Source organism: Lissotriton vulgaris, chromosome 2_1 (genome assembly GCF_964263255.1).
Source record: "Lissotriton vulgaris chromosome 2_1, aLisVul1.2, whole genome shotgun sequence".
Lineage (NCBI taxonomy): Eukaryota > Metazoa > Chordata > Amphibia > Caudata > Salamandridae > Lissotriton > Lissotriton vulgaris.
The window spans coordinates 33,030,258-33,552,683 of NC_141687.1; the positions used below are offsets into that span (position 1 = coordinate 33,030,258).

Here is a 522,426-nt window from a genome sequence, read left to right on the forward strand (position 1 = left end):
GTGGGGCCATGGGGGAGCAGCAGCAGGGAGCAGGGTGGAGCAGCGGGAGAAAGACGGCGGTAGAGTCACAGAAACAATCGGGCACAGCAGTGGACGATAAAAACAATAACAGCACAACAGTGGAGAGCGAGATCAGGGGCACAACAGGTGATGATAAAAACAATAACTAAACAACAGGGGGTGGTGATGGACAGAGTTTCTGAATTAAGCAGAATACTCTCACCCAGTCAAGAGATCAGGGCTTAATCCAACACCGTTTTTTAGCTCACTGCACCATCCCAGCTCAGAACCTGGCTATATGCAAATTAGTCTGTCCCTGGCCCAGTGCATCATGGGAACAGGGCAAACCAAACTACCAAGCCAATTCTTTCACTGGGAAGGAAATAAGCTACCGGGGACCGGTTTCTGGCATTTCAGCCGTCTTCGGCCCGGCTTGCTTGAATCCTGATGGTGCAATGAGCAAGGGACTCACGTCTGAGTATACCCTTCCACGCTTATGGTGGACAAAATAATTAAACAACAGGGGGTGGTGATGGACAGAGTTTCTGAATTAAGCAGAATACTCTCACCCAGTCAAGTGAAAGAATTGGCTTGGTAGTTTGGTTTGCCCTGTTCCCATGATACACTGGGCCAGGGACAGACTAATTTGCATATAGCCAGGTTCTGAGCTGGGATGGTGCAGTGAGCTAAAAAACGGTGTTGGATTAAGCCCTGATCTCTTGACTGGGTGAAAGTATTCTGCTTAATTCAGAAACTCTGTCCATCACCACCCCCTGTTGTTTAATTATTTTGTCCACCATAAGCGTGGAAGGGTATACTCAGACGTGAGTCCCTTGCTCATTGCACCATCAGGATTCAAGCAAGCCGGGCCAAAGACGGCAGAAATGCCAGAAACCGGTCCCCGGTAGCTTGTTTCCTTCCCAGTGAAAGAATTGGCTTGGTAGTTTGGTTTGCCCTGTTCCCATGATACACTGGGCCAGGGACAGACTAATTTGCATATAGCCAGGTTCTGAGCTGGGATGGTGCAGTGAGCTAAAAAACGGTGTTGGATTAAGCCCTGATCTCTTGACTGGGTGAGAGTATTCTGCTTAATTCAGAAACTCTGTCCATCACCACCCCCTGTTGTTTAATTAAAAACAATAACTGGCACAACACAGGAGAACGAGATCAGGGGCACAACAATAAGGCAGATACAATACTGGCGGCGGCAAGCGGAGCGGGTGGGGCGACCGGCTCTGACCAGGTCAGGCCAGGTCACTCTCGGATCAGCTCCTGAAAACAATGCTTCCCCAGAAGCTTGGGTCTCTTATTTTGAAACCCAATTTAGAGGCCCTCCAAGCGATACCACTGCTCCAATGGAACTGACTCTAGAATCGTGTGTCATATTTACAAAAACTGAGGTCTTAAAAGTCCTGAAACTTATTCTCCGTTGAAAAGCTCTGGGTCCAGATTGTGTCCCGGCTGATCTTTTCTTATCGGACCCTGATACTTGGGCTTCTTATATACTACTTTTGGCCAACGCAGTGGTAAGTGGAGCACCCCCGCAAAAAACATGGGCGGGAGCGGAGATAATCCCAATATTTAAAAAAGGGGATCGCTCCCTCCCTAACAATTACAGTCCCGTAAGCCTGATCGACAGTATCCAGAAAGTGGTGGCAAGACTGGTCCTGGGTATGTAGTGTAGTTCCTATTTTCCCAATAGGCTCTGCACATTGGAATAACATAAACAATAGTTTAGACGTAGGACTGAGGTCGACTAGGTCTCTATTGAATATGTTAGACTTAATATAGGTTTGCCAGCTAGCTCAGAGGTCACTAGAAACTTTCTTGAATGACCAGGGAGGAGTGAATTTCCCTGATTAGACAAGAAGGGATTCAGCTTCTGACAACCGCATAAACATGATAACTTTGCCCCCCCAGAATAAGGAGTATATCTCCAGAGTCGTGTGAAAACAATAGATAGCTATTTCACTCGGTCAGTTGTGCATACTTAGTTTCACCTGAGTGCAGAGAAATAGAGAGACGGGCGTTTTCAATAAAAAGGTGTTATTTATTGAACAGTCTTCTTTCTCATGCAAGAGAAATGAATTGCTATGATTGCAATACTTGTTATAAAGTAAAGTGCGTACAGTAAAATAAGTATTATGAAATAATACTGTAAAAGCATTGATATGGTTTCTGAGCCATATGATACTTAAAAGGTATAAAATATATACAGTTACATACAAAGATAAAAGCTTGACTAAACGTACTCAACTGGTGCTTCTAAATACGCCTACCCCGGTGTACCTAACCTAAGCCTAGTACGTGGGAAGGAGTAGATGGGCTGAAGTTTAAGTTAAGTTAGTTTTTTGCCAAGTATCGGACCCAAGAATTCTCGAAGGTTAAAATCAGCTACGTACCTTGGTTTTTAGAATGGAGGAGGTCTTGTATCTCGTTCTCAGGACTCAATCTCCCAGTAACCCGCGAGGGTGACTGGAAACACCGGAGCTGGATTTTCTCGGCAGGAGAAAAAGACAGCGTCTTTCTCAGTGGGTCAAATGGGAGGGACGGCTTCCTTCGGCACTCGCATCAGCTGGGCTTCAGATAAGTAGATAGCCGCTCTGCTCCACACCACCGTGTGTTGCTTAAGGCAAACGCTGGTATATTTATACCTGGAAGGTGCCGTGTTTGTCGTAAGGTTGGACATAAGACGTCAATTAAAGATGTCACTAAGAACTGACCGTTCTTTCAGTGCTTGCAGGAGTTCTAAGACAAATCAAAACAAAAGTAAGGGGAATTCCCAGGTTGCTGGAGGTTTGGTATGTTGTAAGAACTCGTTGTGCTTTCTAGGAGTCTAAGGAAGTAGCCTTGCCGCATTTGGTTTGCATTGGCCTATTATTAAATATGAAATATTTAATTAGTATCCTAGATAAAATACAACACCCACTCCACGTATAATGTCCATCATTACTAAATACTAAGCAATATATAAACATATAGGTATGCATGTGTCATTCCATCCCACCCCAAAATACGTTAAATGCATTTGAAACGGTATAGATACACGAAAATGAGTATTATACTATACGCATTCAAGCAGTGGTATCATTCAGATAATTCAAACATAAATATCAGCTGAATGAATTGTGAAAATTACATTAATGAAATGGCTCTTAATACAGAAGAGTAGGCCGAGACCATTTCATCACATATGTATACAAGATTGTAAGTGTGCTAGAAGCTGATTCAAAATAATGTCTCTAGAGTCTCTAGAAATAGAAGCTCTGTTCTCTAAGAATAGTTCTACTCTAAGCAGAGTACCTTGTGCCAAAAAGGGTAAATATTTTGGAAGTTCTTGGAGAGAGATTTTTTTTTTTTTTCAGGGCGAGAAAAATAGTTTCATGTCTTTTCAGCAGTGATGTTTTTAAAAGTTGAATGCCGAATTCAGAGTTCAGGGAACGCTGTGTGCTTGCTATTTCAATTGTTATTCTCATTGTTAGGGGAGAACATTACCTCAGCTAGACCAGCAAAAAAATTTGTCTACAGCAGTAGGTGAAAGTTGTGCCAACGCTGAAAAATCAGAAATAGTGCATATATGCGATGCATTGCCATCATCAGTGTTTAGATCAGCAATGTTCACAGAAGGTTGTACCTGTGTGCTGCCGCTTTCATCTCGTACTTCACCGCCACCTACTCGTAGTGGTGAAGTCTCAACGAATGCCGCCATCAGAATCGGTAGCCGCTGGGGACAACACGTTGCATGAGTCGTTACTGGACAAAGCAAAGCGTCGATATCCATTGGTACTATTGATGATAGTGTAAGACAAACGTCCAACACGCATTCTTCTCCGCATAGCAGACATCGAACCACAGGTAAGATGCAATTTTGCCAGATTGGTCTGAATGAAAGAAACCCGGTTGTATTCAGATCTCTTAGCCGGGCCAATCCAAGGACCTTAGTGATACGGTCTCGGTATCGTATTGCTAGGATCGTTTCTTCCATCGAAGCCTGAGTTTTGTTTGTGACTTGGCTTGCCATATCGGAGCAGAAGGAGCAAAAATAAAATTCCTGCTACGAGTCCCAAAATAAGTGGCAGGCCACCGAAAAGAGAGTGCACAAAATTCGGGAAGATGCCCAGGACTGTCTCAAAGGGTGTTAATAGTCCCGAAAAAATCGTCTTAAATACATGTGTGATGCCATTGGTATCTGACATGTTTAAAATTTGCCTTAACATTTCTACGAAATGCACGAGGCAGTTTGTTGATAAAAGGGTATGTATCTCTGCCGCTGTCCTTGCAGCTTGCAGGTCGTACGTCTCTTTGGACGAGGTTAAAGGCACAGTTGTCTGTAAAAGAATAGACTTCATTCTGCTTAAAGTATCAATTCGAATAGAAGAGATATTCACAGAAGGCCAAATTTCCGCCTCCATGTCTGGATTGCTGTTTGGATACAATACTTGCATACAACAAATGACCCTGGAAGTGACGCTCACGAGATAAGGTTTTCCTGGCGCCATGCCACAACAGCTGCGGTCACTTAATATAACGTAGCTACCGTTGGACAGATGTCTGAAAAATGGCTCTATCTGTGTAGCCGGGGTTCCGTGCAGGTGACATGAAAGGTTATTTGATGAACCCTTGCAAGGTCCCTTTGCATAGGAGTGTACCGCTCAGTGATGTTTTACAATTATTACCACTAAGAAATACCTCTTTCTTTCCCCCACTCCAACATCTATGTGTATAAGGTAAATTCTAGGTTGATTTGATGTATCCTTTACTCAACCTTTCATACAGGCCTGCTGGTATATACTCTTGGCAGTATTGAAACTGAAAAGTCGTTATCGGGATTGTAATGGTGCCATGTATTATCCATTCAATGACAGGTCTTTCTGACATTGTCAATGGTAATCTCTCAAGTTTTTCAATGCTTAGCACCGTATAGTCTGCTCCTTTCTGTGCCAAAGAGATTTGTCTATCAGTAAGGTTAAAGATAGAAAATAATGACGTTATGTTGATTAGACGCCATGGCGCGTGACCTGAACGCAAATTTTGTAACGTCCAGCCTAGCTGTACAATAGAACGCAATTGGGACTGACCATGTTGTAACATTATCATATCCTGTTCTATTATATCAATAGCAGATGATACAATGCTATCCAGTGAATAGATTCTGGAGGACAGAGTCGTTAACCCATTGTCCACTACAGAAAATGCTTTTTCCAAATTAATACGATCAATTTCTCGTATTTTTTCAGCAGTTTCAATTTGATTTAATTTCCAAGCTTCATTGTATGCTGCGTATATACCGGCGTATATGAAATGTTTTTGACGCTGTTTGCGAGGTCCCATTATGAAATCTCACAAGTCAGCACCTTCTTTAAGTAAAGTTAAGTGTTGCTTAATTTCTGGAAGTGTGGATTTCTGTAGCCATTCGTGGCATAGCTTTCCCACACTGTATGTTGTGATTATCCCTGGATGTTGTCTTTGGGAATATCTTGGGCCTGGCCTGTTTTGTTTGAACCCCTGTATTTTGTTCAGGAATCTATCATGACATTTATTAGTGTCTGTGGGCCAGATTAACCATTTTTTCCAATCGGGAAGTGTTCTGTTTTGTTTTAAAATATAGGCCACGTCTAATCCCTCATCTGCAGTGGTGTTTCCATCAGGTATTGGCTTTGGTATAGACGGGTTTTTTAAATCTTTTATCTTGGCTAAACCAAGACACGTTGTTTGCTGAACTGTGTCATTCAGGAACATTATTTGTTCTGGGATCATGCAGGCTCTGAACAATGCTTCTACACCTTGTACCTGCCATTCTTTTGTTCCCCAAATGGTTTTTGTCTCAAGTTATTTTTCCAATATTCAAAACCAAATGTAGATATTTTTTCATAACATTTTTTCTGAATAAATCAGTTTAGTATTTGTCAACATATTTTTCACCCCTGTCTTATTTAACATTTTAAAATAGAATGTTTCCGGATCAGTGACAATAAACCCCGAGAAGTATGAGAATTTTTCAAAAAATGTCTTTGAGCTGCCTTTTGGCGGGGTTGGCCAATTTTCCCATTGATTATAAACGAAAGTATTTCTAGGATTTGCGGACTTATGCAGATAATGATGCCCGTAATGGGTAAAACAGTACATTTCCTCATAATTCGACGAACCCTGTAAATAATCATGTGCAGTAAATTTTGCTGACATTTCTAAATCTGACATCATATTATTAATATTTTCAAAGTCCCAGTCATCAGAGAATCTACTAGGTGAAACAAAGTCACTCAACGAAATCTTAAATTGGTGTGGCAATTTCAAGAGCTCAACCGGGCCATAAATTTCATAGTCAGTTTTGTCCCATGCTATACCACCTGGTATGGGGATGGCTGTGATGTTCACTGATGATAGTTCTCTTTTCTCGATGTGTGATGATCTGTGTGGTTTCAGGACCAAGTTGATGTTCTGACTTGCTGTGTCCATTGTACTATATTTTCCATCAATAAATCTACCCAAACTTAAAACCAAGATGAGCCACAGAAAGAGGAAAAGTACGCCTAACACGATCCATCATTTAATCCATTGAGGAGTTAGATATATTTCTTTGAGTTGATGACAGAGTTCTTTTACTTTTTCTTTGAATGTTTTTGTTGCTGGCTTGTCTCCATGTTCACTTGGATCATCGGAAAAATCACCAAAGTTGATAAAATAGCCTGATGCAGGTCTGTCAATTGGTGGGATTGCTTCCGGATTTCCATTGATCTTTGCATTGTCTTTTGTTACATTTGTGTAGTTCGGCGCTACATCGTTTGTAGACTGGTGTTTCTTGTTGAACTGTAGCAATTTGGGTCTCAAGAGGCATAAGTTCCAAGGCTTTGTTACATAATCCTTTCTTAATCACTGTAGGTTGATCAAATGTGATTAGTCTCTCAGTTTGAACCTCTTGGATTGTAGCAAGATTTGGTCTTCTGCTATTTCTTGGGAGTCCACTGGGCCTACTACTTATTATTGGCCACATGCTTGTGGTTTCACCAGGTCGATTGATACAACTCGGTTCTCCTTTTTACCAGCAAGAGGCGGTAGCACTACTGATCTTGTTCCTCTGACAGCTAAGACAGGTACTGCTTCTCTGTAAGAAGGCCCAAATTCCTTCTTAACTGCGATCTTTTCTCTGACCAGATCCCCAATCTTTGGAATCCAGACAGGTCTTGCTGGGACAGGTGGTTTTTCTTCAGTGGTAGTTGGCTTTAATTTTTCGTTACTCAGACTTTTTCTTGTTTCATTTAAGTCCTGTAAAACAGCCAAACGATCTTTGATATCAAAAGCTTTTTGTTGCACCACTGAAGTTTGACGATCTAAGTCCTGAATAAGCATTCTAATTTCCAAATAAAAGTTCATACGGGCTGACACCTAGAGAATTTCTTGGCATATTATTAAGACTATGTTGGACACTTGTTAGATGTTTGACCCACCCATCACCCGAACCTAATACCCTCGCTGTTATAGATTGCTTTATGTCCTGGTTTTTTTCTTTCCACAACCACATTTCCCTCAGGATGGAAGGGAGAAGAGTACCGCAATGCAATACCCATGCTGGCCATGGCCTCCTTGTAAGCCCGAGAGCTAAACGCAAGACCCTGGTCAGAATGTAGCATGCCAATTGCGTATGTGCCGATAAAGACTCGCAAATCTTTTATAACAGTTCTGGCATCAGCCGAGCGCTGGGGCCATATCCAAATGAATCCTGTCTTAATTTTTATGGGACCGCATTTGTCCGTCCGGACGTCTGCGCATAGATAGCCTGATGCTTTCTAATAGTGGTGGCTGGGCTGGTGACTGGTCCGGTTCACAACTGCGATCTCTGTTGCAGTCCTCACAATTCATTGCAAATTTATAAAGCTCTACGCTCATCTTGTATCAAGAAGACTCTCCGGTACGTGTTTGGAATTACTCTATCCCCCACTCCAGGGATTTGAGCAAACTGAACGGAGTTCGCATCAATTATGTATGTTTTACTGAGTGGATAGTTTAGAGGTAACGCCGCATAATTGCCTTCCATTGAGGCTTTTACTGCAAGTAGCGTTTCGCCATCTATTTGTGTTTTCGTACGCTTTTTTATAACTACGTAAGTCGAGTGATCAGCCGCTGCTGTGGCTTTGCCAGCCAATGAATTCCCTGCAACGTGAACGCCATCACGTTGATGACTCAGTGTATGAATCACGTGAGTCTTTTGTAGTTCTTTTTGTAAAAGAACTACTTGTTCCCATAGTTTTTTATGTTTTATTGTGGCACCTGTCTCATCTTTGTAACCGTTTTTTATCCAGGTCTGCATGGAATTATTGTAAGATCAGACACAGTAATGCGAATCGCACACTATTAGTGTCGGGAATTGATGATCAGCATTTTCCAGCGCCATTTTTAAGGATCTTATTTCAGCTTGCTGAGCTGAACAGTTTCTGAGTAATTCAGTTTTAGTGACCATTGGTCTGAATTTACCCAAGCGCCAGCGACCTTTAACAATCACGCATGCTGCATTGTAAATCTGTTTTTCCACAACGTAGTGGTGTGCAAATCTGTCCGTGTAGATAACACAGGTGTATTGTTCTAGGGGCAGAATTTCTATCGGTAGAGGACATTCATGTTCGTATTCTAGATTTTCTCGCGGCGGGATGCCTGGCTTTCACCTTGTGGATACCCTGCCGGGGTTATCTCACAGGGGAATACCAGGACGGGTTCCCTAAGCAAGCGCCGGGAAACCCACTGCGGGTAGCTGTGCGCTATATAAGCTCAAATACATTTACATTTACATTTTCTTTTTTTTTTATTTTCGGATCAAAATAGTGATTCACGTCTTCTGCAGTAAGAGAATTTTCCCATTGTATCCATTCTGGATCTAATGCCACAGCATTTAGATTATGTGGGCCTGTTCATGCTTCCATGGCTGATTCTGCTGTTAACACAGATATCCTTTTGCCTTGCGCTAGGGCTCTTTCTTTTGCTACAGAAGTTTGAACCGCAGTTAGAATTTTTTCGGTCGAACTAAATTTCCTTTCAGCTTGTGTGTACAAATGTGATTTGTAAGCTATTGGTACCGTTTCTCCCTCATTAGAGGTGAGGTATGTGAATCTGCATCTTCCTGGGATGATCCGGATTACAAGGTTGCGTTCATTTGCGCGTGTTTGCAGTTTTGTTTTGTGTCTGTAGTGATCTCAAAATTTCTGTGTGTTTTTGAGTCCAATTAATTGGTTTAAAATCTGGTTTTATTAGTTCGTAGAGAGGTTTAACCCTCTCTGCATAATTTAGAATGTATGTTATTCCGAAATTCAGGAAACCTAGTATTGATTGCAGGTTTTTCAGCGTTTTTGGAGCTTGTAGTACAGCACACTTCTCTAAGAAGTTGTCTGCAAGGCTTTTGCCTTCACTTGATAATTCGTATCCTAAAAATAGGACAGTTAAATGGGCAATTCTAGATTTTTTAAAATTACATTTGTACCCTTCAGAAGCGAACCCAAGTATTATGGTGTTCACTCTTTTCAAGTGAGTCTCCAGGTCATCATCTGTAAGATAGATGTCGTCTACATAAGATAATGCCTCATCATCATAAATTTGTAGTAACTCTGTTACCCTTGCTGAAAATAATCCTGGGCTGTTCTTGAATCCCTGTGGGAGACGACAAAATTGTTTTTGCGGCCCCATTATTGAGAAAGCGGTCAAATACCTGCTTTCAGGTGCAATGTTTTGACAGAAGAATCCATTAGAGATATCTAATGTCGTTTTATATTTTTTGCGCACAATGTTATTCATTAGTGTTGCACTGTGTGAGTTTTGGACTTCAAAAGTTTTACAGCAGGAGTTTAGATGTCTGTAGTCCAAAACTAGACAATATGAATCGTCTGGCTTGGAGACAGGAAACAAAGGATTGTTCATTTGTGAGGTGCATGTTTCAATCACCCCCTGATATTCAAGTTGATCTAAAATTTCTTTTACTTGTTTTTTAGCTTCTTGCTTAACCGGATACTGCCTCTGTGCAGTAGGTTGATTTTTTTAACTGGATTTTATGGTGAGGAGAATCCTCATCCCATCCTACATGATTTTTATATAATGCTGGGGCTTGGGCAACTGCCCATTTTCTAGCAAGTGTGTATTTTTTATGTATTGGAATGTGATTTGAGAAGGCAGGCATAATCATTTCTTCGCCATGTGGGCATTCCCTGACAAACTCTGGTGGCCAGTCTTTTTCTGCTAGAAGGATGTCATAGCCTTTAGGTTCTCCCAAAAGAGACCTTTTATTTTCTTAGTTTTATCTCCCTCTATACGTAATGTTATTTCATGTAGTTTATGGGGCACGCTCACTTGGGTGTCTGCAGTTTCCACTTGAATGTATTTATTTGTGTCCACTGTCTCCAGAAGATTCATCAGGATCTTGCGAGCTATGCTCACTTCTGCTGCGCTGTCTAGCATTGTCTGGGCCCACTCTCCGTTTTTCAGTTGTGTCCTCAGGATTCTCGGCATGTTTTATTTTAATACTTGCTACCTTCTTTCTGGGAAATTGTGATTTTTTTATTTCGATGAGCAGGTTCTTTGTCTTTGGGCTTGACGTGCTCTTCCTTGTGTTCTGACCGTCCTCTTCTTTCCGATTTCTTTGAGGAAGTCTGAAAAGATCGAGAGGAACGTGTATCAACATCTTGAGATCTGTCAGGTTTTCTCAGATTGTCCCTATTTGTAAGGTTATATCTTTTCTCAGAGGGCTCCCTTTGGGGAGACTTGCCCCCCCCTCTCTGGAGATCTATTTCTCCGTTGGGGAGACCTTCCCCTGGACTGAAATTGTTTTTCTCTGGGAGTGGTTTGTTTGTTACCGTCCCAGTTCTTTTTTTGAGAATTTAGATTATTTTTGATAAAGGTTTTTTCCGGATTTTTAATTAGTTGGGGTTTTACTGGTTTACCACCCAAACTTAATTGCACTAAATCCCTATATGCTCTAGTTAATTCTTTTATTTTAACTAAGAGTTTTTCATTAGACATTTTATCAAAGTCTGGACTGGGTGTGTAGCCGGCTAGAACCGGCCATGTGGCTCCTGGTCTACCTAATGGACCTAGCCTGGTAATGTGATTTTGATGATTTAGGGCGCCATTAAACAAGAGCAGGTGCTCTTGGTATGTTAGTGGAATTTCAACTTCCTCAAAAGGAGAGTATTCCTCTGGAGATTCCGCTACTTTGTAGAAGTGGAACTCATGTGTTAAAGCATTTGCTGCTGGAAAATTTATCCAGGAATAGAATACCTCTGTCTGTCGAAACTCATGTGCCTCTACCACAAGTACGACAGTACCACCTCTTGATGCTACTCCATTTTCTATAAGCTTTATAGTTATGGTTTTTCTTATGTTGGCCGGGATGATTACTGCATCACGGTCGTCTTCATTCAACCATGTAAGGTCTGCACCCGGTTGATTCGCATTTACTGTGGCTACACCGGTTTCGTTGTTGTCGCCGTTAAGCAACATTATTTAATGAAAAGTGTCTTGCAGAGCAAGTTTTTTTTTGAGGAAACAAAAGATTAGGTGCACAATATTTTGGAACATTGTATCCTTCAAAGTTGATTATACCGTAAACTAATACATAGGATTCTCATCCTACTAAGTTCTGGCGGATATTAACCTTTCACCCACTCCATACGTCTATTGGAGTTTTTACGGGAAAAGGAGTCTGTGTGAAAAAGCACGACTGAGTTACTCTAGTATCTTGCGATAGATTATCGCCTTACCAAACGTTGGGCGCCATGTAGTGTAGTTCCTATTTTTCCAATAGGCTCTGCGCATTGGAATAACATAAACGATAGTTTAGATCTAGGACTGAGGTCGACTAGGTCTCTATTGAATATGTTAGACTTTGAACAGGGAGGAGTGAATTTCCCTGATTAGACAAGAAGGGATTCAGCTTCTGACAGCCGCATAAACATGACAACTTTGCTCCCCCAGAATAAGGAGTATATCTCCAGAGTCGTGTGAAAACAATAGATAGCTATTTCACTCAGTCAGTTGTGCATACTTAGTTTCACCTGAGTGCAGAGAAATAGAGAGACAGGCGTTTTCAACAAAAAGGTGTTATTTATTGAACAGTCTTCTTTCTCATGCAAGAGAAACGAATTGCTATGATTGCAATACTTGTTATGAAGTAAAGTGCGTACAGTAAAAGGAGTATTATGAAATAATACTGTAAAAGCATATATATGGTTTCTGAGCCATATGATACTTAAAAGGTATAAAATATATACAGTTACATACAAAGATAAAAGCTTGACTAAACTTACTCAACTGGTGCTTCTAAATACGCCTACCCCGGTGTACCTAACCTAAGCCTAGTACGTGGGAAGGAGTAGATGGGCTGAAGTTTAAGTTAAGTTAGTTTTTTGCCAAGTATCGGACCCAAGAATTCTCTAAGGATCTAATCCGCTCCGTACCTTGGTTTTTAGAATGGAGGAGGTCTTGTATCTCGCTCTCAGGACTCGATCTCGAGGTAACCCGCGAGAGTGACTGGAAACACCGGAGCTGGATTTTCTCGGGAGGAGAAAAAGACAGCGTCTTTCTCAGTGCGTCAAATGGGAGGGACGGCTTCCTTCGGCATTCGCATCAGCTGGGCTTCGGATAAGTAGATAGCCGCTCAGCTCCACACCACCGTGTGTTGCTTAAGGCAAACGCTGGTATATTTATACCTGGAAGGTGCCGTGTTTGACGTAAGGTTGGACATAAGACTTCAATTAAAGATGTCACTAAGTGCTTGCAGGAGTTCTAAGACAAATCAAAACAAAAGCACGGGGAATTCCCAGGTTGCTGGAGGTTTGATATGTTGTAAGAACTCGTGCTTTCTAGGAGTCTAAGGAAGTAGCCTTGCCACATTTGGTTTGCATTGGCTCATTATTGAATATGAAATATTTAATTAGGGTCCTAGATAAAACACAACAGGTAGACTTCAATCTTGGATTGAGGACAACACTATTTTAACACCTTTACAGGCCGGCTTTCTCTCCCCTACTGGCACAGTTGACCAGGCCTTTAGGTTTGCGGCTATTCCTTGGAAGGTTGTAACTCTGGGAGGGTGGTTGCTTTACTCTGCTTTTATCGATTTAAAAACAGCTTTCGATCTGGTCCCTCGGGCCAAATTGTGGCAGGCCCTCCACTCGATGGGACTATCTTCAGCACTTCTCAATAATATTGTTAGGCTGCACCACGCAAATTATGCCTAGGTACGATGGGGGAAGCAAGGTAATGTGACAAGTAAGTTCAAGGTTGGAATGGGGGGAGTCAGGCAGGGGTGTGGCCTGGCCCCCACACTTTTTTCCTTGTTTATCAACATAGTCACACAATACTTTGACAAACAACCAACAGACGCACCAAGAATTGCGGGTTTGCATATTCCCCTTTTGATGTTCACAGACGACACTTTGTTGTTGTCGAGAACTCAAAGGGGATTGCAAGACGCCCTCAACTGTTTTGAGGCTTTCTGTCGTGACCAGGATTTAGTTATTAATGTGTCCAAAAGAAAATTCATGGTTTTTCACAAGAATAAAACAGTGAGGGGGAGGATTAGTTTGGAGCAAGCCCCCCTGGAACAAATGGACACATTCACGTAACTAGTACTAACAATAGGTAAAAACTTCTCCTGGAAATCCCATATAGACACAATGAACTTGAAGCACTCACAGTTGGCAGGTGCCCTGCTTAGAGAGCATATGCAATCCAAATCTAAGCCTATTGCCCCCGCATTACAAATTTACAACAACAAGGTGGGGGCTTCGATTCTATATGGTGCATAACTTTGGGGCTTCAGAGATTTATCACCCCTAGCCGTGGCACACAACAACTTCCTCCTAGCGCTTCTGGGGCTCCCCAATTCTACACCATTGCTCCCCCTGTATCTCGGGTAGCATGAATATTAGGGACCAGGCTCGATTTCATCCCATAGCCTACTGGCGGCGACTCTGGACGACTCCCGAGCTGGCACAGTATGCACAGGCCTTGAGCGTAGTCAAGTCTTTGAACACCTCTGATAAGATCCCGTGGTTCAGGGAGCTTAAGTCAACCTTAGTAGCCATGGGCATGGAGAGCTTATGGGAATCTCCATCCTGAGTGGTCTTTCCTTCCAAGAAGATACTAGAAAGAAGCTTATTGGAACCAAATAGAGCAACGGCGACTATCCCAGAGTAATAATTCCCTAACTATTGAATTGTTAGAGTTCAAGATGACCTTGACCTTAGAGCCATATTGGGATATTATTACCAGCACTCTGGAAAGAAAACTGCATCACCAGTTTAGGGTGGGTTCCCTACCTTTGGGGTTCCATATGCTTAGTTGGAAACGGGGATGTGGAAGCCATTGTCCGTTTTGCCCAGAGGTGTTGGAAACAACTGCACACTTCATTTTTATATGCCCGTCCTACAGAAACCCCAGACTAAAATGGTTGAACCCTATATGTAAAAATGTGGGTTTCAGGGTAGCCATGGCAGCTCTGAGGGTTCTTAGGACTGACACGGAACAAGCTATTGTGATAGCAGTGGCAAAGATTTTGGGATGGTCCAGGGTGATAAGAGCTAATAAGCTGAGACTCTCCCATTAGCTCTTTCTTGAAACGCCCCTCTTTACCCCTCCCTCTAGGAAACCTGCTGTCTTGTATATATTTTAAATTCTGTACTCCTGTTTTAATGGTTTTTATTTTGTATAAATATTGCTGGCTCATTCTGTTTTAAATGTTGTCATACACCGTCTTTTTATGCTGATGTCTTTTATGATTTTTCTAAAAATCGAAATAAAGACTTTGAAATTGAATTGAATTGAAATTGACATACGTCAGTGAAGTAGTACATGCGACATACTTCAGACCTGTTGCCCACGTGACGTACTTCAGACCTGTTGTACACGTGATATACTACAGACCTGTTGTACACAAGACATACTTCAGACCTGTTGTACACGTGATATACTACAGACCTATTGTGCACAAGACATACTTCAGACCTGTTGCACATGTGATATACTACAGACCTGTTCTACACATGACATAGTTCATGCATGTTGCACACATGATATACTACAGACCTGTTGTACACAAGACATACCTCAGACCTGTTGCACACATGATATACTACAGACCTATTGTACACAAGACATTCTTCAGACCTGTTGCACACGTGATACACTACAGACCTGTTGTACACGCAACATACTTCAGGCCTGTTGCCCAAGTGGAATACTTCAGACCTGTTGTCCACGTGATATACTACAGACCTATTGTGCACAAGACATACTTCAGACCTGTTGTACACGTGATATCATACAGACCTGTTGCACACATGATATACTATAGACCTGTTGTACACATGAAATACTTCAGGCCTGTGGCACACATGGCATACTTGAGACCTGTTGTACACGTGATATTATACCAACCTTTTGTACACACAACATACTTCAGACCTGTTACCCATGTGGCATACTTCAGACCTGTTGTACACATGATATCATACAGACCTGTTGTACACATGATATACTTCAGGCCTGTTGCCCGTGTGGCATACTACAGACCTGTTGCATATGTGGCATACTCCATGCCTGTTGCCCACTGTTATGTTATGTTATTTACATTTTTAATGCGCACAGCTGCTCCAGCGAAGGAGCGTCCTGGCGCAGGGAAAGGTAGACACAACATAACACTAAATCCAGCAGCAAAAAAGCAGAACACTTAAAACAGGGAACATTTAAAACAAGAAGGTTTTCAGGGCCCTACGAAAGGATATTAAATCATCCAAGAGGCGGATTTCCAAGGGGAGCGCATTCCAGAGGTTTGCAGCTTTCACTCGAAAGGAGCGACCCCCCATCCGACTAAGTCTGAAACGGGGGACAACCACCAAGGATTGTCCAAGGGATCGGAGTGAGCGAGTAGGAACATAGGAAGAGAGCAGTTTGTTAAGTATCACAGGTGCCGACTCTCGAAGAATTTTGAAAACCAGGCAGAGAGCCTTGAATTGAATTTGCTTGTTTATCGGGAGCCAGTGCAGGGACCGCAGAGTATTAGAGGTGGGGCAGGTCCGGGGCAAAGCGACCACCGCCCTAGCCGCAGCGTTCTGGACTCGCTGTAAACGAAGGATCTCAGCTTGGTTCGCTCCTAAAAGGAGTGAACTGGCGTAGTCCAGCCGAGAGATAATCATTGCTTGAATGACCAGCTGTCTTGTAGGAGCATCAAAAAATCTGAGCAGGGGTCTTAGCCCGCGTAATACTCCAAAACAGCAGGCCGCCACTCTCTTTGTGTGAGTCACAAAGCTTAACGTGTGGTCAAGCCATACTCCCAGATTCCTGAGTTCCAGGATGGGGGCCGGAGCTGATCCCAGCTCAGGAGGCCACCATCCGTCCCCCCAGAGGTCCGCATCCTTTCCAACGATCATCACCTCCGTTTTTGTCGCGTTCAGCTGGAGACAGTTGTTATTCATCCAGCTGGCCACCTCTCTCAGTCCACTTCGGAACCCGAGGGTATCCTGCTTGGCATCCCCGCTGATCGTAACCGCCAACTGAGTGTCGTCGGCGTAGGAGACCATGGTTAGGCCCCATTGCCTGGCGACCTCAGCCAGCGGCTGCACGTACAGGTTGAAAAGCGTGGGACTCAGCGAGGAGCCCTGAGGCACCCCCAGGTCCAAAGGATGGTACTTGGACTGAAAAGGAGGGGTGGCAACGCAGAAGGAGCGATCACTAAGGAAGGAGCGGAACCACTGTAGAGCTGAGCCACAGATGCCAATGTCCTGCAGGCGGTGTAGAAGGATGCGATGGGAAACAGTGTCAAAGGCAGCGCTCAGGTCTAATAAAATAAGCGCTGCCGTTTGACCTGCATCGAGCACAGTCCGCAAATGCTCAACCATTGCCATAAGGGCCGTCTCAGTGCTGTGACCAGCACGAAACCCATTCTGCGTGGGATCCAGGACATTAACTTGGGTCATATGCTCCGTAAGGGCCAGATTTACATGGGCCTCCATGACCTTGGCTGGCCAAGGGAGCAAAGATATAGGGCGGTAGTTTTCTGGTTTCAGCGGATCCAAGGATGGTTTTTTAGGATCGGGGAAACCACTGCTTGCTTCCACTTGGCGGGGACAAGGCCGGAAGTCAGGGAGAGGTTAATCAGAGAACACACTATTGTGCGTCCCTGAAAGGCAGCATCCCTGAAAAGGGCAGATCTTACCGGGTCTGCAGGCGAGCCAGAATTGACTCGCAGGGCCCACTTAGCGAACTCCTCATTAGAAAGAGTGGGAAGGGAGTGCAGCGATGGACAGCTACTGGAGCCGCTCCAGGGAATCACTGGTGGCAATGTGCTCGGAAACGCCTGGTAGATTTTCTTAACTTTGTCCAGAAAGAAAGTGGCTAGGACTTCGCAGTGGGAGATGGAACTGTCCAACTGCGGGGGAACTCTCTTTGCCATCAGGTCTTTTATGGTTTTAAAGATGGTTTTGGTGGGATTGAGGCTATTTCGGAATTCGGCTGCGTAAAACGCCGCCCGGGCCCTGCATATAGCTCGATGGTAGAGCTTAACTGAGGCCAGGTAGGCGGATTTCCTATCGGCATCATACGTCTTGCGCCATTCCCTTTCTGCCCGTCTACAAGAGGACTTCATGGCACGCAGCGCACTGTCATACCAGGGGCTAGCCTGCCGATGACTGGACTTACTGGAGATGATAGGTACCAGGGCGTCAAGCGCCCTGGTAATCCAGTTACAGAACCGGTCATAGCCCGAGGTAGCATTCAGCAGAGGACCTAGAGGCTCAGCACCCATAATGCGGTGAAGGTCCTCTAGCCTAAGTTTGTTCCAGTGGCGTCGAGGTATCCGCAAAGGAGGTGGAATAGTGGGGTTAGCAGGGAGGGGAAGCCAAGCAGACACCAGGTAGTGGTCAGACCATATCACAGGATCAACCGCCACAATCTGGACATCCGAGAGAGTTGTAAAAAACGGATCAAGAGTGTGGCCGGCCACGTCTGTAGGCTGAGAGACAAGCTGGATCAGCTGCAGGGCCTCTAAGTCGGCCAGAAAAACACTAATGGCCAGAGACTCTAACCTATCGAAGTGAAGGTTAAGGTCGCCTAAGATCGAGAAATTAGCGCAACCACTAGCCAATAGGCTCACAGCCTCCGGAAAAGCACCTCTAAAAACTACATCGCTGCCTGGGGGGCGGTAAACAACCATCCCTGACAGCGAGAACTGGGGGCTGATGGTAACCTTAAACAGCGCACTCTCGCATCCAGCAATCTGCAAGCCCGTCCAGGTACATGTGAAAGCGGATTTGATAAATAGGGCGATACCTCCACCTCTAGAATGGCGATTAGATCTAAAACATAGATAGCCCGGAGGACAGGCAAGATTGACTATGGCATCATCAGTGTCTTGCAGCCAGGTTTCAGTTAAAGCCAGCAGATCTGGTGTCTCATCCAAAATAAGATCTGCCACAGACAAGTGGTGTTTTACCAGAGATCTGGTGTTAAGATTTAAAAATCGTAGACCAGATCCCAGGCTACCAGGCACAGGAAAGACACCGGGAAGAGCTCGTAGGGCGGGAGAGGTGGCGAGCTCGCGAATACCTACAGGCCGGTCCAACGACCATATATTACAAGCACACTGACACGGGCCACACAACGGATGGTATGATGTGGCAGAGCAGCGTGGGAGAGAATCTCTGATGGCATGAAGCGAGGCACTGGAATAAACAATCATCCTATCAAACCGACGGATGAGGGCATACAGTGATCCAAAAATGAAAAGATAAACCCCCGGCGTACCGCGCGTGCTTGGCGCAGACGGGCAGACTCTGGCTCGACTCCGGCGCGAGTCAGGCGCTACCGCTGCGCGTCACCGCTGCGCGAGCAGAGTGAGCATTAAGTAGCAGCTCACCTGGGCTACAGGAAGCGCTAGAGCGCTCAGGCAAATGGCGCAAGGAGGCAGAGACCACCCCAAGATGGCGGCCAAGCGCCACGAGGAAGCTGCAAAAAGACGGTAAACTCCGCGCAAAAACGCGGTGGGGGCACAATTTAAAATGCAAGTATGTGGGCAAGAGAATAGTACAAGTAAAACAAGGCTCACAAGAAAAAATTATACATTAGTCAAAACGAGCATTTAAAATAATGATAATAAGCGCAACACGCTTAAATGATAGCCAGTACAGCGCGCATGCAGGCACCTTTCCCAAGAATGACCAGCGGGAGAGCTCGCCTTAAGTAGCAGCTCACCTGGGCTACAGGAAGCGCTAGAGCGCTCAGGCAAATGGCGCAAGGAGGCAGAGACCACCCCAAGATGGCGGCCAAGCGCCACGAGGAAGCTGCAAAAAGACGGTAAACTCCGCGCAAAAACGCGGTGGGGGCACAATTTAAAATGCAAGTATGTGGGCAAGAGAATAGTACAAGTAAAACAAGGCTCACAAGAAAAAATTATACATTAGTCAAAACGAGCATTTAAAATAATGATAATAAGCGCAACACGATTGTACACAACCTACTTTAGGCCTGTTGCACACATGACATACTTCAGGCCTGTTGCCCAAGTGGCATACTTAAGACCTGTTGTACATGTGACATACTTCAGACCTGTTGCCCACGTGGCATATGTCAGACCTGTTGTACACGCAACATACTTCAGACCTGTTGTACATGTGACTTATATCAGGGCAGTAGTTCACATGACTTACTTCAGGCCTGACATACACGTGGTATATTACAGACCTATGGTATACAAGACATACTTCAGACCTGTTGCACACGTGATATACTACAGGCCTATTGTACATGTGACATACTTCAGACCTGTTGCCCATGTGGCATACTTCAGACCAGTTGTACACGCAACATACGTCAGACCTGTTGTACATGTGGCATACGTATGTATGTATGTTACATGACGTACATGTGACATAAGTCAGGACAGTAGTACATGCAACATACTTAAGGCATGTGGCATACTTTAGACCTGTTGTACACGCAACATACTACAGACCTGTTGTGCATGTGACATACGTCAGGGCAGTAGTACACATGACATACTTCAGGCCTGTGGCCCACTTGGCATACTTCAGACCTGTTGTACACCTGATATACTACAGCCCTGTTGTACACAAGACATACTTCAGACCTGTTGCCCACGTGGCATACTTCAAACCTGTTGTACACGCAACATACCTCAGACCTGTTGTACATGTGACTTATATCAGGGCAGTAGTACACATGACATACTTCAGGCCTGTTGCCCATGTGGCATACTTCAGACCTGTTGTACACTTGACATATATCAGGGCAGTAGTACACATGACATACTTCAGAACTGTTGCACACATGATATACTACAGACCTGTTGTGCACAAGACATACTACAGACCTGTTGAACATGTGATATCATGCAGACTTGTTGCACACACGACATACTTCAGGCCTGTTGCCCATGTGGCATGATATACTACAGTGTACACAATAAGGCTGCTGAGACAATATCTCAAGGCCTGGAGGGTTAAGCACATTCGCCCCAAGTTTAACCTGTCTGTACGTGAGCCATTTTGAAGACCAGCACATATGGACACAAAACCCATATGCTACCAATATTTGCAAATGGTATAGATACATCGACGATGTCTTCATGATTTGGAGTGGAGACATGGCAGGTCTCAATGAGTTTAAGGGGTGGATCAATGAATTGAATCCCCGTCTTCATTTCACTATGACCATGCACAAACAACACATCTCTTTCCTTGATGTCTCTGACAGCAGCAGAGGGCACATCAGTCGGCTCCCTCTACACAAAACCCACTGATAAAAACAGCTTATTAAGATTTGACCGTGCTCATCCGGGCCCCTCACAGAAAATCTACCAGTGGGCCAGTTCTTGAGGGTGCACAGGAACTGTTCAGACCTTCAAACATATAAGAAGGAAGCAGCGATTCTCACCACCAAATTACAACAAAAGAAATATCCAACTAGGATTATAGAGAAAGCAAACAAAAGGGCCCGCAACACTCCTAGAGAGGCCCTTTTGGAATCGCACGCGAACACACAGCCAGACAAATTGATATGCGTAACTACACATAACTCCTCATCCAATGACATTAAGAGAATAATGAACAAAAAGTGGCCCATTTTGACATCAAACAAACTCACTTATGAGAAACCAATGTTCTCATTTAAGAAAAACACGAGGTTGAGAGATTCCCTGGTGCATACTGATACAAAAACACTCACAAGTACAAATCAACGTACACTCTGGGACACTCCACCAGTCAAGGGACGTTACCCTTGCGGGACCTGTGTAGCCTGCCCCTTCACAGAACACACGCAAAGCTTGACTTAGGCCTGAACTCGCCCTGGGGACAGAGATCACATACCAACTGCAATTCTGAAGCAGGTATTTATTTAATTAAGTGCCCATGTAATCTGATGTATGTTGGCATGACCGGCCGTAAGGTTAAGACCCGCCTCAGCGAACATAGAAGCACAATGCGTCGTGCGGTAACAGCAACTACTCACTGCACATTACAAAGATAAGAGACATGCCCTCCCGCCAAACACGGAAGTACAAATATACCTGTCTCCGGCAAACATTCGAAGAAGCCGGGGACCGGTGTTGTGTAATATCGTATCCCCTTGGGATCATGTATCCCCTGCTCTTCGGCTCCTTTCAGCACTCCTCCCACCTTGCACACAGTGGCTGCGTGCATCTATCGACCCTCTTAACCCCTTCACAGCTGGCAAATTCCCCTGCTGTGCTGGGGGGGCGCACACAGCACCCGCGTGCTCATGACGAGGTCAGCTCGTCATGAGCCACGGTGCTCGTGTGCTCATGACGAGCTGAGCTCGTCATGACCACACCCGTTTCTTTAGAATGCTCGCACAGCAGGGGAATTTGCCCAGCATGCGAGCGTTCTAACGGTCATGACGAGCTGAGCTCGTCATGAGCACACGAGCACTATGGCTCAGACTCGAAGGTGTTAACGTCATGCACGTTCTTTTCTACTCCGTGCCCATCAGAGCCACTCTTGCAGGAGCAGAGAAAAGAGCAGCACGCCGAGCTGGGGATTGATTTAAGGTGCGTATTTGTATTTTCATTCAAGCGCTTTGGTTCCATTTACAGAAATATATTATAGCAGTGGCCAGAAACCATCTGCTGAAAATGATGCATACTGTAGCGAAATTTACAAATCTGCACTGTATCAATACCAAATCGATTAAGGCCTTTAAAGTTCATGTTCTCCAGTCTTTCTAATATAAGCTGAGCTGGGTGTTGGTTTAAGATGCGTCTATCTATCATGACTACATCGATTCTATTCACACTAATTTATCATAGCAGTGGTGGGCAAAAACAAAATCTGGTGATAATTTTACAGACTGCGGCGGATTTTACAAATCGTACTGTATCTATTAAGGCCTTTAAAGGTTGTGTTGTCCCAGTCTTGCTAACATAAGCTTATTCCAGAACGTCTGTAACAAAGTACAACAGCTCCAACTAGTGGCTTTGAGCATATGGTAACTCTCTGGATTTTGCATATTATGTCGTATAATGCACGGCCAAAGCAGAAAATCCTATCTAGTCCCCTCCCCCTTGCTCAATAATGACGTTTACCGTAGATAGTCTCTGAGTACCGCATGTTTGACATGCGCAAGAGTGGGGTTATGGTCCCACGCACAGGGATGTAGATTTAATGGGGGAGGGAGTGTCTTTGTGATATTATGCCACCCCTAATAAATGTATTTTCTTGTATGTAGTTCGGTACATGGGCCTATGGTGAGGGGTCCGTCGGATTTTCCCATAACTTTTCTGATACTAAGAGACAATTCACATTCACTCGCTCTCTCTGTTTTTAAAGTCTTCAAAAAATTTTTATTTCTAAAACATTGTGTTTTTTCCTCACTTCGTACCCCTACCAATCCACATTCGTTTCCTATTCCACTGCCCATTCAGCCCCTCTAATGTACCCTGCTAGTCATATAATGGAAAGGGGCGACCACTCGGTCCCCCCGAACGTATGGCAGAGTACCTCGATCCCCCCGGGAAGCCATTTTTGGGCGGGAGGCGCGTCTCGGCTGGTATGCCCGAAGCGGCGTAGCCGGGGCGCGCTCTTTCCCGCCCTAGAGTGGGCTGGCCTAGACACTGACGCGGCTGGCCACGCCCTCGGGGCAGGCAGGGGCGGGTTTACGCCCGCCCTGAAGACGGATAAAAAGGGACGCAAGACCGGAAGACATCCTCTTGTTCCTGTGCTCTGAAGCTGCACCTCCTCGCTGCACGTGAGCTCGAGACGGAACGAAGAGCCAATTTTGAGCGTTGTAATCTTTCTTTTGTCTTGCAGATACTCTGTCGGAGAAATGCCCAAGAAAGGCGGGAAGAGAATGACGACCGAACAGATGGTTCGGGTTCTCATGAAGGAGATGACTGAGTTGAAGAAGCGGGTAGCGGAGAGAGACGGGGAAGGGGGGCCGGAGCGTCCATCGGCTGGAGCGGCTCCGGGAGGAAGAGCCAAGAGGCCAAGGAGGGGACCAGCTGGGGGAGACGCCCCGGTTCCCTGTACCCCGCTCGAAGCGCCAACCCCAGTACCAGTAGAGGGGAATCCGATTCCTGTGGTGGTCACCCCGGTGTCCAAAGAGGATATGCCGCCCGAGCTGGCAGCACAACTTGCAGCGTGGTTGGGCGACAGTAGTGAGGGCGCCACGGCGGCCGAGGCCCAGGCGCTGATGAAACAACTACGCGAGAAACGGGATGCAGCCAAGGCGTCCGCGCCGGTTACAATTGTTGACAAGCCACAAGGGACGATCGCGACCGCAGATGCAGCGTCCGGTGCAGGTAAGCGGCCATTGCCGATTGCAAGGGATGAGTCAGCACCCTCTCGTAGAGAAAGGTTGGGTCAACACGTGCCTTTGGCAATTAAGGAGAAGATTTGGGCGGGGGAGTACGTGAACATCTTCTCGTTGCTTGTTGATCATTATGAGGTGGAGCATGTTAAGGGTCAGAAAGATCTTATGCATCCGAGTGTTTGGCGCGCAAAAATGGCCGCCTTTAAGGTAAATGAGACTATCGGCAATTGGGGCAATGCATGGGGAATTTTTACGTCAATCTTGGGGGAACGTAGGCCCGAGTTGCTTTCCGAGTTGCCAACCTATCAGTCGAGAATCATGGGGTACTCGACATCCCACCAGGGTAACCATTGGTTCTGCTACGATAATCTTTTTAGAAAAGCAAAGGAGCATAATAAAAGCTTAACCTGGGATTGTTATGATTCTTTGACATGGGATAAGATGAAGGAGACAGGTATGTTGAAAATGCCATTGGTAGGAAGTAATGTTGGCGAATCCTCCCGCCATTATAGGGGGACGCCCTTTCGGTCAGGTGCGAGTACCGACGATTACTCGAGACCTACCGGCAATACAGGAAAACGGGGGTTCTGCTTCAATTTCAACAGAGGTAAATGTACCAGGCCCCAGGGATCGTGTAAATTTAAACATGAATGTAGTGGGTGCGGGTCGTCCCATCCTGAGTCCACGTGCAGAGCCAAAACGGGTGAAAACGGGGGGAGAGGAGGCGCCAAACAGGTCTAACATAGTCCGAGGGGCGCCTCTACCTACCCCGATTGATACCCTGGCGATGATTCCCTGGCTCAGTGATTACCCGGATCGTGCTTCTGCTGGGGTGCTGCGGAACGGATTTTCGAATGGTTTCCGCATCCCGGTAGGGGACTTTCAGGGCGTAGAGACGTGTAAAAATCAACTTTCCGTCCTGCAACACACGACCGTGGTTCAGGAAAAGATCCGGAAAGAGGTTGCCCGAGGTCGGGTCGCCGGCCCATTCAGTGTACCCCCGGTACAGAATTTTGTTTGTTCTCCTTTAGGGGTGGTCCCCAAGAAGGACCCGGGTGAGTTTCGACTGATTCATAATTTGTCAGCCCCACGTGGTCTTTCTGTAAACGATGCAATAGACCCGGAAGTGTGTTCGGTGCGGTACGCATCCTTCGATGAGGCCGTAGCCATTTTGAATCGCCTGGGGCCCGGGGCGCTGATGGCGAAGTCAGATATCGAGTCAGCGTTCCGGTTACTCCCGGTACACCCGGACGATCAGCGTCTCCTAGGTTTTACGTTTCAGGGTTATTATTACATGGACAAGTGTATGCCGATGGGGTGCTCTATATCTTGTGCTTATTTCGAGAAATTCAGTAGTTTTCTACAATGGGTCTTCACAAAGAAGACGGGTTTCAAACATGTAATGCATTACCTTGATGATTTTCTGTTCCTTGGGGCAGCCGGGGATCTCGAATGTGGCCGGGCCTTGGCCGAATTTTGTGTATTAATGAAGCAGTTTGGTGTGCCATTGGCACCAGGTAAGACGGTGGGTCCTTCGACTTGCCTCGAGTTTCTGGGGATCGAGTTAGACTCCAGAGAAGGTTGTTTTCGTTTGCCACCTGACAAAGTGTGGAAGTTCAGGGCAGCCCTACAAGTGTGTCTAAATGGATCTAAAGTTACGCTGCATCAGTTACAGCAGTTGGTGGGACAGTTGAACTTTGCCCTGAGAGTTATACCGATGGCCCGCCCCTTTTCTCGTTCAATTGCCCAGGCTATGGTCGGCCTAAAGGAGGGCCATCATCGCACGAGACTATCGGCTGAGGTTCGCCAGGACGTGCGTATTTGGTTAGCATTTCTGGCGGACTTTAATGGTCGAGTCATTTGGAACAAACCAGCCGTATCCTCTGAAGAGCTGGGGCTATGGACAGATTCAGCAGGTAGCATAGGTTTTGGTGCCATCTTCGGCACAAAATGGTCGGCACAAAGGTGGCCGTCATGGTGGCATGACAATGGCCTGACAAGTAATATTGCTTTCCTGGAACTTTTTCCCATTTTGGTGGCCCTGAGAACCTGGCCAGAAGGGTTCAAAGATCACTCTGTGATATTTTGGTCTGACAATATGTCCGTGGTCGAGTGCATCAATAGTCAGGCAGCACGATGTAAACTGATTTTAAGACTGCTCAAAGAAATTGTTTTACTGTGTATGCAACTGAATGTGCTGTTCAGAGCGAAACATGTCCCAGGGGTACTGAATCAGGCGGCTGATGCACTGTCTCGTTTCCATATGCAGGCTTTCTCGGGTTTCCTTCCCTCAGCGGACCCAGAGCCGGCACCCTTCCCCGAAGCTCTCTGGTCTCTCGGTGCCCCGAACTTCGTCACCTCGTGGGAGAGAGTCTAGCACCACGGACGAGGAAAGCATATGAAGGGGCGTTTAGGTCCTATTTAGCCTTTTTGGGGTCTGATAGAGAGAGGCTTTGGGGCCACGAGGAATGGGTAGTGGATTTTCTGATGTCCTTACGTAGGGCCGGGAAGTCCGTGGCTACGGCCCAGAGACATCGTGCTGCTATTTCCTTTGTTGCCAGGGCGCATAGTATCCAGGACCCGACAGCGTCTTTCGTTGTACAGAAAGCGCTGCGTGGGTGGCAACGCCTTGAGGGTCGCAGAGTAGATGAGAGGCGCCCGATAGGTTTGGATAGGTTGGCCCAGTTGTTGGCTACACTCCCTGCCACATGTTCGTCTCAGTTTGAGGCAATATTGTTCCGAGCCGCTTTTACGCTAGCATTTCACGGGGCGATGAGGGTAAGCGAACTGGTAGCGAGGAACAAACGGGAAGTGGCAGGGGGTTTGTGCCAGGAACACGTTCAGATCAGAGGAGAGACAATGACTGTCTCCTTTGTCAGGTCCAAGACCGATCAAGTTGGGATGGGTGACTGCATAATCATACGCAGGATTCCCGGGTCCTCCATGTGTCCGGTAAAGTGTTTAGAAGATTACCTAGCGCAAAGGGTGGCATCATGGGGGGGGACCTTGTTGCGACACGCGGACGCCACCCCACTGACGAAGTTTCAGTTTCAGCGGGTGCTTGCGATGTCAATTGCCGCTGCGGGCTTGAACCCTGGCGAGTTTGGGACCCATTCCTTTCGGATAGGGGCTGCTACGGAAGCTACAGCCAGGGGTCTTAATGTTGAACAAGTGAAACGAGTGGGGCGTTGGTCCTCCAATTGTTATAAGAGGTATGTGCGGTTACACATGTTGTAAAGCTGTAATGTCGTACTCACGCCTCTTGTTTTTTGTTTGGTTTTCAGTTACGCAAGCCTACGAGGCGGGGCGGACTATGCAGTCGACCCAACACCGGGCCAGCGGTCAGACATCACCGGCTGTGAAAAAGGAGGTGTGGGTCGTGGGCCACTCATACGTGAGGCGTGCCGCGGACGTATTCAAAGCAGGTGACATGATTCACGTAGCTGGGGAATACGGGTACAGGGTGTCCTTCTACGGAAGAGGCGGTCTCTGTATTGACCAGTTTCAAGCATATTTTGAGGATTTGTTAGGGCGGACGAGGTCACCGCCGTCTATAGTCATAGTGCATTTAGGGGGCAATGATTTGGTCACCACCGGTAGACGACTTCTCCTGGAGGCAATGCTTTCCACGGTAAGTTGGTTGGCGAGGAGAGTTCCGGGTTGCACAATTGCGTGGTCCCATATGATCCCACGAAAGGTGTGGCGGGGGGCCATTTCGATTCCTGCTTTGAATCAGTCTGTTAGAAAGCTTAATAACAAAGTGGGTAGGTTGTTCCGTTCTGGGACATTGCATTCTATTTCGCATGGCTGTATTAATAATGACAGTATGTATTTGGGGGATGGTGTGCATTTGTCCCGGGTGGGGAATGAGTTACTCATAGGAGACTTCTTAGCATGGTTGAAAAAGTTAAAACATGACCTTTAGGTAGGAGCTTTGTGGGGGGTCCGGATAGCCGGTCAACTATCCGGACCTGTGGCGGTAAGGTCATGATCGGTGAGCAGTAATTGGAAGATCCCTATGAGTGGGCGTCACCCAACACGGATGGGAGCGCTCGGGAGAGGTGGCCTTTGGCCCCTCAACGGGGAGGCGGTCCTGTCTAAGGAGAGGCCGCCGGAAGGAAAGGAAAGGCGGTCAAGGCCCCTTCCTGTGTAGGAGGGGTTACAGCCCCCTCCTGGGGAATTTCCCGGGGCCAGTGACGTCTGCGACGGCAGATGTGGTAAGTTGTGTGGGGTTTGGGGGGAGGTCTACGCTACCTTCTAGATCTCACACGAGTCCTCGAACGACCTTTAAGTGGCGTCGAGTTTATTGGGGCCCCCGTCAAGTCAAGGGAAATTGGTAGTTGCACTTGGGGTACGCCTCAGTGCTGTCGCCCCTCCCAAGTGGGGGGGGGTATGTCTGGTTAGGGATCTTGACACCGGTTACGACCTTGCCGTTGGCCCTTAAACGTTAGGATGTACAATTTCATTATTTCAAGAAAATGTTTTGTAGGTTGTTAGTTCGGCTAGGAGAACCTCTGTATTAGAGAATCTGTTAAGGTTAGCCAAACATCGCAATGTGGTTATGAAATTGTACATTAATATGAAACTGTTTAACGTTTAATTTTTGTTTTAATAAATACGGCCGGGGAGGGTCACTCCCTCCCTCATCCAAAAACTTCAAGAACTGTTTCCGGTTTCCCTCCTTTGGGGATTGTGTTGAGAGGGGGTGGCGGGTATCTCAGCCATATGGAAAGGGGCGACCACTCGGTCCCCCCGAACGTATGGCAGAGTACCTCGATCCCCCCGGGAAGCCATTTTTGGGCGGGAGGCGCGTCTCGGCTGGTATGCCCGAAGCGGCGTAGCCGGGGCGCGCTCTTTCCCGCCCTAGAGTGGGCTGGCCTAGACACTGACGCGGCTGGCCACGCCCTCGGGGCAGGCAGGGGCGGGTTTACGCCCGCCCTGAAGACGGATAAAAAGGGACGCAAGACCGGAAGACATCCTCTTGTTCCTGTGCTCTGAAGCTGCACCTCCTCGCTGCACGTGAGCTCGAGACGGAACGAAGAGCCAATTTTGACCCACCCACCAGCCCCTGAGGACAGCCAGTTGTTTTTGAAATAGCTCGATAATTCTATTTTCGTTTACAGGTTGTGGTATTCCCATGTTGATATTGAGTATGTAATAAAGTTGGTCGATTTTATGTATGTTTTGTGATTAAAGATATTCGGTTTTTTAGTGTCCGTTTACAGGCATGATTATTCTGGTCATAGTGGCCAATGTATTGTTGGTTTAGTTAGCATTGTCGTATTTATTTTGGTCGGGCGGTAAGGTCATGATCGGTGAGCAGTAATTGGAAGATCCCTATGAGTGGGCGTCACCCAACACGGATGGGAGCGCTCGGGAGAGGTGGCCTTTGGCCCCTCAACGGGGAGGCGGTCCTGTCTAAGGAGAGGCCGCCGGAAGGAAAGGAAAGGCGGTCAAGGCCCCTTCCTGTGTAGGAGGGGTTACAGCCCCCTCCTGGGGAATTTCCCGGGGCCAGTGACGTCTGCGACGGCAGATGTGGTAAGTTGTGTGGGGTTTGGGGGGAGGTCTACGCTACCTTCTAGATCTCACACGAGTCCTCGAACGACCTTTAAGTGGCGTCGAGTTTATTGGGGCCCCCGTCAAGTCAAGGGAAATTGGTAGTTGCACTTGGGGTACGCCTCAGTGCTGTCGCCCCTCCCAAGTGGGGGGGGTATGTCTGGTTAGGGATCTTGACACCGGTTACGACCTTGCCGTTGGCCCTTAAACGTTAGGATGTACAATTTCATTATTTCAAGAAAATGTTTTGTAGGTTGTTAGTTCGGCTAGGAGAACCTCTGTATTAGAGAATCTGTTAAGGTTAGCCAAACATCGCAATGTGGTTATGAAATTGTACATTAATATGAAACTGTTTAACGTTTAATTTTTGTTTTAATAAATACGGCCGGGGAGGGTCACTCCCTCCCTCATCCAAAAACTTCAAGAACTGTTTCCGGTTTCCCTCCTTTGGGGATTGTGTTGAGAGGGGGTGGCGGGTATCTCAGCCATATGCATTTTAATATTAAATGCCAGCGTGATTGTTGAAAATCTGAAGCTCATCCCCTCCCCACCTCCTATTTACCGATCGAGCTACGCCCCTGCATACGGAGGGCAACGTTAGTAGAGGCCCTGCTAGACAATTAGGGCAAATTGATGCTTTTTCTATACAGGTGTATAAGGGCCAAAGGTCCCCCCGGGTTTCAGAACAGGAGTTGTGTAATATATGGTATCCCCATCATATCCTGTATCAACATCCCCAATATGTGTTGTGTTATATTTGATATCTCCATTGTATCATATATCCCCTGCTCTTCGGCTCCTTTCAGCACTCCTCCCACCTTGCACACAGTGGCTGCATGCTTCTATCGACCCTCTTAACCTCTTCACAGCTGGCAAAATCCCCTGCTGTGCTGGGGGGCGCTAACAGCACCCCCGTGCTCATGACGAGGTCAGCTCGTCATGAGCCACGGTGCTCGTGTGCTCATGACGAGCTGAGCTCGTCATGACCACACCCGTTTCTTTAGAACGCTCGCACAGCAGGGGAATTTGCCCAGCATGCGAGCTTTCTAACGGTCATGACGAGCTGAGCTCGTCATGAGCACACGAGCACCATGGCTCAGACTCGAAGGTGTTAAAGTCATGCACACTCTTTTCTACTCCGTGCCCATCAGAGCCTCTCTTGCAGGAGCACAGAAAAGAGCAGCACGCCGAGCTGCTGATTTATTTAAGGTGCGTTCATGTATCATCACTCCAGTTCCCATTTTATTTTTACAGTAATTTATTATAGCAGTAGACAAAAAAAAAAGTCATAATGTTGCCGACTGAGGCAGTACTGTTGTGTAGGACGCTGGTCTGTGTATACTATATCAAGTAAGGTATGGAGTGCGCAGAGTCCAATGGTATGGGGTGCACAGAGTCCAATGGATCCCCAGAGGTATGTCAGAGGATAAAGTAGATAGTACTTTACTCTCTGTTTGTGTTATTGTGTTTGAGCAGTCAGGCTTATCAGAGGATAATGTTAGGCATTTGTTGTACACTCTCATGCCAGGAATAAAGTCGCACCCTCAACAGAATGAATCCAGACCAATTGTTTTTTTTTAAAGTTGTTACTTTGTTATTTTTAATATTAGAACCAAATTTTACTCAGTAGCAGGTAAGTGATACTTTTCATACAATACTTTTCAAGATACAGTGTGCACTGGTTTTGTAGAAGCAAACAAATGATTTTTCAGTCTAGAAAATTGGTTGTAAGCCCTTAAGAGTACTTGTAATTAATTCTAGATTACTTTCTACTAACTTTGTAATTACTTTTACGGTTTGGAGTACTACAAACTAATACAGTTTAAACAATACAGGACATCAGTAAGCAGGTTAACTTCTTTGAAAACACTAAGGACCAGATGTAGGTAATTCCTATTTACCTACTCTTAAATGCCGAATCATACTGATTCGGTATTTAAGAGCAGGTAAATAGGAAGGGGGCAGATGTAAGTAATTCTTATTTTAGAATTACCGAATCGGTATGATTCGGTATTTACCGATTAGGTAAATACCGAATCCTGCAAGGTTGAACGGGGTGTCACTTTGACACCCCGTTCGGTATTGATTCCTATGGGCCTTGAAGCCCATAGGAATCAATGGGAAATACCGATTCGGTATTTACCGAATCGGTAAATACCGAATCCTGCAAGGGTGAACGGGGTGTCACTTTGACACCCTGTAGCACCCCAATTCCAGGCTTGTGTGCCATGTGGCACACATACATGCCCTAAGGGCATGTCTGTGTGTTACATGGCACAGGTGTACATGCACAGTTGTGCATGTACACCTGAATTCGGTATTTTACCACCCAATTGGATTGGGTGATAAAATACCGAATTCTGAAGGTCTGTAGCACTGTAAACAGTGCTACCTACATCTGGGATTTACAGAATCGGTAAAATTACCGATTCGGTAAATTTACCGATTCTGTAAAATAATGGCCCCTACATCTCAAAAAGGGGGTAACGGCCGAAATCGGCCGTTACCGACCGGTAATTGGCGACCTACATCTGACCCTAAGTAACTTTTGTTACAGTACAAGACAGGGTCAATACGTAACAATATTTTTCAGAGAAAAACCCACCGTACAACCCTATTGAGAAAAACGAAGTGTGAAATTTGCAGGAAATTAAACTGTTTTAACTTTTGGATCATATAACCAAGCGTCCCCAAGGTTCAGGTTGGCACTCCAGGTGAAACACCAGCGGCACTAGGGCGGCCGGGTGCAGAGTGCAGGTTGCAAATGTTAGCCAATGTGGCACCTCGATTAGGGGCTGCTCACGGGCGCAGGCCACTGTGACTTGGGAAGCAAGCTCTTGGGGTTACGGTGAGGGCAAAGGGGGTCCCAGGTCAGCACCACAACTGCCTCACCAGCGGTGCATGAGCAGCCGGGTGCATGGTGCTTAGGCGGTGTTGGGAGCCCTATTCATTCCTATGGGGATTGCCGGTCAAGGAAAAAGACTGCAGGCTAGAGCCAGTGAGCTAATGGCTGGAGGGCGAAGTTGAAGAGTTGCTGGACACCAGGACACCATAGGACAGGCACTTCATGACTCAGGGGCTGCGGGTGCAGGGATGTATTTTCGTGTCAGGTTCTCCTCACTGGTTCTGGTTGCGCTTGGAAGGACCCATCAAGGTGAGGCTTCAGGCGTTAAAGAGAAGGTCAGAGGAGGTTGTCCAATGCTCGATCCCAGGTCAGGATCACCGTGTGGACCTTTCTGGGGTGTTGGGTCACTCGGGCCATGGGCTTTGGGTGCACAGTGGGGAGGACTCGCAGTGTCAGCTGTGGTCATGGTTAGGGTTTGCTTGGACAAATACAGTGTCTACAGGAGATCTGAGTCTTTTTCGAAGGCAGGGCAGGACCCCAGGGTTCTTTGAGGCTGCTGGCTGCAGGGCTCATCGGTTTTATCTTGCAGGGGTTCCAAAGCAGAAGACAGGCTGGTAGGGTTGTGGCCAAGGCAGTTGTCGTCATCCTCTTCCCTGCATCAAGGCTCTTTGGTCCTCCTTCCCGAGTTGAGTCTGAAGAGGCAAGGTTCAGGAGTCCCCCTAAACACTTGATTTAGGGGGGGGTTACAGGGGTATTCAGGTCGGGATCAATGGGTCCCTTCCCTGGGATGTCTACGTCCCCTAGTATGCCACTGTCCAGAGGGAGAGTGGCATAGGGCTCTTCCTGATTGGAGAAGTCCCCTCATCTTCAAGATGGAGAGGACGGAGATGTGTACTTCACTTTGCCTCCCCCTCCTGAGGTGTGGGGTTGGCGAAGGTGAGCACAGCACCCTTCCGGGCTAGGTTTTCCAGCTGATACTCCTGCCCAAAGTAGGGGTTGGAACCGGCGTGCACCAGTTGCTGATAGCAGCAAAAGGCTGCGGGTAGCTAACAAAGGTGGCAGGCCTTTGAAGCCTCCCCTTTGTAGACCCTACTCATCTACTGTGGGGAGGCATGACAACTCTGCCCAGGATAGGCTTTCTTTCAGGATCCAGAGAGCGGAGGCTCTCTACCCAGGGGGCCAGAAACTGTTCTGGTGGTGGCAGATGGCTGACAGCCAGTCAGGAACCACAGCTGGGCTGGTCATTTTTCAAGGGGCATGTCTAAGATGCCCTCTGAGTGCATTTTACATTAAATACCACCACACTGGCATCAGTGTGTGTTTATTGTGCCGAGAAGCTTTTTACCAAACTTCCAAGTTTTCAGTGGAACCACTTTGGGGCTGGGGGGTTTGTAAAGACAAACCAGTCCCTACACTCAAGATGGCTTCACTGCACTTACAATGTCTGTGGGTATCACAGACACTGTAGGGATGAGATGGACCATCCCATCTCTCTGTAGGTATGGGATGCACCATCCCAGCCTTTAGGGCTGTGCTGCCTGCAAAAAGGGTGTCTTGCCATGCCGCAAGCAGTGTTGGGAGGCATAGCACCCAGGGAGGGGTGCCATGTCGACTCTTCAGGTTAGGCTGCACCAGAACGTTCAGCCTTCAGTGGCAGTGTGTGGGTGTTCAGGTGAGGGGTCTCTAAGGGTGGCATAATACATGCTGCAACCCTTAGAGACCCTCTCTGGTCAAAAAGCCCTTGTTTACAGGGGTATCGTTTACAAGGGACTTACAGGTGGCCCAGAGATGTGCCAATTGTGGAGATAAAGGTACAGTTTTGGGAAAAAACACATGCCCTGGGAACCTGATTGGCAGGGACCCAGGGCACAATCAGTCAAGTTGGCATCAGGTATCTGGAAAAAAATGTAGGGGGTAACCATGCAAAAGGGGCACTTTCTTAAATATCAATACTGTATAGATTAAGGCCATTAAAGTAAAAAACTATTTGGGAAATTTAACAGATTTGATCAGCGTAACACTGTCAGTGACGGTCTGAGATTATTTTGCAAAAGCAAATTTTTTGTGTGTGCAATTAGTTGAAGGATTATGGCTAAGAAATGATACTTTTTGGAATGGCTCAACTGTAAAAGGTTGATGCATTTCCTGCTAAGATATGCTCCCTTGCAAAATCCGTACTTTATTTTACAGCCCAAACGAGGAATTCTAAGACTGGGAGACACCCATGCAACTAAACCAATCAATCAATTAGGGGAAATATAAGCACGCTACTTACCTGTGAGGGTCTCAAGGTGCTGGGGGGGATGGGGGGCAGCTCCAGTCAGTCGAAGAGCCAGGTTTTGAGGGTCTTCCTGAAGATGTACAGCGTGGGGGCATGCCTGGTGTTGATGGGTAACTTGTTCCAGGTCTTGGCCGCGATGTAGGAGAATGTTATTCTGCCTGTTCTTGCTCTGCAGATACATGGGGGTTCGACGAGGTGAACGGATCAGAGTTTTCTCTTGGGTGTATGGGAGGAGATTCTGACATTGAGGTATTGGGGTCTGGTATTGTAAGCATGGGTGAGTATCTTGAAGGATACTTGTTAGACGGGACCTGGAGGGTCGGCCGAGGACAAGGGGAGAGGTCTCCGGGGAGAGCCGTCTCCAGCGATCGTACAGACAAGTAACTTCCCCCCCACAGAATAGGCACCACACAAGGATAAGATTTAACGTTCTTTATAAGCAATCTTGAAGTACGGTAGAATGGTACAAGGAGGTCTGGACTCAGGGGTCCCCTCGATTCTAGTCTCTTGGAAGGGAAAGGGTAGCGGGACAGTCTTGTTACCAATTTGGTAGTTACGATGAGATGATGGGTAGCTCACAATCCTCGAGCTCGGCGTTCCTGAAGGACGGGTTGCGGCAGCGCCAGCAGATCCCGGAGTGGTCAAAGGTGGCAACGGTCCGCGGCAGCACCAGCAGGTCCCGACGAAGACGGTAGTTACAACGGATCGCAGCAGCGCCAGCAGGTCCCAACGAAGATGGTAGTTACAACGGATCGCGGCAGCGCCAGCAGGTCCCAACGAAGATGGTAGATTGCAGAGGGCCGCGGCAGCGCCAGCGGCAGGACGACAGTTCACAAGGCAGGGCTGCGGCAGCGCCAGCAGTCCGTCAAGGATGAGTTCTTCTCGGTGTCTCTCGACTCCAGGATACAACTGCCTTCCTGCTCTGGAGCTGCCCTAGTTATAGGTCGGGCGCCCTTTGATGTCCGGACCCTCGCACTTGGAGGTCGGGAGGTCGGGGATTAGGGAGTCCAGACACCCAGCAGGGGGGTGGAGCCAGCGCCCGGGGAGGCTGGGGGCGATCGGCACCTGGCGGGGGAGAGCCATCGACACTTCTTCCTCCCATTGACCTGCCAAGTGGTCCGCTCACCTCCTGGTGGATGGTGGTCCCGGGCTGTCGGGGCCTGGCCAGGCCCAGGGTTGGGGTCGAGTTGAGGCCACGCAGCCTCGTGGTGCAGTGTCCAAGATGGCGGCCGGGCCGGGCAATGGTGCTGACGGTGGCCCGGGCCAGTAATACAGAGATGTCCGGGAGCAGGAGTCCCGTAGGGGATGGGTTGCGAGTGGCTTCTGTGGGTAGCACCTGGAGAGCTGGTGCCCGGGCCCTGTCGGGCGGGGAGGGAGCGAGCCCTTCATGTGGCCTGTCCAACATGCGTCCCCCCCAGCTGAAGGCGGGGAGAGTCACCCATCCTCTTGGGGACTTTCCACGTCGAGGCGGAAAAAGCGTGACAGGCCATCCGCGTTGGCGTGATCCTGGCCAGGGCGGTGCTCCACAGTGAAATCCATCCCCTGCAGGGAGATGGACCATCGCAATAGCTTGGGATTCTCCCCCCGCATTTGCATCAACCATTGCAGGGGGCGATGATCTGTTTGCACCCGAAAGTGGGTACCGAAGAGGTAGGGCCGGAGCTTCTTGAGGGCCCATACTACTGCGAATGCCTCCCTCTCGATGGTGCTCCAGCGCTGTTCCCGGTCCAGTAGGCGTCTGCTGATGAAGGCCACTGGTTGGTCGACTCCCTCGGGGTTCAGTTGGAGAGGACGGCCCCGATGCCATGGTCGGAGGCATCAGTCTGGACGATGAACTCTCGGCTGAAGTCGGGAGCCTGGAGCACAGGGGCGGTGCACATGGCGGCCTTCAGCTTCTCGAAGGCCGCTTGACAGTCAGGAGTCCAGTTGACTCTTTTTGGTTGGTTCTTGGAGGTCAGTGCCGTGAGGGGCCCCACAATGCTGCCGTAGTCCTTCACAAACCGCCGGTAGTACCCGGTGAGCCCCAAGAAGGCTCGGACCTCGGTTTGGGTGATGGGTGGTTGCCAGGACTGGATGGCAGCGATCTTGAGCTGGAGGGGGGCCACCAGACCGCTCCCCACTTGGTGTCCGAGGTAGGTCACGGACCCCTGGCCAATCTGGCATTTGCTGGCCTTGATTGTGAGGCCGGCCCGTTGGAGGGCCTGCAGGACCTCTCGGAGGTGGCGGAGGTGGTCTGACCAGTGGCGGCTGTACACTGCGATATCGTCCAGGTAGGCGGCGCTGAAATCTTCGAGGCCCGCCAATACCTGGTTCACCAGTCGCTGGAAAGTGGCTGGAGCATTTTTCATGCCGAATGGCATCACTTTGAATTGGTAGTGGCCATCCGGGGTGGAGAAAGCGGATCGTTCCTGAGCCCTGGGGGTGAGGCCGATCTGCCAGTAACCTGCTGTCAGGTCGAAGATGCTGAGGTAGCGGGCAGCCCCATGCGGTCGATCAGCTCATCTGCTCAGGGAATGGGGTGAGCGTCGGTTCGGGTGACAGCGTTCAGACCCCGATAGTCAACACAGAATCGGAGCTTAGGGGTGGTGCCGGGGGCAGCAGCTTTGGGGACCAGTACGACTGGGCTGGCCCAGGGGCTGTCCGAGGGTTCGATGACCCCGAGGGTGAGCATCTTGGAGACCTCGTCTTGGATGCAGGCACGTACCCGATCTGGCACGCGGTACGCCCGATGTCTGAAGGGGGGACTGTCCCCCGTGTCCACGTCGTGCAGGCACCAGGGGGTGACCCCTGGGTTGAGGGAAAAGAGGGCTGCAAACTGCAGCAGGAGAGCCCGACAGTCTTGGTGCTGCTCTGAGATCAGGGCATCTGACAGCCGGATCCCGTCTACCGAACCATCTTTTTCACGTGCCCTCAGGAGGTCAGGGAGGGGCTCGGAGTCTTCTTCCGCTCCACTGTCTGTAGCCATCAATAGGCTGAGCTCCGAGCGCACAAAGTGAGGCTTGAGTCTGTTTGCGTGGAGGACCCGGAGGGGGTTCCGGGAAGATTCCATGTCGATGAGATAGGTGACGGGGCTCTTGCGCTCGACCACCTTGAAGGGCCCCGTCCACTTATCTTGCAGGGCACAAGGTTCGGTGGGGGAAATCACCCATACTTGCTGGCCAGGTACGAACTCTATGGAGGAGGCGTTCTGATCGTACCATTTCTTCATGTCCTCCTGACTGGCTTCAAGATTGGCTTTGGCGATTTCTCGGAACCGCCTGGTCTGATTGCGGAGGGTCAGGAGGTACTTGTAGACGTCTGGAGGGGTTTTCAGGGGGGCCATCTCCCAACCTTCCTTGACTAGGCTGAGGGGCCCTCCAACAGGGTGCCCGTACAAGAGTTCGAAGGGGCTGAAGCCGAGGGACTTCTGAGGGACCTCTCGGTAGGCGAAGACGAGGCACGGGAGGAGCACATCCCACTGGCGGCGGAGGGGCTCTTCTAACCCCATAATCATCCCCTTGAGTGTACGGTTGAACCGCTCAACCAGTCCGTTCCCCTGGGGGTGATAGGGGGTTGTGAATCGGTAGGTGACCCCGCACTGCTGCCAGAGGGATTTCATGTATTTCGAAATGAAGTTCGTGCCTCTGTCGCTGACGACTTCCCGGGGGAAGCCCACTCGGGAGAAGATCCCCATTAAGGCTCGGCCGACCACCGGTGCGGTTACAGTTCGAAGGGGGATGGCCTCGGGATAGCGGGTGGCATGGTCCACCAGTACCAGGATAAAACGATGTCCTTGTGCTGTTCGGGGGTCCAGGGGCCCCACAATGTCTATTCCCACTTTCTCGAACGGGGTGGTAACCACTGGAAAGGGCTGCAGGGGTGCCTTGAGTTTGCGGCCGCTCTTTCCGCTGGCCTGACAAGTGGGACAAGACCGGCAGTGGTTGAGTACGTCATTTCTCATTTTGGGTCAGTAAAAGTGGGTCACTAGGCGGTTGTAGGTTTTGTCCTGACCCAAGTGTCCGGCCAGGGGGACATCGTGGGCCAAGTTCAGCAGGAAGTCTCTAAAACGGAGGGGCACCACTAACACTCGACTGGCCCCCAACTCGGCGATTCTTTGTTCACTGTACAATAGATCATTGTCCCAATAGATCCAGTGGGCCCCGGCGGTATCTCCCGCGCTCTGGGCGAGGGCTTGTTGGCGTAGTCCCTCGAGGGAGGGACATGTTTTCTGTTCTTGACGGAATTGCTCCTGTGTCGGTCCCCCTTCTTGACGCCACTGAGCCAGGTCTGGGAGATCCTGGGGCTGAGCGAGTTCGACGGTGTCAGCGTCCTCCACTGGAGCGATCGGGGGGGGGGTGCTGGCCATTCGGGTTCTTCTGGTTGAGGGATGGCGCGGGCCGCCATGGACCGGGTGGTTACGCACGCCCAGTCCGGAAGGCCCAACATCCCCAGGTGTTCTCTTCTTTCTACGGCGGCCCATGGGGAACTCTCGAGATCGTTCCCCAGGATGTGGTAAATAGTAATTTACCGTCGGAATTTCTATGCGGTAAAGTTCAATAAAATAACTCAATCGGAAATAAAGAGACAAAAGTCCGTGGCATCTGAATTTCAAAATGGGTTTTATTCCATAAAATGGAATGGTTCGAACCAGGATATCATGTTCCTTTCACCATAAAGGATCAGGAAGGGATAGAGCATACTTTATTGACAGAGTACAACTTTTATAGTTAATGCACATAATGGCGAGCAATACAGAAGGCGTAACAGCTGAGAGAAACGAGATAAGAACACATGTGCGTAGCAATACGTAATCAGAAGGCGTGCACTAGGGCGTACACAGAGGCGTGTGCTAGAAACGTCACATGAAATTGTCACAGGTGGGTGGATACATAGTGGAATCTTGCAGTGTCAGCAGAAATCTGTGGCAAGGATGCGCGCGCAGCAGCATGACGTGTGGCTGACGTGAGGCTGGAGGGTGCAGGGGACTTGACATTTACACTAGAGGAAAGAGACAGAAGTCTGGCATGTCAGATCAACTCGTTCCTAAATCATATCTGATATCTTGTGTTTGGGGAACTATATTATCTAGAAGTAAAGGTCTCTCGGGCAGAGGCTACTCTATACTGACTATTAATGCGTGCATATGTGACTACGTGTCTGCGTGTAATGCGAGGGGCCATGGGCCTACCATGGTAACAGGAGCAATGAATTACTTGCATGGAGACAGAGAGGCCGGGCCCTTTGCTCTGCAGCCGGGGAAATGTTTATCTATTCTGCTAGACTGGAATGTGTTTTCGAGGAGCTGAACTCGGCTATACTGATAACTTGAAGGCAAAATACTGTCTTTGGCAGGCAAGCAGGCCGAGCCGGGCACCGCTCGCCGCGCAGGGAGTAGGACAGAGGTCAGGGAGGCATCCCACGTTACAGCTTTCAGGAGACAGAGAACAGAAAGGACTCGATGGCAGAAATCAGGGCCTAGCTCTGCAGGGCCAGGAAAAACGTGGAAGTGCACCATGAAAAGACGTTGGCAAGGCATACTTAGGAACTGAATTATCGATCCATTCATGGTGGATCTGAAAGAGGACATGTTAACGTTGGACGCAAATGTATTTGCGTCTTCATAGCAAGTCGAGGAGGGAAGTTACATGCACTTTAAGCTCGTACATGGAGACGGTGGGGTTCACGTTAGGGGACACAATTGACTATAAAAATTTATATTACCTCATTCCCTCCTTGTCCCCTACGGACCCTTCATGATATATCTATCCTCATTAGTCCATCTACTTGTTCATATAACATCATTTGTTCTTCCTTTTTCAGACGGGATTTAGAACGTGGACTTGGATGAGGAAAACAGGATGTGGCGCACAAGCCGCAAATCGCCGGCCCACATTGTAAACATAGGCAACAACTGAATACTATGAGAAGGGCTATTCCGAGGAAGGATAGGACTTTCCAACCCCAGGCTGATAACACGCTCCAGAACCAACCGGACCAAGTCCAGGTACCTGGATTCTGATGTATCTGACTTGCAATCTTATGGAGACGTGTAATGGCTTTATATACTGACGGTGCATTATTAGGAATGAAAACACAGCAGCTCGATCCGAGGACTTTACAGGCCCCGCCCCTATCGGCCAGGATGACGTCAAGGACGAGACGATTTTGAAGAACGACAAGTCTCATAGCAGACTGTTCCTCGGTCAAGTTACCTAGGGCGGAAGTAGTTTCATTCACTATTGCTTCGAGAGTTCTGGTTAAGTGACGTATAGATTTACTATTAAAGACAGCACCTAAATAGGGAAAGAAACCTTTATTGAAATCTGTGTATCGTTCCCATGCCGTTTCAGTATAGTCGACAAGCGGAAGATCTCTCTTGGGTCTATGAACTAGATGGGAGTTTCTATGATAATCAGGTGGAGCTAGAAAAACAGGTGGCAGAAGGAATGCAATGTAACATGTCCCATCCCAATCTAGTGGCAAACGTATATAGGCTGTATGACCGCAAATTAAATAGGAATGGCGGGTAGCTTTGAATGTAGACTTGCCTTTATCACTGAATTCGATCACAGTAGTACATTTACTATGACCTAGAGGTACTGAACCATTCTTTCTAACACATAATTCGCCTTTTACGGGTAATACTGACATAGAGGGCAAGTCTGGACCTGTAGCAGACTGAACATTTAGAATCATGAGGTTGAGTGTATAATTACCTAATCCATATACTTCATTTTCTAGATCGGTCCCTGTCCTTTGTGGAAGACCCTCCTTGTTAGGGTAACATGCTTTATGCAGAACTGTATTCAGATTTCCCCATATCCAACTGTCTTTGTAAACTACGGACACAGAGTCTAAAGAATTTATTAAACTAAACCAGGCACCACAGGAACCATTATGTGTGAACGGATACGGGAAGAGGGGCAAGATTCCCTTATATTTCTGATAGGGAGGAAGTCGGCCACATATCCAACAATTGGTAGCATTGCTGGTCTGATGAGAATGATGTAACATACTGATAAAAGTATTGTTGCGCAGCGCAAGTCGGTAAGACAACTCATGCGGGGGAAGTTCACTGAAGGTATGCTCGACAGTACTGTTTGAAAAGAAATGTGCATGTATGGAAAGAGGGAAATACATGTGGAGCAGAATACCTGCAGCAATAATCGTAAGACTGAGAAAAAACAAAATCAATAATGTCACAATACAGTGACTACGAAGAGATTTACAATATTCTCGTTTCTTGAGCTGTTTCTGTCTCTCTCTCTCTCTATTGGGGTCTAACGGGTACATGTCAGAAACTTGTCTAACCGATTCACCTAGGGAAGGACTTAAACAATTAAACTGTCTGACTTGCTAGACCTCAGCTTTAATTTATACTCTTGTTGAGGAGTCTTCTCTACCAGGGGAAGTTTAGAGTCACTGGAATCTGGGCAGTCCTTAGAGGGGGAGGAAGAGTCAGTCTCTGGCGGCGATCCGTAAAGTTTTTTAACATGACTCATATGGACCCATCCTTTGCGGCCCTCCAACTTCACTGCCGTCCTTGTGGTCAGTAAGACGAGCTTCGGCTCCTGCCAGCGGGGCTCCAGCGGACTTCTCCTGTCGAAGTTGCGTACAAAAACGAAGTTTCCTGGTGTAATCTCGTGCGGCTTCACCTCGGTGTTGTCGGGAAAGGCTGCAGCTACCTGTGAACGACATGATTGTAGTGCAGACATCAAGGAGGCAAGGTAATCTGTCAACATATTACTATCAACATCAGTAATTTTTCGAGGCAGAGGCGTCCCCCACATATTCGGTGGCCTCCCAAAGACCACCTCGTACGGGGATAGCCCTGTTCAGGAGTGTGCAACCATTCTCATGTAAAACAATGCAACTGGCAAGGCGACTATCCAGTCTACCCCTTTCTCGGCACAGATTTTTGCAAGACGTGTTTTTAATGTCTGATTGTGGCGTTCCACGAGACCTGCTGCCTCGGGATGTCGGACGCAGTGGAACCTCCACTGATATCCTAGCAGGAGTGAAACCTGCTTCATTAATTCGGACGAAAATGGTTGGCCGTTATCTGAGTACACGACACGAGGCAAACCGTACCGTGGGAAGAATTCACGAACCAACTGTTTGGCAGTGGTCGGAGCAGTGTAATCTGGGACTGGATATGCTTCTGTCCAACGGAAAAGTGCACAAACAACTACGAGGACATATTTGAATCCTCGACATCGTTCCATCTGGATATAATCCATCTGGAGGACTTCAAAAGGGTAATCGGGAGGATTGAATCCACCTTGCTCTACGGGAATGCTTTTACCTGGATTGAACTGACAACAGATCATGCAAGTACGCACTTTCTGTTTTGCTGCTGCTCGTAAGTGTTTGTTGTACCAGAGATTCTGTAAACTGTCTAACATGGCTTTTTCTCCCAGGTGTGCTGGACTATGTGCAGTGTTGATCATAACTTGAACCATAGAGTCGGGGAGAAACCATGTGGCTTTTCCCTTCGTCATCCATCCCTGATCTGTCTGGATCCCTCCTAGTTCAGTCCATTTCTTTATTTCATCTGGAGTAGCATGTGTCTGTATGTCAATTACATCTAGTGCGGGATCCTTAACTGTCATGCAATGTGTTGGTGTCAGAACTATTGTCTTTGTCATGTCAGCTGCATGTGTATGAGTCAGAGCTGTGTGTTTCGCTGTTCGATCTGCCAGGTCGTTACCCTGGGAAATGGTATTGGTAACTTTAGTATGTGCTTTACACTTCATGATGGCTATGGCTGAAGGCAGATGTATTACTTCCAATAATGCTTGAATGAGGGGACCATGTTGTATTTTGGCTCCGTGAGATGTCAGGAAACCTCTTTCCTGCCAGAGCACACCGAAGTCGTGTACGACTCCAAAGGCATAACGTGAATCTGTGTATATGTTAACATTCCTGTTTTTGGCTATTATACAGGCTCGGGTCAGAGCAATAAGCTCTGCAGCTTGAGCAGACAGTGTATCAATGCGATGTGTTTCTTTGACTTCAGTTTCAGTGGTCACTGCATATGCGGCCACTAATTCGCCTGTGCTTGTCCTCATACATGAACCATCCATGTAAAGTGTCAGGTCTGGGTTAGTCAGTGCAACATCTGTCAAGTCTCGTCGGGGCTTTGTTACTGCATTAATGATCTCTATACAGTCATGTGGAACTGGATCTGTGATGTTCGAGGGTAACAATGTGGCAGGATTAAGTATGTTACAGCGTCTGATTTCTATGTGTGGTTGGAACAATGTTAATTCATAACCTGTCAGTCGTGCTATGGTCAAGTGTTGAGTCTGTGTTCTATTTAAAAGAACTTCCACAGAGTGTGGAACTTGTACTGTCAGGGGGTGTCCTAACACTATGGAATCACTTTGTCGGATTGCTAGGGCTGTTGCTGCAACTGATTTTAAGCACGCAGGCAGAGCCTGGGCTACTGGATCTAATGTACTCGAAAAATAAGCACAAGGCTTATGTGAACCTGCTTGGTCTTGTGTGAGGACAGACAAAGCTGTGCCATCACGTTCTGTAACAAAGAGTGTAAAAGGTTTGCTGTAACAAGGTGTTGCTAAAACTGGTGCTTGACATAATGCTTTCTTCAATTCTTCAAAAGCCTGTGTGTGTTCCTGAGTCCAAGGGAGGACAGTCGAAGTCGCTGCCTCCTGTGTTGTCAACTGTATAAGTGGCTTGGCTAGAAATGCGTACTGGGGAATCCATTGCCTGCAGTAAGAGGTGAGGCCAATGAAGGCCCGCACTTCCTTTTGTGTCCTGGGTCGCGGTAAGTGTGCAATTAACTCGATGCGGTCAGGTGTTAGCTGTCTCCCCCTCTTGGACAGCAAGTGCCCAAGGTACACCACTTGCTGAACACAGAATTGTAACTTTGAAGGGGAAACCTTGTGTCCTTTGTCAGCCAGAAAATGTAAGACTGTCAGTGATGCATGTTCACATTCAGGTTCGCTACGAGCGGTGATCAGCAGATCATCGACGTACTGCAGTAGGGCAGTGTTAACTGGCATTTGAATACTGTCAAGTTGTCTTTTCAATGCTTGACTGTAGATGCTGGGGCTTTCTGTGAATCCTTGAGGTGCGCGGGCAAATTTGAAACTTCGGCCATTTAAACAGAAACCGAAAAGATATTGGCTCTCCGGATCAATGGGGACACTGAAGAAGGCGTTCTTGAGGTCAATTACAGTAAATAACGTCGCCTCTGAATCAATAGCAGTCAATAAGGATGAGATGTCAGGGACCACAGGGTACTGTGGCACAATGCATTTATTTAATTCTCGCAGATCAATCACCAACCGATAAACGGGTGGTGCATTTGGGTCAGTACGTTTAAGAATCGGAATGATAGGGGAATTACATAGATTGGAGTCGGTTTCGACAACCACTCCCTGTGCAATGAGCTCTTCAATGATTTCCAGTAAAGCCACTACAGCATCGGGTGGTAACTTGTATTGTCTGATTCGGGGCAGTACAACTCCTGGCTTGAGTGTAACACGGTATGGTGTAATGTGCATACAACCTACATCAGTTGGGCCTTTCGCCCACAAATGTTCTGGTACATTTTTCAATCTGTCATCAAAATCTCGTAACACATAGTGACCTTTAAAGTCACGTAGAAATAGTCTAACTCCTTCCGGAGAACAACATATTATTGCTCCTAGAGCCTTCAGTGTCCTGATACCTAACAAGTTTTCCGGACATGACTTCGTGAGTAGTAAGTCTGTAGTGCGTGACAATGGACCAACTGTTTTCAGGTTGGTACAGGTTTCGATACTTCATTAACAATAGGCTGTCCTGAAAAACCAAGGGAAACATTCTGTGAGCCTGAGAGGGGTGCCCCTGGAACCTCATTGTGACTTATTGTTGTTCGACTTGCCCCTGTGTCAATCAGAAACTTTCTATCCTTTCCTAATACTTGACTATGTACATAAGGACCCTCTTGATCTACAGGAATTTCAATAAGAGGCAAGCCAACCTCCCTCTCTAGGCTGTTTCATGTGTATCGCTGATAATCGGGATAATCAGATTGTGCATACTGGTACATCTGTTGTGATACTTGCTGTGTCGCGGCAACAGGCTGTGGCTGTGGTACCGCTACTGTCTGTACTGTCTGTTGTGGAGCATGCATTGGCTGGGTGTTCTGTGGAACATGTTGCTGGACCTGATGTTGGATCTGGTCCTGTCTAGGCTGACGGGGTCTCTCTTTAGTTTTACCTGTGGCGATGTTGTGTTTCAGGACTGTACATTCATTTACATAGTGACCTGGCTGTTTACAATAGTTGCATGTCCCTTTAACGGGAGCCGCCGAATTATTAGATTGTGTCATACCCCTTTTCTGACCGTCAACTGGGACTGACTGAGCAACTAGCATTTTCATTTTCGTATCTTTCATACGTCTTTGTTCGTGATCTTGTTCTTCTCTAATTCTATTCTGATGGTACTGTAACATTTGTAACATTTGGGATGGCGTATTTGCTTGCCATGTACTTTCGACCTTATATACACGGTTCTTAACCTGGGGCAGGGAATTTTCGACTAATTTGGTGACAAAAAGGTGCGGGTATGACTCGCCACTTGGTTTCAGGCCGCTATTAATAATAAAACATTTCTCGAATCTAGAATAAAAATCACTAGTGTCTTCATCGTGTTTCTGCTTACAGGCTGAGATTGCGTCCCAGTCTTCCTTTTTCGTTGTCAGTAATCTTGGCAAAACCTGCACAATTAATCCTGGTAATGCTTTAGCTTTTTCCCCAAGGCCTAACCCTGGAGTACGACCATTTTCCTCGTCTTCTATTTCAGTCCAATTAATCTTTTTATCTCCCACCTCCCATTCTTTTTCTTTGAGTTTCTCGTAAATGCCAGCTGGCAACAGTACTTTTAACATTTTCATAATATCTGAGTACGTGTAGTCACCCATGAGTAGCATATCTTTAATTTCTCGGTGAAAACCTGCAGGGTCTTTATCGTGACAGGGTACTAGTTTCTTCATTTCTAGCAATTCTATTTTAGTGAGGGGTGTATATACATATACCCGTTCTAGTGTGTCATCTTCTTTTCTTACTGGATGTACTTCTCGTAAGGGATTCTGTCTGTCAAAGTAAAACATTTTTCTTTCTGGGGGTGGTGGAGCTGACATGAACTGTGGTTTCAGAAAAGTACTATACTTGTGTCTATGTTCTAGAATTTCTTTAACTAAATCAGTACCTAGGCCTCTCCATCTATTATAGAGCAGTTCTATTAATATATCTGATAAGGGACCTGGATCAGAATGTTGGCTTTTAAACAACGTAATGAGATGCTGAATCATGTATACACTAGCTAATTTCTGTTCATCAGGGGAAAGGCTCAAAAACGTCTGAGCTACTACATCATCATTATACGTACTAGAATTGTCAGCCCATTGTACGGCGGACCGGGCTAGTTCTTGTTCATCCATGGAATTGAGTACATGGTACCCCATTCGATCTTGAAGTATTTTATCGGTAGCCTGAAACAAATGTTCAGGAGTCCTTGGATTTGACATGGCTGCTTGAAAAAGTCTCTTGCTTTCTGGACGTACCGGACGCATTGTATTATTAAAGGGTCTTCCCTTACCTACGTATGCTATCATTTCTCTAGCTGGTAATTGCAATGCTTCTGTTGTGGTCTCTGGTTGTTCGTCCTCTTCCGAGGATTCATTCTTGTCTGTATCTATTTCTCTTTCAGGCTGTCTTCTTTCGTGTATTTTTACTACAGCTTTTCGGATCCTTCTGTACATGTTTTCTATACAACTCTGTTTATCATGTTTTCCGTCCGCTATATTCTGACCCCATTTGTTAAGTGCATTCATCTCTTCCTTGTTTACACCAGGCCTATCTTGGTCTCTTATCAAGCAGTTTATGAAGAAACGTAATATCATACCTTGAGTGTCCACTTTCTGGTATGCCATGGCCTCGCCAATACTTTCAGGACCTTCCCCCGTTTGGACAAAATTATATATTCTGTCTAGATGATCAATCATTCCTGGTAGTAACATTAAATAGTTTGCAACTCGTCGTAGACGTACTGATGCTAGCATCATTCTGTCGTCTTTACCGGGTACTGGATCATATCTACAGTCTGTGAGAGGCTCTTTAAGTATGTCGTAACTCGCTGTTCGAGGTGTACGTTGGTTTGCTAGGTCCCTATAAGTCAGTCGGTGTGTTTGTGGCGGTGTTTGAAAACCTCCTGTCGCACCTCCTGAGGTGCCAGGTCCAAAAGGATTTAGTGGATGAATGCCAGGAATAATAGGTGCAGGAAGGGCTGGGGGGACAGGCGCAGGATGTGGAACGGGAGGACGAGTTTGTTGTTGCGGAAGTGGGTGTAGATTGTCTCGGGGTGGGGTGCCGTCAGCAGGTGGTGCAAGGACACGTGGATTTGTATATGCGGGAGCTACGTCGTCTAAATAGGAAGAAAGGAATATGTCCTTTGCGGTCTTGTGGCGTAATTTAGTCGGAACTAATGGAGGGGGCAGATCTTTTGGCACTTCCGGGGTGGCCTTAGGTAAACCCTCGGCCAAAAGAGGATACATACCATTCGCAAGAGTATTTCGCTGTCGGTCTATTTGTTCTGCTTTGACTCGTATACCTTCCTCAACTAATTCATTTTCTCGGGCTTTCTCTGAATCTTCCCTATGTTTTTCTGCTTTTCTGAATTCTTTTTCTGTTCGTTTATGCGATTCTTTACGCCACAATTCTATAGCGTCTTTCTGAGATTGTCTGGCTTTCTTTTTCCATAGTGCTTCTTCTACTCTCATGATGCAATCTGCATCCCATGTCCCTGTAACGGGCCATCTGTATTTCTCTTCTAGGTTCTTAGTATAATCGGCCCATAAATCTAGGTACAGTATGGCATCTAAGCCATGCTTGTGGTACATAAAATTTCCTGGAGTATCCCTGGGTGGGACAGGAATTGCTTCCTCTAGTATCTCTTTCCTAGTTCCTATCGGTCTTAATTTGCTGAACAGTGGCATCTTGATATTCGGTACTTGATACTTACTTGAACCTGAACACACTTGTTACACAGAAACACAGTAATGTATATCAAACAGTCACTCATACCACGACATTAATTACATAAAAACATTTTGAACACATATTGACTACCCGTGAACTCTAAAACTAGAACTCTAAAACGAGAACAAAATCGAACCCTTGAATGTCTTGATATACTGCTAAACAGTACAGATACACTGCTAAAACAGTGCAGACCGGGTCTGTGTACCCAAACCCGTCTTTACCGGATACATAGTAATGCACCCGTCTAGAGGCGTCCCCAGCAACGGTACTCACCGGGAAGCACGGAACGGAAGGCCTCGGAAACTCGACTGGACTGGACCGGACAGGACTCGACTCGACTCGTGACGTAGATACTTCGGAACTGGTGGGCCTCTAGATACCTCGGACCTTGTTCTCTTTGGCTGGGCTCTGGTCGGGATCCTCCGCACTCCTCACCGCCTCGTCTGGGTGCTGATCGCAGTCTCCGTCACCTCCGTAGGCCTGAGGGAGATACAGGAAATTCTGCGGGTACGCGTAATTGTCCGTCTTGGCTGGGGCAGGGGGCAAAGCCTGCAACGCACCTACCGGCGCGTGGGGTGGGGGAGGGGTCCCTATTCGGGCGCCAAATTAATGTGGTAAATAGTAATTTACCGTCGGAATTTCTATGCAGTAAAGTTCAATAAAATAACTCAATCGGAAATAAAGAGACAAAAGTCCGTGGCATCTGAATTTCAAAATGGGTTTTATTCCATAAAATGGAATGGTTCGAACCAGGATATCATGTTCCTTTCACCATAAAGGATCAGGAAGGGATAGAGCATACTTTATTGACAGAGTACAACTTTTATAGTTAATGCACATAATGGCGAGCAATACAGAAGGCGTAACAGCTGAGAGAAACGAGATAAGAACACATGTGCGTAGCAATACGTAATCAGAAGGCGTGCACTAGGGCGTACACAGAGGCGTGTGCTAGAAACGTCACATGAAATTGTCACAGGTGGGTGGATACATAGTGGAATCTTGCAGTGTCAGCAGAAATCTGTGGCAAGGATGCGCGCGCAGCAGCATGACGTGTGGCTGACGTGAGGCTGGAGGGTGCAGGGGACTTGACATTTACACTAGAGGAAAGAGACAGAAGTCTGGCATGTCAGATCAACTCGTTCCTAAATCATATCTGATATCTTGTGTTTGGGGAACTATATTATCTAGAAGTAAAGGTCTCTCGGGCAGAGGCTACTCTATACTGACTATTAATGCGTGCATATGTGACTACGTGTCTGCGTGTAATGCGAGGGGCCATGGGCCTACCATGGTAACAGGAGCAATGAATTACTTGCATGGAGACAGAGAGGCCGGGCCCTTTGCTCTGCAGCCGGGGAAATGTTTATCTATTCTGCTAGACTGGAATGTGTTTTCGAGGAGCTGAACTCGGCTATACTGATAACTTGAAGGCAAAATACTGTCTTTGGCAGGCAAGCAGGCCGAGCCGGGCACCGCTCGCCGCGCAGGGAGTAGGACAGAGGTCAGGGAGGCATCCCACGTTACAGCTTTCAGGAGACAGAGAACAGAAAGGACTCGATGGCAGAAATCAGGGCCTAGCTCTGCAGGGCCAGGAAAAACGTGGAAGTGCACCATGAAAAGACGTTGGCAAGGCATACTTAGGAACTGAATTATCGATCCATTCATGGTGGATCTGAAAGAGGACATGTTAACGTTGGACGCAAATGTATTTGCGTCTTCATAGCAAGTCGAGGAGGGAAGTTACATGCACTTTAAGCTCGTACATGGAGACGGTGGGGTTCACGTTAGGGGACACAATTGACTATAAAAATGTATATTACCTCATTCCCTCCTTGTCCCCTACGGACCCTTCATGATATATCTATCCTCATTAGTCCATCTACTTGTTCATATAACATCATTTGTTCTTCCTTTTTCAGACGGGATTTAGAACGTGGACTTGGATGAGGAAAACAGGATGTGGCGCACAAGCCGCAAATCGCCGGCCCACATTGTAAACATAGGCAACAACTGAATACTATGAGAAGGGCTATTCCGAGGAAGGATAGGACTTTCCAACCCCAGGCTGATAACACGCTCCAGAACCAACCGGACCAAGTCCAGGTACCTGGATTCTGATGTATCTGACTTGCAATCTTATGGAGACGTGTAATGGCTTTATATACTGACGGTGCATTATTAGGAATGAAAACACAGCAGCTCGATCCGAGGACTTTACAGGCCCCGCTCCTATCGGCCAGGATGACGTCAAGGACGAGACGATTTTGAAGAACGACAAGTCTCATAGCAGACTGTTCCTCGGTCAAGTTACCTAGGGCGGAAGTAGTTTCATTCACTATTGCTTCGAGAGTTCACGTTAGGGGACACAATTGACTATAAAAATGTATATTACCTCAAGGAGACAGTCCACGGGGGCATCATCACGGACCGTCACCTTCAGCATGCTGGATACTCCTCCCCACTCGAAGGGGACGCAGGCCATCCGACACATGCTCTCTGAATTGTCGGCGGACCGGACGGGGCAGAGAATGTTCGGTATGATTTGCTCGGGGGTCACCAGGTGACAGCGGACCGCCGTCACACTGGCCCCTGTGTCACGTAGGGCTTCGGCCTGGCGCCCATTAATGCTCACCCACTGACTATACTTTCTGGTGTTGGCGGGTAGGGGAGCCCGCGGGACCATGTCTCTCCCTCCCAGCATTCCAGGACCATGGCGGCCGGCTCCCACTCTTGTTGCTCGTGTCCGTACTCTTCTTGGTCCTCGGAGACTTGCTCTTCTCCGAGGGCGGCGGCCGCTACCTGGCGGGGTCTCGGAGTCTGGTTCTGTGGACAGTTCGGGTCATTGGCGTAGTGACCGACTCGCTGGCATCGGTGACACGTGACATTGGCTCTGAACCCCGGGCGCATCGGGGGGTTGCCCCTGTTGGCCGGGGGTGGGGTGCTGGTGGCGGGAGCGGCCGGGACGGTGTCTTTCCCCCGGCCCTGGCCTCCTCCTCCTCCTCGGGGGCGATGATGGCCTTGGTTGTTCCTGTTCTGTTCGTTCGGGCTACCCCGGCTCACTCGGGTGCTCTCCCATCGGTCAGCCTCGGCGGCGAGCTGCCGTGGATCAGTCATTTTACTGTCGAGGAGGTGTTGCCTGAGCTCGACAAAGCAGTTATTGGAGAGGTGCTCCCACACAACAAGGTTAAAAAGCTGCTCGTAGGTCGTTACGTTGCTCCCCTTGATCCACCCCTCGAGGGCTCGGCTGAAATAGTTCACGTATTCCACCCAAGTTGTACCCGGGATTCGGGTGTAGTCGCGGAACCTCTGGCGGTACATTTCGGGTGTCAGCCCATATCGAGTGAGGAGGGCGGCCTTCATGTGATCATAGGACGTCATTTGGTGATCTGGGAGCTGTAACAGGGCATCACGGCCTTCATTGACGAACCTCCCCCATAGACCGGCTCCCCAGTCACTTCGATCGATCCGGTGAGAGGACATGGCGATCTCATAGGCCTTGAACCACTGCTGTATGTCGTCGTTTCGGTAGAACTCTCGGACGACATCTTTGGGAATGTGGACCCTTGGTTCTGAAGTTCCTGGGGTGCGTGGTTGCTCGGGTACCCCCAGGTTCTTGCCTTGCTTACGTAGTTCTATTTCTGCGAGTTTGCGCTCGTGGTCATATGCCAGTCTTTTTTCCTCAAGCTCTCTTTGTCTCTGTTTTTCCTCCCGCTCTTCTCAGAGCCGTAAGTGTTCTAGGTTAAATTTTTGTTCCGCCAGTTTTAGTTCTCCATCCATTTTTAGTCGTGCTAACTCTAGTTCATGCAGTCTGTTTTTCTCTCGCTCTTGGATCTCTTCCCGGGAGAGACCCGTTCTTCTTTCCTCGGAAGGAGCGGGGTCGGTTTCCGGTGCTTCGACGCGTTGGTCCCGGGGACCAGCGGGGTTTGCCTCTGTCCATGATTCTAGGGCGTGTTTAAAGTCATCTTTTGTGCTCAGACCGGTGGTAGCAATGCCCAGTTCCATACAAAATTGTTTTAATTCTCGATGGTTGTACTCTTCCAGCTTGTCCATTTGGAATTTCTCTGTAGACCGGCTCTCTTGGGTCGACATTGTGGTTTAGTCGTGGGGTGAGTTGCTTTCAGTACGATTACGCGTTGGTTTGGATCGCGCCGCTGGCCACCAATGTTAGACGGGACCTGGAGGGTCGGCCGAGGACAAGGGGAGAGGTCTCCGGAGAGAGCCGTCTCCAGCGATCGTACAGACAAGTAACTTCCCCCCCACAGAATAGGCACCACACAAGGATAAGATTTAACGTTCTTTATAAGCAATCTTGAAGTACGGTAGAATGGTACAAGGAGGTCTGGACTCAGGGGTTCCCTCGATTCTAGTCTCTTGGAAGGGAAAGGGGTAGCGGGACAGTCTTGTTACCAATTTGGTAGTTACGATGAGATGATGGGTAGCTCACAATCCTCGAGCTCGGCGTTCCTGAAGGACGGGTTGCGGCAGCGCCAGCAGATCCCGGAGTGGTCGAAGGTGGCAACGGTCCGCGGCAGCGCCAGCAGGTCCCGACGAAGATGGTAGTTACAACGGATCGCGGCAGCGCCAGCAGGTCCCAACGAAGATGGTAGTTACAACGGATCGCGGCAGCGCCAGCAGGTCCCAACGAAGATGGTAGATTGCAGAGGGCCGCGGCAGCGCCAGCGGCAGGACGACAGTTCACAAGGCAGGGCTGCGGCAGCGCCAGCAGTCCGTCAAGGATGAGTTCTTCTCGGTGTCTCTCGACTCCAGGATACAACTGCCTTCCTGCTCTGGAGCTGCCCTAGTTATAGGTCTGGCGCCCTTTGATGTCCGGACCCTCGCACTTGGAGGTCGGGAGGTCCGGGATGAGGGAGTCCAGACACCCAGCAGGGGGGTGGAGCCAGCGCCCGGGGAGGCTGGGGGCGATCGGCACCTGGCGGGGGAGAGCCATCGACACTTCTTCCTCCCATTGACCTGCCAAGTGGTCCGCTCACCTCCTGGTGGATGGTGGTGCCGGGCTGTCGGGGCCTGGCCAGGCCCAGGGTTGGGGTCGAGTTGAGGCCACGCGGCCTCGTGGTGCAGTGTCCAAGATGGCGGCCGGGCCGGGCAATGGTGCTGACGGTGGCCCGGGCCAGTAATACAGAGATGTCCGGGAGCAGGAGTCCCGTAGGGGACGGGTTGCGAGTGGCTTCTGTGGGTAGCACCTGGAGAGCTGGTGCCCGGGCCCTGTCGGGCGGGGAGGGAGCGAGCCCTTCATGTGGCCTGTCCAACAATACTCTTTTCTCAACGGGGAGTCAGCGGAGGTTGCTCAGGTGCTGGTTGATGTGTTTGTGTCGAGGGATGCCGAGGACGAGTCTGGCTGCAGTGTTCTGTATGTTCTGGAGTTTGCGGAGTAGAGACTTGTTGATCCTGGCGCAGAGGGCCTTTCTATAGTCCAGTTGGCTGATTAAGAGTGCGTAGATGACGGTCTTCCTTGATTCGGGCGGTGCGGGGATCAATTTGAAGGTCTATCGGAGGATGCGGAGGGTGTTGAAGCAGGTGGATGCAATGCCATTGACCTCTCGGATCATGTAGAGGGAGAAGTCGAGTATGATGCAGGGGTTTCTGGCATGGTCCGTGTGGGCGCAAGGGGTTGTCAAGTGTGGTGAGCACCAGGAGTTATCCCATGTGTAGTCTGTGGGTCCAAGGAAGAGGACCTCCATGTCCGACTTGAGCTTCAGGCAGCTGTTGCTCATCCCGGATGCAATGTCTTTCATTCCTTCCTTGAATTTAAGTCTGGTTGTGATGGGGTCCTTTATGAGGGAGAGGATGAGTTGTGTGTTGTTGGCGCAGGATACTATGCTGAGTCCGTGCTGTCTGACGATGGCAGAGAGGGCAGCCATGTGGATGTTGAAGAGCGTGGGGCTGAGCGATGATCCCTGGGCTACTCTGCAGTTGATTTCTGTGGGTTCGTAGAGAAGAGGTGGAAGTCTGATTCTTTGGGTTCTCCCGGCGAGGAAGGAGCAGAGCTATTCAAGGGCGTTTCCCTGAATGCCGGCTTCGTGGAGTGTGGCGGTGGGAGACGGTGTCGAAGGCTGCAGAGGTCTAGTAGGATTAAGGCTCCGGTGTTTTCTTGGTTGCGGAGGGTGTGGATGTTGTCTGTGGCGGCGAGTAAGAGGAGTGAGATGGGTCGGTAGATTTTGAGGTCCGTGGAGTCTGCTGAAGGCTTCTTGAGTAGGTATCTGACTTCTGCGGTTTTCCAGTCATCGTGAAAGATGCCGGTTTTGAAGGTGGCTTTGATGGTGCATCGGTGTTCTGGAGCGATGGCGGCTCACTCTGTGGAAGATGTGCGGGGGCAGGGGTTTGTAGGGGCTCCTGAGTGGATGCCTTTCATGGAAAATGCGGTGTCTTCGGTGGTGACCGGGTGATGGGTTGGCTTGTTGCGGAAGTCCTGGGAGGGGGTGATGTCAGTTGTTTCACTGGGGGGTGGGGTGGGGGGGCGTATTTGGTAAATTCTTGGATTAACAGAGGGTTCACTGATAGAATATTGAATACACAAATATCGTGTGGACAGAATATCGTGTCAAAAATATCGAGGACAAGAATATCGAGTAGGTAAGTGCAAATAGATAGGTATGAATTTACTATTCTTAACTCCAGATCTACGTACCTTGAATATATATATATCGTCAAAGTACATAAATATGGAGTTATATATAATAAAACTTTACTTACCCATAAGAAATGCCCTTCACGATATTCTTGTCCTCGATATGTTTGACACGATATTCTGTCCCACGATATTTGTGTACTCGATATTTTGTCTACACACCAAACAGAGGCATACTCTGTTGTGTGCTCAGTAGGACGTTACAATTTTAAAACACACGTTAATACGTGTCCATATCGGTATTTAAAATCATGTTTTAGATCATACTGGCAAAAACGCAGATCGATTTCTACACAATGACTGTGAAAATGTATAAGTAATGCCATGGATGTGCTTTGCTGTTTATATTTCGGATTTTTTCTCACTTTTCTTTCCCCAAGAGTATTTCCTTTTTCCTGCTGTTTTTGTTGTTTTTTTATTTGTATCGTCAGGGTCCCTGGCACTATGCAGCCGGAGAGCGTTACATTATTTTGCAGTGTTGGCTCAATTATCATGTAGCATAAGCCAACTGATGCTGCATAATGCAGCACAGTTTTTGATACTATTTTATTTTATTTTTACATGTTACACATGTTAATACTGTTTGGGGAACGATTCCACCTCACTAGTACCAGTTTAACAAACAAATACAGAAATAGTCAACTGAAAGATGACCAGTTAACCTGTGTGGAGGACCTTAAAATGACCTGCAATCATGTGTTTAGTTACTTTTTGTGTCTGTTTGAGCTCCGATTTATTTATTAATATCTCTAGATTGTGCAGCTGATAATCATTGATCATGTCAAAAGAGCTGCAGCTGTTGAATCACATAATTCCTCCTTTTTCAGTGGTTCATAATGGTTCGGGCTGTCCCTGATAGCTTTGATTTTGAGCCTGTCGCGCCTCTCACTGCTCCAGTGCTGCCACTGGTTAATGACAGGACCGCTGGGGTAAAACTGTGAGCTTAGTTATTTATAAAATTACATTTAAGCTTCACCCCATTATCAATCTACCTGTACTGCTCTAGTTTTTGTTTAGTTAAGCAAGAGATGTGCAGTTCTAATACAGCATGTGATATCACAGAGCCAACATTTGTAAGAACCCTCGCATAATAGTTTCGAGCCCCTGCTCACATACTATTACAGTCTGTAAAAAAGTGTTTATTTTTATAGGCATATGATATAGCCTCGTTCACAAAACACTTGACCATCGAAAACATGTCATGGATGCCCAATATTTGTCTCCTGTAAGTAATTCTAAAATTACTAAAAAGAGTAGAAATGCATGATATTGTGTTTTATTATTTCATTTCTTCAAATTTAAAATTCCAGCATTTTTCTTGTGCTTATTACCTTAGGCGTCACAATGCCCAGAATGCCAAACTGCAAACATTGATTTAAAAAGTACCTTCTATATACTTTCCAATAGTGGTAAGTTTTCTTTATTAACTGTGTTTGTAATCCCAGTCCTTCATTTCATATTTTGACTTTGTTGAAAATGAAAATTTGAAAATCATTGACCTGATTAAACTTTACAGAACATATTCAAACAAATGAAATGTTTCCACTATTTATCTTGTTAATTCATTTCACACTGATTTAACATGTATTGTTATTGTAGGAATCATTTAACAGGAGTTTAAGAAATACAAGGAATTACAGTTTTTTACATGTGAAGTAGTAAAGAAAAGTAATCTTACCTTAATATTCTTAGGAAATAGGAGCGTTGCCAGTTAATGACGAAGAACTTCATCAATTACAGCTTTAGCTGGTCGTAGTTACAGTAGATATTGAGTTATGTTAGAGAAAGGGGTGGCTTTTCTTTTTGTAAGGGTTAAGTACATTATTTCTACCCAGTGGATTATTACTTTTAATATTAAAAAGCCTGTTATTGTTTTGGTCATTTATGGGGCTCTATCTTTCAATCCAAAACTGTATAATGAATTTGTTTGGGCTAAGAAATGTCAAACCTATCTTATCAGCAAAGCTTCAAACTATCCTTCTGCAAGGGATAGAAAGGTAAAATGCTGGAAAGGTGAAAGTGAATTTGGTAAGTGTCATAGAAATTGTCCCGACCTAGAATTGCATCAAACAAGGTATGACTTAGAATAGTGCTGCATGTGTTGTCCACAAGCCTTTCTAACATGCTACAAACAGACATATACAGTGAAAATGCAGTTTTCCTAAAAAATATATTTTATTCATTGTAATATAATTAATGTTGGTTAGTGGTGTCTACTAGAAATCAATATAGGGTCAAGAGTCTCATAAAGGAATTATCTAAGTATATGTGTGTCCTACATCTGTTAAAAGTTTTATTCCTTTGGAATTCGGGCTAATATACACATTTTCAGATCTCTGTAACCCAGTTTCCAACATTCATCATCAGATGACTATGCCTTTACTGTTTGTCCCATGTGTGAAGAAAACATTTGAATAATATTATGCACAGGACATCCTGTAATCGACACTGAATGTGTTGCATGCTATTTGGCAATACATGCTATAGAGTGCATTCTATGCAAAGACTCAGGGTCTGATTACGGGTTTGCCGGATGGGATGCTCCATCGCAAACATGAGCAATATCCTGTTGTCCATATTATAATTTGTTATTTCCTATGAAGATTGTAATACGGTGAAGGGGGATATCTGTCATGTTTGTGATGTAGTATCTCACCCACCAAACTAGTAATCAGGCCCTTAAAGTGACGAATAATGGTGAGAGATGTTTCATTAAAACTAATTTTGAGTTGGTGGTCACCATGTAGTAATAAACGGTATATTAACCCATGTGCACTACTCACAAAATATTGGCTTCAAATGAAAATTAACTGGCAAGTTCAGCAAAATCAAATTCATGTACTGTTAAGCTACAGTACATCTCATCAAATGTGCATATGTTACAATGAGTGGTCTTTAAGTGACATCATATACAACCATAACCACCTTAATCTCCAAATCCCTCCTAATCCCATCACCATGTCACTTTCTGACCCGCCCCCCTTTTAGCTATTTTGAAAACAAGAAAGGTAAAATATTGCAACTGTTTTAATACACAAGGCCAAGCTTACGAAGGTCACGTTTATGCTTTGTAATATAAATAATCTAGTACTACAGTAGGAATTCTGGATTTCTTTGTAAATTACTTGTTACTGCTATTATCATTTTTCATCCAGGTCAATGAACCCTGGGAGCTTGAAGGAATGGAGTTAATTGGGAAACTCACCAAAACAGCGAGAGATAATTAATATATATGTACAATAATGGATTTCCTCACAAAATGGACAGACGCTTTTCCATTAAAAAACAAGTCCGCTGAAGAGGTAGCAGACTGTATATTGAGGTTATATTACCATTTCGGAGCACCAAAACGGTTATTGACCGACCAACGGAGAGAATTCTGCAATGAGGTAACATGTCTTACTTATTGTTTTCTTCTTTCCCTTTGACTAACCATGTACTGACTTCCCACTCCTTGTACCTTTTTATCACCCTATCCAAATTTACAGTAGTATATCTAAATACATTTGTTTTATATTATTGGTCAGTGTTGACTGGTGGTAGGAGACCTCAGCAAGCAATGAATAGCACCCATATTCAAACTCTGTTGGAAAACCGTAATAAAGTTTAGGCCTTATGTAAGGGAGCCTGGCAACAGAACCCCCAACTAGCATTTCTAGAAGTCCACTTCTCCCTATGCTCAATTCTCCCAAACGCATCAGAGGTGACACAAAGTCTGTGTTTCTAACAGCAGAGATCCAACCTGTGCCTCTCTAAAAAAAAAACAAATACCTCCTTGCTTCCCTCCCCTGGACAGCAAGAATAATGTCAGGTGGTTCTCCCTAATTCGGCTCTCCTTTTGTCATTCATATATTTTTTTTAACATTGGTCCCTCATGCTCACCATGGTACCTGTGGGCAGAAACATCCATGGGGTCTGTGATAAGTGCTCTGTTGCTTAAAAATGTCAGAGCTATCTGGCTACAATTCTGCTTTATTCAGTTTTCTGCTATGCCTTGCAGGGAAATTGAGAAGGAAATTCGGGGCCAGATGTACAACACTTTTAGCGTGCGACACACGGGTCCTTGACCCGTTTGTGCATGCTAAAAAGCATGGGCCCATGTACAAACAGTATTGTGCGAGTTGCAAATAAATTGCAATTCACTATTAGGAAAGGGCATTCTTCCTAATAGCAACCGCAAAGCTATGTACCAATGTTTTGTGACCGCAATTGCGGTTGCAAAGCTCTAGCAAATTACCACCTGCTTCAAGTAGGTGGTAATGTATACGCGAACGGGAAGGGGTCCCAAGGAGACCCCTTCCCCTTTGCCAATGCATGCAATATTGTTTTTTTAAGGGCAGGTAGTGGTCCTTAAAAAATGTAACTAAAAAGTTTTTTCTTTTTTTAAATGCATCCTGTTTTCCTTTAAGGAAAATGAGCTGCATTTTTTTTCAACTGCTTTATTTTAAAGCAGTGCCAGACATGGAGGTCTGCTGAGCGCAGCAGGCCACCATCCCTTTGAGTGCCTGTCATTACCAATGGGCTTGCAAATTGTGAGATGCACATTAATATTCATGAGCCTCGCAATTTGCGACCCCATTGGGAATCTCAAACAGTGTTAAACACACTGTTGTACATGCGAAATAGCGCCTTGCAGATTGTGAGTCGCAACAGCAATGCAATTTGCAAGGTGCTATTTGGCTTGTCGTACATCGGGGTCGACGTGCTTAAATATTGCCATTTGTACTCTTGAATGCCTGCCACCAGTTTGCCATGTACTTGGCCGAAGGAACTCTGGTTCTATAAAAAACGCTAATTTGAACCGAAAGTCGTCTCATAGCCATACACACGCTTCACCATTGTTTCTGCCCCCCTAATAAACATGTCTGTCTCCATCTTTTCCATTCATGTATAAATTAGAGAGAATTTGTTTGGCATCCCTTTAAGAAAGACTTTCAAAACTTGTGTTTTTTGCACAGAAATGTGCACTACAGTCCCTATTCTGTCTGTTATTTTGACAAAAAGGGAAAGGGAAAAGATGATCAACTAATGACAATAATAACACAGTATGCAAGGAAACACGACTTGGGGAGGGCTTGTGGTTCTATTTTCAAACTGGAAGTACAGTGCTTATTGAAAGTTGTACAATAGATTCGTAATAGTGGCGAGGGACTCATTATTAACAATAAAACCCCACCTAAGGTGACAGCATCTATCACCTTATGGGATTACAAAGATGATAATATAGAAGAGATGGTGGTATGTCCTTTACCTATTTGGCCATACTTGTATGCAATGTAACCTATTATCTTTACCTACATTGCAGATTCTCCATGTCAATGTATTTCACACAGCAGAGTCATATTGAGACTGAGAGAACTGCACACTGTCACGCAAAAGATTAAGGACCTTATTTAGAGATTGGGGGAAGAGAAACCCCATAACAAATAGGGCAGCTGTTCTGTCGGCTGTGTTACAAGTGCACTATAGTTTATGGATTTTGTAATATGGTGGAATTGATATCTGCCTTTATTTTAGGTAGTAATGTATCCTCCTAACTCAAAATAAGGCATTCTTTCTTATTCTTAGCCTAGCATAGGTGAAGGAACAATGTCCTTATGAAAGTATTGTTATGTAATACTTTATTCTTTTGTAGCGCAACAAAGCTCTGTGCAGTTTCCTTTGCATTAAAAGAAGTCTCTCATCACCGTACCATCCACAAACAAATGGACTAGTTGAAAAAAATTAATGGTACTATTCAAAAGTAAGTTAAGCTATGACTGTTGGATGAAGTGTAAAGTAGAAGTTACGTTAATTGTACACGGAGAAACTCACACATTATGTAGTATGTCTAAGATGTCTATAAAACCCTGGTTTGTCAGAGTAAATGTTTCCTTGAGTATATTTTGAATACTGGATGAAGTGGAAGTATGAGGGTGTGATGGTGATGTAAGGACACAGCGGAATAGGTCAAACTGAATCTTTGTACTAATGATGTAGGCAGACAGAATAGCAGCGGTGTCAGAAAAGTCAGATTGGCTTCTTCTTTTGCACAAATCCCTATATCAAAATGTTTTTTAAACACTTACAACAAGGTCATCCAGAATAATGAAAACCTTTGAAATATCGCTTTATTTCAATCTGTTTTTAGAAGTCCTTATTAACATCAAACCTCGCCCACACATGGAGAATGTGATGTTCAGGTTGGGCACCATCTTGCTTACAAGAAACAGTAGACTATGTTGGGTGAGGTAGCTTTAAATAAGAGTCATTGGCTTATCATTTCTAACTATAATTCCTGGGGGTGCTTTGCTGGATTAATTCCAACATGGCTGCGACGCACCACAGCTTTTCTTACTGTCTCTGGCCTTCTGCCCGCTGCTCCTGTCAAAGCTTCATCGCCTCTCCGATCACTGACATCCTGTCCACCGAGCTGCGCTGGAAGTGGAGGAACCTGGTGTGATAATGCTGTCATCAATTCCCCTGTTGTCAATCAATTTATCAATCATTAGGTCCTGTAGGCCACAATTTTTCAACCCAGGGAGGTCGACAGGCACTGGTGCTATGGGAGCCTCGGTCGGATGGCCACGACGGTTGAAGAGCTAGGTCTTGAGCTTCTTCCTGAAGTTTTCCAGTCAAGGTGAGGTGCCTAGGTGGAGGTCGTTCCTGTACTTGTCGATGAGGTAGGAGAAGGAATGACCGGAGGTGGTAGATGTCTGAGGGTTGGTGGTGAAGTTGCTGTAGATGTCAGTGATCTTGTATTGAAAGTAGCCTGCCAGAGTGTCGCTGAGGGTTTGGGAGGGGTGGATCGTGTTTTCGATAGCGATGGGGCAGGAGAATTCTCCAATGATGATGATGAAGAGTTCCTTGGTGTAATTGGCGGTCATCTCAATGCGATTGGTGAGGGCTTCCTTCTTGGCCGTCATGACACGGAGGCGGTAGTTGTTGATGGCGGTTCTCAAGAAGGCAAGATTTGCAGGGGTCTTGCTGGGGCAACTTCTAGCTACTTACAGTGATGTTTGAGGGTCAGCATCTCTGGGGTGAATTAACTTGTGTGCTTAATGGGTCTGTTGCTGGTGGCGTTCTTTGCGGGGCAATGGTGTTAGCGGCCGAGGAGATCCAGTTGGAGAAGTTGTGAACGCTGATTTAGAGGGTATCAGAGGGGAGAGGTCTTGCTTCTTTGAGGGTGGAGCTCCAGAGGGTTTCTGCGATACTTATCCAATTTTGGCGTGGGTGGTTGGGAAGTCTTGTCGGGGCCTCTCTCAGGCCGTCAAGGTAAAGTGGACAATGTTGTGTTCTGTCCAGGTAAGCGCGTTAATGAGGAAAAACTTGACTGTCGCAGCTGGAGAATATGGGGACTAGAGGTTGTCCTGCGCTGTGCCTGGGGGTGGTAACCAGCTGAAAGAGGCAGCTGTTGCTCATGTTCTTAAGGAGGCTGGTGGAGTTGGCGTTGTTGGGGTCTTCTAGGTTGAAGCTCAGGTCTCCCAGGAGGATGTAGTGGCTAGAGTGAAATTGCCAAGGGGGCGATGAAGTCTGGGATGGAGTTGAAATAGCTGGGACTCGGGCCATGGGGTCTGTAGAGTAGAGTATCTCTGATGGTGGTTTTGGCATCTGGTTGGAACTGAAAGTTGAGGCGTTCCATGATTGGTGTTGTGTGGTCGTTTGAGGCTGTGCATTTGTGGGAGTTCTTGTGGATGATGGTGATGCCTCCGCTGTGTCATCTGAGGCAGTCGCAGTAAATCATCTTGTATCTGGGGGGTTTTGTTTTTCTAAAATTGTGCGGGTCTCTGCCCACACACACAGAGGGGTTATAGGGTATTTCCCCTATCCTGGTTGCATGGTGTCACAGGCATAGCGAACATATTTAACGCAAACAGAGCAAGGCGCCACACTTCCTGGCACATCTTAAACCCTACCTTTCAGACAACTATCTGAAGTAGTTCGACCATTTAGAGAGCTTACGTGCGGATCAGATAGGAGACTTGCAAATAGTCTCCCTTTATCAGGTCAGCTTAGTGGACCCGAACTTCCAAAATCTGGTATCGGGGATACCCCAGCGCGTCATCCCAGAGGCTTTCTGAAGGCTTTATACTAAATTACCACTAATTATCATGATACGGTTTGCAATGACATTCACCTTTGAATTTTTTCCGCAGTTTGCTTCTTTTACCAACACTAGTTGTTTGACGGGTCAGCCATACTGATTTGAATTTATATAAATATTAATAATGTCTATTAGAATATGCAATTTTCCTTGGAGCTTAGATAAACTTCCATGCAGCATACATAGCGGAATAGTAGATGATGTGACTATTATTGTTGTATAATTCAGTTTCTTTTAGATCGAGGTAGAGAACCCACAATTGCTCTCACTCTACTGGGTCTAGTAACTAGTTGCCTGAATTGCAAGCGCATGTAGTCCAGTGGTGCAAATTCCGCTATGCCACTGTATGCAACCCACGTCTCCTAAAAATCTTGCCCTGGTGTTTGGGCCTTTTTATTCTCTCCCTCGGTAAATGGCACATTCAGAAAGTGTCCCTGGTGATTTGATTAATAGTGGCGCTAGATTGGTATAAGTGAGGGTTTGTCACATCCCTTGGCTCTACTTGTTCCAATAGTAGTCTCTTTCACCTTGGTAGGACCTACAGTTCTGGATTTAGCAGGGATTACTTATTCATCCTTCATACTTGTTACTGCTACGAGACCCACACTATCATTGGGGGTCTGGATCGATAGAGAGGCTTTCTCCGGCATTTCAGTCTGAGGGTGGGCTGAGAGGCAGTCGTCTGAGTTGACACATCTGGTTTAATCCTTTTTAAGGCTATGCTTCTAATGTAGGTGTATTGCATTCATTATTAATAATTCTCTAATAGTGATAGCTTTGAACTTACTATCTGTTCGAGAGAATACAGGGATCTGTAACTAAAGTCCTGGTCCGCGTCGCGGAATGGATGCTGTGTTGCCACACACTGGGCCAGGAAGACCCCTGGTTTTGCTAATGGGGGGCAGTGGATTTGCAGCCATGCTGTCTTTCAGGGAGGAGTTGGCATTTGATAATTCTTTCATCCTGATGGGTGGAATACTACGTCTAGCCATACTCGACCTACTATTCATCAATTCGGTAGAGACGTCGGGCAGTGTATAATTATTGGAGAAAGCACAGGGTTCACTGTTAATGCCTCAGGCCAAGGTGCACATAAGCTAGTTAGAGGCATGGGTTGGCACTGGGATACTGTCCTAGGCAAAGTTATATCCACTGAGGGAGAAGTAGGAGGTGATAATCTTTTATGTTCAGTGATAAGTTTTTGCACCCAGTCCTCTCACAAGCACTTGCGTATTTGCTGTCCACCAATTGACATTCACATTTTCTCTACTTAGTTCCAGTTTGGCTGCTTTACTCTCTGACCCAGTGTCATTACCACTGAATGTATCTGGCAGCATTTGACAGCTTACAGTAGATGTTACTCTATCATTAATAGCCGCATCCAGCCCTATCACTGGGGCTGGTACAGTCCCAAAACAGTTCATACTGTTAGCTTTGTGGTTAGCTGGCTGGCCATCTCCTCAGACAGTGTCTTCAGACCATGTTCATCTCCCAATATTTCTTCATGTATAACTGCTCTAACCCCCAAAAAGCGTGAATTACTTATAATGCTGTGCGCTTGCATAGTAGTGATACTTGTTTTTGCTTTTTTCACGCGTTGTGCGGTTCATTTCCCCAGATGTGTCTGTTGCCCATTCCATGAAGTTTCGGTCCAGGGATTTACCTAGATTACAAAAAGCGTGATTTTCTTTGGAGCTAGCCATTCTGGTTGTATGCCCATGCCTACTTGGAACACTTAAATGCTGATACTTGTATGCACCTTTAGAACTCATCATACTGGAAGGCTTTGGCAGCAGTGGCAACAATTCATTGTTTAGTCATAGGCTCGGTTCACTGTCGACAAGAAAGGTTAACTAGTTTCGGAGCAGGGGCTACCAGGGCCGCCAGCAGCTCAGAATTAATATTTGTTCGCAGCACGAGAACACCTACCTTCGACTATTTCTGCAGGCCAATTAATTTGCTTAGTTTAAGCTTCGTTTCAGCTTTGGGTTGCCAGAAGTTCCAATCCACTCCAGCTCTGTTGAACACAACCCCCACAAAAACTCTGGCACCAGCAAGAGAGGAAGGGGAGCCAGTAGCCTAGACTGGAAGTCCACAACCTCTGGGCCTCTGAACAAGTTCACTCCAACTTGACAAGCATTTACAATGCAATCGTCTCGGCATTATTAAAAGTAGAGCTGTTGGCATTGCTCATGACTTTTTTTTTTTAAATCGTAAATGAAATGAAAATGAAATGAAAACGGGATTTCTAGAGCGCATGGCTGCCCGGGGGCGTCCCAGCGCTGGGATTGTACTCGCCATTGAGGGGGGAAGCAAAAAACGGGAAGGGAATAGGCAAATTATTGTGGGAACAGGTGGGTTTTGAGAAGCTTGCGAAATTTGTTGTGATTCGTTTCTGCTCGAAGATGGATGGGTAGGGCGTTCCACAGTATTGCTGCTGCAACTGAGAAACGACGTCCTCCAGTACGGGCTTTCCTAATTTTATGTACTGTGGCCAAGTTGCCATGGGAGGAACGCAGAGATCTGTTGGGTTTATATGGGAAGAGCCTAGTTTTATGCAACGGGGGACCCTGATCTTGTAGAGCTTTGTGTGTTATACATAATGCCTTGAATTTGACCCTTTCACGGATTGGGAGCCAGTGAAGGGTCTTCAATGCAGGTTTAGCTGATGTTCTGCGGGAGGTGCCTGTCAGGAGCCTAGCAGCGGCATTTTGAGTTCTCTGCAAGATGTTCAGGGTTGCTTCAGGGGCTGCCAGGAAAAGGGCATTGCCATAGTCTAGCCTCGATGATATCAGCCCTTGTATTAGGAGCTTTTGAGAGGGGGCAGGGAGCAGGGGGAGAATTTTCCTGGCTGAGCGAAGTAGGCCTACGCAGGTACCTGCGGTTTTTTTTGCCTGGGTTTTAAGAGAAAGGTCCTGTTCTAACCAGAAACCCAGACTTTTGAGCTCCGGCTTGGGTTGGGGAAGGGTCCCTAGGCAAGAGGGCCACATTGCGCTGGGGAGGAGTGATGTTTGTGGTCCCAGTAGCATGAGCTCGGTTTTAGAGCCGTTCAGTTTCAGTCTTGAATCACACATCCACTGATAGATCCCTTCAAGGCAGTCATGAAGGTTTTTGATTTGAGCACTCTCTAGCGAAAAAGAGACCACCATTTGGGTGTCATCAGCGTATGTGATGGTTTTTATCCCAAATGGGGAGACCACTTCATCCAGGGGGGCCATGTAGGTGTTAAATAGTGTAGGGCTCAATGAAGAGCCCTGGGGGACCCCACACTGGAGGGGGAAAAAATCGGATCGCTCAGTACCTTCACAGACCTGAAAGGTTCTGTTTTTAAGGAAGGAAGTGAGCCAGCGAAGTGCGGTGTTTCTTATTCCTAAGTTGGACAGTCGCTGTATCAGGATCTCGTGGTCCACCGTATCAAATGCAGCGCTTAGATCCAGGAGGATCAGTAGCACCGTTCCCCCTGAATCCAAGATGCATCTGGCTTCCTCCATCACTTGAAGAAGGGCGGTCTCGGTCCCCTGCCCAGGACGGAACCCAGTTTGAGAAGGGCGAAGAAGGTTGTTGGCTTCTAAGAAAGCCGATAGTTGTTGATTAACAACCTTCTCTGTGATCTTACTTATCCCTGGTAGTAGGGAGATAGGGCGAAGATTGGAGAGATCAAGTGGGTCGAGACCTGTTTTTTTCTGTATGGCTTTTACTACTGCATGTTTCCAGCTATGGGGGACCACTCCTTGGCTGAGGGAGGCGTTGATGAGATCGGTGGCCTGGTGTGAGATAGTGGGTCCCACTTGTTTGAGGATATGAATGGGGGCAGGATCGTTTGGAGAGCCACTTTTCATCCCTGAGAGAGTTTTAAGGAATTCTTCCTTGGTCATCTGATGGAAGCTGTCGAGGATAGGACCATTTAATGAACGAGTCAAGGTTTCAGCAGGGATTTTGTCAGATTTGGGGGGGAGGGTTTGTAGAATAGTAGTTATTTTGTTCTGAAAATAAGATGCTATTTGATTGCATCTAGCAACAGAGGGTAACTGGGTTGGGGAGGGATTTGGAATTTTTAATAAGTTTTTGAAAATTTTATAGGTCTCGCGGGACGAATTAGAGGCAGATTTAATTTTTTCCTCATAGAAGGAGGCCTGAGCTGACTTTCGGGCTAGTTTATAGATGTTCATTGATTTTTTATATTCTTCTTTAATAAGTGGGTCCCAGTTTTTCCTCCATTTGCGTTCTTGAACTTTAAATAAATGGCATTGTCATTTACAATGCCAATAGCTTAATCGCTCGCAAATGCATGACCTATTGCATTTACACCCACACAGAGCCACACACACACAGCCACCTACACACACATACAGAGCCACCCACACAGAGCCCCACACACACACAGAGAGCCCCACACACACACTCACACAGAGCCCCCCCCACACACACAGAGCCCCCCCCCACACACAGAGAGCCCCCCACACACACACACAGAGCCCCCCACACACACACAGCCCCCCACACACACACAGCCCCACACACACACACAGAGCCCCCCCACACACAGAGCCCCACACACACACACACAGAGCCCCACACACACACAGAGCCCCACACACACACAGAGCCCAACACACACAGAGCCCCCCACACACACACAGAGCCCCCCACACACACACAGAGCCCCAAACACACACACACACACACAGAGCCCCCCCACACACACAGAGCCCCCCACACACACAAAGCCACACACACACAGAGCCCCACACACACACAGAGCCCTCCCACACGCACACAGAGCCCCCCACACACACAGAGCCCCCCACACACACACACAGCCCCACACACACACACATATCCCACCACACACACACAGAGTCCCCCCCACACACACAGAGCCCCACACACACATAGCCCCCCCACACACGCAGAGCCCCCCCCCCACACACACACACAGAGCCTCCCACACACACAAAGCCACACACACACACAAGATGCCAAGTTGTATATACCCTATACACATGTGGCTGAATATCAGTGTGAGATGTAGATGACGGTCTAATTTGCTGTTCCAGTTGTTGAATTTCTGTAATTTGTGGTATGTACCATTCCAGATACACAGTACATTGTTATTGTATTATTACCACATTGTCACCTTTTTCCTGTAATGACTTAATACATCATAGATGTAATTGTCTTCTAACATACCCTTGTAGATGAATTCTAAGTTCCTTGTGAAGGTGTTTCCTGTTAAAATCCTTGAAGTTTGTAGAAAAGTGTGTCTTCTGCCAGTTTCTTGCATTTTAACACATAAAACTGTGGGGTATCATTGAACCATTCTTAAACTTTAGATGCTGAAGTGAATGTTGCTTTCTGTGGGATGAGTGCATACAATGATTCTCTGTCCAGTGTAACCATGGTTTGTATCTGCATCAAACTGAACCTTCTGCAACACAAGCAACATGTCTGTGGATCTGTATATTAGAGGGTTGTTAACCAACATTATACCGTAAGAAAATATCAACAACATTGGACTGTGGTTCTAATACTGACCCAATTCCTAATATTACAAGTCATCCAGGAGATAGGAGTCGAGATGTGTGTATTTGTGGAACTATATGAAACACAGGAAACAATATTAAATATTTCCCTCATAGCCTATACATTCTTTCCTTTAAAATTGTTTATATTCATTTAGACTATCATCAGAATGCAACAGTGACACATATAATCATCTCATAATTCTTATTTATCAAAAAAAATATTTTTCTCTGTTTAAAAAAAATAATATTTTCAAAGACCTATTGTACATGGACATTTCTTATTTATCCATGGTTATAAATCCATATTCATTGGTAAGAATTCAAATCAAAAACATATACTTTTCTTCAATACATACATTAACATTACAAAACAGATACTTTTAAGGAAGAAAACACTCAATAACCCTGGTTAGAATTTCACAAATACACCCATACTAGTCATTCAAATTCAACCACTTTCATACCCGCCACAAACATACAATATCTGTACACAGATGAGTATAGTGTGTGGCCAGGAAGATTCCTGCCACAACTGGAGACCACAGTAAACAATACAGGGTTCCACGCAAGGTCGACACACGTTTCGGTGGGATAAAGATGTAAATACCACCTTCCTCAGGACCTATCCAGATATCTACTCCAAACTTTCATTGACCAGGGAATCTATAAATACAAAAAGAGCACTGTTGTATATATACAAAGAAACATTATTTCTTTAGTGAACTGACTACTTATGCTGTCTATTACAAAAAACATTGGACCCACCCTGAACCTACATACACTGCCACAGGAGTGTGCACCTTAAAATTGTAACATTATTTCATCCTCATTGCAGGTGACCTCCTTAACCCCTTCCATGCTCATGACAAGCTGAGCTCGTCATGAACAATGGGATTTACAGATCGTCAGCACAGGAGGGGAAAAGTCAAAGCAGCCAAGGTGTTAAATGATGCCTGTAGAATGTTCCTATAGAGAAAAAGGCCTTGCAACAGTGTGAGAAACCTCTATTGAGGATTGACTGTAAACTCCCTTTGCTTCTTAGCAATCTATTTTCTGCTATATGCTTCTTGCACCAGGTGTTTTATAGTTTCCTGCAGTTGTGCTGTTGGATCCCTCATCAATGTTTGATCATTATTCCTATCCCTTAAGAGGTGCAACGCTTCACACCGGTAATGCGACGTTCTATCAAGTGATGCAGGGAGGGATTCTTTAGAAAGAACTCTGTTCTGGCTTCCATCAGTGTGTCTGCCGACCCTAAGAATGCTTCAGGGCCACCGACTGCCACCAGCTTCTCCTGCCAGGCACTGGTAGACCCTGTTTCAATACCTTCTGACGCCGGTCCGGCATTGGTCATACCATAATCCGGTTTCGAACACGAAGGCTATTCTAGTCTGATCCTGATACAAAGCAAAGGGATTGTTGTGAGTAGTGTGTTACAGACTTTTACCCTGTGATGATTACTATGGCATGCTGGGTGGAATCATTGGCTCTGACTTGGGTACTCTTCAGATACCATGATGATACCTTCTCCCTTCTATGAGTTCTGAGACCGGTAGCTATTTGGCTCTCTAAAAGGCTAGTGGCACAAACCCCGCTCCAAAGGTGGATTTGGACTGCCCTCTGGGCCACCAGCATAAGAGCTTGCTTCATTTGACCCCAGTCCTGCTTAAGGCTGTAACAGTCTTAGAAAATACTGTACCAGTGGAGCAGAATAAGGATTGCTTTCTCCGATTCTTCAGCCAGCTTGATCTGAGACTGGACCTTGTTTCCATTTAGTGATGGCCTGCTGGTGGCTTAGAACAAAGTAGTGTCAGCGCTTGCTGTGAGTTATCAGGTTGCACATGCCGCCATCCTCTTGCTGTTAAAGAGCCCAAATTTTTGACTACTTATCCTTTTCCAAAGATCCTTGTGATCCAGGCTCCCGTAAGTGAGTCTTCTCTTGTGATCTACTCATTCAACTTGCCTCCTGTCCCATTATTCTAGGTGGTGCAGCTGGTCATCCTAAATTTGCCAGATCACCTTGCTGATTGCTTTGTGCAGGTTGTGCGTGATGGACAAGACGTGGCAAAATACAGTATTTGCTCCAGCCCGGGTATGGCGGAATTGGTGGCCGGATCTATAGGCTCCTCCGTTGCTATCCGTCAGCAAGCCTGGATGTGTTCGGCAAGTTTTCCAGTTGACATCCAGGCAACCCTAATGAGCACACTATTTTACATTGTTCCTTTCTCTGATGAAAAGACTGACTCTGCTGTAGAACGTTTTAAACAAGGACGGGCAGGCAACTTTCATCAGCAGTGCCCTTAATGCCGATTTAACTCTGGTGCATGTCCTTTCAAAGATGCAGGCCCTCTCAATTGGTGCTGTAGCCCAATGAGGGCTTTTGACAGGCTAGAGTACATGGTGGTTTCAGAGACAATAGGGGACATCCACATCAGTCCTTCTCCTCCTTTACCCCACCACCTCCTGCTAATATCCTTCAATCCATCCTTGAAGGATCACATGCAGCCTGTGGGAGGCAGGTGTCTTTTTATACTTAGTTCTGGCAGTCAGTCATAATGGTCCACTGGGTTCTACAGATTGTTGAGCAGGGCTTCCCCACCAGGAATTCTTCCCCCCATTCCTCTCATTCCCTAAGTCACCTCTGATGACCATACTAACAACTTATAGGACGTCCTTACGGTATTGAGCAAGGAGGCTGTAGAGCTGGTCCTGGAATCCGAGATAGGGCAAGTATGCTATTGTCAATAATGTCTTTTTCCCAGGAAAGACCATGACCTCCATCCTATTCTGGATCTCCACATTTGGAACTCAAGGAGACGTTGCTGATTTTGGTGCGGGTTCTGCTAGCTTTGGTGATTGGCAGGTGGATGGTGTCCTCTAAGGACATGTATTTTCCCATACCCATCCTGCAGTTGCACAGGAAGTACCTGCATTTTATGGTGGGCTCCACCCACATCCAATGAGCTTTTCTGTAGTTCCAACTACCTTCGACACATAACTCCCCTCCTCTTTCATACTCTGTCTCTCTCCCTCCCCCACCTCTTTCCCTCCTTCATTCTTTGTCTACCTACCCTGCTCCCACCCCCTCTCTCCAGAATCTCCCCCGTGCCTGCTCTTTCCCTTACGTATATGTCCTTATTGTTTTTCTCAATCTAACGTAACTATGCTCTGAAACTGTGTAATCTTGTAATGATGTAACCTGCAACTATGGTCTGATACTCATGTAAAGCGCTCTGACACCTTCGGGTCTAGCCAGCCAGGTTTTTATTAAGGACATCGTATTAGGGTGAGGGTGGTGTGGTGTCCCAGATTTTCATGGCATGCTTGTACAGGGATCGGGCATTGGGCAGCGTGCAGTGGAGCACAGGTCAGCTTGGCATTGGTCGAAGGGGGTACCTGTATTGCAGGTGAAGCAGCAATGGAGGCCAGTAAAGGGTCATTCTGAAGAGTGAGGTGAAGCAATCCGCTGCAGCTGATGTCCAGGCTCTTGTGGTCGAGGAGTCATTTCTAGTTGGAGTAGTACCGGTGGCATGCAGCAGATCCAGGGTTCATGCTGCTTGGTGTGATCCAGGCGCAGATGGCTCGCAGACTGGCTTGCCTTTGGCATGCCAATGGCCCTCCCAGTGTGCGTATCTGCTACGGCCTCCTTTAAGTAGCCGTGGCAGGTGGTAGGGGCAGTTTGGAAAGTGGGAAGGCAGGGGCTGGGAGCTGCAGGAATGGCACAACAAGGGAAAGAACAGTGCCTGAGGTTGTGGTGAAAAGAAGAGGGAGAGAGCAAGGTGGGGGGAGGGAAAGATCAAACGGTGAGGGAATATAGGCCCAGGAGCGTTCTCTCTGTGCCACAGCAGCAGCGTGGGGAGTGGTGACCTTGGACCAGGAGAGGTCTAGGGCTGGAGGTGAGTGGTGGTCTGTGCCTGAACTGTAGCAGTATTTTGAAAGCATTTCATGAGAGGGGAGGGATGCTGTATATGACACTGGGTATTGTGTTACAAGGACCCATGTCTATTTTGCAGGCATGGTAAAGATGTGTTTTGATTTTTGCAATATCATAACCAACAGTGATAGGTTAGCACCCACTAGCCTAATCTATCAACTGTGGAAATTGTGAGCAAGACATGCCCTTCTCTGATTATTTTTAATTGTGATATTTTAAAATTCAATATCCAATAAAAAGGCCCTCACATCCTACTGTTCCACTCTTAGTAAAATAACTGATTATTGAGTCACTTTTTTATATGTCTCTTCACTTTGCAGCACTAGCATGGAGAAGCCGCACCAGAAAACTCAGATTTGCAATTTAACCGAAAAAGGCTGACATCAAGCCTAGGTCACTGACAAAGCCTTGATGCTACACTCTATAAGCATGATTTAATACTGTGAAGAGACAGGCTGCCTTGACCAGACAGACAAGAGCATGATCCATGTTTCTATGTGTTCTTGAAGGGCGTCCGAATAAATGAGCCTGCCTTGAAGCTTTCTGAGGCTGCATAGCGAGCCATGACCAAACCTCATGTTACGCGCTTTGAATTGATGGTCAAGGTTGGACTTGGACCATGAAAGGCTATTACTGGTGATGACTGTGTGACTCCTCTATGACCCAAAGGACTATCCCTGTGATAACTCTATGACCCTATTACCACTCTATTTCTCTTTTAACCTGCCTTCCCAAACCAACCTACAATTATATCCCCTATGCCTCTTTCTCCTACCATTCTAGCTCACCCCTCCCCTTCAAAGCACCAGGACATCAAGATGAAAGAAACACAACAACAAAATGCTTGTTCTGCAGTGGAAGATCAATAAACAAAACAAATGTTTCAATATTTTTGATCTACTACCAGAAATAACTCTTGGCCTGACTTTAATTACAGAAAGAGGACTGAAGGAAGACCTAAATATATATAGGACCTTAAATACGACCTTATACAAATGTGTCTCCTTTGCATTGGACGGACTGATACTAATAAAGTCCACATTCAGGATTAACCACGTAAAGAACACCACATGTATTAAAGCAACATCAACAAAATGAAAGCACAACTTAACCGACAACTATGCAAGATGAGAAAATCAAGAGACGAAAAATCACAGTACTACAGACAAGAGTCATCGAAACCATAAATTATTTATTATTTATTTATTTACAACATTTGTAAAGCGTGGCTGTCACCTTACAGGCATCCTGGCGCTGAGATATCTCCAGATGGGGGTAAAAAGCACGGGGGAGGAATAGCAGTGTAGTGATTGTCAAGTTAACACTTTGTGAACAGCCAAGTTTTGACACGTTTCCTAAAAGGAAGGAGTTCTTTCGTTTGCCGGATATCTAGGGGCATACTGTTCCAGAGTTTAGCGGCTGCAACTCCAAAAGATCTACCTCCGGACCTAACTTTTTTAAATCTAGGCACTTTTACAAGTCAAGCCGTTGTAGAACGAAGTGCTCTGGTTGGGGTGTACCAGTCGAACTTGGCTTGCAGAGAGCTAGGTCCAACTCCATGCAGGGCTTTGAAGACGAGACAAAGGGACTTAAAGGCCACTTGTTGTTTCAACGGGCGCCAATGAAGTTCGGCCATCGCCGCTGTGGCCGAGGATCTCCTAGACCAACCAAGGGCCAGTTTAGCAGTGGCAGATTGTACTCTTTGAAGTCTGTCTAGCAGCAGGCCTGGGGACTCGAGTAGCAGTGCATTACAATAGTCAAGGCGACTTAAAATAGTACACCTGACAATTATAGCCCGGGCCTGTAAGGGAAATAGTGGCAAGATCTTGCGTAAGGATCGGATGAGGGCCAAACAGGTGGACACAGTTTTCGCAACCTGGGCTTCCATGCTCAGTTTGTTGTTTATCATAACACCCAGATTGCAAAATTAACCACACCAATACAAGCACAACTGAAGCAGACTGCGTTTTTTTAAGGAAGATAATACCACAAGATAATAGCAGATTTCCTCAATCTAGAGTGCAAAACAACAAACACTGCTTTTTCCAAGACTTCAGTCCAAAAATATCTATAGAACTGATCTAAAGAATTGAAAAGATAAATAGGTTACTGTGGAAAAGTGGATTATTATGTGGTAAGGCCTCACCATGTAATACTAACTTGATACCCCAAAGATGGTCCCAGGATTCACAATAATAAATCTTTAGCTCAGTCCTGGTAGTGTGGTTAAGAGTAGTTTTACAAGAGGAACATGTCTCAAGCATTTTACAGTACCAACTTGGACGGTAAGTAATTGGTACACCTCAAAGTAAATCAGGCACCAATGTATAAAACAAAGGCATATTTTTATATAACTTTAACACCAAAATTTAAAGACCAAAATGAACAAAATTATATTTTTTTAACCGTAGTTATATATATATATATATATATATATTTTTTTTTTAAACGGAAAAAAACTGGACTAGTGTGCGGATGGACGCGCAGTTGCGAGGGTTCAAATGGGAGTCGGGTCCGTCGAATCGCATCGCACTGTACGCTGACGACGTCCTCTTCTTTCTTACGGACATAGACAGGTCAGGGCCTAGAGTTCTTGAGATAATGCGAATCTTTGGGGAAGTATCAGGCTTACATTTGAATGTGCGGAAATCTACGCTGTCGGTGCTGGGGGGATGTACAAAGAAGGGGCCCTGGGCGGCCGCGCTGCAGGAGGCGGCTGGCGGTATTAAGTATCTTGGCGTTTTCTTGACTGATGTACCGGGAGTGGCTTGGGCGCGCAACGTGGTTCCTGTTTGGGATCGCGTACGATCGGATATTAAGACATGGTCCAGAATGCCCCATAACATCTACGGTCGTTCGGCAATATTCAAAATGGTGGCCCTCCCGCGCCTCCTGTATCAGCTGCAAAACCATCCATACCCCATTGCGCCGCAGTGGTTTCGTCAAGTGAAGCCAGTTTCTCTGGGCTGGAGGCGCTGCGAGGGTGGCCCTTCATACCTGCTTTCTATCTACGTATTGTGGGGGTCTAGCCACCTCGGATATTCTGTCTTATTATCAAGCGTCTCACCTGCTGGTACTCAACGAATGGTCGTACGGGGACCGGAGCGACCTGGCCTATGCCCTCGAGCGCTATATAATGGACCCGAACTCGCTACATACCATCCTATATTCCGCTCCCATTAGAAAGAAGCTTCCCGTGGTTACCCACGTGGTCTTCCGAGTGTGGCGGGGAGCTCTGCGCCGTATGGGGTGGTGGAACAAATTGACGAGAGAGACTCCGCTGTGGCAGAATGGACAACTACCGGCCCTGGCGTCATTGGAGGGGTTTCGGGGCTGGGATGCCATCGGCATTTCCACGTTGGGGCATGTTATGAAAGGCACGCCACTTAAGTCATTCCAGGTGTTGCGTGAGGAAAATGCCATGCCCCGAACCCAGTTTTTTAGGTACTTACAGCTGCGACACGCCCTGTCCCCCTCCCTGGTAGGCCTGGACACGCTGCCTGAATTTAGCCCTCTAGAGGCAAAGGTGTTTATGGGGGAACTAGAAGAAAAGAAAATATCCAACATATACCAGACTCTGGTCACTCATTGCTCCTCTCCACTAGACAAATTGCGTTCCGTATGGGAGAGTGACATCGGGGAGTTCGAGGAGGAGGACTGGCGTGAGGCCCTAGAATCCCCGAGAGGAGCGGCAATACAGTGCGCTTACGTTTCATCCAATTCAAATATTTACACAGGGCTTACTACACCAGGGACCGGCTGTGGAGAGCTGGATTGCATCCTTCTCAACACCCGATCGGTCCACAGGCACGCCATTGACCTATGGAATCTACTAGACTCCATCTCTCCGGACGTCGCCTTCCTAACAGAAACATGGATGAACGCTTCCTCCGCCCCAGACATCACCATTGCCATCCCAGAAGACAATAAGATCACACGCAAGGACCGTACCGGCCACACAGGAGGAGGAATCGCTATCGTCCATAAGAAATCCATCCGCATCTCAACCAGCTCCGACGCCAACCTCGCCAACTCCGAACACCTTCACTTCCAGATTCACATCGACCCCAAGACCACACTCAGAGGCACCCTCCTCTACAGACCACCAGGACCCCGCGCAAAATTCAGTGATGACATTACGGACTTCATCACTCCACACGCGCTCCCCTCCAAAGAGTACATCCTTCTGGGAGACCTCAACTTTCACCTTGAAAAGAACAACGACCGCAACACCACCACCCTCTTGGACAACCTCGCCAACCTCGGACTTAAACAACTGGTCACTTCCCCCACCCACATCGCAGGCCACACACTCGACCCCATCTTCTCCTCCAGCAAACATGTCTCCTTCAGCCATACTACGGATCTCCTCTGGACTGACCACAGCTGCGTTCACTTCACCTACAACAAGCCGAAACCCATCAACCACCTCCAACCAACTCTGCAAAGAAACTGGAACAAAATCACCATCGACCAGATCTCCTCATCGCTCCTTCTAAACACCCCTGCCTACTCTTCTAACCCAGACCAAGCCGCCGCCAACTTCACCCTATGGCTATCCAACACCGCCGACACCTTAGCACCACTGAAAAAACGTCAAAGCAAACCTGACAGCAAGAAGACCTCATGGTTCAACGATGATCTTAAGAAGTCCAAGAAACTCTGCCGCTCCCTTGAAAAGGCCTGGAAAAAAGACCCAACCACCAGCACCAAGGACGCCTTCAAAAACGCCACCCGCATACACCACCAACTAATCCGAAAGGCCAAGAAAACAGCATTCAAGGATCGACTAGACAACAACGCCCACAACAGCAAGGAACTTTTCAACATCGTCAAGGAATTTACCAATCCCTCAGCCAACTCCAACGACATCACCCCCTCTCAAGCACTCTGCGACTCCCTAGCCTCATTCTTCCACAACAAAATTGCAGACATCCACAACAGCTTCGACAACCAACCCGGAGACCAACCCACCCAACCATATGATGAACATTCTCCCCCCCTGAACACCCTTAACGACTGGAACCCAATCTCCACTGAGGACACCATCCGCCTGATGAACTCCATCCACTCAGGATCCCCCACAGACCCATGTCCTCACCACATCTTCAACAAAGCAGACTCCATCATAGCACCACACCTCCGAGACGTCATCAACTGCTCCTTCAACTCCGCCATCTTCCCGGAAAGCTGGAAACACGCCGAACTCACCGCCCTTCTGAAAAAACCCACAGCGGACCCCACCGAACTCAAAAATTACCGCCCCATATCACTCCTCCCTTTCCCGGCCAAAGTCATCGAGAAAGCCGTCAACAACCAGCTCGCCGCTTTCCTCGAAGCCAACAAATCCCTCGACTCCTCACAATCTGGCTTCCGAGCAAAACACAGCACTGAGACCGCCCTCATCGCAGCAACAGACGACATTCGAACTCTACTGGACAATGGAGACACAGTCGCCCTCATCCTCCTCGACCTCTCCGCAGCCTTCGACACAGTCTGCCATAGCACCCTTCTACAACGCCTCAGAAACATCGGAATACAAGGAAAAGCACTTGAATGGATCACCTCGTTCCTCACCGGAAGAACCCAGAAAGTCCGCCTTCCACCATTCAAGTCGGAGGCCTCTGAGGTCATCTGTGGAGTACCACAAGGATCCTCACTCAGTCCCACCCTCTTCAACGTATACATGAGCCCCCTCGCGGCCATCGCACGCCAACACAACCTCAACATCATCTCTTACGCGGATGACACTCAACTGATCCTATCTCTAACCAATGACCCCAGCACCGCCAAAACTAACCTACACGAAGGAATGAAAGAAGTTGCCGAATGGATGAAACACAGCCGTCTGAAACTGAACTCAGATAAAACAGAAGTCCTCATCTTAGGTACATCCCCCTCTGCATGGGACGACTCTTGGTGGCCAGAAGCCCTTGGAAAAGCACCCATCCCGACAGACCACGCACGGAACCTAGGCGTTATCCTGGATTCTTCACTTTCAATGAACAGACAAGTCAGCGCCGTATCCTCATCTTGCTTCAACATTCTTCGCATGCTCAAAAAAACATTTCGTTGGATCCCCACTGAGACCAGAAAAACAGTCACCCATGCTCTGGTCACGAGCCGACTGGACTACGGAAACACCCTCTACGCAGGAACTACTGCTAAACTCCAGAAGAAACTCCAACGAATCCAAAATGCCTCAGCCAGGATCATATTAGACATCCCGCGTAACAAACACATCTCTGGTCACCTGAGAGACCTCCACTGGCTACCCGTCAATAAGAGGATCACTTTCCGACTGCTAACCCACGCACACAAATCACTCTACGACATCGGACCAGAATGCCTCAACTCACGACTGTCCTTCTACACCCCCTCCCGCCAACTGCGTTCTTCCAACCAAGCCCTCGCCACTGTACCTCGCATCAACAAGACAACCATGGGAGGCAGATCCTTCTCATACCTGGCTGCTAAAACATGGAACTCACTCCCCACTTACCTTCGCCTTACCCAGAACCACCTAGCATTCAGAAAGCAACTTAAAACGTGGATATTTGACAAATAATCCTCTTCCCCTCCCTAAGCGCCTTGAGACCCTCTGGGTATGTAGTGCGCTATATAAATTCTCTGACTTGACTTGACTTGTCTGAGGTGCTGGACTGGGACCTTCCTCGCACGCCGCAACTGGGCCTGTTGCATATCATGGAACAAGTTGGAGGAAACCTATATAAGCGGCATCTACTGGACCTGGGCCTCACTGTAGCCAAAAGAGACATTGTCCGGGCCTGGAAGGACCCCAGGCCCCCTTTGCTGGAAGTGTGGAAGAGGGGTTTGGATTTTTGCATGGGGTTGGAGCGTCCAGTGTTTAAGGCCAGGGGCTGCTCACGGAAACATTTTAAGATATGGAAGCGATGGGCAGACTACAGAGGGCTATGGTTGGACCCGCCTGCGCAACAGGACGTTGATGCCGAACAATTCTTAGTTGAGCCCGGGTGAATGGGAGTACACACTGGTAGTGACATGATCTTTTTTGCTCTTGGACTCTGTAGACACTGTGAAGGGAGGGGGGTTGGACCTGGGGTGGAGGGTAGGGGGTGGGGGTTGGGAGGGTTGTTTTAATTCAAAAACGTTGATTGAACTGAAATGTATGCAATGCCTTACTATTTGCTCACTGGTCTTTCGGTGTTTTGAGGGACGGTGTCCTATATGCCAGTTGTCAACGAAATAAAATTTGTTCTGAAAAAAAAAACGGGACTAGTGTCAATCGGTCACTTGCAGGTCGAATAGGGTGAAACTCAAGGAGGGTTAAGGTGATGCGAGTCCAAAGACCAAGCCACAATACTCAGTTCAGTTTAATCTGGTCAGAGAGGCCTGGGGGCATAGTTGTCCTGGCCATCCTTGATGCTAAGTTGGGAGCCACCGCAGAACTAAGCTTACGGCTTAGATGGTGATGGGGAGAAAAACGATGCAAAAAGGTCAACAACAGCCGTGGTCGGTTGATGGTGCTGAATGGTTCTCTTTTATTGTTGCTTGAGTAAAGGGGATGGTAACCAGATTGGTCATCAACAAGTCTTGGCAGTGGTAAGGTCAGTAAGATAATACTTTGATGTCCAGAGTTCCAGGGGTAAACAGTAGTCACCCGGAACTTGCTGGAGGTGAGAACCACCAAGTTTCCCACAATGCACTGGATCACCAAATTTTGGACGATTCATTGGAGAGCTAAATGGGCAGCAATTCATTGTTTCCAGTATGTTGTTTTTACCAGCAGTTGAAGGGATCTAGTGCCACTAACCCAAAGGGGTCGGGAGTTGCCCTTGGCTCTGAAAAGGGGGGGGGGGCTATGTCTAAGGGAGTCCGTCTTTGGTCCAGGATGAGTTGCAGTTGTGCAGTTGCAGGAGCGTTGTCCCCGGTGCAGAGTATGTGACCTGTGGTATGTCCATCTCCTGTTGTTGGAGACTTGGGTCTCTTTCTTGTCCTTCTAAGCAGTCTTCACAGATCTCAGGTTCTGGTGTCAGGGGCGTCCCTTATGTCCTAGATTTAGGGGCATTAGTGGAATGTATGCATCGGGCAACGGGCTACTTGCCCCAGCGGCGACCACCAGGATGTGTTCACCTTTGCTACCCAAAATTCTCCATTCTGCCACTTCTAAAAATGGCAGAGACCTTCCTTGGCTCTACAGGGCAGTTAGTCTACCCGACGGGTGTGGCTAGCCTTCCGGGGCTTTATGCCCTCTGACTAACTAATTGTTTTGCCTATCCCAGTGCAGATTTGTCCGGAGCAGAGGGAGAATGGCGTCATCCTTTGGGTGTCAGCCTGCGGGCATATCAAAGGCGCTGAATACTTTGAAGCTCACCACCTTGATATGCCACTTCACTAGCCATGCTGTTAGGTAGAGGGGGGGTCATCTCTTTCCCAGCCAGACCTTTGTTTCTGGCTCCTGTGACTGTTCACACTGCCTGGCAGAAGTTCAGATTCCTGTCTTGGCGGTGGCAGCTGCAGGCTGCTAGAAAGACAAAAGGAAAGGCTGTGATAACCAGGTGGGCGGTCTCTAGGGAAGACACCTGGGTGCATGCCACATCAAACCCGACATCATGTCAGGGGTTGATGAGGCATGACCATATTTGGATATTTGGAGGTTCTAGTAAGGAAGCTGGCGATCTCGAGTGTGCCAGGGTGCCAGCCCATGTTATCCTAAGGGTTGCTGACCACTTATAGTTGTCCTTAATGGAAAGGGCTACAATATGCACATATGAACTTGCATTTATATGTCCACACCTCCAGTATACTGCACCTTGCCTCATAAACTCATCCCTAAAGTAGAATGCCTAGCTTAAGGGTTAACTGACCTATGTCAAAGATGGTGCTTTGACTTTGCCACTCATGGAGATGGCAATGTCACGTTGGTGCAATCTGCTTTGTCACACCTACGATCATCAGTTTTCTTGGGTCACTCAGCGTGGTACAAATTGTTCTTCAGGCCCTGGTGACCCCTTTAACTCCAATGCCCTGGGTACCCTGGGTACCACTTTATTAGAAACATAGAAGTGTGTTAAATTCCTTGCCAATTATGAGTACACATTTTTTGCATCTTTTCTAAGGAGAGAGCACTGGCGCCTCGGCAGCATCCCTTAGTGCACCTTTAGAGTCATAACCGTCTGCATTGGGGCAAAGGGTGTGGGGGGTGACCATACAAAAAAGGCACTTTCGTGCAATTACTCTAAGGACAACACCATCCACATAAGTGACTCTACTACCATATAGAGATAAAATCGGTTTTCCACCACTACATACTTTCAGTACCCTCGCAGAAAAGGATTTCCTTAACATTACTTGAGCCAACAACTTAGCATAGAGAGCTGAGCAAAGGGGCAGCTCTGTCTCTAACAGCTCATTTACAAGCCTGCCTTGAAAATGTAAATCATGCATCAAAGATTAAGGGTCTTATTATGACTATGGCGATCCATTGCCATATTCTGACCGTGGTGATTGGACCCCCACTCGACCACTGCTTCAGCCGGGGGACGGCGATCCCTCAGTGGTGATAACCGCGATCCCTCAGTGGTGATGGGGCGGTCTGAGGCCACAATATGCTGGGGTGCCGCTGTGGCTACACCATGCATATTGCAAGTTTCCTCACTGCCACAGTTTTCATGGCTCTGAGCCTCCAGGGTGCCCTGTTGCCTCTGTGCCAGGGGATGCATTCGCCCTCATGTTCCAGAACAGCATGGACTTCATGCCGTGCAGGTACGTGCAATGACGTTATCATTGCAGTGCCTTGCTAAGGCTCTCATATGGGCCTTCGCACGGCACCGTTGTGACACAGCCGCCGTAGGACTGCCTGACCTGGATGCCAGTTGGAATCCGATGGGGCCTCTCATTGTGGCTTTCTCAGTTTTGGGGTAGGGCACTGGCGTAGTGTATGCATTTAAATGCAGAAGCAATTCACTTTAGTACATTAGGTTATATCTCTGCTTTAAGCAGCATTTATTTAACTGCAGAGGTTTTAAACATGCACTGTGAAACATTCAAGCTTGCGCCCTGACAACAATGCCATTAGCAAGTTATAAGGCAAGTCAGTTGTCATGTGCAGACTGTATCTTGCCTAGATTTGTATTATATTGCGAACAGCATTATAGGCTATTGAATCAAGCAGCTAAGAGGCTTTTGTATAGCTCACACATTTGAAGGTGCTTTCATTTGTTAAGATGAACAAAAATGGTCTAGTTTGAGTCAAGGAATTGTCTAGGCTTAGACAGTTTGGTGAAGCTGTTAAGCTGGGATTGATCAATTTTCAAATTTCGTACTTTGCAGGACACACTGAAGGAGTAAATTTTTCTGAGGTCAAAGGCTAGTACTTTGACCTTAGTGCTTCGAGATGTGATACACTTGGGTAAAAGGAAGACTCCACATTTAATTTTTAGCAGTTTTTCACAGCCCAAACCTTGCCTATGGACACATTAATGCTTCCGAATATACAGGCAGGCTTTCACTTTTTTGTTTGTTTTGGTTCAGGGCAGTTTACAAGACTATGAATAGAGGCAAGGATTTGAACTTGGCTCACTTTTGTGCATTATCAGTAGCTGTAGGGACAGGGCCGTTTAGTCTTCTATTTGACTCACTTTGGGCTCAAGGTACGCTGCCAACCATAAGTATCACCTTCAAACCCAGTATCTCAAACTTTCTTTAAAAATATCCTTTGCACAGCATGTGCATTGGAGGTAGTTAAACTCCACATATCTCTGAAACTAGGTTCCTTTCCAAAACGAGAGGAAAACCTCCTACTTCAGACAATTCCTCAACATGAAAAAAAATCAACTCAACCGACGCAACCAACTACAGATTTTTATCAAATGACATTTTCTTAGCAGAAATATTTGAAAGATTACTGTTTACTCAACTGACAGAATTTACAGAACAAAATTATTTTACGTCAGAGCAACACTACGACTTCACACCAGGCAGAGGCACAGAATCACTAATGTTATCCTTTTTGGATGAGATAAAACTCAAAGTGGGAACAGAGTGCCCAACCTGTTTCTTCTGGACCAATTGGCTGCATTTTTAAACTGTCCACCACCACACACTGCTAATAAGACTCCACCATCCCAGAATACTTGAAAATGTACTACAATGGATTGCTTTATACCATAAAGACAAAATGTGTGGTAAACCTAAGATATTTCAAATCAGCTCATCCAATTGGTGTTCCTCAGTGGCCATCATATCTCCTTTCTAAGTATCTGTGAATCCCCTTGCCAGACCTGAAAAATGTATTCAACATCACTTGAGCAATTCGATTATGCATAAATGCATGAATGCGTAACCACCTAAACCTGAACCACCACAAAGATAATGATCTTGGCCTTTTGAGCAATGGAGAAAAGTACCAGTGTACTCCCATATCGTCCAAGGAAAGCGAGACAGCAATATCAAGAGAAGTCAGAAGCCTAGTGGTGATGACGTTTCAAAATCTATAATTTCTTCCACATATCAACAAAATCACAAAGATCATCTTGAAGCACAAAGAACTCACTGTGGCACATCTGCCCACACCTGGATACTAAGAAAAGAGCTAAGCTATCTTTCTACTTGCAATCTTTAAGTTTAAGTTTCCCAGCAGCCTAAACTTCTGCACACCAAGCTTTATCATCCACAATATACAACCAAACAAATTGCTACCACAAGGCTCCTTCTTTGCCATCATTGAAGAGAATGCATGTCTCCAGTCCTCCATTCACTCCACTGCATATCTGTAACTGGAAGAGCAATGTGCAAGGAACTCTGCAGTGTTCACAGCGCCTCCAAAGGAAAGGACAATCATAACAACAAGTTAAAATCAAGCAGTATAAACAAAGCAGGACACTGCGCTCCAAGATTGCCCTACAGAGGAATATATCGCATTGGAATATGAATCCATGGGAGGCACTTGTTTCTCAGTACAAGTTGCCACACTCTGGAGCTCATTACCAGCGAAAATGTTAAGTATTCAAGAGCCTTTACACGTAATAAGCCATTTGAAAACATGACTATTTCCAAAGTAAATGCATCATCCCACCACCCTGGGACAAAAGTCAGAATGATTATAGCACCTTCAGTTATAATCTACAACGTAAAGCCTATAGACATGGAGCAACCCAACCAACAGACTGCATTATATACCCAGGTAAGTTAAGAAGAGCTAACCTATGGCACTCCTGGTTTTTGTAAAAACTTAATTCATTCATAAAACATCTGGTACACACTAACACTAATACCAACAAATACACTGCTCGGTGGGCAACTGTAGCTCATACATGCTGCCCTATAAGTCTATTATACTGCTTAGTCCTCCTACACTCACGTAGGACATATCTACTACTGGTCTTGTCCATCACCTGGTACTCTACCAGCCAATTAACCAGACACCACCAAAACGGTATGCATGGAGTAACTGAATAGATATGACACACACTGCTGGCTTTTTGGGGGACTATAATCTAATCCACCCTGCAGGTCTCAACTAGCTACACACTAAAACTATTCTTTACTTTTGACAATGGCATTCCTGTATGGGGAGACAGTAGGTCCAGCTCAGCATATCTCTCCACCACTTCTCGGTCCAACCTGTACCGATCGAATAACTTTGCGCAAAATATCAGGATGAACAACCCAGGACAGTAACTATCCACTCAGAATGTGATTTTAAGAAATACCATAGAGGGACCTTAAGAACTGCATAAAGCCACCAGCTTACTAAAAACTATATACTGTGTCTATTTATTGTACTTATTCATTCACCATAATGTTAAATGATGCATTCCATACCACGATAACCTCGCGTCGGTGGTCATCATGGCTGACATGGAGGCACTTTTCCCGTAAGATGAGAAACAGCATCTTTTCAACCACACAACTTGCACAGTGTAGTTTGCCGCCCATGGAGGTAAGTGCTTGCATAGAGGTATTGCACACTGTATAGACACTGAAATACAATTAAATACAATACAAAAGAGACCTTTGTCCCTATAGTCTTGCATGTAGTTTGGGGTTGCTCAATATTACTCTTGATCAATCTAAAAACAAATATATGATGTACAATTCCAAAAACATAGTATTTCTAAGGCTCAGAAAGAGCAAAACTATAAGCACTACTGTCCTCTGTAGTCGGGGGAGTACAATGTGACCCGTTGGGACCCAACAGCTGAGATGTTCCTCAACCTCCATGGACAGAGTTCAGCTACAAGCAGCTCTCCACATGATATGATCCACTAAACTTTGGTGTCTCTGAAAAAGCTTAACATGGCTGCAGTGTCCATTCCCAGCACCAGTAGCTCCCTTGTTAAAACATGTTCTTTGATGACTATTTATAGCTGGTATTGGTCTCCACTCTTCGTGATTATAGGTTGACCATTGCATCATTTTGAATGTATTTTATAGCTTTGACTTTTGACCATTAATTGGCAACAGTAATACCACTACTCCTATGTGGATGTGACAAATACTTTACTTTGAGTAGTGGTGTTTTTCTTGATATCTCTCTCATTCTTAGCCAACTGGCTTCCAGATTCCAAACCAGAACTAATGAGCAAGTAGGACAAAGGGCAACCAATGATTGCACATGTACTTTTGCCTCAAGAGTCATTTATCATTATTGTCTGTAATAACAAGATACATAGTTTTACCGACATTGTGATCCATGTGGCAGTATTGACACATCCGCTAATGATTTCCTCAAAATGACTCTATCTTCATGGAGGTCTGTGTAATAGGGGATGTATCCATGGCCGCTGGAATAATGCGATTGTGTGGTTATGGGAAAAAATTATGGATTTGTTGCATCTGAACCACCATTTGATGTATAAACTTTAGAGTTTAGTGAAACAAAATAATGTGTTTCTTAAACAAATCATACATTGCTAAATACACAGCAGTATGTATTGCACACTCTGACTGGCCCTTTTTGTTCCTTATTTCTACATGTGGGTTCAAAGTGTTAATAATGAGGTGAATCCTTCATCCAAAAAATGTTATTCTGTGTAAGATTTAAAAATGTAGAGGTGAAACTAACACAAAGTGTGAAGTACTATTATGTTTAGCCAGCCCTGACAACGAATTTGGTTTTCCTGTGCTGCATAATTCCAGTGGCCCTGCATATACCTCTGTCTGCGAATGTGCTCATTACATTCTGAGTTTTGTTGCTACTCTAAGTAGTCATTTTAATAGGACAAATTAATGAGGGATTTTTTGCTGAGGGATTTTTTGCTGATGCATTTGTTAAAGACTTTTGACTGCTCATACTTAATCTCAAGAGGAGTACCACATAAGGAAAACACCTTTTGCCACCAGAATCTAATATACAGAAGAATTCCAAAACGCCTTATCCAGTTAATATTTTCTCATCAGATATTGTCGAACATTTTATAGCATCAACACTTAGCTAAACAATTTCATAATTTGTGAAGCTAATATAAGTTATGTTTTATGCACAAATCAAAAAATCCTTTCTTTTACAGATCACTAAGCAAGCTGGTAGATGATTAACCAGAAACTTGGGATTTGTTCTTAGATGCAGTTATGTTTGGGCTCAGGACCAAAAAACAAATGACTACAAAATTCAGTCCCTATTTCCTTATGTTTGGACGAGCGGCAAGATACCCGTCAGAAGTTCCTGAAATAATTGAGGTTATTTTATTTCATTTATTTGTTTAATTCTTTTATTTTATTAGATTACATGGGTTTTCAATTAAAATGTTGAAATTATTTTTGCTGCAAATATTTCAAGGTTTTCACTGAATACAATTAGACAAACTCTGCAATGTATATACAATCAGTTCTTTGAAAAAACTTTCCTGGTGTATGGTTTAATATCTGCTATTGACTTTACATTTTCAGCTCAATCAACAAGACATTAAGAATGTTACAGCAAGCAAAACTATTGCGGAATGCATACGATCACCCGATAAAATATTAAATGTTGTAAGAAAGAATATTAAAAAGGCGGCTGAGAAAGTTAAGGCACAAAAAGAAAAAAATCACCAAGATCTGCAGCCTACTATAACAATTGGAGATAAGGTCATGAGGAGACATAAACAGTCTGAGCAGAGAAAGGGAGGAACATTAGATCCTTCTCTTTTGGACCTTTCATAGTTGAAAACATTTCAGGTAAATTGGCTGATATTCGAGACAAATCTGGGAACATTACTTCAAAAGTCAACATTGACCACCTACAGCCAATAAAAGAGTTTGAAAAGCGTATTCCGTCAAATGTATTAAAGTCTGAGATTGAAGGGATATCTAATCAACCTGATTCAAGTTCAACTTTGAAGAAATCCAATAGAACACTTCAGATCCATGTAAAAGACCTTTTTAAAAGATTTCAGTAATAAATCCAGTGACCTCAAGCAAGAGGACAGCCAAAAACAGCACAGAGTGTTTACTAGATCGTTGTCATGTTTTGCTCGTCGTGAAAGCAAGCGGTAGGAAGACGATCGTGTCGCAACACCGAACGAACGGAACTACAAATACCATCACCAAGCCCGGGAGGAACTACAAACCCCTTGAGCCCGTGCGCAGCGCATGCGCTCTCTTTAGAGGCGTATAAAAATATGGCGGCGCAGAGGAAACGCGTTGGATATTTACGTTCCAGACCGAAGACTGGAGAGACTCCGGATCACCGACCGACCCCTGCCCTCACCACGTCTTCAACAAAGCCGACGCTGTCATCGCACCCCACCTGCGAGACATCATCAACACATCCCTCGACACCACCATCTTCCCCGAGAGCTGGAAACACGCCGAACTCAGCGCCCTACTCAAGAAACCAACAGCGGACCCCACCGACCTCAAGAATTACCGCCCCATCTCGCTCCTCCCGTTTCCAGCCAAAGTCATCGAGAAGACCGTCAACAAGCAGATGGCCGCTTTCCTCGAGACTAACGGATCCCTCGACCCCTCACAGTCCGGCTTCCGAGCCAACCACAGCACCGAGACCGCCCTCATCGCCGCCACCGACGACATCCGAGCCCTGATGGACAATGGAGAAACAGCGGCCCTCATCCTCCTAGACCTCTCCGCGGCATTCGACACGGTCTGCCACCGCACCCTAGTACGGCGCCTCAGCAACGTCGGAATCCAGGACAAGGCGCTGGAGTGGATCACCTCCTTCCTCGACGGGAGAACACAGAGAGTCCGCCTACCACCGTACAAGTCAGAGGCCACCGAAGTCATCTGCGGCGTCCCCCAAGGATCATCTCTGAGCCCCACCCTCTTCAACGTCTACATGAGCCCCCTCGCGGCCATCGTACGCAAACACAACCTCAGCATAATCTCCTACGCCGACGACACCCAGCTGATCCTCTCCCTGACCAACGACCCCGCCGCCGCCAGAGCCAACCTGCACGAAGGGATGAAAGAGGTAGCCGAGTGGATGACGACCAGCCGCCTGAAACTGAACTCGGACAAGACGGAGGTCCTCATCCTGGGCTCCTCTCCCTCCGCCTGGGACGACTCCTGGTGGCCTCCCGCCCTGGGCACCGCACCCAAACCGACAGACCATGCACGCAACCTGGGCTTCATCCTGGACTCCTCCCTCTCCATGACCAGGCAAGTCAACAACGTCTCCTCGGCATGCTTCAACATCCTACGCATGCTACGGAAGATCTTCTGGTGGATCCCCACCGAGACCAGGAAGACCGTCACCCAGGCCCTCGTCACCAGCCGACTGGACTACGGCAACGCCCTCTACGCCGGGACCACCGCCAAGCTCCAGAAGAGACTCCAGCGGATCCAGAACGCCTCAGCCAGACTCATCCTCGACATCCCACGAACCAGCCACATCTCCGGACATCTGCGAGACCTTCACTGGCTCCCCGTCAACAAAAGAATCACCTTCCGCCTCCTCACCCACGCACACAAAGCCCTACACGACCAAGGCCCGAGCTACCTCAACAGCCGAGTCAACTTCTACGCTCCCAAACGCCACCTCCGATCAGCCAACCACGCCCTCGCCGCCGTCCCCCGCATCCGAAGAGCGACTACAGGAGGAAGGTCCTTCTCCCACCTGGCCGCCAAGACCTGGAACTCCCTCCCGACCGACCTGCGCCTGACCCAAGACCACCTCTCCTTCAGGAAGAAGCTGAAGACCTGGCTGTTCGAGCAGTAGCGGCTCCCCCCCCCCCAGCGCCTTGAGACCCCACGGGTATGTAGCGCGCTTTATAAGTGTCACTGATTGATTGATTGATTGATTAGGTAAGGAACAGCGTTCCTTATGCTTGTTTATGTTAGCGTGCCCAGAGTAGTTACCCGTGTGGTTCTAGCGGCCGCTCCGCTTTGACCTGCAGGGCAAGTAGGCTCACAGGGAACTTTGTTTGGGACTTCACGTAGCGGGTGTCATTGCCTTACCAAATAACCCCAACAGACTAACGCGAGTTGAGCGGCTGCTCCTACGCGAATTGTTGCCACGCCTCACAGAGAAGTGGGCAAGCCTCATTACTCTGTAACAGGAACATACAAGGCTTCCTGCTCACCGTGTGGATTCTTGTGTAATTACCAAGACCCCAAAACCGATCAAGGGACACTAAGACTTCTTGGGAGCCCATGTTACATCAGCCATTTGGTACATAAACCAAGGCAGCACTGTACCCCACGTTGGCGAGTGCCGGGACCTACATTCTTGCGGGCGACGGTTAGAACGGCGGACTAGTCTTTCTAACGTAATCAAGGCTCGAGTGGCATTGTCGGCCACTGCTTAGCACGGTGCCCTCCGTTGGGGAGTGTCAGGAACGACATTCATGCGGAGGACGGTGCGAACGCTGATAGGGTGATCTTGGGTGGCGTTAACCCGTTTTCATTCTTGATGGAAGTTGCAGCGTATTATATGAACCGAGTTTGGATGTTATATAAATCAAGAGCATACATACTTACGGTCTGTGGTTGCTTTATTGCTGTGCTGTATTTATGAGATCTTGGTGTTACGTTTCTAACCCAATCCTGAGGGCAGCCAGGGATTACAATCGTCAACATCAGTATCGAAGGAAGCAACTCCACATTATGAGTGTAAGTTTATAACCATTTTAACTATTTTTGGTTGTTTTATTTTCAATGCTACTACTCTCCATCTATTTTTCAGGTATTAATGATGCATGGAATATTATCACAGGCCACATATTAATTTAAAAAATTGAAGATTATAACAATTTTGATTCCGACTTAGTTTGTCTTCAAGGCCAGGAGCTGGAAAGCCAGGTACTTTCTTAATAGAAAAACCATTAAATAATATTCTAGAGTGTACATTGCTTAACATGGATGAGTTTATAATATATGTTGAACTGGATGACATGTAAATTGTTTCTAAACATTGCTTTATGTCTGTAGGCGAATATGTTATGTATGCTGAGTGAAAGGTTCTCAGGGTCTCTGTATAAAAGAGGATAGTTACACCAATGGGTAGAAAAGTAGTAGTCTTGATGGTAGCCATAATGCAGTGTTCACAATACCCAAACAATCTTGTCTTTAAAAATCACAATGTGTTTTCTTGTGAGGTTTACCTGGCTTAACCTTGATTGCTTACCAGAAGAACCAAGGTTTTAATTTCACTTTTATTATAAAGTTGCAAGTGTCCGTAGGTCGACCTTACACATCTGGGTGAAAGATACAGGGTAAACCCTTATGTAAGGTGGTAAAGGTGGGAATCTGCAGGGCTATATGTACAAGCCAGTGTATTTTAAGTTAAATCATTAGTTTGTCGGACAGACAGAGGAGAAATCTTAACTCTGGGGATCCTGTGATCTGAGCCCTTTAAAAGAATGATAAAATGGCAGTAAAGCATTGCAAAATGTCCAATATATTTACGGTTTTGGCTGATAGGCCCACATAGACTCTGTTACAATAGTTAATGTGAGTGACGACCACACTGTTTGGATAGAAATATGATCTTAACTTTGTAGGAAGGGAACCCTTCAGAGGTGGAAAATTAATTGAGGGAAAATGGAGGGGTTGATCATTCGCATAACACACTATGAGGTACACAACACATTTAAATGAAATGGGAGGGTGGGAGAGAGAATGGGCCCAGGTAGAGATTCGAAACTCTGTGTATTGTAATCACAAGAGAACAATATATAGTTAAACCTTTTGAGATTGTGAACACATCCTCCGTGCACAGATTGTGGTGGGACTTAGATAATCATTACACAATGTTATATTAATAATATTGAATATTGCAGGTCATCAATGCATTCCTGAAAGCTAACATAAAAAAACACAATAATGCTGCAGTTGAAAAGGCATTTCTTATCGACAGCTTCGCTATGACCCAAATTTGGAAGGGAAAACCACCTTCATTAAAAAAGGTTAGAACATCGTGCTGTTACTAAGAGTGTAGCTAAATCGTGCACATTCCAATTGTGTATAATTAAAAGCTAGATTTATGGCTGTGTATCTGTCTGCAGACAAAGTGTTATGGAACCTGAAGGATGCAGCGCGGAGCTGTGTGGGGCTGTTAAAATGTTCTTGCTTTGAATAACATACATGACCAAGTGTCTATTAAGTTCTTTTTTCCTAATGATTTTTTCTAGAGTGTGTTGTACTATGTGATTTCAAGAAAACATAACCAATAAATAATACAGAATTCATAAAGAATAATTGTGATGTCAGTACCCAAAGTTTTGACTGGTTAAGGCTTGAACATACATTCTTTTTTCAATTTAAAAAAAAGTATCTGTAGGTGCGACATAAATGTTTTTCACCTTGTATAAGTGGACAGAGTTGTATCAGCAGACATTCAGAAAGTGGTATTTTTCCATGAATAGAAAGATTTTAAGTTATTTCACATCCATCACTTGTTACACTTAATTTGCCAACCTCCACTGCACATGACCTTTATCCAAGCGTGATAGACCCTTTGCTGTAGAACCTGTTCTGAGACAAGGCCCTGTACCAAACACACCTATTCCCTCCTGCACAAGGCTTTCTGGTATGAGCAGTGTAAGTGTGGAATGTTTATTTCATTGGTTTTTTTTCTTTTAGCTTTCACGGATCGTATGCCACAGCACTGAAATCAGTCTTTTTACTATCAGTTTAAGTGAGGTGGCGTACCGTGGGATGTCACTACATGGATCTAGCTGTCGAGGCATGTTGGCTTGCCTTCCTGATACTTATGGCACTGTCTGATATTGGCAGCCATGCCAAAAAAATGTGTGTTATGCACAGGTAATTGGGGCATTCACATTTGAACTCAGATATGTAAATACACAATGGATCATAGAATTAAATGTGTATTGCACATTCTCTGTGTATCAACAACTTAAAAAACACAATACCTCTAAGTTTTAACATTCCAAGACCACCCTAAACATTTTTGTTCAGTCGATATAATTTAAAAAATAAACCAATTACATCCAACCAAGCAAAAGCATGCCTTTTAGTACAGTTGTAGTTTCATGACAAGTTTGAGTAATTCTATTCACTTTTTTTTGGCTATAACAAACATAGCTATGGCAGTTAAAAGGTGAAACCCATCTTTTTGACCTTCCCCTTTTGTTCTCACCCAGATTGATTTTCTCGTTATTTGATTGGAGCATTTTGTGTAAACCTGTGAAAATTCTACCTAACCTTCAAGCTAATACAAAACAGCTTCTCAATATAAAAGTAGCATGTAACATAACTGAAGTGTTCACATGATACTTGGCAACTAGGCAGAGTGTCATATGAAATTGTTTGCCTTTATTTATGTGGGTAAGAGCCATGTCTCCTGAGATGTAAAACTGCCCCTAAGCTCCCTCTGCAATGCTCTTGTTTAGCATATAGTAGTCTGCATATCTACATTACGGTTTATGTCATCCACACCTTTCATTTCTATTTGTTATAAACACAAGTAGAAGTATTAGAGTCTTTTAACCACATTACCTAGACTGTTTAAATATGAATGAAGAAGTGAAGGTAAAGATTCTATAAGCTGCATGGTGGTATAAACTGTGGGCCCAATTCACAAAGCTTTAGACCTGTATTCGAACTGTGTCTGAGTCTGAGTTTACACCTGGACTCTAACTTTACACCTGAAGCCTACGTTTAGACCTGAAGTCTAAGTTTACACCTAATGTCGAACTTAGTCCAAAAATCTAACTTAACTACTTTTCAGTATTCCCAAAGGTAAGTTACGACTAGTGAAGCACGACTTTTTTTTTTAACGCTAGACTTTAAGTCTAAATTTAGACTTCAGGTCTAAACTTAGGTTTCTGATCAAAACTTGGGTTGCTGGTGTAAAGTTAGACTTTAGGTACAAAGTTAGACTTTAGGTGTAAACTTGCATACTTTAAGCCTAAACCTAGACTTCAGGTCTAAATGTAGGTTTCTGGTGTAAAGTTAACCTTTGGGTATTAATTTAGACTTTAGATATAAACTTAGACTTCAGGGTCTATGCTTAGCTGTTTGGTTTAACTTTACCTTTATAAATCAGGCCCAGTGTGGGTTTCTGTGTGTGTGTGTGTTCAAGATAAGAAGGGCTAATCCAAAAACACTGGAATCTAATACTAATTGTCTTAAAAGTACTGCCTAGAACATACATATATTAAATATTTGAGTTGCTAAGTGTTGGGTTCTAGATGGATTACTTTAATGAATCTCACAATTGGTCATTTTCACAGTGTTTGGAACTTTTAAAACCCTTTTTCCAACAGCAATTTGTTGATATCTATAATAGTTTGGATTACAATTTTCTTTTATGATACATTTATGTTTAGGCTATATATCCCTCAGAGAAGAGGTGTGAATACTTCAATTCTTTAGGAGAAATCGATACACAGATCCAACACTGCAGAGATGTTACAAGGTAGTGTTTGATGAAAGTGCATTATAATTGCTACAAGGTGATGCATACTTGTGGTTGAAAAGTGTATTTTTGTTTGTGTTAATTATTTTATTCTATTTGTAAATAAAATGTAGTCTATTAGAAAATAAAGTAAATGATCAGATCACATACTACCTGTTCTATGCTCATGTACAGTGCCAGCTGAATAGCAATCCTCATATATATTGCATGTGCTTATTCTTTAGAATGCTGACAAACATAACATTGTACCTTTTTTATTGAGTCGACATAATTGTGAGAAGCTGAATAAGTAAGAAGTTTAACATTTAAATTGTACTTAATATATAACACTGGGCTGCACACTCTAATTTCTTTTAGTGTCAACAATATTTGTGTGATGCTTTCATGTTTCCTAGCAACATGCTAAGGCAATATAAGTACATTTTATGCTGAACTTGGTTGTCTGCCAGTGAAAACACATAGTGCTCGAATTTGTGTGTGGAGTCAGGTTGGTGGTGGAAATTAACTCCACCACCCAGGCCACACTATCGACTGCCATATGTGTAGAATGTCCCTGCCCCTACATAGATCTTAGCGCCATCACAAGAGCCACTGTTATGACTGTTTCTTTAAAGGCACTTAGTTTTCTGCATGGCCACCATATATCTGATATCCACTCAGCACACATTTTTGTTTTTTATAAAGACCTCAAAAGCAAGATTTTTTTTTTAAAAACACGAATCACCGGGACAACCTTAAATTTGTCTCCTCAGGTGTGTAGATTATTATTTTTTTCTGTTTGGGCAGGCAAGAGTTTTCAATTGCTGTAAATAGGGCAAACCATCTGCTGCACTTACACTGACAGCCCCAAAATCTGAAATAGACTCCAAATAGAGCAAGTGGACAGTATTTTGGAATACAGGAAACACTGCTACATTTGTGGGAGAGTACATTCTAGGTGAAACACCTAATCAAAACCATAATCTGTCCTTCAAAATTACCTATACATACTTGCTGAGAATTTCAAGAAATGCAATACAAATATTTAAAGAAATTCAAGGCACTGCATATGAAATGTATGTGGCATACACATTTATATTCTAAATGTGGCAATCCTACACCTGCTTTAATGCTACGTTTTGGTGTAATTTCCAGAAAGTTTATAACATAGTCTAAAATGCTCTGCTGTTTCCACATAGAGGTTTTTTAATCAATGATTGAAATGATTACATCTTAAAATGGCAGGACCCATTTCATTTGTAGGAAATATGCATGTCCTTACAAGTGATAACTTGATTGGTGCAATAGTTGCTTCCTGCATTTTTTTACATTGATTATTCAGTTTAGAAGAGTGCACATTTATGAGTTTGGAAGTTTTGTCAATTATTTTTATTTGCTCTTTGTGTAATGGAAACATATCTGTGAATAGTCTAACTATCAAATTTGTTCCAAAATATGAACATTGTTTTAAGAAGGAGAGCAAAGAAAACTTTGCTGTGAAAGTGTCTTCTTCTTTATCAGCCCTTTGCTGCGCAACAGCCTTATCTAGAATGTGTCTGCTTATTGAATAGCCATATCAGCGGCCAATTTTTTATAAAACATTTTCAAAATTAGCTCCGCCAAAATGGTAGAAGATCAACTGACCAGTAGTGTGATTTTAGCCGATTAATACTGTCAATGAAAGTGTTTGTGCTTAACAACACATTGTGTATTTTTACACTGGATATTTGTGCATCCGTGTGTGTTTCCTTTCCATGCATGTACCACCGTGAATATTCATTGCACCTACATATAGTCTCAGAAAAAAACACAAGCAAAGAAAGGTCGGGATGGATGGTGAACCAGAGATTTTTCTATTAAGGTGCTTGTCAAATGAAGACCTTAGACATTTCTGAAAAGGTAATTTCGCATTAGTAGTGAGCTATAAATGTGGTAGTGCTTTATTGCCATCTTGGAAGTCATGTAAACTGTTCTACAATATTGGCCTGTTTTACAACTGCCCCACATGTCTTATTAGGCAAGATGTGGAAATTAAAAGTGCTGGCATAATTTAAAATGCAGTGTTTAATCTCAGTAAAAAATTGTTATGGCGACGTTTTGGAAGATTTAAACACATTATTATACCCTGATACAAAAATTAGTTAAATATGAAAGAAAAGGAAAAGTTTTAATAAAAGGCTTCTCACTGCATTGTGAATATAAAGAAAAGCATGGTAAGAAATATACTGTTTTTGCTTACACTTTTGTTTATTGTTTGAAAGGGTATTCTTGAGAAGAAAAGGTTTAAATATCTCCAGGTGGACTTGTTCCACTATTGATCATCCAAAGCAGGCTGACAGCATTTCCTGTGGTGTTTTTGTGTGCAAGGTAAAAAATGATTATTGGTTTTCATACTTGTATCTTCTCATTATAACTGCAATGACATACATTAATTGTGAGCCAGTCAGTATTAGGTTACATATATAGTTGCACCTTATTATAATCCTTTATATGCTTGAAACATTATGACACATACATTTTATTGCGTTTTTATTAGCTTAGGGCTCCATTGAAACCTTTTTAAAATCATTGGAACTTTTAATGTTATGTGTACAGATTACCATTGAAATAGATATTCATTTTCTACTGCATCATGAACTTTCAAATGACAAGGAAGAGGATGCTTAATGCATCACTGGCGAAAACAATGTATAATTTAGTTATTATCTTTATTAAAACAAATGATGAGTCATGAAGAGATCTAAAATCTGTTATTTTAAAGAAGAGTAAGACAAAAGTAAGTAGGCGCATGCATTTGCAATGGTCCTCAGCAGTATGTAAGATTCATGGGTACAGTAAATGATTACAGGGTTATAAATCACTGGCTTTCAGTTCCTTTATGTTGTTATGTTTGTGTATTACTTCCCATTATGTAAGCAGTCCATGAATGGAAATCGTAATGAGCCTCTGTCCCTCCTGGCATTTAAGCAGATCAATAAAGGAAGACAAGTTTTGTATGCAAAAGTAATACTTCCATTTGCTAGTGCTGCACCTGAGTATTGTCCCTCAAGTATATATTTATAAGCATTTATCTCAAACTCAATCTTACTGCCAAAAAAGCAAGTTACCTGGGAAAGTTGAACAGAAATGTAATCAAGTAACTTCAATTTATGATAGCTTCTTAGCATGATTGTAAATTCTCAAAGATTCTGTTGATACAAAAACTGACAACACACACCATTTAAATGTGATGAATATTAAGGGTTCTACAGTTGTCCCACTCTAGACCATCAATAACCTCATATTTCCATCTGAGATTTTAAATCGGGACAAATACCGGGAAATGAAGATGGCCTGCTTTTTAAAGTTCATAACTACTTTTTTCATAATCTCAGATCCCACCGTATGACTGGGTGTGACGTACACTCACTGAGTATTCTGTTTAGCATGCATGCTTTTGAGAGATGCTGCAAGGTTTCATAGGCAGACGATTAAAATATATCCTAGTGTTAAATATATTTGCTCGAACAGTCAATTTTGGTGAAGACATAAGTACAAATTTGTTACAATGATCTATCCTGATTTGTGTCTTGTTTTCTTTCCAGATTAAATTATCACCTCTACAACATCCATATACTCATGAACCTCCACCCACTTATGGCTGAGGTAAAACCCCTGAAGTGAGTGGAGCTGTCTAGGAGCTCGCAACAAGGTGTATTTTTATCCGGTGAGATCACTGTCTTTCACATACCATTACGGTAACACTATGTATAGCATAGTATCCCCACACACCGATTCATTTTAATAGAGCGCAGGAGGCTCATACCTTCCTTTTTATTTACCTTTTTGTCCCCTCTACAGTACACAACCACCCTGAAAATCATCAACAGAGTCTCGGGCCCTGCCGGGTCGGAATTATCACCGGGGGAGCGGTGAGCGCCTTTCTACTTTTTAACTCTTCCCCTTGAATTTTTGGCCCATTTCCCTTATTTTTCCATTCCTCATAATCCTTTTACCTCCCTCCCATACAGACTTCCCATTCTTGTATTTTTCTGATACAGGTATGACTTACCCAGAAGTTTTTTTTCTCCCCCTTCCATATAGTCAGCCTTGTGTCACATAGAGCACTAGCATGTTTTGGATCCGTTTGTCACACCTCATTCACTCAGACCCATACAAATCCTGCGTGAAGGCACCACTTTTCTTTTCCTTCTTCATCATATGTCTTCTTTATACAATCCCACCCACTCTTTATCCTTTCTTTTCACCAATCTCCTTTTCACGAGTTCAACCGTAAAAACTCCTCGCGCACCATGAACGGTTCACTAAGGTCTTTTTGCGTTTTGGGTTCTCGGATAATTAAAGTTTCGACAAAGACACTGATTGCAATGAACAACTAAGTATATACATCATTTTATAAGTTTCATTGTTGTCCCTTGTATCTTTCCCAGCCCTGAGGAGTCGCAGAAAGACTATTCCATATGCGACGAAACACGTGTCAGCTGGCTTGTTTTGAGAAAATTAAAAAAGAACCAACTGTTGAAACACCATACAAGAAACCCTTGTGTTGTTTCTGTTATCTTTGTTCTGTGACCTATATGTGTCGACACTGACACGCCCTTCTTACTTGTTTGTTGTGTGCATAGGGTATTTTGTTGTTACTTGTAAGTTGACAATCAGATCAGATGTGGATTGAATATCATCAACTCACTGGGTAAAGCGGTTTCCTCAACCGTGGCCTTATGGCGCCATGTCTGGCTGAGAACAAGTGACTTTTCAGGGGATGTTCAAGCATTGCTCATGGACATGCCCTTTGATGGATCCTGTCTCTTCTGAGACAAGTCGGATTCAGCACTGGGCCCCTTAATGACAGCAGTGCTATGGTCGGGTCCTTGGGCCTTTCCTAGGCCCCTCACCATCCTTTCTTGGCCACAGAAGGGGCTTCCATCTATGTCTATTCCCTTCCAGCTACTGCGGTACACAAGATTCCCGGCATCTGCATGGCCTAGGATGTAGTACTCACAGCCCACTTGGAGCAGGCAGCCTGTGGTTGGGACGGTCCACCACCACCCCGGCAGCTGCAGCCTCCAAACCCTTACAGTATACCCTCTTACCATTATGGACAAGCAGTGGGAGGCACATATGCCATCACCTGCCCCACTGGAGGTCTATAACATCAGCCCAATGGGTTCCTCAAATTGTCCAGAGGGGATACTTGCCTCACCTTGAGAACGAAACCTCTACCCATGCCACTTGATTGCAACAGGCTGACCGAGGACCCTCTCATCTTGCTTCCCCAGGAAGTGATGGCTCTCTTGGCCAAGGGAGGCATCAAGAGGGTGAGGTCATGGTTGCTATTCTCGCTACTTTCTGGTGCCCGAAATGAATGGGTGCCTTCGTCCTATCCTAGAGGTGCCCTCTCTCAATTTCTTTGCCAAGAAGTAGTTTAGAATGCTCACGCTTGCTCAAGATCTGTCTGCCATGGACCGGGAGACTGGATAATAGTGTTTGACCTCTCCAGCGCCCCTCGGGTGTTCACTAGGGTGATGGCAGTGGTTGCAGCTCATTTGCAGAGATGAGGGGTCCCAGTCTTCCCTTATCTTGATGACTGGTTGATGAAGGTGGGCTCGCCACAGGCTGTCTGCTCCCACCTCCAGACTGTGGTGGACCTCCTTCTTTCCCTGGAGTTCATTATGAATGTGCCGAAGTCACACCTGACTCCCTCTCAGGTGCTCACTTTCATCGTGGTGATTCTGTACAAAGTGCAGTTTCAGGCTTATCCTCCTGAGCGGCGAGTGCAAGATATTTAGCCAATGATACTGATGTTTCAGCCTCTATCCTGGATTTGGTAAGACTGACTTTGAGGATGTTGGACCTCATGGCCTCCTGCATCCTGCTGGTGGATCATGCCAGATTGCACATGCGGGCTCTGCAGTGGGAACTGAAGTTCCAGTGGGCGCAGCATCGCAGGAATCTTTCTGACTTTGTCCAGATCCCGGAGGGAACTGCGCAACAACTGCATCGGTGGCTAACAAACCAAGCTTTGGTCAGAGGCAGAACCCTCTCCCTTCCCCAACCAAATCTAACAGTAGTGACAGATACACCACTCCTGGGATGGGTCGGCCCTCTAGGAGAGGTGGCAAACAGACTCATCTGGTCTCCGGTGGGAATCCAGACTCCACATCAACCTTCTGGAGCTCCAGACAATCCGGCTGGCATTGAAAGCCTTTCCACACTCCATCAAGGGTACTAGTGCAGGTGTTCACGGACAACACCACCACCATAGGGTACTGCAACAAACAGGGTGGGTAGGTCGTTGACCCTTTGTCAAGAGGCCCTGCATCTCTGGACATGGCTGGACCATCAGGGCATATCCCTGGAGGTTAAACACCTGGCAGGCTCTCTGAACACCAGAGCGGACAAACTCAGCCTAAGAAGCCTAGCAAATCAAGAATGGAGTCTCCTTTCGGAGTATGTGCAAGGTCTCTTTCAGCGTAGGGGAGAGCCTTGGTTAGATCTGTTCGTCAACGCAGAAAATGTGCAATATCAACACTTTTGCACGCTGGAGTTTCCAAGCCTGCACTAGCTCTGCTCTGAGGCACCTTTTGTCTCAAGTGGAGCTCAGGCCTCCTGCATGCCTTCACGCCCATAGCACTCCTGCCTATGGTTCTCTAGAAGATCAGGAAAGACTGGGCCCAAGTCATCCTTGTGGTTCCGGACTTGGCTTGGAGAGTTTGGTACCCTGAGCTGTTGTTCATGGTTATCGATCCCCCAATCAGGGTGCCCCACACAACTGTACTCTTTGGCTCCTTACCATGAAGACGGCCTTCTTGGTGGCAATATTATCTGCCGGGAGGGAGAGTGAGCTTCAATCTGTCATTCAGGCCTCCATACTTGAACTTCTACCCATACAAGCTGGTTCTAAGAACTAGAGCTACCGTTCAGCCGAAAGGCATCACTCCCTTTCATGCAGGTCAGTCCATCACCCAGTGACCCTGTCTACTTTTTACGCTCCGCTGTGTCCCTCTAAAGAGGAAAAGCAACTTCACTGACTTGGCTGAAAAAGAGCATTGGCATTCTACCTTGACTGCATGAAAGAGTTCCGGGTGTACAGCCAACTCTTCGTGCGGTATGTCGGAGCACAAAAATGAAAGGCAGTGCAGAAGCGTATCATCACCCATTGGATGGTGCACGTGGGGTTCCGGCCCAGGACATATGCCAGACAGCAATGTGGGTATCTCTATATATGTTTACCAAGCACTATTGCCTGGGCAGTCAGGTTTGTAGGAATGGAAACTTTGCCCGTTCCATCCTGTCGGACATTTTCGTATGATCTTCGTGTCAGCAGAGCTGTACTGGAGAGCCTAAGTGAGAAGGTGTAGGTGTCACTGTGCATTTGCAGACGTGTGGTTGCATCTGGAAGCATGTATGTGTGTTTTGTAGTGTCTACGTGAGCAGGTGAATGTACTGATGTAGTGTGTAGTAACAGTTGTGCGTGCTCCTGTGGAGTAGAAGAGTAACTGCTTCAGAAGGTGTGTGCTGCTAGGAGTCTGGTAGCGTGTTTATGCGTGCAGTAGCGTCTTGTCAGCAGGTATGTGTATGATGCAGGTGTGTTTTGTGGGTAAAACCAGTGTCTGCCACAAAAAGTCAGACCATAACAAATAAAATCACATGACACGGCCAGGTGCAGCTGCACAAACTCAACACGTAGACTTTAATTACATCAAAATACAAAATTAAATTATATATTTTCTTTCTATAGAAATTTTTTTCTGCATGAAGTTGTGAACACACAACACTGTATGAGAACGGGGTGAGGTTGGGCAGAGTTAGGACAGAAAAAGGTCAGCATTTTGGCATGACAGCGTCTGCCCCTATAGCCCCGGTGGGCAGTAGCCTGCTGCAGTGGGTGTCTGCCCTCTTCCCTGGAGGTGGGCCACTTTGTGCAGTTGCTGTGGACATGTCTGGCTGATGAGCAAGAGCCTGAGCTGTTGACAAGGTTGAGTTTTTGGAACATGGATAAGAAGGCAGAAACACTGACAGTAAAATGAGTGAGAAGATGGCACGGGCAAGGGAGGGTTCAAGAAAGGTGGGGATGGGCTACGAAGCGGCCACAGAAGCATGCCAGAGGGATAAGCCACTTGAGTGTACCAAGAAGAGAATAAAAGAATACTGGGACAGAGATGAATCAAAGCCATAAAGATAAGGTAAAAAAATGACACACAAGAGGAAGGAAGAGAAATAGAAGAAAGAGTGGGATGCTGCAGCAGTAAAACGACGTAGTGACAGGACAGGAAAGGATGCTAGATTAGAGAGAAGAAGAAACTGAAAGGACAAAGATGGGAGGAGAAGTAAAGTTAGAAAAGGGGACCAAAACCAAGCAGAGGCTGGAACGGGAAGACGAGGTAGAGGCCCCTAAAGATACAGCAAGACCTAGAGATCGATCCGGACACACGGTAGGGTTGATCCTGAAGAGCTGGAGGCAGAAACTGGATTGAGAAGGGATGAGCTGAATGTGCCGCAGTGTAGCCTCTCACCCAGACAGAACATTAAGCGGTAACCATTCCTTGACCAACCTTGTGTATGTCAACATCTACAGGGTCCTCCATGACTGCTTGAGCAGTGCAGTCTCATCGACAAGTGCGGGAAATACTTCAAGTGGTCTCATGGACGAGCCGGTGACCGTGCCAGAAGATGTTAGGTTACACTTATTAATAGAGCGCACGTTCACCGGGTGGTGTCAATGCCCTGAGGCAACAGAAGCATTGGACACAGCATACAATTTTATCACAAGCTAGTCTAAAAAGCCAAGTCTTCAAGAATTTCCTACATTTGGAATAACGGGTGGTCCTGATATCAGATGGGAAGGCGCTCCAATGGGGGGCAAGTACAGAGAATCTGGAACTAACAAAGTTTCAGTTTTTTTGTTTTTTGTAAAAAGGAGGGCTCGTCAGAAGGTTCAGGTGCATAGATCTCAGTTACGGGTGGATGTGAGTTTTTTAATATAATACGGGCTGAAATAAAGGCAGGCCTGCTACTCTGTAATGATTTAAAAATAATGCAGCCGGCCTTTAAGATGGAACGGTGTTCTACCCACAGCCAGTGCAGTTTCCTCATCAAGGGGGTGATGTTTCAATTCTGAGGTTGGTGGTATAAAAGCCTGTCGGCTTGATTTTGTACTAGTTGAAGTCTGTGGTTCAAGTCTTTGGGAACACCCAGATAGAGGGAATTTGCGAAACCGGTCCTTGAGATAACCAGTGCAATAATGGCTCGAGTGAGAGCCTCTAAGGAAAGAAGTTTACCAATCTTTCTAATTTTGTGGATTTACGAGAGCAAGTTTAAATTACAGCCCCTAATTGAGGTTTAATGGACAAACTAGTGTCAATCAGAACTCCGGGGCTCTTGACTGATTTCTTGGGTTGAGGGAGGGAGCCCATTGTGGCAGGCCAAAATGTGGAGTTCCACAAATCATGTTGGCCACCGGTGATGGCCATCGCAGTTTTAGATGTCTTCCACCTGACTATCTATAGGGTACCATTCCTTATATCTCCAGTGTCCTCCCCGCGGGCTAGAAGATGATGTTCCTCTGGCCATTTATAGGGCACCATTCCTTATAACTCTAGTGCGTCCTCCTCGCAGGGCATCTAAAAGTCGAGTTGTTCCTGAGTACTGAGTAGGATCATCTTCAGGTGCTGCCATCCTCGGGGGAAGGTTCCATGCTCCAGGCACAAGTGCCCAGCACGTGCAGACTGACCTTGAACAGTTGCCATCAGTTACAACCCTATTGTGGGCCATGGTTAGTGGCACCTGAGTGACCAAGATCACCATATGAACTTCCTCTGCTTCCTCTCAACACCCTGTGACAGGAAGAGGACAACACCAGTGTCCAGAGGACATTGGCTAAGGCGGGTATGTCATCAACAAATGAGGAGGCGCCTGTAGTGTGGTAGAGAAGGTGGCTGTGCACAATATTCAGGCGGCCAAAGCTGTCCTGGAGATGGAATATCATAGCTGGGATTGGAAAGCATTCCTTCAATATTGGACACTACTGGGTCTACAGAGGTGGCTGCAGGAGGTGGCAAGAGCAGGAGCAGCACTGATTATTAGCCTGAAAGCCATATCAAGACCTAACAGCATCTTACCTGATTGGGGACCCCTCACTCTCTCAATAAGGCACAGCACAAAATGCAGGACTCCTACCACCTACAGGCTTCAGAATCCACAAACGAGGGCCGCTGTATTCAGGCAAATAGCTGCTGGAAGCTGCTCCTCTTCTGCACTGAAAGAACTGGACGAAGCAGACTTCAGACTGTGGGACTCACTGCAGGAGGCAGACTGCATTCTGCAGGGACCGCACTTCAGGAAGTGGACCGCAGACTGTGGGACTCACTGCAGGAAGCGGACTGTATTCTGCAGTGACCGCGTTGCAGGAAGTGGATCACAGACTGTGGGACTCACTGCAGGAAGCTGACTGCATTCTGCAGTGACCGCACTTCAGGAAGTGTACCGCAGACTGTGGGACTCACTGCAGGAGGCAGACTGCCTTCTGCAGGGACTGCGCATCAGGAAGTGGGCTGTCTTCTTCAGGGACCGCGCTGTAGGAAGTGGACCGCAGACTGAGGGACTCACTGCAGGAGGCTGGCTGCCTTCTGTAGTTACCACGCTGCAGGAAGCGGGCTGCCTTCTGCATTCAGCAGGACTCCGATTGTAATGTTTAGAACTCACACTGAAGGAAGAAGTCTGCTTTTTTAGGACTTGCACTGCAAGAAATTATCTCCCTTCTGTAAGTTTCGCACTGCAGGAAGATGACAGCCACCTGTAGGCCTCACTGCACACAGGCTGCTGCCCTGTCACTTGAGGGCCCTGGGGCAGTTATCAGGGGTTAGGCAGATGAGCAATGGCTGGTGGAAAAGGGTTCGAGGCAGAGTGGTGCATCCGTGGATCACTGCGGCAGTGCCTTCAGGATGGCGTTCACTTCTTCTGCCACAGCTGTGAGCGCAAACTCGAACTGGTCCTAGAGAGGAAGAAAGATACAAGGTTACTCCATAGCACTCCAACTGCAGCATCCTCAACTCTTTGTAAACAAGGTCAACCATCAACACCTCCCATACACTGGCTGTAACGATGGGCAGTACCCCAACAATGACATGCCACTCCCAAGCCTTAGCCTCCCAGCCCCAAGTATCAACCCTACTTCATCCAGACTTCACCACAGTCACCGTCTTAGCATTAACCTAGCTGCGCTTAAGGCTTTTCACAGCTGTTCCCCGCTGTGTAAGCCACAACTATATAGAGACGCAGTCTCAGAATTAACTTCACTTGACTCAAGCCTGGAATGGGCGTCTTAGCATTCACCCTGCCTTACTGCAATCACAAGAGCATGTTCTAATGTAGCGCTTGCTGTTACAGGTAAGTAATCTTTGAAGTGCTGTAATTGTCAGAAGTAATCTTGGTGGCACTTTAATCCCAAACTATCCATTACTCCAGCCATAAACCTGGTAACGGAGGTAACAAGGACCCGGCTTCAGACACTACATACCCTCTGTCGAGGCTGCCGCGTGAGTTATACCAGACCAGCTTTGCCTTATCCTCCATACGCAAAAAGGTACTTACCTGTAACTACAGTTCACCAGTAGTGGTATCCTTCACAAACTCACAGGCTCTGAATTATCGCCCTCGTCGGGCTGAAGATCCTCCGTCTCCTTGAGATAGCAGTTGTAAATATATTGTCCTGTACCCCATCAACCTCACTGTTTGGGCCTTGAATGCAACTGACTGTCTGGACAGGATTAAATTCCACCCCAGAAGTCAGTTTCCGCTCCTCCCAGCACAAGTGTTTACAGGATCAGCATCAAGCCTCATTGGGAAGGTGTCCTCGCTGCAGGTCAATCAATAAAACATGCTGCAGAACAGCCGTTGCAGACCAATGTCCAAGACCAGTGTTAGGGCTTTGACTGATTTACATGTTTTGAATCCAGACTAATAAGCAGTCTCTAGAATAACATCAGGAAAGGCGGGCGGGAAGCTCGTCCTACTGAAATGGATTCTGTATCACACTTTCTATCGACTCAACTCAAATGGGGACTCAGTAATGTTGACGGTACTGTTGTATGTGCCCAAGGAAGACTGCTGTGGTCATCCAGAGAAAAGGCTGTACTAGCCTCTGAAACGTAAAATCATTGTGTTAAGCCATGCAAAGTGACATGATCCCACTTTGTAAACAAGGTGCATGGCATTGCGCCACTGGAACATAAAATAAAAAGTGATGCTTCAGTAGTGCAACCCCCTTGTACATATGCCCCTCGCTCTTTCTAAGTGTTCAGGAGCCAACAGTGAGATTTACTTTTGAGAGGATCACGGTGCAGAACCAACCCCGCTTCTTTTGTCACAAAATTCGGTTGGGGTCTGAAATTACTGGGTTTGTTGAAAGATCGGTAGGTCTGTTTATAAAAATGTTAGGCCAATGCAGAAGCCATGGATATGAACTTGCATATCTCTCATTGGGGATCAGAGACATGGGTGAAAAAGCGTAGGCAAAAATCCATAGTCCGCTCATCTAAAAAAACTTCTACCAGAATTCCAAGTTGCCCGGACCTCCTGGTGAAAAAGAAATGGTTACACACTTTTTAGAGTGTTGGTTCCGAAGGACACTGTGCTGCCTTTGCACATCTGCCTTGTGTGTGACGAAACCCAGCACATAAATGTTACTACCTGGCCAAAGCTCCTTCAGGCCCCGGAATATCCCAGCTCAATGGGTGTCAGAGGTCTGAGGACTATGAACAGAAGCCAGTGTTGAAGAATCTGTGGAGGAAACACAGTGTCCGTCAGGATCAACATGACCAAAGGTGCATAGCTCTTACTTCTCTGGATGATACGCCCAATGTAAGTTCCTCTCCTTTGAAAGATTACCTAGCAACACTTAACAAATTTGGTTAAAATAGCACTAACTCCCGGATCTTCAAAATAACACATCTCCGGCATCGGAATCAACACCATAACATTTTGTAGCAGTAGGGAAAGAAGACCAAGTAGACGTCTCTGGCATCGGAATCAAGACAATAACGTCTTGTAGCGGTATGGAAAGAAGACCAAGTAGACGTCTCTGGCATCGGAATCAAGACAATAATGTCTTGTAGCGGTATGGAAAGAAGACCAAGTACACGTCTCTGGCATCGGAATCAAGACAATAACGTCTTGTAGATGTATGGAAAGAAGACCAAGTAGACGTCTCTGGCATCGGAATCAAGACAATAACGTCTTGTAGATGTATGGAAAGAAGACCAAGTAGACGTCTCTGGCATCGGAATCAAGACAATAACGTCTTGTAGATGTATGGAAAGAAGACCAAGTAGACGTCTCTGGCATCGGAATCAAGACAATAACGTCTTGTAGCGGTATGGAAAGAAGACCAAGTAGACGTCTCTGGCATCGGAATCAAGACAATAACGTCTTGTAGCGGTATGGAAAGAAGACCAAGTAGACGTCTCTGGCATCGGAATCAAGACAATAACGTCTTGTAGCGGTATGGAAAGAAGACCAAGTAGACGTCTCTGGCATCGGAATCAAGACAATAACGTCTTGTAGATGTATGGAAAGAAGACCAAGTAGACGTCTCTGGCATCGGAATCAAGACAATAACGTCTTGTAGATGTATGGAAAGAAGACCAAATAGACGTCTCTGGCATCGGAATCAAGACAATAACATCTTGTAGATGTATGGAAAGAAGACCAAGTAGACGTCTCTGGCATCGGAATCAAGACAATAACGTCTTGTAGATGTATGGAAAGAAGACCAAGTAGACGTCTCTGGCATCGGAATCAAGACAATAACGTCTTGTAGATGTATGGAAAGAAGACCAAGTAGACGTCTCTGGCATCGGAATCAAGACAATAACATCTTGTAGCGGTATGGAAAGAAGACCAAGTCTACGTCCTGCAGATCACGTTCGAAGTCACCAATCAAGAGAGCAGAAGTGTCTGCTCTGCTTCTCTTGGATCCCTTTGGATGAGTCCAGTTGACTGCTTCCTGGTGCTTATTAAACTATAGTAATATCCATCATGAACTGTTCTGTTTTTTAACAGCTGTGGTCTTGAAAGCACCTCCACAGGCTTCTAGTCTCCTGCACAGGTAATGAGAACTCCATTTAGCTCTCTTTGGAGTAGGTGATGGGTTAACGTCGGGCATAACAAAGCTGCTATTCAACACGCAATGCACTTGCCAGCTCTGGAAAAACAACAATCGGTCACCAGCAGGCAAACTCTCATCCATCCAGCTTAACGTGCAAGGTTTGGTACAGTAACGCAGTACAAAGGCCCAAAACCCATCACGTTGAAACTCAATGAAAAACAAGAACAGGTGGTGGTCTTGTACTAGACTGGGGTTTAGTTTGTAGATTGATCGCACTATGCACGAGCACTAAGCAGTGATGTATGCCTCCTGCTAAGTAATCTTTCTTCTGATGGTACTGGAAGCATTCTGTTCCATTGACATTCTCTATTCGGATGGATACCATTTGACTGCAGTGTGGTAAATTGTGCTGTGTTAGTGCGGTACAAGGAAAGACTCTCCCTTGCAATAAACTTCACTCATGAAGAGGGTGCAGCTTTGTAGAAGTTATGAATGTCACGTGTTTTGACGCTCCGGTGGTGTACCGCCATGTCCCATATTTACAACACCACCTTGAAAATATGCCTCTTTCTGCTGCAGTCCTTTACAGCAAAGGGGTGTGCAATGGGTGTTGCTGTGGGCGTTCCGCCCCAACACCCATTGCGCTTTGACGTTGCCCCTGATTTACATTCTGAGGCAGTGTAAACAACAGCGCCATTCTAACACCATGAATTACCAGGCATTAGAATGGCGATACAAGAAGAAATTATTCATTTCTCCTCATTTTTTGCTCTTTCCACGTGTGCTGTGTTCTGCAGCAGACACTGAAGGAGCAAATCCCCATTATTGATTGTTTATGTGCAAGAACGTGTCCCTTCCTGCACATACACTATCACCTCTTGAGCCCAGGCACCCTCGCCACATGGTGGCAGGGTGCCTGTGCTGGCGCTCGGCAGCTTTTTTGCACCAGTGCCAGGGGAAACACAGGAGTGTGCTGTATTCTTGTGGATACAGCGCATCCCTGTTTTAAAAAAATGTCGGAGTGTGGCAGCGCCATACTCTATGTAAATATGCCCCTGCATTTTGTGTAGTTAGGACCAATAACTCTACACTCATCTAGATAGACCTGGTTTGAAAGTATAGTGGAAGTCGATATATTGTCACTCAAAAGTGTGACATACAACAATTAAAGAAATTCCTATAATGAGCATCTCTGATAGGTTACTTGCTTTCTTTATATGAGAAGGGGCAGATTTACTTACATTTTAAGCAAGGCGGGGCAGCAGCAAAACTGCTGCACTGCGTGAAACTGAGACAGAAGAAATGTGTCATATTTATTCAGATCTGGCAGATTTCTGCTCTCTCCTTGTGCTGCCTAGCGCCAACAAAGCCAGGTTGTGCCATGGTGCCAGCGTTCCTGGCAGCATTGTTTTTGTGCACGAACGGACACTTTCCTGCACAAAAACATTCCTTAGAGGCATATTCCTCTTTCTATGTTTCTGCAGAATGAGGAAGTAATGAGGAGAAATAAAGACATTTCTCATTTTTACGCCTCTCTGGAGAAGGCGTATCATTTTGACACATTCCCAGGTTTACACGTCTATGTAGATCTGGGAATTCGTCAAAGTCCATGTATGGACGCATGGGAACGCCCACGCTCCACCCATGGAACCCCTTACCAATGCAAGGGAAGCGTTACTTTGTACCTACTAAGCCACACAAAGCCACATGAAGCAGCTTTGCGAGGCTTACTAAATAAAAATGATGTTGCCTCGCACCTGCCCCACAAACGTAATGCAACCCTGGGGCAAAATTATTGTAAATCTGCCCCAAAATGTGTATTGAGATCCACATATGGATAAGACTTGACATGAAGAATATCTTGTAACTTCTCTTCTTCAGCCTCCATGTTGTTTGCCTTCTCCATCCTTCTCCCATTCCTTCCTCAATATCTTTATTACTTGAGAGCCCCTCGGAGTCTCGTGCAATGATAATGGCATGGGTTGCTGCTGGAAGCCAAAGATAGCGGGGCTGTCAGTGACAAGACTGGCTGTAGAGAGGCATTCAGGAGGGTGTTCAATGAGGGTCTCGTCAATAAGATGTCATCTATTGTTTTGTCAGATCTGAAAGAGACACGTTAGTGATAGATTCCTTACCTTAGAATATCCCCAGGTGTCAGACTGGATCCGGAAAGTTTTTCATCAGCAGTACACCTGCTCGTCGGTAGGTGGCGTCGTGGAGCTCCGCATCCGTCGCTGGCATCGTAAGCACCGAGATGACGTCACAGAGACTACTTAGGCGCCACCAATGCAAGCTGACGTCAGTTCTTCCTTTTTCCGCACCAGCAAGCGCAGATCCGGTTAGAGCACGTACCCTAGTCACTTTTTGACTAACTTTTTGAGACTTTCGTCTCTACTTCTTTTGAGTCTTGACTCCTGGTGCCACGTAGGGATGCCTGGGTTTAAATCCTGCGGGCTTGTCGCCATACAATATCAGTGGCCGACTCCCATGGCGTCTGTCTCTACTGTCTGGAGCACGACCATGACTCCCGTTCATGTTCCCACTGTATGGCCATGGCTCCGAAGGCTATGCAGGAGCGGTCCCGAAAGTTGCTGGAGACCAGGCAGTCGTCTCCGCGCCGTTCAAGGTCCAGGGGTCGCTCGACGGACCGACCGCGGAGCCATCATCATGGCTCCTCAGGATCAAAGTCTTCACCCTCGGAGTCGGGTAAGCGATGTCAGGAAAAGTCGCTCTCCGACGTCCCCCCGTCGGTCTCCGGATGCGGACGAGGGCGCCAGGGATCCTTCCCCTGCATCTCAGTTGGGGCCTGGGAGTCCCGCTGCCTACCCACCGTATCCGGGTCCATCGGTGACTGAAAAGTTTCTTGCCGCCATGGACCGCCTTTTCAGGCCTAGGGCTCCTGCCGACACGCCTTCGGGCTCTGTGGTCCCTATTGAGGGCCCTTGCTTGCCACCGGCACTGCTGGCAGCTCCGGCCCAGGCGCTGGAAGGTCCTCCACCAGCGGCTCTGGTGCCACAGGATCATCTGCCAGCGGCTCCAGCCCCGGCACCCCCTGCGGCTCCGTTTTTGGCGCCGCCATGGGTTCCGTTCATTCCACCTCCGCCCTTACCTGAATTTCTGGGCAATTTTGCTCCGGCTTGGGACCCTAACTGGTACATGGAGCCAGACCGGCGCCTTGCCCGGCACCGTTGGAGCATTTGTTTTCCCCTGTGCCTCCCCCGCCGCTGCCGCCTGTGCCTTGGGCTGTGGAGGAGGGGTATGACTGGGAGGGGTCGAAGGGCCCTCTTGCACAGCAGTGCTAGTCTGAACATGAGTGGGCGGAGGACTCGGAGGATACAGGTGGCCTTGACCTCTCCTTCTGAGCCTGGATTTATGTCTCCTCCCACTGTCATGGAGGTGCAGCTGAGGCCCTTGACCTTGATCTGCCTACAGTCGCTCACAAGACCAACATCCTTACTGAGCTGCTTCAGCCGGCGGCAAGTTCTATGGAACCTCTGCTTCCATTTAATGAGGCCTTGATGAATGTTTTGATGGGCACCTGGTCTAGGCCAGCCACAGGGGTTCCTGTGGATAAGAACGTGGCCAGGTGTCATCGCCCGGGACCGGGTGACCCGGCCTTTCTGACAAATCAGCCGACTCCAGAGAGCCTGGTCATTCAGGCCTTTACTTCCCAAAGTGCGTTCCCTACCGCCCCGCTGGATAAGGAATCAGAAAAACTGGAGCAGTTTTGCAAGAAGTTATTTTCCTCTGCCAGCATGGGACTGCGGTCAGTCAACATTGCATGCCTCTTGGCACCTACTCTCAGGCTGTGTGGGAGACAGTGGCGCAGACACTGCCCCAGTGCCCGGAAGAGGTTAGGGCTATACTTTTCCAAGCTGTTGCGGAGAGGAAGGATGACGTGAAGTTCGCCATTCGGGGTGGTCTGGACACCGCGGATTCTTTAGGGCGAGCGATCTCCACAACAGTGGCCCTGGGTCGCCATGCCTGGCTACGGTCCACTGGGTTTTCGGGGGACGTCCAGAGTTCCCTCATGGACATGCCTTTTGATGGTACTCGCCTGTTTGGCGATAATCGAGACAGTGCGCTGGAGCATTTTAAGAACTCTCTGGCTACGGCCGAGTCCTTGGATCTCCATGCCTGGAAGGCATGGCTTGACAGTTCGGGCTGGATTGTTCCCATGAGGCACAGGGTCAGACTGATTTGCATATGGCCATGCCTGATCTCGGGTGTAGTGCAAAAAAACGATGGATGTGGGCCCAGATCTCTGTACTGGGGTGAATGTATGACATTGTTCTGCATTCTGTCCATCAACTGTGGTTTTTGCATTTGTCACCCCGAGTGGGATGGGTATGCTCAGACGTGAGTCCCATGCTCTCCACACCACTGGATTCAAGCAAGCCGGGCTGAAGATGGCTGAAATGACAGAAACCGGTCCTCGGAAGCTTGTTTTCGGTCCAGGGAAGGCATGGCTTGGCAGTTCTGGATGGACTGTTACCATGAGGCACAGGGTCAGACTGATTTGCATATGGCCATGTCTGAACTGGGGTGGTGTGGAGTGCAAAAAAACGATGGATTTGGGCCCAGATCTCTGTACTGGGGTGAATGTATGACCTTGATCTGCATTCTGTCCATCAACTGTGGTTTTTGCATTTGTCACCCCGAGTGGGATGGGTATGCTCAGACGTGAGTCCCATGCTCTCCACACCACTGGATTCAAGCAAGCGGGGCTGAAGATGGCTGGAATGCCAGAAACCGGTCCTCGCAAGCTTATATCCGGTCCAGGGAAGGCATGGCTTGGCAGTTCGGGCTGGACTGTTCCCATGAGGCACAGGGTCAGACTGATTTGCATATGGCCATGTCTGAACTGGGGTGGTGTGGAGTGCAAAAAACAATGGATTTGGGCCCAGATATCTGTACTGGGGTGAATGTATGACATTGTTCTGCATTCTGCCCATCAACTGTGGTTTTTGCATTTGTCACCCCGAGTGGGATGGGTATGCTCAGACGTGAGTCCCATGCTCTCCAAACCACTGGATTCAAGCAAGCCGGGCTGAAGACGGCTGGAATGCCAGAAACCGGTCCTCAGAAGCTTGTTTCCGGTCGAGGGAAGGCATGGCTTTGCAGTTCGGGCTGGACTGTTCCCATGAGGCACAGGGTCAGACTGATTTGCATATGGCCATGTCTGAACTGGGGTGGTGTGGAGTGCAAAAAACGATAGATTTGGGACCAGATCTCTGTACTGGGGTGAATGTATGACATTGTTCTGCATTCTGTCCATCAACTGCGGTTTTTGCATTTGTCACCCCGAGTGAGATGGGTATGCTGAGACGTGAGTCCCATGCTCTCCACACCACTGGATTCAAGCAAGCTGGGCTGAAGACGGCTGGAATGCCAGAAACCGGTCCTCGGAAGCTTGTTTCCGGTCCAGGGAAGGCATGGCTTGGCAGTTCGGACTGGACTGTATGACATTGTTTTGCATTCTGTCCATCAACTGTGGTTTTTGCATTTGTAACCCCGAGTGGGATTGGTATGTTCAGACGTGAGTCCCATGCTCTCCACACCACTGGAGTCAAGCAAGCCGGGCTGAAGACGGCTGGAATGCCAGAAACCGGTCCTCGGATGCTTGTTTCTGGTCCAGGGAAGACATGGCTTGGCAGTTCGGGCTGGACTGTTCCCTTGAGGCACAGGGTCAGACTGATTTGCATATGGCCATGTCTGAACTGGGGTGGTGTGGAGTGCAAAAAAACGATGGATTTGGGCCCAGATCTCTGTACTGGGGTGAATGTATGACATTGTTCTGCATTCTGTCCATCAACTGTGGTTTTTGCATTTGTCACCCCGAGTGGGATGGGTATGCTCAGACATGAGTCCCATGCTCTCCACACCACTGGATTCAAGCAAGCCGGGCTGAAGAGCCAGAAAACGGTCCTCAGAAGCTTGTTTCCGGTCGAGGGAAGGCATGGCTTGGCAGTTCGGACTGGACTGTATGACATTGTTTTGCATTCTGTCCATCAACTGTGGTTTTTGCATTTGTAACCCCGAGTGGGATGGGTATGCTCAGACGTGAGTCCCATGCTCTCCACACCACTGGATTCAAGCAAGCCGGGCTGAAGATGGCTGGAATGCCAGAAACCGGTCCTCAGAAGCTTGTTTTCGGTCCAGGGAAGGCATGGCTTGGCAGTTCTGGATGGACTGTTACCATGAGGCACAGGGTCAGACTGATTTGCATATGGCTATGTCTGAACTGGGGTGGTGTGGAGTGCAAAAAAACGATGGATTTGGGCCCAGATCTCTGTACTGGGGTGAATGTATGACCTTGATCTGCATTCTGTCCATCAACTGTGGTTTTTGCATTTGTCACCCCGAGTGGGATGGGTATGCTCAGACGTGAGTCCCATGCTCTCCACACCACTGGATTCAAGCAAGCCGGGCTGAAGATGGCTGGAATGCCAGAAACCGGTCCTCGCAAGCTTATATCCGGTCCAGGGAAGGCATGGCTTGGCAGTTCGGGCTGGACTGTTCCCATGAGGCACAGGGTCAGACTGATTTGCATATGGCCATGTCTGAACTGGGGTGGTGTGGAGTGCAAAAAACAATGGATTTGGGCCCAGATATCTGTACTGGGGTGAATGTATGACATTGTTCTGCATTCTGCCCATCAACTGTGGTTTTTGCATTTGTCACCCCGAGTGGGATGGGTATGCTCAGACGTGAGTCCCATGCTCTCCAAACCACTGGATTCAAGCAAGCCGGGCTGAAGACGGCTGGAATGCCAGAAACCGGTCCTCAGAAGCTTGTTTCCGGTCGAGGGAAGGCATGGCTTGGCAGTTCGGGCTGGACTGTTCCCATGAGGCACAGGGTCAGACTGATTTGCATATGGCCATGTCTGAACTGGGGTGGTGTGGAGTGCAAAAAACGATAGATTTGGGACCAGATCTCTGTACTGGGGTGAATGTATGACATTGTTCTGCATTCTGTCCATCAACTGCAGTTTTTGCATTTGTCACCCCGAGTGAGATGGGTATGCTGAGACGTGAGTCCCATACTCTCCACACCACTGGATTCAAGCAAGCTGGGCTGAAGACGGCTGGAATGCCAGAAACCGGTCCTCGGAAGCTTGTTTCCGGTCCAGGGAAGGCATGGCTTGGCAGTTCGGACTGGACTGTATGACATTGTTTTGCATTCTGTCCATCAACTGTGGTTTTTGCATTTGTAACCCCGAGTGGGATTGGTATGTTCAGACATGAGTCCCATGCTCTCCACACCACTGGAGTCAAGCAAGCCGGGCTGAAGACGGCTGGAATGCCAGAAACCGGTCCTCGGAAGCTTGTTTCTGGTCCAGGGAAGACATGGCTTGGCAGTTCGGGCTGGACTGTTCCCTTGAGGCACAGGGTCAGACTGATTTGCATATGGCCATGTCTGAACTGGGGTGGTGTGGAGTGCAAAAAAACGATGGATTTGGGCCCAGATCTCTGTACTGGGGTGAATGTATGACATTGTTCTGCATTCTGTCCATCAACTGTGGTTTTTGCATTTGTCACCCCGAGTGGGATGGGTATGCTCAGACGTGAGTCCCATGCTCTCCACACCACTGGATTCAAGCAAGCCGGGCTGAAGATGGCTGGAATGCCAGAAACCGGTCCTCGCAAGCTTATATCCGGTCCAGGGAAGGCATGGCTTGGCAGTTCGGGCTGGACTGTTCCCATGAGGCACAGGGTCAGACTGATTTGCATATGGCCATGTCTGAACTGGGGTGGTGTGGAGTGCAAAAAACAATGGATTAGGGCCCAGATCTCTGTACTGGGGTGAATATATGACATTGTTCTGCATTCTGTCCATCAACTGTGGTTTTTGCATTTGCCACCCCGAGTGGGATGGGAATGCTCAGACGTGAGTTCCATGCTCTCCACACCACTGGATTCAAGCAAGCCGGGCTGAAGACGGCTGGAATGCCAGAAACCGGTCCTCAGAAGCTTGTTTCCGGTCGAGGGAAGGCATGGCTTGGCAGTTCGGGCTGGACTGTTCCCATGAGGCACAGGGTCAGACTGATTTGCATATGGCCATGTCTGAACTGGGGTGGTGTGGAGTGCAAAAAACGATAGATTTGGGACCAGATCTCTGTACTGGGGTGAATGTATGACATTGTTCTGCATTCTGTCCATCAACTGCGGTTTTTGCATTTGTCACCCCGAGTGAGATGGGTATGCTGAGACGTGAGTCCCATGCTCTCCACACCACTGGATTCAAGCAAGCTGGGCTGAAGACGGCTGGAATGCCAGAAACCGGTCCTGGGAAGCTTGTTTCCGGTACAGGGAAGGCATGGCTTGGCAGTTCGGACTGGACTGTATGACATTGTTTTGCATTCTGTCCATCAACTGTGGTTTTTGCATTTGTAACCCCGAGTGGGATTGGTATGTTCAGACGTGAGTCCCATGCTCTCCACACCACTGGAGTCAAGCAAGCCGGGCTGAAGACGGCTGGAATGTCAGAAACCGGTCCTCGGATGCTTGTTTCTGGTCCAGGGAAGACATGGCTTGGCAGTTCGGGCTGGACTGTTCCCTTGAGGCACAGGGTCAGACTGATTTGCATATGGCCATGTCTGAACTGGGGTGGTGTGGAGTGCAAAAAAACGATGGATTTGGGCCCAGATCTCTGTACTGGGGTGAATGTATGACATTGTTCTGCATTCTGTCCATCAACTGTGGTTTTTGCATTTGTCACCCCGAGTGGGATGGGTATGCTCAGACGTGAGTCCCATGCTCTCCACACCACTGGATTCAAGCAAGCCGGGCTGAAGAGCCAGAAAACGGTCCTCAGAAGCTTGTTTCCGGTCGAGGGAAGGCATGGCTTGGCAGTTCGGACTGGACTGTATGACATTGTTTTGCATTCTGTCCATCAACTGTGGTTTTTGCATTTGTAACCCCGAGTGGGATGGGTATGCTCAGACGTGAGTCCCATGCTCTCCACACCACTGGATTCAAGCAAGCCGGGCTGAAGATGGCTGGAATGCCAGAAACCGGTCCTCAGAAGCTTGTTTTCGGTCCAGGGAAGGCATGGCTTGGCAGTTCTGGATGGACTGTTACCATGAGGCACAGGGTCAGACTGATTTGCATATGGCCATGTCTGAACTGGGGTGGTGTGGAGTGCAAAAAAACGATGGATTTGGGCCCAGATCTCTGTACTGGGGTGAATGTATGACCTTGATCTGCATTCTGTCCATCAACTGTGGTTTTTGCATTTGTCACCCCGAGTGGGATGGGTATGCTCAGACGTGAGTCCCATGCTCTCCACACCACTGGATTCAAGCAAGCCGGGCTGAAGATGGCTGGAATGCCAGAAACCGGTCCTCGCAAGCTTATATCCGGTCCAGGGAAGGCATGGCTTGGCAGTTCGGGCTGGACTGTTCCCATGAGGCACAGGGTCAGACTGATTTGCATATGGCCATGTCTGAACTGGGGTGGTGTGGAGTGCAAAAAACAATGGATTTGGGCCCAGATATCTGTACTGGGGTGAATGTATGACATTGTTCTGCATTCTGCCCATCAACTGTGGTTTTTGCATTTGTCACCCCGAGTGGGATGGGTATGCTCAGACGTGAGTCCCATGCTCTCCAAACCACTGGATTCAAGCAAGCCGGGCTGAAGACGGCTGGAATGCCAGAAACCGGTCCTCAGAAGCTTGTTTCCGGTCGAGGGAAGGCATGGCTTGGCAGTTCGGGCTGGACTGTTCCCATGAGGCACAGGGTCAGACTGATTTGCATATGGCCATGTCTGAACTGGGGTGGTGTGGAGTGCAAAAAACGATAGATTTGGGACCAGATCTCTGTACTGGGGTGAATGTATGACATTGTTCTGCATTCTGTCCATCAACTGCAGTTTTTGCATTTGTCACCCCGAGTGAGATGGGTATGCTGAGACGTGAGTCCCATACTCTCCACACCACTGGATTCAAGCAAGCTGGGCTGAAGACGGCTGAAATGCCAGAAACCGGTCCTCGGAAGCTTGTTTCCGGTCCAGGGAAGGCATGGCTTGGCAGTTCGGACTGGACTGTATGACATTGTTTTGCATTCTGTCCATCAACTGTGGTTTTTGCATTTGTAACCCCGAGTGGGATTGGTATGTTCAGACATGAGTCCCATGCTCTCCACACCACTGGAGTCAAGCAAGCCGGGCTGAAGACGGCTGGAATGCCAGAAACCGGTCCTCGGAAGCTTGTTTCTGGTCCAGGGAAGACATGGCTTGGCAGTTCGGGCTGGACTGTTCCCTTGAGGCACAGGGTCAGACTGATTTGCATATGGCCATGTCTGAACTGGGGTGGTGTGGAGTGCAAAAAAACGATGGATTTGGGCCCAGATCTCTGTACTGGGGTGAATGTATGACATTGTTCTGCATTCTGTCCATCAACTGTGGTTTTTGCATTTGTCACCCCGAGTGGGATGGGTATGCTCAGACGTGAGTCCCATGCTCTCCACACCACTGGATTCAAGCAAGCCGGGCTGAAGATGGCTGGAATGCCAGAAACCGGTCCTCGCAAGCTTATATCCGGTCCAGGGAAGGCATGGCTTGGCAGTTCGGGCTGGACTGTTCCCATGAGGCACAGGGTCAGACTGATTTGCATATGGCCATGTCTGAACTGGGGTGGTGTGGAGTGCAAAAAACAATGGATTAGGGCCCAGATCTCTGTACTGGGGTGAATATATGACATCGTTCTGCATTCTGTCCATCAACTGTGGTTTTTGCATTTGCCACCCCGAGTGGGATGGGAATGCTCAGACGTGAGTTCCATGCTCTCCACACCACTGGATTCAAGCAAGCCGGGCTGAAGACGGCTGGAATGCCAGAAACCGGTCCTCAGAAGCTTGTTTCCCGTCGAGGGAAGGCATGGCCTGGCAGTTCGGGCTGGACTGTTCCCATGAGGCACAGGTCAGACTGATTTGCATATGGCCATGTCTGAACTGGGGTGGTGTGGAGTGCAAAAAACGATGGATTTGGGCCCAGATCTCTGTACTGGGGTGAATGTATGACATTGTTCTGCATTCTGTCCATCAACTGCGGTTTTTGCATTTGTCACCCCGAGTGGGATTGGTATGTTCAGACGTGAGTGCCATGCTCTCCACACCACTGTATTCAAGCAAGCCGGGCTGAAGATGGCTGGAATGCCAGAAACCGGTTCTCGGAAGCTTGTTTCTGGTCCAGGGAAGACATGGCTTGGCAGTTCGGGCTGGACTGTTCCCATGAGGCATAGGGTCAGACTGATTTGAATATGGCCATGTCTGAACTGGGGTGGTGTGGAGTGCAAAAAAACGATGGATTTGGGCCCAGATCTCTGTACTGGGGTGAATGTATGAACTCTGCCACCTTTCCGGAAAACTGGAAACACGCTGAACTCACCGCCCTTCTGAAAAAACCCACAGTGGACCCCACCGAACTCAAAAATTACCGCCCCATCTCGCTCCTTCCATTCCCGGCCAAAGTCATCGAGAAAGCTGTCAACAACCAGCTCGCTGCCTTCCTCGAAGCCAACAAATCCCTCGACTCCTCACAGTCTGGCTTCCGAGCTAAACACAGCACTGAGACCGCCCTCATCGCAGCAACAGACGATATTCGAACTCTACTGGACAATGGAGACACAGTCGCCCTCATCCTCCTCGACCTCTCTGCAGCCTTCGACACAGTTTGCCACAGTACCCTTTTACAACGCCTCAATAACATCGGAATACAAGGAAAAGCACTTGAATGGATCACCTCGTTCCTCACCGGAAGAACCCAGAGAGTCCGCCTTCCACCATTCAAGTCCGAGGCCACCGAAGTCATCTGTGGCGTACCACAAGGATCCTCTCTAAGCCCCACCCTCTTCAACGTATACATGAGCCCCCTCGCGACCATCGCCCGCCAACACAACCTCAACATCATCTCTTACGCAGATGACACTCAACTGATCCTTTCTCTCACCAAGGACCCCAGCACCGCCAAAACTAACCTACACGAAGGAATGAAAGAAGTTGCTGAATGGATGAAACACAGCCGTCTGAAACTGAACTCAGATAAAACAGAAGTCCTCATCCTAGGCACATCCCCCTCCGCATGGGACGACTCTTGGTGGCCGGAAGCCCTTGGAAAAGCACCCATCCCGACAGACCATGCACGGAACCTAGGCGTTATCCTGGATTCTTCACTTTCAATGAACAGACAAGTCAGCACCATATCCTCATCCTGCTTCAACATTCTTCGCATGCTCAAAAAAACATTTCGCTGGATCCCCACCGAAACCAGGAAAACAGTCACCCATGCTCTGGTCACGAGCCGACTGGACTACGGAAACACCCTCTACGCAGGCACTACCGCCAAACTCCAAAAGAAACTCCAACGAATCCAAAACGCCTCAGCCAGAATCATATTAGACATCCCACGCAACGAACACATCTCTGGTCACCTGAAAGACCTCCACTGGCTACCCGTCAATAAGAGAATCACTTTCCGACTGCTAACCCACGCACACAAATCACTCTACGACATCGGTCCAGAATGCCTCAACTCAAGACTGTCCTTCTACACCCCCTCCCGTCAACTACGCTCTTCCAGCCAAGCCCTCGCCACTGTACCTCGCATCATCAAGACCACCATGGGAGGCAGATCCTTCTCTTACCTGGCTGCTAAAACATGGAACTCACTCCCCACTCACCTTCGCCTTACCCAGAACCACCTGGCTTTCAGAAAGCAACTTAAAACGTGGATATTTGACAAGTAATCCTCCTCCCCCTCCTTAGCGCCTTGAGACCCTCTGGGTATGTAGTGCGCTATATAAATTCTCTGACTTGACTTGACTTGACTTGACTATGACATCGTTCTGCATTCTGTCCATCAACTGTGGTTTTTGCATTTGTCACCCCGAGTGGGATGGGTATGTACCTCGCACTGTACCTCGCATCAACAAGACCACCATGGGAGGCAGATCCTTCTCATACCTGGCTGCTAAAACATGGAACTCACTCCCCGCTTACCTGCGCCTTACCCAGAACCACCTAGCATTCAGAAAGCAACTTAAAACGTGGATATTTGACAAGTAATCCTCCTGCCCTTCCTAAGCGCCTTGAGACCCTCTGGGTATGTAGTGCGCTATATAAATTCTCTGACTTGACTTGACTTGACTATGCTCAGACGTGAGTCCGATGCTCTCCACTCCACTGGATTCAAGCAAGCCGGGCTGAAGACGGCTGGAATGCCAGAAACCGGTCCTCAGAAGCTTGTTTCCTGTCGAGGGAAGGCATGGCTTGGCAGTTCTGGATGGACTGTTACCATGAGGCACAGGGTCAGACTGATTTGCATATGGCCATGTCTGAACTGGGGTGGTGTGGAGTGCAAAAAAACGATGGATTTGGGCCCAGATCTCTGTACTGGGGTGAATGTATGGCATTGTTCCGCATTCTGTCTATCACTGTGGTTTTTGCATTTGTCACCCCGAGTGGGATGGGTATGCTCAGACGTGAGTCCCATGCTCTCCACACCACTGGATTCAAGCAAGCCGGGCTGAAGAGCCAGAAAACGGTCCTCAGAAGCTTGTTTCCGGTCGAGGGAAGGCATGGCTTGGCAGTTCGGGCTGGACTGTTCCCATGAGGCACAGGGTCAGACTGATTTGCATATGGCCATGTCTGAACTGGGGTGGTGTGGAGTGCAAAAAACAATGGATTTGGGCCCAGATCTCTGTACTGGGGTGAAGGTATGACATTGTTCTGCATTCTGTCCATCAACTGTGGTTTTTGCATTTGTCACCCCGAGTGGGATGGGTATGCTCAGACGTGAGTCCCATGCTCTCCACACCACTGGATTCAAGCAAGCCGGGCTGAAGACGGCTGGAATGCCAGAAACCGGTCCTCAGAAGCTTGTTTCCGGTCGAGGGAAGGCATGGCTTGGCAGTTCGGGCTGGACTGTTCCCATGAGGCACAGGGTCAGACTGATTTGCATATGACCATGTCTGAACTGGGGTGGTGTGGAGTGCAAAAAATGATGGATTTGGGCCCAGACCTCTGTACTGGGGTGAATGTATGACATTGTTCTGCATTCTGTCCATCAACTGTGGTTTTTGCATTTGTCACTCCGAGTGGGATGGGTATGCTCAGACGTGAGTGCCATGCTCTCCACACCACTGTATTCAAGCAAGCCGGGCTGAAGATGGCTGGAATGCCAGAAACCGGTTCTCGGAAGCTTGTTTCCGGTCCAGGGAAAGCATGGCTTGGCAGTTCGGGCTGGACTGTTCCCATGAGGCATAGGGTCAGACTGATTTGAATATGGCCATGTCTGAACTGGGGTGGTGTGGAGTGCAAAAAAACGATGGATTTGGGCCCAGATCTCTGTACTGGGGTGAATGTATGACATCGTTCTGCATTCTGTCCATCAACTGTGGTTTTTGCATTTGTCACCCCGAGTGGGATGGGTATGCTCAGACGTGAGTCCCATGCACCTCCCCACCACTGGATTTAAGCAAGCCGGGCTGAAGACGGCTGGAATGCCAGAAACCGGTCCTCGGAAGCTTGTTTCCGGTCCAGGGAAGGCATGGCTTGGCAGTTCGGGCTGGACTGTATGACATTGTTTTACATTCTGTCCATCAACTGTGGTTTTTGCATTTGTAACCCCGAGTGGGATTGGTATGTTTAGACGTGAGTCCCATGCTCTCCACAACACTGGAGTCAAGCAAGCCGGGCTGAAGACGGCTGGAATGCCAGAAACCGGTCCTCAGAAGCTTGTTTCTGGTCCAGGGAAGACATGGCTTGGCAGTTCGGGCTGGACTGTTCCCTTGAGGCACAGGGTCAGACTGATTTGAATATGGCCATGTCTGAACTGGGGTGGTGTGGAGTGCAAAAAAACGATGGATTTGGGCCCAGATCTCTGTACTGGGATGAATGTATGACATTGTTCTGCATTCTGTCCATCAACTGTGGTTTTTGCATTTGTCACCCCGAGTGGGATGGGTATGCTCAGACATGAGTCCCATGCTCTCCACACCACTGGATTCAAGCAAGCCGGGCTGAAGACGGCTGGAATGCCAGAAACCGGTCCTCAGAAGCTTGTTTCTGGTCCAGGGAAGACATGGCTTGGCAGTTCGGGCTGGACTGTTCCCTTGAGGCACAGAGTCAGACTGATTTGCATATGGCCATGTCTGAACTGGGTTGGTGTGGAGTGCAACAATATGATGGATTTGGGCCCAGATCTCTGTACTGGGGTGAATGTATGACATGCAGCCTACATGGAGAAAACGGGAGAGTGTTCATGACTGGTTTGGTCTGCCCCAGAGGGCCGACCAAACATTCAATGCCCATAACATTGGGCAAGGCACTCCTCCCCGAGCCACCCACCTGCCCGCCCCAACCAAGCATACAATTCTTCTGCTTTCTCGCAGTGCGAGAAGCAGAAACATAAAATGGTATTTATACCATTTTATGTTTCTGCTCCAACGCCCATGTGGAGGAGCCGCCCCTGAGAAGGTCATTAGGATAGATCAATACTTTGTCCTCCAACTCTTGGAACGGTCTAAAGGTCATTACTCTTTTCCAGGTATAGCTTGGCTCTCAGAGGGGCAACTGGTAGCACAAAAAGATGGGGTGATAGCAGACATCCCTGGTGGGTATCCCACCCAAAAAGGAGGGGGCCCAGGAGCACACCATTAATCCCCAACCTTACCATGGACCATTTAGAAAGTAAACACATGTAAGAGATACATTTTGGCCCAAAGTTTGTTCTGGAAAGAAGAAGAGACATGTATTCCTGAGGTTGTCAAAAGCTTTTCCTAGTTTATCAGGGGATTCGCCTTAGAATGCTGGACCTGGTTATCCAATGCCAGGGCAATAAATGTCTAATGTTATGGCGCGTGTGTCATGGTATCATAAATCTACTATGATATTGATGATAGCACCAGAGACATCTGCTATCAAAAAGGTATCCCCCATAGTATCCAGTTCGACCTCTAAAATCCTGGAGACATAAGGAGTGGCTGCTAAGTCAGAGCGCTGCCATTGGGCATTAGGGTCTTTGGGGCCCGACATTTTCATTGCTCTTGGTTCCACTACCAATTCTCAATTTTCTGCTACTACTTCCCCAATGTGCCTCCCTTCCTCCTATGAATTCTATTACTTTTGAACTGTGTTCCTCTATGGTGACAAAACATCAAAAGACAGACTCCAAAAATGCAGCACACGTCCCTCAGTCCAGCTACCAGGATACAGGCCAAGGAAGAACACGAGGACTGTGTATTCGGAATCCGACGGCTCCTCTCTATCGGAGGTTCAGGTGGCGGAGAAATTCAGGGAATACTACGCGGGCCTCTATTCCTCACGGGGCTCGGCCCCTGATGAGCGTATTCTAGACTATCTGTCCCATATATGGCTGAATAATGTACACCGCAAGTTTTTAATGCGCCCGATTGAGCGAGATTACATTGTCTTTGCTCTCTCGGAGATGAGGGCGGGTGGTGCACCTGGCAGTGATGGCCTTACAGTTGCCTTCTAAAAGGCGTTCCAGAACCTTTTACTGCCGCACCTCCTCACAGTGTTCGAAGATATATGTACCTCTGGGGCAAAGCTGTTCTGGTGGCTCTACTTAAGCCGGGGAAGCCTTCGGATGATTGGGCATCTTACAGACCTTTGTCCCTCATGAACGTTGATGCGAACATTTTTGCGAAGATACTAGCTAACTGTCTGAATCCTTTGGTTACCACTCTAGTGGCCCCAGAACAGGCTGGCTTTGTGCCTACTCGTAACCTTACCTATAACTTACGGACTGTATTTCCAGACATGCAACACACGCGCCCGTAGGTCTCTGCCATCGCTGTCTTTTTAGAAATGGAAAAGGCTGTTGACTCCGTTGAATGGCCTTTTATGAGACATGTTCTCAGGCGCATGAGCGTTGGGACAGTTTTCCTCCAATTGCTGGCAACGTTACACCGGGACCCTACAGCTCTCATCCGGATTGGCTCCCTAGTTACTGATCCTATTCGGATACACAGGGGCACTCGTCAAGGGTGTCCTCTATCCCCAATCCTTTATGCCCTAACTGCTGGGCCATTGGCTTGCGCCCTGCCGGAATATCATGGCCAGAGGGGCATCCAGTTCCCTAATTATCAACTTATTGTATCCACGTACGCTGACGATACTCTTTTATATGTCAGAGACCCAAAAGTGAACCTTCCACCAGTGCTGCGCGAGGTAGTCTTATTTGGTGCACTTTCAGGCATTAAGGTGAATTGGAACAAGTTCCCCCTGACGCCGACTACGGTTCGCTTTGAGCTGGACTATCCGTTACCATGGACCACGGATCCAGTACGATATCTGGGCATCCGTCTACATAATGATTCAGAAATCGTATTGAGGGAAAATTATGGGGTAGGCAGATCCTACCCTCGATATCATCCTCCAGGTTGGAGATGGCCATCTCCAAACTGGAGGATGATATCGCGGGTTGGATCTGCCTACCGCTGTCATTGATGGGCAGAGTATCTCGAATGAAGATGGTCGTATTGCCTCGTTTTCTTTTCCTTTTTACAAACCTCCCTATGGTTCTTTAAAAAAAGATTTTTCGACGGCTACAGTCGCTGATGGTCCGCTCGGCATGGGCGGGCAAACAACCGAAGGTTGGCCTGGAAGATATTGACACTCCCATATGCGATGGGAGGTCTGAGTGCTCCAGACCTTGAACTTTACTATAGTGTCGCCCAGGCCCACCATGCTTATCACTGGATATACGGCCCCACTGATACTCCGCATATTCGGATAGAAACCATTGTGGCAGACCCCAAACCTCTTCCATCTCTTCTATTTTACCGCAGGACTGGCGCACAGGCATATTGGATTCTTTGTCCTCTGTCTCTCACGCCTGGCACAGTTTGCTCAACATGCTCACGGGTAACTTACTCTACTTCCCTTTGACTCGTCTAGATTGGTGCTATTGGCTGACGCCGTGTAGGGACAAAGGGGTAATTCTGGCCCTTAGGTCATTGAACGTGCAGACCATGGGGGATCTTTTCTCAGATGGCATTGCCCGATCTGTAGAGGACATCATGGTGGGGCGGTAACGTCCACAGCTTTGGCACAGTTTCAGCTACACAGATCGAGGCTTGCCCTTAGGGCACTCCTTGGTGACGACATGGAGGAGCCCCCAGAGGTGGTGGCCCTATTGGTTGGTTCTAAAAGCACAATCTCCTGCCAAATTGGCATCTAGACTCTATCACACTGTCATGGCTGCTGAGGAGGGTGCATACACTAAACAACGACTGGCATGGCAACAGGATCTGCAGACAGAAATATCGAACGATGTATGGTGTTACTGCTGTTTAAGCACTAAAAGAATATCTCTTAATGGACGACATCAGCTGGTACACTTTAAATTCTTAAACAGGGTGTACTACACACCGGAACGACTACATCGCTATGGCTTGCGCGAGAACTCGCAATGCGAGCGTTGTGGCACGATGATCGCCGATTCCCTTCATGTAGCATGGTCATGCCCCGGATTCGCCCGATTCTGGGATGACTTCTTTCGAGAGGTAGCTCGCGTATCACAGCTGGAGCTTGACCCAAACCCACTGTTTTCCATTCTGGGGTATTCTAAACCACTCCCTAGGTCTCGTAGGCGACTGGTGTATATGGCTTTTCTCCTAGCCAAAAGATGTGTTGCCATTTGTTGGATGCGCGGCCCAACCCCCACTATGGCACAATGGTCCAGGCATATGCTATTCTGCTGCACACAAACAAAAAATTACAGTGAAATGCTCCCCCCGCGCAACCGACCAAAAAACGTCTGGTCCTTGTATGTTAGCAATAGGCACACTCTAGATGATCCTAATAGTTCAGACCCCGATCCCCAGTTAGTTCCTACACCCACTGAGGTAGACACAGACACATAGCGGGGCCCTTCTATTGCATAGTGCAGATGACACTCCCCTACAACTTTGCGCCTTGCAAACCCATGGATGTGTCGCATGGACGGAGGAAATACATCGGGGCGGAACTTGGGGGCAGGGGTTGCCGGTTGATTTATCATTCTTACTGTGACATGGTTTCATTGTAATGTACTGATGGGAATTAAGACATGGAGTCATTGTGCATAGGTTCATATTGAGATCTGCATAATGCGGTACCCTGTGTATGTTGTCTGCTGCAAATAATTTCAATAAATGCATTATAATGAAATAAAAAAGAACACAAGGACTGAAACAAGAGAGCAAACCTCCAGTAAACCCGCCCCACCTCACAGGCAGAAGACGGTCTGTTGTGTCTGACAACAGAGGACAGGGCAGAGTCTCACTCCAAAGACTTGGCTGAAGAAGTAGTCACGCAGCATGTAGTAAAATATAGATGCGTCCAGGGGCGGACTTTGCACCTCTCCACCTCACTAACTGCGTAGCAGTCCCATCAGTGAAGTAGGGAGGTGCTGTACGTTCACTCCGTTTGTGCTTTAAATGTCACTGGTCACTTTATCTTGAGGCAGGTCTAACCTGGCACTGCTCATAGACTGCAGTCAAACAAAGCACCCCGAGTGCATACAGAACGCCTCAGCACGGCTTATCCTGGACACCCCCCGCTTCAGCCACATCTCCCCCCAGCTGAGAGACCTGCACTGGCTCCCCATCAGCAAGAGGATCACGTTCAGACTCCTCACCCACGCACACAAGGCTCTCCACGACATGGGACCCACATACCTCAACAACCGCCTCACATTCTACACGCCCACCCGCCAGCTCCGCTCCGCCAGCCTCGCCGCTGTCCCACGCATCCGCAAGACTACCGCCGGAGGCAGATCCTTCTCCTACCTGGCTGCCAAGACATGGAACTCCCTCCCCACCCACCTATGACTGACCCGGAACCATCTCTCCTTCTGGAAACAGCTCAAGACCTGGCTCTTCGAGCAGTAGCGGACATCCCCCCCCCAGCGCCTTGAGACCCTAAGGGTGAGTAGTGCGCTTTACAAATTCCATGATTGATTGATTGATTGCTGGAGACTTCTCTGTGTTGATCTTTATTTGCATTCCCACCGGAGGCTTCACAGATAGTTGCATATAACGTGTTTTTAATACAGATGTTTCCACACCGGATGACGTAACTTTAGGCAAGATCAAATACTGGTGAACCACAAGGACTGCCTCAACAACATCCCTATCTTCCAAGATTACAACAGGGGCGGCCTTAGCCATGTGCAAGCTGGGCACCTGCACAGGGCCGCCAAACCGCAGGGGCCACCAAGCCAATATATATCCTTAATATAATAATCATCTGAGGATGGATACATATTTGCGTGGCGGCCCCCTGGCAGGGATTTGGAGGACTCTGGCTCTATTCCATTTCCAAACACCCTTATCACCCCCCTCTTCCGGGGCCCCCTACCTATGCTTCCTGCACAGGACCGCCATGAGCCTAGAGCCGCCCCTGACTACAACTATCACGACTGCTTCAACATCAGCCCCGTCTCACCTTGGTGCGGACCATCCCGGGCCGCTGGTCACGGATGTGCTCCAGGGAGGCAGCAATGTCAATTTCCTTCACACCTGGCAAGATGAAAGAAAGAGAGACAATAATGAGACATGGGTCCTCTCACCCAGGAACAAACAGATAATACGTGTTTAAGAATGATAAACATGGTAGAGAGGAAGTAAAGACTGATGTGTAGGCTGATATACATCTATCAAGAAACACACCTGACCAAGGAGGGAAGAATGATGAGCTCTGCCCTGCCAGACATGGGACACAAGGGAGAAGGGATGAGACGAATGCTGACGCCATGGCTGAAAGAGGAATGGGACCTAGACACAAGGCAGAAAGGGCAACAACAATCCAACACACTCCTAGCCGGAAGAGGAACACCAATGTGACACATCTGCAGCACCTGGGTGGAGAGGCACAAATAATGAAGCACATCCTGCTTCTGCAGGGAGATAGCAGAGCAGGTATAGGCCTGTCCATCTCACAAGGCAGAGGAGGAACAATGAGATGTGTCTTGGCTCACACTGTGGGACTGGGAACAGTGATGTGACCCGTCTCCACGCATGATGATAGTGAGAGCAATAAATGAATATATCCACCTGCTAACCAACATAAGACTTTTCCTGGGATAGGGCGGGAGCACTCAAGTCATAGAGCCTGACTGATAACGGAATGGGAACTAACAGAGCAATATTGCCCAACAGAGACAAGTTAGTGACTGACCAAGGGCAGATTAATTAGGGCTCGAGGGGAAGCTGAGGCTTGTACCCTGCCTCTGTTCAATGTCTATTTAAGTGTGCCGTCTGCTCTGCCTGCCCGAGCCAAAAGGCTCGTGCCTCCACTCTTCTGGTAGAGGATCCGCCTGCCAGGTGTAGATGTCCGCCAGGCAGGCCCTGGAGCAGTGGCCTAGCGCGGAGTAAACATTCTCCGTGCAGGTGTTGGGCGTTGTGTATTCATCTCACGCAGAATGACTATGCCTTGCATAGTGGTTCTGTGAAGGGAAAATGAGGGATAGTCGTGCTGCCCGTCCCTTGATGGCCATGTGGCAGGCGGGCTGTCGGGTCAGAGGCTCTCGGCCATGGAGGCAGCTCAAGCTCTGGCATTGTACACACTGCCGTTCCCCCACCAAATAAGATGGATTCTCATTAAATGTGGGAGCTCTTGTTTGGTTCTACGGAGGCATGCTCACTTGGTTTGCCACAGGTGAACACGTGCGAGGTTGTGATAAAAGTGAAACCCAAGACTCCTGGCTCATGTGGAGTACGTGAACCAGAGGCAGTAGATTGAGCAAGGAGACAGAAGGACAGGAGACCAGCCAGAGCTATGTTTCCGTATCATTTATGTAGGATCGGAAATAAAAACTTTGAGCTCATTGGATTGTCCTGAGGGGCTCAATAAAGTTGAGGAATAATGCGGAGAGGGCGACTTCTTGTGCAACCCTAAGAGTAACTATGGCACGTTCAAATGGAGTACTTCAAATCCTTTAAAAGCGGCCAAGCTCAGATAAATCTAGGGGACCGGTGAGTGACTCTGGCGGGCTCTTTAGTGGTACACTGAGGGTCTTGTGCAAAGTGGGCTGACACAGCTGACACACCCGAGTTGATCTCCATTGAGGGTCTGCTGACCTCAGAGATGCAACGCTGTCGCCCTAGACTGGGATTAGGGTAGTGTAATAGAATTTGAATGGGTTGTTTTTGCCGATGAGGTGCGACTCCACCGGGCTCATATTTGCTAATCCTCAGCGTCGACCTTGAGTGGTGCAAGGTGGCACATGTCAACACAAAGCCTTATTTGATCTTTACAAAGCCACACGAGGCATAATTTGAGTGGCTTTTGTAAAGGAATGTAACAAAATGCAGAGGCTTGCGTTGTATTTCTTGGTAGGCATTCCATGGAGGGCCTGGGCGAACCCGAGCGTCCACTCATAAATTTCAGGCCATTCCAGATTTACTAAGGTTTGTAAAGCTGGAATTGCGTGAAATCGTTACGTCTTGCACAGAGAGGTGAAACGAGGAGAAATGTTTTTTAAGTCTCCATGTTACTTCCTCATTCTATGTGTGACTCATTGCATCGCGCATAGAAAGAGGAAAAGGCCTCTTCGGGTTGTTTTTGTGCAGGAAGGTGTCTTGTGTTACAGAAAACTATCTTGCCCATAACACACCTTCCCTTGCAGCCTGGTGCTAGGGAGGCACAAGTGCACCAGCGCTGGAAGAGAGCCGAAGAGAGCCATGTCTTTGTAAATGGCACAGTTCAGCTCGCTCCCATTCACACAACGCAGCGTAGGAACTTGCCGTGCTGCTCTACATTGTGTGAATTCTAAGTAAATCTTCTCCTTAAAGTTTGGCGCTCACTGTTTCTTTCTGTATTTTGAACATTCAAAGGGGTCCCGCAGTAATTTCATGAAACTCGTGAATTGAGATGTAATTCAGGGTTCTTGTGTATCAAACTTGTATAATCTAGAGTTCTTATTGAGGATTCACAGGGGTTAGGAGCTAAGGGCAGTGTTGCTAATATCTCATGCAATGCAACGGAGGAAGTGAACGGGCAGCGCCGTGATGAGTTAAAGGGAGAGAGCAGAAATGCTCCATATTTACAAATATGTGGAGCATTTCTGCTGTCTCCTTGCGCTGGCGCACAGTGTGCTGCCAAGCGCCATCGCAGGCATCCTTGTGCCATGCTGCAGTGGTACTGGCTTCACAGGGACACCTTCCTGCACAAAAACAATCCTAGGAGGTAATGTCCTTATTCTCAGGCCTTCAGCAGCAACGCACAGTCTTCGTTGGGCCAGTTCTGAACGGCAGGATATCAAAGCATGCCTGCTGCCAGAACAGCCACAGTTGTTCCACCATATTTAGGCATTTCAGCGAGGTGGGTACGGGATTTTGCACCACTCTCACCAAAAGGATGAGATTGTGTTGATGAAAACAACCAGTTTTGGTGGGTCCACCATGTCATGGCGACATGACGCTCTGATCAATAAGTTTTTTGTTTTCCAAAGACAAACGCAAAGCCTGGGCTTGTAATTGGAAAAAAACAGTGTCCCGGACGCATTCTGAAGCCCAGATTTACAAAGACTTTGTGAGGGGTTTGCATTCCTTTTTTAACACACACCGGATTCAAAGACTGCTGGTGGGAATTACAATCCAACACAAATTGTGATTCGCGTTTAACCAAAAGTAATGCAATGCAGAGCAGTGTGCCACCTTGCATCACTCTGTGTCAAGGGCGCGTTCCATAGGTGATGCATGGCCGCACCCATGCAACCACTCGTTCGTTTTGATGCAAATCCCATCTACAAAGAACTGTAGACAGGAATTTGCACCAACGTAACAAGGAGAAATGTTTTAATTTCTCCTCGTCTTTTCCTCTTTGCATGTGCGCTGAATTCTACAGCACACTTACAAAGTGAGAAATGCCTTAAAGCAGAGTCTGGTACCGGAGGAGACCCCTTCCTAAACAAAAATCTATGCTGACCACAACACAAACACACTTTCACTATGGTGCAATGGTGTCTGAATTGGCGCATGGCAGTCAAAAGTGTGCCACTGAAGGAAGAGAGCAAAACAGCACCACATTTTAACAGTCAATATGGCGCTGTTCTGATCTCTCCTGTTCAAGATACACAGCATAGCAACTTCACTTACTGTGTCGCGTGATTTGTTAATCTAGGCCTGTTTTTACTAGCAAGTAGGAGACATTTTTTAGGTCTTGCCTGCAGACAGCTTTATTATGGACAAGACCAATACTCGCCGTGGGCTTTAAGCCAACCTATTGCTTATCACTGTTTAACTTTCCTGTCAGTCTTATCTGATTGTTTCTTATCCAATGGCTTTACTTCCTCTTCCAGTGTTTTCCCTCCCCTGGAGCATGGCTTCTTTACTATCCTCTCAATTGGATGACTTCTATCTTTCCACTGCTTGCATTCAGGGAACTACTTCCTTTGTTTACTTCTAGCACCTCATGGGAGTGCATGATAAAATGGGGTGCGGGGATTGGTAGCTCATTGTGTAATCCTCCATTATCAATTCCCCATTGGTATGATTAAAGTCAACATGAACTTGATAGGAGTTCCATGTTCCTTACAATTTTTACCATGGTCAAAGTTATTTTTATTAGGAGTGGCCGGAAAATTTGCTCTGCTAATTTCCAAGGAGTAACATAAAAACTCTGAGAGATTCTGCAGAGTTCCACCAACGGGCGGAAATAGGTATGTTGCGCTGCTTGTGCTGTGATTTAGCGCCAGGGATGCGTTCTGCACTGAAAAATCATCGTAAACTGCACCACACGGCATGCCAGAGGGTGAAGCTATTTAAGTTGATTGTGCTGCAGCTCAAGTAGATTTTCTACTTGAACGTCAGCCTTCTGACCGCGAACCGCCATGACCGCCCATGTCAGGAAAATCTCACCGGATGTCCTCCTAGCGACCATAAATCATGCTAAGGGACACCAAATCTCACTCACAAATTTCCAGCCCTAGAGCCACACGTGAGAAATAAATGGTGGCAGATTGGCAGAATTTGGCCAGAAATCGAGTCAGCAAATTTCCACCAGTTCCGTCAGCGAAAGGAAATATTTCACCCACTCCTAATTTTTAGTTCATATCTATCCATATTCCTAGTTGCAAATTGATCCAATCCGTTTTGGATATTCTTTTTATTGAAAATCCTTACCATTGATACAATACATCCTTTCTTAAATCCCTTGTTCATACTCCCAACAGCCAACGCGTTTCGAGGAAATCCTCTTTGCTGAGGCTTAAGATGGTGAACTTTTTCATATATCAAACATCCCACAAAGAAAACATTTCAAATATTGTGGCTTGACGCCAACATTCCACTTTGTACCGCAGTGGTCTCGGAGCTTGTTTGCATTGTGTATCTTGTTCTATAACGGTTGCCTCAACGAAGGTATCCGCAACCTTCATGGATTGGCAGCACGTCTGCATGATGACCAAATAATTCCAACCCTCCGATGTGTTGCTTCTCAATCGCATCCCTGCTCCTACGTGCTCAACATGTTGCACCCCACAATTAGTCTGTTGCCTCCATTGCCCCTCCACTTCCTTCTTGGCTTTTCAATCTTTTTTACCCTCCACTCAACCACCTCCTTCCTTGCTCTCCCATATGCTTGCTCCCCATTGTTCTCGCCACTCACTATCATTTACTCTCTCCCACCCGCCCGACTGTTGCTCCCCAATTCCCCTTTTTACGTCAATATTTTTGGAGGGGTGGGAGGCCGCAACAACAATTTTCTGCTGTGCCTCTTCTTTCTTTTCCAATGTACCACTCCAAGATAGGTCTCTGTCATGGAATAAACATTTTTAAAAATGGGGGTTCATGCCAGGGTATACGTCATCGCATCATGACGCGAATGTGCACGTGTGTTGACACATGAAAGTATATGCAAGTATACACGTCAAAACACTTTTTTCTTTTTTTCATCAATAAACACGTTTTTTTGTTGCTAATGCTGAAAAGCATAAAACAATTACTGTCAAAGCCAATATGCCTGCATTTGCCAAACCCAAAATTTAGATCTATTTGCTTTACCAGTGCTGGCTGCTTCTTCTTGTCCAATTTCTACCATGCTGTGCACCGCTGTTGTGGAGAGGAAAAATTAGATGACTTGGAAGGCCTGCCATATTTAAGGTGGGCCTTCCAACACCATATCACTCAGCGGATGCTCGGCAAAGAGAGTGCTTGAGAGAGTGGAGACAGCAGTGGAAACCCAACATCCCATTACCGCTGTACGTGGCAGTGGATGCAAGAGTTGAGCTGACGAGGTATCTGGCAGTTTCTTAGCAGATGGCCTGTTACCATCAACCTCTGAATGATGATCACAGTCCTAAGAAAGCAGTTGTTTTCATCACATGTTAGCCAGTGTAAATAAAGTGTGCAGGGTGTTGGAGTTTAGTTATATGAAGAGATTTCTTTGACGTCTAGTAGGGCGATTAACAATTCCTTTGGAGAGCGACTAGAGAAGGCAGTTTTATCATGTAGTGGAACATTAAGACCATATCTATAATAGGACACAACATAGTCCAGCATAGTACACTTCCTCAGTTTCTCACCTTTCGCCATTCGGTTAAGAACCATATCTACGAGGATGTATGTTCCCGTCCTTCCCGCTCCGTCACTGAAACATACCAGAAAGAGATTGTCAAGAACATCCCAAAGCTAGGCAGAAAGTTACAAATCCCAGTCTAGCACCTCAGCCACTTCGCTGTACATATACCACGCTGTATCGAATCCCCCGGCAGACACGCGACTGCTCATGGCTCGCCTGTCTCTGCTATTGCGATCTTGCCCAATGCTGCAGAGGATGGTTAATGAGAGGAATCCCCTTAGAAGGACTGAGAGGCAGGGAAGGTCACGCATTGCTGTGAAGTCAATCCCACTACCTACACCTCAACAAGAACTTTGGAGTGTTGTGGCTGCCATGCTTTCTACTAGAGAATATCCTTCAAGGGAATCTTTCTAGACAAATAACACCTGCATCCTTGAATTTGGAGTCTAAAATATTTTCCATGTAGCGCCAGGTGAGTGTTACCTGCAGTGGACAATGATAGGACAAGACCGGCCTCGATAACACTTGTTGACTTTCCTAGAATCAAAAGAAAAAGAAGACTTTGTTAGGAGGAGGGAGCATGGAGTTACAGGTCACACATTTACTGATGCCATCACTCGCGATCTAGGAGGGTTTTTCAGCTTGAACTGCCACAGATCACTCGATGAAGCCAAGATTGACCACAGGTCATATCAAGGTAAGACCCACCATACACAGCGAGCAAGGATTGAGAGATAGACCTAGAAAAGGGCAGAGTGACGACTGTAAACAGGTGTAAAGTGCAGAAAAACTGCTTTCGGTAATTCAGATACTTGTGGTTGAAGTTTATAAGACACTTCAACCCAAAGGATCACTCTTTGTAGGGATAAGTTTCAAGGAACCACATAACTTGAGGCAACTGGAAGTTCAAAGAGAAGGTGGACACAGCATTTACAACAAAATGCATAGTCACTGAACCCCTTATGATAGTCCAGGGAATATTTTAATTTTTTTTAATTATTTTTTTTAAAGCAATTTTTACAACATTTTTACCCCCCCCAACCCCCTGCACCTGACAATACACACACAGGAAAAAGAAGAAGGTTAGCAACACCTAAGTATACCTTACATGACTTTTATATATACCACTAAATAAAAGTTTCAATAATATACTAACAATCCACACCAAATAAGAACAAAAAAGTAAGAAGAAATAAGAAATACATGTACATTTTTATCCAATTTCTACAATTCCTATATATTCACTATCCTGTTTTTCCAGTCTACAATTGGCTTCCAAATCTGTGAGCCTAGTGCTCTACCTTTCTTCCCCCTCCTAGCATAGATAGCCTTTTCAAGATTATGCATATGTAATAGCCCAGCCAGCCATTGCTGCATCAAGGGTGGTAACTTATCTCGCCACGCTGAGGCTATGCATAAGCGAAGAACAGCCATGGCCACAAATATGAAACAGCCAAATTGTTGTTGTGATATGCCTTCCTCAACCCCTAATAGAATTACTTCAGGATACAACTTCAATTTATAGTTCAAAGATTTATCAAAAAATACTTCAATACTACTTGTTAGAGGGAGAAGATTTGGGCACTCCGCAAACATATGTTTCTTGCCAGCCTCCAAGCTATCACATCTTGGGCACCTGATCCCCTGTGTCCCTCCCCACTGAGCAATTCTAACTGGGGTATAGTAGAGCTTAAACAGAGTTTTGTAGTGTTGAGCTTGTAGAGTCGATGAGCAAAGAATATCCTGCCCTAACTGCAGTGATTTTTCAAAGACACCCTCCGATATTCCTAATGCTTCCATCCATTTAGCTTCAAATTTCCTAAGTCATCCCCTCTGTGCTCTATAAGTTCTGTATAAAATCTTTTTATTGTACACGAGTGTCCCCCTTCTATTATCTGTAGTATTGGATTGTCCGTCAATCCCATGGGGCCCCCTCTTTTACTACCCAGAAAACTTCTTGTCTGTAGGTATTTAAAAAAAAAAACTCCTTGTACTAACTCCGAATGTCTGCTGAATTTCTATAAATTGCCGTACCCCTGACTCCCCTCTTAAGTCACCCATCCTTTTAATTCCCAATCGGCCCCACTCCTTAAATATACTGTCAGCAAAAATCTCTGGAGGCTGCATAGGATCCTCTGTAAGCCTAGTATGTGCATGATACCTTCCCAGTCCAAAACTCTTTTTAAACGCCTTCCAAACTTTATATGCAGCTTCTAACGTCTTGAATCTGGTTCGTTTAAAGTAACTTGGTTCAGAATATCTAAGGAATGCATTATTTGTCTCATCACCTAGAATTAATTCGTACACCTCTGTAGATCCTGTAAAGTTTCCCCCTTCCCTCTCAGCACCTCCCAACAGGCCTGTCATCTGCTGTAATGCCGCTGCCCAATAATACATTCGTAAGTCTGGAAGTGACAATCCTCCCCTGTCCCGTGGCAAGGACATGTATTTCAGAGCTCTTCTCGTCTTACCCCGTGACCAGATAAATCGATTCACCATGCTCTCTATCTTAGTTAGCCAAATAATATTTAAAAAAAGGGAATATTTTCAGATGAATAACAGGCATGAGGGACGCTCCCTGTAGGAATTTGAAGTGGATAAGGAAAAACCATGTACTGGTGGATACTTTCTTAATATAGTCCAGCCCTCTGTTTCATTCCTCCTCTCTCAGCTGTGCTCCTGCAGTTTCTGCCTCCAGTGAACTCTGCACAGTGATTTCTAAATAACAAGAAATGCCATCCGTCCCATGTTAGTGTTCAAACGTTCAACAACACAACAGATTGTGTCAAAACCTTCTCAGGTGTCATAAGATGATGGAATACAGCAGGCGGCGTCCTCTTCTTATCCCTGTCTGAGGTCCTTCTTTCACATTGGCATGTAATGTTTCTCCTTCATATATTTCACCCATTGCTTCTTAAACCCAAACCAACCTGACACTCGTAATCTCTGGGTGGAGTTTACGCAACTCATGTCATCCTAACACAGGGGCCTGGCATGGAGAGGGGTTTTCTTTTGTATGAACCTGGACACTCAGTGAGAGCAAATAGGCCACTTTGAAACCTACATTTAATCAGCAAAGGAATGAGTACTCGCGATCAGTGTCGCTATGTATCCATCTAACCACCAGCGCTCCCTACAAGGACTATTAGACCGCCACGTGGGAGGTGGCGTAAGCGGCTGCACATTCTGCAAACATAGCAGATCTGTGTAGTGAGTCACATCTGCTCTCCTCTGCCCTACTCACAAGGACAAAAGAGATTCCAGGAATGATGACAGGTGTGTAACAGGTCGAAAGCAAAGCCAAGCAAAATGTAAAATATTGCATTCACATGAAACCCAAATTTGGACTCTTGTGCAACCAGACGCTGTCGCCAATCACATCAGACAGTAGATCACTGAAATTTCACCAACCAGCATTCAAAGCAACCAAACCAACAGACTTAATTCAGAAAACGCTGCACATAACACAGCAATGATGGTACAACAACCGCCTCAATCAACAAAACCATCAACCTTCTCAAACAAAGGAGCTGTCCCCCCGAGCAAAGCTAACAACCGTGTTAACACATTGAAAAAACAAAGAAGCACAGAGTACTGCCCAACAAACACTGGACACAAAGTGGTAAAAATAAAACAATGAACTTAATAAACACAACACCAAGATCAACACAGACATACTCAACAATCATGGTAAATAAGGAAATAAGCAATCAAACGCAAATCGAGGAATACGCAGCAACTGATTAACACTCAGACAAGCACAGCTGATTTTTCTGAATATGACCCGAGCTTTGGGATCTCTAGACCCTCCACCAATGCAGAGTTAGTCAACATAACAACTTGAGACAAAGAACCTGGTGGACTGCAACCCCCAGACTACCTGGGCATCCCTGAGCATGGTGGGGTCCAGGCAATGACCCATCTGTGAGACCTACAGAGCCGCCTGCTGTTAGTAGGTTCCAAACCTCCTCTCACCTTGAATAGACACACTCGGGTATACACACACAATATATTTTTATTAAAATCAAAATCACGTTCTTGTGCATAATCTGCATACAGCTGTGACGATAAAATCAAACAGAATGGCAGCAACAATAGCAGCTAATAAGCAGAATATTAAACATAATTGCACCCTTACAACCTCTCCATTCTTACCCTTAACTGAGCTCTTACAGCCTGCACAGATTTCTTAGGTGGCCTCGAAGGTGCTGCTGTCTGCACAAGCCCTAAATCTGACCGCTGTCCTCTCTCCCCAACGCGTGTTTGTATTCAGCCTAAATACCCATTTCATGGGCCTCTTATTGAATGTTATTAAAGATAACACACCACTCTCACCTTCACACACTTTTGCTGATATGAAAATGTATTTACTGTTTGAATTACATATATATAAAAAATTGCTAAACTGTCAAATTGTAATGAAAAAAAAAGTTAAACAACCACCTTTTGTGTCATAACAGTTCTAAATGCAATATGCGTTTCTACATTAATCTAGGTTTACCCAAGAACATAATGACGAGAATCAATGGAAACATTTGAAGATTACACCACAGCGAAGAAAAGAAATGAAATGGCTGTTCAGCAAGAGCAGGGATGAAACCTCCAAACCGAGGAATGAATACAGCGAACACAGCACAGCGGGGGACGCAGCCAACATAGAGACTCCGTGTAATACAGGCGCGACCACGCCCAGCACAGATACCTTAACTCGATAAAGCGACCTCTACAAAAACCAAAACGAAGCCAATGACAGGCAAAGCAAACCAATAGATGCAAATCAGTGCAAGCAAAGGAGCTATTATTGCCAAATTACAGGTTAATCCAACTGCCAAAGCCTGTCAAACCCAGCAACCTAGGGCTCACCCGTGGCAAAATAGCCAAAAAAAGTGACAGGACAGGCGTATCTTGTTTATGTGCAGAGTATCCTCAGTGGTCATAAACTTACTATTAACTCCTAGTTTGTGAATATAAAAAACAACGTAAACGTGCACCTTTGTGAATCAGGCCCTGGGAGCAAGGGTGACCCCAAGGGCCAGGCTGCAGAGGGGAAAGATGCGATGAAGACGAGGAAGCTCAGGCGCAGGAGTAAATCAGAGGATAAATACTGAGAGAAGGAGGTCAAAATCAACCTAAAGGCCTGGTTTAGAGGCCGACAGATGCCAACCGTTCACCCCGGTGTGTGCCACCCGAATAGATCTACCCATGGATTTTGACACATTCTTAGATTTACCTAGGGGGTAGGCCTGGTACGCTTCCCGAGGTGAGGCATAACGAGGATAAATATCTTTATTTCTCCTCGTTTTTATATCAAACCCCGCAGCACAGATAGAAAGAGGAAAACGCCTCTAAGGATTGTTTTGTGCAGGAAGGTGTCTCTTCCTGCACAAAAACAGTCCTGCTTACAACAGAGGCACCCTGGGACCATAACGCAACAGTGCCTGTGTTGCCGTTAGACAGCCAAAGTGCGTTAGCACCAGTAAAGGACATCAATGCATCATATAATGTTAAATGTGACGCATTCCTGCCCTAGCCTCTTCACGCAGCATGGTTTCTTGCTGTGTTGCGCTGCGTGAAAGATTGATTAATCCGCCCCTTAGTGTGGAGCACTAGCCGAGCACTGGTGACAGGACACAACGGCAGCACCATTTTAAAAAGTGAAATACAGACAATCAACTGAGGAAACATACAATACGCATTCATGTTTCATGAACAGACAAGGGGCAGCCACCCTCACACTAACATGATGTGCTCTGCTGTACATCTTAGAGATACTCCAGAAAAGAGTTTATGAAGACATGCAGCAGAACATTCATATTTAACACCTGCACTGGTGAATCCAGAGAGAGTTGGGAATAGAACACAGAGTGTTCACTGTTGGGGTTTTCCCTGACACCAAACAGAGCAAAGACAGTAGTTGGAAAAGTCAAAAGAAATCAAGATCAATCACATGCTCTGCAGAGTGAAGTTGTCAGAATGATGCACTTATCACAGGAACACTCTCAACCACAGATCACCAGCTCTGTCTCCTAGGATTTAAACTCCAGTTCACTTTAATACATTCAGGGATTATTCTAATTTTTCTTCACAAGATACAGCTTTCTTCATATTATTTCTGACCCAACAACTGCTCCCTAACTTATGAGCATTATAATTCATCCTACCAAGTCGTGAGTAGTAACGTTACACTCATAAATCCTGTCACAGGAGGCTCCGCCCTCTAACGCGAGGGAGTGGAAACAAGCAAATGTGTAAACTTAGGTGATGCTATATTTGGAATAATGACATGACCATTCAGGGCATCTTTCTGCTGGGGACATGAAAACCCCAATAACTTACCCTTACTGCTGCAACCATAGGACCCAGAATGGTCCTGTGTAACCCTGTTTTCCTCAGCAGCTTACTGCTAGAGTGTTTGGCACCCCAGCTGTTCACTGTAGAGCTCTGGTCACCCCAGCTGTGTTCCTCCGGGGCCCGGTCACTCACATATTTGACCATCTGTGTTTTGGAGTGCACCCGTCCATGGTTCATCGTGGTACAGGACGTTGAAGAATTGGAATCCGAGTCCGGCGCGATGCTTCCGGTGTCTCTCCAGTCGCTGAAGAAGTGCTCCCATCAGGCTCCATGCAGCAGGGACACCTGTCAATGATCACTTTTGTGACTATGCAACTGGACCAAGATTACTAGCTGCAAACCACAAAAATGACACTGGCAGCTGTGGGAAGAAGAGTGAGACCAACAAGAGAGACACCAGAAGATGAGAGAGACCAAGAACCAAATATACTGGGAAGGTGTGAGCCCCCCTCAGAGTGCCATAGAAGAGAGATGGTCCCAGGCAAATACATCTGATCTGGACAAAGAGAACCGTCAGGAAGAGTTACAGGGGAGAGAGGCTCACAGGCAAATACATCTGGACAAAGAGAACCGTCAGGAAGAATTACAGGGGAGAGAGAGGTTCACAGGCAAACACATCTGGACAAAGAGAACCTTCAGGAAGAGTTACAGAGGAGAGAGGCTCTTAGGCAAACACATCTGGACAAAGAGAGCATTCAGCTTGAGTTACAGAGGAGAGAGAGAGGCTCATGTGCAAACACATCTGGACAAAGAGAGCATTCAGCTTGAGTTACTGAGGAGAGAGAGAGGCTCATGTGCAAACACATCTGGACAAAGAGAGCATTCAGCTTGAGTTACAGAGGAGAGAGAGAGGCTCACAGGCAAACACATCTGGACAAAGAGAACCTTCAGGAATAATTATAGAGGAGAGAGAGACTCATAGGCAAACACATCTGGACAAAGAGAGCCTTCGGGAAGAGTTGCAGGGGAGAGAGAGGCTCACAGGCAAACACATATGGACAAAGTGAGCCTTCAGCTTGAGTTACAGAGGAGAGAAAGGCTCACAGGCAAACACGTCTGGACAAAGAGAGCCTTCAGCTTGAGTTACAGAGGAGAGAGAGAGGCTCACAGGCAAACACATCTGGACAAAGAGAACCTTCAGGAAAAGTTACAGAGGCGAAAGAGGCTCACAGGCAAACACATCTGGACAAAGAGCACCTTCAGGAATAGTTGCAGGGGAGAGAGAGGCTCACAGGCAAACACATCCGGACAAAGAGAGTCTTGAGCTTGAGTTACAGAGGAGAGAGAGGCTCACAGGCAAATACATCTGGACAAAGAGAACCTTCAGGAAGAATTATAGAGGAGGGAGAGGCTCATAGGCAAACACATCTGGACAAACACAACCTTCAGGAAGAGTTACAGTGATGAAAGAGATTTACAGGCATATTAAAGGGACATAGAGAGCCTATGGACACATTAACAGAGACACATAAAGGCAAAGATATGTAAAAAAAAACAGACCCACGGCAGAGATATAGGGTAAAGAAAGACACGAAAACCACATGCAAATACCCTGTGAATCAGGACAAACAACTGGCAATCCCTTGAGCTAAAGAAAAGAGGACAGAATGGCTCACACAAATAAAGAGTTCCTCTGGCTGCAAATAAAAAGGAGAGAGGCACAGAGGAGACGTACAAACAAAGCTAGAGAGACAGTATAGAGAGAGCACCAGAAGACAGATAGATCCAGAGAGGAAGATAGAGCTGTGGACAAGAGAAGAGAGAGAGAGGGTAGGAATTTCAGAGCGAGAGAAGGAATCTCACAGTGTGACGTACAGAGCAGAACTACCAACAGGCAAAGACTGATTGAAAGAAATGAGAGCCGCAAAGACATTAATACAAAGATAAAATTAAAAATCTATCCATCTGTTCTAGCCGGGCTTTTATACATCTCAGTTCTCACCCTGTTATTCTGTCTTGGCAGTTTCTCACTCCTTCAAACATGCCACTAACTTAAAATTTTAAACAAAACAAAAAAACTGCAGCAGACACCTAGATTCCTCCTTTCGTGCTAAGCTCCATTTCATTTCTCGTCTCGCCAAACTTCTCACCCTGCTTCATCAAGCAGTTTACAATAACTCTCACGCCATCTGGACTCGAAGGCCAAGTGCCGTCCTGCCATGCTTGGAGATCTACCTATTCAATGGCGGGCAAGAGTATGGATTTGACCAAGTAGCCATCAAAGTATCAGTGAGGGCCTCATCGAAGAAGAACAAGGGCTAGATGTGCAAGCCCTGAGAGTAGAATTTCCATCAGAATATTAGTTTTGGTCTTGACAGAGGGGAAGTGCAAATACAGGAACTCAGCGCCCGTCGGACTACAACTGCAAATGATGCACTCTCTTCCATTGGTGGCCCAAGTAGTGAGTCCAAGCCCGTATCAGGGGAGGTATCCGAACCACGGACGTCTTGTAAATATGTACAGAAATCATTAATATAACGCCATCTGGACTCTAGGGGCCTGATTTACATGTTGGCGGTACGCATACTCCGTAGCAATGACGGCGGAGTATTCTCACCGCCAACATAACGGTCACCCGGCTGAATTTATATGCGAGCGAACCACGGTTTGGCAATGGTAGAGACTGCTCTGTCTCTGCTGTGGCCAAACATCTCCAAACGTCCAATGGGGTAAGGGTAGTCGGAGAGATGGCTATATGTCCGTCCGCCCAATTTAGATGGGTGGACATATGGCTGTTTTTTCTTTCCATCACCTCAAGGAAAAGCCAGGGGGTAGGCAGCAGTAAAAAACAAAAAATCCCCCCTTGCTATGGGAGAAAACATTTTGGGGTTTTGCTTTTAAAAATAAAAAAGTTTAGACATTTTGCTGTAGGGCTCCGCCATGTGTGACAGAGCCATAAAGTAAAATTCCATTACAATGTCAGGAACCACCTCAATGGTGGTTCCTGTCAATAGGCGAAATGTCGGTCGGGTTGAAGGACATTTCAAAATTTGGCAGGTGGGTACCCCATCAGGGTGATGGAGTAATTTGCTCTTTAGCCCTGATGGAGTACAATCTGTCTTACTAATTAAAAGAGGAAGTAATCCCAACAGTCAAGCAAGGAATATGAGAGAAGAAAAAAAGAAAAATGATTATTCTTTAAGAAGACCCCTCACTCACCAACCTAGTTGGTGAAATGCTTCATCATCGGGGGTCCGACCTGAACATCCGAATGCCACTCCGGTGTGCTTCCATGCCACGTCTCCAGAAAATCCCATGGAATTAATCCATGTGTGACGGTGAAGCACAAATCTGGTACCAACCAACCCCTCCCCCCAATTACTCAGTAGGTTCTAGGCCAGCAGGAATCAAATAGTTGGCTGCACCCTGACCATCATAGAATATTCAAGTCAGAGGGGCCCCAAGGTCTTCTGGGACTGCTGGTATGATCTTGCTGGCTATGTCCCAAAGGGCATGCATAGGGCAGATTAGCAAACAGACTGCATTGACTGGTGTTAGCTCCAGGCAGGTCAAAGACCAAAGGTTCCCAACACCTGGATTATCTTGTAAACCCTCGCTGGAGAAGTCAGAGAGAAAGTTCATCGTACTGGGTGATACCTGCACTCCTAGGCTCTATGGAGGATGATGATTAGCGAGACAGTCAGGGTCGCCAAGCGCCGTCCTGCCATGCTTGGAGATCTACATATTCAGTGGCGGGAAAGAGTATGGTTTTGACCAAGTAGCCATCAAAGTATCAGTGAGGGCCTCATCGAAGAAGAACAAGGGCTAGATGTGCAAGCCCTGAGAGTATAATTTCCATAAGAATATTAGTTTTGCTCCTGACAGAGGGGAAGTGCAAATACAGGAACTCAGCGCCCGTCGGACTACAACTGCAAATGATGCACTCTCTTCAATAGGTGGCCCAAGTGGTGAGTCCAAGCCCGTATCAGGGGAGGTATCCGACTCACGGACTTCTTGTACATCTGTACAGAAATTATTACTATAACGAGGGGAAGATCACCGTCTTTAACTCTACCATCATCATCATCTCCCTCTGGTGGAGCAGCTGTCGGTGTGACCGCCCTGGTAGAGGTTTTGATGTAGCCCAGGCTGTATGACGACGGGTTGAGGAATTTTGTAGTACGATATCGACCTATATTGAGCTGAAGTCAGTTCGCAGTTGAACATCAGAATCAGATCATATTTCTGCACTAGTGACGTCAACATTAGCATCATGAGTGGCGGTCCGGCACATGCGCAGCGTGGAGTCTGCATCTGAGCTGGCGTAGGTGCTGTACTCAGAGCATGTTCCCTGGAGTCAATACACGCATGAGAAGGCAACATGCATACCGAAGGCCCTGGCAGATTTTTGGGCCTGAAAGCACGCCTGAGGGAGTTGGAAAAGTGCTACAAATCCGCAGCATGGTCTCTATGGAGCTTCGATTTACCCTGACATCGCTGATGGCCCAGTCAACTCAGAGCTCATCAACTCAGAGCTGGGGAATTGGCTCATTCTGAGAGACCCAGAGGTGACCTGGTGATGTCCTTGTGCCTTCTTGGACACACCTGGCAGGGTGGAGTCAAGTTCCACGTTGCTTTTTTGTGTTTACTCTTGACTTTAATTTGGACTTAACGGAAAACTTCTATTGCGAGGTGGACCTTTGGAAAGCGGCCTCAGAATGAGGTTTACCTCTAGGTACCAGATCTACATAGGGTGCATAAGGGAACACTTTTCACATGACTTTGAATCGAGCTCCAAGCCCAGCCAACAGACCACCATATGCGGTATGCGGATCTGCAATAGTCATCTCTTTTCTGTAGTCACAACGTGGCCTGGAGTCATGGGACAAACCTCCCTAGCACACTGGTTTACATTTGGAAATCTTTGAAACGCCGACAAAAGTATGAGCAGAACTCTGGATGTGAAGTGAAGGCACAGAAAGAAAGGAACGGACATCAGCCCGCATGGGCATCACTTATGAGGCTCTGCGCCATCATTGCCAGGGCGGGACAGACCCGGAGCAGAGCTGCACAGTGCCACCTAGCAGCATGGAGGGGCATTGATGGAAAAGCTTCTGGAGCCAGTCTGGCAACTGGGGAATATTCTAGAGGCGAGGAATCTGCACTTATAAGGGTTGCTTAGAGTAACCTTGGTAGATTCACCGACGGGGTATGACAGTGCTCACCAGCCCTAGGATTTCATGAATGTTCATCTTTGCCTCTGAGCCTCACTTTGGGCTAAAGCCGGCTCTTACCAGTAGAATGGGTGGGATCCTGAGTCCACTGGGGAAGGGCATCTCTAGTCTGCTGGTGATGCAGCTGAACGGAGAGACGTTGCACTGGAGACCACAAACGTACCCACATAGTATGCCCTCTGCTTGAACTGCAGTCGCGCCTAAATAACCACTTTAGTAAAACATGACACAGTGCACCGAACAAAGCCAGCCATATCTGCATCGCCAATACCCAGGACACCAGCATAGCTTGAAGGCTGGTGAATAGCACATTCTCACTGACTAGCAGAGTCAGGTCTCAGGATAAGGGCGGGAAAACCTGAAACTGAAAGCATACAAACGTTACAATGAAAACGATTTCACATTTTTCTTTGTTGAGTTATTTTCTTGAAAAAATCATTCCACGTCTGAACTGAGTGGAGATGGGTTAAGATTTGTCCAAGAAAGCCAACATCTGCAGGGGGTTTCTCACCATGTTACATTAGCAGCCTTTGCAGAGTTGGCAACGCTTGGATAGTTTGAGACAAAACTCTGCAGAAGGAACCTTTGCAGATCCCGACTTCAGGTCTTCCACAGTGTACCCAGGCAGCAGTGATATACAGCAGTACCTCCTTGTGTGCTTCCCCTCTCGCTTCCAAGTATCTGAAGCACTTGCGTCTGCCTGAGTCCGGTAGGGCCACCATGGCACCTCCCACCGCTGCCTCGGAATGGCTCACCTGCGGAAGTCCAGGAGTGGTCGCGTAGTGGTCGGGATGCTCTCGGCCGGCCAGCTCAGGAAGTGGAACTGTGTGAGGGTGCGCGTCTCCTGCGACTGCACGTTCTTCAGATAGAAGCTACGCACCAGGAAGTCCTCGCACCAGATGTGCTCGGAAACCAGGTTCACCTAGAAAGAAACAGCGAGAATGTGAGGTACTCCTGTCGTGAAAGAGGGAGCAAGAGGAGGGGAAGTGTCCAGGATCCACAGTGAATGTAGAGACAAGCGGATAGATACCGAGGGAACGCAGTGCAACGAGAGGTTACTGGATCTGTAAACGGAGTTTCAAGATGTTACATTCACATGGAGGACAGTGTCACAAGGACCTACAGAAACTTAAAACAAAGGGGCAGAATTACAAGCCCATTGCGCCACTTTTGCATCACTTTTCCCATGTTAAACATGACACAAAATTGGCACAAGGGGCTTGTAAATCTGCCCCAAAGAGCTTTCGAAAGTTACACAGATGGGGACAACAGCACTGAGAATACGAAAATACACAAAGAACAAAAGGAGTACCACAGAGACAGAACTGGTCAACAAAGACTCAGATATTTATTTTAAAATGTTATAATATAGCCCACCGACGAGGGGTGTACAAGTTTTTAAAGGCCCTGAAGCCGAGGGAGAGGGCCTTTAGCAGCCGGTGTAGTCCGAGGCACAAGGGCTAAGTGTAGAATGCTGTAAATTAAGGAATGTTGGCGCTCTGGGCTTATAGCAGCCATTATAAGCCTGGAGCTTTACTGCTGCTCTGTGCCAGGTTTACGTTACTTTTGTTACACAAACCTGACGCAAAGTGTTACATTGCGATTTACTATCCAACTCAAATCAAGGTTTACGCTGGGTAATGTAATAAAGTAATGCCAAGTTGCTCTATGTTCTGCTTTGCATTACTTTTCATTAAGGGGATGCTCATTCGGTGGTACCAGGCGCTTCCAGGCAACCAACCTTGAGTTTTGATGCTCGCCCCTATCTACAAACATTCCTAGTGTGGGATTACCCGCAAACTCTTAGCCCACCTCGAGGGAGGCATACCAAGGAGACATATTTTCATTTGTCCTTGTTTTTCCTACTTTGCATACATGTTGCACTGCACAGCACACACACAAAGCAGGAAACTTGTTGGAAAGATTTTAAACTGGAAGGGTCCCTTTCCTGTACAAAAAGTATTCTTTACAGAACACACACACTCTTGAACTATTGTGCCCTGGCGCATAGCGGCCTAAAGCGCGCCCGCACAGGGAGAGAGGAAAACAGTGCTGTATGCTGGTAGAGATGGTGCTGTTCTGCTGCCTCCCTTTCACACAGCACAGCCACTTTACTTTGTCCCCTACATTTCACACTTCCAGTGGTTTGAAACAGGGCTCCACAGTAGCCCCCTCTCCTTTCCTTTATACATTGAGGTATTTGACAATGTTGATGGCTCAGCACTGAAACTGGGACACACTTTGGTGAGCCGGTCACAGATGGTTCAGTCTTACTAACCATGACTCAAGTGGGTTTGCGTTACATCTTGAAGCTTGAACAGTCTTTGCCAAGATCCACAATGTAATAAACTCAAATGTTCTGAAACTGAGTAAGACCTGATGGTCGGAGTCCAGACCAGCCAGGTGTCCGCGGACTGCTGAGGTTAGTTGGGTCCTTTTCACGAAGAAACTACTTTACTATTTCTACTCCGTCTCCTGCTTCTGAAAACTTCCCAATGACAATTAATATGTTTTCATACGGATAGCTACCTAAAGATAAACCTATCCAAAGCTAGGACTTTGTCTTTTGGTTTTTCAAACTCTGCCTTCATGGGATTGGAAGTTATGGCTCTGATTAACTATCTCTCTTTCCGCATGAGAGGCCACACAGTATTTAATAGTATAATTGTGCCCGGTATTTTAAGTATCATGAATATTTCTTTTATAGAAGAGGATTTTAATCTATACAATATATTTCTACTAAACTATATAACATCTTGAGGTCTACAGCGCCAAACGCTGCACTGAGGTCTCACAGTGCTATAGGGCATGTCTCGCTAGTTTCCCTTCCTTAAAAGCCACTGTCCTGTATTTCTAGGAGACGGCTGTTCCTCCGTGGCCAAGTCCTTGTTTGTCGTGGGTTCCACCTGGTGTTGGGAAGAACTGGTTTCCACTAGGGCTGTGGTTATTGTTTGTGACCTGGACAGCAGCTGGCCATGGCTGGTCCACGCTTGCTGTAAGTTTTAGTTTTGAGTCACTGTGCCACAAAAGCTTGCTGGATTGTGGTGAGACGTGTTCCCAGGCATGAGGCAGCTCAGCCACAACCTGTTGTTAGACTCTTGAGTCAATGCTCTGGGTGCTGTAGGGGTTCTCTGAGGGACTGGGGGCAGCAGGGTCTGCCATCCTGCTTCTGTTAATGGGGTAATGTTGATGGAAGGTGAGGCTGAGGATGGGTGAATGTGTCATGGCCATGGGTCCAGTTGATTGAGGGGATGTGAATCCTGCTGGACTTGCCTCGTATATGTGATAAAGAGAAGAGCCTTCATCAGGCCAGTATCGGTCACACTGTTTCACACCATCTTCCACCAGCGGCGTGAGCATCACGATCACGGTGCAGCCGTTCTCCCAGACCATCTGAAAAGCAACACAGAAGGTATGGTCACCTGATCTTTGAGAAGACAGGGTCACTGGGGTACTGTACAGTCTAGTTTATTACACGTTTCAGCTAAAAGCCATAACATACAAACAAACGAATTACAACCTAGCATAGAAATATAAAACTATCACAGCATGCAAAAAAAAAGGACAGAAATCTGGTGCAACCATGTTAAAGTCTTGATACAAACAGTAAAGCTTCATCGGAAACAACTCATTATAAAACTAATACATAAAAGCATTTCATAATCAATTGTGTAAGAATCCCCAGCCTGCCAGGCAGGCGCCGCAGATCACCTTTCAATAACTTCTCTTCTGAAGATATGCCGGACAGACCCCACGTAGGAGGCAACAGTGCCGACCACAGCGATGTCTATGGGGGAAGTGTAGCCCTCCACTCCCGCGGCAAAGTGTCAAGAAGGGGCTACAAACACCGCAACACAAATAACTCAACAATACATATTTATCTTTTATTTCATTTTAGCAATTTTTTCTTTGATCGTTGACAGTGAGAGGTAAAACGTATATTTGCTCTATCGAACACAAGGTGCTCCAAACAAGGGGGGCGCGGCGCAGTGAAAGTGACTATAAGTGCAGATAGTGCTATGTACAGAAATACATACATGTGGCTGATGGGGATAATAGAGTGTTAGAGAATGATGGCGTTGTGGTGGTCCTCAGGACTCTGAATATGATTCTATGTTGTGCCGGGCATCTGCAGGGTCTACGGGCCATGAGTGTCTGTTTCTGTGTCTAGCGGTCGACGCACAGCCTGACTGTCCTGGTGGGACCTTCTCGTGGCCGACGAGCAGTACTCAGGACTCTGAATCTGAGTCTTTGTTGTGCCAGGAGAACTGCAGGGCCTTCAGGCTGTGTTCGCCTGTACCTGATCTTTGTGGTTGAGGCACTGCTTGCCGGCCCTGGTTGGCATTCCCCAACGCTCCTGGACATATCCGGGAGCAGCCCTATGTGCGTGGTGTTGCAGGAGTTCAACCGATGGAACATTAAGGCTCGGAGTCGGTCTATCAGGTGGTTTTATAACAGTAGCACTATGGTCTTTCGGAGCACTCTATAGTACTTTGCAAACTTCATCCCAACATTGATTGACATCTGGAGATAATGACAGGTTGGAATTCAAGAGAACCCCTCCTGAAAGCAAAAAGTACCCCTTGTGTGCAAATTCAGTTGCACAGACAGAGCTAGAAGGCATAGATAAGTTTGAAAATCACAAAATATATGTGAGTTTACACCAACAAAGGATTACATATTTGAGACCCAGAATAAGTAATTCATATGCTACTGGTGTGGAGCGGCCTCCCTGTATGAGACTGGCCTGGATAATTGACAACATCTACATAATGACTTTTTGTGGGTGTGCACAAATGTCTCCATGACCCAGTCCAACCGCAAACATAGCCAGAGACCTGCTCCTCTCAAGGGCACAAGCGAGAAAGCATTTGTGCAAGCACAGTTATACACTATATCGAATTATGCATAAGAGAGCGGGTTTCTTGTCAATGCAATAGATTTTTTTTTTTTTAAAACCCTGCCATACACGTTTAGGAAACCCACAATTTCAAAAAGTAGTGCTAAGGGAAATGCTTGTGACTTATAAAGAATTGTAAGTCTGCATTAGAACTGGAGGGTAAACCTACAGACGCATATTTACAGCAGTCTGTGCTTCAAGGCAAAGGGACACGTCACACTGACTGCCTCTCCAATATTCTGTCGAGTCGGATATGTCCTTGCGTGTCAGACCTTATCACTGTCCCAAATGATGCAACCGTGGGGTGAACCGAAGAGACCATTGGGATGAGCCCGTAAGAACCCACCAGAATGTTGGGGTGTTTATCAAATAAGTAAATACAAGGAACAGTAACCCTAGTGGACTCTATGAATGAAGTTGAGTGGTCTCCTAGCCTTATGTGTCTGCGTACCGACACATCTGAAGAAGGTTGGGAGAACACATTTGCAAGCACTCAGGACTGACGCGAGGCCAGCGTTCACCGAGTAAGTACAGGTAGTAAGAATGGGAAGAGAGAAAGGAGGCCAGAACAGGCCCAAGACTGTGAAGGGAGCAGCAGGGAGGGAGACAGATACATCTGGAAGACCAGAGCCCTGGACCCATCACAGACAAGCGACCAAGACAGGAGCCATTGGAGCCCAAGGGCCGCAGGGGAGGGAAGGGACTTCTAGCCCCAGTCAAGTTCAAGTTCAAGTTAGGGCATTTGTATAGCGCACTACTCACCCAGAGGGTCTCAAGGCGCTTGGGGAAGGGGTACATTATTTGTCGAAAAGCCAGGTTTTAAGTTCTTTTCTGAAGGTGATGTGGTTTTGAGTAAGGCGGAGGTGGGTGGGGAGTGAGTTCCAGGTCTTGGCAGCAAGGAAGGAGAAGGATCTGCCCCCCATGGTGGATTTTCGGATGCGCGGGACTGCGGCGAGGGCTTGATTGGACGATCTTAGTTGGCGGGTGGGTTTGTGGAAGGACAGTCGAGTGTTGAGGCATTCGGGTCCTAGATTGTAGAGGGCCTTGTGTGCGTGGGTGAGAAGACGGAATGTAATTCTTTTGTTGACGGGAAGCCAGTGGAGGTCTTTTAGGTGTTCGGTGATGTGATCCAGGCGAGGGATGTCCAATATGAGTCTCGCTGATGCGTTGGAGTTTTTCTGTAATTTTGCTGTGATTCCGGTGTATAGTGTGTTGCCATAGTCCAGTCGACTCGTAACCAGTGCGTGGGTGACAGTCTTTCTTGTCTCGAGGGGGATCCAGCGGAAGATCTTTTTGAGAATGCGAAGTACGTTGAAGCAGGAGGATGAGACTGCGTTGACTTGTCTGGACATCGAGAGGGAGGAGTCTAGGATGAAGCCCAGGTTACGTGCATGGTCTGTAGGTGTGGGTGCTGTGCCCAGGGCGGATGGCCACCAGGAGTCATCCCAGGCAGAGGGGGAAGTTCCTAGGATGAGTACCTCTGTTTTGTCTGAGTTGAGTTTAAGGCGGCTATGTTTCATCCATGAAGCTACTTCTTTCATGCCTTCGTGAAGATTGTTTTTGGCGGTGTTAGGGTCTTTGGTGAGGGAAAGGATTAATTGGGTGTCGCCGGCGTAAGAGATGATGTTGAGGTTGTGTTGGCGCGCGATGGATGCGAGTGGGCTCATGTAAACGCTGAAGAGGGTGGGACTGAGTGATGATCGTTGTGGTACTCCACAGATGACTTCAGTGGCCTCTGAGTTGAATGGGGGAAGTCGGACTCTCGGAGTTCTCCCAGCTAGGAACAAGATGATCCAGTCCAAGGCTTTTCCTTTTATGCCGACGTTGCTGAGGCGTTGTGTGAGGGTGCTGTGGCAGACTGTGTCGAAAGCGGCGGATAGGTCGAGTAAAATGAGAGCCGCTGTTTCTCCGTTATCCAGTAGTGTTCTGATGTCATCGGTTGCTGCAATGACGGCGGTTTCGGTACTGTGTTTGGCTCGAAATCCGGACTGTGAGGGATCGAGGGAGTTGTTGGATTCAAGGAAGGTGGCGAGCTGGCTGTTGACGGCTTTCTCAATGACTTTGGCCGGGAAAGGGAGGAGGGATATGGGTCGGTAGTTTTTAAGTTCAGTGGGGTCTGCTGTGGGTTTCTTCAAAAGGGCGCTGAGTTCGGCGTGTTTCCAGCTTTCTGGGAAGGTGGCAGAGTTGAAGGAGCAGTTGATGACGTTGCGGAGATGGGGTGCGATGATGGAGTCCGCTTTGTTGAAGATGTGGTGGAGGCAGGGGTCGGTAGGCGAGCCAGAGTGGATTGAGTTCATTAGGCGGATGGTGTCTTCGGTGGTGATTGGGCTCCAGGCGCTAAGGTTGTTAGTTGGCGGAGTAGGATCTGAGAGTAGTGGGGAGGGTTGATCGCTGGGAGAATTCTCGAAGCTGTTGTGGATGTCGGCAATTTTGTTGTAGAAGAAGGAGGATAGCGCATCGCAGAGGTCTTGGGAGGGAGTAATGTCGTTAGATGCTGCGGTGGGGTTGGTGAATTCTTTGACGATGTAGAAGAGTTCCTTGCTGTTGTGAGTGTTGTTGTCGAGACGATCCTTGAATGCTGATTTCTTGGCGGAGCGAATCAGTTGGTGGTGTTTGCGGGTGGCTGCTTTGAGGGTGGCCATGTTGTCGGTGGTTGGGTTTTTTCTCCATGATTTCTCCAGGGTGCGGCAAAGCTTCTTGGATTTTTTAAGGTCATCATTGAACCAGGGAGCCTTTTTGCTGGCTGATTTGATCTGGTGCTTTTTCAGGGGTGCTAATTCGTCAGCACTGTGGGTGATCCATTGCTTGAGATTGGTGGCCGCTTGACTTGGGTCCGATGAGAGGGTGGGAGGGTTTTGGTTAAGTGATGTGAGGAGTTGCTCGGTGGTGATTTTGTTCGTTTCTTCGCGGGATAGGTTGTGGGCGGTTGTGGGTCATTAAAGTTTTGTAGCTGAAGTGAACACAGCTGTGGTCCGTCCAGTGGAGAGCTGTGGTGTGATCGAAGGAGATGTGCTTGCTGGAGGTGAAGATAGGGTCGAGCGTGTGACCGGGGACATGGGTGGGGGTGTCAACAAGTTGTTTGAGTCCGAGATTGGCCAGGTTGTCCAGAAGGGTGGAGGTGTTGTTGTCGTGTTTGTTTTCAAGGTGGTAGTTGAGGTCTCCCAAAAGAATGTAGTTCTCGGAGGGGGGGGCATATGGGCTGACGAAGTCAGTGATGTCATCGCTGAATTGACTGCGGGTACCTGGAGGCCTGTAGATGAGGGTGCCTCTAAGTGTGGTTCTAGGGTCGGTGTAGATCTGAAAGTGGAGGTGTTCGGCGGTTGTAAGGTTATCGTCGGAGCTGGTCGAGATTCTGATGGTGTTCCTGTGGATGATGGCGATGCCTCCTCCTGTATGGTTGGTGCGGTCTTTCCGGATGATCTTGTAATTGTCTGGGATGGCTATGGCGATGTCGGGTGCAGATGATGTGTTCATCCATGTTTCTGTAAGGAAGGCGATGTCCGGTGGTGCAGTGTCCAGTAGGTCCCAGAGCTCAGTAGCGTGTCTGTGGACCGAGCGGGTGTTGAGTAGTATGCACTTCAGGTGGTTAGAGTCGGAGCTTTGTTTGGAGGAAGTGGATTTGGTGAGGGTCCTGATGCAGTTGAACTTGCAGGAGAGGCAGGCGAATGGGCCGTGGGTCAGTCCTGGGGTGGCTTCGCAGCATAGTGGTGTGCGTCCGGGGTTGAGGGCGAGGAGAGTTGCGGAGTCATATGTGAATCTAGTGGGCTGGGTACGGCGGGGACCACGGGGTCTGGCGCTGGGCGCGGACGGGCGTAGACGGGCTTACCTTTGGCGCACCTTCGGCGCGCATGGGGCGCGACCGCTGCGCGTGAACGCTGCACGAACATGCATCAGTCATAAGTGGATAGTAGAGGGGGAGGGGCGAGGGAGGAGCAGCTGGGAGGCGGGAGCGGGGCGGAGTTCAGGGCAGGGAGTCACAAACAACAACAAGGCACAAAATGGCAGACCGCCCAAAAGCGCTATCGGGTTGGGGCGCACTATAAGCAACAGAACGTGATCAGTAGGTCAGTGGAACCGGCACAAGTTACAGTCAGGCACAGAAATCCCACACACAGGCAGCACACTAAATCAGAGCGTTGTAGCGCGCTGTGTCAGACTAGCGCCGTGATAATATGCTAATGAGCACTCGTGACCTCGGCAGGGCAGCGCAACAATACGGCAATTAAATTGAGCGTTCTGACTCGAATTGGCACAACGAGCAATGCGGTAGTTTAATTAATGCAGGCACTATTCTAGCAAGCTTTGGGCGCTACGATACCAGACAGTCTCGCAGGGCAGGGAGCAGCGTGGAGGAGCGACCGCCTCCGATGAAATCAGGACGGTCATCATGGGCATGATACTCAGAAATACTTGAATATCTCTGCCTACACATGGGAGCCCAAAGCACACTTTATATCAGAAATATGTAATTTTGTAAAGTAAACATCAAGAAGACAATATGCCTTTAGACATGTAGCATTGCTTTATAATGATAAATTCTGCCATCAATTAGCCAAAGTGGCAGGAGCCTGTGTTTCTGCTGATATGAAGCCTATAGAGTTGTTCATCATAGTAAGGTTTGATCAAATCCTCATCCTTTCTCTCTTGGGACCACCACTGTGGAGTTTCACTTAAATAATATTATTTCATTCTTCGCTCCCCGCCTTAATCGGTATTTCTCAGTGGAGAACTCTTTTCATAACCTGGATGAAAAGCGGCCCTTTAGGGTTCATCTGTATGACCTACAGAAAGGAAGCAGCCCTTTATTAACCATAAAACCACTGGACAGGGTCAGCCCTGGACACAATCTATAGGCAGGTGACGCGTCCTCGTTGGCTGTTTGTTATTGGATGACGCGCAGGCCTCTTCCGGGTGAATCCAGGGAACTAACCAATAGCTCAGCCCTAAGAGTAGCCACCTGCAGGTCAGTTCACACCTTTTCAATGATCATTGTCTAGATTCAGACCTCAGTACATACAGTCCAATAGGCCAACACCCTCCGCACGTGTTGAGCATTCATTGATCACTTGCCATCTGTGACTTCTGGCTGCCCTCCTCCTGGCTCCACGATGGAGAATAAAGCATTGCTCACGAGTAGTCCTGGTCATTTCTCGTTGGCCCTCACTCTGAACTCACAAACAGCCGCCCCGCCCCCGCTTTCAGCCGGAAGCACATATAGAAAGGAGTGACTTGCAGCCTCACTCAGTGTACTGTCCTACAAGGAGCTGTGCTGACACTGCCCATGATTGTGGGGAGCAGGGCGCCCCATGTCCCAGTCCCACAATTCCATCTCTTATTATTCAGCTGAAGAGTCTTTCGAGAGAGCTTATGACTTTATTTCAATTGTATCAAAATATGAAAAGCGTCCTCTAGTTCGGCTTTATGACTCTTTATAACCCCTTGGCAAAGTGAGAAATGTCTTACATGCGTTGAAGAGAGGCAGAGAGTCGAAGGAGGGATGCGTGCGACAGAGCAGCCACACAGAGGAAAGACCTGTGGAGAGAGGATTTCGCACAGGTTCTTTCTCCAAGGGGCATATTTACAAGGGCATTATTGCCGCTTTATCAGCACTTTTTGCTGCTAAAGTGGCGATAATTTCATCGCCTTATTAACAAGGTGTCGCTAATATGCATTAGCACATGTTGGCTGCTGTTTTTGTAACACGCACGCATTTTAGCAATATACATCGCTAATGAGATGCTAAGTAGGCGTACCTTCCTGTAACACCATGACAAAAGGTGGCGAACAGGACATTGTGTTACTTACAACGCGGCCCCGGAACCATGAAGCGATGATGAATGCTGTGCTAACCGCGGTTTTCGCTGGATTCTTACATCTGGTCAAAACTTGACTACGGCATGTTTTGAATGGGAGGTGGATTGTTTGGTTACTTCCACACTCCCCTATCATCAAGCTTTTCATTAGCGTGTGAAATCATCGCTTGATGTCACATGCTAATGATGAATATCGCCATCTATCACAGGTTCGTACATCGCTTGTGAGCAAGGCGCTGTAAATACGCCGCTAACACAGCGATATAAACTTTAACGCGAAGCGTTGATAATATCCCCCAAGAGTGAATGATATGTCTCACTCGTTGACTATCGCAGGTCCTAGGAGTAGGAAAACATTACTGAAAGAAAAGACTTTCTGAAATAGACCCAGTGAGGGTGAGACGAGAGAACTTCAGAACCGTGGAAGACCCCACTGTGGTCAGCAACGTCCATGGAGCTAGTGGTCTCCCACCTCCTCTGTAACCAGAGCGGCTTCATTTCAATGAAAAGCCTCAAGCGGCTGATATTACAGGCGCTGTGATAGTGGCCATGTTACATTAGTGGACAACCTTTGCAAGATTCCAGCAGTGATCCCCGCGCGCATTGCGCGCTGTGCCAGCATTGTCGTGAAAAAGGCTCTGCCAATGTGGAATGACTGAACATGGGTACTTCATAGGAGCCCCAGCTGCCGCGCCCCCGGCGCCAGGGTAATAATACAGGAATAAGTCTCCAAAGCTGCATGATTGATCACTCTTATCTCAGCTTTAAATATGTTTTGGAATTTGTACCATTTTTCTGCAAACATCAGCTTATGTTTTCTGAAAATACATACATTTTTTACTTGAATTTACACTTTGCAAATGTAGGACATTTATACTAAGTCAACCAAGCTAAAGCTTCTGATGACAAAGGCTGAGCTGCACATAGGAGAGCTACTTCCAGGGAGCTGGAGAGCTACTGATATCTCAAAGGCTACTTGTTGGAGAAGCCTGAACTAGACCACAAGGAGCCCGAGCCAAGGATGGAGAGAGGCAGGAAAGAAACCCAGGAGAGATGGAAATATTTACTGATGCTCCCACCTGTCTGAGGCCTTCTTCCTCTGAAAAGTAAGAAAAAATAGATAATGGTGGACTCACCTGCCAGAAATCTGCAATGGTGTGGGACAGAGGGCCCTGAGTCGCGATGTACGCCGGCATCCGAGGGTCGTGTTCTATCTGAAGGAGACGAGAGACACAAACAGAGTCACTTCTCAGCCTGTAAATCCATCTCAGGCCAAAGAGACCAGCGGTGATTAACATCTTTAGCATCTGCAAGTGAGGCTCAACACAGCACAGCAGCACACACATCTCTGTGGACATAAAGTGGATGTAGGGGGACTTCAAGAGTACACAATGCACACATGTGTACACCCACAAACACACATGCTCATACACATATCTGTACAAACACACCACATACCACACAGGGAATGCAGCCATCCAGCTGCCCTCACACAGGCAGGCCTTGCCAGTGTGGGCTCAATTGAGCAGGCCGCCTCCAGGCCCATTGACTGCACATCTCAAGAACAAAGTGAAGATTAACACCAGGACCTGAGGTGCAGACGATCGGAGATGGGGCTTCAGGCACAGGGTATGAAGAGGAGAAGTGAGTACTTGAGGTTAGGAGATCCTCAGATTATTCAGCCAGTTTAGTGATTCTGTGGGCTGAGGGGACCCTGTGTCTATCGACAACAGGTTACTTCCTCCAAGTTTGCATCCGGTGCCAACCTGTCTGAACCTGGAGGTGACCAAGGCCTCCTGCTGAGATGTGATGGGGTATCCTGGCCCAAATCCACCTACAACACTGGCCTGCAGCGACAAAACCTGCAAATCTAACATCTTCTGTGTATGTTTACCCTGGTGATTATAAACAAGTTGATATTTTGTACTCAGTATTGTTGCAGGTCGTTATTTGTGTGGATGGGATTTTGACAAACTCTCTGTGGGGTGCATGTGACTGGTGTGTGCATGTGAGGGGTGCGTGCATGTGAGGGGTGCGTGCATGTGAGGGGTGCGTGCATGTGAGGGGTGCGTGCATGTGAGGGGTGCGTGCATGTGAGGGGTGCGTGCAAGTGAGGGGTGCGTGAATGTGAGGGGTGCGTGCAAGTGAGGGGTGCGTGCAAGTGAGGGGTGCCTGCATGTGAGGGGTGCGTGCATTTGAGGGTGCGTGCATGTGAGAGGTGCGTGCATGTGAGGGGTGCGTGCATGTGAGGGGTGCGTGCATGTGAGGACAACTAACTATGCCTGATTTTGCAAGGGCTGGTGTCCCACAATGGCTCCTTTCACACTGATGCATCCAAGCGCGCTCTCTGAGAAGGACATGTTACAGACCGCTCTGGATCCAGGGTCTGCGCCTTGCATTCACTCACAGGCCTCGGGAGCCTGCCCTCCTGGGAGGTCTTCTTCAGTCCTGGTCTGGGTGAACCACTTACGATGGGGCTGGCATTGATGAAGTCACTCCGGGAAGGGCTGAGGTCGGCTTTCAGCTTGATTCTGGTGTGATCGTCTGAAACAGAGCACGGAGTGCGGGTTATACACACACAGATGGGCACAGCAGCATACTAATACTCTGCCTGGCTGACTCATTCATCCTCTTGTGCTCAGGTGCTGCTAGTTAGTGGACATACAGCATGTCAGTCTGGGAGGGGTTATGCAACCGAAGGCCACCCAGCCCCTTCCAATGGCGCGTAGTGTCAGTGCAGCACACCCGATGGGCAGGAAGGCGCTGCGTATAGGGGAGTGGCTGTGACTGGTAAGGAACATTGCACTTACCTGTAACCAACTGTCTGCGGCTTGTAGTGTTGTAGATCACATGCTGTGTGATATCCTGCCATCCCTTGTTGGGTTTGGAATAGAACAAGTTATTTGCTTCAAAAATTTAACTTTCAGTTATAAGAATGACTTGTGATCACAGCGGTGAGACCCATAATTCATCAGTATGCAGATTCCACCCTAGATTCATATATTTTCTCCCCAGCGACCTAGATGTGTCTGCCTGCATTTAAGTAAAATATGAAAGCAATCCTTCCCAATACACAGCCGCACTGCTGTAGAGTCACAGGAGTCTATAGCAGAATCCGAGGAATCCCTCATCGACGTGTTGTCTAAATTTGTTCCCGCTGCTCCCTCTCACCCTGTGTTTCAGCTGCAACGGTGTCGGCATTTGATGCTGTGATGAACCCCTCCTACACTGTTTCTGTGGGTGCCGCGGCATCCTTAAACCTCCCTCCATACCTCTGACCATCCGGTTCTAACCAGTTCGTGCCTTCTTTGGGATCTTCAAACAAGGAATTCTGCATCTGGAGCATGTTTAATCTACCTGGCAATATAGGGTAAGCACATGTCCCTGTGTTCATACTCATCGGCCAAGAAGAGAGAGCAATGGTTCTATGCTGCCCCAAGTAATCAGGGAAAACCAAGACCTTCCAATCTTCAGTAGCGGCCTGCCTGCCTTCTATGCATTCCTCAGTATGATCTCTCTGTAGTTCTGAATTCACACTTCGGCTTCCCTAAGGGGTCCCCACTTCAGCCAGCATTTCTGAATCAGAGCACACAGGGCCTCAAGAACGCCTTTCTCACCCATGTTATTTCTCCAAGAGCGGCTCTCTGAGTTCTCCGCCCCGTTTTCAAGGTGCCGCACTCTTTTTGTTAGTTCCAGAATTTGTGTTTGCAGCATTGCAGCATTTGGCTGCAGTGTTTTAAGGATGATTTTGTTCTTTGTAAAACTGTCAGCTTTTTTCTTTTAGTGTTTGTGTAAGAGGCCAAAATCTATTGCCCCTGAGTCGAACTTACATTCTTGGGCAGCACAACCTGGGGATTGCCATGTGTTTGTTGTATACCCCAGTTCCACCCACTTCGTGAATACCACATGACAATCAATCGCAGAGAACTCCCACCCGTCGTCGCATTTCACCAATTCACTGCTCTTGTTACTAGAACCCTCTGTGTGTCAAGGGTGGCCGTTTCTCTTGAATACCCCTTCCAGTCTATTCGGGGACAGGGACAGTCGGCTTCCGGTCAGGGGCGCTCTGAGCTCATGTCCATCGCTTGCTCTCCACTACTGTCTAACCTGAGGTCTCAAATTAAGGCTACTTCACCATCAATCCCAGCTGAACCATTTGCTTTTTTCACCAGAGCTCTGGCAGTGCCGCTCTGCAGCAAACGTACCACTTACAAGTGACCACACCCCTATGTCAGTCCTCCCAATCTGCTATCAAATTTAGGGCCTCATTCAGACTCCAGATGGAGGCGCGGTTCACTCACCATGACAGACCTTGCCAGAGCAGAAAGGCCTGGACCACTGTCAGCCTTCTGCGACTGGGTCAACCACCACATTGCCAGGACCCCACATGAGTGACGGCGCCGTGTCACATCTAGTCGCTCCAGATTTGGCTAAGAACTCTCACTCTGCTGGGTGCTGTCAGTCCAAGGCAGCATGGCCAGGGCAGTCCAAGAGCCACCGCGACTGCCAGTTTGGTTGCACCTGGCACTGCACTCTTTGCAGTGAAAGGCTGGTCCCTGTCAGATTGATTTTGGAATGCACAGCACTGGGTAATTTTTGCTAGCCAATGGGCGTGGAATTATTAATGGACAATTAATATTATTTAGCAAACTGGAGAAGAAAGATTTTTGGTTCAGCAACACATTTCAAACACTGTTTAGTTGTTCAGCCCCCCGCCAAGCACCCTTCTCCGCAATACTCCCCATCCAAGACCCCTCCACACACCCCTCACTCCCCCCTTTCTCTCACAGAGAAAATCATAGGTCCAGGTTTTGACATTAATGTCATATTTCTCATCAGCAACTAGGGACGGCTACAATATTGTACTCCGCATTCATGCCTCTCTCCCCAGGAGGGTCAAAGCTTGTGTTGCGACGCACTCTACTGTAAGCAGAAGATTACCAGGTCACCAGATTACCAGGTCATTCCAGTCTCTGACCATCAGCAGACTCTGAAGAAGTCATTCTGCAATGTTCTTTATACCTAACCTTAACTTCTCTTTAGCCCTCAAAGTCCCTCTACAAATCTGCATGCTAATTGTATATTCCTGTGTATATTCCTGTGCTCTTTGACTGACTACCAGGAAGTCTCTGAAGTATAAAAATAAGATATCGATGGAAGACTTGAATTAATATCTTCCACTGGTAATTCCTCAGGCCGCATCCCAGTTCATCGTTATTTTGCCACCTTGGAGGACCTGGCTTGGCAGTTTGAGCTGGACCGCTCTTATTGGAACAGGATCAGGGCTGATTTGCATATGGCGGGTCTAATCTAGGGGGAAATGTTCGGCAAAAAAATGGAATGACTCGGATGTGGCGCGAGTAATTGCCAATGACTGAGATTACTTCAGGCAGTCGACCCATCCCTTCTTAGTTTATTTCACTGTGACGACCTGAGGCACCGGGCATGCCTGGATGTGGGTCCCGTGCTCACTACGTCAATGGAGCCAAGCCACACCCAGCTGAAGAACCCCAATTCGGATGAAACTGGTCTGGGGCGCTTGTGCTCGGATTTGCACCAAGACGGATTAGAGTCTGGCTCAGGCAAATCTGAGGGGGCTGGTGGGTAAAATAACACATGGATTGGGATCCCGCCTGACTAAGCACCAGTGGCTCAGATTATTTTAAGCATTGTATCCACCACTCTATAGTCTCTGCATCCACATGAGGTACATATTCTTGTGAGGTGGATGTCAGAGAGACGCACCTTCAAGAGATCAATCTGCTGATCTGTGCATTGAGCGACAAACCTGTGCCACCTATCGGAGTATTGGTGGAAGAGCGGCATGAAGATACGATCATACCCACTACCTATTTCAGCAGCTGGAACGTGGCCAAGTGTCCCAGCTCAATTTTCATGCATGAAGGGATTGGCTCTGCAAATGTGGATGGAATGCTTTCCCCTCTGACTGAGGAGGAGGTTCATCCTCAAAGGAAGACAAAGCAGGGGACACAAGAAGAGGTGCCGAAGGTCTGCGCACCACGCAGGACCACCACGCAGGACCACCAGGATGACTTGGACAAGTCTCAGTGGACCTTTCTCAGAGCTGTGAGAAAACAAGGGTATTGATCGAAATGAGAAGCAGAGAAAAAAATCCCCACTTCAACCAAAACACGTCCCTAAGGTTCCTTACATCAGATGCTAGAGGGTACAGAGTTTAGGCAATTGAAATTGGAGCGAGTGGAAGAGATTGACGCCAGGAAAGCCCATAGATTAAAGATGCTCTTCACAGCTTCCAGGTGGAGACAACACTTGTGGTTGGCTTTATAATGCTTGCTCAGGGCGTTGGTTCTGGTGTTCAGTGAGCCCACCACATGATTCAACAGTAGCCACAATCTGTGGCTGTGCTCCCTTTACAGACTTCTTGGCAGAGAGGCGGGGACCCCACTCTCCTTCGTTTGTTGACATACCACATTACCGTTGTTTTTTCTATTAAGATCTGAACTGACGTACAGTGAAGGTCTGGGATAAACGTCTTGATACAATGCGAATTGCCTTCAGTTCGAGCAGATTTATCTGAAGACTCGGCTCCTCTGGAGACCAAAGACGGCCAAGGGCGTCTGATCTCCACTTTCTACAGATGAGCGCCCGCACCGGAGTGGAGGCCTCTGTCACAGGCATTCCATTTTTTGCCGAAAATTTCCCCCTAGATTAGACCCGCCATATGCAAATCAGCCTTGATCCTGTTCCAATAGGAGCGGTCCAGCTCAAACTGCCAAGCCAGGTCCTCCAAGGTAGCAAAATAACGATGAACTGGCCTGAGGAATTACCAGTGGATGATATTAATTCAAGTCTTCCATCAATATCTTATTTTTTTACTTCAGAGACTTCCTGATAGTCAGTCAAAGAGCCCAGGAAGATACAATTAGCTTGCAGATGTGTAGAGGGATGTTGAGGGCTAAAGAGAAGTAAAGGGTAGGTATAAAGAACATTGCAGAATGACTTCTTCAGAGTCTGCTCATGGTCAGAGTCTGGAATGACCTGGTAATCTTCTGCTTACAGTAGAGTGTGTCCCAACACAAGCTTAGGCCCTCTGCAAAGGTTCTCCTTCACAGCCTACCTGGCAAACTGCGCTGCAGTGTCCTTGGAGTCTGCCAGGTCACCCCTGTGCTGGAACCACAGCCCATCACTGGAGAGCACTCAGGTGCCAGGGGAGATGCTTGGCCAGGAGAATGCAAGAAGCTGGCAAATCCTGCAGGTGAAGGTCACACAGGATGCATCTTGGCCTCTACCTGGACCCGGGTAAGCAGTGCATGAATGTGTCGCACTCTCTGCTGTGGTGGAAGGACTCACCCTAAGGTGGCTTCCAGGATTGCCCTATGGACAGAAGGAGCTGAGGGGTCTTCAGGTGAGATCTGGGTACACTGACAGAAAAACCCAAGTTGTTACAGCAAAGATGTTGTCAACTGCAGAGGTGACTGCATCATATCCAGAGCCCAGGCCTTCAGAACCAGTCGCCCAAGTACGAAAACGATTAAAATCTCTGACCTCCTCCACTACAACTGCCATTTACAAGACTGTGGCAGCACCAAAAACAAAGGCAGGTAAAACCTGCTCCTAGACTGGCAATACAAGGATAAATTATTAATTTCTCCCCGTATTTTGCCCTTTCCATGTGTTCTGCATTTTGCGGCACACATAGAAACAGCCAATCGCCTTTCAATATTGTTTACGGGCAGGAAGGTGTCACTTCCTGCACATAAACAATTGCCCCTGCAGCGCAGACACCTTTGCAGCATGGCGCAAGGGTGCCTGCACTGGCACTAGGCAGCTTTATTTTGCGCCGGCACTAGGAGAAACGCACGGGTGCGCTGTATTTTTGCAGATAAGGAGCAGCCCTGCATTTACAAATTGTCAGAGCACGGCGTTACAAATGTTGGCGTAACACTGCACTCTGACATTTTATTGTAAATATCCCCCTTTGCCACCAGACCTGGCTTTCAATATACAACCAGAACACAACGAGAGAAGGCAAAGATTAGACCCAGACAAGCCGAAGAAGGCAGATGAAGAGCAAAATAATTCATACCACAACCTTTCTGAAGGCTGGTGGTACTGATGACTTACCAAATGGAGGACTGCAATTGGTAGTTAAATTCACTATACATCACAAGTATTTCTTGTGGGATTTTAGGATTGGTATTTGGAAATATGTGCCTTGTAAGTCAAGTGACACCATCCAGTTTCCGGATGAAGCGTCAAGAGAGCCTGCGCAAGGGATAGCATCTTCAACTGCTTTTTGTGGCGAAAAAGGTTCAAGACCCTGAGGTCTGCCATTCTTCTTTAGAAAAAGGAAGTGTTGGAAATAGCATCCTTGACCAATGTTCTTCTCCGGCAACAACTCAACAGCTCCTTTCTGAAACAAGGCGGCCACTTTTTGATGCATAAAGTGGTTCTGCAAAAGGACTGACTCGGGAGAGGAATCCGGGGAGTACACTGGTGATGGGTAAGGTATATCCCTTTTCCACAATTTGTGGGACCCATTGGTCTGAAGTTATGGCGTTCCATTCCTATCGAAAAAGGGAAGCCCTGCCTCCCACTGGCCTCATTGGACTGACAAGACTGAACATGAGCTGCTTCCCTGCGATGACTGGGGAGGAAGAGGAGGAGTCGGTGACTGTTTGAGTGGCTGAATCTCCTCTTTTTTTCCATGACCTCTGTAGTGACGTAGGTTGGGTTTCTGGGAGTGTTGTTCAGTAAAGGCTGCCTCATGGTGGGGGAAGTTGAGGCCCTTTCCAAAGCTTCAAAACTTCTGGAACCCTAGAAAGTCTTTCCTTTTGAACTGCACACCAAGCCCTCGAGCCATGGCAGAAAGTGCCTTAAAATGTTTAAAGGCCGAGGCGGCCTACTCTCGGAATAACTTTGTGCCTTCAAAGGGAAGCTCCATCAGTGAGGACTGAGCATCAGAGGACATCCGGAAGTTGTCGGTCAGGTGTGTCTTCAGACCTAGATAGATGTTCCCATAGACCTAGTGACTGAATCTGCCATATTCAGAGCTATCCAGACCAGATTGCATCACCTGTCCAGGTGCCGCTTGGTCATCTCTGATGAAGTCTTGAAAGTGGACGTGAACTTCCTGGGTAAGGTAAGTGATGAGAGTCTTCGCGATATCCCGCAGTACGTTCACAAGCTTTTCAGCATACACGTGGCATTTGATGAGTGCTAGGTTTTGAGCCACCAAGATTTTCTTGGCCCCGGCCACCATTTATTTCGATTCCCTGTTCGCTGGAGCAGGAGGGAAAGTGCCAGGACACGGTCTAGAGGAGGACGAAGATTGAAAAACAAGGTTTTTTGAGGAAAGGTGCTGTGTCAAAGATAAGGGGTCACCTTTGGCAGATCTTCATCGCCTGACAGTAGATTTGTTGGCAGCAGTGCTCGAGGATGGTTTGGACCACACAGGCAGCACAGGGTTCACTGCCGCCTCATTCAATGGAAGGGGCCGTATGAAGTGTGGACACAGGGATGAAGGACCTCAGTGAGAGTATTAGATTGTGTTTCCTGAGTAGACAGAGTCAATTCCAGGATGACTGCAGACTTCCTTATAATGGAGTGATAGGAGGTATCAATGTTGCTTGCCAAGTTCAGGCTGTGAATGTCCTGCAATGGCTCCTGAGGATCTTCCTGTTATGAGTCTGTGTTGCTTGGGGTTTCCCGGCGCTGGCCGTGTCAGATCCTGGACAGTCAGAACTACTACCTCAGAACAACCAGGTCTTCAAATTGTTTCAAAACATTGTCAGCGAGGGAGGCTGTCTCAGCTGTTCCGGGAGGGCATTCAATAATTTAGGGCCCTGCTAGGCAAACGCTTGTCCACCCATGCAGACTCGTTTCACTGGTGGAACCACACGCAGGGACAGTGCACTGGAACAGAGACGTCCAGACGGGTGGTAGGGTTTGGAACATTCCAAAAGGTACTTGGGGCCGGACCCCCATCCTTGCTCTGTGGACATAACACAGGGTTTTATACTGAATTCGGTTTTCAACTGGGAGCCAACGCAACTCCCTTACGAGACCTGCTGGAGACATCCATTGTGGGCGTCTAATGGATGATCTATCTGCCCCCGGGTACAGCACATCACCATGGTCTAGTCTTGAAATAATAAGTGCCTGCAATACTGTCCCTTGAGCCGGAAATGGTAATAAGCAAATGATGTTATGCAAGTATTTCAGAGCCGCAAATCAGGTGGCGGCCACCTTCATCACCTGAGGCTTCATCAAAGAGAAGATGAGTTGTGTGTCATCTGCATGTGAAACTATCGCAAGGCCACAACTCTCCACAGAGTCCACCAACGGGCGCACGTAGATAGTAAATAGCGCCGAACTCAGGGAGGATCCCGGAGGAATTCCTGAATCCAGAGCACGTCTTTTGGAGGAGGCTGAAGCTGAAATGACCTGAAAGAATCGGTCTCCTAGGAAGGAATCAGCCACGCAAGGGCCATTCCCTCTGCCCATCTTGGCTGATCTCTCTCCAAGAGAGACATGGGACACAGTGTCAAAGGCCGCGCTAAGATCAAATAAAACAAGCGCGCCAGTTGAGCCCTTCTCCAAATGTTCCGTGGCTCCTAGAAGGGTGGGCTCGTGCTGTGTCCCTTCCTGAATCCCGACTGAGAAGGGTGAAGATAATCCTGGCCCTCTACAAACTCAGAGAGGTGCTGATTTACACGCTTCTCTATTACTTTCGCCATCATGGGAAACATGGACACTGGTCTATAACTGGACCAGTTCTCAGGGTCTAAGTTCTCATTCTTCATTAAGGGCCAGACTAGGGCATGTTTCCATGCCTGGGGGATCTTCCTTTGAAAAAGGGAGGTGTTTAGAAGTCCCACTAATACTTGCAAGATGTCTGGTGCCAATGAACTGAGCTTGGCTGGGGAAAAAGATCTCCTGGGAAGCCAGATCTTATTGTCGTCAGTAAGGATAGAAAAATAGGTCAATCCAGCGAATCGCAGCAAGTCACCTTAAAGTCTGCTTGGCCCGACACAAACTTAGTCTGGTGTTTCTTAGCAGCAGACTCCTCAGGGATGTTTGGTACCCTGCCACTTTTCTCCTCTGTTTTGAGTGACTACCAATTTCATGTGCTAATATTTAAAAATGTACTGAAGGTATTATTCAAATCCAAGCTCCCTTTCTGAGTAAAGTTCTACTTTCAGGCATGTTTGGTGTAAATAAGTGTAACTTTTTTGGCTGTAGTGGTCAGCTCATTTTTCTTGGGGAGCTAGAATATGAAAACACACCTTTCCATCCCTTGCATGGACTTGCACTGCAAACACTCAGTGCAAATGTAGAGCAGATCCTAACATCTGGACTGATGCTGTTAAGAGATGACCAAGAGCATTTGCTGAAGGAGGACTTCGAGCAGCTTGATGCCAGAGCTGTGCTCGGCAGGCACAGAGGAGCGGTCAGAGCGACAAAAGTGCACCTAGGAGACGCACGTGGCTACTTACATGGCACATACTCCGAGTTGCGGCTTTTCTTCAGGTTGGTCGGGTCCTGGGCCAGGGAGCAGGAGTTGGGCTCGGCTTGGTACGCACACAACGCCTGCCACTCCTTGGCGAGCCGGTCGCGGTTCCTCAGGTGGTCCTCCATGTATGACTGAGAAACAAAGAAAGAGCAGATACCAATGAGAGGGGAGCAGGCAAGGGCTCATGGTGATGCTGCCCCGGGTGGGGGTGGGGGGGGGGTGCATGACTGCAGGATGCCTGACCCTCACCAGAGGTCAGAGACAGGTCACATTCAGTGAAACATCAGGGACCCTGGAGTGACTACCCTCATGCATTAGATATCTGTACCCACACATGGGCAGCACTGTCTACGTGGAAACCAGCAAAGAGCCCAGTAAATTCAAACCATCAGAGACAAAACCAGGACTACAGAAGACAGAGCATCTTCAGTCCTGTGAGTCTGGGGCACTCCATCTGGCATCAGCAGAAGACAGGACCTGCACCGTCATACAACATGCCTTACGTCAGACACTGGAAATAACAACAGCCTAGGGTTGAAACAACAACATCCAGAATACTCCGAACACAGCCAGCAAACTGCACAACACATGCAACACAGCCAGCTAACTGCACAACCATGGAACACAGCCAGCAAACTGCACAACACATGCAACACAGCCAGCTAACTGCACAACCATGCAACACAGCCAGCCAACTGCACAGCAAATGCAACACAGCCAGCAAACTGCACAACACATGCAACACAGCCAGCAAACTGCACAACACATGCAACACAGCCAGCAAACTGCACAACAAATGCAACACAGCCAGCAAACTGCACAACCATGGAACACAGGCAGCAAATTGCACAACACAGCCAGCAAACTGTACAACACATGCAACACAGCCAGCAAACTGCACAACCATGGAACACAGCCAGCAAACTGCACAACAAATGCAACACAGCCAGCAAACTGCACAACCATGGAACACAGGCAGCAAATTGCACAACACAGCCAGCAAACTGTACAACACATGCAACACAGCCAGCAAACTGCACAGCCATGGAACACAGCCAGCAAACTGCACAACCATGCAACACAGCCAGCAAACTGCAGGGTGTAGCCAGAGGAAGTACACAGCCAATAATACCAAAGAATACAGCCATAAGAATAAATAATACAGCCAGAGAACGGGCAGTGATACACTGTGAACAGAAACAACAACACAAAAACAAGAATACAACCAGAAAACAGACATATGAATGGAATGCATCCAAAACAGAGAGGAAACAAACTGTACAGAGATACAGAGGAAAATGAAAACCAAGGAAACCAAAGAATACAACCAGAAAAAAGTGTTAATTTATAGAACTCAAAACAGAGAGCTACAGAAAGCAAAGAATATAGCCAAAGAACACACGGAATACAACAACAGAAGCCAAAGCATAGACCCACACAACCCAAAGAAGGCAGATGGAGAGCAAAATGAATCCATACAACAACCAACGGTAACACAAAGAATACAGCCAGAAAAAATAATTTCACAGACAATTAGCCTTCCACCAGACCAACCCTTCCACACACGTCTGTATCCCTAATTCCACTCATCTTTGAGCCATGCCAGAGTCCAGTACAGCCCTTCCACGCGTCCCTGTGTCTCTCCCACCTGCGTATGTACGCCTCCAGCAGTCCGGCTCCATAACACATCTCGGTATCCATCCCACAGCTCATCTTTTCCACACATCTCAGTATCCCTCCATCGGGTCAGTATTTTTACAGTTTTTACTTCACTAGCCCTCACCCACCTGTCTTTAATTCTGTACTAGCCCATCACATATCTGTATTGATCAGCTGTTTCTCCCTGTGTTGTAGCCTATACCGTATACATGTATCCAGCCACCTGCCTTTCCACACCTCGCACCCTTATGCCATACCAGCCAACACTCATGTGTTTCTTCTCTAAATCTCCCTGTCAGATGATCCTGTGTGCAGTGATGGGCCTGCCCCATCCCTGGTCAGCGACTCACCAATATCATGTGACCCGTGGAAATGTCCATGTTGGATTGCACCGGCTCCTCACACCAGGAGGGGGTGCTGCTGTGCGAGCTGGGGCTGGCCTGGGGGGCATCGCTGAACTGCGACGAGACGCTGCTGACGCGGGAATTCTCCGCAGGCCCTTCTGTGCGGCTGAAGAGCGACTTTGCTGCCATGTGTTGCCGACACAGCTCCTGTGGTGGGATGAGAAGCAGACTGGAGCTGTGAAATCTCTCCTCTGATCCCTGGGGCAGGCAGTGGAGACTGGGCAGGGTGTGTAGTAGTGTCATTACCTATGCATCAGAACTGACAGCCGTGACAATTAGGAACAACACAAAAAGGTCATTGTAAGTCATTGGGCAGAGAAACACAACTAGAGTCCCAGCTTAGTGAGGTCCTAGAACACACATCAATCGATCATTCAATCAGGAATTGTAAAGCACGGCGAATCACCCATGGGGGTATCTAGGTGCTGCGAGCTATGCTGCTACCGGGGGGGGGGGGGAGGGGTTCTTATGAACAGCCAGGTCTTGAGTCATAACACGTGCCCCATGAGAAGGCTGGAAGGTTCACGCGTCCTCCATTATGGCCCTGGTTGATTAACATCTGAGGAACAGACGAGACAGAAGGCTCAAATGCATCAAGACTCTTCTACTACGACTGCCCTTTACCACGTTTGACAACACCTTGGGGGATATGAGGGGTAGATCAGACAGTTGACAGCTACATGGCACAGGATGATAAACAAAATCGTTCAATAAGTAATTAACCAACAAACCAATAAACCAAAATGAAGAGGTGGGATAGGGGGTCCCACCTAAGTCCAAGATTTGCTATCAACGTGGTAGCCGATGCCTCCCTGTCTGGCTGGATGAGGCTAGCAGGGCGAGGGAGAGTCCCTGGGGTGCTGGACACAGAGGAGAAGCTGGCTACTGTCCCAACTGGGCCCATGCAGAGGAGAGGACGGTTGCCAGAGTGGGGCTAGATTCCAGAGTGTGCGACCGAGGGCGGGGGAACCAGACGTCATTGCCCTGTATCTAGACAGTGACCAGTTGCAACAGGGATGTCCATTATGTAGGGACATCATCAGAATCTGAAGCAGAAACTACAACCACTGATTGAGCCTGGCTATGATTTTAAATGGTGACATCTTCAGACGGCAAGAGCTATGCAGTTTTTCAAATTGATCGAGAATCGATGCTAGCCTTTGCGGCCAACACGAAAGTACTTTAATGTTGAGGATGAAGATGAAAACTGTTGGTGTCCGTCTGAAAACAAATAGTGTGCAGACTTTGAGCCGCGTCATTCTTGCAGACAGACCTTTCGCCGCCTGCATTGAAGTGCTTAATTAAAGAATGCTAAAGTTGTATGTGGCGAAATGCCTGTGCGCAAGGTGGCAAGAGGATCCGGGGTATGGGGGGGGGGGCGGCACCCCCGCAAAAAAGGAATCCAGCAATCAGATCGGGGTAAGCAAAGGGGTCGAGAGTCAAAGTCAGTGTTTGTCCCACGCTGAAATGTCTGCAAATCGAAACAAACATCTCTCATGCTAGAGTCACAAACAGGCTCCATACCTGCCAACTCACACTGTGCCACAGTGTGTCCCACGATATCGGCTCCCTTAACACGATCTCCCAGTGGCGAGCCGAAAGCACACAGTGGCAAGGAAAATGAGCTGAACACCACTGTCAACAGTGGATTTCCAGCTTGTCTTCTGAGGCCTTGAACTGGCGCTGCCCATGTGGCTGTGTCTGAACTGGGGTGGCGAAGTGAGCTAAAGAACGATGATGGATTCAACCCAGATGTGTGACTAGGGGGAGTGTCTGAAAAGTTTCAGCGCTCCGTCCATCATCTCCTTGTGTTTGCTTTGTTTGCCCTAAGTTGGCAGGGTATGCCCAGACGTGGGCTTCGTGCTCACTTTGCCACTGGTTTCAAGCTGGCCTGGCTGATGAGGGGTGTTACCCTGAAACTGGTCCCAGGATGCTTGTTTCCAGTCCAGGGAAGACCTGGCTTGGCAGTTCGGGCTGGACAGTTCCCATGAGGCACAGGGTCAGACTGATTTGCATGTGGCCATGTCTGAACTGGGGTGGCATAGAGAGCTAAAAAATGATGGTGGATTCAATCCAGATCTGTGACTGGGGGTGAGTGTCTGAAATGTTTCAGCGCTCCCTTCTTCATCTCCTTGTGTGTATTTACAAAGCCGGGGGCAGTGTTGGCCAGTCTGCGGACAATAGAAGCTCACCACATTTGCAGTCAAAAAGCTCTCTGCAGGTCCTCGACTTGTTTGGTTCTATCAGTATTGGTAGCGGGGTCTTGCAAGCTGCACCATAAGGTTGTTGTGAGTATGGCAGGTTCACTTCCTGAAGGGAACCTGAGTGTAGGCTGCCATCCTCTGGTCTCCTGGTTAGGACCCAGTGCCTCTCCAAACAATGCATAGTACAAGCTCACTTCTTCCAAGGCAGGTGAAAGCATCAGTGCTGCTCCAGGTCAAACGGACCCCTCAGTCTGTGTTGGTCTCAGGAGAGAGGTTCCCTCAGTCTGTGGTGGTCTCACGACTACGAGTTCCCTCAGTCTGTGGTGGTCTCAGGAGAGGAGACCACTATATCCGTGGTGGTCTCAGGAGAGAGGTTTCCTTGGTCTGTGGTGGTCTCAGAGAGGGTTCCTCAATCTGTGATGCTCTCAGGAGCAGGGACCCCCAAAGTCTGTGGTGTGATCAGAAGTGAGGTTCCTTTTATCTGTGGTGGTCTCAGGAGAGAGGTTCCCTCAGTCCGAGTTGGTCTTAGAGAGGTAACCTCAGTAGGAAGGGCCGGTGACCCCATACTTCTGTTGTGGTCTCAGAATGAAGGCTCCTTTCATCTGTGGTGGTCTCAGGAGTGGGGTTCACTCAGTCTGTGGTGGTCTCAGAAGAGAGGTCCTCTAAGTCTATGTTGGTCTTACCTGAGAGGCTTCTTCAGTCAGTGATGGTCTTGTGAGATTGAAACATTAAGTCTGTGTTGGTCTTAGGAGAGGTTCCCTCAGTCAGTGGTGATCTCAGCGGCTGGGTTTCTTCAGCTTGTGAAGGTCTCAGGAGAGCGTATCCCTAAGTCTGTGGTTGTCTGGGGACATCGGGTCCCTCAGTCAGTGAAGGTGTCGGGCAGCGAGTGTCTCACTCTGTGCTGATATCAACAGAGGTATTAGAAAGAAAGGGGGGGTTGATTCAGTTGAGGAGATCAGAGGTGGAATCTCTATGATATTTAGCAACACTATTACCTCTGACACCATAAATGAAAAATCAATTGTTTCACAGAAGTCCCTTTTATTGACTCTGTATTATTGTTCATTCAGTTTTCTTTATATATTTATACATTGGTATCCGCATTTTTCAAGCGCTCTCCTCTTTACACAAAAAATTATAAGTGTTATTACCATAACAAAGCGTGTTTGTATCACAAAAAACAATAAGTTATTACCATAACCAAACGTGTTTGTATCACGAAAACATGTAACTTGCACAAACATATATACATTCACAATACAATCAAGAAAAAGGTGCGACTGTACACTCTATTTGTATAATACATTCTAGTCATTTTTAATCTTCCTACTATACTTAGAGCAAGTTTGAGGTCTGGGGTGTATTTGTCCCTCAGGTTTTTTGGATTAAATCAATAGTCCCATATAGTGTAGGAGAAAATAACTCTTAGCAATTATGCTCTTCAGGGAATAAGTCTTTTTTCTTCTATATACATATGAGTGTATTTGAAGAGCATAAAGTACTCCAATCCACTAGATACTGCTGGTCCGCAGATCTAAACAATACCGGCGAAAGCGGCAAGAGCGAGCAAGGAGACGCTACGGAAACGACCGTATGAAGACAAGAGAAAATAAAAACCTCGATTACAGACATCTTGGAAAAGAAACAACAGCATTCCATTAGATGGCCTGAAAAGACAAGTTGGTGATGTCCTACAACTTAATTTCAGCCCTGATGAAGACCGCACCACAAAAGTAGATCCAGTCCTCACAACAAGTCGGTCGAAACGCGTTGGCAGTATCTAGTGGATTGGAGTACTTTATGCTCTTCAAATACACTCATATGTATATAGAAGAAAAAAGACTTATTCCCTGAAGAGCATAATTGCTAAGAGTTATTTTCTCCTACACTATATGGGACTATTGATTTAATCCAAAAAACCTGAGGGACAAATACACCCCAGACCTCAAACTTGCTCTAAGTATAGTAGGAAGATTAAAAATGACTAGAATGTATTATACAAATAGAGTGTACAGTCGCACCTTTTTCTTGATTGTATTGTGAATGTATATATGTTTGTGCAAGTTACATGTTTTCGTGATACAAACACGTTTGGTTATGGTAATAACTTATTGTTTTTTGTGATACAAACACGCTTTGTTATGGTAATAACACTTATAATTTTTTGTGTAAAGAGGAGTGCGCTTGAAAAATGCGGATACCAATGTATAAATATATAAAGAAAACTGAATGAACAATAATACAGAGTCAATAAAAGGGACTTCTGTGAAACAATTGATTTTTCATTTATGGTGTCAGAGGTAATAGTGTTGCTAAATATGATATCAACAGAGGGGCATCCTACGTTTGTGCTTGTGACAGAAACCCTCCCAGTCGAGCTGAAGTCAGAAAAGGGCTTTTCACTTGGTGTTGATGTGAGAGAGGAGATGACTAAGTCAAGCGCAGTAAAGTACAGGGCTGTCAGTCTGTGCTGGTGTCAGGACAGAGCTCAGTCTGTGCTGGGGTCAGGACAGGGCCTTCAGTCTGCTGGTGTCTGGATAGAGCTGTCAGTCTGTGCTGGTGTCAGGACAGAGCTCAGTCTGTGCTGGTGTCAGGACAGAGCTGTCAGTCTGTGCTGGTGTCAGGACAGGGCCTTCAGTCTGCTGGTGTCAGGATAGAGCTGTCAGTCAGTGCTGGTGTCAGGACAGGGCCTTCAGTCTGCTGGTGTCAGGATAGAGCTGCCAGTCAGTGCTGGTGTCAGGACAGGGCCTTCAGTCTGTGCTGGTGTCAGGATTGAGCTGTCAGTCTGTGCTGGTGTCAGGACAGGGCCTTCAGTCTGCTGGTGTCAGGATAGAGCTGTCAGTCAGTGCTGGTGTCAGGACAGGGCCTTCAGTCTGCTGGTGTCAGGATAGAGCTGCCAGTCAGTGCTGGTGTCAGGACAGGGCCTTCAGTCTGCTGGTGTCAGGATTGAGCTGTCAGTCAGTGCTGGTGTCAGGACAGGGCCTTCAGTCTGCTGGTGTCAGAATAGAGCTGTCAGTCTGTGCTGGTGTCAGGACAGGGCCTTCAGTCTGCTGGTGTCAGAATAGAGCTGTCAGTCTGTGCTGGTGTCAGGACAGGGCCTTCAGTCTGCTGGTGTCAGAATAGAGCTGTCAGTCTGTGCTGGTGTCAGGACAGGGCCTTCAGTCTGCTGGTGTCAGAATAGAGCTGTCAGTTTGTGCTGGTGTAAGGACAGGGCCTTCAGTCTGCTGGTGTCAGAATAGAGCTGTCAGTCTGTGTTGGTGTGAGGACAGGGCCTTCAGTCTGCTGGTGTCAGGATAGAGCTGTCAGTCAGTGCTGGTGTCAGGACAGGGCCTTCAGTCTGCTGGTGTCAGGATAGAGCTGTCAGTCTGTGCTGGTGTCAGGACAGGGCCTTCAGTCTGCTGGTGTCAGAATAGAGCTGTCAGTCTGTGCTGGTGTCAGGACAGGGCCTTCAGTCTGCTGGTGTCAGGATAGAGCTGTCAGTCTGTGCTGGTGTCAGGTCAGAGCCTTCAGTCTGCTGGTGTCAGGATTGAGCTGTCAGTCTGTGCTGGTGTCAGGACAGAGCTCAGTCTGTGCTGGTGTCAGGACAGGGCCTTCAGTCTGCTGGTGTCAGGATAGAGCTGTCAGTCTGTGCTGGTGTCAGGTCAGAGCCTTCAGTCTGCTGGTGTCAGGATAGAGCTGTCAGTCTGTGCTGGTGTCAGGACAGAGCTCAGTCTGTGCTGGTGTCAGGACAGGGCCTTCAGTCTGCTGGTGTCAGGATTGAGCTGTCAGTCTGTGCTGGTGTCAGGACAGGGCCTTCAGTCTGCTGGTGTCAGGATTGAGCTGTCAGTCTGTGCTGGTGTCAGGACAGGGCCTTCAGTCTGCTGGTGTCAGGATAGAGCTGTCAGTCTGTGCTGGTGTCAGGACAGGGCCTTCAGTCTGCTGGTGTCAGGATAGAGCTGCCAGTCAGTGCTGGTGTCAGGACAGGGCCTTCAGTCTGCTGGTGTCAGGATAGAGCTGTCAGTCTGTGCTGGTGTCAGGACAAGGCCTTCAGTCTGCTGGTGTCAGGATAGAGCTGTCAGTCTGTGCTGGTGTCAGGATAGGGCCTTCAGTCTGCTGGTTTCAGGATTGAGCTGTCAGTCTGTGCTGGTGTCAGGACAGGGCCTTCAGTCTGCTTCTGAGTGTGGCAGTGTCAGGAGAGGTCCCTCAGTCTGTGTTGTTGTCAGGACAGGGCTCTCAATTGTCTGGTCAGTCTGTGCTTCAGTCATCCCCTCCTGAGGGAGCGGCCCGGTCACCCTCCTGTGACCGTCTCCACTGCCCTTACAGCTCTCTGCTTGGCCCCGCCTCCTGGTCACACACCATACCTGGTACTCCAGGGAAGAGTCGGGCGCCCCATCTGGTCCAATGCCCGCCAGGCGCTCCTTCTCTCTCTGCTTGGCATGCTGGCGCAGGCAGTAGATGACTGAGGCTGCGATGACGATGCCAGCGATGCAGGCCAGGGCGATGAAGGTGAGCAGGACGAACCGGAAGGTGTCCCCAAAGTGGGACACGCGCTGCACGTCCTTAGCCACGTTCCTCTGTGGAAAGAGAAAAGGGCACAGGTGAGGGTCGCTCACAATCTCCAGCACAACTGTGACTTCCTGTCTGGAGTATGGGTGACCACTGTACTCCATAGCATCATATACAGCACACACCAACCAGCATAGAGCAGCATCCGCACAGAAATGAAACCATAGCATCATATACAGCACACAACAACCAACACAGGGCAGCATCCACACAGAAATAAAACCATAGCATCACATACAGCACACACCAACCAGCAGAGAGCAGCATCCACACAGAAATAAAACCATAGCATCATATACAGCACACACCAACCAGTAGAGAGCAGCATCCACACAGAAATAAAACCATAGCATCACATACAGCACACACCAACCAACACAGAGCAGCATCCACACAGAAATAAAACCATAGCATCATATACAGCACACACCAACCAGCAGAGAGCAGCATCCACACAGAAATAAAACCATAGCATCACATACAGCACACACCAACCAACACAGAGCAGCATCCACACAGAAATAAAACCATAGCATCATATACAGCACACACCAACCAGCACAGAGAAGCATCCACACAGAAATAAAACCATAGCATCATATACAGCACACACCAACCAACACAGGGCAGCATCCACACAGAAATAAAACCATAGCATCACATACAGCACACACCAACCAACACAGAGCAGCATCCACACAGAAATAAAACCATAGCATCATATACAGCACACACCAACCAGCACAGAGAAGCATCCACACAGAAATAAAACCATAGCATCATATACAGCACACACCAACCAACACAGGGCAGCATCCACACAGAAATAAAACCATAGCATCATATACAGCACACACCAACCAACACAGGGCAGCATCCACACAGAAATAAAACCATAGCATCACATACAGCACACACCAACCAACACAGAGCAGCATCCACACAGAAATAAAGCCAAAGCATCATATACAGCACACATCAACCAACACAGAGCAACATCCACACAGAAATAAAGCCAAAGCATCATATACAGCACACACCTACCAGCAGAGGGCAGCATCCATACTGAAATAAAACCACAGCATCATATACAGCACACACCAACCAGCAGAGAGCAGCATCCACACAGAAATAAAACCATAGCATCATATACAGCACACACCAACCAGCAGAGAGCAGCATCCACACAGAAATAAAACCATAGCATCATATACAGCACACACCAACCAGCAGAGAGCAGCATCCGCACAGAAATAAAACCATAGCATCATATACAGCACACACCACCCAGGAGGGAGCTGCATCCACACAGAAATAAAACAATAGCATCACATACAGCACACACCACCCAGGAGGGAGCTGCATCCACACAGAAATAAAACCATAGCATCATATACAGCACACACCAACCAGCAGAGAGCAGCATCCACACAGAAATAAAACAATAGCATCATATACAGCACACACCAACCAGCAGAGAGCAGCATCCACACAGAAATAAAACCCTAGCATCATATACAGCACACACCAACCAACAGAGAGCAGCATCCACACAGAAATAAAACCATAGCATCATATACAGCACACACCACCCAGGAGGGAGCTGCATCCACACAGAAATAAAACAATAGCATCACATACAGCACACACCAACCAGCAGAGAGCAGCATCCACACATAAATAAAACCATAGCATCATATACAGGACCCACCAACCAGCACAGAGCAGCATCCACACAGAAATAAAACCATAGCATCACATACAGCACACACCACCCAGGAGGGAGCTGCATCCACACAGAAATAAAACCATAGCATCACATACAGCACACACCAACCAGCAGAGAGCAGCATCCACACAGAAATAAAACCATAGCATCATATACAGCACACACCACCCAGGAGGGAGCTGCATCCACACAGAAATAAAACAATAGCATCACATACAGCACACACCAACCAGCAGAGAGCAGCATCCACACATAAATAAAACCATAGCATCATATACAGGACCCACCAACCAGCACAGAGCAGCATCCACACAGAAATAAAACCATAGCATCATATACAGCACACACCAACCAGCAGAGAGCAGCATCCACACAGAAATAAAACCATAGCATCATATACAGCACACACCAACCAGCAGAGAGCAGCATCCACACAGAAATAAAACCATAGCATCATATACAGCACACACCAACCAGCAGAGAGCAGCATCCACACAGAAATAAAACCATAGCATCATATACAGCACCCACCTACCAGCAGAGGGCAGCATCCACACAGAAATAAAACCATAGCATCATATACAGCACACACCACCCAGGAGGGAGCTGCATCCACACAGAAATAAAACAATAGCATCACATACAGCACACACCAACCAGCAGAGAGCAGCATCCGCACAGAAATAAAACCATAGCATCATATACAGCACACACCAACCAGCACAGAGCAGCATCCACACAGAAATAAAACCATAGCATCATATACAGCACACACCAACCAGCAGAGAGCAGCATCCACACAGAAATAAAACCATAGCATCATATACAGCACACACCAACCAGCAGAGAGCAGCATCCACACAGAAATAAAACCATAGCATCATATACAGCACACACCAACCAGCAGAGAGCAGCATCCACACAGAAATAAAACCATAGCATCATATACAGCACACACCAACCAGCAGAGAGCAGCATCCGCACAGAAATAAAACCATAGCATCATATACAGCACACACCAACCAGCACAGAGCAGCATCCACACAGAAATAAAACCATAGCATCATATACAGCACACACCAACCAGCAGAGAGCAGCATCCACACAGAAATAAAACCATAGCATCATATACAGCACACACCACCCAGGAGGGAGCAGCATCCACACAGAAATAAAACCATAGCATCATATACAGGACCCACCAACCAGCAGATAGCAGCATCCACATTCAGAAATAAAACCATAGCATCATATACAGCACACACCAACCAGCACAGAGCAGCATCCACACAGAAATAAAACCATAGCATCATATACAGCACACACCAACCAGCAGAGAGCAGCATCCACACAGAAATAAAACCATAGCATCATATACAGCACACACCACCCAGGAGGGAGCTGCATCCACACAGAAATAAAACAATAGCATCATATACAGCACACACCAACCAGCAGAGAGCAGCATCCACACAGAAATAAAACAATAGCATCATATACAGCACACACCAACCAGCAGAGAGCAGCATCCACACAGAAATAAAACAATAGCATCACATACAGCACACACCAACCAGCAGAGAGCAGCATCCACACAGAAATAAAACAATAGCATCACATACAGCACACACCACCCAGGAGGGAGCTGCATCCACACAGAAATAAAACAATAGCATCACATACAGCACACACCAACCAGCAGAGAGCAGCATCCACACAGAAATAAAACAATAGCATCACATACAGCACACACCACCCAGGAGGGAGCTGCATCCACACAGAAATAAAACCATAGCATCATATACAGCACACACCAACCAGCAGAGAGCAGCATCCACACAGAAATAAAACAATAGCATCATATACAGCACACACCAACCAGCAGAGAGCAGCATCCACACAGAAATAAAACCCTAGCATCATATACAGCACCCAGGAGGGAGCTGCATCCACACAGAAATAAAACAATAGCATCATATACAGCACACACCAACCAGCAGAGAGCAGCATCCGCACAGAAATAAAACCATAGCATCATATACAGCACACACCAACCAGCAGAGAGCAGCATCCACACAGAAATAAAACAATAGCATCATATACAGCACACACCAACCAGCAGAGAGCAGCATCCACACAGAAATAAAACAATAGCATCACATACAGCACACACCACCCAGGAGGGAGCTGCATCCACACAGAAATAAAACAATAGCATCACATACAGCACACACCAACCAGCAGAGAGCAGCATCCACACAGAAATAAAACAATAGCATCACATACAGCACACACCACCCAGGAGGGAGCTGCATCCACACAGAAATAAAACCATAGCATCACATACAGCACACACCAACCAGCAGAGAGCAGCATCCACACAGAAATAAAACCATAGCATCATATACAGCACACACCAACCAGCAGAGAGCAGCATCCACACAGAAATAAAACCATAGCATCATATACAGCACACACCAACCAGCAGAGAGCAGCATCCACACAGAAATAAAACCATAGCATCATATACAACACACATCAACCAACACAGAGCAGCATCCACACAGAAATAAAACCATAGCATCATATACAGCACACACCAACCAGTAGAGGGCAGCATCCACACAGAAATAAAACCATAGCATCATATACAGCACACACCAACCAGCAGAGAGCAGCATCCACACAGAAATAAAACCATAGCATCATATACAGCACACACCAACCAGGAGAGAGCAGCATCCACACAGAAATAAAACCATAGCATCATATACAGCACACACCACCCAGGAGGGAGCTGCATCCACACAGAAATAAAACAATAGCATCACATACAGCACACACCAACCAGCAGAGAGCAGCATCCACACAGAAATAAAACCATAGCATCATATACAGGACCCACCAACCAGCACAGAGCAGCATCCACACAGAAATAAAACCATAGCATCATATACAGCACACACCAACCAGCAGAGAGCAGCATCCACACAGAAATAAAACCATAGCATCATATACAGCACACACCAACCAGCAGAGAGCAGCATCCACACAGAAATAAAACCATAGCATCATATACAGCACACACCAACCAGCAGAGAGCAGCATCCACACAGAAATAAAACCATAGCATCATATACAGCACCCACCTACCAGCAGAGGGCAGCATCCACACAGAAATAAAACCATAGCATCATATACAGCACACACCACCCAGGAGGGAGCTGCATCCACACAGAAATAAAACAATAGCATCACATACAGCACACACCAACCAGCAGAGAGCAGCATCCGCACAGAAATAAAACCATAGCATCATATACAGCACACACCAACCAGCACAGAGCAGCATCCACACAGAAATAAAACCATAGCATCATATACAGCACACACCAACCAGCAGAGAGCAGCATCCACACAGAAATAAAACCATAGCATCATATACAGCACACACCAACCAGCAGAGAGCAGCATCCACACAGAAATAAAACCATAGCATCATATACAGCACACACCAACCAGCAGAGAGCAGCATCCGCACAGAAATAAAACCATAGCATCATATACAGCACCCACCTACCAGCAGAGGGCAGCATCCACACAGAAATAAAACCATAGCATCATATACAGGACCCACCAACCAGCAGATAGCAGCATCCACATTCAGAAATAAAACCATAGCATCATATACAGCACACACCAACCAGCACAGAGCAGCATCCACACAGAAATAAAACCATAGCATCATATACAGCACACACCAACCAGCAGAGAGCAGCATCCACACAGAAATAAAACCATAGCATCATATACAGCACACACCAACCAGCAGAGAGCAGCATCCACACAGAAATAAAACCATAGCATCATATACAGCACACACCAACCAGCAGAGAGCAGCATCCACACAGAAATAAAACCATAGCATCATATACAGCACACACCAACCAGCAGAGAGCAGCATCCGCACAGAAATAAAACCATAGCATCATATACAGCACACACCAACCAGCACAGAGCAGCATCCACACAGAAATAAAACCATAGCATCATATACAGCACACACCAACCAGCAGAGAGCAGCATCCACACAGAAATAAAACCATAGCATCATATACAGCACACACCACCCAGGAGGGAGCAGCATCCACACAGAAATAAAACCATAGCATCATATACAGCACACACCAACCAGCAGAGAGCAGCATCCACACAGAAATAAAACAATAGCATCATATACAACACACATCAACCAACACAGAGCAGCATCCACACAGAAATAAAACAATAGCATCACATACAGCACACACCAACCAGCATAGAGCAGCATCCACACAGAAATAAAACCATAGCATCATATACAGCACACACCAACCAGTAGAGGGCAGCATCCACACAGAAATAAAACCATAGCATCATATACAGCACACACCAACCAACACAGAGCAGCATCCACACAGAAATAAAACCATAGCATCATATACAGCACACACCAACCAGCAGAGAGCAGCATCCACACAGAAATAAAACAATAGCATCACATACAGCACACACCAACCAGCATAGAGCAGCATCCACACAGAAATAAAACCATAGCATCATATACAGCACACACCAACCAGTAGAGGGCAGCATCCACACAGAAATAAAACCATAGCATCATATACAGCACACACCAACCAGCAGAGAGCAGCATCCGCACAGAAATAAAACCACAGCATCATATACAGCACCTACACGCACACTTGTTCTTGGGAACAGTGCTTCAGATATATATTCAGATTGCCAAGAACCGAAGAGCACGGGGGACAACAACATCCCCCAGTGTTTTGAGAAAAACCCCTGCCCGACCCGTGGGCCAGTAATCAGGAGCCTCCCAAGGAAAAGTGTGCAGAAAAGAAGACATTGAAATCCAGAACTTCACATTTCTGCAACGGTAGCGCCTCACCCCGGTGGAAGATCACCTTATCTCTGTAAATACCTGCCACTCCCCCACTCTCAGGGATAGACATCGGGACCATAGGGGTAGAAAATGTGCCCAACCATGTCTCACTGAAGGCTGCAGGGGTTGGCGCTGAGGCTGGCAGCGCACAGTAATGCACAGCACTGAAGGCTCCAGGGGTTGGCGCTGAGGCTGGCAGCGCACAGTAACGCACAGCACTGAAGGCTGCAGGGGTTGGCGCTGAGGCTGACAGCGCACAGTAATGCACAGCACTGAAGGCTCCAGGGGTTGGCGCTGAGGCTGGCAGCGCACAGTAATGCACAGCACTGAAGGCTCCAGGGGTTGGCGCTGAGGCTGGCAGCGCACAGTAACGCACAGCACTGAAGGCTGCAGGGGTTGGCGCTGAGGCTGACAGCGCACAGTAATGCACAGCACTGAAGGCTCCAGGGGTTGGCGCTGAGGCTGGCAGCGCACAGTAATGCACAGCACTGAAGGCTCCAGGGGTTGGCGCTGAGGCTGGCAGCCCACAGTAACGCACAGCTGTGAAGGCTCCAGGGGCTGGCGCTGAGGCTGGCAGCGCACAGTAACGCACAGCAGTGAAGGCTGCAGGGGTTGGCGCTGATGCTGGCAGCGCACAGTAACGCACAGCAGTGAAGGCTGCAGGGGTTGGCGCTGAGGCGGGCAGCGCACAGTAACGCACAGCACTGTAGGCCCCAGGGGCTGGCGCTGAGGCTGGCAGCGCACAGTAACGCACAGCAGTGAAGGCTGCAGGGGTTGGCGCTGAGGCGGGCAGCGCACAGTAACGCACAGCACTGTAGGCCCCAGGGGCTGGCGCTGAGGCTGGCAGCGCACAGTAACGCACAGCAGTGAAGGCCCCAGGGGTTGGTGCTGAGGCCGGCAGCGCACAGTAACGCACAGCACTGTAGGTCCCAGGGGTTGGTGCTGAGGCTGGCAGCGCACAGTAACGCACAGCACTGTAGGCCCCAGGGGTTGGTGCTGAGGCTGGCAGCGCGCAGTAACGCACAGCACTGTAGGCCCCAGGGGTTGGCGCTGAGGCTGGCATTGCACAGTAACACACAGCACTGAAGGCTGCAGGGGTTGGCGCTGAGGCTGGCAGCGCACAGGAATGCACAGCACTGAAGGCTCCAGGGGTTGGCGTTGAGGCTGCAGCGCACAGTAACGCACAGCACTGAAGGCTCCAGGGGCTGGCGCTGAGGCTGGCAGCGCACAGTAACGCACAGCAGTGAAGGCTGCAGGGGTTGGCGCTGAGGCTGGCAGCGCACAGTAATGTACAGCACTGAAGGCTCCAGGGGTTGGCGCTGAGGCTGGCTGCGCACAGTAACGCACAGCACTGAAGGCTCCAGGGGCTGGCGCTGAGGCTGGCAGCGCACAGTAACGCACAGCAGTGAAGGCTACAGGGGTTGGCGCTGATGCTGGCAGCGCACAGTAACGCACAGCAGTGAAGGCTGCAGGGGTTGGCGCTGAGGCGGGCAGCGCACAGTAACGCACAGCACTGTAGGCCCCAGGGGTTGGCGCTGAGGCTGGCATTGCACAGTAACGCACAGCACTGAAGGCTGCAGGGTTTGGCGCTGAGGCTGGCAGCGCACAGTAACGCACAGCACTGTAGGTCCCAGGGGCTGGCGCTGATGCTGGCAGCGCACAGTAACGCACAGCAGTGAAGGCTGCAGGGGTTGGCGCTGAGGCGGGCAGCGCACAGTAACGCACAGCACTGTAGGCCCCAGGGGCTGGCGCTGAGGCTGGCAGCGCACAGTAACGCACAGCAGTGAAGGCCCCAGGGGTTGGTGCTGAGGCCGGCAGCGCACAGTAACGCACAGCACTGTAGGTCCCAGGGGTTGGTGCTGAGGCTGGCAGCGCACAGTAACGCACAGCACTGTAGGCCCCAGGGGTTGGTGCTGAGGCTGGCAGCGCGCAGTAACGCACAGCACTGTAGGCCCCAGGGGTTGGCGCTGAGGCTGGCATTGCACAGTAACACACAGCACTGAAGGCTGCAGGGGTTGGCGCTGAGGCTGGCAGCGCACAGGAATGCACAGCACTGAAGGCTCCAGGGGTTGGCGTTGAGGCTGCAGCGCACAGTAACGCACAGCACTGAAGGCTCCAGGGGCTGGCGCTGAGGCTGGCAGCGCACAGTAACGCACAGCAGTGAAGGCTGCAGGGGTTGGCGCTGAGGCTGGCAGCGCACAGTAATGTACAGCACTGAAGGCTCCAGGGGTTGGCGCTGAGGCTGGCTGCGCACAGTAACGCACAGCACTGAAGGCTCCAGGGGCTGGCGCTGAGGCTGGCAGCGCACAGTAACGCACAGCAGTGAAGGCTACAGGGGTTGGCGCTGATGCTGGCAGCGCACAGTAACGCACAGCAGTGAAGGCTGCAGGGGTTGGCGCTGAGGCGGGCAGCGTACAGTAACGCACAGCACTGTAGGCCCCAGGGGTTGGCGCTGAGGCTGGCATTGCACAGTAACGCACAGCACTGAAGGCTGCAGGGTTTGGCGCTGAGGCTGGCAGCGCACAGTAACGCACAGCACTGTAGGTCCCAGGGGTTGGCGCTGAGGCTGGCATTGCACAGTAACGCACAGCACTGAAGGCTGCAGGGGTTGGCGCTGAGGCTGGCAGCGCACAGTAATGCACAGCACTGAAGGCTCCAGGGGTTGGCGCTGAGGCTGGCAGGGCACAGTAACGCACAGCACTGAAGGCTCCAGGGGATGGCGCTGAGGCTGGCAGCGCACAGTAACGCACAGCAGTGAAGGCTGCAGGGGTTGGCGCTGAGGCTGGCAGCGCACAGTAACGCACAGCACTGTAGGTCCCAGGGGTTGGTGCTGAGGATGGCAGCGCACAGTAACGCACAACACTGTAGGTCCCAGGGGTTGGTGCTGAGGCTGGCAGCGCACAGTAACGCACAGCACTGAAGGCTGCAGGGGTTGGCATTGATGCTGGCAGCGCACAGTAACGCACAGCACTGAAGGCTGCAGGGGTTGGCGCTGAGGCTGGCAGCGCACATTAATGCACAGCACTGAAGGCTCCAGGGGCTGACGCTGAGGCTGGCATTGCACAGTAATGCACAGCACTGAAGGCTCCAGGGGTTGGCGCTGAGGCTGGCAGCGCACAGTAATGCACAGCACTGAAGGCTCCAGGGGCTGGCGCTGAGGCTGGCAGCGCACAGTAACGCACAGCAGTGAAGGCTGCAGGGGTTGGCGCTGAGGCTGGCAGCGCACAGTAACGCACAGCACTGTAGGTCCCAGGGGTTGGTGCTGAGGATGGCAGCGCACAGTAACGCACAACATTGTAGGTCCCAGGGGTTGGTGCTGAGGCTGGCAGCGCACAGTAACGCACAGCACTGAAGGCTGCAGGGGTTGGCGTTGATGCTGGCAGCGCACAGTAACGCACAGCACTGAAGGCTGCAGGGGTTGGCGCTGAGGCTGGCAGCGCACATTAATGCACAGCACTGAAGGCCCCAGGGGTTGGTGCGGAGGCTGGCATTGCACAGTAATGCACAGCACTGAAGGCCCCAGGGGTTGGTGCTGAGGCTGGCATTGCACAGTAACGCACAGCACTGAAGGCTCCAGGGGTTGGCGTTCAGCGCACAGTAACGCACAGCACTAAAGGCTCCAAAGGTTGGCGCTCAGCGCACAGTAATGCACAGCACTGAAGTCTCCTGGGGTTGGCGCTCAGCGCACAGTAACGCACAGCACTGAAGGCTGCAGGGGTTGGCGCTGAGGCTGGCAGCGCACATTAATGCACAGCACTAAAGGCCCCAGGGGTTGGCGCTGAGGCTGGCAGGCACAGTAACGCACAGCAGTGAAGGCTGCAGGGGTTGGCGCTGAGGCTGGCAGCGCACAGTAACGCACAGCACTGTAGGTCCCAGGGGTTGGTGCTGAGGCTGGCAGCGCACAGTAAGGCACAGCACTGTAGGTCCCAGGGGTTGGTGCTGAGGCTGGCATTGCACAGTAACGCACAGCAGTGAAGGCTGCAGGGGTTGGCACTGAGGCTGGCAGCGCACAGTAACGCACAGCACTGAAGTCTCCTGGGGTTGGCTCTCAGCACACAGTAACACACAGCACTGAAGGCTGCAGGGGTTGGTGCGGAGGCTGGCATTGCACAGTAGTGCACAGCACTGTAGGCCCCAGGGGTTGGTGGTGAGGCTGGCATTGCACAGTAACGCACAGCAGTGAAGGCTCCAGGGGTTGGCGCTGAGGCTGGCAGCGCACAGTAGTGCACAGCACTGAAGGCTGTAGGCGTTGGCGCTCAGTGCACAGTAACGCACAGCACTGTAGGCCCCAGGGGTTGGTGCTGAGGCCGGCAGCGCACAGTAACGCACAGCACTGAAGGCTGCAGGGGTTGGAGCTGAGGCTGGCAGCGCACAGTAACGCACAGCACTGTAGGCCCCAGGGGATGGTGCTGAGGCCGGCAGCGCACAGTAACGCACAGCACTGAAGGCTGCAGGGGTTGGCGCTGAGGCTGGCAGCGCACAGTAACGCACAGCACTGTAGGCCCCAGGGGTTGGTGCTGAGGCTGGCATTGCACAGTAATGCGCAGCACTGAAGTCCCCAGGGGTTGGTGCAGAGGCAGGCAGCGCACAGTAACGCACAGCACTGAAGGCTGCAGGGGTTGGCGCTGAGGCTGACAGCGCACAGTAATGCACAGCACTGAAGGCTCCAGGGGTTGGCGCTGAGGCTGGCAGCGCACAGTAATGCACAGCACTGAAGGCTCCAGGGGTTGGCGCTGAGGCTGGCAGCGCACAGTAACGCACAGCAGTGAAGGCTCCAGGGGCTGGCGCTGAGGCTGGCAGCGCACAGTAACGCACAGCAGTGAAGGCTGCAGGGGTTGGCGCTGATGCTGGCAGCGCACAGTAACGCACAGCAGTGAAGGCTGCAGGGGTTGGCGCTGAGGCGGGCAGCGCACAGTAACGCACAGCACTGTAGGCCCCAGGGGCTGGCGCTGAGGCTGGCAGCGCACAGTAACGCACAGCAGTGAAGGCTGCAGGGGTTGGCGCTGAGGCTGGCAGCGCACGGTAACGCATAGCACTGTAGGTCCCAGGGGTTGGTGCTGAGGCTGGCAGCGCACAGTAACGCACAGCACTGTAGGCCCCAGGGGTTGGTGCTGAGGCTGGCAGCGCGCAGTAACGCACAGCACTGTAGGCCCCAGGGGTTGGCGCTGAGGCTGGCATTGCACAGTAACACACAGCACTGAAGGCTGCAGAGGTTGGCGCTGAGGCTGGCAGCGCACAGGAATGCACAGCACTGAAGGCTCCAGGGGTTGGCGCTGAGGCTGCAGCGCACAGTAACGCACAGCACTGAAGGCTCCAGGGGCTGGCGCTGAGGCTGGCAGCGCACAGTAACGCACAGCAGTGAAGGCTGCAGGGGTTGGCGCTGAGGCTGGCAGCGCACAGTAATGTACAGCACTGAAGGCTCCAGGGGTTGGCGCTGAGGCTGGCTGCGCACAGTAACGCACAGCACTGAAGGCTCCAGGGGCTGGCGCTGAGGCTGGCAGCGCACAGTAACGCACAGCAGTGAAGGCTACAGGGGTTGGCGCTGATGCTGGCAGCGCACAGTAACGCACAGCAGTGAAGGCTGCAGGGGTTGGCGCTGAGGCGGGCAGCGCACAGTAACGCACAGCACTGTAGGCCCCAGGGGTTGGCGCTGAGGCTGGCATTGCACAGTAACGCACAGCACTGAAGGCTGCAGGGTTTGGCGCTGAGGCTGGCAGCGTACAGTAACGCACAGCACTGTAGGTCCCAGGGGTTGGCGCTGAGGCTGGCATTGCACAGTAACGCACAGCACTGAAGGCTGCAGGGGTTGGCGCTGAGGCTGGCAGCGCACAGTAACGCACAGCACTGAAGGCTGCAGGGGTTGGCATTGATGCTGGCAGCGCACAGTAACGCACAGCACTGAAGGCTGCAGGGGTTGGCGCTGAGGCTGGCAGCGCACATTAATGCACAGCACTGAAGGCTCCAGGGGCTGACGCTGAGGCTGGCATTGCACAGTAATGCACAGCACTGAAGGCTCCAGGGGTTGGCGCTGAGGCTGGCAGCGCACAGTAATGCACAGCACTGAAGGCTCCAGGGGCTGGCGCTGAGGCTGGCAGCGCACAGTAACGCACAGCAGTGAAGGCTGCAGGGGTTGGCGCTGAGGCTGGCAGCGCACAGTAACGCACAGCACTGTAGGTCCCAGGGGTTGGTGCTGAGGATGGCAGCGCACAGTAACGCACAACATTGTAGGTCCCAGGGGTTGGTGCTGAGGCTGGCAGTGCACAGTAACGCACAGCACTGAAGGCTGCAGGGGTTGGCGTTGATGCTGGCAGCGCACAGTAACGCACAGCACTGAAGGCTGCAGGGGTTGGCGCTGAGGCTGGCAGCGCACATTAATGCACAGCACTGAAGGCCCCAGGGGTTGGTGCGGAGGCTGGCATTGCACAGTAATGCACAGCACTGAAGGCCCCAGGGGTTGGTGCTGAGGCTGGCATTGCACAGTAACGCACAGCACTGAAGGCTCCAGGGGTTGGCGTTCAGCGCACAGTAACGCACAGCACTAAAGGCTCCAAAGGTTGGCGCTCAGCGCACAGTAATGCACAGCACTGAAGTCTCCTGGGGTTGGCGCTCAGCGCACAGTAACGCACAGCACTGAAGGCTGCAGGGGTTGGCGCTGAGGCTGGCAGCGCACATTAATGCACAGCACTAAAGGCCCCAGGGGTTGGCGCTGAGGCTGGCAGGCACAGTAACGCACAGCAGTGAAGGCTGCAGGGGTTGGCGCTGAGGCTGGCAGCGCACAGTAACGCACAGCACTGTAGGTCCCAGGGGTTGGTGCTGAGGCTGGCAGCGCACAGTAAGGCACAGCACTGTAGGTCCCAGGGGTTGGTGCTGAGGCTGGCATTGCACAGTAACGCACAGCAGTGAAGGCTGCAGGGGTTGGCGCTGAGGCTGGCAGCGCACAGTAACGCACAGCACTGAAGTCTCCTGGGGTTGGCTCTCAGCACACAGTAACACACAGCACTGAAGGCTGCAGGGGTGGGTGCGGAGGCTGGCATTGCACAGTAGTGCACAGCACTGTAGGCCCCAGGGGTTGGTGGTGAGGCTGGCATTGCACAGTAACGCACAGCAGTGAAGGCTCCAGGGGTTGGCGCTGAGGCTGGCAGCGCACAGTAGTGCACAGCACTGAAGGCTGTAGGCGTTGGCGCTCAGTGCACAGTAACGCACAGCACTGTAGGCCCCAGGGGTTGGTGCTGAGGCCGGCAGCGCACAGTAACGCACAGCACTGAAGGCTGCAGGGGTTGGCGCTGAGGCTGGCAGCGCACAGTAACGCACAGCACTGTAGGCCCCAGGGGTTGGTGCTGAGGCCGGCAGCGCACAGTAACGCACAGCACTGAAGGCTGCAGGGGTTGGCGCTGAGGCTGGCAGCGCACAGTAACGCACAGCACTGTAGGCCCCAGGGGTTGGTGCTGAGGCTGGCATTGCACAGTAATGCACAGCACTGAAGTCCCCAGGGGTTGGTGCGGAGGCTGGCATTGCACAGTAGTGCACAGCACTGAAGGCCCCAGGGGTTGGTGCGGAGGCTGGCATTGCACAGTAGTGCACAGCACTGTAGGCCCCAGGGGTTGGTGCTGAGGCTGGCATTGCACAGTAACACACAGCACTGAAGGTTCCAGGGGTTGGCGCTGAGGCTCGCAGCGCACATTAATGCACAGCAGTGAAGGCTGCAGGGGTTGGCGCTGAGGCTGGCAGCGCACATTAATGCACAGCAGTGAAGGCTGCAGGGGTTGGCGCTAAGGCTGGCATTGCACAGTAACGCACAGCACTGAAGGCTGCAGGGGTTGGCGCTGAGGCTGGCAGCGCACAGTAACGCACAGCACTGAAGGTTCCAGGGGTTGGCGCTGAGGCTCGCAGCGCACATTAATGCACAGCAGTGAAGGCTGCAGGGGTTGGCGCTGAGGCTGGCATTGCACAGTAACGCACAGCACTGAAGGTTCCAGGGGTTGGCGCTGAGGCTCGCAGCGCACATTAATGCACAGCAGTGAAGGCTGCAGGGGTTGGCGCTGAGGCTGGCAATGCACAGTAACGCACAGCACTGAAGGCTGCAGGGGTTGGCGCTGAGGCTGGCAGCGCACAGTAACGCACAGCAGTGAAGGCTGCAGGGGTTGGTGCTGATGCTGGCATTGCACAGTAACGCACAGCACTGAAGGCTGCAGGGGTTGGCGCTGAGGCTGGCAGCGCACAGTAACACACAGCAGTGAAGGCTGCAGGGGTTGGCGCTGAGGCTGGCAGCGCACAGTAACGCCCAGCACTGAAGTCTCCTGGGGTTGGCGCTGAGACTGGCAGCGCACAGTAACGCACAGCACTGAAGGCTGCAGGGGTTGGTGCTCAGCGCACAGTAACGCACAGCAGTGAAGGCTCCAGGGGTTGGCGCTGAGGCTGGCAGCGCACAGTAACGCCCAGCACTGAAGGTTCCAGGGGTTGGTGCTGAAGCTGGCAGCGCACAGTAATGCACAGCAGTGAAGGCTGCAGGGGTTGGCGCTGAGGCTGGCATTGCACAGTAACGCACAGCACTGAAGGCCTCAGGGGTTGGTGCTGAGGCTGGCATTGCACAGTAACGCCCAGCACTGAAGGTTCCAGGGGTTGGTGCTGAAGCTGGCAGCGCACAGTAACGCACAGCACTGAAGGCTGCAGGGGTTGGCGCTCAGCGCACAGTAACGCACAGCACTGAAGGCTGCAGGGGTTGGTGCTGAGGCTGGCAGCGCACAGTAATGCACAGCACTAATGCCCCAGGGGTTGGTGCTGAGGCTGGCAGCGCACAGTAACACACAGCACTGAAGGCTGCAGGGGTTGGTGCTGAGGCTGGCAGCGCACAGTAATGGTTTGGTTTGCCCTGTTCCCATCATGTACTGGGACAGGAACAGACTAATTTGCATACAGCCAGGTTCTGAAACTGGGATGGTGCAGTGAGCTAAAAAACGGTGTTGGATCTAGCCCTGATCTCTTGACTGGGTGAGAGTATTCTGTTTAATTCAGAGACTCTGTCCCTCACCACCCCTTGTTGTAAATATTTTTGTCCACCCTAAGCGTGGAAGGGTATGCTCAGATGTGAGTCCCTTGCTCATTGCACCATCAGGATTCAAGCAAGCCGGGCCGAAGAGGCTGAAATGCCAGAAACCGGTCCCCGGTAGCTTGTTTCCTTCCCAGTGTAAGAATTGGCTTTTGTAGTTTGGTTTGCCCTGTTCCCATCATGCACTGGGACAGGAACAGACTAATTTGCATACAGCCAGGTTCTGAAACTGGGATGGTGCAGTGAGCTAAAAAACGGTGTTGGATCTAGCCCTGATCTCTTGACTGGGTGAGAGTATTCTGTTTAATTCAGAGACTCTGTCCCTCACCACCCCTTGTTGTAAATATTTTTGTCCACCCTAAGCGTGGAAGGGTATGCTCAGATGTGAGTCCCTTGCTCATTGCACCATCAGGATTCAAGCAAGCCGGGCCGAAGAGGCTGAAATGCCAGAAACCGGTCCCCGGTAGCTTGTTTCCTTCCCAGTGTAAGAATTGGCTTTTGTAGTTTGGTTTGCCCTGTTCCCATCATGCACTGGGACAGGAACAGACTAATTTGCATACAGCCAGGTTCTGAAACTGGGATGGTGCAGTGAGCTAAAAAACGGTGTTGGATCTAGCCCTGATCTCTTGACTGGGTGAGAGTATTCTGTTTAATTCAGAGACTCTGTCCCTCACCACCCCTTGTTGTAAATATTTTTGTCCACCCTAAGCGTGGAAGGGTATGCTCAGATGTGAGTCCCTTGCTCATTGCACCATCAGGATTCAAGCAAGCCGGGCCGAAGAGGCTGAAATGCCAGAAACCGGTCCCCGGTAGCTTGTTTCCTTCCCAGTGTAAGAATTGGCTTTTGTAGTTTGGTTTGCCCTGTTCCCATCATGCACTGGGACAGGAACAGACTAATTTGCATACAGCCAGGTTCTGAAACTGGGATGGTGCAGTGAGCTAAAAAACGGTGTTGGATCTAGCCCTGATCTCTTGACTGGGTGAGAGTATTCTGTTTAATTCAGAGACTCTGTCCCTCACCACCCCTTGTTGTAAATATTTTTGTCCACCCTAAGCGTGGAAGGGTATGCTCAGATGTGAGTCCCTTGCTCATTGCACCATCAGGATTCAAGCAAGCCGGGCCGAAGAGGCTGAAATGCCAGAAACCGGTCCCCGGTAGCTTGTTTCCTTCCCAGTGTAAGAATTGGCTTTTGTAGTTTGGTTTGCCCTGTTCCCATCATGCACTGGGACAGGAACAGACTAATTTGCATACAGCCAGGTTCTGAAACTGGGATGGTGCAGTGAGCTAAAAAACGGTGTTGGATCTAGCCCTGATCTCTTGACTGGGTGAGAGTATTCTGTTTAATTCAGAGACTCTGTCCCTCACCACCCCTTGTTGTAAATATTTTTGTCCACCCTAAGCGTGGAAGGGTATGCTCAGATGTGAGTCCCTTGCTCATTGCACCATCAGGATTCAAGCAAGCCGGGCCGAAGAGGCTGAAATGCCAGAAACCGGTCCCCGGTAGCTTGTTTCCTTCCCAGTGTAAGAATTGGCTTTTGTAGTTTGGTTTGCCCTGTTCCCATCATGCACTGGGACAGGAACAGACTAATTTGCATACAGCCAGGTTCTGAAACTGGGATGGTGCAGTGAGCTAAAAAACGGTGTTGGATCTAGCCCTGATCTCTTGACTGGGTGAGAGTATTCTGTTTAATTCAGAGACTCTGTCCCTCACCACCCCTTGTTGTAAATATTTTTGTCCACCCTAAGCGTGGAAGGGTATGCTCAGATGTGAGTCCCTTGCTCATTGCACCATCAGGATTCAAGCAAGCCGGGCCGAAGAGGCTGAAATGCCAGAAACCGGTCCCCGGTAGCTTGTTTCCTTCCCAGTGTAAGAATTGGCTTTTGTAGTTTGGTTTGCCCTGTTCCCATCATGCACTGGGACAGGAACAGACTAATTTGCATACAGCCAGGTTCTGAAACTGGGATGGTGCAGTGAGCTAAAAAACGGTGTTGGATCTAGCCCTGATCTCTTGACTGGGTGAGAGTATTCTGTTTAATTCAGAGACTCTGTCCCTCACCACCCCTTGTTGTAAATATTTTTGTCCACCCTAAGCGTGGAAGGGTATGCTCAGATGTGAGTCCCTTGCTCATTGCACCATCAGGATTCAAGCAAGCCGGGCCGAAGAGGCTGAAATGCCAGAAACCGGTCCCCGGTAGCTTGTTTCCTTCCCAGTGTAAGAATTGGCTTTTGTAGTTTGGTTTGCCCTGTTCCCATCATGCACTGGGACAGGAACAGACTAATTTGCATACAGCCAGGTTCTGAAACTGGGATGGTGCAGTGAGCTAAAAAACGGTGTTGGATCTAGCCCTGATCTCTTGACTGGGTGAGAGTATTCTGTTTAATTCAGAGACTCTGTCCCTCACCACCCCTTGTTGTAAATATGCAGCGCACAGTAATGCACAGCACTGGAGGCTGCAGGGGTTGGCGCTCAGCGCACGGTAAAGATGACAAACAGGCCTGATGCTGAGCGCTGGGAGGAAGGCTTTGTCTGGGATGCACCTGCTGTGCAAGGCCTTCTTTTGATGCTTCCTGTTGCCATGGCAACCTGGCTCATCAGGGCCACGAGTGAATACCTGCCTCTCAGGCGCCCTGTGCGTCAGTAGCCAGGCTGTCGGGAAACCAAAGCCAGGCGCCCCGTTATTCCAAGAATCTGCAGAATAAAAAACCTTCTAGCAATGACTGGGCCGCATGTGCCGAAGCACACAGATGAGAGGTGTCTTCACGCAGACCCTTGATGTGTCCAGGGAGCGGGTAAAAGGCATCACCTCGCCTTGAAGTGTTTGCACTGCTCACTGCTGGGCCGCACACACCCTGCAGGGTGCTGCTCCCTGCCTCCGCGCTGCACATTGTTGATCTGTGCCTCCTCACTGCCACGAATAGGCGCAGCAACACTACAATGGTCAAGGAAGATTGGCTCCAATAAGCACACATGGCCAGTGGGGTCCGCGCACTCCTAAAACATCGTAAAGTCAGATGCACATAAGTTAGGAACATATAGCCAATCAGGACACAGCACATGCTCCGCCTCCCACCCAGACCCACCCCCAGCATAAAAACTCTGCCCGCCCCCTCCTCCACCTGTACGTAAACAAGCCGAGCTAGCACTCAGTTGAACCGCACCGGGAGGGAGGGAGGGTCCTCGAAGGAAGGCGAGGGAGTAGGACTAGGAGTAATGCCATTATCGTTAGAAATGGAAGCATTACCTCCCGTCCCTCCCTCGCCTTCCTTCCATACAAATGAGGACATAGCAAGCAGAATAAAACAGAGACGGACAACTGAGTGATAAAGAACACCAAATTTAATACAGTGCCCAAAACACAGCAGATCAACATCCCTGGCCCTGCATAGAGGACAAGACCCTGTGGCCCAGAACATTATCCAAACGTTCCAGACTCGCAATTCGATAGTGGCGGACAAAAGTAGATGGAGAAGACCAAGTCGCCGCCCTACAAATCTCCACCACAGAAGCCCCATGCAACTCAGCAACCGTAGCAGCCATACTGCGAGTGGAACGCCCCTGAACCCCCACAGGAGGAACCACACCCTTAAGATGGTAAGCCAGCAAGACCGTGGACCTAATCCAACGACTCAAAGAGGCCGTGGAAGGCTTAACCCCTTTCCGAGCCGGACCAAAGTTAACAAACAAAGAGTCCCCCACCCGGAAGGACTCAACAACATGGAGGTACCACAGCAAGGCCCGTCGGACATCCAAACAATGCAAGCGAGAATCCTCAGCCGAGGAAGGAGCAGGACAGAACTCAGGCAAAATCACCTCCTGACTGAGGTGAAAAGCCGAATTGACCTTAGGGACAAAGGACGGAACGGGAACCAGAACCACCCGATCCGAAAAGACTTTACAAAAAGGAAACTTGCAAGACAAGGCCCCCAACTCCCCCAAGCGCCTCGCAGAGGTGATAGCGACCAAAAAGCAAGTTTTAAAAGTCAAGAGACGCAACTCGAGACCCTCAAGGGGCTCAAAGGGAGGACCAGACAGGACATCCAACACCAGATGCAAATCCCACGAAGGGAAGGACCGAACAGGGCGGGGAAACAAGTTCAACAGACCCCGAAAAAAACGAGGCATCAGAGCCCCCTCATCCTGCAAATTACGCCAGGAGCCCCTAAAGGCCTGAATAGTCACTGCACCCACGTGACTCGGGGCCACGCCCACCCACGTAGCCACGCCCACTCCTCTATCCCCTTTTTATCATGCTCACTTCTCGACAGCGCAGCGGTCGAGCGCAGCGGGCACACCATCAGCACGCCGAAGACACGCCAAAGACTAGCCCGTCTGTGCCCGTCCGTGCCAGGACGGGGCACGAGGCCGAGGCTCCCACTCCCACTTCACCCCCTAGGCTGGTAAGAACATCGTCCGCTCTGAAAGCGTTGCGCCCTACCCCCAATCTGAATTGCTCTTTATTCAACCTTCACAAAGTTGGAACTCATGTGTGCTCCGAATGTAAACTGTCTACCACCGTATATCAACCCCACCCCGACCCATCTAGGAGACACAGGAAATGCAAACTGTTACGCAAAAATGTGCCGCCAACATACGTATTTTATAGCACAAATTGTCGATCATTGCCCAAGCATAAGCATGATATCTTCAATCTCCTTACCGAAGAAAATCCTAGCGCTGTTTTCTTAACTGAGACATGGCTGCATGACAGCGCCGGCCCGGATGTTGCTATTGCCCTCCCTGATAACTACGCCATTGTCAGAATAGACAGGGAAAAACAGGTAGGGGGTGGGATAACTATCATTTTTAACCGAGAATTCAAATGCACGTTGGAATCTGTATCAATCCCAGACTGTGAAGCGGGTCTTTTCAAAATCTCTTTGAACCCCAATTTTACAATGTCAGGCCTTCTGATTTATCGACCGCCAGGCAACCCTTCTCAATGGGTATCAAACTTTGCAAATCTTATTACTCCCTATTATATGTCATCAAGCAATTTTTCCCTGCTGGGTGATCTAAATCTACACCTAGAAGATCCGACCATCCCCTCATGCTCTAATCTGTTGGAAGACCTAGCTGCACTAAATTTGTTTATAATAAATTCCAGCCCTACTCACATAGCGGGCCACTTGTTGGACCCCATAATATCCAACATCAGGGAACTTACGTACATTGCCACCGTACCTTCTGGCTGGTCCGACCACCATCTCATTAATTTTAGCATTACTTTTCCACCCTCCCCCAGTTTGGAACAAAACACTGATGCCACATACAGGAAAAATTGGAAGTCAGTCGACATCGATGCTTTAAATGCGGCACTAAAACATAACCCTCCAAGCCTTAACTCCAACATGGACCGCGTAGCAATTGAAACACAAAACTGGCTAACTAATGCAGCAAATAATTGTCTGCCCTCTACTCGCACCAAAGGGAGTAGGCATCGTCCTCCGGCCCCATGGTTTAACGACAGCCTTAAAATTGAAAAATCATAATGCAAGGTACTAGAACGCAAATGGCGTAAAAAGTACGACCCCAATGCCAAAAGAAGCTATCATGAAGCCAGAAATCATTATCATGCTGCCTGCACAAAAGCGAGAGCTGCTTTTGTCTCTAAAACAATTATCGAAGCAACTAACATGCCTAAAACTCTTTTCTCCAAAGTCAAGGAATTGGCGGGCGCACATACCACAGCTGTTGCACCCCCACTAAGCACACAACAATGTCAGGCTTTAGCTTGTTTCTTTACTGAGAAAATCGATAAAATTATCTCGGACATCAAGACAAAAAATTCTGATCCTGTCCCTCCCCCTCCTTCTGACCCAATTTTGCCTCAACCCATTGCTCTGGGTGAAAATTCACTGGAATCCTGGCCGACTCTTTCATTAGAGAAATTGAAAGGAATCCTAAAAACTGTTAAATCCGGCTCCCCTAGGGACCCCATCCCTATTAAAATTATTAAAAAACTGGATGACCAGTCTTTGGAAATCATTGCCAATCTCCTAAACTCATCCCTCGATCTCGCCACTGTCCCAGCCCTATGGAAGCATGCCATGGTGACACCCCTTTTGAAAAAGCCAACTGCAAACCCAGAAGTACTGGCCAATTATAGACCTATATCTCTGCTCCCTGCTTTTTCTAAATGTCTTGAGAGACACGTACACTCTACTTTAGCCACTTTTGCAGAAGAAAATTCCCTACTCCATCCTTCGCAATCTGGCTTCAGGGCTGGTTTCTCGACTGAAACCGCCCTGTTAGGTGTCACTGAACACATCAGAAAACTTCTTGACCAAGGCCAGACGGTCGCACTTGTGTTATTGGACCTAAGTGCGGCGTTCGACACCATCTCTCATGAAACGCTTATTAAAGAGCTATATACAAATGGTGTAAGAGGAAAGGCTCTGGATTGGATCAAATCCTTCCTGGCAAATAGAACCTTCCAGATCGCATCTGCACAAGCCGTGTCAGACACCCTACCTGCATCACATGGAGTGCCTCAGGGGTCCATCCTGAGCCCTCTGTTTTTTAATATCTATCTTAAACCTCTGGCAGAACTTGTTGAAAAGTTAGGTCTAACGCTTATGAATTATGCCGACGACACCCAAATCATTTTTTCCCTATCTGAATCTTGTCCCCACTCCCCGTCGTTACTCAAGGAAGGACTATTAAAAATATTGAACTGGATGACAACAAACCAGTTAAAACTGAACGGCGACAAGACGGAAATACTGATTTTGGGAAAGGATCAAGTTCTCTGGAACCCTGCACATTGGCCGGACCAGATGGGCACTTTTCCTACCCCGGTGTCCCATGCTCGAAATCTGGGCTTTATATTGGACAGTGCCTTATCCATGGACAAACAGGCCAGTAAAGTAACCGGCCTTTGTCTCACCATAGCTAAATGGTTGAGGAAGATCCTGTGGATGTTGCCAGTATCAACGCAAAAGACCGTAGTCAATGCCCTTATCACATCAAGGCTTGACTACGGCAACATCCTCTATTTGGGCGCAAACAAATCTGTGATCGGACGACTACAGGTAGCGCAAAACGCTGCGGTCAGACTCCTTTGCAATATTCCGAAGAACTCTGGAGTCTCGAACCATCGTCGGAATCTTCATTGGCTCAGGATAGAGAGCAGAATCCGCTTTAAGGCCTTGAACTACATGTTCAGAATAAAAGCAGGAATAGCACCAAAATATCTCCAATCTCTTGCCTGCCTCTATACGCCCAAGAGAAACCTCCGGTCACAGACAGCAGCCTGTTTCTGCATACCAAGGTTTAAACGTGCAAGAACAGGTGGCAGATCTTTTGCCTATCTGGGACCCTCCCTGTGGAACACGCTTCCCCCCGGTATCCGGAAGGAAGATAACTACTGTAGGTTCAGAAAGCTTGTAAAGACCTGGCTGTATGAACAATAACCACTTAACAGTCACCTCCTTTCTTTGTCCTCAATCTAGCTGTGTCTAGGCGCCGGGAAACCCTTTTTGGGTAGCTGTTGCGCCCTATAAATTGATAAAATAAAATAAATAAAATAAAAATATGCCGCGATCACGCGCTCCCCATGCCGGACATCTGGACACCTAATCACGCTGGGTCGATGCCCACCTGCATTATCCATCATTAAAGAACAGTTTAGACAGTTCAAATCGTTTTCAAGAAATGTCTTCTTGTATTTGGCATTCAAACTTTTGGGCCAAAAGGCAAATACAGGCTTTTGCTAGAATATACCGGCCTGATGTATGGTTACCCTGGACTCCCAGTACTCTGGGGGCTTGTTTGCTGCCAGTAAGTCTCTGCACTGTGGGCTCTTCAGTTACCAGGAAGCATGGGGCCTTTGCACCTTCTTTCACCACTTGCAGTCTTTCCCGTGCACAGCAGGGTGACTGCCTGTGCGCTGGTGTGTCCAGTACACATCGGTGTGACTGCCTGTGAGCTGGGGGATGTCTGGGTACAGGTGGGGTGCTGCTTCCAGAGCCTTGTGTCTCTGTCCAGTGCTGGAGGGTGTCTGGGTACAGGCAGGGTACTGCTTCCAGAGCCTTGTGTCTCTGCCCAGTAGTGGAGGGTGTCTGGGTACAGGCAGGGTGCTGCTTCCAGAGCCTTGTGTCTCTGTCCAGTGCTGGAGGGTGTCTGGCTACAGGCAGGGTGCTGCTTCCAGAGCCTTGTCTCTCTGTCCAGTGCTGGAGGGTGTCTGGGTACAGGCGGGGTGCTGCTTCCAGAGCCTTGTGTCTCTGTCCAGTGCTGGAGGGTGTCTGGGTACAGGCAGGGTACTGCTTCCAGAGCCTTGTGTCTCTGTCCAGTGCTGGAGGGTGTCTGGGTACAGGCGGGGTGCTGCTTCCAGAGCCTTGTCTCTCTGTCCAGTGCACTGCAGTGTGACTGCCTGTGCGCTGGTGTGTCCAGTACACATCGGTGTGACTGCCTGTGCGCTGGGGGATGTCTGGGTACAGGCAGGGTGCTGCTTCCAGAGCCTTGTGTCTCTGTCCAGTGCTGGAGGGTGTCTGGGTACAGGCAGGGTGCTGCTTCCAGAGCCTTGTGTCTCTGTCCAGTGCTGGAGGGTGTCTGGGTACAGGCAGGGTGCTGCTTCCAGAGCCTTGTGTCTCTGTCCAGTGCTGGAGGGTGTCTGGGTACAGGCAGGGTACTGCTTCCAGAGCCTTGTGTCTCTGTCCAGTGCTGGAGGGTGTCTGGATACAGGCGGGTTGCTGCTTCCAGAGCCTTGTGTCTCTGTCCAGTGCTGGAGGGTGTCTGGGTACAGGCAGGGTGCTGCTTCCAGAGCCTTGTCTCTCTGTCCAGTGCTGGAGGGTGTCTGGGTACAGGCGGGGTGCTGCTTCCAGAGCCTTGTCTCTCTGTCCAGTGCACTGCAGTGTGACTGCCTGTGCGCTGGTGTGTCCAGTACACATCGGTGTGACTGCCTGTGCGCTGGGGGATGTCAGGGTACAGGCAGGGTGCTGCTTCCAGAGCCTTGTGTCTCTGTCCAGTGCTGGAGGGTGTCTGGGTACAGGCAGGGTGCTGCTTTCAGAGCCTTGTCTCTCTGTCCAGTGCTAGAGGGTGTCTGGGTACAGGTGGGGTGCTGCTTCCAGAGCCTTGTGTCTCTGTCCAGTGCTGGAGGGTGTCTGGGTACCAGTGAGGTGCTGCTTCCAGAGCCTTGTCTCTCTGTCCAGTGCACTGCAGTGTGACTGTTTGTGCGCTGGTGTGTCCAGTACACATCGGTGTGACTGCCTGTGCACTGGGGCATGTCTGGGTACAGGCAGGGTGCTGCTTCCAGAGCCTTGTGTCTCTGTCCAGTGCTGGAGGGTGTCTGGGTACAGGTGGGGTGCTGCTTCCAGAGCCTTGTGTCTCTGTCCAGTGCTGGAGGGTGTCTGGGTACAGGTGAGGTGCTGCTTCCAGAGCCTTGTCTCTCTGTCCAGTGCACTGCAGTGTGACTGCCTGTGCGCTGGTGTGTCCAGTACACATCGGTGTGACTGCCTCTGCGCTGGGGGATGTCTGGATACAGGCAGGGTGCTGCTTCCAGAGCCTTGTGTCTCTGTCCAGTGCTGGAGGGTGTCTGGGTACAGGTGGGGTGCTGCTTCCAGAGCCTTGTGTCTCCGTCCAGTGCTGGAGGGTGTCTGGGTACAGGCGGGGTGCTGCTTCCAGGGCCTTGTCTCTCTGTCCAGTGCACTGCAGTGTGACTGCCTGTGCGCTGGTATGTCCAGTACACATCGGCGTGACTGCCTGTGCGCTGGGGGATGTCTGGGTACAGGCAGGGTGCTGCTTCCAGAGCCTTGTGTCTCTGTCCAGTGCTGGAGGGTGTCTGGGTACAGGTGGGGTGCTGCTTCCAGAGCCTTGTGTCTCTGTCCAGTGCTGGAGGGTGTCTGGGTACAGGCGAGGTGCTGCTTCCACAGCCTTGTCTCTCTGTCCAGTGCACTGCAGTGTGACTGCCTGTGCGCTGGTGTGTCCAGTACACATCGGTGTGACTGCCTGTGCGCTGGGGGATGTCTGGGTACAGGCAGGGTGCTGCTTCCAGAGCCTTGTGTCTCTGTCCAGTGCTGAAGGGTGTCTGGGTACAGGCAGGGTGCTGCTTCCAGAGCCTTGTGTCTCTGTCCAGTGCTGGAGGGTGTCTGGGTACAGGCAGGGTGCTGCTTCCAGAGCCTTGTGTCTCTGTCCAGTGCTGGAGGGTGTCTGGGTACAGGTGGGGTGCTGCTTCCAGAGCCTTGTCTCTCTGTCCAGTGCTGGAGGGTGTCTGGGTACAGGCGGGGTGCTGCTTCCAGAGCCTTGTCTCTCTGTCCAGTGCACTGCAGTGTGACTGCCTGTGCGCTGGTGTGTCCAGTACACATCGGTGTGACTGCCTGTGCGCTGGGGGATGTCTGGGTACAGGCAGGGTGCTGCTTCCAGAGCCTTGTGTCTCTGTCCAGTGCTGAAGGGTGTCTGGGTACAGGCGGGGTGCTGCTTTCAGAGCCTTGTGTCTCTGTCCAGTGCTGGTGGATGTCTGGGTACAGGCAGGGTGCTGCTTCCAGAGCCTTGTGTCTCTGTCCAGTGCTGGAGGATGTCTGGGTACAGGCGGGGTGCTGCTTCCAGAGCCTTGTGTCTCTGTCCAGTGCTGGAGGGTGTCTGGGTACAGGCGGGGTGCTGCTTCCAGAGCCTTGTGTCTCTGTCCAGTGCTGGAGGGTGTCTGTGTACAGGCAGGGTGCTGCTTCCAGAGCCTTGTGTCTCTGTCCAGTGCTGGAGGGTGTCTGGGTACAGGCAGGGTGCTGCTTCCAGAGCCTTGTGTCTCTGTCCAGTGCTGGAGGGTGTCTGGGTACAGGTGGGGTGCTGCTTCCAGAGCCTTGTCTCTCTGTCCAGTGCTGGAGTGTGTCTGGGTACAGGCGGGGTGCTGCTTCCAGAGCCTTGTCCCTCTGTCCAGTGCACTGCAGTGTGACTGCCTGTGCGCTGGTGTGTCCAGTACACATCGGTGTGACTGCCCGTGCGCTGGGGGATGTCTGGGTACAGGCAGGGTGCTGCTTCCAGAGCCTTGTGTCTCTGTCCAGTGCTGGAGGGTGTCTGGGTACAGGCGGGGTGCTGCTTCCAGAGCCTTGTGTCTCTGTCCAGTGCTGGTGGATGTCTGGGTACAGGCAGGGTGCTGCTTCAAGAGCCTTGTGTCTCTGTTCAGTGCTGGAGGGTGTCTGGGTACAGGCAGGGTGCTGCTTCCAGAGCCTTGTGTCTCTGTCCAGTGCTGGAGGGTGTCTGGGTACAGGCAGGGTGCTGCTTCCAGAGCCTTGTGTCTCTGTCCAGTACTGGAGGGTGTCTGGGTACAGGCAGGGTACTGCTTCCAGAGCCTTGTGTCTCTGTCCAGTGCACTGCAGTGTGACTGCCTGTGCGCTGGTGTGTCCAGTACACATCGGTGTGACTGCCTCTGCGCTGGGGGATGTCTGGATACAGGCAGGGTGCTGCTTCCAGAGCCTTGTGTCTCTGTCCAGTGCTGGAGGGTGTCTGGGTACAGGTGGGGTGCTGCTTCCAGAGCCTTGTGTCTCCGTCCAGTGCTGGAGGGTGTCTGGGTACAGGCGGGGTGCTGCTTCCAGGGCCTTGTCTCTCTGTCCAGTGCACTGCAGTGTGACTGCCTGTGCGCTGGTATGTCCAGTACACATCGGCGTGACTGCCTGTGCGCTGGGGGATGTCTGGGTACAGGCAGGGTGCTGCTTCCAGAGCCTTGTGTCTCTGTCCAGTGCTGGTGGGTGTCTGGGTACAGGTGGGGTGCTGCTTCCAGAGCCTTGTGTCTCTGTCCAGTGCTGGAGGGTGTCTGGGTACAGGCGAGGTGCTGCTTCCACAGCCTTGTCTCTCTGTCCAGTGCACTGCAGTGTGACTGCCTGTGCGCTGGTGTGTCCAGTACACATCGGTGTGACTGCCTGTGCGCTGGGGGATGTCTGGGTACAGGCAGGGTGCTGCTTCCAGAGCCTTGTGTCTCTGTCCAGTGCTGAAGGGTGTCTGGGTACAGGCAGGGTGCTGCTTCCAGAGCCTTGTGTCTCTGTCCAGTGCTGGAGGGTGTCTGGGTACAGGCAGGGTGCTGCTTCCAGAGCCTTGTGTCTCTGTCCAGTGCTGGAGGGTGTCTGGGTACAGGTGGGGTGCTGCTTCCAGAGCCTTGTCTCTCTGTCCAGTGCTGGAGGGTGTCTGGGTACAGGCGGGGTGCTGCTTCCAGAGCCTTGTCTCTCTGTCCAGTGCACTGCAGTGTGACTGCCTGTGCGCTGGTGTGTCCAGTACACATCGGTGTGACTGCCTGTGCGCTGGGGGATGTCTGGGTACAGGCAGGGTGCTGCTTCCAGAGCCTTGTGTCTCTGTCCAGTGCTGAAGGGTGTCTGGGTACAGGCGGGGTGCTGCTTTCAGAGCCTTGTGTCTCTGTCCAGTGCTGGTGGATGTCTGGGTACAGGCAGGGTGCTGCTTCCAGAGCCTTGTGTCTCTGTCCAGTGCTGGAGGATGTCTGGGTACAGGCGGGGTGCTGCTTCCAGAGCCTTGTGTCTCTGTCCAGTGCTGGAGGGTGTCTGGGTACAGGCGGGGTGCTGCTTCCAGAGCCTTGTGTCTCTGTCCAGTGCTGGTGGATGTCTGGGTACAGGCAGGGTGCTGCTTCAAGAGCCTTGTGTCTCTGTTCAGTGCTGGAGGGTGTCTGGGTACAGGCAGGGTGCTGCTTCCAGAGCCTTGTGTCTCTGTCCAGTGCTGGAGGGTGTCTGGGTACAGGCAGGGTGCTGCTTCCAGAGCCTTGTGTCTCTGTCCAGTACTGGAGGGTGTCTGGGTACAGGCAGGGTACTGCTTCCAGAGCCTTGTGTCTCTGTCCAGTGCTGGAGGGTGTCTGGGTACAGGTGGGGTGCTGCTTCCAGAGCCTTGTCTCTCTGTCCAGTGCTGGAGGGTGTCTGGGTACAGGCGGGGTGCTGCTTCCAGAGCCTTGTCTCTCTGTCCAGTGCACTGCAGTGTGACTGCCTGTGCGCTGGTGTGTCCAGTACACATCGGTGTGACTGCCTGTGCGCTGGGGGATGTCTGGGTACAGGCAGGGTGCTGCTTCCAGAGCCTTGTGTCTCTGTCCAGTGCTGGAGGGTGTCTGGGTACAGGCAGGGTGCTGCTTCCAGAGCCTTGTGTCTCTGTCCAGTGCTGGAGGGTGTCTGGGTACAGGCAGGGTGCTGCTTCCAGAGCCTTGTGTCTCTGTCCAGTGCTGGAGGGTGTCTGGGTACAGGCAGGGTACTGCTTCCAGAGCCTTGTGTCTCTGTCCAGTGCTGGAGGGTGTCTGGATACAGGCGGGTTGCTGCTTCCAGAGCCTTGTGTCTCTGTCCAGTGCTGGAGGGTGTCTGGGTACAGGCAGGGTGCTGCTTCCAGAGCCTTGTCTCTCTGTCCAGTGCTGGAGGGTGTCTGGGTACAGGCGGGGTGCTGCTTCCAGAGCCTTGTCTCTCTGTCCAGTGCACTGCAGTGTGACTGCCTGTGCGCTGGTGTGTCCAGTACACATCGGTGTGACTGCCTGTGCGCTGGGGGATGTCAGGGTACAGGCAGGGTGCTGCTTCCAGAGCCTTGTGTCTCTGTCCAGTGCTGGAGGGTGTCTGGGTACAGGCAGGGTGCTGCTTTCAGAGCCTTGTCTCTCTGTCCAGTGCTAGAGGGTGTCTGGGTACAGGTGGGGTGCTGCTTCCAGAGCCTTGTGTCTCTGTCCAGTGCTGGAGGGTGTCTGGGTACCAGTGAGGTGCTGCTTCCAGAGCCTTGTCTCTCTGTCCAGTGCACTGCAGTGTGACTGTTTGTGCGCTGGTGTGTCCAGTACACATCGGTGTGACTGCCTGTGCACTGGGGCATGTCTGGGTACAGGCAGGGTGCTGCTTCCAGAGCCTTGTGTCTCTGTCCAGTGCTGGAGGGTGTCTGGGTACAGGTGGGGTGCTGCTTCCAGAGCCTTGTGTCTCTGTCCAGTGCTGGAGGGTGTCTGGGTACAGGTGAGGTGCTGCTTCCAGAGCCTTGTCTCTCTGTCCAGTGCACTGCAGTGTGACTGCCTGTGCGCTGGTGTGTCCAGTACACATCGGTGTGACTGCCTGTGCGCTGGGGGATGTCTGGGTACAGGCAGGGTGCTGCTTCCAGAGCCTTGTGTCTCTGTCCAGTGCTGGAGGGTGTCTGGGTACAGGCGGGGTGCTGCTTCCAGAGCCTTGTGTCTCTGTCCAGTGCTGGTGGATGTCTGGGTACAGGCAGGGTGCTGCTTCCAGAGCCTTGTGTCTCTGTCCAGTGCTGGAGGGTGTCTGGGTACAGGCGGGGTGCTGCTTCCAGAGCCTTGTGTCTCTGTCCAGTGCTGGTGGATGTCTGGGTACAGGCAGGGTGCTGCTTCAAGAGCCTTGTGTCTCTGTTCAGTGCTGGAGGGTGTCTGGGTACAGGCAGGGTGCTGCTTCCAGAGCCTTGTGTCTCTGTCCAGTGCTGGAGGGTGTCTGGGTACAGGCAGGGTGCTGCTTCCAGAGCCTTGTGTCTCTGTCCAGTACTGGAGGGTGTCTGGGTACAGGCAGGGTACTGCTTCCAGAGCCTTGTGTCTCTGTCCAGTGCTGGAGGGTGTCTGGGTACAGGTGGGGTGCTGCTTCCAGAGCCTTGTCTCTCTGTCCAGTGCTGGAGGGTGTCTGGGTACAGGCGGGGTGCTGCTTCCAGAGCCTTGTCTCTCTGTCCAGTGCACTGCAGTGTGACTGCCTGTGCGCTGGTGTGTCCAGTACACATCGGTGTGACTGCCTGTGCGCTGGGGGATGTCTGGGTACAGGCAGGGTGCTGCTTCCAGAGCCTTGTGTCTCTGTCCAGTGCTGGAGGGTGTCTGGGTACAGGCAGGGTGCTGCTTCCAGAGCCTTGTGTCTCTGTCCAGTGCTGGAGGGTGTCTGGGTACAGGCAGGGTGCTGCTTCCAGAGCCTTGTGTCTCTGTCCAGTGCTGGAGGGTGTCTGGGTACAGGCAGGGTACTGCTTCCAGAGCCTTGTGTCTCTGTCCAGTGCTGGAGGGTGTCTGGATACAGGCGGGTTGCTGCTTCCAGAGCCTTGTGTCTCTGTCCAGTGCTGGAGGGTGTCTGGGTACAGGCAGGGTGCTGCTTCCAGAGCCTTGTCTCTCTGTCCAGTGCTGGAGGGTGTCTGGGTACAGGCGGGGTGCTGCTTCCAGAGCCTTGTCTCTCTGTCCAGTGCACTGCAGTGTGACTGCCTGTGCGCTGGTGTGTCCAGTACACATCGGTGTGACTGCCTGTGCGCTGGGGGATGTCAGGGTACAGGCAGGGTGCTGCTTCCAGAGCCTTGTGTCTCTGTCCAGTGCTGGAGGGTGTCTGGGTACAGGCAGGGTGCTGCTTTCAGAGCCTTGTCTCTCTGTCCAGTGCTAGAGGGTGTCTGGGTACAGGTGGGGTGCTGCTTCCAGAGCCTTGTGTCTCTGTCCAGTGCTGGAGGGTGTCTGGGTACCAGTGAGGTGCTGCTTCCAGAGCCTTGTCTCTCTGTCCAGTGCACTGCAGTGTGACTGTTTGTGCGCTGGTGTGTCCAGTACACATCGGTGTGACTGCCTGTGCACTGGGGCATGTCTGGGTACAGGCAGGGTGCTGCTTCCAGAGCCTTGTGTCTCTGTCCAGTGCTGGAGGGTGTCTGGGTACAGGTGGGGTGCTGCTTCCAGAGCCTTGTGTCTCTGTCCAGTGCTGGAGGGTGTCTGGGTACAGGTGAGGTGCTGCTTCCAGAGCCTTGTCTCTCTGTCCAGTGCACTGCAGTGTGACTGCCTGTGCGCTGGTGTGTCCAGTACACATCGGTGTGACTGCCTGTGCGCTGGGGGATGTCTGGGTACAGGCAGGGTGCTGCTTCCAGAGCCTTGTGTCTCTGTCCAGTGCTGGAGGGTGTCTGGGTACAGGCGGGGTGCTGCTTCCAGAGCCTTGTGTCTCTGTCCAGTGCTGGTGGATGTCTGGGTACAGGCAGGGTGCTGCTTCCAGAGCCTTGTGTCTCTGTCCAGTGCTGGAGGGTGTCTGGATACAGGCAGGGTGCTGCTTCCAGAGCCTTGTGTCTCTGTCCAGTGCTGGTGGATGTCTGGGTACAGGCAGGGTGCTGCTTCCAGAGCCTTGTCTCTCTGTCCAGTGCACTGCAGTGTGACTGCCTGTGCGCTGGTGTGTCCAGTACACATCGGTGTGACTGCCTGTGCGCTGGGGGATGTCTGGATACAGGCAGGGTGCTGCTTCCAGAGCCTTGTGTCTCTGTCCAGTGCTGGAGGGTGTCTGGGTACAGGTGGGGTGCTGCTTCCAGAGCCTTGTGTCTCCGTCCAGTGCTGGAGGGTGTCTGGGTACAGGCGGGGTGCTGCTTCCAGAGCCTTGTCTCTCTGTCCAGTGCACTGCAGTGTGACTGCCTGTGCGCTGGTGTGTCCAGTACACATCGGCGTGACTGCCTGTGCGCTGGGGGATGTCTGGGTACAGGCAGGGTGCTGCTTCCAGAGCCTTGTGTCTCTGTCCAGTGCTGGAGGGTGTCTGGGTACAGGTGGGGTGCTGCTTCCAGAGCCTTGTGTTTGTGTCCAGTGCTGGAGGGTGTCTGGGTACAGGCGAGGTGCTGCTTCCACAGCCTTGTCTCTCTGTCCAGTGCACTGCAGTGTGACTGCCTGTGCGCTGGTGTGTCCAGTACACATCGGTGTGACTGCCTGTGCGCTGGGGGATGTCTGGGTACAGGCAGGGTGCTGCTTCCAGAGCCTTGTGTCTCTGTCCAGTGCTGGAGGGTGTCTGGGTACAGGCAGGGTGCTGCTTCCAGAGCCTTGTGTCTCTGTCCAGTGCTGGAGGGTGTCTGGGTACAGGCAGGGTGCTGCTTCCAGAGCCTTGTGTCTCTGTCCAGTGCTGGAGGGTGTCTGGGTACAGGCAGGGTGCTGCTTCCAGAGCCTTGTGTCTCTGTCCAGTGCTGGAGGGTGTCTGGGTACAGGTGGGGTGCTGCTTCCAGAGCCTTGTCTCTCTGTCCAGTGCTGGAGGGTGTCTGGGTACAGGCGGGGTGCTGCTTCCAGAGCCTTGTCTCTCTGTCCAGTGCACTGCAGTGTGACTGCCTGTGCGCTGGTGTGTCCAGTACACATCGGTGTAACTGCCTGTGCGCTGGGGGATGTCTGGGTACAGGCAGGGTGCTGCTTCCAGAGCCTTGTGTCTCTGTCCAGTGCTGAAGGGTGTCTGGGTACAGGCGGGGTGCTGCTTCCAGAGCCTTGTGTCTCTGTCCAGTGCTGGTGGATGTCTGGGTACAGGCAGGGTGCTGCTTCCAGAGCCTTGTGTCTCTGTCCAGTGCTGGAGGATGTCTGGGTACAGGCGGGGTGCTGCTTCCAGAGCCTTGTGTCTCTGTCCAGTGCTGGAGGGTGTCTGGGTACAGGCGGGGTGCTGCTTCCAGAGCCTTGTGTCTCTGTCCAGTGCTGGAGGGTGTCTGTGTACAGGCAGGGTGCTGCTTCCAGAGCCTTGTGTCTCTGTCCAGTGCTGGAGGGTGTCTGGGTACAGGCAGGGTGCTGCTTCCAGAGCCTTGTGTCTCTGTCCAGTGCTGGAGGGTGTCTGGGTACAGGTGGGGTGCTGCTTCCAGAGCCTTGTCTCTCTGTCCAGTGTTGGAGTGTGTCTGGGTACAGGCGGGGTGCTGCTTCCAGAGCCTTGTCTCTCTGTCCAGTGCACTGCAGTGTGACTGCCTGTGCGCTGGTGTGTCCAGTACACATCGGTGTGACTGCCCGTGCGCTGGGGGATGTCTGGGTACAGGCAGGGTGCTGCTTCCAGAGCCTTGTGTCTCTGTCCAGTGCTGGAGGGTGTCTGGGTACAGGCGGGGTGCTGCTTCCAGAGCCTTGTGTCTCTGTCCAGTGCTGGTGGATGTCTGGGTACAGGCAGGGTGCTGCTTCAAGAGCCTTGTGTCTCTGTCCAGTGCGGGAGGGTGTCTGGGTACAGGCAGGGTGCTGCTTCCAGAGCCTTGTGTCTCTGTCCAGTGCTGGAGGGTGTCTGGGTACAGGCAGGGTGCTGCTTCCAGAGCCTTGTGTCTCTGTCCAGTGCTGGAGGGTGTCTGGGTACAGGCAGGGTACTGCTTCCAGAGCCTTGTGTCTCTGTCCAGTGCTGGAGGGTGTCTGGGTACAGGTGGGGTGCTGCTTCCAGAGCCTTGTCTCTCTGTCCAGTGCTGGAGGGTGTCTGGGTACAGGCGGGGTGCTGCTTCCAGAGCCTTGTCTCTCTGTCCAGTGCACTGCAGTGTGACTGCCTGTGCGCTGGTGTGTCCAGTACACATCGGTGTGACTGCCTGTGCGCTGGGGGATGTCTGGGTACAGGCAGGGTGCTGCTTCCAGAGCCTTGTGTCTCTGTCCAGTGCTGGAGGGTGTCTGGGTACAGGCAGGGTGCTGCTTCCAGAGCCTTGTGTCTCTGTCCAGTGCTGGAGGGTGTCTGGGTACAGGCAGGGTGCTGCTTCCAGAGCCTTGTGTCTCTGTCCAGTGCTGGAGGGTGTCTGGGTACAGGCAGGGTGCTGCTTCCAGAGCCTTGTGTCTCTGTCCAGTGCTGGAGGGTGTCTGAGTACAGGTGGGGTGCTGCTCCCAGAGCCTTGTCTCTCTGTCCAGTGCACTGCAGTGTGACTGCCTGTGCGCTGGTGTGTTCAGTACACATCGGTGTGACTGCCTGTGCGCTGGGGGATGTCTGGGTACAGGCAGGGTGCTGCTTCCAGAGCCTTGTGTCTCTGTCCAGTGCTGGAGGGTGTCTGGATACAGGCGGGGTGCTGTTTTCAGAGGCTTGTGTCTCTGTCCAGTGCTGGAGGGTGTCTGGATACAGGCGGGGTGCTGTTTCCAGAGCCTTGTGTCTCTGTCCAGTGCTGGAGGGTGTCTGGGTACAGGTGGGGTGCTGCTCCCAGAGCCTTGTCTCTCTGTCCAGTGCACTGCAGTGTGACTGCCTGTGCGCTGGTGTGTCCAGTACACATCGGTGTGACTGCCTGTGCGCTGGGGGATGTCTGGGTACAGGCAGGGTGCTGCTTCCAGAGCCTTGTGTCTCTGTCCAGTGCTGGAGGGTGTCTGGATACAGGCGGGGTGCTGTTTCCAGAGCCTTGTGTCTCTGTCCAGTGCTGGAGGGTGTCTGGGTACAGGCAGGGTGCTGCTTCCAGAGCCTTGTGTCTCTGTCCAGTGCTGGAGGGTGTCTGAATACAGGCGGGGTGCTGTTTCCAGAGCCTTGTCTCTGCGCTGGTAGCCGGTTGAGTAAGTGGGAGTCAGGTAACTCTTGTGACTGATGCTTGGCCAGTGCCTTGCAGTGTAGTGTCCCTTCTGCTTCTTCTCTGCCCTTTCCGTACTCTCATGTACTGGGTCTCTAGACCCAGTACATGGGAGTACGGAAAGGGCAGATAGATACATGTGTACAGCACGGCACGCAGGGGGGCCCGATACCCCCATGCCAGGTCACCAGGGACTGCTCCACACACCGTCTCCTCAGGACACAGATACAGGTGAACGCCCTTACCTGACCGACGCCCGCCTGGACGATCTTAAGCCCCGTCTGTGCCTCCAGGTCACTCTTTGCCGCTCCTGGATGGAGGGAGACAGAAAGAGAGGGAGTGAGTGGCTCCTGGATGGAGGGAGACAGAAAGAGAGGGAGTGAGTGGCTCCTGGATGGAGGGAGACAGAAAGAGAGGGAGTGAGAGAGTGGCCCCTGGATGGAGGGAGACAGAAAGAGAGGGAGTGAGAGAGTGGCTTCTGGATGGAGGGAGACCGAAAGAGAGGGAGTGAGTGGCTCCTGGATGGAGGGAGAGAAAGAGAGGTAGTGAGTGGCCCCTGGATGGAGGGAGACAGAAAGAGAGGGAGTGAGAGAGTGGCTCCTGGATGGAGGGAGACAGAAAGAGAGGGAGTGAGAGAGTGGCTCCTGGATGGAGGGAGACAGAAAGAGAGGGAGTGAGTGGCTCCTGGATGGAGGGAGACAGAAAGAGAGGGAGTAAGTGGCTCCTGGATGGAGGGAGACAGAAAGAGAGGGAGTGAGTGGCTCCTGGATGGAGGGAGACAGAAAGAGAGGGAGTGAGTGGCTCCTGGATGGAGGGAGACAGAAAGAGAGGGAGTGAGTGGCTCCTGGATGGAGGGAGACAGAAAGAGAGGGAGTGAGTGGCTCCTGGGTGGAGGGAGACAGAACGAGAGGGAGTGAGAGAGTGGCTCCTGGATGGAGGGAGACAGAAAGAGAGGGAGTGAGAGAGTGGCTCCTGGATGGAGGGAGACAGAAAGAGAGGGAGTGAGTGGCTCCTGGGTGGAGGGAGACCGAAAGAGAGGGAGTGAGTGGCTCCTGGATGGAGGGAGACAGAAAGAGAGGGAGTGAGTGGCTCCTGGATGGAGGGAGACAGAAAGAGAGGGAGTGAGTGGCTCCTAGGTGGAAGAAGACAGAAAGAGAGGGAGTGAGAGAGTGGCTCCTGGATGGAGGGAGACAGAAAGAGAGGGAGTGAGTGGCTCCTGGATGGAGGGAGACAGAAAGAGAGGGAGTGAGAGAGTGGCTCCTGGATGGAGGGAGACAGAAAGAGAGGGAGTGAGTGGCTCCTGGATGGAGGGAGACAGAAAGAGAGGGAGTAAGTGGCTCGTGGATGGAGGGAGACAGAAAGAGAGGGAGTGAGAGAGTGGCTCCTGGATGGAGGGAGACAGAAAGAGAGGGAGTGAGAGAGTGGCTCCTGGATGGAGGGAGACAGAAAGAGAGGGAGTGAGTGGCTCCTGGGTGGAGGGAGACAGAAAGAGAGGGCGTGAGTGGCTCCTGGATGGAGGGAGACAGAAAGAGAGGGCGTGAGTGGCTCCTGGATGGAGGGAGACAGAAAGAGAGGGAGTAAGTGGCTCCTGGGTGGAGGGAGACAGAAAGAGAGGGAGTGAGTGGCTCCTGGGTGGAAGAAGACAGAAAGAGAGGGAGTGAGAGAGTGGCTCCTGGATGGAGGGAGACAGAAAGAGAGGGAGTGAGTGGCTCCTGGTTGGAGGGAGACAGAAAGAGAGCGAGTGAGAGAGTGGCTCCTGGATGGAGGGAGACAGAAAGAGAGGGAGTAAGCGGCTCCTGGATGGAGGGAGACAGAAAGAGAGGGAGTGAGTGGCTCCTGGATGGAGGGAGACAGAAAGAGAGCGAGTGAGAGAGTGGCTCCTGGATGGAGGGAGACAGAAAGAGAGGGAGTAAGCGGCTCCTGGATGGAGGGAGACAGAAAGAGAGGGAGTGAGTGGCTCCTGGATGGAGGGAGACAGAAAGAGAGGGAGTGAGTGGCTCCTGGATGGAGGGAGACAGAAAGAGAGGGAGTGAGAGAGTGGCTCCTGGATGGAGGGAGACAGAAAGAGAGGGAGTAAGTGGCTCCTGGATGGAGGGAGACAGAAAGAGAGGGAGTGAGTGGCTCCTGGGTGGAAGAAGACAGAAAGAGAGGGAGTGAGAGAGTGGCTCCTGGATGGAGGGAGACAGAAAGAGAGGGAGTGAGTGGCTCCTGGATGGAGGGAGACAGAAAGAGAGGGAGTGAGAGAGTGGCTCCTGGATGGAGGGAGACAGAAAGAGAGGGAGTGAGTGGCTCCTGGATGGAGGGAGACAGAAAGAGAGGGAGTAAGTGGCTCCTGGATGGAGGGAGACAGAAAGAGAGGGAGTGAGTGGCTCCTGGATTTAGGGAGACAGAAAGAGAGGGAGTGAGTGGCTCCTGGGTGGAGGGAGACAGAAAGAGAGGGAGTGAGCGGCTCCTGGATTGAGGGAGACAGAAAGAGAGGGAGTGAGTGGCTCCTGGGTGGAGGGAGACAGAAAGAGAGGGAGTGAGTGGCTCCTGGGTGGAGGGAGACAGAAAGAGAGGGAGTGAGAGAGTGGCTCCTGGGTGGAGGGAGACAGAAAGAGAGGGAGTGAGGGAGTGGCTCCTGGATGGAGGGAGACAGAAAGAGAGGGAGTGAGAGAGTGGCCCCTGGATGGAGGGAGACAGAAAGAGAGGGAGTGAGAGAGTGGCTCCTGGATGGAGGGAGACAGAAAGAGAGGGAGTGAGTGGCTCCTGGATTGAGGGAGACAGAAAGAGAGGGAGTGAGTGGTTCCTGGGTGGAGGGAGACAGAAAGAGAGGGAGTGAGTGGCTCCTGGATGGAGGGAGACAGAAAGAGAGGGAGTGAGTGGCTCCTGGATGGAGGGACACAGAAAGAGAGGGAGTGAGTGGCTCCTGGATGGAGGGAGACAGAAAGAGAGGGAGTGAGTGGCTCCTGGATGGAGGGAGACAGAAAGAGAGGGAGTGAGAGAGTGGCTCCTAGATGGAGGGAGACAGAAAGAGAGGGAGTGAGTGGCTCCTGGATGGAGGGACACAGAAAGAGAGGGAGTGAGTGGCTCCTGGGTGGAGGGAGACAGAAAGAGAGGGAGTGAGAGAGTGGCCCCTGGATGGAGGGAGACAGAAAGAGAGGGAGTGAGTGGCTCCTGGGTGGAAGGAGACAGAAAGAGAGGGAGTGAAAGAGTGGCTCCTGGATGGAGAGAGACAGAAAGAGAGGGAGTGAGTGGCTCCTGGATGGAGGGACACAGAAAGAGAGGGAGTGAGTGGCTCCTGGGTGGAGGGAGACAGAAAGAGAGGGAGTGAGTGGCTCCTGGATGGAGGGAGACAGAAATAGAGGGAGTGAGTGGCTCCTGGGTGGAGGGAGACAGAAAGAGAGGGAGTGAGTGGCTCCTGGATGGAGGGAGACAGAAAGAGAGGGAGTGAGTGGCTCCTGGATGGAGGGAGACAGAAAGAGAGGGAGTGAGAGAGTGGCTCCTGGATGGAGGGAGACAGAAAGAGAGGGAGTGAGTGGCTCCTGGATGGAGGGAGACAGAAAGAGAGGGAGTAAGTGGCTCCTGGATGTAGGGAGACAGAAAGAGAGGGAGTGAGTGGCTCCTGGATGGAGGGAGACAGAAAGAGAGGGAGTAAGTGGCTCCTGGATGGAGGGAGACAGAAAGAGAGGGAGAGAGTGGCTCCTGGGTGGAAGAAGACAGAAAGAGAGGGAGTGAGAGAGTGGCTCCTGGATGGAGGGAGACAGAAAGAGAGGGAGTGAGTGGCTCCTGGATGGAGGGAGACAGAAAGAGAGGGAGTGAGAGAGTGGCTCCTGGATGGAGGGAGACAGAAAGAGAGGGAGTGAGAGAGTGGCTCCTGGATGGAGGGAGACAGAAAGAGAGGGAGTGAGTGGCTCCTGGATGGAGGGAGACAGAAAGAGAGGAAGTGAGTGGCTCCTGGATGGAGGGAGACAGAAAGAGAGGGAGTGAGAGAGTGGCTCCTGGATGGAGGGAGACAGAAAGAGAGGGCGTGAGTGGCTCCTGGATGGAGGGAGACAGAAAGAGAGGGAGTAAGTGGCTCCTGGATGGAGGGAGACAGAAAGAGAGGGAGTGAGTGGCTCCTGGGTGGAAGAAGACAGAAAGAGAGGGAGTGAGAGAGTGGCTCCTGGATGGAGGGAGACAGAAAGAGAGGGAGTGAGTGGCTCCTGGATGGAGGGAGACAGAAAGAGAGGGAGTGAGAGAGTGGCTCCTGGATGGAGGGAGACAGAAAGAGAGGGAGTGAGTGGCTCCTGGATGGAGGGAGACAGAAAGAGAGGGAGTGAGAGAGTGGCTCCTGGATGGAGGGAGACAGAAAGAGAGGGAGTGAGTGGCTCCTGGATGGAGGGAGACAGAAAGAGAGGGAGTAAGTGGCTCCTGGATGGAGGGAGACAGAAAGAGAGGGAGTGAGTGGCTCCTGGGTGGAAGAAGACAGAAAGAGAGGGAGTGAGAGAGTGGCTCCTGGATGGAGGGAGACAGAAAGAGAGGGAGTGAGTGGCTCCTGGATGGAGGGAGACAGAAAGAGAGGGAGTGAGAGAGTGGCTCCTGGATGGAGGGAGACAGAAAGAGAGGGAGTGAGTGGCTCCTGGATGGAGGGAGACAGAAAGAGAGGGAGTAAGTGGCTCCTGGATGGAGGGAGACAGAAAGAGAGGGAGTGAGTGGCTCCTGGATTTAGGGAGACAGAAAGAGAGGGAGTGAGTGGCTCCTGGGTGGAGGGAGACAGAAAGAGAGGGAGTGAGCGGCTCCTGGATTGAGGGAGACAGAAAGAGAGGGAGTGAGTGGCTCCTGGGTGGAGGGAGACAGAAAGAGAGGGAGTGAGTGGCTCCTGGGTGGAGGGAGACAGAAAGAGAGGGAGTGAGAGAGTGGCTCCTGGGTGGAGGGAGACAGAAAGAGAGGGAGTGAGGGAGTGGCTCCTGGATGGAGGGAGACAGAAAGAGAGGGAGTGAGAGAGTGGCCCCTGGATGGAGGGAGACAGAAAGAGAGGGAGTGTGAGAGTGGCTCCTGGGTGGAGGGAGACAGAAAGAGAGGGAGTGAGTGGCTCCTGGATTGAGGGAGACAGAAAGAGAGGGAGTGAGTGGTTCCTGGGTGGAGGGAGACAGAAAGAGAGGGAGTGAGTGGCTCCTGGATGGAGGGAGACAGAAAGAGAGGGAGTGGGTGGCTCCTGGATGGAGGGACACAGAAAGAGAGGGAGTGAGTGGCTCCTGGATGGAGGGAGACAGAAAGAGAGGGAGTGAGTGGCTCCTGGATGGAGAGAGACAGAAAGAGAGGGAGTGAGAGAGTGGCTCCTAGATGGAGGGAGACAGAAAGAGAGGGAGTGAGTGGCTCCTGGATGGAGGGACACAGAAAGAGAGGGAGTGAGTGGCTCCTGGGTGGAGGGAGACAGAAAGAGAGGGAGTGAGAGAGTGGCCCCTGGATGGAGGGAGACAGAAAGAGAGGGAGTGAGTGGCTCCTGGGTGGAAGGAGACAGAAAGAGAGGGAGTGAAAGAGTGGCTCCTGGATGGAGAGAGACAGAAAGAGAGGGAGTGAGTGGCTCCTGGATGGAGGGACACAGAAAGAGAGGGAGTGAGTGGCTCCTGGGTGGAGGGAGACAGAAAGAGAGGGAGTGAGTGGCTCCTGGGTGGAGGGAGACAGAAATAGAGGGAGTGAGTGGCTCCTGGGTGGAGGGAGACAGAAAGAGAGGGAGTGAGTGGCTCCTGGATGGAGGGAGACAGAAAGAGAGGGAGTGAGTGGCTCCTGGATGGAAGAAGACAGAAAGAGAGGGAGTGAGAGAGTGGCTCCTGGATGGAGGGAGACAGAAAGAGAGGGAGTGAGTGGCTCCTGGATGGAGGGAGACAGAAAGAGAGGGAGTGAGAGAGTGGCTCCTGGATGGAGGGAGACAGAAAGAGAGGGAGTGAGTGGCTCCTGGATGGAGGAAGACAGAAAGAGAGGGAGTAAGTGGCTCCTGGATGGAGGGAGACAGAAAGAGAGGGAGTGAGTGGCTCCTGGATGGAGGGAGACAGAAAGAGAGGGAGTGAGTGGCTCCTGGATGGAGGGAGACAGAAAGAGAGGGAGTGAGAGAGTGGCTCCTGGATAGAGGGAGACAGAAAGAGAGGGAGTGAGTGGCTCCTGGATGGAGGGAGACAGAAAGAGAGGGAGTAAGTGGCTCCTGGATGGAGGGAGACAGAAAGAGGGAGTGAGAGAGTGGCTCCTGGGTGGAGGGAGACAGAAAGAGAGGGAGTGAGTCGCTCCTGGATTGAGGGAGACAGAAAGAGAGGGAGTGAGTGGCTCCTGGGTGGAGGGAGACAGAAAGAGAGGGAGTGAGTGGCTCCTGGATGGAGGGAGACAGAAAGAGAGGGAGTGAGTGGCTCCTGGGTGGAGGGAGACAGAAAGAGAGGGAGTGAGTGGCTCCTTAATGGAGGGAGACAGAAAGAGAGGGAGTGAGTGGCTCCTGGGTGGAGGGAGACAGAAAGAGAGGGAGTGAGTGGCTCCTGGATGGAGGGAGACAGAAAGAGAGGGAGTGAGTGGCTCCTGGATGGAGGGACACATAAAGAGAGGGAGTGAGTGGCTCCTGGATGGAGGGAGACAGAAAGAGAGGGAGTGAGTGGCTCTTGGATGGAGGGAGACAGAAAGAGAGGGAGTGAGAGAGTGGCTCCTGGATGGAGGGAGACAGAAAGAGAGGGAGTGAGAGAGTGGCTCCTGGATGGAGGGAGACAGAAAGAGAGGGAGTGAGTGGCTCCTGGGTGGAGGGACACAGAAAGAGAGGGAGTGAGTGGCTCCTGGGTGGAGGGAGACAGAAAGAGAGGGAGTGAGAGAGTGGCCCCTGGATGGAGGGAGACAGAAAGAGAGGGAGTGAGTGGCTCCTGGATGGAAGGAGACAGAAAGAGAGGGAGTGAAAGAGTGGCTCCTGGATGGAGAGAGATAGAAAGAGAGGGAGTGAGTGTCTCCTGGATGGAGGGACACAGAAAGAGAGGGAGTGAGTGGCTCCTGGGTGGAGGGAGACAGAAAGAGAGGGAGTGAGTGGCTCCTGGGTGGAGGGAGACAGAAAGAGAGGGAGTGAGTGGCTCCTGGATGGAGGGAGACAGATAGAGAGGGAGTAAGTGGCTCCTGGATGGAAGGAGACAGAAAGAGAGGGAGTGAGTGGCTCCTGGGTGGAAGAAGACAGAAAAAGAGGGAGTGAGAGAGTGGCTCCTGGATGGAGGGAGACAGAAAGAGAGGGAGTGAGTGGCTCCTGGATGGAGGGAGACAGAAAGAGAGGGAGTGAGAGAGTGGCTCCTGGATGGAGGGAGACAGAAAGAGAGGGAGTGAGTGGCTCCTGGATGGAGGGAGACAGAAAGAGAGGGAGTGAGTGGCTCCTGGATGGAGGGAGACAGAAAGAGAGGGAGTGAGTGGCTCCTGGATGGAGGGACACAGAAAGAGAGGGAGTGAGTGGCTCCTGGATGGAGGGAGACAGAAGAGAGGGAGTGAGAGAGTGGCTCCTAGATGGAGGGAGACAGAAAGAGAGGGAGTGAGTGGCTCCTGGATGGAGGGAGACAGAAAGAGAGGGAGTAAGTGGCTCCTGGATGGAGGGAGACAGAAAGAGAGGGAGTGAGTGGCTCCTGGATGGAGGGAGACAGAAAGAGAGGGAGTAAGTGGCTCCTGGATGGAGGGAGACAGAAAGTGAGGGAGTGAGTGGCTCCTGGGTGGAAGAAGACAGAAAGAGAGGGAGTGAGAGAGTGGCTCCTGGATGGAGGGAGACAGAAAGAGAGGGAGTGAGTGGCTCCTGGATGGAGGGAGACAGAAAGAGAGGGAGTGAGAGAGTGGCTCCTGGATGGAAGGAGACAGAAAGAGAGGGAGTGAGTGGCTCCTGGATGGAGGGAGACAGAAAGAGAGGGAGTAAGAGGCTCCTGGATGGAGGGAGACAGAAAGAGAGGGAGTGAGTGGCTCCTGGATGGAGGGAGACAGAAAGAGAAGGAGTGAGTGGCTCCTGGATGGAGGGAGACAGAAAGAGAGGGAGTGAGAGAGTGGCTCCTGGATGGAGGGAGACAGAAAGAGAGGGAGTGAGTGGCTCCTGGATGGAGGGAGACAGAAAGAGAGGGAGTGAGTGGCTCCTGGATGGAGGGAGACAGAAAGAGAGGGAGTGAGAGAGTGGCTCCTGGATGGAGGGAGACAGAAAGAGAGGGCGTGAGTGAGCCTGGATGGAGGGAGACAGAAAGAGAGGGAGTAAGTGGCTCCTGGATGGAGGGAGACAGAAAGAGAGGGAGTGAGTGGCTCCTCTGTGGAAGAAGACAGAAAGAGAGGGAGTGAGAGAGTGGCTCCTGGATGGAGGGAGACAGAAAGAGAGGGCGTGAGTGAGCCTGGATGGAGGGAGACAGAAAGAGAGGGAGTAAGTGGCTCCTGGATGGAGGGAGACAGAAAGAGAGGGAGTGAGTGGCTCCTGGATGGAGGGAGACAGAAAGAGAGGGAGTGAGTGGCTCCTGGATGGAGGGAGACAGAAAGAGAGGGAGTAAGTGGCTCCTGGATGGAAGGAGACAGAAAGAGAGGGAGTGAGTGGCTCTTGGGTAGAGGGAGACAGAAAGAGAGGGAGTGAGTGGCTCCTGGATGGAGGGAGACAGAAGTAGAGGGAGCGAGTGGCTCCTGGGTGGAAGAAGACAGAAAAAGAGGGAGTGAGAGAGTGGCTCCTGGATGGAGGGAGACAGAAAGAGAGGGAGGGAGTGGCTCCTGGATGGAGGGAGACAGAAAGAGAGGGAGTGAGAGAGTGGCTCCTGGATGGAGGGAGACAGAAAGAGAGGGAGTGAGTGGCTCCTGGATGGAGGGAGACAGAAAGAGAGGGAGTAAGTGGCTCCTGGATGGAGGGAGACAGAAAGAGAGGGAGTGAGTGGCTCCTGGATGGAGGGAGACAGAAAGAGAGGGAGTGAGTGGCTCCTGGATTGAGGGAGACAGCAAGAGAGGGAGTGAGTGGCTCCTGGGTGGAGGGAGACAGAAAGAGAGGGAGTGAGTGGCCCCTGGATTGAGGGAGACAGAAAGAGAGGGAGTGAGTGGCTCCTGGGTGGAGGGAGACAGAAAGAGAGGGAGTGAGTGGCTCCTGGGTGGAGGGAGACAGAAAGAGAGGAAGTGAGAGAGTGGCTCCTGGGTGGAGGGAGACAGAAAGAGAGGGAGTGAGGGAGTGGCTCCTGGATGGAGGGAGACAGAAAGAGAGGGAGTGAGAGAGTGGCCCCTGGATGGAGGGAGACAGAAAGAGAGGGAGTGAGAGAGTGGCTCCTGGATGGAGGGAGACAGAAAGAGAGGGAGTGAGTGGCTCCTGGATGGAGGGAGACAGAAAGAGAGGGAGTGAGTGGCTCCTGGGTGGAGGAAGACAGAAAGAGAGGGAGTGAGTGGCTCCTGGATGGAGGGAGACAGAAAGAGAGGGAGTGAGTGGCTCCTGGATGGAGGGACACAGAAAGAGAGGGAGAGAGTGGCTCCTGGATGGAGGGAGACAGAAAGAGAGGGAGTGAGCGGCTCCTGGATGGAGGGAGACAGAAAGAGAGGGAGTGAGAGAGTGGCTCCTGGATGGAGGGAGACAGAAAGAGAGGGAGTGAGTGGCTCCTGGATGGAGGGACACAGAAAGAGAGGGAGTGAGTGGCTCCTGGGTGGAGGGAGACAGAAAGAGAGGGAGTGAGAGAGTGGCCCCTGGATGGAGGGAGACAGAAAGAGAGGGAGTGAGAGAGTGGCTCCTGGATGGAGGGAGACAGAAAGAGAGGGAGTGAGTGGCTCCTGGATGGAGGGAGACAGAAAGAGAGGGAGTGAGTGGCTCCTGGGTGGAGGAAGACAGAAAGAGAGGGAGTGAGTGGCTCCTGGATGGAGGGAGACAGAAAGAGAGGGAGTGAGTGGCTCCTGGATGGAGGGACACAGAAAGAGAGGGAGAGAGTGGCTCCTGGTTGGAGGGAGACAGAAAGAGAGGGAGTGAGTGGCTCCTGGATGGAGGGAGACAGAAAGAGAGGGAGTGAGTGGCTCCTGGGTGGAGGGAGATAGAAAGAGAGGGGATGAGTGGCTCCTGGGTGGAGGGAGACAGAAAGAGAGGGAGTGAGTGGCTCCTGGATGGAGGGAGACAGAAAGAGAGGGAGTGAGTGGCTCCTGGATGGAGGGAGACAGAAAGAGAGGGAGTGAGTGGCTCCTGGATGGAGGGACACAGAAAGAGAGGGAGTGAGAGAGTGGCTCCTGGATGGAGGGAGACAGAAATAGAGGGAGGGAGTGGCTCCTGGATTGAGGGAGACAGAAAGAGAGGGAGTGAGTGGCTCCTGGATGGAGGGAGACAGAAAGAGAGGGAGTGAGTGGCTCCTGGATGGAGGGACACAGAAAGAGAGGGAGTGAGAGAGTGGCTCCTGGATGGAGGGAGACAGAAAGAGAGGGAGTGAGTGGCTCCTGGATGGAGGGAGACAGAAAGAGAGGGAGTGAGTGGCTCCTGGATGGAGGGACACAGAAAGAGAGGGAGTGAGAGAGTGGCTCCTGGATGGAGGGAGACAGAAAGAGAGGGAGTGAGTGGCTCCTGGATTGGGGGAGACAAAAAGAGAGGGAGTGAGTGGCTCCTGGATGGAGGGAGACAGAAAGAGAGGAGTGAGTGGCTCCTGGATGGAGGGAGACAGAAAGAGAGGGAGTGAGTGGCTCCTGGTGGAGGGAGACAGAACGAGAGGGAGTGAGAGAGTGGCTCCTGGATGGAGGGAGACAGAAAGAGAGGGAGTGAGTGGCTCCTGGATTGGGGGAGACAAAAAGAGAGGGAGTGAGTGGCTCCTGGATGGAGGGAGACAGAAAGAGAGGAGTGAGTGGCTCCTGGATGGAGGGAGACAGAAAGAGAGGGAGTGAGTGGCTCCTGGATTGGGGGAGACAAAAAGAGAGGGAGTGAGTGGCTCCTGGATGGAGGGAGACAGAAAGAGAGGAGTGAGTGGCTCCTGGATGGAGGGAGACAGAAAGAGAGGGAGTGAGTGGCTCCTGAGTGGAGGGAGACAGAAAGAGGGGGAGTGAGTGGCTCCTGGATGGAGGGAGACAGAAAGAGAGGGAGTGAGAGAGTGGCCCCTGGATGGAGGGAGACAGAAAGAGAGGGAGTGAGTGGCTCCTGGGTGGAGGGACACAGAAAGAGAGGGAGTGAGTGGCTCCTGGGTGGAGGGAGACAGAAAGAGAGGGAGTGAGAGAGTGGCCCCTGGATGGAGGGAGACAGAAAGAGAGGGAGTGAGTGGCTCCTGGATGGAAGGAGACAGAAAGAGAGGGAGTGAAAGAGTGGCTCCTGGATGGAGAGAGATAGAAAGAGAGGGAGTGAGAGAGTGGCCCCTGGATGGAGGGAGACAGAAAGAGAGGGAGTGAGTGGCTCCTGGATGGAAGGAGACAGAAAGAGAGGGAGTGAAAGAGTGGCTCCTGGATGGAGAGAGATAGAAAGAGAGGGAGTGAGTGTCTCCTGGATGGAGGGACACAGAAAGAGAGGGAGTGAGTGGCTCCTGGGTGGAGGGAGACAGAAAGAGAGGGAGTGAGTGGCTCCTGGGTGGAGGGAGACAGAAAGAGAGGGAGTGAGTGGCTCCTGGATGGAGGGAGACAGATAGAGAGGGAGTAAGTGGCTCCTGGATGGAAGGAGACAGAAAGAGAGGGAGTGAGTGGCTCCTGGGTGGAAGAAGACAGAAAAAGAGGGAGTGAGAGAGTGGCTCCTGGATGGAGGGAGACAGAAAGAGAGGGAGTGAGTGGCTCCTGGATGGAGGGAGACAGAAAGAGAGGGAGTGAGAGAGTGGCTCCTGGATGGAGGGAGACAGAAAGAGAGGGAGTGAGTGGCTCCTGGATGGAGGGAGACAGAAAGAGAGGGAGTGAGTGGCTCCTGGATGGAGGGAGACAGAAAGAGAGGGAGTGAGTGGCTCCTGGATGGAGGGACACAGAAAGAGAGGGAGTGAGTGGCTCCTGGATGGAGGGAGACAGAAGAGAGGGAGTGAGAGAGTGGCTCCTAGATGGAGGGAGACAGAAAGAGAGGGAGTGAGTGGCTCCTGGATGGAGGGAGACAGAAAGAGAGGGAGTAAGTGGCTCCTGGATGGAGGGAGACAGAAAGAGAGGGAGTGAGTGGCTCCTGGATGGAGGGAGACAGAAAGAGAGGGAGTAAGTGGCTCCTGGATGGAGGGAGACAGAAAGTGAGGGAGTGAGTGGCTCCTGGGTGGAAGAAGACAGAAAGAGAGGGAGTGAGAGAGTGGCTCCTGGATGGAGGGAGACAGAAAGAGAGGGAGTGAGTGGCTCCTGGATGGAGGGAGACAGAAAGAGAGGGAGTGAGAGAGTGGCTCCTGGATGGAAGGAGACAGAAAGAGAGGGAGTGAGTGGCTCCTGGATGGAGGGAGACAGAAAGAGAGGGAGTAAGAGGCTCCTGGATGGAGGGAGACAGAAAGAGAGGGAGTGAGTGGCTCCTGGATGGAGGGAGACAGAAAGAGAAGGAGTGAGTGGCTCCTGGATGGAGGGAGACAGAAAGAGAGGGAGTGAGAGAGTGGCTCCTGGATGGAGGGAGACAGAAAGAGAGGGAGTGAGTGGCTCCTGGATGGAGGGAGACAGAAAGAGAGGGAGTGAGTGGCTCCTGGATGGAGGGAGACAGAAAGAGAGGGAGTGAGAGAGTGGCTCCTGGATGGAGGGAGACAGAAAGAGAGGGCGTGAGTGAGCCTGGATGGAGGGAGACAGAAAGAGAGGGAGTAAGTGGCTCCTGGATGGAGGGAGACAGAAAGAGAGGGAGTGAGTGGCTCCTCTGTGGAAGAAGACAGAAAGAGAGGGAGTGAGAGAGTGGCTCCTGGATGGAGGGAGACAGAAAGAGAGGGCGTGAGTGAGCCTGGATGGAGGGAGACAGAAAGAGAGGGAGTAAGTGGCTCCTGGATGGAGGGAGACAGAAAGAGAGGGAGTGAGTGGCTCCTGGATGGAGGGAGACAGAAAGAGAGGGAGTGAGTGGCTCCTGGATGGAGGGAGACAGAAAGAGAGGGAGTAAGTGGCTCCTGGATGGAAGGAGACAGAAAGAGAGGGAGTGAGTGGCTCTTGGGTAGAGGGAGACAGAAAGAGAGGGAGTGAGTGGCTCCTGGATGGAGGGAGACAGAAGTAGAGGGAGCGAGTGGCTCCTGGGTGGAAGAAGACAGAAAAAGAGGGAGTGAGAGAGTGGCTCCTGGATGGAGGGAGACAGAAAGAGAGGGAGGGAGTGGCTCCTGGATGGAGGGAGACAGAAAGAGAGGGAGTGAGAGAGTGGCTCCTGGATGGAGGGAGACAGAAAGAGAGGGAGTGAGTGGCTCCTGGATGGAGGGAGACAGAAAGAGAGGGAGTAAGTGGCTCCTGGATGGAGGGAGACAGAAAGAGAGGGAGTGAGTGGCTCCTGGATGGAGGGAGACAGAAAGAGAGGGAGTGAGTGGCTCCTGGATTGAGGGAGACAGCAAGAGAGGGAGTGAGTGGCTCCTGGGTGGAGGGAGACAGAAAGAGAGGGAGTGAGTGGCCCCTGGATTGAGGGAGACAGAAAGAGAGGGAGTGAGTGGCTCCTGGGTGGAGGGAGACAGAAAGAGAGGGAGTGAGTGGCTCCTGGGTGGAGGGAGACAGAAAGAGAGGAAGTGAGAGAGTGGCTCCTGGGTGGAGGGAGACAGAAAGAGAGGGAGTGAGGGAGTGGCTCCTGGATGGAGGGAGACAGAAAGAGAGGGAGTGAGAGAGTGGCCCCTGGATGGAGGGAGACAGAAAGAGAGGGAGTGAGAGAGTGGCTCCTGGATGGAGGGAGACAGAAAGAGAGGGAGTGAGTGGCTCCTGGATGGAGGGAGACAGAAAGAGAGGGAGTGAGTGGCTCCTGGGTGGAGGAAGACAGAAAGAGAGGGAGTGAGTGGCTCCTGGATGGAGGGAGACAGAAAGAGAGGGAGTGAGTGGCTCCTGGATGGAGGGACACAGAAAGAGAGGGAGAGAGTGGCTCCTGGATGGAGGGAGACAGAAAGAGAGGGAGTGAGCGGCTCCTGGATGGAGGGAGACAGAAAGAGAGGGAGTGAGAGAGTGGCTCCTGGATGGAGGGAGACAGAAAGAGAGGGAGTGAGTGGCTCCTGGATGGAGGGACACAGAAAGAGAGGGAGTGAGTGGCTCCTGGGTGGAGGGAGACAGAAAGAGAGGGAGTGAGAGAGTGGCCCCTGGATGGAGGGAGACAGAAAGAGAGGGAGTGAGAGAGTGGCTCCTGGATGGAGGGAGACAGAAAGAGAGGGAGTGAGTGGCTCCTGGATGGAGGGAGACAGAAAGAGAGGGAGTGAGTGGCTCCTGGGTGGAGGAAGACAGAAAGAGAGGGAGTGAGTGGCTCCTGGATGGAGGGAGACAGAAAGAGAGGGAGTGAGTGGCTCCTGGATGGAGGGACACAGAAAGAGAGGGAGAGAGTGGCTCCTGGTTGGAGGGAGACAGAAAGAGAGGGAGTGAGTGGCTCCTGGATGGAGGGAGACAGAAAGAGAGGGAGTGAGTGGCTCCTGGGTGGAGGGAGATAGAAAGAGAGGGGGTGAGTGGCTCCTGGGTGGAGGGAGACAGAAAGAGAGGGAGTGAGTGGCTCCTGGATGGAGGGAGACAGAAAGAGAGGGAGTGAGTGGCTCCTGGATGGAGGGAGACAGAAAGAGAGGGAGTGAGTGGCTCCTGGATGGAGGGACACAGAAAGAGAGGGAGTGAGAGAGTGGCTCCTGGATGGAGGGAGACAGAAATAGAGGGAGGGAGTGGCTCCTGGATTGAGGGAGACAGAAAGAGAGGGAGTGAGTGGCTCCTGGATGGAGGGAGACAGAAAGAGAGGGAGTGAGTGGCTCCTGGATGGAGGGACACAGAAAGAGAGGGAGTGAGAGAGTGGCTCCTGGATGGAGGGATACAGAAAGAGAGGGAGTGAGTGGCTCCTGGATGGAGGGAGACAGAAAGAGAGGGAGTGAGTGGCTCCTGGATGGAGGGACACAGAAAGAGAGGGAGTGAGAGAGTGGCTCCTGGATGGAGGGAGACAGAAAGAGAGGGAGTGAGTGGCTCCTGGATTGGGGGAGACAAAAAGAGAGGGAGTGAGTGGCTCCTGGATGGAGGGAGACAGAAAGAGAGGAGTGAGTGGCTCCTGGATGGAGGGAGACAGAAAGAGAGGGAGTGAGTGGCTCCTGGTGGAGGGAGACAGAACGAGAGGGAGTGAGAGAGTGGCTCCTGGATGGAGGGAGACAGAAAGAGAGGGAGTGAGTGGCTCCTGGATTGGGGGAGACAAAAAGAGAGGGAGTGAGTGGCTCCTGGATGGAGGGAGACAGAAAGAGAGGAGTGAGTGGCTCCTGGATGGAGGGAGACAGAAAGAGAGGGAGTGAGTGGCTCCTGGATTGGGGGAGACAAAAAGAGAGGGAGTGAGTGGCTCCTGGATGGAGGGAGACAGAAAGAGAGGAGTGAGTGGCTCCTGGATGGAGGGAGACAGAAAGAGAGGGAGTGAGTGGCTCCTGAGTGGAGGGAGACAGAAAGAGGGGGAGTGAGTGGCTCCTGGATGGAGGGAGACAGAAAGAGAGGGAGTGAGAGAGTGGCCCCTGGATGGAGGGAGACAGAAAGAGAGGGAGTGAGAGAGTGGCTCCTGGATGGAGGGAGACAGAAAGAGAGGGAGTGAGTGGCTCCTGGATTGAGGGAGACAGAAAGAGAGGGAGTGAGTGGCTCCTGGATGGAGGGAGACAGAAAGAGAGGGAGGGAGTGGCTCCTGGGTGGAGGGAGACAGAAAGAGAGGGAGCGAGAGAGTGGCTCCTGGGTGGAGGGAGACAGAAAGAGAGGGAGTGAGGGAGTGGCTCCTGGATGGAGGGAGACAGAAAGAGAGGGAGTGAGAGAGTGGCTCCTGGATGGAGGGAGACAGAAAGAGAGGGAGTGAGTGGCTCCTGGATGGAGGGAGACAGAAAGAGAGGGAGTGAGAGAGTGGCTCCTGGGTGGAGGGAGACAGAAAGAGAGGGAGTGAGAGAGTGGCTCCTGGATGGAGGGACACAGAAAGAGAGGGAGTGAGTGGCTCCTGGATGGAGGGAGACAGAAAGAGAGGGAGTGAGTGGCTCCTGGATGGAGGGAGACAGAAAGAGAGGGAGTGAGTGGCTCCTGGATGGAGGGAGACAGAAAGAGAGGGAGTGAGAGAGTGGCTCCTGGATGGAGGGAGACAGAAAGAGAGGGAGTGAGCGGCTCCTGGGTGGAGGGACACAGAAAGAGAGGGATTGAGTGGCTCCTGGATGGAGGGAGACAGAAAGAGAGGGAGTGAGAGAGTGGCTTCTGGATGGAGGGAGACAGAAAGAGAGGGAGTGAGTGGCTCCTGGGTGGAGGGAGACAGAAAGAGAGGGAGTGAGTGGCTCCTGGGTGGAGGGAGACAGAAATAGAGGGAGTGAGTGGCTCCTGGGTGGAAGAAGACAGAAAGAGAGGGAGTGGGAGAGTGGCTCCTGGATGGAGGGAGACAGAAAGAGAGGGAGTGAGAGAGTGGCTCCTGGATGGAGGGAGACAGAAAGAGAGGGAGTGAGTGGCTCCTGGATGGAGGGAGACAGAAAGAGAGGGAGTGAGAGAGTGGCTCCTGGGTGGAGGGAGACAGAAAGAGAGGGAGTGAGTGGCTCCTGGATGGAGGGAGACAGAAAGAGAGGGAGTGAGAGAGTGGCCCCTGGATGGAGGGAGACAGAAAGAGAGGGAGCGAGTGGCTCCTGGATGGAGGGAGACAGAAAGAGAGGGAGTAAGTGGCTCCTGGGTGGAGGGAGACAGAAAGAGAGGGAGTGAGTGGCTCCTGGGTGGAAGAAGACAGAAAGAGAGGGAGTGGGAGAGTGGCTCCTGGATGGAGGGAGACAGAAAGAGAGGGAGTGAGAGAGTGGCTCCTGGATGGAGGGAGACAGAAAGAGAGGGAGTGAGTGGCTCCTGGATGGAGGGAGACAGAAAGAGAGGGAGTGAGAGTGGCCCCTGGATGGAGGGAGACAGAAAGAGAGGGAGTGAGAGAGTGGCTTCTGGATGGAGGGAGACCGAAAGAGAGGGAGTGAGTGGCTCCTGGATGGAGGGAGAGAAAGAGAGGTAGTGAGTGGCTCCTGGGTGTTGTGACTGACCGTATTAATTCAAGGGGAGTGCAGTTCCTAAGGGATTGATTGGAGGGGAAGGGGAAAAGACAAAACATTTGTCATGTTGCCCTCACACACCCCAAGAGGTGCCATGCTTTATCATTCGGCCTTGCTCCTAGTCTGGCCGGTGCTGCAATGCTCGACAGGCTCACCGTTTCCGGGGCTCTTTGTCAGAGATCTGTTTTTTGGAGAAGCCGTTGGGTGCGTGTGGGGGCAGTGAGTGGTAGTGTGCACTTGTAAGGTGATCTAAAATAGATCGGGTCAATCTTAATCCTAATAAGTTTAATGGTGAAGGTAGATCCTGCCTAAATAAAAATAGCTGGAGGCCCCGTGGGAATGTAATGTTCCTAACAGACGGTCTCTAAGGTGGGGTCGACATGTTTCGTGCCTAGTTGTTATAAAGGAATTGGGTGGCACTTCTTCAGGACCTATGTGAAATATAGTGCATGACTGGAAAACAGGCTCCAAGATTTTTGGGAGTGGCCTGTTGTGTGGGGCCCTAGTAGTCCTGTACTGGGTGTAGTTGAAATCCGTAGTTCAGGCTCTTCTGCCCGACGGGGGTGACAAGGAGCACAATGCTGCTCCACTCAGAAGGGTGGCGGCATCGTGCTGGTATGCCTACCTTCGCTATGGTTCCCCGTGTTGTGAGTGACCGACACAAAGAGATATATGGCCACGGTCGGGCTGGCATATAGGGCAATCTGGCAGTGCCAGTAGGGCAAGTGCGAAAGGTCAGTGTGGGGGCCGATTCTGGCTACTGGTGGGCCTGTTTATGGTCTACTGTGCCAGCTGTACTGTTGATTTCTCTAATATTAAAACAAACATTGCCTGCAGCAAGCACAAATGCATTCACTCACCCTGCAAAACATCTCAACCGGGTGTCTTAACAAGGTCAAGGCTGCCCCGATCACAAATATGGGCCACCTTCTTGGCTTTGTACTTCACCAATGGGGGCCACCTTTACTTTGGTGTCTGGGTCTCTTTTCTGTTCCAGTCTGGAACACTAGTTGAGACGCCCTCACATTCAGAGGTTCACTCGCCCACTGCAAAAGGCTCTGAGGGTCATTTAGAGGTTGGTAGGACCAGGGCCATCTTTCACGCTCGTGGCACCTAGGGCGACAATCTGTGGCCCCCACCCCCTAGACCCCCCAGTGCCATCCTTCTGCACGGATTCCCTCGCTACCACCCTATAATGCTGCCCTCATCTCTCCTTAACTCTCACATTTATTTAATTTCTTTGCCTCAAACCAATGTAGGGTGTCAGAGCGCTTTGCATAACACACATTATCCAGAGACAATGACTGAATATGGAATTCAGGTAATTTGAAATGTTATACAAGAAAAAGAGGACACCGAGCTCTAGGAGACACATGTCAGCCGTACCGGGAGGCGTGGATGTTAAGAGTGCTTTGGCCGAGAGAAACAAAGGGACAGATTTACTACGCTTTCAAGCAGCACCGAGCAGTAACCGAAGTTGCTGCGCTACGTTGTGTAAATATAAATGTGTTTGTATTTATATAGCGCCTTCTACCCAGAGGTCTCGTAGCGCTGTATTCATACCGCTGTGGAACCCTTCCTGGCTTTCCTGTGAGATGTCCACTCCTGGGCACCCCCAAGGTGAAGCCAGGCATCCCAGCGCTGTTGGGGCTGTTGTGGATATTAAGCAAGCTATTGCCCAGAGTCACAGAGAGGGACCCATGATTAGACTATGCACAGAGGCGAGAATTATCAGGTCTGGGGAGATTGAGTCCAAGCGCTCCAGAGGCGGGAATTGAACCCTGGTCCCAGGACAGGCCTCTGCATCAGGGTCTGCCGCTCTAACCATTGAGCCACGCTCAATGCACAACAGACCCTCTCTGATAAGACATGATGGGGATGCTCTTATCCCTGGTGCTGACTTATCTTAGGCTGCCTTGCGCCAACGTATGCACCATTGCACCATAGTGTAACGGGCGTTTGATGCCATGCATAGGTGCACCCTTCCCGTACGAAATTCTATCCTTTGTCACGGGGAACCCTTTATCGCTTCATATGTGTGTGCAACAGTTACACCAACTTTGTGGTGTAAGTTGTTTTACAAAATCTCTTTCTACGAATGGCAGTAGATGGGGATTAGCATCAAAGCCCATGGGTGGTTGCCGGGGACCGTCCATAGACCACCTATGGTGCATCCCTTGACACAAAGTAGGTAGTGCAAATTAGAGCCTCGTGCTACTTCATGTTACTTTGGGGCTACTTTCAAATACAATTCAGAACTTGAGCCAGACTCAAATCCCAAAACAATGCTCAATCATCTGGGGGTGTCTATTAGTGCCCCTTGCATAATCTGGGTCCTGTGTCGTACCCGGAGACGTGCTTCCCGGTCTGTTTGAGAAAAATCAGATATCAGAATTCTGGGGGATAATGTCCCACCAGGTACCGTACGAATACGATATATATCTGGTCCTGAAGAAAGCCTCCGACCCTTAGGGGCGCTGGTTGGCTGAAATATGTTGACTTTTTTTGATTACCTAGTGGATGTGTGCGATGGATTAATAGCCCTCACGACTTCTCACTGTTTTTAACCATGCGGCCTTCTCAGGTTCATATTTGAAGGTATAGGGTCTTATTTACAAGCACGTCGGGCCGCTGGAGGGTCATTTTAATTGATGCACCGACAGCCCAATGGGCTTCCCCATATTTACAAGGCCATGTGATGTCACCCTTAGTGACTTTCTATAGCCTTGTACATATGTTTCTCTTTTACGCATAACTCTGCGTGAAAGGGGCATTCCATGGGAGGAGCTGCGGGTGTTCCATGGGTGATGCTGCGGGCGTTCCATGGGTGGTGCTGCGGGCGTTCCATGGGTGGTGCTGCGGGCGTTCCATGGGTGGTGCTGCGGGTGTTCCATGGGTGGTGCTTCGGGTGTTCCATGGGTGGTGCTGCGGGCGTTCCATGGGTGGTGCTGCGGGTGTTCCATGGGTGGTGCTGCGGGTGTTCCATGGGTGGTGCTGCAGGTGTTCCATGGGTGGTGCTGCGGGCGTTCCATGGGTGGTGCTGCGGGCGTTCCATGGGTGGTGCTGCGGGTGTTCCATGGGTGGTGCTGCGGGCGTTCCATGGGTGGTGCTGCGGGTGTTCCATGGGTGGTGCTGCGGGTGTTCCATGGGTGGTGCTGCGGGCGTTCCATGGGTGGTGCTGCGGGTGTTCCATGGGTGGTGCTGCGGGTGTTCCATGGGTGCTGCTGTGAGTGTTCCATGGGTGGTGCTGCAGGCGTTCCATGGGTGGTGCTGCGGGTGTTCCATGGGTGCTGCTGTGAGTGTTCCATGGGTGGTGCTGCGGGAGTTCCATGGGTGGTGCTGCGGCGTTCCATGGGTGGTGCTGCGGGTGTTCCATGGGTGCTGCTGTGAGTGTTCCATGGGTGGTGCTGCGGGCGTTCCATGGGTGGTGCTGCGGGCGTTGCATGGGTGCTGCTGTGAGTGTTCCATGGGTGGTGCTGCGGGTGTTCCATGGGGGTGCTGCGGGTGTTCCATGGGTGGTGCTGCGGGTGTTCCATGGGTGGTGCTGCGGGTGTTCCATGGGTGGTGCTGCGGGTGTTCCATGGGTGGTGCTGCGGGCGTTCCATGGGTGGTGCTGTGGGCGTTCCATGGGTGGGGCTGCGGGTGTTCCATGGGTGGTGCTGCGGGTGTTCCATGGGTGCTGCTGTGAGTGTTCCATGGGTGGTGCTGCGGGTGTTCCATGGGTGGTGCTGCGGGTGTTCCATGGGTGCTGCTGTGAGTGTTCCATGGGTGGTGCTGCGGGTGTTCCATGGGTGGTGCTGAGGGTGTTCCATGGGTGCTGCTGTGAGTGTTCCATGGGTGGTGCTGCGGGTGTTCCATGGGTGGTGCTGGGGGTGTTCCATGGGTGGTGCTGCGGGTGTTCCATGGGTGGTGCTGCGGGCGTTCCATGGGTGGTGCTGCGGGCGTTCCATGGGTGGTGCTGCGGGTGTTCTATGGGTGGTGCTGCGGGTGTTCCATGGGTGGTGCTTCGGGTGTTCCATGGGTGGTGCTGCGGGCGTTCCATGGGTGGTGCTGCGGGCGTTCCATGGGTGGTGCTGCGGGCGTTCCATGGGTGGTGCTGCGGGCGTTCCATGGGTGGTGCTGCGGGCGTTCCATGGGTGGTGCTGCGGGTGTTCCCACGCAACATCCATGGAACTTGACCCATTCCCAGAAATACGACATTTTGTAAACCTGGGAATGCGTCAGAATCCTACACCTCCCGAGGCGACGCGTAAGGAGGCGCAACGAGGAGAAATACTACTATTTCGCCTCGTTTTTCCTCTTTCTATGCGTGCTATATTCTGCGGCATGCATAGAAAGAGGAAAATGCATTTAATGATTGTTTTTGTGCAGGAAGGTGTCTCTACCAGCACAAAACAATCAACCCCTCAGTGCCGCACAGCCCCCTTGCAAAATGATGCAAGGGTGTCTGCGGTAGAAGGACATGCATGAGTCGTGTCTTGTAGATACGGCGCATTCCTGTCATTTTATTTTGAAGCACGGCAGTTCAGCAGGAAGGCTGACTGTGCTTCCGTGCATCAAAACATTGTAAATGAGGCCCATAGTTTTTGGGGGACGGCAACAATTGTAGTTCATCTTGTTTGCACAGATCCGACTGTGTCTCTCAGATAAGAGACTCTACCTGCTGGCAGAGGCGAGGCCTATGATGGCGCACTTAACTACCAGTATTGTAGTGGTGGGATTATACCACTGAAGAAAATAGTCATCGAGGCCTCACCACTATTTTAAGAAGCGACTCCAGTCACTGAGCATGGCGCGGGTGCACTCCTTTTGATGACTTCTATGCCAACTAAGGAAGCAGAGTGTATCCTGCATTAGATGTTTCAACCTCCCTCATCTGATTCTCTCGAAGAGCTGGATAGACCCTGCTCCAAAGAGGTAGATGGACCAGAAATAGCTCTATCTGCTATCGGCGCTAAGCAGATGAATAGCAGAGGAGCGAAGTAACTGAACATAAGCAAACGTATGAAGCCCTCGACTGAGTTGAAGGACACTATTTACATAAAGATTAGAGACAGGCGAAGCCGCTTTCCGGTCGGGTATCCGGTAAGGTATGGAGTCGCTGCCTACTCTAACCATGGGCCGAAAGGCCATGAAATGTGGCTCGGAACTGGCACTAGTACGCATTGGTCGGAGCACTGTGCGCTTATGCTATGAACTTGGATTTCAGACTCATGCGCACATATTTTATTTTGAATTGCAGATACATGAAAATTGCCATAACGAAGAGTTTGAGCAAAACAAATTGGCACATTTTTTATGTAAAGACACGGCAATCTTATGTAAAGATGCATATTGAATTATAAATAAACAAACTTCGGATTACACTTTGACATTTAGGTCATTTAAAATATTAATATGAACTAAGTTGATTATTGTATCTGTAGCTTACAAACAACTCCCTGCAGATCTACATTCACTTCCCCTTGAACCCGAGAGTAACGGGCTATTTTTGGTAAAGAGGTAAACATTAAACATTGCAGCCAGGCGCACTGTTGCTCATTAATTATTTAAACATGTTTACAAACCCAAACAGAGCGTGTGCCAAGAAACACATGAGGAGGCTTGGTGGTGAGGTTTATGACTGACACGTGTCACTTTTTCCGAAGACTCCACAACCCATGGCCAAAGGGTGATACTTCTTTCTTTCTGAAAAAGCAGCAGCAGAGAGAAGGGGCACGGCCTACAAAGACATGCAGCATAGGGGGCAGCACAGCCTAAAATGAGGGGTAGCACAGGGAAGGGATACTGCATAGAAAGAGGGGTAGCACAGGGAAGGGATACTGCATAGAAAGAGGGGTAGCACAGGGAAGGGATACTGGATAGGAAGAGGGATAGCACAGGGAAGGGATACTGCATAGGAAGAGGGATAGCACAGGGAAGGGATACTGCATAGAAAGAGGGGTAGCACAGGGAAGGGATACTGCATAGAAGGAGTGGTAGCACAGGGAAGGGATACTACATACAAAGAGGGGTAGCACAGGGAAGGGATACTGCATAGAAAGAGGGATAGCACAGGGAAGGGATACTGCATAGAAAGAGGGGTAACACAGGGAAGGGATACTGCATAGAAAGAGGGGTAGCACAGGGAAGGGATACTGCATAGAAAGAGGGGTAGCACAGGGAAGGGATACTGCATAGGAAGAGGGATAGCACAGGGAAGGGATACTGCATAGGAAGAGGGATAGCACAGGGAAGGGATACTGCATAGAAAGAGGGGTAGCACAGGGAAGGGATACTGCATAGAAGGAGTGGTAGCACAGGGAAGGGATACTACATACAAAGAGGGGTAGCACAGGGAAGGGATACTGCATAGAAAGAGGGATAGCACAGGGAAGGGATACTGCATAGGAAGAGGGATAGCACAGGGAAGGGATACTGCATAGAAAGAGGGATAGCACAGGGAAGGGATACTGCATAGAAAGAGGGATAGCACAGGGAAGGGATACTGCATAGAAGGAGTGGTAGCACAGGGAAGGGATACTACATACAAAGAGGGGTAGCACAGGGAAGGGATACTGCATAGAAAGAGGGATAGCACAGGGAAGGGATACTGCATAGGAAGAGGGATAGCACAGGGAAGGGATACTGCATAGAAAGAGGGATAGCACAGGGAAGGGATACTGCATAGAAAGAGGGGTAGCACAGGGAAGGGATACTGCATAGGAAGAGGGATAGCAGAGGGAAGGGATACTGCATAGAAAGAGGGATAGCACAGGGAAGGGATACTGCATAGAAAGAGGGATAGCACAGGGAAGGGATACTGCAGAGAAAGAGGGATAGCACAGGGAAGGGATACTGCATAGAAAGAGGGGTAGCACAGGCAAGGGCTTCTGCATAGAAGGAGTGGTAGCACAGGGAAGGGATACTACATACAAAGAGGGGTAGCACAGGGAAGGGATACTGCATAGAAAGAGGGATAGCAGAGGGAAGGGATACTGCATAGAAAGAGGGGTAGCACAGGAAAGGGATACTGCATAGAAAGAGGGGTAGCACAGGGAAGGGATACTGCATAGAAAGAGGGGTAGCATAGGGAAGGGATACTGCATAGAAAGAGGGGTAGCACAGGCAAGGGCTTCTGCATAGAAGGAGGGGTAGCACAGGGAAGGGATACTGCATAGGAAGAGGGATAGCACAGGGAAGGGATACTGCATAGAAAGAGGGATAGCACAGGGAAGGGATACTGCATAGAAAGAGGGATAGCACAGGGAAGGGATACTGCATAGAAAGAGGGGTAGCACAGGCAAGGGCTTCTGCATAGAAGGAGTGGTAGCACAGGGAAGGGATACTACATACAAAGAGGGGTAGCACAGGGAAGGGATACTGCATAGAAAGAGGGATAGCACAGGGAAGGGATACTGCATAGAAAGAGGGGTAGCACAGGAAAGGGATACTGCATAGAAAGAGGGGTAGCACAGGGAAGGGATACTGCATAGAAAGAGGGGTAGCATAGGGAAGGGATACTGCATAGAAAGAGGGGTAGCACAGGCAAGGGCTTCTGCATAGAAGGAGTGTTAGCACAGGCAAGGGCTTCTGCATAGAAGGAGTGGTAGCACAGGGAAGGGATACTACATACAAAGAGGGGTAGCACAGGGAAGGGATACTGCATAGGAAGAGGGGAAGCACAGGGGAGGGATACTGCATAGAAAGAGGGGTAGCACAGGGAAGGGATACTGCATAGAAAGAGGGGTAGCACAGGGAAGGGATACTGCATAGAAAGAGGGGTAGCACAGGCAAGGGATACTACATACAAAGAGGGGTAGCACAGGGAAGGGATACTGCCCAGAAAGAGGGGTAGCACAGGGAAGGGATACTGCATAGAAAGAGGGGTAGCACAGGGAAGGGATACTGCATAGAACGAGGGTAGACCAGGGAAGGGATACTGCATAGAAAGAGGGATAGCACAGGGAAGGGATACTGCATAGAAAGAGGGATGGCACAGGGAAGGGATACTGCATAGGAAGAGGGATAGCACAGGGAAGGGATACTGCATAGAAAGAGGGGTAGCATAGGGAAGGGATACTGCATAGAAGGAGTGGTAGCACAGGGAAGGGATACTGCATAGAAGGAGTGGTAGCACAGGGAAGGGATACTGCATAGAAAGAGGGATAGCACAGGGAAGGGATACTGCATAGAAAGAGGGATGGCACAGGGAAGGGATACTGCATAGGAAGAGGGATAGCACAGGGAAGGGATACTGCATAGAAAGAGGGGTAGCATAGGGAAGGGATACTGCATAGAAGGAGTGGTAGCACAGGGAAGGGATACTGCATAGAAGGAGTGGTAGCACAGGGAAGGGATACTGCATAGAAAGAGGGATAGCACAGGGAAGGGATACTGCATAGAAAGAGGGATGGCACAGGGAAGGGATACTGCATAGGAAGAGGGATAGCACAGGGAAGGGATACTGCATAGAAAGAGGGGTAGCACAGGGAAGGGATACTGCATAGAAAGAGGGGTAGCACAGGGAAGGGCTTCTGCATAGAAGGAGTGGTAGCACAGGGAAGGGATACTGCATAGAAAGAGGGGTAGCACAGGGAAGGGATACTGCATAGAACGAGGGTAGACCAGGGAAGGGATACTGCATAGAAAGAGGGATAGCACAGGGAAGGGATACTGCATAGAAAGAGGGATGGCACAGGGAAGGGATACTGCATAGGAAGAGGGATAGCACAGGGAAGGGATACTGCATAGAAAGAGGGGTAGCATAGGGAAGGGATACTGCATAGAAAGAGGGGTAGCACAGGGAAGGGATACTACATAGGAAGAGGGGTAGCATAGGGAAGGGATACTTCATAGAACGAGGGTAGACCGGGGGAGGGATACTGCATAGGAAGAGGGGTAGCACAGGGAAGGGATACTGCATAGAAAGAGGGGTAGCACAGGCAAGGGCTTCTGCATAGAAAGAGGGATAGCACAGGTAAGGGATACTTCATAGAAACAAGGGTAGCATAGGGAAGGGATACTTCATAGAAAGAGGGTAGAACAGGGAAGGGATACTGCATAGGAAGAGGGGTAGCACAGGGAGGTAGCTTGATCTGGTAATGGTTGGTGGCACTGAGAAGAGGCACTGCCTGGAAACAGTTGATGCTACAAGCCACATAAGTGCCATGTTTGTAGTTCCCACTCCACAGATCCAGACACTCACTCAGTTCAGACCGCCTGGCACTCACCCGCTTGGTCGGCCACATCCATGAGCGACATGTTCAGTTTGTTGTGCCGTATTCGGAAGGTCACCGCTGGTCCAGACACACTGCACAGACAAAGATACACGTTGTGAGGACAAGGATGGTGACTGAATGACGCTAGCGGGGGTGCATGTGGGGATGTAGGGTTACCTGGGGGGGATTGTTGGGTTGGCGCTGGTTCAGACACATTGTGCAGAGCTTCAATGCTACCTGGACCTAGCAGCAGCACAAGCAGACATGCAGTGTCCGAGGGAACCCCATGCCCTGCCTGGTCCCTGGAGCAGCTCTCAGTGTTACCTCCCATGGTCAAGGCATGGACATGCAGCAAGGGTGAGTCTGCTGTGTTCTGGCAGCTGCGTCCAGTGCAGCAGAGTTCTGTAGGAGACATGTGTGCTGGACTCTCAGACAAAGCTGCAGAGAAGATGAAAGCAGTGAAGAGGGTCGCGTCTACCCTTCTGGGGATGGACCGATGTCCAACCCCTGGGAGATCCCTACTAAAGGGTGTACATTCTAGCAAAGGCACTCTGGGAGTTACAAGGGCCCCCTAGGACTGTACCATTAAAATAGGGAAGCACAAGGTCAGCTCTGCAGATCTTTTCATTGAGACTCTCTGCCTTCCTTACCTCATGTTGATGAAACTCGTGGTGGCCAGGTGTATGCGCTCCGCCAGGGTCTGCAGCAGCCTCATGGCATCCTTCCAACTCAGGGGCCTAGAGAGGAAGGGAAGAGCATGAAGGAGAGGAGAGTGAACAGATGAGTGAGAAAGAGCCGTAAAAAAAGAAGAGGGAAGATACAAGAAACAGGTGTCACTGGGGAAGAATCGAGGACGCCTATGTAGACCACAAACACATCTACTACTGAAGAATGAAAATAGAACATGATACATTTCTGTAAAGAGAGCTGTCCAGCACTGATATCAATCATGGCTATGTATCATGTCCTAGTATACCAAGACATCTCAGGTAATCCTTTTCTATGGATGAAGCCCTTCAGAGTTGTCCAGACATACAGATTATTGTTTGTGATTCTGAAAGAAGACAGGAAGAGAAATAACCTAATTTAATGAAAATGAGGAAGTGAACCCTGATGTGCCCTACAGAAAACCTTCAAAACTGTAAACATCTCATGATAGAAAAGGATGTCCCCTCATCACTTCTACACTTAAGTCTACATCTAGAAGCATTTCTCAATATTCCAGACTTAGCGGGTCTGGGTTTCCGTGGGTTTCCTAGCTCGCCGGTAAATGCATAGGCGCCATCTTGGGTGAGGACGTGCCGTCCTAGAGACGCCGGACCGAGCGCTCTAGCCTTGCGGCCCTCCTCCGCCCGCCCTACTTAAGGCTGATTGTTATCTTGCTTGCTGGAACCATTCTGGACGAACAGCGTGGCTGAGACCCTGACGCTGCAACACATCGCTGCTTAGCGCTTTGCGCTTTTTACTTACCGCATTTATTATATTTTGGTTAATTGTGTTTTACTTTCACCCTGATTTTAATAGGGACTCCTGGCCCTCACTGCACATAATTGGCTCCCGCACCGCTACTTAGCGGGTCTGGGTTTCCGTGGGTTTCCTAGCTCGCCGGTAAATGCATAGGAGCCATCTTGGGTGAGGACGTGCCGTCCTAGAGACGCCGGACCGAGCGCTCTAGCCTTGCGGCCCTCCTCCGCCCGCCCTACTTAAGGCTGATTGTTATCTTGCTTGCTGGAACCTTTCTGGACGAACAGCGTGGCTGAGACCCTGACGCTGCAACACATCGCTGCTTAGCGCTTTGCGCTTTTTACTTACCGCATTTATTATATTTTGGTTAATTGTGTTTTACTTTCACCCTGATTTTAATAGGAACTCCTGGCCCTCACTGCACATAATTGGCTCCCGCACCGCTACTTAGCGGGTCTGGGTTTCCGTGGGTTTCCTAGCTCGCCGGTAAATGCATAGGCGCCATCTTGGGTGGACCGAGCGCTCTAGCCTTGCGGCCCTCCTCCGCCCGCCCTACTTAAGCTCTGCTCTAGCGCGCAGCGGTGACGCGCAGCGGGTCGCGCCTTCTCTGCGCCTGAGTCGCGCCAGAGTCCTGCCCGTCTGCGCCCGTCAGCGCTGAGGAAGCGCTAGGGCAGGGCTCAGCACTTGGTCGGTACGTATAGCTGTTCCTTTCAGCTTTGCTGCAGCCATGTACTCTAGATCCGACCTATTTCATTTTCATCCTACCCCTGCCCCTTGTTTGCCCCATTCTATTCACCCTTTGCATGGCCCCTTCAGATGTCCCGATTGTTCTTTTACGCTTCCGCCACCGACCCCTATTTCTACTCTTTGTCCTGCCCTCCGTATGTCATCAGAGCCTACAACCTTTAAGGTCTTTCATCTTAATGTTAGATCCTTGGTTAAACACCATCTTGACATCCACGACCTACTCGATGAGGCCCCTGACATTCTTTTTATGTCTGAAACTTGGCTCCATAACGACGCATCAGTTGCCATTAACTCTGCACTCCCCCCAGAGTATACTATCTATACCCTTAATCGTGACTCTAGAGGGGGCGGCATCGCTGCCGCTATTAAAACTAGATATCCATGCACATGGAAGGTCATGGATATTGCGGGATGCGGAAGCGCCTACTTTTCTGTCTCTGTCAATCCGCATTTTACCTTCTCTGGCCTACTTATTTACCGGCCTCCGGGCCCCGATGCTACCTTCAGGGCCGCCCTTCCCGATGTGGTTAGCTCTTTGGCCCTGAAAACTGCTAATTTTAATATTATCGGGGACCTCAATCTGCATTTTGACTCTCCCTGTCCCTCGGCGGCCAGTAGCACATGTGCTGACTTGGAGGCTCTCCAACTCTTTCAATTAGTTCAACATAATACGCACATTGGTGGTCATATCCTAGATCCTTTTTTTACCTCTATAACATCGGCCAAAGTATTGCCCCCTAGACCTATGGCCTGGACAGACCACCACCTAATTGAATGCCATCTGTTACTTGAGGATCCTCCTGCAGTCACCCCCACTTCTGCCATTCTCAGGCGCTCTTGGAAAAAGTTGAAACTCAATGATTTTCATCAGCTGCTAGACGAGGTCCCTTTGGCCCCTTTTACAGATGTGGAATCCGGCTACAACTCTTATTGTAGCTGGCTCACCAATGCGTTAGACAAGCTTATTCCTCTCACCCTGACTAAACAACAGCACAATCATTCCAGTCCCTGGTATGATGACACTCTTCGGCTACTAAAAAAATCTTGTAAACAAGCCGAAAGACTGTGGCGCAAGTCATATGATCCGGTCAGGAAAGCCTTGTACCGCGCCACCACCAAGAAATATCACAGAGCCATCTGTAGGGCCCGAGCCTCTTACTTCTCTCGTGAGTTCAGTGCTAGTAACAACCCTAGCAAACTTATTTTTAAAGCATTGAAAGACCTTGCCACCTGTAGAACCTCTACTACTGCGATTTGCTCTCCCTCCCATTGCGAGGATTTGGCTACTTTCTTTGTTGACAAAGTGGAAGGTATTTATCGCGCCTTTCCTAATTCTACTGACTCTCGGCAGAGTACCACAGCCACTTCTAAAACCTCAATGTCATTATCCTATCTCTCAGAGCTTTCCATGGAGGAGTTTGATAAACTTGTTATCAGAGTGAAATCAGGCTCTCCAAAAGACCCTCTGCGGCCCGCACAATTTAGAGAATCCCCTTCCTTTTGCCTCCCCCCTCTTCGTGAGCTTATTAATTTGTCTTTGACTTCGGGCTCGGTACCCCATGCCTGGAAACAGGCGCAGGTGGTCCCTATTCTGAAGAAACCTGCTCTGGATCCCAAAAAAGCAGAAAACTACCGCCCCATTTCTCTCCTCCCGTGGGCTGCCAAATTGACTGAGGCTCACGTCAATACCATTCTAGCAAACCATCTCCATTCTGCGAATATTTTAGATCCCACGCAGAATGGCTTTAGGCCCGGTCACAGTACTGAGACTGCGCTCCTGTACATGGCTGAACACCTTCGCATGTTGGTGGATTCGGGTCACACGGCAGCACTTGTGCTTCTCGATCTAAGTGCCGCCTTCGACACTGTCTCCCATGACATTTTACTCCAACGTCTGGTTGAGGCTGGGGTGGATAAGCTGGCTCTTGAATGGTTCAGATCTTTTCTATCCGATCGCTCCTTCAGGGTCACCACTCCCCCCTTCGAATCTAAACCACATGCGATTGCCCAGGGAGTTCCACAGGGATCGGCCTTAAGCCCCATCCTATTTAATCTTTATGTCCAGCCACTAGCTGATGTCGCCATGCGGGGAACCTTTCCATCGTGTCCTACGCAGACGACACTCAGCTGGCTGTTGCGATTAGTGGGGCTTCCGATCTCGAGGCAGCCAAGTTCCGCGAGGGACTTTTATCCGTGGCCCACTGGATGAATGACAATTTCCTGCAATTGAACGCTAAGAAAACCGAGGTGCTCATTGTGGGAAAACAAACTCATTTGTGGGGCGATAGCTGGTGGCCTCAAGAGCTCGGCTCTACTCCTCCCCCCGTTACTGAAGTAAAAAATCTCGGGGTGTGGTTCGACTCCCAATTGAGTTTTTCCACCCATACTAAAAAGACTGCTGCATCTTGCTTTGGGATTCTGCGTCAGCTTCGGTCCACTTTTATATATTTCGACGCTCCCACTCGCCAACTTATCGTGCAAGCCATGATTTTGTCCAAATTGGACTACGCCAGCTCTCTTTTTCTTGGAGTCAACCAGGCTGAGCTCTCCCGCCTTCAACGCGTTCAGAACGCTGCCGCCAGGGCTCTGGTTGGCTTGCCCAAATTCTGCTCAGCTAGGAGAACTATCTATAATCTCCATTGGCTCCCGGTGGCACAGAGAATAAAGTTTAAATCCTTGATTTTGACTTTCAAAATCCTTAAATTTTCTTCCCCTCCAATTCTCCAGCAACTTATCTCTCCCTATGTGCCTACTCGCACTCTGAGGTCCTCTGTTCTCCATCTTGCCACAGTTCCTCGTTTTAAGAGATCTAGGATTGGCGGACGTTCCTTCCAAGTCCTTGCTGCCAAGTTATGGAATTCCTTGCCTGTCCATATCCGGGCCATCGAGGGGCTTCTCGCTTTTAGGAAGGCGGTAAAAACCTTCCTTTTCCCCTTGGCACCTTAGCTCCGTTGTTGTTGTGTTGTGTTTTCTCCTTTTGTCCGGTCCCCTTGGTTCTGTTCTCGCGCCAGGACGCCCCTTTGCTGGGGCATCTGCGCGCGTAATAAATCCGGATAACATAACATAACATAACAGATGTGCTGCTCCTCTTTGGAAGAGCTATGTAAGGATATCCTTGGAGATGTTCGATTTACGACCAGACTGAGGTAGTGACAACTTGAGATTAGACATAGTGTACATTCTTACTGACCTCAGCTCACTTCTTCATTGTGTAAGAGTCCTTCTGCATTTAAGGTCAATAGAGGAACTGCTCCATCTCTGCTGCACTTATATCTCCTGCAGTGGGGCCAGCAGCTGCAACAAGTGTCCTTGGGCACCAGGAGGTATTCAGTTACTGATGCACCCCAATGGTATTGGGCATTCTGTTAATGATGCACCCGAATGATATTGGGCATTCAGTTACTGATGCACCCGTGTGGCATTGGGCATTCAGAGACTGATGCACCCCAATGGTATTGGGCATTCAGTTACTGATGCACCCATGTGGCATTGGGCATTCAGTTACTGATGCACCTGTATGGTATTGGGCATTCAGAGACTGATGCACCGCAATGGTATTGGGCATTCAGAGACTGATGCACCCCAATGGTATTGGGCATTCAGAGACTGATGCACCCCAATGGTATTGGGCATTCAGAGACTGATGCACCCCAATGGTATTGGGCATTCAGAGACTTATGCACCCGGATGGTATTGGGCATTCAGAGACTTATGCACCAGGATGGTATTGGGCATTCAGAGACTTATGCACCCGGATGGTATTGGGCATTCAGAGACTTATGCACCCGGATGGTATTGGGCATTCAGAGACTTATGCACCCGGATGGTATTGGGCATTCAGAGACTGGTGCACTCGAATTCAGAGAGCAAGACAGTCCAGCCAACCTCAGAGGACTCTCTATGGTGCAGATTAGTGTAGAGAAGGAGTGCTGTAGGCAAGGGCTATGTGGCAGCCTTCCTGCTCTGCACAGGAACCACACGTACCTCTCATTTCATGTGCATGGGTTTGTGTGAATGAGATCTGTGGCATGGAGATGGGCCGGGCTGGAGTATAGACCCTTATGTCTCAAAAAAAGGTCAGCGCGAGAACTGAATATTGGGGAAACATATTTCTACGAGTTGTAATTGTACCCAAGGGCCTTGTCGTTTACCAAGTTCCCTAGTTCCAGCTCAGGTAAGTCCCTGAGCTGGGGGTATTCCAAGTGTAGGGTTTGCACCCATCCAATCTTCCATGACCTGCCAGAGTGAGTGTGACTCTCAAGAGTCTACATAGAGAGCAAGGAGTCAACGTTTGTTCTAATGCTCATGAAGGCTTCAAGCATCAGGAGCACTCTCTCTAAAGCCAAAGATCACGCCTTTCCCCACCACTGCTGGAGAGGGTTGAGGGCAGCATGAAGCACCACAAGGCCGGGGTTCTAGTTGTCCCGTCCCCCCTCATGCCATGCCACACTTAGGCAAGAGCCCCTGCATGCAGTGCTTGTGGAGCAACGCTTCATTCTAGAGTCGACCGAATGAAGAAGGGTAGAAGCTTGTGATCTTTGGCTGAAGAAAGCTACACATACCGTCGCTTCCAGTAACATCTCAAGCCAATGAGTGTGACTTCTCCCAGCAATACAATGATACATCTGGGAAAAAATCCTCCAATCACTGGCTTCCTGAAGCGAATAAGGCTGTTTAAGTACCAGTGGCTGGTACCTGGATCGAGTGTAGACCTAAGACGTCTGACTCGTGCCCTCATCCAGTGCTCATAGGACAATCCACGCAAAGGAATCATTCAAACAGCCAAGTTTACCTGTGATGGGCGAGAAACGCCCCCCAACCTTTTCCACCTTGAGTCCATTACAAGCAGACTCCACCCTCCATTATACATGGGCCTGTATCTGGAGAGTAGAGCTTTGTTCTTGTTCCACATGCAGACACAGGGGCTTATTTACAAGCCCCTTCTGCCGTCAGTGCATCACTTTCAATGCTGTTCTGGCGACGCACAGTGCAGACCAATATCTACAAGGCCACGTAAAGCGACGCTGCGTGGCTTTACAGTCCTTGCTGGGATTTTTTAATTTCGGGTGTACTTATATTCCCGAATATGCCCAGCGTATCAAGCCTTTGTATGCTTTCATACAACCTACTTTTACCAAATGTTGCTGGCTGCCAGAACACTCAGCTATTTTCCAATCTTTGCAGGCTGATCTACTTGAATCTAAATTCTTACTGACTCGTGATAACCACACCAACCTGGTGATTAGAATCATCCCTGGGGCGGTGGGTTTCACTTACCTTACTTTTAACCAAGGAGACACAGTTCCTTTTGCTTACAAGTCACACTTGTGCACTTCGGGTGAAATGCGGTTTTCCTCTGTGGAAAAAGTTTTGACAGCAGTGCAAATGGCGATTCTTAAGGAACGTGCACTGTCGCAGGGAAAACGTATGTTGGTTGTTACCCTGTATCCTGCACTACAGGCAGTGATGAAAGCCAGTGTACCAAATTCTAAAGCTTTGCACCCACGGTGGATACAATGGGCGGCTTCATTGACATCTCCGGATGTCATGTTTATTTTTTAAGCCTCCTTACAGTCGCAAGACTTTTTGCAGTATGAATTTGTTCATCCTGCGCCTTTGGCTATGCAGCATTTGGAGGATTTCCATTGCATCATATACACTGATGGTTCAGCGCAAGTTGCGCATGGTTCTAAACACTCATACGTTTCCGCTTGCCCCATTGTGGTAGGTGTCATGGTGAATGATGAGTTCAAATCCAGAGTCGTGCACAAGTAGACTCTAGGGGACTGCACTGCACAATTGGCTGAGCTTCGTGCTCTGATGCTTGCATTGGAGTACGCTGATCCTAGTGCGACAACTCTTATCGTAAGTGATTCTTACAACTGTGTCCAGTCTTATAATGAAAACCTGTTCTTTTGGATTCAGAATAATTTTCGTGATTCCAAGGGTAGCACAATGAAACATAAAATTATCTGGGTCCGAGTGGCTGAGCTTAAAGAGCAGTTGCCACTCGTGTTTGTAATTCACGCACTCGGTCATCAGCGCATAGGAGTTCGAGCTGTTGGCAATTCGTTGGCTGATGAGGCCGCAAAATCAGCAGTACCAACATATTTGGTTGCAGCAGTTACACGTTCCAAAAATAAGATTGATGATGAAATCTTGGCAGCCTTTGCTGCAACTGAGAAGGGAAGTAAATATCCAAAGGGATTCCCTTCGAAGTATTCATACCAATTAAGTCCTGATAAAGTTCCTTATGTGAAAATACCTGACGTTGGTGGGAGAGGTTAATTCCCAACGCGGCCCGCAGGCCCACACTGATTACTGCAGCCCATCAAGGTGAAGCGTCTGCACATGCGGGCGTTTCGGCTACTGTAGCTTAGTTACAACAACGTTTTTGGTGGTGGGGCCTGTACAAACAGACGCGTGATTATGTCCTTCAATGTGACATTTGCCAGCAGATTAAGCCTTCGACTGCTACGCGTCCGCCCCAGACACAGTTGTACATTTCTAATAAACCACTTGGTTGTGTTTACTTAGATCACTGCGGTCCTTTTTCTTCTGATACTGCGTGTAAGTACATGTTAGTAGCAGTTGATTCATGCACACGGTTTATGTGGGTGTGCCACACCGCAGCGCTGATTCACAGACTGTCATAAGAGACTTGCGTGTCTTTGTAGGGATTTTTGCCTGTGGTACCTTCCATTCGGATCAGGGTCCGGCTTTTGCCTCCAAGGCGTACAAGGATGCCATGACTTCATTGGGGGTCCAAGTCAAGTTTTCGTCTCCATACAGGCCTGAGGGTAATAGTGTTGTGGAACGGATGAACCAAGATTTAAAGCAGTCTTTGACAGCTCGAGGTATAGGCACTGGCAGGAACTGGCTGGCCCACCGCAGTCGCGTGCAGCGTGCTCTTAATAATCTCCCTAGAAGGTCTCAGGGTGGGCGGACCCCATACGAGATGCTCTTTGGTATCAAGATGTTTGTCTCGGACCTTGACGGTCTAGACTCAGTGGCTATTGCTGCCTTCTTTGAAGTAGATGAACATTGCAATGTTTTACAGGATCTACAAAAGACAAGAGAAAGTCTTGCAAAGGAACATTTGCCCTCCACCTCGGATGATGCGTTGCAGATCCCGGTAGTTGGCTGGCTACCCCAAGTTCAAGAACTGGTTCGTGAGAAGATCGAAAACAAGAAAGAATTTGGTCCCTCTTATCGAGCTCCGGTTCCAGTGCTTGGTGTGAAGGGCACAAGAACAGTCATTTTACCACCACTTCCAGGTCGTAAGGAGAACAGGTATATCTCCATTGACAATGTCAAGATACACAGAGTGGCCGATTCTTCTTAGTATGACTCCGGCAGTCTCATGTCCTTTGATTTTGAGAAATTCTGTTTTGGCCCCGGTTACCAATCCTGTGCCTGTTGTTGCTCTCGAGATGCCTGCTGTTTCCAGTCCTTTATTGAGTACACTGGCTGGTACTCAACTTGATGAAACTGAATACACGTACCTAACTGACTTATCGATGCCTGATTTGCAAACTCGCTTGGCTACAGAATCAAGATTTTCATTTGACACTGATTCCCACACAGCAAAGACCCCTTCTAAAATTTCAATTTGGGCAAAACTGTTCAAGAAAGATTGTTTAATACCCCCTTGGACCTATCTTTGGCTGGTGCTTTTTTCAATATACCTTTTTATGTCAACTGGTTTTGTGTTTTATTTTTTCCGTCTCGTCAATGGACACTATGTCGGGGAGAGAACATGCATTCAATATATCAATGGAACATTGGCACCCATTCCTCATCACACAGATTGAAGAGAGACTTGGCTTTTATTAACATCACTACTTGGCCTGTCTTAGATGGGATTGTATGGGATGCTGTTCGATTTCAAATTCATGGGCCCACTGAGGTTATAAATGTCCCTAATGTTCTGTGAGTTTCTATGGGGGATGTAGTTAAACAAAATATACGTTCTGATGATTGGGATGTTCAGGCCGTAGAAGCTTTGTTTTTTGATTTGAAATATTATGCTGCCTTTGATGCTGAAGATTTGTATTTGGAGTCTGCTAATTTCGGTGATTTGTATTGTTACCAACATTTTGGCAATCACTACCTACATAAAACTAATACCAGGAGAAACACTGTCAATTATACGCAATGGGAACACTGTCCAGCTCTGATACAAGGCAGTTCTGCTTCCTTTTTGAAAAGGTTCACTTACTTTACTGATTTTAATCAATCAAATCTCAATGCATTTTATTTTAAAATGACTGAAAAGTACACATCCAAAGTTAGACTTACCAATACTAAATTATTGTATTCGAAGTCCTTTCTAGACCAGTTGGCTGTTGGGGGCTACGAGTTGTGGAAGGATACCTTTGACCTTAAATCACTTTGAGGTTCTAAAAGCTGGCAAGTGCAAGGCACTGAGGCTTTGCACCATGCATGTCTCATCCCGAACCATATGTTGTTTTTGACTTCTACAGTTTCACAGACGACATGCTTTGGATTGGCTACTACTAAAAAATTAAATGCTCCTTCTTTTCCTGACTTAGAAGAATATTCAGGTTGGGGTAATGCTACAAAATTTTCTAAAAGAGAATTGCACAGTCTGTTGCTAAATTCCTCCTTTAACATATCCAGTTTGAATCCCAATAGCTGGTTGCTCTGGCACAGAAGTGCTGACTCGTGCCAGCATCGTTTTCTGGGTTTAACTCAAGGCTTTACACAGGTCAGGGTAGATCCCCATTTTGAGAGTGGCCATTCTGTGACTACCTATTCTGTAGGCAACTTATGTCAGAATTGGCTCAAACATTCTACCTTGGCGTCAGTTAAACTGCATTTGTCCAAGCTGACTGACGATGTTGATCTGAATGATTTTATAAAAGGTCTGGCTATTGGTAGATCTAAAAGAGGATATAGGCTGTTTATAACGAATTCTGGAAAACATCCCAGTTTGAGGCGGCTACCCGCCTTAGAGCTATTGATCAAGCTAATTTAGAAAATGTGCTAGCAGTTGTCGATAATAGCATAAACACGCTCTCTTCACGCATTTACACGTTAGATAATATTGTGTCATCTGTTGTTGATATTGTGCAAGATGAAGTGTCTGTTTTGTACCATGGTCAAAATCAGTTGCATTCTATTATGCAGTTTGCATGGACCCTACAGACCCTTAAGGCCGGAAAAGTGCCATGGCATTACATGAATACGTCATCATTGTTTGCCCCATTTAATTTGACTGACAAGCAAAGTTTACTATCGATGAAAGATGCATCTTTTTCTTTGTTACACATTGAGAGGTTGGAGCCTTTACCGTTTTCTGTGGCAGAGGCCAATGCTGCAACGTGGCTTATCCACGGGTTAATAACTCTCCCGTTCCCACTGTTCGAGTTCAAGGGCTGTATGAAGTACTTTGCCATTGGTAGATATGAGCCTCTTGGTAGTGCTTATCTCCATGAAGCTTGGTCGCTTCCTTTTACATATAGATGCCTTAGGGAGGGAACAGAAGTTTATTTGAATGGTGAAGATTGCACTGAAACACCGGATCACTCATTGATATGTAGACATATCCAGTGTCACGGCCCCTGTAATCAGAATGAGCCAAATTGAGACTGTATTTTGAAAGGTACCCCGTGCCTGCTATTGTTCCCACATTCACATTACGGGCAAATGAGAGTTATTTACTATTAAACAATGAAGATTGCTGTGGGTTAATGAAAGGGATTGCTTATGTCGTTGCCGTCAGTGAGCGTGTGATTTGCTGTAGGAATGTAATGTTTCCACCCCGGCATGGGAAACTTGATGTTTCCATCTGGCCCAAGATTCCGACCTTGAAAGCAGAGTTCAATAAGATGAGTCGCATAAGAGCTCTATTGTCCCAAAAAGAAGTTGCCCTCACATCTGCTCGTGAAACATTCGTCCTTCACGTGACTAACACTCGCACAGAGGTGCATGCCTTATTGAATACTGATTTGCTGTTGCATTTCAATGAGTTAATTCACACTATCTTCAATGCCTCCTCCACGTCTGGGCTGGCTCACTTTTTTGAAGTTGTGAGCAGTGGCCTTGTGACTTCTTTTCAAGCTATATTTGGTGTATTTCTAGCATTCTTTCATTCTATTTTTTCAGCTTGTTTGGTGGATTTCCCTTACTGCACCGCACAATTGGCTGAGCTTCGTGCTCTGATGCTTGCATTGGAGTACGCTGATCCTAGTGTGACAACTCTTATCGTAAGTGATTCTTACTACTGTGTCCAGTCTTATAATGAAAACCTGTTCTTTTGGATTCAGAATAATTTTCGTGATTCCAAGGGTAGCACAATAAAACATAAGATTATCTGGGTCCGAGTGGCTGAGCTTAAAGAGCAGTTGCCACTCGTGTTTGTAATTCACGCACTCGGTCATCAGCGCATAGGAGTTCGAGCTGTTGGCAATTCGTTGGCTGATGAGGCCGCGAAATCAGCAGTACCAACATATTTGGTTGCAGCAGTTACACGTTCCAAAAATAAGATTGATGATGAAATCTTGGCAGCCTTTGCTGCAACTGAGAAGGGAAGTAAATATCCAAAGGGATTCCCTTCGAAGTATTCATACCAATTAAGTCCTGATAAAGTTCCTTATGTGAAAATACCTGATGTTGGTGGGAGAGGTTAATTCCCAACGCGGCCCGCAGGCCCACACTGATTACTGCAGCCCATCAAGGTGAAGCGTCTGCACATACGGGCGTTTCGGCTACTGTAGCTTAGTTACAACAACGTTTTTGGTGGTGGGGCCTGTACAAACAGACGCGTGATTATGTCCTTCAATGTGACATTTGCCAGCAGATTAAGCCTTATGTGCTTATCTCCATGAAGCTTGGTCGCTTCCTTTTACATATAGATGCCTTAGGGAGGGAACAGAAGTTTATTTGAATGGTGAAGATTGCACTGAAACACCGGATCACTTATTGATATGTAGACATATCCAGTGTCACGGCCCCTGTAATCAGAATGAGCCTACTGGCTCTTGCTGCTGGCGTGCTTCTGCTGTTTGCTTGTTTCAAAATGGATGCACATCCTGTGTTACAAGACGAGCTGTCTCGGCTGGGGCTGCTTCGCGCCCGAATGCTTGAGTATTATGGAGCGCTGCCTCTTGCTACATTGAGTGCAGTTTATGGATTATCATTTCGATTTTCCTACTTTACATGCGTCCAGCCTGTTTTTCATTGCCTGTGTTGCGACTTCGAATGGGCCCTGGATTTGTGTCTCTGCAATACGGTGTCTCCCGATGTGGATTATAATCCACTTATGAGCCCCTTAGTTGCTCATGAATTGCTTTGTTCTGATGGAGGGATTATGGCCTTTGCAGCGATGCATGGAATACTGGGTCGTTGGAATGTGTTCGCAGCGGTGCAAGATTTCTTGGCACGCAGCTTCATTGAATACCCACCGAGTTGTCCTCTGATGGTGCTAGAGGCTCCGGTAATTGAGAACCATGTATGTTCTTTTCCTTTATTAAATTGGATGACCGTTTTATTTTCTGATGAGAACAGTGAGGCTGTTGCGGCATATTTTGCATATTCATTATTAGGATGAAATGTGTCTCATGTCTCGCTTCCGTGACCGACGTCTCTCATTGGACAATCGGATTTAAATTTTTCCCACATTTTCTTTTTTTGGGGGGCCCAGACCTATTGACTTCACTATGTCCTATGGCTGCAATGTTTTGACTGTTACAAATTACGAATATTTTTGTCTCTGTTATTGAGGTACCAAATTGGAGCCTTGCATTCCTAAATTTGCCCCTTATCTTATCCGTGCTCGGATCAAGGGAGGGTGTCATGTAGATAGGATTTACCTTCATACTGTGTTATATTAGCATGAGCTTATTAGAAGTTTAAACGCCATTTCCCTTTTCTGCAGCCTCTGCACACGGCACATTTTATTATTAAAGCTTTTAGCCTAGTAGAATATTTTGCTTCACACGAGAATAATAAGTTTGCCTATAATATCAGCTTCGCTTGGTAAGCTATGTCTGAACAGTTAGTGCGAAGGCTTTCAAGGTTATTTCAATACAGTGCTTGTTATTCGGTCTGATCAGCGCACGGTCTAGACATAATACATATGCAGCTGAGGCCAACTCTGGCTTTTGGCGCGTTTAATAATGCACTGCGTAGAGCATGCACACACACTTGATGACTATTCGCATGCAGAGAGTTGGCTTAGAAGATGATGTGATCCCTTTCTACTAAGACCAGAGGTATGGGCCCGCCCTTCTAAACCCAAGAGACCTTCTGTAGATATAATATAATATACTAGCATGGGAGGGTAAACTGAGGTTCTATTTAGACATTTTCCCTTAAGCATTTTAACATGCTTTCACCCTTTGTATTTTATGGAATAGTAACTATGCTGCTAACCTTGTTTCTTATAATATGTTTGCTTGTATTAGCCACGATACTGCGCTTGAGAACACTGCTTTAGAAATAAATATTTCATACTTGCACGTGTCCTCATTTACTCATCGTTCTGGACTGGTATGTTAGTATAACGAAAGAGTGTTCATGTGTTCCACGTTACCGGAGGTGTTCTTAGTCCATGTTCTGGGTTGTCTAATCATTGGGGGTGTGTAAGAATCAATGAGACACTGATTGCTAGTCTGGTAGGGGAATTTGGATTCTAAGGTGAGTTTTGGCACACTATAATTCACTGAGGTTCCAAGTCTCTATGCACAGTTCTGTGTAGGAGAAGAATCCCTGCGACAATATAATATGTTACTGCTAAAATACACTCATGACGTACCCTGCCCTAAGTCTTAAAGGAGGAGTGGGGGCTGGAAAAGGAGCTTTGGAGAACAGTTGCATCAAGAGATTAAGGGACACTGGAGCTCTGAGGCTCTAGAAGGTCTAAAATTGACTTGTGTCCCTTTATCTTATGTAAGTCCTAGAGGGACGTCATTGTAATCCATGTTTTTGTATTTACAGCAGGTTTCCATGGAAGATAGTTTTATCTGAGAACCTGACAGTTTTATGACCATGGGCTCTCAACAGTTGATGATGTAACTCTCTGTGTCGCTCAACACTGTCCTGTCTTCCTTGACTTTGTAAAGGTCCTGCCTTGTGATCTCATCATTTAAAGCTCCCACAGACCCCTCTCAAGTCACTCCTGTATCCATGGCCTGAAAGTTATCACACATCCCTCCATTAGTGTTCCTTTGTCTCACATCATGCCTCCACCTCTGCTCCCTCAACATGGGCTCTTCTCACTTTACACCTTAAGTCTCTCCTGGGGTCTGGTTCTGCGCCTCCTTCCACTTTGCACGTCTATCTCCTCTGTTGATAACTCTCACGCCCCCTCTCTCTTTATACCTTTGTCTCTGCCCTCAATACCCTCACACGTCTCTCCCTTTCCGACCTTATCTTCAGGCTCAGTTGTATCTTGTCTCTTCTAGCTTCGCACCTTTATCTTTCCCTCTCACTTTACGTTTACCTTCTCCTCCTTCAGAACTGACAAGCCGCCTTTAACTTTACACCTTTGTCTTCTCCTCCCCAGATACTGTCGCATGTTCTCTTCGTTTACACCTATACTTTGTTATTCCTCATGAGACTCATCCTGAATGACCCATGGTTTCCACTCCCCCTCCTGCCTCACCAGTCTTGTTCGCCCCTCTCCATCCTCCTCCCCTGGCTCCCAGGTGTCACCCATCCCTTACTCCTGATTGGTCAGGATGTATCCATCCCCCTCCTCCCCTGGCTCCCAGGTATCACCCCATCTCTTACTCCTGATTGGTCAGGATGTATCCATACTCCTCCCCCACCCCTGGCTCCCAGGTGTCAGCACCATCTCTTACTCCTGATTGGTCAGGATGTATCCATACTCCTCCCCCACCCCTGGCTCCCAGGTGTAAGCCCCATCTCTTACTCCTGATTGGTCAGGATGTATCCATACTCCTCCCCCACCCCTGGCTCCCAGGTGTCAGCACCATCTCTTACTCCTGATTGGTCAGGATGTATCCATACTCCTCCCCCACCCCTGGCTCCCAGGTGTAAGCCCCATCTCTTACTCCTGATTGGTCAGGATGCATCCATACTCCTCCCCCATCCCTGAGTCCCAGATGTTAGCCCCATCTCTTACTCCTGATTGGTCAGGATGTATCCATACTCCTCCGACGCGCCTGCGGACGGGTGTCCAGGCAGCTCCCCCAGCCTGCCCGTCTGGTAGTAATCTTTCTTCTCCATCTCCACCTGGGCGTCGATGCCGGTGAAGGCGGCTTGTCGTGGAAGCTGCAGGACGAAGTCTTCTTGGGCCCCCAGCTTGGCCTGGGGGGGCCCTGCCGGGGCTGTGATGGTGCCAGGCAGCCTCTCCTGCTCCTCTGCCACAGCTGAGGCCTCCTTCTTAGCAAGCTGGGACCCCCCAGTGCCTGGTGGGGTGGGGTTAGTCACAGACGCTGCAGGGATGGGATACACAGAACCCGGGGTCTCCACTTCCGGTCCATGCTGCATGTCTCCTTCTGTGACCTGGATGCAAAGGACAGAAGAGGTGTCAATGACGTAAGAGGTCTGCCAATGCACCACGACCCTGACCTGCAGCCCCCTCGGCTGTTCAAACACCAAGACCCCGCAGGGCTCCATCGAGGAATCTCACCCTTGCAGCACCCACTGCTGTCCTAAGGCTGAGACCACACACACCTCCACCAAGACCCCACACCCTTGACTGGCAGGATACCCTGCTATTCCAATCCTGGGCAGACACACAGCTCTGCTGATACACCTCTCCTCTGACCTCTGACCCTCTGCTATTCCAATAATGGACACAACCAAAGCTCTGCTGATACACCTCTCCTCTGACCTCTGACCCCCTGCTATTCCAGTACTGGACAGACACAAAGCTCTGCTGATACACCTCTCCTCTGACCCTCTGCTATTCCAATCCTGGACAGACACAAAGCTCTGCTGATACACCTCTCCTCTGACCACTGACCCTCTGCTGTTCCAATCAAGGACAGACACAAAGCTCTGCTGATACACCACTCCTCTGACCACTGACCCTCTGCTATTCCAATCATGGACAGACAAAAAGCTCTGCTGATACACTTCTCATCTGACCTCTGACCCTCTGCTATTCCAATCCTGGGCAGACACAAAGCTCTGCTGATACACCTCTCATCTGACCTCTGACCCTCTGCTATTCCAATCCTGGGCAGACACAAAGCTCTGCTGATACACCTCTCCTCTGACCTCTGACCCTCTGCTATCCCAATCCTGGACACAATCAAGGCTCTGCTGATACACCTCTCCTCTGACCTCTGACCCTCTGCTATTCCAATCATGGACAGACACAAAGCTCTGCTGATACACCTCTCCTCTGACCACTGACCCTCTGCTATTCTAATCATGGACAGACACAAAGCTCTGCTGACACACATCTCCTCTGACCTCTGACCCTCTGCTATCCCAATCCTGGACACAATCAAGGCTCTGCTGATACACCCCTCCTCTGACCTCTGACCCTCTGCTTTTCCAATCCTGGACAGACACAAAGCTCAGCTGATGCACCTCTCCTCTGACCTCCATCCTCTGACCCTCTGCTAATGCAACACTAGAACCAATGCACAGCTAAGCTGATGCAATACAACCCTGGTTTGCAGCTTGCTCTGCATTTCAATGGGGCTCCAAACATGCTCTGCCACTACACCACAGTCCACAGCTTGAGCACCCTCTCTTTCAGTAGTAGGATCCTGACACTGCTTTTATGTGAGGGCCACAGCACTTAGTAGTAACATCCTTCCTGCACACTAGGCCCTACTGACGTGGTAATGTACATGGCACCCATGCACGGCTGCCCGCACATATCATCCCTGACCGATAGTAACTACAGGCTACTGTAGACTCGGCTCCTCACACACCTCGCCCCTGCACACAATCCTGTCCTACACCCAGTATTAACACTGTAGAGGTATCTCAGTCCTGTCCTTCCAGCCTACACCATCAGTCGCCGCGTCTCCAGCAGTTAGGCGCCTTGATGCCTTCGGGTTATTGTTTGCGCGATATAAATTTTATTCAAAATCAAATCAGTTTAGCAACAGTAGTTTTCAGAACTTACCCTCTTTAGCTTCAGTTTGTCAACCTCAGAAGGATCTGTTGAAGGAAAAAGTCACAAGTCAGTTGTGAAGCACTGATGCCGTCCTCAAAGGTGCGAAAGTGAAGTTGGAACTGTCCTTGCTGCTTCCTGAACCCCTCCACAGTTACCAGACCGTCACTACGGCTCGGTACCCACCCTATACCTTCTCTTTGGACCTATTCCGTATGTCACAGTTTATCCTCATGTTGTGTCCTCACCTCTACCCTCAACTGGATCCTCACCCCATTCCCTCAACTGTGCCCTTAACGGTACCCTCAGCCTGTATTCTCATTATGTACCCTCACCCTCTATCCTTACCTCGTATCCTCACCTGTACCCTCACCCTGTAACCTCACCTGTAATGTCACTCTGTATCCTTACCCTGTATCCTCACTTGTACCGTCACCCTGTATCCTCACCTGTACCCTTACCTGTATCTTCACCTTTACCCTCACCCTGTATCCTCACCTGTAGCCTCACTCTGTATCCTCACCCTGTATCCTCACCCTGTATGCTCACACTCTATGCTCACACTCTATCCTCCCTTGTACCCTAAGGACCAGTACTCCCACCAACCCATTGCTCTTCTGCATTAATCCCCTGACGTCTAATTGTTCCACTTGGTTGAGGCCAATGGGCAGCTCTAGCCAAGCCTTTTGCAGATATGTGACCCATTTAGCCCTGCTGATAGGTGCTCCCAATAGGAACAAACATTAGCATAGCCAATAGGTCTTGCCTTTGGGGAAATTATAATTTATTAGCTATCCAACAGTTGATGTTGCACCAAGGATATTGTGCTGCTGAATTAAGTACTTATAAGGTCTCAAAGGAGAGACCTATTGGCTATGCCAATGCTTGTTAGGTCTGAGTTGGGCATGCAGCTGTCTGAAAGACCTACTGATACAGAATACACGGAGGTGGCTTTGGGTCAGTCCATTCAAATCAATCACTTACTTGGATCAGTGTCCCATCGGCATAAAGCAACTGCAATCACATGTTTGTGAGGTGGGGTAGGGTCCTAGGGAATTCAATTTAAAGCAGAAGGAGTACCTCCTGAAAAGGGGAGGGAAACAGCAATTCGCTTTTTCCAAAAGGGGTGTTAACATCAGCACTTAGTGCCCCAGCACCGTTCACAGGACAGTAGTTGTCCCTTTGAGAAGACCCCTCACTCACCAACCTGGTTGGTGACATGCTTCATCACTGGGGTCCCACCCCATAGGCCGAGGGCCTATAGGGTGTGCTACGACACCTGACTACAGTGGAGCTGGATGTTGTTTCTTTTTATGTGTGCTAACTATGCATGTGTGAGGATATATTAAAAAGGGCCAGTACTACTCCGTTCAAGACTTTATTCTTGAGCGTCTGAACCCTAATAAAAACAAATGTGGCACCTTTGCCCAACTAGGAGGGCTTTGGTGTCTAAAGAAGTGTTATATTAAAAGCAATTATAAAAATAGCCAAGTGTGCTATGTGACAGGAAATAATAAAGTAAACTAGGTCTACATGTTTCAACCAATATAAAAATTCTTTGGTTTTCGTCAGGACCGTGTGTATTACAAGGGGCGGTACGCACACGCTAAGGTGCGGCCTACCCTCATGTAATGTGCAGACCGCAAATAATGGTCTGAACGCGAAGCCCCCGGTGGTTTCGCGTACTGGAACCGAGTAGGTTTACAGTCTGGCAACAATCTTCCTGAAATGACGGAGAATCGCCGTCTTGGTTTACCCGAAGCCATCAAGTGAGAGATACCGCTTTAAGTGTTTTTTCCTGAATTCAGGATTAAATACACCTTTTCACATTCAGACCATTATTTGCGGTCTGCACATTACATGAGGGTAGGCCGCACCTTAGCGTGTGCGTACCGCCCCTTGTAATTCACACGGTCCTGACGAAAACCAAAGAATTTTTATATTGGTTGAAACATGTAGACCTAGTTTACTTTATTATTTCCTGTCACATAGCACACTTGGCTATTTTTATAATTGCTTTTAATATAACACTTCTTTAGACACCAAAGCCCTCCTAGTTGGGCAAAGGTGCCACATTTGTTTTTATTAGGGTTCAGACGCTCAAGAATAAAGTCTTGAACGGAGTAGTACTGGCCCTTTTTAATATATCCTCACACATGCATAGTTAGCACATATAAAAAGAAACAATATCCAGCTCCACTGTAGTCAGGTGTCGTAGCACACCCTATAGGCACTCGGCCTATGGGGTGGGACCCCAGTGATGAAGCATGTTACCAACCAGGTTGGTGAGTGAGGGGTCTTCTTAAAGGACTACTACTGTCCTGTGAACGGTGTTGGGGCACTAAGTGCTGATGTTAACACCCCTTTTGGAAAAAGCGAATTGCTGTTTCCCTCCCCTTTCAGGAGGTACTCCTTCTGTGTTGTTATTACTAAACTACGGGGACCAGGAGTTCCTACCACACATAGTCATATGTAAAATTCCCTCACTCTCCCTTTGTTACAATACAAATTAAATTTAAAGACCAGCGAGGAGAACTTCCCCGAAACGTAATCATAACACTATACAACCTCGGGTCTATATATTTAGCACGTGAGTTTGTGTGTGATATACATATAAATATAAAAATAACCTCTTATACTAATGTTAGAAAGTTACAACCTAGAAGGAGTTGATATCAGTTAGTTCTTTAAGGAGTGTATGGTACTCCAACTGTGAAAAGGGTGCACCAGTATGTTACATCCTTTTTCCTATCAACATCTATAACCTAAATAGACTCTTTGAGACCAGCTGCCTTGTTGGTGGCCCTTTCCAGCCACTTTTACTTTTTAACATTTCTTGAGTTATTTTAAATATGAAGCAAATCCCACTTGTAACATTGAACAGATGTGATTAAGCATGCTCAATTTACCCCACAGAGCGGGCCTCATCCCCTGAGCTGTTGCCAGGTGGAGGTGAGGTGACTTATCCTACATTGGAGGGTAAGTGGATCTCCAGACAATGTTGATGGCAAACTTTGATGATAAAATGTATCACAAGATGTTAATGATTTAAGCATGATCACTCACTGTGTGTGTTATATTCTCTCTTTTTCTACAGATTGTCCCAGTAAATCCTGACACAGCCACACAGGATTACTGGTGTTGTATTTATTTGTTCTTCAAATATATAATTTGAGCACTTGTTCACTATTAGCAGCAGCGAATGTCATCATCTTAATTGGTCCTGAAGAAAGCCACCGATACACAAAATTGATCATCTGGCTGAAACATGTCGACCACATTTAGTGAGCAGTTTTAAATCTATACTGCTCCACGCACTGTTTTTTTAACCCTGCCAGTGAGAGCTAACTAATGAAGATAGTATTTTGCATCTTCCTGGCAGTTTTAAGTTCAACATTAGGTCCACCTTTGTATTACTTTTTGTGCTTCGCCCTCACCACACTACACCTTCACATATGGGATTCTAGCATCCTAGTCACACTAGGGAACATCTTGAAAAACATCCCTGAGCTCCTCCCTCAAAGTGAGGGGGTTGTAGCCCTCAGCAGGACCAGGTTTTCCTGCTGCGAGGAGGAACCCATATGATGAAGCATGTCACCCTCGGGTGAGTGAGGGTTCTAGTCCTCAAGGGATAATCCCCCTTCTAGGTTGTAACTTTCTAACATTAGTATAAGAGGGTATTTTTATATTTTTATGTATATCACACACAAACTCACGTGCTAAATATATAGACCCAAGGTAGTATAGTGTTTTGATCCAATAGGGCCTATTAGTGTGGCGGTATCAATTTTCAAAACACAATACTCAGAGCCCCCACTCGGCCAGTAATTAACATTTAGTCTGAGAAAAAGCCCAACACACACATCAATTGTGTGTGCTTACAAATTTATCTCAAATGTTTTTCATACTTATTTATAATTTTCTAGATATAAATCAAGTCCATCTGGTACAATCAAAACATATGTATTTAAAGGCAACTCTATTGTTGAACCTTAGTCACTAAGGTTCAACAATAGAGTTTCCTTTAAATTGTGATGTTTTTATGTCTGTTTGTGTTGTGACTTGTACCAATTAAGTTTTATTGATGTTTAGTTGTTTCTCTATGTTTTGTTTGAACCAGATGGACTTGATTGATATCAATAAAATGATAAATGAGTATGAAAATCTTTCTATATAAATTTGTAAGCACACAAGATTGATGTGTATATTGTGTTCTTTCTCAGACTAAATGTTATTTACTGTACCTCATGTTATGTTGGCTTGTCTGTTGTACATCAAAGTACACAGCAGTATCATGACTGGGTTGCTCCCCCTATATTGGGGGTTGCTGGGTTGAAGAACTGGATCTTGTTAGCCAAAGTATATTCAAATATGCACTGTTTTATGGTAATACCTATGTTAAATGTGGTCGTAAGTGTATGGGCAAAATGTAGCTAATGTTTTAAATTCTTGCTGTTTTATCTTTGATTTTAATTTTTGCATTAAGTGTGTTAGTGCTAGGCAACTTGTTTGTTAAGCTAAGCTTTATAAATATATAAAAATTAAAAACCAATCATCTTAATCCTTGCTCTCCACCTGCCCACTTGCTAAGTCCCCTCTGATGTTCAGTGCCTGACTCTTTTGGTTTTAATGGTCTCCTCTGGCTCAATCATCGCCTTCATCCCTGCCCCGCCCTCATCCAATGCAGCAGCACAGCAAGTGCCTGCCATCCACGCCTTGTATCTTTGTGCGTACTCGTTATGGTAATTTACATTCTCTGTATTAGAACATTAGGATGTTGAGAGCCCCTTTGAAGTCAATACAGGGGCTCAGGACTAGTAATGGCTGCCATACACCATCGGCTGAAACATTCCAATGCTTCTCTTTCTGTTTCTGTCTTTTCAATTAAACATTCTACCCTCAGTGGTTGGAATGTTCTAATATCTCTTCAGTCTCAAATACCTTCACCCTTGGGTTCAGGACCTTCAACAACTGTTCTTGCCTTTAGCAGTGGGCTATAATATTTAATGCGAAGAATGGAGCAGAGGAGTTCTACTGAAGACAGGGGAGGGGCTCAGATTCAGTGGCTGCTGGTTTGGACCTTCTGCGACATATCATTGTTTTCCTTCTTATTTATCAATTTATAATTTAGAACATTCAACCCTTAGCAGGTGAAATGTTCAATTAGCATTAAAGCCCCTAGGCCTCAGGCTGTGGCAGTTGCGAAAGGCCCTCTGCCTCGATATAGGCCCTCGCCTGCGGCTTGAGCCACTAAATACCTCGGGTTAGAGGTCTTTAACAACGGTTACTTCCCACAGCAAAGGACTATACATCTTAAGTAATAGCTATATTATATGCCAGGCTTCGTTTCCAACTTTACCACATCCACTCATCACTGTGTTTCTTTGAAACTCTACGGTACATAAACCTTCACCTTCACACATACTCTCCACTTTCCAGGTTTGCCATTAGAAGAGGCTGCTTCTGACACCCATGCCGGAGATGCAAGAGGCTGCTTCTGACACCCATGCCGGAGATGCAAGAGGCTGCTTCTGACACCCATGCCGGAGATGCAAGAGGCTGCTTCTGACACCCAGGCCAGAGATGCAAGAGGCTGCTTCTGACACCCATGCCAGAGATGCAAGAGGCCCCTTCTGACACCCAGGCCAGAGATGCAAGAGGCTGCTTCTGACACCCATGCCAGAGGCAAGAGGCTGCTTCTGACACCCATGCCAGAGATGCAAGAGGCTGCTTCTGACACCCATGCCGGAGATGCAAGAGGCTGCTTCTGACACCCATGCCTGAGATGCAAGAGGCTGCTTCTGACACCCATGCCTGAGATGCAAGAGGCTGCTTCTGACACCCATGCCGGAGATGCAAGAGGCTGCTTCTGACACCCATGCTGGAGATGCAAGAGGCTGCTTCTGACACCCATGCCTGAGATGCAAGAGGCTGCTTCTGACACCCATGCCTGAGATGCAAGAGGCTGCTTCTGACACCCATGCCGGAGATGCAAGAGGCTGCTTCTGCCAAGAGGCTGCTACTGACACCCATGCCGGAGATGCAAGAGGCTGCTTCTGCCAAGAGGCTGCTTCTGACACCCATGCCAGAGGCAAGAGGCTGCTTCTGACACCCATGCCAGAGGCAAGAGGCTGCTACTGACACCCATGCCAGAGATGCAAGAGGCTGCTTCTGACACCCATGCCAGAGATGCAAGAGGCTGCTTCTGACACCCAGGCCAGAGATGCAAGAGACTGCTTCTGACACCCAGGCCAGAGATGCTAGAGGCTGCTTCTGACACCCAGGCCAGAGATGCAAGAGACTGCTTCTGACACCCATGCCAGAGATGCAAGAGGCTGCTTCTGACACCCAGGCCAGAGATGCAAGAGACTGCTTCTGACACCCATGCCGCAGATGCAAGAGGCTGCTTCTGCCAAGAGGCTGCTTCTGACACCCATGCCGGAGATGCAAGAGGCTGCTTCTGACTCCCATGCCAGAGATGCAAGAGGCTGCTTCTGACACCCATGCCGGAGAAGCAAGAGGCTGCTACTGACACCCATGCCAGAGATGGAAGAGGCTGCTTCTGACACCCATGCCGGAGATGCAAGAGGCTGCTTCTGACACCCCTGCCAGAGATGCAAGAGACTGCTTCTGACACCCATGCCGGAGATGCAAGAGGCTGCCTCTGCCAAGAGGCTGCTTCTGACACCCATGCCAGAGATGCAAGAGACTGCTTCTGACACCCATGCCGCAGATGCAAGAGGCTGCTTCTGCCAAGAGGCTGCTTCTGACACCCATGCCGGAGATGCAAGAGGCTGCTTCCTACACCCATGCCGGAGATGCAAGAGGCTGCTTCCTACACCCATGCCGGAGATGCAAGAGGCTGCTTCTGACACCCATGCCAGAGGCAAGAGGCAGCTTCTGACACCCATGCCAGAGATGAAAGAGGCTGCTTCTGACACCCATGCCAGAGATGAAAGAGGCTGCTTCTGACACCCATGCCAGAGATGGAAGAGGCTGCTTCTGACACCCATGCCAGAGATGCAAGAGGCTGCTTCTGACACCCATGCCAGAGAGGCAAGAGGCTGCTTCTGACACCCATGCCAGAGATGCAAGAGGCTGCTTCTGACACCCATGCCAGAGATGCAAGAGGCTGCTTCTGACACCCATGCCGGAGAGGCAAGAGGCTGCTTCCTACACCCATGCCGGAGATGCAAGAGGCTGCTTCTGACACCCATGCCAGAGGCAAGAGGCAGCTTCTGACACCCATGCCAGAGATGAAAGAGGCTGCTTCTGACACCCATGCCAGAGATGAAAGAGGCTGCTTCTGACACCCATGCCAGAGATGGAAGAGGCTGCTTCTGACACCCATGCCGGAGATGCAAGAGGCTGCTTCCTACACCCATGCCGGAGATGCAAGAGGCTGCTTCTGACACCCATGCCAGAGGCAAGAGGCAGCTTCTGACACCCATGCCAGAGATGAAAGAGGCTGCTTCTGACACCCATGCCAGAGATGAAAGAGGCTGCTTCTGACACCCATGCCAGAGATGGAAGAGGCTGCTTCTGACACCCATGCCAGAGATGGAAGAGGCTGCTTCTGACACCCATGCCAGAGATGCAAGAGGCTGCTTCTGACACCCATGCCAGAGAGGCAAGAGGCTGCTTCTGACACCCATGCCAGAGAGGCAAGAGGCTGCTTCTGACACCCATGCCAGAGATGCAAGAGGCTGCTTCTGACACCCATGCCAGAGAGGCAAGAGGCTGCTTCTGCCACCCATGCCGGAGATGCAAGAGGCTGCTTCTGACACCCATGCCGGAGATGCAAGAGGCTGCTTCTGCCAAGAGGCTGCTTCTGACACCCATGCCAGAGATGCAAGAGGCTGCTTCTGACACCCATGCCAGAGATGCAAGAGGCTGCTTCTGACACCCATGACGGAGATGCAAGAGGCTGCTTCTGACACCCATGCCAGAGATGCAAGAGGCTGCTTCTTACACCCATGCCGGAGATGCAAGAGGCTGCTTCTGCCAAGAGGCTGCTTCTGACACCCATGCCAGAGATGCAAGAGGCTGCTTCTGACACCCATGCCAGAGATGTAAGAGGCTGCTTCTGACACCCATGCCGGAGAGGCAAGAGGCTGCTTCTGACACCCATGCCAGAGGCAAGAGGCTGCTTCTGACACCCATGCTGGATATGCAAGAGGCTGCTTCTGACACCCATGCCAGAGATGCAAGAGGCTGCTTCTGACACCCATGCCAGGGATGCAAGAGGCTGCTTCTGACACCCATGCCGGAGATGCAAGAGGCTGCTTCTGACACCCCTGCCAGAGATGCAAGAGACTGCTTCTGACACCCATGCCGGAGATGCAAGAGGCTGCTTCTGCCAAGAGGCTGCTTCTGACACCCCTGCCAGAGATGCAAGAGACTGCTTCTGACACCCATGCCTGAGATGCAAGAGGCTGCTTCTGACACCCATGCCAGGGATGCAAGAGGCTGCTTCTGACACCCATGCCGGAGATGCAAGAGGCTGCTTCTGACACCCATGCCGGAGATGCAAGAGGCTGCTTCTGACACCCATGCCAGAGATGCAAGAGGCTGCTTCTGACACCCATGCCAGAGATGCATGAGACTGCTTCTGACACCCATGCCAGAGAGGCAAGAGGCTGCTTCTGACACCCATGCCTGAAATGCAAGAGGCTGCTTCTGACACCCATGCCAGAGATGCAAGAGGCTGCTTCTGACACCCATGCCAGAGAGGGAAGAGGCTGCTTCTGACACCCATGCCGGAGATGCAAGAGGCTGCTTCTGACACCCATGCCTGAGATGCAAGAGGCTGCTTCTGACACCCATGCCGGAGATGCAAGAGGCTGCTTCTGACACCCATGCCAGAGATGCAAGTGGCTGCTTCTGCCAAGAGGCTGCTTCTGACACCCATGCCAGAGGCAAGAGGCTGCTTCTGACACCCATGCCAGAGGCAAGAGGCTGCTTCTGACACCCATGCTGGAGATGCAAGAGGCTGCTTCTGACACCCATGCCAGAGATGCATGAGACTGCTTCTGACACCCATGCCGGAGATGCAAGAGACTGCTTCTGACACCCATGCCAGAGGCAAGAGGCTGCTTCAGACACCCATGCCAGAGATGCAAGAGGCTGCTTCTGACACCCATGCCGGAGATGCAAGAGGCTGCTTCTGACACCCATGCCGGAGATGCAAGAGGCTGCTTCTGACACCCATCCCAGGGATGCAAGAGGCTGCTTCTGCCACCCATGCCAGAGATGCAAGAGGCTGCTTCTGCCAAGAGGCTACTTCTGACACCCATGCCAGAGATGCAAGAGGCTGCTTCTGACACCCATGCCGGAGATGGAAGAGGCTGCTTCTGACACCCATGCCAGAGGCAAGAGGCTGCTTCTGCCAAGAGGCTGCTTCTGACACCCATGCCAGAGATGCAAGAGGCTGCTTCTGACACCCATGCCAGAGATGCAAGAGGCTGCTTCTGACACCCATGCCAGAGATGCAAGAGGCTGCTTCTGACACCCATGACGGAGATGCAAGAGGCTGCTTCTGACACCCATGCCAGAGATGCAAGAGGCTGCTTCTGACACCCATGCCGGAGATGCAAGAGGCTGCTTCTGCCAAGAGGCTGCTTCTGACACCCATGCCGGAGATGCAAGAGGCTGCTTCTGACACCCATGCCAGAGATGCAAGAGGCTGCTTCTGACACCCATGCCAGAGATGCAAGAGGCTGCTTCTGACACCCATGCCGGAGATGCAAGAGACTGCTTCTGACACCCATGCCGGAGATGCAAGAGGCAGCTTCTGACACCCATGCCAGAGATGCAAGAGGCTGCTTCTGACACCCATGCCGGAGATGCAAGAGGCTGCTTCTGACACCCATGCCGGAGATGCAAGAGGCTGCTTCTGCCAAGAGGCTGCTTCTGACACCCATGCCGGAGATGCAAGAGGCTGCTTCTGACACCCATGCCGGAGATGCAAGAGGCTGCTTCTGACACCCATGCCGGAGATGCAAGAGGCTGCTTCTGACACCCAGGCCAGAGATGCAAGAGGTTGCTTCTGACACCCATGCCAGAGAGGCAAGAGGCTGCTACTGACACCCATGCCAGAGATGCAAGAGGCTGCTTCTGGCACCCATGCCGGAGATGCAAGAGGCTGCTTCTGACACCCATGCTGGAGATGCAAGAGGCTGCTTCTGACACCCATGCCAGAGAGGCAAGAGGCTGCTACTGACACCCATGCCAGAGATGCAAGAGGCTGCTTCTGACACCCATGCCGGAGATGGAAGAGGCTGCTTCTGTCACCCATGCCGGAGATGAAAGAGGCTGCTTCTGACACCCATGCCAGAGATGGAAGAGGCTGCTTCTGACACCCATGCCAGAGATGCAAGAGGCTGCTTCTGACACCCATGCCAGAGAGGCAAGAGGCTGCTTCTGACACCCATGCCTGAGATGCAAGAGGCTGCTTCTGACACACATGCCAGAGATGCAAGAGGCTGCTTCTGACACCCATGCCAGAGAGGCAAGAGGCTGCTTCTGACACCCATGCCTGAGATGCAAGAGGCTGCTTCTGACACCCATGCCAGGGATGCAAGAGGCTGCTTCTGACACCCATGCCGGAGAGGCAAGAGGCTGCTTCTGACACCCATGCCAGAGATGCAAGAGGCTGCTTCTGACACCCATGCCAGAGAGGCAAGAGGCTGCTTCTGACACCCATGCCAGAGATGCAAGAGGCTGCTTCTGACACCCATGCCAGAGAGGCAAGAGGCTGCTTCTGACACCCATGCCAGAGAGGCAAGAGGCTCCTTCTGACACCCATGCCAGAGAGGCAAGAGGCTGCTTCTGACACCCATGCCGGAGATGCAAGAGGCTGCTTCTGACACCCATGCCGGAGATGCAAGAGGCTGCTTCTGACCCCCATGCCGGAGATGCAAGAGGCTGCTTCTGACACCCATGCCGGAGATGCAAGAGGCTGCTTCTGACACCCATGCCAAAGATGCAAGTGGCTGCTTCTGCCAAGAGGCTGCTTCTGACACCCATGCCAGAGGCAAGAGGCTGCTTCTGACACCCATGCCAGAGGCAAGAGGCTGCTTCTGACACCCATGCTGGAGATGCAAGAGGCTGCTTCTGACACCCATGCCAGAGGCAAGAGGCTGCTTCAGACACCCATGCCAGAGATGCAAGAGGCTGCTTCTGACACCCATGCCGGAGATGCAAGAGGCTGCTTCTGACACCCATGCCGGAGATGCAAGAGGCTGCTTCTGCCAAGAGGCTGCTTCTGACACCCATGCCAGAGATGCAAGAGGCTGCTTCTGACACCCATGCCAGAGATGCAAGAGGCTGCTTCTGACACCCATGCCAGAGATGCAAGAGGCTGCTTCTGACACCCATGCCGGAGATGCAAGAGGCTGCTTCTGACACCCATGCCAGAGATGCAAGAGGCTGCTTCTGACACCCATGCCGGAGATGCAAGAGGCTGCTTCTGTCAAGAGGCTGCTTCTGACACCCATGCCGGAGATGCAAGAGGCTGCTTCTGACACCCATGCCAGAGATGCAAGAGGCTGCTTCTGACACCCATGCCAGAGATGCAAGAGGCTGCTTCTGACACCCATGCCGGAGATGCAAGAGACTGCTTCTGACACCCATGCCGGAGATGCAAGAGGCAGCTTCTGACACCCATGCCAGAGATGCAAGCGGCTGCTTCTGACACCCATGCCGGAGATGCAAGAGGCTGCTTCTGACACCCAGGCCAGAGATGCAAGAGGTTGCTTCTGACACCCATGCCAGAGGCAAGAGGCTGCTTCTGACACCCTTGCTGGAGATGCAAGAGGCTGCTTCTGACACCCATGCCAGAGAGGCAAGAGGCTGCTACTGACACCCATGCCAGAGATGCAAGAGGCTGCTTCTGACACCCATGCCGGAGATGGAAGAGGCTGCTTCTGTCACCCATGCCGGAGATGAAAGAGGCTGCTTCTGACACCCATGCCAGAGATGGAAGAGGCTGCTTCTGACACCCATGCCAGAGATGCAAGAGGCTGCTTCTGACACCCATGCCAGAGAGGCAAGAGGCTGCTTCTGACACCCATGCCTGAGATGCAAGAGGCTGCATCTGACACACATGCCAGAGATGCAAGAGGCTGCTTCTGACACCCATGCCAGAGAGGCAAGAGGCTGCTTCTGACACCCATGCCTGAGATGCAAGAGGCTGCTTCTGACACCCATGCCAGGGATGCAAGAGGCTGCTTCTGACACCCATGCCGGAGAGGCAAGAGGCTGCTTCTGACACCCATGCCAGAGATGCAAGAGGCTGCTTCTGACACCCATGCCAGAGAGGCAAGAGGCTGCTTCTGACACCCATGCCAGAGATGCAAGAGGCTGCTTCTGACACCCATGCCAGAGAGGCAAGAGGCTGCTTCTGACACCCATGCCAGAGAGGCAAGAGGCTGCTTCTGACACCCATGCCAGAGAGGCAAGAGGCTCCTTCTGACACCCATGCCAGAGAGGCAAGAGGCTGCTTCTGACACCCATGCCGGAGATGCAAGAGGCTGCTTCTGACACCCATGCCGGAGATGCAAGAGGCTGCTTCTGACCCCCATGCCGGAGATGCAAGAGGCTGCTTCTGACACCCATGCCGGAGATGCAAGAGGCTGCTTCTAACACCCATGCCAAAGATGCAAGTGGCTGCTTCTGCCAAGAGGCTGCTTCTGACACCCATGCCAGAGGCAAGAGGCTGCTTCTGACACCCATGCCAGAGGCAAGAGGCTGCTTCTGACACCCATGCTGGAGATGCAAGAGGCTGCTTCTGACACCCATGCCAGAGGCAAGAGGCTGCTTCAGACACCCATGCCAGAGATGCAAGAGGCTGCTTCTGACACCCATGCCGGAGATGCAAGAGGCTGCTTCTGACACCCATGCCGGAGATGCAAGAGGCTGCTTCTGCCAAGAGGCTGCTTCTGACACCCATGCCAGAGATGCAAGAGGCTGCTTCTGACACCCATGCCAGAGATGCAAGAGGCTGCTTCTGACACCCATGCCAGAGATGCAAGAGGCTGCTTCTGACACCCATGCCGGAGATGCAAGAGGCTGCTTCTGACACCCATGCCAGAGATGCAAGAGGCTGCTTCTGACACCCATGCCGGAGATGCAAGAGGCTGCTTCTGCCAAGAGGCTGCTTCTGACACCCATGCCGGAGATGCAAGAGGCTGCTTCTGACACCCATGCCAGAGATGCAAGAGGCTGCTTCTGACACCCATGCCAGAGATGCAAGAGGCTGCTTCTGACACCCATGCCGGAGATGCAAGAGACTGCTTCTGACACCCATGCCGGAGATGCAAGAGGCAGCTTCTGACACCCATGCCAGAGATGCAAGAGGCTGCTTCTGACACCCATGCCGGAGATGCAAGAGGCTGCTTCTGACACCCAGGCCAGAGATGCAAGAGGTTGCTTCTGACACCCATGCCAGAGGCAAGAGGCTGCTTCTGACACCCATGCCAGAGATGCAAGAGGCCGCTTCTGACACCCAGGCCAGAGATGCAAGAGGTTGCTTCTGACACCCATGCCAGAGGCAAGAGGCTGCTTCTGACACCCATGCCAGAGATGCAAGAGGCTGCTTCTGACACCCATGCCGGAGATGCAAGAGGCTGCTTCTGACACCCACGCCTGAGATGCAAGAGGCTGCTTCTGACACCCATGCCGGAGATGCAAGAGGCTGCTTCTGCCAAGAGGCTGCTTCTGACACCCATGCCAGAGGCAAGAGGCTGCTTCTGACACCCATGCCAGAGGCAAGAGGCTGCTACTGACACCCATGCCAGAGATGCAAGAGGCTGCTTCTGACACCCATGCCAGAGATGCAAGAGGCTGCTTCTGACACCCATGCCAGAGATGCAAGAGGCTGCTTCTGACACCCATGCCAGAGATGCAAGAGGCTGCTTCTGACACCCAGGCCAGAGATGCAAGAGACTGCTTCTGACACCCAGGCCATAGATGCTAGAGGCTGCTTCTGACACCCAGGCCAGAGATGCAAGAGACTGCTTCTGACACCCATGCCGCAGATGCAAGAGGCTGCTTCTGCCAAGAGGCTGCTTCTGACACCCATGCCGGAGATGAAGGAGGCTGCTTCTGACTCCCATGCCAGAGATGCAAGAGGCTGCTTCTGACACCCATGCCGGAGAAGCAAGAGGCTGCTACTGACACCCATGCCAGAGATGGAAGAGGCTGCTTCTGACACCCATGCCGGAGATGCAAGAGGCTGCTTCTGACACCCCTGCCAGAGATGCAAGAGACTGCTTCTGACACCCATGCCGGAGATGCAAGAGGCTGCTTCTGCCAAGAGGCTGCTTCTGACACCCATGCCAGAGATGCAAGAGACTGCTTCTGACACCCATGCCGCAGATGCAAGAGGCTGCTTCTGCCAAGAGGCTGCTTCTGACACCCATGCCAGAGGGAAGAGGCTGCTACTGACTCCCATGCCAGAGATGCAAGAGGCTGCTTCTGACACCCATGCCGGAGATGCAAGAGGCTGCTTCTGACACCCATGCCAGAGATGCAAGAGACTGCTTCTGACACCCATGCCGGAGATGCAAGAGGCTGCTTCCTACACCCATGCCGGAGATGCAAGAGGCTGCTTCTGACACCCATGCCAGAGGCAAGAGGCAGCTTCTGACACCCATGCCAGAGATGAAAGAGGCTGCTTCTGACACCCATGCCAGAGATGAAAGAGGCTGCTTCTGACACCCATGCCGGAGATGCAAGAGGCTGCTTCCTACACCCATGCCGGAGATGCAAGAGGCTGCTTCCTACACCCATGCCAGAGATGCAAGAGGCTGCTTCCTACACCCATGCCGGAGATGCAAGAGGCTGCTTCTGACACCCATGCCGGAGATGCAAGAGGCTGCTTCTGACACCCATGCCAGAGGCAAGAGGCAGCTTCTGACACCCATGCCAGAGATGAAAGAGGCTGCTTCTGACACCCATGCCAGAGATGGAAGAGGCTGCTTCTGACACCCATGCCAGAGATGCAAGAGGCTGCTTCTGACACCCATGCCAGAGAGGCAAGAGGCTGCTTCTGACACCCATGCCAGAGAGGCAAGAGGCTGCTTCTGACACCCATGCCAGAGATGCAAGAGGCTGCTTCTGACACCCATGCCAGAGAGGCAAGAGGCTGCTTCTGACACCCATGCCAGAGATGCAAGAGGCTGCTTCTGACACCCATGCCAGAGATGCAAGAGGCTGCTTCTGACACCCATGCAAGAGATGGAAGAGGCTGCTTCTGACACCCATGCCAGAGAGGCAAGAGGCTGCTTCTGACACCCATGCCTAAGATGCAAGAGGCTGCTTCTGACACCCATGCCAGAGATGCAAGAGGCTGCTTCTGACACCCATGCCAGAGAGGCAAGAGGCTGCTTCTGACACCCATGCCTGAAATGCAAGAGGCTGCTTCTGACACCCATGCCAGAGATGCAAGAGGCTGCTTCTGACACCCATGCCAGAGAGGGAAGAGGCTGCTTCTGACACCCATGCCGGAGATGCAAGAGGCTGCTTCTGACACCCATGCCAGAGAGGCAAGAGGCTGCTTCTGACACCCATGCCAGAGAGGCAAGAGGCTGCTTCTGACACCCAGGCCAGAGAGGCAAGAGGCTGCTTCTGACACCCATGCCGGAGATGCAAGAGGCTGCTTCTGCCAAGAGGCTGCTTCTGACACCCATGCCGGAGATGCAAGAGGCTGCTTCTGACACCCATGCCAGAGATGCAAGAGGCTGCTTCTGACACCCATGCCGGAGATGCAAGAGGCTGCTTCTGAGACCCATGCCAGAGATGCAAGAGGCTGCTTCTGACACCCATGCTGGAGATGCAAGAGGCTGCTTCTGACGCCCATGCCGGAGATGCAAGAGGCTGCTTCTGACACCCATGCCAGAGATGCAAGAGGCTGCTTCTGACACCCATGCCAGAGATGCAAGAGGCTGCTTCTGCCAAGAGGCTGCTTCTGACACCCATGCCAGAGATGAAAGAGGCTGCTTCTGACACCCATGCCGGAGATGCAAGAGGCTGCTTCTGACACCCATGCCGGAGATGCAAGAGGCTGCTTCTGACACCCATGCCAGAGATGCAAGAGGCTGCTTCTGACACCCATGCCAGAGAGGCAAGAGGCTGCTTCTGACACCCATGCCAGAGAGGCAAGAGGCTGCTTCTGACACCCATGCCAGAGAGGGAAGAGGCTGATTCTGACACCCATGCCAGAGAGGGAAGAGGCTGATTCTGACACCCATGCCAGAGAGGGAAGTGGCTGCTTCTGACACCCATGCCAGAGATGCAAGAGGCTGCTTCTGACACCCATGCCAGAGATGGAAGAGGCTGCTTCTGACACCCATGCCAGAGATGGAAGAGGCTGCTTCTGACACCCATGCCAGAGAGGCAAGAGGCTGCTTCTGACACCCATGCCAGAGATGTAAGAGGCTGCTTCTGACACCCATGCCGGAGATGGAAGAGGCTGCTTCTGACACCCATGCCAGAGAGGCAAGAGGCTGCTTCTGACACCCATGCCAGAGAGGCAAGAGGCTGCTTCTGACACCCATGCCAGAGATGGAAGAGGCTGCTTCTGACACCCATGCCAGAGAGGCAAGAGGCTGCTTCTGACACCCATGCCTGAAATGCAAGAGGCTGCTTCTGACACCCATGCCAGAGAGGGAAGAGGCTGCTTCTGACACCCATGCCGGAGATGCAAGAGGCTGCTTCTGACACCCATGCCAGAGAGGCAAGAGGCTGCTTCTGACACCCATGCCAGAGAGGCAAGAGGCTGCTTCTGACACCCATGCCGGAGATGCAAGAGGCTGCTTCTGACACCCATGCCGGAGATGCAAGAGGCTGCTTCTGACACCCATGCCTGAGATGCAAGAGGCTGCTTCTGACACCCATGCCGGAGATGCAAGAGGCTGCTTCTGACACCCATGCCGGAGATGCAAGAGGCTGCTTCTGACACCCATGCCAGAGATGCAAGTGGCTGCTTCTGCCAAGAGGCTGCTTCTGACACCCATGCCAGAGGCAAGAGGCTGCTTCTGACACCCATGCCAGAGGCAAGAGGCTGCTTCTGACACCCATGCTGGAGATGCAAGAGGCTGCTTCTGACACCCATGCCAGAGATGCATGAGACTGCTTCTGACACCCATGCCGGAGATGCAAGAGACTGCTTCTGACACCCATGCCAGAGGCAAGAGGCTGCTTCAGACACCGATGCCAGAGATGCAAGAGGCTGCTTCTGACACCCATGCCGGAGATGCAAGAGGCTGCTTCTGACACCCATGCCGGAGATGCAAGAGGCTGCTTCTGCCAAGAGGCTGCTTCTGACACCCATGCCAGAGATGCAAGAGGCTGCTTCTGACACCCATGCCAGAGATGCAAGAGGCTGCTTCTGACACCCATGCCAGAGGCAAGAGGCTGCTTCAGACACCCATGCCAGAGATGCAAGAGGCTGCTTCTGACACCCATGCCGGAGATGCAAGAGGCTGCTTCTGACACCCATGCCGGAGATGCAAGAGGCTGCTTCTGCCAAGAGGCTGCTTCTGACACCCATGCCAGAGATGCAAGAGGCTGCTTCTGACACCCATGCCAGAGATGCAAGAGGCTGCTTCTGACACCCATGCCGGAGATGCAAGAGGCTGCTTCTGACACCCATGCCAGAGATGCAAGAGGCTGCTTCTGACACCCATGCCGGAGATGCAAGAGGCTGCTTCTGACACCCATGCCAGAGATGCAAGAGGCTGCTTCTGACACCCATGCCAGAGAGGCAAGAGGCTGCTTCTGACACCCATGCCAGAGAGGCAAGAGGCTGCTTCTGACACCCATGCCAGAGAGGGAAGAGGCTGATTCTGACACCCATGCCAGAGAGGGAAGAGGCTGCTTCTGACACCCATGACGGAGATGCAAGAGGCTGCTTCTGACACCCATGCCAGAGATGCAAGAGGCTGCTTCTGACACCCATGCCGGAGATGCAAGAGGCTGCTTCTGCCAAGAGGCTGCTTCTGACACCCATGCCGGAGATGCAAGAGGCTGCTTCTGACACCCATGCCAGAGATGCAAGAGGCTGCTTCTGACACCCATGCCAGAGATGCAAGAGGCTGCTTCTGACACCCATGCCGGAGATGCAAGAGACTGCTTCTGACACCCATGCCGGAGATGCAAGAGGCAGCTTCTGACACCCATGCCAGAGATGCAAGAGGCTGCTTCTGACACCCATGCCGGAGATGCAAGAGGCTGCTTCTGACACCCATGCCAGAGATGCAAGAGGCTGCTTCTGACACCCATGCCGGAGATGCAAGAGGCTGCTTCTGCCAAGAGGCTGCTTCTGACACCCATGCCGGAGATGCAAGAGGCTGCTTCTGACACCCATGCCGGAGATGCAAGAGGCTGCTTCTGACACCCATGCCGGAGATGCAAGAGGCTGCTTCTGACACCCAGGCCAGAGATGCAAGAGGTTGCTTCTGACACCCATGCCAGAGAGGCAAGAGGCTGCTACTGACACCCATGCCAGAGATGCAAGAGGCTGCTTCTGGCACCCATGCCGGAGATGCAAGAGGCTGCTTCTGACACCCATGCTGGAGATGCAAGAGGCTGCTTCTGACACCCATGCCAGAGAGGCAAGAGGCTGCTACTGACACCCATGCCAGAGATGCAAGAGGCTGCTTCTGACACCCATGCCGGAGATGGAAGAGGCTGCTTCTGTCACCCATGCCGGAGATGAAAGAGGCTGCTTCTGACACCCATGCCAGAGATGGAAGAGGCTGCTTCTGACACCCATGCCAGAGATGCAAGAGGCTGCTTCTGACACCCATGCCAGAGAGGCAAGAGGCTGCTTCTGACACCCATGCCTGAGATGCAAGAGGCTGCTTCTGACACACATGCCAGAGATGCAAGAGGCTGCTTCTGACACCCATGCCAGAGAGGCAAGAGGCTGCTTCTGACACCCATGCCTGAGATGCAAGAGGCTGCTTCTGACACCCATGCCAGGGATGCAAGAGGCTGCTTCTGACACCCATGCCGGAGAGGCAAGAGGCTGCTTCTGACACCCATGCCAGAGATGCAAGAGGCTGCTTCTGACACCCATGCCAGAGAGGCAAGAGGCTGCTTCTGACACCCATGCCAGAGATGCAAGAGGCTGCTTCTGACACCCATGCCAGAGAGGCAAGAGGCTGCTTCTGACACCCATGCCAGAGAGGCAAGAGGCTGCTTCTGACACCCATGCCAGAGAGGCAAGAGGCTCCTTCTGACACCCATGCCAGAGAGGCAAGAGGCTGCTTCTGACACCCATGCCGGAGATGCAAGAGGCTGCTTCTGACACCCATGCCGGAGATGCAAGAGGCTGCTTCTGACCCCCATGCCGGAGATGCAAGAGGCTGCTTCTGACACCCATGCCGGAGATGCAAGAGGCTGCTTCTGACACCCATGCCAAAGATGCAAGTGGCTGCTTCTGCCAAGAGGCTGCTTCTGACACCCATGCCAGAGGCAAGAGGCTGCTTCTGACACCCATGCCAGAGGCAAGAGGCTGCTTCTGACACCCATGCTGGAGATGCAAGAGGCTGCTTCTGACACCCATGCCAGAGGCAAGAGGCTGCTTCAGACACCCATGCCAGAGATGCAAGAGGCTGCTTCTGACACCCATGCCGGAGATGCAAGAGGCTGCTTCTGACACCCATGCCGGAGATGCAAGAGGCTGCTTCTGCCAAGAGGCTGCTTCTGACACCCATGCCAGAGATGCAAGAGGCTGCTTCTGACACCCATGCCAGAGATGCAAGAGGCTGCTTCTGACACCCATGCCAGAGATGCAAGAGGCTGCTTCTGACACCCATGCCGGAGATGCAAGAGGCTGCTTCTGACACCCATGCCAGAGATGCAAGAGGCTGCTTCTGACACCCATGCCGGAGATGCAAGAGGCTGCTTCTGCCAAGAGGCTGCTTCTGACACCCATGCCGGAGATGCAAGAGGCTGCTTCTGACACCCATGCCAGAGATGCAAGAGGCTGCTTCTGACACCCATGCCAGAGATGCAAGAGGCTGCTTCTGACACCCATGCCGGAGATGCAAGAGACTGCTTCTGACACCCATGCCGGAGATGCAAGAGGCAGCTTCTGACACCCATGCCAGAGATGCAAGAGGCTGCTTCTGACACCCATGCCGGAGATGCAAGAGGCTGCTTCTGACACCCAGGCCAGAGATGCAAGAGGTTGCTTCTGACACCCATGCCAGAGGCAAGAGGCTGCTTCTGACACCCATGCCAGAGATGCAAGAGGCCGCTTCTGACACCCAGGCCAGAGATGCAAGAGGTTGCTTCTGACACCCATGCCAGAGGCAAGAGGCTGCTTCTGACACCCATGCCAGAGATGCAAGAGGCTGCTTCTGACACCCATGCCGGAGATGCAAGAGGCTGCTTCTGACACCCACGCCTGAGATGCAAGAGGCTGCTTCTGACACCCATGCCTGAGATGCAAGAGGCTGCTTCTGACACCCATGCCGGAGATGCAAGAGGCTGCTTCTGCCAAGAGGCTGCTTCTGACACCCATGCCAGAGGCAAGAGGCTGCTTCTGACACCCATGCCAGAGGCAAGAGGCTGCTACTGACACCCATGCCAGAGATGCAAGAGGCTGCTTCTGACACCCATGCCAGAGATGCAAGAGGCTGCTTCTGACACCCATGCCAGAGATGCAAGAGGCTGCTTCTGACACCCATGCCAGAGATGCAAGAGGCTGCTTCTGACACCCAGGCCAGAGATGCAAGAGACTGCTTCTGACACCCAGGCCATAGATGCTAGAGGCTGCTTCTGACACCCAGGCCAGAGATGCAAGAGACTGCTTCTGACACCCATGCCGCAGATGCAAGAGGCTGCTTCTGCCAAGAGGCTGCTTCTGACACCCATGCCGGAGATGAAGGAGGCTGCTTCTGACTCCCATGCCAGAGATGCAAGAGGCTGCTTCTGACACCCATGCCGGAGAAGCAAGAGGCTGCTACTGACACCCATGCCAGAGATGGAAGAGGCTGCTTCTGACACCCATGCCGGAGATGCAAGAGGCTGCTTCTGACACCCCTGCCAGAGATGCAAGAGACTGCTTCTGACACCCATGCCGGAGATGCAAGAGGCTGCTTCTGCCAAGAGGCTGCTTCTGACACCCATGCCAGAGATGCAAGAGACTGCTTCTGACACCCATGCCGCAGATGCAAGAGGCTGCTTCTGCCAAGAGGCTGCTTCTGACACCCATGCCAGAGGGAAGAGGCTGCTTCTGACACCCATGCCGGAGATGCAAGAGGCTGCTTCTGCCAAGAGGCTGCTTCTGACACCCATGCCGGAGATGCAAGAGGCTGCTTCTGACACCCATGCCAGAGATGCAAGAGGCTGCTTCTGACACCCATGCCGGAGATGCAAGAGGCTGCTTCTGAGACCCATGCCAGAGATGCAAGAGGCTGCTTCTGACACCCATGCCGGAGATGCAAGAGGCTGCTTCTGACGCCCATGCCGGAGATGCAAGAGGCTGCTTCTGACACCCATGCCAGAGATGCAAGAGGCTGCTTCTGACACCCATGCCAGAGATGCAAGAGGCTGCTTCTGCCAAGAGGCTGCTTCTGACACCCATGCCAGAGATGAAAGAGGCTGCTTCTGACACCCATGCCGGAGATGCAAGAGGCTGCTTCTGACACCCATGCCGGAGATGCAAGAGGCTGCTTCTGACACCCATGCCAGAGATGCAAGAGGCTGCTTCTGACACCCATGCCAGAGAGGCAAGAGGCTGCTTCTGACACCCATGCCAGAGAGGCAAGAGGCTGATTCTGACACCCATGCCAGAGAGGGAAGAGGCTGATTCTGACACCCATGCCAGAGAGGGAAGTGGCTGCTTCTGACACTCATGCCAGAGATGCAAGAGGCTGCTTCTGACACCCATGCCAGAGATGGAAGAGGCTGCTTCTGACACCCATGCCAGAGATGGAAGAGGCTGCTTCTGACACCCATGCCAGAGAGGCAAGAGGCTGCTTCTGACACCCATGCCAGAGATGTAAGAGGCTGCTTCTGACACCCATGCCGGAGATGGAAGAGGCTGCTTCTGACACCCATGCCAGAGAGGCAAGAGGCTGCTTCTGACACCCATGCCAGAGAGGCAAGAGGCTGCTTCTGACACCCATGCCAGAGATGGAAGAGGCTGCTTCTGACACCCATGCCAGAGAGGCAAGAGGCTGCTTCTGACACCCATGCCTGAAATGCAAGAGGCTGCTTCTGACACCCATGCCAGAGAGGGAAGAGGCTGCTTCTGACACCCATGCCGGAGATGCAAGAGGCTGCTTCTGACACCCATGCCAGAGAGGCAAGAGGCTGCTTCTGACACCCATGCCAGAGAGGCAAGAGGCTGCTTCTGACACCCATGCCGGAGATGCAAGAGGCTGCTTCTGACACCCATGCCGGAGATGCAAGAGGCTGCTTCTGACACCCATGCCTGAGATGCAAGAGGCTGCTTCTGACACCCATGCCGGAGATGCAAGAGGCTGCTTCTGACACCCATGCCGGAGATGCAAGAGGCTGCTTCTGACACCCATGCCAGAGATGCAAGTGGCTGCTTCTGCCAAGAGGCTGCTTCTGACACCCATGCCAGAGGCAAGAGGCTGCTTCTGACACCCATGCCAGAGGCAAGAGGCTGCTTCTGACACCCATGCTGGAGATGCAAGAGGCTGCTTCTGACACCCATGCCAGAGATGCATGAGACTGCTTCTGACACCCATGCCGGAGATGCAAGAGACTGCTTCTGACACCCATGCCAGAGGCAAGAGGCTGCTTCAGACACCCATGCCAGAGATGCAAGAGGCTGCTTCTGACACCCATGCCGGAGATGCAAGAGGCTGCTTCTGACACCCATGCCGGAGATGCAAGAGGCTGCTTCTGCCAAGAGGCTGCTTCTGACACCCATGCCAGAGATGCAAGAGGCTGCTTCTGACACCCATGCCAGAGATGCAAGAGGCTGCTTCTGACACCCATGCCAGAGGCAAGAGGCTGCTTCAGACACCCATGCCAGAGATGCAAGAGGCTGCTTCTGACACCCATGCCGGAGATGCAAGAGGCTGCTTCTGACACCCATGCCGGAGATGCAAGAGGCTGCTTCTGCCAAGAGGCTGCTTCTGACACCCATGCCAGAGATGCAAGAGGCTGCTTCTGACACCCATGCCAGAGATGCAAGAGGCTGCTTCTGACACCCATGCCGGAGATGCAAGAGGCTGCTTCTGACACCCATGCCAGAGATGCAAGAGGCTGCTTCTGACACCCATGCCGGAGATGCAAGAGGCTGCTTCTGACACCCATGCCAGAGATGCAAGAGGCTGCTTCTGACACCCATGCCAGAGAGGCAAGAGGCTGCTTCTGACACCCATGCCAGAGAGGCAAGAGGCTGCTTCTGACACCCATGCCAGAGAGGGAAGAGGCTGATTCTGACACCCATGCCAGAGAGGGAAGAGGCTGCTTCTGACACCCATGACGGAGATGCAAGAGGCTGCTTCTGACACCCATGCCAGAGATGCAAGAGGCTGCTTCTGACACCCATGCCGGAGATGCAAGAGGCTGCTTCTGCCAAGAGGCTGCTTCTGACACCCATGCCGGAGATGCAAGAGGCTGCTTCTGACACCCATGCCAGAGATGCAAGAGGCTGCTTCTGACACCCATGCCAGAGATGCAAGAGGCTGCTTCTGACACCCATGCCGGAGATGCAAGAGACTGCTTCTGACACCCATGCCGGAGATGCAAGAGGCAGCTTCTGACACCCATGCCAGAGATGCAAGAGGCTGCTTCTGACACCCATGCCGGAGATGCAAGAGGCTGCTTCTGACACCCATGCCAGAGATGCAAGAGGCTGCTTCTGACACCCATGCCGGAGATGCAAGAGGCTGCTTCTGCCAAGAGGCTGCTTCTGACACCCATGCCGGAGATGCAAGAGGCTGCTTCTGACACCCATGCCGGAGATGCAAGAGGCTGCTTCTGACACCCATGCCGGAGATGCAAGAGGCTGCTTCTGACACCCAGGCCAGAGATGCAAGAGGTTGCTTCTGACACCCATGCCAGAGAGGCAAGAGGCTGCTACTGACACCCATGCCAGAGATGCAAGAGGCTGCTTCTGGCACCCATGCCGGAGATGCAAGAGGCTGCTTCTGACACCCATGCTGGAGATGCAAGAGGCTGCTTCTGACACCCATGCCAGAGAGGCAAGAGGCTGCTACTGACACCCATGCCAGAGATGCAAGAGGCTGCTTCTGACACCCATGCCGGAGATGGAAGAGGCTGCTTCTGTCACCCATGCCGGAGATGAAAGAGGCTGCTTCTGACACCCATGCCAGAGATGGAAGAGGCTGCTTCTGACACCCATGCCAGAGATGCAAGAGGCTGCTTCTGACACCCATGCCAGAGAGGCAAGAGGCTGCTTCTGACACCCATGCCTGAGATGCAAGAGGCTGCTTCTGACACACATGCCAGAGATGCAAGAGGCTGCTTCTGACACCCATGCCAGAGAGGCAAGAGGCTGCTTCTGACACCCATGCCTGAGATGCAAGAGGCTGCTTCTGACACCCATGCCAGGGATGCAAGAGGCTGCTTCTGACACCCATGCCGGAGAGGCAAGAGGCTGCTTCTGACACCCATGCCAGAGATGCAAGAGGCTGCTTCTGACACCCATGCCAGAGAGGCAAGAGGCTGCTTCTGACACCCATGCCAGAGATGCAAGAGGCTGCTTCTGACACCCATGCCAGAGAGGCAAGAGGCTGCTTCTGACACCCATGCCAGAGAGGCAAGAGGCTGCTTCTGACACCCATGCCAGAGAGGCAAGAGGCTCCTTCTGACACCCATGCCAGAGAGGCAAGAGGCTGCTTCTGACACCCATGCCGGAGATGCAAGAGGCTGCTTCTGACACCCATGCCGGAGATGCAAGAGGCTGCTTCTGACCCCCATGCCGGAGATGCAAGAGGCTGCTTCTGACACCCATGCCGGAGATGCAAGAGGCTGCTTCTGACACCCATGCCAAAGATGCAAGTGGCTGCTTCTGCCAAGAGGCTGCTTCTGACACCCATGCCAGAGGCAAGAGGCTGCTTCTGACACCCATGCCAGAGGCAAGAGGCTGCTTCTGACACCCATGCTGGAGATGCAAGAGGCTGCTTCTGACACCCATGCCAGAGGCAAGAGGCTGCTTCAGACACCCATGCCAGAGATGCAAGAGGCTGCTTCTGACACCCATGCCGGAGATGCAAGAGGCTGCTTCTGACACCCATGCCGGAGATGCAAGAGGCTGCTTCTGCCAAGAGGCTGCTTCTGACACCCATGCCAGAGATGCAAGAGGCTGCTTCTGACACCCATGCCAGAGATGCAAGAGGCTGCTTCTGACACCCATGCCAGAGATGCAAGAGGCTGCTTCTGACACCCATGCCGGAGATGCAAGAGGCTGCTTCTGACACCCATGCCAGAGATGCAAGAGGCTGCTTCTGACACCCATGCCGGAGATGCAAGAGGCTGCTTCTGCCAAGAGGCTGCTTCTGACACCCATGCCGGAGATGCAAGAGGCTGCTTCTGACACCCATGCCAGAGATGCAAGAGGCTGCTTCTGACACCCATGCCAGAGATGCAAGAGGCTGCTTCTGACACCCATGCCGGAGATGCAAGAGACTGCTTCTGACACCCATGCCGGAGATGCAAGAGGCAGCTTCTGACACCCATGCCAGAGATGCAAGAGGCTGCTTCTGACACCCATGCCGGAGATGCAAGAGGCTGCTTCTGACACCCAGGCCAGAGATGCAAGAGGTTGCTTCTGACACCCATGCCAGAGGCAAGAGGCTGCTTCTGACACCCATGCCAGAGATGCAAGAGGCCGCTTCTGACACCCAGGCCAGAGATGCAAGAGGTTGCTTCTGACACCCATGCCAGAGGCAAGAGGCTGCTTCTGACACCCATGCCAGAGATGCAAGAGGCTGCTTCTGACACCCATGCCGGAGATGCAAGAGGCTGCTTCTGACACCCACGCCTGAGATGCAAGAGGCTGCTTCTGACACCCATGCCTGAGATGCAAGAGGCTGCTTCTGACACCCATGCCGGAGATGCAAGAGGCTGCTTCTGCCAAGAGGCTGCTTCTGACACCCATGCCAGAGGCAAGAGGCTGCTTCTGACACCCATGCCAGAGGCAAGAGGCTGCTACTGACACCCATGCCAGAGATGCAAGAGGCTGCTTCTGACACCCATGCCAGAGATGCAAGAGGCTGCTTCTGACACCCATGCCAGAGATGCAAGAGGCTGCTTCTGACACCCAGGCCAGAGATGCAAGAGACTGCTTCTGACACCCAGGCCATAGATGCTAGAGGCTGCTTCTGACACCCAGGCGAGAGATGCAAGAGACTGCTTCTGACACCCATGCCGCAGATGCAAGAGGCTGCTTCTGCCAAGAGGCTGCTTCTGACACCCATGCCGGAGATGAAGGAGGCTGCTTCTGACTCCCATGCCAGAGATGCAAGAGGCTGCTTCTGACACCCATGCCGGAGAAGCAAGAGGCTGCTACTGACACCCATGCCAGAGATGGAAGAGGCTGCTTCTGACACCCATGCCGGAGATGCAAGAGGCTGCTTCTGACACCCCTGCCAGAGATGCAAGAGACTGCTTCTGACACCCATGCCGGAGATGCAAGAGGCTGCTTCTGCCAAGAGGCTGCTTCTGACACCCATGCCAGAGATGCAAGAGACTGCTTCTGACACCCATGCCGCAGATGCAAGAGGCTGCTTCTGCCAAGAGGCTGCTTCTGACACCCATGCCAGAGGGAAGAGGCTGCTACTGACTCCCATGCCAGAGATGCAAGAGGCTGCTTCTGACACCCATGCCGGAGATGCAAGAGGCTGCTTCTGACACCCATGCCAGAGATGCAAGAGACTGCTTCTGACACCCATGCCGGAGATGCAAGAGGCTGCTTCCTACACCCATGCCGGAGATGCAAGAGGCTGCTTCTGACACCCATGCCAGAGGCAAGAGGCAGCTTCTGACACCCATGCCAGAGATGAAAGAGGCTGCTTCTGACACCCATGCCAGAGATGAAAGAGGCTGCTTCTGACACCCATGCCGGAGATGCAAGAGGCTGCTTCCTACACCCATGCCGGAGATGCAAGAGGCTGCTTCCTACACCCATGCCAGAGATGCAAGAGGCTGCTTCCTACACCCATGCCGGAGATGCAAGAGGCTGCTTCTGACACCCATGCCGGAGATGCAAGAGGCTGCTTCTGACACCCATGCCAGAGGCAAGAGGCAGCTTCTGACACCCATGCCAGAGATGAAAGAGGCTGCTTCTGACACCCATGCCAGAGATGGAAGAGGCTGCTTCTGACACCCATGCCAGAGATGCAAGAGGCTGCTTCTGACACCCATGCCAGAGAGGCAAGAGGCTGCTTCTGACACCCATGCCAGAGAGGCAAGAGGCTGCTTCTGACACCCATGCCAGAGATGCAAGAGGCTGCTTCTGACACCCATGCCAGAGAGGCAAGAGGCTGCTTCTGACACCCATGCCAGAGATGCAAGAGGCTGCTTCTGACACCCATGCCAGAGATGCAAGAGGCTGCTTCTGACACCCATGCAAGAGATGGAAGAGGCTGCTTCTGACACCCATGCCAGAGAGGCAAGAGGCTGCTTCTGACACCCATGCCAGAGATGCAAGAGGCTGCTTCTGACACCCATGCCAGAGAGGCAAGAGGCTGCTTCTGACACCCATGCCTGAAATGCAAGAGGCTGCTTCTGACACCCATGCCAGAGATGCAAGAGGCTGCTTCTGACACCCATGCCAGAGAGGGAAGAGGCTGCTTCTGACACCCATGCCGGAGATGCAAGAGGCTGCTTCTGACACCCATGCCAGAGAGGCAAGAGGCTGCTTCTGACACCCATGCCAGAGAGGCAAGAGGCTGCTTCTGACACCCAGGCCAGAGAGGCAAGAGGCTGCTTCTGACACCCATGCCGGAGATGCAAGAGGCTGCTTCTGCCAAGAGGCTGCTTCTGACACCCATGCCGGAGATGCAAGAGGCTGCTTCTGACACCCATGCCAGAGATGCAAGAGGCTGCTTCTGACACCCATGCCGGAGATGCAAGAGGCTGCTTCTGAGACCCATGCCAGAGATGCAAGAGGCTGCTTCTGACACCCATGCCGGAGATGCAAGAGGCTGCTTCTGACGCCCATGCCGGAGATGCAAGAGGCTGCTTCTGACACCCATGCCAGAGATGCAAGAGGCTGCTTCTGACACCCATGCCAGAGATGCAAGAGGCTGCTTCTGCCAAGAGGCTGCTTCTGACACCCATGCCAGAGATGAAAGAGGCTGCTTCTGACACCCATGCCGGAGATGCAAGAGGCTGCTTCTGACACCCATGCCGGAGATGCAAGAGGCTGCTTCTGACACCCATGCCAGAGATGCAAGAGGCTGCTTCTGACACCCATGCCAGAGAGGCAAGAGGCTGCTTCTGACACCCATGCCAGAGAGGCAAGAGGCTGCTTCTGACACCCATGCCAGAGAGGGAAGAGGCTGATTCTGACACCCATGCCAGAGAGGGAAGTGGCTGCTTCTGACACCCATGCCAGAGATGCAAGAGGCTGCTTCTGACACCCATGCCAGAGATGGAAGAGGCTGCTTCTGACACCCATGCCAGAGATGGAAGAGGCTGCTTCTGACACCCATGCCAGAGAGGCAAGAGGCTGCTTCTGACACCCATGCCAGAGATGTAAGAGGCTGCTTCTGACACCCATGCCGGAGATGGAAGAGGCTGCTTCTGACACCCATGCCAGAGAGGCAAGAGGCTGCTTCTGACACCCATGCCAGAGAGGCAAGAGGCTGCTTCTGACACCCATGCCAGAGATGGAAGAGGCTGCTTCTGACACCCATGCCAGAGAGGCAAGAGGCTGCTTCTGACACCCATGCCTGAAATGCAAGAGGCTGCTTCTGACACCCATGCCAGAGAGGGAAGAGGCTGCTTCTGACACCCATGCCGGAGATGCAAGAGGCTGCTTCTGACACCCATGCCAGAGAGGCAAGAGGCTGCTTCTGACACCCATGCCAGAGAGGCAAGAGGCTGCTTCTGACACCCATGCCGGAGATGCAAGAGGCTGCTTCTGACACCCATGCCGGAGATGCAAGAGGCTGCTTCTGACACCCATGCCTGAGATGCAAGAGGCTGCTTCTGACACCCATGCCGGAGATGCAAGAGGCTGCTTCTGACACCCATGCCAGAGATGCAAGTGGCTGCTTCTGCCAAGAGGCTGCTTCTGACACCCATGCCAGAGGCAAGAGGCTGCTTCTGACACCCATGCCAGAGGCAAGAGGCTGCTTCTGACACCCATGCTGGAGATGCAAGAGGCTGCTTCTGACACCCATGCCAGAGATGCATGAGACTGCTTCTGACACCCATGCCGGAGATGCAAGAGACTGCTTCTGACACCCATGCCAGAGGCAAGAGGCTGCTTCAGACACCCATGCCAGAGATGCAAGAGGCTGCTTCTGACACCCATGCCGGAGATGCAAGAGGCTGCTTCTGACACCCATGCCGGAGATGCAAGAGGCTGCTTCTGCCAAGAGGCTGCTTCTGACACCCATGCCAGAGATGCAAGAGGCTGCTTCTGACACCCATGCCAGAGATGCAAGAGGCTGCTTCTGACACCCATGCCGGAGATGCAAGAGGCTGCTTCTGACACCCATGCCAGAGATGCAAGAGGCTGCTTCTGACACCCATGCCGGAGATGCAAGAGGCTGCTTCTGCCAAGAGGCTGCTTCTGACACCCATGCCGGAGATGCAAGAGGCTGCTTCTGACACCCATGCCAGAGATGCAAGAGGCTGCTTCTGACACCCATGCCAGAGATGCAAGAGGCTGCTTCTGACACCCATGCCGGAGATGCAAGAGACTGCTTCTGACACCCATGCCGGAGATGCAAGAGGCAGCTTCTGACACCCATGCCAGAGATGCAAGAGACTGCTTCTGACACCCATGCCGGAGATGCAAGAGGCTGCTTCTGCCAAGAGGCTGCTTCTGACACCCATGCCGGAGATGCAAGAGGCTGCTTCTGACACCCATGCCAGAGATGCAAGAGGCTGCTTCTGACACCCATGCCGGAGATGCAAGAGGCTGCTTCTGCCAAGAGGCTGCTTCTGACACCCATGCCGGAGATGCAAGAGGCTGCTTCTGACACCCATGCCGGAGATGCAAGAGGCTGCTTCTGACACCCATGCCGGAGATGCAAGAGGCTGCTTCTGAGACCCATGCCAGAGATGCAAGAGGCTGCTTCTGACACCCATGCCGGAGATGCAAGAGGCTGCTTCTGACGCCCATGCCGGAGATGCAAGAGGCTGCTTCTGACACCCATGCCGGAGATGCAAGAGGCTGCTTCTGACACCCATGCCGGAGATGCAAGAGGCCGCTTCTCACACCCATGCCGGAGATGCAAGAGGCTGCTTCTGACACCCATGCTGGAGTTGCAAGAGGCTGCTTCTGACACCCATGACAGAGATGCAAGAGACTGCTTCTGACACCCATGCCGGAGATGCAAGAGGCTGCTTCTGACACCCATGCCGGAGATGCAAGAAACTGCTTCTGACACCCATGCCAGAGATGGAAGAGGCTGCTTCTGCCACCCATGCCAGAGATGCAAGAGGCTGCTTCTGACACCCATGCCAGAGGCAAGAGGCTGCTACTGACACCCATGCCGGAGATGCAAGAGGCTGTTTCTGACACCCATGCCGGAGATGCAAGAGGCTGCTTCTGACACCCATGCCAGAGATGGAAGAGGCTGCTTCTGACACCCATGCCGGAGATGCAAGAGGCTGCTTCTGACGCCCATGCCAGAGATGCAAGAGGCTGCTTCTGACACCCATGCCAGAGATGCAAGAGGCTGCTTCTGACGCCCATGCCAGAGATTCAAGAGGCTGCTTCTGACACCCATGCCGGAGATGCAAGAGGCTGCTTCTGACACCCATGCCAGAGATGGAAGAGGCTGCTTCTGACACCCATGCCGGAGATGCAAGAGGCTGCTTCTGACACCCATGCCGGAGATGCAAGAGGCTGCTTCTGACGACCATGCCAGAGATGCAAGAGGCTGCTTCTGACACCCATGCCGGAGATGCAAGAGGCTGCTTCTGACACCCATGCCAGAGATGCAAGAGGCTGCTTCTGACACCCATGCCAGAGATGCAAGAGGCTGCTTCTGACACCCATGCCGGAGATGCAAGAGGCTGCTTCTGACACCCATGCCGGAGATGCAAGAGGCTGCTTCTGACGCCCATGCCAGAGATGCAAGAGGCTGCTTCTGACACCCATGCCGGAGATGCAAGAGGCTGCTTCTGACACCCATGCCGGAGATGCAAGAGGCTGCTTCTGACACCCATGCCAGAGATGCAAGAGGCTGCTTCTGACACCCATGCTGGAGATGCAAGAGGCTGCTTCTGACACCCATGCCGGAGATGCAAGAGGCTGCTTCTGCCAAGAGGCTGCTTCTGACACCCATGCCAGAGATGCAAGAGGCTGCTTCTGACACCCATGCCGGAGATGCAAGAGGCTGCTTCTGACACCCATGCCAGAGATGCAAGAGGCTGCTTCTGACACCCATGCCAGCGATGCAAGAGGCTGCTTTTGACACCCATGCCGGAGCAGCGGACTCACCCAGATTCCGGATCCCCCCGGACTGCAGCAGCTGCACCAGAGCCGAGAGCCTGTCCATCTGCTGCTCACTCAGGTCACGCAGATCGACGCCATAGTCAGCGAGCACTGACGCTAGCTTCTGGACAGCTGCATCTGCTGGAAGACAAGACAAGGTGTGAGGTGCCTCAAACCTGCGAGGTGTACCAAGGATTACAACCTCAAAGCTGATCTGTGGTAAAGGCTGAGATATGAGATTAACGCTGAGGCAAGTGAGGGTCTGAAGCCATCCTATCCACCCCAAAGAGCGCACCGACTCTCCCAGTATCCCTTGGAAAGCCGCCTCCTTGATGACAGTACTGCAGGGATATAGCATGTTACCCATTTCCTGCCATGCACTTTTTTTGCTGCGCTCATCAGTGAAATAAACGTTCACTTCTTCAACACACTGAAGGTGGCCCAGCCAAGGTGCCTTGAAGCCGTGAGCGCCATCCCTGGTACGCTTCCCAAGTGAGCTGTTGTCATGAGATGCAATGGATTACCAGTCACACATGTATCCAGGGGAGACATTGGAAGAACCGGTCGGTGCTGCCAATGTTGTCATTTCCTTACCGCCTCAGAAGGATTGTCTGATGTAAACTGATCAACGGACAGTGGCCTAGCAAGGGCACCATTACTGCAATGCAAGCACGAAAACTGAGCCCGCCATACCCTGGCTAGATAGTGAAAAACTGACACTAAATGGAGTGCAGTGGAGCCTCACACCCGCCCCCCTGTGCCGCTGCACCTGCTGCACCTCTGCCAGCTACACCCCTGTCCACTGAGGAGCTGCAGGGGGAGGAGAACCTGCAACAGCGGATCTCACCGCCATGAAGGTCCTTCAGTTCGCAATCTGCACCGAACAGCTCCGAACTGAACTGAATTCCAGGGCCTGATGTGTGAGACTCCATTCAGTGACCACAAGAGCAGAGGGTCTGACAAGCGTGGCATGCTGGGACCAGCAAGTCCAGAAAAAACAAACCGGATGTGGAGGCATGCTCCTTTACAGACACAGCAGCTCCCTCTCACAGCCGCTGCATGCACAGCCGCTAACTCTCACAGCCATTGCAAGCACAGCAGCTCCCTCTTACAACCATTGCATGCACAGCCGCTAACTCTCACAGCCATTGCAAGCACAGCAGCTCCCTCTCACAGCTGTTGCATGCACAGCAGCTCCCTCTCACAACCATTGCATGCACAGCAGCTCCCTCTCACAGCCGTTGCATGCACAGCAACTCCCTCTCACAGCCGTTGCATGCACAGCAGCTCCCTCTCACAGCCGTTGCATGCACAGTAGCTCCCTCTCACAGCCGTTTCATGCACAGCAGCTCCATCTCACAGCCATTGCATGTACAGCAGCTCCCTCTCACAGCCGTTGCATGCACAGCCGCTCCCTCTCACAGCCATTGCATGCACAGCCGCTCCCTTTCGCAGCCATTGCATGCACAGCAGCTCCCTCTCACAGCCGTTGCATGCAAAGCAGCTCCCTCTCACAGCCATTGCATGAATAGCAGCTCCCTCTCACAGCCATTGCATGCACAGCAGCTCCCTCTCACAGCCGTTGCATGCACAGCAGCTCCCTCTCACAGCCATTGCATGCACAGCAGCTCCCTCTCGCAGCCATTGCACGCACAGCAGCTCCCTCTCGCAGCCATTGCACGCACAGCAGCTCCCTCTCGCAGCCATTGCACGCACAGCAGCTCCCTCTCACAGCCATTGCACGCACAGCAGCTCCCTCTCACAGCCATTGCACGCACAGCAGCTCCCTCTCACAGCCATTGCACGCACAGCAGCTCCCTCTCACAGCCATTGCACGCACAGCAGCTCCCTCTCACAGCCATTGCATGCACAGCAGCTCCGTCTCACAGCCATTGCATGAACAGCAGCTCCATCTCACAGCTGTTGCATGCACAGCAGCTCCCTCTCACAGCCGTTGCAAGCACAGCAGCTCCCTCTCACAGCCGTTGCAAGCACAGCAGCTCCCTCTCACAGCTGTTGCATGCTCAGCAGCTACCTCTCACAGCCGTTGCATGCACAGCAGCTCCCTCTTACAACCATTGCATGCACAGCAGCTACCTCTTACAGCCGTTGCAAGCACAGCAGCCCCCTCTCACAGCTGTTGCATGCACAGCAGCTCCCTCTCACAGCCTTTGCATGCACAGCAGCTCCCACTCACAGCCATTGCATGCACAGCCACTCCCTCTCACAGCCGTTGCATGCACAGCAGCTCCCTCTCACAGCCATTTCATGCACAGCAGCTCCCTCTCACAGCCATTGCATGCACAGCAGCTCCCTCTCACAGCCTTTGCATGCACAGCAGCTCCCTCTCACAGCCATTGCATGCACAGCCGCTCCCTCTCACAGCCATTGCATGCACAGCAGCTCCCTCTCACAGCCATTTCATGCACAGCAGCTCCCTTTCAAGCCATTGCACGCACAGCAGCTCCCTCTCGCAGCCATTGCATGCACAGCAGCTCCCTCTCACAGCCATTGCACGCACAGCAGCTCCCTCTCACAGCCATTGCACGCACAGCAGCTCCCTCTCACAGCCATTGCATGCACAGCAGCTCCGTCTCACAGCCATTGCATGAACAGCAGCTCCATCTCACAGCCATTGCACGCACAGCAGCTCCCTCTCACAGCCATTGCACGCACAGCAGCTCCCTCTCACAGCCATTGCACGCACAGCAGCTCCCTCTCACAGCCATTGCATGCACAGCAGCTCCGTCTCACAGCCATTGCATGAACAGCAGCTCCATCTCACAGCCGTTGCACGCATAGCAGCTCCCTCTCACAGCCATTGCACGCACAGCAGCTCCCTCTCACAGCCATTGCACGCACAGCAGCTCCCTCTCACAGCCATTGCATGCACAGCAGCTCCGTCTCACAGCCATTGCACGCACAGCAGCTCCCTCTCACAGCCGTTGCACGCACAGCAGCTCCCTCTCACAACCATTGCACGCACAGCAGCTCCCTCTCACAGCCATTGCACGCACAGCAGCTCCCTCTCACAGCCATTGCATGCACAGCAGCTCCGTCTCACAGCCATTGCATGAACAGCAGCTCCATCTCACAGCTGTTGCATGCACAGCAGCTCCCTCTCACAGCCGTTGCAAGCACAGCAGCTCCCTCTCACAGCCGTTGCAAGCACAGCAGCTCCCTCTCACAGCTGTTGCATGCTCAGCAGCTACCTCTCCCAGCCGTTGCATGCACAGCAGCTCCCTCTCACAACCATTGCATGCACAGCAGCTACCTCTCACAGCCGTTGCAAGCACAGCAGCTCCCTCTCACAGCTGTTGCATGCACAGCAGCTCCCTCTCACAGACTTTGCATGCACAGCAGCTCCCACTCACAGCCATTGCATGCACAGCCACTCCCTCTCACAGCCGTTGCATGCACAGCAGCTCCCTCTCACAGCCATTTCATGCACAGCAGCTCCCTATCACAGCCATTGCATGCACAGCAGCTCCCTCTCACAGCCTTTGCATGCACAGCAGCTCCCTCTCACAGCCATTGCATGCACAGCCGCTCCCTCTCACAGCCGTTGCATGCACAGCCGCTCCCTCTCACAGCCATTTCATGCACAGCAGCTCCCTTTCACAGCCATTGCATGCACAGCAGCTCCCTCTCACAGCCATTGCATGCACAGCAGCTCCCTCTCACTGCCGTTGCATGCACAGCAGCTCCCTCTCACAGCCATTGCATGCACAGCCGCTCCCTCTCACAGCCGTTGCATGCACAGCAGCTCCCTCTCAAAGTCATTGCATGCACAGCCGCTCCCTCTCACAGCCGTTGCACGCACAGCAGCTCCCTCTCACAACCGTTGCATGCACTGATGTCTACCAGACTCTGAGGTGCTTACAGCCTGTGTCCAGCGAGCTCACCAATCATGTGTTGGCATCTAGGACTGTGTTGTGACGTAATATGTGATATCATGGGCATTGAGCCGTGATAGAGGAGAGCTTCTACCTCCATCATAATTCATCACAATACACACAAAGTTTGTGATTTCAGACCAAAATCTTCACATTACTTTAGATTTCTTGATGCATTACTTTCAGAACATATTTTTAAAACATTTTTTAAATGGCTTCATCAAGCCCTGTCCCACTTTTAATTTTTTTGTTTTGATCCAACTGTGCTGCAATTCTTAACCTTTATTGTGAGAAATTCTTAGTTGCAGTGATTTACACTTTTAAAACCCGTTTCTGTTTAAGAGTATTTAAAGTACCAATATATTGATACACCCCGGTGTCTGGTGGTTTTTAGGTGTAGGATACCAGAGAATTAAAAAAGGATATTTCCCTAAAGAGCAAGTGGGTGACCGTATGTCCAGGACACTTTCGTCTTTCCGGGATTGGAAATTAGCAAGGATTTGTCTGTTTGGACACACGAAGTATCAGTTCTAAGGCATAGAAATAAGCCCTGAAGAAGCCTGTGTGGGCGAAACGCGTAGGCTGTGGATTACATGAAAAACCAATAAAGGCATTTTGAATACTACGCCATCTGTGTTGGAGATTCGTCACTCCTGTTATCTACTGTTAATTTGTGTACTGCATCTGAAGCATTCATCTCATAGTACACGAACTTCACCGAAAAGGCTGGGTGCCTCTCCATTGTGTGTAAAAGTTCTGGTATATCATTGAGACTAACATAGGTGGCTGGTCTCAGGAGGTGGGCAATAGTGAGTAAGTATATCTAGAACCAAAGACCGGTTTTCTCTATAACTGAAAGGCAGTGCGGCAACAAACCCTGCCACCAGGTTCTGTGTTGTATCCATGGATTGAAGGTGTTCTGAGGTATAGAGGAGGATGGAAGGATTAGTGGATGATTGAAGGTGCTCCAAGGTATAGAGGAGGATGGAAGGTGTAGTGGAGGATAGAAGGTGCTCTGAGGTATAGAGGAGGATGGAAGGAGTAGTGGAGGATTGAAGGTGCTCTGAGGTATTGAGGAGGATGGAAGGTGTAGTTGTGGATTGAAGGTGCTCTGAGGTATAGAGGAGGATGGAAGGAGTAGTGGAGGATTGAAGGTGCTCTGAGGTATTGAGGAGGATGGAAGGTGTAGTGGAGGATAGAAGGTGCTCTGGGGTATAGAGGAGGATGGAAGGTGTAGTGGAGGATAGAAGGTGCTCTGGGGTATAGAGGAGGATGGAAGGAGTAGTGGTGGATTGAAGGTGCTCTGAGGTATAGAGGAGGATGGAAGGAGTAGTGGAGGATAGAAGGTGCTCTGGGGTATAGAGGAGGATGGAAGGAGTAGTGGTGGATTGAAGGTGCTCTGAGGTATAGAGGAGGATGGAAGGTGTAGTGGAGGATAGAAGGTGCTCTGGGGTATAGAGAAGGATGGAAGGAGTAGTGGTGGATTGAAGGTGCTCTGAGGTATAGAGGAGGATGGAAGGAGTAGTGGAGGATTGAAGGTGCTCTGAGGTATAGAGAAGAATGGTAGGTGTAGTGGAGGATAGAAGGTGAAAGGTGTTGTGAGGTATACAGGAGGATAGACGGGGCACTGGGGTATTGAGGACAATGGTAGGACTTCTTTTTTAGGATTACAACAATGTAATAGTGGACCAACGCATCAAGCAGGACATACTCTGGATATGATTATATCTAATTTTCCCGGTATAAAATGTAATGCTCCTAGCCAACATCCCTGGACTGACCATTTTGTGCTTGCGTTCTCCATGCAAATGAATGACCCATGTCTCACTCCCTGTATCCATATCCAACCTAAACGTAGACAGTGGCATAAAGTTAATGTTGCTAATTTTGCACCTAAATACTCCCCATCTTTAATTGATGGTTCAGATGATATTGATATTGCTCTTTTGAATTGGGAGCATGCCGTTGATGCTGCAGTACAGCATACTGCCCCGCTAAAAACTTTTAAACCTAGACTTGCCAGAAAACAGGAGGTCTGGTATTCAGAGGAATTACGTAATCTTAAACGCCTGGCTAGAAAGTCGGAAAAAACATGGAGAAAATCTGCCAGGGAGGAAGATAAAAACCATTATAGAATCAACCTCAACATCTATCACAAAGCCTTAAGGCTAGCACGGAAAAACCATATTACTGCTCAGCTAGATGCTGCTGGTAATGATTCTAAAGTTTTATATCAAATTGTCAACACGTTCATAAAACCAACAGCTTGTGAAAGTGCTGACATGGCTTCACAACCCCTGTGTGACAGTATTTCCTGTTTTTTCTCAGAGAAAATTGAGGCTATTTATGATAAAATAAAAGCACTAGGTCCTGACTTAACTAGCCTAGACAGGACCCCCATCCTGACAACTTCTACTAATACTTATGCCTTTAACGAATTCCCTGAAATATCACTGCTGGAAGTTCAGAGACTATTTTCTGATATTAAAAGCGGAAGTCCGGCAGACTTACTTCCAGCCAGACTTATGGGTCCGCTGGGGAGTTTACTAGGTCCTGATGTGCAGAGACTGGTAAACCTATCACTGGCATCTGGAGTGGTCCCATTGGCCTGGAAAAAAGCCCTAGTTAGACCTATTAGGAAGAACACATCTATTCCTTGGTCTAACATGTCCAACTTGAGGCCTATTTCCCTTCTACCTTTCCTAGGGAAAATCATCGAAAAGCACACCAATAAACACCTATCTACCTACCTAGAACATTCTGGTAGTCTCGATCCCTCGCAGTCAGGTTTCAGACCTAAATTTAGTACTGAAACAGCTTTAATGTCGGTAACTGACGATCTACGGTTGTACCAGGACAAAGGCTATTCTGTTGTCCTGGTGTTACTGGATCTATCGGCCTGGTTCGATACGATTTCCCATACCATCTTGATCGAACGACTGTCTGCGAGTGGAATCGGCGGAAGGGCACTGGATTGGATCAGAAGCTTTCTCTCCAATCGCACCCAATCTGTCACCATGGGTGATTTTAAATCGGAGGAAGTTAGCATTTCCAAGGGGGTTCCACAGGGCTCTTGTTTGAGCCCTACGCTATTTAACACCTATGTGGCCCCCTTGGCAGATGTTACTAGAGCTTTTGGTTTCTGTCCAGTGTCCTACGCGGACGATACGCAACTGCTCTTCCCTTTTAAAACTCTCACCTCGGATATTTTACAATCTTTTTCCGATGGGATGAAGGCAGTTGCAAGGTGGATGTCATCCAACTTTTTACAATGCAATGTTGGAAAGACAGAGGTGATGCTCTTTGGTGAAGCCAGGATTCAATGGTCCCCTGAATGGTGGCCCTCTGAATTGGGGCCGGTCCCTGTGCCAAAAACTATGGTCAAGAACTTGGGTGTCAGACTTGAACCAGAGCTAACCATGAAGCAAAATGTTAACATCACTGTAGGAGCATGCTTTCATGTGATTGGTCTCCTTCGTAAAATCTTTCCTTTCCTCCCTGATTCTCATAGGAAAACTCTGGTCCAGGCTCTGATCATTAGTCGGCTTGACTACTGTAACGGCCTTCTGGCAGGTGCAAACGAGGAGGTTTTGGACCGTTTGCAGGTGGTGCAAAACACGGCAGCTAGGCTGGTGTTAAATGCACCCCCTAGATCCCCCTCCAGACCGTTACTTCATGAGCTTCACTGGTTGCCAATACGTCAACGAGTGAAGTTTAAAACATGTTGTACGATACACAAGGGCCTCAACCAATTGGGACCCGAGTATTTGGCGAACAAATTTATTCCTTATGTTCCCATCCGTGCCCTTAGATCTAGTGACCAATTGCTACTAAATGTTCCCAAGATCACGAAAACCAGGTTGGGTGGAAGAGCATTATCTGTTGTGGGTCCCAAATTGTGGAACTCACTTCCGTTGTCACTAAGGCAATGTAATGACCACTGTCAATTTAGAAAACATTTAAAAACGTTTCTGTTTGGTTCATTTTAAAGTGTTCCTTGTTTACAGCACTCTCAACTTTGCGCTCCCTTTTCTGTTTTGCACTGGCAGCTACAGCGCGGAGATACTCCCTTGGGAGTTTATTCATAGCGCTTTATAAGCCCATAAATAAATAAATAAATAAATGGTAGGGGATCAGAGGCATAGCAGAGGATGGAAGGTACTCAAAGGCACAGAGGAGCATGGTAGGTGCTCAGAGGTAGAGCAGAGCATGGACGGTGCTCTAAGATGGGAGGCTCTCAGAGGTGCAGAAGAGGATGATAGTTGCTAAGAGGTAAACAGAAGGAGAGTAATGTGGCAATCATTTTGCTAATGTGTATCGCACAACTAGAGGTGGGTTTGAAATATAGGGTATATTTTTCCAGAAGCCATTGTTATTGTTTATTTGCCATTAGTTGATTTATACTTTTGGGCCAGGTTAAGGGAACATCTCTTCAGGCCGTGTGTCTGGTAACTTCAAGGGACAGTGGAGGATCAGAAGTGTACTCAGGATGGGGGCTGATTCACAAAGGTATATAGAGGAGGGTGCTAGGTGCTCAGACACGGGGGGCTCCTAGGTGCTAAGACCTGTACTGAGAGGGGCAGGAGGTGCTCAGAAGTATCTATGGGAGAATGGCTTGTGCTCAGAGGTATGGAGGGGCAGTTTACACAGAAGTATACTCAGGATGGTAAATGATTCTCAAAGTTATATAGAGGCGGGTGCTAGGTGCTCAGACATGTGGGGGGCTGGTAGGTGCTAAGACCTGTACTGAGAGGGGTGGCAGGTGCTCAGAGGCGTTTAGAGAAGAATGGTAGGTGCTAAGAGGTATGTGGAGGAGAATGGTAGGGTTATCTCAGAGGTATGTAGAGGCTACTGGTTGATGCTCAGAGGAGTGTAGGGACAGTAGGTGGTCAGAGGGATACTGACAAGAGTAGTTACAACTCAGAGGTGTGTATAGGACAACGGCAGGTGCTCAGATAAGTAGAGGGATGGTAAGTGCTCTTATGTGGTTCAAGCTGGTAAAAACTGAAAGTTACCTGTCTCTGGTCCAACAGACCTCATGTCCAGGCCTGGCTGCTGCTCTCTCTCTCCCATGTAGTCAAGGCCGTTGTCATCGTACGCCTCTGGGAAATCCATGGGTCGGTCGCTGTTGTCATAGTCGCGGGGCTCTTTCATGGGCACTGGCTGCGCCCTGCTTGCAGAGGTGCTCCCTCTCTCAGGCTTCTCTCGGGGCAGGTACAATGGTGCCAGGTCCTGAGGAATGGAACTAGGCTGACCCCGCTGCTTCATGTATGAGGAGAGAGCACTGGTCCATGCTGAGGCCTTGAACGGTGGGGATCCTCCTCTGGTGAAAGGGGGGGCAGCCTCAACCCTCTGTTCAGGTGGAATCCCCACGGAGAGGGAACTGAATTTCAGGGGACCCGAGTGCCCCGAATCCACCTGAAAATTCAGCTGCTACCAGAAGAAAATACAAAGAGCGATGTCAAGGAAGTTGCAAGATTTAAAGCATTGCATCAGTGAGTACAGACTCATAAACAACATAAGTTAACTCTCCCTGAGTCTTCTGGCACCCACAGTGGAAATGTACCATTTTACAGGACAAAAAGAAGCCAAGACCTGGAACGAACTCCCCCTTCACCTCCGACGGAGCCCGACACTGCACCAGTCCAGGAAGGACCTCAAGACCTGGCTCTTCGAAGGACCCTCGCCGAGCTGCCCACACACCACCCCCAGCTCCCTGAGACCCTCGCCGAGCTGCCCACACACCACCCCCAGCTCCCTGAGACCCTCGCCGAGCTGCCCACACACCACCCCCAGCTCCCTGAGACCCTCGCCGAGCTGCCCACACACCACCCCCAGCTCCTTGAGACCCTCACCCAGCTGCCCACACCACCCACAGCACCTTGAGACCCTCGCCGAGCTGCCCCACACCACCCCAGCACCCTGAGACCCTCACCGAGCTGCCCACACACCACCCCCAGCTCCCTGAGACCCTCGCCGAGCTGCCCACACACCACCCCCAGCTCCCTGAGACCCTCGCCGAGCTGCCCACACACCACCCCCAGCTCCTTGAGACCCTCACCCAGCTGCCCACACCACCCACAGCACCTTGAGACCCTCGCCGAGCTGCCCCACACCACCCCAGCACCCTGAGACCCTCACCGAGCTGCCCACACCACCCCCAGCGCCTTGAGACCCTCGCCGAGCTGCCCACACCACCCCCAGCGCCTTGAGATCCTCACCGAGCTGCCCACACCACCCCCAGCGCCTTGAGACCCTCGCCGAGCTGCCCCACACCACCCCAGCACCCTGAGACCCTCACCGAGCTGCCCAGACCACCCCAGCACCTTGAGACCCTCGCCGAGCTGCCCAGACCACCCCCAGCACCTTGAGACCCTCGCCGAGCTGCCCCACACCACCCCCAGCGCCTTGAGACCCTCACCGAGCTGCCCACACCACCCCAGCACCCTGAGACCCTCACTGAGTTGCCCACACACCACCCCCAGCTCCCTGAGACCCTCGCAGAGCTGCCGACACACCACCCCAGCACCCTGAGACCCTCACTGAGCTGCCCAGACCACCCCCAGCACCTTGAGACCCTCGCCGAGCTGCAGACACACCACCCCCAGCACCCTGAGACCCTCACCGCGCTGCAGACACACCACCCCCAGCGCCCTGAGACCCTCACCGAGCTGCCCACACACCACCCCCAGCTCCTTGAGACCCTCACCGAGCTGCCCACACACCACCCCCAGCGCCTTGAGACCCTCACTGAGCTGCCCACACACCACCCCAGCTCCCTGAGACCCTCACCGAGCTGCCCACACACCACCCCAGCACCCTGAGACCCTCACCGAGCTGCCCACAAACCACCCCAGCACCCTGAGACCCTCACCGAGCTGCCCACACACCACCCCCAGCGCCTTGAGACCCTCACCGAGCTGCCCACACACCACCCCAGCTCCCTGAGACCCTCACCGAGCTGCCCACACACCACCCCAGCACCCTGAGACCCTCACCGAGCTGCCCACACACCACACCAGCACCCTGAGACCCTCACCGAGCTGCCCACACCACCCCAGCACCCTGAGACCCTCACTGAGCTGCCCAGACCGCCCCCAGCTCCTTGAGACCCTCACCAAGCTGCCCACACACCACCCCAGCACCCTGAGACCCTCACCGAGCTGCAGACACACCACCCCAGCACCCTGAGACCCTCACCGCGCTGCAGACACACCACCCCCAGCGCCCTGAGACCCTCACCGAGCTGCCCACACACCACCCCCAGCTCCTTGAGACCCTCACCGAGCTGCCCACACACCACCCCCAGCTCCCTGAGACCCTCACCGAGCTGCCCACTCACCACCCCAGCTCCTTGAGACCCTCACCGAGCTGCCCACACACCACCCCAGCACCCTGAGACCCTCACCGAGCTGCCCACACACCACCCCAGCACCCTGAGACCCTCACGGAGCTGCCCACACACCACCCCCAGCTCCCTGAGACCCTCGCCGAGCTGCCCACACACCACCCCCAGCGCCTTGAGACCCTCGCCGAGCTGCCCACACACCACCCCAGCACCCTGAGACCCTCACCGAGCTGCCCACACACCACCCCCAGCTCCCTGAGACCCTCACCGAGCTGCCCACACACCACCCCCAGCTCCCTGAGACCCTCGCCGAGCTGCCCACACACCACCCCAGCACCCTGAGACCCTCACCGAGCTGCCGACACACCACCCCAGCACCCTGAGACCCTCACCGAGCTGCCCACACACCACCCCCAGCTCCTTGAGACCCTCGCCGAGCTGCCCACACCACCCCCAGCGCCTTGAGACCCTCACCGAGCTGCCCACACCACCCCCAGCGCCTTGAGACCCTCGCCGAGCTGCCCACACCACCCCCAGCGCCTTGAGACCCTCACCGAGCTGCCCACACCACCCCCAGCGCCTTGAGACCCTCGCCGAGCTGCCCCACACCAACCCAGCACCCTGAGACCCTCACCGAGCTGCCCAGACCACCCCAGCACCTTGAGACCCTCGCCGAGCTGCCCAGACCACCCCCAGCACCTTGAGACCCTCGCCGAGCTGCCCCACACCACCCCAGCGCCTTGAGACCCTCACCGAGCTGCCCACACCACCCCAGCACCCTGAGACCCTCACTGAGTTGCCCACACACCACCCCCAGCTCCCTGAGACCCTCGCAGAGCTGCCGACACACCACCCCAGCACCCTGAGACCCTCACTGAGCTGCCCAGACCACCCCCAGCACCTTGAGACCCTCGCCGAGCTGCAGACACACCACCCCCAGCACCCTGAGACCCTCACCGCGCTGCAGACACACCACCCCCAGCGCCCTGAGACCCTCACCGAGCTGCCCACACACCACCCCCAGCTCCTTGAGACCCTCACCGAGCTGCCCACACACCACCCCCAGCGCCTTGAGACCCTCACTGAGCTGCCCACACACCACCCCAGCTCCCTGAGACCCTCACCGAGCTGCCCACACACCACCCCAGCACCCTGAGACCCTCACCGAGCTGCCCACACACCACCCCAGCACCCTGAGACCCTCACCGAGCTGCCCACAAACCACCCCAGCACCCTGAGACCCTCACCGAGCTGCCCACACACCACCCCCAGCGCCTTGAGACCCTCACCGAGCTGCCCACACACCACCCCAGCTCCCTGAGACCCTCACCGAGCTGCCCACACACCACCCCAGCACCCTGAGACCCTCACCGAGCTGCCCACACACCACCCCAGCACCCTGAGACCCTCACCGAGCTGCCCACACCACCCCAGCACCCTGAGACCCTCACTGAGCTGCCCAGACCGCCCCCAGCTCCTTGAGACCCTCACCAAGCTGCCCACACACCACCCCAGCACCCTGAGACCCTCACCGAGCTGCAGACACACCACCCCAGCACCCTGAGACCCTCACCGCGCTGCAGACACACCACCCCCAGCGCCCTGAGACCCTCACCGAGCTGCCCACACACCACCCCCAGCTCCTTGAGACCCTCACCGAGCTGCCCACACACCACCCCCAGCTCCCTGACACCCTCACCGAGCTGCCCACTCACCACCCCAGCTCCTTGAGACCCTCACCGAGCTGCCCACACACCACCCCAGCACCCTGAGACCCTCACCGAGCTGCCCACACACCACCCCAGCACCCTGAGACCCTCACCGAGCTGCCCACACACCACCCCCAGCTCCCTGAGACCCTCGCCGAGCTGCCCACACACCACCCCCAGCGCCTTGAGACCCTCGCCGAGCTGCCCACACACCACCCCAGCACCCTGAGACCCTCACCGAGCTGCCCACACACCACCCCCAGCTCCCTGAGACCCTCGCCGAGCTGCCCACACACCACCCCAGCACCCTGAGACCCTCACCGAGCTGCCGACACACCACCCCAGCACCCTGAGACCCTCACCGAGCTGCCCACACACCACCCCCAGCTCCTTGAGACCCTCGCAGAGCTGCCCACACCACCCCAGCACCTTGAGACCCTCACCGAGCTGCCCAGACCACCCCCAGCTCCTTGAGACACTCACCGAGCTGCCCACACACCACCCCAGCGCCTTGAGACCCTCACTGAGCTGCCCCACACCACCCCCAGTGCCTTGAGACCTTCACCGAGCTGCCCAGACCACCCCCAGCACCTTGAGACCCTCGCCGAGCTGCCCCACACCACCCCCAGCGCCTTGAGACCCCCACCGAGCTGCCCAGACCACCCAGCTCCTTGAGCCCCTCACCGAGCTGCCCACACCACCCCCAGCTCCTTGAGACCCTCGCCGAGCTGCCCACACACCACCCCCAGCTCCTTGAGACCCTCGCAGAGCTGCCCACATACCACCCCCAGCTCCTTGAGACACTCACCGGGCTGCCCACACACCACCCCCAGCACCTTGAGACCCTCGCAGAGCTGCCCACACCACCCCCAGCTCCCTGAGACCCTCGCCGAGCTGCCCACACACCACCCCCAGCTCCTTGAGACCCTCGCCGAGCTGCCCACACACCACCCCCAGCTCCTTGAGACCCTCGCAGAGCTGCCCACACCGACCCCAGCTCCTTGAGACCCTCGCCGAGCTGCCCACAGACCACCCCAGCTCCTTGAGACCCTCACCGAGCTGCCGACACACCACCCCCAGCTCCCTGAGACCCTCGCCGAGCTGCCCAGACCACCCCCAGCGCCTTGAGACCCTCGCCGAGCTGCCCACACACCACCCCCAGGGCCTTGAGACCCTCACCGAGCTGCCCACACACCACCCCAGCTCCTTGAGACCCTCACCGAGCTGCCCACACACCACCCCAGCACCTTGAGACCCTCGCAGAGCTGCCCACACACCACCCCCAGGGCCTTGAGACCCTCACCGAGCTGCCCAGACCACCCCCAGCACCTTGAGACCCTCGCCGAGCTGCCCACACACCACCCCCAGCTCCTTGAGACCCTCGCAGAGCTGCCCACATACCACCCCCAGCTCCTTGAGACACTCACCGGGCTGCCCACACACCACCCCCAGCACCTTGAGACCCTCGCAGAGCTGCCCACACCACCCCCAGCTCCCTGAGACCCTCGCCGAGCTGCCCACACACCACCCCCAGCTCCTTGAGACCCTCGCCGAGCTGCCCACACACCACCCCCAGCTCCTTGAGACCCTCGCAGAGCTGCCCACACCGACCCCAGCTCCTTGAGACCCTCGCCGAGCTGCCCACAGACCACCCCAGCTCCTTGAGACCCTCACCGAGCTGCCGGCACACCACCCCCAGCTCCCTGAGACCCTCGCCGAGCTGCCCAGACCACCCCCAGCGCCTTGAGACCCTCGCCGAGCTGCCCACACACCACCCCCAGGGCCTTGAGACCCTCACCGAGCTGCCCACACACCACCCCAGCTCCTTGAGACCCTCACCGAGCTGCCCACACACCACCCCCAGCACCTTGAGACCCTCGCAGAGCTGCCCACACACCACCCCCAGGGCCTTGAGACCCTCACCGAGCTGCCCAGACCACCCCCAGCACCTTGAGACCCTCGCCGAGCTGCCCACACACCACCCCAGCTCCCTGAGACCCTCGCCGAGCTGCCCAGACCACCCCAGCACCTTGAGACCCTCGCCGAGCTGCCCTGACCACCCCCAGCACCTTGAGACCCTCGCCGAGCTGCCCACACACCACCCCAGCTCCTTGAGACCCTCACCGAGCTGCCCACACACCACTCCCAGCGACTTGAGACCCTCACCGAGCTGCCCACACACCACCCCCAGCTCCTTGAGACCCTCGCAGAGCTGCCCACACCACCCCAGCACCTTGAGACCCTCACCGAGCTGCCCAGACCACCCCCAGCTCCTTGAGACACTCACCGAGCTGCCCACACACCACCCCAGCGCCTTGAGACCCTCACCGAGCTGCCCCACACCACCCCCAGCGCCTTGAGACCCTCACCGAGCTGCCCAGACCACCCCCAGCACCTTGAGACCCTCGCCGAGCTGCCCCACACCACCCCCAGCGCCTTGAGACCCTCACCGAGCTGCCCAGACCACCCAGCTCCTTGAGCCCCTCACCGAGCTGCCCACACCACCCCCAGCTCCTTGAGACCCTCGCCGAGCTGCCCACACACCACCCCCAGCTCCTTGAGACCCTCGCAGAGCTGCCCACATACCACCCCCAGCTCCTTGAGACACTCACCGGGCTGCCCACACACCACCCCCAGCACCTTGAGACCCTCGCAGAGCTGCCCACACCACCCCCAGCTCCCTGAGACCCTCGCCGAGCTGCCCACACACCACCCCCAGCTCCTTGAGACCCTCGCCGAGCTGCCCACACACCACCCCCAGCTCCTTGAGACCCTCGCAGAGCTGCCCACACCGACCCCAGCTCCTTGAGACCCTCGCCGAGCTGCCCAGACCACCCCCAGCACCTTGAGACCCTCGCCGAGCTGCCCACACACCACCCCAGCTCCCTGAGACCCTCACCGAGCTGCCCACACACCACCCCAGCACCCTGAGACCCTCACCGAGCTGCCCACACACCACCCCAGCACCTTGAGACCCTCGCCGAGCTGCCCACACACCACCCCAGCTCCTTGAGACCCTCACCGAGCTGCCCACACACCACTCCCAGCGACTTGAGACCCTCACCGAGCTGCCCACACACCACCCCCAGCGCCTTGAGACCCTCACCGAGCTGCCCACACACCACCCCCAGGGCCTTGAGACCCTCACCGAGCTGCCCAGACCACCCCCAGCACCTTGAGACCCTCGCCGAGCTGCCCACACACCACCCCAGCTCCCTGAGACCCTCACCGAGCTGCCCACACACCACCCCAGCACCCTGAGACCCTCACCGAGCTGCCCACACACCACCCCAGCACCTTGAGACCCTCGCCGAGCTGCCCACACACCACCCCAGCTCCTTGAGACCCTCACCGAGCTGCCCACACACCACTCCCAGCGACTTGAGACCCTCACCGAGCTGCCCACACACCACCCCCAGCGCCTTGAGACCCTCACCGAGCTGCCCACACACCACCCCAGCTCCTTGAGACCCTCACCGAGCTGCCCACACACCACCCCAGCTCCTTGAGACCCTCACCGAGCTGCCCACACCACCCCCAGCGCCTTGAGACCCTCACCGAGCTGCCCAGACCACCCCAGCACCTTGAGACCCTCGCCGAGCTGCCCAGACCACCCCCAGCACCTTGAGACCCTCGCCGAGCTGCCCAGACCACCCCAGCACCTTGAGACCCTCGCCGAGCTGCCCAGACCACCCCCAGCACCTTGAGACCCTCGCCGAGCTGCCCACACCACCCCAGCATCCTGAGACCCTCACTGAGCTGCCCAGACCACCCCCAGCACCTTGAGACCCTCGCCGAGCTGCAGACACACCACCCCCAGCACCCTGAGACCCTCACAGCGCTGCAGACACACCACCCCCAGCGCCCTGAGACCCTCACCGAGCTGCCCACACACCACCCCCAGCTCCTTGAGACCCTCACCGAGCTGCCCACACACCACCCCAGCTCCTTGAGACCCTCACCGAGCTGCCCATACACCACCCCCAGCTCCTTGAGACCCTCACCGAGCTGCCCAGACCACCCCCAGCGCCTTGAGACCCTCGCCGAGCTGCCCCACACCACCCCAGCACCCTGAGACCCTCACCGAGCTGCCCAGACCACCCCAGCACCTTGAGACCCTCGCCGAGCTGCCCAGACCACCCCCAGCACCTTGAGACCCTCGCCGAGCTGCCCCACACCACCCCCAGCGCCTTGAGACCCTCACCGAGCTGCCCACACCACCCCAGCACCCTGAGACCCTCACTGAGCTGCCCACACACCACCCCCAGCTCCCTGAGACCCTCGCAGAGCTGCCGACACACCACCCCAGCACCCTGAGACCCTCACTGAGCTGCCCAGACCACCCCCAGCACCTTGAGACCCTCGCCGAACTGCAGACACACCACCCCCAGCACCCTGAGACCCTCACCGCGCTGCAGACACACCACCCCCAGCGCCCTGAGACCCTCACCGAGCTGCCCACACACCACCCCCAGCTCCTTGAGACCCTCACCGAGCTGCCCACACACCACCCCCAGCGCCTTGAGACCCTCACCGAGCTGCCCACACACCACCCCAGCTCCCTGAGACCCTCACCGAGCTGCCCACACACCACCCCAGCACCCTGAGACCCTCACCGAGCTGCCCACACACCACCCCAGCACCCTGAGACCCTCACCGAGCTGCCCACACACCACCCCAGCACCCTGAGACCCTCACCGAGCTGCCCACACACCACCCCCAGCGCCTTGAGACCCTCACCGAGCTGCCCACACACCACCCCAGCTCCCTGAGACCCTCACCGAGCTGCCCACACACCACCCCAGCACCCTGAGACCCTCACCGAGCTGCCCACACACCACCCCAGCACCCTGAGACCCTCACCGAGCTGCCCACACCACCCCAGCACCCTGAGACCCTCACTGAGCTGCCCAGACCGCCCCCAGCTCCTTGAGACCCCCACCAAGCTGCCCACACACCACCCCAGCACCCTGAGACCCTCGCCGAGCTGCAGACACACCACCCCAGCACCCTGAGACCCTCACCGCGCTGCAGACACACCACCCCCAGCGCCCTGAGACCCTCACCGAGCTGCCCACACACCACCCCCAGCTCCTTGAGACCCTCACCGAGCTGCCCACACACCACCCCCAGCTCCCTGAGACCCTCACCGAGCTGCCCACACACCACCCCAGCTCCTTGAGACCCTCACCGAGCTGCCCACACACCACCCCAGCACCCTGAGACCCTCACCGAACTGCCCACACACCACCCCAGCACCCTGAGACCCTCACCGAGCTGCCCACACACCACCCCCAGCTCCCTGAGACCCTCACCGAGCTGCCCACACACCACCCCCAGCGCCTTGAGACCCTCGCCGAGCTGCCCACACACCACCCCAGCACCCTGAGACCCTCACCGAGCTGCCCACACACCACCCCCAGCTCCCTGAGACCCTCACCGAGCTGCCCACACACCACCCCCAGCTCCCTGAGACCCTCGCCGAGCTGCCCACACACCACCCCAGCACCCTGAGACCCTCACCGAGCTGCCGACACACCACCCCAGCACCCTGAGACCCTCACCGAGCTGCCCACACACCACCCCCAGCTCCTTGAGACCCTCGCAGAGCTGCCCACACCACCCCAGCACCTTGAGACCCTCACCGAGCTGCCCAGACCACCCCCAGCTCCTTGAGACACTCACTGAGCTGCCCACACACCACCCCAGCGCCTTGAGACCCTCACCGAGCTGCCCCACACCACCCCCAGCGCCTTGAGACCCTCACCGAGCTGCCCAGACCACCCCCAGCACCTTGAGACCCTCGCCGAGCTGCCCCACACCACCCCCAGCGCCTCCCTCACCGAGCTGCCCAGACCACCCCAGCTCCTTGAGACCCTCGCCGAGCTGCCCACATACCACCCCCAGCTCCCTGAGACACTCACCGGGCTGCCCACACACCACCCCCAGCACCTTGAGACCCTCGCAGAGCTGCCCACACCACCCCCAGCTCCCTGAGACCCTCGCCGAGCTGCCCACACACCACCCCCAGTTCCTTGAGACCCTCGCCGAGCTGCCCACACACCACCCCCAGCTCCTTGAGACCCTCGCAGAGCTGCCCACACCACCCCCAGCTCCTTGAGACCCTCGCCGAGCTGCCCACACACCACCCCAGCTCCTTGAGACCCTCACCGAGCTGCCGACACACCACCCCCAGCTCCCTGAGACCCTCGCCGAGCTGCCCAGACCACCGCCAGCGCCTTGAGACCCTCGCCGAGCTGCCCACACACCACCCCCAGGGCCTTGAGACCCTCACCGAGCTGCCCACACACCACCCCAGCTCCTTGAGACCCTCACCGAGCTGCCCACACACCACCCCCAGCACCTTGAGACCCTCGCAGAGCTGCCCACACACCACCCCCAGGGCCTTGAGACCCTCACCGAGCTGCCCAGACCACCCCCAGCACCTTGAGACCCTCGCCGAGCTGCCCACACACAGCCCCAGCTCCCTGAGACCCTCACCGAGCTGCCCACACACCACCCCAGCACCCTGAGACCCTCACCGAGCTGCCCACACACCACCCCAGCACCTTGAGACCCTCGCCGAGCTGCCCACACACCACCCCAGCTCCTTGAGACCCTCATCGAGCTGCCCACACACCACTCCCAGCTCCTTGAGACCCTCACCGAGCTGCCCACACACCACCCCAGCTCCTTGAGACCCTCACCGAGCTGCCCACACACCACCCCAGCTCCTTGAGACCCTCACCGAGCTGCCCACACACCACCCCAGCTCCTTGAGACCCTCACCGAGCTGCCCACACACCACCCCAGCTCCTTGAGACCCTCACCGAGCTGCCCACACCACCCCCAGCGCCTTGAGACCCTCACCGAGCTGCCCAGACCACCCCAGCACCTTGAGACCCTCGCCGAGCTGCCCAGACCACCCCCAGCACCTTGAGACCCTCGCCGAGCTGCCCAGACCACCCCAGCACCTTGAGACCCTCGCCGAGCTGCCCAGACCACCCCCAGCACCTTGAGACCCTCGCCGAGCTGCCCACACCACCCCAGCACCCTGAGACCCTCACTGAGCTGCCCAGACCACCCCCAGCACCTTGAGACCCTCGCCGAGCTGCAGACACACCACCCCCAGCACCCTGAGACCCTCACCGCGCTGCAGACACACCACCCCCAGCGCCCTGAGACCCTCACCGAGCTGCCCACACACCACCCCCAGCTCCTTGAGACCCTCACCGAGCTGCCCACACACCACCCCAGCTCCTTGAGACCCTCACCGAGCTGCCCACACACCACTCCCAGCTCCTTGAGACCCTCACCGAGCTGCCCAGACCACCCCCAGCGCCTTGAGACCCTCGCAGAGCTGCCCACACACCACCCCCAGGGCCTTGAGACCCTCACCGAGCTGCCCACACACCACCCCAGCTCCTTGAGACCCTCGCCGAGCTGCCCACACACCACCCCCAGCACCCTGAGACCCTCACCGAGCTGCCCACACACCACCCCAGCACCTTGAGACCCTCGCAGAGCTGCCCACACACCACCCCAGCTCCTTGAGACCCTCACCGAGCTGCCCAGACCACCCCCAGCACCTTGAGACCCTCACCGAGCTGCCCACACACCACCCCAGCTCCTTGAGACCCTCACCGAGCTGCCCACACCACCCCCAGCGCCTTGAGACCCTCACCGAGCTGCCGACACACCACCCCAGCACCCTGAGACCCTCACCGAGCTGCCCACACCACCCCCAGCGCCTTGAGACCCTCACCGAGCTGCCCAGACCACCCCAGCTCCTTGAGACCCTCGCCGAGCTGCCCAGACCACCCCAGCACCTTGAGACCCTCGCCGAGCGGCCCACACACCACCCCCAGCGCCTTGAGACCCTCACCGAGCTGCCCACACACCACCCCCAGCGCCTTGAGACACTCACCGAGCTGCCCACACACCACCCCAGCTCCCTGAGACCCTCACCGAGCTGCCCACACACCACCCCAGCTCCCTGAGACCCTCACCGAGCTGCCCACACACCACCCCCAGCTCCCTGAGACCCTCGCAGAGCTGCCCACACACCACCCCCAGCGCCTTGAGACCCTCACCCAGCTGCCCACACACCACCCCAGCTCCCTGAGACCCTCACCGAGCTGCCCACACACCACCCCAGCTCCCTGAGACCCTCACCGAGCTGCCCACACACCACCCCCAGCTCCCTGAGACCCTCGCAGAGCTGCCGACACACCACCCCAGCACCCTGAGACCCTCACTGAGCTGCCCAGACCACCCCCAGCTCCTTGAGACCCTCGCCGAGCTGCAGACACACCACCCCAGCACCCTGAGACCCTCACCGAGCTGCAGACACACCACCCCAGCACCCTGAGACCCTCACTGAGCTGCCCACACACCACCCCAGCACCCTGAGACCCTCACCGCGCTGCAGACACACCACCCCCAGCGCCCTGAGACCCTCACCGAGCTGCCCACACACCACCCCCAGCTCCTTGAGACCCTCACCGAGCTGCCCAGACCACCCCCAGCTCCTTGAGACCCTCACCAAGCTGCCCACACACCACCCCAGCACCCTGAGACCCTCACCGCGCTGCAGACACACCACCCCCAGCGCCCTGAGACCCTCACCGAGCTGCCCACACACCACCCCCAGCTCCTTGAGACCCTCACCGAGCTGCCCAGACCACCCCCAGCGCCTTGAGACCCTCACCGAGCTGCCCACACACCACCCCCAGCACCTTGAGACCCTCACCGAGCTGCCCACACACCAACCCAGCTCCCTGAGACCCTCACCGAGCTGCCCACACACCACCCCAGCACCCTGAGACCCTCACCGAGCTGCCCACACACCACCCCAGCACCCTGAGACCCTCACCGAGCTGCCCACACACCACCCCCAGCGCCTTGAGACCCTCGCCGAGCTGCAGACACACCACCCCAGCACCCTGAGACCCTCACCGAGCTGCCCACACACCACCCCCGCGCCTTGAGACCCTCACCGAGCTGCCCACACACCACCCCCAGCTCCCTGAGACCCTCACCGAGCTGCCCACACACCACCCCAGCACCCTGAGACCCTCACCGAGCTGCCCACACACCACCCCAGCACCCTGAGACCCTCACTGAGCTGCCCACACACCACCCCCAGCTCCCTGAGACCCTCACCGAGCTGCCCACACACCACCCCCAGCGCCTTGAGACCCTCGCCGAGCTGCCCACACACCACCCCAGCACCCTGAGACCCTCACCGAGCTGCCCACGCACCACCCCCAGCTCCTTGAGACCCTCACCAAGCTGCCCACACACCACCCCCAGCTCCTTGAGACCCTCACCGAGCTGCCCACACACCACCCCCAGCTCCTTGAGACCCTCATCGAGCTGCCCACACACCACCCCCAGCTCCTTGAGACCCTCACCGAGCTGCCCAGACCACCCCCAGCTCCTTGAGACCCTCACCAAGCTGCCCACACACCACCCCAGCTCCTTGAGACCCTCACCGAGCTGCCGACACACCACCCCAGCACCCTGAGACCCTCACCGAGCTGCCCACACACCACCCCAGCACCTTGAGACCCTCACCGAGCTGCCCAGACCACCCCCAGCTCCTTGAGACCCTCACCAAGCTGCCCACACACCACCCCAGCTCCTTGAGACCCTCACCGAGCTGCCGACACACCACCCCAGCACCCTGAGACCCTCACCGAGCTGCCCACACACCACCCCCAGCTCCTTGAGACCCTCACCAAGCTGCCCACACACCACCCCCAGCACCTTGAGACCCTCACCGAGCTGCCCACACACCACCCCCAGCGCCTTGAGACCCTCACCGAGCTGCCGACACACCACCCCAGCACCCTGAGACCCTCGCAGAGCTGCCCACACCACCCCAGCGCCCTGAGACCCTCAGTGAGCTGCCCACACACCACCCCAGCTCCTTGAGACCCTCACCGAGCTGCCCACACACCACCCTAGCTCCTTGAGACCCTCACTGAGCTGCCCCACACCACCCCCAGCGCCTTGAGACCCTCACCGAGCTGCCCAGACCACCCCCAGCACCTTGAGACCCTTGCCGAGCTGCCCACACACCACCCCCAGCTCCCTGAGACCCTCGCAGAGCTGCCCACACACCACCCCCAGCGCCTTGAGACCTCACCGAGCTGCCCAGACCATCCCCAGCACCTTGAGACCCTCGCCGAGCTGCCCACACACCACCCCAGCACCCTGAGACCCTCACTGAGCTGCCCACACACCACCCCCAGCGCCTTGAGACCCTCACCGAGCTGCCCAGACCACCCCCAGCACCTTGAGACCCTCGCAGAGCTGCCCACACCACCCCAGCACCCTGAGACCCTCACCGAGCTGCAGACACACCACCCCAGCACCCTGAGACCCTCACTGAGCTGCCGACACACCACCCCAGCACCCTGAGACCCTCGCAGAGCTGCAGACACACCACCTTAGCACCCTGAGACCCTCACCGAGCTGCCCACACACCACCCCAGCACCCTGAGACCCTCACCGAGCTGCCCACACACCACCCCCAGCGCCTTGAGACCCTCACCGAGCTGCCGACACACCACCCCAGCACCCTGAGACCCTCACCGAGCTGCCCAAACACCACCCCAGCACCCTGAGACCCTCACCGAGCTGCCCACACCAACCCCCAGCACCCTGAGACCCTCACCGAGCTGCCCACACACCACCCCCAGCTCCCTGAGACCCTCGCCGAGCTGCCCACACCGACCCCCAGCACCCTGAGACCCTCACCGAGCTGCCCACACACCACCCACAGCTCCCTGAGACCCTCGCCGAGCTGCCCACACCACCCCCAGCGCCTTGAGACCCTCACTGAGCTGCCCACACACCACCCCCAGCACCTTGAGACCCTCGCCGAGCTGCCCACACACCACCCCCAGCTCCTTGAGACCCTCACCGAACTGCCCACACACCACCCCCAGCTCCTTGAGACCCTCGCCGAGCTGCCCACATACCACCCCCAGCTCCTTGAGACACTCACCGGGCTGCCCACACACCACCCCCAGCACCTTGAGACCCTCGCAGAGCTGCCCACACCACCCCCAGCTCCCTGAGACCCTCGCCGAGCTGCCCACACACCACCCCCAGCTCCTTGAGACCCTCGCCGAGCTGCCCACACACCACCCCCAGCGCCTTGAGACCCTCACCGAGCTGCCGACACACCACCCCAGCACCCTGAGACCCTCACCGAGCTGCCCACACACCACCCCAGCACCTTGAGACCCTCACCGAGCTGCCCACACACCACCCCCAGCACCTTGAGACCCTCACGGGTGAGTAATGCGCTCCACACATCCCTGATTGATTGATTGATTGATTACTTCTTAACAGCCTAGATCCTATGGCAAAAGCGTTATCTGTGTCCGCTAGTTCCGGGGAATGCAGGAACCAGTACCAAAATCATGGATAAACCACTTGTTGACGTAGAGAGCTTCAAATGCTGGTTCTGTGAAAAGGTGTTTATCTTTTTTTTAGTAATTCATAAATTTTACGAAAAGATTTAAAGTTATGAAAATGAATGCTGGAAAACTAATGAATGAGTTACTTACCTTCAGTAACACCTTATCTGGTTATCTGGTACAGACAGCTCTCGCTGCAAATTCCTTACCTTCGAATTACCCCCAGGCACCAGACTGGACCTGGAAGCTTTTCTACAGCACTACCTCTGCAGGTCGTAAGAGGCCTGAACCAACTTTTACAAATACTTGGGAAGAAGAATAAGATGAGTCGCAAAGAACAGTCCATAGAAAAATATTTATAATTTGGGGAGAGGAGTTGGCCTAATGGCTAGGGCTGTCGACCTCGAATCCGGGGAACTGGGTTCGAGTCTTGGCAATGACGCTGAACATTCTGTGATTCTGGGCAAATCACTTAATCTCCCAGTGCCTAACAAAAATGTAATGCAATTGGTGCTATGTAAAGCACTCTGATACCCGATTTGGGTAAAGTTTGCGCTATATAAAACTCTGTAAAATAAAAAAATAAAAAAATAATAAACAAGTGGTATCCAGGAAGGGCACAATTAAACAGCCACCCTGTCGGCATGGACCAAGACGGAAAAGCGAGCTGGCTGGCAACCAATCACATGGTCTTGTATAAAAGGAAAGAAGCAGAATATAACACCACCTACTGAGTGGTGATAATCAGGCGGGCGAGAGACCAGTGAAAAGAAAAACAAACTTGCTTGAGTAGAAAAATAAGAACCTTATGGAAAGTGTGAATGGGTCAAATTGTGCACAGGGAGGCCTACGCAGCTAACTAGTCCCCGTCTGAAGGAAGAATAACAGACAGGGGAGGGACCTGGCCGAAGCAGTGGACAAGACGGAGGAACTGGCATGGAAATACCAATTCCACAAATGAAGGTCTAAACCACGGAACCAGTGTGAAGAGCAGAAGTAACCATGGAGAGGTGCTGCGTACAGCCTAACGAGGAGGTGGGCTAAAAGGAAGTGTCCGAGGACATGGGACAACCTGTGCCCTGAAAACAAGCCATGTGCCAACATGACTAAGGGTCCTGACGTCACCCAAAATCATAATTGGTATGCTCTTTAGGAGAGGGAGAGTGAACCACCATTGGGGTTGGAACAGTATCAGCGCTTCCGAGTAGCGAGGGAAAAAACACCCTGGAAAAGAATCCCCCAGGATCACCAACCTCCGTACGAACCACCCCGAAGTGGGAGGGCAAGGAAACCATGTTCAAGAAGAGACGAAAGATGAAAAATGGCTAGAAACCCCAAAGGGGTAGAAGACACATATGAAGCACAGCCAGACCAGTACCAATATTGTGGTGGGCAATTGAGGTGTGATGGAAACATCTCCAACAACACAACATGGACCAAGGCAAAATGTGACAGTAGCTTTGCGCAGGGCAGAAGCAGAGTAAAGTAGCCCATGCAGATTGGCATAAAAGAGAAAGGATCGGCAGAGTACGCCACCCATGCCAAGATACGACTCTATTTGAATCTTGTCCGCGCTATTTGACATTAGCCTAACTTTTGTAGGTTGACGCTCTCCTTGACTTCCGGAGCCTTCGGGCCCTCCACACGTCCTAGACGGGGCCACGCCTCTCACTGTGGCCTTTTAGGTAATTGTTTTGTGACTTGAGTAGCACACTTTAACAGCTATAATGTTTTCCTCTATCTAAACACCACGTTTTTAATCATAGGTGCCCGCCCACATCCCCCACCACCCTGTCCTCACTGGTCCTGATGAAGGCCTGCAGTAGGGCAAGAATCAGCCTACCACATTGGGGTCGAAACGTCAACATACCAACTACTATTACCTAGCCACTATCAACAGATCATATTTTGGCTGTGTTCATTATGTTGGTATAGGAATATGAATGTATATAGTAATTACCTGAATGGCAATGCGAATATGCCCTTGTGGTATCATTTTCAAAATGTATGAATGACCACTTTTGATTTCTTTTGCAACTTGCTTATACCCACACTACCCTCACTACTCTACCCCCTCTCCTGTCCTTCTTTCCCTTGCCCCTTCTCCTTTGGGCAACAAGAATAATTTTACTGTTTTGAGGAATGTTTATGTAACCAATCTACAATAGAGGATGTGAATTAATAAAACATCACTCTGAAAATACACTGTTTAAGAATGTGATTCTTTTTTTAAAAAAATTCTCTTTTTGTGTACTAGAATTTGTTCCAACTGGGACCGCTATATATGTAATATTGAATTACCCAGGTCCCAGTGCCGTTGGGTCAACCCTTTATATATAAAGATACAACACGACTGTTAGACCCGGGACCCTGGCCGGCCAAGACTCGCGTCGAGGTCAGTCAGGGATCGCCAGTTCTAAGTGTCAGGGCAAGGGAGTCACACACCAAGGCAACCCCCACTCGCCCTCTAGGTAACGTGGCGCGAGCAGTCAAGGCTAAACTTGGAGGCGATGTAAGTTAAGTATTTGCGCACGCACCCCAGCAACAACAATCAAGGCCCACCACAAAGAAACACTCCACACAAGGTTATGTAAAAATAGCCTTTGTATTATAAAAATATACATCAGATAAAACACTCATCTTATTACACTGTGCCAATCAGGCACGGGCGGAATTTACAAGGGATATTTGTACAGGACAGGGCCACCTGGACCACTGTCAAGGGTATCAGCACTTTTAGAGATAATTACTGTAGCACAAAAATATAACCGTAGAGCATACAACCAGTAATCACTGGCAACAGGACCTCTCTAGCACCACCTGTACTAGGGAGAAAACAACCACCTACATGTCACAATACCTATAGGGGTGCAAGGATAAAACACATGATGTATCAACATTCAGAGGTGTAAAGGCACATGACGCATAAGCAATACATTCAGCGGTGCAGAATCAATAACCATTACCCCATACTCACAAGTCACCACCTGTGACTGTCCCGGTGTCCCAATGTCAGGGCCTAAACGTGGCAGTTGTCCACTAAGTGCTGGACAACTGGAGCAGGGAATGTTAGCACAAAGTTGGAGCCTCTCTGGGCTCAAAGAACCACCACTGTGGCACTGGTGGGCCTCTCTTAGGCTCTCTCACCAGTAAGGGGGGCTGCTGAGCCTCTCAGGGCCTCAGCGCTGGACAGATGCAGCCTCGCTGGGCTGTGGGGTCCCCCTCTCTGGGGACCCAAAGCAATAATGCTGGCCAAGAGCCACGCTGGGCTCTAATTCAATCGGTGCCCCCGGGGCACGGACACAATGCTCCTCCAGAGCCTCTCTGGCTCGTCGAATCGAGGAAGGTGCGGGACGCTGGAGCCTCTCTTAGCTCTATGACACCCAATGCCCCCGAGCCCTCAGGCTCCCGACACGCGGGGATGGCAATCGAGCCTCGCAAGGCTCGTCACTAGCAAATGCCCCCAGAGCCTCTCTGGCTCTTCACAGTTACCGGCGCGAGGTCGCGCTACAGAGAGGGGGGCGGGGCGGACACCGGCAATGTGTCCCGACGCTCCCCCCCCTCCTCTGCAGGCAGGCACTCACCGGGCTCGCGCTGGTCTCTCCAGCGGCGGCGGGTCTCTCCCGCTGGTCCAGGCTCCTCTTCTCACTCTCGGTGAGCCTCGGCAGGCTCTCTCGCGGCTCCGAGAAGAAGGCGGGACTTCCGGGTTGACTCTCCCGGGCCGCGCGGTGATTGGACGGCAACCCCTTCACTTCCGGGTCGCCGCGGGCAGCGCGGCGGCTCGCTTTAGGCAGGCAGGCGGCTTCCCAGGATCCGAGGAGTGGGCTCCCTCGTGAATCCAATAACTCGGGAATACCGCAGCAATAAGCGGGGTGGCACCCGCGCTGTTGACTCGCCACACGGGGCGATCGGCCTCTGCAGTCCACAGCGCTCCCAAGCGCTGTAGGCAAATGTAAGCGCTCGTAAGCGCAAAACAGCAACAAAGGCGCTCTCCAAGCGCTGCAGGCACAAATGAGCGCTCGTAAGCGCTAAACAGCAGCAAAAAGCGCTCCCAGGCGCTGGGGGTAAAATCCAGCGTTTCCAAGCGCTAGGCAGGCGATCTCAGCGCTCCTAGCGCTGAAGGGCAGAGAGCAGCGCTCTCAGGCTGTAGGCAGGCGTCCTCAGTGCTCCCCAGCACTGGAGGACAGGACAGGGCTCCAGCAGGGCTGGAGGCAGGCAGGGGGGCAAGGCTGGGCCAGAGCCAGCACACTGGGTCTCCAGGCAGGGAGACTCCCCAAGTGGCGGTCCTTCTGGCCCCAGCAGCGGCACAAGCCCCCTCTGGCAGGATTCCAAAAGAAGAACATTTTCAGTGGGGACACAGCCCCTTCTTATACCAACAAATCCTTTGTTACAATGTGCAGGGTGGGGGGAAAACCAGTCGCAGCTGGTTCTGGAGCACTCTTGATGGCCCAACCACCCATTCCTTTCACTGGGGAGGCCAGGGTCATTAGACACACCACAGGGGGGCGGAGCCAGCATTGTATGGGGAAAACCCAGCCCATCCAGGACCCAGGTACACTCCTCCCACACATCACTCATGCTAATCTCCCACTCACCACCGGGCAGACCCATCCAGACTTCCTGGAGCCTGGCATGCCAGCCAGCTCCAGCCAATCACGCTCCAGCGCCCTCACTGTACACATATCTCAATGTCCAGAAGTAGCACTTCCCAACTAGACACACACATGCCGCAGACACCATCTTGCAGCATTCACTCTCACGAGTTCAGGCATACCAAACTCGAGCCTGCACTCCCCACGCATCAGGAACTACTAGGGACACACACATTCCCCATGCATTCCTATGGGAGGGCAGGCCAGCCATACTTCACGCACGCACTTTCACTCTGGGACTCAGGGGAAAGTGCGCAGAGACCCAAAAATCACTAACACAGGGTCACAAATAAGGCAAAAAGTCTAGGGGTGAACCTGCCCTGCGGGCCAAGTCCAACACAACCCCCTTCCAGCCAAAACGCAGGGGAGAACAATCACCACCGTGATGTACTTCCCTGCTTGGGGCGATAGAACACGGACGCAGGCCCGCCACTGCCGGGACACTCTCCTGTTCTATGCCACGGTGAACCCCTAGGGTTCCTTCTAAAGCTACGGTAAGGACCAACTGGGCTACCCCACTGGTACTCCTCAGCTGTCCGCGGCCCGGACCAGGCCCTGGGCCACCCAGGTGCCACCGGTCCTTGCCAATTCGCAGAGCGGGGGGTCGTAACCCCTGGCACATAGTGTCCATTCTCCACTCTCCCTGTCTGCAAGACAGGACTAGACTGCCACTGGTTCACCAGCCTTTGGTCTACAACCTCAGGCGGACCAGGAGTCTCAGAGAAGGCTTTCCTCCCCTTACCTCTTCTTCCAGGGTTCCTCCTCCTCCTGCGAGGGGGACACCCCGAACGCCATTCCAACCTAGGGTTTAACCCCTCAGGTTGCACCGGGGTCAGAGGTGGGCTCTTCCACCCTCTGCACCCCCTTCCAGAGGTCTGCCCTCTCCCAACTGGAGAAGTTCCTCTGGAAGAAGAACCGGTCAGGACACTGGTTACAGTCGTCCTACCCTTCAGGTCAGGCTGATCCTGAACCTGGCCTTCCAACCTCTGGTCTAAAACCTTCGGTGGAACAATTGCCTGGCACTCCAGGACTTCTGGGGATTCACACACCATCCCCCTGAGGCTAACAAATGACACATATGTTGTGTGACTGTCTGCCTGGCGCAGATCTCCCGCCTCCTGTCCACCTGACAGTGCGCAAAGATCCCCCAGCACAGAAGTGGTGTCACCATGGTCACTACACGGGATCCTAGCCCAACTGGGTAGTCCCTGACCCACTGGTTCTTCCACTGGGGAACTCCCCCAATCACTCCTCACGCTGGACTCCTGTACCCTCCCTACCGGAGCGGTACTGCCAGACTCTAGAACCACAGGAGCTCTGGTTACAGACGCTCCAGGTCCTCTACTCACTAGGAGATCTTCCTCAAATGGACTAACAGGACAGCCTAGGTCCCCAACCTGGTGTTCCCTACAGAAACCATCCAAGTCCTGAGGCAGGGCTTCGGGCGTCTGGGGAACCTCGGTCTCCCCCTCACTCCTGCTCCACTGAGCCAGGCAGTGAGCCCCTACACTCTCCTCGCTATCCTGGGACCTAGCTGGGCTACACTGAGCCTCCTCCACCACGCTGGGCTGGAGGATACCTGAACCACTACTTTTGGAGTCACTCCCTAATGACTCTAGAGAACCTCTGGCACTCTCCCAGCGGTCTGCTTCCTCTGCAAGCTCGTATGGTTCAGACAATCCACACCCTACTAGGTGTTGGCGCAATCCTGGATAAACCACACTGAGCAACTGCTCTCTGAGAAACATATCAAACAATATGTCCCAATCACATTTCGTGGGCTCCCGTACCCAATCACACAGGGCTCCACAACAGTCATCCACAAAATCTTCCCAAGACTGCTGAGACGGTTTCCTAAGGTTCCTAAACCTCAACCTATTCTCCTCCTCTGGGGAAACAGGAACCATACTCGGGGAACTGGGAGTGGGATTTCCTACACTGAAATCTATGTAGCTGCCACCACTGGACTCAACCCTCCCTGGAGAATCCAGACAAGCAACACTGCGCGCAGGGGATAGTCTACCCTCCAGAGCTACTTTGCCTCTGGTGGAGGCCCTCTCAGCCTCCTCTATCCTTTCCTGCGCTAAGACCCTCTCAGTCTCTAGCTGTTGCTTCTTAACCTCCAGCTGCGCCATAGCCTGGGCATGCTCTAACCTGAGCTTCTCTAAGGCCAGCTGGTGTTCCCTTTCTCTCCTCCTATCTTCCAGCTCCTCTGGGGACAGGGAAAGGGATGAGGCGCTGCCTCCTACGCTGGACCCAGCAAGGGACTCCCTATCTATGGGGTCCTCACTATCTGCTGGCGTCCCTGTGCTATCATTTTCTTCCTCCTCTTCTGAATCTTCAGGGCTCCCCACAGACCCACCACCCTCATGGTGTGAGGCCCAGGCCCTTTCCTCACTGCGCTCAAGATCCCATTGATCCTCTTGCCATTTGACCATGCATCTCCTAAGTGCATACCAGCCTGACTGATCCGCCCCTATGCCTCTCTCTTCACAGAACTTTCTCAGCTCCCACACACCGTATGTGGCTAGATCATTGAAATCAAAAACAAGCTCCATTCTGGCAGACGTTCTGGTGAAAAGATTACACAGGGAACCTAGGGGTCTGAGCTAACACAGGAGTACACAATTCACAAAGGTTCAGCAAGTTCCCTCTCCCAGAGAACTCACACTCACTTGCCTAGTGCCACACACCATTCATTCACACACAACCCCCCCCTCGGACTGGTAAGGCAGTTTCTACCACCCCTGGTTCCTCAACCTGACCACACGTGACACAGGTACCAAACTCTGGGCGCGGGGCAGGGGAACAAATGTACTGGACACAATTGCACAATGATACCTCAGGAGAAGAAAATAATGGAATTTCACCAAAACACAATAATCCCCAAAAATGTGGTCATCTAAAATGCAGAGCTTTGTAGTGGCCAGTTGCCACTGTGGTACAACGCAAACACAAATTCTTATCCTCACCGCTTGCCGCCAATGTTAGACCCGGGACCCTGGCCGGCCAAGACTCGCGTCGAGGTCAGTCAGGGATCGCCAGTTCTAAGTGTCAGGGCAAGGGAGTCACACACCAAGGCAACCCCCACTCGCCCTCTAGGTAACGTGGCGCGAGCAGTCAAGGCTAAACTTGGAGGCGATGTAAGTTAAGTATTTGCGCACGCACCCCAGCAACAACAATCAAGGCCCACCACAAAGAAACACTCCACACAAGGTTATGTAAAAATAGCCTTTGTATTATAAAAATATACATCAGATAAAACACTCATCTTATTACACTGTGCCAATCAGGCACGGGCGGAATTTACAAGGGATATTTGTACAGGACAGGGCCACCTGGACCACTGTCAAGGGTATCAGCACTTTTAGAGATAATTACTGTAGCACAAAAATATAACCGTAGAGCATACAACCAGTAATCACTGGCAACAGGACCTCTCTAGCACCACCTGTACTAGGGAGAAAACAACCACCTACATGTCACAATACCTATAGGGGTGCAAGGATAAAACACATGATGTATCAACATTCAGAGGTGTAAAGGCACATGACGCATAAGCAATACATTCAGCGGTGCAGAATCAATAACCATTACCCCATACTCACAAGTCACCACCTGTGACTGTCCCGGTGTCCCAATGTCAGGGCCTAAACGTGGCAGTTGTCCACTAAGTGCTGGACAACTGGAGCAGGGAATGTTAGCACAAAGTTGGAGCCTCTCTGGGCTCAAAGAACCACCACTGTGGCACTGGTGGGCCTCTCTTAGGCTCTCTCACCAGTAAGGGGGGCTGCTGAGCCTCTCAGGGCCTCAGCGCTGGACAGATGCAGCCTCGCTGGGCTGTGGGGTCCCCCTCTCTGGGGACCCAAAGCAATAATGCTGGCCAAGAGCCACGCTGGGCTCTAATTCAATCGGTGCCCCCGGGGCACGGACACAATGCTCCTCCAGAGCCTCTCTGGCTCGTCGAATCGAGGAAGGTGCGGGACGCTGGAGCCTCTCTTAGCTCTATGACACCCAATGCCCCCGAGCCCTCAGGCTCCCGACACGCGGGGATGGCAATCGAGCCTCGCAAGGCTCGTCACTAGCAAATGCCCCCAGAGCCTCTCTGGCTCTTCACAGTTACCGGCGCGAGGTCGCGCTACAGAGAGGGGGGCGGGGCGGACACCGGCAATGTGTCCCGACGCTCCCCCCCCTCCTCTGCAGGCAGGCACTCACCGGGCTCGCGCTGGTCTCTCCAGCGGCGGCGGGTCTCTCCCGCTGGTCCAGGCTCCTCTTCTCACTCTCGGTGAGCCTCGGCAGGCTCTCTCGCGGCTCCGAGAAGAAGGCGGGACTTCCGGGTTGACTCTCCCGGGCCGCGCGGTGATTGGACGGCAACCCCTTCACTTCCGGGTCGCCGCGGGCAGCGCGGCGGCTCGCTTTAGGCAGGCAGGCGGCTTCCCAGGATCCGAGGAGTGGGCTCCCTCGTGAATCCAATAACTCGGGAATACCGCAGCAATAAGCGGGGTGGCACCCGCGCTGTTGACTCGCCACACGGGGCGATCGGCCTCTGCAGTCCACAGCGCTCCCAAGCGCTGTAGGCAAATGTAAGCGCTCGTAAGCGCAAAACAGCAACAAAGGCGCTCTCCAAGCGCTGCAGGCACAAATGAGCGCTCGTAAGCGCTAAACAGCAGCAAAAAGCGCTCCCAGGCGCTGGGGGTAAAATCCAGCGTTTCCAAGCGCTAGGCAGGCGATCTCAGCGCTCCTAGCGCTGAAGGGCAGAGAGCAGCGCTCTCAGGCTGTAGGCAGGCGTCCTCAGTGCTCCCCAGCACTGGAGGACAGGACAGGGCTCCAGCAGGGCTGGAGGCAGGCAGGGGGGCAAGGCTGGGCCAGAGCCAGCACACTGGGTCTCCAGGCAGGGAGACTCCCCAAGTGGCGGTCCTTCTGGCCCCAGCAGCGGCACAAGCCCCCTCTGGCAGGATTCCAAAAGAAGAACATTTTCAGTGGGGACACAGCCCCTTCTTATACCAACAAATCCTTTGTTACAATGTGCAGGGTGGGGGGAAAACCAGTCGCAGCTGGTTCTGGAGCACTCTTGATGGCCCAACCACCCATTCCTTTCACTGGGGAGGCCAGGGTCATTAGACACACCACAGGGGGGCGGAGCCAGCATTGTGTGGGGAAAACCCAGCCCATCCAGGACCCAGGTACACTCCTCCCACACATCACTCATGCTAATCTCCCACTCACCACCGGGCAGACCCATCCAGACTTCCTGGAGCCTGGCATGCCAGCCAGCTCCAGCCAATCACGCTCCAGCGCCCTCACTGTACACATATCTCAATGTCCAGAAGTAGCACTTCCCAACTAGACACACACATGCCGCAGACACCATCTTGCAGCATTCACTCTCACGAGTTCAGGCATACCAAACTCGAGCCTGCACTCCCCACGCATCAGGAACTACTAGGGACACACACATTCCCCATGCATTCCTATGGGAGGGCAGGCCAGCCATACTTCACGCACGCACTTTCACTCTGGGACTCAGGGGAAAGTGCGCAGAGACCCAAAAATCACTAACACAGGGTCACAAATAAGGCAAAAAGTCTAGGGGTGAACCTGCCCTGCGGGCCAAGTCCAACAACGACACATCCACACAGCATCTAAGAGAGAAGAGGAGAGAATGGGCAAAAGCCCATTTTGCTTGTGCATAGCGAGGGCCTGGCACAAGAAGTGCTAGCGCCTGCAAAGGGAAAAGAAGGAATACCATCTAGGCCAGGGCCAAATAATGCATTTGAAGCCAAAAACCATGCCCTTCCCTTGCCTCTGCCAGTTCAGGAGGGTGCCAGAAATAGAGGAAGGAAGAACCCACTCACCAGTGTGGAGAAACACTCAACTGTGGGATAAGACCCCTGTGCACCATCTTCCGACTTGCCCCGTTGCACCAAAGCACGGCATGTGGTACCCCCCATAAAAGGTACCCTCGAGCCAGGAACAGATGGAGGAATAGCTGCAAGGCATACACTCTGAGTACCCTGTAGACCAGGGAGCAAGGCAACAGAAGCATCCACACGATATCATGAAAATACGCCAATGAGAACTTGAGGAAAAAGCAAAAGAGCACCGTAGAATCCCACCAGGGCAAAGAAATAAGATGCTTCTCAAAAAACAACCGAGGACAACAACCTGTCACACACAGGGTAGAGAGCAAGAAAGGAAAATACCTGCTGGAGAAGGAGCACCACACCATATGCCACTCAGAGGCGATGAGTGAAGGAAAAAGCCAACTGGCACCGCCCTGTAACGGCTCCCACAGAAAAGAAAGCAAGGAGACCATCCCCGGCCAAACGGAGTACGGGGAAAGAAGAGGATGGTAAAGCAAGCAGGGACTAGGGTTTCGCTCCACTCCGACTATCCCGAAAAATAGAGTAAAGCGGAGTCAGCTTGAGCACCAAACAGATATTTTTATTTATATTTATTTATTTAAGACATTTATGAAGCGCACTGTCACCTTGCAGGCATCTTGGCGCTGACTGGTTCTGAGGAGCGGACGTTAACAGAAAGAGCGTGACCTTTCAAGGAGCTGCCTTGGGAAACAGCCATGTTTTGATCTTTCTCCTAAACGGAAGAAGTTCCGTAATTTGCCTGATCTCAGGCGGGAGCAGATCCCAGAGTTTGACAGCAGCCAACTCAAAGGATCTGCCCCCAGCTCTGACCTTCCTGAATATAGGTACCTTCACCAACTTGGCCGTGGAAGATCGAAGCTGCCTAGTTGCGATTGCAGGGAGGCAGGGCCGGTTCCATGGAGAGCCCTAAAGACTAGGCAGAGGGCCTTGAATTGTATCCTCTGCCTCACAGGCAGCCAATGCAGTTTCACAAGGGTGGACAACCCATGTGCTCTTCTAGGAAGCCCCAAAGCCAACCTGGCAGCCGCTAATTGGACCCTTTGGAGCCTATCCAACAGAAACTCAGGGGACCCCAGCAAACGCGCATTGCAATAGTCCAACCTGCTGAGGACTGTACACCTTACCACTTGAGCACGAGCTTGAGATGGTAAAAGTGGCAAGACTTTCCCCAGGGAGCGTAAGATGGCAAAGCAGCAGGCAGTCGTCTTTTTTACATGGGTCTCCACACTGAGCCTTTGATCTAGCATAACCCCTAAATTACGGACTGAGTCCACAGGCAGCACTTTGGTCCCTGTTTCAGGAGGTCAAAAGTTATCTGGAAATGGACGGGGGATCTTATTCCCGGCGCTAAAGAGCATCTCCGTCTTCCCAGCATTAAACTGGAGGGAGTTATCCTTTAACCATCGTGACGTATCACACAGACAGTTGTGGAAGACCTCCACAGATGTTCAATCCTCACAGGAGAGGATCATCTGCGTGTTATCAGCATAATTTACAATCCTGATGTTATACGATTTAATAAGTGAGATCACAGGTCTGAGATACAAATTATAAAGTATGGGACTTTTTGCTGAGCCCTGAGGGACCCCGTGAGGTACCTGAGTGAAGGCCGATTGAAAGGGGGGCAAAGACACCGCCTGCTGCCTGTCCTGCAAAATGATCGAAACCACATCAAAGCACTACCTCTCACCCCAGCCTCAGATAACCGATTCAACAAGATCTTGTGGTTGACCGTATCAAAGGCGGCAGACATATCCAGCAGGATCAGAAACGCTGCCTGCCTCCTATCTGCGCGCCTCTGAAGCTCATCCATGGCGGTGACCAAGGCTGTTTCGGTCCTGTGAAGTGGCCGGAAACCAAATTGATGATCATCTAGTAATTGATGATGTTCCAGATGTTTGGAGAGGGTGGTGCTAACCAGAGGCTCGACAATCTTGGCTGGAAAAGGCAGCAGGGAAATGGGTCTATAATTTTTAGAACAGTCCGGGTCTAGGGAGGGCTTTTTCAGCAAAGGAGATATCACCGCCCGTTTCCACTGGGCTGGAACGATACCAGTAGCGAGAGATTGATTGCATATTAGGGGGAGTGAAGGAAATAGTTCCTCATCATATTCTTTCCAAATTTTGTGTGGCACAGGGTCCAAAGGAGACCCAGAGGAAATCACCCTGGCTAGCCCACTAAATGCCTCTTGCGTAAGGAGTGGGAATTCAAGTAGTAGTTCCCTTGGTGCCCCGGCTGGCACAACCGTCCCGTCTACTGAAGACCCAGGTCTCGTGTCGAGAGAAGGATCAGATTCAGGAGAAGCCTCCAAATCCTCAATCATTTTCTCAATTTTTTCTTTAAAGAATTTGGCAAGGTTCTCGCAAAGATCTTGGGACGGGACAATAGCATTCTTGGCGCATTCAGGGTTGGTAAAGATGTTCAATATGTTAAAGATGCTCCTGGAGCTATTAGTGGATATGTTGGCCATCGAAAGGCATGTCCACCAAGACGGACTGAACGGCCTCAGAGAAGCCAGAGGTGCGTAGCCAGGCAGGCCGACGAAGAGCTACAGAGAGAGCTATGGCTCGTCTGACAGACTCTGTGGTAACCATGCCACAACAAATCAGCCATCTATCCACCGGATGGCCATCCGGGCCCAGCTGAGTAAGAGTGTCCCGAGTGTCATCAGAGACAGGGGGAGAAAGTGAAAAACAGAATCCCACAAAACGAGAGAAAAATGGCCCAAAACACAAGTGTTATTAAGAGACTGGAAATCTGAGCTGGTGGCAGAAAAGAGATATCGACCTAGAGCATCTAGACTTTTAGACTCCCTGTGTGGAGGGATGCCAGGCATGGCACCACTGTCAGGGGAGGCTGCAGCATCCTCATCCACAAAGCTACGCGGAGTAGGTTATCGGAAACTAGACTGGTCCACGAAACAGGTTTAGCCCAAGTGCCCAGCAGAATATCAAAGAGGGCTTCACTGAAGGTGAGCGCAGGCTCAGTCCTCATCTAGCCACGATGAAGCACCCCAAGTAGGGGTCATTGGCCACCTCCACAGAAGGAAGCTGCAGCCCCAGAACCACAGCAACTCTCCACAAAAGCTTAGAAAAAGCTGAGCTATGCTCCAAGGAGAGGGTAGGAGGAGAAATCAAGCCCGAGGATGGGGAAGAATCAAAGCCACTAGCCTCACCAAGGTCAGACACCCAATGAAACTCCAGAGGAGGCTGAGGAATGTAACTTATGTCATCACTGACATCACCAAAGTAACCTCTGTCCCAAAGGTAGAATAGCGGGGGCTCCTCTGAAAGTGGAGGAAGGTAGCCTGAAAAGAACTGTTCCACTGACGCCGTTCCCAACATCAACCGGTGTCGAAGAGGCAACACCTCGGCGTCGGGAGGAGAGATGAAGTAGGGGCAATTGACGCCATCGACGCTGATGGCGGCGTTGGCGGATCCAACACTGGCGTCACAGGTGAGAAGTGTGAAGGGCTGTGCACCGCAGCCGATAAGGGTTCCATCACGGATTCTGAGGGCCGCACTGACACAGAGGGAGGACCTGCTGGTTTGGAGTCAGTCAAGGCTTCACTGACCTCCTTGGAGCCGAGACGGGCACCAGAAGGAGGCTGAGAACTAAAAATGGTATGAAGTGGGAGATAGTATTCCCTCATCTGAGCCAGAGTCACCTCAGCGCCAGGAAACACAAGAAGGCACGGGACAGAATCTTACTCCAACCCCGACATTAGAGGAATAGGAGTTGTGTCAGGAATACTGCATGTATGCGGTAAAGTCGGAGAAGGCTGTGTCACTGACCGCGTACAGAATAACTCACCAGCTGACAGTGAGGCCAAAACACGGACATGACACGTCAGAGGGACCGCTCTCGGATTCCCGTGGAAGTGCAGAAAGGAAGAAACTGCTGTCAGTGCATCGGGGAGGGCTTATATGGACTATGCCGACGTCACATCAGGTGGACGACGTTGTTGTTGAGTCGCTCGACACCCTCTGCCGACGAGTAGAGGTACTGCTATAGAAAAGTTTCCGGATCCAGTCTAGCGTCTGGGGATTATTCTAAGGTAAGGAATCTGCGGTTAGGCGTCTCTATCAGATATTATATATGCTTATAAACAGAGGCTAGGAAGTATCTGATTGCTAAAGCCTACCAGCATAGCATAGCTCCTAACAGATGTCAAACTGTTATCATAGACTAGAGTCAGCCATGCACGGCTCCTGGCGCTCTGATCTGTCGGTCACTGACCCCGGTAAGCCCACCTGCCTCTCATCTCACCTTCTTCCCTGGATTCAGTGGGTTCGACCTTTCCACAAGTCTTAAACCCCAATACCATGTACGGAGATTCTGTTTGTGCTGGGGGATTCTGAGTACTTGCTACTGCAGAAAGATACTCATGTGCCAAGATCACTCAACGCACAGCAGTGCCATGCATTTCTGGTTCCAGAGACTCAAACATAAGCCTGCAAGACTATCTATGAGGCTGCTGAATCACACCTTTACCCTTAGCTCCTGGGCAAGAGGAATCACTTCCAGTGCCACCCTGGCCACTGCCTACACAGTCTCCAGCTCCTCTTCCCCCCATTTTAACATGACATAAGTCGCGACAGGAAGAGGCAGTGGCGGCTCACCTTGCGATAGGCATAGGGCTTCTGCAGGGACTCCCCGACTGTTCCTTTCTCCGGCTGTGAGGCGCGCAGCATGTAGTGTAAGTACTGTTGAAGCAAGGACGGCAGTAGGCGCTCTGGGGGGCTTTGCAGCAGCTGGCTGGGGTACACCCGTCTGTCTGCCAGGGGAGCCTGGAGTCGCTGTGGGGGGTATGAACCCTTCTCCGCTGCCCCCATCTGTTCTTGCAGCCTCGGCTCTGGGTACTGGAGTTTGAGTGCTGAGCCCGTCTTCTCCGAGTCACTGGGGAGTAGGCGTCGTGGAGTAGCGGCCAGCAGGAGGGATAACCTACAATGCAAAGCAGGGGTAAAGTCTTGGGTCAAGTGATGGTGTATTGCATAATATTATAGCTTTGCATAGCGCTTCCTACCTCCGTACGATGCACTCAAGCACACAGATAGCATGCACACTGTGTGAGTGCGGCTAGATACATGCCGTCTGGGCACTGAGTCTATCTGGGAAGTGTTCCCATGCCATGTGCAGTGACGACAGACGTGCAGCTATCCAGCACCCAGGGTGAGTACAAACACAGCTGAAGCTAGATAAGAAAGCAGCAGAACTATCCGTGTTTGTACCTCTTGACGTGAGAGCACAAATGTGTGTTTTCATGTCAAGCTGGATTCTGAATGGCTGACTGTTCACTTTCCTATTAGGGAGGATCTCAGAGTCTGGGAAATGGTAAAGCAACACCGACTCCATCACACGGATGTCTGTGATACATCAGCATTGTCTCTGTCACTGGGATCTCTACGTCCACCCCGGACGTAGAATTCTTTACTGAAACTTGGACCAACACCACCTCGGGACCGGACATCACCATCGCCATCGCCATTCCACAGGGATACAAGATCTCCAGGAAGGACCGCCCCACCCGGTAGGAGGAATCACCATCATCCACAAATCCACCCTCCGCCTGAGCACACTCCCCGACGAGCCCACAGACCTGATGGAACACCTTAACTTCAAGATACTGGCCAGCCCAACCTCATCTACCGACCCTGCGGATGTTTCGCCAACTCCCATGGACTGACCATCGATGCGTCCACTTCACCTTCAGAAACCCACCATCCACAGACACCAGCACCTGCTCCCACGAAGAAACTGGACCAGAATTACCGATGACCAGCTAACCTCATCACTCAGCAGCTCCACCCCAACCATCACAGAAAACGACGACCCCAACACCGTAGCCTGAACCCTGCGCAGATGGATCTCCGACAGCGCCAACACCATAGCCCCCCTCAAGAAAAACAACAACACCCACGCCAAGAAAGCTAGATGGTTCACCACAGAACTTTCAGAGTCCAGACGCACTTGCCACTGCCTCGAAAAGGCCTGGGGGAACACCAAATCCACAGAAGCCCACAACAACTTCAGAGCCGCCACCAACACCCACCACCAACTCATCAGAAAAACTAGGAAAAAAGTGATTGAAGACCGAATCTCCACTCATGCACACAACAGCAAAGAACTCTTCAACATCATCAAGGAGTTCACCCAACCCACCAGCGAGTCCACCGACATCCCTCCCTCACAAGACATATGCGACAAACTCAGCACCTTTATCCACCACAAAATTAAGAGCATCTACAACTTCGATGAAGACAACCAACACATTGAACCCTCTCCAACCACCCCTGACACCTTGAAGCCAGCGATCGACAACTAGACAGCCCTCACCACCGAAGACACACTGAAGACGATGAAGTCAATCCACTCCGGGGATCCCACGGACCCCTGCATCCACCACATTTTCAACAGACCCACCGACACCATCGCACCCATGCTCTGCCACACCATTAATCGTTCCCTGGCAACTGCCTCTTTCCCTGATGACTGGAAACAAGCTGAGATCAACGCCCTCCTGAAGAAACCCTCGGCGGACCCCACCGACTTAAAAAAACTACAGACCCATCTCCCTGCTCCCGTTCCCAGCAAAAGTCTCAGAGAATGCCATCAACAGTCAAATCACCTCATTCATCGTAGAGCACAACATCCTCGACTACTCCCAATCCGGCTTCAGAAAAAAACAGAGTACGGAAATCGCCCTCCTCGCCGCAACAGACAACATCCACACCTTACTGGACAAAGGAGAACAGCAGCCCTCATCCTCCTCGACCTCTCAGCGGCGCAGGGATCCAAGACAAGGCCCTCAACTGGATCAGCTCCTTCACCTCCGGCAAAACGCAGAGGGTCAGAATCCCCCCTTTCCTCTCGGATCCTACACCTACCATCTGCAGAGTCCCCCAGGGGTCCTCCCTCAGCCCACGCTCTTTAACGTTTACATGGCTCCGCTCGCCCCCATCGTCAGAACCTACAGAGTAAAGATTGTGTCATACGCAGACAACACCCAACTCATCCTCTCCTATCCAACGAACCCAAGACCGCCAGACACAACTTTCGAGAGCGCTTGGAAGCCGTTGCCAAATGGATGAAAAACAGCTGCCTACAACTAAACACCAACAAAACGGAAGTACTCATCATGGGCCCAAACCCCGATGTCTGGAATGACACCAGGTGGCCTCCGCCCTCTGAAGCCCTCCCACCCCCAAGGACTTTGCACGCAACTTCGGAATCATCCTGGAGTCAGAGCTCAAAGTGGATCGCCAGATCAACTCCGTCTCGTCCTCCTGCTTCCACACCCTCCACCTCCTACGTAAGACCTTCAAATGGATCCCCCTCGAACACAGAAAGACCGTCACTCACACCCTGGTCACCGGAATAAACAAAAACCTCACCGGCAAGCTACAGAACATCCAAAACGCCACAGCAAGACTGGTACTCAACCTGCCAAGACACTGGCACATCTCCCAGCATCTGCACACACTCCACTGGCTCCCCATCAAAGCTAGAATCACATTCAAGATGCTAACCCACGCTCACAAGGCCCTCCACGACACCTGACCAGCATAGCTGAACAGCCGACTCAAATTCCACGCACTCCAAAGGACCCAATGATCAGCCCATCTCTCCTGCGCCGTGGTCCGCCGCACCAGAAAGACCAAATCAGCCGGCCGCTTCCTCTCCTTCCGCGTGGCCAGAGCCTGGAACGACCTTCCACTCCACCTCAGACAGACAACATCGCTCCCCATCTTCGCAAGAAACCTCAAAACCTGGCTCTTTGACAGACCCCCTCCTTGATGGGCTAGAACCTGCAACCCCACCCCCCAGCGCCTTGAGACCCTTACGGGTGAGTAGTCCTGCTTAACAAACTCCTAATTGATTGATTGATGTCTGTGAGACATCAGCATTGTCTCCGTCACCGGGATGTCTGTAGCACTGTCTCCGTCACTGAGACGTTGGTGAGACATCAGCATTGTCTCCGTTACAGAGATGTCTGTAGGAAATCAGCATTGTCTCCGTCACAGACATGTCTGTGAGACATCAGCATTGTCTCCGTCACAGACATGTCTGTGAGACATCAGCATTGTATCTGTCACAGGGATTTCTGTGAGACATCAGCATTGTTTCTCTCACGGGGATGTCTCTAAGACATCAGCACTGTCTCTGTCACGGGGATGTCTGTGAGACATCAGCACTGTCTCCAGCACAGGGATGTCTGTAGCACTGTCTCCGTCACTGAGACGTTGGTGAGACATCAGCATTGTCTCCGTTACAGAGATGTCTGTAGGAAATCAGCATTGTCTCCGTCACAGACATGTCTGTGAGACATCAGCATTGTCTCCGTCACAGACATGTCTGTGAGACATCAGCATTGTATCTGTCACAGGGATTTCTGTGAGACATCAGCATTGTTTCTCTCACGGGGATGTCTCTAAGACATCAGCACTGTCTCTGTCACGGGGATGTCTGTGAGACATCAGCACTGTCTCCAGCACAGGGATGTCTGTGGCACTGTCTCCGTCACTGAGACATTGGTGAGACATCAGCATTGTCTCCGTTACAGAGATGTCTGTAGGAAATCAGCATTTTCTCCGTCTCAGACATGTCTGTGAGACATCAGCATTGTCTCCGTCACAGACATGTCTGTGAGACATCAGCATTGTCTCCGTCACAGACATGTCTGTGAGACATCAGCATTGTCTCCGTCACAGACATGTCTGTGAGACATCAGCACTGTCTCCGTCACATGGATGTCTGTGAGACATCATCATTGTCTCCGTCACAGCGATGTCTGTGGAGAAGTGTGGCTCAAATGGTTAGAGCGGCAGACCCTGATGCAGAGATCTGGTCCAGGACCAGGGTAAAATACCCGCCTTGGCGGGTCTTGGGCTCAATTTCTTCAGACCTGATCATTCTCGCCTCGGTGCCTATTCTAATCATGGGTCCCACTCTGCAACTCTGGGCAATAGCTTGCTTAATCTCCACAACCGCCCCAACAGCGCTGGGATGCCTGGCCTCACCTTGGGGGTGCCCAGGAGTGGACATTCCACATGGAAAAACTAGGAAGGGTTCCTAAGCGGTATACGGACAGCGCCGGGACACCTCCATTGGAGGTAGCTGTGCGCTTTACAAATGGCATTTACATTACATTTACATGTCTGTGAGACATCAGCATCGTCTATGTAGGACTGGAACAAGCTTCAACATAGGAGTACCTCAGACATGCTACAATCGCAGGTGATCTTTATAGGACTGTAACAATGGCACCTAAGGCAGGCATGTATCGCAGGGTCACCCCTCTAGATCATTAACAACCTATGACAGGGTCACCACTGTAGGACTGGAACAACCTTCAACACAGGACTACCTCAGACTGGCTTCTATGGCAGGGTCACCTCTGTAGGACTGGAACAAGCTTCAACACAGGACCACCTCAGACAGACCTCTATGACAGGGTCACCTCTGTAGGACTGGAACAACCTTCAACACAGGACAACCTCAGACAGACTTCTATGACAGGGTCACCTCTGTAGAACTACAACAAGCTTCAACACAGGACTACCTCAGACAGGCCTCTATGACAGGATCACCTCTGTAGGACTATCAACACAGGACAACCTCAGACAGGCTTCTGTAGGACTGGAACAACCTTCAACACAGGACTACCTCAGACAGGCTTCTATGACAGGGTCACCTCTGTAGGACTACAACAAGTTACAACACAGGACTACCTCAGACAGACTTCTATGACAGGGTCACCTCTGTAGGACTGGAACAACCTTCAACACGGGATTACCTCAGACTGGCTTCTATGGCAGGGTCACCTCTGTAGGACTGGAACAACCTTCAACACAGGACAACCTCAGACAGACTTCTATGACAGGGTCACCTCTGTAGGACTGGAACAACCTTCAACACAGGACAACCTCAGACAGACTTCTATGACAGGGTCACCTCTGTAGAACTACAACAAGCTTCAACACAGGACTACCTCAGACAGGCTTCTATGACAGGTCACCACAGTAGGACTGGAACAACCTTCAACACAGGACTACCTCAGACAGGCCTCTATGACAGGTCACCACAGTAGGACTGGAACAACCTTCAACACAGGACTACCTCAGACAGGCTTCTAAGACAGGGTCACCTCTGTAGGACTATCAACACAGGACAACCTCAGACAGGCTTCTGTAGGACTGGGACAACCTTCAACACAGGACTACCTCAGACAGACTTCTACGACAGGGTCACCTCTGTAGGACTGGAACAAGCTTCAACACAGGACTACCTCAGACAGGCTTCTATGACAGGGTCACCTCTGTAGAACTACAACAAGCTTCAACACAGGACTACCACAGACAGACTTATATGACAGGGTCACCTCTGTAGGACTGGAACAACCTTTAAAACAGGACTACCTCAGACAGGCTTCTATGACAGGGTCACCTCTGTAGGACTATCAACACAGGACAACCTCAGACAGGCTTCTGTAGGACTGGAACAACCTTCAACACAGGACTACCTCAGACAGACTTCTATGACAGGGTCACCTCTGTAGAACTACAACAAGCTTCAACACAGGACTACCTCAGACAGACTTCTATGACAGGGTCACCTCTGTAGGTCCGGAACAACCTTCAACACAGGAGTACCTTAGACAGGCTTCTATGCCAGGGTCTCCTCTTTAGGTCCGGAACAAGCTTCAACACAGAACTACCTCAGGCAGGCTTCTATGACAGGGTCACCTCTGTAGGACTGGAACAAGCTTCAACACAGGACTACCTCAGACAGGCCTCTATGACAGGTCACCACAGTAGGACTGGAACAAGCTTCAACACAGGACCACCTCAGACAGGCCTCTATGACAGGTCACCACAGTAGGACTGGAACAACCTTCAACACAGGATTACCTCAGACAGGCTTCTATGACAGGGTCACCTCTGTAGGACTATCAACACAGGACAACCTCAGACAGGCTTCTGTAGGACTGGAACAACCTTCAACACAGGACTACCTCAGACAGGCTTTTAAGACAGGGTCACCTCTGTAGGACTGGAACAAGCTTCCACACAGGACTACCTCAGACAGGCTTCTAAGACAGGGTCACCTCTGTAGGACTGGAACAAGCTTCAACACAGGACTACCTCAGACAGGCTTCTATGGCAGGGTCACCTCTGTAGGACTGGAACAAGCTTCAACACAGGACCACCTCAGACAGGCCTCTATGACAGGTCACCACAGTAGGACTGGAACAAACTTCAACACAGGACCACCTCAGACAGGCCTATATGACAGGTCACCACAGTAGGTCCGGAACAACCTTCAACACAGGAGTACCTCAGACAGACTTCTATGCCAGGGTCTCCTCTTTAGGTCCGGAACAAGCTTCAACACAGAACTACCTCAGACAGGCCTCTATGACAGGTCACCACAGAAGGACTGGAACAAGCTTCAACACAGGACCACCTCAGACAGGCCTCTATGACAGGGTCACCTCTGTAGGACTATCAACACAGGACAACCTCAGACAGGCTTCTGTAGGACTGGAACAACCTTCAACACAGGACTACCACAGACAGACTTCTACAACAGGGTCACCTCTGTAGAACTACAAAAAGCTTCAACACAGGACTACCTCAGACAGGCTTCTAAGACAGGGTCACCTCTGTAGGACTGGAACAAGCTTCAACACAGGACTACCTCAGACAGGCTTCTAAGACAGGGTCACCTCTGTAGGACTGGAACAAGCTTCAACACAGGACTACCTCAGGCAGGCTTTTATGACAGGGTCACCTCTGTAGGACTGGAACAAGCTTCAACACAGGACTACCTCAGGCAGGCTTTTATGCCAGGGTCTCCTCTTTAGGTCCGGAACAAGCTTCAACACAGGACTACCTCAGACAGGCCTCTATGACAGGGTCACCTCTGTAGGACTATCAACACAGGACTACCTCAGACAGACTTCTATGACAGGGTCACCTCTGTAGAACTACAACAAGCTTCAACACAGGACTACCTCAGACAGGCTTCTAAGACAGGGCCACCTCTGTAGGACTACAACAAGTTACAACACAAGACGACCTCAGACAGACTTCTATGACAGGGTCACCTCTGTAGGTCCGGTACAACCTTCAACACAGGAGTACCTCAGACAGGCTTCTATGCCAGGGTCACCTCTGGAGGACTACAACAAGCTTCCTTCAACACAGGACTACCTCAGACACGCCTCTATGACAGGGTGACCTCTGTGGGACTACAAAAAGCTTCAACACAGCAGACAGGCTTCTGTAGAACTACAACAAGCTTCAACACAGGACTACCTCAGACAGGCTTCTAAGACAGGGTCACCACAGTAGGACTGGAACAAACTTCAACACAGGACCACCTCAGACAGGCCTATATGACAGGTCACCACAGTAGGTCCGGAACAACCTTCAACACAGGAGTACCTCAGACAGACTTCTATGCCAGGGTCTCCTCTTTAGGTCCGGAACAAACTTCAACACAGAACTACCTCAGACAGGCTTCTATGACATGGTCACCTCTGGAGGACTACAACAAGCTTCAACACAGGACTACCTCAGGCAGGCTTTTATGACAGGGTCACCTCTGTAGGACTGGAACAAGCTTCAACACAGGACTACCTCAGACAGGCCTCTATGACAGGTCACCACAGAAGGACTGGAACAAGCTTCAGCACAGGACTACCTCAGACAGGCCTCTATGAAAGGTCACCACAGTAGGACTAGAACAACCTTCAACACAGGACTACCTCAGACAGGCTTCTATGACAGGGTCACCTCTGTAGGACTATCAACACAGGACAACCTCAGACAGGCTTCTAAGACAGGGTCACCTCTGTAGGACTACAACAAGTTACAACACAGGACTACCTCAGACAGACTTCTATGACAGGGTCACCTCTGTAGGACTGGAACAACCTTCAACACAGGACAACCTCAGACAGACGTCTATGACAGGGTCACCTCTGTAGGACTGGAACAAGCTTCAACACAGGAGTACCTCAGACAGACTTCTATGACAGGGTCACCTCTGTAGGACTACAACAAGTTACAACACAAGACTACCTCAGGCAGACTTCTATGACAGGGTCACCTCTGTAGGACTATCAACACAGGACAACCTCAGACAGGATTCTATGACAGGGTCACCTCTGTAGGTCCGGTACAACCTTCAACACAGGAGTACCTCAGACAGGCTTCTATGCCAGGGTCTCCTCTTTAGGTCCGGAACAAGCTTCAACACAGAACTACCTCAGACAAGCTTCTATGACAGGGTCACCTCTGGAGGACTACAACAAGCTTCCTTCAACACAGGACTACCTCAGACAGGCCTCTATGACAGGGTCACCACAGTAGGACTGGAACAATCTTCAACACAGGACCACCTCAGACAGGCCTCTATGACAGGGTCACCTCTGTAGGACTGGAACAAGCTTCAACACAGGACTACCTCAGACAGGCCTCTATGACAGGTCACCACAGTAGGTCCGGAACAACCTTCAACACAGGACTACCTCAGACAGGCTTCTAAGACAGGGTCACCTCTGTAGGACTGGAACAAGCTTCAACACAGGACTACCTCAGACAGGCTTCTATGACAGGGTCACCTCTGTAGGACTGGAACAAGCTTCAACACAGGACTACCTCAGACAGGCTTCTATGACAGGGTCACCACAGTAGGACTGGAACAACCTTCAACACAGGAATACCTCAGACAGGCCTCTATGACAGGGTCACCTCTGTAGGACTGGAAAAAGCTTCAACACAGGACTACCTCAGACAGGCCTCTATCACAGGCTTCTGCCTGTGAGAACAAACATGCCTTGGGGGTACAGCTGTCGCTGAGTGATGAGCTAAGATGTTAGGAACCCTCCTTCTACGCCTAGCGCGCTACTGATCTTTCGGTATCAGGAGATGGCGCCCAGCCAGTGTCTGGGAGCAGCAGAGACCTCCCTGGCACCGAGACATCCAACAGCCACCTGAAGCTTCAGGCACGCAACATTACCTCTGGTCCACGGTAGGATCCTGGGGGGGCTGGGAGCGGAGTTTGGGGATCCCATCCATCTCCTGGGTGATCACCTGCTGCGTGAGGTCATCTCTCCAAGAGAAACCTGCACACCAGGGGGCAAGGAAACAAAGAATGAAACAAAGGCTCTCCGAGGGAGAAAGGAACGCAATTACAAATATAACACAACCATTAAAAAGAACAAATCAGCCAGACACAAAAGGTAAATATTCTAATCATGAAAATAAAATGTAGTCCATCGAGAAATGGATTCAATCAGTCAAAAAGTACCAACCAATCATAAAACAGGAACCTATCGAATCACAAACAGGAATTCATTTCTCCATAATTCAATCACAAGGGATAGCAGTCATCGAGAACAATTAAAACAAACAAAGTAACCTATCAGAAAAATATAAATCACACAATCACAGAAAAAAGTTCAGACAATCACAAAAAGAAACAAGCATTTGCAATGCAATCGGCCTTGCCTTTGGGGCCTTATATGTATTTAGCTATGCAGCACATTAGCCTGGGTGCTGAAACATCTACTGTTCTTTAACATGGAAGGAAAGTAAGCACCAAACTGCGCAACACCCCAGGTATAGGAACACATGGAGAGAAATATTGCCTTTCAGCGGGCAATGGTATAGTCCAAAGCCCAAAGCAAATCTTGGACAAGGAATCTGATGGTGAACAGGTGTAAGCTGGAGACCCCTGCAGATCCGGACTCTCTGAAAGGGAAGGCTATCAGGGCCTGGGCTGCATTAAATGAATGAACTGCGGTTCCTCTCAGTAAAAGGGACATTGTAGTAACCTGGCGAGCAGTGACGTGCTGCAGGAGGGTATGTATGTATGTATGTATGTGTGTTCTTATATAGCGCTCGACTTACCCTAGGGCATCTCGGCGCTTGCCTTGGGAACCCGTCCTGGCTTTTCCCTGTGAGATAACCCGTACTGGGCATCCCCAAGGTGAAAGCCAGCCATCCCGCCGCGGGGGGCTGTTGTGGAGATTAAGCAAGCTAATGCCCAGAGTTGCAGAGTGTGAACCCGTGATTAGAGTGGGCACCGAAGCGAGAATTATAGAGTCCGTGGCCAATTGGGCTCAAGACCCTGCCTCGCGGGAATTGAACCCTGGCCCCGGGTCTGACCTCTGCTTCAGGGTATGCCTCCTCTAACCAGTGAGCCACACTTCTATACCTGGGTGAGACAGCACTTTATGAGACCCTGGGGAGGGCATCATGAGTGACTGCTCTGGAGCTCTGGTGAGCAGTCTCCTGCTGAGGAAGGTGAGACAGCCCTTTATGAGGCCCTGGTAAGGGCTTCATGAGTGACTTCTCTGGAGCTCTGGTGAGCAGTCTCCTGCTGAGGAAGGTGAGACAGCACTTTATGAGACCCTGCTGAAGGCTTCATGAGTGACTGCTCTGGAGCTCCATCAGTGGGGACTTTATCATGGCAAGGTCAGTGCAGAATGAATGTCTGGGTGGGGGGCTCCCTGGAAGGGGGACTGTGATCACTCAGTGTGCCTTGACGTCATTTACTAGTAGAGGGGGCTTTATCAGGACGTGGCACCAACAGCAACAATGTCCTGGTGTTGTATTGTTGGACGAAGCGTTATCACAATAGGTGTGACCTGCAGCAAGGCCATGACCAGGAGCTGAGCTAGAGGGAGCGTTATCAGAACCAGGAGTCCGCTGGGAGCCGTTCTGAGCTAGACCTCAGTTGAGGGATTCTTATTCTAACCAGGAGTGAGCTGAGGGCTCTTCTGATCTGCATCTCCACTACCGGGAACCAGGAGGGTTCTGCACATTCTCAGTGCACAGGCAGCTTGATCACAAACGTCTTGAAAGGTGCAGGGGATCCCTTCATTGGGGACTGGTCCTGATTAATTTAAGGGCCTGATTCAGGTCTTGGTGGACGGGTTACTCCATCACAACGGTGACTGATGTCCCCACTACCAAAATATAAATCCCATAGGATATAACAGTATTTAGATTCTCAATCAGACCCTCCCTCTCTCTTTTCACGGTGGCCTTGAGAAGCTGTGAGATGAATTCCACCTACCTTGAGCCATGAGGCGCCGGAGCACGTCCTGCATCCGATGGAGCACCTGGGGGGTGACGTCGAAGAAGGTTCGGTCCTGTGACGAGCTGTCCTGGCACCGCCCGAACAAGCCATCTAGGAGCAGAGAGAGCCAGAGAGTGAGCGGACATGTCAGAAGGGATCAGGAACAAACCATGGTACATCCAAGGGAAGAGAGCCGGAGAGGGGCAGACATATCAGTAGGGGCCAAGAAACAACCATGGTACATCCAAGGGAAGAGAGCCGTCGAGGGCAGACATGTCCGAAGGGACCAAGAACAAACCATGGTACAGCCAAGGGAAGAGAGCCGGAGAGGGGCAGACATATCAGTAGGGGCCAAGAAACAACCATGGTACATCCAAGTGAAGAGAGCCGTAGAGAGCAGACATGTCCGAAGGGACCAAGGACAAACCATGGTACAGCCAAGGGAAGAGAGCTGGAGAGGGGCAGACATATCAGTAGGGGCCAAGAACAAACCATGGTACATTCAAGGGAAGAGAGCCGAAGAGGGAGCAGACATGCCAGAAGGGGCCAAGAAAACAACTCGTTACATCCATGAGAAGAGAGCCAGAGAGGGAGCAGGCATCTCAGAAGGGCCAACACCAAACCATGCTACATCCAAGGGAAGAGAGCCGGAGAGGAAGCAGACATCTCAAAAGGGGCCAACAAAAAGCCATGTTACATCCAAGGGAAGAGAGCCGGAGAGGGAACAGACGTGTCAGGAGGGGCCAAGAACAAACCAAGCTACATCCAAGGGATGCATACAATAGTGTTTCTCGTTTTTTCCTGCCTTAACCTGACGGCAAGTGCTCTCTCTACCTGCTCACCGGTCTCATATCTTTTAACCCTATTTGATTGGTATTCTCCTGTGACTTTCATAGTTGCTTCTTTCTGGAGTGCGGTTTTGATTGTCAGTAAAGCTTCCTGACTTGCAGTGGTATTAACCCCTTTGATTATATCAGTCATATGCTGCTCTTCTACTTTTACTAACTCTCAATCTTATTTCTATCTTCCATTCTTAATCTTGCTGAACAGCTAATAGTTTCACCCCTCAATGCTGCCTTAAAAGTTTCCCAGACTGTGTTTCTAGATGCGCTGTACCTATTTGCTGCAAAGAATTGTGGGACCCAATTTTTCAGATGATCTATAAATCTTTTATCACTAAGGAGCTTTTTCTCAAAGGACCAGGAATTGCTTTTTCTTTCCCTCTGACCTATACTATATGAAAGAATTATTGGGTTATGGTCAGACACCACTTTAGGAAGTTTAAGTATGTCAACTTTCGATAACTCAGAGGACGAGATCAGGAAGTAATCTAATTTCGTGTATTTTTGGGCAGGATTAGAAAAGTATGTGTATCCAAAATCCAAGGGGTTTTTGGCCCCCCATACATCGAGCATCCCATGAGAGCTCAGAAGAGATCGAATAGATTGAAAGACCTTGGGTTTCCAACCTGCATATGGTTTAGATCCGACCCAATCAGCTGAAATATTAAAATCCCCCACTATTATCAACGGTGTAGCCCAGCCCACAAGTTCAGTTTCTAAAAAGTCGAATATTTCAGGCTCATCTTGATTGGAGCCGTACACCACACATAACGAGAAACCGAGGTCTAAGTCAGCAATTACCCATCTCCCATTGGTATCCGCCTTCACTTTCCTTGCTTTACCTAGGGAACCTTGAATTAATATAGCTACACCTCGGATTGTAGACGTCTGTGTAGAGCAAGCTATTAACTCAAAGCCACCCAGTGAAAGTAGATTACGTTTTGACCATGGGAGATGGGTTTCTTGTATACAGATAATATCAATCCTTTCATGCCTTACTAAGAATGCCAGTCTCTGCCTCTTCCTCCAGTCATTCAGTCGTCCCGCATTAATAGTGCATATTCTATTGCTTGCCATTTAATTGTTTATATATCTCATCACTCAGGTCCCTATTCATGTTATTGTCCTTCTCAACGAATCTTTGTCCAAAATTGTACCACTTTCCTATTTTCTCGTTTTTCCACCCTTCCACCAACCAATCCCACCCCTCAACCCTCCCTCCCTCCCTCCCCTCCCCCCACCACTTCTTGAGGCATCCTGGGACCTAGATCCCTAGGTGTGGGCGGCCGAGTGATTCGAACATCACCACTCGCTCGATCGCCTGATTTGTCAAGAAACTTTGAATATATAACATCTCAGATGGCTAGTTTTTCCCTTCCTGTTTTCTCAATTCAGAAAGTTCGTGTAGATACGCCTCTGCTTGGATCTCACTAACGAAGTTCCTTGAGGTTCCTTTATAAAGTACTCTTAAACGTGCTGGGTTTAGCAAATGAACAGTTGCTCCTATCTTTTCGAATGGGGCAAAAAGTTGCCGCAGCCTCCAACGGCGTTCGACCGTTGCATGAGCAAAATCCGGGCGAACAAAAAACTTGTTCCCTTGATATTCTTTTTTGCTCATCGGTCGAGCCAGGTCATAAATTGCTTCTCTTAAAAGAAAATTTCCAAAGCAGACCAACATTGCTCTTGGATATTGGTTCTCGTTTGGAGATCGTTTAGGGAGTGTTAGAGGAAACCGATGAGCGCTCTGAACTTCACGTTCTATTTCCCATGTTTGAAGTTCAGGCATGGAAGATTTTAAGAGGTTGACGATATATTCCTTCTGATCGCTTCCCTCTGTACCTTCTGCAATCCCCAAAAAGCGTAGGTTATTTCTCCTTCCCCGGTTTTCAAGATCCTCCACCTTTGTCATTAGATCTTCAATAACTCCAGCTTGGACCTTTTCTCTGCTTTGAAGTTTAATAACATCTGCTTCTAGATTTTCTGTGCGACTCTCTACCGATACCATTCTATCCACTATCTCGGTGCAAGTATTATCCACCTTCAGGATAGCACCTTGAAGTTGTTGGATAGCTTTGTGATTCTTTAGGCTGTCTGTTTTAACATCTAGGTGGAGATCCTTTATGTTCTTCAGGACCTCGCTCAGTGTTGGTTCCGTAGAAAATCCTGATTTGCCAGTTTCATGATGTTGTTTTTCCTTGTATTTTTTGGTTGCACCACTATTCGGGTATCTAGATTATGTGTCTCTTATAGATGTAGGAGTCAGGCTTTTCCGGAAAAGTCTAGATTTTTTCTTTGTCTGATCCTGGTTACTCCCCTGATCCGTTGTTTCATCATCCATGGGTTTGTGGAGTTTTCTATGTTTTGATTTTTTTTCCCCTTCCACTTTCTTTTTAAATACCAAGTCTTGACCAGATCCACTATTGTTCTTTTTGTCTCTCTGATCTGTCTGATCTGTCTGATCGAGTACTTCCAGACTAGCGGTAGGTGAGATTTCGTCCTCGCTGATCGCGCTTGAGTCCCCAATTTCACTAGAGATCGATAACCCAGTTTCATAAAATTCAGAGTTAGATCCCTCTGTTGATTCTTCGCTCCCAATTTGTAAATTTTTTTTAATCTCCAATTGTGATTTGTCCATTATTGGACATATAATCCAAATCTAGTACTGCATCTGCAGTCGTTTCTGTGCCTCCGCTATATAAAGTCTTTTCCTCGCCAGGAAGCTTATTCTTCATTGCATCCTGTAGCTTCCCATTACTAATGTTGTTACTATTGCTGTGATCCCTTTTATTGCTTTCATTCAAGGCTTCCCTTGAGATTGGTACAAATATAGTTGAAATCCTTGGTTGTGTTTCATCACATGATCGCGTTAATTTTGCCGTGGCCTTCAAGTTTTTAATAGTCTGTAATCTTTTAGCCTTTTTAGCCAGAAGCTCCATCTTTTCATCAGTTTGATCATCTGATTTTTCTTCTGGGGTATTTTCGTTTAACTGATCTTGTCTTTTCTGTTTCCCCCCCTCAGTTTCTTTCTCAGCAGTTTTTGTGACATATTTGTTTTTATTTTTAGTTTTCTCCATGTTATTTTTATGGCTTGTTTTACCATTGCCATTGCCATTCATGTTATCTTCTTTTTTGTAAATTTGTCCTCCACTCTAGATTTCTTGAGTTTTCACGCAACCTGTGCTTATCTTTGTATGTTTTTAAGCAAAGGCACTCCTTATGTTTATTTCTCACCCCCGACTTTCTGGAGCGAGTACGTTGAAATGTGCTCATATAGACAGAAAGCATGAAACTTATGAGTTTTGTGCACTTTTCGTAAGCTTTTGTCCTTTTGCTTTTTGCCCTTTTTTTGTTTTTTGTTTTTGCTTGTATTTTTGCTTGTATTATCTGTGACTCGCCTCGCCTTACAGCCCCCAGAGTGAGCAATAACAGGAGATTATAGTAATTTATAGACGCTCCCTACCTGCATGGCGTGGCGACCTGTCGATATAACCCCCTGCAGACGGTGCTCTGATGACGACTCCCTCGGTGATCAGCAGATGGCAGACGGCTACAGACAAGCGGAGGACCAGAACGCTTGCATACACGGAGCAATGAAAGACCCGTGATGTTCTGGAGAATCCCGAAAACTGCCAGCTGCAGCGTTTGTGTGCCAAGATACAGCCTCCCCTGCTAAGAGGAAAAAGGTACATCGTTCATGTGTACCGAACACGCACACAAACCTGCAGCACAAAGCCCTCTGAGTCTAGCGGGGTCGAGGCGGGGGCAGCCGACAGTCGGCAGCTGTGGACGAGGCAGGAAAGGTACAACCCAGCTCTCAGGTCCGATGCACTCGATCTCAGGGACAGTCTTCGCTTTTTTTCTCTCCTGAAAACACCATTCCAATACTTTAAACGGAGCAGCGGAGCCGCGGCGCACTGGAGCAAAAGCGGTGAAATAATCAACTAGCCATCAAATCCAATATCTCTCAGGACCAGGAGCGAGATAGGGGCGACTACTCACTCTGCCGCCATCTTGCCTCCAAGGGATGAGAGTCAGAGAGGGAGCAGACATCCCAGAAGGGGCCAGGAACAAACCATGGTACATCCAAGGGAAGAGTGCCGGAGAGAGAGCAGACATATCAGAAGAGGCCAAAAAAACACCATGTTACATCCAAGGGAAGAGATCTGTAGAGGGAGCAGACATGTCAGAAGGGGCCAACAACAAACGGTGCAACATCCAAGGGAAGAGAGCCAGAGAGGGAGCAGACATGTCAGAAAGGGCCAACAACAAACGGTGCAACATCCAAGGGAAGAGAGCCAGAGAGGGAGCAGACATGTCAGAAGGGGCCAACAACAAACCATGGTACACACAAGGGAAGAGAGCCGGAGAGGGGCAGACCTGTCAGAAAGGGCCAACAACAAACAGTACTACATCCAAGGGAAGAGTGCCGGAGAGGGGCTGACATTGCAGAAGGGGCCAACAACAAACTGTTGTATTCCGCTTTATAGGTCCGTATATAGGTTTTCCTGATACATGTCCTTATATAGGCACAATTGGCATTGCCCTTCTATAGGCATAAGATCCCAGTCCTTATTTAGGCATTTAGGCATTAGCCACACTATCCAAATACAGGCATGGTCACCTACATCCGTCCACCCCCAACATCACAACAAGTTCTTAGAAACCAGACCCTTAAGCCATTGGGAGTTTCCCTAGCCTAGGACTATTAATTTCTCCAAGAACTCATTTATAAGCATGAACCACTATACCCTAAGGGTTCATTCCTGTTGTCTTCCTCTGCCCGACTTTACATCAATGCAAGCATTCCTAAGAACCTTCCATGTATAAATATACCTTCCCTTACCATGGCAAACCACGGCTCGGCTGCACAGCTCAATACAAATCGCCACGGCAAGTAAGGAGGAGACCTCGACTTAGAGGAGCCCGTGTCCCGGCCTGACGCAATGACAAGATGCTGTCATCCCTGCTTGCAGAGAATCTAGCTTCCAGTGTTCTGACTCCCTTCGCGCGGTGCTAGAGTACAAGACTCAGAAAGAGATTCCAATCTCTTTCATTCCAAGGTATGGAGCTGACTAGAACCTAGAGGGACTCTTGGCATACAAACTTAGGGCCCGATTCACAGAACTAACTTAAGACAAAATCCTAAACTTACTACTTTTGGAATTCACAGAAGGCATTTAGTAGTAGTAAAGTTAGAATTTTGTCTTAAGTTTGACTTAAGAGAAACTTAAGAGAAACTTAAGACAGACTTAAGACAAACTTAAGACAGACTTAAGACAAACTTAAGACAAAATCCTAACTTAAGTCTGTCTTAAATCAGTCTTATGTTTGTCTTAAGTTTGTCTTAAGTCTTTCTTAAGTCTGTCTTAAGTTTGTTTTAAGTCAAACTTAAGACAAAATCCTAACTTTACTACTACTAAATGCCTTCTGTGAATACCAAAAGTAGTACGTTTAGGAGTTTGTCTTAACTTAGTTCTGTGAATCGGCCCCAGAGCATACAAACTATAGCTTACCATACTATAGAATACAGCACCTACTTCTTACCTTGTACTACACTTAGGTTAGGTACACTGGGGTAGAACTAGTTAGAGAAGCATCTTATGAGTACTCGCATTTTAGCCTGTGTTATTTATGTATATGAATATGTGTCATCGCTATAAGACAATGCTAGCGCAGTATTAATTCTTTCTACTGCTTACGCTGTACATAATATATCTCGCATACTGTCTTATGATTGTAACAGCACATAAGTTTAATATACTAGATAGGGGCCTACTGACCTCAGTCCTATGCCAAAACTATAGTGTATAGTATTCAAATGCGCAGAGCCTTTTAGGGAAATAGGAACTACACTACATGGCGCCCAACGGTTTGGTAAGGCAGTAATTTAATGCTACTCAGGAAAGCGATAAAAACCCACCTTTTCTGCCAATGTACAACCACCTCACTGTGACAGAACTAACACTCTTTACTGACACACTTCTTACAGCAAGCGCCGAAAACGCCCCTTGGCTGGGGCAGCTGTGCGCGGTACAAGTTCATTTAACATTAACATTAACTAAAGTAACTCAGTCGTGCTTTTCTCATAGACCCCTATTCACATACTCCATAAGCTGTCTGGAGTGGGTAGGTTTAAGTATCCACCAAAACTTAATAGGACAAAAATCCTATATTAGCTGTTTGGTTTGTTCAACGTTGAAGGATACAGTGTTCCAAATAAGGTGCACCTTATCTTTGTTTCCTTGAAACTTGTTCTATATTTTTCAAAAAGCAATGTCCAATTTCGGGGATAATGCTGAGGCTGCTCCAATTGACGAAGAATTACATCTCGCAGTAAATTATACCCGTTTTAATGAAACTGATGAGGATGCAATACCTATCCATCCAAACTCAAGGAGAACCATCACTCTAAAACTTATAAAACACGGCCTAACATCTAGAGGTGTTAGAGCAGTTTTTGTGATAGAGGCACACAAATAATTTCAGACAGAGTTATTCTATTCATGGATTGTATTCCCAGAATCAAATCGAATAACAAAAGTGTTTCACTACCTTAAAGAAGATGATCCACCGGAGGAATATATTCCTTTCGAGGATATTGAAATTCCAGTCACATACCAGGAGCATGATTTCTGTCTTAATGGCGCCCTAAAACATAATGATCATATTACCAGGCTCGGTCCACTAGGTAGACCAGGAGCAACATGGACGGTTTTAGCCGGCTACACTCCTCATCCTGACATCGAAAATATGTCAGACGATGAATTACTCACTCAACCAAAAGAGTTTATACAAATTTACAGAAAATTAGTCCAATATGTCACGCGGACTTTCACAGTTCAACCACCAATGACCATTCCAAATCAAACCCCTCAACACGGTAAAATTACTCCACAGACTTTACACGCAGTCATGGGTAAAATGCCCACAAAACGTGAACAAATTCCATTCTGGTTAGCTCAAAAAATTACTCAAAATGAAGCAGTATATTTCCTAATACTAGCCCTTATGAGAAACACAGAATCCTAACAATCTGTTTACCAATGGGTATCACACCACAACTGGAAGACTGCACCACTTGGGGCACAGTCTTTGCTGCCACCAATACTAAAACACATGGTGTTCCGTCACTTGCGGTAATATCAGATGCCCTGAAACAAATTCAAAACGAATACGGGGCAGAGCCTGCTCTGAATTTTGGTATTTTGACCAGGCCTCAACAATAATATTATCTAATATTAAAGGGGAGGCAGCATCAGTGGCGATCCGCCAACACTTAAGGGAATTTGATGTAACAGAACATCAACATGAACTACCCAGAATAATAGAAACATCTTATGCAGAATTAGGCAGAGACTGTTTGGGTGGAAAACCTTTGAAGTCAAAACTGTCAGAAGGTCCTGAAAAGGACCCTATTAAACAAAATCCTACATCTTCTAAAAAGAAGTGGAAACTAATAAACAAAATTCAAAACAGAAACGTTCTGAATCCTGAGGTAGGTCTCCTCAAAAGGAGCCCTCTGAGGGGAGGTATAAGCTCAGGAATAGTGATAATATAAGAAAACCTGACATGGTATCAGGATACTGATACACGTTCCTCTCATACCTTTCAGATATCGTCACAGACATCCGAAAGAAGAGGACTGTCAGATCACAAAGAAGAACGTGTGAAGTCCAAATACGATCAACGCTTTCAGAAAAACAAATCAAAACCTCAATTCACCAAGAAGAAGGTAGCAGGTCTGAAGATCAGACATGCCGAACATATTGAGAACACAACTCAAAAACAGAGAATGGGCCCAGACAATGCTGGACAGTGCAGCAGAAGTACCAATAGCTCACCAGAACCTGAAGGGACTTCTGGAGATAGTGGACTTGAATGAGTACATAACAGTAGAGACTGTAGACACCAGGGTTAGTACTCCACAAAAGTTATATGAAATAACACTCCTGAAGGAGGAAGACATACCAAGAAAAGTGAAAGCACTCTTTTGGGAGAAACTTTCAAGGTGTTATGATATACTTCTAGCAGAACAGGACTGGCCACCAGAATTTGTCCGGGAGTGCCAAGAATGGCGAGGACATCATTATGCCAGCCTTCTCCAACCATATTCCAATTCACCTAAAATATACTTATGCCAGGAAATGGGCAGTTGCCCAGGCCCCAGCTTTATACAAAAATCATGTAGGATGGAACAGAGTTACTACAAATTTATGATGATGAGGCATTGTAATATGTCGATGACATCTATCTGACAGACAATAACCTGGATATTTCTTTTAATCGAGACCTTGGTGTTCTAGGGGTCTTACCTTGTTGTGACCTGAAGCCCAGTAACAACATCATTGCCTGCATTTTCCCCTCGCTGCCGCCGCACCTGGGTCCTGTGGATGGCCGCCGAGCATGGGAAAACTAAGTTTCCCAGCATTCCCGGCACCAGGAAGCCAGACGGGAACACGCCCACAACATGTCTGGTGGCGCTAAAAGCGCGAGAGATTTCCCTGCCCGGGCAAAGGGCGGGCAGTCTGTGGCAGTCCGGGGCAGGACGAGGCTGGGCTGGGCAACCCCTCTTGGTTGCTGTGTTCAACTACCCAGTAAGTTATAAACAAAGACTCCTTACATGACACTATCCTACACGTAGTGTTTTTTACGCTTCTGGTGTCCCTGTGCTGACTAACAACATTATTTTCTGACACAAACTATCTGTACTTTATATACCCATAGTCCTTGGGATCAACTATCGGCAATTACAATGTCCAAAAATAAATGTACTATGGATAATTATTTAGTCAAAGTGGTAAATAAGAATAATAATGACCGGAGAAAGTCGCTGGGTCGGGAGAGCCCACTTGACCTACCCTCTACATCGCCTATAGTCCATACTGCAGTGGCTGTGGACGCAAATTGTGATCATGATGTCATACTAACAGAATTACCAGTAACGCCGGCCGCTAATCAGGATTCTCCCGAAGTTTGTGGCGATATCCCCCCACGGCGATCTCCGGCCCTGAGAACAACGAGGGCTTGTAGAAAATTACAAATCAAGCGTGGGGGAAACAACAACAAGAGAAGAGTTGATAACACACCTAAGAACACTGCCGGTGACAATGAGACTTTAATTAAGAACAGTGCTGTTAATTTTAACACAGAGCAATTGGATCTATTAGCTAGCATTATAGAGGGAAAACTTGAAACTATTGTTAAACCATTGGTGGACAAAATAGACCTACTTACAGCTGAAGTGTCTAGACTAGGTAAACTCTTAGATGCACATACTGGTAAGATCGACAGCCTTGGGCCTAAAGAGAGGGGTGTACCACTTAATGATACTGTCCCGAAACCGCTTGCTGGGGGGCCCAGTCCAAACAACTCAGTTATACCAGGCCCGCCAGTGGGAAGCCAAACAGCAAAGGTAACAGCGGCACCTGCAAGTATGACTGGAGTATCAGTACCCAAGAAAAGTTGTTTTATTAATCTCCCGCCAGATTGTGCGCCCTATGTAGTTGTCCTTTCTAACGTTCCCCCTCTAGATCTTAGTCAGGATCAATCCCCTCAGGAATCACACGATTCACTCAAAAACAAAATGGTCTCATGGTTACACAGGCACTGTGGGTTACCAACCAATTACTCTGACCAAATTTTAACAACCAGAAGGGTAAATTGGATTGGCAACTCAAGAAAGTCCTGTTGGGGTGATTGTGTCATTGTAAATTTTAAATATCCACAGCATGTCGCAACTGTTTTGCTTAGAGCAGCTTCTCTAACTCCGAACGAGAATGATGTACGTGTGCGGCCATTGGGGTTTTTCATACCCATCTTAGTAAGATACCGCCTGCCACTAAAAGAGACAGACCCTTCTCCCCCAACCACTGTTCAGCTTTTGAGGTACCGATACAGAACAGATATCAAGCTTTGAGCTCTCTGGACCAGAATGATTAACATCTAAAGGGTATCAGGCCTCTGTTGAGCATAACTCTGAATGCCCAAGAAAAATATTTAGGTGGGACTAGCTGAGACTTGGAGCGAACCCGGGACATCACCTCTATTGTCAGCTGGAACATAGCCGGCTGGGCAACTAAAGCGGAGTGGGCTAAAGAACGGTGATGGATTAAACCCAGATCTTTTGACTGGGTGTGAGTGTTTGATTGGTTCAGATGCTCCGTCTATTACCACCCCCTTTTGTACCACTTGTCGCCTCTTCAACAATGGGTCTTGCTCCGGGGAAAGACATGCAAATTCGTACATGCCTGTAACACTTGTGGGGGACCCCACCCCGCAACCTTAGCCTCTTGCCACTCCAAACAGAGCTCCCAGCCAGCTAGCAAGGGGGGACAGTAAGTTGGGGACAGGCAGCAGGTCTCCGGGTCTGGCTTCTCCTTTCACGCTCTCAGTCCCTCCCCCGTTGCAGTATAGCGAGCTTTCTGGGCGCTCTCTTTCTCCAGTCTCTCCCTCTCCTCCACCAAGTTTACACCGGCTAGGGCCACTGGGAGGGTCCCCTGTGATCCTTGACAACATCACTCCTTTGCTCAGGCGTTATCCCTTAGAGGCAGACAGCCGCTTGCTTATATTTGGTTTCCACGAAGGCTTTAGGATCCCTTTCACGGGTGCTCTGGGGAGCAGGGATGCTGACAACCTTAGATCTGCCAAGGAACAACCAGAAGCGGAGAGGGCGAAGGTGGAAAAAGAGAGATCACTGAACAGAATAGGAGGTCCTTTCCTGCACCCACCTCTAGAGAATTTTGTTGTGTCTCCCCTGGGGGTCGTGCCCAAAAAAGAACCAGGTGCCTTTAGACTTATCCACCACCTTTCCAACCTTAAAGGGACTTCAGTCAACGACGGGCTAGAAGAGGGAGCATGCTCTGTGTCTTATGCCACGCTGGACGTAGCATTGGATCTAGTCAGGAGAGCGGGCAGAGGGGCCTGGTTAACCAAAGCGGACATCGAATCAGCTTTCAGGTTACTACCAGTCCACCCGAGCAGCTATCATCTGCTAGGTTTGAAGCTCGACGGCATGTTTTACTTTAACAAATGCATGCCCATGGGTTGTGCTGTGTCCTGTGCATACTTCGAAGCATTCAGTTGTTTCCTGCAATAGGCACTCCAAGACACATACGGTGTAGAGGGGGTGACTCATTACTTGGATGACTTTTTGTTTATCGGGAGTGACGGGACACAGCTGTGCTCACAGGCCCTGGCAGATTTTGTTCTCCTTACAGACCACCTGGGGTCCCCCTTGCCCCCGGTAAGACAGTGGGGCCAGCACAAATCCTGACATTTCTGGCAATAGAGATCGACACGGTTGCGGGGGAGTCCAGATTACCAGAGGATAAGGTGCGCGACCTGTCTAACAAGATTAAAGTGCTGGTAGGGCTGGACAAAGCTTCCCTGGGGTGCATCGAGGGCATCCTAGGCCTGCTCAATTTTGCTGCCAGAATCATACCAGCAGGTAGGGTCTTTGCCAGGAGACTAGCCAGGGCCACTGCTAACATAACCAAAAAGCACCACATGGTGAAACAGAGCAAAGGTATTCAACACGATCTTGCCATGTGGGCTGAGTTTCTGCGCAATTTCAATGGGGCAGTGATTTGGAGGGCTCCCTGGGCGGGCAGCCCTGACCTTGCCCTTTACACGGACTCCTCAGGCAGGCACGGTTTTGGGGCCATCTTAGACAGGGAATGGTGCCCAGAGAAATGGCCCAACGCCTGGATTAATAAAAAGGTTACTTCTAAGATCACAGCTCTTGAACTCTTCCCTATCGTGGTGGCCTTCCACCTATGGCCTGCTATCCTGTCCGCCAAAAGGGTCCTGCTGTGGTCGGACAACTTAGCAGTAGTACAGGCCATTAACTCTCACTCTGCTAGTTGCCCCCTGGTTCTATGTCTGCTGCGCGAGCTGGTGCGAACTTGCCTTTATAACAATGTTGAATGCAGGGTGCGTCACATTCAGGGTATCAAGAACATCGCTGCTGACGCTCTCTCTCGTTTTCAGTGGCAACGGTTCCGAGAAGCTTGGCCGAGAGCAAGAGAGGAAGCCACCCCCTTCCCAGCGCACCTCTGGTACCTTCTGAAGTGGTGAACAGGATGAGGGCCCTGGGGGAGATGTCACTGGTGCCGAACACTAACAATAGATACAAAGCTTGTGTGAAAAAAATTTGTGCCACTGTGGGGCCTTGGGAAGACTCTGGGGAGGCAGCAGAATTGAAAGTCCAGGCCTTCATCCTGTGGGCAAAAGATAACAAAAAGAGCCATTCCTGGATTTCAGGCCACCTAGCAGCCATTTGTCACAAGGCAAAGTTGAAAGGACAGGCGGACCCTACCAGGGCATTTGTCATTAGGGCAGCTTTAAAAGGGTGGGCTAGAGGTGAACCCAAAGTGCCCGACAACAGATCACCTATTGATTTTACAACACTCCAGAGTATGATCTTGTGTTTGCCTCAGGTTACTTCCGCTGCTCACGAGTCTGCCTTGTTTGCATCTCCTTTCAGTTTAGCCTTCTTTGGCGCTTTCAGGATCTCTGAGCTGGTCGCCAAATCCAAGAAGGACATGTCAGGTGTAGCATTGTCTCTGCAGGACGTGGTGGTATTGGGGGACACTCTTAAGATCACCCTGCGCAAATCCAAAACTGATCAGAGGGGAAGGGGGATAGAACTTTGGTTACAAAGCCTAGGCTCGCCCAAATTTTGCCCCGTGAGCCTCCTGACGGCCTACCTTGCCATCCGCCCTTCCAGTGAGGGATATCTCCTCTTGCATTCAGATGGCACGCCGCTTACTAAATACCAAGTGGAACATGTCATGCACTCTTGCTTGGTTACGGCAGGTGTCTCAACGCTAGGCAAAAAAGTACAGCACCCACTCTTTCCGCATAGGTGCAGCCACAACTGCATCCACTGAAGGGGTACACGTAGAGGGCATCAAACAATTAGGGAGATGGTCATCTGACTGTTACAAAAGGTACATCAGACCAGACAGCAGCAGGTAGTGCTCAGTGAGCACAGTATATGTGTTATGTTTTGTTCTGGGACGTGAGGCAGCAACTGTGAATCTTGGGCACTCTTGGCCCTGTCCCACGAACTGTGTTTTGCTGTGTTTGTTTTGCAGTGTGGTATTTTTTACCAGTGTGTTTTATTGCATATTTTAATAAATAAGTTACATACTACACTTCTCTTTATTTACCAGGAACAACGGTCTGGGTGCTGGGCCACGAGGGGGTTTCCAAGGTGGCCCGGTGGGCAGAAAGCAGGAAGTGGAATCATGGGCTTAGCTAAACTTATTTTGTGTGGCGAGGAATTGCTGGCTTGCGTTGGAGCGGGGTGCTGGGCTTGCTAACATGAGAATTACAAGGGAACGCCCACCCCCCAGACGTGCCTATCTTGCACCTGGGAGGGAATGACTTGCCTATCCTAGGTAAAAGGTTCCTCCTGAGGGACATGAAAGTGAACATTACCAAGATCAGCAATTTATTAGGACCTTGCGAACTATGGTGGTCCGAGATCACACCACGCCGGGTTTGGCTAGGTGCTCGCTCTGGGCAAGCGATAGAAGTGGCGCGAAGGCAGGTAAATTGCGCAATGCGTAAGTTCGCATAGCTGATGGGCTTCGGCTTCATTCGACATGGGGAACTTCACGCCAAAGCCTCTGGTTGCCTTGACGAAGAAGGAGTCCACCTTTCCAAAGTAGGCATGGATTTATTTCTGTTGGACATTCAGGAAGCCCTTCTCTCAGCAGGCTGCGTCTAGGAGGTTAGCTCAGGTGGGGGGCCCTGTCTGTGACGGTCGCCACATCCAGGGCTGTGGAGGAGTTACAGGATGATCCAGAGGCGAAAGGTACTCAGGAGTACCCTATGCAGAAGCACAAACGGTGCTCTCTTTGCTGCTCGTGCTTTTCTGTTTCTGCTTAAAATGAGTCTGCAGTTGGTCTGCAGTTGGTCTTAGGGGGGCGCTGTGTGCCAGGGCAGAGGGGTGGCGAGGCTGCAGCAGCATCACTGCAGGATCTGTACATTCCAAGTTTATTTATTTATAACTTATTTATTTCGCGATGTTATATAGCGCGGACATGGCCCGAAGGCGTCAGAGCGCTTTACACAAGCAGCAGGTAAGGGTTACATTAATGGTAATTAAACACAGACGTGACTTTGGTGGGTGTGTGCAGGAGTGACCCGAAGAACAGCACTGGGGCAGAGGAAGAGCCCAGTTAAAGCATCAATTAAAGGTGAGGGGGGGCTCATCTACAAGTCATGTATTCTTGGTTGCTCACAATTATCACTTTACCGTATGTAACGTAACGAATGCCTCTGCAATCTGTTGCTCGTGTAACGTTCTCAGTTTGTATCTTTTCTGTTCCTATTGTGAAGCGCTCTGACACCTTCGGGTAAAGTCCGCGCTATATAAAATTGCATAAATAAATAAATAAATAAAATCGAGCGGGGTGGATGCAAGCATGCGACACCCCCTCACTTACCTTCCCAGGCAGCAGGCAGAGCATGGTTTCTCCAGGAGCCTAGCTTCAGGCGGGCTGTTTGGGGTGTTACACCTCCCTAATAAATGTCTTTTTCAGTAAATAGTTGGGTACAGGTGCATTCAGGTGGTTTGGTAAGGTGTCTGTCGGTTGTCACCAGCAATTTTTACACACACAGACTGACACAAAAGCGCACACACACCCTCCCCCTCTCTGTTTTGAAATTCTTCCATTTTTTTCGCTATTTTACAAAATATTGTGATGTCCCTCTTAGAGCCCCCACCAATCCCCATTCCTCCCTTTCCGCTGCCCCTTCAGCCCCCCGCATGCATCCTGCTTGTAGCAAAATGTATTTAAACAGTAAGGGGTAGATTTTCAAACACGTTCTGCTGTGTTAGCGTTGTAAGAGTGACGCTCAGCAGCACACATTTTTGGGGGGGATTTACTTTTGAGTGCAAAACTTTTTTTGTGATGGAAAGCACCCTACAAGTAACGCAACGCAGCGCGAAGCACTGGTATGCGTTACTTAGCACCAAGGGGGACGTTACAAGGGTGGCACATGGGCGTTCCCTTGCAACCGCCAATGCCTTTTGACACAAAACCCTATCGACAAAGATTGTAGACAGGGTTTAGCGCCAAAAGTTAACGACACTTCAAAGTGGGAAAGGCTTTTAAACTTCTCCATGCTTGGTATTTTATATCGGAATGGTACCTTCCTGGACAAAACCAATGCTAGACTCACCATCGCACCCTAGCGTTCTGGCGCTGCGGTGTGTACCTAATGCACGGCAGCTGAAACCAGCACCGGCGCAAGGGAAAGGGGAGGAGACACACATCTCTGTAGATCTGGCGCACTCCTGCTCCCTCCCTGTCACGCAACGCAGCGCAGCGCAGCCTCTTTGGGTACTGCTCTAAGTCGTGTGTATGTTTTTAGGTCGAGCTGGTGAAAGCAATGCGAAGCATGGTGTCCAGCGAAGTATCTACTGTTGCCCACTTTCTTGGAATCTGAGACAGGGGATGTGCACGCGCCGAAGATTCCCCCATGTGAGCGCGCACGTTCACCCACACTGCGTGCACATCTCCTGTCTCATATTGCCAGGAAGCAGATAACACACACACACACTCACACAAACAGACACACGTGCGCGCACACACACACACACACACGTACACACACACACACACACACACACACACACACATGCACACGCACCCTCCCTTCTCCCCTTACCTCAGCCCCGCAGTGGTTTCTGATGTTCTTCAGCCGGGCCCCAGGACTTCAGCTGCCGGACCTGGGAGGGCGGGGGCTGCCCGCACATGCGCAGCATTTCTAACCGGGGCTCTTCAGAACAAAAGTTAGAAATGGCGCGCATGCGCGGGCAGCCCCCGCCCTCCCAGGTCTCCTCACAGCCCGGAAACTGAGCTTGTTTTTATTGGTATCCACGCCGTGCCTTTTTACGGTAGATCAAGATGAACTCTGTGTGCTTCTATGCAACTTTTCTAGGTGAAAAGCGTAAGAGAGTTTTACCTAAGGAGCGCCACCGCCCGCAGCACTATGTTGGACTGTAACCTGCGGCTTGCAGTCCACTTCCACATATCAGCAACACAAATGGAACCCACTAAACTGTCTCACTGAAGCGCGCAATCTTTCCCCCTTTGAAGCTGTCCTGGAGCCGCCCACTCGCTCATCATTCCCTTCATCTTACCCCCTGAAGCCCCCGTCGCTTCCCCTATCATTTCCTCTTTCTCCCCTCCTTATCGCCCCCTTCCTCTCTCCTCCTGCCTTTCCTCGGGCCCCCTCTCCTCCCTCCTCGCACCTGCACGGAACAGGTAGTGTTGTTGCACTGATAACACTGTCACAAAGCTTGTTCTGTGAACACCTCGCTAAAATCAAACCTGTGCCTCGAAATGCAATCATGAGCCTCTTCTTGGAATGGGGTGGACCGGAAGGATCCAGCCGCCCCCGGAGGTGGGTATAAACAGGGCACCGCAGGCCTCTGGCAGGTGAAAGTCCCACGGAGGGGTATCGCCCTGCACGCATACTCTAGGGTGTGGGCAGAGCAGGCATCTACAAGGTGGAAAGTTCCGAGGTAACCTTGCCAGCCCACCAGCCTCAGCACTGCAGTTGGGCAGAGCTGCCCCCTGGACGCAAAAGAGACAGGCAAGCTCTTGCGTTACACACCTGGGCTGAGGCAGAGGACCCCCTGAGAGCGAGTCAGGCGAGGCCTTGTCCAGCACACCAGCCTCGGCGCTGTACCCAGAGCTGCCCTCTGGAAGCTGAAGGGACATACCTGCTCTGCTGACAGCGCTGTCCACCGTCCCCAGCAGTGCACACTTGGGCAGAGCACCCACTGAGAACATTTCCGGCGCTGCACAGCCTCCTGGCGCTACACGCCATCCCCAGCGCTGCACAGCTTCCCCGGCGCTGCACGTTATCCCCGGTGCTGCACAGCATCCCCGGCGCTGCACTCCATCCCCAGCGCTACACAGCATCCCCGGCGCTGCACTCCATCCCGGGCGCTGCACAGCATCCCCGGCGCTGAACTTCATCCCCGGCGCTGCACAGCATCCCCGGCGCTGGTCTCCATCCCCGGCGCTGCACAGCATCCCCCGCCCTGCACGCCATTCCCAGCGCTGCACAGCATCCCGGGCGCTGCACTCCATCCCCGGCGCTGCACAGCATCGCCCGCCCTGCACGCCATCCCCGTGCTGCACAGCCTCCCCTGCGCTGCACACCTTCCCCGGCAGCGCACAGCCTCCCCGGCACTGCACACCACTCCAGCGCTGCCATGGGGCTCTTCAGGTGCGATAAGAAGGAGTCCAAGGAGCAGGAGATTGCCCCGGCGGAGCCCATGACCAGGGACCGGCGCCTGGAGAGCGAGATGGTGGTAGGGGGACTTCAGTTACTACGGCAAGGAGAGAGAGGGTGAGTGCGCAAGAGGCTGCTGGGCAGCCTGAAACAGGAGTACTGCGGCCCCGGTGGGTCATTGCATGGGCATGGCCGTGGGAACTGTGTCTCCATGGTCTGTGGGAGCATTGCACCGAGGGCCTCTGGAACACGTGCATCCTGCAAGGAGTATCTGTAGCCACTAGCCAGTGTGCGCACGCGCATATGGCATTATTTCACTCCTCGTGCATGTTTAAGGATGGGTTAGAATCCATTTGCCTACATACACCATTCTCCTCAGTATTTTAAAGTGTCTCTGGTTCTACTGACTCAGTTTGGGAGTTGATGTAAAAGAGGACGGTAATGAGATACTTACACCACAAAACGACAGGGGTTCATCCACCACCCATCCTCCTCTGCGCCCCCATTCTCTCCCAACACCCCCAGAATGGTGTCACCCAGTTCCCGCTCCACCACCCTCCCCATCAGCGCCTTTTAAGCAGTAAAAGCGCCTTGTCAACGAACTGGAGCAATGACTTGGGACCACGTGTACTGTTCGGTGCTCCGCTGCGCTCTAGCAGACATACATGATATCATACACACATATATACATACATGTTATAAGCCAATATGAGTACATACATGCAAACACACACACACACACACACACACACACACACACACACACACACACACATATATATATATATATATATATATATATATATATATATATATATATATTGCAATTATAAAATTATAAATTACAATAACTTTTATTTAAGTATTAATTAGTTTTAAAAAATCCATTGTTATTTGTAATATCAATACATCTAAGTCACGTAAATATAACACATATTGCATTACTAATGTTATAGGTGTCACATTTGAGAAAGTTAAAACATTATAAATGCCAAAGCTATTAATTTCGCTATTTTCAAAACCAACACATAAATAAAAAAATTGTCATTTACAATACCAATAGCTCAAACTTTCATAATGCGAGACCTATTGCATTGCAAATGCTTGTTTAAACTCTGCTCCTAAATGCCAGCCTGATTATCAGAAAATCTGAAGCTCACCCCCTCCCCCATCTTAGTCACCAAGCCCCGCCCCTGTATGTCTTACTTGCCCTTGGGCTGAAGTCAATGCCATGACATCAGGAGGGGGAGAGCTGCCAGGCTAGCAGGGCTGTGTATGGAGCTGACCACAGGGGGCTGGGGCAACAGCAGCCCCGCCCCACCTGTAAAGGGCAGTGGACAGGGCTGGACACCGGTGTAATGTGGGCTTGGTGGAGTGTAGCTCCAGAGGGCCCTGGAGAGACCAGGGGCGTGATATAATAAGGAATGCACAATTTGAACACTTTCATTCAATTTTTGTAATTACATTTCTTGATACCTCAACTTTAAAATGAACCATGTTTTCCTAAATATTCTTGCAACAAGAAAAACCCTGCACGACCCTCCTCCTGTTCAGACTGGCCTGCTCCCACCACCTGTAGAATCTTTCTCTGCCTTACACTAGATTTTCTCTTTTGTTTTCACTATTTGTCTTTCTCTCTCACGAGTCCTTGGTTCACCATCAACCTTTGTCCCTCCGCTTCTTTCCCAGAGAACTTATTCCCATGAGGGGCCAAGAGAATCATTTCAAGAATGATGCGGTGAGAAAGGCATCGACAGAGCAAAGCAGCCTCTCAGGGCAGGTGGAACACACGTGACACCAGTGTCAGGCTCCAGTCACACACACAAGCTCCATACACATCACAAGTGCAGCAGGGGGAGGGGCTGCAAGATACCCTCATGAGCAGCACATGGAGAAGCAGTGCGCGCTAGTCCAGCATGACCAGGTACAACACATGGAGAAGCAGTGCGTGCTAGTCCAGCATGACCAGGTACAACACATGGAGAAGCAGTGCGCGCTTGCTCAGCATGACTATTCACAAGACATGAAGGAGCAGTGCACACTTGTCCAGTAGGAACAGGTCCAACACATGGAGAAGCACTGCACGCTTACCCAGCATGAACAGACAAAACACACGGAGAAGCAGTGCACACTTGCCCAGAATGACAAAGGTACATAACATGGAGAAGCAGTGCAGGCTTAGCTAGCATGAACAGTCACAACACATGGATAGGAAGTACGCGCTTGCCCAGTATGAACAGGCACAACAAATGCAGAAACAGTGCACACTTGCCTGGCATGAACAGTCACAACACATGTGTTATGTACTCCAATATCGGCTCAGGTACTACAGGCACCTTTAACCTACATTACCCTCATATTACACTACATAACCGTTCTTAGGACTGACCTTTTACCTAGTTGAGGTAATGACTGGAGGACCTGGGGTTTTCTCCGAAAGGGCTAAGCCTCATTCATTATGCATGAGGATTCTTGGAATCACAGCTAGGCTGCAGGCCGAACATCCCCTGCATTAAAACTATGTAGAAGGGCTATTCCTTCCGTCATCCTAATTCGATATGACACAGTGAGGTATATCCCAAGTATTTACATCATCTCTTGCTAAGGTAGAGAGAAGGAGAAAATGACTTCCATGCTGACACACTGACGCGAGACGCTGAGGCTCCTGCACGCAGACACTCCAGCTCACAGTGGTCTAACATCCCTAGCGGGGTGTCCACCTCGAGACCAGTACTGGGTCCCACAGTCTCTCATTTCAAGTAGTGGGGTTGACTTCATCCTAGAGGGATTCTTGGCTTTGCACCCACATCCATCCTAGGTACATTTAGAAACATCTAGTTAGGGTCGCATCATAGGAGTACGCGTTTATTACCTTCATGTATTTTTTCTACTTGTCTGTATTTATTGTTTTAGCACTATGGTAGAAATCTACCATCCTTTTCCTCGGTTAATGCTTATATCATTTATATCTGCTATTGTCTAATGGTTGTTTCAGCACGCCTATTTTATACTAGAATGACACTGGTTCAATAAATACTTATTGAGAAACGTCCCCATCCTTTATTCTGTGTATCTCTCTCCGAGGCAAAGTGAGCACGAGTTACTGAGCGAAAAGTAGCATTGTTTCCATGATCCCTGATGGGACAGAGTTGTCATGTTTGATAGTTGCCAAGAACTATTCTCTCCTTGGTAAGAGGGGTTTCTAGTGGCACTGTGACCTAGCAGGTATATAGGCTTATATACCCGGTGGAGGTGTCCGGAATCAGTTTGGACACCAAGCCTGAAGCGTATGTTGTCTAAAAGAGCAGATCCTATGTAGGTTTATAGGAACTACACGACATGTCGCCACCAACGGTGATGGTCCAGACGTTGTGGCGGCTGCCGCAACATTTGACATAGATTACCGTTGTGCTATCTACAGGAATTTGAAAGTTCAGTGACAATCAATTATTCAAACATTTGCCTGCCTGAGTCGCACTCGTCCAGTGCTGCTGATCAATTTTGAGTTTCTGACTGGCTTTCAAAAATCAGAGATCTTGTTTGAGGGAAGGTGGCCAGAAAAAAGGAACTTAGCCAGACATACTGTGCTTGTGTCCAGTCCTTGGCCTTCAAGGTACGTGAACTGTTATTTTGCCACCTCCGTCTGGATATACAGACAATGGTTTTGGCTCCATTGACCATGTCAAGCTACACCATGTGGTTGATACTTCATAGTATGCCATGGAATAGCAGTTCTTTCCCCTAAGACTATTCTTTGCAGCCTGAGAGCACCACCAATGCTGATACTCCCCAGCTGATGGAGATTGAGGCTGAGTCCTCCGCCGATAATTTCCTTTGCAAGATACCTGCTTCTAATATTTGTTATTCTGCAGAAGATGTCCTTTATAATGATTCCACGTTGGCGAGTCTGTCTGAGTTGGCATTTTCAAGTCCCAGTGCTGAGTCCCGAACCTCCTATTTTTTGGCTGAGTACCTCTGGTTACTATATGGATCAAGATCATTTTTCTTCTGACAGTTTTTTCGTTCTGTACATGCGTCGTACCTGGATTTGTGTTTTTATATCATGGTAAAAACACATTTATGTAGTCCCTCCTTTGATATATGTCTCAATCACACTCTCCTTGGTTTTCCTGTTCATGTGGATTGGATTTGTGACAGTTTTTTTACTACTAATCAACGGCCATTACCTCCTGGAACGTTCTGCTACAGAATTGGTTGCCGGGGTGTTGGCCAACCCCCCCCCCCCGTTCTTCATTGCATAAAATGAAAAGAGACTTGCCCTTCGTTAACGTTCCAGTGACTGATGAATTGTTTAGGATAAAGTTCCTTTCAACATATTCGGTTCGACAGAGAACCTGCAGATACCATATGTGTTCAAAGTTTCTTCGGGTGATGTAATAGTACCTGGGTTACATTCGGATCATTGGGTTGTTGATACTATAAATTCTATGCTTTCTAAATTAGAGTATTATACTGTTTTCGAATCAGAAGATCTGTACCTTAATTCAGCTAACTATGGTGATTTGTTCTGCTGCCATCACTATGGACACCATTTCCTACATAGAACTGGTAGACAGCATCCCCATTTTAACTATAACCAATGGGAACATTGTCCAACTCCCCCTCCAGAAAGTTCCAAAGGCAAATAGATAAATATACCTATTTCACGGGATATGACGCTTCAGACCCCAAGCCATATTATTTTGAATTAACTCCAACACCATCAAAGAAATATATCCTTACTCAAACTAAGCATATGTATACTACCAAGTTCAAGAATTAGTTGGCCCTTAAAGGTTATGTTTACTGGAAGGCCACCATTGACTTAAAATTGATTTGGGGTACAAAGTCCTGGCAGGTTCATGACACAGAAACCTTATTTCGAGCGTGTTTAATGCCCACACAAATGATTTTCCTGACTGAAACAATTCAGCAAACCGCCTGTCTGGGATTGGCAAAGATTAAATAAATGAATGCCCCAACCATTCCCTCTGTTGCCCATTTTGATAATTGGCAGAGTTTCACAAATTGCACAGAAGAACAATTGGATAGCATGGTGCAAAATGGTATATTTAATTCTTCATTTTTATCACTGGGGAAGAATGTGATCCTACTGTTGGACATTCACTTGTTTGTAAACACGTTAAAATTAATGGCGCATGCAACACTTCGGCACCCAATTTGGCTTGGTATTTAAAAGGAATCCCTGTTCCCGCAATCCTCACTTTCATTACGGTACTCTCTATTGGGAGTTATCTCATGCTTAGTGATCAAGACTACTGCGGACTGCGGGCTGGAGTTCCATATATTTTGTTAGTTTCGCAGTTAGTCACTTGTTGCAACAATGTTGTGTTTCCCCCTCCGCATGGGATTGTAGATAGCTCACTATGGCCTTTCCAAATTTGAAGGCAGACTTCAATAAACTAAGCAGTCTCAAAGCATTATTGTTTCAGCAAAACCTTCGAATTGTAGGTGGCTAGAGCTTCTAGTGAGATACTGTCATTGTTAACTACAAACCTTCCCCTGTATTTCAGAGAATTAGTGCATCAAATCTTTAATGCCTCCAGTACGGCCAGCCTTGCACACTTTTTTTAAGTTGCAGGATTGGGCCTCGTTAGTTCCTTTCAGACCATTTTAGGAGTAATCCCGGCATTTTATCCACTTAATTTTATCTAGTGTATTTGGAGGATTCCCTGTGCTGTTATTCCTCATTTGTGGCATTATCATCCTGTCCTGCTTCTCCACAATTGATTCTTCTTTTGTGGATGGTCTGGAACTGGCAGTGCTCCAACACTATTGTGGGCGAATAGTCATATCGTTGGAATGATTTTACTGAAAAAACTGGATCGGGACTGGTGTCTGACATTTTGGCCAGCCTGGTTTACCTGTGTGCAACCCGTGTTTCATTGCCTCTGGTGTCCCTTCGAATGGTCACTGGATATATGCTTGGCTTCACATACATCCGCTATTTTGGACTGCTTATGAGTCCCTTAGCGGCCAAATTTTTAGAGCAGTCCTTTGGGCTTGTGACTTCTACACCAAGTGTAGTTTGAGCCTTTGGCCTAGGAGGAACCATGCGCATGGGCACATGGAACACATGATACAGGCTCAGTTAATATGGATGCAGGTTGCCCGGTAACTGCATCAGCACTGGCTGATACCGAAGAGCATGTTTGTTCAAAGAGTTTACACTCTTTCTCATCTGATGTCAATAGAATGTTCTGACATTAGGGCTGGTCCCAGGAATGCTGGCAGCCTCAACTAGACAGGCACATCACGATGTTGTATACATTGTTTAATGTAGTGTTTGAATACAAACACAGTGCAAGGAACACCAAGCAGCACTTACAGGAGGATTACCTTTCATTTCACACTCTCGAAAACACAGGGTTTGCACTCCGCGCTCTACTCTGTGTCCTGCTAACAGGATTACAGGGATCTGTATCCATATCCCAGATCAGATTTATTTAATCCTATTGACTCTGCCAAGATCCTAGGATTACATTAATGTTCATGGACATTCAATGACCCTGACAGATGCCAGGAATGAGTGTCTGACCTCATTACTCCCAGCAGGTCTTGAGCAGATGGATGGAGAAAAGAAACAGCTAATTTGCAAGAAAACAAATGACTTGATGGTTTGGCGGGTACAATTATCTGGTGCCTTTTAGTCGATCGAGGCCAACTCTTCCACCAGAATGGTGAGTGCTCTGCCAGCCGGCCAATCATCATTCTAGGTTTGGCACTAAATGGGCAGCGTGCATGATGAGTGGCGCACTAGTTGCTACTACACGTAGAGAGTGGCTGGTGGCAAAAGCATATATTACAAATGCGCAGCTTCATTTATGGGCAAACCTGGATAAGGAAATTATTCAAGGATGAGTTTGGGACCACAACATTGATGAACGGAACCTGCGTGAGGATTCCCCAGCAGACCCCTGGAGTCAACAGACCAGGATGCTTACCTGCGGGTCCATAGTCACACAATAGTGGAGGTGCGACTGAAGATGGTTTGTGGTGAGTGATCTTCTCAGACTCTTCTTTCATTTGTTGGCTGTGACAAGATCGAGTCTGACTGGTCTCCAGATCCTTCGACACACTCTTCACTCGCACCTCCATTTTATGATGTTTCACTATCGCATGCGATTGCTCCAGTGCTTCCAACCTGGTGCACTTTTACTCTCATAAGGTTATCACGGTGGAATCCACTTGTAGGCCACCGTGCAGGATGATGGGTGGTTCATTTTCTACGTTGATCCACAAAAGCGGGCAAAAGGCCGCTGTGGTGGAGCAAGAAAACTCTGGACCTGTCTATGACGGGAAACAGCCGTTACATCGCGGCTCGGATACCGCTGTGCCTCAACCACAGGGTCCAAACCACAAATGTGTTTTTACAACGCATTCCTTTACCATGTACGTTGTGACAACGACTTACCTTAATGAAAGCGTTGTTGGGCTCATGTTGGCCTTTAAACCCAACGCTTCCCCATCTGTTGCGCAGCCTGGAGTTGAAATATTAAATTATACTATTCCAAAGTCCAGCGCTCGCTGTAGCGACTTTCCTGGTAAAGGAATGTGCTGTAAAGACGCATTTGTGGTTCAGAGCACGTTGTTAAGGCAGGGATGGTAAATACCTGCGTGGTTCCAACATACTACCGTCTTTGACATCGACACAGGAACCTAGAAGATGGCTTGAGGGATAATTTGAATAATACTTTATTTGAAGAGCAAAGAACCAATTGGCTTAAATCAAATAAAGAAAGTGACCAGTGTATGAAGAAAGGTTAACGCACCAACATAGTTAAAAGAGACTCAAATGTGAAAGACGGGGAAAGTTTACTTACAAAGTTAAAACAACCCTCCCCCCCCCCCGGTTCCGAGCTCCCAACAACCCTCACCAAAGATCACACAGCTCAGGGTTTTCCATCTGCGCCTTCTGGCTCAAAGCCCTTGACCAGGTGGGCACACCCAAGCCCTACTTCCGGCGAGCTCTGATGCTAGCGCACATCACCAGCACATGCGCACTTCACACAGGAAGTGGTCAACGGTGAGCCGCTGGCCTGGGAGCACCCAGCATGCCCCTCACTCAGTCCACCATCGACGACACATCTGGACTTCCGTAAGGAGTACTCACACAGCTGTGTATCCATAACAGTTAATAAAGCAGAGGTCGTCAAACTGGGGGGGCAGGGGCTCCCTGGAGGGGGGTGGGGGGGGGGGGGTGCAGGCTTTGTCCGAGAGAAGCGTCACGCTTCTAGTGAAAAGAATGAGTGGCCGTGAGCCAATCTGTAGTGGGCCAACACTAACATATTTGTTATTTATATCCTGACTGGGAGTAGGTGTCAAAAGGGAAGGGACTCCAAATATTCCTCAAACGGTGCAGGGTGCACAATTGTCCTGCGTTGGTGCTCGGCCTGCCTCGTCATGTGTCTCCGAGCGGGCTCAGCACCAGGGGCTTGTGTTGTGGGTACTTTGGACCCGTCTATCTTGAGACCAAGGACTCGAACAAAAACTCTGCATGTGAAAGGCGCAATTCCACCCTCCACACACAAGAAAGACATGGTCACACTTTAGGGAAAGAAAGAATGGAAGAAAGAATGGAAGAAAGAAAGAAAGAAAGAAAGAAAGAAAGAAAGAAAGAAAGAAAGAAAGAAAGAAAGAAAGAAAGAAAGAAAGAAAGAAAGAAAGAAAGAGAGAAGAAAGAAAAAGAGAGAAAGAAAAAGAGAGAAAGAAAAAGGAAAATAAAAAGAAAGGTAGAGAGAAAGAAAGGAAGAAAGAAAGAAAGAAAGAAAGAAAGAAAGAAAGGAAGAAAGAAAGAAAGAAAGAAAGAAAGAAAGAAAGAAAGAAAGAAAGAAAGGAAGAAAGAAAGAAAGAAAGAAAGAAAGAAAGGAAGAAAAAGAGAGAAAGAAAAAGGAAAATAAAAAGAAAGGTAGAGAGAAAGAAAGGAAGAAAGAAAGAAAAAAAGGAAGAAAGAAATAACAGCACTCGATGTGCAGTCCGCCCCAACACACAGCGGCCCTCAGACTGAAAAGGAACACCTCTAATCACTAAATGGCACGAGTGATCCATGAAACATCCACTCACCTGGAACGCAGACCTCCTGCTGAGCGCAGAGTCTCCTGTCGAACAAGCACCCTGCAGGAGAGAGAGAGAGAAGAAGATGAGAAGGGCGAAGAGAGGGACACATGGCAACAGATGCAACAAAAAACACAGTTAGAGAGGCGCTTCCAGGGGACTCCTCCGTTGCCCCCCCGCCCCAAAGCCCCAGAGATGACAAATAAAACGGTTATTTATTCCCATTTTATTTTTCATCCCTCGTCCCAGACAGCGCGTCAGGACCGGGGCGGCGCTGCTGAGTGACAGCCGCAGGGAGGAGGGCGGGCCGGGGAAGCACTTTTCAAAGTGCGCATGCCCCTGCGGAGGTCTTTCGCCAGCCAGCCAGACATGCGCAGTTTGAAGCTTCTAACCCAGCTGCCTTCAGACAGCTCGGTTAGAGTAAGTGCCGGCCTCCAGGCGCTGTGGAGCACCGAGTGAGGCCACTCCCTCCAATCAGGGCGCTGCTCTCACAGCATGAGCGCTCGGAGCCGAGGACGTCGCTCAGTAAGTCTTTTCAGTTTAATTGTGCGTGCGCGTCCACCCCCCTTCGCTGTCGATGCCAGCCGCCACTAGGCGTCTCATGAAAGTTTAAGAACACTTTGTGAGCTTCTGTAGTTGCAAGATATTGACCGACGCACCCGTGACGGCTTCAGGTGCCCAGTGGGTGGTGTGGCTGGTCAGCTAAGCGCTGGGAGGGGCATGGTGGGCTGACGCTGATGACTCAAAGATAGTTCATGTTGGTAGGGCATAACTTCTGGCACGCACTCTCAGCGCAGCGGCAGCCAAGAATCAAGAGAACGAGGGTGCAGGGCTATCCCAGCAGCACCTTACACTACTCTCCCTTACACTACGCCGGATCACTGCCCCTCTCAGAGGCGCCTCTTATACCCATGCCACCCTGGGAGCCTTAAGAAGCCTGACCTGAGCGCTCCTGGTGCCCATCTCAAGCAACTGTAGGTGAGAGGCGGGAGCGGCTGCAGAATGTTGGCCATGCCAGGGGGAGAGGGGTGGAGCCAAAAACAAGCCACAAAGTAAAGGGGGAGCAGTAAGGAAGGTCTGCTTCAGCATAACTGCTTGAATAAGTCCGGTCCAGCAGAAGGCCCAGTTCACGAGAACCAAAGACTGAAACTTGCTGTTCAGTCCAAGGCACTAAATGTGCTAATGTCCTGAACAATAAACACCCCGACTGACTGAAGGTGGGCTCTGCTTAACCTCTTGCGACCTGCGCGAATTTTCACGCTGTGCGGGTGAATTAAAGAGTGGGACAGTCCCGGCCGTCCAACGCACACGCCCACCGTGACGTCAGACGGCCAGGGGCCATCCGCAGCATGCACAGGGTTCAAGAGGAGGCCTGGGGAACTATTATCCTACATCAAACACTCCCTATCTGGCTGACCTGCAGTGTGGGAGTCTTTGGGCAGCTGCCGAACTGAGTGGAAACCAGTCACCTGTCAGATGCCCTTCCAGGCATGATTCAGAATATCTGAGGCCCGAGCAGGTACCGGCCGCTACACTGGAAGGACTTTGTACGAAAGGGCTGGGGACCACGCCACAGCCCAAGTTTTGCAAATCCTCTTGGCGACCTTTGACACTGTCCACCATGATATCTTCCCACAACCCTCCCACCATCATATGTCAAACAGCCAGGTCGTCAGTTTCTTGCGGACCTCGAGTAGAGATCAAGAGGTCCTGATGAGATGGGGAAGGTTATTCCAGGTTTTGGCGGTGATGTAGGAAACCCAGTGTCTTCCTGTTGTGCTTCTGTGGATGTGTGGCATATGTGCGCTGAAGAGGGTGCTCAGCACTGTCGCCTCGTTGGATGGTGGAAGTTAATGAGGTGATTGAGGTAGGTTGTAGCCGTGGGTGAGCAGTTTGAAGTGGCAGCGCTTCTGGGTGGTTAGCCAGTGTAGCTCCCTGAGGTGGGGTGTGGTGGTGTGTGCGCTGCGGGGGATGTCGAGGGGGAGGCTAGTGGCGGTGTTCTTGGTAGTCTGGAGTCTTTGTAGGAACTGGTTTGAGATACCAGGGTAGAGTGCGTTGCCGTAGTCCAGTCTGATGCACGGCCTGGGTGGCCGTGCGTCTGGTGTTTGTGAAGAGCCGTTTCAATATCTTGCGGCGCATGCGCAGGAAGAGGAAGCAGGAGGAGGTTACAGAGTTCACTTACTTAGTCATCGTAGGCTTGTCGTTCAAGATGATTCCCAGGTTTCTGGCATAGTCTGTGGGGTGGGGGTGGCTTCTCTCCCATACTCTACTACATCAGTCTCGCAGAGCGAGCAGTGCTTGGGCGCTGTCGCTGGGCTCAACCTAAATATTTTAAATTTATCTCAGGAACGTGTGGGCAGCGAATGTTTGTTCCAGCGCCAAGAGGCCATGTAGGAGAAAGCGCGGCGCCCACTCCTCACCCAGTGAGCTGGACAAGAAGCTGGAGACCAGGCCGAAGGACCTCAGAGCCCTGATGGGTGGTGAAGGGTGGCTCTAGTGTGAAGTGAGCCATAGTGCGCTCGCTCCTGCAATGAAGATGGGGTCAACGCGTCAACCGCCCTTATGAATTGCGCGGGCCCCTGCCCCACACAAAGGCAACAGACTCAGCTTCTTGGGTGAGGACGTAGCAAATGTACTCCACATGAAGCGAGGTGATATAAAAACCATTGTACACAAATAACATTACACAATAGAAAATATTGCAAAATACATAGCGAACCCGAACACAGCATTGCACACATCTATTTAAATCCCCAGCTGGGGGCAAGATAGTACAGAAAGACCAGGTGACAAACTGTCACATCAAACATTTCTGACATCTTCAGAGACCACATAGCTCACTGGTGCCCGCCGGGCATCCTATGGCTCTTGCTCATGGCCCACATAATCTCCGGGGAACCCGAGGTAGGGCTTGAAGTGTAGGGCCACCAGCAGGTCAGCCTCACCCCTGAAAGGCTTCTCCCGAAGGAGGCGGCCAGCCGGGCAACTTAGTGCACTAAAGCATCAGTGCTATTACACGACCACGATGGGCCACAGGGCGGAGAGGTCACTGGCCAATCCCCCTCCACCAAGATTATCCTTTTTTCCATCAAATGCCCCAAAGCTTGTTTGTAGGAAAGCCTCAAGCCCCGCATCTGACAGGTGAATGCCTTCTTCATCAAAGAATTCAAAATGGCCCAGGTGTAGTGGCCCTTGCCTGATGGGGCCTCTGGATGCCGTCCTGAGAATAGCGGTCACCGAATGGTTTACCTTCTTCACTGACTCCTTGATCCTCTCAGGGTTAGCATCACCGGGCCATCGCCCGAGGGATGACCACGGGCCACAATACCAGGGCGCCCGGGAGCAAATGGCTCAGTTTAGCAAACATCAATGTGAGCCCTTCACGCACACCGCATCTCCCCCTTGGGATCATGGCATTCCGGGAACGAGTAGAATGTCTGGCTTGGGAAGCCTGCCAGGCTCAGGTGCCACGCTCAGCCGCGCCGGCAGGTGTCGTAGCGTAAGGCTGGCCACGCCCAACCAGTGGACCTCCATTGCAGATCTCCTCTCCCCACTCTGCCCCCTCCCCTCTGTCACATATGAATACACTCTTACCCTAAGTGGGCTAGGCGCACCTGCTCGAAGACATTGTTCTTACTTCCATGGTACTATCATTTGTTATTGCAACTGTCCCTGAATCTGCGATCGTTCCTGTTTTTCACTCCTACTTGATGTCGATTTTGCATTTATGTCCTTCCTCCCATCCTATTGTAAAGCGCTCTGATATCCCTCGGGATCTTGTTCACGTTATATAAAACTTTATAAATAAAATAAAATAAATAAATGGCCACTTCTGGTCATGACGCACTTCCTTGGTCCCCCACTAATGAAGGCCGCCTGCAAATGGCCGATGGGCTCTTGGCCAAGGCTTCCAGCGTGCAGCGCTCTATGCGCCTAGCAGAGTCTGGAGACAGCGCGCTTTTAATGAGGGGGCAGAGAGGGGACCAAGAGAGACCCAGAGCTGGGGGTGGATGAGGCATCGCTCCTGACTGATCTTACATAAATCTAATTAACTCCGCTGGAGTCCGAGCGTCTCTACAGGCGTGGAAGCTGGAGGAGGCGGAGGACAGACCCAGCCGTCTGCCGTGGACTGAATGATCTCTGAATGAGCCCGCGGCGAGTCATTAATGCCCACATATGGGACATTCGCGTAGAGAGCCTGTGCGATGCTCTTCCTACACTGAGGAGGAATGCACCGAAAAAATCTTTTTGGGGGGGGAGTTTTATATAGCGCAAACTAGACCCGAAGGTATCAGATCCCTTTACATGAGCACCCGTTGCGTTACAGACGGACACATTCTTTATGGGTAGGCACAGGGAGATTAAGTGATTTCCCCAGAATCACAGGATGCTGAGCGTCCCTTCCAAGACTCGAACCCGGTTCCCTAGACTGCTCTGGTTATTCGGCCATTTCTCCCTTCCTGACTATACATAGGATGGAGTAGCAGGACCCACAACCGGCTGCAATCGGAGCTTTCCACGCAGGCCAGATCTCTCCCACTCAAAGGGCCCGTTTACCACAACTAACTTAAGACATAATCCTAAACTTACTACCCTTTTGGTATTCACAGAAGGCACTTACTCATTTAGGTATTCACAGAAGTTAGGAGTCCTAACTTTAGGACTCCTAAATGCCTTCTGTGAATACCAAAAGTCTTAAAGTTAGGATTTTTCTCAGTTTAGGAGTAGTAAAGTTAGGACTCCTAACTTTAGGACTCCTAAACTAAGAAAAATCCTAACTTTAAGACTTGTAAATATGCAACCTAGATTTCTTAAAAAGTAGTTGAAACACGAGCAGCATTTGTCTGGTTTTTTTGCACCCTTGTTCGACGGTCCGCCATGCCACAACAGGAATACAAGCCAATGGTATTGGAGTGCTTTAAGTGCTCACCAGTTACGTTACACAATGACACATTCATTTTTCTTGCCGATACTGCTTTACGGAAGGTTTTTCCCCACAGTTGCTTGCTCATCTCCCCATTCCCGCCTGCTTCTCTGCTTGACCCGCCCCCCATGACCTCTCTCATTGCTGTTGCGTTTTGTTTTTTTGTTGCTCAATCCCATGGTATTGCCGCTCTTGTTCCGTCCTCCATCTTGCTGTAGTGCTAACATTAGCCAATGGTATTGGAGTGCTTTCAGTGCTCACCACTTACATTACACAATGACACATTATTTGTTGTACACAGGGGGAAGAGTGAGTGGTTTGTAACTTTCAGCCATGCTGAACAGTAGATGTGCTGCCAGACAACATGGATAAAAGACATTCACATTGACAAGACCAATTCATAGCTCGGGCATTGCCGAGATTTATTGGCTTTGCCAATGCTTGTTTAGGAGAAGGAGCAACTCTGAACACCTGCGGCCACCAGTCATCGGACCACCTCTCATGTGGCTTGCCGAACAGGGCCATCTCAGTCTTGTCCCCACTAAGTTTGAGACAATTCTTTCCCATCCAGACGGCCAGGGAAATCAAACATTTGCAGAATCCTACTCTCGTGCAATCTTGACTTTCGGCGATGGATGCCACCAGCGGAATATCATCAGGACAGCATATTATCTCAAACCCTCGGTCAGCGACCACTTTGCTGCCAAGGGCACATGCGTGTTAGCGACCAGTGTATAAGCCTGCGAAGGAGCGGTGCCGTACACTACCATGGTTTAGTCCTGTCTTCAGATCAATCTGAGCTGTGCATGGACCATCCTTGGCCAGTGGCGGCTGGCACTCTTGCACAGATCCATTCACAATTGTTTATTGTACAGCAAGGTCTTTCACGCACCCACAGCTTTCAGTTTTTCCACAGTATTTGCCTATTCGAACAAATAGATGTGGCACCGGCTGCGCCTGTGGACTTTGAGCCGACTACAGGGTAAACAGCACCGATAACAGGCGGCTCGCCGCGGGGATCATGTGCTCAGTATGACCCACAGCAGCCGGCTCGCCCAGGGGGATCATGTGCTCAGTAGGACCCACAGCAGCCAGCTCGCCCCGGGGATCATGTGCTTAGTACGACCCACAGCAGCCGGCTCACCCTGGGGGATCATGTGCTCAGTATGACCCACAGCAGCCGGCTCGCCCTGGGGGATCATGTGCTCAGTATGACCCACAGCAGCCGGCTCGCCCTGGGGGATCATGTGCTCAGTATGACCCACAGCAGCCGGCTCGCCCTGGGGGATCACGTGCTCAGTATGACCCACAGCAGCCGGCTCGCCCTGGGGGATCATGTGCTCAGTATGACCCACAGCAGCCGGCTCGCCCTGGGGGATCATGTGCTCAGTATGACCCACAGCAGCCAGCTCACCCTGGGGGATCATGTGCTCAGTATGACCCACAGCAGCCGGCTCGCCCTGGGGGATCATGTGCTCAGTATGACCCACAGCAGCCGGCTCGCCCTGGGGGATCATGTGCTCAGTATGACCCACAGCAGCCAGCTCACCCTGGGGGATCATGTGCTCAGTATGACCCACAGCAGCCGGCTCACCCTGGGGGATCATGTGCTCAGTATGACCCACAGCAGCCGGCTCGCCCAGGGGGATCATGTGCTCAGTATGACACACAGCAGCCAGCTCACCCTGGGGGATCATGTGCTTAGTATGACCCACAGCAGCCAGCTCACCCTGGGGGATCATGTGCTCAGTATGACCCACAGCAGCCAGCTCACCCTGGGGGAACGTGTGCTCAGTATGACACACAGCAGCCAGCTCACCCTGGGGGATCATGTGCTCAGTATGACCCACAGCAGTCAGCTCGCTCGGGGGAGACATGGGCTCAGTATGACCCACAGCAGCCAGCTCGCCCTGGGGGATCATGTGCTCAGTATGACACACAGCAGCCAGCTCACCCTGGGGGATCATGTGCTCAGTATGACCCACAGCAGCCAGCTCACCCTGGGGGAACGTGTGCTAAGTATGGCCCACAGCAGCCAGCTCACCCTGGGTGAACGTGGGCTCAGTATGACCCACAGCAGTCACCTCGCTCGGGGGAGACATGGGCTCAGTATGACCCACAGCAGCCAGCTCGCCCTGGGGGATCATGTGCTCAGTATGACCCACAGCAGCCGGCTCGCCCCGGGGGATCATGTGCTCAGTATGACCCACAGCAGCCAGCTCACCCCGGGGGAGCATGTGCTCAGTATGACCCACAGCAGCCAGCTTCCCCTGGGTGAACGTGGGCTCAGTATGACCCACAGCAGTCAGCTCTCTCGGGGGATCATGTGCTCAGTATGACCCACAGCAGCCAGCTCGACCTGGGGGATCATGTGCTCAGTATGACCCACAGCAGCCAGCTCGCCCCGGGGGAACATGTGATCAGTATGACACACAGCAGCCAGCTCGCCCCGGGGGAACATGTGCTCAGTATGACCCACAGCAGCCAGCTCACCCCGAGGGATCATGTGCTCAGTATGACCCACAGCAGCGAGCTTCCCCTGGGGGAACGTGTGCTCAGTATGACCCACAGCAGCCAGCTCACCCTGGGGGATCATGTGCTCAGTATGACCCACAGCAGCCAGCTCGCCCGGGGGAACATGTGCTTAGTACGACCCACAGCAGCCAGCTCGCCCCGGGGGAACATGTGCTCAGTATGACCCACAGCAGCCAGCTCGCCCCGGGGGAACATGTGCTTAGTACGACCCACAGCAGCCAGCTCGCCCGGGGGAACATGTGCTCAGTATGACCCACAGCAGCCAGCTCGCCCCGGGGGAACATGTGCTCAGTATGACCCACAGCAGCCAGCTCGCCACGGGGGAACATGTGCTCAGTATGACCCACAGCAGCCAGCTCGCCCCGGGAAAACATGTGCTCAGTATGACCCACAGCAGCCAGCTCGCCCCGGGGGAACATGTGCTCAGTATGACCCACAGCAGCCAGCTCGCCCCGGGGGAACATGTGATCAGTATGACACACAACAGCCAGCTCGCCCCGGGGGAACATGTGCTCAGTATGACCCACAGCAGCCAGTTTGCCCAGGGGGAACATGTGCTCAGTATGACCCACAGCAGCCAGCTTGCCCTGGGGGAACATGTGCTCAGTATGACCCACAGCAGCCAGCTCGCCCCGGGGAACATGTGCTCAGTATGACCCACAGCAGCCGGCTCGCCCTGGGGGAACAAGTGCTCAGTATGACCCACCAGCAGCCAGCTCGCCCCGGGGGAACATGTGCTCAGTATGACCCACAGCAGCCAGCTCGCCCCGGGGGAACATGTGATCAGTATGACACACAGCAGCCAGCTCGCCCCGGGGGAGCATGTGCTCAGTATGACCCACAGCAGCCAGCTCGCCCAGGGGGAACATGTGCTCAGTATGACCCACAGCAGCCAGCTTGCCCTGGGGGAACATGTGCTCAGTATGACCCACAGCAGCCAGCTCTCCCAGGGGAACATGTGCTCAGTATGACCCACAGCAGCCGGCTCGCCCAGGGGGAACATGTGCTCAGTATGACCCACAGCAGCCGGCTCGCCCGGGGGGAACAAGTGCTCAGTATGACCCACAGCAGCCAGCTCACCCTGGGGGAACAAGTGCTCAGTATGACCCACAGCAGCCAGCTCGCCCTGGGGGAACAAGTGCTCAGTATGACCCACAGCAGCCGGCTCGCCCAGGGGGAACATGTGATCAGTATGACCCACAGCAGCCGGCTCGCTCCGGGGGAACATGTGCTCAGTATGACCCACAGCAGCCAGCTTGCCCCGGGGGAACATGTGATCAGTATGACACAGCAGCCGGCTCACCCTGGGGGAACGTGTGCTAAGTATGGCCCACAGCAGCCAGCTCACCCTGGGGGAACATGTGCTAAGTATGGCCCACAGCAGCCAGCTCACCCTGGGGGAACGTGTGCTAAGTATGGCCCACAGCAGCCAGCTCGCCCCGGGGGATCATGTGCTCAGTATGACCCACCAGCAGCCAGCTTCCCCTGGGTGAACATGTGCTCAGTATGACCCACAGCAGCCGGCTCGCCCCGGGGGAACATGTGCTCAGTATGACCCACAGCAGCCGGCTCGCCCAGGGGGAACATGTGCTCAGTATGACCCACAGCAGCCAGCTCGCCCCGGGGTAACATGTGCTCAGTATGACCCACAGCAGCCAGCTCACCCTGGGGGAACATGTGCTCAGTATGACCCAAAGCAGCCAGCTCGCGCTGGGGGTACATGTGCTTAGTATGACCCACAGCAGCCAGCTCGCCCAGGGGGAACATGTGCTCAGTATGACACACAGCAGCCAGCTCGCGCTCGGGGGTACATGTGCTTAGTATGACCCACAGCAGCCAGCTCGCGCTGGGGGAACATGTGCTCAGTATGACACAGCAGCCGGCTCACCCTGGGGGAACGTGTGCTAAGTATGGCCCACAGCAGCCAGCTCACCCTGGGGGAACATGTGCTCAGTATGACCCACAGCAGCCAGCTTGCCCCGGGGGAACATGTGATCAGTATGACACAGCAGCCGGCTCACCCTGGGGGAACGTGTGCTAAGTATGGCCCACAGCAGCCAGCTCACCCTGGGGGAACATGTGCTAAGTATGGCCCACAGCAGCCAGCTCGCCCCGGGGGATCATGTGCTCAGTATGACCCACCAGCAGCCAGCTTCCCCTGGGTGAACATGTGCTCAGTATGACCCACAGCAGCCAGCTCGCCCCGGGGGATCATGTGCTCAGTATGACCCACCAGCAGCCAGCTTCCCCTGGGTGAACGTGTGCTAAGTATGGCCCACAGCAGCCGGCTCGCCCCGGGGGAACATGTGCTCAGTATGACCCACAACAGCCGGCTCGCCCAGGGGGAACATGTGCTCAGTATGACCCACAGCAGCTGGCTCGCCCAGGGGGAACATGTGCTCAGTATGACCCACAGCAGCCAGCTCACCCTGGGAGAACATGTGCTCAGTATGACCCAAAGCAGCCAGCTCGCGCTGGGGGTACATGTGCTTAGTATGACCCACAGCAGCCAGCTCGCCCAGGGGGAACATGTGCTCAGTATGACACACAGCAGCCAGCTCGCGCTGGGGGTACATGTGCTTAGTATGACCCACAGCAGCCAGCTCGCGCTGGGGGAACATGTGCTCAGTATGACACACAGCAGCCAGCTCGCCCCGGGGGAACATGTGCTCAGTATGACCCACAGCAGCCAGCTCGCGCTGGGGGTACATGTGCTTAGTATGACCCACAGCAGCCAGCTCGCGCTGGGGGAACATGTGCTCAGTATGACACACAGCAGCCAGCTCGCCCTGGGGGATCATGTGCTCAGTATGACCCAAAGCAGCCAGCTCGCGCTGGGGGTACATGTGCTCAGTATGACACAGCAGCCGGCTCACCCTGGGGGAACGTGTGCTAAGTATGGCCCACAGCAGCCAGCTCACCCTGGGGGAACATGTGCTCAGTATGACCCACAGCAGCCAGCTTGCCCCGGGGGAACATGTGATCAGTATGACACAGCAGCCGGCTCACCCTGGGGGAACGTGTGCTAAGTATGGCCCACAGCAGCCAGCTCACCCTGGGGGAACATGTGCTAAGTATGGCCCACAGCAGCCAGCTCGCCCCGGGGGATCATGTGCTCAGTATGACCCACCAGCAGCCAGCTTCCCCTGGGTGAACATGTGCTCAGTATGACCCACAGCAGCCAGCTCGCCCCGGGGGATCATGTGCTCAGTATGACCCACCAGCAGCCAGCTTCCCCTGGGTGAACGTGTGCTAAGTATGGCCCACAGCAGCCGGCTCGCCCCGGGGGAACATGTGCTCAGTATGACCCACAACAGCCGGCTCGCCCAGGGGGAACATGTGCTCAGTATGACCCACAGCAGCTGGCTCGCCCAGGGGGAACATGTGCTCAGTATGACCCACAGCAGCCAGCTCACCCTGGGAGAACATGTGCTCAGTATGACCCAAAGCAGCCAGCTCGCGCTGGGGGTACATGTGCTTAGTATGACCCACAGCAGCCAGCTCGCCCAGGGGGAACATGTGCTCAGTATGACACACAGCAGCCAGCTCGCGCTGGGGGTACATGTGCTTAGTATGACCCACAGCAGCCAGCTCGCGCTGGGGGAACATGTGCTCAGTATGACACACAGCAGCCAGCTCGCCCCGGGGGAACATGTGCTCAGTATGACCCACAGCAGCCAGCTCGCGCTGGGGGTACATGTGCTTAGTATGACCCACAGCAGCCAGCTCGCGCTGGGGGAACATGTGCTCAGTATGACACACAGCAGCCAGCTCGCCCTGGGGGATCATGTGCTCAGTATGACCCAAAGCAGCCAGCTCGCGCTGGGGGTACATGTGCTTAGTATGACCCACAGCAGCCAGCTCGCTCAGGGGGAACATGTGCTCAGTATGACCCACAGCAGCCAGCTCGCGAACAGGAAACGTGAGCGGCAGAATGCAGCACACATAGAAAGAGCACAAAAATGGGAGGAATAAAAGTATTTCTCCTTGTTGTGCTCCTCCTACGCCTCCCCTGGGGGTGTGTTTGGTTTCGGCGCTGCCTCAAATTTGCAGATCCTCTTAAATCTGAAGCAGCGACAAAAAGCTATGGGTGTTGCTGGGAACGCTCTCGGCAGCACCCATTGCGCACCGCTTTGGCGTAGAAAACTGCATTGCAGAGCGCCATATTTACAAGGCTGTGTTAAGCCAGGCTAAGTGTGGCCTTGTAAATATCGGCTTTCATAGAGCGTCACCGGAGCACCAAACAAATGATGCGCCGGTGATGCTAGGGGCTTGTAAATATGCCCCGTGGTGTCAAGGAAGGTTCTCAAAGACAAAATGACGTGAGGGGAATTGTTCACAGACTTGTTATATATCCTCGCAGTGCAAGTTCCAAAACAGCATGAGATGAAAGAGACCCTTGATTTCTGAGCACGGAGGACGAAACATCTCGCCAATCACCTGAGCGTTGCCTGTCCAAGGACGCAAGACCATCGCCCAGCAATGGTGGCATGCTCCATCCTCAGGTCGGCTGCTCATTCAGAACAAGATATCTTCTAATCTGAAGGGGCTCCTGAGACAAGAAGCTCGTGTAGAGATCTGTTTGGTGGACACTTCAGGAAGGTGGGGTCCTAGTCTGAGTAATTACAGCAGGACTAACCGGTGGGATTCGATCCAGGGTTGACTCCAGTAATGGCTCAAATATTAATAGAAGTATTTTCTATAATGCAGTTATCCATATCTCCCAGTGGTCCACGTCTTGTCCATCCAACACAGTCCAACAAACAGGCCTCTGACTTTTGTCGAGACCATGGGGTCCTCGTACGCTAGCCCTACCCACGCGTGAGCGACGCGTGTTATGCATGGAATGTGCGTGTGAGGAAGTACCAGCATAGGAGAACCCAAGAATATATTTGTGCTTGGTTTCCATCCATGATATGTAGGATAACGACAAACCCAGATACTTGATTAGCCATAACCAATACGGTGAACATCACCACCCCATGCTGAGATCCATCATCACCATGTGGCCCTCACTGCAAACGGAGCACAAACAACACCCGCGTATCAAGCCCCATGCCCAGTGATCATGACAACCTGATTAAAAGGGCTAAAGACACTTGTGGCCTTACATGGAGGAGGCGTGGTGGTGTGTGTGCCCCTGTGGTCAAACACGACAGCTCTGTCTCCTTGACGAAGCGAGTGGATGTTAGCACTTTATAATCATAAGCACAGCCTATACCAGCCTGGGCGTTTCAGGAGTTTAAACGTTACAATTATTACACACTTTATAATACATTATAGCCTGCAATCCCTGTATGAAAGCCTGTCTAGAATGTCCTTATTACAGGCGATTTGTGGCATCTCTCCTCTCCTGTAATAAAGAAATGCTGCAGCTGCGCAACTGTAATAGCTAAGATAGACGTTTATCACATATTAATCACCGGGTTTAATGACCTGAGCACAGCAAACAGACCACCTGGATGGATGCACAGAATACCCCCTACTCCAGGGAAAATCCTGAAAAGCATTCTCCTCAATACATGTGCTATCATGCGACTCTACTACCAGCCACCTGTACCGACCAAGGTCTTGGAGAAAATCCTCAAAAGACACCTCAATAACCACCAACTCCTCAACACCACTCAGTCTGGTTTTCACCACAGCACAGAAACTGCCCTCATTGCCACCATGGAGGACATCCGCATGACTCTGGACAGAGGAGGCACGGCAGCCCTTATCCTCCTGGAACTCTCCACAACATTTGACAGTCTCCCAACCACATCCAACGCCTACAGGACATCGGAATCAAAGGGTGCGCACTCCGTTGGATCTGCTCCTTCCAGACTGGAGGGACCCAGTCAATCAGCCTGGTCCCATCAAGCTCGGACACCTGCGGCCTCATCGGATAGAGTTCTTCAAGGGGCGTTCCTGAGCCCGACCCTCTTCAACGCACACATGATCCCTCTATCCAGCATCACCTGCTCTCACAGCATCAATGTCCTCGCATATGACGCACAACTCATTCTGTCACATGCAAGACACCCAAAACCACATCAAATTCAATGATTGCATGACTGAGATCACTCACTGGATAAAGACCAGCTGTCTAAAGCTAAACACTGACGAGACTAAAATTGTGATCTTCAAGAAGAGCACGTCACCGTTTGACTCAACCTGGTGGCCAACACAGCTAGAACCGACAACCAACTTTCGGCACCCACACCAGGAACCTCGGAATCATCATCGACACCCAACTCTGCATGACTGCCCAAGTCAATGCCGTCACCTCATCATGCTTCCATACCCTGAAGATGCTGAGGAAGATTTCCAAATGGCTTCGACCAGAACCTGAAAATCCGTCACGCACACCCTGGTCACATGCAAGCTAGACACAGGAACATCTGTATACCCAGATCAACAAAAAACTCACCAGAAGCCTGCAGACAATGCAGAACTCTGCTGCCAGAATCACTCCAACCTCCGACGACGCACTCACATCACGCCACACCTGAAGGAGCTCCGCTGGCCCCCCATTCACGAACGAGCGCAATTCAAACTCCTCACCCACACTTTCAAGCAGGGGCAGGTTCTCCATTAGGGCTCTGTGGCTGCGCCCCTGTGATATTCCTTCACATTCCTGTACAAATAATAAATAAATCAATTTATTTAGAGATAAGAATGCATCTCTACACAAATTGATGTATTTATGTCTGGGCTGTGTGTCCCAGGCTGCCTGCCCTCCTCGCTCTGAAGCAGGAGACGGACACACGCAGTAAATCAACTTTCTGACTGTGATGCACGACGCAGGGCTTACTGTCCCAAAGCCCCCCATAATGAATCGTTGCCATTGTATTCTATTGCAGTATCCACGGTCGGCCAGTGACGCTTTCAGAGTCGTGGTTTCGGACGGTGAAGTCTCCGTCAGCGAGAGCGGCTGTCCGTCATTCACAGGCATAGATCCCACCCTTTCCGATTCTTCACACGTTGGAGTGGATGCAAGCACGTGATCTGGTGCCTGGCTCTCGGTAATGGTAAGTGTTAGAATACTAATCTTCTGTTACACATATTGTGCTGAGACCCCTCACCACACTAACCTCCCCCACTGTGACACCACAGGCCTTGGCTGCACATCGCTGGCCCCGTTAGAAGTGGAGCTGCTGCATTCGGTCCCCTGCCAAATGGATCTAAAAGACGAGCAAGCCAGGGTTCTTGTTCCCTTGTGAAGTTGATGCAAATATCGGAGTCAAGCGCAAAGCGAGAGAATGTGCTTACAGTAGACAGTTATCTGCTGTATGACATTGAAAACTGGCCCTGAGTACCGAGTCCTGCAGAGAAGTACATGTTTGCGCCTTAAAGTGTCTCCAGTCCAGCTGAGCTTTGTTGGCTCATTTGATATAAATGCATCGCAGTTCTAATGCGGTCCGCCAGCTGCAGGCCTCACTGCAGGTCCTGCATCCCTGCAGGTGCGTGGTCATGCTGCTTAGTCCCCAGACCGAGAGCATGCAATGCAGACCTTAACAATAACATGGTATTAATGAAACAGTTTTATCTTCCCACGGTTTGCTGAAATAATACTCTGAAAAGAGAAGAATTGTGCGTAGTTTTTTTTATTTGATTTACAAGATAAAGCTGTACATCGTTGATCTTAGCAGTAAGGAACCATGGCTCTCCAGCCCGCATTACCGCAGTCTCGCATGCCAGTGACATGCCCTTAACATTAATGCCCAAATGGTTTGATTTACGAACAACGAGTGTTAAAAACGTTAAGGCAATCCATGTCAGGAATTTAGGGGCATATTACCAACGTTTAGCGATATTTATCGCTAACGATGCTTAGCAAAGAATTTTTTAACGTAAGCATTGCCGGAAATTATCGCAGAGATAACTTCTATTAGCAAGGTTTATCTCAGAAGTGATAAAAATGCTCGCGCTAACTGCCAATTGAGAGATTATCGCTGGAAAACCAACGATAATCTCTCGAAGTTTGGCGATAGCTTGATGATAGGGGCTCACAAACTTAGCCATAGGATATCATGTCTTAGGGCCAGATGTAGGGCCAGATGTAGGTGTCCAAATACCGGTCGGAAACGGCCGAAAATACCGATTTTCGGCCGTTTCCGACCGGTATTTAGACATTGGTATGTAGGGGTAGCAAAAACATACATATTCGGTAAATTTACCGAATCTGTAATTTTACCGAATTGGTAAAATAACCGATCGGTAAAATTACTGAATCTGTAATTTCCTATGTAGGTAGCACTTTAAACAGTGCTACAGGGCCTTTAGAATTCGTTATTTACCACCTAATACCATTGGGTGGTAAATAACGAATTCCTGTGTACATGCAAATCTGTGCATGTACACCTGTGCCATGTGAAATACATACATGCCCTTAGGGCATGTATGTGTGCCACATGGCACACAATCCAGAAACAGGGGTGTAACAGGGTGTCAAAGTGACACCCTGTCCCCCTTGGCAATTCGGTATTTTTACCGATTCGGTAATTACCGAATCGGTAAATAACTAATCCTACCGATTATTTGTATTTATGAATCAGTAAATAAGATTTACCTACATCTAGCCCTAAGTCAGGAATATACCAGGTGTAAAAAAAGCAGTGCTGACCGCAGTTAGCGCTGCTTTTTTTTTTTAACACTAACAGGGTTAGCGAAATCCTTGATAATAGGAGAAATGTCCCTTAACAACATTTCTCCTATTATTTTTCTCTGGAACGCCCCCTTTGCATCTCATTAGAGATGCAAGGGGAAGCGTAGAGAAAAAGGGTGCTAACATGCGAATTTGCGTGTTAGCACCCTGTTGCTGATAGGGAGATAATTTTATCTCCGCTTTCTTGGCTTTTAAAGCCAAAAAAGCAGAGATAAATCCCTTGATAATATGCCCCCTAGTTCGTCTCTTATTTCAAGTTTTACCTAATCTTGCCTCCCTCCTAGTTAGCTATTTTATCGTGTGTTTCTTTCTGTATTTTTCCATGCACACTTTAAGATGTGCAGGTGTTTTTGAGGGGCTTTGATTGAGAGCGCTGACGCCAAAGCAAAGTGCCTGTCAGTGGGTTGGCCCCCCTGCAGAGCACACAGAGCAATGGTCCTGTGTTCCAGCTGTAATTGTAATTTTATGAAAATGTGTGCGAAGGGGGCGCACAGATGGCAACATATTTACAGGGCAAAAGTAAATACATTGCTTAAATGTGAGTGAGGGCAGTGTATGTTTAGAAATGGTGAAGTGAGGGCGATGCAGGGAAGTGCATTCGGGAAGACTGAAAAGAGGGTGCAGAAGAGGAAAGAGGTGGTTGAAGATGTGCAGATGGACGAGATGTGCAGAGAAAAAGAACATATATATCTAACATAAAGCATACATAACTGAGGCCAAAACTCCTTCCACAGGCCTCAGTACTATTACAATTTCAGAATTGAAACATTTTAAAGGTTAATTATTTATATCAAATCCGTGTTGTTACTCATTTATGTTAAACAGCCAACAACCATTGACAAAGGCAATCGTCCTGACAGGTTTTAGGTGTAAGTCAGTCGTTGTGGTATATATCTGGCTGCAATTACATCTCAGAGAGAAACCAAAATACTGGTTGGGTAGCACACTGTGGGAATCACAGAAATGTATTTTATGTGGTCCATTTTAGAGAGTCAACACATCTTTCTTCCCACTTAAAGACCTGTCTTCACATATTTGTATATGACTGATTGCAATCAGCAGCGGTGGATCATTCCCGAAGACTGCTGAGAGTAATTTCATCCAAAGTTGATGCTCCATGCAGTGCAAGACACCGGGCAAGCACACGCCTTAAAAGGCTGACGTTGTTGCGTTGTATAATTTGCACATTACAGTAACTGTTGAACATATTAATGCAGTAAGATACAGGGCAGTTTTTTATGTGTTTAATATTTCAAAACTATACGTTCCCACTGCCTTATAAGCCTTGCTTTATCAGTAAACTAATTTGCTTTAAAATGCACCATTTGCAAATCTTTTGTTCAATTTCTTTTCTCTGGAGGAGGATCCAGCCTGGATTTTGCGTTTGTCCATTAAGCTTGCCCGTGTCGCTCAATACATAAAATCATACCAAACGTTTAAGCCCTACCACTTTCAAAGGTCACCAGCCACCACTGCTTTCAAGGATGCTTGATTCCGGTCCAGGGAAGACATGGCTTGGAAGTTCGGGCTAAACTGTTCCCATGAGGCACCGGGTCAAGACTGATTTGCATATGGCCATGTCTGAACTGGGGTGGCATGGTGAGCAAAATAACGATGGATTAAATCCAGATCTTGTGGGGGTGAATGTTTTGCCAATGTGCAACATTCCGTCCATCACCCTGTGTGTTTTACTACTTTCAAGGCACTGCATAACACTGGCCCAGCATACCTCAACATTTGCATCTGCTTTCACAAACCTTCCAGAAATCTCTGCTAGACCGGCCTCCTACTCGCACTCATTCCACACACAAGGAAAACCAGATCCAGTTGTCAAGCCTTCGTCTACACTGCTCCTAAAGAGTGGATCGTTCTGCCGCTACAGGGAAGAGCCCGCTCGTCACTTCTTGAGTTCTGCAAGAAGTTGAAGACCTGTCTTTTTGAGCAGTCCCACTAGGCCCTAGGTGTGGCCAGACTCACACGACTCAGTGCCAGGATACCCCCCGGATGCTAGTGCGCTCTACAAAGCTGCATATCCCGGCATCATAACATGAACACCTCTCTGGCTACAGGCTCATTCCAGCAGGAACAGACACTTCATCGGATTGCTTCTCAGGAAACACAATCTTGAATCGTCAAATCTGCCCAACTACAGACTAACCTCAGGCTTGTCATGGCTCTGCACTTAAGTGGAGCAAAATGATCTTCCACCAGACCATCAGTCCAGGTTCACCCAGACACAGACCTGGGATCAGCACTGGTGGCCATCGGTGATGACCTGAAATGAAAGCAGCCAAAACAGGGGCCATTCCCAGCAAGACGCGTCCACAGAGAACTAAAGAGCTTGGCATTACATGAAATGTGTTATAATAAATCTTATTAACTCAAAGATGGACAAAGCAAACTGGTTTTGGTCCTTTCAACTCCATTCACAGTCCCCACACTGCGGTCCTCAACAATCCTCAATCAATCAGAACATTTGTAGAGCGCACAACTCCCCCGTGAGGGTCTCAAGGCACCGGGTATCTCTTCTTTCCTGTTCCACCTTCTCCTCGCCTCCTTACCAGACCCAAGCCCGTCATTCAATCTCACTTGCCTCAAATATGCAGATAGAACACAAATCACCCTAAAACTGGATAACCCCACGCACATACACACAACCAAACTCGGTCTCTTGACCGGGAAAGGGTTATAGTCAACCTTCCCAGATCAACACCACCACAACCGAGACCTTGACATGTGGTCAAAGGAAGAACCAAGCATGAGCTGGCACAAGGAACCCGAAGGGCCCAGCAGCAACGCCAAGGAAGGTGAAGAAGGAGGAGTGACCAAGGACTCCCGGCCCAGCACAACACTGAAAAGACAAACAAAGCCTTCTGCGTAGTGAGGACACTCAGGCATGTGCTCCATTACCTTGGGTGCTACCTTACCTAAGGCACTACCAGAGGAAACAGGCAGTTCTGATCCTCATAATATTACAAATGTTGTCATCTCCAAGGTTGGTTTTCCAACAGCCTGCAATTTGGTGCGTCTTGCTTCATACGATGGAAAGTAGAAAGTATCCAAAAGACCACAGGAAGACTAGTACTTCACCTGCACCCTAAGAAGTATAGTGCCTACCATAGCAAGGTGCTCAGCCTTTAAGGCACTATGTATAGTGCACAGTGCAATCCAGTGAAAAGGACCATGGCACCTACAGCTCAAGCTCCAAAGATGCCCCAGGGCTGGGCAGGGCACTGGGCTCGACACGAGCTCCTCGGCGGATTATCCTGCCTAGAATGTATAGGCATTTGTATAGGCATTTATATAGCGCACTACTTACCCGGAGGGTCCCAAGGCGCTTCGACCGCTGCGAAACCCTTCCTGGCTTCCCTGAGAGATGGTCCCTTAATGGGTATCTCCAGGGTGAGACCAGGCATCCCCGGCGGTCTGGTGGGGCCGTTAGTGAGGATGAGGCAAGCTAATGCCCAGAGTTGCCGAGTGTGATCGCTGATCAGAGTGGGCACCGAGGCAAGAGAATTATCGAGTCCGCTGACCCTGGTCCAGAAACCTGCCGCGCCGGGAATCGAACCCTGGTCCCGGGCCGTCCTCTGCTCTCGGGTCTGCCGCCTCTAACCAGTGAGCCACACTACCTCACTAGAGGCAGAAGAGGTCCATGGGGACCCCTTGCGCTCCGACGACACTCACGAGAGGATGCGAGGCTTACGATGAGGGACTCGGTTGGTTATATGAAGTACGAGGAGTCCCTGGAGGACCCCTCGAGCGTCTGTAAGTAGAGCCGGTTATTCTGGGGATAAAGGCCCGGGTGCAACGCACTGCGCCGAGAGGGCCAACGCCCTGGTCAGCCGCAGGAGCGCCACCTGTGGCTGGACTGGTGAACCGTCGGGCTCTGTGGGCTCCTCACGGGTGTATCTCTCTGAACCCCACCTGGGCCGACTGCAGACAGTGCAGGCCAGGCAAGGCCCAGCTCCAGGGGGGGCCACACAGAGCAGGGCGCTCAGGACAGGGGGGGCACACAGAGCAGTGCGCTCAAGACAGCAGGGGGGCACACAGAGCAGTGCGCACAAGACAGGGGGGGCACACAGAGCAGTGCGCTCAGGACAGGGGGGCACACAGAGCAGTGCGCACAGGACAGGGGGGGGCCACACAGAGCAGTGTGCTCAGGACAGGGGGGGCACACAGAGCAGTGCGCTCAGGACAGGGGGGCCACACAGAGCAGTGCGCACAGGACAGGGGGCACACAGAGCAGTGCGCACAGGACAGGGGGCACACAGAGCAGTGCGCTCAGAGCGGGGGGGCAAGCTGTGGGGGTCCTGGCACAACACGCATAACACTTCACAACTGGTTATCCTAAGACGCTGTTGGACTTGGCCCTTCTGGCAGGTTCACCCCTAAACTTTTTGCTTTGATATGTGACTTGGTGTTAGTTGTTTTTGGCTACTGCGCACTTTCACTGTGTCCCAGTGTAAAGTGCGTCCGCACTCTGAGTGCGTGTGGTGAGATTGGCCTGCCCTCCCATAGGAATGCATGGGGAATGTGTGTGTCCATGTTAGTTCCTGATGTGTGGGGAGTGCAGGGTCGAGTTTGGTATGTGCGGACTCGTGTGATTAAATGCTGCGCGATGATGTGCGCGGCGGTAATGTGCCTAGTGTGGAAGTGCCACTTCTAGAAGTTGGCATGTCTGTGTAATAAAGGTGAAATGACTGTCTTGCTTGTGATTGGCTGGAGCTGGCTAATGAGCCTGGCTCCAGGAGTCAGGATGGGGCTGCCCCGGTGGTGAATGGGAGATATACATCCAGATGGGTGGGTGGAGTGTACCTGGGACCTGAATAGGGCTGGGCCTTCCCTACACAATGCTGGCTCCGCCCCCTGTGGTGCAACTGATGACCCTAGCCTGGCCTCTGAATGGGGAGAGGGGCTGAGCACAACAGAGTGCTCCAGAACTAGCTGTGACTGGTTCTCCCCCTGCCCCGCATCTAGAGACAAAGGAAATGTGTGGATAAAAAGGGGCTGTGTCCCATGCAAGTTGTTCTTTCCTGATCCTAACTTGAAGGGGGCCTGCTGCTGCTGGGCGCCAGGAGGACCGCCACTGGGGACTGCCTCCCTGCCTGGAGGGCCCTGTGAGCTGGCCCCTGGGCCCAGCATTTGCCCCCCCCCCCCTCCCTTGCCTGCCTTTCTTCTCAGACTCTTCCTGGACTTCGTTTGCCTATAAGCGCATGGGAGAGCTTTGCTTTTCATCCTGGGAAGAGCTTTTTGTTCCTGAGAAGCGCTTGTCCTTTTCTGGTAGCCCTGGGCTGAGCACAGTTGCTGCAGTGGGTTCGCTGGTTCTATAATTATTCCCTGTGCGCAGGTGCCCACCCGGCGTCTTCGTAGTGGCTTTGTAACTAATACCGGTGCCCACCCCGCTTATTTTGAGTCTAACGCGGGTGCCCACCCCGCTTCTACATTTATGTTCACTCCGAGGGTGCCACCCTTCGTTTTGCCCCGTGGTAAAAGAATCACTGCGGCAGCCCGGGTAAACAAGGAAGTCAGGCACTTTCTGGTGATGTGGGCCGGGCTTAGGAGCGACCGGGAAGCTGTGCGGGCTGCCCAATCACAGCGCGGCCCAGGAGAGAGAGACGTGCCGCCGCGGGAGAGTCAGAGCTGTGAGTGCTCTATACCAGCCACCCCCACTGCCTGCAAGCGAAACCTGGCGGCCTGTCGGTGTGCGGGGCCCCCGTAGCACGAGGAGAGCCCCGCAGATCTAACCCTCGTCCTGACGTGGAGGAAGCCTACGGCAGTGCGACCGGCAGGAAGCAGGTCGTCCACGGAGACCCATGGGCACAGCCACCAGCAACCTCCGGTGAGTCTGCCCGTTGTCTTCCTTCGAGGAGAGGGGGGCGTCGGGGCACATTGCCGGTGCCCGCCCCCCCTAGTAGTGCTATCTTCGTGTTGGGGGCATTTCTTCAGAGCCCCCGAGGCTCCCCCTGTGCGGGGACATTTCTTCTGAGCCTACAAGAGGCTCCTGGGGGCATTGTGGTTGCGAGTCCACGAGGCTCCAGGGGGCCATTATTTCGCAATTCCCCAGAGTGGGATTCCGACGCACAGAGGGACATTTGTGTACTTAGAGCCTGCGGGCTCCAACGCTGATTGGAGTGTACATTTTATTTTAAAGTCCCGTGGCTCCAGCATCTTTGGGGTCATTTCGGAGGGTAGAGCGGGCCCGGTTGGCAGCGGGCGGCTCCCCCAGTGTGGGGCACAATTATTTCAGAGCCCATAAGGCCCCCACGTTGTTTTGGGCACCATTGTTTATTCAGAGCCTGTATTGACAGGGTTTTTGGCTCTATTTAGCAGTGATATAGACTTTAATCTTGCTCACATCTAGGATAGGTATTCTTAGCTTGTGTTGGCCCTTTTAAGCCCTTTCTTTCAGACATAGAAGAGGCCATCTATTGCCTATTGGCTTTGGCCTGTCATTATTTCTTATAGTAGAGGTTGGATCCTGTGGCCCTGACTTTATATTACACATTGGTATGGTTTATGTAGGTACTCTGACAGAGCTAAGGGTTATTTCATCCTTCTCAGGCGTACAGGCCTAGAACTAGAGGGACTCCATCTTGATGGAGCTGAGAGGCTTCAAGGGTAAGGGTAAAGTTTATAGTTAAGGCTGTTTGTGTGCTAGAGGAGGACCGGTTAGGACTGCTTCTTATCCGAGGAATGTGTTTTTCTCTTGGGCCCAGACGTAACAAGCAGCTGGCCACTGCGGTTGCGTGGAAGCCTGGGAGCTGGCACAGGAATTCGGTAGGAGGCAGCCCTCTGTTGGAAATTTCCATGAGGGGAGAGGAATCCATATTAGCGAGCTACAGGAGAGGAGGAGTGTTCAGTCCAGCTTGTGTGCAGTCCAGCTTGGAGGTAAGTTCAGCTTGGAGTCAGAGCAGTGTGGTTCTTGCAGAGGAGAGAACAGGATGTCTGCTGGAGCTGCAGAATAGAGTGCAGTTCTGGAATGGAGAAAGAAGGCAGATGATTGCTGAAGATGAAGAGAGAGAGAGCAGTGCAGAGAGCATCAAAGAAGATGAAGAGAGAGAGAGCAGTGCAGAGAGCATCAAAGAAGGCTGTCAGCTGGAGCAATTGAACCAGAGGCGTGGTGATGTAGTGAAGGAGGGAGAGACAGAGAGAGCCCTGATCCCACCAGAGTCAGAGAGAGAAATCTTCCTTCTAATAGGTGAGGTAGTCTGAACTAGTCCCCTTTACAACTACACCTTAATCTTGTTCTTATTCCCTAGGCTATTATATGTCTAATCCTTTTCTTTCAGCGGTGTGTTAAAGTTACTGTTAGTTATAGAGACCCCATAGATTTGTGTATGTGTATTGTATCATTGTTATAATAAAAGTGCTTAGTGAACTAGTGTGCATGAGGTTTTTTTTTATGATAAAGCTAGCCTGTCTTCTAACCAGTTGCTGTTGAGCCACTGATGTATCAGAAAGGAGTAGGAGCGCTTAAATCAAGGAATAACTCAATCACATAGGGTGTATATCTTTGTCCCCATACAGTGAAGGTAACCTTATTTCCTAGTCAGGTATTACTGTTTGAACAGATGTTACCCCTGATCAGGTAAGTAATAGTGAATAATTAGGGAAATAGGAGACCTGCAACTAAGGGATAAAGGTTTATACCAATTTCTATTATTGTAGTAGCAAACCCTTAGTGAATAGGGAGAGAGACTTCCCAACATATAGAGAGAAAACTGAAGGTATTCATAGGAAAGTGGTCGTCATTGGTAAGTGGCGTTAATGAGAACACCAGGGAGGACACTGGTGTGTAATGAGATCACCTCTAGGGAAAGTGGCGTTAATGAGAGCACTGGGGCTGCAGACCCATGTGTGTATACCCACAGGATTGTGGCATGATAATGAGAACACTGACTGAGGTTGGTGTGTAATGGTAGATAATCAGAACTGCCCCAGGGTAGATTAGTCTGGACCTATGTGGTCGCGAGACTATAAGGTATGAGTGTGGTGTAGGGCATGGATATCCTTAGTAATCAGTGAGTATTCTTAGTATCCCTATAGATTTAGTGGTGTTTCTGATAATATGAGCTTGTATATTGCGAGTTCCCCATCCTCAGGTAGGTACCCAGGTGCCTGGATAGATGGTCCTGAGGAGGGAGATGGTTACGTTCCGGCTGGGTTAGAGGGGCCCCTAGGGGCTGATCCCATCTGGTCCAAAAATCCGGTCGGTACAGAGCCCCAGAGGGAGAGCCAGGAGGCACGCTGGTGCCAGGCTCAGTTTCCCCAGCTGCCCAGCACTTAGTGGGCAGCTGCATCGTTTAGGCCAGGATCCTTGCGCATTCTTCTTGGGCTGCCGGCGCAGCCAGCCCAGATATTCTGGACATTGGACCTGTGAGCCCAAGTTGGCCTGCGGTCAGTTCTGTGACCTTTTGGCGCAAATGTGATTACCTGCCGAATGCGATTTCTGCATAATATGCAATGCCTTTATGCCTATACCTCTAAATGTATTTTTATGCTTAGGAGGTTGTTTTTCCTAGTATAGGTTATGCTAGTGAGTTCATGGTTCCCTGGGTGATATATGCCTAAGGTGTTTAGGATTGCGTAGGGTGTACTTACCTTTTACCAGTGGATACTGGTTGTGTGCTACATTTGCTAGTTGGTGCTACAATTATTCTATGTTCTAAGTGCTATTTCTACCAAGTGCTAGTTCTACCAAGTGCTTATTCCTGACAGTGGTCCCTGTGGCCCTGTCCTGAGTATATAATCCCCTGTAAATTCTGCCCGTGCCAGTGGCACAGTGTAAATTGTGTGTTTATTATCTAATGTGTTTGGTATAATACAAATGCTATTTTTATATATAACCTTGTGTGGAGTTTCCTTTGTGGTGAGCCTTGGGTGTTGTTGCTGGGTGCGCGCGCAAACGCTTCACACATCGCCGAGATAAGCCTGACTGCTCGTGCCAAGCTACCAAGGGGGTGAGCAGGGGTTATCTTTGGCGGGTGACTTCCTTGCCCTGACTAGAGTGGTGGTTTCTGCCTGGCTTTGGCGCAAGCCTTAGCCAACCGGAAATAGCCATTTCTAACAGACGCCATCTTAGAAGACCCTAAATACCCTTTATCCAACCGAACCCGCCAGGCTGAGCTGGACAGGGGACGGAGGCGGAGGAGAGAGCCCATGGGGGGCAGGGGGGCTGTGGTACAGGTCTGACCAGCAGACCCTTCTCAACCAGTCTTCCATCTCCCCTGGTCCCGGGGTGGCTCTGGCACAGAACACCCCTTCCTCCACAGACACACCTGCTCTTACAAAGTGACAGAACCGAGCACAGTGTGCCGGAGCAGGAACAGAGCACAGTATGCCGGAGCAGGAACCGAGCCCAGTGTGCTGGAGCAGGAATCGTGCACAGTGTGCCGGAGCAGGAACCAAGCACATTGTGCTGGAGCAGGAACCGAGCACAGTGTGCCGGAGCAGGAACCGAGCACAGTGTGCTGGAGCAGGAACCGAGCACAGTGTGCCGGAGCAGGAACCCAGCACAGTGTGCTGGAGCAGGAACCGAGCACAGTGTGCCGGAGCAGGAAGCGAGCACAGTGTGCCGGAGCAGGATCCGAGCACAGTGTGCCAGAGCATGAACCGAGCACAGTGTGCTGGAGCAGGAATCGAGCACACTGTGCTAGAGCATGAACCGAGCACAGTGTGCTGGAGCAGGAACCGAGCCCAGTGTGCTGGAGTAGGAACCGAGCCCAGTGTGCTGGAGCAGGAACCGAGCCCAGTGTGCCGGAGCAGGAACCCAGCACAGTGTGCCGGAGCAGGAACCGAGCCCAGTGTGCTGGAGCAGGATCTGAGCACAGTGTGCCGGAGCAGGAACCCAGCACAGTGTGCTGAAGCAGGAACCGAGCCCAGTGTGCCGGAGCAGGAACCGAGCCCAGTGTGCCCGAGCAGGAACCGAGCACAGTGTGCCAGAGCAGGAGCCGAGCCCAGTGTGCCGGAGCAGGAACCGAGCCCAGTGTGCTGGAGCAGGAACGGAGCACAGTGTGCTGGAGCAGGAACCGAGCACAGTGTGCCAGAGCAGGAACCGAGCACAGTGTGCCGGAGCAGGAACCGAGCACAGTGCACTGGAGCAGGAACCAAGCACAGTGTGCCGGAGCAGGAACCGAGCACAGTGTGCTGGAGCAGGAACCGAGCCCAGTGTGCTGGAGCAGGAACCGAGCACAGTGTGCCGGAGCAGGAACCGAGCACAGTGCACTGGAGCAGGAACCAAGCACAGTGTGCCGGAGCAGGAACCGAGCCAAGTGTGCTGGAGCAGGAACCAAGCACAGTGCACTGGAGCAGGAACCGAGCACAGTGTGCCGGAGCAGGAACCGAGCCCAGTGTGCCGGAGCAGGAATCGAGCCCAGTGTGCCGGAGCAGGAATCGAGCACAGTGCACTGGAGCAGGAACCGAGCACAGTGTGCCGGAGCAGGAATCAAGCACAGTGTGCCGGAGCAGGAACCGAGCCCAGTGTGCCGGAGCAGGAACCGAGCACAGGCCTGCAGAGCAGGAACCGAGCCCAGTGTGCCGGAGCAGGAACCGAGCACAGTGTGCCGGAGCAGGAACCGAGCCCAGTGTGCCGGAGCAGGAACCGAGCCCAGTGTGCCGGAGCAGGAACGGAGCACAGGCCTGCAGAGCACACCTTGACTACAGGACGCCTCGCCATCACTGCTGTGATGCACTACAATAAAATACAAGTCCAAGCTATCCGCGTGCGCCCCCGCTCCTCCCCCAACGCATGGATCTCCTGTCACCGTCAGCCAGGACCCCTCCCCCTACAATAGCCTCGGCTGACGTCACGGAGGGTCTACGTTCAAGCTGAACCCCCCCACATACACATACATTCCAGGAGCCCCAGGGCTTTAAGTGGGATGAAAAAACTGGGGGGTCTCTCAAAGGGGCGTGGCCAGTGTAATTAGGGGCGTGGCTGTAAATCACTTACGCAAAAAATCTGTGCTTAGCATAGTGTGCCGCCTGACTTGTATTTTGCTGTTTCCATCCAGATATTTGATACAAGTAACATCATACCTACAATAAGTAAGTAATATTGGCTTTGTCAATGGTTATTACTTGAAGAAGATAAATAGGCTGCAACTATAACTTGCATATAATATTGACAAAGCTTCCAATTAAATCCTTGGTGACCCCACCACAATGTTGCTGCTCCTGAGTTTAAGAAAGAGAAGGGAAATCCAGAAAGAAAATGACTCTTAAAGGATTTCCCTTCCCCCACAACGCTCCCCTGGCATGACGTCATGCCGTAACTTCTCTACTACTGAGAAGTGAGCAGTGTGAGCAGCGCACATCCATGCGCCTGGTGCTGTCTCGAAACGGGTCTCTATCAGGCTTTGTTTTGCGCCCTGGCACTTTTTTCCGGACTGCAGTGACAGCAAACAGCGGTCATTGCAGTCCGGGAAAAAAACGGGCTGCCTGTGTCAGGGCTCAAAACAGAGCCCGATAGAGACCCGTTTCGAGGCCCCCTGAAAAAAACTGCCGGTGCTCAGACCCCTTGAGACCCGGCCCACTTAAAGCCCTGAGGAGCCCTCTTCAATTGCCCCTGCTGACGTCACGGTGGAGGGGCCTAGGCTCTAGCCCCCCACGCCTGAGTCACCCCCACAATCCAAAGAGCCTTTTCCATATTCGGGGCTGACGTCACCATGCGATCACCACGTTATTTGGGGGAGTGGGGTGGGGCTGGATTGGACATTTGTTCCTCGGTGTTCATCTCCCAGATGGAGCCCCCCCTTCCCTCTCCCCCCTCAGTTATCTATGGATAACGCCGGCGGCTGGGAGTGAGTCACCCGCTGGAAGCAGAGGTGACTCACTCTCGCCTCACTCCATTCACTCGGTTCCCTCCACGGAGCTCATTCACAAACCGCCCCCACCCCCCCTACCCCCACCCCCAGGATCCCCGACCCCCGCCTCTGACGGTAACACGACGAGAGGCGAGAACGATGGAGAAGAAACCCACCCTGCAGAGATCACAGGCCCTCCAGGCCGGCCCCTGCCCCAGGGAGGCAATCAGGGCCCTTGTCTCTCGGGGGCCACATGGAAGCCCAAGGAACACGGCTCTGAGGGCCCCAAAGAGGGAGCCCAGGCCACACAGCTCCCAGGCACCCAGAAACTGAGCCCAGGGCACACAGCCTTGAATGTCATATGGATGGGGCCAGTGAACACAGCTCTCAGGGATGGAGGCCAGGCCACACAGCTCTCGGGGCCTTAGGGATGGAGCCCAGGGCACATAGCTCTTGGGGCCCTAGGGACGAGGCTCTTAGTCCCCAGTGATGTGTGCCCAGGACACACAGCTCTCAGGGTCCTAGTGCTGGCGCTTTTAGGACCCCAGTATGGGGCGCAGGCACTTGTGGGTTCCCCGCCACCAACGCCTTTTACCCATCTCCTCGCGAGCTCCACCAGGCACGACATAGTGAGCTGTGCCCTGCCTTCATCGTGAACTGGGCAGTGTGGCTGTCCACACCAGCCAGCACCCTGGAAGCGTTCAGAGTGGGGTGGCTTGGTGTTGGTAGCCTCCTCTCACACTGTGGCTGGTGAGGCCTGCTTCGAGGTCAGCCTACAGGGGCCAAGCACCTGGCACCAGTACTTCAATGCTGGGCATAACACAGCTGCCGAATGTGTGATTCTCACTCGCTATGCGTGAGACTTGAGGATCCAGCCCAGACTGCGGAGCCATCGACCAGCCTGCATGCCCTGTGGGCCTGCCCCCTCCCCCATGGAGACCAGAGATCACAGAAGCACTGGCAGGGTCCAGGCGGACCAGGCGTGGCTAATCACCCGCGGCCGCATCGATCAGACTCCTTAGGACAGGCAGAGATCAGAGAAGCACTGGCAGGGTCCAGGCGGACCAGGCGTGGCTAATCACCCGCGGCCGCATCGATCAGACTCCTTAGGACAGGCAGAGATCACAGAAGCACTGGCAGGCTCCAGGCGGACCAGGCATGGCTAATCACCCCCAGCACCATCGATCAGACTCCTTAGGACAGGCAGAGATCACAGAAGTACTGGCAGGCTCCAGGCGGACCTGTTGTGGCTAATCCCCCCCTGCACCATCGATCAGACTCCTAAGGACAGGCAGAGATCACAGAAGCACTGGCAGGCTTCAGGCGGACCAGGCGTGGCTAATCACCCTCTGCACCATCGATCAGACCCCTTAGGACAGGCAGAGAAAACAGAAGCACTGGCAGGGTCCAGGCGGACTAGGCATGGCTAATCACCCACGGCAGCATCGATCAGACTCCTTAGGACAGGCAGAGATCACAGAAGCACTGGCAGGGTCAAGGCGGACCAGGCGTGGCTAATCACCCCCTGCACCATCGATCAGACTCCTTAGGACAGGCAGAGATCACAGAAGCACTGGCAGGGTCCAGGCGGACCAGGCGTGGCTAATCACCCCCTGCACCATCGATCAGACTCCTTAGGACAGGCAGAGATCAGAGAAGCACTGGCAGGCTCCAGGCGGACCAGGCGTGGCTAATCACCTGCTGCAGCATCGATCAGACTCCTTAGGACAGGCAGAGATCACAGATGCACTGGACGGCTCCAGGTGGACCAGGCGTGGCTAATCACCCTCTGCAGCATCGATCAGACTCCTTAGGACAGGCAGAGATCACAGAAGCACTAGACGGCTCCAGGCGGACCAGGCGTGGCTAATCACCCGCGGCAGCATCGATCAGACTCCTTAGGACAGGCAGAGATCACAGAAGCACTGGCAGGCGCCAGACAGACCAGGCGTGGCTAATCATCCGCTGCCCCATCGATCAGACTCCTTAGGACAGGCAGAGATCACAGAAGCACTGGCAGGGTCCAGGCGGACCAGGCGTGGCTAATCACCCCCTGCACCATCGATCAGACTCCTTAGGACAGGCAGAGATCACAGAAGCACTGGCAGGCGCCAGACAGACCAGGCGTGGCTAATCATCCGCTGCCCCATCGATGAGACTCCTTAGGACAGGCAGAGATCACAGAAGCACTGGCAGGGTCCAGGCGGACAAGGCGTGGCTAATCACCCCCTGCACCATCGATCAGACTCCTTAGGACAGGCACAGTGACTGGAAAAGAGCACTTTGGGGTTTACATGAAATCGATCACGAGAATCGAGAACACCCCGGCTTGAACCCCTGAGACGACGAGGAGGCCGGGGTGTGACCCTCGCCGCGCCCCCACCCCACCAGCCTGAGCTGCCCTCAGAGAGGGGGCCTAAGATTAACGCACAGGCTCTGGATAGGACTAAATGGCATTTAAGAGGCGTTTCCTTCTCAGCGGCTGCCTCCAGCTGCTCCTCTGCACCTATGCACTGCTCCCTTTGCCTACAGACTGCAAACATGAATAATTGAACAGATGTTTCCCAGAATAACAGTTATCTCACACATGTTTTCACAAGGAACAGCCGGCTGGCTGGGACAGTGTACACAGGGCTGCCCTCTCTCCACCAGGAGGCCCTGCAGGGACAGTGTACACAGGGCTGCCCTCTCTCCACCAGGAGGCCCTGCAGGGACAGTGTACACAGGGCTGCCCCCTCTTCACCAGGAGACCCTGCTGGGACAGTGTACACAGGGCTGCCCCCTCTTCACCAGGAGACCCTGCTGGGACAGTGTACATAGGGCTGCCCCCTCTTCACCAGGAGACCCTGCTGGGACAGTGTACACAGGGCTACCCTCTCTCCACCAGGAGGCCCTGCAGGGACAGTGTACACAGGGCTGCCCTCTCTCCACCAGGAGGCCCTGTAGGGACAGAGTACACAGGGCTGCCTCTGTCCTGCAGCCTGGCTCTCCACCTCTGTCCTGCAGCCTGCTCTCCGCCTCTGTCCTGCAGCCTGTCTCTCCACCGCAGTCCTGGAGCCTGTCTCTCAGCCTCTGTTCTGCAGCCTGTGTCTCTGCCCTGCAGCCTGTCTCACTACCTCCGTCCTGCAACCTGTCTCTCCGCATCTGTCCTGCAGCCTGTCTCTCCACCTGTCCTGTAGCCTGTCTCTCCGCATCTGTCCTGCAGCCTGTCTCTCCGCCTCTGTCCTACAGCCTGTCTCTCCACCTCTGTCCTGCAGCCTGTCTTTCCGCTTCTGTCCTGCAGCGTGTCTCTCCACCTGTCCTGAAACCTGTCTCTCCCTGTGTCCTGAAGGCTGTCTCTCCGCTTCTGCCCTGCAGACTGTCTCTCCACCTCTGTCCTGCAGTGTGGGAGAGTAGGATCTGCCTCTTTTGGCTACCCCCACTTTTTCCCCTACACGGGATGGACTATACTGTGGAACATGGACCTGGGAGTAACCTTTCCAATGTAGATGCACTCTCAAGATATTTCCACTTAGAACATGAAGACTCGGGGGCGGAGCTTGCCGGTAACCAAGATGGCCGACTGAGCCCGGAGCTCCATCCAGTGGTTTTATATAATCCTAAATGATCCTGCACCAGCACAATCTACAACGCTGAAGCTTAGTCCCCTGACCTGGAGAGGGGCCGTGGCATGCAGCGAACTCTTCCTGGCAGCGTACCGGCACCGGGACCCAGGCGAATGCAAGCACGGCGGAGTGGAGACGCGAAAGGCCTGAAAGCCGCGATCTCGAGTGAGGTACCGGCCCGCACGACGCCATAGTGCGTGCGGCCAGAGCGCGATGTTCGTCTGGGAGAGATCCGGGTCGGACCACGCACACCCGAGCAGGTACTAGTCCTCAGCCTGAAACTGCCTGTGGGACAGCTCCTCACTGCTTCCCCCCCACCACAACCCTCTTTAGCACGGGGAAATGGTCTGGTTCACGCAACATTGCTGAGGCAGAGGAAAGGTCATCCCACGAGGCGGCAGCCTCTATTGAAGACACGAGGGAGCCCTCCTGCGAGAGGTGTGCTGGAAGAGGGTGGGCACCCGAGTGCGAGAGTCGGATTTACCATGTGGTGTCATCACAAGAGGTGCGGGACAGCGGATGTAGTGCCGCGAAGTGGGTGACTAGCCAGTGTGCAATACGATCGCAGACCAGATCGACTGCCAGAGTTAGAGAGACACTTGATCACCACTTGCTGAAGGGAGGAGGGGGTGAAATGCACTCACTAGGGCAGCACAACGGAAGACCACGAGGGAGCCCAAGTCAGATTGCTGTAGAGCACACCGGAGAGAACGTATCTGGCGAAAGGCGACATTACGGAGGCCCACGCACAACAAAGCCTGTAGGGAAAAATCGGAGCGCAAAGCAACCAGAGTCACAATATTCCCTATAGTGCGCCTGGAAGAGGGACCCACCACATGACTCACGTAACCACGTGCGAAGTCAAAGTGCAGCCCCAAACCGAGAGCGTGATCCAAGCTACACTCTGAGGCTGCAGCCGAATCTGGGCAGCGCAAGGCGTCTGGCTAACACGATCACTACAGACACAGAGAGTCCTTCAGAGGAGTGAGCCACCCCAGAGTTATTTGATCAAATAGGGCACCACTGAGCTTACACTTAGGTACTGCACAGCTGTCGATCAGCGCTACAAGGGGTTTTACACGACTCAGAGCTAGCAGGAGTAAAGTGTACATTGTGCGCTGCAGCGCTGGGAGCTCCCGCCAACACATCACAAGATGGGCAGAGGCGATAAGACCCAAACCAAGCTATCCTTCGAGCAAAGGCGCTCAAAGTCGCAGGAAGTCGCGAACTCGGATAAGCACACCATGCACGAAGATGACGACGCCGCAGAAGGCTCTGATATAAAAAACATGCTACTAGCTATGGAAAAGGGCCTTCAAAACAGCATGTCAACCATGGGCTCGAAATTGGACGCCCTCACCTACAGAATGGACAGAATGGCAGAACGGATCGATCAACACGCAGAAAGACTGGGCATGTCAGAGAGGAGGTTGACAGAGGTGGAGGAAGCGCACACGGAACTCGACTCAGATCACAAATTGAGAAACTAATGCAAGCCCTGCAAGACAAGACTGAGGACTTGGAGGCGCGGTCTTGTCGCTGCAACCTGAGGATCACGGGCCTTCCGGAGATGACTCAGATGGGCAACATGGAGAGATTCATAGAAAAACTGCTGACCACCCTGCTGGGTGAGGATACTTTCTCCCCGATGTTTGTGGTGGAGCGGGCCCATCGTTCCCTGAGCCCGCGCCGGGGTGCCCCCCCACGCCCGATCATAGCCAAACTGCTTAACTACAGAGACAGAGACGCAGCACTACGCCAAGCCAGAGACAAGAAATCGCTGCAGTATGAGGGTTCGGAGATCTCTCTATACCCTGATTTCACTGCTAGAGTGCAGGAGGCTCGCAAGCACTTCGCCTCATTCAAAAGGCAACTTAGAGATCAAGGCCTGGACTATGCGATGCTGTACCCGGCAAAATTGAGAGTCAATCGACAGGGACAATCCCACCTGTTCACAGACCCTCGAGCCTTACAACAAGCCCTGAAGGGCTGGTCGGGGGACCATCGCAGAAATGCAAATGAGCCAGCAGACGGAGCAGGCGGGAGCAGCCAGCTGGATGAACAGGAGTGACTGAATCATTGACGCTGGTTCCATGTGGCGGTAAGGTGCAAGGGCTGAAATACTCAGAGAGACTTATTCAGATGGACAGTCATGATGTGGGTTTCCTAGTGGGGCGTGATATCTCACGAGAACAGGAAAGATAGTATCGCTAGACATGGCTTTGTTCTGAGGCTGTGCGTGATTAATAGACCAAGTCGAATTTCACTTCCACCGGTGCCGGGCTGAAGCCATGGGGACTTGATCACGGTATGGTGCTGTAGAATTGTTATGATAATTCGCGTACAAGGGGAATATTTAGATTTACGCACTGTCCTTTGAAACAATTATTTTGCTGTATAGGTGTCTAATACCCCCAGGTTTGCTGATGCATGCTATAAACCACAACGGGTAGTGAGCGGTGTGGCTCCAGTGTAGTGAGCGCTGGCACTGTTTGCTGGTGGCATGGCAACCTCGGCCCCCGCAGGCAATGCTCCCGTTTGACCATCAGGAGTTCATAAATTTGGGGGAGGGAAAGAGAGAGAGGTGGGTGGGATCCAGTTCGGTAAGGCCAGGTTGCGGGAGGTCTGTTGTGGGTGGAGGAGGGAACTGTTTAGTTGTTGTTATCGAAAGGCAGGGGGGGGTTGTTGACTCACTGTTTGCACACACTACCCGCCCTGGGCCTGCGAGATTCCCTCGCACTCAAGCTGCACAAACATAAGAGAGATGGCGAGTGTAGCTGACACGGCTACACATGATTCGTCAGCAATAATTCGTGCCCTCACATGCAATGTACGCAGCCTCAACGACCATCGCAAGCTTAGGAAGGTGCTAAGTTACCTGCAACGAGAGAAGGTGGATTTGGCCCTAATACAGGAGACTCATCTCCCACTCACAAGTAAGATGCTGCACAGTAAGGGTCTGGAAGGCAACGTCACAGCAGCAGGCTTTACGACCCACTCCAGGGGCGTGTTCACCTGGGTTAACCCTAGGTCGAAACTAACTCTGACGCTTCTGCAGGCAGACCCTGGAGGCCGTTTTGTGATATCAAATTGTAAAAGCCTTGGGCTGAAAATGATAGTCATTAATGTTTACGGTCCGAATTGCGACTCCCCAGAATTCTGTCACACCCTGGCGAATGTAGCAAGAACCTATTCCACTGCGCAGGTACTCTGGGGAGGACTTAAATTTGGTGCTTAACCTGGCACTAGGTAGATCTGCAGGCCCACCGCGTAAGCCCTCAGCTGCCGCGCAAGCACTACAAATGGAGCTCACTAGTTTAGATCTGGAAGATGTGTGGAGATACAGACATACTGCACAGGGTGGTTACACACACTATTCGGCCTACCATGACATTCACACCAGAGTTGACTACTGGTTGGCGTCCTCTTCCATGATGGGTCGCATCAAGGACTGCACAGTTCTGTCACGCACTCTGTCAGACCATTCTCCTCTCCTGATGGTCCTGGAGTCCCCTGTAAAATCGATTCCTCCGTTTACATGGCGCTTTCCCCCATACTCACTTCTTGACCCGTTGTTTAGGGGAGAGCTGGTGGAAGAGATTGATGTCTTTTTTTAAGCTAACATAGGCTCAGTAGACAACTTTCAATAGGTGTGGGAGGCCTTTAAAGTTTATATTCGGGGCATAGCTATGTCTAAGCACTCGAGTGTTCTCAAAACCATTCGACAGAGACTGTCGTTGTTAGAGAGGCAGCTGGCGACACTTGAGAAGTGACAACAGAGCACTCCTGACCCAGCTGTTACGGAAGAAATAAAATCCCTGATCGCTGAATATATTGAAGAAGCGGACAGGGAAGTACAGCATATGGGGAAATACGCGACGGCGCGTACATACGGAGAGGGGGAGCGACCTAGCTCGCTCCTAGCTAGAATACTCAAGGGCAATAGGGGGAAACCTCAAATCACCGAGTTAAAGACCACGGATGGCCAAGTCATCTCTTATGAGACTGAGATAGCGAACGGGTTTAGGAGCTATTACTCTGACCTGTACTCCTCCAAAAGCGGAGACCTCTCTGAAGAAACCTCGGAATACTTGCAACACATAGAACTACCCATGCTTACTAACACGCACCGTGAATTCCTTATGCTGCCCATAGGGAAAGACGAAATAATAGAGGCTGTCGCGGGCATGCGTTCAGGCGCTGACGGACTCACAGTGGAATTTTATAAAGCTTTCCAGGACAAGCTGATCCCCATCTATCCACGCTATTTGATGACATTTGTGTAGAGGGTGGCATGCAACATTCCATTCGGGAAGCATTACTAGTCACAATACTCAAGCCTGGTAAGGCACACAACGAGTGCAGCTCATACAGGCCTCTATCCCTATTAAATGTGGACACCAAGCTTTATGCGAAACCCACTCCTCAAACCCAGACCAAGCAGCCACCAACCTCACCCAATGGTTATCCAACAGCGCCGACATCCTAGCACCACTGAAAAAACGACAAATCAAACTAGGCAGCAAGAAGGCCTCCTGGTTCAAAGATGATCTTAAGAAATCCAAGAAACTCTGTCGCTCCCTCGAGAAGGCCTGGAAAAAAGACTCAACCACCAGCACCAAGGACGCCTTCAAAAACGCCACCCGCATACACCACCAACTAATCCGAAATGCCAAGAAAGCAGCCTTCAAGGACCGTCTAGATAACAACGCCCACAACAGCAAGGAATTATTCAACATCGTCAAGGAATTTACCAACCCCTCAGCCAACTCCAACGACATCACCCCCTCTCAAGCCCTCTGCGACTCCCTAGCCTCATTCTTCCACAATAAAATCGCAGACATCCACAACAGCTTCGACAACCAACCCGAAGACCAACCCACCCAATCCCCTGCAGGACCCCCACCCCCCCTGAACATCCTCAATGACTGGAAGCCAATCTCCACTGAGGACACCATCCGTCTGATGAACTCTATCCACTCAGGATCCCCCACAGACCCTTGCCCTCACCACATCTTTAACAAAGCAGACTCCATTATTGCACCGCACCTCCGAGACGTCATCAACTGCTCCCTCAACTCCGCAACCTTCCCGGAAAGCTGGAAACATGCCGAACTCAGCGCCCTCCTGAAGAAACCCACAGCTGACCCCAACGAACTCAAAAACTATCGCCCTATCTCACTCCTTCCATTCCCGGCCAAAGTCATCGAGAAAGCTGTCAACAACCAGCTCGCCGCATTCCTCGAAACCAACAAATCCCTCGACTCCTCACAGTCCGGCTTCCGAGCCAAGCACAGCACCGAAACCGCCCTAATCGCAGCAACAGACGACATTCGAACTCTACTGGACAATGGAGACACAGTCGCCCTCATCCTCCTCGACCTCTCCGCAGCCTTCGACACAGTCTGCCATAGCACCCTTCTACAGCGCCTCAAAAACATCGGAATCCAAGGAAAAGCACTGGAATAGATCACCTAGTTCCTCTCCGGAAGAACCCAGAGAGTCCGCCTTCCACCATTCAAGTCAGAGGCCACTGAAGTCATCTGCGGCGTACCTCAAGGGTCCTCACTCAGTCCCACCCTCTTCAACGTTTACATGAGCCCCCTCGCGGCCATCGCACGCCAACATAACCTCAACATCATCTCCTACGCCGACGACACTCAACTGATCCTATCACTCACCAGAGACCCTAACACGGCCAAAACCAACCTACACAAAGGAATGAAAAGTAGCCGAATGGATGAAGCACAGCCGTCTGAAACTGAACTCAGACAAAACAGAAGTCCTCATCTTAGGTACCTCCCCCTCCGCCTGGGACGACTCTTGGTGGCCAGAGGCCCTTGGAAAAGCACCCATCCCGACGGACCACGCACGGAACCTGGGCGTCATCCTGGATACCTCACTCTCGTTGAACAGACAAGTCAACGCCGTTTCTTCATCTTGCTTCAACATTCTTCGCATGCTCAAAAAAACATTTCGCTGGATCCCTACCGAAACTAGAAAAACAGTCACCCACGCTCTGGTCACGAGCCGACTGGACTGCGGAAACACCCTCTACGCCGGCACCACCGCAAAACTCCAGAAAAAACTACAACGCATCCAGAACGCCTCAGCCAGGCTTATATTAGACATCCCGCGTAAAGAACACATCTCTGATCACCTGAAAAACCTCCACTGGCTCCCCGTCAATAAGAGGATCACTTTCCGGCTCCTAACCCACGCACACAAAGCACTCTACGAAATCGGACCCGAATGCCTCAACACACGACTATCCTTCTACACCCCCTCCCGCCAGCTACGATCCTCCAACCAAGCCCTTGCCACTGTACCTCGCATCAACAAAACCACCATGGGAGGTAGATCCTTCTCCTACCTAGCAGCTAAAACTTGGAACTCACTTCCCACTCACCTTCGCCTTACTCAGAACCACCTAGCATTCAGAAAGCAACTCAAAACGTGGATATTCGACAAGTAACTCCCCACCCTTCTACAAGCGCCTTGAGACCCTCTGGGTATGTAGCGCGCTATATAAATCTTTGACTTGACTTGACTTGTTGGCGACCCGCCTTGCTCTCCTTGCCCCCAAGCTGGACGCTCCGGAACACGCAGGATTCATCCCCAGTAGGAATCTGACCTATAATATCCGCACGGGCCTTGGCACTATGCAACATGTTAAACAGGACGCGAAGACCATTGCAGTTTTCCTGGATATGGGAAAGGCCTTTGTCTCCGCTGAGTGGCCATTCATGAGACAGGTGTTGCAACGACTGGGATTGGGCATGCCGTTTCTTCAAATGATAGGCACTTTATATCATGCGCCAACGGCTAGACTCCGCATTGGCGACTGTGTGACAGACCCATTTCCAATTAGCAGAGGAACTCGGCAGTGCTGTCCACTATCTCCTCTACTGTACGCTCTAGTTGCTGAGACGCTTGCCTGCGCGTTGCGAGAATATCACAGCAATGAGGGTGTAAGTTTCCCAACATATAAGATCGTAGTATTGACGTACGCAGATGACACCCTGCTGTATGTTCAAAACCCAGTAAATAACTTGTCGTCAATGCTTAGAGAAGTGGTTCGATTCAAGGCACTTTCTGGATTGAAAGTTAAATGGGCGAAGTCGCTGGCTTTCCCTCTCACCCCGGCTACCAGGAGGTTTGAAATGGAATATCCGCTGCAATGGTCCTTGGACCCGATTAGATATTTAGCAGTTCGCTTACACGCGGACTCAGAGACACTGCTCAGAGAAAACTATGGGGTAGCCTTCAGCAGGCTGGAGGATCATGTGGAAGCTTGGTGCAGGCTCCCGCTCTCCCTCATGGGACGCATAGCCATTATGAAAATTATGGTATTACCCAAGCTCCTATTCCTGTTCAGCGCCATCCCGATGGTACTGTTGAAAGCCTTTTTCCGGACTTTGACGCAGCTTATAATTAAGCTTGCATGGGCTGGCAAGCAACCCAGAGCGAAGTGGACCCTCCTTACACTGCCGTACAACATGGGCGGTTTGGGTGCTCCGGATTTTGAGCTATATTATAGGGTCGCACAGGCCTCCCACCTGCACACGTGGATACATGGGGGGACACACATTTCGCATGTATGCATGGAACGAGTCTTTGCTGACCCACTATCTCTCCTGGCCACGATCTTCAGACTGGTAGATCATTAAATGGGCATTTTAGACTCTATAACTGCAACGAATCATGCCTGGCACTCCCTCTTACAGGCTCAGGGTGGCGCCCTGTTATACTCGCCTAGCATGCCACTAGACTGGGCTTTATGGCTATCGCCTATCAGAGAGAAAGGCTTGGTCCAAGCAGTGCACAAACTGGGCGTCTGCACGGCGGGAGATTTATTCTTGGAAGGTAAAGTTAAAATCTGGGATCAGGTGGCGTCAGGTTGCGGAGATGTCTCCCGTTGAGTCGTTTTCAATTCCACAGAGTACGCAGCGCCCTTTTAGACCTGCTGGGACCAGACTTGGCGGAACCGCCGGAGATCCCAGAACTCACATATGTTATAAAAACAGAGACTCCACGCAAGCTACTGACGAATTTGTACAAGACGGCTATGTCACACAGAGAACAACAGCTTATGAAAGCCAGAGCGGCCTGGCAAAGAGATCTACGGGTCACAATCGATGATGATATGTGGCGATACTGCTGTGTGAATACTAAGAAACTATCCCTGAATGGTAGGCATAGGCTGGTTCACTTCAAGTTTCTCCAGAGAGTGTATTACACCCCAAAAAGACTTCACAGATACGGTCTCCGATAGTCGGCTGAATGCGAGAGATGTCAAGAGCCGGACACAGATTTTATACACCTCGCGAGGGCATGTCCAGGGATCCAAAAATACTGGAACAGCATCTTCACTGCGATGAGCACAATCCTGGAGTTCAAGCTGACTCCAGATCCAGCGCTGGCACTTCTTGGCCATTCCAGGGACCTGCCAGTGGCGGTTAGGCGGCTCATAGACATGGGACTGCTTATCGCTAGGAGCGTAGTGGCGCTCTGCTGGATGAGGGGACCACTCCAGACGACGAAGCGCTGGGCACATGATATGCTTTACTGCTGCTCGCAATCCGAGCATTACAGCGAGTTGCTTCCCCCTACAAGCCGTCCGAAAAACATTTTGGGATTGTATCAAACACATTTTAGAGATAGAGAAACAGAGGCCACAGAGGTAGAGGGAACGGATACTGAGAGGCCAATGTCAGACGCAACGATCAATGCCGGGAATGACTCGATGCCAAGCCAAGTAGGGCTGCACAATGGGGAAGATTTGGAGACGTAGCTGCCCAATAGGGGGGGGAGACACTAGGAGGAAGGATGTTCAGTTAGATGGTAGCATTTCGCTAGCCCCCAGGGACCTATTCGATCACCATGGGGCAAGCCACACATCTTTTTAAATCCCTTATGTGAAGCGCAGTGCACACCATGACTGCAAGTAGTCGTAGGATTGACTGGATGCAAGTGTGTGAGGGGTCTTAGAATTCGGGAAACGAGGGGGGGATCTGTGTGTGCGAAAAGGGGGTGTGTGGGGGGCAGTTAGTGATTGGTTCTGGTCTGTTACAAACTTATAGACAATATTATTGCAACTGCAGGGAAGATGGGTCACACAGGGACGGGAGGCAGACTTCAGCGAATCCTAGTTAATTAGGGAGGGAATGGTACGTTGCTTTTTAATATTGAGTATAAACTGATTGCCTTGCAGAACTATATGTCTACTTTGCCGGCGGACCCCTGGGTTGTTGGCTAAAGGCCTGTGTTATCCTTGAAGTCATGTGATTTTTTCTTTTGCTTCCATCGCTGCCGGCCCCAGGGTTGTAGGCACCAAGCTGTGTGAAACTTTTGCAGTAAACAATAAAGGTTTTAGAAAATGAAAAAAAAAAGAACATGCAGACTCAACTGGTCAAGGTTAGTTTAAAGTCCCTACGTTTTGGGGGTGGGGGTGTAGGAGAGTAGGATCTGCTTCTTATAGTTACCCCCACTTTTTGCTGATGTCTCACTGTTTTTGACTTAGTCTGACTGGGATCCTGCTATCCAGGACCCCAGTCTATCTGCTTTCTCCTGTAAATTGATGGCATGTACTTTAGGTACACTCCTGATTGGATTCTGGGGTACCCTTATCAGTCCCTAGTATATGGTACTCCATGTACCCAGGGCATTGGTACCCCAGAGGCTTCTCAGGGGCTTGAGCATGTATTGTGCCACCCTTGAGAGGCCATTCAAAATGGCACCACAGGTCTGCTACTGCAGCTTGTGTAAGGTGGTGCATGCACCCCTTACTTAGATATAGGTTACCTATATCCATTCTAAATCACTGCACATATGAACCTATCAGTCACCCCTATGGCAGGCCTTAACAATCCTGAAGGCAGGGTGCTGGGTTTTATGTGAGAGGGTGCCCCTGCATAAGTAGGGCCCCTCTGCAGCCTTCGGAGCCTATTTTCCGGGGTTGTCTGTGATGCAGCCAACCATATATATTTAAGTGCATTATAACCTCGAGGTAAATGCTAACTTTAAAAACAGCTGCTTAAAAAGATGTTGTGTTTGGTGTCAAACACCTTCGAATCGTACCTCGCTGCCATTAACTGGTGGGGGAGGTATGATTCCTATAAAAAGAAAAGGAGGACCCCACGCAGACTAATGGGGGACTGGGGGGAGTTTTCAAAGTAAAGGACCTGGGCGTCCCCACGGAAGGACAGTCTAAGACTGTTTATCACACCTAGTAGTTGGAATCTAGGGTGAGGATACCGTTTATCAGGAAACAACTTTATGAAGCATGCCAATAATCTGGCAGGAGAGGTAAAGTTACAATGATAAGGGCCTGATTGCTATCTGTGTATGTTCAAAAACAGGCTGTGTACATTCGTAATCCTAATCAATTGTATGCCTAAAGATGCCAACTATTGAAAAAAAGGGGAGCTGTTCTCTCACCGTACAATCAACATCATATACTTGTATGTATAATAAATGTGTAACAGAGCAACTCCTGGTGTGGTTAACTTTTTTAACATTCATTTAAAATATTGACTTATATAAGTTTTTATGAAAATTAGGCCTTCCAGTTCATTGTGGTCATTACTAGTAAACTGTCATTTCCAATGTTTATTATATGATGTTGATTGTACGGTGAGAGAACAGCTCCCCTTTTTTTCAATAGTTGGCATCTTTAGGCATACAATTGATTAGGATTACGAATGTACACAGCCTGTTTTTGAACATACACAGATAGCAATCAGGCCCTTATCATTGTAACTTTACCTCTCCTGCCAGATTATTGGCATGCTTCATAAAGTTGTTTCCTGATAAACGGTATCCTCACCCTAGATTCCAACTACTAGGTGTGATAAACAGTCTTAGACTGTCCTTCCGTGGGGACGCCCAGGTCCTTTACTTTGGAGGTATGATTCCACCCTCCTAGAGGAACTTATGTGAAACACCAGTACCCCCCAATACCAGCTTTCTCGACCTGGGCATCACAAAATGGATGCTGCCATCCACAGACACGAGTCTGCCCTCCTGCTGCTGAGCCAAGCTTGAGCAGAGGAAGGCTTGACAATAGGTTTCCTGTCACAGGGAGGTGTTTCCACCTCCCAGACAGATTTTAGTGTATTGGGGCTGGGTGGGTGCACTGAGAGTGCCTGAAAGTCTGCACTGGGGGCACATTTGGTGTCCCCATGCATAGTCAGATTCAAACCAGTTGCAGAAGCCATTTGCTCCCGCTCTGGTTCTATACTGAACAAAGGACACTGGTGTAGCCACCCCTCTGTCCTAACCCTCCCCTAGGAGGGTCCCCAGAGTTAGTCCAACCCCTTCCCTGGGTATAAAGTGGGAAACCTGACTACAGGACTTTGGATTTTACCTGGACTAAACTCTGCAAGCAGAAACCAAGTACTTTGATGGTCTACACTTTGCTGGACGCCAGAAGAATCTCCCTTGGAATAAAGGTGTTACTCCCCTGCAGCAGCAGGCACCTAAACGCATCTGACCGGTTTGCATCTCCCGAGCTCCTGAGAACTCCTGAAAACTCAGAAGATTAGTGCAACACAGGAGGTGGGTTCCCGAGCATCTCTGAGGTCGATCTGCTCTCTCAGCATTCCTGAGACCCATATCCCTCATGGGGACCGTGCAACTCGAACCCCAGTGCAACGTGTACTTTTGCAGCAGCATATGCTTTTTGGCGATCCCTGAGGCTGTGCATTGGACTACTTGTAATATCTGCCCTGAGCAGTATTTCCACTGAAGATCTGCGGCCTCCACTCCATGAGTGCTCTGAGGGCTGGTGCTTTGTGATTCCGCTCGAGGTCCCTTCGCGATCTTTGGTCCGTTGGCCTGTGGGTCCTAGCGAAGGTCACTTTGATTTTCCCTGGCTTCCCTGGTCGCTCTCGATGTATCATGACTCCCCATAGCTTGGAGAGTCTCCTGGATCTTGCGGGTCCACATCGTAACCTGTTTCCTCTGCCCGCGTGGGTTGCCTTTGCCAAGTCTTGTTGGTGTTCAATCCGAAAACTGACCCCTCAGCAGTCAACATCCTTTGTGGTAAAGCTCACCATCGTCGACGTCTCCTGGTCCCTGTGGCTGCAGAGTCAAGCATCCTATCTTAACACCTGAAGCCCCTGACGTATGTGGGCATTTGTCTACTGAGCCCCTGGTCACCCTGAAGTGATACAGTCTTTCTCCCCTCTAATTTCAGGTTCTTTTCAACTCGGATCCAGGCTTGGATTCCACCGGACACTTTTAACCTTCCCAGCAGCAGTACCACTTCTCTTCACGTCATTGAAAACGACAAGGGTTTCCGACACCATTTGACCCCTATGCACCCGGCTCCTCTGGGATAGGTAACACGGGTACCTCGGCACTCTCAAAGGTGCTGGCCTTAGAACCTTCTATGTTCCAAAAGGTTTGCTTGAAGTCCTCTTCGAAGTGTCCTTAAACTGTAATTTTCCAACCGTGACTTTCCCATAGAGTTGTACGGAGCACGCGTCTGTGTTCCGACACTGCACCCGGCCTCCGTGGGCTCCATGTGTCACTCCTTTGGGTGGTTCCTTGGGGTCCCGGTGATTCTATATGCTCTAGGCCCTGTGTCTATTGAAGTCGTTGTTGTTATACCATTTATTTAGTATATGGTTCGGTCTCCCCCTGCAGCCTGTCTCTCCACCTCTGTCCTGTAACTTGTCTCTCTGCCACTGTCCTGCAACTTGTCTCTCCATCTCTGAGCTGCAGCTGTCTCACAGCCTGTCTCTTTGCCTCTGTTCTGCAGCCTGTTTCTCCGCCTCTGTCCTGCAGCCTGTCTCTCTGCTCTGCAGCCTAGATCTCTGGCTCTGTCCTGCAGCCTGTCTCTACGCCTCTGTTCTGCAACCTGTCTCTCCACCTCTGTCTCACAGCCTGTCTCTCCGCATCTGTCCTGCAGCCTGTTTCTCCGCCTCTGTTCTGCAGCCTGTCTCTCCGCATCTGTCCTGCAGCCTGTTTCTCCGCCTCTGTTCTGCAGCCTGTCTCTCCACCTCTGTCTCACAGCCTGTGTCTCCACCTCTGTCCCGCAGCCTGTACCTCTGCCCTGCAGCCTGTCTCTCCGCTTCTGCCCTGCAGCCTTTCTCTCCACCTCTGCCCTGCAGCCTGTCTCTCCCTCTGTCCTGAAGGCTGTCTCTCCGCTTCTGTCCTGCAGCCTGTCTCTACGCATCTGTCCTGCAGCCTGACGCTCCACCTCTGTCCTGCAGCCTGTCTCTCCACCTCTGTCCTGCAGCCTGTACCTCTGCCCTGCAGCCTGTCTCTCCACCTCTGTCCTGCAGCCTGTCTCTTTGCCCTGCAGCCTGTCTCTCCACCTCTGTCCTGCATCCTGTCTCTTTGCCCTGCAGCTTGTCTCTCCACCTCTGTCCTGCATCCTGTCTCTTTGCCCTGCAGCCTGTCTCTCCACCTCTGTCCTGCAGACTGTCTCTTTGCCCTGCAGCCTGACTCTCCACCTCTGTCCCACAGCCTGTCTCTCCACCTCTGTCTCACAGGCTGTGTTTCTGCCTCTGTCCTGTAGCCTGTCTCTTTGTCCTGCAGCCTGTCTCTCCACCTCTGCTGGTCAGAGCTGGTGTCTGACACACACAGACACACACACAGATACCAGGAGTTGCAGTGGTGCCTCTGGGGAGCCAGGCAGGCTTGCAGATGGCGGGGACAGATGTGCCTCTATTGCAGCTGGACCCAGGGAGCTGCAGCTGCTGAGCCGTCTCTGAGCAGAACCCAAACCCAGCCCCTGTGAGAGGGGGCAGAGGCGCTGATTCCCCAATTCAATCTGATGCGCCGCGTGCGTCAGAGGACGAGGAGGCAGCGGGGGAGGGGAGCAGGGGGGCAGGCCTCTGACGTCAGAGAGTGAGTCAGCCTCCCGCTGAGAGCAGGGGGAGCAAACATGGACTGCTGCCCCCACAGGGCAGGGAGGGGGCATAGGGGGGCGGGGGGGGGGGGGGGGGGGGGGGGGGGATGCAAAGGTAGAACCGGGCCATGGGGCCAGCCCAGAGAGCGGATGAGGGAACCACACACGCATTTACTAGGCATTTCTTTACAACGCAGTCACTGCCTTGACCGAGATATTACCATGCGTCCTTTTACCTCACAATATGGACTGCTGCCCCCACAGGGCAGGGAGGGGGTATGGGGGGGGGGAATAATGCAAAGGTAGAACAGGCCATGGGGCAGCCCAGAGAATGGATGTATGACAGAACCACGCATGCCTCTTCAATGCAGTCACTACCCCGACTGCGACATTACCATGCGTTCTATTACCACACAACATGGACTGCCGCCCCCACAGGGCAGGGGGGAGGGGCGGGGGTAGTAATGTACAGGGAGATCCACCCTGTGGGCCAGTCGAGAGGACAAGAAGTGCCACCCAGTGTTGTGGTAAAGGCACTATAGGTCCGGTGCCAGCAAGGAAATGCGCCCTCCCTGGACTGCAGTTTGGGAGTTAAGATTCAGCAATAATGAAGGTTCAGAGGGACCCTCGGGCCTCTGGGCCTCGGTGTCACTGCACCTGCTACTCCATTCATAGGTACGCCCTGTGCTGTCCCCATCCTCTAAACCTAGACTCAGAGACCCAAACAGGGAATGTTAACAAAGCATTCGAGGACGAGGCAAACTGGGAATGTTAAAAAAGCATTCTAAAACCAGGAGAGGAAGAGGCAAACTGGGAATGTTAAAAAAGCATTCTAAAACCAGGAGAGGACGAGGCAAACTGGGAATGTTAAAACAGCATTCTAAAACCAGGAGAGGACGAGGCAAACTGGGAATGTTAAAACAGCATTCTAAAACCAGGAGAGGAAGAGGCAAACTGGGAATGTTAAAACAGCATTCTAAAACCAGGAGAGGAAGAGGCAAACTGGGAATGTTAAAAAAGCATTCTAAAACCAGGAGAGGACGAGGCAAACTGGGAATGTTAAAAAAGCATTCTAAAACCAGGAGAGGAAGAGGCAAACTGGGAATGTTAAAACAGCATTCTAAAACCAGGAGAGGAAGAGGCAAACTGGGAATGTTAAAACAGCATTCTAAAACCAGGAGAGGAAGAGGCAAACTGGGAATGTTAAAAAAGCATTCTAAAACCAGGAGAGGACGAGGCAAACTGGGAATGTTAAAACAGCATTCTAAAACCAGGAGAGGACGAGGCAAACTGGGAATGTTAAAACAGCATTCTAAAACCAGGAGAGGAAGAGGCAAACTGGGAATGTTAAAACAGCATTCTAAAACCAGGAGAGGAAGAGGCAAACTGGGAATGTTAAAAAAGCATTCTAAAACCAGGAGAGGACGAGGCAAACTGGGAATGTTAAAAAAGCATTCTAAAACCAGGAGAGGAAGAGGCAAACTGGGAATGTTAAAACAGCATTCTAAAACCAGGAGAGGACGAGGCAAACTGGGAATGTTAAAACAGCATTCTAAAACCAGGAGAGGAAGAGGCAAACTGGGAATGTTAAAAAAGCATTCTAAAACCAGGAGAGGACGAGGCAAACTGGGAATGTTAAAACAGCATTCTAAAACCAGGAGAGGACGAGGCAAACTGGGAATGTTAAAACGGCATTCTAAAACCAGGAGAGGAAGAGGCAAACTGGGAATGTTAAAACAGCATTCTAAAACCAGGAGAGGAAGAGGCAAACTGGGAATGTTAAAACAGCATTCTAAAACCAGGAGAGGAAGAGGCAAACTGGGAATGTTAAAAAAGCATTCTAAAACCAGGAGAGGACGAGGCAAACTGGGAATGTTAAAACGGCATTCTAAAACCAGGAGAGGAAGAGGCAAACTGGGAATGTTAAAACAGCATTCTAAAACCAGGAGAGGAAGAGGCAAACTGGGAATGTTAAAACAGCATTCTAAAACCAGGAGAGGAAGAGGCAAACTGGGAATGTTAAAACAGCATTCTAAAACCAGGAGAGGACGAGGCAAACTGGGAATGTTAAAAAAGCATTCTAAAACCAGGAGAGGACGAGGCAAACTGAGAATGTAAACACAGCATTCTAAAACCATGAGAGGACTAGCAAACTACATTGAGTGCACGAGCTGTGGGTGAGTCTTCGCTCTCATACACTGAGGGCAGGGGGGAGGAAGGCTGAGTGCACGAGCTGTGGGTGAGTCTTGGCTCTCATACACTGAGGGCTGGGGGGGAAGACTGAGTGCATGAGCGGTGGGTGAGTCTTGGCTCTCATACACTGAGGGCTGGGGGAGAAAGACTGAGTGCAAGAGCGGTGGGTGAGTCTTCACTCTCATACACTGAGGGCTGGGGGAGGGAGACTGAGTGCATGAGCAGCCAGACTCATCCTCGACATCCCACGGAACAGCCACATCTCCGGACACCTGAGAGACCTGCACTGGCTCCCCGTCAACAAAAGAATCACCTTCCGGCTCCTCACCCACGCACAAAAAGCCCTACACGATCAAGGCCCGAGCTACCTCAACAACCGAATCAACTTCTACGCTCCCAAACGCCACCTCCGATCTGCCAGCCGCGCCCTCGCCGCCGTCCCACGCATCCGCAGAGCCACCACAGGAGGAAGGTCCTTCTCCTACCTGGCCGCCAAAACCTGGAACTCCCTCCCTGCCGACCTGCGCCTGACCCAAGACCACCTCTCCTTCAGGAAGAAGCTCAAGACCTGGCTGTTCGAGCAGTAACGGCCAACCCCCCCCTCCCCCCAGCGCCTCGAGACCCTACGGGTAGGTAGTGCGCTCTATAAATGTCTTTGATTGATTGATTGATTGATGAGCGGTGGGTGAGTCTTGGCTCTCATACACTGAGGGCTGGGGGAGGAAGACTGAGTGCACGAGCTGTGGGTGAGTCTTGGGTCTCATACACTGAGGGCTGGGGGAGGAAGACTGAGTGCACGAGCTGTGGGTGAGTCTTGGCTCTCATACGCTGTGGGCTGGGGGAGGGAGACTGAGTGCACGAGCTGTGGGTGAGTCTTGGCTCTCATACACTGAGGGCTGGGGCGAGGAAGACTGAGTGCACGAGCTGTGGGTGAGTCTTGGCTCTCATACACTGAGGGCAGGGGGGAGGAAGGCTGAGTGCACGAGCTGCGGGTGAGTCTTGGCTCTCATACACTGAGGGCTGGGGGAGGGAGACTGAGTGCACGAGCTGTGGGTGAGTCTTGGCTCTCATACACTGAGGGCAGGGGGGAGGAAGGCTGAGTGCACGAGCTGCGGGTGAGTCTTGGCTCTCATACACTGAGGGCTGGGGGAGGAAGGCTGAGTGCATGAGCTGCGGGTGAGTCTTGGCTCTCATACACTGAGGGCTGGGGAGGAAGGCTGAGTGCACGAGCTGTGGGTGAGTCTTGGCTCTCATACACTGAGGGCTGGGGCGAGGAAGACTGAGTGCACGAGCTGTGGGTGAGTCTTGGCTCTCATACACTGAGGGCAGGGGGGAGGAAGGCTGAGTGCACGAGCTGCGGGTGAGTCTTGGCTCTCATACACTGAGGGCTGGGGGAGGGAGACTGAGTGCACGAGCTGTGGGTGAGTCTTGGCTCTCATACACTGAGGGAAGGGGGGAGGAAGGCTGAGTGCACGAGCTGCGGATGAGTCTTGGCTCTCATACACTGAGGGCTGGGGGAGGAAGGCTGAGTGCATGAGCTGCGGGTGAGTCTTGGCTCTCATACACTGAGGGCTGGGGGAGGGAGACTGAGTGCACGAGCTGTGGGTGAGTCTTGGCTCTCATACACTGAGGGCTGGGGGAGGGAGACTGAGTGCATGAGCTGTGGGTGAGTCTTGGCTCTCATACACTGAGGGCTGAGGGAGGAAGACTGAGTGCACGAGCTGTGGGTGAGTCTTGGCTCTCATACACTGAGGGCTGGGGGAGGGAGACTGAGTGCATGAGCTGTGGGTGAGTCTTGGCTCTCATACACTGAGGGCTGGGGGAGGGAGACTGAGTGCATGAGCTGTGGGTGAGTCTTGGTTCTCATACACTGAGGGCTGGGAGAGGGAGACTGAGTGCATGAGCTGTGGGTGAGTCTTGGCTCTCATACACTGAGGGCTGGGGGAGGAAGACTGAGTACACGAGCTGTGGGTGAGTCTTGGCTCTCATACACTGAGGGCTGAGGGAGGAAGACTGAGTGCATGAGCGGTGGGTGAGTCTTCACTCTCATACACTGAGGGCTGGGGGAGGGATCCTGAGTGCATGAGCGGTGGGTGAGTCTTGGCTCTCATACACTGAGGGCTGAGGGAGGAAGACTGAGTGCATGAGCGGTGGGTGAGTCTTGGCTCTCATACACTGAGGGCTGGGGCGAGGAAGACTGAGTGCATGAGCTGTGGGTGAGTCTTGGCTCTCATACACTGAGGGCTGGGGGAGGGAGACTGAGTGCATGAGCTGTGGGTGAGTCTTGGCTCTCATACACTGAGGGCTGGGGGAGGGAGACTGAGTGCACGAGCTGTGGGTGAGTCTTGGCTCTCATACACTGAGGGCTGGGGGAGGGAGACTGAGTGCATGAGCTGTGGGTGAGTCTTGGCTCTCATACACTGAGGGCTGAGGGAGGAAGACTGAGTGCACGAGCTGTGGGTGAGTCTTGGCTCTCATACACTGAGGGCTGGGGGAGGGAGACTGAGTGCATGAGCTGTGGGTGAGTCTTGGCTCTCATACACTGAGGGCTGGGGGAGGGAGACTGAGTGCATGAGCTGTGGGTGAGTCTTGGCTCTCATACACTGAGGGCTGGGGGAGGGAGACTGAGTGCATGAGCTGTGGGTGAGTCTTGGCTCTCATACACTGAGGGCTGGGGGAGGAAGACTGAGTACACGAGCTGTGGGTGAGTCTTGGCTCTCATACACTGAGGGCTGAGGGAGGAAGACTGAGTGCATGAGCGGTGGGTGAGTCTTCACTCTCATACACTGAGGGCTGGGGGAGGGATCCTGAGTGCATGAGCGGTGGGTGAGTCTTGGCTCTCATACACTGAGGGCTGAGGGAGGAAGACTGAGTGCATGAGCGGTGGGTGAGTCTTCACTCTCATACACTGAGGGCTGGGGGAGGGATCCTGAGTGCATGAGCGGTGGGTGAGTCTTGGCTCTCATACACTAAGGGCTGAGGGAGGAAGATTGAGTGCATGGGCGGTGGGTGAGTCTTGGCTCTCATACACTGAGGGCTGGGGGAGGAAGACTGAGTACACGAGCTGTGGGTGAGTCTTGGCTCTCATACACTGAGGGCTGATGGGAGGGAGACTGAGTACACGAGCTGTGGGTGAGTCTTGGCTCTCATACAATGAGGGCTGGGGGAGGAAGACTGAGTACACGAGCTGTGGGTGAGTCTTGGCTCTCATACACTGAGGGCTGAGGGAGGAAGACTGAGGGCATGAGCGGTGGGTGAGTCTTCACTCTCATACACTGAGGGCTGGGGGAGGGAGACTGAGTGCACGAGCTGTGGGTGAGTCTTGGCTCTCATACACTGAGGGCTGAGGGAGGAAGACTGAGTGCATGAGCTGTGGATGAGTCTTCACTCTCATACACTGAGGGCTGGGGGGAAGACTTTAAGTGCATGAGCTGCGGGTGAGTCTTGACTCATACACTGAGGGCTGGGCGAGGAAGACTGAGTGCATGAGCGGTGGGTGAGTCTTGGCTCTCATACACTAAGGGCTGGGGGAGGGAGACTGAGTGCATGAGCTGAGGGTGAGTCTTGGCTCTCATACACTGAGGGCTGGGGGGAGGAAGGCTGAGTGCATGAGCTGTGGTGAGTCTTGGCTCTCATACACTGAGGGCTGGGGCGAGGAAGACTGAGTGCAAGAGCGGTGGGTGAGTCTTCACTCTCATACACTGAGGGCTGGGGGGAAGACTTTAAGTGCATGAGCTGCGGGTGAGTCTTGACTCATACACTGAGGGCTGGGCGAGGAAGACTGAGTGCATGAGCGGTGGGTGAGTCTTGGCTCTCATACACTAAGGGCTGGGGGAGGGAGACTGAGTGCATGAGCTGAGGGTGAGTCTTGGCTCTCATACACTGAGGGCTGGGGGGAGGAAGGCTGAGTGCATGAGCTGTGGTGAGTCTTGGCTCTCATACACTGAGGGCTGGGGCGAGGAAGACTGAGTGCAAGAGCGGTGGGTGAGTCTTCACTCTCATACACTGAGGGCTGGGGGAGGAAGACTGAGTACACGAGCTGTGGGTGAGTCTTGGCTCTCATACACTGAGGGCTGAGGGAGGAAGACTGAGGGCATGAGCGGTGGGTGAGTCTTCACTCTCATACACTGAGGGCTGGGGGAGGGAGACTGAGTGCATGAGCGGTGGGTGAGTCTTGGCTCTCATACACTGAGGGCTGGGGGAGGGAGACTGAGTGCATGAGCTGTGGGTGAGTCTTCTCTGTCATACACTGAGGGCTGAGGGAGGAAGACTGAGTGCATGAGCTGTGGGTGAGTCTTCTCTGTCATACACTGAGGGCTGAGGGAGGAAGACTGAGTGCATGAGCTGTGGATGAGTCTTCACTCTCATACACTGAGGGCTGGGGGGAAGACTTTAAGTGCATGAGCTGCGGGTGAGTCTTGACTCATACACTGAGGGCTGGGCGAGGAAGACTGAGTGCATGAGCGGTGGGTGAGTCTTGGCTCTCATACACTAAGGGCTGGGGGAGGGAGACTGAGTGCATGAGCTGAGGGTGAGTCTTGGCTCTCATACACTGAGGGCTGGGGGGAGGAAGGCTGAGTGCATGAGCTGTGGTGAGTCTTGGCTCTCATACACTGAGGGCTGGGGCGAGGAAGACTGAGTGCAAGAGCGGTGGGTGAGTCTTCACTCTCATACACTGAGGGCTGGAGGGAAGACTTTAAGTGCATGAGCTGCGGGTGAGTCTTGACTCATACACTGAGGGCTGGGCGAGGAAGACTGAGTGCATGAGCGGTGGGTGAGTCTTGGCTCTCATACACTAAGGGCTGGGGGAGGGAGACTGAGTGCATGAGCTGAGGGTGAGTCTTGGCTCTCATACACTGAGGGCTGGGGGGAGGAAGGCTGAGTGCATGAGCTGTGGTGAGTCTTGGCTCTCATACACTGAGGGCTGGGGCGAGGAAGACTGAGTGCAAGAGCGGTGGGTGAGTCTTCACTCTCATACACTGAGGGCTGGGGGAGGAAGACTGAGTGCACGAGCTGTGGGTGAGTCTTGGGTCTCATACACTGAGGGCTGGGGGAGGAAGACTGAGTGCACGAGCTGTGGGTGAGTCTTGGCTCTCATACACTGAGGGCTGGGGGGAGGAAGACTGAGTGCACAAGCTGTGGGTGAGTCTTGGCTCTCATACACTGAGGGCTGGGGCGAGGAAGACTGAGTGCAAGAGCGGTGGGTGAGTCTTCACTCTCATACACTGAGGGCTGGGGGAGGAAGACTGAGTGCACGAGCTGTGGGTGAGTCTTGGGTCTCATACACTGAGGGCTGGGGGAGGAAGACTGAGTGCACGAGCTGTGGGTGAGTCTTGGCTCTCATACACTGAGGGCAGGGGGGAGGGAGACTGAGTGCATGAGCTGTGGGTGAGTCTTGGCTCTCATACACTGACGGCTGGGGAGGAAGACTGAGTGCATGAATGTGGGTGAGTCTTCCCTTTCATACACTGAGGGCTGGGGATGAAGACTGAGAGCATGAGCGGTGGGTGAATCTTCACTCTCATACACTGAGGGCTGGGGGAGGGAGACTGAGTACACGAGCTGTGGGTGAGTCTTGGCTCTCATACGCTGTGGGCTGGGGGAGGGAGACTGAGTGCAAGAGCGGTGGGTGAGTCTTCACTCTCATACACTGAGGGCTGGGGGAGGAAGACTGAGTGCACGAGCTGTGGGTGAGTCTTGGGTCTCATACACTGAGGGCTGGGGGAGGAAGACTGAGTGCACGAGCTGTGGGTGAGTCTTGGCTCTCATACACTGAGGGCAGGGGGGAGGGAGACTGAGTGCATGAGCTGTGGGTGAGTCTTGGCTCTCATACACTGACGGCTGGGGAGGAAGACTGAGTGCATGAATGTGGGTGAGTCTTCCCTTTCATACACTGAGGGCTGGGGATGAAGACTGAGAGCATGAGCGGTGGGTGAATCTTCACTCTCATACACTGAGGGCTGGGGGAGGGAGACTGAGTACACGAGCTGTGGGTGAGTCTTGGCTCTCATACGCTGTGGGCTGGGGGAGGGAGACTGAGTGCAAGAGCGGTGGGTGAGTCTTCACTCTCATACACTGAGGGCTGGGGGAGGAAGACTGAGTGCACGAGCTGTGGGTGAGTCTTGGGTCTCATACACTGAGGGCTGGGGGAGGAAGACTGAGTGCACGAGCTGTGGGTGAGTCTTGGCTCTCATACAATGAGGGCTGGGGGAGGAAGACTGAGTGCACGAGCTGTGGGTGAGTCTTGGCTCTCATACACTGAGGGCAGGGGGGAGGGAGACTGAGTGCATGAGCTGTGGGTGAGTCTTGGCTCTCATACACTGACGGCTGGGGAGGAAGACTGAGTGCATGAATGTGGGTGAGTCTTCCCTTTCATACACTGAGGGCTGGGGATGAAGACTGAGAGCATGAGCGGTGGGTGAATCTTCACTCTCATACACTGAGGGCTGGGGGAGGAAGACTGAGTGCACGAGCTGTGGGTGAGTCTTCGCTCTCATACACTGAGGGCTGGGGAGGAAGACTGAGTGCATGAGCTGTGGGTGAGTCTTGCCTCTCATACACTGAGGGCTGGGGGGAGGAAGACTGAGTACATGAGCTGTGGGTAAGTCTTGGCTCTCATACACTGAGAGCTGGGGGAGGGAGACTGAGTGCACGAGCTGTGGGTGAGTCTTGGCTCTCATACACTGAGGGAAGGGGGGAGGAAGGCTGAGTGCACGAGCTGCGGGTGAGTCTTGGCTCTCATACACTGAGGGCTGCGGGAGGAAGGCTGAGTGCATGAGCTGTGGGTGAGTCTTGGCTCTCATACACTGAGGGCTGTGGGAGGGAGATTGAGAGCACGAGCTGTGGGTGAGTCTTCACTCTCATACACTGAGGGCTGGGGGAGGGAGACTTGGACTAGAAGTAATCACCCCTTTACACTCATCTTCATTCCAATGGTTGCCTTTGTGTTATATGAAGGTTGCAGTTCACACAATCTTCTCTTCACTCTCTGCTCTCCAAAGACCCGGCATCTGCGGTTCATTCTAAGGTTCTTTGGAGTCTTTTGAGGCCATTTTCTCCACACTTGAAAAATTATTTCATTAATGTAATTCCTGACTCTTGACCCCTCAACACTCAGCCAACACTCCAATATAGGAACATGGCCACGAAGCAACATTCAAGGCTTTAAGTGACTAATAACAACAAAAGGAATAAGTACCATCAAAATGGATCTAAAGTGAGGAACAGTCAAAAAGAAGGATCTCTGAGAGGGGGTAATAAGGAAGAAATGTAAATATCTGACATTAAACCAGCCATAGGAACACAAGCGAGATAGACCTAGTCGGAGAGATGCAGGGAGGTGTAGAGATGGGTGCATCACGACTAGAGGGGGAGGAGAGGGGCAAGAAGAGGAAGACAACGACACAAGAGGCAGGAGTAGGGATGGAGGTAGGTGTAGAGACAGGTGCAGAGGTACCAGTGTAGGATAGTGCAAGTGTAGAGGGAGGTGTAAACGTAGAGAAGGAATGGAAAGGTGCAGATGATAAGCTTGAGGGAGTGGCAGAAGCAGGTGTTGAGAGTCAGTGTTTGGTTTGGGGCTTGGCTTGCAGCCAGATGTGCGACATTATGACATTCTCCATCAATGCTCCTTCATCACTGATGATGTGATGGACATTGAGGGATCCATGTTATATTCCTCATTGCTGTCTTTCTTCACTGTGGCATTCTTCTACACGCAGGAACCTGCTGTTACCTGCCCTGTGCAAGGTTACCAGCCCTGTGCGAGGTTACCAGCCCTGTGCGAGGTTACCTGCCCCGTGCGAGGTTACCTGCCCCGTGCGAGGTTACCTGCCTCGTGCAAGGTTACCTTTCATGAGTGTGGTTACCTTCCATGTGTGAGGTTACCTTCCATGTGTGAGGTTACCTTAGCCGTGTGAGGTTACCTTCCATGTGTGTGGTTACCATCCCCATGTGAGGTTACCTTCCATATGTGTGGTTACCTTCCATGTGTGTGGTTATCTTCCATGTGTGTGGTTACCTTCTATGTGTGTGGTTACCTTCCATGTGTGTGGTTACCTTCCATGTGTGAGGTTACCTTCCCTGTGTGAGGTCACCTTCCATGTGTGAAGTTACCTTCCATGTGTGAGGTTACCTTCCCCGTGTGAGGTTACCTTCCATGTGTGTGGTTACCTTCCATCTGTGAGGTTACCTTCCCCATGTGTGGTTACCTTCCATGTGTGTGGTTACCTTCCATGTGTGAGGTTATCTTCCATGTGTGTGGTAACCTTTCATGTGTTAGGTTACCTTCCATGTGTGAGGTTACCTTCCATGTGTGAGGTTACCTTGCATGTCTGTGGTTACCTTCCATGTGTGAGGTTACTTTCCATGTGTGAGGTTACCTTCCATGTGTGAGGTTACCTTCCCCGTGTGAGGTTATCTTCCATGTGTGTGGTTACCTTCCATGTGTGAGGTTACCTTCCCCGCGTGAGGTTACCTTCCATGTGTGTGGTTACCTTCCATGTGTGTGGTTACCCTCCATGTGTGAGGTTACCTTCCATGTGTGTGGTTACCTTTCATGTGTGAGGTTACCTTCCATGTGAGAGGTTACCTTCCCTGTGTGTGGTTACCTTCCATGTGTGAGGTTACCTTCCATGTGTGAGGTTACCTTCCCTGTGTGTGGGTACTTTTCCTGTTTGAGGTTACCTTCCCCGGTTGAGGTTACCCTCCATGTGTGTGGGTACTTTTCCTGTGTGAGGTTACCTTCCATATGTGTGGTTACCTTCCATGTGTGTGGTTACCTTCCATGTGTGTGGTTACCTTTCATGTGTGTGGTTACCTTCCCTGTGTGTAGTTACCTTCCACGTGTGAGGTTACCTTCCACGTGTGAGGTTACCTTCCCCTTGTGAGGTTACCTTCCACTTGTGTAGTTACCTTACAAGTGTGAGACTACCTTCCAAGTGTGAGGTTACCTTCCCCGTGTGAGGTTACCTTTCCTGTGTGAGGTTACCTTCCATGTGTGTAGTTACCTTCCATGTGTGAGGTTACCTTCCATGTGTGAGGTTACCTTCCATGTGTGAGGTTACCTTCCATGTGTGAGGTTACCTTCCATGTGTGAGGTTACCTTCCATGTGTGTGGTTACCTTCCATGTGTCAGGTTACCTTCCCCGTGTGACGTTACCTTCCATGTGTGTGGTTACCTGCCCTGTGGGAGGTTACCTGCCCCCTGCGAGGTTACCTGCCGTGTGAGGTTACCTGCCCCGTGCAAGGTTACCTTCCACGTGTGAGGTTACCTTCTGCGTGTGAGGTTACCTTCCCCGTGTGAGTTTACCTTCCATGTGTGTGGTTACCTTCCATGTATGTGGTTACCTTCCATGTGTGTGGTTACCTTCCATGTGTGTGGTTACCTTCCATGCGTGAGGTTACCTTCCCCATGTGAGGTTACCTTCCATGTGTGTGGTTACAATCCATGTGTGAGGTTACCTCCCATGTGTGTGGTTACCTTCCATGTGTGTGGTTACCTTCCATGTGTGAGGTTACCTTCCCTGTGTGAGGTTACTTTCCATGTGTGTAATTACCTTCCATGTGTGTGGTTACCTTCCATATGTGTGGTTACCTTCCATGTGTGAGAATACCTTCCCCGTGTGAGGTTACCTTCCATGTGTGTGGTTACCTTCCATGCGTGTAGTTACCTTCTGCAAGTCAGGTCACCTTCCCCGTGTGAGGTTACCTTCCATGTGTGTGGTTACCTTCTATGTGTGTGGTTACCTTCCATGTGTGAGGTTACCTTCCATGTGTGAGGTTACCTTCCATGTGTGAGGTTACCTTCCCTGTGTGAGGTTACCTTCCCTGTGTGAGGTTACCTGCCCTGTGTGTGGTTACCTTCCATGTGTGTGGTTACCTTCCATGTGTGAGGTTACCTTCCATGTGTGTGGTTACCTTCCATGTGTGAGGTTACCTTCCATGTGTGAGGTTACCTTCCCCGTGTGAGGTTACCTTCCATGTGTGAGGTTACCTTCCCCGTGTGAGGTTACCTTCCATGTGTGTGGCTACCTTCCATGTATGTGGTTACCTTCCATGTGTGTGGTTACCTTTCATGTGTGTGGTTACCTTCCCTGTGTGAGGTTACCTTCCACGTGTGAGGTTACCTTCCCCTTGTGAGGTTACCTTCCATTTGTGTAGTTACCTTACAAGTGTGAGACTACCTTCCAAGTGTGTGGTTACCTTCCCCGTGTGAGGTTACCTTCCATGTGTGAGGTTACCTTCCATGTGTGAGGTTACCTTCCCCGTGTGAGGTTACCTTCCTGGTCTGTGGTTACCTTCCATGTGTGAGGTTACCTTCTGAGTGTGAGGTTACCTTCCCCGTGTGAGGTTGCCTCCTGCGTGTGAGGTTACCTTCCCCGTGTGTGGTTCCCTTCCATGTGTGAGGTTGCCTTCCCCGTATGAGGTTACCTTCTGCGTGTGAGGTTACCTTCCGCGTGTGAGGTTACCTTCCATGTGTGAGGTTACCTTCTGCATGTGAGGTTACCTTCCCCGTGTGAGGTTACCTTCCATGTGTGAGGTTACCTTCCATGTGTGAGGTTACCTTCTGCATGTGAGGTTACCTTCCCCGTGTGAGGTTACCTTCCATGTGTGAGGTTACCTTCCATGTGTGTGGTTACCTTCCATGTGTATGGTTACCTTCCACGTGTGAGGTTACCTTCCCCGTGTGAGGTTACCTTCCATGTGTGAGGTTACCTTCCCCGTGTGAGGTTACCTTCCATGTGTGAGGTTACTTTCCATGTGTGAGGTTACCTTCCCCGTGTGAGGTTACCTTCCATGTGTGAGGTTACCTTCCATGTATGAGGTTACCTTCCTTGTGTGTGGTTACCTTCCATGTGTGAGGTTACCTTCTGCATGTGAGGTTACCTTCCCTGTGTGAGGTTACCTTCCATGTGTGAGGTTACCTTCCCCGTGTGAGGTTACCTTCCCCGTGAGAGTTTACCTTCTGTGTGTGAGGTTACCATCTGCGTGTGACTTTACCTTCCACCTGTGAGGTTACCGTCTGCGTGTGAGTTTACCTTCCACCTGTGGTTACCCTCTGCGTGTGAGTTTACCTTCCACCTGTGAGGTTACGCTCTGCGTGTGAGTTTACCTTCCACCTGTGAGGTTCCACCTGTGAGGTTACCCTCTGCGTGTGAGTTTACCTTCCACCTGTGAGGTTACCCTCTGTGTGTGAGTTTACCTTCCACCTGTGAGGTTACCCTCTGCGTGTGAGTTTACCTTCCACCTGTGAGGTTACTATCTGCGTGTGAGTTTACCTTCCACCTGTGAGGTTACCCTCTGCGTGTGAGTTTACCTTCCACCTGTGAGGTTACCCTCTGCGTGTGAGTTTACCTTCCCCGTGTGAGGTTACCTTCCCCGTGTGAGTTTACCTTCCCCGTGTGAGTTTACCTTCTGCGTGTGAGGTTACCTTCCCCGTGTGAGGTTACCTTCCCCGTGTGAGGTTACCTCCTGCGTGTGAGGTTACCTTCCCCGTGTGTGGTTCCCTTCCATGTGTGAGGTTACCTTCCCCGTGTGAGGTTACCTACTGCGTGTGAGGTTACCTTCCACGTGTGAGGTTATCTTCCATGTGTGAGGTTACCTTCTGCATGTGAGGTTACCTTCCCCGTGTGAGGTTACCTTCCATGTGTGAGGTTACCTTCTGCGTGTGTGGTTACCTTCCATGTGTGAGGTTACCTTCCATGTGTGAGGTTATCTTCCATGTGTGAGGTTACCTTCCATGTGTGAGGTTACCTTCTGCGTGTGTGGTTACCTTCCATGTGTGAGGTTACCTTCCATGTGTGAGGTTATCTTCCATGTGTGAGGTTACCTTCCCCGTGTGAGGTTACCTTCTGCGTGTGTGGTTACCTTCCATGTGTGAGGTTACCTTCCATGTGTGAGGTTATCTTCCATGTGTGAGGTTACCTTCTGCGTGTGTGGTTACCTCCCATGTGTGAGGTTACCTTCGATGTGTGAGGTTACCTTCCATGTGTGAGGTTACCTTCCCCGTGTGAGGTTACCTCCTGCGTGTGAGGTTACCTTCCCCGTGTGTGGTTCCCTTCCATGTGTGAGGTTACCTTCCCCGTGTGAGGTTACCTACTGCGTGTGAGGTTACCTTCCACGTGTGAGGTTACCTTCCATGTGTGAGGTTACCTTCTGCATGTGAGGTTACCTTCCCCATGTGAGGTTACCTTCCATGTGTGAGGTTACCTTCTGCGTGTGTGGTTACCTTCCATGTGTGAGGTTACCTTCCATGTGTGAAGTTATCTTCCATGTGTGAGGTTACCTTCCATGTGTGAGGTTACCTTCTGCGTGTGTGGTTACCTTCCATGTGTGAGGTTACCTTCCATGTGTGAGGTTATCTTCCATGTGTGAGGTTACCTTCCCCGTGTGAGGTTACCTTCCCCGTGTGATGTTACCTTCCCCGTGTGAGTTTACCTTCCCCGTGTGTGAGGTTACCTTCCCCGTGTGAGGTTATCTTCCATGTGTGAGGTTACCTTCTGCCTGTGTGGTTACCTTCCATGTGTGAGGTTACCTTCCATGTGTGAGGTTATCTTCCATGTGTGAGGTTACCTTCCCCGTGTGAGGTTACCTTCTGCGTGTGTGGTTACCTTCCATGTGTGAGGTTACCTTCCATGTGTGAGGTTATCTTCCATGTGTGAGGTTACCTTCTGTGTGTGTGGTTACCTTCCATGTGTGAGGTTACCTTCCATGTGTGAGGTTACCTTCCCCATGTGAGGTTACCTCCTGCGTGTGAGGTTACCTTCCCCGTGAGTGGTTCCCTTCCATGTGTGAGGTTACCTTCCCCGTGTGAGGTTACCTACTGCTTGTGAGGTTACCTTCCACGTGTGAGGTTACCTTCCATGTGTGAGGTTACCTTCTGCATGTGAGGTTACCTTCCCCGTGTGAGGTTACCTTCCATGTGTGAGGTTACCTTCTGCGTGTGTGGTTACCTTCCATGTGTGAGGTTACCTTCCATGTGTGAGGTTATCTTCCATGTGTGAGGTTACCTTCCATGTGTGAGGTTACCTTCTGCGTGTGTGGTTACCTTCCATGTGTGAGGTTACCTTCCATGTGTGAGGTTATCTTCCATGTGTGAGGTTACCTTCCCCGTGTGAGGTTACCTTCCCCGTGTGAGTTTACCTTCCCCGTGTGTGATTACCTTCTCTGCAATTCAAAGCACTTCTCCCATTAACCAGTATTGAAATTAGTTACCATTATATGTAAAGGTACAGTAATAGCGTCCTTGCCCGATCAAATAAACAATTTAATGAATTTGAATGAAAAATCGATGTTCAATAAAGAGTCCTTGGCAGAAGCACAAAGAAAGGAACCATCTCTCTTATCCACATACCGACGACATCAAAACCATTTGAAGGTTACACTCTTCCAAGCAAATGTAATTTCTGTGACAGCAGAACACAGAAATGTATAAATGTAAGCCTCAGAGCTTGTGAAAAAGGTTGAACTAAGTCTGGTTTTTGCTGAAAGCTCGAAAAACTCTCATCCAATATCTGATAATTAATGATCATCAAAGCACCGTCAATCTGATTAAACAAGGCAGCCTTGCCAGCGATACGCCTGCGACTGCCTGGTAAAGGACTTAAAAGGTGTTGTCCATACTCGTCTGAAACTCCCAGAACCGAAACAGGAAAGCAAGAAGCATTACTGTAAGGAGTACACCCTGCCTCTCCAATGTGTCCCGGTGAAGGCCACTGAAACATCGATACAGACCGCAACATGAGATCAACCAAACTAACCCACTACATCAAACCCCCTTCATACTCACAAGCAAAGAAAATCGAAAACACAAAGCATCGAATGGACAAGAAGTAGTTTTAATATTAAACATCTTAAGAATTAACAAAATCATGAATTTACGAGGGAAATGTGATCACTTTAAAAAACAATAGATCAAAACGTCATCATCCTTCACCCCCTCTGTTTCTTCGATGCACGCTGGAGTTGGGCCAAGACTAACCTCTTGAGATTTAATAAACTAATCAGTGACTCGAGTATTCCCTTCACTCTCGACACGGATCACTCCCAACCAGATGTTCATGCTTTTGTTAGAAACAGCGTCGTAACCATCACCCCAATTATCCAACCAGAAAGGTTGGAGTCCTACTCCACAAGTATTGTTATTAAATCTAATTGAAGTCCTTTCCCCTTAATCACTTTAAAAGATCTTTGAAATGTGGAATCACCTTTTCTACAGAGACCTCGAGTTTTCACTTTAGCTCTGTCAGCACAAGTCAGATCCCCCTGTCAGCACACGTCAGATCCCTCTGTCCGCACACATCAGATCCCTCTGTCAGCACACGTCGGATCCCTCTGTAAGCACACGTCACATCCCTCTGTCAGCACACGTCGGATCCCTCTGTCAGCACACATCAGATCCCTCTGTCAGCACACGTCAGATCCCTCTGTCAGCACATGTCGGATCCCTCTGTCAGCACACGTCACATCCCTCTGTCAGCACACATCGGATCCCTCTGTCAGCACACGTCAGATCCCTCTGTCAGCACACGTCGGATCCCTCTGTCAGCACACGTCAGATCCCTCTGTCAGCACACGTCAGATCCCTCTGTCAGCACACGTCGGATCCCTCTGTCAGCACACGTCGGATCCCTCTGTCAGCACACGTCGGATCCCTCTGTCAGCACACGTCGGATCCCTCTGTCAGCACACGTCGGATCCCTCTATCAGCACACGTCACATCCCTCTGTCAGCACACGTCGGATCCCTCTGTCAGCACACATCAGATCCCTCTGTCAGCACACGTCGGATCCCTCTGTCAGCACACGTCGGATCCCTCTGTCAGCACACGTCACATCCCTCTGTCAGCACACGTCGGATCCCTCTGTCAGCACACGTCAGATCCCTCTGTCAGCACACATCAGATCCCTCTGTCAGCACACGTCGGATCCCTCTGTCAGCACACGTCGGATCCCTCTGTCAGCACACGTCGGATCCCTCTGTAAGCACACGTCGGATCCCTCTGTCAGCACACGTCGGATCCCTCTGTCAGCACACATCAGATCCCTCTGTCAGCACACGTCAGATCCCTCTGTCAGCACATGTCGGATCCCTCTGTCAGCACACGTCACATCCCTCTGTCAGCACACATCGGATCCCTCTGTCAGCACACGTCAGATCCCTCTGTCAGCACACGTCGGATCCCTCTGTCAGCACACGTCAGATCCCTCTGTCAGCACACGTCGGATCCCTCTGTCAGCACACGTCGGATCCCTCTGTCAGCACACGTCGGATCCCTCTGTCAGCACACGTCGGATCCCTCTGTCAGCACACGTCAGATCCCTCTGTCAGCACACGTCGGATCCCTCTGTCAGCACACGTCAGATGCCTCTGTCAGCACACGTCGGATCCCTCTTTCTCTCACTCGTGTCCACCCGGCAGCCTCCTCTGCTCTGCTCCAGTTTAATCCTTTTCTTCACATGAAAAAAGTCAAAGCCCTCCTCAAGCTTCTGGTTATTGTACAGGCACATCAACTGTGAATTAAATTCAAACCACGACTTCTGACACCTTATTTGTTGTCATTTCCTTTTCTTTCTTTTTTGCAGGTTCATATAGCGCTAACGTGGTCCATAGCCAGGTGCACACCCAAAACAAGGCGCTATAATAGACCCGACAAACATGTGTTCATGTGAAGAGGCTTGGAAGCTGCCTCTTAGGGAACTTCAACAAGTCCCTTTACATGCTCCCCTTTTCCATGCAGAAATGATGCAGCCCTCTGTACTAGGTTGAAATACCCAATCCATCGCTAACCCCTTCCAGAAAGAAATATTCAAAATGATAATAAACTTTTTAAAGCCGCCAACTGTTGTACAAGGTCCCAGAATGTCCTAACTTAAGCAGTTCAGATACTTAAGGCTCCTATTTGAATTCTGACACCATTTAAAAAACCTTAACACACATGACATATAATTATCTATAACAAAATTAACAAAAAGGGGAGAGAGAGTTCACAGGTGGATTCGTACCCCCTGGTCAGTAGTTATTAAACAAAAAGAATCCATTTTGGGAAGGGTTTCCCTACTATGGTTGGGAACACCCTGTGTTGTAAAATACCCATCACACACCAAAAGGACCTTTGGTGTCATGCTTCATCATCGGGGTCTTCGCACCCCTCTACGGGATGCGGCGTGCTGCGACCAGCGACTGCGCGGGAGCACTAATCAGGACTATGCGTGGTGTATGTGAAGGAATATTATGTGCGTGAGTGGTGAGGTTTAAACGGCGGGTGAAGTTTAAAAAGGGCCTGGATCGTGGGGTAAAAAAAATATAATTTGCCCCTGGGCTGGCACTATTAAAAACGTGCAGTAAACGGAGGTGTAGTGTGCAAGACTATGTGCACTACCTCCCTTGTGTGTGTGTCGACATGTTTCGGAGACTGAGCTCCTTCTTCAGGACAGGGTACACAAATCCCCACCTTACTCACGTATCTTTACTTTACTTAAGCGATGTGCAGAAGACACGAAAAAGGAGAGTGCGCAAAGGGTCATGGTGAACAAAGTTGATGACGCAGAACCATCGGTTCGACACAAGATGGCGCCTGGAGACAACCGAGGAACCGGCAAATGGGCGGGAAGACCGGGACAGGCGGGAAAGCAACCCTCATTCACCAAATCCACGTGCTATAGTTGCGGAAGTGCAAATCATGCAGCCCATGATAAACGCTGCCCTGCTTTTCGTGCAAAGTGCATGCTCTGTGGCCTGGTAGGCCACTACGAAAAAGTGTGTCGGAGGAAAGAGAAGAAATCGATGGTGAAATACATAGCGCACCAGCAACATGAAGAACGTGCCGATGAGGAGTCAGATGAAGACGACAGAGTGTTGTGCATTGAGGAGCAAGTACTGGGCATCAACACTCAGCGCTCGGACAAACCGAGAGCGGACATGTTAATAGGGGGAGTCAAAATCAGAATCGCGATTGACTCTGGATCCCTGTACACCATCGTGCAGAGATCGGTGTGGGACGAGGAATTCAAACCGAGCCTGGGTCCCCAACTAGACCCACCGGACATAAGGCCAGTGTCATACACAGGCAACCCGATTCCAATGGTTGGATACCGGAGCCTGAAGTTCAAATTTAGAGGGAGGACGGCCACATGCAAGCTGTACGTGGCAGAGAAAGGCCCCTCGGTTCTGGGATGGAGAGACCAAGGAGACTTGGGAATCAAGATAGACCCAGGAGGCAATGAACAAGTACTGCTGACAGACAGTGAGCACTGGCCAGACCTTGAGAGGGAGAAAAGAGAGTTCCCCAAAGTCTTTGGAGGCAAGGTGGGGAAACTGGAGAAGTTCATGCATAAAATCATACTCAAAGATGACTCCCGGCCAGTTTCGCACAAGGTCCGAAATGTGCCCATAGCAGTGAGGGAAGCAGTGCAAAGAGAACTGTCTCGGCTAGAAGAGCAAGGGATCATCAAGCCTATTGATAGCTCAGAGTGGTTGGCTCCCTTGGTGGTCACCTGGAAACCCAACGGAAAGGTGCGCCTGTGTGTGGACCTGCGCGAGCTGAACAAGTGCTTGGTTATGGAGAAGTTTCCGCTCCCCAGGATCGAGGAAATGTTGGCAAAAACCAGGGGAGTGAAATGGTTCTCCACAGTAGACCTCGTGTCAGCATACCACCAGATTGACCTACACCCGTCCAGCAGGAAACTGACGTCCTTCATCACCCCCTATGGTTGTTATCAGTTCCGCATTATGCCCTTTGGGCTAGCGTCTGCCGCAGCGGTGTTCCAAAAACTCATGCACCCCTTATTCAAAGACGTCGAAGGCATCCAGTATTTCCAGGATGACATCCTGATAATGGGGAAGGACCGTAAGGACCACGATACCAAGCTGGGCAAGGTGCTAGGCGTCCTACAGGAGAAAGGGCTCACAGCGGAGTGGGAGAAATGTAGATTTGGCATGACGTCCGTCACCTACCTGGGGCACGAGATAAGCGGACAAGGGATCACTCCCAAGAAGGACAATGTGAAAGCAATCTGCGAAGCCAGAGCCCCAACCAACAAGAACGAGGTACGGTCATTCCTGGGTATGGCCGAGTACTACAGTAAATTCGTCCAACATTTTGCCACGAAAACGCACAGATTACGGCAACTCATAAGAGACAAGGCATCATTCCAGTGGGACGACGAAGCTCAGAGGGAGTTTGAGGAGCTGAAAGGGAACACCAGCGAAGCTGTACCATTGCATTGACATGATCCAGCGGGAGTCACCATTCTCACCACTGACGCCAGCTAAAAAGGTCTGGGGGCGGTCCTTGCACAACAGAGGGGTGACAACATGGTTGAAACGCTCAGCTTCGCGTCCAGAGCGCTGTCGCACACTGAACAGAAGTTCAGCGTAATAGAGATAGAGATGCTGGCTGTTGTGTGGGCCACAGGAAAGTTCCGGCAGTTCCTGTGGGGCACGAAGTTTCGCCTACAAACTGACGACAAGCCGTTAGTCAAGGTGCTCACCTCAAGTGGGCACGCCACTGCCACCCCGCGGATTGCGAAGATGACCCTCAACCTCCTAGAGTACATGTACGATGTGGAGTACATCCCGGGGACGCGCAACAAAGTGGCGGACTACCTCAGCAGGGCCTCAGCTATGGAGGAGGCGCCCACACCTGTGGAGGAGAACGAAGAAATGGTGGCAGTAATGGAAGACATGGAGAGAGCGATCAGCATACAAGAGTGGGCACACGCATACGAAGAGGATGAGAACTTGGAAGAGATCAAGAGGTACCTTGTCAATGGGTGGCCAGAAAAGAAAAGGCTAAGAGAGGTGCCTAGGAAACTGTACGAAGTGCGGGAGGAGTTATCCATGAGTGACTCAGGAACATTTCTGTATCGCAGTGACAAGGTGATACCGCCAGAGAAGTTAGTCTCAACCTTGCTGAACCAACTGCATGAAGGTCACCTCGGCATTGTGAAGACCAAGTCAAGGGTGAAGCAGATGTACTGGTGGCCAGGAATGGACATCCAGATAGAGAGACATGTTAGGGACTGCAACCAATGCCATGAGTCAGACAAAGTACTCAAACCCTTGAGGCCGGCGTTGGGAAGATTTGACCAACCCCGTGATCCATGGGAGGACCTCGCTGTTGACATCCTAGGACCGATATTGGATGAACAAGGAACGGCCAAGTACTTCTGTGTGCTAGTGGATAAATATTCCAAATGGCCAGAAGTGCATGTGCAGGAAGAAATGGACTCGGATGTAGTTATCAAATTCCTCACCTCAGTGTTCCTAAGTGAAGGCATCCCGAGGATGTTAGTGACAGACAATGGCCCGCAATTCACATCTGATAAGTGGCACTGATACACCGAAAGGAACGGAATCAAGTCCAAACACACCTCAGTGTATCATCCAGCCAGCAATGGACACGTGGAAAGGTTTAACTGAGTCCTTATGGGATCCATTCAAGCAGCCATCATGCAAGGGAAGGACTGGAAGGCAGAAATTCAAAGAATGATGTGGGCGTACAGAATAACTCCCACCGCAACAGGGTATAGTCCCTTCCAGATCCTAAGGGGCAGGCATCCGTTCACGAAAGACAACGTGGTATGGAGAGAAAAGACCGTCACCAGTAAGTGGTCGCCTGCCGTAGTCCCGCACAATTTGGAGAAGGCACAGAGTGTACACAGAACACTACAACAGGAGAAGGAGAGTGAAGGACACGATTTTGGAAAAAGGGGAGTGGGTGAGAGTTAAGCAGGCAGTACTGAGGAAGAAGGGAGAAAGTAAGTGCAGCCCACCCCTACAAGTGGAGGAAGTGTACAGTAGGGCAGCACTCCTTAGCGACGGAAAAGTGTGGTCCCAGGATCGCATGGCGAAGATAAATAAAATCGTGCAGTGGCCAGAAGAGAAAGGAAACTGCACCCCTACCCAAAGACAAGAAAGAGAAGCAGAAGAAAGAGAGTTAGGTGGTGAAAGGGAGAAAGAGAGGCGTGTGTAGAGAGTGAAGAACTAGTTGAGCCAAGTGTGAAGGAAACATCAGCAAAGGAAGAGGCGACACCCCGGAGAAATGGACTGGGTCAAGAGAGAGAAAAGGTGGGGAGCCCAGTACCCGTGGGTGTCCTCGAAGCCTCCACTCCGGTAAGACGCACGCGTGCTGGGAGAGTGATAGTCAGACCTGCACACCTCCGAGACTTTGAATGAGAGAACAGTGAACACTGGACTGTAAATATTCCGTTGTGTAAAAGGAGGAGATATGTGGTGTTAGCGTTCTAGCTGATGCAGGCGTGCGTGTGATGTAACACGCGCCGACATCAGCGTGAGGAGTGCGAATGCGCGAGCGGCGATTCGCGCCGTGCGAGAGCCCGCCAGAGCGCGATGATAGCAAGACGCCCGGCGCTCTTTCCCCGAAGAAGCTTGTAATAATAAATAAGAGTTATACCTTCAACCAGCGCCAGTGTGATCCTTTGGAGGGTACCTTTATACTCCACAGCGGGTTTCCCAGTCGGACACCTCAGTCCTGCACCAGGCTGGAACCTTCCCCAGCCGCTGAGATGCTGCAACCTGCTCAACTTGAGCCGGCTCCTCCCGGTCCCATTCGTCGGGGTCCTAGACACCTTCGAGAAGAAAGAAGTCGATGACCCCCAGCCTTCTCCTCCAGCCTCATCGTGGCCCCCACCCTGCCAGGCTTTCCTTTCCAGACGCTGTTGTGTTGTTTTTCATCAGAAGGTGTAACAAACGCCATCCCGAGGGCTCAGCACCCGTGCGTGTAGAGTCCGTGTGCACCAGCACACAGCAGGCAGGTGGGGTCATACAATGTGTCTGCCTCTGCGCAGTTTGACATGTACATTATGTGTGGACGTCATGCTGTGTCCAGAGTGACTCATTCACCTGCGTTTAATGTTTACACACAACCCCTTGGAACACTGCTTCTCAATTGTGTAGGATACTGAATATAGACAAATGCACACCGGTCATTTATGTCTGATGAATTAAGAGCCAGGGCCCAAGATCGTGTCTCTTTTTGTGTCAGCCGTACGCTTGTGCACACAACCGAAAGGCCGATGCATACATGAGCCTTTTCCATTTCGTTGTGCACGCAGCTTGCTCACAACTGTTTCACTTTCGCCGTCCAACAGCTGCCACTGAGCATTAATGAATACAAGAACCGGAACTACCACCGGGCTCCGAGGAGCTCCGGGTGCGCCCTGGCCAACACCTGCTCAAATCAAACAGTGCCCTTAGTGCCAATATCGGCACGCACACCATCCCCCCAAAATCATGATCCCCATCATAAATAAGTGGACAAGACAACTTGTTGTTGGGAGAAAGTAGTTGCAGGTTTATTAGCATAAAAATGCCAACTCATGGTGGGTTAACTTACAGATGATCCAAAGGCAAGCCGCCCCTCGCAGCTTGCCACCTGATAGGCCAAGTAGCCCCCGGCCTTGGCCAGACGGTGCTCAGCGGTTGTGGTGAGGAGATCCGGGTGAGCCCTGGCCAACACCTGCTCAAATCAAACAGTGCCCTATATGGACGTCACTGGCCACTCTGCACACCCCCTCTGCAGGTCCGGGACACGTTCACCGTCTGATGGGGTTCACTGCCTCCGATTAAGCCCCTAAATAAAATAGCCAGTGATGCACATTTCTGTGGCACACTGCTAAACACCTTTCAAACAACCCACGAGCTGCCTCTGACCGACAGACTGCGAGCTATAACACCACCCCCAGAGACCCCTGAAGGGCCTGGAGGCCGATCGAAGGGTGATCAGCAGGTAATCGATGCTGGAGAGAGCTGCTCGTACCTGCGTCTCCTGCGCAGACTGGCGAGGGCCCCGGGGTCTGCCGGGCCAGGCAGCTACTGCAGGGGCCAACCCCCCCCACACAGAGTGGCAGAGGCCAGGGGTGCCCCCAGACCACTGCCCACTACACTCACTGAAACAGACTCCAACGGATGACCCCTGAACACTGCCCCCCTAAACTCACCGAAACACTGTCCAATGGGTGGCTGCTGAGCACTGGCCCCCTAAACTCACTGAAACAGACTCCAGTGGGTGGCCCCTGACCACTGGCCCCCTAAACTCACTGAAACAGACTCCAGTGGGTGGCCCCTGACCACTGGCCCCCTAAACTCACTGAAACAGACTCCAGTGGGTGGCCCCTGACCACTGCCCCCTACACTCACTGAAAGAGACTCCAGTGGGTGGCCCCTGAGCACTGGCCCCCTAAACTCACTGAAACAGACTCCAGTGGGTGGCCCCTGACCACTGGCCCCCTAAACTCACTGAAACAGACTCCAGTGGGTGGCCCCTGACCACTGGCCCCCTAAACTCACTGAAACAGACTCCAGTGGGTGGCCCCTGACCACTGGCCCCCTAAACTCACTGAAACAGACTCCAGTGGGTGGCCCCTGACCACTGCCCCCTACACTCACTGAAAGAGACTCCAGTGGGTGGCCCCTGACCACTGGCCCCCTAAACTCACTGAAACAGACTCCAGTGGGTGGCCCCTGACCACTGGCCCCCTAAACTCACTGAAACAGACTCCAGTGGGTGGCCCCTGACCACTGCCCCCTACACTCACTGAAAGAGACTCCAGTGGGTGGCCCCTGACCACTGGCCCCCTAAACTCACTGAAACAGACTCCAGTGGGTGGCCCCTGACCACTGCCCCCTACACTCACTGAAAGAGACTCCAGTGGGTGGCCCCTGACCACTGCCCCCTACACTCACTGAAAGAGACTCCAGTGGGTGGCCCCTGACCACTCTTCCCCCTAAACTCACTGAAACAGGCTCCAACGGAAGGAAGTAAGGCTGCATCCTCTCCCTAATGTTAAGATTCAAAGACACTTGGCAAATATCAGTCTTCAAAAATAAAAAAACACCAGAAAAACCTCTGCAGATACAGATGACCTCAAGAACTATCGCCGGATCTCCAACCTGTCTTTCCTCACAGAAATCACTGAAAGGAGTGTAGCGGAGCAGCTCACCCAACACATCAAAGAGGACCTCTTGACGAATATTTATTTATTTATTTATAAAGTTTTACATAGTGCGAATTTGATCCCAAAGGATATCAGAGCACTTCACAGTTATAGGAAAAGGTAACAATCAAAACATGAGTCAAACACGGAGAGTGTAACAGGCATTGATCAAATAGTGCAGACATAACAACTCCATTATGAATCCTGAGTGGACGAGGCGTGGGCTACATGATGGAGCGAAGGGATATCAAGGCGAGTAAGTGAAATAATCATACACAGGAATAATAACTAATACCAAAATAATAATCTAAACGTGAGTCGAATGGGGCTTATAATAGGCATTGAATCGAGTGGTCAACATCTTATAGATCATTTATACACCTGGGTGAGCGAAGGATGGGCAAAACGATGCAACAAAATGACTTACGGGGAGTAGAAACAATAGTCCAGTATAGGAATAATAATCAAAACCAAAATAGTAATCATATACTGGGCTAATGACCGATACTATAGTACGTCCGATGCACTTAGAGCTAAAGAATTGCCCCTCCTGTTAAGGTAAGAATCAATCCAAGTTCAATGAGGGTTACAGCACCTCAGCTCCCACATCAACGACATCAAGGATGCCAACTCCATCACCCTCCTGGAGAACTTGAACAACATTGGCCTCTCCCAACGGGTCACCGAACCCACGTATAAAGCCAAACACACAACCCCATTTTCACCTCTAGCGAAAGAATCAAATTCAGCCACACCACCGACCTCACCTGAACTGACCACACCTTTGTACACTTCACTATCACCAACGCCCAGCACAACATCACCAGTCATCAGATCCCCTCCCACTGCAACTAGAACAAGGTCACCGAAACTCAGTGGTCACCACCTCACAACTCGAGACTTCAACAAACCTCAACCTAGCTGTCCAGTTCTTTGCCGCCTGGATCACCAATAGCACCATCAGAATCACCCCACAGAAACATACAAAATCTAACAAAACCTCCAAACATGCCAGCTGGTACACCTCAGTACTCAGGACCACCAAGCACCACTGCCAACTGGAGGAACAATGGCACGCCACCATGAATCCCGCTGACAGAGCAGCTCACAAAACAGCCATCAGCATCTATCACTAGCACATCAAAGAAGCAAAGAAAGCAGCCATCAGCACCCGCATCGACTCCGCTGCCAACCACAAAAAGGAACTGTTCAAAATAGTCAAAGAATTCGCCAACCCGACCACCATAAAGAACACCATCCACCCCTCCCAAGAACTCCAAAAGACCCTCTCAGACTACTTCCACAGAAAGATCACCGACATCTACAGTAATTTCAACTTTCAACCCGACACCCTCAACACTAACAACCTCTGTCAGTCAATCAATCAAACAAATACCTCCTGGTCTCCACTTACCACCCTGACCACCTCAACCATCATGGCTTCCATCCACTCTGCGGTGCTCATCGACCCCTCTATCGCCACCTCTATAACCTTGAAACGAACCCAATCAGCACGCAACTCTCCAACATCCTCAACACCTCCATCTTGACAGCAACCATCCCGGACAGATGGAAACACGCAGACCCTCATAAAGAAAGCCTCCGGTGACCCCAGCAATCTCAAAACAATATCATCCGATCTCCCTGCTCCCCTACCCGGCCAAAGTACTCTAGAAAGCAATCCACCAGCAGCTCGCCAAATTCCTGGAACAAAAACACCTACTGGACGCCACACAATCAGGATTCCATGCCAACCACAGCACTGAGACTGCGCGGATTGCTGCCGCAGACGATACCAGAACACTCCTCGACTAAGGAGAAACTGTGTCCCTGCTCCTCATCGACCTTTCTATGTCGTTCTACGCCATCTCTTGCAACACAGTCATCAACAGACTCTACAAAATAGTCATACAGCCTCAAGTGGATCACCTCCTTACTTACAGGATGCACACAGTGCATCTAACTGCCGCCCTTCACCTCCGCACCCGAAGACATCATATGCGGAGTACCTCAGGGATCCTCCCTCAGCCCCACATTGTTCAACATCTACATAACCGTCACAGACCTCGTCAGATCCATGCACTCAACATAATCTCATAAGCAGACGACACTCAACTGATCCTCTTGGTCACAGAGTACCCCTCCAACACCAAAATCAGTTTCGGCAATGCCATGACTAATGCAGCCACATGGATGAGAGATAACTGCCTCCACCTCAACTCCAACAAAACTGAAGTACTGCTCTTCGGGAAGAACACCTCCACATGGGACCACAGCTGGTGGCCTGTGGGACTTGGACCTACACCCACAGCGACCAACCATGCATGCACCCTCTGCATCCTCCTCGACAGCCAACAGACCATAAATCCACAAGTCAACAACGTCACCTCCTCCTGCTTCCACACACTTTGCATGCTTCGCAGAATCTTCAGAAGGTTCCCAACCAACACCAGAGAGACCATCACTCAGGCCCTCGTCACTAGCCACCTCGGCTACTGCAACGCCCTCTAAATTGCATCTCCACCCAGCTCCTCAGAAGACTCCAGACCATACAGAACGCTGCAGCCAGACTCATCATTGACCTCCCCAAAAGAACCCATATTGCTCCCCCTACCCGAGACACCTCCACTGGCTCCCCACCCAGAAGAGATAGCATTCAAGATCCTCGCGCACGCCTAATAAGTACTCCATGACCTACGACCTGCCTACATCAACCATCAACTGAACTTCCACCAACTCGCTACACACCTGCGCTCCTCTTCGCTCGCCCTCCCATACACACCCTGCATCCATCACAGTGGCAGCGAGGCCGCTCCTCCTATAGAGACTCGAGACCTGACTCTTCGACGGAGACACAGCGCCCAGATACCCCCAGGGGTGACAGTGTTGATCTTTACAAATGTTGATTGATTGATTGACAGCACAGAAACAGCTTTACTATAGATATTTTATAATGCTTTTTAAATTCTAGACACAGACAGCTCCTCCCTCCTGATTCTTTTCGACCTATCATCAGCCTTCGAGATCTGAAAACATTTGCTTATACAATGGTGCTCTCCCGAATTGACTATTATAACTGTCTCTTGACTGGTCTCCCCTAAACCTATCTCACCCCCTGACATTGATCCGACACGCTGCAGCACGATTCGTCTATAGGGCCAAAAGGAATGTTCACACCTATGCTAGTCTCTCTCCACTGGTTGCCATGGTGCCAGGGCTGGATACAAGACTGCTTGCGTCACCCATAAAGCCCAACACACAATCACTCCTCATTACCCGGTGGACAACTCAAGCTTCAGGAGGTCCTAGACCATCGCGAAACTCCGAAGCATTGCTGCCAGAACCCACATCCTTCAAAAAGGAACATCTCTTTGCACAATCCATATCGGGTATCGCAACCAGAATTTGGAGCTCACTACCTCCAAACCTTGGCACTACCACCTCGCTGGTGTCCCTCAAAATGGTTCTGAAAGCCCCCCTCCTTCAATGATACTTTAGCTAAGACCCTGCATCCAGTTCCTTCCATTGAGCGCATGGTCACTCACCTGTTAGCACACAACTACACTAGCTCCGCTTCACCAGGCGCCTACAACCTTTCACTGCTGTATATATCCACTGTACAACGTGGTTACTTTATCAGTAATGATTCACCATTTTGGCATTCTAGAGTTTATGTAACTCTATTTGGGAATACTTGAACCCTCTGTAAGCATCCATGTACCTGCATATGTCTACTGTAAACCACTCTGGCACCTTTGAGTAATGATCATGGTATATAAAAATTCATAAAACAAATAAATACATCTGGAGGTAAGTAGCACACACCACCAATCATAGGTCTCCTCTGCTCTGCTCAGCGACCACATGTCAGTCAAAGACGCGCCAATCGGGCTCAATCAGGGACAATCTTTGCTTTTAAGTGCTTGGGTTCCATGTCTTTCACACATAAGTTCTTAGATTCACAATCTCTCCTGCCTGTGAGGGGCAGCGGTGGCTTCCTGGCAGGAGGACCGCTGGGTCCATCTTGGTTTTCCCAAAGAGTAGTTGGGCTACAGTGTTTGCGGAAGCCTTCGGCGCGGGATCTGATGTGGCACAAGGCCCACCCAAGGCGTATTAGAACAGAGAGGCATCGAGTTTGGAAGTGATGCCACAATGACAACGGGTTCTTTTTCAGACAGAAATGACAGCACTTTTGCCCAGAGTTTGAAACCAGGCCTTGGACCACCACGGGTCCTATTGGGCGATTCAATAATAGTAATCTAGTCTCATTACTTACACCGGTGGCTTGCGCAGTCCCACTACGGAAGAATGTCCTCCATGAAGAAATAGCCATACATACGAATAATGGGACCCGGACTCGAAGGGGTGGTGTGCACTTCCTCAGGTGACGCCGCTCAGGTTCTGAACCTCACCCATTCTGCTCCAAGGCGCGGTGACAAAGGTATGGCTCGAAATGTCTGGCTGTGGTACTCTCCTTCCATGAGGAATGCACCTTTGGGTCTAATAGTGTTTATATATGTTGACTCTCTCTGGGTTCCTGATACCTGCCCCGACCTCGACACTCGAGTCAGTGATTCGTGCCCCCGGACCCAAGAGCGTCAGTCTGACCTTTGTGTCATCACGTGCCAGAGAGATCAGCTGCTCCAATACATGGTGTAAACCAGAGAAACCCCGAGGTCTTGCCCCAGTACTTAATTTGAGCCGGTGGTTTCTGGTGCTCGGCACTGCTACTTAATTGTCAACACCAGCACTTATGACAGTCTGCCACATGGTGGCGCTGTTTGTTTAATTTAGGGAGGAGCACAATCAAAGTGGTTTATTGATTAAATATACTTTGAAAATGACTAATACCTGTCGCACAAGACATTCTTATTGCTCGGTGGGCCTCAATGTTCACTCTTACAGGAGTGTGAGGACTAGGAGTTGTGTTGGCACTGGCAGCGCGGTCAGGGGCACAGTGTGCCGTAAGCTGCAGTGGCCTCCTGACAAGGGCCCTGACACTTATATTTTTTTTACAAATGAAGGACTTCTTGCCTCAGTAGACTCCAGCTGGTGAAGGTACCTTGGAAAGGACCTGTGCAGAGAGCCTGAGCCGTCCACACCTGCCAGCGACACCTCCCTCTTCCTGGTCACACCACAAGCAGCAGATCAGCTGCGCACGCGCAGACCGTGCAGATCGCTGTGGGCAGAACGGAGCAAAATGTACACTTCATGGAGGGCAACCCACCCATCTCTGGCAGAAATGGGCATGGAGGGCCTTGCGGACATCACAACTTGCCTGTTCCACAGAAGACAAGAGAGAGGGGTTCCCTTTCTGTGCAGAGGGTCGCAGAGGCGCGGCGTCCTCGTGGGGTGTCCTCCATCCACAAGACATTCCCAGACACAACGCAGATGCAGAGGAACCACTTACACGAGCTTTAGTTACAGATCCGAGCACTCGTTGAAGACACGACACAGCATAGCTGCCCAGATCACATGCCACGGTGTGATCATACAAGTAACATGTCATCTGTACACACCTCCCACTGACTGTTGAACACCAGACCGGGGCCATGCCCTTAAACTGTGCTCTCCAGACTGAGTGACTTGTGAACACCAATGGCTGTATTACAGAGAGTGGCCAGGGGGCGCAAAGGGCATGTGCGCCCGCTTTGTGCACCTCCAGGACACTTTGGTGTTACAGAAGGAGCCGCAGACGCTTGTGCGCCCCCTTCTGTAACACAGATGCCACTGGGGCACATGTAGCGCCAGCACTATCACCAGCGGGCACTCCATAATCCACATGGGTGCGTGGCCCCATGCACATGATAGCATCACGTTGACTCTGCCTCCATGTCGTATTATGGACGCGGGTGTAGAGGCAAACACGCCTTTAGAAGACGCACTCAAAGGGTGCCACTTAAAGGTGGTGCACTTTCAGTGCGCCTCCAAAAGGCAGCTCTCAGGAAGGGAGACCGCCCCAGACTTCCCCTTGCAGGCAGGTGCAGTCACTGAGATCGAGAACAGATCTCTCTTCCCTCTTAAAGTGCAGGCAGGTGCAGTCACTGAGATCCAGAGGGGATCTCTCTTCCCTCTTAAAGTGCAGGCAGGTGCAGTCACTGAGATCGAGAACAGATCTCTCTTCCCTCTTAAAGTGCAGGCAGGTGCAGTCACTGAGATCGAGAGGGGATCTCTCTTCCCTCTTAAAGTGCAGGCAGGTGCAGTCACTGAGATCCAGAGGGGATCTCTCTTCCCTCTTAAAGTGCAGGCAGGTGCAGTCACTGAGATCGAGAGGGGATCTCTCTTCCCTCTTAAAGTGCAGGCAGGTGCAGTCACTGAGATCGAGAGGGGATCTCTTTTCCCTCTTAAAGTGCAGGCAGGTTGCCGCTTGCACAGTGAAACATGGCGTAGCTTTAAAGCTGCCTGCAGACACCGCCAGTGGCCTACCCCAGGCAGGACAAGTCTCTTAGCACACCCCTGTTGTCTGCAGACACCAGAGGGCCGACCCAGGTAGGACAAGTCCCAGTGTGATCCCCCTAGTGTGTGCAGACACCAGAGGTCCCATCAGTGGCGGCTGGTATGGAACAGAGGTGGGGTGGGAGAGAGGGAGGAATATAAAAACAAAACAACACTTACCTTTTCGGACGGCCGCGTCTCTCTTCTGGTTCGCTGCTCCCGAAGCAGCTGCAGGAAGAACCCGGCACACAGGCTCCTCTGAGCTACTCACAACGCTGCCATGTAGCGTTGTGATTGGTCTGAGCGCAGTGGTTCGGTGCTCAGGACAGGCAGCCTCTGCATATTCCTCACCAGGCTGAGCAATACAGACCAGTGGGAAATATGAAAAGTGCGCATGACTGCTTGACCGGCCAAAACAGCTGACCAAGCAGTTGATGGAGTGGACTTTCAGAATTATTTCTGAATAGTTCGTGACAAATGAAACTCCCAAGGTTTTTTATTTTTACTAATGTGTGTTGCATGATTTGCACGTTTACTGACTCAACCTAGAATAGTATGCACCGACACCAACACGTGGGTTTAATCATTTGTGCTCTTGTCGTGTTTATCATTTTGCTTTAAATAATACATTTACTTTGTCTTTTGTTTCGTTATATATTAACTGCGGCTGTTTAAAAATAATAGCATGTGCATTCTTTTAAATGTGCTTCTGTTTATGTTTTGTCGTCTCATGTGTCTGTGTTTGGTTATTTGTTCGTATGCAAAATTAGGTAACATAGGTAATGGGTTAATTTTAGCAAAGGGGGGGGTAACAGAATAATTGTCATTTCTCGAATTAATTATTGTCTTGTGTTTCCTTGCATACTAGACTCACGCTCACGCTAAAAGGCCTGTGGCCTACTTCTAAAATGGATGTCCGAAAAGCTTTACCAAAGTGGGCCTTGCACAGCTACGTTGGAATGTGAAAATGTTTTTCAACATTCATTCTTGGTGAAAGGCTTGCAAACAAAGGCTGTGTGGAAGCTTAGGACATTTGGTTCAGATTGCTTCATGGTCAAGGCCGCACTTGACGTTCGGCAGCGGAAAAGCTTGAGCGGACGAAGGAAATGATAGTGGTATTTGTCAAATGTAACTATCTTCGGAAGCTGCTAGTGACATTAAATAATGGACAATACCGCTCTTGAAAGAACGTGACTCTGGCTATGCGAGAGTCGGATGACCGCATCAGGAGACATTCTTTGACCAATAGAATTTTGCCCTGTTCGAATATTTGTATTCTTTTAGTTCGTTTTAGATAGGAAAATACTATAAGAATTGCCGCCTTGATAAGAGCATTGCTCGTTCGTTCCTGTGCTCCAGAGACGCTGCCAGATTTCCCTTTCACGTAAGACTTAGAGACTTTACTTTTTCCTTACAGGGTTTTCTTTAGATAAGTTAGGGAAATAGGGAAATAGGCTATGGAGAAATAAATAATTTAAGAGTTTGAGCATTTAACTCATGCTGATTTTGGTTCGAACTTGCTAAGACTGTTGTGCCTATAATGAATTAATTTGCTAAAATAAAAATTGCTAATAAAAGAGATTTCTCGAAAATGCATTTGCTTTAAAATAAAATTAATAAATAGATTTTGAAATGACACGCTGGTCTTGGTTGTTTCCTTGAGTTACCATTAGTTAATCCATTGATTATTTATGTGACTTAATTAAAGTGTTTGCTAATGTTTGATTAATTAGGTCATTAGATTGAGTAGGTCATAATTCATGTCTCAGTCAAGAATGGGCCTAGTGTTAGATTTATAAATAATGGTGAGTATTGTGGTGTGGAGTTTGTGCATATGAGACTGAATTTCTTTAGACCCGCTGGATCACAGTCATGCGCACTTAGTGTGCTCAGTCGCCTCCTCCCCCACCCTGAGCCCTCTGCCCCGCCCACCCTACCCACCCTAACCCACCCCGCAGCCACCCAAAATTAAACAATGATAACCTTGTTTTTATCGTTTTTTTGTGTTCCTTTTCAGTGCTCTATGAGCAGTGGGGCGACGCGCCAAAAGTCCCAGCGCGTTCCTCCTGCTGTCTGCAGGCACCCCTGGGGTTGAGGGGGGGGTCAAGGGCCCACCCAGGTAGGACAAGTCCCAGCACGCTCCCCCTGCTGTCTGCAGGCACCCCTGGGGTTGAGGGGGCGGGGGGGGGTCAAGGACCCACCCAGGTAGGACAAGTCCCAGCGCGCTGCCCCTGCTGTCTGCGGGCACCAGCGGGTCCACCCAGCTAGGACAAGTCCCAGCTCTCACCACCCCAGGGGTGGGGGGTCTAGGGCTACCCCAGGTAGGACAAGTCCCAGCGCGTTCCTCCTGCTGTCTGCAGGCACCCCTGGGGTTGAGGGGGGGGTCAAGGGCCCACCCAGGTAGGACAAGTCCCAGCGCGCTCCCCCTGCTGTCTGCAGGCACCCCTGGGGTTGAGGGGGCGGGGGGTCAAGGGCCCACCCAGGTACGACAAGTCCCAGCACGCTCCCCCTGCTGTCTGCAGGCACCCCTGGGGTTGAGGGGGCGGGGGGGGGGTCAAGGGCCCACCCAGGTAGGACAAGTCCCAGCGCGCTCCCCCTGCTGTCTGCGGGCACCAGCGGATCCACCCAGCTAGGACAAGTCCCAGCTCTCACCACCCCAGGGGTGGGGGGTCTAGGGCTACCCCAGGTAGGACAAGTCTCAGCGCGCTCCCCCTGCTGTCTGCAGGCACCCCTGGGGTTGAGGGGGGTAGGGGGGGTCAAGGGCCTACCCAGGTAGGACAGGTACCGGCTTGCACCACACCTGCTGTCTGCAGACACCCCTGGGGTTGAGGGGGAAGGGGGGGGGGTCAAGGGCCTACCCAGGTAGGACAGGTACCGGCTTGCACCACCCCTGCTGTCTGCATGCACCCCTGGGGTTGAGGGGGGCAGGGGGGGGTCAAGGGCCCACCCAGGTAGGACAGGTACCAGCTTGCACCACACCTGCTGTCTGCAGACACCCCTGGGGTTGAGGGGGGGAGGGGGGGGGGGGGGGTCAAGGGCCTACCCAGGTAGACAGGTCCCGGCTTGCACCACACCTGCTGTCTGCAGACACCCCTGGGGTTGAGGGGGGCAGGGGGGGGGTCAAGGGCCCACCCAGGTAGGACAGGTACCAGCTTGCACCACACCTGCTGTCTGCAGACACCCCTGGGGTTGAGGGGGGCAGGGGGGGTCAAGGGCCCACCCAGGTAGACAGGTCCCGGCTTGCACCACCCCTTCTGTCTGCAGACACCCCTGGGGCTGAGGGGGGCGGGGGGAGGGTCAAGGGCCCACCCAGGGAGGACAGGTCCCGGCTTGCAACCTCGATCCAGCCCGCGGCCACCCCCTGGCCGAGCCTTCACTCGCTGTACCCGCCGAGCCCTGGCAGGCATTGGCATGTGTGCCCGGGCTCTGGCCCCAGCCCTTCCACGCTCCCAGAGCGCAGCATCCAGGCCCTGCCCGGGGGCATCAGGGGGAGGCTGCCCGCTGCCCTCCGCCTCCGGGGTACCTTGTCGACGCGCTCCTGTTCTACGCAGCCATGGTTTAAAGCCACTGATGGAGCACACGTGACACGCCGTCAATCACAGCGCCTCGACTGACAGCCAGGCTGCTCTTGGTGTCAGCAGTGGAAGTGATGGATGCCTCGTGTCAGCGGCGCTGAGAGGGGAGGGCGCGGGTGGATTAAAACTGAGTGAAGCTCGAACTGACCGGCTGATGCCGGCTCCTCCCCCGGAGCTCACTCTCGGGTCTCACCCCGACCCTTTCCCTTTCCTCCCGTGGCTTTCAGCAGGTGAATGAGAGCAGAAGCAGAGGGTCACACCGGGCATCAGTCTCAGGGGACAAAGTAAGGCCATGCTCGGCTGCAGGCACGGCCTACATGCAGCGTCTAACCCGCGCTGCGATCTGGGGAGCTAGATTAACAGAATATTAAAAACTGCCCAATGGCCTTCCACATTATCGAATACGTACCCTGTTTCCTAAACCAGCCTCACACTGTTAATTATTCAAGTGCTTAAATCACAAAAGGGTGTCCTCTCGGGCTCAGTGGCACCGATGTTATGGACTGTGAAAGGACGAAAGGCTGCGCCCTCTTCAGGTCACACACAGAATCGACAAACGGAGGCGGGTGTTGCTGCTTCTCAGAGTTCTGCTTTTGCCGGATTATTCGAGTTGATTGGCTGGATACGGTGTATTGAGGGCGGGGCTTTGTGCGTCATGCATGCAATCTTTAGCTGTGCTCCTGACTCAGAAGAGACACAATTCCGTGATAGGATTGTTCTTTCTATACCTCCAAGCTTAAATGTAACCCTACCAACCCCTTGCCATAACCCTTGCTCTCACCCTAAGCTTACCTCAACACTGACCCTAAACCTAACCTTTACCATTACTCTAACCTGAACATATTACCTTTAACATTAACCCTAAACGTAACCTTTGCCCTCACCATTACTCCAAGCTTAACTTTAACAATAACCATAAACCTAAGAGTTGCTTTAACCGGAGCTCTAAACCTAATCTTAACACTAACACTAACAGTTACACAAACCATAAGCTTAACCCATACCATAACCCTAATCTTCTTAACTTTAACACTAACCCTAAACGTAACCGTTACCATAGCCCTACCTATAACCCATGGAATTAGCACTAACCCTGAACCGAACCTTTGCCCTAACCATAAGTCTTTAAAAATAACCATGAACCTAATCTTCGCCATAACCCTAGCTCTAACACTAAACTTATCCTTACCCTTAACCTTAAGACTAACCCTAAACCTAATGTGCACCCGAACCATAACTCTAACATTAACTTACCCTTAATCTTAACACTAACCCTCAACCTAAAGCTATACTTAACCTTAACACGAACCTAGAGCCAAACCTTTACCTTAACACTAACTCTACCCTGTACCATAACCCTACCCTTAGCACTAACCATCAGCCTAACCTTTTTACCCGCACCCTTTCACTCACACTAACCAATCCTGACACAAACTCAGACCCTCACTCTTGCCCCTTTACCCATCCAGAGCAGGGACCCTGATCCTATCCCTAACTTCAATCACAGAACGTTCCCTCAACATAACCCTACTCCGAGCCCTGCTCCTGTCTCTAGCCCTAACCTTAACACGAACCCTAAACCTCACACTAACTCTAATCCCAAAATTAACCCCAACACTAATCTCAAACTGTTAGAAATGGGATCCCTGGCTGGCCAGGGCTTGCGCCAAAGTCAGTCAGAGACCACCACTCCTAAGTCAGGGCAAGGGAGTTACACGCCAAGATAACCCCTGCTCACCCTCTAGGTAACGAGGCGCGAGCAGCAAAGCTAAACTTGGAGGCGATATGAGTTAAGTATTTGCGCATGCACCCCTGCAGCAACACCCAAGGCCCACCACAAAGGAAACTCCACACAAGGTTATATATAAAAATAGCCTTTGTATTACACCAAAACACATTAGATAAAACACACACTATACAAGGTGCCAACAGGCACGGGCAGAATTTACAAGGGATATGTACAAGACAGGGCCACATGGACCACTGTCAGGAATCAGCACTTTTAGAACTTAGCACTAGGTAGAATTAGCACTTAGAACGTAGAATATAAAATCACTGTAGCAAGAAATAGCACACAACCAGTAATCACTGGTAACCAGGACGTCACTAGCACCACCTGTACTAGGAGAAAAAACACCTGAGTATCACAATACCTGTAGGGGTGTAAGCACGTAACACATGATGCATAACATACATTCAGCGGTGTAAGGAAGGAAAACACATGATGTATACTATCAACAACACATTCAGAGGTGTAAGAACATGGCACATGACGCATTAAAACACATTCAGAGGTGCAGGGGAGGAAAACACATGATGCCTAAAACATTCAGAGGTGTAGCAATAACAATTGCGCAGTAATCACATTGGCACATAAATCATAAATGCGCCAGAACTCACATTAGTCACCACCTGTGACTGTCCCTAGGCCAACTGGCCTCTCTAGGGCTAGGATGCCCTGTGTCCCAGTGCCAGGGGGCCCAAACGGAGCAGCTGCCCACAAAGTGCTGGGCAGCTGTGAGGACAAGGCTGGGGCCAACGTGGGAGCCTCGCAGGCTCTGAAGAAATAAAATGTCCCCCTGAGCCTCTCAGGGCTCTAAACAAATGACTGGCCCCATTTGAGCCTCGCTGGGCTCCTGAACAAAGAAATGCCCTCTAGAGCCTCTGTGGCTCTGCCAACAACTGTGGTGCCTTCTTGAGCCTCTCGTGGGCTTTGCAACGCAACTCAAACTGCCCCCTGAGCCCCTCCGGGCTCTATTTCAACAATGGCCGCCGTTGGAGTCCCCCTCCTGGGGACTCGAAGCAAAATTGGGACCCTAGAGCCTCGCTGGGGTGGTGGGGTCCCTCACGGGGGACCCGCGAACACGTGGGGCGCTTTGTTGGGAGTCCCCCCCTCTGGGGGACTCGAGATGCCGCAAATGCTGCTGGGGCCCTCGGGCTCTGAGGAAAATGCCCTGCTCGTCGGAGCGGCCCTCTGACAACCGGGGCCGCTCAAAGGGTCTCCCCTCTGCCGCTCGCTGTGCTCTCCCCCGCCCCAGCACTTACCAGCTTCTCTCTTCTCAGGCTGGCGGCGGGGACGGAGGCTGCAACGGCGGTCTTCTTCTGGAGCCTCCAAGGCTCCCTCGCACTCTGGTCCCGAGGCCCCGCCTTCAACAAGGCGAGCCGCGGGCACTTCCGGGTCGCGCTGCTGAGGGCAGCCAGTAGCAGCGCGGCCCTGAGGATGGGGAGGCGGCACTTCCGGGTCGCACTAGGCAGCGGCCCGGCAACGAATTCAATGCCCCTGGGCTGCGCCGGTGATTTTCGAGGGGCAATGCCGGGTGGGCACCGGCTGATTTAAAATCATAATAAATCGAGGTGGGCACTCGATATTAGGGCGGCAATGTCCCCAGCAGGGTGGGCACCTGCCAGGGGACTTTCAGATCGGCACAAACGGGTCCAATGCCGGGTGGGCACCGGCCTTCAAAAGTAAAGCGCTCCTCAGCGCTAAAAAGCAATTTAAAGCGCTCCCTGCGCTAAATGCAAAATAAAGCGCTAGAAGGGGAAAGGAAAGCGCTCCCAGCGCTATCAATCAAATGCAGCGCCCCCAGGCGCTATAGGACAACAAAGTCCAGCAAAAGTCCTTGTAGGCAGGCAGGGGGGGCAAGGCTGGGCCCAGAGCCAGCACACTGGGTCTCCAGGCAGGGAGACACTCCAAGTGGCGGTCCTCTGGCCCAGCGACAGCAGCAGCCGCCCCCTCAGGATCTTGGAAGAGAACAACTTCAGTGGGGACACAGCCCCATTTTTATACACCAAATCCTTTGTTCTGGCACAGGGTGGGGGCAGACCCAGTCACAGCTGGTCCTTGAGTACTCTGTTTACCTCAACCACCCTCTCTATTCACTGGCAGGGGTTGGGTCATCAGTCGCACCACAGGGGGCGGAGCCAGCATTGTCTGGGGAAAACCCAGCCTCATTCAGGCCACAGGTACACTCCTCCCCAGCCATCAGCATGCTAATCTCCCACTCACCTCCGGGCAGACCCATCCAGCCTTTCTGGAGCCATGCTCACCAGCCAGCTCCAGCCAATCACACGGCAGGCATATTTTACATTAATATGCCAAGTCCTAGAAGTGGCACTTCTACATATGACACACTCTTGCAACACACACCATTGCGAAGCATTCACTCTCACGAGTTCGCACATATCAAATTCGAACCTGTACACCCCACGCATCAGGAACTACCAGGGACACATACATTCCCCATGCATTCCTATGGGAGGGCAGGCCTATCTCATCACATGCACTCAGAGTGCGCACGCACTTTCCACTGTGACACAGTGAAAGTGCGCAGAACCAAAAAATCACCATCACCAGGTCACCATTACAAGCAAAAAGTCTAGGGGTGAACCTGCCAGAAGGGCCAAGTCCAACACAAACCTTACCCTAATTCTAACCCTCACCATAACCTTAACAGTGATGGGTAACTTGTACTGCTCCATCTGTGACGTCACGTGTGTTGCCTGCTAACCCATACTACTCACAGTGCGGACTATCTCACAGCCAGCGTAGGGTAACTTGTACTGCTCCATCTGTGACGTCACTTATAGTGCTTATTGCATTATAATTAGGGCTTCTGTTTCAAGGTATATTTGTCAGTTTTTATCTAAATTTATTAGTTACTAAACCTATCAGCGTTTATTTTGGGTTTTGACAGAACGTGCGTCTGTCTCGAGTCGTTCTCCCTTGCTGTCGGGCAGCGCGGTGGGTTTTGAGGCTGCACCTACCCTGTATGATGCATCAGTGCGCTGCTATGAAAACACGTAGTAAGATAAAGAAGGGACCCGAACCTTTGAGCCCGGGGTGATACCACGCATGCGCTCTAAGCATGAGCGAATTTTGCGGATCTCGCGTTCGCGAATTTTGCGGATTTGCGGATTCGCAATCCGCAAAATCCGCGAATTCTTGCGAATTTGCGGATTTTTTTTTTTTTGTGTTTGCGCGGGTTTCTGCCAGTTCGCGAGGGTTTTGTACAATGTCGCAAATTGCGAACTTACCTGTCGGGTCGCAAGTTTCGCGAACTTGTTGTTTCTACGTGTCCAGCCTGTTTGGGACACTCTTCTTCATCACTGCCACTCTCTGTCACCACTGCCACTCTCTGACTACTCATGCCACCCTCTGGCCCACCCATGCCACCCTCTGTTTCATCACCACACCCTCTGGTTGTCCAGTGTACATTATTTTCGGCAAAGCAAAGCACACCTTCCCTGCCTCAAGTGACCTGAATTAATTTGGGGCAGATTAATGTGTCACAGAATATTTTTTTAGCTGGCACCTGCTTCCTTAGTGCGCCCTGATTAGTGATCTTTTGCACTTGCTAAGTGCTTTCATTGTTGCAAAATTAGTTACAACACCTGCCCTGCCCCAACTGACAATAATGAATTAGGGGCTGATTAATGGATTTTAACTTCCAGCCTGGCTCCTGCTTGTCTCCCTTAGCTGTAATTCAGGACCTTTGTGGCATATGTGTAACTATTCTGAGGTTCAGAGCAGGGTCACATAATAGTTTCAACTGGCAACTGAACTCTGGAGGGGCCCCTCAGGAAGCACTACAGGAAATGGCTACTAATGATGAGCCTGAACTTTTGAACCTGGTAAGTAGTTACTTTCAGTTTTGCTAAGATCGTATTTCTGCAATTTTGCACTTATTCGCGGGGCGCGAACTCACGCGAACAGTGCGAGCAGTGCGAGCAAAATCCGCTGCTCGCGGATTTGCGGATTTTGCGGGAAATTCGCAAATCTCGCGGATTGCGGATTTCCCGAAAATCCGCAAAATCCGCGAGCGGAACGGATTTTCCGCCCATGCTTAATGCGCTCCTTCATGTGGGGGTCTCCAACCCTTGAGTCCAGGGTGATACCACGCGTGCGCTCCTTCATGTGGGGGTCCCCAACCCTTGAACCCGGGGTGATACCACGCATGCACTCCTTCATGTGGGGGTCCCCAACCCTTGAGCCCGGGGTGATACCACGCATGCGTTCCTTCATGTGGGGGTCCCCAACCCTTGAACCCGGGTTGATACCACGCATGCACTCCTTCATGTGGGGGTCCCCAACCCTTGAGCCCGGGGTGATACCACGCACGCGCTCCTTCATGTGGGGGTCCCCATCCCTTGAACCCGGGGTGATACCACGCATGCGTTCCTTCATGTGGGGGTCCCCAACCCTTGAGCCCGGGGTGATACCACGCATGCGTTCCTTCATGTGGGGGTCCCCAACCCTTGAGCCCGGGATGATACCACGCATGCGCTCCTTCATGTGGGGGTCTCCAACCCTTGAGCCTCGGGTGATACCACGCATGCGTTCCTTCATGTGGGGGTCTCCAACCCTTGAGTCCAGGGTGATACCACGCGTGCGCTCCTTCATGTGGGGGTCCCCAACCCTTGAACCCGGGGTGATACCACGCATGCGTTCCTTCATGTGGGGGTCCCCAACCCTTGAGCCCGGGGTGATACCACGCATGCGTTCCTTCATGTGGGGGTCCCCAACCCTTGAGCCCGGTGTGATACCACGCATGCGTTCCTTCATGTGGGGGTCTCCAACCCTTAAGCCCGGGGTGATACCACGCGTGCGCTCCTTCATGTGGGGGTCCCCAACCCTTGAGCCCGGGGTGATACCACGCATGCGCTCCTTCATGTGGGGGTCTCCAACCCTTGAGCCCGGGGTGATACCACGCGTGCGCTCCTTCATGTGGGGGTCCCCAACCCTTGAGCCCGGGGTGATACCACGCATGCGCTCCTTCAAGCGGGGGTCCCCAACCCTTGAGCCCGGGGTGATACCACGTATGCGCTCCTTCAAGCGGGGGTCCCCAACCCTTGAGCCCGGGGTGATACCACGCATGCGCTCCTTCATGTGGGGGTCCCCAACCCTTGAGCCCGGGGTGATACCACGCATGCGCTCCTTCATGTGGGGGTCTCCAACCCTTGAGCCTGGGGTGATACCACGCGTGCGCTCCTTCATGCGGGGGTCCCCAACCCTTGAACCCGGGGTGATACCACGCATGCACTCCTTCAAGCGGGGGTCCCCAACCCTTGAGCCCGGGGTGATACCACGCATGCGCTCCTTCATGTGGGGGTCCCCAACCCTTGAGCCCGGGGTGATACCACGCGTGCGCTCCTTCATGTGGGGGTCCCCAACCCTTGAGCCCGGGGTGATACCACGCATGCGCTCCTTCAAGCGGGGGTCCCCAACCCTTGAGCCCAGGGTGATACCACGCATGCGCTCCTTCAAGCGGGGGTCCCCAACCCTTGAGCCCGGGGTGATACCACGCATTCGCTCCTTCATGTGGGGGTCCCCAACCCTTGAGCCCGGGTGATACCACGCATGCGCTCCTTCATGTGGGGGTCCCCAACCCTTGAGCCCGGGGTGATCCTTCATGTGGGGGTCTCCAACCCTTGAGCCCGGGGTGATACCACGCATGCGCTCCTTCATGTGGGGGTCTCAAACCCTTGAGCCCGGGGTGATACCACGCATGCGCTCCTTCATGTGGGGGTCCCCAACCCTTGAGCCCGGGGTGATACCACGCATGCGCTCCTTCATGTGGGGTCCCCAACCCTTGAGCCCGGGGTGATACCACGCATGCGCTCCTTCATGTGGGGGTCCCCAACCCTTGAGCCCGGGGTGATACCACGCATGCGATCCTTCATGTGGGGGTCCCCAACCCTTGAGCCCGGGGTGATACCACGCATGCGCTCCTTCATGTGGGGGTCTCCAACCCTTGAGCCTGGGGTGATACCACACGTGCGCTCCTTCATGTGGGGGTCCCCAACCCTTGAGCCCGGGGTGATACCACGCATGCGCTCCTTCAAGCGGGGGTCCCCAACCCTTGAGCCCGGGGTGATACCACGCATGCGCTCCTTCAAGCGGGGGTCCCCAACCCTTGAGCCCGGGGTGATACCACGCATGCGCTCCTTCAAGCGGGGGTCCCCAACCCTTGAGCCCGGGGTGATACCACGCATGCGCTCCTTCATGTGGGGGTCCCCAACCCTTGAGCCCGGGGTGATACCACGCATGCGCTCCTTCATGTGGGGGTCTCCAACCCTTGAGCCTGGGGTGATACCACGCGTGCGCTCCTTCATGCGGGGGTCCCCAACCCTTGAGCCCGGGGTGATACCACGCATGCACTCCTTCAAGCGGGGGTCCCCAACCCTTGAGCCCGGGGTGATACCACGCATGCGCTCCTTCATGTGGGGGTCCCCAACCCTTGAGCCCGGGGTGATACCACGCGTGCGCTCCTTCATGTGGGGGTCCCCAACCCTTGAGCCCGGGGTGATACCACGCATGCGCTCCTTCAAGCGGGGGTCCCCAACCCTTGAGCCCAGGGTGATACCACGCATGCGCTCCTTCAAGCGGGGGTCCCCAACCCTTGAGCCCGGGGTGATACCACGCATTCGCTCCTTCATGTGGGGGTCCCCAACCCTTGAGCCCGGGTGATACCACGCATGCGCTCCTTCATGTGGGGGTCCCCAACCCTTGAGCCCGGGGTGATCCTTCATGTGGGGGTCTCCAACCCTTGAGCCCGGGGTGATACCACGCATGCGCTCCTTCATGTGGGGGTCTCAAACCCTTGAGCCCGGGGTGATACCACGCATGCGCTCCTTCATGTGGGGGTCCCCAACCCTTGAGCCCGGGGTGATACCACGCATGCGCTACTTCATGTGGGGTCCCCAACCCTTGAGCCCGGGGTGATACCACGCATGCGCTCCTTCATGTGGGGGTCCCCAACCCTTGAGCCCGGGGTGATACCACGCATGCGATCCTTCATGTGGGGGTCCCCAACCCTTGAGCCCGGGGTGATACCACGCATGCGCTCCTTCATGTGGGGGTCTCCAACCCTTGAGCCTGGGGTGATACCACACGTGCGCTCCTTCATGTGGGGGTCCCCAACCCTTTAGCCCGGGGTGATACAACGCATGCGCTCCTTCAAGCGGGGGTCCCCAACCCTTGAGCCCGGGGTGATACCACGCATGCGCTCCTTCAAGCGGGGGTCCCCAACCCTTGAGCCCGGGGTGATACCACGCATGCGCTCCTTCATGTGGGGGTCCCCAACCCTTGAGCCTGGGGTGATACCACGCATGCGCTCCTTCAAGCGGGGGTCCCCAACCCTTGAGCCCGGGGTGATACCACGCATGCGCTCCTTCATGTGGGGGTCCCCAACCATTGAGCCCGTGGTGATACCACGCATGCGCTCCTTCATGTGGGGGTCTCCAACCCTTGAGCCCGGGGTGATACCACGCGTGCGCTCCTTCATGTGGGGGTCCCCAACCCTTGAGCCCGGGGTGATACCACGCATGCGCTCCTTCAAGCGGGGGTCCCCAACCCTTGAGCCCGGGGTGATACCACGCATGCGCTCCTTCATGTGGGGGTCCCCAACCCTTGAGCCCGGGGTGATACCACGCATGCGCTCCTTCATGTGGGGGTCCCCAACCATTGAGCCCGGGGTGATACCACGCATGCGCTCCTTCATGTGGGGGTCCCCAACCCTTGAGCCCGGGGTGATACCACGCATGCGATCCTTCATGTGGGGGTCCCCAACCCTTGAGCCCGGGGTGATACCACGCATGCGCTCCTTCATGTGGGGGTCTCCAACCCTTGAGCCTGGGGTGATACCACGCGTGCGCTCCTTCATGTGGGGGTCCCCAACCCTTGAGCCCGGGGTGATACAACGCATGCGCTCCTTCAAGCGGGGGTCCCCAACCCTTGAGCCCGGGGTGATACCACGCATGCGCTCCTTCAAGCGGGGGTCCCCAACCCTTGAGCCCGGGGTGATACCACGCATGCGCTCCTTCATGTGGGGGTCCCCAACCCTTGAGCCCGGGGTGATACCACGCATGCGCTCCTTCATGTGGGGGTCCCCAACCATTGAGCCCGTGGTGATACCACGCATGCGCTCCTTCATGTGGGGGTCTCCAACCCTTGAGCCCGGGGTGATACCACGCGTGCGCTCCTTCATGTGGGGGTCCCCAACCCTTGAGCCCGGGGTGATACCACGCATGCGCTCCTTCAAGCGGGGGTCCCCAACCCTTGAGCCCGGGGTGATACCACGCATGCGCTCCTTCATGTGGGGGTCCCCAACCATTGAGCCCGTGGTGATACCACGCATGCGCTCCTTCATGTGGGGGTCTCCAACCCTTGAGTCCGGGGTGATACCACGCATGCGCTCCTTCATGTGGGGGTCCCCAACCCTTGAGCCCGGGGTGATACCACGCATGCGCTCCTTCATGTGGGGGTCTCCAACCCTTGAGCCCGGGGTGATACCACGCATGCGTTCCTTCATGTGGGGGTCTCTGGCAGCGCCCTCCCCTGCTGCTCCCTGCGGCGTTGATTACCACATGTGTCCACTTTAATTGAGCCAAATTGATCTATTTCTGATGCGATTTTCGCCTCCACTTTGCACCACATTGGCCGCTCAGTAACCAGTGTTTCCCAATACATATCTGATATGAAAACAAGCATTGGCGCTCACAAGTTCATCTCGGCCGTGTCTCCTTGTTAACCCCCCCCCCCCCCCCCCCCCCCCCCCCGGCTCCCGGGCTGCAGTCCTGGCTGCCAGGACCGCTAATCGTTAAAAAATAGCTTTTTTACGTTTGTCTCCAATTTAACATTAAATGCAGACACATAGGGGGTTGTGTGTCTGTATTTATCGGCAACAACCGTGTACTGGGAGCCTTCATTAGAATGAGTGGGGCGTGGGGCGTGGGGGGGGAGCCGCGTACCCCTCATAGCACCTGCTCTCTCATAACTAGCGGGAGCTGCCATCTCACACGTCACCGGTGACGTCTGTATCTGGGGATGGCTGACGTCTCTTCCATGCGCGTCATCACCGCCGTCATCTCACATCCCTGGGAAGGCGGGGGAAGGGCGCCTCAGACTCCAACACACACTATTAGTGACGTCACACGGCGCTCATTGACTGACCACCAGCGTGCCTCGAGGCAGAGGCGCTACACTGGGTGTGAAGCGAAGTCTCACACCGTCGGGCACTCGGAGTATGCCCCCGAGACATCCCCAGTGTGAGAGGTGTCAGCTCATCTCCCATGAGAGACCCCCTGGAAGGAGAGACATCCCCAGTGTGAGGGGTGTCCTCTCTCCCATGAGAACCCCCCCCCCCCCTCTTGCCCTTACGGCTCAGAAAAGGCGTGAGATGTTCTCTAGAAGGTGAGACCCTCTCACAGGGCGCAGGGACCCGCCCGTCTCTCATCCGGACCCTGACAGTCAGACCTGGAGATGGAGCGCTCCCACCTCCAGAGAGTGAGGGGGGGGGGGGCTGCTGACGTCACCGGAGAGAGACATGCTCCGGGCGGCCTCTGATGTAGGGAGACCCACGGCAACAGCCAGGCGACGGCAGGCGTAAGACAGGCTGCGGCAGGCGTAAGACAGGGAGCAGCAGGGGTAAGGCAGGCCACTGCAGGAGTAAGACAGGGAGCAGCAGGGGTAAGGCAGGCCACTGCAGGAGTAAGACAGGGAGCAGCAGGGGTAAGGCAGGCCACAGCAGGCGTAGGACAGGCGCAAGGCAGGCCATGGCAGGCGTAAGGCAGGCCACAGGAGGCGCAAGGCAGGTAGCAGCAAGGCCACGCAGGCGTAAGGCAGGCCACAACAACCCAAAACCTCCGCAGAGGACACGTGCAGGCGAGCATGCAACTCAGTCCCCCACAATGGACACGTGTACATTCAACCCACAGACTACCGCAGAGGGTGCACGTGCACACGCACATGCAACCAAGACCCCGAAGAAGTGACACGCACCTGCAACCCACAAACCCGCAAAGACACACCTGCAAGCAACCCACAGACCCTGCAAAAGGCACTCGTGCATGCAACCCACACTCCACAGCAAAGGACACACGTGCACACGCAGATACGCCTCCTAAAAGTGGCTGAGTGAAATCTACAAGATTTCACTCTGTCACTTTTAAGGCCCATGCTGCGTCAAAACCCTGCGCCTGCTTGAAGCAGGCGTAAGGCTTGACGCAGCATTAACTAGATAGGGCCCCCAGAGCATTGCTGGAGCTGCGTCACGCTTGCGACGCAGCTCCAGCAATGCACCGCCTTTGCGGCACAGTTGCGCCACGCATCCATGCTGATCCCTGCTGATATGCAGCGTTGCGCCAGTTATTGTAAATCTGCCCCATAATGTCAGGTGAACGCAGTTTAAAATGTGGTTTACGGCGGCTTTAATGATCCATGCGGAAAGTTAAAACGAAACAAAGGCGTGAAAGCCACGTTAAGAAGGAATACAGACGTGTTTATTATTGTATAAACAATCCAGTTTCAATATTATGTTCCCCCTTTGGATCCTCCTAGACATAAGCAAACAGAAGGTTATTTTTGCTGTCGTTTTATATAGCTCGGCCCAAGGGCAGTGCTTATATGAGCACCAGTCACATTACAGAAGATAAAATTCATTTTTATTTTAGGCCTTGGGAAATAAGTCCTTTGTCCAGAATCACAGGATGTCGAGCCGAGGCTGGGACTGGAACCTATTTCCATATTTCAAAATTCGGCAGCTCTGACCCCAGCATTACATCCTCTCAGTTTTCATCTCTGGGAGGGCGCCTCCCAGTGAGGACTGGGAAGATATACACCCCCCTCCACCAAGGCCTGAGAGACTCTGGGGCCGAGGGGCCAACAACGGGCCCTCAGCCAGGCTGATTCACCTACTATTCCCGCTCCCCCGCTAACTACAGCCTCGGGCGCTGGCCTGGCAGCGGAGGGTGAAGTAAAGCACAGAGCTGAGGTGATGATGGCCCGCGGGCCACGTCACCTGCCCCCTGCCAGGCTGCTGCACCCTCAACCCCTCCCCTCCGTTTAAAAGCACGGCAGGGGAGTGGGACGCTGCGTCTGGGCGTCCGCGTCAGCCCCACGGAGTGGGGCCAGCTAAAGTCTTCAGCGGCCAGAACCATCCTGGCCTAGTGACGTTGTTTCATGTTACCCCCTCCATGCCTGCCTTCCCATGACTCTGACCCTACATTACAGAGGCCTGGTGGGCAAGATACGGTAAGGCTCTGTGAGCGCTGCATCGCTCCTGTACCCGCCCCCGGCAACGCCACCCAACAGACCCTACTCACCCGGACCCCGCTCACGACAAAAGACACCTTAAAGACCATGAAAAGCATCCACCCGGACCACCCTCAGCCCCCGCCCACTCCACTTCTTCGACAGAGCCGCCACGGTCATCACACCCAAACTACTCTGGACGATCAACTGCTCCCTCGAGACCGGCACATTACCCCACGTCTGGAAACATGTCGGAGTCAACCCCCTCCTGAAGGAACCCTCCGCAGTCCAGACGGACCTTAAGAATTTCAGGTCCATCTCACTGCTTCTATTTGCAGCCAAGGTAATCGAAAAGGCCATCAACACCCAGCTAGCAAACTTCATTAAAGACAACAATGTCCTGGACATCTCCCATTTCCGATTCCGCAGCAACCACAGCACTGAGGCCGCCACCGCCGACATCTGCGCCCTCCTCGACCTGGGCCAAATGGCAGCCCTCATCATCCTCTCAGCTGCCTTTGACACAGTTTCCCACTGCACGCTAGCCATGAGACTCCACGATGCTGGCATCCGAGGAAAGGCCCTCAACTGGATACAATCATTTGTCACAGCAAAACTTAGTGAGTCAGACCCCCGCTCTACCTCTCAGAACCAACAAAGACCAGGGATCCTCTCTCAGCCCCACCCTCTTCAACATCTACATGGCCCCCCTCGCTACCATCGTCACAAATCAAAGCCTCAACATCGTCTCCTATGCCGACGACACCCAGGTCATTCTCTCCTTCACCAAGGAACCCAACATCACCAGGCACAACTTTCAAGAAGAGATGAAAGCCGTCGCCACCTGGATAAAGGACAGCTGCCTGAAATTCAACTCAGAGAAAACAGAAGTCCTCATCCTTTGCTCCACCCCCTCTGCATGGGATGACTCTTTGTGGTAATTGGACCCCGCCCCCACCTCGACAGACCATGCACGAAACATCGGAATCATACTGAACTCATCGCTCTCTATGAACCAATAGATCAACTCCGTATCCTCGGCTTTCTCAACACCCTCTGCATACTCTGCAAAAAGTTCAGATGGATGCCCTCCAAATGCAGAAAAATGGTCACACATGCATCACTAGCAGACTGGACTACGGCAACACCCTCTACGCTAGAATCAACAAAAAACTCCATTGCAAGCTCTAGACCGTCCAGAATGCCTGAACCCAGACTGAACCTAGACATCCCCAGCCACAGCGGGATCACCCAACACCTCTGCCAACCCCAATGGCTCCCCATCGAAAGAAGAAGAACCTTCAAGCTCCTTACGCACGCATACAAGGCCCTCCACAACATTGGACCAGCATACCTAAACAACCACCTCTCCTTCCTCGCACCCAAGAGAAACCTTCAATCAGCCGACCTCTCTCTGGCCACCATGCCTCGCATCTACAAGACCAGAACAGGTGGAAAGTCCTTCTCCTATCTCGCGGCCAAGACCTGGAACGACCGCCATCCCTGGCAAAGCCCTACACTGCTCCGACTCAGGAGGGACCTCAAGACCTGGTTCTTCTGAAGACCCCAGCATCCTACGGAGCTGCCCCCCTTCCCAGTGCCTTGAGACCCTCACGGGGGAGTAGCTGCGCTATACCAGCCTCCTGACTGATTGATTGAGCTGGTTGGAGAGCTCCTAAAAAAAGCGGTCCAGAGGTGATCCTTAGGCACCGTCCCACAGGTGATCCTTAGGCACCGGCCCACAGGTGATCCTTAGGCACCGGCCCACAGGTGATCCTTAGGCACCGGTCCAATGCCCAACTGCCCGTTGAAAGAAAGGAGACATGACCACGTGGAAACCAAACAGGTGAAAACTACTGAATACATAGAGGTGAGAGCAAATATTGTATGGTTAATTCAAAGTCCCTGAACTCACACTAGTGTTAGCAAGAAAGAAGACACATGAGGAGTTGCCAATGAAAAGACAAATCCGCCCTGAGGATCTCTCTACCCAATGTTCAAGACAAAAGATGAATCCACACCAATCGCAAGAGTGAAAGTACAAGAGATATATCCATAGATCACTAACTCCAAACTGAAAGAGGAAAGATGAATTCACACCAATAACAACAAGAGTGAAAGTAGAAGAGATATGTATATGGATCACGAATGGCAGGCGTACCTGTTATTGGCTTAGGGCGAAGGACCGGATAAGATGTGGCAGAGATAACTTGAACTGGGGCTGCAAGCCTATGAGGGGGTCCTGGAAGAAAGAACCTGATGGAAGTGGGATCATGGATCTACAGAGAGATATCCTGGCAGGACAACAAGCCACCTAAGTGTGATCAAACCGGTTACGGGAGCTGATAAGCACTCAGGACCATCTGGGTGGCATTAGGACCTGAAGCCTAGAAGCTGTATCATCGGTGTGGTCAACTATGGAAAATGGAAGCTGGGCACCATGAACACGACTGGTGGTAGCCATGGGAGAATGGCGTTCTCCTTAGACAGACTCTCCTTAAACAAGCCAAAAGCAAAGACCCTGCCAATACTTGCATGGCCTTCTCAGAAGAGGAGGTGGATCACGGAGGAACAAAGCTCCATGGAAAAGTACCTTCCTGTGAGGCGGTGAGCACTGTGGGGAGAGGAGGTGAACCGGCTCTGATGCTGCAGGTCAGAGGCAGGGGGATTGCAAAGTCCACTGCTAAGCCAGGGGGACAAAGAGCAAGGGTGACCAAAGAAGACACACAAACAACTGCCAATCACTCGGATCTTTGAACAATTAAAATTAAAACCCCTTTCCTTTGCAGGAAGAGCCACGCTGAATCCCACGATAATATCCAAGGAAATCACCACCCAAAAATATAGAAAATATATAAGAAAAATGTAACCCAATGTCATCAGCCTCAAAATACATGAAGATCCGGGAGCGGTGGGGACAATAAACAGCCAAGGCTCCCAGCCTCGAAACACACGAAGACCTGTGAGCACCGGGGAAATTAAACACATAAGGCTCCCAGCCTCAAAATACACATGAAGAGCTGTGAGCAACGGGGACAATAAATACCTGAAGACCTGTGAGCACCGGGGACAATAACCAGCCAAGGCTCCCAGCCTCAAAATACACATGAAGAGCTGTGAGCATCGGGGACAATAAATACCTGAAGACCTGTGAGCACCGGGGACAATAAACAGCCAAGGCTCCCAGCCTCGAAACACACGAAGACCTGTGAGCACCGGGGAAATTAAACACATAAGGCTCCCAGCCTCAAAATACACATGAAGAGCTCCACTACTCCACAATCTACAAGAAAATGCTAACTTGAATTTGAGCAAACACCGTCCAGATATTCCCACAAAATCAATATTGAGAGGAGCACGAGGATGCTCAATCAAACGAAAGGTTGGTGCACCCCCTCTGCAAAAAAACAACGGTCTTCCGACCCAAAAACAAGAATGAGACTGGATTGCAAAGACAATTAACTTCAGACAGTGCAGCCAATGACAATCTGCCGACCGAATTGGTACCCCCTTAAATACAAATCGGTCGCTTAAATTGTGTTCTTGGAACATAAACGGTCTAAAAGCAAAAATTACCAACAAGGATCTATTGCTATACTTTCAGCAGTATGACTTAATACTGTTACAAGAAACCTGGTCAGCAGAACCGCTCCATCTTCAGGGATTTAAAACATACCTCCTCCCAGCAAGGAGAACCTCAAAATTTGGTCATGAGAAAGGTGGTTTAACGATATACACCTCGATACAAACACTTAACCACGTAAAAGAAGTGTTAAATAAAAATATTTCGGGAACTGAAAACGGGATCACTGCAGACCAGCTGGAAATCTCAATACCGAGTTCCAATAGGCAAGATCTTATCCTGGTTAATACCTATCTGCACCCAAAGGGAAAACAAAAGCGGGCCACTGCCCTGGTGACAGAATTGAACACACTAATAACGGTAGTGGACAATCCAAACCTTATTGTCTCCGGAGACTTTAATATGTTCCTTTCAAAATCATCAGCATGTCAGGGGGATTCCGCCTCTGGAAGTGTGCCCCTGGGGCAAACAAACTAATCTATCAAAAAGCTTAACAGAAGATCTAACCAATTTGGGTCTGATTTCGGCAAATGGGCGAACACCGGGGGATCATCCCCAAGCAGCAACCTTCCACAACTCGGTTACATCATCGGCGATCGACTACACCTTCTTGTCTTTTTCACTGTTCGCATTAGTACAAGATTTTAAAATCGGAATATCTGAATGCAGTGACCACCTCCCGCAAGAACTGTCACTGAGGGCACAAGGGACAGCGCTAACACTTTTAGCAAATGGCCCAAAGCTGACGATCTCAGCAAAATGCAACAGAATTAAGTGCAACACTAGCGACCCAGTTCGATTAATACAAGAAGCAAAGATGTGCTGGGAAAGTGCTGCTGAGCTGAACAATAGCAAAATACTCGCCTGGGAGTCCTTCTTGAAATCCTTTGGCCTAAAGAACACTAAGCTTAATGTCGCTAAAGAAAACAGGGTACGGACAAGTCAAAATAAAACATTGTCTAGCCCGACAAGCAACCCAAAAAATTACCCTCAATCCTCTCTAACGCCTAATCTAAGGGCAGTAAAAACAGCCATCAACAGAACACTTCTCGAGCTGCGGAAAGGTGGGAGCGACAATGACTTAGCGTCTAAATTGAGATTACTAAAGTGTAAAAAGAATAAAATCCTGTAGCGAATCAAACGAGAAGCCGCGGAAAAAACTTGCACAAAACTTCTCTACGATTCAAAAAATAATAACAGTGCAAGATTTTGGAAAACTGTTAATAAAATAGATAATCCGAATGCCCCTGGAGTGAACTCCCACATCACAGAGGTAAACTGGGTAAACTATCTGTTCCAACACTTTAATGATGAAGTACCAAGCATGGGCCACCGAAACCCGGAACTCTGTAAGCCGATCGCTATGGCCCTTAAGCCCCTAGCTGCTGACACCGACTTCCCAAGTTCGATTGAACAACTGAAGGGACGAATTGCGAAAGGACGGAAGGAGGGAGCCCCATTGTCTATAAACAAGACCCAACCTATTGGGCGGAACAACTCCTCCCGCTCTTTGTAGAAATCTGGAAAGTTGAACAATTTCCGTCCTCTTGGAGGGGCTCAATAATAGCTCCAATCTATAAAAAAGGCAACAAGAATGAGGCTAAGAACTACAGACTCATAGCTCTTATAGATATATATGCAAAATACTTTTCAGGGCTGCCCTGGAAGAACTAACCTAAACAAAAAATTAATCCCCATCAACCAGACTGGATTCCAAAAAAATCTAGGGACCTCGACAAACATCCTAGCCCTCTCCCTGCTGATAGATGCTGCCATCAAACACAAAAAAAACATTATATGTGTGCTACATCGACTTCTCAGCGGCTTTTGATAGCATTGACAGAGGGCAATTGTGGTCAAAACTTTCAAAGTGGGAGGTGGACAACAAATTGCTCAACTTATTGATCTTACTACATTCAGATACGTGGATCCAAATAAAACTGGGGGCCGGCACTTTTTTATCAAAAGAGATTCCGACCACAAAAGGGCTGAAACAGGGGTGCGTCCTCGCACCGACCCTGTTCAACCTTTTTGTGTCTGACCTTTCTAAAGATCTGGACAACTGCAACCATCACTCCCCAAAGCTAGGGGGGGCTTACACTGTCGAACTTATTATATGCAGACGATCTGATACCAATTAGCCACACCCCAGTAGGCCTGCACCATCTTATTAACACAACAAGTACATTCTCGGATAAAAATGGCCTGACCATAAACATGGAAAAATCGAAGGTGATGCTTTTTAATCAAAAATCAAAAAAGCAAACATTTCAATGGTCTCTGCATGACCTCAAAATTGAAACAGTTATAGAATACAAATATCTGGGGATAATTTTTGATTCCAACGGCTCATTCCAGCGATATACAATAACATAAAAAACAGAGGGATTTCACTGGCCATCGCTTTAAAAAATATCAAGAACAAAATAGCGGGCCCAAACTTAATCCCCTTGCTGGACATATTTCGCGCAAAATTACTACCATCAATAACATATGGCAGTGAATGTATGAGAGGGAGAGATGAGGACACTCTAGACAATGTGGTCAGTAAAACACTCCGAATACTCTTCTCACTCCCCCCTACACCTCCCCAGCACAGTTAAGGTTAAAGTTTGGTTTACAGAAGCAGCAAATAGCACGTAAAGTCGCATATGCTAAATGCTGGCACAAAATAAAGAATGCTGAACCAGACTCCTTGAACGCCCACCTTTGGAAAGAGCAGGAGACAAACAAGGGATCCCCCGCAACGGTGTACCTTAAAGCAGCTATAAAATCCCTTGCATTGGAAGACCTTTGGCACTCGAGCTGTTCACACAAGTGCTTCAAGCGCCTTGTCAACAAGTCAGTAAAAATTCTTTCCATGGAAGACGACAAAGCCGCACTAACCAGGAGATCACGTGGGTGGTTCGTGATCCAAGGCTACACTAGCGCCCTACCTCAGCCATACCTCAGCACCAGCTTCTCAAGGAAGGCGAAGGAAGATTTCCTGCGGCTGAGGATGGGGGTAATTCCGTCAAACGTACATCTTCCCCCATGGAAACGCCTGGAACCGAATTCCAATTGAAGGCTTTGCGAATATCCAAAGGAGGACGTTCTGCACTTGTTATGTAGCTGCAAAGCTCTAGCCAGTGCTCGAAGGGGCAAATTAACACAGCTCTGGAACCAAAAAGGTGTGCGAACTCGCAGACAAGCCTTGCTGATTAGCTTCAAGGGAGAAGACATTCAATTAGCCTGCAGCCTAGTGCGCTTCATGAAAACAGTTAACACAATCCAAAACCCAGAGGCCAGCGATTGAACTTGACTCAATAAGACTCGCTTTTGCATCTTAAGAAACTCTCTTTTGATTAACAAAGACTCAGTAAACCTCGAAATGCTTTTTTTTTTTTTTTTTTTACAAACACAATGTATTGCATTAATTTGCACGGATCTTTCGTCTACATCTTTTACCCTCTTTTACCGTTTTTAACTGTTTTTGTAAAACTCTTGATTATGTATCTACTCCAATGTTTTTTTAAAGAGTCATTGCAAAGATTTTTTAATCATTCAATAAAGTTTATTACATGAAGAGCTGTGAGCATCGGGGACAAAACCAGCCAAGGCTCCCAGCCTCAAAATACACGAAGAGCTGTGAGCACCGGGGACAATAAACAGCCAAGGCTCTCAGCCTCCAAATACATGAAGACCCGGGAGCGGTGGGGACAATAAACAACCAAGGTTCCCAGCCTCAAAATACATGAAGACCGGTGAGCACCGGGGCAATAAACAGCCAAGGCTCCCAGCCTCAAAATACGAGAAGCACCGGGAGCACCAGAGACAATAAACAGCCAAGGCTCCCAGCCTCGAAACACACGAAGACCTGTGAGCACTGGGGAAATTAAACACATAAGGCTCCCAGCCTCAAAATACACATGAAGAGCTGTGAGCATCGGGGACAATAAATACCTGAAGACCTGTGAGCACCGGGGACAATAACCAGCTAAGGCTTACCTTTGAAGGTAATGGTTTTCATATTAGGCAATAAGTATGAAACTTTAAAACAGAGTGCCTTTATACATACATACATATATTCTTTGTTTTTTGTTCTGTTTAATTTTCTTTACAGACTTAAATTCCTGACACATAGGACGAGAAACACTTGGAAGTTCCAGTGTCCAGATTACACAGAAGGTCGTAATCTTTTTTAGATATTTTGTCTACCTCAGGTGGCAGTGAGGCCTTAGCGTGCTTCACCCACGTGATGTAGTTATGTATGGTCCTGATGAACGCTGAGCCGAGTTTGGGCTCGTAGTAGCAGAAACATGTCGACCTATATTGTTTTTTGTTTAGGATTGGGTGGTTTAAACTAACATAACCACTATCCTGTCCGACCTCTCTCACTAAGATTTTAATGAAGTTAGAGCTACCCCCTTAATAAAATAATTTTTTCCGGGGAGTAGTCCACACTTCTTTTAACTTTTCAATCACTACTTTCTGAAAAGGACCCAATGAAGACAAATGGCAACCGACTGTCTTGTTGGTGCCTGAGGGTTCTTCTTGTGGCACTCTGCATGCAACCCTAACTGTTTGACTGATCTTTGTTTGAAATAATTTCTTTACTTGGTGGTAGCTATTGATTATCCCTTTACTTTTTTAGTCACTCTTCTGTTGATTTGTAACTATTACTCATAAGGGGTACAAGAGTGGCCTTACGAGCCCTTTCTCTCCTGTTGATTATATATATACCTCTAGAAGGTCATCAGCGTCTACCTGAGACCCCAAAGGCGCTCAGCACGTCCACGACACGAGGTATCTCACATACACAAGCATAAACAGGCGGGATCAGGGATTAGTTTATTCTCCCAACATCGCGCCTTGAATCCACCCTTAGATATCTCGGGCCCTCTTGGTTTTACCTCCCGGGAGCTTCATACCACAGGGACATTCTCAAAAGCGAGCGAAGCGAGCTGAATACATGGGCTGCGGCACTGGCCAAGCGGTGAAGTGACCCAAAGGAGGGGCCGAGGCGGTCGGAACAGTGCACATTCACAGTGCATAGACTTCTGCATGACTCCCCCCAGCCCCTCCAGCCAGAGATCCCAGAGTCCTCCTCTTGAAACAAGAGGGTCCTCCACCGGGTGACTGGCTACAAAGCAGCCACCACCATCCACGCCTCAACACAACACGGGCGTCACACGCGGACAGTGAGCATGAAAGGCACCGACCACCCCCTTCGTGGTCCTGAAGTCCTGTGTCACAAAGCATCCCTGCAGCCACGTCAAGGCTCCCTACATGCAACAGACATGATCCCTGACCTGTAAAGGACGCGTCCCTCCTCGCCCTGGGGGGTCACCCTGCAGACTCTTGATAAAATACTGGACTCTCCGCAGGCCCGGACTGGCCGTTGAGGGCACTGGGCCATTCCACGGTGGGCCGCATGGTTGGGGGCCGGTTTTGGGCCCCCGGGGCCGTTTTTGTTACAGGGCCGTTATGCTGCAAAAACGGCCCTGTAACAAAAACGGCCGAAAACCGGCCTTGTCACAGAGCGCGGTCACACCTTTCCCCCCTCCCCTCTCCTCCCGGAGGGGGGAGGGGGGCCGGCCGAGCACTTTGCCAGGGCCGGTTCTGGTTCCCAGTCCGGCCCTGACTCTCCGGAAACACCGGCTGAGGAGGAAGCAGCCGGACAGAGTCCAGCCGGATGGAACCGGAATAAGGTGGAAAAGAAGACTATCTGATTGTGGGTGCGGGGGCGCCAAACTTCCACATACACACAAAGGTGAGAACCCCAACGGGCACCCGTTTAACACCCGGCAATGCCTGACTGCAGCTCGACAGGCTGAGCTGCGAGGGCAGGCCGGGGGCCATGCGGGCCTTTCTGGAGTAATCCTCAAACTCACAGGGAGTCCTTTGCATGCCGCCCCCCCTGTCTCTGGAGAGTCACGGGTGGAAGCTGGGGGGGGCTCTCTCTGTGACTGTGATGTGAGCACCCTCTTTGCCAAACTCTACCTCAGCCCCAGAGCGCGCTCCAGAAGTAAGGATGCCTCCCTTGGAAGGACTGGACTCCAGGGGAGAAATGAGCAGTGCGGTCACTTCTTGCAAGCAGCAGGGGACGAGTGGAGACCCCACAGGACTGGACTCCAGGGGGAGGAATGAGCAGTGGGGTCACTTCTTGCAAGCAGCAGGTGACGAGTGGAGACCCCACAGGACTGGACTCCAGGGGGAGGATTGAGCAGTGCGGTCACTTCTTGTAAGGAGCAGGCGACGAGTGGAGACCCCACAGGACTGGACTCCAGGGGAGAAATGAGCAGTGGGGTCACTTCTTGCAAGCAGCAGGCGACGAGTGGAGACCCCACAGGACTGGACTCCAGGGGGAGGAAATGAGCAATGGGGTCACTTCTTGCAAGCAGCAGGTGACGAGTGGAGACCCCACAGGACTGGACTACAGGAAAGAAATGAGCAGTGGGGTCACTTCTTGCAAGCAGCAGGCGACGAGTGGAGACCCCACAGGACTGGACTCCAGGGGGAGGAAATGAGCAGTGCGGTCACTTCTTGCAAGCAGCAGGTGACGAGTGGAGACCCCACAGGACTGGACTCCAGTAAAGAAATGAGCAGTGGGGTCACTTCTTGCAAGCAGCAGGGGACGAGTGGAGACCCCACAGGACTGGACTCCAGGGGAGGAAGGAGCAGTGGGGTCACTTCTTGCAAGCAGCAGGTGACGAGTGGAGACCCCACAGGACTGGACTTCAGGGGGAGGAATGAGCAGTGGGGTCACTTCTTGCAAGCAGCAGGCGACGAGTGGAGACCCCACAGGACTGGACTCCAGGGGAGAAATGAGCAGTGGGGTCACTTCTTGCAAGCAGCAGGCGACGAGTGGAGACCCCACAGGACTGGACTCCAGGGGAGGAAGGAGCAGTGGGGCCACTTCTTGCAAGCAGCAGGTGACGTGTGGAGACCCCACAGGACTGGACTCCAGGGGAGAAATGAGCAGTGGGGTCACTTCTTGCAAGCAGCAGGCGACGAGTGGAGACCCCACAGGACTGGACTCCAGGGGGAGGAAATGAGCAGTGGGGTCACTTCTTGCAAGCAGCAGGTGACGAGTGGAGACCCCACAGGACTGGACTCCAGGAAAGAAATGAGCAGTGGGGTCACTTCTTGCAAGCAGCAGGCGACGAGTGGAGACCCCACAGGACTGGACTCCAGGGGAGAAATGAGCAGTGGGGTCACTTCTTGCAAGCAGCAGGCGACGAGTGGAGACCCCACAGGACTGGACTCCAGGGGGAGGAATGAGCAGTGGGGCCACTTCTTGCAAGCAGCAGGTGACGAGTGGAGACCCCACAGGACTGGACTACAGGAAAGAAATGAGCAGTGGGGTCACTTCTTGCAAGCAGCAGGCGACGAGTGGAGACCCCACAGCACTGGACTCCAGGGGAGGAAGTGAGCAGTGGGGCCACTTCTTGCAAGCAGCAGGCGACGAGTGGAGACCCCACAGCACTGGAATCCAGGGGAGGAAGTGAGCAGTGGGGTCACTTCTTGCAAGCAGCAGGGGACGAGTGGAGACCCCACAGGACTGGAATCCAGGGGAGGAAGTGAGCAGTGCGGTCACTTCTTGCAGGGCAGCAGGCGACGAGTGGAGAACCCACAGGACTGGACTCCAGGGGGAGGAATGAGCAGTGGGGTCACTTCTTGCAAGCAGCAGGTGACGAAATAATAATAATAATAATAAACACTTATTAAGCGCATGGCTGCACGACTGTGTATCCCCGCGCTAATTGCTGAAGAATCTCAACCGAGAGTCAAGTCAAGTCAAAGGGAGAAAGCGAGGAGGAGTGGAGACCCCACAGGACTGGACTTCAGGGGGAGGAATGAGCAGTGGGGTCACTTCTTGCAAGCAGCAGGCGACGAGTGGAGACCCCACAGGACTGGACTCCAGGGGAGGAAGTGAGCAGTGGGACCACTTCTTGCAAGCAGCAGGTGACGAGTGGAGACCCCACAGGACTGGACTCCAGGGGAGGAATGAGCAGAGGGGTCACTTCTTGCAAGCAGCAGGCGACGAGTGGAGACCCCACAGGACTGGAATCAGGGGAGGAAGTGAGCAGTGGGGTCACTTCTTGCAAGCAGCAGGCGACGAGTGGAGACCCCACAGGACTGGACTCCAGGGGAGGAAGTCAGCAGTGGGGTCACTTCTCGCAAGCAGCAGGCGACGAGTGGAGACCCCACAGGACTGGACTCCAGGGGAGGAAGTCAGCAGTGGGGTCACTTCTCGCAAGCAGCAGGCGACGAGTGGAGACCCCACAGGACTGGACTCCAGGGGGAGGAATGAGCAGTGGAGTCACTTCTTGCAAGCAGCAGGCGACGAGTGGAGACCCCACAGGACTGGACTCCAGGGGAGAAATGAGCAGTGGGGTCACTTCTTGCAAGCAGCAGGCGACGAGTGGAGACCCCACAGGACTGGACTCCAGGGGGAGGAATGAGCAGTGGGGTCACTTCTTGCAAGGAGCAGACGACGAGTGGAGACCCCACAGGACTGGACTCCAGGGGGAGGAAGTGAGCAGTGGGGTCACTTCTTGCAAGCAGCAGGTGACGAGTGGAGACCCCACAGGACTGGACTCCAGGGGAGAAATGAGCAGTGGGGTCACTTCTTGCAAGCAGCAGGCGACGAGTGGAGACCCCTCAGGACTGGACTCCAGGGGAGGAATGAGCAGAGGGGTCACTTCTTGCAAGCAGCAGGCGACGAGTGAAGACCCCACAGGACTGGAATCCAGGGGAGGAAGTGAGCAGTGGGGTCACTTCTTGCAAGCAGCAGGCGACGAGTGGAGACCCCACAGGACTGGACTCCAGGGAGGAAGTGAGCAGTGAGGTCACTTCTTGCAAGCAGCAGGCGACGAGTGGAGACCCCACAGGACTGGACTCCAGGGGGAGAAATGAGCAGAGGGGTCACTTCTAGTAAGCAGCAGATGAAGAGTGGAGACCCCACAGGACTGGACTCCAGGGGAGGAAGTGAGCAGTGGGGTCACTTCTTGCAAAAAGCAGGCGGTCACTTCTTGCAGGGCAGCAGGCGAAGAGTGGAGACCCCACAGGACTGGACTCCAGGGGGAGGAAGTGAGCAGTGGGGTCACTTCTTGCAAGCAGCAGGTGACGAGTGGAGACCCCACAGGACTGGACTCCAGGGGGAGGAAATGAGCAGTGGGGTCACTTCTTGCAAGCAGCAGGTGACGAGTGGAGACCCCACAGGACTGGACTCCAGGGAGGAAGTGAGCAGTGCGGTCACTTCTTGCAAACAGCAGGTGACGAGTGGAGACCCCACAGGACTGGACTCCAGGGGAGGAAGTGAGCAGTGGGGCCACTTCTTGCAAGCAGCAGGCGACGAGTGGAGACCCCACAGCACTGGAATCCAGGGGAGGAAGTGAGCAGTGGGGTCACTTCTTGCAAGCAGCAGGGGACGAGTGGAGACCCCACAGGACTGGAATCCAGGGGAGGAAGTGAGCAGTGCGGTCACTTCTTGCAGGGCAGCAGGCGACGAGTGGAGACCCCACAGGACTGGACTCCAGGGGGAGGAATGAGCAGTGGGGTCACTTCTTGCAAGCAGCAGGTGACGAGTGGAGACCCCACAGGACTGGACTCCAGGGGGAGGAAATGAGCAGTGGGGTCACTTCTTGCAAGCAGCAGGTGACGAGTGGAGACCCCACAGGACTGGACTCCAGGGGAGAAATGAGCAGTGGGGTCACTTCTTGCAAGCAGCAGGCGACGAGTGGAGACCCCACAGGACTGGACTCCAGGGGGAGGAATGAGCAGTGCGGTCACTTCTTGCAAGCACCAGGGGACGAGTGGAGACCCCACAGGACTGGACTCCAGGGGAGGAAGGAGCAGTGGGGTCACTTCTTGCAAGCAGCAGGCGACGAGTGGAGAGCCCACAGGACTGGACTCCAGGGGAGGAAGTGAGCAGTGGGGTCACTTCTTGCAAGCAGCAGGCGACGAGTGGAGACCCCACAGGACTGGACTCCAGGGAGGAAGTGAGCAGTGGGGTCACTTCTTGCAAGCAGAAGGCGACGAGTGGAGACCCCACAGGACTGGACTCCAGGGGAGGAAGTGAGCAGTGGGGTCACTTCTTGCAAAAAGCAGGCGACGAGTGGAGACCCCACAGGACTGGACTCCAGGAAAGAAATGAGCAGTGGGGTCACTTCTTGCAAGCAGCAGGCGACGAGTGGAGACCCCACAGGACTGGACTCCAGGGGAGGAAGTGAGCAGTGCGGTCACTTCTTGCGAGCAGCAGGCGACGAGTGGAGACCCCACAGGACTGGACTCCAGGGGGAGGAATGAGCAGTGCGGTCACTTCTTGCAAGCAGCAGGGGACGAGTGGAGACCCCACAGGACTGGACTCCAGGGGAGGAAGGAGCAGTGGGGTCACTTCTTGCAAGCAGCAGGCGACGAGTGGAGAGCCCACAGGACTGGACTCCAGGGGAGGAAGTGAGCAGTGGGGTCACTTCTTGCAAGCAGCAGGCAACGAGTGGAGACCCCACAGGACTGGACTCCAGGGAGGAAGTGAGCAGTGGGGTCACTTCTTGCAAGCAGAAGGCGACGAGTGGAGACCCCACAGGACTGGACTCCAGGGGAGGAAGTGAGCAGTGGGGTCCCTTCTTGCAAGCAGCAGGCGACGAGTGGAGACCCCACAGGACTGGACTCCAGGGGGAGGAATGAGCAGTGCGGTCACTTCTTGCGAGCAGCAGGGGACGAGTGGAGACCCCACAGGACTGGACTCCAGGGGGAGGAATGAGCAGTGCGGTCACTTCTTGCAAGCAGCAGGGGACGAGTGGAGACCCCACAGGACTGGACTCCAGGGGAGGAAGGAGCAGTGGGGTCACTTCTTGCAAGCAGCAGGCGACGAGTGGAGAGCCCACAGGACTGGACTCCAGGGGAGGAAGTGAGCAGTGGGGTCACTTCTTGCAAGCAGCAGGCGACGAGTGGAGACCCCACAGGACTGGACTCCAGGGAGGAAGTGAGCAGTGGGGTCACTTCTTGCAAGCAGAAGGCGACGAGTGGAGACCCCACAGGACTGGACTCCAGGGGAGGAAGTGAGCAGTGGGGTCACTTCTTGCAAGCAGCAGGGGACGAGTGGAGACCCCACAGGACTGGACTCCAGGGGAGAAATGAGCAGTGGGGCCACTTCTTGCAAGCAGCAGGTGACGAGTGGAGACCCCACAGGACTGGACTCCAGGGGAGGAAGTGAGCAGTGGGGCCACTTCTTGCAAGCAGCAGGTGACGAGTGGAGACCCCACAGGACTGGACTCCAGGGGAGGAAGTGAGCAGTGGGGCCACTTCTTGCAAGCAGCAGGCGACGAGTGGAGACCCCACAGCACTGGAATCCAGGGGAGGAAGTGAGCAGTGGGGCCACTTCTTGCAAGCAGCAGGCGACGAGTGGAGACCCCACAGGACTGGACTCCAGGGGAGGAAGTGAGCAGTGCGGTCACTTCTTGCGAGCAGCAGGCGACGAGTGGAGACCCCACAGGACTGGACTCCAGGGGAGGAAGTGAGCAGTGGGGTCACTTCTTGCAAGCAGCAGGCAACGAGTGGAGACCCCACAGGACTGGACTCCAGGGAGGAAGTGAGCAGTGGGGTCACTTCTTGCAAGCAGAAGGCGACGAGTGGAGACCCCACAGGACTGGACTCAAGGGGAGGAAGTGAGCAGTGGGGTCACTTCTTGCAAGCAGCAGGGGACGAGTGGAGACCCCACAGGACTGGACTCCAGGGAGGAAGTGAGCAGTGGGGTCACTTCTTGCAAGCAGAAGGCGACGAGTGGAGACCCCACAGGACTGGACTCCAGGGGAGGAAGTGAGCAGTGGGGTCACTTCTTGCAAGCAGCAGGTGACGAGTGGAGACCCCACAGGACTGGACTCCAGGGGGAGGATTGAGCAGTGCGGTCACTTCTTGTAAGGAGCAGGCGACGAGTGGAGACCCCACAGGACTGGACTCCAGGGGAGAAATGAGCAGTGGGGTCACTTCTTGCAAGCAGCAGGCGACGAGTGGAGACCCCACAGGACTGGACTCCAGGGGGAGGAATGAGCAGTGGGGTCACTTCTTGCAAGCAGCAGGTGACGAGTGGAGACCCCACAGGACTGGACTCCAGGGGGAGGATTGAGCAGTGCGGTCACTTCTTGTAAGGAGCAGGCGACGAGTGGAGACCCCACAGGACTGGACTCCAGGGGAGAAATGAGCAGTGGGGTCACTTCTTGCAAGCAGCAGGCGACGAGTGGAGACCCCACAGGACTGGACTCCAGGGGGAGGAATGAGCAGTGCGGTCACTTCTTGCAAGCAGCAGGGGACGAGTGGAGACCCCACAGGACTGGACTCCAGGGAGGAAGTGAGCAGTGGGGTCACTTCTTGCAAGCAGAAGGCGACGAGTGGAGACCCCACAGGACTGGACTCCAGGGGAGGAAGTGAGCAGTGGGGTCACTTCTTGCAAGCAGCAGGTGACGAGTGGAGACCCCACAGGACTGGACTCCAGGGGGAGGATTGAGCAGTGCGGTCACTTCTTGTAAGGAGCAGGCGACGAGTGGAGACCCCACAGGACTGGACTCCAGGGGAGAAATGAGCAGTGGGGTCACTTCTTGCAAGCAGCAGGCGACGAGTGGAGACCCCACAGGACTGGACTCCAGGGGGAGGAATGAGCAGTGCGGTCACTTCTTGCAAGCAGCAGGGGACGAGTGGAGACCCCACAGGACTGGACTCCAGGGGAGGAAGGAGCAGTGGGGTCACTTCTTGCAAGCAGCAGGCGACGAGTGGAGAGCCCACAGGACTGGACTCCAGGGGAGGAAGTGAGCAGTGGGGTCACTTCTTGCAAGCAGCAGGCAACGAGTGGAGACCCCACAGGACTGGACTCCAGGGAGGAAGTGAGCAGTGGGGTCACTTCTTGCAAGCAGAAGGCGACGAGTGGAGACCCCACAGGACTGGACTCCAGGGGAGGAAGTGAGCAGTGGGGTCACTTCTTGCAAGCAGCAGGGGACGAGTGGAGACCCCACAGGACTGGACTCCAGGGGAGAAATGAGCAGTGGGGCCACTTCTTGCAAGCAGCAGGTGACGAGTGGAGACCCCACAGGACTGGACTCCAGGGGAGGAAGTGAGCAGTGGGGCCACTTCTTGCAAGCAGCAGGTGACGAGTGGAGACCCCACAGGACTGGACTCCAGGGGAGGAAGTGAGCAGTGGGGCCACTTCTTGCAAGCAGCAGGCGACGAGTGGAGACCCCACAGCACTGGAATCCAGGGGAGGAAGTGAGCAGTGGGGCCACTTCTTGCAAGCAGCAGGCGACGAGTGGAGACCCCACAGCACTGGAATCCAGGGGAGGAAGTGAGCAGTGGGGCCACTTCTTGCAAGCAGCAGGTGACGAGTGGAGACCCCACAGGACTGGACTCCAGTGCCTCACTGATGCACAACACATGGTGTCCGTGACCCATGCATTACCAGTGCCACATTGATGCACAACATACGGTGCCCGTGACCCATGCATCACTAGTGCCACACTGATGCACAACAGCCACTGCTCACTGATGCACAACCCTGGTGCCCGTGACGCGTGCATCTTCAGTGCCACAGGGATGCACAAAACACGGTGACCGTGCATCACCAGTACCACACTGATGCACAACAGCCACTGGTCACTGATGCACAACCCTGGTGCCCGTCACCCATGCGTCACCAGTGCCAAATGGATGCACAACAGTCACTGATGTACAACACCCGGTGCCCGTGTTCTGTACATCACCAGCACCACACGGATGCAAAACACCCGGTGCTCACTGATGCACAACACCAGGTGCCCGTGACCCATGCATCAACAGTGTCACATGGATGCACAACAGCCACTGCTCACTGATGCACAACCCTGGTGCCCGTGACACACGCATCACCAGTGCCACACTGATGCACAACACCCGGTGCTCACTGATGTACAACACCCGGTGCCCGCCGTGACCCGGGCATCACCAGTGCCACTTGATGCACTGCACCCTTTGCCCGCGCATCACCAGAGTACACACGGATGCACAACAGTCACTGATGCACAACACCGGGTGCCCGTGACGCGGGCATCACCAGTGCCACACTGATGCACAAGTCACTGCTCACTGATGCCCAACACCAGGTGCCCATGGTCTGTACTTCACCAGTGCCACACTGATGCACAACAGCCACTGCTCACTAATGCACAACACTCAGTGCCCGTGACCCGTGTGTCACCAGTACCACACGGATGCACAACGGCCACTGCTCACTAACGCACAACAGCCACTGCTCACTGATGCACAACACCCGGTGCCCGTGACCCGGGCATCACCAGTGCCACAGGGATGCACACCAGTCCCTGCTCAGGTGATAGTGATACACATTACTGAGTGGTCTCCCGAAGCATATCAGCGCTTTCAGTTCTCAGAGTATGAACGCTATTAAATGTCAGTTTCACCTCCCAGAGTTAGAAAAACCTCGTCCAGTTCATAACAATCCCCCACCCCTCCCACCGAGAAGAAGCCGCCGCTGGGAGTCGGAGCGGCTCTTGTAGACGAGCTGCCTCTCTGCAGGGCTACAACACGGTCAACAATTGCAACATTACAAGAATGATCAATTCCCACCAATCAGATAACCTGAGACCAGACAGATTAACATCAGAGCAACACAAGTCATGTCAAGTGACATGAATGCCAAAGGGGGTCCGTGTCTGCACGCCAGATGGAAGATGAATCCCAAAGAACTGCACCACATGCAGAACACAAGACATGTCAAGAAGATGAACCCGAGAGGCATCAGTGTCTGCACAACACTCACACATCAAGGCAGGGGGTGCCAAAGGGGACGGGCTGTCACGGGAGATGGATCTCAAAGAACTGAACGCAAATCTTTGAAGGGAGGCGGGTCCCCGGGGCACCAGCTTCTGAGCACCACGAAAGCATCCGGGGGAAGGAGTCCAAACGGACGCCGGCATCTGCATCACACACTAGACATCCGGGAGATGAGTCCCCGGGGGCCTCCGCCGCTGTGCGCTGAGGGAGGGGGGATTTGGGGTCAGTTCCTTGTAGTTTGCCCCCATCCAGAGGGGAGGCACGGAGTACCCTGGGACAGGCTTCGGGGGCTGGTAGTTCTCTTTGGAGGGGGTCGGTGTCACTTGAGGGGCGCGCTGGGAGCCGAGCACCCTCTGAGGAGCAAGGCCTGGTGCCCGACGGGCGCCGTGGAAGGTTCACTCTGCCCCGGCCCCCCCTGGGCAGTGGCGGGAGACTTTTGGTGGTTTGGGGCAGTTTGTGGAGCCCTAACCCCCACCCCCTCCTCTTTGAAAGAGGTTTCTGGTATGTTTTAGGCAGCTCGTTCAAGGGGGAGGTTGAAGTGTCTTGGAGGGTGGGAGGGTTGCCAGTCTCTCGCCAGCCACTAGAGCTACCAACAGGTATGGGAGGGTGAGGTGGAGGGTGAGGTGGGGGGGGGGGGGGGGAACAATTTCAAGCAAATCTCGGGCAGTGTGCGAGAAGGTGAAGAGAGGGAGAATGCAATGACCTCTGACCATACATTTTGGTAGAATTTAATGACCTCTGACCCCACCGTATGGTAGGACGAAATGAAAGAGATGGGAAGCTCCCAGTCGCCTTTACCTCTTGCCCAGCGCCCCGGCCCCGCCCCCCTGCCATGTCCCCTGTGCATGTTGCCACCCTCTCTCTTGCCCCCTCACCGTGGCCCCGGGCCCCGCCCCCGGGGCGGCATCGCAGCAGCAGCAGGGCGCAGCAGAGCAGCAGCGCTCCCCGGAGCCGCGGCATCCTCTCAGCGGGGCATCCCCGGCGGGGCTGGAGCGGACAGACGGACGGTCGGAGCAGCCTCAGCACCGGGGCAGCGCCAGGGATGCAGTGCGCACGCGCGCCGCGGGGGCTGCACACCTGGGCGCGAGCCAGAGGCGGGGGCGACGGCGCATGCGCGGAATCCAATCAGGACCAGGGACAGAGCAAGGAGGCGACCGCGCATGCGCAACACAATCAGGACCAGGGGCAGTACCAGGGAAAGAACGCGCATGCGTGAAACCCGTTCAGGACCAGGGACAGAGCCAGGAGGCGACAGCGCATGCGTGAAAACCGTTCAGGACCAGGGACAGAGCCAGGAGGCGACAGCGCATGCGTGAAAACCGTTCAGGACCAGGGACAGAGCGAGTGGAAGACCGCGCATGCGTGACATTTATCAGGGACAGAACCAGGGGGCGACGCGTGCGTCACCGCGGCCGCGGAAGCAAGGAGTCATCACTAAAAGGACGAAATACGCATGCGCAGAGTGCCACCTGGCAGCCTTAGAAGTAGGGAAGGCGCTCAGTGTGCTCATTGGCGGGGGCAGCAGGCGCTGAGCATGCGCCCAACTGGAGCGGACCGTCAGCACAACGGAGAGCGTCAGAGAACAGGGCACGTGCGCGCATGCGCACAAATAAAGAATCCAGCCAATTAATATCACTAATGAATGGAGGAAAGGAAGCGGGGAGCGAACACGAGAAGAAAGATGAACGTTTACGATTCACATATCAGCTTCTCACTCCAAAGAAAAGACAAGCGATCCTATAACCACCAGACAAGAAGCCACGCCCACATGAGGAAATGCCCCACCCACACCAGGAGGAACCACACACCCTGCCACGAGAACCGAGCCTATGGAGGGGGGAGGCCCTCCCTGCACCAGAAAAAAACCCTCACAGCAGGGCACTCCCCAAACACCGAGAAAATACCCCTCTTCCCCCACCAGCAGAGCACCCCCACACACCTAGAGAACACCTGCTCTGGTGGGCACCCCCACACACAGAGAACCCCTCCCCCACCGGCAGGGCACCCCCACACACCGAGGAACCCCCCCTACCCCATTAGGCACCCCCACACACCTTGAGAGCCCCCGCTCTGCTGGGCACCCCCACACACCGAGGAACCCCCCTACCCCATTGGGCACCCCCACACACCGAGGAATCTTCCCTGCCCCATTGGGCACCCCCACACACCTTGAGAGTCCCCGCTCTGCTGGGCACCCCCACACACCGAGAACCCCTCCCCTCCACCGGCATGGCACCCCCACACACCGAGAACCCCTCCCCCCCCCACCGCAGGGCACCCCCACACACTGCAAGGGAAGACAGGCCTCTGTCAGGTACACAACCACTAGAGCAAAACAACAATTGATGGACAGAATGCAGAACAATGTCATACATTCACCCCAGTACAGAGATCTGGGCCTAAATCCATCGTTTTTTTGCACTCCACACCACCCCAGTTCACAGCCACTAGAGCTTAAACTAGGACCATGCATGTTATAAATATGCCATGAGCAGGGCCGGTTCTTGGATTTATGGGGCCCGGGGCCTGAAGGAAAATGTGCGGGCCCCTCTAATTTGCATAGACTTGACCCATGCAGGGCTGATTGCATCTGAATAGCTGCCCCAGCTCCTGAGCTGCAGCCCCTCCCACAGCCACCTTCCAGCACCTCTTAATAGCTCATCAAGGGCTGAAGGTGTGAGGGTTGCTTATCTCCAACTGCCAGGGAGCTAAACAGCAGAGCAATAGCCATCCTGCTGTGCCTCTGCGTGGGTGGGGGGTGGAGACCTGATTGCCGGACAAACCTGAGTTTGCAACTGGGAATGGGGAGGCCCCCTCCCCTCGGGTTTTCCCTTACTGCACCATAGCAGTGAGGCCAGGGGAGGGCTTCTCTTAAGGTGGCGCACTTGCAAGGTGGCACCTTTCATGCTGTGGTCTGCCTTTGTCGCATAGGTGCGGGGTCCCATGTTGGAGGGCTGACTATGGGGCCCTGGGCAGCTGCCTAGCACAATAATGCCAGAAAGATATAGTCTTTATTCAAGGCTCAGTCACCAGGAGAGCACACCAGAAGAAGAACACATCATCATTCTACAACTCCACATGCCAAAGGACCAACCATTGTGCACAGGTTGCGGGGAGGGACAGGAGGAACCTACCTAGTTTACATTGAATTCATTACAGACAACGTAACACATCCTTTCCCTTACAAAAACAAGGACGTTAACCTTGCATCACTTTCCTAGAAGGAGTTATCAGTCACCTAGATGTCTTAACTCTTCTTGCCACAGATCCTTCATCAGGATCAACTGTCAACGGGGGTTGTGGGAGGGGGGAGGAGAGTGCTGAAGAGCCCCTATTGCCATCTAGAGTCAAAGATCTAGCATCAGAGTTTGCTTTGTCTTCGGATCTTCGGATAATTCACTGTGCATTATAATTATCCCCCGAGGCGGAAAGCCGGGGGCTAGGCTGACACCTTTTAAAAACTGTTAAATTTGTTTTTATAACATTGCGTATTTTGCTGGAAGAATTAATTTCCTTTTAACCCCACACTCACCCTCGCTCTTGCAGTAACTAGATCCCTGGTCCTCGCACAGCAATTTACAGCTGATGCGGTCGAACTCAGGGACGGACGCCATCTTGGGGAGAAAGAAAGGCAGCGCTCCAGTCTTGCGACGCCTCCCGCCCTTCTCCACCACTATATGAAGGATTACAACTCCCGTCCGCACAGCGGGCGGGCGCAGCGGGCGCACCGAAGGCGCACCAAAGGCGCGCCAAAGGAAAGCCCGTCTGCGCCCGTCCGCACCAAGGACGTGACAGGTGCAGGATACTCTGGACATGTACACTCCACTCCATTGTATCAGGCAAGCGACCTCCGTAATCTCAATACTGCAAATAACTGTCCGTGTAGTTGGGATATGATTAAGATTAAGGGACTTTTTTCCTGTAAATACTGCAAATGGACTTCCCTTGGGTCCCCAGTTGAGACTACAGTTTCTCTCATTAGCACTACTGCCGATAGTTTAAATTTTAAAGGCGGGTTGATAAACGCCCGTTCTATGTGTGGCCATAGTCAAGATATTAACCTGGATTTTTAATCTTCCAGACGACTACGTAATGGCCACTATCTAATATTGTACTTGTAACTGTATGCACATCGTCTTATTAGCGCCAGGATGCTCCTTTGGGAGCGATAGTTGCGCTCTACAAATAACCAATACAAATGCAAATACAAAAATACAAATACGCCTGGGATGGTGCAAAGTCGGGGTCAGAGTATGCTTCAACATTATCCTGATTTTGCTCCTCTTCTGATAGACCTTGCTGTGACACACCTTTGACCACTCTTCTGATGCTCCAATATCTCCCATCCTGTGTTGCAACGCTTCCTTTGTTCACATTGACCACTTTCATAGGTTAAGAAAATTTGGACTTGCCTTTCTCAACTCATGGGAAATTTCACTCAAACTTCATCCCTCACTGAAAAGTCAGGATGTCTGTAGGAAAGTGCCCCTTTTAGCATGGTTACCTCCCACTTTTTGCCTGACTTTTGATGTGCTCTGAGTCCCTGCCAATCAGGTTCCCAGGGCTTGTGTTCTTTCACAAACCTGTACCTTTGTACCCATAATTGGCACATCTCCAGCGAGCGGTAAGCTCCTTGGAAAGTACCATAGGTACCAAGGACACTGTGGCCATGAAAGGCCTCCAAGGGCTTGCTGCGACATCTATTGTGCCAACCTTTTAGGCCCTGCACCGTAACACCCACACACTGCCATTGCAGACTGCATGATTTGGTGCAGAGAAAGGAGTCGACATGGCACACATCCCTGTGTGCCATGTCTGCAACCCACTGCCTGAGGCTTAAGTAAGTCACCACTTTAGCAGGGTGCACTAGCCCTAAGGTGAGAGTACAGTGGCATGGTGAATACAGAAACTTTAACACAAAGCAAAGAAAAGTCTTATTTACCTTATATTGTGAGATCCGTAAGGGTGGTATCTAGGCAAACCATCCCCAGTACTAAAAATAATCTAAAAGTAACCTAAAAGTATTCTAAAAACAAGCATTTGCAATGCAATAGGTCTCGCAGCATTAAAGTTTGAGTTATTGGCATTGTGTATGACAATGCGTTGCATACATTTTTTAGCAAACTTTGAATTGGTGAGCAGTTTAAGTGTGTGCAAGAGTGCTGGTGCTCACAGCTGTTATTATTCACGCAGCTCTAATGATGCACCTCACGCACGGGGCTGACGCAGTTATTATTCACAAAGCTCTGATTATGCACCTCATGCACGGGCTCACAGCTGTTATTATTCACGCAGCTGTAATGATGCACCTCACCACGGGGCTGACGCAGTTATTATTCACAAAGCTCTGATGATGAACCTCAGTCACGGGCTCACAGCTATTATTATTCACACTAGCCAATCCTAATAAGGCTGAGGATACCACAGAGCCCAAAGACTCAGTCTGTGCCACCCTATGAGGAAGAGGAATGCGTTGGAAGGAGCAAGGTCTAGTGGAGAGCCCTACCCATACTCCCTGAGTAACGTGTGAGGAAACAGCTGTGTACCGATTGGGTCATTGCCGGTGTGCATAAGCGATACGGCTTCCCCCATATGCAACGAGAGGGCCGTTGTGACTTGAACTGCATTGCGAGTACCATGTGGGAAGCACCAGGTCCACATCGCCGCGTTGCCGTCACCCGGTATACCAGACGGTGCCACCTCTGAGTTATTTGTTGCCAGGAGTGTCAAGACTTGTAATGTCCTTAATAGGCTACCCCATATGCCAGGAGCGGCTGCCGTGCTGAAGGCGACTGCAACAGAAAAGTGTGAGCTTCAGCAAAGAATATTGCATCAACCCCATATGCCAGAAGGGGCTGGCGGCACCTAACTGAACCACCAGGATCGCGAAGGGGTCTGCCTGAGACGTTGCACCCTTGCTGGGCTCCATTCAGGAGCCAGAGGATCGAATTCGCCCTTAAGGGAAAGAGTGACATACCTTATCTTTGAGGAGAGGTCATCCAAACGGTGGGACAAGCCGGTAGCATGGCTTGAGGGGAGAGAGCCTACGTCTGCTGGCTCAATTTTCCGTGGGACGCCTGACTTTGCCAAACAGTATACAGGCTTGTGAGTGCCCGCGGAGAGGGCACTCGCTGCACCACTGGAAGTTTTTATACCACCAGAGCACACACTAAACGCATAGTTTTCAAAGACGGTTGCTGCCTCCGCAGGCCACGCAGAGCCCCGCTCCGTTTTCTATGTTCATGCCGGGCCGGCTGCTATGTATGCTAATGATAGAGGAAAGCAGGAAGTAATAGGCGGAGTCCCCGCTGCGCGCTGGTCGATGGGATCACTGGAGGTCCTCCCTCCGGCCGTGCGCGGTGCAGGCTGGAATCGCGGGGGCGGCTGCGGCCCAGGCTGACGGAGCCCTGGGAGATAGTAGGTGGGAAGGACTGCGGAGGACCCGGCGGCAGCCCGCAAGGAGCGGCTCACACCAGGGAGGGGGGCACCCGGCACCAGCAAGCGACCCCGCCCCCCCCCCCGGATGGGAGACAGCCGGGGTGAGCTGCAGCAGCGCGCGGGGCACTGTGGGAGCTGGGGGGACTATGTGACCCCCTCAGGGGAAGGGGGGAATGCCTGTATGTGTGCGTGTGTTTATGCGACAGCGGAGGGGTGGGGGGGATGTCTCCCCGTGCGTGTATGTGCGCTTGTGTATGTGTGTGGTGCTGTGTGCGCATGCGTGCAGGAGAAGGTGTGCCTGTGTATGAATGCTTCCCAGGAGACAGCCACGGCGAGCGCGTTCACGCGCGTGTGGCCTGCGCCGATCGCCTTTTGTGAGATGCACGCGGCCAGGTGCTGTCTCCTGGGAAGCAGAGTCAGTAACAAAAGATCTCTGGCGAGACACAGCGCTTACGCTCTGTTTTCGCTACGAGACCTAATAATTGTGTAATTCACACTGCTTTTTAAGTGATACCAACCTGTAGCAAATGCAAGGCTATCCTCAAATGCATTTCTGTGTAAAGGTTTACAATTGAAAGTACATTTACCTACCTGCACCAAGCCCTGCTTGGTGCTACAAATAAAATACAAGTATACTTACCCAATTGGTCTGATTCAGTCTCCAACTGTGTGAATCAGTCTTGATTGAGTGAATACAATAAATCCTTAACACATCCCCTGGATAAGCCTAACTGCTCACGCACACTACCACAAAGAAAGCTGTTAGTACATACCTAATGTAGCCTCTGCTATACCTCTGGGGACTCCCTGGACTCTGTGCACACTGTACCGTACTTTGGTGTAGTGTACACAGAGCCAGTGTTCTGCATTGGTGGATCAGCAGTGGGATGTAAAGCCTTACATTTATTGGACTAACTTAGTCAACCTTTGATCACATGACAAGAATCCCAAAATTGTCTTTAGTACAACTCATTTTTTTGAATTGACTTTTTTCCATTACATTTCCCTTGTGTTACGTTCCTGTAGCCTTTTTTAGAAGAAAATATAAGTCACTGAAGTTAGGGGCGTGGGGGGGGGGGGTATTGAGAACTGGTAGAGTAGGTCTTCCAAAAAGAACCCCACTTAAGACACATAATGAGCAACATAGAGAACATGGTTGAGGAGCTCGACCTCACCCTTTACTCCAACCTACAGGTTAGAGTGTTAAGGCTTCTCTGTAAGGCTAAACAAATAAGAACTGTGTCCAACCATACCAGGAGTTCCAGGCAGGGCATGCACAGGACCCCCCCCCATAGAAGAAGGTGAAGACATTCAGGAGAATAGAGAAACTAGTGAGGATGATGAAGACTTAGACCAACTGTAGGAAGGGGGAGTCTCTAGTTGGTGCAGTGCAGCACTAGCGACAAGCAGGGACTCTCTCTTCCTCGTCAGGGCTGAGGGTTACCTTCAAGACAACCTCTGCTTACCCTCTAGGTAGTGTGGCTTAAGCAGTCTTAGGCTAATCTCTGGGGCACATAGGGTTAAACACTTGAATATTACACCATCACCACCAACCCACCACACAATGACACCAAACTGTATTTGTAGTAAAAATATATTTCTTTATATAATTTCAAGCAGGCTTGTAAATACAGTCTTGGTTCAATGCAAAACGTTTCCAGTGATTCTTAGCAATGTCACAGTTCTTTAGCAATTGCAATCTTTGTTTAGCGTTTAAAAACAGTTCTTAGTTCTTATTCAACTTGTTTCCTTAAAAACGGGGATTACAGGCCCCTCACAGTACTTTTCTTTGTTCTGATCGTCAACCAGGATTCCCCCAGCTGTCCGAGGGCCTCTCTGCGCCCCTCGGCTCCTCCGCGATGAAAAACGGGCCCGGTCTGCCCACTCTCACGCTTCTGGCGGGAGCGGCGGCCGGGGACTCAGCGCCTGCCTCTCCGGGCGGGCTGCGCGGCTGACAGGGGGAGAGAGCGGGGGCCCTGGGAGCGCTCCACACGCAGCTCCGAGGGCTGGGCGAGGCAGAGGGAAAGAAACAGTACCTTGCTGGAGAGTTGGTTGGGCGCAGGTCAGTGCGGTAGTCCGCGTCGCGTTGTCTTCCGTCCGATGTTTGGAGCGAGCGGCGGCTCGGCTCTGGCTCGGGGGTTGGCGTTGCGGCGCGGGCCGGGTTGCACTGGGCAAGCGCCTCGGGATTTCCTGACCAGGAGGGCACACGCAGAAGACAGCGGTCCTCGGCGCAGGCCTCTATTAATCCAGGCGACGTTCAGGCACCCCACGCAACAGCTGTTTCTCGGACAGCGGCGGCGCGTTCAGGGGCACAAGACACGAAGGGGTGCAAGCAGGCACCGGGCGCCACCTTTCTTCACGTTGCGAGCTGCAGCTCGGGGTCAGTCACGGTGCTCGGATCAGCTGGGCTGATCTTCACGATGCTTCTGGGCCAGGCAGGCAGCAGTCACTTTGTTTAGAGGGAGGGCAGCTCCCAGAGCGTTGCTGAAGAGCGCGATAGTCACAGCGCACTCCGCTTTTCCTGGAGAGGCTTGCAGAAGGAAAACAGCGTCTTGCAGTGGTTCCTCTGTCAGTGGGTAGCGCCCACTGTTCCTGGGGCGCTGGTCAGGGGGCAAGTTCACAGGCAAGCCCTTGGAGATCTTTCAGCAGAGTTTGGCACAAAGTTAATTAAAAGCAAAAGTCTCTTGTAGTCTTTTCTTTCCTCTCCTTCTGCAGCAAGGCACCAGACACAGGCCAGAGACAGCACTCCTCCTTGTCCTTCCAGGTCCTTCTCTTCGGGCAGAGTTTCTTCTGTAGCGCAAACAGGATCTAATTTACAAGGAGCAGGGCTCCTACTGTTATACCCAGTTTCTTTTGTTCTTACAGGCCAGGGGGGCCTTTGCATAACTGTTCTCAGTCCCTGAGCACTTGTGGTGGGTACTTCTGCTTCTGCATTCAGTGTGAGGGCAGGCACATCAGCCGCTCCCCAGGGGGGCGGAGCCGGCATTGTGAAGACAGGGGCAGCTTGAGCACTTTGTTGACAAGCTTCGGTCCTTCCTGGGCCAGGTGCAGGCTGAGTCATCAGTCGCTCCCCAGGAGGGCGGAGCCAGCATTGTGGAGGCAGAGCACAGCCTGATGCATCATTCAGGGGAAACTCCCACCACCCACTAAGGTGTCATCCTGCTATTCCCAACCTGTCAACTCCCAGCCCTGTCACTCACACACTCAGACAGTCAGATACACACAAGAGCAGAGGCGGGCTGAAATGGTTAGACAAGCAAATGCTAACTTTCTAAAAGTAGCATTTGCAAACCCAGGATATTAAAATAAACTTTACTAAAAGAAGTATTTTATTATTCTGAGTTCAGGCATACTAAACATGACTCTCTACCATGTTCCCTGAGCCTGCTGGGATTATAGAGTGTAATAATTCCAGCAGCCCATTCTGGCCTAAGGGGAGCAGGTAGCCTTGCAATAGTGAAAAACGAATTTGGTGGTAATTCACTACTAGGACATGCCACACACATCAGGGCTTGTCCTACCTCACACTTACAATGCACCCTGCCCTAGGGCCTACCATAGGGGTGACTAATATGAAGTTAAGGGAAGGTTTAGGGGCTGGCAAGTGGGTGCACTTGCCCAGCCAGCATGACAGTACCAGACTGCACGCAGGTTCTGCAATGGCAGACCCTAGACACATTTTAAGGCTGCTTCTGTGGGTGGCGCAACCAGCGCTGCAGGCCCACTAGCAGTATTGGCATTTACAAGCCCTGGCACTCCTGGTGCACTTTACTAGGGACTAACAGTAAATCCAATGAACCAATCAAGGACATCAATCACATGTACACTTTACAGTAGGGAGCACTTGCACTGCGGCACAGGTTGGCCGTGGCGCAGTGCCCTGAGTAGCGGACACCAGCAAAACATCTGAGGCACAACAGCAAAAAGTGGAAGGGAAACTCACGCCAGGGTGCCAGGTCTAACACGTGTCCCCTCCAGCTGAAATGTGGGGAGAACTACCCTTCCCCAGGGAGTTCCACATCATTAAGGCGGAAAAATCTGGACAGACCATCAGCATTGGCGTGATCTGTGCCAGGGCGGTGGTCCACCGTAAAGTCCATCCCCTGTAGGGAGATGGCCCACCTCAACAGTTTTGGGTTCTCACCCCTCATTTGCATCAACCATCTGAGGGGCCTGTGGTCCGTCTGAACCCGGAAGTGAGACCCAAACAAGTAGGGTCTTAGCTTCTTCAGCGCCCAGACCACAGCAAATGCTTCTCGCTCTATTGCACTCCACCTACTTTCCCGTGGAAGTAACCTCCTACTGATGAAGGCTACAGGTTGGTCCCAGCCCTCCTCAGTCATCTGTGAGAGAACAGCCCCTACACCATGCTCTGAAGCGTCTGTTTGCACTATGAATTCCTTGGAGAAATCAGGAGCCAGGAGCACGGGCGCCGTGCACATGGCAGTCTTCAGGGTGTCAAAAGCCTTCTGACAGGTGTCAGTCCAAATCACATTCCTGGGCTGCTTCTTAGAAGTCAGCTCTGTCAAGGGGGTCACAATAGTGCCATAGCCCTTGACAAACCTCCTGTAATACCCAGTGAGCCCCAGGAAGGCTCTCACTGCAGTCTGGGTCTTGGGGGGTTCCCAAGCCAGGATGGTCTCAATTTTGGGTTGCAAGGGTGCCACCTTGCCACTCCCCACTTGGTGTCCCAAGTACACCACTGAACCCTGCCCAATCTGGCACTTGCTTGCCTTGATTGTGAGGCCTGCCTTGCGCAGGGCCATCAACACTTCCCAGAGGTGTCGCAGGTGTTCTGGCCAGGTACCACTGAACACCGCGATGTCATCCAGGTAGGCGGCACTGAACTCATCCAGCCAGCCAACACCTGGTTGACCAATCTCTGAAAGGTGGCAGGGGCATTCTTCATTCCAAATGGCATTACCCGGAACTGGAAATGCCCATCTGGTGTAGAGAATGCTGACCTCTCCTTTGCCCCATCGGTCAAGGCGATCTGCCAGTACCCAGATGTTAAATCAAACGTGCTGAGGAACCGGGCAGCCCCTAGCCGATCAATGAGCTCATCAGCTCTGGGGATAGGGTGCGCGTCAGTCTTGGTGACTGAATTGAGTCCTCTGTAGTCCACACAGAACCAGAGTTCAGGTGTGGCTCCCGGCGCAGCAGCCTTTGGGACCAAGACCACGGGGCTGGACCAAGGACTGCTGGAAGACTCAACCACCCCAAGAGCAAGCATCTTGGAGACCTCCTCCTTGATGCAGGCCCTGACCCTGTCAGCCACTCTGTAAGCTTTATGCTTCACAGGTAAGCTGTCTCCTGTGTCCACATCATGGACGCACCAATCTGTGACACTAGGAACCAGGGAGAACAGATCTGGAAACTGCCCCAGCAATTGGCGGCAGTCTTCCTGTTGCTCAGGGGTCAGGGTGGGTGAGAGGTTAACTCCATCCACTGACCCATCTTTCTCAGAGGCCACTAAGAGGTCAGGAAGAGGCTCAGACTCCTCCTCCATTCCATCATCAGTTGCCAACAACATGCCCACTTCGGACCTTCTCAAGTGGTGCTTGAGGCGGTTGACATGTAGGACCCTTAAAGGGTTCCTGGGGGTCTTCATGTCCACCAAGTATGTCACTGGGCTCTTGCGCTCCACAACCTCAAATGGTCCTGTCCACTTATCCTGAAGTGCACAGGGTTCCACTGGGGCCAAGACATACACCTCTTGTCCAGGCTGAAGCTCGACCAGAGTGGCATTCTGGTCATACCACCGCTTCATCTCCTCCTGGCTGGCTTCCAGATTTGCCTCAGCAAGTTGTCTGAAGCGCCTGGTTTGGTTTCTGAAGGCCAGCATGTAGCTATATACATTCTGGGGAGGTTTCCTGGGAGATTGTTCCCAGCCTTCCTTTACCAAACTCAGTGGTCCTCTCACGGGGTGACCGTACAGCAGTTCAAAGGGGCTGAACCCTAGGGACTTCTGTGGTACCTCGCGGTATGCAAAGAGCAGGCATGGCAAGAGGACGTCCCACTTACGCCTCATTGGACCTTCCAGGCCCATGATCATGCCCTTCAGGGTTCGGTTGAATCTCTCAACCAACCCGTTTCCTTGGGGATGGTAAGGGGTGGTGAACTTGTAGGTTACACCACACTCTTGCCAAAGGGACTTCATATACTTGGATATGAAGTTGGTCCCTCGGTCGCTCACCACCTCTAGAGGGAATCCTACTCGTGAGAAAATTCCCATCAGTGCACGCCCCACCACGGGGGCCATCACTGTCCTCAGAGGGATGGCTTCAGGGTACCGGGTGGCGTGATCCACCAAGACCAGGATGAACCTGTTGCCCATGGCTGTCTTGGGGTCCAGAGGCCCAACAATGTCAATACCCACTCGTTGGAATGGAGTACCGACCACAGGGAAGGGTTGGAGGGGAGCCTTGTTCTTCCCTCCGCTCTTCCCACTTGCCTGGCAAGTTGGACAGGTCCTACAATGAGCATCTGAGCTCTTGTGCATTTGGGGCCAGTAGAAGTGGGTGACAAGCCTGTCATAGGTCTTGTCCATCCCCAAATGTCCTGCTAAAGGCACGTCATGAGCCAGTCCCAGTAGGAAGGCTCTGAACTTCTGGGGTACCACCAGCACACGGGCTGACCCAGGTTCAGCAGCCTTAGGCTCTGAATACAGGAGGTCATTCTCCCAGTACACATAATGTGTTTTGGCCTGAACACCATTGGCCTGGTCTGCAGCCTGCTGCCGCATACCCACGAGAGAAGGGCATTCTTTCTGCTCCCTGCAGAATTCCTCCCTGGAGGGTCCTCCTTCTTGCTGCCAATGGGTCAGCTCAGGCAGGTCCCCCAGTTCAGCAATCTGTTCCCCAGTAGGCTCCAGGGCATCCCCCTCAAGGTCTGCTTCATCCTGGACCGTGGGAACTTCGGGGGCCGGTTTCCCGCGCCCCCTGCGCCTTCTCCCTAAGGCCGGTTCCTGGGCCTCTCCTTCAGGCCCCAGGACCTCTTGATCACCCCTACTGGCTGCCATCGACCGGGTGGTCACGCACGCCCAGTCAGGTAGACCCACCATCTTCAGGTGAGTCGTCTTCTCCACCTTTTCCCAAGGGGAGTGCCATAAGTCATTCCCTAGCAAACAGTCTACAGGCATGGCTTCTCTCACACAGACCTGCAGAGTACCAGAGACCCCCCCCCCACTCGAAGGGAACTTGAGCCATGGGACACTGACTCTCTGAATTGTCAGCATTGACAACCCTACAGTAGGCATGGGGTACAACCTGCTCCTGAGACACCAGGTGATGTCTCACTGCAGTCACACTGGCTCCTGTGTCTCTAAGAGCCTCAGCTTTCTTACCATTGATGGTAACCACCTGCCCATATTTTTTAGTGTTAGAGGGCAGGTAGTTTGTAGGGACCATCTCACTGTCTCCTAGTGAGACTAGGGTCATCTGAACAGGATCTCCACCCCCCGGGACCATCACTTCTTCTCCTAAGTGAACACTAGTCACTTGTCGGGGCGGAGCACCAGTGGGTGCTGGTTTTCCAAACAGGCGACACTTGGGGTCACTGGCTATGTGCCCCGGGTCACCACATTTGAAACAATTGAAGGGCCCCTTTGGAACAGGTCTACCTGTCGGGGCCCCATTCTGCTTAGGGGGGTGGGGGAGGCTGAGAACCTTTCTTCTGGTCCCCTTGGGGATTACTTTGGGGGCCTTTTTGGAACCCTTTCTGTTTTCCCTTGTCCCCCCCACTCTTCTGCTGGGGACCCTGCCCACCCTTGGCGGAGTCTCCCACTGGACTCTTGTGGACCCTGGTGCTGAGCCAGCGGTCCGCCTCCTCAGCAAGCTTCCTCGGGTTGGACAGCTTGCTATCAATCAGGTGCTGGCGTAACTCAGGAAAACAGTGATCAGACAAGTGCTCCCATGCAATTAAATCAAAGAGACCTTGAAAATCATTCACTTTGTTACCCTTCACCCAACCATCCAGTGCTCTTCAAAAAAAGTCACATACTCCACATATGCTGAACTGTACACCCCCTGAACTTCTGCCTATACATTTCAGGGGTAAGCCCATACCTGTTCATTAAAGCTTCTTTCATGTGGGAATAGGATCTCTGGTTTTCAGTGGGCAAATCTAGCAGGGTGTCCCGCCCTTCGCTAAGGAACCTTCCCCACAACCCCGCTCCCCAATCCTTGTCAGGGACCCGGTGGGAGGACATGGCTACCTCATATGCCCTAAACCACTGTCCTATGTCATCCCCCTTAAAGAACTCCTTTACTACATCTTTGGGGATGTGCACTCTAGACTCTACCTGCACCGGCGTTGCGCTGCCACCAGAGGGAGGATGATCCAAGGTTCTCTCTTTTAGATTCATCTCCCTCATTTTCACTTCATAATCCATTTGGTGTTTTCGCTCTTCCAGAGCCATTCTTTTGCTCTCAAGCTCCAGTTGGCTCTTTAATTTTAATTCTGCCAGCTTCATTTCATGAGCCCTGGTTGCCTTCCTGTCTGCCAGCTCCTCTGGCGACAGGCCTCTGCCAAAGCTATGCACGCTGTCTGGTTTTTCAAGATCCACCAGATCCCCAGGTGCATTCTGATCCTCAGGTGCCTCCCTAGATTCAATCCAGGCTTTCAGGGCCTTGTAGAACTCTGGTTTGTTCCTGCACCCTGTGTGTGGTACCTTGAGTTTCTTGCAGAAAAAACTCAGTTGCTTCTTTGTGTAGTCATCCAGCTTTGATGCATCCCATTCAAGCTTCGACGCACCAGAGACTATGGATTCTCCTCCATCAACGCTGTTTGTGCCAGGCATGATTTCAACACTAGGGATCTTCTCTTGGCAAAATTAAAAAAAAGTCTGTGGCTAAGTTTACTGGACTGTAATCACTATGCAATGGTCAGTAGTTAAGGTAAAACACTGCAAATATAAATTCGCGATCCTCACCGCTGCGTCCAATGTAGGAAGGGGGAGTCTCTAGTTGGCGCAGTGCAGCACTAGCGACAAGCAGGGACTCTCTCTTCCTCGTCAGGGCTGAGGGTTACCTTCAAGACAACCTCTGCTTACCCTCTAGGTAGTGTGGCTTAAGCAGTCTTAGGCTAATCTCTGGGGCACATAGGGTTAAACACTTGCAATATTACACCATCACCACCAACCCACCACACAATGACACCAAACTGTATTTGTAGTAAAAATATATTTCTTTATATAATTTCAAGCAGGCTTGTAAATACAGTCTTGGTTCAATGCAAAACGTTTCCAGTGATTCTTAGCAATGTCACAGTTCTTTAGCAATTGCAATCTTTGTTTAGCGTTTAAAAACAGTTCTTAGTTCTTATTCAACTTGTTTCCTTAAAAACGGGGATTCCAGGCCCCTCACGGTACTTTTCTTTGTTCTGATCGTCAACCAGGATTCCCCCAGCTGTCCGAGGGCCTCTCTGCGCCCCTCGGCTCCTCCGCGATGAAAAACAGGCCCGGTCTGCCCACTCTCACGCTTCTGGCGGGAGCGGCGGCCGGGGAGTCAGCGCCTGCCTCTCCGGGCGGGCTGCGCGGCTGTGCGCGGCTGACAGGGGGAAAGAGCGGGGGCCCTGGGAGCGCTCCACACGCAGCTCCGAGGGCTGGGCGAGGCAGAGGGAAAGAAACAGTACCTTGCTGGAGAGTTGGTTGGGTGCAGGTCAGTGCGGTAGTCCGCGTCGCGTTGTCTTCCGTCCGATGTTTGGAGCGAGCGGCGGCTCGGCTCTGGCTCGGGGGTTGGCGTTGCGGCGCGGGCCGGGTTGCACTGGGCAAGCGCCTCGGGATTTCCTGACCAGGAGGGCACACGCAGAAGACAGCGGTCCTCGGCGCAGGCCCCTATTAATCCAGGCGACGTTCAGGCACCCCACGCAACAGCTGTTTCTCGGACAGCGGCGGCGCGTTCAGGGGCACAAGACACGAAGGGGTGCAAGTAGGCACCGGGCGCCACCTTTCTTCACGTTGCGAGCTGCAGCTCGGGGTCAGTCACGGTGCTCGGATCAGCTGGGCTGATCTTCACGATGCTTCTGGGCCAGGCAGGCGGCAGTCACTTTGTTTAGAGGGAGGGCAGCTCCCAGAGCGTTGCTGAAGAGCGCAATGGTCACAGCGCGCTCCGCTTTTTCTGGAGAGGCTTGCAGAAGGAAAACAGCATCTTGCAGTGGTTCCTCTGTCAGGGGGTAGCGCCCACTGTTCCTGGGGCGCTGGTCAGGGGGCAAGTTCACAGGCAAGCCCTTGGAGATCTTTCAGCAGAGTTTGGCACAAAGTTAATTAAAAGCAAAAGTCTCTTGTAGTCTTTTCTTTCCTCTCCTTCTGCAGCAAGGCACCAGACACAGGCCAGAGACAGCACTCCTCCTTGTCCTTCCAGGTCCTTCTCTTCGGGCAGAGTTTCTTCTGTAGCGCAAACAGGATCTAATTTACAAGGAGCAGGGCTCCTACTTTTATACCCAGTTTCTTTTGTTCTTACAGGCCAGGGGGGCCTTTGCATAACTGTTCTCAGTCCCTGAGCACTTGTGGTGGGTACTTCTGCTTCTGCATTCAGTTTGAGGGCAGGCACATCAGCCGCTCCCCAGGGGGGGTGGAGCCGGCATTGTGAAGACAGGGGCAGCTTGAGCACTTTGTTGACAAGCTTCGGTCCTTCCTGGGCCAGGTGCAGGCTGAGTCATCAGTCGCTCCCCAGGAGGGCGGAGCCAGCATTGTGGAGGCAGAGCACAGCCTGATGCATCATTCAGGGGAAACTCCCACCACCCACTAAGGTGTCATCCTGCTATTCCCAACCTGTCAACTCCCAGCCCTGTCACTCACACACTCAGACAGTCAGATACACACAAGAGCAGAGGCGGGCTGAAATGGTTAGACAAGCAAATGCTAACTTTCTAAAAGTAGCATTTGCAAACCCAGGATATTAAAATAAACTTTACTAAAAGAAGTATTTTATTATTCTGAGTTCAGGCATACTAAATATGACTCTCTACCATGTTCCCTGAGCCTGCTGGGATTATAGAGTGTAATAATTCCAGCAGCCCATTCTGGCCTAAGGGGAGCAGGTAGCCTTGCAATAGTGAAAAACGAATTTGGTGGTAATTCACTACTAGGACATGCCACACACATCAGGGCTTGTCCTACCTCACACTTACAATGCACCCTGCCCTAGGGCCTACCATAGGGGTGACTAATATGAAGTTAAGGGAAGGTTTAGGGGCTGGCAAGTGGGTGCACTTGCCCAGCCAGCATGACAGTACCAGACTGCACGCAGGTTCTGCAATGGCAGACCCTAGACACATTTTAAGGCTGCTTCTGTGGGTGGCGCAACCAGCGCTGCAGGCCCACTAGCAGTATTGGCATTTACAAGCCCTGGCACTCCTGGTGCACTTTACTAGGGACTAACAGTAAATCCAATGAACCAATCATGGACATCAATCACATGTACACTTTACAGTAGGGAGCACTTGCACTGCGGCACGGGTTGGCCATGGCGCAGTGCCCTGAGTAGCGGACACCAGCTAAACATCTGAGGCACAACAGCAAAAAGTGGAAGGGAAACTCACGCCAAGGTGCCAGGTCTAACACCAACCACCTCAACTACTTAGGGAGGGAGAGAACTTTGTGTCTTACCCTCCACACACGAGGTACAGGATCTGGCTCCTACAGAGGTAGGGCCAACTTAATACCAGACACTGAGGACAACTACACTGAGGAGCTCCTAGCTCTAGAAAAAGAGAGAGCAGAGATGGGCCTAGGACCCACCGATGGTGGCCAATGTTCCCTCTAATTTTTTTCCTCTGTGTGCGGCAGTGTAAGGTCTCTGTGCGCTGCAGCCAATGCTATGTGTGCCAAGAACCGGATCACGCATATGGGTGCAGCAACAAATATCAGTGCAAATATCACTCCAAACTTTTGCTTAAAAAAATTAAATGCAGTTCATTCCACACATACAGCGCCACGTAATGTGTCTTAAGGTAGGTTTGCAATTTACATACACACACCATTACATGAATTAGTTACACAGGCAAGTACACTTCAGCTTTAGAAAAGCACAGGACTCTAACGGTGGTACTAATATAAGATTTCACTAAAGATATCCAACTAGAGCTCTGTTCGTATGGTAGGGAAATGTTGGGAGCCTATACAAGATCGCATACCGTGGGATACATGCAGAGGGGCACATGTTATGCCCCCCTGTGTGCATGCACCCCCCATGTTCCTGCAGGGCATGGACTGAGGAATTTGCTTTGGCGTTCCCATATTGGTGCCTTTTTTATAGGTACTGCCTTGGTACAGCCTGCACTTTGAGATCTACATGGTGTACATTCTTTGCAGCAGGTATATTAACCTTGGCGCTACCTTAAAACTTGCACTAGAGTAAACTCTGAGAGCCATCTTGACATATTTAATATTGCATGAAAATTGCTGGAGGCGAGTAATGTCACAGCAGGTGCTTTTAAAACAATAATGTACCTGCAAACATGGCGTTCACCCCCCCACACCTCCCAAAGTCAGCAGCTGTCCTAGAGCTGGCCCTGGCCCCGCGGCAGAGCCCTATTAACCAAAGAAATGCAGCAAGTCTACCAGGGACATCTTAAGGATTTGGGGGGCCCTGGAACAAACTTATTGTATTTTGGGGGACCCTGTTTAGAACAGGCTTGAATTTATGATTGCAATTCAAGTCTTTCATGCCATCTTAGGCCAGGTCACTGACAGTATACAGGCACAATTGTCAAAATTCTAAATGTGTTTACATCTAATGTTCAGGGATAGTGATGTGTGTTATCAATATTGTAACACATCAGCAGTTCACTAATATTACTGCAAATAATATCTGTGATGCACTCCCATTTCTCATATGTTTGGTCCTATTGCGATCTAATAGAATCCTTTTTATGAATGTTGCATAGAAAATAAACATTTCTCTGCAGGCCTAGTATAAAATGTGTGTAGTTATCAAACTGCTTTCACAGATTTTCTGTACCTCCATTAGCTATATCTCAAGCGTTGATTGAGCACTTAAATGAGAATTAACCCAACCTCCAGCCCATCATCCCGTGGCTTAGTTGACTTGAAAAAACATACTTCACAAGCCATTGTTGTGTAATAAAGGGACAATTTTCTCCAGATTCCTAATTTGTATTAATTTTCAAAGTATTAACGAAATATAATGAATAGGTCCCATCAACTGGCTGTCTATATTGCACAGACCTCAGTTAGTGAGTGTAAATAATGTGAGATGCTGTCGGGTGCTGTGCCAGCCATCCTACTAATCTCATAAAATGATACGACATTTATTTTGCTGGTATTGGCAAAGCCCCTGCTCGGCAATGTAACGTCAGAGTTCGAAAGCTGAAAGGCCTACACTCCCTGCACCAGCAAGTCTTCATCATCCGAACTACCAGCTAACAGTGAGACTAGATACTACAGCTCACCTGCCCAAAAATACCCACTTAGGCAGTCCGTGTTACACGAGAAGCTAGAACACAGCGAAGTTTGATACAAAAAAGCAAAACCTGGAGTCACTTTCAAGTTGCTTTTCAAAACAACGTGCGTTGGTATTTTGCAAATATATGCTTCCCCCAGTCACATTAGCAGCACGGGGCCTGTTAGGGGTAAGTGCCCCAGCTGCCTTCCTCCTGCCCCCACCGTGCCCCCTCACCAAGAGTATTAGGCAAAGCCGAGAGCATTAGAACAACTAAAAAGAATTCAGGAATCTGGATAAGTCTACAGGAGGCAAAGCTGTAGATGAAAAAAAACGCAAGAGCCCACTGTCTGCAGAGGTAATGGTTGCGCTGAAGCTGAACACCTCACTGATGGCACAGCTGCAGGTCATATAGTGTGCCTTTGTTAAAGTAATCCTGTAAATTGCAGCGCATAATGGGGGCTGCAATTAACACGATTACCTTCACAAAAGGCACACAATCTGACCGTTTTCGCGCCGCACGCATTTTAAAAGCGGCGGCCCGAAGGTCCTCAGATGTCTGTGCGCGCTCTACATTTTTAAATGCGCGCTACGGGAGGCATAGGTGCGCGCTTGCCCAGGCGCGCGGCTTAGAGGGAACAGTGATGGTGGCAGCCATTTAAAACGTCTAGAAAAGGAAGGCTCCTATGATCCTAAAATCTCCAAAGGGATTGTTCCTAAATTTGAGGATGGTGGTGACATCACCAAGTGGTTCACAGCCTTGGAGAGGGCTTGTGAATCCAGAAAAATGAGGAAGACGTCTTGGGGGGCACTCCTTTGGGAACTGTTCTCTGGTAAGTGCAGAGACAAACTTCTGACCCTTAGTGGGGCAGAAGCAGAGTCCTATTAACTCATGAAGGCACCCTATTAGAGGGATTTGGACTCACTACAGAGGAGTATAGGATTACATTCAGAGGGGAAATCCCAGAGTCAGTCCTGGATGGAATTTGTAGATTACTCAGTAGAGACACTAGGAGGCTGGTTGACCGGAAGCAAAGTGCAGAATTATGAAGGACTTTATAATTGGTTTACGAAAAAACCTATTTTAAGTACCTGCATTAATGAAAAGCCGCATAAGTATCTGGTAGACCTAGGTCCAATTTCTCCCCAAGAATTGGGAAAGAAGGCGGGCCACTAGGTCAAGACAACCACTGGGGGTGACCAAAGCAAGTGGTCACAACGCCCCCCCAGGGGAAAGAGGGTGAGAGACCCAAAGATAAAATACAAGAGACTTCTAAACACCCCCAAAATTCCGGTCAGTGGGGTGGGCCCGAAAAAACTTCCCAGCCCACTATTGAGTACAAGGGGGAAAAGTTTGACCCTGCAAAGGCCTGGTGTTTCCACTGTAACAATTAGGGGCACTGAACTGGAGATGCTGACTGTCCTAAGACATCAGCCCTATTTCCCCCACCACCGTTTCTACTGGTGTGGAAAATCTCCAGATAGGGTCAATATTGTGTCCAGAGCAAATCAGGGTTCACACTGAGGCTGTTCTAGACTCTGAAGGGGAGGGAGGGTTAGCCACTTTAGCTATCAGGACCCCTGATTTAAAGAAATACATGCAGTACCCCTTAGTGAATACGACTAAGATAGAAGCCCTGAGGGATACAGGTGCCAGAGTCACTATGGTGAGAGATACACTGGTTTCTCCTGAGTAATACCTAGCTGGAAAAGGCTATCCAGTTACCAATGCTGGCAGTGTCACCACTTACCATGCCCTGGTGATATTAGACTAGGGAGGGGGAGGGATGGGTGGGGTGTTGCTGTCCTGAAATAGGCAACAGACTCTCCAAAACACATAGCTGCCTGTCTACTTGAGAATGATCTGGAAACCTCAGCATGGGCTGAGTTAGAAAGAAAGACATATGCAGCCATGCTGCAAATTCCTGAGATAGTGTGTGTAAAAACAAGAGCACAATGCCTAGAAAAGGGTGAAAAAGGAATGTTAGAGCCTGAAATGATGGACCAACCTTCCAAGAGGAAAGGTATGAAGACTGTTGAAAAAGCATCCACAGGGACAGGACTTGTCCGCCCAAGAGAGAACTGAGTCCACGGAGCTTGAACCTTATGAGGTAGAGCTCCTGGGACCAGAGGGACCCTCTAGAGTACAGCTGTGCCTTGGGCAGCAGGCCTGCCCCACCCTTGAATGCCTGAGGCAGCAAGTTGCTGCGTATGAGCAGGGAGATGTCAGTGATTTACACAAGGTCATATTGGGAGGTAGGACTCCTGTACACTGAGGCCAGAGACCCCGGACCTGGTGCCTCTAGGAGAGTGGCGGTGCCTCAGTTGTATAGGGAGTTTCTACTCACTTTAGCTTATGACATCCCCCTAACTGGGCATCTGTGCCAGACCAAATCTTGGGAAAGAATGGTCACCTACTTCTATTGGCTACAGATGTTCCAAAAAGTGAATGACTTTGTAAGCTCCTGTGTCACTGGTCAAGCCAGTGGCAAGACACGAGGGTACCCCAAAACCCATTAATTCCACTACCAGTGGTTGGGGTACCCTTTGAGAGGATGGGAGTGGATATAGTGGGTCTACTGGAACCTTTCACAGCCTCAGGAAACAAGTTCATACTAGTAGTAGTGGAGAAAGTTACTAGGTATCCTGAAGCCATTCCCCTTAGGACTACTCCAGCCCCTAAGGTAGCCAAAGCCCTCATTGGTGTATTCACCAGGGTAGGGTTCCCTAAGGAGGTGGTATCAGACAGAGGTACCAACTTCAAGTCTGCATACTTAAAACACATGTAGGATGAGTGTTGAGTGATCTACAAGTTCACAATACCCTACCACCCACAAACACATGGACTTTTTGAAAGGTTTAACATGCCACTGAAAAGCATGGAAGACTCCCTGAAAATGTCAAAAGGAGATGGGATGTTCCTTTACCATTGAAAAAGGGGGCTGGGCACACCACTGATTAAGTATTTTAAACTCAAACGTCTTCTTTTTAAATCAATGCGTGCTACTTAGGTAAGCACAAAGTCCAAGTTGTGCTATTCAAATTACAGTAATACTACAAGCGAAACCGCTTGTCCTAATGAGCACTGTTGCACTTCCAGCTGGAGTGCTTCTAATTAATTAATACACACTGGTCTTAAACTTATAATACATAACATATCGTTGTTGGTTCAACATAAACTGTGCAAACACAAATTTAGTTCTTGACCTTTTTACTTGGTATAAAAATCATAAGGTGTAACCATTTGCGGAACTCGTTAAATGATTGTTTTACATTCACAATTCATACATAAACTTTTCTTTATACATTTCTTAGTAATGCCTTATGCATTTCGGGCCCCACGGCCTTTCTTCGGAGGCAGTATCTGTGAAAATCAAAAAATACATTCTGTTTGTTTCAGTTCTTATATAGTGAGGGATACACAGTCGATTGTATATAAACAAACTACATTCCTATGTTCAATATTCAAATTCATGCCGTTATATCGATGGGGAAAAGTACTAGGTGTTCAGATAGAAAGGGTGACAAGAAGATAAATAAGGTTTAAAGTGACTAGAAAAAAGCATGTGTGCTGGGAGTAGAGTCTAATTCTAAAAAATGCAACGAAAAAGCTGGGTGGTGCTACCAATGTTCCACACCACGTGATAGAAATAACCCACTGCGCATTCAACTGACCTTAGCTTGGTTGCTGGGAAAATTAAAGATGGGTCGCGGGCACGTTCAGACAATCTGAACTCGATACTGTAAAAATGCGGAGGGAGTTAATTACACGTCTAGATCGTAATAGAACCAAAGTCTATCGGGAAAATAAAGGGTAATTCTCATACCTGATATGGTCCACGAGGATCTATCCTATGGTGGTAATCATCTATGCTGATTATATGGGTCGAGTCCTCAATCTGAAAAATATGTATAACGAGCGAGATTCACTAGCTATTCGTCATCCAAAATGGGTTAAAGTGCGCTTTCGAAAAGAGAGGCTCACCTTATTGGAAGTTCTAAGAACTCCATCAAACTACGTTCAGGGGTGCTGGGGTCGCTGCAATCCCGATCGCTGTACTGACGCGCATGCGTGTGCATAACCTATCATAGTGACGTTAAAGGACGGACTACGGCTAATCTAAAGGACATAGTGAGAAAGAATGGCGGCCATTACTTAATGGCTAAAGGCGGTAAAAAAAGAGAAACAAAAAGCGTGAGTGACATAGATAACAATAAATAGGATTGAGTGATTACTGGCATGTAAGACATTTAATCTAATCGGTGAAACAGACTAATGAATACATGTCATTTTGTGCGAATACATGTAATTATACATTAGTGAAAGAAACTGAACTCAAGTCGCACGCAGGCGACTTTAGGTGCAATATCATAAATAGCATCCTAGATCTACTCTGTCATTGATCCCTTTGGGATCTTGTGAACCTAACCTTATTATCCAAAAAATTTCTCTTTGGAGTAAATTTTTAGTGGTGTCTTTACCAGGGGTTTGTTTGACTACCTCGAGCACCTGGAACTTCAGTTGTGCTATGGTGTGCCTATTTAGGGTCCAATGTACTGCTAGACTGCTGTTGGGATTGTTGTTACGGATTGTACTTTTATGTTCTGATATGCGTGTTTTGATTTTGCGTTCTGTTTTTCCTATGTATAAAAGTCCGCAAAGACATTTTATTGCGTAGATGAGGTGTGTAGAATTACAATCCGCATTATGTTTGGTCTTGATAGTTTCCCCAGTATGGGGATGCTTGATGTTGTTGCTCACTAGAACGTTGTTACACTGTACGCAGTTGTGACATTTCCTAGTTCCTCGATAGGTTTCTTGTGGGTCCATAGTGGGTGATTTTAACATTTCTTTAATATTTCTGGACCTTTTGTAGGCATAGATAGGTCTGTCTTTGAATAACCCTTGAAAATCATTTTCGTTGCTGAGGGGGTCCCAGTGCTGGTTGATGCTTTTTTTGATTTCTCTTGAACTTGTTGAAAATTTAGATACAAAGACTTGTCGAGTAGTCTCAGGTTTTTTTGTGGACGTTAGCAATGATTGCCGATTCTTCGCGGCAACTCTTTGTTTAGTGTTGTCTAGTAATGTTTTCGGATACTTCTTCTCTGTATATTTATCAATGATGCTTTCCAAGTTCTGTTCAAGTGCTTGGGTGTCGGTGCATATCCTTTTTGCTCTCAACATCTGTGAATATGGCAGGTTTTCAATAAGATTCCTAGGGTGAAAGCTATTGAACATAAGAGCAGTGTTCTTATCTGTCGCTTTGTGATGTATTTCCGTACAGATTTCAGTTTCTTCCAGTTGTACTAACACGTCTAAAAAAGTAATTTTTGAGAATTCTATGGTGCTGTTGAACTGAAGATGTTCATCTAGTGTGTTCAACTGGGTTATTTTGTGCTCGAGCATTTCTTTGGTGTTGTGCCATATTAGAAAAATATTGTCAATATATCGACAATACATAGTTGTGTTGTCCTACCATTAGGTATCTGTCAATAGATGTTCGTCTTCAAATCTTGCCATATAGGTGTTTGCGTAGTAGTAGTAGTAGTAGTAAAGCTTTATTTCGATATAGAAACATATCATAAAAGCAAAACATGACAGCATAAAAACAATGGTCGAAACAAAGCAATTTACAATTCATATTACCATTAAAAACATTTCATATTTACACGAGATAATCTTAAAATTTATGAAAAATGAAAAAGGGACACTTTACTGTATCGTCAGTTGTTTAGCAGATCTTATGCGCCAAGCCCAGCCTAGGAATTTAGCCAAACAAATGGCAAAAAAGGGTCTTGTATCTGAGAGCAGTATTCTTATAGCTTCCAGATGTGAGCGAGTTCCCAGGCTCCTACAAAGAGGCTTCAACCACCTCCGTCTAGGGGCCATATAGACTCGACACTCAAATAGAAAGTGTGCGACAGATTCAATTTTTAGCTCGCAGAATGGGCAATAGGGTACAGTTTGCAGTGGTGGTTTCCAGGTAGAGGTAAACTGACATAAAGGTAAGACCCCAACCCTGAATTTAAAATATAATGCCCTATCATGTGAACTATGAATCAAGTCCAAATATGGTTCTCTGGAGGGGATATCTTTAACCATCAAGAAGTTGGCAACAGATCTTGGGTGATTTGATTTACCAAGTCTCTCGTTATCCACCCAAGACCAGTAAGCCTTCTTCAGTTCTTGTTTAGGGGGTGCTGTTTTATTTTCCCACGCAGCTCCCAGACCGAGCTTGTATAATGCCCTCTTGACCTCTCTGAGCCAGGCGATCTTATGCCAGCCAGGTAAAGACAGTACATCTTTTAGGGCGTCTGCATAGCTGTGGAGTTCGGGGACGTTCCAAATTCTAGACCATAGTAGTAAGGGGCGTAATTTAGCTTGCTCGCAGATTGGACGAGTACCTGCGTCCAGCAAGAGGGGGATTGTGGGGGTGCTCTGGGGTAGCCTCATCAGATCTTTGTGAAATTTATTTTCTAGGTGGGCCAAAGTATCCACTCTCTGGGTACCCCAAAGTTCTGCGCCATACAGTGCTGCACTCACAACCCTACCCCTATAAATATCAAGAAGTGCCCCAATAGGTTTTATGGAGGAAGCACGCTGCTCTTTAAGTAAAGCACCAACAACCCTCTTATGGGTTAGAAACACTTTTTGGTGATGGGCCTTCCAGCTCATACTATCACAAAGACGTATGCCTAGATAGTCAAATTCTTTGACCCGTTCTAATGTGACCGAGTCTAGAGTGGGGGGTTTAACAGATTTCTTAGGGGGGTTGAGGACAAAAAATTTGGTCTTGCCAATATTTATGGCCAGTCTCTTGGTGTCACAGAAGGCCTTGAAGCTGGAAAGTAGTGACTGTATGCCTGCAGGTGATTTCGAAATCAGGAGGGTGTCGTCCGCAAACAGGAGCGTCGGGATTTTCCTTCCAGCCAGGGATGGTGCATCTGCAGGATGTTCACTATAACGTTGTTACACTGTACGCAGTTGTGACATTTCCTAGTTCCTCGATAGGTTTCTTGTGGGTCCATAGTGGGTGATTTTAACATCTCTTTAATATTTCTGGACCTTTTGTAGGCATAGATAGGTCTGTCTTTGAATAACCCTTGAAAATCATTTTCGTTGCTGAGGAGGTCCCAGTGCTGGTTGATGCTTTTTTTGATTTCTCTTGAACTTGTTGAAAATTTAGATACAAAGACTTGTCGAGTAGTCTCAGGTTTTTTTGTGGACGTTAGCAATGATTGCCGATTCTTCGCTGCAACTCTTTGTTTAGTGTTGTCTAGTAATGTTTTCGGATACTTCTTCTCTGTATATTTATCAATGATGCTTTCCAAGTTCTGTTCAAGTGCTTGGGTGTCGGTGCATATCCTTTTTGCTCTCAACATCTGTGAATATGGCAGGTTTTCAATAAGATTCTTAGGGTGAAAGCTATTGAACATAAGAGCAGTGTTCTTATCTGTCGCTTTGTGATGTATTTCCGTACAGATTTCAGTTTCTTCCAGTTGTACTAACACGTCTAAAAAAGTAATTTTTGAGAATTCTATGGTGCTGTTGAACTGAAGATTTTCATCTAGTGTGTTCAACTGGGTTATTTTGTGCTCGAGCATTTCTTTGGTGTTGTGCCATATTATTTATTTATTTATTTATTTTATTTTACAAATTTATAGAGCGCTCTAATACCCGGAGGTGTCCTGGCGCTGACGGATAGACTAGTGTGGGGGCGTGAGCTTTACTGCGTGAACAGCCATGTTTTTAGACCTCTTCTAAAGGCCATCAGATTCTGGGTCTGTCTGAGCGCAAGAGGGAGTTTATTCCATGTCTCGGCCGCCCCAAGAGAGAAGCTCCTGCCTCCCCAGCGGACTTTTTTAATTCTGGGGATCGCCACCAGGGCCAGTTGTCCTGATCTCAGTATTCTTGTTGGTTTATGCCAGCGGAATAGAGACTTCAAGTGCCTGGGACCTGAGTCATGGAGGGCCTTGAAGACCATGCAAACTGCCTTGAACATGATTCTTTTACGAATGGGCAGCCAATGTAGCTTAGCCAATTCCTGAGATACTGATGCAAATTTGGGGGTGTCGGTGATTAGACGGGCGGCAGCATTTTGCAAAAGTTGAAGTTTATTGAGTACGCTCTGCTGGGCGTTTAACATCAAGCTATTGCAATAATCTAGGCGTGAGAGCACTAGACCCGTGACTATAGTTTTCCTATGTTTCTTTTCCAGATAAGGCAGAATTTTTCTGATTGTCTTGAGTAAGAAATGAAGGGAGGAGGAGAGGGCGCTCACCTGGGATTTGAAATTCAGGGTGGTGTCCACCAGTATACCAAGATTTTTCACTTTATCGACTGGTTCTGGGAGAGGTCCCATTTCGTCTGGCCACCATCTTGGGGACCAGAAGTTATCCCTGTTGCCAAAAAGCAGGACCTCGGTCTTCGAGGAGTTCAGCTTAAGGCAGCTTTGTGCCATCCAGCGGCCAACTTCAAGCATGCAGTTTTTAAATCTATCGGCCGTGCTTTCTGTTTCGCCGGGAAGGAGGGACACCACAATCTGTGTGTCATCGGCGTAGGCCGTTAGTTGAAAGCCGAATGAGCGGATTACCGGGGCGAGAGTGGACACGTATACATTAAAAAGAGTTGGGCTTAACGAAGACCCCTGAGGAACTCCACAGGGGAGTACAAAGGAGCGAGATTCGTAGCTGCCCAACGCCACTGTCTGGGATCTATCAGATAGGAAGGCTTGTAAGATCTTAAGAGCCTTTCCCTGAATTCCACAGGCCCTCAACCGGTCCACCAATAGCTTATGGTGGACCGTATCGAAGGCCGCAGAGAGATCCAGTAGGATCAGGGCTGCTCGGCCTCCTGCATCCATTACCTGCCTGATGTCTTCCATGGATTTAATCAGGGCGGATTCCGTGCTGTGTCCCTCTCGAAAACCGTGTTGGGAAGAGTCCAGTACATCTGCTGATTTTAGGAAGGCACTAAGTTGTGTGTTCAAGTGGCCTTCTATTATTTTGGCAGGAAGGGGGAGTCTGGCAATCGGGCGGTAATTGTTCATCTCGGTGATATCAAGATTGGTTTTTTTTAACAGGGGTAAGATGGAGGCCTGTTTCCACCTTGAGGGATAATCCCCTGTCTCCAGCATCTGATTAAAAAGGGGGGTAAGACCCCTGGCAATTGCATCTGGTGCAAGTTTGGTTATAGATGTAGGGCAGGGGTCGTGAGGGGAGCCTGATTTAATTTTAAGCAAGCGACTTTTCACTTCTATTTCCGTAATTTGGGGGAAATATTGTAGCGTGGTTTCAGGTTTAACGAGGTCGGAGGCCTCCCTCAATGAGGAAGTTGTCGCTGTTCTGTCTAGGGGGAGAAAAATTTTCTCCACCTTTTCGCGAAAGAAGGTTGCCAAACTTTCGCAAAGCGAAAGGCTTGCTGGTTAGAAAAATATTGTCAATATATCGACAATACATAGTTGTGTTGTCCTACCATTCGGGATCTGTCAATAGATGTTCGTCTTCAAATCTTGCCATATAGGTGTTTGCGTAGGCAGGTGCTCCAGAAAATCCCATGGATGTTCCTTTGTTTTGTAGAAAGAACTCATTTTTGTACTTGAAGTATCCATGGTGTAGACAAAAGTGTAGCAGTTCGAGTAGAAATACTTTCTCTGTTCTTATCTCTTCCTGTTTTAAAAGAGCCCATTCAACAGCTTCAATTCCTCCAATGTGGGGGGTGAATGTATATAAAGCTTTTACATCCAAGCAGCATAATATGAGATTCTCCTTAAATGGTACTGCAGCTAGTTTTTGGAGAAAGTGTGTAGTATCTTTTACGTAAGAGTACCATGTTTGTTCGAATGGTTGCAAAAAATGGTCTAGGTACTTTCCCAGGGGTTCGAAAATCGTGCCACACCCTGCAACAATAGGACGAAAAGGTGTTTTTTTGAGGTCTTTATGGAGCTTAGGTAGCATGTAGATATTTGGTTGTTTTGGATGTTGTACCGTTAGGAATTGTCTTGTTTTGGCGGATATCCATTTCATGTTTTCTGCATGGTCAAGCAACAATTTCAGGGTCAATTTCAGTTCTTCACTCTACTCCCAGCACACGTGCTTTTTTCTAGTCACTTTAAACCTTATTTATCTTCTTGTCACAATTTCTATATGAACACCTAGTACTTTTCCCCATCGATATAACGGCATGAATTTGAATATTGAACATAGGAATATAGTTTGTTTATATACAATCGACTGTGTATCCCTCACTATATAAGAACTGAAACAAACAGAATGTATTTTTTGATTTTCACAGATACTGCCCCCGAAGAAGGGCCGTGGGGCCCGAAATGCATAGGGCATTACTAAGAAATGTATAAAGAAAAGTTTATGTATGAATTGTGAATGTAAAACAATCATTTAACGAGTTCCGCAAATGGTTACACCCTATGATTTTTATACCATGTAAAAAGGTCAAGAACTAAATTTGTGTTTGCACAGTTTATGTTGAACCAACAACGATATGTTATGTATTATAAGTTTAAGACCAGTGTGTATTAATTAATTAGAAGCACTCCAGCTGGAAGTGCAACAGTGCTCATTAGGACAAGCGGTTTCGCTTGTAGTATTAATGTTCCTTTACCATGCCTACTTTTTGCCTACAGAGAGGTGCCTCAGAAGAGAGTAGGGCTTTCACCTTTTGACAATCTGTTTGGCCACCCTATAAGGGGACCACTCCTTCTAGTGAGGGAGGGACCCCATCATGTAACAAAACAAGATGTGGTGGACTATGTACTAGGCCTTTGTTCCTAGATGGCAGAGTACATGCAGAACGCATCAAGTTCAAGTTCAGAAATTTGTATAGCGCACTACTCACCCATAGGGTCTCAAGGCGCTCCAAAAGCTCCAGAAGCTCTGGTACGACCAAAAAGCTGCACTGGTAGAATTCCAACCAGGGCAACAGGTGTGGGGCTTGGGGCTAATGGTACTAAGGGCCTTCTAGGATAAATGGAATGACCCTTACCCTATCCTAGAGAAAAAGAGTGAGTGTCACATGGCCTGTAGGGACATTGTCGTTTCACTAACTTATGTTTACCTGCCTCCTCTGTCATGGCTTCCTCTTATTAAGTACAAATGCATTATTGACACTGATGGATCTGCGCAGCTGGCCACTGGATCTAAACATGCTTATTCTGAAGCCTGCACAATTGTGGCAGGTGAGATTGTTGGCAGCGATTTTAAATCCTCCTTGGTGCACACACATTCTCTTGGTGACTGCACGGCTCAGTTGGCGGGGCTCCATGCTGCGGATTTGGCTCTTGAATTTGCTGATCCTGATGTTCCTACTCTTGTAGTGTGCGATTCATTTTACTATGTACAATCCTTCAATGACAACTTGTTCTTCTGGACGCAAAATGAATTTCGTGATTTTAAAGGTAGCACAATTAAGCATAAAACGCTTTGGGTTAAAGTGGCCGGTCTTAAGGAGCGCTTGCCACTCACACATGTTATCCATACTTTGGGCCATCAATATGTGGGAGAACACGCCGTTGGTAATTCGATGGCTGATGAGGCAGCCAAATCTGCAGTAGCCACTTGTTAAGTAGCAGCAGTCACAAGGTCCTTGACTAAAATTGATGATGATATTCTAGCAGCTGTTGCAGCTACGAAGGAGGGAACAGAGTATCCCCAAGGTTTCACTTCACGTTACACATATCACTGGTCATCTGATCAAGTCCCATTTGCAACTAACCCATCCGTTGGGGACTGGCTGATTCCCAATGAGGACCGCAGACTTCCTTTGATTATTGCTGCTCATGAAGGCGTGGCTTATGCACATGCCGGAGAGTCAGCAACAGTGTCTCTTTTACAGCAAAGTTTCTGGTGGCGTGGTTTATACCAATAGACACATAAATATGTACATTCTTATGATATTTGTCAACAAATTAAACCTTCTACTGTTGCACATCCACCTAACACTCTGCTTTACATCTCTAATTAGCAATTTGGCTGCATTTATCTTGAGCACTGCAATCTTTTGACACCAGACACTACTTTCAAACATATTTTGGTTACAGTTGATTCGTGCACTAGATTCCTGTGGGTTTGGCTGCAGCGTAGTGCAGATGCTCAAACTGTTATTAAGGATTTGCATGCCTTTGTCGGGACATTTGCGTGTGGCACCTTCCATTCTGACCAAGGTTCTGCATTTGCCTCTAAGGCATACCGGGATGCGGTGAAGTCTCTGGGGGTGCATGTGCAATTTTTGTCTCAGTACCGGCCTGAGGGCAATTCAGTTATGGAGCGAATGAACCGTGACTTAAAGCAATCTTTAACTCCTTCGACGCTCATGACGAGCTCGTCATGATGTACACCTCCATACACTCATGACGAGCTGAGCTCGTCATGAACAATGGGAATTATCAAAGATCAGCACAGGAGGAAAATAACACTAGCATCGATGGTGTTAACAGCTAGGGTTTTAGGTACTGGCAGGGGTTGGCTGACTCATTTGTATGGAGTCCAACATGCACTACATAATCTCCCTAGATCTCTGGGTGGGCGGACCCCATACAAAATGCTCTTTGGCATTAAAATGTTTGTAGGCTAAGATGGCCACTGTAGTTACAAGAGGGGTTGTTTAGTATGGAACTTTATTCCCCTGTTTTTAAGGGTAGGTTTATGATAATTAGAAAGCCCAGTGGGGGTTGAAAATTGCTTTAAAATGAAGTATTAACAATGGTAAGATAATGTTTTTTATACAGAGGATCGGATTTCTTTTGAGATCCATGAACAAAACGGTAGGCTAAGATGGTTGCCAGAGCTACGGGTGAATTCAGTAGGGAACTGCGAGTAGAGTCAGCTGTGCCTCTCTGCCGATGTAGGTCACATGGGTGAGAGAGATGGATTTAAAAACCCGGAGCAATAATTGAGTGAATATATATTTCCCGTTCACAGAGGCGTCTATCACCCCGGATGTGGTTTTATCGTTTGGAAGGTGAGAAAGGTACATGGCCATCAGTATTAGATGGGTGTGTGCTTTGGAAACTGGGCTATTACTCTTTGGTTTTTTTAGGTCGCTTGCCGGTGTCTCGGCTAAAGATTTATTGTTTGTGTAAAACTAGAGCCCGTTTAGTGTACGGCTTATATGGAGGAATTAAATGGCCTTGTGTGGGGTAGATTCAGGGGGTGTTTTTTAAGATCATGGTAGCACATTTTTATGTGACTGATACCGGGCTTCTACATTATGTTGTAAAAGTTTTAATTGGAATCAGAGTAAGCAAATTCGAATGTGCGGGATGTTGAAAGTAGTTCTGTTTACGCTTATGTGCCGATTCATTAGTGGATCGTACTAGGAACCCCTTCATGCGGTAGATTATAGATGAGCAACAAGAACATTAGGAATATGAAGAAAGAGAGTATATAGACTGTTATGGGTGAAGCCCAGTATTTAATAGTACAGTGTCAATAGCAGTGACGCAAATTGTATTATGTATTTTAGAGTCACAACGAACTGCTTGAACACAGGATATCTTTAAAGGGAAATTGAGAGAGATAATCAAGATTTTAATCATTTGAATATCCTACATTGAATGACACCGGAAGAGGCTGCACGCTGAGAACCGTGTTTGAAGGTAATAAGGATCACGTTTAAAGAGCGATTTTAGGTATGGTTATAGGTATGAATAGCGTTTGATGCCTTACTTCATTTTCCTATTACAGAGGCATAGAGTGGCCCTTTCTTCCTTCAGTCCTTGGGGTCCAAGAGTATAAAGGTGGAAGGTAATGTCCTTCTTGGCTCCTAGGAATACCTCTTTGGACAGAAGTATTAGCTTTGGTCTTTTTAGTAAAAAAAAGTCTTTATTTTCACAGAATAATCCTCTCATTAAGGAGGGATGTCCAAGTGAGAGATTAACTAATCCTCGCACATGCGACTGCAAGGAAAAAATCCGGCAGCTTTGATTGGAATGGTCTCCTAGTATCACGACAGGTACATTTTTGATAGACCCTATGGGGTTTAGGAATGCTGACATGTATGCGTCTAAATACACTGAGAAGTGTAATATTAATGGTTTTGGGGAGATGGAGAGATGACCCTCTACCTCCTGTTTGATAGGGGGAGACTTTCCCCCTTTCTTCTTTATCTACAAGCTCCATCTTTGTGTTGCCTGAGTGAGAGATGTATATGTTGTTATTTGTGTGTACATGCTTTTATGTATGTAACACAAGTATATCTATCAAGGGCTAACTGATTTTTATATTTCTTTTTTGTGATTGTGTATAGATCCAAAATTTCATGTGGGAGATATTATTTCCTGTCCTAAGGAAGGTGGTGTTGAAGCAGTGAAACCCACCGAAACGCGTTGAGGCAGCTGTGTAAAGGCATACTGTAGATTGCGGAGACATTTATTACTTTCACTGTCAAAACTTTTTGTACAAAAATCAACTGTTGAACAAATGATCTTGATTTAATGTATGTGCCTTTATTGATGATTAGAAATAATTTTTCTTGCAGGTTCTCCTATTAATTGTCCTTTGTGTAATAATGGTCATAATGTTTTTAACTTATTTTAACAATGTATGAAAATTTTTTGTGTATTCGACCACATGTTTGGTTAATTTTAATGAAATATTTTTATAACTGTGAGCACTTGGCCTTTGATGGTTGTGGTGGTGTTATGTTCTGATGATACATGTGTCTATATGAGTGTTTTTGCCTTGTTGTATCAAGGTGCCCAAAGGGTATTCTTTCTTGTCTACGGATTAAAACGTTTGTGCCAGACCTTGATGGTCTAGACGTTGTGGCAGCTTCCGCAACCTTTGACGTTGATAATCATTGTGCTATGTTACAGGATCTACAAAAATCTCATGACTCACAAGGAAGAGCCCAGTTACCCTCTTCTGTGGATCCAGCGGTGCTGATTTCTGTTATTTTTTTATCAGCCTGTCTGCCCTGATCTGCCTACAGTGAATAAACCAGCATGTCCAGCAGCCAAAAGCACCCCAGAGCCTGGAGGACCTGTCCTGCTCTCATCATACTGACTGTCTCCTGTGAGCACTGGATTTGCCTAACAAGGACTCCAAAACCAGAATCTGGATTCCGCAATTCTGCACCACTCGGCACGCAAAACCCATGACCTGAGTTCAGAGGACCCAACACCACTAAATGGTCTCCTCAGCAATCCCGACCTGGTGATCCCCAACATACCTCAAGCCGATGCCTGCAGCCTCAACCTGCTTGGTGCTAGAAGTAAAATACAAGTATACCTATTTTATACCTACCCAATTGGTTTGGATTCAGTCTCGGAGTGTGTGAATCAGTCTTAATTGAGTGAATATAATGTTATGTTATGTTATGTTAAATTGGGACTTGTATAGCGCAACGGCTACTCCAAAGGAGTGTCCCGGCGCTTTGAGCTCCAAACCAAAAGTGGGACAGGAAACACAACAATAACAGAGAAAAGGGCCACAGAGGGGAGAATTATCCGGCAAACAGCCAAGTTTTCAAGTTTTTCCTGAAGACAAGCAGATTAGAAGTGCTCCGCAGGGACAACGGCAACGAGTTCCAAAACTTAGGAGCAAGAAAGCTAAAGGACCGGCCGCCTAGCCGAGCCTTTTTGATACGTGGGACCCGAGCCAAGGCCAAGGTTTCTGACCTAAGGGAGCGTGCCGGTCGGTAAAAATCAAGCCTCCTCTGAAGATACTTGGCCCCAGTGCCATATAAGGCCTTGTGGGCGAGAGTCATGGTCTTAAACAGTATCCTCTTCCGCACCGGGAGCCAGTGGAGGGATGCAAGAAGATTAGAGGCACTAGTCCGACGATGAAGGCCAAAGATGGCACGCGCAGCAGCGTTCTGAGTGATCTGCAGGCGTTGGAGGAGGTATTCAGGCAGGCCCAGATATAGAGCATTGGCATAGTCCAATCTGGACCCTATGAGGGCCTGAACAGTGATCCTCCGATGTTGCTCCGAAAGTAAGGGGAAAAACTTGCGCAACATTCTGAGGATGCCAAAACAGGTTCCCGTAAGGGTAGAAACCTGGGATTTGAGCGACAGCTCATTATCGATTTTGACTCCCAGGTTCTTGGCCCACTTAGATGACTGTGTGGGAGGGAACTTGTCAGCAGGCCACCAGCCTCGCCAGTCTGGTTCAGAGGGGCATCTGAAGAATAGTATTTCGGACTTATCCGAGTTGCACTTGAGGCTGTTTTGTGAAAACCAGCTAAAAACAGCCCCAAGGCACTCGCGGATCCCTTCACCATCAAACTCTTCACCCTTACGACAGGTGAAGAGGAGCTGAGTGTCGTCAGCATAAGAGACGATCCGGGCCCCATGGGACTCCGCCAATGTCGCCAGAGGGGTCATCAAGATGTTGAAAAGAGTGGGGCTCAGGATAGAGCCCTGAGGCACTCCGACTCCCAATGGCGGCATCTCGGCGGATCCGGGTGGAACCCAGACCGTCTGGCGGCGGCTGGCCAAAAAGGAAGAAAACCAATTGAGCACCGTCCCCCCTAGCCCGATGTCATGGAGCCTAGTGAGGAGATCCTCATGGGGGACGGTGTCAAACGCCGCCGACAGGTCTAGCATGACTAACAACACCCTGCCTCCCATATCCAGCACCTCTCTGATGATCTCCGAGACTTCCAAGAGCGCCGTCTCGGTGCTTAAGTTGGAGCGGAATCCCGATTGGGATATAATAAATGCTTAACACACCCTCTGGATAAGCCTAACTGCTCACCCACACTACCACAAAGAGAGCTGTTAGTATTTACCTAATTTAGCCTCTGCTACACCTCTGGGGACTCCCTGGACTCTGTTCGCTCTATACCTTGCTTTGGGATAGTATATGCAGAGCCAGCTTCCCACAATATCTAACCTTGTCTACTATATCATATCTTTCATTAAACAAATTATGTTTTCTTTCCACCCTTTACCTCACAGCACAATTTTCTCTATGTTGGTCAATACTTTGTTGTTTGAAATAACTTTTGATCAACCACCATGGGCACACATCAGAAGTTGGAGGCCTGTCCCTCAATAGTTTGAAAGGACTTATTCCTGTTGTAGAATGACGATCTATGCCGTATGCCCATAACCTTTCCTTAATAAGGCTGTCAAAAGGAATTCTGCGTTGTTATCCTTCGTAAACATTACAGTAAAAAGATAGTGATACAGATAAAACTGAAGTGCTGCTGTATGGGAATAAGAGCTCTCCATGCATGGGACTCCACATGGTGGCCCACCGATCTTGGATGGAGCCACACTCACTGTAACCAGCCGCCCTAGGAGCCCAGGCCTCATCCCGGACCCCAACCTCACCATGAAGTCCTAGGTCCTCGCAGTCACCTCCTCATACTTTCACATCCTCCTTATTTTAGGTAAACTCTAAGTGGATCCCAATGGACACCAGTTGTACCTTCTCACAGGCTCTAATCACAACCAGATTGGGCTACAGCAACACACTATACGCCAGCATACCAATCCATCTTCTTCACAGACTTTGAACCGTCCAAAGCGCTGCTGCCAGACTCATCCTTGTCTTCCGGTGCCGCACCCAAACCACTCCTCTGAGAGCTCCACTGGTTCCCCATCCACAAGCGCTTTCAGTACAAACTTCTCACACACGTCTTAATGTTCTACACTTGTTCCTTTGATGAAGCCGGACTGCTCCATACCACAGGTACCCAGGACTGAGCTAATGTTTTACAAACGAACCTCACTGGACGAGATACAAAATTCTGCTATTATTACATGGTGATGTTACACAACCACACCACATAATAATCCAAGTTTCTCACTGAGAGCCAGTGAAGGTCTTAGAGATGCGGGTGATGTGGGTGAGGTGGGTGTCTGGCAGCTCAACTCATATGGTCTGGAGTCTTCGGGTCAGTTGCTTGTCGATTCCAAGATAGTGTGCATTGTTACATTCCAACTGGCTGGTAACGAGGGCCTGGGTGACAGTTCTGCAGGTGGTGAATGGAAGTTCACTTGAAAATCTTCTTGAGCATCTTGAGTATGTGAAACAGGAGTGGATATTATTCTGAGATTCTACACAACGGTGGCTGGGATGGTGCGAGTCAGAAATCCTCAGGCTACCAGATGGGGTCACATAGCAAGGTGTCTTTATCAAAGATGACTACTTCCATCTTGTCTGTGTTGAGCTTGAGTCAGTTGATTTTCATCCATCTGGCGATTTTGGACATGCAGGCGGAGAAGTGGTTTTAGGTGTGAGAAGTTGGCCTGGTATATGCTGTCCACTAGTTAAAGTAGGCACATTGCACCAGTTCAAACAACCCTTATTGATGATTAGGTCAACAACCACCTTTAAAGAAAGCCATCCTAGTGGTAGATATGGAGAGCAGCCTTCAGGCTAAGTCTAGAAGGAATGTAAAGCAGCCCTAGGGACATAGTAGACCATGTACTAGGGACTTATAGGGGCACCCTAGAATCCAATCTGGAGCGTACCTAAAGTACATGCAATCAATTTAAGGAGAAAGTAGATAGACTGGGGTCCTGATTAGCAGGATCGCAGTCAGACTAAGTCAAAAACCAGCAAACCACCAGGAAAAAAGTGGGAGTAACCATGCAGTCAGATTCCACCTTCCTACATCAGGTGTTTGATGTTTTGTCAGAGAGGGAAAGAATGAGCTGCTTGTCATCTCTGTAGCATATAAAGTTGCTTCCTTGGGTGAAAATGATGCTGGCTAGTGGGGCATGTAGGTGATGAACAGCGTGGGACCAAGTCAGGATCCTGGAGTAACTTCGCAGCAGTTTGGCAACCTATAAGGTGAAAAGAATCAGGCAGACCGACTGGCTGCAGCGTTTGAGGAAACAGCAGATCCAACGAAACGCTGATCCCTGATGGATAGATCCAAAAGGATGAGGCGGATGAGGCCAGTGGTGTCTCTTCTGTCTATTGACCAGGTGTATATCATCTGTGTCGCCTTTGAGGGAGTTTCAGTCCTGTGGCTGAGTCTGAAGTGGGATCAGGTGGTGTCAAGGACGTTGTTGTCATTAAAGTAGGCTGCTAAGTGCTTGTATATGATCGTCTCCACGACTTCCACCAAAAAAGGAAGCAGGAAGATGGGTAGGTAGTCGGCTAGTGCTTTAGGGCCTGCTGAGGGCTTCTCTAGTAGAGGGAGATCTGTGGCATGTTTTCAGGTGGCCTTTAAGGTGGCTGTGCTGATTGAGTCATTCAGGATCCGGGTAATGGCTGCGGTGATAGGGCCAGTCCTTTCATGAATACGTGACACAGGCAGGGCTGAAAGCGGGTATCATCGGGGCAACAATGTCTGCGATTGGGCTTCCGAAGTTGGCTTGGGTTTTCAGAAGTGTCAGTAGACAAGGGTGCCACACAGGGTATAGTTGGCAGCGATGTGGAGTTTGAAGGTCCGGCGTTCCATAGTGCTGTTGGTGCTAGCCGCAGTAGTGGAGCACTGGATGTGTCCTTTGAAGATAATGTTGAGTTCTCCTATGGGACTATTCGTTCTGTGCTGTCTAATGACCTTGTATCCAGACTAGAGGGTATACATGTGGCAATGCCTGGCGCTGCCATGGGAGCCAACCAGCTTTTCGTCATGAAGCTCAGGTCCGATGTGTGGTCGTGCAGCAGGTCCCTGAATTAGGTTGTGTATTTTGTGAGGGAGCGGATGTTGAGGAGTAGGCAGAATAGGGAGACATGAAAGCAGGGAGACGTGGTATTCTGGGTGAGCACGGGCAGTGTGCAATGCATAAGTGGGTGGTGTGAGGGTGTGGGAGGGTGTTGAAGAAGTGGCTGTTGAAGCAGAAGACACCTTTGGTGTCGGCCCAGGAGCAGGTCTGGGACGTGCACCCAGGGTTCAGGGCAAGAAGGGAAGCAGAGGAGTAGCAGCCATGGGTCGGAGGAGGACCAGGGGTCCTGGTGCTGGGTGCGGACGTACACAGACTAAAAAAGTGAAGAAATGAGAGCTGGAGAACATGAGAGAAATAAGAACCCAATTATCTTGACTCAAGGTTAACACCTAATCGCTGAGCAAGGACGTTAGCACATTATGTGCAACACTACATCATCTCGGAAAGCCATCCCCCTTTCAGTTCTTGAACATCTCTCTTGTTATTTGCCGGAGCCACCGCAGAGCCGAACAGGAGTAGAACGCCACGCTCCAGTGGAACTGAATCTTTCAAGGATTTGAGTGTTCATGCCGTTCGTTTCGAAGCTACTATTTAGGTCAAACAAGGAGAACAAGTTACTTACTTTCGGTAATGCTCTTTCTGGTGGCTACTGTATATAACTGCAGATTCCTCACCTGTAGAATATTCCCCAGGAGCCAGGCTGGACCCAGAAATGTTCTTCGCTTCTGTATACCGCTAGACGCTGCTGTGAGGCTCGCGTTGGCTGGGTTCTGCCCCTGAAGTTACAGATCGGAGCGGTATATAAGTGCTACCACTATGTTTCTTATGGCCGTACCTTACTCTTTCCACGCTTCCTATGTGAATCCGGAGCTCCTCTCCCTTTTCATTGGTTTTTGACATTTTTCCAAATGAGCACCATGTGCAAGGGAATGATGTCACTACCTAAAGGAACAGGATTTAAATCATGCCATGACTATTGGAAAAGGATGTTGGTAACCGCTCCGCATGAGGTGAACTTTTGGTGTCTGAGCATGACTCAAGATGTGCCCTGAGCGTGCCCTCATGCCCCTGAAGGCAATCTGGGACTGTGAAGCAAAGCTGTACGTCACTGAACGTCAAAGGAAGTCACAGACCTCACGTAATTCCCTACTTTACGTTGAGGGCGAGGTCTGGAGCCTGAGGAATATTCCTAAGGTGAAGAATCTGTGGTAAGAAGTATCTATAAGAACATGCGTGTACTCTTGAGAGTGTTTGCCATCTTATACATCTAGGAAAGCAGGACGCAATCACTCCAGATATTTGCACTGTGTGTAAATCAGCACACAGTCACACCATTCTCTCTGTGCGCTATGACAATCAGTGAAAACCATGAAGCTGGCTCAATGCCACCATCATGACCCATCTGGCAAGTAGTTTACCCACTTCATCTCTTATCAGTAGGGAATATTGTGCACAGGGTGCAATGCCCCTTGCTTCCGCTGTTGTGCCACCTGCCGCTCCCCCTGCACCTCTCCTGGTAAGTGTTCGAGTTGCCTGTCCTCATTGTGCCTGCATTGGTATTGTATTTGTGCCCTTTTTGCCTGTCCTCTGTTTTCGGCACCCATTCCGCCGCTGCTGCCCCCGTGGCCCCTCCACCCTGCAGTCTCCTGCTCCCGCCTCCCAGCTACCCTCCCCTTCCCTTTCCCCATTTAATGGTGGTTGCACCGCTGGCGCACCAAAGGCAAGCCTATCTGCACCTGTCATTGACCCGACCGCGACCAGCGCCAGGGACCCAGATTCTCTGGCCACCCACCACTAAGATTCAGCTGCCCTCCTCGCACTCAACCCCGCAAGGAACAACAACTTCCAGCTATCCAAGCTGAGCACCACCCATGGCCAGTTCTCCTCCCGCCAGACCTTCACCACCCTCCATGCCCCCATGGCCACCGCCTCAATGCCGAAACAACTAACACCACTGAAGCCCTGCGGTGCATCCTCCTCAACGTGCGCTCCCTGCACAGACACGCTGTAGAGATCTGGGACCTTCTTGACACCCTCTTGCCAGACGTTGCCTTCTTCACAGAAACTTGGACCAACTCCACTTCCGCCCCAGACATCGCCGCCTCCATCCCGACAGATACAAGATCCAGAGGAAGGACTGAGACAACCCTCCGGGAGGAGGACTTGCCATTGCACACAAAAGCTCCCTCCAACTCATGACCTCCAGGTCGAGCAACAGCACGCCCACCACCGAACACCTCCATTTCCAAATATAGACCAGCACCAGAATGACCCTAAGCGGCACCCTTGCCTCCAGACCTCATGGGGCTTGAACTGCGTTCACCACCACTATCGCCACCCTCATTGCACCCCACACCCTCACCTCCATGTACCACATACTCCCCCCCCCCTCCCTTACAGGACACACCCTCGATCCCATCTTCACAGGAGGTAACAACATCCACTTCAGCCACACCACGCAACCTCCATGGACGAACCACCACTGTGTTCACTTCCATGTCGACAGACCCAAGGCACCCAAACCTGCATCCCGCCCCCCCACGGAGAAACTGGAGCAAGATCACTGAGGAGCAGCTCAACTCCACCCTCAACCGTGATTCCCCTGCCACCTCAACCAATGCCAACCTCGCAGCCAAGGAACTCCACAGTTGGATCTCCAATTGCGCAGACGAGCTCGCACCGCTACGCAACCCCAACAGACAGCACCCCAAGAAGGCCACCTGGTTCACTGCCGACCTCCAAGAATCCGGACACACCTGCAGACGTCTCAAGAAGAACAGTGGAGAAGTGTGGCTCAATGGTTAGAGCGGCAGACTCTGATGAAGAGGTCTAGCCCGGGACCAGGGTTCAATTCCCTGCCTCGACGGGTCTTGGGCTCAAAAATTCCATAGACCTGATAATTCTCGCCTCGGTGCCTATTCCAACCATGGAGTCCCACTCTGGGCAATAGCTTGCTTAATCTCCACAACAGCCCCCACAACGCTAAGGATGCCTGGCCTCCACCTTGGGGGTGCCCAGGAGTGGACGCCTCACAGGGAAAGCCAGGATGGGTTCCACAGTGGTATTCGTACAAGCGCCTTGAGACCCTTGCGGGTGAGTAGTGCGCTATACAAGTATCAATTTTTAACCGGAGAAACAGCAAATCACCGGAAGACCACACCTCCTACAAGAACGCCATGACAGCAAAACCACAGACATCACACCCCTCCCAGGACCTCTGCGACAAGCTCAGCTCCTACTTCCATCTGAAAATCAAGGGCCTCTACGACAATTTCAACTAACAGAAACTTGACTCCGAAGCCACTCCGTCCACCGGCAACGCCAGCCAGACCACCATCTCCTCCTGGACCCCAGTCACCACCGAAGACCCCGCCTTGACCACCAAAGGCATCCACTCAGGAACCCCCATGGACCTCTACCCCCGCACATCTTCCACAGAGCCACCCCCATCGCAGCAGAACTACAACACCCCATCAACAGCATCTTCGAAACCACCATCTTTACCGATGAGTAGAAATACTCGGAAGCCAGACCCCTACTCAAGAAGCCCTCAGCAGATGCCATGGACCTCAAGGACTACAACCCATCTCCCTCCGCTCATTTGCAGCAAAAGTCACAGAGAAGACCGTCAACGTCCACCTAACGAAATTCATTGAAGAAAACTCCATCCTTGACCCCTCCCAACACGGATTCCGCAGCAACCACAGCACTGAGACCGCCCTACTCGACGCCACAGATGACATCCGCACCATCCTCGACCAAAGACACACCTCAGCCCTGATCCTACTCAACCTCTCTGCAGCTTTCGACACCTTCTCCCACTGCACGCTCACCACCAGACTCCACGAAGCCGGCACTCATGGAACCGCCCTCGACTGGATCCGCTCCTTCCTCACCAGCAGAACTCAAAGAATCAGACTTTAAACCTTCCTCTCAGAACCCATGGAAATCAACTGCTGAGTACCCCAAAGATCATCGCTCAACCCCACACTCTTCAACATCTACATGGCCCCCCCTAGCCGCCATCGTCAGACAGCACGGACTCCGCATAGTATCCTACGCCGACACCCAGCTCATCCTCTCCCTCACCAAGGACCCCACCAGACTCAACATCCAGGAAGGAACGAAGGACGTCACATCCTGGATGAGCAGCAGCTGCTTGAAGCTCAACTCAGAGAAGACGGAGATCCTTGTCCTCGG

The 522,426-nt window shown here is 50.9% G+C and overlaps 1 protein-coding gene across 9 annotated transcripts; it reads right to left on the bottom strand.

Annotated features, from left to right (window-relative positions):
* Positions 1-102,177: 102,177 nt before the first annotated feature.
* Positions 102,178-479,896, bottom strand: PTPRN (protein tyrosine phosphatase receptor type N). 9 transcript variants are annotated; one of them, XM_086954390.1, is made up of 23 exons: positions 479,673-479,869; positions 366,858-366,908; positions 339,667-339,780; positions 337,603-337,708; positions 328,197-328,518; positions 297,561-297,978; positions 288,656-288,790; positions 257,020-257,054; positions 255,052-255,434; positions 239,378-239,464; positions 238,740-238,819; positions 212,770-212,834; positions 177,493-177,705; positions 170,895-171,095; positions 168,869-169,016; positions 159,859-159,932; positions 158,525-158,602; positions 149,949-150,068; positions 147,431-147,597; positions 135,634-135,687; positions 135,155-135,219; positions 129,076-129,149; positions 102,178-105,506 (listed from the first exon to the last, which is right to left on the bottom strand). In XM_086954390.1, the coding sequence occupies exons 1-23, from the start codon at positions 479,755-479,757 to the stop codon at positions 105,435-105,437; spliced, it is 3,147 nt and encodes a 1,048-aa protein (XP_086810516.1). In that variant the 5' UTR covers positions 479,758-479,869; the 3' UTR covers positions 102,178-105,434. The 9 variants fall into 9 exon arrangements, with proteins under 9 accessions (XP_086810516.1, XP_086810519.1, XP_086810518.1 ...); XM_086954393.1 differs by having other exon boundaries at positions 288,656-288,787; positions 297,561-297,975; positions 479,673-479,844; XM_086954392.1 differs by having other exon boundaries at positions 297,561-297,975; positions 479,673-479,844.
* Between the last annotated feature and the right edge of the window lie 42,530 nt (positions 479,897-522,426).

Coding starts and splice junctions, on each gene's coding strand:
- PTPRN (XM_086954387.1), bottom strand. CDS start 479,757: ATGCCGCGGCTCCGGGGAGCGCTGCTGCTCTGCTGCGCCCTGCTGCTG. Junction 339,781..366,857: donor GCAGGAGGTCTGCGTTCCAG/GTGAGTGGATGT, acceptor CTCTGCTCCTAG/ATGGCTTGTTCGGGCGGTGC. Junction 159,933..168,868: donor CAACTCGGAGTATGTGCCAT/GTAAGTAGCCAC, acceptor GCTCTGTTTCAG/ACGATCACACCAGAATCAAG.